The following is a 512,746-nucleotide window of genomic DNA, read 5'->3' on the forward strand; positions in this document are numbered from 1 at the left end:
TGACCCCCGTGCCAGGAGGCCACATTGGAAGGAAGCACCAATGAGACTAGCCCCCCTCCCAGACCCACTTCAGCCCCCTGAATACCCTCCCCCACTCCTCTCCTCCCTTGCCCTCTACAGCCCCCCCATTGCATCCCCACTTCTGCCCCCTCCGTGTCCCACTAATATTCCCTCCCCGCCCTCCCTGCAGGGCGGCACTAGGCCCTGGCTTCTGGCGGGAGCTGGCCCTAGTGCCTCGTCTCCCCATGCTAATAAGGGGATGAGTCTGCGGCACCTGGCCCAGTCCCTGGGGGATCGACAGGCGGGGTGGGGGGGCCAGCGGGACTTTCCCAGCACAGGAACAGCTGGGTGGAGAGGCCCAGACATTCCAGCTCAAGGGGTCAGGGGCAGCCCTGTACAGTCGGGCTGGGATCGGCTGTGGGGCAGAAGTGAGGGGCACTGGCAGGGCTGGGGGGTCAGGCTGGGTCTGGCAGGGGCTACTGGTGGGGGGCGGGGACGCTGGCAGGGTCTGCGGGTAGGGAGTGGGGGCGCTGGCGGGAGCTGTGGGTGGTGGGCAGGGACGCTGCTGGGGGCTGCGGGTGGGGGGCAGGGATGCTGGCGGGGTCTGCGGGTGGGGGGCGGGGGCGCTGGCGAGGGCTGTGAGTGGGGGGCGGGGATGCTGGCGGGGTGGGGGGCGGGGGTGCTGGCGGGGTCTGCGAGTGGGGGGCGGGGGTGCTGGCGGGGTCTCTGGCACAGCCCTGGGGCGGGGCTGAGGGTTGCTGCTGTCTCAGCTGCTCCTGGGCGGCAGCGCCAGGTGTGGCCAGCTACAGGTTTAATGTGCTGAGCTGAGCTCTTCCCCCTGCTTCCCGCATGGCACCTGCCCAGCCAGTTCGGGGGCCCCGGCCCAGTGTGGCAATGCAGGCGGCTGCGCCAGGCTGGCGCCAGGCTGGGCCCAACCCGGCCACGCGGCGTCCTGGTCTGAGCCCTCTGCATGGGCAGGTTCTCACCAGGGCTGGGCCTGTCACCCAGTGGGGAAGGATCCCGGCAGGGCCTGGTGCCAGGGGGACACCACACGGCGGGCTGCAGCCCCTCCCCACACCCGCTCTGCCAGGGCCCGTCACTCCCCACCAGCAGCCCCTGCCAGCTCTGCCCCCTCCAGCCCTACCAGGGCCCCTCTCTCCCCACCCGCAGCCCCTGCCAGCCCAGCCCCCCCAGCCCTGCCAGGGCCCGTCACTCCCCACCCGCAGCCCCTGCCAGCTCTGCCCCCTCCAGCCCTGCCAGGGCCCCTCTCTCCCCACCCGCAGCCCCTGCCAGCCCAGCCCCCCCAGCCCTGCCAGGGCCCCTCTCTCCCCACCAGCAGCCCCTGCCAGCTCTGCCCCCTCCAGCCCTGCCAGGGCCCCTCTCTCCCCACCAGCAGCCCCTGCCAGCTCTGCCCCCTCCAGCCCTGCCAGGGCCCCTCTCTCCCCACCCACAGCCCCTGCCAGCCCTGCCCCCCCAGCCCTGCCAGGGCCCCTCTCTCCCCACCAGCAGCCCCTGCCAGCTCTGCCCCCTCCAGCCCTGCCAGGGCCCCTCTCTCCCCACCAGCAGCCCCTGCCAGCTCTGCCCCCTCCAGCCCTGCCAGGGCCCCTCTCTCCCCACCCGCAGCCCCTGCCAGCCCAGCCCTGCCTGGGGGCTTGTTCGGATGGGAGCCCAGAACTGTCCAGGCCTTCCCTCCCCCATCAAGCATTGGCCCTACTCCCTGCAGCTGCCCATGGCCATGGAGGATCAGCCCCTCCCATCCCATTCCCTCCCCCATGCTGGATTCTAGGGGCTTTTGGGACATGTGTTTTTCCCTGCTGGGGACTTCTCCTTCCCTATAAATATCCCGTGACTCACCCTGGAGCCAGGATCTCAGCCCTGTGGAGCGGGGGTGGGGGCAAGGCTGGGGGCAGGGAGGGGCTCCTGGCTGGCAGCAACCCTGGGGGCCCAAGGAGAGGGGTTGCCTTGGGCTAAGAACATGCTCTGGGGGCCAGTGAGGGGGGCTGAGTTTGTTATAATGGGAGGAAACTGAGGCAGGGAGATGGGCCATGACTCTGCCTGGCACAGAGAGGCAGGGAGGGGCTGGGATAGAGCCCAGGAGTCCTGGCTCCTGTCCCTGCCCACCCCTCCCCTCTGGCTCTAACCACTGGCCACCACTCCCCTCCCAGGGCTGGGGAGAGAACACTATTGACCCTGAACTGACCCCAAGGCGGCTGGGGAGCCCGGCTGGATCTGCACCCGGCACCACTCCCCTCTGGCCAAACCCCCAATGCCCCGGGGGGAGGCCTGGCTGTGGGGAACCCACTGGGGGGGGCTGCAGTCAGAGCCCCTCCCCCGTGGGACTCATGATGGGCCGGGGAGTCCAGGCAAGGGGCCTTCAAGGCATCAGGGTTTCGGGGTGTCTCCCCCCCATCCACAAGGCCATGTTCGGGGAGGCTGGGACTGGGGAGACCCATGGGGCTGGGGCTGCCTGATGACCCAGCCCTGGGCAGCCCGAATGAGGAAGGAGCCAGCCCCCTGGAACCACTAGCCTCCACTCCCCTCCCGCTCCGCGGCCTGTGGGGCGCCCGTCTCTACCCACCCCTGGCGGAGCAGCCCCTCAGGCAGCCCCAGCGGGGGCGGAGGCGAATGGAGGTGCCCCCCCCCGACCCTGGCTGCCCTGCTGGGGGTGCTCAAGGCACTTGGGATCCAGGGGCTGCTGCCCCCTCCCCCACCAGGAGGGGACAAAGGCGGCTGCTCCTCGTGGGGCTCCGGCCAGGTCTGGGGGCGTCTCTCTCTGCCGCCCCCCAGCTCTCCCCTCCCCCGCCGCATGGCTGCCGCCAGCCCGGGTCCAGGAAGTGCGGGGGGGGGGGTGCCAGAGCTGTTTCCCGCGAAGCGCCCAGGGTGGAAAGCGGGGCACAGGCGGGGGGCCAGCGGGCGGGGGAGGGGGCGGGGGGCGGGGGGCTGCCCCCCGGCCACGGGGGACACCCCGGCCCCTGCTCCGGGGCGGGATGGTGACTGGAACCCAGAGGAAGTGGGGGGGGAGGTGGGGCAGGCTCACTTCGTGGCTCAAACTCAGGGTCAGCCCCCCCGCAGCCCCGCCCTGCTCCCCCCCAGCACCGCCGCCGCCCCTCACTCCCCCCGCAGCCCCTCCCAGCTCCGCTCCCCTCCCGCCGATGCCCCTCCCCCCGCAGCCCCTCCCAGCCCCGCCAGTGCCCCTCACTCCAGCCCCGGTGCTCCTCCCCCCCACAGCGCCTGCCAGCCCAGCTCTACCCCCCCCCCCGCAGCCCTGCCGACGACCCTCCCTCCTGACCCGCAGCCCCCTAGCCCAGCCCTGCCCCCTATGTCTGAACGGATCCACCCGATCACATCGCTTCTCCCAGCTCCTGGGAATGGGGCCAGACCCCTTTCCTCGTGTGATGGCCCCGAAACGCCCCCCCCCCCCCCGGAGCCCGAGGATGCTCCCAGGCCGGAAGCCCCACACCCAGGACACAGAGCTGGGGGCAGGCAAGTGAGAGCGGCCGGGTCCCAGCCTGCCGTGCTCTGACCATTACACCCCACTGCCCCCCCAGGACCAGGGTGGAACCCGGGGTCGGAGCCCCGGAGGCCTCCGAGGGGTCTGTGGCAGGTGGCTCCGATTCCGGGGGTCCCCGATCTAAGGCGCCCGGCAGATCCCGGCTGCCCCCCCCCCCCCCCCAGCCAGAGGCGGCGTCTCCCCAAGGCCGGGCCCCGCGCTGCAGCCGGGCCGCCCGGGCCCATCCTCTGGGGATTCCCCGCCCATGTCTGGGCTCAGCCCCGGCCGGCTCAGAACTCCGGAATGAAGTTCCGGGGCTCGGGGGCAGGGACAGGCCCGGCGGGTTCAGCCTCATTCCTGGGGCTCCGCTCACATCCGCGGGGGGGGGGGGAAGCTGGGGGTGGATCCCAGGGCTCCCCGAGCTGGGAACCAGCCCAGCGAACCCGCTGCCCTGGGCGGGGGAAGGAGCCTCAGGGTGGGTCACGGGGTGCGTGGCTGGGAGGTTCGCTGAAGTGCTGTGTCAGCCACGGGGAAGTGCTGGGGGTGGGGCTTGGTGCTCGGGGCAGAGGGGGGGTGCTCAGTGCAGTGAAATGGGGGCAGTGGGGGGTGCTTAGTGCAGTGAGATGGGGCAGTGGGGGGGTGCTCAGTCCAGTGAGATGGGGCAATTGGGGGTGCTCAGTCCAGTGAGATGGGCAGTGGGGGGGTGCTCAGTGCAGTGAGGTGCTCAGTGCAGTGAGTTGGGGCAGTGGGGGTGCTCAGTGCAGTGAGATGGGGCGGTGGGGGTGCTCAGTCCAGTGAGAAGGGGCAGTGGGGGTGCTCAGTCCAGTGAGATGGGCAGTGGGGGGGTGCTCAGTGCAGTGAGAAGGGGCAGTGGGGGTGCTCAGTCCAGTGAGATGGGCAGTGGGGGTGCTCAATGCAGTGAGATGGGGCAGTGAGGGGTGCTCAATGCAGTGAGAAGGGGCAGTGGGGTGCTCAGTGCAGTGAGATGGGGGCGGTAGGGGTGCTCAGTGCAGTGAGAAGGGGCAGTGAGGGGTGCTCAATGCAGTGAGATGGGGCATTGGGGTGCTCAGTGCAGTGAGAAGGGGCAGTGAGGGGTGTTCAATGCAGTGAGATGGGGCATTGGGGTGCTCAGTGCAGTGAGAAGGGGCAGTGGGGTGCTCAGTGCAGTGAGATGGGGGCGGTAGGGGTGCTCAGTGCAGTGAGAAGGGGCAGTGAGGGGTGCTCAGTGCAGTGAGATGGGGCGGTAGGGGTGCTCAGTGCAGTGAGAAGGGGCAGTGAGGGGTGCTCAGTGCATTGAGATGGGGCAGTGGGGGGATGCTCAGTGCAGTGAGATGGGGCGGTAAGGGTGCTCAGTGCAGTGAGAAGGGGCAGTGAGGGGTGCTCAGTGCATTGAGATGGGGCAGTGGGGGGGTGCTCAGTGCAGTGAGAAGGGGCAGTGAGGGGTGCTCAGTGCATTGAGATGGGGCAGTGGGGGGGTGCTCAGTGCAGTGAGATGGGGCGGTAGGGGTGCTCAGTGCAGTGAGAAGGGGCAGTGAGGGGTGCTCAGTACAGTGAGCTGCGGCAGTGGGTGGGTTGCTCCATGCAATGACATTGGGTCCAACCTCCACTGAGCTGCTCCCGTTCCACTCCTTCTGAGTCCCCCCAGACACGCTGCTTCCAGAGCTTTTTCTTTCACTCATCCGTCACTTTTGGGGGTAACCCCTGGCCCCCCGTGGGAGCGGGTGGGAATCTTTTTGCTCCCAGCCCTCCTCTCGCTCTTGACCACAACCGAACCCCGAGCGGCCTTCACTGGAGCAGAACTGAGTCATCAAGGAACAGGGAGCAGAGCCCGCCAGCCACAGCTCCCCCTGCACCTCTCGCTTCGTGTCACCCGCGCCGGGCGAGAAAACGGATTTAACCGTTAGGGCTCCACCCGGGTTTTCGATGCACGAACTTCCGGCCCTTGGGGACATGTGGGGCTGGGATCCCTGAGACAGGGAGGGGAGTCACAAAGCCACAATTCTGGGGGACCTCTGCCTGAGAGAGGGAAGCTACAGACTTGGGTTTGCCCTGCACACGTGCTGTTCGTATGTGCATTGCTTCTCTTGTGTGTGTGCTGTGCATATGTGTGCTGCATGCATCCCCCATTGCACTTTTGCCTGTGTGCTGCATGCATGTCCATTGCATGTCTTGCATGTATGCAGCGTGCATGTCCGTTCCATGCCTTGCCTGTGGACTGCACACATGTGCATAGCATGATGCATGGGTCTGTGCATGTCCTGTGCAGATGGGTGCTTCGTGGTGTGGCTGACTGAATGGTGTGACCTGCCCAGCTCTCTTGTTTTTTCTCTTGCCTGGCTACGTGTGTATGTCAGAATGAGCTGCACTGCACACGTGTTGCATGAAACTGTGTCACCCCTCACATGCATGTCACCTACCTTTTCATTGCATTACATGCCTGTATCTGTGTTTCCTCACCTCTGTGTGTGCATTGTGTGTCACATGCATGTGTGCCATCATCCCTGCACATGTCCTGTGGGGGGTACAGTGTGTGCAGAGCTGACCCCCACCCCCCAGGACTTGAGGGCCTCCGGCAGCCACCTCCCGCTATACGCCAGGAAGTGTCGCCGCCAGCCCAGAATCTGAGCAGCGTCCTGGCCTCACCCCTTGCCCCACTGCTCCTGGCTGAGTCACGCGCCCCAGCCGGTTCCCAGGACAGGAGGTGGCCGACCTCGGGCGAACCCGGCTCTCCTACCTGCTCCATGTGCTTCTGCAGCGGCGCCTCCCACTGGACAGAGCCGAGAGCCACCCAGGGGTCTGGGACAGGGCAGGGATGGTGGAGGAGGGGAAGTGCCTCAGAACTGATGCATTGTGGGAATATCTCCTATGGGAAGGAAACAAGGGGGACTGGGAGGGAGAGTAAAACAGAATGGACCCGTCCACCCCAAACGGACAGCTCCCTTCCCTGTGTTCAGGGGCACCTAGGGACCCTACTGAGCCCCCACCCTGTGCCCTGCAGCACTGCGCCCCCTATTGAACCCCCATCCTGCTCCCCACAGCACAGTGCCCCCTACTGAGCCCCCACCTTGCTCCCCACAGCAGTGCCACCTGCTGAGCCCCCACCCTACTCCCCATAGCACAGTGCCCCCTACTGAGCACCTACCCTACTCCCCATAGCAGAGTGTCCCCTACTGGGCTCCTACCCTGCTCCCCACAGCACAGTGCCCCCTGCTGGGACCCCACCCTGCTCCCCATAGCACAGCACCCCCTGCTGAGCTCAGCCTAGGGTTGCCAGTTTGGGTCAGATATATATTCCTGGAGAGTTCATCACACAACATAGTCTTTAATTACAGATGAATCTTTAATTCCTGGAGACTCCAGGCGAATCCTGGAAGGACGAGCCCTCTCCAGCACTGTCTGCAGCACAGTGCCCCCACCTCCCTCCTTGCAGCCTGGAACTCCCTAGCACTGGTGGGGGCTGCATGCAGTGCAAGGCTGCGTTGGGGGGCCCACAGCCTCTCCTGGAAGCCAGGCCTTTCTCTGAATGCGGCTGAGGCTCGGGGCACAGGAAGGCGGCTATGAATGGCTGAGGTCAGACCACCTTTGTGGGTTTCCAGCCTTTGCTCAGCTCCCTGGCTGTGTGCACCTCCCCCACCTTGCTTATCCCTCCCCCCTCCAGGCTTTCACCCTATATTGGCCCCCTCCCAACCCCATCCCAGGCATGGCAAACCAGGCAGTGGGAAGAAGCAGCCACTGCTGAAAGGACAGAGGGTTCCTTTCCAGAGGGCAAGACAGCCAGGCTAGGTCAGTCACAGCTGGGGAGAGAACCCAGGAGTCCTGACTCCCCGCTCCCCTACTCAGGAGTCTCTGGAAATCTGCTGCAGAAGCTTGTGGCTCGGGCGCCGCAAGAACAGGCCCTGATGAAATCTCCCCTCTGCAGAAAGAGGAGTAAAAGAGGCCGATGGGAACAACCTGAAAGGTGCAGGGGGAGGGCAGGGATCTGGGAGTGCAGGGTGGGGAAACTGAGGCACCAGGACTGACGTCAGCATGTAACTCCAGCCCCTCCTAGCTCAGAGTCGGGTACATTGAAAAGACTCCCTCCCTTGCCTGGGGCTGGGATACAGCTGCTTCTGGGGTGGGTGCAAAGGCTAATGATACCAAGTTCCCTCCCTCAGCGCAGGGCAATGCAGCTGCCTCTGGGGGGGGGGGGGAGGGAGTGTTGCCAGCTGTTTGCTAGTTGCCCAGCTACGGGACACAACAGTTTAGGACAGGAAGTGAAGCAGCCACCTGCATCCAATTGAAATCCCAGGGAGCATTTAGGGTGGGGTCTGGAATTTCCCAACCCGACACTCAGCTGGGATAGGAGTTGAGGGAGAGAGCTCAGCTGTCTGCCCTGCAGCACCGGGCTGGGTCAGAGAGCCCCTGCTGAGCCCCCCACAGCAGGGTGCCCCAAACTGTGCCCCTCCCCACAGCACGGGCACCATGTAGTGTACTTACGTTGCTGGGCTGGAGCTGAGACCCTCTGAGTGTACACTGGGGCATTGGGGTCAGCACCCACTGTGCAGAGTGGGGGCCTCTGCTGAGCCCCCTAGCCTGTTTCCCTTCCCCTTTGGCAGATGCCACCTCTGCTCCAGCCCCAGAGCCTGAGGCTGCAAATATCCCAGCCCTGTGGGGTAGCCAGGCTGGGCACAGTGCGACTGGTCCTAGTTACAGGAGTGAGGCTTCAGGCCCACAGTCACCCAGCTGCCCCCCAGCTGGTGCCCTCAGGGTAGCAGGCCCCGCATGGGGTGTGGCACACAGAGGCCAGGCAGCATCTTGCCCAGGGCCCGGTTACGCGCTTGGCCCAGTGCCAAAGTCGGCCTCCGCAACGTCAGCTCCGCTCCCTTTCCCAGCAGTAGCTGCTGAGCCCGGGAAGGGGGGAGGGCGCACGGGGGAAGGAGGGCGCAGAGTTCTCCAAGTTCAGCCCTCAGTGCTGGGAGCCAGCGCATCCTGTCTGCTGACCGCAGTGGGGAAGTGGATCCGGGCAGGGGCGGGGCTGCTGGGCCACCTCCCTCCCCATACACATGCTGCTCCCCTGCTGATCACCCCCCAAACATACAGCCCTGCAGGATTCCTGCCTAAGGCCAGAGATACAGGGGCTAGGCAGGGCCAGAGGATGGCACCCTGGGTTTGGTTGGGGGGGAGGGAACTCCAGGGTTGTGTGTGTGTGTGTGTGAGAGAGAGAGAGATGAACCCACTGGATTCCTCAGTCGCTGCTGCTGCGTTCTGGGGTGGGGAGTGGACCCCACAGCTGAGTGGACCCCAGTTTAGCCATGGGGAAGGATGGGAGTGACCCCCAGCACTCCCCTGAGTCACCCCAAGCCAGAGGAAGCTGAGATTTATGGGTCACACGAGAAAGGCCCCCGCGGCCCCTCTGCCTGAGTCACAGGGAAGGGGGGGCATAAAGGGCTACGGGGACTTCCCCGGCCCCGGAGTCTGGCCTGGCCAGCGATGGGCCAGGCATGAGTCAGCCCCCGAGGGAATGGGCAGGCAGACGGCTGGGTGGTGGGGGAGCCAGGCAGGGACCAGGGAGGGGGCGGTTGCTGGCTCGGCCCCTGGGCTGAGTCCTGGCAAATTCGTGTCATGCCCTGAGTGGGGGGGGGGGGGGGGCTGGGAGTGAAATCCAGCCCCCAGCGCCCCCTAGAGGGGAAAGGCCCCTCCCCCATCCCGCCCCTCCCCCACCGCGCAGGGAACGGGAAGTCTCTTTGTTCCATGTGGGCGGAAGCGCTTGGAAGCGGCCAGACAGAGCAGGAAGCAGCTGCTGCCATGGTGATGGCGCGTGACACCCCTTGCGCCATCGGGGGGGGGGGAGCCGGACGCCTGGGTCCCCGAGTCGCTGTTGCAGCCCTGGCGCGGGCGGGGGGATAAATGCCTGGATGTGGGGGGGGGGGAGAAGAGGTGGGGGGAGCCCTAGCCCCCCCCGGCCCCTGCCCCCCCCCCGAAACACGTCACCGCACCCGCACCCACAGGGGAGGCGCCCGGCCCGGGCAGCGAAGGGTTAAGCAAGAGGAGTCACTGGGGTTGCTGCTTACGTCAGAGCGGGGTGTTAGCCAATCCCCGCCCGCGGCGCCCCCCACGCTGACACGCACGGAGCTGCACGCACACGCGCCGCCCACGCGGGCCGAGCCACGTGCACACGCGGAGCCAGCTGGAGCCCTAGGCGGGCGCCTCTGCAGCGTCACGCACGGCCCCTCAGCGACCCCCCCCCACGGACCCACGAGACCCAGGGCCCCACGGACTGACACAGCCCCACGTACGGACCCACGGGACCCTCACTGACACGAGGACCCACATGCAGACCCACGGAGACCCACACACTGATATGAGCACCCACGCATAGACCCACGGGACATGTACACTGACATTGGGACCCACAAACGGACCCACGGTGACCCACACACTGATATGAGCACCCACGCATGGACCCACGGGACATGTACACTGACACTGGGACCCACAAACGGACCCACGGTGACACACACACTCGCACGTGTAGACCCTCAGTGACCCATACACTGACATGCAGGACCATATGACACACACTGACATGCGGACCCACACACAGACCTATGATGACACACATTCACACATGGACCCACATGCAGACCCACGGCGACCCCCACACACACTGACACTTGGACCCACAACAACATACACTGACATCCACACACGGACCCACACGCAGAACCTCCAGAACCACGTGTGTGACCCACACACGTGCTGACATGCCCAAAGAAACTCTCACCTCCCCCCCAAACTTCATATGCCGATGTGGATCCACACACAGGCCCACCCATGCTGATACACACACAACCACATAGAGACACGTGCGTGTGCCCATAGAGCCCAGAGCCCCCTGTACATGCAGAGCCTTGCACAGATGACAAGCACACACAGATGTGCTGACGTGCACCCGCCACCCCACACACGCCCTGTAACACAGAACATACCAGCAACACACACAGTGGCAGTGCACATACAGGTGGTGCAATGCACACAGCAACACACACACACCAGCAACCTGGCCTGACAACAAACACACACGTATGTGTGGGGTGCACATTCTACTCCTTCAGACCAACAAGACACATGCATGCACACCACACAACCCCCACCAGGCACACACACACTGGCAGCGCACACACTGACAACACGCAAGCACACACCCACGCCTGCAGCACACCCTCCCCCAGACCCCATTATGAACATAGCAACCCCCCTCACAGACCCCAGCCCCCTTGGACATGTGCCCTGCAACCCCCTCCTCTCCCCCCTGTGTGCAGGACAGCGGGGGGGGGGGGGGGAGTTGCTCAGGGTTGGGGCTGGGATTGGAAGCAGATCCCTCGGACTCTCTCCAAGGCTAAGTCCAGCTGGTCCCATACCCCTCCCCCCATTGGTCCTGCTCCCTCCCAGCCCCCATGGGTCCTACTTTCCCACCCCCTTATTTCTTCCATCAGTTTAATGGCCAGCCCCATAACTTCCCCTCCAGTCCTTCTTACCTGTCCTGCTCCCCAACCTCCCCATAACCTCCTGATCCATAACCCTGCCCCACCAGTCCTGCTGTCCCTCAGACCCATAACCCCCATCTCTTCCGTGGCGCCCTGCCCAGAGGATGTAAATACACACACACTATCCCAAGAGCCCCTGTGCCACCACTTCAAAGGCAGCCTGGGCAGCTGCCCAACTGCGGCTGGGTCTGGGGGGAAGCAGCTTTGCGCCCCCTCCCCCTGTCTCCGGGGAATGGAACAAGGCTGTGGGGGGGCAGCGTGTGAGTCACGGCTCCCAGACTTCCCAGCAGCCGGGGCGGGAGGCCCAGCTGCCTTCCTGGAATCCGCCGGCTGGCCGGGGCCGCACCGGGTCACTGTGGCTTTCTAGTGGCCTCGGCCTGTGGGCAGACGGGGAGAGCTGTTATCCCAGGGTGGGAATTTCCACGGAAACAGCCGTGAGTTGTGGGGGGAGAAACATTCCCTCCCAGAACAACCCTTTCCCCTCCCCCCGTGATGGTGCTTCAACCCCTCAGCCTCAATTCCCTCAAGATCCCGCTCCTGGCGAGCCACCAGAATCAGCCCTAACATCACAGTCAGACAGCCCCCTCCACTGCACACCCTGCCATCTCGCCAGCCAGCCACCCTCTGCCCATCCCTCCAGCCGTCTGCCCATCCCCCGACATCCCTCTGTCCGTCTGCCCATTCCCAGACACAGCCCTCCGTCCATCTGCCCATCTCCGGACACAGCCCTCCGTCCGTCTGCCCATCCCCCAACATCCCTCTGTCGGTCTGCCCATCTCCGGACACAGCCCTCTGTCTGTCTGCCCATACCCCCACATCCCTCCGTCCATCTGCCCATCCCCTGACATCCCTCCATCCGTCTGCCCATCCCCCGACATCCCTCTGTCCGTCTGCCCATTCCCAGACACAGCCCTCCGTCCATCTGCCCATCTCCGGACACAGACCTCTGTCTGTCCATACCCCCACATCCCTCCGTCCATCTGCCCATCCCCCGACATCCCTCCATCCGTCTGTCCATCCCCGGACACATCCCTCTGTTCGTCTGTCCATCCCTGGACACAGCCCTCCGTCCGTCTGCCCATCCCCGGACATCCCTACATCCGTCTGCCTATCTCCGGACACAGCCTTCCGGACGTCTGTCCATTTCCTGATACAGTCCTCCGTCCATCTGCCCATTCCCATACACACTCCTCTGTCCATCTGCCCATCTCTGGACATGCCCCTCCATCTGTCTGCCTGTCTATCCATTCCTGCACACACCCTTCCTTTCTGTTCATTTCCCCCCACACTTCCGTCTGTCCGTCTCTCCATCCCTACATACACCGTGTGTCTGTCTGTCCATGCCTGTACACTCGTCTCTGCCTATCTGTCTGTCCATCCATCCCTGCACTTACCCCTCTGTCCATCTGCATACAAACCCCTCTCTGTCTGTCTATCCATTTCCATAGACACCTCTCTCTCTCTCTCCCCACCCACAATCCCCTCCATTCCTGGCCTCCCTCCATCCCCAGGCCTGCCGGGGGTGAGGCCTGCAGAGTTCAGGGAGGCTGATGCACCCCCATTGCCCCCTCCTAGGAGGATCTGCCCATGTCAGCAGCTCGCCCAGAGGCTGGGTCTGACGCACCGGGCAAAGTGCGGTCACACCCCCAGCCTGGCGCCTCTGCGGCCACCCCCGCCCTGATCCCTGATGCTTAGGGGGGAAGATGCTGGGATCCTGAAGCCCCACCCCAAGGCAAGGGACAAGGCCAGCAGTGGCTGAGGCCTGGCAAACTCATGCCATGTGCAGGCACTCGGCAGTGTCAGGGGATGAAGAGGGAGCTGGGAGGATGAGAGGGAGATTATGGGGAGCAGAAGGCTTATTCCAGAGCAGCACCAGTGCCCTCAGCCTGCCCGCCCCCCCAGGGCATGAGAAGCTCCCCCCCCTCCCCCCAGGGTCTGGGAGCGGTGTTGGGATCTCAGGCCCCCTGGGAGGCTCTGGGACTGTCTGGCTGGGGGCAGGGTGCATGCACCCATGGGTGGCTGTGCACTAGAGTCTGGCCCTGCCCTGGCCTGGCCTGGCCAGTCTGCCCCCGCCCGGCCATGCCAGATTTCCCTTGTGGGGATCATGTGAGCAGCTGGGTGCCTGCCTGGTTCTCGCCCCAGCTGGGTCTGTAATTAGAGGTGATTAAAGGTCATTATGGAGCCCGAGTTAATGAGCAGGTAGGAGCCCAGCCGCTCTGACAGCCCCATCCGGCTCCCTGGCGGCATCTCCCGGGCGTTGGCGGACTGGGGGCTCCCGCGGCTGCGGTGCCGGCCTCCACCCCTCAGCACAGACAGGCTGGGCCGACCCAAGGGAGACCTGCTAGGGGCCAGACTCAGCAGGGCGGATCTCTTACAGTCAGTGTGGCCTCCCCCTCCCCCCCGCAGGGCCCCACATGGGGGGGGGAGCACTTTCTGGAGGGGGCGCAGCGGAGGCTACTAACTGTGAATCTGCGTGGGTGGGGGCCCCATGTTACAAGTTTGTCCTGGGCCTGAAAAAATTATGCTTGGCCCTGTGACAGTGGGGGTGGTGGTCTTCCCTAGTGGTCAGTGCTACCCCCAATCCCCCGCGTGGCAGGAGGGAGCGCTGTGGAAGTGATCCAGCGGGCCTGATGCTGCATGTCTTTGATGCACATTTTGTAACGGCTGGGGTATGACCCCCCCGCTCTGTCCTGGCCATCGGCCCATGGGGCTAATTCCATTCTTCCTGTTTCCTGACATTTCTTCCCAGGCTCGAACCGGGCACAGGGTTATTCACTTCCTGTCCTCGGCTGTCACGTGTAGTTGCCACACTTCTGCCAGCCAGCTGCTGTACCCCACCCCAGAGGTGGCTGCCTCTAAGGCCTGCCAGGAGGATACGAGGTGGGCCTCAGCCCTACTGGGTCCTTCTCCAGGCTGGGAGGGGGGCTGGTCACATGGCCCGTCCGACTGGGGCTGCTGGTGAATGGGGCGGGGGCAGTTTATGGCTGGTCCATATCCCACCATTACAGCCCATCCTTTGCCAAGCCCCATCACGGTGGGGGGAAGCAGCCGTGCCCTGGCACTGGAAGGGCTAACCCCGTGCTGGGAGCAGACAGTGGCTGAGTCGCCCCTGAGTCACTGCGTCCGGTAGCTCGTTCCACCCTGGGAGCAGCCGAAATGGCCACAGCAAAGGCTGCCCCAGGAGCTTGTTTTCCATCCGCAGTAGATGCGAGTTGGGGCGCGGGGGTTGAGCACACAGGCCCCCGTGTGGGAGGCTGCAAGTTCGGGTTAAAGGGCTTTGGCACAGCTGGGAGCAGAGGGCTCTAGCTGGGAGTGACGGACTCCAGTAGAGCTGGGGCACAGGGAAGCCCAGGGTGGGGTAGCAGGGGCTGCGGGGTGGGGGTGAGGGGTACCAGGACGCCCAGGACTGGCCTGGCAGGGGCTGCAGGTTGGGGGTGAGGGGTACCAGGATGCCCAGGACTGGGCTGGAAGGGGCTGTGGGTGGGGGTGAGGGGTACCAGGATGCCCAGGACTGGGCTGGCAGGGGCTGCGGGGTGGGGGTGAGGGGTACCAGGATGCCCAGGACTGGGCTGGCAGGGGCTGCGGGTTGGGGGTGAGGGGTACCAGGACGCCCAGGACTGGGCTGGCAGAGGCTGTGGGTGGGGGTGAGGGGTACCAGGATGCCCAGGACTGGCGCAGGGGCTGTGGGTGGGGGTGAGGGGTACCAGGATGCCCAGGACTGGCGCAGGGGCTGTGGGTGGGGGTGAGGGGTACCAGGACGCCCAGGACTGGCGCAGGGGCTGTGGGTGGGGGTATGGGGCACTGGCAGACCTGGGGCCCAGGGTGGGGTTCAGCAGAGCTCGGTCCAGGCTGACAGACAGGATTTCATGCAGAGCTATGGGGAAATGACCAAGCAGCCAGGAAAGGCCCCCACTCCCTTCCCCCTACACCCTGGTCTGCTGAGTACAAAATCGGATGGGTGGATCTCAGGGAACAGGGCATGGGGCCGTTCCTCTGTAGGGTGCTCTGATCCCACACTGGCACCAGGTCAGAGCTCTGGGTGAAGGGATCAGTCTGTTCTGCGTGGGAGAGGCCCTGTGCCACTAAAAATTCTTCCGGCCTGGGGCCATACAAGCCACAGGTACCAATCACCCTAGCTCCCCAGAGCCCCTCCCTACACGCAGGCAGGCAACGCTGGCGTCCCCGGTACCCACATTCCTGCACATGGAGAGGGGTGTTGCAGGGAAGCATTGGGGGTGGGCTGGTGTTAGCTAGGGCACTGCTGTGGGGAAGCTCACAGCACCGGGGAAGGGAGGCAGTAACTGAGAATTGGCTCTCCCAGCAGCGCTGGCCCGTGAAGGGTTAACAGAGCCCGGGCCCGGCGTGACGCGTCTCCCGTGTTGTGCTGCCCCCTGGCGGCCAGCGCCAGCACTGTCCGTCTCTGCGCGGAGCCTTGGGCTGCCCAACAGCGCCCCCTGCAGGGCTGCAAGACTCTGGTGTGCAGCGAAGAGCTTCCCTGCTGCAGTGCCCTGGCTAACACCAGCCCAGATCCCACTGCTGTGAGCTTCCCTGCTGCAGTGCCCTGGCTAACACCAGCCCAGATCCCACTGCTGTGAGCTTCCCTGCTGCAGTGCCCTGGCTAACACCAGCCCAGATCTCACTGCTGTGAGCTTCCCTGCTGCAGTGCCCTGGCTAACACCAGCCCAGATCCCACTGCTGTGAGCTTCCCTGCTGCAGTGCCCTGGCTAACACCAGCCCAGATCCCACTGCTGTGAGCTTCCCCACAGCAGTGCCCTGGCTAACACCACCTGCTTTTCTCATCTGTCAGTCCTAGTGCACAAAATATTTTTAACCCACCCCATACACCTCCCCACCCCGCAGCTGCTGCATCCCACTCCCTGGGCCTCTCAGGTTCACAAACACTCCCAGCACTCAAGAACAGAACAGGGCCAAAGCAGGCCTCCTAATACACCCAGGCCCCAATAGGGGAGTTGATTGAGGCTGCAAAGGGCCTGTCCCAGCCTGGCTCTGATTCATCTGCCGGGGAACTCCTGTAGGTAGCTTCCCCAAAGCAGTTCCCTGGGGAAGCCCCCCCCCCCGCCAGGACTCACACACTCGCCCATATGCAAATCAGAGGAAGCTGGGGAGTCCCAGGGTTGCCACTTCCCCAAACCATTCGCATCACCTGGGAGCCCTCTCCCCAAAAACCCCTCAGCGCTAGGCAAGCATCGCTTGTCCCACCCCAACCCCATGTACTCTCCCTTCCCCCACTGAGATCCAATAGGGGTAGTGCAGTGAGATGCAGTGGGGGCAGTGAGGACCTGTGAGGTGCAATGGGACAGTGGGGAGAAGTGAGGTGCAGAGAGGTGCAAAGGGGCAATTGGGAGTTGTGAGGGGCAATGAGGTGCAAAGGGGCAGTGGAGAGCAGTGAGGTGCAAAGGGGCAGTGGGGAGCAGTGAGAGGCAGTGGGGAGCAGTGAGGTGCAAAGAGGCAGTGGGGAGCAGTGGGGTGCAAAGGGGCAGTGGGGAGCAGTGAGAGGCAGTGGAGAGCAGTGAGGTGCAAAGAGGCAGTGGGGAGCAGTGAGAGGCAGTGGGGAGCAGTGAGGTGCAAAGAGGCAGTGAGGTGCAGTGGGGAGCAGTGGGGTGCAAAGGGGCAGTGAGGGGCAGTGAAGAGAAGTGAGGTGCAAAGAGGTGCAAAGAGGCAGTGGGGAGCAGTGAGAGGCAGTGGGGAGCAGTGAGGTGCAAAGAGGCAGTGTGGTGCAGTGGGGAGCAGTGAGAGGCAGTGGGGAGCAGTGAGGTGCAAAGAGGCAGTGTGGTGCAGTGGGGAGCAGTGAGGTGCACTGAGGGGCAGTGGAGAGAAGTGAGGTGCAAAGGGACAGTGGGGAGCAGTGAGGGACAGGGGAGAGAAGAGAGGTGCAGTGGGGAGCCGTGAGATGCCATGGGGCAGTGGGGAGCAGTGAGGTGCAAAGGGGCAGTGGGGAGCAGTGAGAGGCAGTGGGAAGAAGTGAGGTGCAAAGAGGCAGTGAGGTGCAGTGGGGAACAGTGGGGTGCAAAGGGGCAGTGAGGGGCAGTGAGAGGCAGTGGAGAGCAGTGAGATGCCATGGGGCAGTGGGGCACAGTGAGGGGAGCTCTCTGGGAGGATCTGTGTCTAGCTCCATAGCTGCTCCCTCAGCCATGTCCCTCCCCCGCCCCCACTCCTGCATGGCCGATGCCGGGGAGCTGTCTTGAGGTGCCTAGAAAAGAGGTTCAAGCCCCAGCTACCTCTGCAGGCAGCAAAGGGGGGCAGGAAGGGGAGGGGTGCTGGATCAGCTCCCCCTTGTATCACTCTCGTCTCCCCACAGCACCAGCCCCTTCTCTGCCCCCCCTCCCCCTCCCCCTCCTGCGTGGGGAAGTCTGCAAAGTGTCCAGCACCCACTGGTGCTGCCACAGGCTCAGAGTCCCCTGCACCAGGTGGCTGTGAAGGACCCACTGCCCCTCCCAGCCCTGTGCTTGGGCTCCAACTCCAGAGGCCACAGGGGCAGCCTGAGACCTTCTGGGTTTAGCTGCACCTCACGCTAAGCCAAAGACTCACATTTGTGCATGCGTGTGTGTGCGCATGTCTCTGTGTGTGCGCATGTCTGTGTGTGTGTCAGTGTGCATGTTTGTGTGTCTGCATGCATGTCTGTGTGTGCATGCATGTTTGTGTGTGCGCATGTGTGTCTGTGTGCATGCATGTCTGTGTGTCTGCATGCATGTCTGTGTGTGTGCGTGCATGTCTGTGTGCGTGCGTGCATGCATGTCTGTGTGCGTGTCTGTGTGTGTGTGTGTGTGTGTGTGTGCGCATGTCAGAGCAAGTCCAGTGGTGACTCGGGGCTAAGACCTGTCATTGCACAGTGTGGATGCAGGTCGAGCTGCAGCCCTGAGCCGGAAGGGCTGTGGAGCACAATGTGGACATGTCAGCCCTGCTGTGAGAACGGAGCCAGCGACTGGGAAGGCTGATGTACAATGCAGTGTGGAGGGGCTGGCGGTGGGGGGTTGGCTGTCAGGGCATCCACATGCTGCCTTCTATGCACACTGCAGAGTATGAAATTCTTTGTTTCAGAAAAGATGAGATAGAGCAGGGTGGGGATGGAGGGAGATGGGGATGAAGGGGTGTCTGGGGATGGAGAGGGGTGGGGATGGAGGGGGGTGGGGATGAAGGGGTGAATAGGGATGGAGAGGAGGCGGGTGGGGATGAAGGGAGTGTGGGGAGGTCGAGGGGGGTGGGGATGAAGGGGGTGTCTGGGGAAGGGAAGGAGGTAGGCAGGGAGGGGGTATCAGGGGACAGAGAGGGTGGGCATGGAGGGGGTGTCTGGGGAAGGGGAGGGGGTGTCTGGGGACGGAGGGGGGTGGGGATATGGGGGTGTCTGGGGAAGGGGAGGGGGTGTCTGGGGACAGAGGCGGTGAGGATAAGGGGGTGACTGGGGAAGGGGAGGGGGTGGGGATAGGGGGGTGTCTGGGGAAGGGGAGGGGGTGTCTGGGGACAGAGGGGGGATATGGGGGTGTCTGGGGACGGAGGGGGTGAGGATAAGGGGGTGTCTGGGGAAGGGGAGGGGTGCGGATAGGGGGGTGTCTGGGGAAGGGGAAGGGGAGGGGGTGGGGATAGGGGGGTGTCTGGGGAAGGGGAGGGGGTGGGGATAGGGGGGTGTCTGGGGAAGGGGAGGCGGTGAGGATAAGGGGGTGTCTGGGGAAGGGGAGGGGAAGGGGAGGGGGTGTCTGGGGAGGGGGTGGGGATGGGGGGTGTCTGGGGAAGGGGAGGCGGTGAGGATAAGGGGGTGTCTGGGGAAGGGGAGGGGGTGGGGATGGGGGGTGTCTGGGGAAGGGGAGGCGGTGAGGATAAGGGGGTGTCTGGGGAAGGGGAGGGGGTGGGGATGGGGGGTGTCTGGGGAAGGGGAGGCGGTGAGGATAAGGGGGTGTCTGGGGAAGGGGAGGGGAAGGGGAGGGGGTGTCTGGGGAGGGGGTGGGGATGGGGGGTGTCTGGGGAAGGGGAGGCGGTGAGGATAAGGGGGTGTCTGGGGAAGGGGAGGGGGAGGGGGTGTCTGGGGAGGGGGTGGGGATGGGGGGTGTCTGGGGGAGGGGGTGCGGATAGGGGGGTGTCTGGGGAAGGGGAGGGGGTGGGGATGGGGGGTGTCTGGGGAAGGGGAGGCGGTGAGGATAAGGGGGTGTCTGGGGAAGGGGAGGGGAAGGGGAGGGGGTGTCTGGGAGGGGGTGGGGATGGGGGGTGTCTGGGGAAGGGGAGGCGGTGAGGATAAGGGGGTGTCTGGGGAAGGGGAGGGGGAGGGGGTGTCTGGGGAGGGGGTGGGGATGGGGGGTGTCTGGGGGAGGGGGTGCGGATAGGGGGGTGTCTGGGGAAGGGGAGGGGGTGGGGATGGGGGGTGTCTGGGGAAGGGGAGGGGGTGGGGAAGGGGAGGGGGTGTCTGGGGACGGAGGGGTGCGGGCGAATGGCTAGAGGAAGCGCAGGGTAAATCCCCTTGGGGTTCCCAGCAGAGAGACCATAGAGGGAACCCTCCGCTGTCCTAGAACGGCCGTTCGCCATCGAGCCTACCTGGCCGGTCCCAGGCTAGAGCGCCGCCTGCCCGGGCTAAAGATGTCGGCTGTGGGCGGAGTGAGCGTCGTGTGCCAGGCGCCGCCGCTCTAGGCCGGGCGAGCCCCAGTGTCTATGGTGCTGGCGGACCGAGGCGCTCGGCGGCCGGATCGTGCCTGGCCCCGGGGGCGGCCGGAGCCATGAGCGTGGACAAGGCGGGGCTGTGCGGCTCCCTGCTCACCTGGGTGAGTGGGGATCGCCACCCCCGGGCTGGGGGGAGGGGAGCTGGAGGGTGGTGCCCCCTGGATTATTGGGGGGCTGTGGGGGGAGGGGAGCTGCAGGGTGGTGCCCCCCTGGATTATTGGGGGGCTGTGGGGGGAGGGGAGCTGCAGGGTGGTGCCCCCTGGATTATTGGGGGGCTGGGGGGGAGGGGAGCTGCAGGGTGGTGCCCCCTGGATTATTGGAGGGCTGGGGGGGAGGGGAGCTGCAGGGTGGTGCCCCCTGGATTATTGGGGGGCTGTGGGGGGAGGGGAGCTGCAGGGTGGTGCCCCCTGGATTATTGGGGGGCTGTGGGGGGAGGGGAGCTGCAGGGTGGTGCCCCCTGGATTATTGGAGGGCTGGGGGGGAGGGGAGCTGCAGGGTGGTGCCCCCTGGATTATTGGGGGGCTGTGGGGGGAGGGGAGCTGCAGGGTGGTGCCCCCCTGGATTATTGGGGGCTGTGGGGGAGGGGAGCTGGTCTGGAGGCCCCCGGGTTATGGGGGCAGGGGGTTGCCCCCAGGCCGTGGGGGGAGGAGCTGGGAACGGGGGGGGGGGCTGCCCTTGGTTGGTCTGTGCCTTCTTCGGGGGGGCTGCCCTGGGTGTGTCCCCCAGCGGGGTCTCCTCTAGCCCCCTGCCCCCTCCCTGGGCCCCCACTTGTGTGCACTTTGTACCCCTGCTGCCCCACCCCTCTGAGTGCCTCAGCCCTGTGCTGCTCCCCCTCAGTGTGGGGGGGGCTGTATGTTCACACCCCCCCTCCCTCCCCACCCCCGGAGAGCCCCTCACATTCCCATCCCTCCCTCAGAGCCCTGCGGCACCGTGCCCAGAGCGCCTACTGATCTGGCTCCAGAGCCACTGGGTCTCCCCTCCCTCACCCCCCCCAGCACCCTGGGGCACTGCCTGCTGGTGTTGTGCTCCTTGCTGGGCGCTGGGAAGGGAGAGCTGATGCACCGGGACCCCCCCTGCCACAGGCTGGCCCCAAGAGGGGGTGTGTGTTCTGGGGCGCAGGCAGTGACTGGGGAGCATGGAGGGGTAGAAAGTTGCTGCTGGGGATGATGGGGGGAGCACAAGGGGGCAGGTGGGGTGAATGGGCCATTAATGGTTGGGGTGAAGCTGGCCCTGGAGTGGCGGGGCTCCAGGAGCTGGTTCAGTGAGCACCCCCCCACCCCCGCAGCGATCCTGGCAAGTGCTGGCCACAGGCTCTGGGTGCTGTGAACTTCCCACCGCAGCAGTGCCCTGGGTATCACTGGGAGGGAGGGGGGGGACAGATCAGCGGGATGGCTTGTACCAATGCAGAGGAGAGTTGGAGGGGCTAGGGGCCCAGCCTGCCCATGGCTAAGGCCAGAGTAGCTGTGGCTGGGCCGGAGCCGTGCCTGGGTCTCTGCAGGGGGATTAGGCTGCTGGGAGATCAAAGCTGCCACGGTCAAGGAGTAGGCGGTGGGCGTGATTCCTCCCCATCCCCTGCACCTGCTCCAGATGCTGGGAGGTCCCAGCTGAGCCGTGGCGGATGCTGATCCCTGCTGTGGGGGGGGAGGGGGATCTGGCTGTGGGGAGGCCTGGGGTGTCTGTAGCCTGGGGTTTGTGTGTTCTGTGGGTCTCCCCACCCTTTGTGCCGCGGAGCCACTGGGGCGGTGCCACACCCCAACTCGTACGAGGCCCCTCGATGCCTCCCTGCCGGTTGGCCAGGCCCCCAGGCGGGCCTCCGGCACAGGCCCCCCTCCTGCTTCGCCCAGCTCCTATTCAGAGGCTTCCTGGAGGGTCAGTGCGCCCTGGCATGGGACACAGAGCAGAGCGGGGGCAGGAGCTGGGGCCCAGCATTAGCCAGGGCACTGCTGCTGGGGGAAGCTCGCAGCACCAGGGGCCCGGTCCGTTGTCTGCCTCCCACAGACCCGCACTGAGTCCACATGTTCCACCCGTCAGCCGTCCCGCCAGATCCTCCCTTGAGCTGCGGCTGCTCCAGCCAGTCCCTTCCCAACCCCTCGGTACCACCCGGGGCGGTTACATGGCTCTGCCCCACAGCAACTGTTCACCCCTCTGCCCCTCCCCCGGGTGAGGAGCCCCGAGTGAGCCAGTCGCTGCCCTGCCTCTGGGTCACAGAACCCCCACGAAAATGTCCATCTTGCTGCCCTGTTCCTTGGGGCAAGGGACCCGGGCCTGGCAGAGCACTAGGAGCTGGACGCAGCCTTCCCCGAGGCACCGCTGGAATAGCCCCCGGTCGTCGGGCCGCAGTAGAGGGGGAAGCTAATTTGCCTGGGGCTAGGGGAGCTTTGCTGTAGTGCTGGGTTGGGGGATGGAGGATGGTACCTTCTAGAGGGGATCTGGGGAGGAGGGGAATGGAGTATGGGGCCTCTCCCCTCCCCAGAGCAAGGGGCTGGCTGGCTCAGGTGGGGAATGGGGCCCCTCCCCTCTAGGAGGTGCTGGCTGCAGTCAAGGGGTTTTCTCTATGGGATGCAGGCCAGTGATCCCCCTCATTTCCCCCCCATCCATGTGTGAAATAAATTTTGTGTGCCCCGAGGCATGTGCGGATGTGCACCACCAACAGAAACACATGCTGGCACTGTGGGCGCTCGGCCAATCAGCTGGGTGCCATTTGAATCGCTCCTGGGGGGGCGGGCTGCCCCAGCTCAGCTGATGTTCTGCAGAGGGCCCCTTTGTGAGGCCCAGGGGGCACCAGAGACCTATAACTGGGGGCGGGAGGAAGGGCCCTGTGGCTTCACAGCCCCACCTGCCCTCTGGGCCCTGCCTGGCAGCTGAGTTGAGTGGGGTTAGACACTGAAGCCAGTGCAGGGCTGGCCGTGGGGTCTCGCTGGGGCAGGGGGTAGGTTTAAGCAGGGAGGTGCCACGCGCGGGCGCTGGGGGGGGGCAGGGCCAGCTGGCTCGGAGGATCTGTCACTTCCTCATGCAGGGTCAGGCTGCTGGAGTAGCAGCTGGTTCCTTCTTGGTTTGGGGAGCCGGCTTTGTGTGGGGCAGGGAGAGCTGGGGAGGGGGGATTTCAGGGCCTGAGTTAGTGGGGGGGCACCTGGTGCCCTCCCTCGGCCCAGGGTGATCTGGGGGGGCCCAAGCAGGGGCTTTGTACCTGTCTTGTGCAGCGTGCTGAGGTGGGGAAGGTCAGCTCTGGGGGGAGCCCCGGAGTGTGTTTCAGCTTTGATCACCCTTTGGGTGGATGGGGGGAGAAGAGGATCAGGGAGGGCTGGTGCCCCCGGCAGCTGGGCCGTACAGACTTGCTCCCATCTTGGCCTGGGAATCCAGAGGTCCCAGGTTCAATCCCAACTGCCAGCCCCTCGCCCCGGGGGCAGGTCTACCCCAGCCAGATCTCTAGGTGGCTTTTCCCACCCCGCCCCCCAAACTCATTCACTCCTTGCCTCGCTGAGCTGCCTCCGTCCCCTCCCCAGCTTCAGACCTTCCACGTCCCGGCTCCGTGCCGCACCTACCAGGATCTGACCAGCGGGGTCCCCATAGCCCAGGCGCTGCACCGGATGTAAGTACAGCCCCTGGCTGGGAGACCCCAAGAGGGGTGGCAGGGTTGGGGGGCAGACTGGGGTTCACTCCTGGCAGCCCTGGGGCTTGGCTCTCTGATGCGCTGGGCTCCAGGGCGGGTTTCGGCGCGAGGGGCCCGGAGGGAAGCCGGTGTCCACATCCGCCCCCACCGGCTGCCCCTTGTCCCAGCCAGAGGCTAGATTCCTGTCTATGGCCCGTGCTGGGGCGTGGGCGGCCAGAGGGGAAACCAGATCCTGCCCCGAGTGGCAGCTGCTCTGGGCAGGCCAGGAATTCCCCCTCCCCACGTCCTCCCACCCCCCACCCGCCCTGCCACCTCCCTCCCTTTCAGAGATGCCGCTTGGTTCAATGAGACCTGGCTGCTGCGGATCAAAGACGACACTGGGACAACTGGAGGCTGAAGGTAACCTGCTGGCTTAAACCCGGGGGGGGGGGGGGGGGGGGGGGGAATGGTTAAAATCTGCCCCCCCCACCCAACTTCTCGGCCGGTCAATTCCCATCCTCCACGGGGACCTGGCTGCCGCCTCGTGTCCTCCCTGCGGCCCCCCAGCAAGCGCCGCTCCGGCCTGAGCCGAGTTGTGGGGGTCTGAGCCCTGCCTCCCATTGAGACGGGGCTCAGCCCAGGGGGGCGTGGCCTGTCCGGATCCGGCATGCCCAGCTCGCGCTCCCCTCTTCCAGGTCAGCAACCTGAAAAAGATCCTGCAGAGTGTGCTGGAGTACTCCCAAGATGTGAGTGTCCCCGCTCCGGCGGTGGGGGGGGGGGGGCAGCTCTGGTCGGCTCCCTGCCCTGCTGAGCTCATGCTCTAGGTTCCCGCAGGGCGGGTGGGGAAACTGAGGCAGCAAGGGACAGCAATTTGCCCGTGGCAGAGCCGGGAGCAGAACCCAGATGTCCTGGCTCCACTAGGCAACGCTGCCCTTGGATGTGGGCTCTGCTCTAACGTCCCCAATGGTGCCCGCGCCCTCCCTGTATGTCTGGAGGTTGCTCTAAAGGGGCCCGCTTCCCCCCCAGTGCCCACAGGGCTGGTCACGGGGGGGCTTACAGCTGGCCTGGTACGTTGGCCTGGGGGGGGGGTCTCTTGTGCCAGCCCGTCTGTGCCCCGAGCCCCATGGGTGCTGGCTCCAGCATGTGGAGGGAGGGGCAGGTGTCCGTGGGGCAGGAGGGCGCTGAGCCCTCGGTCTCTCCCCCAGGTCTTGGGCCACCAGGTCTCCGAGCACCACCTGCCGGACGTCAGCCTGATCGGGGAGTTCTCGGACCCCTCGGAGCTGGGCAAGCTGCTGCAGCTGGTGCTGGGGTGCGCCATCAGCTGCGAGAAGAAGCAAGGTGGGAGGAGCCCCCCTGCCCGTGTGCTCCATGGCCCGAGGGTGGAGGAGGGGCAGGCGGTTACTCCCTGCGGGGGTGGGGTGTCTGTCTATGGTGCTGCTCTGGGGCCCCCCAGACAGGACGGGCCCACCTCCCTCTGCCCCGATTGCACGGCTCGTGTGGGGGAGGGGCATGCCAGGAACCCCCAGGGAGCCAGCTGGCAAAGGGGCCGTCTCCATGTGCCCCACCCCACCCCTGCAGGGAATTGGTCGGGGCCCCTGCGGCCCTCTGTGCGGTGTGGGCCTGGTGCCCGTGCTGTGGAGGGGGGGAGGGGAAGTGGGGGGGGGGTGGCTGGCATCGGGGGAGGGGCTGGAGGGCGGACTGTGGGCATAAGGGGCAGGGATTCAGCTGCTGCCCTCCCTGTCGCAGAGCACATCCAGCAGATCATGACCCTGGAGGAGTCCGTCCAGCATGTGGTGATGGCAGCCATTCAGGAGGTGAGCCGGGGCCGGCGCAAACCAGCACCGGGCAGCTGCTGCCTGGGTCTTTGCTCCCCCCCCCAGCCGCCTCGGCCCGCCTGCAACCCTTTTCTCTCCTGCAGCTGATGACCAAGGACCCGTCGGACACGCTGGCCTCCGAGACGTACGGCAACTTCGACAGCCAGGTGCCCCTGCCTCAGTTTCCCCACCTGTCAAAGAAGGGAGAATTCGGGGGCTGTTTTGGGCGGGGCGCATCTCTGGCTCCGTGGCCTCTTGGAGTGGGAAGGGGGCTGGAGGGGGGGGACGTGACCGTCACTAACCGCCCTCTCCCCGCCCCGCCCTGCAGTCCCGGAAGTACTACTTCCTCAGCGAGGACCTGGAGGAGCCAGACGACATGCGGCAGCGCTGCCAGGATCTGGAGCAGCAGGTGGGCAGGAGCGGATTTTCCCCCGGCTCGGGGCTGTGGGGGGAGGGGGTGCTCGCTCCTTCCAAAGAACCCAGGCGCCGCAGCTGCCTCGGCCCAGCCCGCGGAGGGGCAGCTGCTCTCGGCTCCGGAGCCTCGACTCTCCGGCTGGAGAGGCTCCGGGCACTCCCAGTGGGATCCCTGCCCTGGCTACTGGGTCCCGTCTGCACTGCCTGGATGTCTCCCCTCCGGCTGGGTTGTGGTTGCAGTGTCTCTGCTCCTCCGGCCTGTGTGGTGTGTGGGTCTCTGCATCTCTCCCCCTCCTTCCCCCCCAAATGGGTGTAGCGCTGCTGCTTTTGGAGCTGGGGTTCGTTTGGGGAGGGGGCTAGGGCAGGAACGGGGGGGGAGGGGAGGAAAGAGGATTCGGTCAGGACACCTGAGGTCTCTGAACAGTTGGGGCCCTGTTGTGTTTGGTGCTGTATGCACATGGGGCAGCTCTTCTACAAAGACGAGCAAATGGGGGGGGGGGGGTTGTACAGAAGGACTGTCCTTCCAGCTTCGGTGGGAGGGGAAACTGAGGCAGAGATGGACGTGACTCCGATAGGAAGAGGGTGGCAGAGTCAGGGATCAAACCCAGCTGTATTGGCAGGTGCCCTCAGCACAGATTGCCTTGCTGGGTTCAAGCATTCTCCCTTCCCCTCCTTCCGTGGGACAGGGTCCAGTGTGGCCAGGTGCAGGGTAGCCAGTGGCTGAAGAGAGCTGCTATTGGCAGCAATATGTCAATCAGGCTCTACTTCCACCCCTTCCCCAGGTGAGAATAGATCAGTGAGGGCGCAGAAGCAGCCAGCTCAACTGGAAGGGGGGGAAGGAAACCCATCTCGGTGCTGTCAGCCTCCTGCAGCAAGGAGTTCCCCAGGTAGCGGAGCCTCTGTACCCATCCTACCGATTCCTCTGCCTCAGGGCGCGAGATCCCAGCGGGGTGTGCATGGGAGGGGGCGGGAAGATGTCTGAGCACAGAAGAAGCAGCTTCATCGCCGGGGACTCCGTTGGAGACCAGATAGGGTGGGAGCTGGGGAACACTTGATCCCCGGCGGCAGGGGGGCGTGGTGGGTTTCCGCCTTCGGATGCCCATATAACAAGAGCCCCCTCCCCCTGCAGTGCAAAGCACAGCGGTCCCCAACTGACCGCTGGCCATAAACCGCCCCCTTTGCTCCTGCAAGGTGCTAACGTATCCCCGGAGCCGCGGTTCCCCTGCGGGAAGGTGAGTTTGCCGTTCGCCCCCCTCCCTCTGCGATAACAGAGCTACTGACACAGCCACCAGCGCGTCCGTTTCCTCTGCATGAGCATGTCTGTCGTGGAGCTGACTAATGCAGGCTGCTTGGAACACCCTGGCGGAGGCGGGGTGGGGAAGGGGGCACGTCTCGCTTACCTACTGACGTTCTTACAGCTCTCCTGGGTGCTCGCCAAACTCTCTACCCCGCTGCAAAGCCTGGGGAAGTCCCGGGGGGGCGGGGCGGGGCAGTGTGTCTCAAAGCAGATTGCTGAGTTACGGGGTGCCGGGGAGGGGATTGGAGTGAATGGAGGGCTGGAAACTCTGTGGAAAGAGCAGGGTGAGGGGATGCCGTAAGAGGGGCCATGTGATTAAATCTTCCATGACTAGACGAGAGTAGGGAGGTGGGGAGCATCTCTTCTCCCTTCTCTGGCAGCACGAGAACGATGGGACGTGCAGATCAATGGAAAGATGCTCCTTTCCCAGTGTTGGCCTGCGGAACTCACCGCCACATGATGGCGTAGAGGCCAAGAGCTCTGCAGGATTCAGAAGAGGGCAGCCAGAGTTAGCCCAGCTCGTGTCATCCCTCCCTAGTTGTAGGGGGCATCCAGTGTCTGGGGTTTACCTGCTCGGGGCTTGTATCCCCATCTGTCCTTTCATAAAAGGGACCTGCCCATGCGGCCACCTCTGCTTAGGATCTAACTCAGCTCTCCTGTAAGCCTGGCTTCTGAGCCCTTGCGAGAGTGGGTAACGGGGCATCTTATTCCCCCCCTCCCCTGGGGGCTGCCAGGCCAGGAAGGTGGCACGCAGCCCAGTGCCAAGCTACCCCCTTCAAAGGTGACCGTCCTGGGTGCATTGGAGCGGGTCCGAGGGCCCGGCATAGAGTGGAAGCTGCCTGGCGTTTGCAGACTCCATGCCGCGAAGGCCCAGTGTGAGCGCAGGACTGAGAGCAGGACTCCTGGGTTCCCTCCCCCAGCTCTGGGACGGGAGTGAGGCCTAGTGGTTAGAGTGGAGGGGGTTGGGACTGGGAGCCAGGACTCCTGGGTTCCCTCCCCAGCTCTGGGACGGGAGTGAGGCCTAGTGGTTAGAGTGGAGGGGGTTGGGACTGGGAGCCAGGACTCCTGGGTTCCCTCCCCAGCCCTGGTTGGCCTCCATTGGGCCCGTTTGTCTCCTCCCAGAGCAGGGGGTGGGCGGAAGCAGTCGGCTCTGGGACAGCTGAGCCCAAAGGTGAGTGTGTGTGTGTGTGGGGGGGGGGGGGGCGTAATCTCTTGGTCTCTGCGGGGATGGGGGGGGGGGGGGGGGGCTCTCTGCCTGTCTCCACCACGGGGCTTCTGACTCCCTGCCCTGGTCCTCAGCTCTCGGCCCTGGTGGAGGAGAAGAACAGCCTGGCCCTGGAGAACAAGGCCTTGAAGGAGCAGAAGAGTCGTCTGGAGTCGGACGCGGGCAGCAAGAAGCTGCTGCTGCTGCAGGCTCAGCTCGCGCAACTGCAGGAGGAGACTTTCAGGTGTGTGTGTGTGGGGGGGGGGAGATGTCTAGGGTGGGAGCCAGGGCTCCTGGGCCCTGGTCGGGCTCTGGGAGGGAGTGGGGCCTAGGGGTTAGAGCGAGGAGCCAGGGGCCCTGGTCCGGCTCTGGGAGGGAGTGGGGCCTAGGGGTTAGAGCGGGGGAGCCAGGGGCCCTGGTCGGGCTCTGGGAGGGAGTGGAGCCTAGGGGTTAGAGCGGGGAGCCAGGGCCCTGGTCGGGCTCTGGGAGGGAGTGGGGCCTAGGGGTTAGAGCGGGGGAGCCAGGGGTCCTGGTCGGGCTCTGGGAGGGAGTGGGGCCTAGGGGTTAGAGCGGGGGAGCCAGGGGCCCTGGTCGGGCTCTGGGAGGGAGTGGAGCCTAGGGGTTAGAGCGGGGGAGCCAGGGGCCCTGGTCGGGCTCTGGGAGGGAGTGGGGCCTAGGGGTTAGAGCGGGGAGCTAGCGGTGTCTCACCTGGGCCCCATCCCCGCAGGCTGGAGAGCGGGAAGGAGGACTTGCGCACGCGTTGCGAGGAGCTGGAGCGGGAGGCGCAGGACCTGCAGCACCGGAACGAGGAGCTGAGCAGCTTGGCCGAGGAGGCCCAGGCCCCTGAAGGACGAGATGGACGTGCTAAGGTGAGAGCTTCGGGCCTGTTGGGATCCCCCCCGGCCCCCCCCCAGTCCCACAGCGCCCTGGCGGGGTGTGTGGGGGGGGGGACTCACCCTCAGGCCGCAGGGCAAGGCAGGAATCCCCCCCCCCCCCCCCCCCCCCGTGAGCTCTGACTGTTGCTGTCAGGCTGGTTAAGGGGCGTGTTCTGCCGCCCCCTGTCTGCACGCAGGAGCGCTCCCCCTGTGGGAGAAGAGCCTACTACAGCTAGCTCAGGGGAACCCCTCCAGCTCCAGCGGGTGCAGCTGGGTTTCCACTGCCAGGGAGCCTCGGTTCAGTGCCCTGCCTACCAGCCGGGGCTAAGCAAGGCAGGGCCCCGTACTTTGGGGTTGCTGGGTTCAGACAGCCCCATGTTCTGCATCCCTAAATCTCTGGGGCCACGTGACTGGTGGTGGGAGGGGGGGCAGCTCACCTGAGAACTGTCCTGTTCTGAGGCGCTTGGCACTGGCCGTTGTTGGGAGACGGGTCACTGGGCAAGATGGGCCACTGGCCTGGGCTCCGTGGGATGGGGGGGGGGTTGGGCAGGAGCCAGGGTTCAACGCGCTCCTGCCCCACCCCACACCTGCAACCCCTGATTCTCTGCCAAGGCCATGGAGGGGGGATGAAAGCGGCACCCCTAGTCCTGCCTGCTGGCCCCAGCTGAGAGCTCGGCCCCTCCCGCCCCGGCAGGCACTCCTCGGACAAGGTGGCCAAGCTGGAGGCCATGGTGGCCGCGTACCAGAAGAAGCTGGAGGACTTGGGCGACCTGCGGCGGCAGGTGCGGCTGCTGGAGGAGCGGAACACGGTCTACATGCAGCGCACCTGCGAGCTGGAGGAGGAGCTGCGGAAGGCCAACGCCGGCCGCGCCCAGCTGGAGACCCACAAGAGACAGGTGGGGGGCGGGGCTGGGGGCGGGGCTGTTGTCTCCAGCAGGGGTTCTCCCTGCCCCGCTTAGCTGCGGTTTCACTGATCTGCTGGCCCCCCCTCCGGGGACCTGTCCCGGGTCCCAGGGGCCACCTCAAATCCCGTCCCTGTCCCCCCGCAGGTGCGGGAGCTGCACAGCAAGCACTCGGAGGAGGCCCTGAAGGCGGAGAAGTGGCAATTCGAGTACAGGAACCTGAAGGAGAAGTTCGAGGCGCTGGTGAAAGAGAAGGAGGTGAGGCGGGATGGAGGGAGCCTAGTGGTTAAAGGGGGGGGGCTGGAGTTGGAATTGCTCCAGCTTCGGGAGGGCAGTGGTGGGTAGTGGTTAGAGCAGACAGCCTGAGCGCGGTGAGGCCTGGGTTTGGCAGCGAGGTGATCCGGCTCCGTGCCCGGGTGGAGGGCTCTGCTGACCCCAGCTGCTCCCCTCCCCCCCCAGCGCCTGATGAGGAACGGGACTCCCTCCGCGAGGCCAACGAGGAGCTGAGATGCGCCCAGGTGCAGCAGACGTGCCTGAGCCAAGCAGGTGGGTGCAGCCCGAGCTGGGCAGGGCACGTGGGGGGCGGCGGGAGGGGCAGCTGCATCTCCTGCCACAGTAGCCCCCCTCGCTCGGCCCGAGGCAGGGAGGAGACGGAGTTTGGTGCCGCCGCCCTGGCGAGATGTTGGCTTGCGCTGCATGGAGCCGGTTCGGCCCTCGGCAGACTCCCTTCCCCCTTGGCCGCGAGCCGCAGCTGCCTGTGGCTGAGCATCACGCTCCGCGCTTCTCGGCCGGGTAGCACATCAGCTCGCTTCGCTTTTCAGCTCCAGCTGGGAGCGTCCAGCTCTCTCGGCGGATTGGCCGTAGAGCCTCGTGGGAGCTGAGGTTTGGTCTCCTCGTAGCCTTGTTCTTCTCCAGGGGCCAAGCTCCTTGGTGGAACTACATCTCCCACAATGCACCCGCCTGCCCGGCCGTGAGGCGGCATCGTGGGAGATGTGGGTTGCGGCACCCGGCCCGTGGAGAATGCACTGGGTTCTCCAGCCAGCCTACTTCTCCCGTGATCTTGCCGCCGGGACAGGGCCGCTGGGTGCATCGTGGGAGGTGTTGTCCTGTCAGGGAGGCTGGCCCAAAGAGCGCAGGAGAAGCACAAGGCAGTTGAGCCACAACTCCCATGAGGCATTGCAGCCGCACTTCCGAATCTGAAATCGTTTGGCCCTGCCCCCTGAAATCTTTAATCTGTTCTAATTGTACCTTTGTGTTCGTGGGGCGCCCATTTCCTGCCCAGCTCTAAGACATTGGGGGTTTTGAAACTCTGATGCAGAATCTGTGGAACTCCCTGCCACATGATGTTGAAGTTAAGAATTTAGCGGGGGGGGGGGCGAGAGTACCTCCTTCTAGGCTGTTACACATAGTGTATCCCGTTCCTACATGAGCGCCCCATGCTGCCACCCACAAAGGGGGGTGGGTAGGAGAGACCTCACCCTGCATAACACTGATAACTCTCCGTGTTGTTACTCCTGGCACCCGCCCTGGTTGCAGACAGGACAGCGGATAGCCAGGTGCTGGCCGTCGTTCCAGCTCCCTCCGTGGCCATGGGAAGTCCTGGGCCGTGCCCCTAGCCCGGAGCAGGAGGCTGCAGGTTGTGACCCTCACGTGGCATCTCAGCGTTGCTGGCAGGGGAGAATCCGCACCCATGTGGGGCTAGTAGGGCTCTTCTGAGTCAGGGCGGGTCCCTGCTCTTCCATGTAACCCCCCCCCCCCCCACTTCCTCTTGCAGACGCCCTGCTGGACGGAGCCTCTTCTCCCGTGGACAACCTGGCTGCTGAGATCTTGCCGGCAGAACTCAAGTAGGCCCTGCCGCCGGGGGGCCAGAGGGGCGTGTTGGCACCTCTAGGCCACCGTCCGGGGGGGGGGGTTGGGGGGTGCCCTATTGGCCCTCTGTGTGCTGCGTCTGCAGAATCCGGCTAGTCCCCCTCGGGGTGAGGGTCTCTGCTGCTCACCTTTGGGTCCCTGAGCTGTTCCCAGCTGCCTGCGTGGGCCAGCGAAGGGCCTGGGGGGTGGATCTTAGGGCTGGGGGGGGCGCTGGACAGGGAGGGCAAAGCCCGCCTGGCCCGGGGCACAGACCCTGCCCGGAGGCCTGGTGCCCACAGCGGGGAAGGGAACTCCAAGCCGGGGCAGTGCCGCGGCAGGGGACAAGGGTCGGTCTGAGCCCAGCCGCACGTCCCAGCCTAGCCAGGGGTCTCCCTGAGCCGCCCCTCTCCCCGGCCCCAGGGAGACCATCGTGCGCCTGCAGCAGGAGAACAGGATGCTGTGCGCGCAGGAGTCCGTTTACCGGCAGCAGCTGGCGGAGCTGCAGGAACAGCTGGAGGAGTCCAACCGCGCCAAGAACCGGCTGGAGACCCAGGAGAGGTGATGGGGGCGGGGGGCTCTGATCTAGGCTGACAACCCCCCCCAGCTCCTCTCACCTGAGAGCCAAGCAAGGCTCCTGGCCATGCACCTGCCTGCTAATGGGGGGGAGGGGGCGAGCCTCAGCCCAGGGGAGGGTCCCAGTTGTGCCCCCCGGCTAATCTCCCTCCCTCACCAGGCTGCACCAGCATCAGGTCTCGGAGCTGAAGGCCCAGGTGGAGGAGCTGCAGAAGGCCCTGCAGGAGCAGGATGCGAAGGCGGAGGATGTGAGTCTGGCCCCGGGACTGGCACCGCTGTAAGGGGAAAGGTTCCCCCTTCCCCAAGCCACAGGGAGAGCTAACGGCTCGTGCTGAGCCTGGGGTCTCTGGGCCTGGCGTGGGCACCGTGGCAGGGCCCTGGGGCGCCCCCTCCTGCGTTGCCCCCGCCCCGGCTGGGGGTTGCTGCTCGCTGCTGGGGGAGGGGTGCCGGTGTGTTCCAGGTCGGATCTGCCCCATTGTGGGGAGGGGCTGGAGATCCGTGCATGGGGGGGGGGGGGGAGGCAGCTGGGAGGGGGTCCGGCCTCCCCAGTTTCTCCTTGGGAAGGGGGAGGCCCCTGCAGTCTCTGTGCAGGGATGGGAGCCCGCACCCTCCCCCCGCCGCCGCCGCGGTCTCATGGCCCCCCCCCCCCCCCCTGCTTGGATCACGCTAACGCTTCTCTCTCCCACCTCTCTCTGTCGCTGGCTGCCTGTCCCCTCCCCCTGCAGGCCATTGTAAGTACCAGCCGTCCCCTCCCTAAACCCACCTGGCGTGTCTGCTCCTTTCCTGTCCCGGGGCAAGGGGGCTGTGGGTTTGGGGGCCTGCCCCAAGACACTGGATCTCTGGGGGGGGGGGGGGGGGCAGCCCTTCTTGAGCGTGGGGCACAGGGCAGCTTAGAAGGAGTCTTGAGTTGGGGGGGGCTCCCTACTCCCCACACACAGAAATCTGGGCTGTTACTCTGGCTGTTAACGCTGCTTAATTTGTTTCCTGGCTCATTAAACCCCCCTCGGGGTGAGAGTCCCCATTGCAGCAGCCGCAGGATATTGCGGGCGTCTGGCCTGGCCTGTTCGGCTGCGAGCCCCCGACCTGCGCACAGGCCTGGCAGGCCGTTCGCCTCCTTTCTAGAGCTTCAGCTGGTTTATTTTTAGGCCTTTTGTGTCCATTCCGCTTTCCCCGTTTCCGACAGCTGGGCGAGGGGCCCGCCCCTCTAGTGATGGGCACAGCTAACCAGCCAGAACAGCTGGTGCACAGATCCCGAGGGACACCCCGTCCTGACACGTGCTCAAGCCGCGTTGAGCTTACGCAGCCTGTCTGGATGTGGCTGTTACTTCCTCCGCGGGGGGGGGCTGTGGGGGGAGGCGTCCGGTGAATTTGAGGCCGTTGACCGACACCTAAAACCCGGCTCCTTCCGGGCCTCGCGGTAGACAGAGGCGCCTGTTCTAAACAGTAGCTTCTACCCGTAGCTAAGCCCAGGGCTTCGGGGGCGGGACCCTCGTTCTGTGTCTGGCTGCCGCAGACGGGCTTTGAGGCGTTCAGCGGCTGACCGTGCCCTGGGTTTCGTGCTGGCTCGGTCAGTGTAAAGCCGCCCCCCGTGGGGCGGGGGGGATCCAGTGACTAGCTCGCGGCAGGAGGACTGGACCTTGGCGGTCACTAGGCGTGGAACCGGCTGGGTTCGAAGCCGACCAGGAGGGGCCTGATTCCCCACCCCTCACCCCCACCCCCGAAAACCTGGCACAGACTGGCCTGTGACCCCGGGTGTCGCAGGAGCTGGGCTGAGACCCGGGGCCAAGAGAGCTGAGTGGGGCTGGGAGGGGTCCGGCAGCAGGGCTCCGTGTTCCCAGCGCTGGAGGCCTTTCGGGGAAGGGAGGGGCCGTGCCTGCTGGGTGGGGGGGGGCAGCTCCGAGCCTCTGGCGACCTTCACCCTCTCCTCCTCTTCCTCCCCAGTCCGGCCTGCTGAAGAGGAAGCTGGAAGAGCACCTGTAAGTGCTGGTCTCTCACCCGGGGTGGGGCGGTTACTAGGCCCGGCAGCCGCTGCGGGGCAGACGCATCCCCTGGCCATGGCGCTTGGGGCTCTGCCCGCTGGGGCGTTTCCCAGCCAGCTCCGGGGGCCGGGAGGGGCCTTTGCTGGGCCAGGCATGGTGGGGGACGGGGAGACCTGGGGGCGCCGGGCACCTGACAGGCCTTGACTTTCCCCCAGGGAGAAGCTGCACCAGGCGCACTCGGAGCTGCAGAGGAAGAGGGAGTACATCGAGGACTTGGCCCCCGGCGTGGACAGCGAGAGTACGGGGCTGGGGGGGGGGCGGGCCGGGCATAGAAGGGGGGAACTGAGCCCAAAGTGGACAGCACGAGTATGAGGGTTGGGGGAGGGGTGACTCTGGTACAGATTTGGAGGGGGCGGGGGGGGGTTATCCGGCTGGTCTCTCGGATGCTTCCCCCCACAAAGTTGTATCCCTGGTACGTCCCTTGCGTGTGACGTGAGCCTGGGAGGGGCGGGGGGGGGCTCCGTGCCTCGGTTTCCCCAGCTGGGGGGCGCTGAGATGCTGACCTGGCCCCTGCCCCTAGACGCCAGGAGGATCGACGAGCTGCAGCAGAGCCTGAAGAAGAAGGACGAGGACATGCGGGCCATGGAGGAACGCTACAAGCGCTACATGGACAAGGCCTGCACGGTGAGCCCCGGGCTGGGGGCCTCCGGTGGGGAGGGGGCTGAGGAAGCGCCGTCCCTCGGGACACTCGGGGGCCGGGCCCCTGTCTCCCCACAGGCGTGGGGGGTCTCGCCACCTGTGCCTCCCCACAAAGGGCGTTGCTGGGGGGGGGCAGCTCTGGGAAGTTCTGCAGCGCCCACAGCTACAACAGGGGTCCTGGCCCGAGGGGGGCTCCCCGGCTGGCTGGGCAGGGGGTGTCCTTGGTCACCCCCTGGTTCCATCCACCTCACTGCAGGTCATCAAGACCCTGCACCCAAAGCAGCAGCCGCTCAAACCGCCCCCGGAGATCCAGGCCTTAAAGAACCAGCTGCAGGAGAAGGAAGTGAAGATCCATCGCCTGGAGGTGAGGCCCTGCCATGGGGTGGGGCAGTAACGAGCCCCTCTCCCCCCCCCCCCCCCCCCCGGCGCTGGGGGTCAGTCCCCCCTCCTGGACGGGGCACAGAAGCGGCCGTCGCTCTCCGGCCGCGCGATCCAGCCTCATGTTTCAGCGGCTCCCGGGCAGGGGTCAGGAAGGAAACTCCCTCCCCCGCCGCTCTGTGAATTTGCCTTCCGCCGGAGGCTGCTCGCCGATCGGCTGGGGGGTCTGGCCCCTCCTCCCACAGGTGGGCGGGGGGCACAGGGGTCCTCCAGCCGTTCTCTTCCTGGCGCGTACCCGGCCCGGGATCCCCACTGCTGCCTTGGGCTCTGGCTGGCAGCCCCCCAGGGAAGGGGGGCTTGGCCCCAGGGCTCCCGACAAGCCCCGGGTGCTCGCAGGCCGGAAGGCATGGAACCGGCTGGGGTGGGACATGAAGCCGGCTGCCCTGGAGGGGCGGGCACGTGATCGGGGGAGGGGTGACTCAAACTGGGGGAGGTGTCTGGGCCCTTGGACACGCCTCTCACGAAGTCCATGTCCCCAGCCCGGGCCTGGCAGCTGGGTGCTCCAGGTGGCTCTGTGCCTCAGTTTCCCCGGGGGGGGGGTGTCCCCTGTTCCTAGCTAGCTCAGTCCTTGGTGGTGGAGGCCGCTTGGGGGGGGGGGGGGATGTGGCGCTGCCCATTGCACTAGTGGTTGGGTGGGGCTGGACAGAGGGACCTAGCCCCAGTCGGGGGATCCCTGCACCTGTAGCCAAACGCTCTCGGCCAGCTGCTGGGTCTGCCAGGCAGCTTGCGTTGTGGGATGGGGCGGGGGGGGGGGGGGTGCCAAGGGCCCCTCCCCTCCCAAGGTCTCAGCTGTCTCAGGAGGCCCCCATGTGGCCTGTGGGAGTTTCACTGGGGGGCAGGGTGAGGGCCTGGTGTGCCCAGCCGCGTGTGCCCAGCCTGACTCTCTCCCCCCCCCCCCCCCCCCCCCCCCAACAGACTAACCTGGAGAAAACGAGAGCCCAGCGGGAGCAGGAGGAGAAGCTGATCATCAGCGCCTGGTACAACACGGTGAGTGGGGGGCGCTGGGCTGCCAGGCCGGCGGGGGGCAGGGCGGTATCGGGGGGGAAGAGGCGGCGGGCTGCCGGGGGTGGCACCAGGCCGGCTGGGGGTCAGGGCGATATTGGGGGAAGAGGTGGGGGGCTGCCAGGCCGGCTGGGGGCAGGGTGGTATCGGGGGGGGGAGGGGGGGGGCTGCCAGGCCGGCTGGGGGCAGGGTGGTATCGGGGGGGGAGGGGTGGGGGGCTGCCAGGCTGGCGGGGGGCAGGGTGGTATCGGGGGGGGGGAAGAGGTGGGGGGCTGCCAGGCTGGCGGGGGGCAGGGCGGTATCGGGGGGGGGGAAGAGGTGGGGGGCTGCCAGGCCGACTGGGGGTGGCACCGGGCAGGCTGGGGGGATGCCAGCTTGACCCCATGGTGTCCTGCTTGGGCTGGGCATGTGCTCTGGTGTCCCATGACTCCTGCTCTCGGGGCGGGGCTGCCCCCTCCCTGCCTGACCCCCTGCTCCGTTGCAGGGCATGGCGCTCCACCAGCAAGCCACAGAGGAGCGATCGGCCGCCTCCGGCACGGCCCAGTCCTTCCTGGCCCAGCAGCGCCTGGCCACCAGCGCCCGCCGGGGGCATCTGGGGCGGGCCAAGTACGGAGACAAGGCCCCCCCGCTGCACTGACTGGAGCCCCCTGGGCTACGTGGGGGGGGGAGGGCTCTCACAAGTGGAGCTCCCTGCCCCTCAGGCCTTTAACCCCTTGCTGCCTGGCAGCCTCCACCCCCCCGCGCTGCCCTTTCTTTGGGGGGGGGGAACTGCAGGCAAGGGGCGAACCCCGGGGAGGGGGTAGAACAGCCTGCGCTACCCAAGGAGCCCAGGGCCGGGGGCACCTTGGGGGAGAGGATCTGCCCATGACTGGGGGAGGGGACGCTGGACCCTGCTACAAGCCCCAGTTGCTTTGCACTACTAGAAGGGCGAGGGGGGCAGCCAGGCCTCTCCCCCCTCCCCCCTCCCCCCCCGTGCTCACATCCAGGATCCCTGGGCTGGTCCCTTGGGGTGCTAGTGGGGGAGCTGCTCCCAGCAGTGGCCATCCCTTCCCTCCCCCGGGAAACCTCCCCCCATTTTAACCCCTTCTTGGCCACGCTGCTTAGTGCAGCCCTGCCCCGGCACCTGGGGCTCAGCCTCCGTGGCCACCTGGCGGGGGCGCTGGGTCAGGGCGAGACAGCTGAGTGTGCGCCAAGGGCTGAGTCCCAGCGGGGGGGGGGGGGGGGGGGTCCTGGGTCAGGCCTGCCCCTGGCACCGGGCCTGTCCTGCTGCTTCGTGCCGCCCAGTCTGTGGCCGGCGGGGCTGGGATCTGCCGCCTCCTCGTTCGGCTAGTGCAGTCCCAGCTGCTGTGGCATCAGATGCCGCCCATCTCCAGGGAGAGCCGGGATCCCTGCCCACCTCCAGCACCCGCCAGCCGGGCGCCTGGGCTGGGACACCAAAGCTGCCAGCCCCTCGTGGCCTGGCCCTGGGGAGAAAGGCAGGTCCCGGCGTCGCTCGCTGCGGCCCGCGGCAAAGCCCTGCTGGCCAGCGCCGGGGCTGGGACTCGCCTCGTCTTTTGGCTTTAACGTGGCCTCTTGTGGTGGTACCTCTGCTCTGCGTGGCTGTAAGTGGATTGAGTTTTACGCGGGGGAAGGGTTTGGGTCCAGACTTGGGCTGAGCCCTCCCCTCCCCCCCCTTTTTAATTTTGTTTTAGGGTATAATTTTAGTTGGATGCTGCTGGGTTTTTAAAGATGCAGACTGTGTATTTTGTAAAACTGACAGGTGGGGAGGAGGGACTTGGTGGCTCTGTTATTTTTCTACTCTCGGGCAGCCTGCAATGGTGCACGGGGCCCTGGGCCCCTGGACTGAATCTTTACACTACCAATAAAGACACTAGAATCTGCTGATCTGTCTTTTGAAGCCCACAAATCTCTTGGCTGCTCCGGCCCCTGGGGGTGAGGAGCAGGGCTCCATGGCTTCCCACTGTTTTCCATCCATGTGTGGAATAAGTTTTGTTCTGTGCACTGAGGCATGTGTAGAGGTGTACCACCCATAGAAACCTAGGTTGCGGGTGCTGTGCTAATCAGGTGGGCGGCCCCTGAATCTCTCCTGCACTCGGCTTATGGGTACAAGGGCCTCCGCGGGCCAGGTGGGTTGATCCTGCCCCCAGGCCAATCAGGGATTGGGGTTAGGGGCAAGCACATGAAGTTTCTGCCACCCTGCCCCCGCCCTGCGAGGAGCATGAGATACTTAAAAGCGTCAGGCGCTCCTGGCAGGCTGCAAGGAGACTTCACACGCTCCCCAGACCAATCATCGGCTGTGGGTGGGGAAGCAGCGAAGTCTCCTGGCCCCCCACTGGGTGCACTTCAAACATTTCTGAAGTGGCCCCTGGCAATAATTTTTTGCCCACCCCAGTCCTAGGGCCTGGAGCCCATCTTGGACTATTAGGAGTATTACGGTAATGCTTAGGCGTTCCTGTCTTGGATGAGCCATTTTGCTGGGGCTGTGTGTGTTAAGTGTATTACGGTAAGGTTTCAAGTCTTAGAGCAGGTTGCTGTGGAGTATTAGGTGTACTGCGGTAGAGCCTAGGTGCTACCGTAATCTATCTAATAGGTCATGGAAGAGCCCCAGTCCTGAAGCAGGGCCCATGGGGTGTGGCCCTGTAGGGGGTGGCTGCTCTGTCCCAGGGCAGCAGAAGCCTGTTTCCCTGCCCAGCTGGGCTGAGATCCCCACACTCCCCCCCACAGGCTCCTGGCCTAGCGAAGGGCTGGCTCGGGGCTGCTGTTTGCTCACCTTGGCACTGGTCGCGGGGGGAGCTACTGGCTGGAGGGGCTCAGCACAGGACAGTCCCCCTCCCCCAGTGCTGAGGGGCGCTGGGCCAGGGCCTACTTAACCCCCCGGGGCTGTTAACCCTTCGCTTGCCTCTCCCTGGTGCCCCCAAATGGTTAACCAGTTAAATGTTTGAAAGTGGGCCTAGCGCCCGCCTGCCTCACTTTCCCCGCACGCGGGGGGGTGCGGTTCAGCTCTTAGTCGCACTGCCTGGCCATGCGGCTCTGGGCCCAGCCGAGGCCCTCCAGGCATTTCTGGGAGTCCGGCCTCGCAGCTGCTGGGGAGGGAGAGAGCAGCTGGGGCAGGTGCCATCAATAGTGGCTCAGCTCCAGCGTGGCCTGGCTTGGGGGGGGGGGGGGGGGGGCAGCTGAGCCCTCTCCGGGTGTTTGTGGGGGGAGGCCAGCAGGGCAAATTGGGACATTTCCAGCTGCCCCAGCCCCTCTCTCTGGGCTCAAGCGCCCAAGTTCGGGCTGAGCTGCTGCATGGCCAGGGGCCAGCCTGGGCTTAAACACTGCCCCCATGGGCAGCCCCTCCCCCAGCTCTGCCCCCTCCCTCCTGGCGCTCTGACGGCCCAGCCTTGCTAGCCCTGAGGTTCAAGCCCTGAGCATCAAGGCACCGGGTCCCTGGGCCCCAGGGCAAACGGGGTCCTGCACCCCCTGTGGGCATTGTGGGTCCCTTGTCTAGGGCAGAGATGCAGCCATCTCTGGGGTGCGACACAGCTGCTGCTGCTTAATCGAGGCAGGGCCCTTGCCCAGCACTGAGGTGCAACTCAGAGCAGAAGGTGCAGCTGTTCAGACTCGGTGCAGGCTCTGAACCTGCCCCTTCCCCACCCCTAGGCCCCCCAGGCTCTGAACCTGCCCCTTCCCCACCCCTGGGCCCCCCAGGCTCTGAACCTGCCCCTTCCCCACCCCTGGGCCCCCCAGGCTCTACTCCTGCTCCCAGGGGGTAAGTACCAGCTGCCACCCCCCAGGCACTGGAGTGAGAGCAGGCAGGAGTGAGCCACACTGAGCTGCACTTAATGAGCGTGACCTTCTCCTCCCCTCCGCAGGGGTAGATCCAAGCCCTGCGATTCCTGGCCCAGCCCCCAGCCGTAGCCTGGCCCCTCTCTCTGCCAGCAGGCCACCTGCCCCGCCGTCCTGCCCAGGCTAATTACCCCACTGACCAAACGCAGCAGAGCCACTGGGGGTGCGAGAAACCTGGGTCCCCAGGCTCTTCTCCCAGCGTGTCCCGCCCCCCCACCTCACTCTATTTTTAAACAGAGCTGAGTCTCCGGCGCTCAGCCCAGCCCTTGCATGTGCATGGCCAGGGGCCAGCCCCCTTCACGCCTCATTTGGGGCAATTGCCTGATCCTAGGATTTAAAAAAGGGTCAGTTGCCCTGACCTGGAGGGGGGGGAGGGCAAGGCTGGAGATGGGGTTGCGGTCACGTGACCCTTCTGCGGTGCTGCTGGGAGCAGCGGCTGCTGGCCGAGGACCCAGCAGCGCGGAGGCAGGGCCGGCCTGGTCGGGTGTTGCCACACTTCTGCATTGGGCCCTTCGGCGGCGGCCGCCACTCCCTGGCCACCCAGCACTGACACGGGCGCGGGGGGACACCAGAGTCCACTCCGTGCCTGGGGAGTGATGGTGAATTCAGTAGGACCCTCCCTGCCTCTAGCCTTTCTCAAGACAGCGGAGTCCCATTGGTTCCCTGGCACAGAGGGGGAAACTGAGGCCCAGAACTGCTCCCAGCATGCCCCGCCCCGCCCCGCATGACACTCCCATGCATGAGCAGCTTGGTACAATTCTATTTAAAGAGGCAGGAGCAAGACGGTGAAAGAAGAGGAGGGAGCCCCTTTGCCCCCCGCCATGAGCGCCCCACAGCTCAGCCCCCCATGTCCAGGCCTGGCTGGCGCACGGTGGTGGCAGGGCATGCCAAGAAGCCGGTGCAATTTGCAGCAGGGTCCGGGGGGGGGGGGCGCTGAGGGGACTGGAGCAGGCTACTGCCCAGGCCAGCCAGCAGGGGGTGCTGTGTCCCCCAGGGCCCAGCAGGTGACCCCGAGTCGGGGGGGGGAGGGGGACACAGTATTGCTAGGCCTGGGATGACGCGCTCCCCTTGTAGCGGGGCCTTTGCTAGCTCCAGAGCCAGGTTTCTACAGTCTCATCGAGGAGTCGGTGCCCCCCATAGCCAGGGCCCCCCACTGTGGGCTGGCACCTTTGCCCCCCAGAGGGCGTGTGAGTCTCTGCCCAGTGCCGCCTGGCCCGGCTCACGCTGTGCTCTCCTCCTCGATGGGCTTCTGCAGCCAGGGCCGGTAGCCAGCGCTGGGGGGGCCGCTCCGGGCGGGGGGCTCCCTGGCAGCTCCGGGGGGCAGGAGGCTGGGGAGGATCGACGTGTCCACAAGGGGCCCCGCCTCCTGTGGGGCTGGGAAGCTGCCGGGCAGGGGGGCGGCGCCGTCGGGGCTGAGCAAGGAGCCCTGGCCCGGCTGGGCGAGGTCTAATTCCTCCTCCGGGCTGCTGGTAGCCCCGTGCCCGGCTTCCTCGTCCCCCTCCCAGCCCCGCGGCTCTGGGGCAAAGGGCCCCGTGAGGGGCGGGCGGCGGGCGGGCGGCTCGCAGCTGCAGGCCGTGCTCTGCGTGTCCTGGCACAGGCAGCTGTAGGAGGTGGAGACCTCGGAGACGCAGCTGTTCTTGCGGCGCAGCAGGGAGAGGCGCCGGCCGAAGCCCCCCGGGGTGGGCCCCGCGGCCAGCAGCCGGTTCAGGAGGTGCAGGGGGACGTGGCGGCTCGGCTCCAGCCCCTCCTCGATCTCCTCCAGCGGCTGGAACTGCATGTCCTCCTTGGGCAGCCTGCAACCGAGACCAGAGACTGGAATGCGGCCACCTCTGGGGAGGGGCACGGCTGCTCGTTCCACAGGGCCTGGCCCTGAGGTGCGGCCCCCTCTGGGGTGGGGCAGCAGTGGGAGCAAGGCCCCCGGCTTACGTCATGTCGAAGGTGGAGCCCTGGAAGGAGGGCTGGTGCAGCAGGAAGACGGTGGCGGCGGTGTAGGGCGCGCGGGGGTTGGAGGCGTCCCAGTAACGGTCCCTCTCCAGCAGTGGCAGGTCGTCGTACATCTCGTCCACCGCCATCATGGAGACCTGGGGACGGGGGCAGTGAGGGGCGGGACTCCTGGCTTCTCCCCTTGCTCTGGGGGGGAGTGGGGGGGGTTGGGTGCCAGGCCTCCTGGGTTCTCTCCCAGCTGGGTCCCTGCCCCTCACACTGGCTGGTGTTTGCCTGGACTCCGCAGTCTCAGGGGCTGGGGAGGGGGGTGGGGGATGTACCTGGAAATTGCGATCGATCAGCAGGTTCGTTTCAAAGTCGTCGTCGTCCTCCCCAAAGGGGTTGATCAGCTGCTCGGCCACCTGGGGGGAGTGTGGTTCAGCTGGGGGGCAGGCCCCTTCCCCCAGCACCTCTTACCCTGCACCCCTGCCAGGCCTGCCCTCTTCCCCCAGTATCCTTGCCCCTTCCCCACCAGCTACCCCCCCCACCCTTCCCCCCCCTCTGCACCCTTCCAGGCCTTCCCTTCCCCACAGCTACTGACACCCCCACCCCCAGCACCCTGCCCCCCCCCGCACCCTTCCAGGCCTTCCCTTCCCCACAGCTACTGACACCCCCACCCCCAGCACCCTGCCCCCCCCCACACCCTTCCAGGCCTTCCCTTCCCCACAACTACTGACACCCCCACCCCCAGCACCCTGCCCCCCCCCGCACCCTTCCAGGCCTTCCCTTCCCCACAGCTACTGACACCCCCACCCCCAGCACCCTGCCCCCCCCCCACACCCTTCCAGGCCTTCCCTTCCCCACAACTACTGACACCCCCACCCCCAGCACCCTGCCCCCCCTTGCACCCTTCCAGGCCTTCCCCAGCATCTCCTGCTCTCCTTCTGCCCACAGCATTGATCAGTGGCACAGCCGCCTGTAGGCCCCCCCAGGACCCTGCTCCCCGTCTGCCAGCCTCCCCGCTCCCGCCCCAGACCTGGCACCGGCCTCGCCCCCCACCTTGAGCCAGCCCACGTAGAAGAAGAACTGCAGCAGCGTGAAGACCGGCACGCACAGGTCCAGGTCGTGGCCCTCGTAGCCCTGGGCCGGGTCCAGGAACTGGCGCCCGATCAGACAGGCCACGAAGAAGCTGTACACGGCGATGGTCACCACCTGGGCCCAGGCGCAGAGTCAGGCAGCCCCAGGCCAGGACCCTAGTGCCTCAGCCCTGCCCCATGGACCCTGGTGCCCCCCCGCCCCTCCCCAGGACCCTGGCGCCTCAGCCCTGCCCCATGGACCCTGGTGCCCCCCGCCCTGCCCCTCCCCAGGACCCTGGTGCCCCCCGCCCTGCCCCATGGACCCTGGTGCCCCCCACCCTGCCCCTCCCCCAGCCCCGCCCCTCATGCCGGTGCTCACCTGCGTGTAGACCAGGGGGACGCTGATCCAGTCGTAGTGGAACAACATGCTGCAGTTCCCACGGAAATGATTCAGCTCCTGTGGGGGCGGGGGTGGGGGGGGCATTTCAGAGCCAGGCCGGGGGCAGATCCCTGCTGGGGGGCTGTTTGACGGCCCCCAGAGACGGAATCAGGGCATGCCCAAGAAATGCCCCCGCCCAGCACAGAGCCCCCCCCACCCCCACTGGGGTCCCTCTAAGTGCTGGGGGGGGCTCAGCCCCCAGTTAGCACTGACAGGACAGCCAGCTGGGACCGGAGCAGAGACCCAGCAAACTCGCTGCCAGCAGACGGCCACCTGGACTCAAGCCTGGCGGGAGAAGAGGGAAAACGGAAGCATCCGGGGCGCCTGCCCCTCCCCCCCCCCCGCAGCCAGGCACAGACCCCAGGCCCCCCCCACTGTGCCCCTCCCACCCCCGTCTCCACCCACCTCCATCAGCAGCTTGAGGGCGCAGTCGTCACGGACCCGCCCCTCCCTGCGCGCCTGGGCCGCCAGGTTGGTGAACCAGACGCAGGGGATCCAGTACTTGTTGTAGGACGAGCTCAGGTTCTCGTATTTCTTGCGCTCCTCCCGGGTCATGAAGCCTGCGGGGGAGGAGGGTGTCACTTGGGCCGGGCCGGGGACTGAACCCGCGGCCCCAGGACGGTCCTAACCAGAGCCCTGGCCGGAGTGCGGATGCGGCCACCTCGGTGTGGCGCGGGGGCTGTGTGGCAGCGGCTCAGCCGGGCCGCGCTTTGATCAGGCGGCAAGGTGGAAGCTGGAAGCCGCGGGAGGGAGTCAGGGAGGCGGAAAGGAATTCCCGGCGCTGGGCGCGGGCCAGGCTGGGGGCGTCCAACCCCCGGGCGGCGCCACGTGACAGCAGAACCGCCTGGCCGCAGGGGACTGGCGCCGGGTGCGGCTCCTAGACTGAGCAGACTACAGCCCTGCCGGCCGGGGAGAGCGCCCCCTGCCCCCCCAGCACAGCGCCCCCTGCTGGCCCCCTGCCCCCCCAGCACAGCGCCCCCTGCTGGCCCCCTGCTCCTCCAGCACAGCGCCCCCTGCTGGCCCCCTGCTCCCCCAGCACAGCGCCCCCTGCTGGCCCCCTGCTCCTCCAGCACAGCGCCCCCTGCTGGCCCCCTGCTCCTCCAGCACAGCGCCCCCTGCTGGCCCCCTGCTCCCCCAGCACAGCGCCCCCTGCTGGCCCCCTGCTCCTCCAGCACAGCGCCCCCTGCTGGCCCCCTGGTCCCCCAGCACAGCGCCCCCTGCTTGGCCCCCCGCCCCCGCTTCCCCCCAGCACAGCGCCCCCTGCTGAGCCATCTGCTCCCCCCAGCCCAGGGCCCGCTGTGCCCCCCCGCCACATACCTGCCTCCACCACATGGTCGATGGTGGGGAAGCGCTTGAAGGCGGCGGTGCTCACGGAGCGCAGGATGAGCACGGCCGACAGGCTGCCGTAGCGCATCAGGGTGCGGCGGTAGAGCCGGCCGCGCTCGTCGCCGCCGTGCACGGTGCCGGAGATGGCGCACATCAGGCGGTCGGGCATGGGCATGCAGGTGTACTGGCTCCACCAGCGGTTCACCACCAGCGTGACGTAGAAGCCTGCGGCAAAGGAGCAGCGCAGGAGTGAGGGGCGGAGCCGGCTGGGGTGCCCCGGTGTCCTGGCCCCTAGCCCAGGCAGCTCAGTGGAGTCCAGGGGGCTGGGACAGGCTCCCTTCGTGCCAGTTCCCCAGCTGGCCAGCAGGAGTCGCTCTCAGCGCACGTTCCACAGGCGGGTCCCAGCCCTGGCTTGAGGGGCCTGGCGGGATTTGAACCCCAGGCTGGTGCCTCCCTGGGGGGAGAGAGGAGCCCCCCTAGGGCCTCCTTATGGTGCTACAGAGAGCCCAGAGGAGCACCCAGCCCCCAGCCCCTTTCCATGGGTGGGACGGGGGAGGCCCTCACCCAGCACGAAGGAGACGGGGAGGGGTGGGGGGGGACGGGGGAGGCCCTCACCCAGCACGAAGGAGACGGGGAGGGGTGGGGGGGGATTGGGGGTCCCAGGCCCTCACCCAGCACGAAGGAGACGGGGAGGGGTGGGGGGGGACGGGGGAGGCCCTCACCCAGCACGAAGGAGACGGGGAGGGGTGGGGGGGGATCGGGGGTCCCAGGCCCTCACCCAGCACGAAGGAGACGGGGAGGGGTGGGGGGGGACGGGGGAGGCCCTCACCCAGCACGAAGGAGACGGGGATGAGGTTCGCGTAGTTGTCGCAGTAAATCACCAGTTTCTCAAAGTAGCGTTTCTGATCCTCAGCCAGGACGAAGCTGGGGGGGGGGGAGAGAAGTGTGAGCAGGCTGGTGCCCTTGCTGGTGAGTTTCCCACACAGCCCGTGCATGGGGATGGGCGGCCAAAAAGTGCCACACGCCCGCTCCCCGTGGAAGCACAAGGAACACAAAGGTGCGAGGAGCTGGGGGCACATTCCCTGGCCCACACAAGTGCACAGAGCCGCATGCACTCGTGCAAGGGGCACACTCACAGCCGTGCACGGGCGTGCAAAGGGCCCTCCCCGCCCCCGCCTCACCGGTAGGTCAGGCTGAGCCCCAGGTAGGTGGCGAAGAAGACCAGGAACTCCTTGTACAGCAGCTTGTAGATGCTCCCGCGCCAGAGCAGCAGCAGTTTGTAGAAGCCCCCGAAGCGGGCGTTGGCCACGCGGGCCGTGTAGGTGACAGTCATGGCGGTGGCCGGGGACACGGGCCCTGCAGAGACAGCGGCGGAGACGGTCACAGGAGAGTCCGGGCGGGGCACCAGGGCCGCCCTGGGGCAGGACCGGGAGGGGAAAGCTGGTCTTACCCACACGCATGCGGCTGTAACCCCGCGGGAGCCCTGAGTGCCCCAGTGGTTCACCTCTGTACAGCGCCTGGCGCAGCGTGGGGCGGGGGCGGGGCCAGGACTGGCGGTCCCAGGCACTACTCTCATCCAAAGAAGGAGGGAACAGGGGAGCGCACGGACGGCAGCGGGGCGGACAGTGGGGACCCCCATAAGGGGATAATGGGGGAGCACAGCGCACACGGCATGGGGGGGCAGGGGTTGCGAAGGGTGGTATCCAGGGACTCGCAGGATGGGGGGGCGTGGAATTGTCCCAGGTGTGCCCAAGGCACCCTGCCTCCACGTACCCCACTAGTAATAACCCGGGACAATCCCCTGCCCCCCAAGATGTCTCCCCCAAAGTGGGGCGAAAAGAAAATCCTTCCACAGCGAAGTCTGTCCGTTCCAGCCACTGGCTAATCAATTACTAGTGTCCCCGGCCTGCCTTGACCCCCTCTCCCCCGCCGCCCCGGAAGATTTGAAAGCCCCTTTGCCGAGGGACGCTTTGCGGATCCACTCGGGAGACATGGCCCCGCTCCTCCTGTTTGCCTTTCGCAAGCAGCCCAGAAGGTTCCTCTGAGCCGGGGCGGGTGGAGATGCTAAGGCTGGGCCCTATTTCTAGCCAAGTTGGCTGGGAAAAAGCCAACGCTGTTATCAGAAAGTTCGGGTCAAGACAGGCCCGAGGGCGGGCGGCGTGTTCCCGAGAGACCGGGAGTGAAAACGAAAAATGCAGAGAGCCAGGGGGACTTGCTGGGAGCCGGCAGCTTTTGCCTTCTGAAGGCCCCTCCGTCGACAGCAGGTGGACGTTTTCCCGGGGGGTCGTTTTCCCGAGGGGAGAGATTCCAGCCGGCTCTAAGACAGCAAACAAGGCCGGCGGCATGAAACCAGGCCCCGGGAGAATATACACCGGGCAGCCACCTTGTGCTCCGTCAAACCGCCTCGTGCATCCCTGTCCTGCAGAGCTAAGCGACCCGCCAGCCCTCCCGCGCTGACTCCGGAGCAGTTCTAGAGCTGAGATTCCTGCACGCCATGCCCTGGCAGGTTAGAATAGGAGGGGGCAGCTGGGAACCAGGACCCCCGGGTTCGAGTCCCAGCCTCCTACTCTAACCACTAGGTCACCCCACTCCGCCTTGCAGAGCTGGGGCTACCCCAGGCCTCCTGGCTCCCAGCTGAACCTTCGAGCCGCAACGAGACGTTACAAAGTGTATCCAGTGACAGTTAAACTAACGGCGCTTTCCAGTCATAACTCGAATACCCTCCATTCGCCGCACACTCCCACTCGCCCCCACAGTCGTTATTAACCCAGTCAATTAACACCCGAGGCCAAGCTCCGCAGGCCAATAACCCCTCAGCCTGGCACGTTTTCATCGTTAAAGCACAAGTAGGACAGCTGCTCCCCAAGTATTCAGCCCCCCCCCGCTGGTCCCCACCTAACGCCTGCAAACGCTCGGAATCGCTGACAGACCCAGGGGCCTCTCGCCTCTGACACCCAGAGGTTTATCTGCAAGCCCGGGGGGGGGAGGGGTCGCACTCCAATCTCACTGCCCAGCCAGGACTCCCTGTGTTATTTTAACGGGGGGGGGGGGGGGGGGTGTTATTGACACGCCTGCTTCACCTTGCACGGCCCCAAGACTCCTTGTTTTAACCCCAGTTCTGCTCTTGGGGCTTTCAAGCTGCAGCAGCCGGAGTCCTGTGATGGGAGGTTCCCGGGGCGTTTCTAGCCCCGCTAGCTCTAGAAACAGGCTGGAAAGCGACGACTGCGGCTGCCCCCCCCCCCCCCATGGGCCATACAAACAGCTGGCCGTGGATTTGTGATGAAATATCCTGATTTTTAAGCCTGTACCATGTCCTTTTGTAGGCACCCGATGGGGTTTTGTGGCAAAGGGGGGAGAGGAGTTACTGACATGTCACCCCTAGCTTTGTACAGCACCTAGCATGGGGGATCATGACTGGGTGCTACCGTAATGCTCCTAATAAATATATTCTGCAGTAGCCAGCACAGTAGGAGCACAAGTAGGGAGTGGAGGTGCTACCGTAATGCACCTAATACTGTTCAGCCCCCAGCACCCTGGGGTTCTGTCCATGACTGGGGAGCCTGGGCGCTACCGTAATGCACCTAATACTGTTCAGCCCCCAGCACCCTGGGGTTCTGTCCATGACTGGGGAGCCTGGGCACTACCGTAATGCACCTAATACTGTTCAGCCCCCAGCACCCTGGGGTTCTGTCCATGACTGGGGAGCCTGGGCGCTACCGTAATGCACCTAATAAACATGGCCAGGATCTGGGACTTTAAAGACAGGGCTCAAACCTCTGATCCGGAAAGCAGCTCAGCATGGGGCCAGGTCTGCCGAACTCCCCATGGGGAAAGGGGGGGATGTTTGTGCAGATCCCAGTCCATGGTTGCTCCCCTCAAACCCACCTCCCGCTCCCATGCCCCACCCCGACGGGGGCCTCCCATTTGTGAGGAGCTTTGCGCCGACCTTACCTGGTGCTGCTGGATCTCAGCAGTCAGAGGCTGGTGGAGGAGAAATTAGACCGGTGGCAGCCGGGTGGCAAATCTACCCCCCAGGCTTCCCCTGGCAGGCGAGAGGAGCCACGGCCTGGGAAGGAGCCGGCTGGTGAACAGACACCGGGAACCTCCAGCACTAGTCCAGGAACAGCTCAAAGACGCCCCACTGCCCCTGGCTGGTGTTTAAATACCTCAGTGCCCACCCCTCTGACCCCTGACCTCCCAGAGCTCCCTTGCCTGGGGGGGAGGGGAGGGCCCTGGGGCGAGTAGTTTCCCTTCCCACCGCTGGAGGGGGTGGCTGGCTTGTAACTGGCACCATCTCCCCACGGAGCACAGAGGGACTGGCCCCACGGCTGGTTTTGGGGGGTGCGGAGGGGGCTGATAAATCACGAGGGGGGGGGGTTTGAAGAGAGGAGGGCAGTGCAGCCTAGTGGCTAGAGACTGGTGGGGCTGGGAGTCAGGACTCCTAGGTTCTACTCCTGGCTCTGGGGGCAGATAGGAGGGGGCTGGGATTCCTTGTTCTATCCCCAACTCCCCCCGCCCCTGCCTGGCTTTAACCTCTAGAGCCCACTCCTCCCTCTAGAGCTGGAAGAGAATCCAGGAGTCCTGACTCCCAGCTCCCAGCTCTAACCACTCCAGCCCACTGCCTTCCCAGAACTGGCAAGAGAATCCAGGCCTCCTGAGGCCCAGCTCTAACCACTAGACTGCACTGTCCTCCCAGGCGAGCCCTCAGTGCCGAGTAGCGTGAAGCGCGCTGCCCTAGAGCAAGGCGGCTTTGCAGCTGTGGGCAGGGGCTGGCTGAGCCCGGGGCCAGGTCCTGGCCTGTGGAGCAAACCCAGCACATACCTGGCTAAGCACCCGGCTGCCCCTCCCCCGTCAGCCCTGCCCTCTGGGAACAAAGCCGGCTGGGGGCTCCCAGCCCATGGCCGAGGGCAGGGGGAACTGGGCACCTGGAGAGAAGCTGGTGCCGGCACCGCCCTGGATACCAGACATGAACCCCCCTCCCGTGCATGGACCTGCCTGCAGCTCACCCCCAGCTGGGGGGCAGTCTGTGCTGGGCCGGGGGAGGTGTGAGCCCCCACCAGCTCTAACCACTGGCCCCCACTCTCCTCCCGGAGCAGCCCACGCCGGGCAGAACCAGCACTCCAGCTCCGGGCTCCCGCCGCCACTTCACACGCTGGGGCAGGGCGCTGGCCTTTTAAGTTCGGGGCTGGTGCCCACAGCCCTGCTGGGCGGCTCGGAGCCGCAGGGCCGAGCAGGTCGCGCTAATGAGGCCCCCACGGCCTCTTGCTGGGTCGGACACAAGTTCCAGACACGGGGGGGGGAGCGCGAGTTACATAAGCCCCCTCCTGGGCGCGTTTCGTAACCGCATCGCTCACGCCTCACAGCCCCGCTGCAGCCGGGCGCGGGCTGGGCCAGGACCGCGGGCCCCTGCCCCCACCCCGCCGACATACTGAACCCAGCTGCGCCCCCTCCTAGGAAGAGAACCCAGGAGTCCTGGCTCCCACTGTGCTGCTCTGACTACTAGGCCGTGCTCCCCTCCCTTCCCAGAACTCAGGGGTCCAGGCTCCCCAGCCCTGCTCTAACCACTAGCCCCCATTCCCCCCCAGAGCTGGGGTCAGAACCCAGGAGTCCTGCCTCCTATTGTTGTCTAGGAGCCACAAGACCCACCCTCCCTTAAGGAGCAGCCTTTACAGCCCCTAGAGATAAGGCTGGTGCAATCCCCAGGCCTTCGGGAGGAGCCTTGGTGGGGGGATCAGCCAGGCAGGTAAACAAGGCAGGCGCCAGGCAGGGCCCCCAGCACCTCAGGCAGTTTCATACCAGCCTCCCCGCTGGACTCAAGCTAGGTCACCCCTTTCACCCCCCCCAGGTGTGCGGGGAGGTGACCCACTGGGGCACTCCTTTTGCTGTCAGGGAAGGAACCACGTCACCAAATCCATGGGGGGGGGGGGGCTGGATTTCCTCAGGGTGCCCCCCACCAGAGAGCTGGGGGCTCCAGGCAGGAGATTGAGATGAATGGGGGGGGGGGAATCCCAGAGCCCTCCCTCACTTTGCACCCCTCCCCTCGCTCCTGGCCCAGGGGTCCTGGGGGAGGGCCGGGGGGCTGGCTGCCCTCCTTACAGCCAGGAGCTCCCATCCACTGGCTCTCCCCAGCCTGAGGCAGGGGACGCAGCTGGAATGGGAAGCCCCCCCGACCCCCCCAAACATACTGGGGGAGGGATCCAAGTCCCCGGGGGCTGGGCCCCGGGAGGTGAGAAGAGGCTGGGGGGTCTGGGATGACTGATCCTGGGCAGGAGCCTGTGGAGGGCCCACAAGAGGGGGGACTGGCCCGTGTGAATCCCCCCCTCCGGCCGCAAGGTGCTGGGCTCTGCCCCCCGGAAGAGGAGAGGGCCACAGGCTGCTTAGATAGCAGGGCCCAGAATAAAGAGCCCCCCCTTCCCCCAGCACAAGGGCCTGCTCCCCTCCCTTTTCCTGGTGAACAGCCCCCGCCCCACAGAGGGGCACCAGCCCCCCCAGCCTCCCGTTCTGCATCAGCTGGCCCAGGGAGGGAGGTGACAGAACCCAGGAGTCCCTGTGTCCCCTGCTAGTGCCCAGGTCCCTCCCTGCTGACTTGGCCTCGCCCCACCCCCTGCCCTGATCCCGCCAGTGGCCCAGGCTGAGCCACAACCACCCCCCAGGAAGCCCCGTGGGCCACGCTCCCTGCTGCCCCCCTTCTCTGGGCGGAGAGACCCCCCCCACCTGCATGCACAGCCCCTCCCCCGTACAGGATAACCTCGCCCCTCTGCCCAAGCACACCCCACAGCCCCCCCCAGAACACCCTGCAGCTCCCCCCTCAGAGCATCCCCACCGCCCCTCCCCCCCCAAGAACACCCCGCAGCTCCCCCTCAGAGCATCCCCGCTGCCCCTCCCCCCCAAGAACACCCCGCAGCCACACTTTCCTCTGGTTTTTTAATTATTATTTACACATTTTTTTCCTTAAGCTTGGGAGGCCTCGGCCTTGTCCAGAGTCTGTCGGGGCCCCTCTGGCTCCCAGCACCCGGAGATCCCCCTCCGGCGAGGGGGGAGCAGCAGGGCGCGCGGTGGGGAAGGGGAGCGGGCGAGACCAGGGACTGAGCGGGGGAGCTGTAGTGGTGCAGCCCCACACTGAGGGCCGGGGAGACGACCTGGTGAATGCTGGTTTTGAAAGCAGCCTTGAGATGCTGCGTTAATGGGGGGGGGGGGGGGGGGGGCAGTATTCTACCTGCGGCAGAGACGTCCTGCCCCTCGGGGGGGGGGGGGGGAAATAAATACGACCCCAGCCCCGGGCCTGCAAGCCTTCCTGGCACGAGGGACGGGAGGAAGGGTTGCACTCCGCGGGGGGCGGGGCCCGGGCGTGTAACCGACGAAGTGGAATGATCCAGACGGGCGCCGCGGGGGCGGGTCCCTAGTTGGCGCTGGGCGGCTTGTAGGGCTCCAGGAGGAGGCTGGAGAAGGTGTTGACTTTGTCGGCGCCTCGCACCTCGTGGGGCAGCAGCGGCAGCTTGACGATGTGGAAATCTTCGTACAGGTCCTCCATCTGCAGGGGGGGCGGGGGGGGGGGAGGACACAGAGAACCAGCGACCGTCAAACAGCGACACCCTCCCCCCCCACACTCCTGGGGACCAGGCTGTCCAGCGAGGGGCAGCCAAGAGCTGGATTCACATGGGGCTTCCAGGAGCCCCCTGAATCTGGCCCAGGGGCTTGCATCTGTCCCCACTGATCTGAGCTCCCTGGGCCAGAGGAATCTCCCCTAGCCTGGGGGGCAGTGCCGGAGGAGGCTGGAAGGGCCCTGTCCCAGACCTGCCCAGCCGCCGTAGGGTGGCAGAGGGGCTAGAAGAGGCCGGGCGGAGCCCAGTTCTGCGGCAGGGGGATGCTGGGGGCCCTGGAGGACGGCGACGGGGGGGGGGGGGGGTGCCCAGCCCCTCCCTACCTGGTCGAGATACTTGGACTGGATCTTGTGCCGGGCCTCGCACATCTTGCAGGGCTTCTCGGGGTCCGGGAACACCAGCTGGTTGACAACGATGTTGTGGGTGTCGATTCTGCACTTGGCCAGCTCCTGGATGAGGCGCTCGGTCTCGTAGAGCGACAGGAACTCGGCGATGCAGACGCAGATGAAAGTGGTTTGCTCCTGCCGGGCGGGAGGTGGCACCGTTACTCTGTCTGCAGGGCCCCAGCCCCAGCACGAGGGCGGGGGGAAATGAGCCCCCCCCCCCCTTTGAGAGAGGGGAAATGAGAAACCAAGACAGATCTACTGAGGGTCACGCTGAGTCCTGGCTCCCAGCCCTCCCTGCTCTAACCACTAGCCATTACTCCCCACCCAGAGATGGGGACAGACCCCAGGACTTCCTGCTGCTCTAGCCACTAGGCCCCGCTCCGTTCCCAAGGGAGGCAAAGGGCCACGAATGAGAATCTCGCCCTGCTGACCCTACGCAGCCTCCCCGACCCAGGTCGCCCACGGAGGCAGCAGGAAGCAGCGCCCAGGGAGCGAAGTGCTGGAGAAGGGCTCCCCCCCCATGAGCAGGCTGAACAGGATCCTCTCTCCCTTCGTGGGGAAGGTCTGGGGGCTGAGGCCACCTGCTGTTCTGTGCCTGTCCAGGACCGCGACATGAGAAACGCATTTCACCCCCTTTACAGGAGCGGGGGGGAGGGGAGGGAATTCCTGCCTGCCCTCAGCAGACCATCAGGGGCTGCCCTGCAGCCTTCAGGCCCGGACAGCTGCCCCGGGGCCTCACCCCACCCCCTCTGCTTTTCCAGGCAGGCGGCAGACAGGAGGGTCCCCCTGCAGCTGTGAATTCTCCGGCAGCCTGGCTGGAATGCGAAGGGGCTGGGCGCTGCGGCTCCGGCCTTTAGCCACCTCAGGCCTGATTCTCCAGCCGGAGCTCCCCACGGGGCCCTCTCCCTGCCATGCAGGTCCTGGGGTCTGTGCGAGGCGGGGGAGGAGGGGGGACGCTGCCCTCTGGCTAGTCCCAGCTTCCCAGAGCCCCGAGGAATCACAGCAGCCTGGAGGCTGCTCCCCCTTGCCAGAGCAGGGGAGCCCCGGACGCGGGGAGCACACAAGTGACCAGAAGCCGCGTCCCTCATCCCTGCCCGGCGTGCAAGAAGGGAGGGACCCGGAATCAGCCAGGAGTCTTCCCCCAGGGCTCCCTGCCAGCGATCGGCCTTCGACTCCCAAACCCAGGCTGTACCCCACACCGGGGCCTCTCTGCGGGGCCTGCGAGCGACAAGCTGCCCCGGGCCAGCGCCGGAGCCCTCGAAACTCACCCAGCACCAGGGGCAGGCTCACCCGGCCAGTTTCACTGTCCCCAAGGGACGGCTGCCCTCCTCTGGCAGGGAGGGGCTAGAGCAGGAGAGGGGGCCCGCCCAGCCCAGCCAATCGGAGGGCGGCTTGTTGGGGCAGCCCTGTTATAAGGAGAGCAGAGCAGACCTGGCTTCCCCCTTGCCACAAGCCTGCGTAGCCCACACAGACTGTGGCTTGCCCCGAGGCAAGGGGCGGAGCAGCAGCTGGCAGGGCTGCCAACACCCCCAGAAGAGGGCAGAAGGGAGGGGAGGGGAGGGGAGGGCAACGTGGGGCCAGAGCCAGAGGGTGGAGGCGGCAGAGCAGAGTGAGGACGGGTGAGACCCAGGCCAGAGGGCAGCTCAATGGTCAGAGCTTGCTCCGGTGTGGCCAGCGGGAGGCGCCGCGCCGACCCCGATGCAGGGAGGGCAGCAGGTGCTGCAGGGATGTGGCCAGCCAAACCAAAGAGCCCCACTTCCCCACCCGGCACTGGCTACTAACGCTTGCAGGAGTTCCCCCCTTCACGGAGCGGCTCCACCTCTCTGAGGGGCAGGACTCCCTCCCGTGGGCTAGACATGCTGGTCTCTGGTGCGCCGGGCGTGGAATTTCCATAGCCCCGCATGGCACAGCAAAGTCTAAACTTTGGGTGTCGACGGGCCTGGGACTCGAGAAATGAGGCTCTGCCTCCGGCCCTGCCACAGAGCCTTGGGCAAGTCACTTAACCCTCCCCGGCTTGGTGTGAAAGCGAGGCGGGTGCTTCCCCCTTCCCTCACAGGGGTGCTGTGAAGATGGGATCTGAGCCCATCACAATAGATTTTGTGGGGGGCTCAGCTAAACAGGAACAAGGCCCTCGTGTTCCGGAAGCAGCGTCCGGACACGGAGCTCGTCAGGAACAGCGAGCGAGCTTGGAACTGGGCCCTACGTTGATGTGTGTTAAGTCCCCCACGTAGACACGCTCAGGCCAGGAGAGCCCGAACTCAGACAGGCAGAGGAGAGGGCCTTCTGCTGCGTGCTGGGCCCAGAGACCAGCCACGGGAGTGGCCGAAAGGAGCAGAGAACGTGCCCTAGCGCCGGCCTCCGGAAGCGAGTCTGTTTCATTTGGAGATGGCTCAGCAGATCAGTCTGCACTGGCCCCCATGGGGACCGGAGCTCTGTCTGCTGGGCTGACCTGCTCAATCAATGGCTGGTGGATTTTGTTTTTGCCAAGGGGAGGGGGGGGGAGACTTAGGGGCTCTGGGGAATTCTCCATCACTGGCCACTTGTAACTCCTGCTGGGCTGGCTTTCTGCTCCAGCTGTGACAGGAGCGAATTCAGGCCGGCGTGCTACACGGAGCCGGCTTCCGTTCTCCCTTCTGGGCGCGGGATCTGTGCGGCACAAGGGGACCCTGCCCAGGGTCGGTGGGTGCCGACAGAGACAGAGATTGCGTCAATCACGGCCTGCTTTTGCTGCCTTCTGCGGGGGGTGCTGGGCTCAGCCGAGAGGCAACAACAGACCCGCCCCTTCCCCCGCCCGAGTCCTTACCGGGTCTTTGAACTGCTCGCTCACTGACCGGATGACGGGGAGGGTCTCCTCCAGCTTGGAGGCCAGCTGGTCAGCGTTCATGTCCCCCAGGCCAAGCATGTTGCACATCTGGAGAGGGAGGCGGAGTTAACGGTGATGCAACGCCCCGGCTGGGCTAAGAGAACAGTCCACTGGCTAGCTGGACCCCACACCAGGGTGTCCCACAGCCCCAGGCCAGCCTGCCTGCTGCCAGAGGGCTACAGAGCCACACCAGCGGGGCACACAGCAGATCAGAGCTGCTGAGCGTGACCCAGGACGACCCAGCCCACGGACTAGCCCAGGGGCAGGCAAACCACGGCCTGTGAGTCGGATCCAGCGCACCATCATCCCACGGCTCAGGTAGGCTCCCTCCCAGCTGTGTCCCCACAAGCTGCTCAAAGCAGCCGGCTGCAGGGGCCACGTGCATCTCTGTGCACCGCAGGCCCGCAAGGGAAGGGGCTTCGCCGCATTCCACCACCCTCAGCACAGTCCTGCAGCTCCCGCTGTCCTGAGCTCCCAACCTCCATCCAGACCCCACTTCTCCTCCACTAACAGCACAGCAGAGCGTGGTCCCCACCCCTCATCAAATTACTGCCCACCCCTGGTCCAGCCCACCGCCCCCCAGATCTAGCCAGAAAGCTCCTTGCCAAGACAAGCCAGGCAATGGCCCGAGCCAGACACTGCCTCCCCCAGCTCAACCTCCCCACCTACCTGCGAGATGAAGGGGCTGATCTGGTTCTTTATCTGCATCAGGCGGCCCAGGCCCCGCTCCACGATGGTGGGGAAGTTGAGCAGCCGCAGCGTGTGCCCGGTAGGGGCTGTGTCGAACACCACCACGGAGAAATTCATCCCCTTCACCAGCCTGCAAGTGCCAGTCAGACATTAGCACCAGAGCCAGGGCTTAGCCTCGGAAGCTTAACCCCACTCATCTCGTTCCCACAAGGAACGTGCCCCCCTTCCCTTCTTCACCCATGCTGGTGAAAGGTGCGTGGCCCAAATCAGCCGCCCTCTTCCCCTGTCCCTGGCTATAGTGGCATTCCAGAGCACTCCCCCCACACCATCGGACGTGGCCTTGTCCTTTCACAGGCTGTAATGGTATATCCCAAAGAACCCCTCTATAATGGCACATCCCAGAGCATCCCCCCTCCACAGATGGTTTTGTCCCCTATCCCACAAGGGGTTGTAATGGTGTATCTAATAGTGTCCTCTCCCCTGAACCTGATTGTCAAATATCAGAGGGGTCGCCGTGTTAGTCTGAATCTGCAAAAGCAACGAGGAGTCCTGTGGCACCTTAGGGTATGGCTACACTAGCCACTCTAGTTCGAACTCGGGTGGCTAATGTCGTCATTCGAAGTCGCAAATGAAGCCTGGGATTTAAATATCCCGAGCTTCATTTGCATGTTCCCGGGCGCCGCCATTTTTAAATGCCCGGTAGCTCGAACTGCCTGCTTGCAGCTACACGCGGCACGGGCTAGGTAGTTCGAATTAACACTCTTAATTCGAACTACCATTACTCCTCATTGCAGGAGGAGTAACAGTAGTCTGAATTAGGGGCTTTAGTTCGAACTACCTAGCCCGCGCTGCGTGTAGCTGCAAGCAGGCAGTTCGAGCTACCGGGCATTTAAAAATGGCGGAGCCTGGGAACATGCAAATGAAGCCCGGGATATTTAAATCCCAGGCTTCATTTGCGACTTCGAATGACGACATTAGCCACCCGAGTTCGAACTAGGGTAGCAGTGTAGCCATACCCTTAGAGACTAACAGATTTATTGGCGCATAAGCTTGTGTGGGCAAGGACCCGCTTCATCATCTGACAGAATGGATCCTTGCCCACAAAAGCTTATGCTCCAATCCATCTGTTAGTCTCCAAGGTGCCACAGGACTCCTCGTCGCTTTCGCTGAAACTGATTGTGTTCCTGTTTCTGACTGTAATGGTACAGTCGAGAGCACCCTTTCACCTGCGGGGAGGGGCTTGTTCTCAACACCCCTCCTTCCCACTGTAATGAACTCACACCTGGATTACTACAGTCCCCTAGATAGGCCCCCCACAGGCTAAGCAGAGGCACCCCTGCTCTACAGGGGAGGTCCCCCTCTACAGTCCATTCCACGCTTGACACAAACTGACAGCCATGCTGTTTGAGACACCTGTTCCCAGAACTGTGAGCTACTCAGCTCCTGTCTATCAACGGTCACATGGGGAGGCTCTGGACTGGGATTGTCACCTAGAATTTCATTCCCATTGTCAAGAATCGCAGAGGAAGGATGTGCTACGGAGGGAACGGGCTCTGCTTCTCCTAGCTTTACGGTTCCCAGTGCTTTGCCGAGAAGCCTGTGTGTGGCTTCTCAACAGCGGTAACATTATGATTGAGCGTACAGGGCCGGGCACTGCCCAGAGCTTGAGAAGCCCCATCCCAAAGAGCTCGCAGGGCAAACAGAAGAGACAGACAAGGGAAATGCTCTTAGTCCCCTGGATAGCTGGACCACCATGGCCCTACCAAACACAGTCACTAGCCAAGTCCCAGCCGACACCTCAGGCAGAGCTGGGAACTAAATATATAAAGTCTGAGTTTATGCCCCGGCTGTTAGGTCATCCCTCTGACCCTGCCAACAGCTACACGGGCAGTGGACAGCTGAACCCAGATCTCACAGGCCCGAGTGCAATGCCAGGGGGAGGAGGAGGGACATACCCACCCTGCAGATCTAAAGTGCTTATTAGTATAACGGCATATCCCAGCCCCGGGCTGATGGTCTCCTTCCCCAAGTGACAGGTGTGCAGCTACACGCGTAACGCCATGGTGCCCAAACTGTGGCCTGGGACCCCAAAGCACGTCACCACCCTGTTTTAAGGGGGTCACCAGGGCTGGCTTAGACTTGCTGGGGCCTGATGCCCAAGCCCCAATGCCCGAGGCCTGAAGCACGTGGGCCATGGCTTTGTGCCCCCTATCCAGGGCAGTGGGTTCAGGCTTTGCCCCCCCACCCCTCGGGGTCGTTTAGTAATTTGTGTTGTCAGCAGGGGGTTGTGGTGCAAAGAAGTTTGGGAACCACTGGCTTAATGCACTACAGGAAGGTCCTCGAACCAGAGACAAGTGCAATATGCGAGCCTGTATAGCAAACAGCCTTTTCACCTACAGATGGTTTCATTCCCACCTGCCATGTTGCCATGGTACATTCTAACGATCCTCTGCTATAGGTGGTTTCATCCCTTCCCTTGATAGCACATCCCTCCCCCCCATAACGGCCATAAAGCCCAGCTCCTGGTCCCCTACAAGTGGTCTGCTCTTCTCCTCCCGCTGCCACACTACTGGTAAATCCAAACCTCTCCTCCCCCTATGATAGGGGGCCTGTCCTGGTCACCCTTTCATCAGGGCTACCCCCACGTCAGCTACGCTTCCCAATGGCCGCAGGCATGTAGCATGGGCCTGGAAGCAGGCTGCCTAGCTCACCTCATCACTTCCGCATAGCTCATGGCCTCATCAATGCCGGGAAAAGCGCTCATGGCCTCCTGCATCATCTTCTTGCCCATGCTCAGCATGTTGTCCTCCTCAAAGAACTCATCCGGGAGCTCCGCCACTCCCAGGCTGGGGTCGATCTCCTGGGCAAGGAAGAAGGGGGCAAGGATTTAGGGAAGAATGGCCATCATTATCCCAAGGATGGGCGACTCATTCACTCAGCACCAGCTCTCGTCTTGAACACTGAGAAGAGATGGACACATTTCTGAATGCCTAATGTGTTAGAACAGGGACTGGGAACCAGGGCTTCTGGATTCTATTCTCTGCTCTAAAAGAGGAGTGGTATCTAGTGGTTAGAGCAGGGAGGACTAGGAGCCAGGACTCCTGGGTTTTATTCCCTGCTTTGGGAGTGGGATCTAGTGGTTAGATTGGAGGGGGGATGGGATGAGGAGTCAGGATGCCAAAGGTCTAACTCTTAGCTCTGGAAGAGAAGTGGGGACTAAGGGCTGAACCAAAGGAGAATGAGCCAGGACTTTTCCTCTTTCTTTCCAGTTCCAAGAAGAAGCTCAATCTAGAAGTTAACACAGGCAACTGGGAAGCAGGGCTCCAAATGCTTAGGGACTCGGTGCCAGCCCTGCATACAGCCAAACAAGCAGAGCCATTTGAAACCCATCTTCTCTCCCCAGCCCAAGCTCACCATGGCAAACAGGTTGTCATAGCCCTTGACTTTAGTTGGGACCTTGGAGAATTTCTGGTCGAAGGCGTCGGAGATGTTGTGGGCTGGATCGGTGGAGATGATGAGGACGCTCTCACGCACCTTTGACAGCTGCACGGCCAGGCTGCAGCTGCATGGGGGGCAATTCAGGTGACACGAGAAGGGAACTAGCGGCGGGAAATCCACGGGGTTTGGGATCGCTGGAGAGGTGAGGCATAGGACAGGAGGCGCTTTCACCTCTCCCCTAGAGGCAGCATCACACTCCCTGTGCCCCTCAAGCTGCAATGGTAGATCCCAGCTCCCCTACCAGTCATAGGCTCATCTATAGTCCTTCCAGCATAATGGTACAGACCAAACACCCCACCCGCTCTTTGGTACATTTGGTATGTCCCAGTCTTCACAATTTGTCCCCCCCGCCCCCAATCTGGTACAATCTCATACAGGTGGCCTCGCCCCACCAATGCTTATAGCAGGTCCAATTTGGTACAGCCCAGCCCCTCTTCCTCTCACCCCTTGCTCCCTAGACTAGCAGCAAGTCCCGCACCCCTCTCCTCCAAATGGTGCATCCCAACCCTTCTCTCCTCCAAGTGGTATCATCCACCTTATATACTAACATGGTACATTCTCGTGGCCCTTCGCCTACAGGCAACCCCAACCTCTACGATGGTACATCCAACACCCCTAGTGGTGTAGGAATGGTGCGCCCCAACCCTCACCCCTCTCTCAAAAAAGCAATGGTACAGCCCAGCCACTCCCCCATCCCCGCACATAGTGGTACAACCTCAAGCCCTCCGGGGGCCTCGCCACGCCCCCAACGGCTCCTCTCCCCTACGCATAACGGTACATCCCAAGTTCCACCCTCTCCAGGTGAGCTCGGCACCCCCTCTCCACAGGAATGGTACATCCCAACCACCCCTTCTTCCCCCTTCGTGGCACTGCCACGCACGCTCACCCCCCCTCACCTGCAGGTGGTCTTGCCCACGCCTCCCTTCCCCCCCACGAAGATCCACTTGAGGCTCCGCTGCTCGATGATGTTGCTCAGCGTTGGCTCTAGCGGTTCCACATCGGGGGCGTCCTCGAACTCGTCCGCCTCCGGCCCCCAACCGGACCCCGCCGCCGCCGCCATCTTGGAACCGGCTCACGTGACCCGGCCCGGGACCAGACCATTCGCAGAGGGAGGACGCACAGAAGGAGCACGCGCCGACAGAAAACAGAGCTGGGCCGCTGTATCCTAGTCGTCACTGCCGCTGTCCTGTCCCCCAGTCCACAACAATGGTATAGCCCGACCACGCCCCCTCATATGACTGGGGTCTTCAACAACCCCGCCCACTCTGAGCTAGTCCTGATAAGTCCCGCCCCTGCGTCTGTTCTGATTGGTCCTTACGACATCCGCCTGACGTGATTGGGCTACATAGAAGGGCGCTCTTTGGTTGGTGGGACGCCGGGGCGTAGAGCGCCTCACGTCCACCCAAAGGGACCTGATTGGAGTCGAGGCTCAGGCTCTGGCCGCCGATTGGTCCGTCGGCCTGCCCGTCCCTCAGAGCGCGATCGGGGCCAGCGTGCCTCGCGCGGGGAAACGCTCTTCCTCTCCCAGCGTGCCTTGCGCCGGCGGCTGCCCGGAGTTCCTGCGGCTCAGCGCTCGCCCTCCCGACACCCCCTGGGGCTGCTCCCGTCGTGCCCCGCGGCCGGCGCTGGCTTTTCCCGACACCCCCCGGGGCGCGGCGGCGCTCTCCGCGGACAAGATGGCGGCCCGAGGGGGACGGGCGGCGGCTCCGCAGGGCCCGGGCGGCGTCAACGTCTTCGCCAACGACGGCAGCTTCCTGGAGCTCTTCAAGCGCAAGATGGAGGCGGAGCAGCGGGGGCGGGAGCAGGAGGCGGGGGCCGCGGGGCCCGGGGAGGAGCCTGCGGCCGGGGCGGCCCCGGGCGCCCCCGGGACTGAGCAGCGGCCGCCGGAGGGGAAGAAGAGGAGCGGGACCGCGCTCAGCTTCGTAAGGACCCGGGGCCCCCTCCCCCGTCCCCGCGCCGCGCTCGGACCGAGCTCCTCCTCCCGCCCCGCCCCCTCGAAGGATCAGTGGGGGCCGCTCGTACTGCAGCTCCCCCAGGGGTCTCGGCGCCCCCGCCTCCCCCGGGAGTGGGACCTCAGCCCCCCCCATCTGCACGTGACTGTCCCGATCCCCTTTCTCTCCCGCCCGCTGTTCTATCTCCACCCCGCTCCTCATTCCCCTTTGCACCTCGCACCCAGACTCCTTTCTCCTCCTCCCTGCCCTCTCCTCATCACACCTGTGCACTTCAAACCCCTATCCCGGGGCACCTGCCCTAGCACTGGAGATTCCCCTCTTTTCTTTCTCTCGCCCATCTCTTCCCCTGGATATTTATCTGCTCCATATGCCGCCTATTCTGCTCACCTCCCCATCCTTATTTTCTGAGACTGCAGCCTTCCTTTCCTTCTCCCTTTGGGGGCCTGCCCTGTACTTTTTGTGGGGTGCTATTCCCTCACTCACTCTCTCAATTCCCTGTTGCTTTAGAACCATCTGCAACTGAAGAAACCTATATTTTCCATCCTTGTTCCCTTTCCATAACCTTCCCCTCACTGGGTGGCCTAAAATTCTACCCCCACCAGGAGGCAAGTCCCCTTTCTGAAGGCAGCTTCTCCCTCCTACGTGAAGAAGTCTTTCCTCCTTTTCCTCTCCCTGTCATTGGCATTTCTTCTTTCCTCCAGTGCCTGGTGGTAGGTTACCCCACCTGATTTGTCTCTAGAATGTCGTGAGAAGCTGCGGATGCTGTTCAGAGGTTCTCCTTTTCCACCCCCCACTTGTGCAGCTTCATGAATTCGTTTCAACCAATTGGCCAGGCTCATGAGCCAGGACCAACAGGGAAAATGTCAATTGCTGGAGTTCTCAAACAGTTTCTTGAATGGCTAATCCTGGTGTGTGCTCTGTGTGCCAGTTCAGGAATGAAGTCCTTGCTAGAGCTTGTACTTCATCAAGTCTGCCCCCTTATCCGATGGCTTTGTAACGATTAAGGATGGTTAAGAGCGCTGTTGTGCTAAGTAACTGATTCTGAGCACTCTTTAGAGATAAGTATTATCTATGATTTTGAGCTAAGGAAACAGAAGAGATGCTGCAAGCTGAATAAAATGCTCTTGGGCGAGTAGCAGAGTTGGATTAGGCATGACCCCCCCCTCAATACAGTGTTTCAGCCCATGCTCTGACCAATAGATCACCCCCTTTAGACATTCAGGGCAAAACCTCATTCTTGGATAGTTGCCCCTTGTAATAATTGGTCCTCACTGCCTTGAAAGCTAATTGAGCTTGAAGCAGTTAGAGCTTTGTGTACAGCAGTCACTGCTGTGGAATTTCATGTGGCAGGTTTGTCAGGGTGGGGCTGGGAACTAAGGATGCAAAATCCTGGTTTATCAGTTACTGGTTAAATGTTCAGTTAACTGACTAAAGTGGGATCTGGGCTAGTGACATCTCCAGCCTGGCTGGAGCAGCTCCCAAATCTGTGCTGGTGCTGCCAATTTCCAGCCCCCACGCGAGGGCTGGGGCTGCTGTCTGCTCGCAGCCTCCGCTGGAGCAGCCTCCATCAGTTATTGGTTAATCAGATCCAGCAAGCACCTCCTGTTTATAGGGTGATGCTTGCCAGTTAGCCTTTCACATCCCTACTGGGAGCCAGGAGCTCCTGAGTTCTAATCTCAGCTCTGCTGCCAAACCTGTGGCATTGGGCAAGTCCCTTACCCTTGCTTCACAGATTTTGAGAGAGAATGAAGTGGTAATGGGCCCCCAAATGCTATGACAGTGGTCCCCAACCATTTGACGTTGCCGGGAGCCAGGGGGCGTGGCCGTTCGCCTGCTGGGTACCAGAGGGCAGGGACACCTGTGCACCAGGGGGCGGGGCTACGCATATGCTGCACCCCCATGAGCCACGTGCCTGGGGCCTGTGCACCCCCATAGCCGTGCACCAGGGGACTGGTGCTCCCCATGCACCGCGCACCTGGAGCATGGACGGCCGCTTCGCCATGTGCCCAGGGACGGCGCCCCTCCCCCCCATAGCTGCACACCAGGGGGCCGCGCTTCCCATGGGCCGCACGCCTGGAGCACGGGCGGCCACTTCGCCGCGTTCCCAGGGCCAGTGCGCGCCCCCCCCCCCATAGCCACGCATCTGGGGCTGGTGTCCCCCTCCCTCCCATAGCTGCACGCCCGGAGCGTGGGTGGCCACTTCACCGCGCGCCCGGGGCTGGCGCCCCCACCTGCCTGTATCTGTGCACCCGGGGCCGGCGCTCACCATGCGCCCGAGGCTGGCTCTGGCACAGCGCATGCGCCACGTGTCTGGGGCCAAGCCAGCCCCGAGCACTTGTCGGGTGCACACAAATGCCCCCGCGGGCGCCATGGCGCCCGCGGGCACCGTGTTGGGGACCACTGTGCTATGAGCTATCGCTGACCTGTGTGGTAGTTACAGAATAAAGACTCTGGACGAGTCTCAGAAGAAACTCATTCCAGCAATGGCATTTTCACTTCCTGGCGCGTGGGTGGAATTATCTCAGAGAAGTCGCGCTGATTTTTTTTTAATCCCCTGGATCTTTTACAACTAAACACTTGACTCTGAAGAGTAGCCAATTAAGGGGGACTTATCTGCATCCCAGTTTGCACTGAATAGTGTGGGTCCATAACCGTTATTAGTGATGTGCTCCTGTTGTGCTTGGGAACTTGTTAGCTGGAACTTCTGTAGATTGCAAAGATGCTAAAACAAATCCCCTGTCCCTCTGTTGCAATATCTAGGTCACTTATCAAACCATGATGAGGCTAAATACACCGTAGGCCTTGGCCCCACAAGAGTTTGAAGTATGCTACCTTCTATAGCAAAGGTCAGAAACTGTTGTCAGGAGTGGATATGAGAGATGAAATAATGCTAAAGAATAACCATTGTCTTCCTCAGTTGTCTCTGTTGCTGGGTGTGCAAGTGATGATAGGTGTGGATGAAAACTGCAGCGGTGTTTGCAGATGTTTTCAGTTGCAGAGCCTCAACTGCACTGAGCTGCGTTTGGAATTGGCCTCCAGAGTCATTAATGGTCCCCTTTTTCCCTGCCAGCGCTGTTCACCCACAGTGTCCTTTGCCCAGTAGAATATCTGCATCAAAATACCGTGACTAATCAGTAGTATTGCTGGCCATCTTGGTGCCTGCTTAATGCATAGCCTAGCCCTCATTTCACCACGATCTTAATTTTATCCTGGAATGAGACTGTTCATATGCAAAAAGTTATTCATGTGCCGGGGTAGCTTGCTGAATCGGGCTTTAACCGAGGCCAAACTGCCTGCTCTGTGGCGTGCGGGGCAGGCTTTGGTATGGTAGTTTTCTGTTCCTTGTGTGTTGAGTGCTAGTGAGAGCTGTTGAACTGCCCTTTAGGAAACAGCCATGGGATGAATTTTGTACATTTCCTGGTACTAAACGCTATTTTGGGATGTTACGGGCAGGCCTGTGGGTGTCAGAACACAGCACAGTAGGTCTCAGAAAACTAGACCTGGCTGATAGAGGCACAAATCTCATCTTCCTTATATGGAGCTACCTAGTGCAAGAGTGGTCTGCAGATTGACTAGCTGTATGGACAGAGAAGTAAAATCCCCTTTTCCCTCAGCTTGCTGTAGCTCAGGATTGACAGGGATTTTAGCGAATGAAAACCCAAGTGGGAAGGCTGTGGAGGAGAGTTTTTCTGCCCTTTATTTTTCTGAGTATTAGTCGGGTGTGAAGCCCCAAGTGCGCACACTATAGAGCCCTGCCTCCAGGCTGTCGCGTATGTTGGGCTGTCACTCAAGGCTTGCAGTGTTATTGCAGCCTGGCTGGAACAGGAGCTAGGATCTCCTTTTTGGGGTAGGAGGAAGCAGGGATTTCATAGGATGCTGCCTTGGTTGAATGTCCTGTGAACTGTTGGATTCCGACTTCTGCAAGCGAGAAGAAGAGCAGGGTTTCCCCAAGTCTGACTGGCTGGAATGACTTTCGGAGAGAATGATTCTTATGCAAACTGTTGGTCTTCCTCCTTAGCTAATCACTGAATGCGTGTAATCTCTGTGTACATCATCGCATAAAATACCACCTCAGGCTGCACGAGCTTTATAAGCTTGTCACAGATTTCTAGAGCGCCAGAAGCGCTTCCTTAAGTCCATGAAAATCCACATTGCTATGACACATGGGACAGCGGTTTACCAGCAGAGAGCGCAGAGGTGGTGCAGCGTTCCCCTATTGAGGCTTGCTGATGGCTGTAGTGTGAGGCCACTTACGGCATGTTTGAGGTGGTGGAAGGGGCTGCGTGAGGCTAGAAAATGGAAAGTTTCTTTGGGGGACAGCTCTGCTGCAGCGGCTTGTATTGGGGTGGGGAAGCTTACGGTTTCGATTTCCTTTGCATCTGCTTGCGTTTGGATCAAACCAAACAATGCGTGGATAACAGCTGTTGGACGTGCGCTTGTCTTCTAGCATCTGTGGCTGCGTTGGGGGACGCAGGCTGCTTGGCAGCTTTATGCTGAAGAACAGGCGTGACGCGTTAAGATGATCTAATTGAAGGACTCCCTATTCCATTATATAGTGGGCAACCTTACCCTTGCAGCTGCCAGGGCTCGTATAACGGTTGCAGTCTTCTGTCCCTTCACCCAGGTGGGCAAGCGGAGAGGTGGCAACAAACTAGCCCTGAAGACAGGAGTGGTAGCAAAGAAGCAAAAGACCGAGGAGGAGGTAAGTTGCCTAATGGATAGTGTGCTGGACTGCCACTTGGGGGACCTGGCTTTTGTTCCTGGCCTTGCTTTGCTGGATGACCTGGGGCAATTTGTGATCCTTTGTGCCTCAGTTTCATCATCTGTGAAGTGGGAGTGATGAAACTGATCTTTAAGTGCTTTGAGATCTCTGGAGGCAAAGATGTTAGAGATGTAAAATCCTGCTTAATTGGCTAATCATTTAGGGCACATCTAGACTACTTTCTTCTGCCAAAAGATATGCAAATTTGGAGCTAATTTGCATATCTTCCAGTTGTGTTATCAGAAGAGGTTTTGTCGAAAAAGAAACCAGTTTAGACGTGGTTCTTTCAGGGGGAAAAACCCTTTTTCAAAAGAACACTGCACACCTCATCTTTTTAGGAAGAAAGGTTCTGTCAACAATAGGTTTTGTTTTTGTTTTTTTTAAAGAACTGCGTCTAAACTGCTTTCTTTTTCAACAAAACCTCTTCCGATAATGCAATTGGAAGATATGCAAATTAACTCCAAATTTGCATATCTCTTGGCAAAAGAAAGCAGTCTAGATGTAGCCTTAGACATGAGCGGGGGCAGCAGCCCCAGTCTGCTGTGGATGGCTGAAGCAGCCCCCTGCCCATAGTAGGTGGGGAGCTGCTCCAGCCTCCACCGGTTAACCGGTAACCCTTCACATCCCTGTTTAGAGAAGAGCTAGGGATTAGGGATGACAGTAGATCCTCTTATTTTACAAACCACCTGGGGAACGAAGAGTTGGTAAAATTGCTGATCTCAAAATGACAGTAGTTTGGGGTGCATACGTTTCAGAATTGTGCCCCACATAGCTTGCTTGTCCTTCAAACCCACTTCAAAGTGTTTTCCGATGCATTGACAGCATCAGAATGTGACGGTTGTCCACTTGGTTCTTCGACATCGCTTTCACGGGGGGAGGGGGGCAGGGGTTGCTAACTGGTCTTTTGGGAGATTGGTGTAAAACTCAGGTTCTACTGTTGATTGTAAAAGTTCTTGAAATATCAATCAAGGAGCATTTCTCTGCAGCGGGTTCTGAAATCTAGAGTTCCGAGGGACCCGATCCCGTACTGCGTGGTGGCGGCTCTGAGCTGGGTTCAGAGGTTGGGGGTGGGGTCCAGTTGGGGGCCGGAGACTGGGTTAAGGAACAGCGAATAAGAGGGTCTACGTGTAGCATTAGCCCAGGATAGCTATTCTGGGCTATTTGTCCATGTATCAAAGCCCTGTTATTCCACATGGAGTGAAGGGCTGCCTTGTGTTTAGATTAATCCCTTTCTAAAGTGGCTATTCTGGGCATTTCTTCATGCAGATCACCCCTTTCCTGTGGCCCTAGGAAGCAGAGAATAGATGCAGCCGTCACTAGCCATGCTCCAGTCCCATGTCTCAGCGGGGGGCAGAGCCCTGCTGCTGATTATGTATCTGTCTCACATGCAGCAGAGATTCTCAGGGAGTCACTTGTGTACGCTTTAAGCCGTCAGAGGTGAAAGGAGAGTCAGTATAGCAGAGTCCAGCTACATAGGAGTTTAGAACAGGAGTTTGGATGCCAGGTCTCCTGGGTCTTATTCCTGGTTTGGGGGAGCAGGGATGGGAGAGGGAGCTGGGGTTCTTGATAAGGATGTTAAATTGCATTTAATCAACTTATCAAGTAGTGGATGGAATTTCCATTGACTACTCGATTAGTCAGTAAGTGGGGAAACTGCAGAGCTGTAGCAGGGTTAGTTCCCAGGGGGAGTTAACTCCGCTGTGGCTCTGCCTTTTCAGTGTAGTAAGAGCCGTATGGCTCAGGCCTGGCTGCGCCTCTGCCTCCCCTGTCCCCCCCCCCACGGATAGAGACAGCGGGCCGGGGGGGAGGGGGAGAGCAGCTAGTTGAGTGGTGACTCAAATACCCAATCAGCCTAGGCTTGTTGAGTAGTCGACTCGTCACTTACATCCCTGGTTCTTGGGGTCTCTCCCCAGCTCTGGGAGGAGTGAATGGGGCCTAGCAATCGGAGCCGGGAGTTCTCATTTCTAGTCTTAACTTCCTGTGTCCGTGTCTCTGTTAGGGATAACCGCTCTTTTATGGGGTAGCTCATTAGTACAACGTGCATTGCAGATGTAGTCCACTCAGTGCACGTGTTTTGGTTACAGCCTTTGAATTCCCTTCCCGTCTCTCTCTCTCTCTCTCTCTGCAGGTTTTGACTAGTAAAGGAGATGCCTGGGCCAAATACATGGCAGAAGTGAAAAAATACAAAGCCCACCAGTGTAGTGATGACGACAAAACAAGACCCCTTGTTAAATAGCCCCTCTCTGCTGGCTCCCGTGAGGACGCTTTGTTGTACATACTTATTTAAAACAGCAAGGGAGGGTAGCTAGTCACTGCGAACTTAAAACAGCCGTTTCTAGCACTGGCTCCCATGGATGGTTCCACAGATGATTTTTATATACCCAGGCACACTGAAACTTTCATTAGTCTGTCGTTTACTTAGTTTTGTTTTTTTTTGTTGATTCCTTCTGGGAAATACGGACTCTGAATTAGTTGTAGCTTTTCTTTTTTTAAAGAATCCGGAATAGTGGAATCCCTACAATGTTGTATATTTCCCTGGCTGTTAAAACAATCTAATCACCAGCTCTTGCGTGTGATACAACTCGCTTCCACGTCCGTACACAACCAAGAACCTGTCTTACCACTGCTGCTCTTCCCTCTCTCCCACTGAGGACTCCAGCCGTCTCAGCAAGTTGAGCTGCGTACTAGCTAACTTCTTTGAGTAGAAACTGTAGGCGGTAGATGGTGGGCGTCAAACTCCATTATTAAAGGTAAATGTGGAAGTGGGTGCTGCAGTTACATTTACTCATTAAAGACCTTGGATATTTTTAAGCTGCTTCTGTTTTGTTGGGTGTCTTTGATACTGGTGCTACCTTGCTGGAGGGTTCCCTATTGGTTCCTCGCAAAACCTTTGCTCCATTACCCTCGCTCCGTGTCTTCAGGAACAATCTGGGGTGACTAGGTTACTGTCTCATGTAGTTTGTATGTGTCTGTTCTGTGATGCTGGTTTCCTTCCCCAGTTCCTTGTTCTTAAACTCAACTTCCATCCGTTTCATGCAGCACCTGTGTCTGCCTGCCTGACAAAGCACCAAACGCTGTCTGTGTGATGGGAGGGGTGTTGCTCAGATCTAGCTGAGTTAAGAGGAACCCGCTGGTTGCTCTGTAAGCTAAACAGCTTGGCACCATCGCCACAGACGGAAGCTTTAAAAACTTGTGACTGCTCCTGAAGACTTGAATCCACTGTGGCAAGGCTCCCTAAAGCAGCCTGATCACAAACGGGCTGTGTATATCTCCCCCCCCCCCCTCCCCGGTGATGATTGCATTAGATCAGAGTGGCAGAGCCGTAGCCTGGCTGGAAGGCGAACCCTTGGTTCGCTGCAGGTGTGACCCAAGTCATTTCAACTCTGCCTCCTTCCCTGCTCCCAAGTTGCTTACTTCAAAGTGGGTGGGGGGAGAGTTTCTGCAGCGCTGTGAAATGTTTAGCTGTCGGCAGTGGTGATGGCTGCATGCCTTGCTAGCAGGATCCGCCAGGCAAAGGCAATTTCAAACTAAACATCCGCCTGTAATTAAAAGGAGGTGTAGGCTGCCTCTGGACTGGTGTCTGAGCAGCAGAACAGTTCCTATGACTGGCCCCGATGGCTTAAAGCCGGCATGGGGAACCTCCAGTGGGAAGAATCCGTCCCACTGCTTAATTTCAGCCAACCCACTGCAAGTCTCCATGCCCTGGGCTGGAAGCCCTGAGCTTTAGTGCCCAGATGGAGCTATAAGCACTGGCTCACAGGGATGAGGAATGCTTCATGGGCTGCCCTTGCAGCTCCCAGTGGCGGGGAACTATGGCCAATGGGAGGTGCAGGGGTGATGCTTGCAGGCAAGGGCAGCTCATGGAGCTGCCTGCCTCTAGGCCCCCAGGGGCTGCTGGGATGTTCTGGGAATGGCATGGGGCCAGGGCAGGCATGGAGCCTGCCCATGGCTGGGCACTGCCGGAGGTAAGCAGCCTGCCTCTCCCAGCCCTGAGCCCTTTCTGAGGCCGCTCCAGCACCCTGACTCCTACCCAGGCCCCCCACACCGATCCCTTGCTGAGCCCATTCCTGAATGCCCTATCCCCAGCTCCACCCCAGAACCTGCTCTCCCAGTTGGAGCCCTTGCCCCAGCCTGAAGCCCCCTCCTGTGTCCTGACCTCATTTTTGGCTCCAGGCCCTCCGTGTCTCCCTGCAGTGTTGTGTGATCCACAACTGATTTGGGGGGGAGGGGTGTGTGTTAGTGGCCCCTGATAGGGAAAAGGTTTCCCCCACCCCTGGCTTACAGGCAGGGTCTGCAGCTCCTAAACCTCTGCATTAGCCTGAAGGCCCCTGCTGTAGGCCTTTCATTCCCCCGCTTTGGATCAAGCTGGCTTGAAATCTCAGGCCTGTTGTGCTGAGTCATGATGATGAGTCTCTCGGGCTTGGAGCATGTGGGCTCAGCCCCTCGCTTGCTGTTAGCGCTGTTCACAGGGAGCACCTGTGAGCCTGGAGAGGGGTCTACCCATCAGTCCTGAGCTGCTCCCGGAATAGTGTGGGGAGACATTGGCCATGTTGCCAAGAGGTGGGGAAGGGGGTGGTCTCCCTTCAGTGTCTCCTTTCTACCAGTCAGTGGATATGACCGTAATCTCTTGTGGCATGTTCTGCCTTTTAATGTCACCATGAGGTTTCTCACTATCAGAGTGAGGTCTCCTACCCCGGTAAGGGATTAGCTGGGCTTGGGAGCTGCTGGGCTGTGGTCTGTCCACCTGATTCACCCCTCTGTGTCAGTCCTAAGAGCCCAGCTCAGAGCTGCTGACAGCTGCCTCTCTGATTGTATGTAGAGCTGTGGCAGTAGGTCTGTCTCCCAGAAAGTTGCTCGGGTTTCTGGCTGCTTTTTTCTTGTGTGTGTAATTAAGGGCTTGTCTAACCTCGCTAGTTACTGCGCAGAAACATCCTTGCTCAGGGGTGTGAAAAATCCCCCAGCAGGGCAGATGTCAGCACAGCGACTGGCCTGTGCAGATGGGCTCCAGGTGCTGCGAGCTATGCCCCTCGGAGCTGGTTTCCCTAAAGCACAAGGAGCAATCTCCCAGTGGTGGCGCTGTGGCCGTGTTATCGTGGCAGTGATCTAATGTAAGTGCAGACAAAAATCTGAGTAACTGCCCGTGGCCAATGAAGACAACCAGATTGTAGGAAGCTGAGGGTTACACCGTGGCTTGCCTGGCCGAGTCAGGAGGGTGATATGTAGCTCCATGCTGCACTGTCAGGATCCTACCAAGCCCCCTTCATGCCAGAAGAGGTGCTTTGCTTTAAGGGCGGGCTGGCCTGATTAGATGTGGATGAAAATCCAGGCAATGAGTCAGCAGGCTGCTAGTCCTCCAGTGTTCTCTCCCTCCCTCCCCTCACCCTGAAGGCAGACATTCTCCCACACTCACCTGGGAAGGAATCCCAGAGCACACAGGGATATGCCCCCAGCTACACAGGCAAGTATAGAAATGGTGAGGGCCTGGTTAAATTGGGCAGAGTTGGGGGAAGGAGTATGCCCTGCTTAATTATATTGTGGCTACGCAGGGAGTCCTGGCCCTGAAGAGCTTACAACTGAACCACAGAGTGGGCTGGGAAACGACTCGTCTAAGGTGCCATTGTGGAAATAGTTAGGATTTGACACCCCTTTCTCCCCATGGGATCATTGTGTCTGTTTTGCACAGCGGGGGAGAAGCAGAGAATGGAGAGTTGGAGTCAGTGCCTAAATTCACTCTGCCTTCTCAAGGGGAGTGTAAATCAGTATGGTCCCAGGAAGACTTGGGGCTGGTCAACCCTCAAACCAGCAAACTAAGGATCAGCAAGTGATAAGAGGCTGGGGGAGGGGAGGAATCAAACCAGGCCAGGGAGGGCCCAGTCGGGAACCACCCTCCATCTTGGAAGTTGAATACAGGAGGAGGTGGTAGCCACCACAGCTGCTGCAACCTGTTGGGGGGCAGGGGGAAGAGGTGGCAGAAACCACAGGTGAACCCTCCCACAAGCACATCCTCCTACAGCTGATTGCACTGCCAGACTGACTGTGGCCTGGCCAAGCAGGAGCACAGCATGGTCACTCGCTTCCGCCTGACTTCCAGCTGCAGGGATGTACGGTACTTTCCCCGGCACCGTGTCCATCTGCTCCCCTGTGAGGCAGGAGGTGATACAGGGCTTGTGACCACAAGAATCAAACATGGCCGAGTGCTTCATTTTGTCAGTGCAGCTTGGTTCCGTTCCCCGCCAGGACCTACGGAAGGTGGGTCCCCCCATCAGAGGTAGGTGCTGTGACCAGGCCTTTATTGGATGCTTTGGAATCAGAGCCCTGAGGGTGAACAGTACAAGAGGCTTTACCAACAAAAATGCACCCGGCCAAGTGCTTGTAGGCAATCTAGTTTATTGTTCGGTTCGAATGCAATGTACATCAGTCTTAACTTTCAAGCGCTAAATCCTTGTTAAGGACAATACGTGACCGGAAAGCCTTTCATGCCTCGGGCCTGGCAGCCTCTAACAGCACAGGACCGCTTGTCCAAATGACAAGTCCCCTGGCAGGGTGGGCCGATTCCTACACTACGAGCAGCATCTGACGTGAGTCCGTGGAAGGCAAATGAGCCGGCTTTGCTAGGGTGGGTTTAGGTCTCACAGCAACAGACAAAGCTCCCGGTGCTCCTGTCATGCTAAAGAAAGCTTCCTATTTCATGGAGCAAACTTTGCCTCTAAGCTTCCAATTTTCTACTCGTTTTGATTTATCCTCATGAGCCGGCAAGTCTGCATAGTGCGGTGTTTAAGGGCTGGTCTTAAGGTTGCCATTACAAAGGGAACAAAATATCCACTGCCCTGTTTGAGAGAGAGAAAGTTAATCAAAAACAAACTGCACTTCACCCAGCATGTGTGACTTAAAATAGCACTAGGGAAGAAATCTGCATTCGGTTATTTAAATCCATTCAGTTATGACACGATAAAAGTCACATTGTGCCAAGCAGATTTGGCTTCAGGGAAACTAATTAGGGGGACTATAAAATCTTTTGGGGACGGGGTAAATTCCTCCGGGAAATAGCTTTGTGCAGGCAGATGTACCAGCCAGAATATTAAAACATTATGTCCGATGGGTGAGAATAACCTCTAAAGCAGAAGTGATAAAGGAGCTGGGTTTGGTTTCCATTTCTCCTCAAGCCCACAATTTGCACCTAGGTGGTTAGCGTCTTTCTGGTGTGTCATTTGTGGGGCTAGAATCATAGAGCCCTGCTCTAATGTTGCTACTTAGTCACCGGCTGAAAGGATTCGGCTGCTTCTCCAGCACTCGTTTGAGTAACATCAACTGGGGAGGGAGCCGCTCTGGGATTTATTTTCATCCTTGTGGCCCGTCTGGGGCAGGTGGTTTGGTTTTAGGCAGACAAGGGGTTAAGCACAGCTGCCACCACCAGGAGAACAAAAAAAAACAGGTGCTAAAGGAGCGGAGTTGTGACTATTTAAAGCAGAGAGGAACAAAAAAAAAAAAAAAAAAACCGAAGCCTGAAACAAGCTAAACCTCAAGCAACACAAGCCTACGGCTCTTGCCAGCACCTCTATGCTCCTGTACTTTCTTCCTGTTACCGAGGGGATCGGCACTTGCTTCGTTTATCTCCTGTGTTACGCTAATACTGTCACATGCACGAAGGGGGTGCAGCTGAACAGAGTGCCCCGCCACCGCCAGGCAACGCTCACGAGGGAGCTGCTCGGAGAGGCTGCGTGGCACGGGCCGGTGCTGCTTTCTGGGAGGGCCTTCAATACCAACGCCAGCTTTTAAACTCAGGCCCTGCTCTGACTCCTTCCAAGTCTCAGCCTGATGCGCGAATACAGAGGCAGCCTTTCACCTACGTTCAGCTGGAGCCAAGTTTTAACGGCTCGGGATGATCCGCAAGGCAGCAGAGCTGGGGTTCCTTGCCGTAGAAGTCTTTGGTGTATCCCATGAGTGTGCAAAACGTAGAGCCACCAGCCCTCTGACCCCCTTCCTCCCCCACACCTGTGGCCTCAAAGCGTTAGCGTGGGCCGCGCCGCTGACGCCTGGCCTCAGTTATTCTCGTAGGAGGCCAGGAGAGCAGCGTCGACTGGCTCCATGCAGGAGGGACACGTGAAGGAGCGCATGAGCCAGTCATCGATGCAATCCACGTGGTAGATGTGCAGGCAGGGCAGGAATCGGATGGGGTCGCCGTACACGAAATCCAGCATGCAGATCACACACCTGTGGCCAGAAAGAGGGGATGTGCTGTTAGCTCGCTGGCTGCAGGGGAGACATCGGGCCTCAGTGCTTTCCTGCACTCCCTGGCTGTGTCTACATTGGCGCAATCTTGCGCCAAAGCGGCCGCTTTTGCAAAAAAAACCATGCTGCCTGTCCACACTGGTGGGGAGTTCTTGCGCAAGGACACTGACGTTCTAATGTGTGAAATCAGGGCTTCTTGCGCAAGAACTAGGATGCTCCCGCTCAGGAATAAGCCCTCTTGTGCAACTGTTCTTGCACAAGAGGCCAGTGTAGACAGGCAACATGAATTTCTTGCGCAAGGAATTTCTTGGGTCACGTGTGGCCCAGTGGGGTTCAATGGGTGGCCGCAAGACATTTTGTTTACTATTGCCCAGGGGCAGGGCTGCCCGATTCCAAGCCCACGTAGTTCTTTTCCTACCGGTTTTATTACCCATAATTCAAGGGCACGTCAAGCGAGGCGCGTGCCGACACAGACTGTGAGAGCTGCCTGCTCCCTCTGCATCCAGTCATGGCGCTGCTACCATTCAAACAGACACCCCGCAAATTTTACAGGTGTTAGTAAAACTACCCTAACCCAGGAGACTGCATTTCTTACGACACTCTTGTGGCCCATGGAGAGGCAGGGCCACTCACTAGCCTGGGTTGCCCATCGCTGCTCTACTTCCCACGAGCCCTGGGAAGAGAGAAAAGCCACAAGAGCAAAGTCCTGGCCCCAGCTTCTCATTGGCCAGGGGGCTGTTTAATGAAATAACCTGCCCCCAGGGGAAATTTGTTCCTAACCTGTCAGCGAGGTATTGACGCCCTTTAGAAGGCTGCAGCCCACGTAACCTGCCCAGGTGTGCTCTCGATAGCTCCAGGTACACCGAGGCTGGCTTTAACCCTGCTCAGCTAGCTATCCTGGGGCAGAGTTCAACAGGCTGGGACTTGTACCACACAAAAGGCATTTCCCTTTATCGGCGTTAAACAGTTTTTCCTTCAGGTCTCACTGAATGGTCTCTTGATTCTGTCTGACTAGCAGAGATAAAGAGCACCCCATATATCTTCACGCTTCTACCATGTCCCTTCCTCCCCATCCTCTATCCAAGCTGTACTCTTTCTGTAGCTCCCCCCATTTTCCTTGCTTATCCCTGGTCTTAGATCAGCTACATCTCTTTGGGCAGATGAACACAGCATTCAAGGTGCTGGTGAATGGATAGAATTGCCAAGTAATTTCCAGTCTCGTTTTCACGCGCCTCACCCCTTCACATGGGAGACACTCAAATGCTAGCTGACCTTTGCAACTCCAAGCTTCACAAGCACAGAGCTCTCAAGGAGGAACTGGGTTGGTTATGTACAGGAGAGGGTTGGAAGAGCATGTGAAGCAGTTTGGAAGAAGTGGAATCAGCCCACTGGATTAAAAAAAAAAAACATTCGTAGAGGGCGAACTGTGTGCTGGCTGCTTTAGCAAAGAGGTACAAAGACAAGGACCCGGTCCTCAAAGACTTTCCGTTCTAGGCAGACATTATCCAGCCTCCTGAAATACTGCAGGCTTAGAGCTACTATGTTGGTTTTCCTCGAGGGTTGAGTGGATTTTTCTGCCAAGGCTGGAAAGTTTCCATGACAATTTTGGAGTTACTGCAAATCTAGGCAGTAAATCTGAGGACTATTTAGGGGTGGCTTGTTCCCGATTGTTGTCAACCCCAGCAGCTCAGCCTGGACTAGGAGAAGAAATGAAGGGTGTTGGAAGCAAAGGACATACTCTTTCACTTTTTTTTCTGATGGTTCCGTGCCCGGATCGAAGATCCCTTTGGGCAGGTGCTGGATCAGCCCGATCCGCTGGGCAATTCGGATCTGTTCCTCTTCCGTTAGCTGTGTGGCCAGTCGGGTCTGGCTCGGCGTGGGGTGGTACACGGGGATCGGCTCATGTTCCTTCAAAACCAGAAGACAGAGCTCATTACCCTGGCAACAGGCTGACACTCCCCCCTTCTGATTTCAATAGAAAACAAACTTGCCACGATGGGATACGTCGATCTAATCCTTCCTCAGGGGACGGACTTAAACGAACCCTTCAGGTTCCTTTTGTCCCAGCATTTCTATTCTGCTATTTAAGGAGTTAATTTTGCAGTCTAACCAACTAGGAGACTTGAAGTGCCTTTATTTGTTCCGCAGTAGCATCCAGTGGGCTCAGTCCTGTACCAAGACCTCAGTGCACTGGGTGCTGTACAGTAGTAGGTGTATTATGGTAGCAGTTAGGAACCAGAGTTATGATGGCCCAGAAGCCCAGTGTGCTAGGAGCTGTACATGATTTATTAGGAGTACTACGGTAGCCTCCAGCACCCCAGGAACCCATCGTGTAAGATGCTGTAAAAAAAAAATCAGCCCCTGCCCCAGACAGCTTCCAAACCAAGTGCAAGACGAGAGAGGATGGGGGACATAGATAAGGAAGCCCCAGGAAACAAAACTATCAGCATGTTGGGCAGCTGCCTGGCATCAAGCTTTGTACAGGAAGAAACACTAGGCTGACCCACCCAGCTGATGCCATGGCTGTGGTAAGATCTGAGGGGCACAGCATAAAACCCTCATCCAGAAACAAACGTGCACGTGCTAATCCTGCCCCTACGCCCCAGGTGTGTAAGAGAAATCCCTCCCCTTCCAATGACAGGGCAGGACACTGGGCTGATATGCTGCCCCGTCTAGTGTTTTTCTACCAAGGCAATAGGTACCTTAGGCCATCTACACGGACAGGCTTTTTCAGCAGCAAAGCTGTACTGATCTACAGGCCCCTCCCTGCCTACAGGCCTCTCCAAGGGTCCTCCTCATACTCTCCCGGCATGCCATAAGCTTGCTCGCTAGCCAATGGCACAGAGCTCTCCCTTTCGGCAGAATAAAACCAGCTCAATGAACGGCGGTAGCTAACTCAGCGGGAGAGCACGCTACGCGCCGGAGCACTTATGCTGGCAAAACTTATGTCACTTGGTGGTGGGGAGGTGCTTTTCACACCACCAAGCAATACAAGGTAAGTGATAGTGCAGACACGGCCTTAGAGTTTACATGGCTCTGCGCATTGGGCCGACTTCTTCCAACCTAACTGGGCGTTTCTACAGCACTCAGGAGACAGCTGTCGAAACGCCAAGCCCAGAGAGGAATGTTTAGGGTGGAGCTAGACTGAAATTGAGCACAGTGGAGGCTGAATATCAGGGTGGAACAGTCTTCCCAAAGGGAGACTGTGAGAAGCCTCATTGTTGGGGTGTTGCAGACTAGGACCCAAGGCCTGGGAATAGCCCATGGGGATGATCCCAAGTGGGACAAGCCAGGAGACTCTGGCTTCCAGTTTGCAGGCAGGAGATGGTCAGAAATCCCACCCGGTTTTTCTGGGCATGACAGAGCCCTGTGCCCAGAGGCAGCACCTGCCAAAGGCTGGCAGGCGGAAGAGAATAAGCCTTGAATGCAGGAGTTCCTGGGAGGATCCTGGTGGCCCCTCGTGCCCAGCCACACACCCACACAGGACTGGGAGTGCTGCTGAGTGGGCCAGGTAGGAGCCATCACCCGCCCCTGCTGTGTGCTGGTACCCTTCCCAAAGGAAGCTCCCCATTGACCACCCTCAGCACCAGAGCCAGCTGCCCTGCAAGCCGCCCCGTCTGCCTCATGGGGTGCAAACACCCCAAACCCTCTACAGACTCCCTTACTGGCAAGCTTCTCAAGTGGCCAACAGCACAGGCTCCCCACACACCCAGAATCTGCTCCCCATAAGCAGTAGCCCCGTCTTCCCAGCTCAGCCCCCCAACTACTCCCCTCTCCTGACAACCCACCCGCAGCATGGGCCACACCTCTTCTCCCCCCACCCAACATGCCTTTCCGGAACACTCGGTTCCCCCCTTCCCAGAGCCACCCCACAACTGCTCCCTGAGGATCCTCCCAGTCCATGGCCCCCTCCCCCCTCGACAGGCCCCTCCAAGTCCCCCCCATGCTCTCCCAGCATGGCCTCCCCCTTGGGCTCCCCTTTCTCCCAGTGCCCGCCCCACAGACTCCCCCCCATGGGCCACCCTCTGCCTGCCCTGTTCCTACCTTCCTCAAACCCCATGGCCTCCAGTCTCCCCACCCACCCTCAAGGGCCCCCATAAACCCCACGTCCCCTCAGGACATCACCATAAACCCTGTGCCCCCCCAGGCTCTCCATACCCCTCGGGACACCCCCATAGACACCTGCGCCCCCCAGCTCCCTGCCCTCTTAGGATACCCCCATAGACCTCGGGACACCCCCATAGACCCCTACGCCTCCCAGCTCCCTGCCCCTTTGGGGCACCCCCATAAGCCCCCCCACGCTCCCCAGCTCCCTCCCCTCGGGACACCCCCCATAGCCCCCCCACGCTCCCCAGCTCCCTCCCCTCGGGACACCCCCCATAGCCCCCCACGCCCTCCAGCTCCCTGCCCCCTCAGGACACCCCCATAGCCCCCCCCAGCTCCCTCCCCTCGGGACACCCCCATAGCCCCCCGCACCCCCCAGCTCCCTCCCCTCGGGACACCCCCATAGCCCCCCGCGCCCCCCAGCTCCCTCCCCTCGGGACACCCCCATAGCCCCCCGCGCCCCCCAGCTCCCTCCCCTCGGGACACCCCCATAGCCCCCCGCGCCCCCCAGCTCCCTCCCCTCGGGACACCCCCATAGCCCCCCGCGCCCCCCAGCTCCCTCCCCTCGGGACACCCCCATAGCCCCCCGCGCCCCCCAGCTCCCTCCCCTCGGGACACCCCCATAGCCCCCCGCGCCCCCCAGCTCCCTCCCCTCGGGACACCCCCATAGCCCCCCGCGCCCCCCAGCTCCCTCCCCTCGGGACACCCCCATAGCCCCCCGCACCCCCCAGCTCCCTCCCCTCGGGACACCCCCATAGCGCGCCCCGCCCCCATGGACCCCCCGTACCTGGTAGGGCGGCGGCGCCGGGGGGGGCGGCGGGTCCCCGGGCCCCAGGCTGGCCCCGTCCCCCGAGTCGTTGAGCAGCGACAGGTCATCGGCCGCCTGCGAGGACAGGCAGTTCCCCATCCCCGCCCGGCGGGCCCGGCTCCCCGCCGGACTCTGCCACCCCCGGCCCGCCGCGGGGGGAGGGGCACAGAGCGACGCCCCCCGCCGGGCCATGGTACCGCCCTCCGCCCCTGGGCATCACGGGAAGTGGAGTCCGGGCGCCCTTGGCGGGGCCTCGCGCATGCGCGGAGGGGACAGCCGGGGGAGGGGGAAGCACAGAGAGAGGCTGGGCAGGGGCAGAGCAGGGAGTGGCTGGGGGGGGAGCAGGGGAGATAGGGTGTGAGGCTGGGGAAGGAGGCGGTATGGTGGGGGAAGAGACCTGGTGTAAAGAAGGGGAGCCCCCATGTTCCCGCAGTGCCAAATGGATGACAGCATTTTGTTTCCCGGGTGGACGTACTGACCAAATCCAGTTAGCAATTGATTTATCCCACATCTCCTTCACAATTTGGGAACATGCTTCCCTTTCTCCTGCCTGGATCATAGCCACTTGCCCCACATTTGGCTCAAACCCAGTTTGAGGCAAGGGTTAGGGTTAGGGTTATGCTCGAAGAAAGCCTGGAAGGCTTCCCACTCCTTTTTCCTTGTTTGATTACAGATTCATAATCACAGATGGGGTTCAAACAGAGGGCAGAGTTAAGGTTGTCTGGGGCAGGGATGGTTTGCTAAGAGAGTGGGCAGTGGGTGTTTGAGAGTGGGTATGTGTGATTTATTACTTGTAGTGTGTAGAAGCCTGGGTTCTGGGCCTGGGTCCCATTCTGTTAGATGCTGTAATATAGATTATATATTAGGTGCATTACAGTAGCACCTGGGTCCTTGCCATGACCCCATTGTGCTGGTGTTGGGACAAACAGAACAAAAAGTCAGTCTTTGCGCTCAGTGCTTGGCTTTATGCAGTATTTCCTGGGCTTGAGCATCGCAGCCTTAACTGCGGTTTCAAAACATGGGCTTCTATAATGTGCAAATCATGGTGGCTTCCGGTGGCCTGTGTGGTGCAGTATTTTTTTCAAATACAAACTAAATTAGGACCCCAGAGGGCTTATTCAGTTTTTGTTGGAAGATTCTTTGGAATGACTCAGATATGCACCAGGGAGATTTCTAACTGAAATAACAGAGAAATAACTGGTCCCCGGTGTTCATCAAGTCACGATTTTTAAGGCTAAAAGGGATTGTGGTGACCCTGCCCTGCTACATAACCCAGGTCAGAAAATTTCACCCTGTGTTATTATGGCCATGTAAATCCAGTAGATGGAAAACTGGACTGGGACTCAGGACCACTGGGTTCTATCCTAGCTCTGCCACTGACCTGCTACGTGACTTTGAGCAAGTTGTTTTGTTTTTCTGTGCCCCATTTTCTGCTTCCACCCTGTGTGTCTTCTCTATTTTAAGGGTTAATCCTTTGAGGTGGGGTTGCTCTCTGTCTCTATTGTCCTACACACAACCTTGTAATGAATTAGTTAAACCAGGGCAAACCCGTGTGGACCCATTTAAAACTGATCGCAGTTTATGAGGGCAAGCCCAACCAATATAGACCACATTTAATCAACTGATTTGACCACATTTCCTCACAAAGAGTTAGACAAATTCATGGAGGATAGGTCTTATCAGTGGCTATTAGGCTAGTGAATGGGCCCATGAGAGGCCCTCCTTCATGTCACTGGGCCGCAAGATTGTCGAAACTCAAACAGTCTCCCTGGATTAGGTAACGTTGCTAACAGGATTAGGAAATGTTGCTCATGTAGAATTTGCAGCATGCTAACTGAACCGTAGCAGTGCTTTGACGGGATGCAGAAGGAGCGCACAGCTTTTACAACGTTCACCATGCACCTCACTTTATGTGTTCTTGCTTTACATGTGTGTCAATTTTATAATATTGATAGGGAAAAAAACACATGGACAGAAACCAGTGGAATCTGGTAGCCCTGCACACGGGCAATGCTAAACAAAATGTCTCCTGGGTCACACACAGAGCCCCACTGGGCAATCCCCGTAGCCTCTGTTGTCAGAAACTCAGAATGGATCACTTGGTGATTCCTTGTTCTGTTCATTCCCTTTGGGGCACCTGACATGGGTCATTGTTGGAACATAGGACACTGGCCTAAATGGACCTTTGGCCTGACCCAGAATGGCTGTTCTTATGTATGGATTTAACCAACCTGTTTAAAAATGACACCTGTATAGTGAGACTGTGCAGACCAGGCTGTTAGGTTATGCTACTGTAATATGAATAACCTCTAGTCCCCACCCCCTGGCCAGAGCTGGCCTCCCAGCTCTAACCACTAGCCCCCACTCCCCTCCTAGAGCTGGAGAGAACCCAGAAGTCCTGCCTCCCTCCTCAATCTCAGTTTGATTCAACAGCTTGGGGAAGGAGGCGGGTCTTCTGCTTCTCTTGGGCCTATCCCGCCTCTTCCTCCTATCACGTGACCGGTACCCGCGTCTTTCCCACCACGTGACGCCCCGCTTTCCCTCCCTCGGGTCACGTGGGGGGGCTGCCAGAGGGCGGGGGACGGCGGCCGGCAGGGGTCAGCGCCCGCGTGTCGCGTTTGCTCGTTTTGCCGCCGCAGCCGCCTCCCTCCCGGGCCGGGCCGCGGGAGCCGCCACCGGAGCGTGAGCGCGAGAGGCCGCCGCGGGCCGCCGGGCAGGTACCGCCGCGCCGGGCCGCCTAGGCCGCCGAGCCCGCCCGGGCCTGCCGGAGGCGGGCGGGGGCAGCGTGGCCGCCGGGCCGTGGGCGGGAAGGGAGGATGGGGGGGAGGGGGAGCAATGGGGGAGAGGGGAGCGATGAGGGGGGAGGATGGGGGAGGGGGGAGCGATGAGGGGGGAGGGGGAGCAATGGGGGGATGAGGGGGGGAGGATGGGGGAGGGGGGAGCGATGAGGGGGGAGGATGGGGGAGGGGGGAGCGATGAGGGGGGAGGATGGGGGGGAGGGGGAGCAATGGGGGATGAGGGGGGAGGGGGAGCAATGGGGGGATGGGGAACTGAGGCCGCCAGGGAGGTGGGTCAGGGGGTGGGGGCACTACTGGGGGAGCCCAGAGGGAGTGGGGTGGTTGGGAGATGGGGGGGGGTATAGGAGGGAGCCCAGCGGTGCGTGGGAGGGGGGTGGGACGAGCCTGGTGGAGGGGGGACTCTCGAGGGCTGGCGGGGGAGGGGCCGAGGGTAGGGATGGTTGGGAAGGCTCCAGGGTGGGACAGAAGTTGGGGGCAGTCACTGGAGGGTGTGAGGTGCCGGGGAGGAAAGAAGCATTTGGAGCAGAGGAAGATGGAGCTTGGGCCTGTTCCTCTGGGCTGGGGGATGACGGAGCCTCTCTCTTTCCCCTCTGGCCCAGATAGCACCATGCAAGGGAACCCCATGATCTTGACTCAGCTTGGAGAGGGGGATTTGGGGCTGGATCAGCAGGGAGTGGGAAGAGGGGCTGTTTAAAGACGGCCTGCCCGAAGCAGGGATGGGCTAGGAGGCAGTGGGGTCTGCTCTAGAAAGGGTGGGGCAGAGAGGAAATGGTGGGGGTGGAGGCTCAGTCTCTCTCCACGTGTTTCTCCTGGTTGTGGCTGTTGGTAGGGGAGTTCCAGCAATGCTCCAAATAGAAAAGGTGAGGAAATGCCCCTCCAAAAAAAAAATCTCTTCATATCCCCTGAGCGTTCTGCCTCTGCTGAGCTCCCCATGTGGTTTGGTTTCTTGGTGATAAGCATTTGGGAAACCCTAGAAGTTAGGGGTTTTCCTTTACTTATTTTTCTTCTCCAGCCCGATTCCGAATATCCCATTTCTTGGTGTTTCCCTTGGGAGGTCGATTGCACAGTGCAGGAGATCCCTTAGCAAAAGGAAACATTTCACATCATTCGCCTAAACTTTCTCCAGTGGCTTCCCTGCTGTTGTTCCTAGGTCCGTACATCCCTGGAGATGGATGTGCTGCTGCGGGGGTGGGCAAACCATGCCTCTTTCAGCCAAGGGCCCGATCCAGCCCTTTCTTAGCTCTGTAAGATGTTGCACTAATATGATCCCCGCTACGCCCACATTCCAACCTTAAAACGAAAATAACATTTTCAGCAAGGCTGGTTCCTGCCGAGGCAGCAGAAACTTTTCTTGCCTCTGTATGATGGCAGGAAGGACCCATGTATATTGAAAAGGCTCCTGGATCAGAGCTGTGTCCAGTCATTGCTAGTGAAGGCTTGTTGTGGCTGACAGCCAGAGTTCTGCAATGCTTTGTGTTCTTCATTGCAGTTGTAGCGCGATGCGCTGAATGGAGTATCATTAACCTCTTTTCCTTCCTCTGTAGCTAACGCTCTGCACCATGGATTGGCAGCCAGACGAGCAGGGACTACAGCAAGTGCTGCAGTTACTCAAAGATTCTCAGTCTCCTAACACTGCCACACAGCGTGTTGTCCAGGACGTATCCTTGGAATAAGCCAGGTGGTTCGCTAGGAGGCCATTGCAGAGCCAAGTTGTGTGTGTTTGCTTCACTAGCTCAGTAAATTATGCTGAAAACTAAAACCCTTTACATCAAGGTGCCTGGCAGAGCCTTAACATGGGGGGAGATTTTAGTATTCCTGTCTGGGTTTATTTTTTGTCCCATTGAAGAATCTGTTGCTGACATGCAGCTTGGCAGGGTGCTTGTCTGGTCCTTAATGGTACCCAGAATCTGTTTCGTGCAGATCTTTGCATCTGTCTTCCCTTGAAATTCCTGTGTTGTGCCATGTGCCTTTTTCCTTCACCTAGCATTGTAGAAACTGAAGCAACTGAACCAATATCCTGACTTCAATAACTACCTGATATTTGTCTTGACACGGCTGAAATCGGAAGGTACGTAATCTGCCTCGATGGAAGTGCATGGAAAATACACGGGGACTTCTCCCTTTGCCATTAAGTATCTCTCTCATGAAAAATTCCCTAACTGGGGATTGTTGGGCTAATGTGTGCAAGCAAGAGAAGAGAAAACGGAGTATTTTGAGGTTGGTTCCCTTGAGTAGGGAAGCCCTTCACTGAGACATCTGTGCTAGGCTGTCTTGCTTGTTAACTGAGTTTGTATCTGATTCAGGCCTGACCCCGTAAGGCCATCACGCTTCTTGAAATGTCTGCTGCTAGTTCCTTGTGACTAGCTGGAAGTTCATGCTTTCCAGAGGTGGTGCTGCAAGAATTAGGCTAGATCACAAGTGGTTTAAGAAATTTGTTGAGGTGGCGGGAATTAGAGTAGGGAATCTTGTACTCCAAGGTTCTTGGCCTTTCTGTGAGAGCGAGAGAGACTGAGTCAGGAGATGGGACGTGTGTAACTGTTAGCAGCTATGTGCTGCCCCCACCCCCATGTCTCCATCTGGCAAGGAGGTGCTGTGTGCCCATTGTACAGATGGGGAACTGAGGCATGATGTGGCTAAATGACTTGACCAAAGTTGTTTGTGTGGAACAGAATTGAAGCTTGTGTCCCAGGTTAATGCTGTAACCAGTGGGCCAGCCTTCCTCTCCAAACTGGGACTGCTGTGTTCCGTTCCCAGCTGTGGGCTAGTGGTGGCCGGTACTCCTGATCTGTTCCCTGCTAAACTTTCTGAAATCTCAGTGAGTCAGTTCCCCTCCTGCTCATTTTGGGCCTCCTTCCAAGCGAGGCTGGTATTCGCTCTGCCGTGGATCGGGCCATGCCTATCAGTGCCCTGCAAAGGAGCTTGTCTTGGAAGAGGAATGGCAAGCCATGGCCTTTGCAAATGAAGGTATAGCGCGAGCATCCCAAAAGGCAGCTGGCTGTATCCTGAACCATCACGTGCTTTGGGATTATAGGCACGGGTGCCTGGGAAGCAGACCCCCTCATGCTTCACATCCTTTCGCCCGTAGGCCGTCAGCGCTCTAGATCCATATCGGAATCTCTTGTCCTCCGGTTGCTCTCAGACAAGCAGCCACCTCTGGGGTGAGCAGCGACAGCAGTTTTTAGAATTCTGTTTGTCCCCTTCCAAACCTTCTCTCACCAGATGAACCGACGCGCTCGCTCAGCGGGCTGATCCTGAAGAACAACGTGAAGGCGCACTACCAGAGCTTCCCCCAGCCCGTGGCGGAGTTCATCAAGCAGGAATGTCTGAACAACATCGGCGACGGCTCGTCACTTATCAGAGCCACGATCGGTAAGAGCGGCGGGGAAGAGACAGGGTTGCTCTGTGGGCAGTTGGAGGCCACTTGGAAGGAGCATTTCCCGGCTTGTGCTCACACCACCTGCGTAAATCGGCACGTGGAGCGGAGGTGGGGATGTGTTCTAATGATGCCCTTAAAGCGAGGCTGTGCTGGCTGATGTGGGAATTCTTCAGTGGCCCGTCTTGTGTCGTCTCTTTCGTGGGAGAGGATTTTTCTCACTGCTGGTGCTCGGCTCTTCCTGCCGGTGAAGAATCCGTGGTGGGAATGTAGTTAATGCAGGCGGTAGGGATGTCAAATCCTACTTCATTAATCAGCTGAGCGATAGTTTAACCAGTTAGCGGTGAGGCTTACCAGTTAAGGGGTTCCCCGGTAACATCTCTAGCAGGAGGTGGGATTTATTTAATTGATTTAAAATATTTTTACCCTGCCTCTCTATTTAAAATATTCGAGGTAGCATACAAAATTTTTGACCTCAAAGGGGGGGCAGGGACACGCAGCCTGCTGAAACACCTCAAGAGGAGGGGGAGACACACACCACCCCCAGCCTCTCCCCTCTTCCAAACACCAATAAAAGCACCGAAATGGTGCCAGCGTTGGCACCAAGCGAATATCGCAGGGGAGAGAATTCCATCCTCCGGGGCAAAGGGATGGAACCCAGCTTGTGCTCCTGGGGCTGCACCACTTCCCGCAAGGGCAGCAGAAACAAAACACTCCAGCCTCGTCCACCCTCACGTGCAGGAGCAGTGACGGCGGCGAACCCGTTTCCTAGTGTAGGTGCGGTTATACTGGTATAAAACCCCCTTGTGCGGGGTCTGTATTACAGCTCTACCAGCATCTCGGTGGCTACGATAATCAGGCCTTTTGCTGGCACTCGTGCCGGTAACAGTTGAATCGCAGGTCAGGCAGCTGTCGGTCAAAGGCACGGGGGCGGGTAAAAGGTGCATCGAACAGAGAGGCGGAGCCAGAATGCGGCTGTCACTGCTTAGCTAACGCTCAGAAATATACTTGGGTAGAAGCCTCTGGTTCTCTGTGCCGGGCAGTTCTGGGAGCAGTCCCAGATGGCCGGAGCAGCCCCAGTCTGCAGTGGGTCCCCTGTGGAGCTGGAGCAACCCCCTGCTCCCCCACTGGAACCGTCAACATTAAGGGTGACGCTTACAGGTCCCCCATTCCCATCCCTAGCTTGTGGAACACGTGGTTCCTGGAGAAAGCTGGACTGCCTTTCTTACTGCTCCTCTCGGTCCTGACGGGAGTGTGGATCGGTGGGATCGGAGGCTCCCATTCTAGGTGTGCTTGGTTAAACCGGGGGACCGTGATTGTTCCCGTTCGGGGTGAGCCAACACACCGTCCCCTGCTCCCTGCCGGGTGTGTGTAAGTGACCTCGGGGGCTGAGTGAGGAGAACCCTGGGGCTGTGGAGCCAAAGTTTCCCCTGAGGGGTGAGCTGTAGTGTGTGCTTCCAATCGGCAGGGATTCTCATTACGACCATCGCTTCCAAGGGGGAGCTGCAGATGTGGCCAGAGCTCCTGCCGCAGCTGTGCAACTTGCTGAACTCGGAGGACTACAACACATGTGAGGTAAAGCACGGCGCCGGGGGGCGGGAGGGAAGGCTGCGGCATGAGGGCAGGGTCTCAGTCAGCGTGGGCGTGGAGAAGGCAAATTCTGTCGCTGGTGCCCAGCCAGCCCAGATGGGTGGCCCTGCAGTGAACTGCGTTGCCACAGCTCAGTCCAGGTTTCCGGAGTAACTGTGCCTCAGTTTCCCTGCTGTCGAACGAACCTGCATTTCTAATGTGACCCCACGCTTGTGGAGTTTGGTTCTCCAGCCGTCAGATTGAACCAGAGTTCCTGGCTTATGAGTCTTTTCAGCCCTGGAGCTAACACACCTGGGGCTTCTAGCCCAGTTAGTAGATGCTCATGCTTTTAGACCTAGAGGTCCCCATGGTGCCCCCACAGCTGACAGCTCCCCCAAAGCATCTTCTGTCTCACCAGCATCACTGGCAGACGAGGCAGGTGGCTTGTTTTGGGAGCGGAGTGCAGGTAGAACTCCTCAGGTGAAGAGCAGCTGGACTTGTTTAATAGCATGGAAGTGGCCGTGTTTGCCTTTTGAACCAAGCAGAGATGGAGATAAGGCCCCATCTTGGCAGGTCCTCTTGAGCGCTGTCTGGTGGCAGATACACCCCATTCCTTTCCCATCGGAAGCTAGGGGAGATGCCTGTTGCAAGGAATTTGCTATCTAAATAGAGTGGGGGAAACTGAGGAACGGAGGGGGACACTCCAGGTGACACAGCAGGTCAGTGAGAGAGTTGGGGCTAACATCAGGTCTCAGGAGTCCTAGTCCAGGGATGTCCGCTGTTGTATGATGGTGCTTTCTACGTAGCCATGGTTACCGCAGTAACTACCAGCAGCCATTGCGCTTGGCGCTTGTTTAAGACACTGGGTCTGGGAATGTAACTGACGTACACAAGCAGCCAGGCTGTTTTCCATCCCTTCTTTGTAAACACTCTTGGGCTGAGTTTAGACTTCACCCGTGTGTGGCCATACAAAGCTCTCGAGCACCCTGCAAACACAGATCTTCCCCTTTGCTCTGGAACCCGCTGCCAGCGCTGTGTCGTGGGGCTACGGCCCTGCTCTGCAACTCGGAAGAGCTGGGTGCCAATCACGGCCTCTCTGTGGAGCGGTCTCTCTGCTGGGCTAGTTCTTCCCAGCCCAAACCCGCACCTCCCAGCTTGAGACGTGCCGTTACACTTGGGGCGGCGGTCAGGGTCCTGGATTTTTCAGGCGGGCAAACTGAGGAGCTGTGACTTGCCTGATCTCAGACATGGGGCTGGGGCTGCAGAGCGCCAGGCTCCCAGGGGGATGCTCGGGCCTCGAGCCGGTGCCGCCTCACGCCACCTGAAGATCCGGGTTCTTGTAAGAGCCCTCAGGTTAGCCGGGCCCTTCGCCGGCTGCTTTTGTAGGGATTGGTTGAGGTTTGGAGGGCGGGTTGGAAAGGATTCGTGGGGTCGAGGGAGCCCCGATCATCCGGAGCTGCGCTCACGAGGCCGTACTGAACCCTTGTCCGTTGTGGCCCCTGACGCGGGTGTTGTATTTAGGGGGCCTTCGGGGCCTTGCAGAAGATCTGTGAGGATTCCTCCGAGCTCCTGGACAGTGATGCTCTGAATCGACCCCTGAACATCATGATCCCTAAGTTCCTTCAGTTCTTCAAGCACTGCAGCCCCAAGATCAGGTGAGTGTTGTCTTGCCAGGCTGTGCGGGGGGGCCGGGCCCTGCTCTCTTCGCCTGAGCGCTTGGTGCAGGCTGGGTGAAACACCCTCTCCCCCCCGCTGTCTCGCGATGCACAGCCCGCACGGCCTTGTGCTGAGCAGGAAGCTGTGTGTGTTCAAGAGCTGACCCAGGGGGAGCCGGGAAAATTTCTGCACGAGTTGCCCGTCACAGCAGCAATCCTTCTCCCCGGCGACACGCTGCTTGTTGTTCAGGATGAGATGTCAGTTGTGTCTCTCCTGTCGGATTGATCATACTGATCTGGCTCCCTGCACAACAATACTTGAGCGTTCACCATCTTGAATGTATCCTCTCAACCCCTCCCCCAGTTAACAAGGGGGATGGGAAACTGAGGCACGGAAGCTAAAGGATTTGCCCAAGGTCTCACAAGGAGGAGGTGGCAGAGCAGGGACTCAAACCTGCAAATTCTAGGCAGTGCTCCGACCACTGCACATCTGTCCTCTCGATCTCTGCGCTGCCTTGGGGTGCAATAGCCAACTGGCCTGCTGCACAGGTGCCAAGGCAAACACCTCCTGCTTTTTAGTATCTAGGCGGGGCACCCTGGCTTCTGCAGCCTCTCCCAAGAGAACCCCGTCCTGGTGAGCCTCATGCAATCTTGCTCCCTCCTCTCCTGAGGCTGAAGGGCTGAGCTGGGCCTGCCTGCTGTGTGCGCAGCCTATGGAGCAGCTGAGAGCCCAGATAGGGCTGCTGTTTGAGCCGTGACATACACCCTCTTGTGCACAGAAGCTAAAGCTCACTGTCCCGGCAGTAATCCCTGGTGCTCACTTCACATGTCTCATCTTTGGGTCACCAAAGGGGGGTGTGTGTGTCCCATTATCCCCATTTTACTGGTGGGGAAACTGAGGCACGGAGCGACATGACTGGCCCAGCATCACCCAGCTGGCCAGTGGCAGAACTAGGAATAGAACTCGGATCTGTCCACTGGGCAGTGCTACCTCCTGGTGTCTGCATCACTAAAAGCCCATTTTGTGGAGGTGCTGGGGTGACCACCCGCCATGCCTCCGAGGCCCATTCTCTCTCTTTCTCCCCCTCCATCAGGTCCCATGCCATCGCCTGTGTGAACCAGTTCATCATGGACCGAGCTCAGGCGCTGATGGACAACATCGACACCTTCATCGAGGTGAGGGGCCCCCCGGGCACGAGGCATTTCAGTCCCCCTCGCCGCCCGGCCAGACCCACGGCCGAGTCAGACACACCAGCCCACTGCTGCTGGTGTGGGTGCTCTGCTGTGGGGCTCCCCCGAGGGTGCGATTCCAGCGATCCCAAAGCGCCGGCTGCTCTGCAGGGTGCAGATAACGCCCAGCGCCTATTGCCCGCGTCAATGGCAGAGCTCAAAGCCCTTTATGAAGGAGATTTTACATTGGGGAAACTGAGTCGCAGCGCAGAAGTGATGTGCACACGCCTCCCCACCAGAGCGTGGGTCTCTTCCCTCTTCCCTCCTCCTTCAGAGTGCCCACGCTGTCTGCCATGCTGGGTAGAGATCCCGTAAGCAGGGAAACCACGAGACAAATATTCATAAGCGGCATCTGGCTCCTTCATACAGACACCACCTCGTGTCTCCTGTGCATCCGTTTAACCCCCCGGGCCTCTGGCCTGTGCTGAGCAGTCTCTGTAGCTTCGTGTAGGACGGGGCTGCCTCTGGCCGCACAAAGCAGCCGGGTGCCATGGGTTTCCCCCCGGCTCTTCGCAGATGTCGCAATCCCTCCCCACCCAAGCGTAACTGGAGGCAGGGGCGCTGTTTGAAAACCAAGCCCGGCCTGTCTGCCCCTCTGCCGCGCCACGGCAGGCAGCAAGGGGAATGCTGCTCTCGGGACCGTTGGTGTCTGTCTCAGACCCCTCTTTCCCCGTAGCACTTGTTCGCGCTGGCGGTGGACGAAGATCCCGAGGTTCGGAAGAACGTCTGCCGGGCGCTGGTGATGCTGCTGGAGGTTCGGATCGACCGCCTGATCCCTCACATGCACAGTATCATCCAGGTGAGTCCTGGGATCCCGCAGGCTCCTCTGTGTCCTGGCAGGGCTTTCGTGCTCGCGGCGTGGGGACACCATGGGTCACAGCGGCGCTTACCTGCCTCCAGGGCGGTTCATGGAAGCGCTGTCCCCCGCGTGAGTGGGGAGAGGCCGCCACAGGCCTGCTAATAAAGCAGCTTGCGCTGTAACCGCTTTCTCAGGCTGGGTAAGTCTGCCCTTTGGCTGCTTGCTCCCTCCACGCCTGGCCTGGGTTTGGGGAGCTCGGAGGCCTGCGTAGCTTGAGATCGGCCTGGCTCGTCCACCTCCCGGCACTTCCGCGTGTCGGGGCCGATTGGTTGTGTTAGAGCCGAGTGCACCAGGCTGTCTTTGCACGGCGGGTGGGTGGACCAAGGGGCGTGGAGCCTGCAGCCGCCGTGACACAGGCCTGCCCCGGAGCCGGCGTTTTACGCTGCTGCCGCTCTCCCCCGCAGTACATGCTGCAGAGGACCCAGGACAACGATGAGAACGTGGCCTTGGAAGCCTGCGAGTTCTGGCTGACGCTAGCCGAGCAGCCCATCTGCAAAGAGGTGCTGTCCTCCCATCTGGTGCAGTGAGTAGCTTTGCTTCTGTCCCGGCCGCGGGGGAGTCAGGAAGCCCCTGGGGGCTGCAGCCAGTCGGGGGGGCAACAGTCAGCGAGCCGGGCTGGTCGCAGCCAGGAGGCATGATGGGAAAGGACAGGCGGATACTGTTGCCCCTGCCAATGCTGTTGGGGCTGGAGTGTGGGCTGAGTCCGGGGATAACTGGGTGACACGCTCTGGCCTGTGCTCCAGATGGTCTGATTAAGGCTAGGAGGGATTCAGGTCTGAGGATCCAGGACTGGCCATTACCCCCGTGGGTCGCCCCTCCCCCCCGCCTTCCTGCTGCCAGTTCAGCTGTGGCTTGTCTGCCACTTGCTAGTAAGAGCAGCCTGCACACAAGCCCCCAGGCGGGAACTGTAACCCGCTGCCTCTGGCTCGTCTGTATCCCGGCCGGGTTTGCAGGGGTCTCCTGGGGTTGTTGCTTCACCCTAGTACAGTCTGTGTGTGGGGCGGGGGCTGTGGAGAGCCCTAAGAGGCAGGTAATCAGCCGTTCAAGGACTGCGGGTTCTGGTCAGTGCCTGATCTTTGCGTTCTCCCGCAGCCTAGGCTTGCGCTGATCCCTGGCCGTGACAAGGCTTGACTGGGGGGGATGGACTGAGCACAGGGCTGGGCGTCCCGACTCCTGGATTCTAGTTCCCTGGGGGTGGGGTCCGAGTTCAGCACAGGGGGCTGGAAGCCAGGGTGCCCGGGTTCCATGCCGTGGGCAGCCACTCCCCCCCCCCCCATCAAATGGGCCAGGTTCTATTTAGAAAGGATCATTTGGAAAAGCGGCGCCCGGCCCTTGGCGCTGAGGGGACGATTGGCGACGCGCTGGGGCGGATCTCGCCCCTCCGGGAGATGACCTGTCACGACGGGGGAGCCGTGTTGCTGGCGTGAGTCTGTGCTGACGTGCTGCTGTAGTGTGTCCACCTCCGTCTCCCACGGGCCAGACAACCCACGGCCTCTGCACAGGCGGCTTCGGTGTCACGCACGTGGCTCCTCCCAGGTGGCTTCCAGGCATTTAGACCCCACAACTCCTCGGTTGTCCCCTTTGTTCACTTCCCTGTTCTGGGATTCCCCCTCCCTCTGCTCAGACCTTGGGTTTTGAATCCCCCCCCCCCCTATTCCTCCTCTTCTTGGCAGATTGATTCCGATCTTGGTGAATGGAATGAAATACTCTGAAATCGATATCATATTGCTAAAGGTACGTGTCTGTCAATCTGGAGGGAGAGGGGAGGGTGCGCGTGGGGCAGCCAGGATGCCCGTGTTCCTCTCCCAGCTCTGACACTGTCTCCTCTGGTGCCCTCGGTCATGTCCCTTCCCTTCTTTTTGCCTCAGTCTTTCCTGGCTGTAGAATGGGACCAGCGCTTGCGAAAGACAATAACTCTGCCGTGCGGTGTGAGAGACTTTTGTCCCTCCGAAGGGTGGGGGAGCTGAAAATGAGCTAGGTAACTTGAGCACAGCTTGCAAAAGGGAAGGCGACCCTCTTTGTGTGTTGATGACCTGCCTGCCGGCCATGCTGATTTCTGAAGGCGTTTGTGCGAGTTGCAGGGCTCTCGGCATTGATCAGCTTAGGTTGGAGGCTCCTGGGGGCAGGGACTGTCTTGGTCCCTTTGTACTGGGGCTCCTAGGTGCCACAGGCCAGACTGAGGTTCAACTACCGAGGTGTTCGGGCTGAAGCGTGGCACGCTGTGCCTGGGGCAGAGCGCGTCGGTCTGTAGGCTGCGTTATACGCCCATGGAAGGGTTCCTCGGAGCTCCCCGGGGCCGGCTGTCAGAAAAGCTCCCTGTTTCATAGGAGCCTTCCTAAAGGGAGGCTGGGCTAGCAGTTAAGGTGCTGCTCTGGGAGCCGAGACACTTGGGGTCGGGTCTCTACTCTGCTACAGACCCCCTGTTGTCACCTTGGGCTTCTCACTTAATCTCTGTGCACCACATTTCCCCCACTTATGCATTGGGGACAATGCTTCCTTTTTCTGTCCCCTGTGAGCTGGGGGGAAGAGGATCTCTAGCAATACTGTAGGCCGTAGGGTAAGGGGAGGGAGAAATGCCACTTCATGACCTCCTGGGCGTGATGCAGAATTTCCAACCTGACGTCGATGATGCTGGTTGTATTCATACTGTCTGATCCAGGGAGGCGTGGCTGGAAGCAGGGCCCCGGTGTCTCCTCTTTCAATCTGTCGCAAGCCAGAGACTTGTAGTGGAGAGTAGCACAGGGACCTGGGATTCTGGAGAGCTGGATTCTGTTCCCAGCTCCGCCACTGGCATGCTGGGCCACCTTAGGCAAGTTTCTTCCTGGCTCTGTGCCTCAGTTTCCCCATTGTAAAACGAGGCAGTCATGGCCCTGCTTTGAGATCTGCACGGGACATGCTAGGCATCGTCGTGAGGCTGACCCCTCGGCTTCTCCGCACTGGGGCACAGGGTGCTTTCTTGTGGGTGCCAACGCTTTCCCAGGAGGGAGAGGGGGTTGACATGGCTCAGTGCACGGCGCGGCTGGTGTGCCGTGGGGGCCTGAGCAGTGTGGTGTGAGGGCAGGCGAGCGCCCGAGTCCCTCTGAAAACGCCTTTGTAGCCCTCCCGCCCTCCGGCAGCGCAAGCCGTGCGGTGGGGGCCTGGGGGAATTCCAAGGTGCCGTATCTCAGGGTACGGCTGCCCTGCAGCGAGACGTGGCATTTCCAGCTCGGGGAGATGGACTCACGCTTGCTCTCGTCAAGCTGGCCCGCCAAGGACAGCCGTGTCGTCACCTGGCGTGGACAGCGGGCTGGGCTGGGCTGGGCTGGGCTGGGCGCTCGAGTAGGTACCCAGAGAGAATTGTGCTTAGCCCGCGCCACCGCGACCGTGCTGCCATCTCTAGTGCTCTGCTCCGAGGGGCGCCGGCAGGGGGAGGCGTTCTCCTGGAAGGGAGGAGGGTCGCTGGAGGCTGCCGTCCGGGGCGCCCCGGGCTGAGAACGGCCTCGCGGCTGTGGGTCGGGCGCTAACCCTGCCCTCTCGCCCAGGGCGATGTGGAGGAGGACGAGGCCATCCCAGACAGCGAGCAGGACATCAAGCCCCGCTTCCACAAGTCGCGCACCGTCACCCTGCAGCACGAGGAGGAGCGGCCGCAGGACGACGAGGACGGGGAGGACGAGGACGACGACGACGACACGCTGTCGGACTGGAACCTGAGTAGGTCGGGGAGGGGCCGGGCTCAGGTCTGGCTTGGGCGGCATTGCCCGGCGGGAGGTGGGCAGTCGGGCTGCCGGCCACTGTAGCAAGCTGGGGCAGCCTCCTCCCCCGGCCCAGGAAGGCAGGGTGGCGGGGCCAGTCGGGGCGTGCAGCACATCCGGCCCCTGGGCGGGGTCAGCGGCGCTTGGAAACCATTCACCTCTCTGCCCTCCCCCCCAGGGAAGTGTTCGGCCGCAGCCCTGGACGTGCTGGCCAACGTGTTCCGCGACGAGCTCCTCCCGCATCTCCTCCCGCTGCTCAAGGGGCTGCTCTTCCACCCCGAGTGGGTCATCAAGGAGTCCGGGATTCTCGTGCTGGGCGCCATCGCCGAAGGCAAGTGCCGTGCGGGGAGGCAGCAGTAAGAGATGCAGCGTGCAGGGCGGGACCGGGAGGGGGCTTCCTGCTGGCCCGGCGTGGCCTGGCTGTTCCTCGCCCAGGAGCCTTCTCGGATCACTGCCAGGCTGGACCGGCCCCTCCAGTCCCGTGGCCTGTCCGACAGGAGGGGCTGGATCCTGCCAGCCAGCACCACACGCCCCAGAGGAAGGCGCAAGAGCCCTGGAGTAGCACATGCAGGGTCATCTGCCCCCCCACGAAGGCCTCCTGACCCCTAATTATCAGATGAGTTTCAAGCAGGAGTCGGGAACCTTGTGTTGGGTGGGGGGGGGGGGGCCGCTGACCCTCAGGAAATCACTGGAGGGCCGCTCACAAGTGAGAAGGAACAAACCCAAACGAACCCTCACTGAGGAGGAGAGAGACGCCCCCACGTTCCTTTCACACAGAGCCTAAGGGGGCCCAGGCTAATGGATGTTGTGTGCTCCGGCCCTGCAGTGGGGTGGCCGCGGAGGGTGGGGGAAGGTCGCTGGAGCACCAGCATGGGCTCCCCAATGCTGGGGGGGAAGGGGGATCCCTGGGGCCGCATGTGGCCCCCAGGCCTTAGTTTCCCCACCCCTGGTTTAAACTGTGAAGTGTGAGGCTTTGTCCTTCTAGTGCTTTGGTAGCACTTGCCTGCTCTGACACTGGCTCCCCTTGTCATCCGAGTAAACACCCAACCCGCCCTGGAGCCTTGCTAGGTTCTTGGCTTCAGAGGCATCTAGTGGCAGTGAGTTCCAGAGATCACCGCTGCTTGTAACCGAGCCCTGGTGCGCTGTTTTCTGAGCCCGGGTCCGCTGGCACTGGTCTAGCCTGCCCCCTGCCTCTGGGATTTTGGGACTAAGGAGCCTCGCCCAAGGGAGCCATGCCTAGGCTGAGCTGTCCAGGAGGGGGCTGTCCTGCCCCATCTTCTGGGCTCTGAGTGTTCCCCTCTTCTCAGGCTGCATGCAGGGCATGGTGCCCTACCTCCCGGAGCTCATCCCGCACTTGATCCAGTGCCTCTCGGACAAGAAGGCCCTGGTGCGCTCCATCGCCTGCTGGACCCTCAGCCGCTACGCCCACTGGGTGGTGAGCCAGCCCCCCGACATGCACCTCAAGCCGCTGATGACGGAGCTGCTCAAACGCATCCTGGACAGCAACAAGAGGGTGCAGGAGGCGGCCTGCAGGTACTGGGGCGTGGGAATTGAGGCAGCGGTGGGCTCGTGCCGGGAGGTCTCCCTGTGGCAAGGTTTCCTCCTTCCCCCGCTTCTTCCATCCTGAGTCAGGCCCCTTCTGGTCCTCCGGGATGGTGGCGAAGGCTCGCTGGCAGCCAAGCAAGCCCTGTGCTCACCCCGCATCCGTGCTCACCCTGCCTACAAGCTGGCGCGAGCGTCGGCTTCCCGGGACCAGCTCTGGGCCTCTGCCCTGGACCCGTCCTCTCCACGGGCCGTCGCGCCTGGTCCTGGGTGTGCGGCGCGGCGGGGGCCTGGCCCCTGCTTTCCACGGCGCTCGCCTCCGCTCGTGATGAGGAACTTGAAGCTTGATCCTAACCGTGACTCATCCTCCATTACTCTGACTGGTGCGGAGACTCGCCAGGGAGGGGCAGAGAGGCTGGGGAGGGGGACACGGCCCAGGGCGGCTCGAGCTGCTCTCTGGCTTGTCTCATTGCGAGGGGGCACAGGCATGGGCTTCGTGGGCTTTTGAAGCTGCCCGGGCCTGGCTGAGTTTGCCGCTTGGGCCTGCCCCCAGTTTGTGTCGGTCGGACAATGTGGCTTCTTCTCTTCCTCCCCTTTCCCAGCGCCTTTGCCACCCTGGAGGAGGAGGCCTGTACAGAGCTGGTCCCTTATCTCAGCTTCATCCTGGACACGCTGGTGTTTGCCTTTGGGAAGTACCAGCACAAGAACCTGCTGATCCTGTACGATGCGATCGGCACCCTGGCCGATTCCGTGGGGCATCACTTAAATCAGCCGGTAGGTGCTGCCCACCCCCCTCTGTCGCTCCGCTGGTGATGTCGGGGGTACCGGCGCCAGCGCTTCGTTGCTCCCAGCTCCCCCGCCCAGTGGGGCAGGAAGAGAGCGCCCGGGACGCTTCCCCTGATGTCTGACCCTCCGTTGCTTGCTGCCGGGGTGGGCACGGGTGGAGCGAGTACCAGGCGCCGCGCAGCTGCCTTGGTCCCGATGGAGCACTTCCATGGTGGCCTGGATCCCTTGGCGCCTTCTCCATGCAACTCCCAGCCCGGGGTCCATGATGAATGAAGATGACATTCGAATCCTGAAGCGACATGCTGACTCCTTTTTCCTTCTGAGAGTCCTGGGCTGGGCTTAGACTGCTGGAGAGGGATGGCCCAGTGGTGGGCATGTGAGCCTGGGCCGTGAGTTCACTTCCCAACTCTGCTACCGACGCCCAGTGAGACCTTGGGCAAGTCACTTAACCTTTCTGCCTCAGTTCCCCTCTACAAAATGGCGACAAGCACACAGCCCTACAGAGAGCAATGCACTTGGCTAGGATGGTGATAGGCGTGGGGGGGGGGGGTATAGAAAAGTACCCACACTAGACCAGAGTGTAAACCCCCCCACGATCACCCTGGTCTCTCTTCCTGCCTCCCTTCCTTTAGGAGTACATCCAGAAGTTGATGCCCCCCCTGATTCAGAAGTGGAACGAACTGAAGGATGAGGACAAGGATCTCTTCCCTCTGTTAGAAGTGAGTAACTGTCAGAGAGGGCGGGTGAGAGCCGGCTGGGGGAATGGGTCGGTATCGGGGTCTCCCATCGTTAGCACCAGCAGCTCTGGAGAATTGCTGCAATCGGGTTTTCCAGGTGTGCGCGGGAGAGAGCCATGGAGCTCGGGATGGGGTGGGGGGAGCTTGTGTCCAATGAAATACTCGGGAAGTCCCCTCTAACTAGACCTGTGGTGCGTCTCTCTCCAGTGTTTGTCGTCTGTAGCAACCGCTCTCCAGAGTGGCTTCCTCCCGTACTGTGAACCCGTCTACCAGCGCTGCGTGACGCTGGTGCAGAAAACGCTCGCGCAGGCCATGGTGAGTGCGGGACTCCTTGCTGCGGGTGAGACAGGGAACCTGGTCTGCAATGTTTCCTCTTAATGTCCATCCATGTGCGGAATAAATTGTATGTGCACAAAGGCATGCACAGATGTGCACCACCAATGGAAACACATGTCAAGGGGGAATTGAGCCTGTGTCTCCTGGCTCCAGACTGAGTGTTTGGGGGTGGAGGGTTGTGACGGACCAGGCCGGTCTGGGCACAGCTGAGGGCGTCTGCTCAGGGCGAATTGCTCAAACTCAGGGCTCCTTACAGCCCCAGGTTGGAGACCTTCCCAAATAGGCCACAGACCAGTCGCACCGAGCGCTTCAGCTGCCAGTCTGGCCAGCCAGAAGCCTCACGAGCAAAACCCCTCGGACACCGGAGTCCTTCCTGTGCCCCAGTCAGCCCCGGGCCTAACACAGGTGAGGGGCTATAGAACCCAATCTCACCTACCCCGAACGGGTTCTTTGGGTCCCAAGAAACCAGCCCCGGGTCCCAAGAAACCAGCCCCAGGTCCCAGTCAATTGACACTGGATCTTACCCACAGACCACGCTGAGCCAATCCTTTAGAACAGGGGTCCCCTACCTTTTGGGGCTGCTGGCCGGCCCTGATCACTCGGCAGGCGCACGTAAATGGCCTGGCGGGAGCCATGGTGCCCACGGGTACCACGTTGGGGACCACTGCTTTAGAATCTCAAATCTAAAGGTTTATTACTAAAAGAAAGAAAAGCCTGAGCGTGAGGTTAAGGAGAATACTTTACGTGCAGCGAATCCCCCAGTTCTCGATGCAGGCTCTCAGCAGAGATGTTACAAACTGCTGTCTTAAAAGTCTCTGGTGTCCATCCTATGTCAGGATGGGTCCACGGTTCTTTCCAGCTCGTTGTTCCTTGCAAGGCTGCGTCTGGGATCAGGAGCCCGCTAATTAGCCTAGCCATTGAATGAATATTCCTGGCACATTGCTCTGCCTCAGAGTTTTCCAGCACCAACACAAAGTAGGTACTTAACTCCACATACAGACATCACACAAGTACACGAGTAGCACACACACAATCAGTAGAACACAAGCTTTCATGTGACCCCTCCCACGGCCCCCTTTGTATACTCTGTGGGGCAAATACCCTCCCCCCCCCATGGATGCAGCAGTGATCCGGCTGCTCCCCTTAAAATCCATAACGTGACAAGGGTTCCCTTTGGTAAAGCCTTAACTCTCCCCTCAGATGTACAATCAGCAGCCCGACCAGTACGAGGCCCCCGACAAGGACTTCATGATCGTGGCCCTGGATCTGTTGAGCGGCTTGGCGGAGGGTCTAGGCTGCCACGTGGAGCAGCTGGTGGCTAGAAGCAACATTATGACGCTGCTGTTCCAGTGCATGCAGGTGAGCTGGGGCCGGGGGTAACAGGCGCGGCCCAGAGGCGGCTGCCGAGCTCCGGCGCTGACCTCTCGCCGTTGCTCCCTGCAGGACACCATGCCGGAGGTTCGGCAGAGCTCCTTCGCCCTCCTGGGAGACCTCACCAAGGCCTGCTTCCTGCACGTCAAGCCCTGCATCGGTAGGTCCCTGCGCCGCGCCCTCGCGCCGCTGCCCTGCTGGGGGACCCCTGGCCTCTGGAAGTGATGAAGAAATTTGGAGAGCGGGAGCTCTTGCCGTGACCGTTGCAGTATTCATACTGTCTGATCCAGAGACGGGCAGACCGGCCTTGGGGTGGGGGGGTGGGGTTGGGACCGATCCATCCCAGCCTCCGCCGTGGGTTCCCTGCGTGACTTTGGGCAAGCCATTGAAGAGCTTGTGTGCCTCAGTGTCTCCTGTACAATGGGGGTGATGATCCTCTGTGTAGCCTGCGAGCTCTTGTGGGGGCAGGGACTGTCACTCTGGGCAGCTGCTGGCCCCATGGGGCCCCATTCTCAGCTCGGGGCTCCAGCCAGTACCATGCGGAGGAAGAACTGGCCTGTCGGTAGGTCCCTTCACACTGTGCTGGTCCCAAGAGGCGCCAGCGACTCCCCGAAGCAAGCCAGAGACTTTAGCTGCTGTTGTTGGATTTAACCTGGAAAGTGCCCCAGAGGCTACGGTGAGGGGTGGGGGGGAAGGGCAGTAGATCCCCTCTTGAGTCTGTGCCCTGCCTGTATCCTCGATACCACTGACACCTCCCTCCCCCGTCCTTCCTCTTCCTCTTCCTCTCTGTAGCTGAGTTCATGCCCATCCTGGGCACCAACCTGAACCCGGAGTTTATCTCGGTGTGCAACAACGCCACCTGGGCCATCGGGGAGATCTGCATGCAGATGGGTAAGCCTGCCAGGGCCTGGTGTCCGCCAGGGAGATCCACGCAGCCCCTGCCTGCCGCCCCAGGCTGCGGATCTCGGGGACGGGTGGTGAGCTCTGGCACATAGGAGTTCAAACCAGCTGGGGTGGGGGGTTGCATTGATCCCATTGAATGGGGGGGGGAGGGGGAGGCTGGGAGTGGCGTCGCAGTCACCCAGGCCCTTGGTGCTAAAGCATCCCCGCACTGCAGAGATGTGGCAATCCTGCCTCGTGCAGTGGCTCATGCATTGTGCGGGGGCTGGGAGCCAGGATTCCGGAGCGCTGTCCCCGGCTCTGGGAGGGGGATAGGTCCAAGGGTCAGAGGGCTTGTGGGGCTGGGAGTCAGATCTGGGATCAAATCCTGGTTCTGCCACACATCAGTCTTAGGCAGTGCCTTGTCAGTGCCTCAGTTTCCCCATCTGAAGCGGTGCTGATCTGCCTCGCAGCGGGGCTGTGAATATTAATTCACTGAGATGAGCCCTAAGGAGGGCGGGTCTAGGAGGAAGCTTAATGAGCCACGTCAAAGATGGAGCCGACCGAGCTCTCCTCCCGACAGGGGCGGAAATGCAGCCGTACGTCCAGATGGTCCTGAACAACCTGGTGGAGATTATCAACCGGCCCAACACCCCCAAAACGCTGCTGGAGAACACGGGTGAGCTGGGGACCCCAGCATGTCACCCCCTCCTCTGGCTCCCGCACGGAGCAGGGACTGCCAGGCTGGGAGCTGGATTCGCTCTAGTGAGCGAAACTGACTTGGGTGCCGTTGGGAACCAGGGCTGGCCAGGGAGACGCCAGTCTGCCGTCAGCTAGAGATGGGTGTATTGGGGGGCTAGAGGAACCCTGCTCCCCACTGCCACCCTTAAATGGTGGGGTAGGGCTGCAGGCCTGTTCCCCAGCCAGGAAACGCACCCAAGCACCTCTTCCTGGAACAGAGGGGAAGGAACCCTTCTACAGGTGTTTCCCCTGCCGTAGGTACCTTAAGCCTGGTGCAAGAAGCCAGTTGACCGCCAGAATCAAGACCCACAGCCCTGATGGCAGCAGGACAAGCTTCCCGCACAGTTAGGGATGTGAACGACTAGTCCAGTGTTTCTCAACCTTTTTTTATAAAGCAACCCCCTTTAAAAAAAAAGAGTCCCCCCAGTACCTACAGTTTTCAAACATACCCATTTTTTTTCTACCATTGCAACACATTTGTTTTAACAACTTAATCGTAGCCGGGTGGACGATGAAACTTTTGGGTGTAAAAAGTACAAAACCAATAAAGCGCTGTAAAACTTACAACAAAAATTCAGTTTTCTCCAAATGTCAGTTATGTCCCCTCCCTGCCCCCCCCCGACTTGTCTCAAGTACCCCTAAAGGTGCTCGTACCACTGGTTGAGAAACACTGGTCTAGTCGACGGCTTGCTTCCCCCCACTAATCCCAGGCTCCATGTGGTGCTGCCGCTTAGAAACACCACGGGGAGCACGGGGCCGGCGGGGGATTGTTTAGGTCCCCCAATGGCCCCATGCTCCCCCAGCACTATCAGCTTTGAAGCTTCAGAGGCGGGGGCGCCCTTATTGACTAATCGATTAGCCGATTTCATCTACATTTAACATCCCAACGCCAGATCCTGCCTCTCGGCATCCGTTCCGCCTGGCAGGCCCCCACAGCCGAGGCTGGAGTTTTGGTCTTGGTCCTGTCTGGTCTCTGTATGCCTCGGAGGCTGGCAAGGTTACGAGGCAGCTAGTCGTGGGATCCCGAGGTGGGAGTTGGATCAGAGTTACCCAACGGCCTGTTGGCTCGCGCTCCGTCTCAGCCGGATGGGACCTTGCTGCTTGGGAGGGGAAAGGTGTCTCCCTCCGCTCCCCTAGTCGCCCCTCTTGCCGTGGCCTCGGGCGGAGCGAGATCCCGATGCGCTCGTCAGCTCTCCAATGGGGTTCTCTCTCTTCCAGCCATCACCATCGGACGGCTGGGCTACGTCTGCCCTCAGGAGGTCGCACCGATGCTACAGCAGTTTATCCGACCCTGGTCAGTAGAACCGTGCCGGTGGGGAGAGAGGGAAGCTTGTCTAGAGTGTTGGCACTCGGTGTAATGCACGGACAGGAACTCAGGCTGGGACTCAGGAAGCCAAGTGGAGCAGAGAGCCAGCAGCATGAGTCCCTGCAGACAGGTTTCTCAGAGGGGAGGGGGCAGGATGGGCTGGGCTTTAGGAGACCTGGGTTCTCATCCCAGCTGTGCCAGCGGGCCTGGAGGAGATCCTTTTGTCCAGCGCCTAGGGACAGAAGGATGAGAAGCTCGTCGTAGCCTGGGGATGTGTCTGGGATCTCTGGTGGTCGTGGTGCTAGTGCCAAGGGGTCACTTAGCTCTGGTTCTTGGGCCCGACGGCTCTGGGCTCCGCTCCCTAGTTGTGGTCACACCAGTGCCCTGGTGTTCCTGGGGGTGCAGCTGTCTCAGCGGCTCCCCCCACCCCAGCCTTCTGCCCAGCCCCTCCTCCTGCCCGGTGCTGATTGTGGGATGTGCTCTGGCCCCCAGGTGCACGTCTCTACGGAATATCCGCGATAACGAAGAGAAGGACTCTGCCTTCCGCGGCATCTGCATGATGATCGGGGTGAATCCCGGTGGAGTCGTGCAGGTAACACCTCCGCCATTCTCCAGGGCTGCGCGACCGCCCGAGTAGCTGGCGGGGCACAGCGCACTCGTACCAGGCTGCAGAGGGACCCCCCCTGTGAACCGCCCCGGCTGCAGCGCTGTGTAACCCTGCCCTTGCTCCCCATAGCACGGCCCCCTAATGCTGCTCAGGGGTATTGGGGTCTGTACTGACTCAAAGGGGGAGAGCGCCCCCTACTGGGCTTGTGACTCCACTCCCTGCATCACACCGCCCCCTAGAGCTGCACTGAGGTAGCACTAACCAGAGTGTGCCCTGCCCCCAGCCGCTCACGCCTCTCCCTGCAGCACCCTGGGATTTGCCTCCTTCAGCCATGACCACAGCAGAAAGCCATTCTCCTAGCAGATGGCTCTTTTTAACCTAGCCAGGACCAGAGCCAGTGGCTGGAAGGAAACCAGGAAAGCTCAAGACTCGGAGGAGGGGGCATTTTTACCAGGGGGGTAACTGCCCACTGGAGCCCCTGGCCTCGGGCCATTGCCGGCTTTCCATCCTGCGTGGGCTTTGTGCCGGGTGGGTGGCAGTGTGGAACTGGTGCTGCTGCGCTGAAGGCTGAGCAGCCCTTTCACCAGAGTCCTACTGCAAAGCTTTGCCGTGGCACGGGACTTGCTTGGGGGGGGGGGCTCTCCGGCCCCTGTCCCGTCTGGCCTTACAGCGGGCGCTCTCGACTCTCTCTGCGCCGGCGTCTCTCGGCTCTTTCCCAAGCGCCTTTATCCTCTTCCAGGACTTTATTTTCTTCTGCGATGCTGTAGCCTCGTGGGTGAGCCCTAAGGATGACCTGCGGGACATGTTTTATAAGGTAAGTCCTGGGTTGCCGGGGGAGGGGCTTCACCCGGAGCCCCCGGTTCTGTTAGGGATCAGCTATGCAGACTAGTAGGAGGGAGGGGGGGTTCTGAGTTGGTCTGAGCGTTCAAGTGACTTCCTTGGCATTGCAAGCAGGTGAATCGCCAGGTGTTATTTACTTGCTGACTGAGAGGGAGCGCTGTTCAGTGGTTAGAGCGGGGGAGGGCAGGACTCCTGGGTTCTGTTCATGGCTTTGGGCAGAAGGGTGGGATCTCTCCAGCTCTGCCACTTACAGCCTCTGTCATCCTTGTCTGCAAACGGCAGCGCCCGTCTGCAGGGGGCTGGTGGCTCGGTTGGGCGGGCAGATGGGCAGTAAGTAGAGGTGCTGCAGGCGTTGGGCGGATTGAGTAGCCTCTGCAGTGGGCCCCCAGCGTGAATCCCTGTGGCAGGGCTGGCCGTGTCTGCAGCTCCAGCTTCCGTGGGACTCCACTTCTTCCCTGTGGCGCTAACTGCAGGGCACACCCGGGGTGCCGCTGCGGCTCTTCTGCTGAGCCAGGACTCTTGCAGTAACCGGGCTGCGGGCGCAGCCGTGAGCCTGGGTTCCCCCCTGCCCACGCGCCGGCTTGTGCAGTGGCATCTTGCTGCTCTTCGTCTTCAGATCCTTCATGGCTTCAAAGACCAAGTTGGCGAGGAGAACTGGCAGCAGTTCTCGGAACAGTTCCCCCCTCTGCTGAAAGAGAGGCTAGCGGCGTTCTACGGGGTCTAGGCAACACAGAGAAACCGTGCTAGGTGAGTTTGGACCAAGGGGCCGTGGCTGGTTCTGCTGGATCAGCCAGTGCGGTGGTGGGGGGGGCCTGGGGTTTTTGCTCCCATTCTCGGGGGGCTAAAACCATTAATCCCCCGCCCCCCCGTGCCTCTGGCAAATGGGGCTTTCCAGTGTTAACAAGTTCAGAGCCCTTTCCAGAGGGCTTCATGTGACCTGTGTGTAACCTCACCTAACTGGTGCCCTCTCTCTCTCTCTCTCTAGGTTCCTGTATGTGCTGGGAGGGTTACTGGGAACTCGTCCACAGGTGTTGCAGAGCCCTGTTAATGGGGGGTTAGGGAGGAAGGGAGGAGCAATGTGGGACATAAAATGACTTCCCTCCCCATCTCCTGACATTAAAGGGGGGGACCTCCGAGATCAATTCAAACAAGCAACCAGGGAATCTCAGTGGTTGGGAAAAGGGGCTCTTTCCCCTTTTTTCCAGAGGTCATCTCTGGTAGAGGGGGAGGGGGTGGGAGTTGGCCGTGGGCCAAAATCGGGGAGCGATCTTAAAATGCAACACTTCCTGAGAAGGGGATCTAACTAGGGCCATAATAGAAAAGGACTAGCTTTATAATAATATAATTGTAAACAATAAATTAAAGGCTAGGTTTTAAAAACAGACATGAATAAACAGCTAAAATTGGATAAAAAGTGCGAATGGTGAAAACGCTAGCTGTCGAATAGAAGGGTTCAACTATAATAAACACAAGGGGTTATACTACTGTATAAATATTACCAGTCACCGGTGTTTGAGATCAGCTTTTCCTCACCTCTTCGAGACTGCATGGTGACAGAAGTAGACTAGCAATCCTGTGAGTAGCCCATAATTAAGTGTAATCGTTTTTCATCTAGAAACTTAAATCAGCAGGGAAAAAAAACCCACCCTTTTCTGAAATAGTTTCCACGGCGTCATTTACTGGACGCGATGCACAAAAAATCCCAACTCATAAGGACCTCCTGAGTTGAAATCCAGTCGATTTCTGTTGGGAAGGGGGTCCTTGTAACACATACTGTTGGAGAAGCATGTTTAAAAAAAATCAATCTACAGTGCAGTGATTAACCTTAACCTCTTAACCTATCCTTCAGCTACAGACGGAGGAAGGCGAACGTGACGAGGGTGGGGATTCCGAGTGATGCAGTTGCATTGTCCATAGGCTAGATATCCAGTCTCCGCTTGGTTTATAGCGTACCTGATCAGAGAGGTGTACTGCACTCCGTCCGGAGTAACATCATTCATTACGGTTAATTACGCTTTCTGTCTTAATGGAGTTTATGCCACATCTGCCACTTCAGTTTACAAAATAAATCAGGGCAGTCAAGATAGCAGAGCACGGAGGGGATGGAAGTGTAGCTTTGTGTAGGCAGCCGTCAGATTTCTTGTTAAGATAAGTCCATAAATTCTGCTACATGCTCCGTTGGAGTCTTAGCAAAAGACTCCCATAAATTTTACTCCCTGGTTTTTTAAAACCAAGAGATCGGGGATGGTTATGCTGAAAGCTCTTGACTTAGTGTAACCACAGCTTTTTAACTGTCTGAGGGAATGTGCTGTGAAACCATCTTATGACAGCCTGCATGTTTTTTGACTTGCTGTTAGTCATAAGGTAGCTGGGAGTGGGGAGTACAAGAATAATTGAGGGGGTGGCAGGGTGCTTTCTAGTTGTCGGGAGGAGTCTGACTGTTGGATCTGTCTGGAATCAACTGAGCTGTGGGCTGCAGAGAAACCATTTCCCAAAGAGCCAAGGGAAATGCCAGTTCTGCAAGAAATGCGCCGCTGGGACACTGAATTTCTCCAAGTGCAGGATGGGGAGAAGTCTTCACCAGCGCCTTCCTGGGTTTCTGCTTTCTGACTTTAAAGAAAAACAAACTGAAAGTCACTCAGGTGACAGCAGGACCAACCTGTGGTTGAACTGACAAAAGTCGGACCCTTCTCAAGGCTGAAGCTGCGCCTGTTGCAAAAGTGCTTGAGAGGAACCCACCGTCTCCTTTTGGGTGGCAAGGTCGTGGGGGGAAAAGCCAGTTTACTAAGGCAGCAGCTGGTCGTGCTAGGATCAGCCATGCTGCACCTGTGTCTATTGAAAGCATTTGTTTGCGGGATCACTCAGTAACTTAAGCTTCACTGATCCTTTCCTTTCATCCTCCCTGGTTATTTTTCATCACTCCCTTTTTTAAAACTTGTTTTAATGCCCTCCAAATCTCTGGCTCTGGAGTTCACCCAGGTAACCATCCAGCATGGCACCCTGGCTGTGTCATCGTGCTTTCACTAGCTGGTGTACCCCAGCCTTGTTCTCGACTGTCTGTCTTGCTGAAGGTCTGAACGGTGGGGAGAGATGCAAGAAGCATCCAGCTCCAAGTACATCTCTACCTTAGGAGAAGGAAGGGATTGGGAATTAATTCAATGCATTCCTTCAAGTCCACCTCTTTTTTTTTTTATTATTTTTATTTTTTATTGATATAAGACTTGAGCAGGTCTCTGGGAAACTATACAGTGTTTTTTCTCTTTTGCATTTTAATGATTGATTTTTAAGCATTCCCTTTCCCTGCATTCCTCCTCCAGTAAGGGATGAAATGAATTTCCATTAGAGCAGGGTTCTGGTGTGATCTTTTTAAATGCTTGAATAAGAACTCTACGGCTAAGTAAAGCATCACAGCTTACTTCGTATGTAGTATTTTAAAAGGGTTTTAAGTTCCCAAAGTATAGGAAGATGAAAGGCTGTGAACTCTTGGACAGTGAAGTTTAAGCTACTTGACCTGACTGCCTCTTGAAATGGATTTTTTTTTTGTATTAAGTGCTTCTAGTTTTTTGCCTCCTGTTTGTTAACCCTGGATTTGTATATTTGTAAATGTGCTGTACTGTTTCCTATGGTGACAGTGTACCTAGTGTTGAAGCCGCTGCTTGCACCTTCCTGAAATGAGGTTTTTCTCATTTTATGTATAATTTTGTCAACTAAAAAAGAAAACCCAAGCAAATTTCATGGGACTCCGTCTGCAGGCAACTCTAGACTCCGTGTTTTTTCTTAACCAGATGTCTGATGTAAACATACTCACCTCCCCCTGCCTTGAGCACCGTGCTCCCTCCCTCCCACTTTGTGCAGTTGTAATCTGACCATCCCCCTGCCTGAGTCCCCTGGACCCTACTCTGACGTCTAAGGCCTCCTCTTGCCTACTTCGAAGTGTAGGCTGTAGCGCTGCCTTGGTGCGCACAGGCTCAAAAAGTGAGGGTGGGGGCGGATTATTAGCAGAGGGTTATGCTTAAGTGTGCCCCTCTGGGGTTAGTGTGGGGGGGGATGTCCTGTGTGCACCCTGCTGTGGCACATGCCGTGAGACAGCTGGCTTAGGGCACTGGGGGGGGGGAGCCCCAGGCTTCCTTAGCCAAGGGGGGGGGCAGCAACTCTGGGCCTGGCTCGGGTCTGCTGCCCCCTGGAAGGCTGGACAGAACACTGGTGCGATGACGTCACAATTGGGCCAGCCACTGCTGATGTCACAATACAGTGACGTCATGACTCGGGGCCTGCAACCTTCCCCCCCGGAGATCGGATGTCGGCACCGCGCGGTGACGTCATTTCCGCGCGCCGGAAAGTGTCTAGAAGCCGGAAGTGGAGCGCGGGAGGGAGCGGGGCTCTGCCGGCTGCTGCCCGGGGTAAGCGGGGGCCGCGACGTGACACCCCTGGGCCGGGCCCCGCCCCCCCCCGCTCGGCGCGGGGGGTTAAACTCTGACCCGGTGCCTGGGGGGGGGGTCTCCGCCCTACGCGGCCGCGGGGCCCCGCCCGGGAGCCGGCTCGTCTGTGGGGGGGGGGGCCGCGGGCCCTTGTCAGCCCCAAGCTCCGGCTCCCCGCCCGGGGGGTTCCTGGCTCCGCCCCGCCCCTGCGGACGGTCACGTGACCTGGGATCTGCCAGGCCCCCCCCCCGCGAGGCCCCCTGCAAACGTGACAGAAAAATCCCCTTTTGTCCCGCGCGCCACTGCCCCCCCCCCCCGCCGCCCCTCTCGCCTCTTCGCAGGCTCTGGGCGAGACTGAGCCCGTCTCCCCCCCTCCCCCGGGAAACGCTGCAGCGCAGGGGGAGGGGATTTGCGAGGCTTTGGGGCAGCAGGTGGATGCAGGGGCCGGCCTAGGGGGATGCCAGTAGAGACCCGCAGAACAGGCACCAAGCCCGGCACGTTCAGAGCAGAAAGGAGACGCTAATTTTTGAGAGGGCGGCTGATTAAACAGCATCCGAAAGGAAGGGCGGGTTCCCTCTTCTCTTCCTGGCCTGCCTGGGTCTTTCTGGAAGCTGCGTTAGGCCAGCACCGTGTGGTTGAGACGTGGGCAGTCACTGGGCCCTGCCCCCCATTGCAGTCGGATGTGACTCTCAGGTAGCACGGAAGGTTTATTGTCGACAGGGACACAGTGTAGACCAGACCGGTCAGCACAGTAACTGGAAGCATTCAGGACAATCCATCTTGGGGAGGGGGGGCTCCTCCCAGTCCTCAAGCCAGCAGGGAGAAACTCTCACTCAGCAGCCCTGTCCCAGCCCTTCCTCCAGCCTTTGTCCTACTTCCCCTGCAAAAGGTGTCACCTGGTCGCGCCCTCCACCTAGGTATGGGGGCAGTGCCCAGGGAAACTGAGGTACACCCATGTGAGGTTCCTACAGGCCGGTAGAACTCACGTGCAGCATAACGAGGGGAATGAAATCCCCACTTTGTTGCACAGGGCTCGCAGTGGGGTCGCTGGGTGACACTGAATGGCCTGTGACTCTCCAATGGCCTTGTCCTCCCTTGCTGGGCTGATCGCATGCAGTGCTGGATGGGGCTGGACCTGTCCCTTGCTGCTGAATGCCAGGCTTCAATGACCAGTGGTCTGGCGGGCTACATGCTGTACTGGTTCCTATGCCGCACTCTTCTCTCTCCCTCTCCCTCCTGCTTCTGCAGCCATGGATCCGGCCCCGAGCTCCTCCGAGGACCCCCCAGGCTCCGACAATGACTCTGACGCAGAGAACAAGGTTGACCCAGACACGCAGGCTCAGGAATACATCAACCGTGTTCTCAGCTCTGTGCAGCCCAGCCCCAAAGCCCAGTGCTCCCCTCCGGGGTCGCTCTCTGTGGAGCCCCGGGCCCCGGAGCAGAGGTCTTTCCTGGAGCTGAAGAAGTCTCCGGCAGGCGAGGACGTGACCTCTGGGCTGTTAGCCCTCCCTCTGGAGCTGATCCTGGAGATCTGCTCTTATCTGGAAGCCAGGTTTGTTCTCGAGGTCTTGCCCCTGGTCTGTCGGACCCTCAGGGATATTGTGCAGGACCAAGTGACCTGGAGGATTCGCCTTCAGAAGAGGATCAGTGGGTGTTACCCGGTGGTGGAAGGTAGATCTCCATTGGGCTTTCTTCATTGGAAGTGGGGCTTGGAGGAGAGACGAGGGCTGGTGGCCAGGACTCCTGGGTTCAGGCCTATTTCCTGGCCTCAGAGAGCTTTACTGCCTTGAGCGTTTGCTGCTGCTGAGGTGCTGCTGGTTAGAGCTGTGCAGAGGGTAATGCTGACTCCAGGTCCCTACCCCCAGCTCTTGAGGAGAGTTGGGTCTAATGTTAGAGCAGGAGGACAGCGAGTCAGGGCTCCTGGGTTCCATCCCCACCTCCGGAAGGGGGTGGGTCGGTCTAGTGGTTAGAGAGGGTGGAGGTAGGGGCATGAGGAATCAGGACATCTCAGTTCTCTTCGCTGACTTCGCTGCGTGATCGTGGCCAAGTTCCCTCCCTGCTTTGTCTTGACTTCACCTCTGTAAAGGCAGTAGCTCTCCTGCCCTTCCTTGGAGAGGGGGGCAGGGTGGTTTGAGGCAGCAGTGCTGTGCGTTAGCTTTGCTGCCACCCATTTAAAAGGGTTGCCCTGGGACCTGTAAGGGCGGCATTTCTCCGTCCTTTAGAAGAGAAGGGTTTCCGGACCCTACAGCAGTGGTTCCTAACCAGGGTGTGTGCACCCCTGGGCTTACCAGAGTCTTCCAGGGGCCCATCAGCTCTTCTAGAGATTTGCCTACTCGTACCACAAGTGAGACAAAAGCCGCTAGCAGGGTCCGTAGAAACTGACCAGCGTGTTCACTGATCTGTCAGTGCAGTGGTGGTTTTATTTTATACTGTGGTAGAACCGAGGCCATTGGCGGGTTGTCAGTGATAACTTGGCTGTGCCACTTCTCTGTCTCTGTGCCTGGCTGCGTAGGCAAGTAGTGTTTGGGTGAGGTGGAACGGGGTACCCAGGCCAAGGCAGACTCCTGAGAGGGGCCCTGTAGTCCGGGAAGGCTGAAGAAAACGCTTCCACAGCCTCAACTCGACCTAGTGCACCAGGCGGTGGGATCAAAGCTCCCAGCAGGTTGGAAGCCTCAGATTCCCTCCCCGCCCAGAGCGGGACCCCCCCCAGACCCTGATCCTTGCGCTGTCTCCCTTGCTGCGCAGAGGAGGACTTTGACTGGCCAGCTGCCTGCATGGAGGTGGAGGAGCATCTCCGGCACTGGGCCTGTGACGGCGAGAGAACCGAGTACTTCTCCCTCGCCGACGGCCACTTCGCCTCCATTGACTCCGTTCTGCTCCTCCAGGTGAGTGCCGCTTTCCGCCTTTGCCGCAGTGTCTGGGAATCCAGGCTCCATCCCCGGCCCTGGGCTGGAAGGGGGTGAGGCCCAGCGAGGGGGAGCAGCATCCGGGCTCTGGGGGGTCAGGAGCGGCTGACTCTGCCCGAGTCTGGTGGCTTGTGGTGGTTTTATCTGCTGAGCCCTGTTAGGTGGGGCGGGGCCCCACGTTGGTCTCTGGGTCCAGGAGTTCTGTAGGGGCAGGGCAGACAAGGCTTTCACGTGACCTCTGAGCGGCTCACATCGCTGGCACGGGGAAACTGAGGCACGGACCCAGGAAGTGACCTGCCCGAGCTCGTGTAGCGAACTGTTGGCAGAGCCAGGAAGAAACCCCAGGAGTCCTGACGCTCGTCCCCGCCCCACTCCTCGCACCGCCTGCTTCTCTGTGCATCCTGTCCCCTCTGCTCACGCACCAGCGACTGACCCGTTGCTCCCATTTCAGAGGCCCGTCTCCTTGCCTTGCAGGGCGGGGCTCTCTGCGTCTCGGGCTCCCGGGATCGCAACGTCAACCTGTGGGACCTGCGGCAGCTGGGCCAGTCCCCGGACAAGGTGCTGGTGAAAGCGCTGGGCACGGAGCGCAACGGGACACACAAGGTGGGGGCCTCAACGTCACCCTTCCTGGGGCGGGGGGGACGGGGGGGCTACTTGCCGGGCTTCCTGTGAGCTGGCGGCCTCTGTCCCCAGCGCGGATACTCCTAAGGAGCTGGAAGGCGAGTGAGCGCCCCCTGCTGCTCGTCTCATCCCAGCCCTGTGGGGCTCCTAGTGGCCCCCCAGCCCTGGCCGTTGCCATCAAAGCCAATAGGCACATCGTGGGGGCTTTGTTCTGGGGACGTCAGTCCTGCTGAGACCCCCCGGGGGGGAAGTCCCCAGCTCATGCCCCTCATGCCTTCTGTCGGGTGGTATTGTCAGCTGGCTCCCTCCCCCACACCGGGGTCCTGCCAGAGCCGACCCGTCCATGGGGCAGTTTGGGGCAGCCGCTCCGGGCCTTGCGTTTTGGGGGGCCCCACAGAGCCCAAGGAGGTTTGGGGGATTATCGGGGGTCCTGGCGCTGGCAGCAGGGTCCTGTGGGTCACATCACTCAGGGCAGGGGTGGGGTGGGAGTGGAGCAGAGGTGGGGTCTGGGGTGGAGTTGCCCTGGACCCTGCACCCCTCTAGAGATGGGCCTGGGTTCTGTTTCCCACGCTGAGATAACATGTCTAGTGACTGACACAGGCAGGGCGGGCCAGGGCCTCGGCCTCTTTCATCCCCCCCCCCGTGCCTCAGTTTCCCTGTGTGCACAATGGGGATAACTGTGCTGCAGAGGGGCTGTGGCCTGCAGGGCAGGGCAGGGCAGGGAGGGCAGTCCCGCGACTTTAACCCTTTCTTCTCCCTTGCCCTGCACAGGGCTGGGTGTGGTCGCTGGCTTCTAGAGAGCACAAGGTGTGTTCCGGCTCCTGGGACAGCACGGTGAAGTTGTGGGACCTAGAGGCCAACGGGCAGCAGTTTGGGGAGATCAGGTACCGTGAGGCTCAGGAAGCGACCCTGGCCTGGCTCCGAGTTGCCTCCCTGCCTTTCCCTCCGCGAGAGGGAGACCTTGGAGGGCTTGGCCCCCAGAGGGCTCTGGGGTTGGGGTGGCCGTGCCCGGTCGAGAGGAGACGCTGCTGGGCAGAGTCCAGACCAGGGTAAGGAAGTGGGGGTGGCCCGGGCCAGGGAAGAGGGGTGAACCTTCCCGTGGGGCTGGGGCTGCTGGGCAGGAAGCCGTCCCTTTGCGTGGCTGACTGCAACTCGGCCGTGCTCTCTGCCGTCCCCGCCAGGCAGACTGGCCCAGGCCGCTTCATGGGCTGAGTCGCGAGGGGGCGGTGGGGCGTCCGAGGGTCAGGCTGCTCAGCGGAGACTGCTGCTGGGCCGGAGGGGGGGCGGCGCAGTGGTTAGAGCGCTGGGCCAGCATGCAGGAGAGCAGGACTCAGCAGTGGGACCTTGGACCAGTCACTCAGTCAGATCCCGGAGCCTAACTCCCAGTGACATCCAGGGGCAGTAGGTACCTCCTGCCTACAAAATCTGGCTCCCCTTTCCCTCCCCATACAGTGCGGGTGAGTGCACTGCCTTGCCCGAGGGAGGTAGTGAGAACGTGAGCATTAAAGAGAGCCAGGTGCTGTGATGTGGCTGTGGGGGGATGGGAGTGAGGGCGAGGGCGGGGGAGCAGGTTGGCAGGTGCTGTGATGTGGCCGTGGGGGGATGGGAGTGAGGGCGAGGGCGGGGGAGCAGGTTGGCAGGTGCTGTGAGTTGCGGCCGGGGGGGGATTGGGGGGTCAGGTTGGCAGGTGCTGTGAGTTGCGGCCGGGGGGGGGAGAATGGGGGTGAGGGTGGGGGCGGGGGGTCAGGTTGGCAGGTGTTGTGACGTTGCGGCCGTGGGGGGAGCAGGTTGGCAGGTGCTGTGACGTTACAGAAATGCGGATCTGACCAGTACCTTAGGGAGCAGGAGCGGAGGCGAGGGGGGGTCTCACCACCCGCCCAGAGGGACCAAAGGGCTTGACCAGTCCAGCCCTGGGAGGGTGACGAGGCTGGTCCCGAAGGCTCACGTTTGCTGTCCCTTGGCTGTCTCCCCTCCCCACCCCCAGGGGGAAAGCTGCCGTGCTGTGTCTCTCCTACCTGCCCGACATCCTGGTCACTGGGACCTACGACAAGAAGGTGACAGTGTATGACCCACGAGGTTTGTGCCCGGGGGGGCTCTAGGATCAAGGTGCCAGCTGTTGGTTGGGCCCATCCCAGCACTTTCAGCTGCTCCTTTCCCAGCCCCTCGGCCTGGAGGGTCTGTTCTCCGCCCTCCCGCTTGCTCGCTCTGCGCCTCAGCCTTCCCCCTTGTAAAATGGGCGGATGCTTCTGAGCCGCCTGGTGAAAGCGACCAGGGCTGTGCAAAGGGCCTGCTGCATGTGAGCCTCCTCCCGCATGGCCCCGCGAACGGCGAGGCTGGGGGAGCCCAGGCCAGCAGGTCAGTTTGTAGCCTGTATCGGGAATCCGGGTCCCAGGGATCTCGCGAGCAGGAGGGGGAGGAGGGTGAATTTGCAGGACAGTCCCATTAGTGAGGGGTTCGTGGAGAGTGGAGCCGATGCTGCTGGAGCTTGTTGCTCCACAGGATTGGGCCAGTTCAGCCCGCTCGCAGGAACGCTGCTCCCCTGGTTTGGGGCAACCCCTCCCCTCAGCCTGCGGGAGGGAAAATCCACTGGCTGGAGGTGAAGCTCTGTGGGACTGTACCCCAGGTGTAACCTGCCCCGATGGGCAGCGGGGTCCCCTCCCTTCTCCACCCAGGGGAGCCTTTCCATGGCTTCTCCATGGGTGTGACCGCCCCAGGTCTGCCCACCCAGCCTGCTGCGTGAGAGAGACTCCCAGCTGTCCTGTCTGAGCGCCTTGCGGCCACGCCTGAGCCACACTGCAGGGCAACACCAGCCACGCCCAGGCCCAGGCTTCCCGCAAAAACGTGCCTCTGGTGCAGTCCAGGCCCCCGAACAACACGCGCTCGTGGACGGTCCGTCGTTCCATTGCTGGGAAGCGAGCTGGGCAGATCCTGCTGCCCTGACCAGTCTCCCCAAACCCTGCAGTGCAAACAGCCTGGGTTGGAGAAACCGGCAAAGCAAACGAGCGTGTTAAGCCCCAGGAGGTCACAGGAGGCATCAGAGAGAGAAAAGGCAAAACTCAGCTGACCCCCCGCGAAGTGATTTCGGAAGTCGCTCTTGCCGCCAGTTCATCGTGGATGCCTGAGGCCGTTCGGGGGCGTGTGCCCTCCCCTGTAGTGCTTGGGTGAGAATCCCCCGCAGCCAAGGTCCAGGAGACAGACAGTCAGTCTGGGTGGCCAGGAACAAAGCCTGCTTCTTGGTCATCCGTAGATGATTTTTTGTGGCCCCACCTTGGGTATGTCTAGATAAGTTTACTAGACACAGGGAAATGATTTAAATAATCGCCGCTTCATTTACATCAAAATGGCCGCCCCACTGTGCCGATCAGCGTTTGGCGGCGCAGCGGGGCAGTCTGGACGCTCCGTGGTTGACAATGGAAGCCTTTGTTGACCCCCCCCCCCCCCCGTTATGCCTCGTGAAATAAGGTTTATCGGAGCGGTCAACAAAGGCTTCCCTTGTCGACCGCAGAGCGTCCAGACTGCCCCGCTGCGCCGCCAAGCAGCTGATCGGCACAGCGAGGCGGCCATTTTGATGTAAATGAAGCGGCGATTATTTAAATCATTTCCCTGTGTCTAGTAAGCTCATCTACATGGCTCCGTCGAGGGAGCCATGTCGTCTAGACATACCCCTTGAGTCCAGCAGAGCGGCCACTTGCGCTGATGGTTCCTTTTGACCTCGCTGGCTCCGGGCTGAGGCCTTTTGTCTCCGGTTTGTGGCTGCCCTGCGGGTGGCGGGAACGTGCCTCAGTGGAGTCTTGTAACTTTGCATCCAGTGTTGCCGGGCACAGGTTGCTAAGCCCGGAAGGCACCGCAGACCATGATACCCGTCACGAAGCAGACTGGGACACGCTGTGCCCCACAAGGCGTCCTTAGTTTGCTTCTAAAAGGAGTGGGGCACAGGGTGTCCCAGTCTGCTTCTCTGACCGCAAGGTGTGGCTCATGGGGGGGATCTGCCCACGACTCGGGGGGCAGGAAGATCTGGCCCATGGCTGGTGGGCGGGGGTGCAGACTAGACCATTCTTGCTTTGTTTCCCACTCATGAGGGATGGGTACCCAGGGCCTCGTGCAGGCACTTCCTGGCTAGGATCCCCTCCGTCACCCGGCAGAGCTCTGTCCCTGACGCTGTTCCCTTCCCGGCAGCCCCCCAGGCCCCGCTGAAGAGTCGCAAGCTCCACTCCAGCGCCGTCCTGTCCCTCGTGGCCGACGAGCGCTTCATCATCTCCGGCAGCGAGGACCGGACGCTGGTCGTCTTCGATCGACGGACCAACAGTGTCCTCCAGAGGCTGCAGGTGGGGGCCTGGTTTCCCTCCTGGCTGCCAAGGGCAGTGGGGCTTGCCTGGGATCACCACGGAGAGGAGGGAGATGGGAGTTTTAGACGCGCTCTAGCTGAGGCTCTTTTTAGAAATATGTAATCAGGAGAGCGTCCCTGACGCTGGCTACTTCTGAAGGAGGGTGTGGGGTGCAGGGAGTCAGGATTCCTGGGTTCTAGCCCTGGGAGAGGAGTGGGGTCTAGTAATTGTGTGGGTCAGGACTCCTGGGTCTGCCTGTGATGTGCTGGTTGACTTCTGGCAGGTCAGTTTCCCTAGCTGTACTGTGGGGGGTAAGAGGCCTCCTTCATAGAGGAAGGTTTGCAGTGCTTAAGGACTGACGTGCTTTTAGCTCCTCCCGCCAGACGAGCCAGAATTCAGCTCCTTCGCCAGCAATGAGGGGTGCAGCACGATAAGAAACTATTAAAACATGCTGAAGGGCTGCTGTGCCCATGTGGAACCTCGGGCGCTTCCGGGTCCGTCCTCAATCTAAGTCCCCCTGAAACCTGAGCCTCTTTCTCCTGTTCCACTCCACGTACTCCACCTGTCTATAAACATCGGTTCCCCACAGGGTCCCGAGAAACAGGGTGTTGTGAGATTTCCCCTTCCCCACCCGCATTGACCCGTCCGTGCCACCCTCTCTCTGCTCCTTTCTGCTTCCAGCTGGAATCCTACCTGCTCTCCATGTCCTACCAAGGGACGCAGCTGTGGGCCGGGGACAACCAGGGACTGCTCTACGTCTTTAAAAACAGAGGCGGCAGCTTCCAGCACAGCCGAGTACGTGAGCTAGGGCTTCAGGGGACCGGGCCTGTTTGTCCCCCTTTCATCCTGGGGTGAAATCTGGCTCCTGCTGGATGCTGCTAGTTGACTGCTTGTGACTTGGGCCTCTGAACTCAGCTGATGTCAGCTTCCTTGTCAGTTTCACTTAATGCCTGTCTTCCATTAGCCCCGTGCTGGCTGGGTCTCGGGTCCCCATGTCCTGGAGGGCAGGGGAAGGGGTCTCAATGCTCCTTGACCCCCCTCCCTCCCCTCCGCTGAGATGGCAGCTGATGGCACAGTGGGAAGGAGCTGACCTGGCCAGACTTTTTGTGCCTTTAGCCCCCATTTGTCTCGGTTCCCTGTTAGCATGGTAGTACCTCACGGGGGGGAGGGGGATCGTGACAGCTCAGACACTGTGGCGATGTGTCCACATGAATACCTGGTGAGGTACGAGCTGCCACCCTCAGAACCACTTTGGAGAGGGACCTGGAGGGTTGAGGTTGGGATGCGGAGAGTCCCTGGCATGGAGGAGACGGGTTAGGAACAGAGAGATGCTGGGATCCATGTGGGTTTGGAACAGGCAGGCCATGGCTTTCACCCCTGATGGGGCTTGCAGGGGGCTCATGGTCTCCTTCCTCCCCACAGTACTTCAACGTGGGTCACCGGTCCCAGATCACTGGGGTCTGGCACTCCCTGGGCACGCTGTACACGACCTCCACCGACAAGAGCCTGCGGGTAAGATCCAGGCTTGCCTAGCGGCCCTTCTCCACCACTCATGGGAGCCAGGAATGCCTGAGTCCTAACCCCAGCCTTGGGACGCTGGCTACAAGTTACATCCCTGCTCTGTGCCTCAGTTTCCCCACCAGGGGGTAGGGGCAGTGGCCCCTCTCGTTTTTCCATCTGTGTGCAGAATAAATGTTACAAATGCAGAGGCACATGCCGATGTGCACCACCCAAAAAGCCACAGGCTGCCAGCTGTGGGCGCTCTGCTCACCAGCTGGGTGTCACCTGGGCAGCTGTCCCAGGGCTCAGCTTCCAGGGGACACGGGAAGGGGTGATACCTGCTTCCTGCAGGGCTCTGAAGGTGTCTTGGGCCCTTGGTAGCCGGCCCTTGTCCTGGGGTAGCTGCACCAATGCAAACCCCCTAGTGCTGACACCAAAGTACCAGTGCCCCCCCCAAAACAGCACACGGAGAGGCTCCTCTGAGACTCACTAAGCTCTGTGCAACCTCCCCACAAGTCGTCTCTTTCCAGATACACGTTCCCACGGACCCGCCTCGCACTGTCTGCACACGGACACACAACAACGTGCTGAACGGGGTAAGGCAGCCCCGGGCCTCGGAATCGGGGAGGACAAGAGTGTCTGGGCATTGAGCGCCCAGCCACCTTGCGTGCTGTGCTCTAGCCGGGGGGAATCCCCGTCCCTGCACTCTCCCCAAGCCACACCTGGCTGACACGTCCCGTCCTGGCTTCCTTCCTGTGGCCTGGGCCCACGGCCACTCAGCTCCGCCCGGGGGAGCGCTCCCTTCTCCTTGCACACACGGGAGGGCCCCGCAGCCATGCTGAGCACTAGGACACCTTGTGGCTAAACTCGGAGCGGGGGCAGGGTGTACGTAGCAGGAACCCTGGAGCCGGCGCCCCGGGATCCTGGATTGACGTGGCCTCAGTCCCCGGTGCCTGTTCACACCCCCTCTCCCCCTTCCCCCCAGATCAGCGCGGAAGGCAACATTGTGGTAGCTGCTTCCGGGGGCCTGTCCTTGGAAATCTGGAGGCTCAACGCCTGATGGAGGCCTGGATCTGCGGAGCCGTGTGTTGCCGGGGGAGGTGCTGCGCCCGGCGCCCGACTGCCGGCCGGGGGGCCAGAGTTCCGGCGCCCGTTCGTCGGTCATTTGTTCCTTGTTCTTTGGAAGAGGCCCGAGGAGCCGCGAGGTCGAAGTTTCGCTGCCTGAGCTCACCCTGGCCTTGCTGTTCCCAGAGGGGTGGGAGCCCGGCCAGCCTTCCCCCGCCAGGTGCACTGCCTTAGCTCTCTGGCTCACGTTCTTCCCCTCCTGCTCTGGGCTTCTTAGCTGGCTGAACCCTGGCCTGATTCCCAGGCAGCCTTTGCTACTGATCTACCTGCCACGGTGCATGGGCCCTGGCTGCTCCTTCGGGACCTGTTCCAAAGGCCTCTGGGGTCACAGTGCAGGTGGGGCTGGGAGTGAGGGGTCAGTCCGCTGGACGGCGCCGTCGGGGGGCGCTTGCTGCTAAGGGCTGAGGAAGGCAGAGGCAGGGGCTGATCGACTGGCTGTGTAACCTAACGGGACTAAGTTTGACCCACGTGCTTATGTTGTTGATTAAAATATTCTGCCAGACTGGAGCCGAGTAGAGCGCTTGGTGGGTTCGTTATCCCCTTCCCGGTGCAGTCACAGGCACGCCGTGTTGGAAATTCCATCCTGGTCTCCTGGGAGCTCCAGACACGGCGGCTTTCTCCTCTCCCTGCCTCCCCACAGGAATTGCAAGAGCCAGAGTGAAGCACTGGGGGAATGGGCTATGGAGGCTTTATTGGGGGGTGGGGCTGGGCTGTGAACAGGGCCGTGAGCGTTTCACTGACGCCAGTGAGAGGGTCCCTGCGCCACCCGGGGCCGTTTGGACAAACACAGTGTGAGGTTTCGGGTTCTGGCCCAATCCCTGAGGCCCTTCCTGCCTGTGCACAACGAGCTGGCTGGGGCAGGCCCCTTCCCCAGCAGAACCGGCTGCTGTGGCTAACTGGGGTCCCTGCAGTGCGGGGCTGTATGTCTGTCTGCCCTCGCATTGTAGTAACCCTCTGCTTCCCAGCACCCCTCCTGGGAAATATGGGTGGGGAAACTGAGGCACGGGGGCACTGCAGCGACTGTTCCAGGCTGCCACTGACTCCCTGTGCAGACGTGGGCATCCTCCTTCCACCCGAGGGGGGGTTGAGAACAGAATGGGTAACTGAGGCTTCACTTCTGCCCTTCGTGCTCTTCTCCCATGAGGGTTTGCCAGCTGCCAGCCTGGCCCAGCACTGAAGTTCCCTGCAGTCCCTGAGGGATGGTTTCTTTGGGACCCAGAACAATCCCAGGCTGGCCCTTTGCTGTGGACACATGGCCTGGTTCCTTCCCCCCACCCTTGCATATGCCTGGAGCTGATGAAGGATTGCCGTACAGGGGGAGATCCTGGCCTGACCCCTGTCCTAGTGCCTGCCTTGGAGACCTGGGGGGGGTGGTCAAAAGGCAGGTGAGCAAAGTCAGAGGGTGGGCTGGGGAACAGGGACTAGTGGTTGGAGCAAGGGGTGGGAGCCAGGACTTCTGGGGTCCCCTCTCTGGGAAGGAAGTGGGGACTAGTGGTTAGAGCAAGGGAGGCCTTCCTAGAGATGGGTCCAGAACATAGGGGTCCTGCTTCCTAACGCCTGTCCTGGAAGGGGGAAGTAGGGTCTAGTGGCTAGAGCAGGGGCATTCTGGGAATTTGGGACTCCTGGATTCTCCTCCTGTCTTGGGGAGGCCCTGGAGTGTGAGTGCTTGCTGCTCACGTCCTTGCTCTGCCCCCTACTCTCCACTGTCCTTCCAGAGCTGTCAGCAGGGTGCCCCATCCTGGAATGGAGGAAGGGGTCAGGCACCTACTGCCTCCCTATTGCAGAGCTGACTTCACAGCTGTCCCAGGCAGTATCTGTTTTTCTGCTGGGCCCCCTGCCGGGCCCAGTCACCTGTGAAAGGAACATGCCGGCCCGATTTAGCTTCCACCTCCTGGGCAATTAGTGCTCCCTGCAGGACGGCTCCCTCTAATCCGTCCTGTGAACGGGCTGGAGGCCAGAACAGGCTGAACTCTGTGTGCGCCCTGGGCTGCTGCAGGGCTGGAACCCCCCCTCCACCCGCATGGACCAGCTGCCCTGGGCGGGGGTCTCGGGGATGGGACTCCCCACGGGAGCAGCAGCTGCACCTTTTCAGGCCTGTGTGATGCTGGGGAGCAGGGGGAGGTGGGGAGATCTGAGGTGGGCAGCCAGGACGCCGGTCTCGCCCCCATGGGCTGTAGGTTGGGTGAAGAGGGGGCCCTGCCAGTCCCGCACCAGCGGAACTCCCCGCTGCAGGACGACGCGGGGGAAGGCGGGTGGTCTCTATAGCGTTAACCGACGTGCTTTCGCTTATCGGTTAATCGATTCCGGATCCATCCCCGCCCGGGGTCCAGTGCGGGGCTGGCTCGGCTCGGACAGGCTGGTGTTTGAAGGGGCCTGGCGTAGGTGCTGGGCTCTTGGGTCGGAGGACACTTGACCCTGCAGGGCTCCCGTACGTGGCTTCTATTCAAGATGGCGACGCCCACGCATACGGTTCCCGCGCGGCGGCGCTCGAGGGGCAACATGGCGGCGCCCAGGCGTACGGACGCGGTCCTGACCCCGCGGGGCTGCCGTAGCCGGCCGGGCTGAACATGGCGGCGGCCAGGAGCGCGACAGCGGGGCGAGAAGGGCTCTGAGGCGCAGGTAGGAGCCGGGCGGGGCCTGGAGGGAGGGAGCGAGCGAGCGAGCGGGCGGGCGGGCGGGCGGGTTTTGTGGGGGCGGAGGGTTCCGTGGGGGGGTTCGTGTGGAGTTTGGGGGGGCTCGCTGGGGGGGGTTTCGTGGGGAGGTTCGCGGAGGGGGTTGGGGGGGTTCGTGGGGAGTTTGGGGGGGCTCGGGGGGGTTTCGTGGTGAGGTTGGGGGGGCTCGCGGGGGGGGGTTGGGGGGGTTCTCGGGGGGGGTCGTGGGGAGGTTGGTGGGGCTCGCGGGGGGAGGGGTGGCTGGGGGGGTTTCGTGGGGAGGTTCGCGGAGGGGGCTGGGGGGGGTTCGTGGGGGGGCTGACCCCGGCCCGTCTCCGCAGGCCCCATGGAGAGCGCGGCTGAGGGGTTCCCCGCCGCGGCGGTGGCGGCCGTGCTGAAGCCCAGCGCCGTCCTGCCCGAGGAGAGCCTGCGGGTGCGGGGCTACGACTTCGGGCGCGGGCTGGATCACCGGGCGCTGCTCCAGTCCTACCTCACCACCGGCTTCCAGGCCACCAGCTTCGGGCAGGCGGTGCAGGAGATCAACAGGATGGTGAGCGGGGGGGCGCGGGGGCGCCAGGACTCCGGGGCTCCGTGTCGCTCGCCGCAGGCAGGTCACTTCCCCGCTGCGAGGCCAGAGACCTGGGTGGGGGCCGGTGGCCTGGGCGTCTGCGCTCCCCGACCCAGCAGCCGGGCAGGCCCGTCTCTGCCAATACGCAGAACACCCAGCTGAGTGGGGCACCAAATTGCACGGTGCCCATGCAGCTGGGTGCTGCATATGGGCTGTAGCAGCCCCCTCCCCTGGCTGGCCAGCCCCCTAGCCCGTGGCTCTGTGGCAGCTCGGGTCCCATTCCCCAGCCAGGCCCCTGTAGGGTGGGTAGCCAACAGCTGGAGAGAAGCGGCTGTGTGGCTGTTCTTTGCTCCCCGGGCCCATGCCCCTGCGTCTCCCCCACCCTGCCTAGGGCTGCCAGCTCTCCCAACCAGACTCATTTGCAGCAGTGACGTTCGGTCTGGGAGAACTGGCAGCCCTCCCCCTGCCCCCACAGTCCCCTCAGTGCAGGGCTGTGTAGGGCATCAGCATGGATAGGGATGGCCCTGCTGATGTGGGGCTGCTCTGGTTCCCAGATCGCGGCGAAGCTGGAGCCTCTGGGGGAGGAGGAGGAGACCCGTGCAGACCTGAACCCCTGCCGCCGGCAGCCCTCAGGCTGCACCATCTTCCTGGGCTTCACTTCCAATCTCATCAGCTCCGGCATCCGCGAGACCATCCGCTACCTGGTGCAGCACAACATGGTAAGGCCCCTGCCCCCTCCAGGTGCTGAGCCCTGCTCCCGTGTCCCTCTGTGCCCTCTTGACACTAAGCACCTGCATCCAGAGGTGCCCCCGTATGTGTCAGGCTCTGCCACCCAGGCTGCTGTCATGGCCCCCCCATTCCCTTCACCCACCACAGAGCTGGGCTCTCCCACCTGATGAACAGTGGGAGGGCTCCCTGGGGTGGGGTTCTGACAGGCTGGGGTCCCTGTGCCATGCAGGTGGACGTGTTGGTCACGACAGCGGGTGGCGTGGAAGAAGATCTCATCAAATGCCTGGCTCCGACCTACGTGGGGGAGTTCAGCCTGCAAGGGAAGGAGCTTCGGGAGAGCGGGATCAACAGGTACAGGCGGGGCTGGGGTAACAGCTGGGAGGCAGGACTCCTGATTTGGGGGAGAATAGTGGCTAGTGGTTAGAGTCACGGGGGACTAGGAGTCAGGCCTTGTCAGTGCTTTAGGAGGAGAGTGCAGTCTAGTGGTTAGAGCAGGGGAGCCAGGACTCTCCTGGGTTCTGTCCCTGCTCTGGGAGTGGGGCCCAGGAATGAGAGGGGGAGGCTGGGCTCAGGAAATGATGCTCTAGAAGTGAAAGACGCTGTATTTGTTCTCAGCCCCTGGATCCATCCAGCCATGATCCTCTTTGTGCCCCCCCCCCCTGGGGATCAGGAAATGCCAGTGGTGTCCCTGTTCCTTGGGGTGGGAGGAGGGGCTGAGCCCAGCTGGGCTGGGGGGGGGGAGGGCTGGGGATGAACCTGCTCCTGTCTCCAGGATCGGGAACCTGCTGGTGCCCAACGACAACTACTGCAAGTTCGAAGACTGGCTTATGCCCATCCTGGACCAGATGGTCGCCGAGCAGAACATGGAGGTGAGGGCGGGGGGGGGAGGGGCTGCGGCTGTAGGACACTGGGAAGGTCTCTGACCTGATCCCTACTCAACCCCCTGCCAAAATACCTGGCATGTGCAGATGGGTGGAGGAAGGGGGCTGGGAGTCAGGGCTCCTGGGCTCTGGGAATGGAGTGTAGGGGAGGGGGGGTGTCCAGTGGGTTGAGCAGAAGGTGGGTGGGTGGGACACCAGGAATCAGGACTCTTGGGTCTTATACCTTGGGTGAGGCACATCCCTCTGTGACTCGGTTTCCCCATCTGCACCATAATGGGGAGAGCTGCCAGGTGGGGAGCTGTGAGGGTGGGCACCTTAACGTTGATAACGCCCCGCGGGCCCCAAGTCTCTGAGCTGGGGGGCAGGGCAGGGCTCGGGTCACTGCAGGGGGGCGCTTTCACTGCAGCTTTGGCCCTTGGGCCCTGCAGGGGGTGAAGTGGACCCCGTCCAAGATGATCGCACGGCTGGGCAAGGAAATGAACAACCCCGAATCGGTCTATTACTGGGCACAGAAGGTCAGTGGAGGGGGGTGGTCCTGTGCTTCAAGGGCGCTTCTGTTCATTCCCCCCAGGGTCCGGGCTAACCATGCCCAGGGTACAGCCTGGCTTAGCTGAACCCCCCCCCCCCCCCCGAGTGCCCCTCTAAAAGAGCCTGGCTGATGGGCTGCTTGGAGCGCTGCCCCTTTAAGAGCAGGCTAGATACTGGCACAGAAATGGACCAAGTCTTCCTGGGTCCCACCTGGTGGGGGGTGAGGATCAGCAGCCTGTTCCCTGGTCTCGTGCCCTTCTGCTTGGGGTGTGGGGCATCCACATCAGGGGGCAGCAAATCTCTCCCACCCCCTGGCTCCAGCTGCCCCCCTGACATGAGACAGTTTCCCAGTGGGGCGAGTGGTGGGCCAGACTGGGAGCGCTGGGGTCTAGTCCCAGCTCCGCCACTGGTCTGGTGGGAGGCCTCGGGCATGTCCCTTCCCCCTCTCTGTGCCTGTTTCCCTTCCTACCTGCTCTCTCTTCAGGCTGAGCTCTCTGGGGGAGGGCCCATCCCTTGGCATGTGCCTGATTGCTCAGGAAAAGGGTGTGTGTGTGGGGGAGGGGGGGATGCAGCTCTCGGCATGATGGGGTTCCCGCGCTCACTTGCAGGGGTCTGGACTGGACCATAAAATAGTGGCCCTGCTCCCCTACAAATGCTACTTTGATTTGAGGGAGTCTTCCCCCCATCAATTGCTGAAGGGGGGGATAATCCAGGCTCCCCCTCCCATCCCCTCTGTCCTGCCCCCACTCCCCATCTCATCCATGTGCCCCTTTGCAGAACAACATCCCGGTGCTAAGCCCGGCCCTGACAGACGGTTCCCTGGGGGACATGATCTTCTTCCACTCCTACAAGAACCCCGGCTTGGTGCTGGACATCGTGGAAGGTGATTTATCCCCCCTCCTGGGCACGGTGCTTTCTCCGCCCTTCCTGATCGCTCAGCGCCTCCCTCCCAGCCCCTGGCTTAGAGCAGGCCGGAATCGTGGGCCCCTCCCTATGGTGCTGGGGTGGAAGTGAGGGGATCCCCTTCATCTTGAGCTCCTGGGCACCCTCGCTCCAGTACGGCAGAGCCTACGGATCATCCCCCTGCTGAGCCCCAGACAGAGTCGGGGCCTCCCGGGTCCTACCCCTGCTCCGGGATCGGGGGGCGAGGCGGGGCAGGATTCCTGGGTTCTGTCCCTGGTGGCAGGAAGAAAGGGGTCACTGTGATATCTCTCTCTCTCTCTCTGGCAGATCTCCGCCTGATCAATACCCAGGCCATCTTTGCCAAGAAGACGGGCATGATCATCCTGGGAGGGGGGCTGGTCAAACACCACATCGCCAATGCCAACCTGATGGTGAGCCCCCCCCCCCGGGTTGGGCTAGCACAGGCCTGTCTGTCCTCTGCCGCCCCCCCACCCACCCAATAGGCTGGGCTAGGATGTGTTAAACCAGGTGTATGGAAGAACCATGCTCTAGCTGGAGGCCAACAGTCAATTCAGGGATTAAATGTAGCACCCAGATACTTGGGAGGTGGATCTGGGCTCCCACCCCGGTGTCACATGGGAGGTGGATCTGGGCTGCCCCCCAGGAGAACCCGCCCTGGTTCACACCCCCTCTCCCCGCCCTGCAGAGGAACGGTGCCGACTACGCTGTCTACGTGAACACGGCGCAGGAGTTTGACGGTTCCGACTCGGGGGCCCGGCCGGACGAGGCCGTGTCCTGGGGGAAGATCCGCATAGACGCCAAGCCAGTGAAGGTGGGTGTGGGGGCTGAGTGGGGAGGGGGCAGGGCGGGTCTGGGTGGCTGCACTCACGTCCCCGTCGCTCTCCTGCTGGCAGGTTTACGCCGACGCCTCCCTGGTTTTCCCGCTGCTGGTGGCTGAGACCTTCGCCCAGAAAGCCAACGCCTTTGTCTTGGAGAAACAGCACGACTGAGCCTGGCCCAGCAGGGCCCTGGACTGACGCCGTGTGTGGGGGGGGGCTGGATGGGGAGGCAAGCCCTGGGCCAGGAGCAAAGGGGCTGCTACCCAAGCTCAACTTCCTCTTCCCAGAGATTGCCCCCCAGCCTCTGGCCCTGTGCCGGGCTCGCTCTGGGATCCCTCCTGGGCCCTCAGACTGGGGGAAGGCAGGAGGGAAGTGGGGGAGGGGCTGGCTTGACCCCCTTCTCTCTTTAGCCCCCTGGAGCATGCCTGGGCTTCTGGGCCGGGCCCAGCTCAGCTGCTGCCCGGCGGGTGGCCCTGCCTGCCCGGGAGGGCTGTGACTCTCAGCGCACTGAGGCGTTAGGCCAGGGCAGGGTCATGACCTGCTGCCCACTGGGGGTTGGCAGAACCTGGCTCCCCCCCCCCCCCCTTTAGGCCCCATAGACTCATGATGGGGCCACTTCTTCCTTCTGGTCATTTCATTTACTGACTGGAGGCTTTGGGTGGCTGGGCCAGGCCTGGACCTGATGCTGCAGGGCCCATCTTAATGAAAACGATTTTATTATTGGCTTGTGGGAGAGAACAGCTGTGCTCCAGCATCCCCCCCCCCTCCGCATCTAGGTCTGCGCTGCCACTGGGGGAAAAGGGGGGAACCTCAGTTGAAAACAGCAGGGCAGATCCAGCAAGCCAGCTGTTCTCTCAGGTTAGCAGCTCATGCCCCTGCCCCCCAGCTTTGCTGTGCATGAACCGGAGCTGCTGTGTCCAGTGCCCCACCCGCAGAGTGGGGGAAAGCCCCTCGTGCCAGTTAACGGAGGAGGCCTGATGCTCCTAGCTCTAGGGCACCTGGGGGGAGCCCCACACGTGAGCTGGGCCCCTGCTATTGGCTCGGCTGAGCCCTTCCAGTGGGGGTCACTTGCTGCTGGAATGGCCCAGATGGCAGCTTGTGCCCAAGTGTGTGTGTGGGGGGCTTGGCACGTGGAAAGGAGGCCCTGCAGCAGTGGCTGTGCCCAGGCCTGGTGCCACCACTGGGCCTGGGTGCACCATGGGAGGGCCGGGGGATATAAAACCCCAAAGCCAAGGGGGTCTCATCCATGGAGAGGCTTTAATGTTAGTGCCTGGTCCCTTCTGCCACCGGCTGTGGTAACGGGGGGCATGCGGCTGTAAATAGGAGCTGTAGGGTCATGGGGCAGGGCCTGGGCTTCTGCATGGCTGGGGTCTGAGCTGCCGTGTAGGGCAAGAAGCCCGGCTCATCCCACCCCTGCCTGCCACGCAGCCCGCAGAGTCTAGAATATCCCTGCGCCGGACTCCAAGCCATGCCTCAATAAAACAGCTGCCCCAAAGCTGAGTCCGCGTGTGATTGGCTGGGTTGGGGGCCAGCTGCCCTGGCTCAACAGCCCAGCGTCGGCTCCTGCGCCTCGTGGGACTCCTCCCTCCAGAACCACACGTGGCCCTCGGTGGCAGTGAGCAGGCCCGGCTCGCTGGGGTGGAAGGAGAGGGACTGGACCACGCCCCGGCTGACTGGCAGGCTCAGTGTCAGGGAGCCCTGTGGGGGAGGGGAAGAGCGGAGTGAGAAGGGCTGGGGGGAGGAGGGGCCTGACCCCAGGGCAAGGAAGGGCCGGGGCCTAGACCAGCCCAGCCCCACTCACCTCCACCAGGTCCCAGAAATACACCTTCCCGTCCTCCGAGCAGCTGCCCACGTGCGTGTCCTTCTCGCTCAGGCAGCAATCCAGCTTGTAGGCCGTGTTCTTGTGGCCTGTGTATCTGGAGCAGAGCAGCCCAGTCAGGTCTGCAGGGGGGGAGCAGGGACCCCTCCCGCTGGACCCCCGCCAGCTCTCACCACTGGTGCGGATGATACAGCATCCTCCTGCCTCTGCTGGTAGTGAGTGTCCCAGGCTGGCTCTTGGCATGATGGGGGAGGGGTGGGACTGAGTTCAGTGAGGCAGGTGCCTAAATCCTTTGGGAGCTTCAGCAGGGGGGTAGCTCAGAGTCAATCGCTCACCTGCAGACCAGCTAGTGTCTGTACCCAGATGGGGTGGGAGGGCTACCCCAGACAGACACACGTGTGCGAGAGGGGACCTAGGACTGACTGCCCCGTGCTGGGGGCAGGGAGGGGGAATCTGCCCAGGAGATTAGGGGCTCACTTACTCTCCCAGCATCTCCCCGGTGTCCTTGTCCAGCAGGCGCAGGGTGGAGTCCAGGCTGGCGGCCAGCGTGCACTGCCCGTCCTTGCTGAAGCACACGCTGGTGACCGGGCCTGCACGGACAAAGCAGCAGAAGCGTGGGGGTGGGTGAAAGCTGAACCAGACAACACCCTGCGCTGGGGCTGGAGCCAGAGCCAAGCCAGTGCCCCGTGTGGGGAAAGGCCGGTGACTCATTCCTTGCCTGCCTGTCCCCCACGTTGGGGTAACAGGAGCTGGTGCCCCCTCCAGGGTGAAGGGGTTAATCCCGAGGGGGCATTTGTGCCTATGCTGGTGTAGGACTCCTGGGGAGTTCTCCAGCAAGTCCAGGCGGCTGTTTCCTACCCAGGCTCTGCTCTAGGGCCGTGGCCTGTCCTGGCTCGGCGGGGCTGCCTGGGGATTGCCATGGCCCCCACTGGCAGTAGCCGTTCTTTCACTTACTTCCAACGTAATCCGAGCACAGCTCCCCTGCACGCAGGTCGTAGCGCCGCACGTGGCCGTCCACAGAGCTGGGGGAGGGTTACAGGGAAAACAGAAAGTGAGGCCCAGCGGAGGCACTGCCAGGGCAGCGCCTAGGGATACAGGCAGCGGAGGGAGTCAAGCCCCTGAACCAGCTCCATTCCCACGTGTGGCACCCTGCAAAGGGCAAACCTGAGGCCACGTGTCTCTGATTGAGGGAATTCCTCTCCCAGCTCCGACAAGTCTTTGGTCTGAGCCTGGCTCCTCCAGCAGTTCTAACTCACACTGGGCTCTATAGCTCCCTTCAGCTCCCTTCCCCCAGTGGTGCCCCCCCTCACCCAGAGAGGATCTCGTGGTCCGACACTTTCAGGCTGGACACCCCGTCCTTGGCTTCGTCCAGGATCTGGATGGGCTCGGGTCTGCGTGAGCGGCAATCCCAGCACCGGATGCTAGAATCGATGGAGCCTAGGAGGGAGCACAGAGCGGAGGGAGAGTAACAGCCTGGCCAAGGCCCTCGCTGGGCCTAGCCCCCGGCTAGCGAGTCAGCTGGGGCACCTGAGCCGGTTTGCTCACCTGACAGGATCACAGTGGCCTCCTCGTTGAACTGCACACAGTTCACCTTCTGTGGGTGGAGAGAGGGGGTGGGCAGACAGCCGGGGCTGAGTAGAGTCGCAGCTGCAGCATGGGGCCCTGCACTTGCTGGGCCGTCCCCCAAGCAATTGCCCCAGCTCATCAGCATCTCCCCCTCCCATGCCACACCAACACTGCCCCCATCCCATCCCCTGCAGCTGCCCTCTACAAGCAACTCAACCCTGCTGCTTCACCACCCTGCAATGCTCACACACCCCTCTAGGCAGTCCCCCCTCGATTCAGTCCCTGGCTGGGAGCAAGGACCCTCCCAGGACTGGTGTAGTAAGCGAGGGAGCATCCAGCTGCACTGTGGCTTGTGCCGAGTCCCAGTGGGACAGGGAGAGGGCAGCTGGGCCCTTCCCCAACACGTAGCCGGCTGGCTGGCTGATGGGAACATGCATCGACCCCCAACCCAGGCAGCACAGCCATAACCAAACGGGCCTCACCCCAGCGTGGCCTCGGAACTTGCGGATCACCTGCCCAGTGGCCACATCCCACAGGACAACCGTTTTGTCAGCCCCGCAGGAGCAGAGCTGGCTGTTATCGAAGGAGCTGTGGGGGAAACAGGAAGACAAGGTTAGGCTCTACCATGGGGAGCTGGCCGTGCAGGGAGGCTTTGCATCTCTTTGGCATGTCGGTGTAGTTGTGCCTGTTTTACAGATGGGGAAACTGAGGCACCAAAGGGGGAGGTGCCACACAGCAAATCAGTGACAGAACACAACCCAGGAGTCCTCACTCCGCCTCTGCCATTAACCCCTTCCTCCCCCCACTCTAACCACTTCCAAACCAAACACTCTAAAGTGGTTTCACTCCTGAAATCCTGCCGGTTATGAGAGAAGTGGAGTCCACCCCCTGCCCTTACCCAGCCGCGTCCAACACTTCATAGCCATGGCCGCTGTAGGTCTTCAGGACGGTCCCCTTGTGGGGGTTCCACAGCTTCAAGGACTTATCGCTGCCACAGGTGAGACAGTAATTTCCATCCACTGTGGGAGATGGGACAAAGAACGATGCACAAGGACCATGTAAGAGCACAGCTGCCAGTGTCTGCCCCACATCCAGCATTTCCACCCCACACCTGCACTCTCCTCTCTGATGTCCACTCCCTCTGCATGGCTCCTTGCTAGCCAAACTCCTTCATGCATGCTCATCCGCTGTCCCCAAGCTCCCCAAAATGATGGGAGAACCTAAGAGCAGACCTACGCAGGGACACAGACTCCCCTCATTCCCACCAGGACACAATAGGCAACATCCTAACAGCGTAGGCCAGGGCTACTCCATACGCAGCCCGTGGTGCAGTTGGGGTTTACACGGGGCTCAACACACGGCCCACGGGTGGGATCCTTTGAACGTGGCCTCCACTGGGAACACATTCCAAACGGCGAGGCGTCTCCCAGGTGGGGTGAGCAGTGAAAGATGCAAGTGGACGGGCTGGCTGGAACAGACAGGTACAGGGTGCCAGTGTTTCTAGCCCCCAGGGAGGAGGTGTCGGGAGCGCCGGGGCACTGTGTGAAAGAAGCTGCGTGAAGCCCCATATATTTGCATGTACATTAAACTACATTTAAGTTGCGGCCCTCGGCATGTGCTGTGAGTATCATTGTGGCCCCTGGGGCTTTAAAGTTGAGTAGCCTTGGCCTAAGCTCTTGACATATGCTGGCAACAATGGGTCTCTAAATAGCCTTCACTGCGCTGACTTACTGCTCTAACCACTAGACCCCGCTCCCAGAACTGGGAACAGAACCCAAGAGTCCTGGCTCCCATTCCAATCTCGTAGTCCCCACTCTTTCATTTTATGGGACCCGTGAGGATGTGCTCACCATTAAATCGCACTGCCCTGACTGCTCCCTGTTTGCACTCCAGAGTCTGCACCAGCTTCTTTGGCAGCTCTGTCTTCTGGGGCTTCGGTTCAGGAAACGCCATGATGGGACCCAAGCGGCTGGGACCTGTGGCAATTCCCACGGGGGTAAATCTGGGAGAGCTGGACTCCGTTCGCGTGGGGTTGGTGACGCGACTCAACTGGGGCAGGCTGGGGGAGGGGTTACAAATTTCTCACCAGACTCCGGCCTTACAGGTGTCTCCCTGGGAGCAGGACTCACTCGCTCGGGGAAGCAGACGGTTCCGTCCTGGCTTAGGAAACAACCGGAAGGTGATTTTGTGGCTGTTGCTGCCACAGGAGGCAGGGCCAAAGGGGAAATCCAACCCCCTTTATATTTAGGGCCTGGCTAGGTTTGCAGGGTGGCCAGAGGTCACCCTCTGAAGACCCAGGGAGCCATAAGGGGCTTCACACATTTCCAGTCTCCTAGAGCCACCCCCTATAGAACGGTGCCCACTGTCCTTCAACCCCCTATGGCCTCTCCCCAGCCTGGCACCTATAGAGCCCCCTATAGCCACCCCAGGTCCTTCCAACCCCTACAGCCTATTACGGCCTCAATCATCCCAGAGCTTCCCCCGCCCCTATGGCCCCTCTTGCTTCCTCCCCCCACGTTGGTACCCGGGAAGAAGCCGGAAATTCCGCGTCCGGCTCCTATTCCCGTCCCCCGGCCCGCAGGTTCCGGCTCCCTTGGTTCCGCCCCGCCATGTCCCGCCTCCCCTGAGCAGGGACCCGCCGCGGGGTGTGTGTGTGTGTGTGGGGGGGGGATTCGCTGTCAGCCCCGGCTCGCCCCCTCCCCGCGTGGGGGCCGGCTCGGGACTCGGCTCGCGCCGCTCAGGGGTTTAACCGGAACCATCGCTTCGGGCCGGGGCGTGTTACACCGAACCGCGCCCCCCGCGCGAGCCAATGTCCAGCAACAGCATGGCGGACCCGCGCCGGCCCAACAAGGTGCTGAGGTGAGGGGGGGGGGGGGTTGAGCGATCGCTGCGGGGCGCCCCCCCCCCCCGGGGGAGCGGTCTGATCGCGGTGCCCAGCTGCGGGGGGGGGGGCAGTTGTCGGGTTCCCTGGCGCGTGGCCCGGAGGAGGGAAGCGGAGACCCCGGTCCCCCCCCCCCCCATGGCGGCCACGCCCCGCTCCCTCCCTCCGGCCTGGTCAGCGGAGGCGGGAGGCTCCGCATCTCACTGCCTGATTGTGCCCCAGATGAGACCCCCCCCCCCGCTGATTCCTGACCCCCCCCACCCCCCCGAGCTAGGGCTGGGCAGATCCCTGGTCCGCTGGGTGCTCCCGCGGGTGACCGGGGCTGAGTTAACGCTCCCTTCTCTCTGTCCTGACGCGCTGTGTAGGTACAAGCCGCCAACCACGGAGAACAACCCCACGCTGGAAGACCCCACTCCCGATTACATGAACCTGCTGGGGATGATTTTCAGCATGTGCGGCTTAATGCTGAAGGTGAGCAGGAAAGGAACGAGCGTCAGATCTGGGGCGGGCGCGGTGCCTTCTTGGCAAAGCAAACCCGAGCCACGTTACTCCTTATTACAAAGAACATTTGTGCCGCTGGGCACTGCAGCGCTGCCTTGACTCACAGCGCCTGTTCCCTGAACCAAGCGGCTGCTTTCACAGACTCCAAGAAAGATTGCAGAGCAGAAAGGGACTTCTAGACGCTACCTAGAATGTATCTGTGTTGTGCCAAAAAACCCTTGGCACCGAGCGAGAGCAATTGGCTCAACTGCAGGGCTACAAATAGTAGTGATTTCAACTGTTTCTGGCCAGTGGGAGCTGTGGCAATTGTGCTGGCTGTGGGAACAGTGCATGAAGTCTTCCCCCACTCCCATAAGGGGTGTGGCACAGAGAGACACATGAACCCAGCAGCCAGACACTTGGAGTGGCCTGGGACTACCATAGGCAGGGGGGACTTTGCCTGAGGGTCCTGGCAGATTGTGGCTGGATCCAAAGGCTTGGTGGGCCAGATTCAGCCATGAGCTGTATTTTGCCTGCGCCTGATCTTAAAAACCTCCAGTGAGAGGGATTCCACAGTCTTCCAAGATTAAATGACTTGGGAGATGGAAGGGGGAGGGGCTAAGCAACCTGTGGACTGCTGACCCCCTGGTCGTTTGCCTCAGTACTGCAGGGGGTCTGTGGAAAGTTTAAAAATAAAGGGCATTTCCTTTTCTTTCTTTTCCTGCCGCAGGGAGGGGGTTCCATGACATTTTAATAGATTGAAAAGGGGTCCATATGCTCAAAAAGGTTGGGAATCACTAGTCTAAGCCATTGCACTGAAACTGGGTGGAAAGAGGAGGGTTCGTTACTTCTAGTCCTGGCTGAGTGTGTAATGAGTAGAAAAGGAACTGGGAGTCAAGGCTCTTGTGGTCTCTTCCTGGCTGGGGGAGGGACTGTGGCCTAATGGTTAAATCAAGGGATTGGGAGTCAGGACACTGAAGTCCAACTCTAAGCTCTTGCTGCATGAGTCTGTGCAATGGTACTGGCTCTAACTCGCTTCCCAAGGGAGCAGGAACTGGGAACTTTGTCTAGTGAATGTTTGAAGAGTTTGGATGCTTGCCTGGTGCGGTTAGATAGTGAAGATATGGAGAGATCCGGTGAGGGCCCCCTTGGCAGCTCTCAGATGAGTTCCTCTGTGTTTCTAGCTGAAGTGGTGCGCTTGGATTGCCGTCTATTGCTCCTTCATTAGCTTTGCCAACTCCAGAAGCTCAGAGGACACCAAACAGATGATGAGCAGCTTCATGTGAGTCGTTGTCTTCCTTTGGCTTCTCATTCGTTGCCCATGGGAGTGGAAGATGCGTGTCCAAATGTGCCCACTTGCCTGTGCAGGGGCGATGGGTGGGGGAGCATAGATGTGTGCGTGTGTCATGGGCGCTAAACGCCCTTGGCGGAAAGACCTGGCCAGCCACTGATGGGGTGGCAAGTGGGGGGAGGGGGAGGGCCTGGTGCTGGCAGCAGGAGTTGCCCCTCCTCTCCCCCTCCAGCCACACTCACTGGCAGCAGGGGCCCCAGCTTGCTTTGCTCTCCTGGTGTGCTGCTCTGTGGAGGGGTGGCGGGACTGCCCCTGTACTCCCCAGCAGGAAATGGAGTGATGTGGCCAGGAGAGCCAAGTGAGCTAGAGCCTCCTTACTCCACTTCTCCTGCCATTGCCAGTGAGTGGGGGGGCGGGCGGGGCAGGGCAGTACAGACTCCTGTTGCTGGCACCTGACCCCCTGCCCCACTAGTCCCCTGTGCCGCCTCGGTTGGGGGAAGAGATGGGGAAGAAGTGGGGGAGGGCAGAGCAGGGGCAGGGCCTGGGGTATAGGGGGGTTGCCCTGCCACTTCCCCGGGCTGGGGAGGGTCATGTAGCTAGCACCCCCCACCAGTCCCTCCTCACCAGTGGCTGCTGCGTTGTGGTTTGAGCAGAGCTGTAGAAGCCGAACTTTTGGGGTCTGGGCCTAACTCTGCCCCTAATCCTGCATGATTTGTACTTTGACACTTTCCTGCTGCCTTGGTTTCTCCATCTGTGAAAGGGGGATAAATGGTGTGGTGATTAGTTCGGAGCCCTTGTTATCCGAGTGAGCAGCGAGCCAGTGCCCCCGCATGGTGCTTGGGAAGAGAGGCTGCTCTGTGGGAGACGCCAGGTTAGAATGAGATTCCGAACCAAAGTCTTGATCATTCTTGGATATTAAATTTCACGGCATCTTTTCCTAAAAGCTGAGCTGCGGGTGCATATCCTGACCAATCCCAACTCTGGTACCCACAGTCCTTTTCCTTAAACACCTGCCCTGCAGTTTTCCTTGAATGGAAGATTTTTCATCTCCTCTGAAATACTGGTGCAGAGTTTGATGCTAGGCAACGGCTGCCTTGCCCTGGAGAGACGGCTCCATTTCTGTGTGGTGAGCAAGCCGCATGCAGGGTCAGCAATGCAAACCAGGGAATCGTTCGCTGACATGCTGGTGCTGTATGAGACCTAGACATGAAGGGGGATGTTGAAATTAGGGATGTAAAATTCCATTTAAAATATTAACTTCTTAAACTGTTAACTGGCCTCTTGTGTTGTGTTGTGAGTTAGGGGTGCTGTTCCGGCTAGGCTGGGCACTGGTTGACTGGTTATCCCAGGAATCATGCTTACCTGGTAACCATGTAACCCTTTACATCCCTAATTGAAATAATAAATAAAACCTCCTGGTTGGTTTATTTTTAACATTATTCATTTTTTTCCTCTGGCTTCAGGTTGTCTATATCTGCTGTGGTGATGTCCTACCTACAGAACCCCCAGCCCATGTCCCCGCCATGGTGAGGAGATTACAGCTCCCTGAAAATCGCAACGAGAAACTGTCAGGGGAGAGGAAGGGCCCACAGGCTATAACCATCCGTGTGTATGAACACTGTGTTGAAACACTTGGGGATCTAAATAAACGGGTGGTTGCTGTAGGAGCTTTGATTCAAAAATAACCTCTGTGTGTGTGGAATGGGGCCTTTCAACTCTCTGTCTCCAGTTTCAGGAGCGGCTTAAGGTATTTACCACGTAACTGATATTTTGTGGTTCTTAGTCCCGTTTCCAAGGACCTGCATTGTAAATAAAACAACGAGGAGTCGATGGCACCTTAAAGACTAACACATTCATTTGGGCAGCAGCGTTCCTACGCTGGAACCCACTTTGTCAGTTGTATCTATGAATTTGTTAGTCTTTAAGGGGCCCCAGGTTGCCTTGATTTGCAGAAATAGGCTCACCTGGTGACCCCTCTGAAAACTGTAAAAGTAATTCACTCTGATCGGCGCTAACTGACTTGTTGACAGGACAGAGGACGAGTGTGGAATGAGTCACAAAGGTCTGGTCGACACTTGCACGGTTTTGCACTAAAAATCAGCCTTTTTCAATAAACACCTGAGGCGGTCACACGGACAAGCCTCGTTTTGGGTCCAGACCCCTCAGTCATAACGAGGTCATAAAGCCACTTCCCAGAGTCATCAGGGGTTTGGTGCTGAGGCCTTACTGTTGGCCTGCCGGTGTGGACACCTAGATCGCTGTAATTGGCCTCCGGAGGTGTCCCACAGTGCCTTGAGCGACCACTGCACTCACTGTGCAAACTCAGCCGCCCTGCAGGCATGCGCCCTGCCCCTTTCAGAGCTCCCTTCGCATAGCGCGGGATGTGCCGTGCTGCTCCAGGACACAGAAGCAGCTCACTCTGGAATGCTCCTGCTGTCTCCCATGATAGGAACAGAGGCAGGCCGGGGCGGAGGTTGGGATCTCTCCCTCCCGCAGTTGCTTCCTGCAGTTGCCTGCATTTCTGAGACAGCCTGCCTGCCGACACACTGTCCCCCAGCGTACACTGTCGGTCCACCACGCCCCACCCCCACTGTCACTCTCCCCACCATGGTTGGCTACGGGATTGAGACATCTGCACCTGCCCCAGGAGGCCCTGCAAACACTTCCCTAGGCCCACTGCTGCCAGTTGCATGGTGGGAGAGCGCCCACCGTGCACCGCTCTCCTGGTGGTGGCAGGAGCTGCTAGTGGGGATGTTCTCCAGCGACACCAGGGGTTAGGGAACTCGCAACAGAGCTTTTAAAGCGCTTGAATGGGGAAGTGGTAGAACATTAATGCAAACCTATGCCAGGGAAGATGTGCTCAATGTGGAGGGGGGGAGGGTCCTTGCCTTCTGGGGAGCATCGGGGAATAAGAGCTTGGTTGTGTTCATGCTGTATCTGCTGAGTGGACAGAGGAGATCAGTCTCACAGAGAGCTGCCAGCATCTTTTCACCTGCAAGAGAGCAACACTGTTTAGCTTCAGCGCAGCAGGCAGCTGTTGGCTGTAGTTCAGCTCGGAGGCCAGCAGAGGGAGGAATTTATACAAAACATGGGAGCTACGTCTAGACTGGCATGATTTTCCGCAAATGCTTTTAACGGAAAACTTTTCCGTTAAAAGCATTTGCGGAAAAGAGCATCTAGATTGGCACGGACGCTTTTCCACAAAAGCACTTTTTGTGGAAAAGCATCCATGCCAATCTAGACGAGCTTTTGCGCAAAAAAGCCCCGATTGCCATTTTCACCATCGGGGCTTTTTTGCGCAAAACAAATCTGAGCTGGCTACACTGGCTCTTTTGCGTAAAAGCTTTGTGCAAAAGGACTTTTGCCCGAACAGGAACAGCATAGTATTTCTGCAAGAAGCACTGATTTCAGACAGTAGGAAGTCAGTGTTCTTGTGGAAAGTCAAGGGGCCAGTGTAGACAGCTGGCAAGTTTTTCCGCAAAAGCAGCTACTTTTGCGGAAAATCTTGCCAGTCTAGATGCAGCCGGGATGTCTTGCAATAAGACTCGGCAAAGCCTCGGACCATTGGATTGCAACTGAGAGAACCCACCTCTCCCACTGGGGCCCCATTTAACTGGCTGTTAGATTGGTCCAAGCTACAGGCTGATAACTATAAAACAATGGCAGGAGTGGGGGGGGGGGGGGAGGGTGGATCCATATGCAGTTTTTTAAGTTGTACTCTCAATAAACACAGCACATTGCCTTTTCCCCTGAAAAGATCCCGCGTGCTTCTTATAAGCATAGCTCTGTCCTGTGGGGTCTGAGATGCTGGTGGACAGTCGCCTTTGCATTTCCTGCCTGTGTCAATCTTAGGCACTTATGACACTGGGACATTCTAAAGTTATAAGCTGCTCTGGAAACACCCCTCGGGAGCTGGAGTCCCTTTGTTTGTCCCTCCATTATAAGCTCAGTGCTTGTTGCCTTGGGCCAGGTTACATCCCCTTCAGCCGACAATCATCTTTGAATTCCCTCGTTGGTTTGTGCGATGAGTAGCATAAGGGGGCTCCTCGCAGATTGCGGGGACACAGTGGAATGGTCCCACCTTTGTCGCATAGCCTCTGTGCTGGAACAGTGGGGAACGGGCCCATAGTTGGGACCTTCCATCCAGATGCTGCTGCCTTATCCTCTGGGGCTGAGGATGCCTCGTGCGGGAAAGGCTGAGACGGGTGTTTGTAATGGGAGGTTTGATAATTTGCAGGCCTCGACAAACTATTCAATCTACTCGCCCGTGGTGAGTAGATTTCAGCCCAGCGCCCCGTTTACCGGCGGCATGCGCATGCGCAATGCGGGTCTTGCTCATGTGCAGTGCAGGGCTGGTGAGCGGATTTTGCCGCGATCGTCGAGCCCTGATCATTAGAAACAGACAGCTGGGTTTGTGATAACCGAAAGACCCACATGGTATCTTGCCTGCTGGGTGCAAAGGTTGTGGCTCTCTCTCGAGATATCTAAGACAGTTAGGCTATGTCTACACTGCAAGGTTTTTGTGCAAAAATCTGTGGAGCGTCTACACCTCAAATGCACTTTTGTACAAGTAAATCAGCAGTAAAACAGCAAAACAGAGGGCTTTTGCTGGTGTGGGTAAAACTCCTTCTATGAGGCATAATTCTCTATTGCGCAAAAAGGCAAGTGTGGACGCTCCAGAGAGAAAAAGCTCAGGTGCTCTGATGGCTATTCTGTGAATGGCCATCAGAGCTTTCTTGCGCAAGAGTGTCCATGCAGTGTGGATTCTCTCTTGTGCAAAAGCACATCACTTTTGCAATGTGCTTTGAGGTGTGGACGTGCTCTTGTGCAAGATGTTTTTGCGCAAAAACGCTTACGCGAAAGGCTTCTTGCGCAAGAAGCCTGCAGTGTATAATGGCCTGTAAGGCTACATCAACCTGATTTCAGTACCAGCAAAATGGTTGAAACTACACTAAAAAACAGAATTGTCAGAGACACCAAGGAAAATGATTTGTTGGGGGGAATCGTCAGCCTAGTTTCTGTGAAGGGAAATCAGGCCTCACAAGCATGTGGACAAGGGTGTTCAAGTGGATCTAATGTACTTAGATTTTCTGAAGGCTTTGGCATGGTCATTCACTAAAGGTTTGTGAGCAAAATAAGCTGTCATGGGGTGAAAAAGAAGATCCTGTCATGGATAAGGAACAAGTTAAAAGATAGGAAACCAAGGGTAAGAATAAATGGTCAGTTTTCTCAAATGAGAGGTGTGAATAATGGGCGTCCCCATGTGGCTGTACTGGGTGTGGGACTATTCAACTTATGATCTGGAAAAAGCAGCAAACAGGAACAGCAGCAAACAAAAATTTGCAGAGGATACAAAATGCTCAAACTAGTTTAAGTGCCAGGCAGATTCCAAAGAGTTACAAAGGGATCCCACAAAACTTGGTAACTGCACAACAAAATGGTAGATGGAATTCAATGGTGATCAGTGTAAAATACTGCAGGTTGGAAAACACAATCTCCATTACACATACAAGAAGATCGGGTATAAATTAGCGGTTACCACACAAGAATGAGATCTTGTGATGATTGTGAACAGTTCCCTAAAATATCATATTGCCTGTATATAAATGCATGCGACACATCTAGAATGCTCGCCTCATCTCGAAAAACAACAAAACAAAACATGGGAATTGGAAAAGGTACAGAGAAGGACAACAAAATGATTAGGGGCATAGAACAGCTTCCATATGCAGAGAGATGCATAAGACTGGGAATCTTCAGCTAGGACAAGAGATGACTCGGGGTATTGGGAATAAGGGCTAATGTGTGGGTTTGTATTTAAATGTTTAGTTACACATGATTCTAGTGGATTGTTTGTGAAAGCCATTTGTGTTGGGCATCTGCTTTGCACTGGCCTTTTAAGGCTAAAGCCCAGCCTTGGGACAGGCTGAGGCTGATACTGCCAGTTAGGGCCCAGCTGGGGGCTGTATAAATAAGGGCTCCAGGAGCCAAGAGAGACTCTCTTGCTCCAGCAGGAGAAGCAGGAAGGGCCTGACTGTTAAGGGAAGCTTAGTGGCTTCCCAAGACAGAGAGGAAAGGCAGGCAGGGCTGGGGACTCACTCCCAGACTGCAGGGCCTGAGGCAAGGCCTAGAGTACTAGGGCTGCAGGGGGGCAGGCAGGATAGGAAAAGGCAGCAAGTTCACACCCTCTTGCCTAGGATGAGTGGCCACTTCAGGCTGCAGTTTACCCCTGTGGCAGGGGCTACATGAAGACTGAAAATGGGTCACTGAGGCAAGGTGGGAACAGGGGGATTCAGGGTTCCCTGGGACCCCAGAGTGCAGAGACTGATAAACACCCCTCCTCTCCAAAGGGGACTGACACACACTGGGATGGGTACTGCCGGAGGACAGTGTCTTGAAGAAGGCGGCGTGGGTCCAGACTGGGGCGCGTGGAGTAAGGACATGGGGAGACACCAGCCAGAAGGAGGTGCCCTGTGGGCTGCTAATTCCCAGTGCTACTGGAAGGAGGTGCCGTGGCAGTGTGTCCCGCCCTGTGGCACCATTCAAGATGGAGTCATTGAACGCCATTTTGAGCAGAAGGTCAGTCAGCATCTAGAGAACGCTGAGATGAGCTGAGCTGGTTCTTACCGGATGGAACCGGTTTTTCCCGCCGGAACGGCCCCTGAACATTCCATCACCTCAGAGGTTTCGCGCCACAGAAGCGCTACCAGGCTCTGGGGGTGGGTGGCTTGTGGCCTTAGGATTATTCCATTCCCTCGCCACCCCGTCAGCCACAGACCGCAGCCTCACAGCTGTGCCGAGGGAAGGGGAAGATTTACTGACTATCAGAGATCCACTGTCACCCATCAACATTCCCCGCTGGGCTATCCCGGGAGTTCCTCCCCAAAAGCTTCCCATTAGCTTAAGGATTGAAGGGCCCAGGCCTCGACCTGTGCGTGGCACCCATCAGCGCCTCTAAAATGTCAAAGGGGTTTATTGCTTTTGGGGTCTTTTCTGTCGTCTTTATTGGCCAAAGAGGGGTTTGGACCCAGGCGACATGCCTCCCTGCTAGACTCCCTGCACTCTTGTACAGCTACTGGTTGAGTTAGGGATGCGCACTATTGTTCTTTGTTTTCAGTTCTCATTTGAAATCTCCCATTTTCCCAATTATTGTAATTTAATCCCTTAATACAGTTGTGAAACTTACCTGCAGTGTCCTTCATCACACTGGGAGGGTGCCCAGAGTAATTATTGCCTCCCGGTGACAGACAAGAGGAAAGGGGGTTTGCATCCTCTGAACCAGGGGCTACCCTGATACTGGGGTCACCTTCTTGCTTCTTGTTTTTCCTGGTTACCCTTGTCCCCTGGGTAACAGGGGAATATGATAGAGGTCTATGAAGTGGGTGGCTGCTGACCCACAAAATCAGTTGGGAACCGAACACAAGTGAGAAAACAAAAAAAAAAAACAACCCAAAAACCCCAAACCCTCACTCACGTGGCACTGACTAGTAGATTTTTTGTTCTCTAGCCCTTTGGTGGGGCAGCAGGAAGGCTGGAGTGTGAGCACGGGCTCCCCAAATGCCATGAGCCTTGGGGGCCGCCACCCCGGTCTATAAAATTGTTACTAGCCTGGAGAAAGTAAATAAGGAGTGTGGTGTTATCTGATTAAAATAGGATCATGGAGATAGGGGGTGGGGAACATAAGGCCCAGATGTGGTCCTGGCTTCCCCTAGCTTGCATGGATCTGGTTCCCAGGGCTCAGGGCTTCCCATCCCCAGCATTAGGGAGCCTGAGCTGGGATGCCAGACCCTGCCATCTTCTGTGGGGCTGGCACACACACAACTTGCTAGACTGAGCCCCCTTCAGGAGAGGGGAAAATGGGAGTGAATTTCTCCTTCTCAGTCAGGGGCCTTCTCAGTCAGAGAGGGGTTTTGGTTTTTGCTACACAGTATGTCACATTTTGGAGGGACAATTCAAGTGGCTGATTAAAAAAAAAAGTGGGTCACAACAGAAGGTGCCCCTCTACACCGAATGGACTTCCATGTGCATGTTCCATCCGAAGTAATGACCGGAGCAGGCTCTGGGCTGGGCAGGAGATTGGGGTGCAGGGTGCTGGCTCTGGGAGGGCATTTGGATGCAGGGGGTAAGGGAGGCATTTGAGCTCTGAGAGTTTGGGTCTGGGAGGTGGGTTAGAGTGCAGGCTCTGGGACAGAGTTTATGGGGAAAGAGGTTCAGGGGAGAAAGTGGGGCCTGGAGCAGCATGGTTGGTCTGACTGTGTTTCCAAGCCGCTAGAGGCAGATAAGGGCTGGTAAGGGCTGACACGTGGACAACACCATCTCCTGGATCAGTAGCCTCACTGCGATCTGGAGAAAGATCTGCTTTCCTGTTTGTTTCTTGTTCAGAAGAGCCTCTTCTCAGAAAATGATGAGACATTAGAGCTTCCCCACGTTAGATGACCAGTGACAGGAAGATTCAATAGGAACCCCAGCCCACTGCAATCTCTGACCAGTATGTCAGCAACCAGCCACTCAGTGTGGGCTTTCTTAAGTTTTCCTGAATACAGGATTGAAACCGTTAATTGTGACCAGAGCCATAACACCCATTAATACTAATGAGAGGGAAGGAACACGGGCCAGAATAGGGAAACAATAGCTAGGTTAACAAAAATTATTGAGCTAAGTTAAATCTATGCATTTTGGTGGTGACAGACAATGTTCACGCTAGAGCTCTTAAGAAACTAGGCAAAGCAACCTCTGAACCATTGGTAATAATCTTCCAGCTCTCATGGAGGATGGGTGAGGTTCCTAACAAGGGCAGACATGGTACTTGTCTTGAAAAAAGAGCAGAACTGGGGAATGATGAAGCAACCAATTTATTAAACCTTCGAGGATAATAAGGTGATAAGCAACAGCCAACATGGATTTGTCAAGAACAAATCATACCAAAGCGAGGCAATTTCCTTCATAGGCATCCAACCTAGTGGATGGGGTCAGAAAGCGGTACAATTTCAAAAGTTTTTTCTGACTCCAACTAAGGAAACCTGCTAGTTTCCTCTTGTCCATATAGAGGTTGCAAGGCCAGTCGGGGACTTATGGAGACTCAATGGCTCGGCAGCAGAACTGCAGAAACCGGTCTGAGGTTTCTGGTGGACCACAAAGAGAATGTGAGTCAACAGTGTGAGGCTGTCAATAAAAGGCAAATGTCATTCTGGGATGTATAACCGGAGTGGGGTGGGTAGAGATGGGAGGTGACGCTATTTGGTGTGGGAGTACCATGTCCAGATTTGGGCGCTGATCTAAGAGAAGGATGAGGACAAACAGTACAGATGCAAGGAGAGCAAGAGAAATGAGCAGAGGGTTAGAAAAGATGACCCATGAGGTAAGGTTGAAAGAATTGGGCATGTTTTGTGCAGAGAAGAGATTTGATAACACTGCAAATATGTAAAAGGTTGTTATAAGAGGGACAGTGATAAGTGGCACCCAGGTCCCCCAAGGGTAGGACAAGAAGGAACCGACGTAGTCAGCAGCAAGGCAGAAGCCGGTTAGATATCAGGAAAAACTTTCTAGCTCTGAGGATGGTTCAGCAGAGGAACACACACTGAGGGGGTTGTGGAGTCCCTGTCAGTGTAGGCTTTAAGAACAGGTTGGACAACACCTGCCAGGGATGTTCTAGGTCCACTTGGTCCTGCCTCAGCACCTGGAGGTGGATTGTTCGAGCTCCTTAGGTCCCCTGCAACTCTCCATTTCTGTGATTCAGTGAAATGAGGCTGGGCCATCTGCACTGTGCTCGGTTTTCCCCATAGGGTCTCACTGCAAAGTAACGGAGTATGGGGCTGGAAGATAAGGGAGGCAGCAGGAGGGAGGGCAGGGCAGGCTGGACAGTGTTTTGCTGTGTCGGCACTCTAGGTTGATATGATCTGAAACAAGGGCTTGAGTCACTTTTGCTTCCTGCCTAATTTCCCCAAAATAAGGAAGCTGCAAAGCTCAGAGCCCTCAGAGCTCAACCGCTCCTGAGAGTGTCGGAGCCACCATGGGACCCCGCGGGGACGTGCGTCCATTGGGTGAGTGGAACAAAGTCCATGGGCTGGACTCAGGGGTGGGGCCCGGAGAGCCCAGAGGGGTCCATGTGTCCATCTGCACGAGAGCTGGAAGGTGTGTGCTCCAGCGGGGGAAGACACAGCTGGGCTAGCTCTCGTCTAGCTGCGTGCTACACAGAGAAGTGTCCTCATAATGGTGGGAGGGGCTAGCTACCCTGAGTGCCTACCAGTGGCCTTGGACAGGGATGTGGTCGGGGCAGGGAGCCTCTCCTGTTACTTGCCCAAACACGGCCACACTTCTGTTTCTCATACGCCAGCTGGTCAGAGCAAGCCCAGGTAAGTCTCCTAGAGCTCAAATTTACACCTACATTGGTGTGACAGGCAATTTCCTCTGCTCCCTCCCGTGCTCATGTTTCACTAATGGAGACTCCATCCAGACTTGCTGAAACATGCTTAGATTTATGGGTCAGATTCCTGGGGCTGGCTCAAAGGGACTCACCGTGAGACCAGAGCCTGGATGGGTCTAAGATGCTTTCAGCCATGTTCCCAACCACTGAATCCCAGGCGATAACAGGATCAGTCTGGTGCCTGCAAGCAGCCTAAAGCCTTCCCTGATTTCTCCTGAAGCATCCTAGGCCCAAGGGACCATTCAGCAGCTGGCAATAGCCAGAGCATAGAAGTATCTCGGCCCTACCACTCATCTCTGGGAAGCTGCTGTGCCCAGGGTTGGCGTTGGGGGGGCGTAACATGGAGCCAGTGCACAAGAGGAATTTCAAGATAGTGGGGTAAGCCAGCTTGCGGGAGTGGCACAAAGCCGGGGTTCCTGCATTTACTATGGTATAAACAGTTATTAATGGAAGAACGGACTTCATTGGATTTACACTAGAATCACAATGGAGTCATCCAGCAAAATTTGGTCCTTGGACAAGGGCCAGGAGACGTCTCTCTCTTGGTATCTGTCTGTCTCTGTCTCTGTCTCTGTCTCTGTCTCTGTGTTGCTCGTTTCTGTTTGGATAACATTTAAAAACACATTTATTTTTATTTCTCTCAAGTATTTCTCCTCGTGGTCCTTGTCCCCTGTCTGTCTCCAGGGAGCACTCAAGGTAAGTTCCCAGGCTAGCGGAACAGAACGCAAAGCTGTGTGCGACGCTTTTATACCCATCGCAAAAACCCCACGCAGAATGTGTGTCTTCTGTGAAGCTGATACAGGGGGGCAGTTCTCGATGGGGTCTCAGCTCTGTAGTGGAGGCTGGGGTAACTGGATCTGAGTCACTAGAAACAGCTGAATGTTTGAGGGGGGTTAAATCTATTTCTGACGTGTTCACTGCCGTATGTTGGGCTAAGGTCACATATTGCATGCTCAATGGGTATGATTCACATTAGATATGTTAATATTGCTAGTATACGCTTAAAGCCCATAACATTGTGTCATGTGCACACTTCTAGCAGCTACATGGCCGGAACTGGCCTATGTGTTTCTATACGCTTATTCCCACAGGGACCTGCCATTCTTCTTTAAGTGATTGCTCACGCCCATTCCATGTAGGTGTGTGCATGCAGTGTGCACGTGTTGTCAGAAATTTTTCCCCTAGTAGCACCCGTCGGGCCAGCTGGGGAGCCCCCTGGAAAGATGCCACTATACTGGTCAGTATATACCCCTGCTGGCCCTCCACCCCCTCCGTTCCTTCTTACCACCCATGATGATTGTTGGAACAGGCTTCTGCTCTTGCTTAGCAAATGCCCTTTCGCTGGTACCCAGTATTAAAGTTCTTTGTTCTAGTATCATAGGATACGTCTACACTAGGCCCCTAAATTGATCTAGGGAGGTTAATGAGGGCAACTGAAATTGCAAATGAAGCACGGGGTTTAAATATCCCGTGTTTGATTTGCATGTTCCCAGCCGGTTGCCATTTTAGAAATTGACTAGCCCAAGGTAACTGCCTGCGTCTACATGCAGCAGTGAAACGTGATTTTGAAATAAATCCCTAACTCAAATTAGCTGGTTTTCCTCCTGCAATGAGCTGCACATGAAGTGGGGGAGAGAGTCGCACCTCAAGATCATCCTGATGGAGGAAGCTTTGTGGCTGTCACTGGCATCCGACCTGGCACCAGCAACCCACAGTGCACCAGCTTCGGTGCAGGAGGCGTCAAGCCATTCACATGCCTCGCCAGCACCGCGCAGACCCCGGCACCGCTTCCAATTCCCAGTGCTTGAGAAAAAGAGGAGGCCCAGCAGGTGCAGGTCTCCTCCACCGTGCGTGCCCTCCATGCACGCTCAAGTGGGGCATGTGGCACCATCGGGCGCTGAGCCCAGACTATCTTGCTCGGGTAAATGACCTGTTCCGCACTGGGACCCCAGTCCATTGGGGGACTGCCCAGATCCCTCGACTTTGGAGGCCTTTGAGGTTGCCAGGGACTTGACTGAACTTCCCCCTCTCCTACTTTGGCACTGCCCTCAGCCAAGGATTGGGACCCGATCGGAGGCTAGGGCTCCCAGCACCCTGGCACCGGAACTGAGGAAACACCGCCCTGGTACTGCCCTCCCAACGGCACCAGCTATCGGCACCAGCAGCAACCTCAACTCTGGCCTGTGCCTCAGCACAAGACCTGGCACTGGGACAAGGGTCTCAAGCGGCACCAAATGTGGCACTGGCTGCCATGACCCCTGGCCCCACCGAGAGCATACCGGGCCCGGGGCTGGGCATGCCTCCTCTTCCTCCCCCTCATCAGCACCAAAGCAAGCCAGAGCTGATGGCCCGGCACCCCCCCACTGTAGGGTCACCGGCTGCATCCACCTCCGCTCTGCCCTGGTCGGCCTTGGAGTACTCCACCGACTCAGGAGCGGAGTCACCATGATCGTCCAGAGGATCCAGATCCCGGTCTTGGCACTGGTCCTACTCCCATCACTGATCATGGCACCGTAGTTCCTCTGCGCATCAGCAACTGCCCCAATGGGCACAGCTGGCCCAGTACTGGGGATGCAGCAGTCATGACCCCCACTGGCACCAACTCCATCTGAATGGCTGTTTTGGACCCCGTGGGCCTACCACCAGAGCCAGGATGCGGGCTCTTCTAGACCGGAGCCAGTCTTCTCTGGGTCCAGGGTGGCTCCTTCAGTGACCCCAATGACTCGGTCCCCTACGTGGGGCAGTTGCTCCCGCCAGGCCAGATCTTCCCTCATCCTTTGGAGACCAAGGGCCCTGGGATCCAGCCACCTACAGTGCCCTCGTCGGTGGCCTCTCAAGGCCCTTCGCAGGCCACTGTCCCTGTGGTGACAGGCCCAAAGGGGTCCTCATCTTCCTCTCTGGATGAGGTCCTGGGCGACACTCTCCTCTCCATACCCTCCATGGACTTGAAGGTACACCAAGACCGCCTTCACCAACTGGCCCAAAGCCTGGGGGTCCAGGCTGAGAAGGTGTTGGAGGACTCAGACCCTACCATCAACATCCTGCAATCAGACACCCCCACCAGAGTGGCCCTCCCAATCAATAAAATGGTGACCAAAATCTCCAGGTCCCTCTGGCAAACCTTGGCCTCTATTCCACCACCAGACAAGAAGGCCGAGTGGTGGTGTTTTGTTTCCCAGGAAGGGAGTGAATACCTTTTCCCTCATCCAGCTCTGGGGTCGCTTGTCGTTCAGGCGGTGAACCAGAGGGAGAGGCAGGGCCAGCTGGGCACCACCTCTAAGAACAGCGGTGCCAAAAAGATGGACCTGTTAGAAAGAAAGGCCCTATGCATCTAGGGTTGCCAGATGGTTTCAACAAAAATACCAGATACACTTAACATTATAACACAATCTACATTCCATCTCATTTAGAAAATACCGGACATTTCTATTTTCTCAATTTGTTTCCCGAACAGAAAGCTCAAATACTGGACTGTCCAGTTTAAAACCAGACACCTGGCAACCCTATACGCATCTGGAGGCCTCCAATTTCAAATAGTGAACCAGCAGCTTCTGCTGTCCTGCTATGCCTACAACATCTGGGCCTCCATGGACAAGTTCACCGAACTCCTCCCCGGGGATTCTCGGCCTGAGTTTGGAGCTGATGAGGCTGCACATGCCATGGGCATGGGGTTGGTGTTACACTGTAGCTCCTGGCTGCAGGTCCTGATCCTAGATATCTGCAGGGTTGCCACATGGTCCTCTGTTCATACCTTTTCTGATCACTACACGCTGACGCATCAGACAAAGGAGAATGCTGCCTTGGGTAGGGCTGTCCTCCATTCAGGGGAAGGTTAGAACTCCGACCCTGCCGCTTGGGGTTTCTGCTGTGGAGTCACCTACATGGAATGGACACGAGCCATCCCTCGAAGAAGAAAGAACGGTTCCATACCTGGTAACTGCTGTACTTTGAGATGTGCTGCTCACGTCCATTCCACATCCCGTCCACCTCCCCTTCTTCGGAGTGATCTGGTAAGAAGGAACCGAGGGCGTGGAGGCCAGCAGGGGTATATCCTGGCCAGTATAGCAGCGCCACTACAGAGGGCTCCCCTGCTGGCCCGATGGGTGCTTCTAGGGGAAAATTTTCCCACAACAGGTGCACGCTGCACGCACACCTCTACAAGGACTAGACGTGAGCGACACGTCTTGAAGAACAACAGTTACGAGGAAAGTAACTGTTCTTTCGCCAGAAACCTGTCAGCATGAGCACATGGGGGGGGTTCTGCCATAGGCACAGGCTGGCAGTTGCTCTTGCTGGAATGCCCCAAAGATAAGGACGATAGAGGTGGGATGAGGCCAGGAGGTGCTATCACGCTCTTGGTCCCTGGGATATGTGTGTGCGGAACAGAGAGATGAGGGGCACAGTACGGTCCCAAAAAGACAAGGCAGAAAGATGCTGGTTTAGACCAGCCTCAGAGGTTGCAAACAGTAGCTCTTTCCTTGTAAGGAGGCTGGGTACAGGACCACTGCTCTGAGGAGAGGGCTGGTGACTCTGGACGCTAGGCCCCACTGCCGTGAGGGCAGCGTATGTTATTACTGACTGTGATATCTGGGCCTCACTGCCGTTCCAGAAGGGATGTTCTTACTGACTGTGGCCACTGGGCCTGACTGCCTCATAGGGATAAGGTATGGTTATTGGGCCATAACCATTGGGCTCAATATGCTCACAGGGTAAAGCACCTTTTGAGAGGCCTCAGAGGGAGACACTGAACTGGATAATTTGCAATTTCAACACCATCGATTTAGGGTTGAAGAAGGACGTGAACTGGTTAACTCATCACAAAGGTGCAGGATGTGACTATGGTCACATCCCCCACCAAATGCAGTGAATGTGCAACTTCTGCCCTGACTTGATTAGCCTCAACACAAGCAACTTCTTTCTTATCCACATCCTGCCTGTGGAGCTTCCACTCCCATTCATCCGGTGAAGTGGGTTTTACTGGACTCTTCATTGTTTTTGCAGACACAGACTAACACAGCCACCCCCCTGAGACTGAAGTGAAAGGCCGAGCATACACCCGCTGAGGGCCTGGCCTAGTGTTCCCTGTGAGCTGAGCGCTTGGGTGGCCACCAGAAGGGATTCAGGTGCCACCAGCTGATTAGCAGAGTGCCCACAGCCAGCAGCCTGTGTTTCTAGTGGTGGTTCACATTTGTACATGCCTCAGTGCACAGAATAACATTTATTCCGCACACGGGTGGGGAAAATTAGAGGGAACATTGGCCTGGCCCTCTCTCTGTGTGAGGTTTAGCCCCTCTGTGTCCATTTACCCATTCAGTATGTGTGTCACCCTCTGCTTACAGGTTCTAGTCTGCCCCAGGCCGCTGTCTTTTAAACATGACTCCTCCTCCTGCCAAGTCTCACTGCTGACTCTCCTGCTGAGTCTCACACGCCTCCTGATGGTGTTGCTCGGCCTCACTCTCTGCCCAGGGGTTGGGGATCAGACAGCAGGGACTGGAGTACTAGCCGGCTGGCCTAGCAGGGCTGGGGTGGGATTGAGACCTATTGGCACAGCTCTGCCTGGGTACAGAGCTCAGGCCTAGTTCCAGATTGGGGGTGCAGCTGTGACCGCGGTTGGGGGGAGTCCCAGGGCTAGAATCGCCAGGACTGAGGGTCATCGGCAGAGCTGTGGAAATGAGGAAGCCCAGGACAGAAATGTGGGGGGTGGGCCGTGGGGCAGGACACAGACCGTTAGCAGAGCCGTCCTGCAGAGGCCGCACAGCCCCTGCCTGTCTTGTCATGCCGGGCTCGCAGGGCGTCACGAAATGCCTGTCCTGCGCTGACCCGCTGCCTGCTTCCGACGGGCACAGCACCTGCATTGGCTGTGTGGGGGAGACACGTGTTCCCTGAAATGGGACCCCGGTTGTGGTATGACAGCGAGAGCCAAGAGGGACGGGAGCTTAGGCTCCGCATGCTGCTCTTGGAAAAGGCTTTACAGCCTAGTGCAGATCCCAGCAGTGAAGGGTAGATCCCCCAATTGGAGATCTGCTTCCCCAGTGTGACAGACGGTTATCAGAGCGTCCTGCAGAGCCCGCCCGCCCCTGCCTGCCTTACACCTGGGTGGGCCCCTCCCTCCCTTCCACGAGGGCGAGAGGGGCTGACCGTGCTCACCAGTGACCAGGCCCCGCTCGCCCCAGCCCGTCTGAGGAGCGAGTAGGAGACGAGGGGCCGAAGAGCTGCCGGGAGCGCATGGGCAGGGGCCCGCAGGGCGTGAGATGAGCCGGGGGAAGGGGCAGACGGCGCAGGGCGGCTCACTCTGGTTTCCATTCCCAGCAGGTGCCTCTGAGATCTGCCCTGACCTAATCTGCCCGTCAAATACCACCTGTGTGAACAGCACCCACTGCGCCTGCCTGGAGGGATTCCTGTCACGAGGGGGTCGCTTCTTCACTGACTCATTGGAGACCTGCGATGGTAACGGGGATCCCCGTCCGACCCCAGATCGCTCAGGCACTCGGGGGGAGAGGGGACGGTGGGTCACTAGTGTTTCACAAGGCCCAGAATCGCTGTCAGTGGGGCTGGGTGCAGGACAATACAACCAGAACCCCTGCCTGCTCTGGGGGAGCCTTTCCCAGTGTCCGGCTGGCATAGGAGGGGAGCATTTCCTGAGCCTGGGAAGGGGCCTTGTGCAGGGTCCCCAGATACAGCACAGCGGGCGCTGCCCTCTATGGCCCTGAGGAGCAGGGAACAGGCACAGCAACGGAAGCCCCAGCCAGGCCCTGATTAGCATTGTCAACTTTCTGAGAGCAGAAAACCAAACACTGTAGCCTCACTTCTTCCCTAGGCCCTGCCTGGCCCTGCCCCTTCCCTCAGGCCTCACCCCACCCCACTCCCTACATCCTCCCTCCTTCAGAGCCTTGCTCCCCCCACTCTTACTCACTTTCACCGGGCTGGGGCAGGCAGCTGGGATACGGGAGGGGGTGGGGGCTCTAACTGGGGTGCACTCAGGGTGGGGCCAGATGAAGGGTTCAGGGTGCAGGAAGGGGGGCTGGGATGGGACTGGGAGTTTGAATTAGGAAGGGGCTGAGGGCTCTGCTTGGCCGTGCAGACTCTGGGGTGTGGCTGGGGTGAGCGGTTTGAGGTGCAGGAGGGGATATGGGTGGGGGCTGAGGGATTTGGAATGTGGGAGGGGGCTGCAGGTTGAAGTAGTGGGCTGAGCTGTGGGAGGGGGTGAGTGAGCTGTGCTCAGGTGTTGGCAGGGGAGTGGGTTGGGATGAGGAGTTTGGGGTGCTAAGAGGGCATCTTGGTCTAGGGGTGCAGGGTTGGGACAGGCGATTGGGCTCAGAATTGGGGTGCTGGCTTAACTCAAGGGGCTAGTGGTCAGCAGGGCAGCGAGACTAAGCCAGGCTTCCTGCCTGTCCCAGGACCACATTGCGCCCTGGTCGTGTCCAGCAAGTTCTGTGCCTGGGCTGGGGCAGGCGTGGTAGGAGGCTGCGCTTGCGTACCAGCCGGTAGGGTCCAGGCAGTGTGAGAAGCCCCATGGACCCACAACCTAGGAGCTGGACGCGCTGGTCACTTCCCAGGTGCAGGGCGTGTGATGTAGCGGGTCTCTGGCGGCACCACTGGGAGGCTCAAATCAGGGCGAATCGCTCAAGACAGAGCTACTTATAGCCCATGCCTGGGGCCTCCAGGATAAAGCTCCAAGCCAGTCCCAGAGAGCAGGCCCGGCCTTTGGGCAAGGCAAGCGAGGCGGTTCCCTTGGGCCCCACGTATTCAAGGCCACACGGTGCTCAGCTCCTGCCCTTGCCCACCCGGCCGCTCACTCTCTGCCCTGACTGGGAGCCACGTGGCCGTGTGGCTCGGCCAGACACAGCGTCCTGCGTTGGGCCCCACGTATTCTTTGGCCGGGCCAGAGTGGCCCAGCAGGGGCTCAGTGTCATGAGTCTGGCCTGTGAGTGCTGAATGCTCAGGGCACCGGTCACCTGGGTCCTGGGGCTCCTGCTGCCAGGTCAGTGTGGGAGGGCGAACGGGGAACGTCTCCCTGCCAGGGCTGAGCAGAGCATCCCTCCTGTTGCAGATATCGACGAGTGTCTGCGGCCCAATCCAGTAAACTGCGGACCCGACGCCACCTGCAACAACGTGCCTGGGAGTTTCTATTGCACCTGCGCCGATGGCTACGAGTCCAGCTCTGGGAAAGCCAGATTCCCGAACGCGAGTGAGAACAGCTGCCGGGGTGAGTTCTGCCCTGGCCCCCACCCTGCCCTGCTGAGTCTCCCACAGCCCTGTGCTCATCCCAGGGCTGGTGCTGCACCAGAGGTGGCTGCCAGCTGCACTAAAGGCCTCTGATCCCCTCACTGGGGCCGTGATCAGCTGTTACCAGCGACTGCTCCCCCAGCGTAGACAGGCCTCGATCTCGCCTGGCTCGGCCTTTGGGTTGGGAATTAGTTGCTGGGTTTGCAGGGAGGCTCTGGAGGAAGGGAGGGACCCTCACTGCCCCCAGCACTCAGCTGCTAGTGCCCCTTGAGCCTGGGACAGGGCCCTGTGTGTGGGCCAGAGATTCAGCCCAGCATGCGCTGTCCCTGCTGGCCCGGGGGAGCAGGGAGCAGGAGCAGCACCTGGCACCCCGGCTACACCCTGATCAGCGTCGCCGTCTCTCTAAGAGCAGAAAACTAAACACCGCAGCTGCTCTTCTTCCCCAAGCCATGCCCCTGCCTCGCCCCTCTCGTGTTACCCCACCCCTCACTCAGCACACATCCCGTCCCTTTGTGCCTTGCTCCTTCTATCCTTGCTCATTTCCGATGGCTGGAACAGGCAGTTGGGATACAGGAGGGGCTGGGGGCTGTAACCGGGGTGCAGGCTCAGGGTGGGGCCAGACGAGGGGTTGAGGGAGCAGGAAGTGGTCCTGGGTGGGACAGGGTTTGTACTTGGGAGGGACTGAGGGCTCTGGTTGGCCGTGCAAACTTTGGGGTGGGGCTGGGTTTAGAGGTTTGAGGTGCAGGAGGGGGCTCCTGGCTGAGGGATTTGTAATGCGGGAGGGGGCTGCAGGTTGGAGCAGGGGGTTGGGATGTGGGAGGGGTGAGGGAACTGGACGGAGATGTTGCCCTTGGGTGGGTGTTTGGGGATGAGGCGTTTGGGGTGCAGAAGGGGCATCTGGGTTTAGGGGGCTCAGGGTGGGACAGGTGCTGAGGCTCAAAATTCATGGGTGAGCTTAACACAAGGGGCTCCTGGTCAGCTGTGCAGCCGGGCTCCCTGCCTAACCGGGCTCCATGTTACACCCGGTTGTGTCCAACAGCCTCAGTGCCTGGGCTGGGGCAGGCGTGTTGAGAGTCTCTTGCCAGCTAGTGAACTGGCCAATGGGACCTGGGCAGCACAAGAAGCCCCAAGACCCCTCGCCTAGGAGCTGGAAGCGCTGGTCACTTCCCAGGCCCAGGGCATGTGATTTGCAGGGTCTCTGGTGGCACCACTGAGAGAGTTAAATCAGGGTGCAGTTATAGCCGAAGACTGTGGGTCCTGTAGCATGAGGCACCGCACCAGTCACAGGGAGATCTTCTGTTTGCCACACTGGCCAGCTTGGGGTTACACAACTAATCCCCATCAACACTCCAGCTCTCCCGTTGCACAACCTGCACCCCTGCTAAGAGAAGAGGCTTTCAAAACCAATTAGACCAAATCCAAACTGGCTGTTCTGATCCCAAAGGACCAGGCACGGTCCCAGGTTAATTTGTACCAGGACGGGAGGGAGAGACAGAGAGATTTAAATTGTTAAAGGAATCAAATTACACACACCAATCACATTGTTCTTGGTGCAGGCTTGTAGCAGAGATGGATCTATCTGCTGTTTGTTGAGTATCTGGGATACATCCTCTGTTAAGAAGGGTCATCGGTACCTCTGAGATCAGTTCATAGCAAAGATGTTTTGGTAGTGATGAGCTGGAATGAAGAGAATTGGAGGAACCTCTGGGCCCCTTTACACCCTTGCCCCTGTGGAGGGAATTCCATTGTTCTCCCTGTGTGGAAATTCCTCACAAAATGGAGTTTGTCACGTGAGCAGGTCACCTGTCCGTGCGGGACTCAGTCCGTAGCAGCCGTCGCTGACCTGCTGGTCTGCAGGGTCACAGCAAAGTTCCTCACCTGTGGGCTGGCCCCACTCGAGGTGCATTGTCAGAGAAGTGCTGCTAGTCACTCAAGGGCAACCCACCCGCTACAGGTGGGTGAGGCCAGTTGATCCCACAGAAGCCAACACAGGACATGTTTGGCGTGTTCGTATCAGAATCCAATAGTCACAGGGTGGTGCCAGGACCAATGGGGACTCGCCAGCCTGAGCCCCCCAGCCCCACTGACCGGACTTTGAACGGCCCCATCAGCAGTGCTGCCTGGAGCTACCAGGGTCCCTGTTCGACTAGGTGTTTGGGCGAAAACCGTATACTTGGTCACCCTCCCCTGCTCCACCGCTATGGGCTCCAGCAGCAGAGAAGAGCCACCGTGGAGGGGGTGTAGCCATGACCCAATCTACCCTGTGCGATGAGTTAGGGGGCAGGGCCCTTACACCAGTTCCAGGCTGTCTGGGGAGACCCCTACACAGGATATGGGGAAGGGGCTGTCAGAGGCCATGATACTTCCAGAGAGGCCTAGCAGGGCCTCCGTGTTGCTGTGAATCCGGTCTGTGAGTGCTGAATGCTCAGGGCACCTGGGTCCTGGGGCTCCTGCTGCCAGGTCAGTGCGGGGAGGCGAACGGGGAACGTCTCCCTGCCAGGGCTGAACAGAGCATCCCTCCTGTTGCAGATATCGACGAGTGTCTGGGGCCCAATCCAGTAAACTGCGGACCCAACGCCACCTGCAACAACCTGCCTGGGAGTTTCTATTGCACCTGTACCGATGGCTACAAGTCCAGCTCTGGGAAAGCCAGATTCAGGAACGCCAGTGAGAACAGCTGCTGGGGTGAGTTCTCCTCTGGCCTCCACCCTGCCCTGCTGAGTCTCTCACAGCTGCACCATGGCCTCCCGGCCACTCCCCGGCCTGTTCCTTTCCAGAGGCCCCAGGCCCCTCTCACTACATTCCCCTCTCTCAGTGGCCTGCTCCCTCCTTCCCTTACTGGCTCTCACCGGCCTGGGGAAGGCGGATGGGATGCAGGGGTGGGGGTGGGTCTAGCTGGGGAGGCCTCGGGGGGAGGGGTTCAGGGTGCAAGAGTGGGCTCTGGCAGGGACAGGGAGTCTGGATTCCAGAGGGGATAGTCCTCTCGGGCTCTCCATGGGTGTGGGGCCAGGCCCCAGGAGCTAGAGGACTCATAGACTCCTGGCCAGAAGGGACCATCCGGATCCTCTAGTCTGACTCCTGCACATCGCAGGCCATGGAGCCTCACCAACTCCAAACTCACCCCTAACCTCTGACCCCTGACCTCCAGCTGGGGGTCGGGGTCTATTTGGAGGGCTGCACAGGAAGGTGAAACCCCTCAGGGTCTCTGTCAGTCTGAGCTGAGGGAAAATTTCGTTCCGGCCCCAAACACGGCCCAGCAGTTAGACGCTGAGCATGTGGGCAAGATCTGCCTGGCAACGATCCGGGTAGCTCAGAGCCCTCCCCGTTGAGTGTCCCATCTCCAGCCATTGGGGGGTTTGCTACTGGCCATTGCCAACGGGCCACCTGCCATCGGAGGAAGTCCCATCATCCCATCCCACCCATGGACGCCTCAAACTCTGTGAATACAGGGGAGAGGCAGAGTGAGAGGGGGAGGGAGGGAGGGAGGGAGGTTTGTAGGAACCGCATGTGAAACTATTGACTGGGAGCAGACAGGGATTTCTCCCCAGGCAGGAGCGAGTTGATATGAAAATGTGAAGGGAAAGTTCTAATGTCTGCTCCTCCCTCCCCCTTGCTCCAAGTGCCCAGCATGAACTGCAGCACCAAGTTCGAGGGAATAACAGAGACGTGCAGGAGTCGCTCTCCACAGGTACGTTTGAACCCATTTGTCGGGGATTCTGCCCTGTGTTTTGCCCCCCTACTATGGAAATTCTCAGAGAAATACCTTTGCTGTTGGTAGTTCAGTCCCCCCAACCATGGCAGGACTAGGTATTATCTCAGCTTTCCCTGACAGGTGTCTGTCTAATCTTTTATGTACCTGAAAACTCATATCCTGTCCCCTCTCACTATTCTCTTCTCCAGACTAAATTTCTTCCATCTTCTCTGATAGGTCACATTTTCTAGATCTTTACTCATTTTTGTTGCTCTCACCTCAACGTTCTATAATTTATAATTTATATAATTCTATATCTTTCCTGAGATGTGGGACCCAGAACTGGATACAGTGCTCCTGGTGTGGCCTAATAAGCATGGAGTAGAGAAGAAGAAAATTTCTTTCTTGTGTCTTGCTCCCAATACTCCTGCTAATACAGCCTAGAATGGTGTTTTCTTTTCTTTTTTTTTTTTGCACCAGTGTTACATTGCTAGCTCATATGTAGCTTGTCGTCCACTATGACCCTAGATCCCTTTCTACAGTACCCCTTCCTAGGCAGGCATCTCCTGTTTAGTACATGGGCAGCTGATCGTCCCTTGCTACGTGGAGCACTTTGGATTTGTCCTCATTGAATTTCATCCCATTTACTTCAGACCATTTCTCCAGTTTGTCCAAATAATTTTGAATGATAATCCTATCAGCCACAGCACTTGCAGTTCCTCCTAACTTGTTATTGTCCACAGCCTTTGCAAGTGCGCTTTCTATGCGTTATTTACATCATCAATGAAGATACTGAACAGAACTGGTCCCAGAACTGATCCCTACTGACCTAACTCACTCAATATGCCCTTCTAGCTTGACTCTGAACCCCTGATAGCTACACTCTGGAACACTTATCCAGCCAGTTATGCACCCACCTTCTAGTAGCTCCATCGAAGTTTAATTTCCTTAGTTTGTTTATGAGAAGGTCCCAGGAGACAGTGTGACAAGCCTTACTAAAGTCAAGATACACCGCGTGTACTGCTTTCCCCCATCCACAAGGCTTGTTATATCCTATCAACAAAAGCTATTAGGTCAGCTTGACACAACTTGTTCTCGATAGATCCATGTTGACTGTTACTTCTCACCTTAAGGTGTTTTCAAAAATCAGCCCTTGCTATAACCCCATCTAAAATGTCTGTAGCTTTGCTAGTGACAGGCCCCAAATGTACAGTCCTGATGTTTTCCTGCAGGAGAGCACTGAATCCACAGAGCATGTACCTGTGATTTCGTCTGCCGATTTTCATGCCCTTTCTTTCACATACTCACCTCCATATGTCTCTAAATCTTCATTCACTTCCTCTATCCTCTCCCCTGGGAGCACTACGTCATCTGCACAAGGCAGGTGCCAGGGTGTCGCTCTCTGGCTGCTTTCTGCAGTGCTGAGCCCTGATGTATCCCAGCTGCTCCTAGACGCTGTCCCTTTCTCCGTGTCAGGCTCTGGCTGTGGGAACAGCACCATGGCACGTGTGCTGGGCGAGTCTGAGAGCAAAGTTTTAGTCAGACAATTGGGGTGACAGACTCAGGCCCCTGCATGAGCCACACCACAGTATGGGTCCCCTCCAGCGCGGAACTCACCCTCTGCCTGGGTCTCTCCGCAGGGAGAACTGCGCAGCAGCAGCGGATTCTGCTCTTTCCTCAATTCGACCTTAAGGGTTTTGAAGTCTGAGTGTGGAGAGGGAAATGTGACATTATCCCTGGAGGTGAGAGACTCCACCCCTTGGCTGCGCTCTGCCGGCTAGTGCCCCTGTGTGTGCCCCAGAGCTCTGCGTGCTGCTGGGCCGGTTAAGGGGACTTCTGGGGTTGAGGGAGACACTGAGACACTCTTCAGAATAGTTCTGTGTCCTCTACTGCTGGGGGGAGCACATTGGTATGTGTCTGTGTATGTGCATATGTGTGCATGCCCTCTAGTGGTATATGTGTGTGTGCGTGTGTGTGTGCATGTGTGTGCATGCCTTCTTGTGGTGTGTGTGTGTCTGTGCATACCCTCTAGTGGTATAGTGATAGAGATGCAGCCATGTTAACCAGACTGACCATTCTCTCAATGACCTTTAAATATGCATATTGCTTCAAAGAGATTTTAACTCCAGACTTCAAGGAGAAGCCTCAGAACTGTCATTCATGCTTAAATTTGACATTTTATGAATGGGCCTTAACAAAGATGCTAATTATCTCACCCATTACAAAGATAGCTTCCCCAATTCTTCTTCGGGTAGTGTCCTCCTGGGTGCTCCACTCTAAGTGTTGGGCTCGTCCCGGCGCCGCAGGTCGGAGATTCATTAGCCATGGTTTAGCCGGACCATGCATGTGCGGTGGTATCGCATGCCCTTCGTGCCGTTTCTGAGTCTGTGAATGGTCTGGCTGCTACCAGTTCCTCCTAACCGTTCACGGTCGCAGGCGGAGTGAACTGCTTCTCTTTCTTTTCTGACTGAAAAAGATCCAGATTTCCTTACTTTAATCTTCATTTCATTCGTAATTACTCTAGTTACATTTACTTTGTACAAAAAAAACAAACAAAAAAACAGGGTTAAATTAGTTAAAGTTAGTTATACATAGTTCTCAGTTACCCTAGTTATATATAGTTTAAAAAAAGAAAAGAAAAACGAACAAGAAGAAGAATTCAAAATGCTGGGGTCTCCTGGTGTTAAAAAACCTTCGTCATGTCGTGACACCATGCCAGCGTCAGATGGCCATGCGAGCTGCATTAAGTGCCTTGGAGAGGGTCACATTCCCCAAAAGTGCCCTCACTGCTCCTAGCTCACGGCCCGTGCAAGGAGGGACCGTGAGATGCGCCTGAAGATGTTGCTATTCAACAAGGCACTCCAATCTGCTGAGAAAGACTCTGCCATGAACCCCGCAACCGTGGGTAAGGCTTCTCATAGGATCAGTGCAGCAGACAGACCGGGCATATCTGGCTTAGCCTCGGGCAGCCAGGCCCACAGGCACAGGACAGGATGCACGGTCTTGGAGCCGAGTCCAGCCTCGCACAGGGAAGTGGCGAGGGTTCTTCCAGCACCGCCTAGGGCCAATTCAGTACCAGCGCCAATTAAACAAAAACAAGCAGCACCGACGAAATCGGCACCGACAGAATCGGCACTGACGGCAAGACCATCACCGAAAAAATCAGCACTGTGGTGCAAGGAGCTGGCACCATGCCCGGCACCAAGATCGCCCTCTTTATCTTTCTGCCTTAGCCCATCAGTATCTTCGGGCTCCGCGGTCAGCTCTCCATGAAATAACCTGACAGCACCGATTGCAGCGCCAGATAGTCATGCGGCACCGTTACAGCTCGTGCTGGCACCGACCGCATTGGAGTCAGCGGCACCAATCCCACCGGTGCTGACTACAGCAGCATCGTCTTCTCCAGTGCCTTCACCAACACAGGTGCTGGTCCATGCAGCACCGCAGCCAGCACCAACCTCCGGCCACAAGGCAACTCATAAATCCAGGAGAATAATAACTCCATCTCCCAGCCCAGAACCAGAAGCATTCTCTCCTCAGCCTTCTCCAGGGCAGTCGTCACCTTTGGTGCACATGCAACAAAGAGACCCATCGGCCACACACTACAGGTGCTCTCCACCTTTCTCGCCATCTCCGCAGAGATTCCATGGCCGGCGATGCTCACTTTCTTACCAGAGGCGGAGATCTCGATCTCAAAGATCAGCGACAAGATCCCCTCACAGGGGATATCGACGCTTCTCTCACAGAGAATACTCACCATATTACACATCTTCTTCGCACCATGGATACAACAGATATCATCGACGCAGACACTATTACTCTCCCAGATGCTCATATAGTCGTTCTCCCTCTCCATATTACCATCGAAGGCAATCGACCAGCACCACCAGAATCCCGTCTCCACAGACATCCACTAGACCCCCAACCTCCTCAGGGGATGCACCGCCTACACCTCACCAACCGGTACAGCCAGAACCCACCCTTGATCAGCCAGAGGCACAGTCACAGTCCCCAACTGACAAATCCTCCTCATCACCAGATGACGTGGTTTTCCCTGGGGACTCTTCTCCAGTGGATGATGTCAAACAGTTCAATGATCTGTAGAGAGAGTACTGGATCACTTCCATGGGAGGGGTTTTTACTCCTGTTATTTTCTTGCAGAGAAAAAATCAGGAGGGTGGAGACCCATTTTAGATCTACAATGTCTCAACCGGTATCTCAGAAAACACAAGTTCAAGATGGTGATGCTAGCTTCTATAATTCCAGCATTGAACCCAGGAGATTGATTTACAAGATTTACAAGAAGCATATTTTCACATCACAATTCACCCTGCACACAGACACTTCCTCAGATTCATGATAGACGACCAACATTTTCAGTACAAAGTCCTTCCCTTTGGCCTGTCGTCCGCTCCGAGGGTTTTCTCGAAGACCCTCTCCATAGTCTCAGGCTACGTCCGCCGACAAGGCATAATGATATTTCCATATCTAGACGACTGTTTATTCAAAGCACCCACGTATGACCAAACCCTGTGGGAGACCCACGTTATAGAAAACCTATTTACAACACTAGGTCTAGTCATCAATATCCAAAAGTCCTCTCTAACACCTCAAACTTCCCTAGAGTTCATTGGGGGCACAGTTAGAGTCTATAACAGCAAGGGCGTACCTTCCAAGGACGATATTCCAGAAGATTCAGGATCTCACCCGCACTATCTTGATAAGTCCAAGAATCGACATACTATCTTGTCTAAGGTTATTAGGACATATGGCAGTGACCACTTACATGGTACAGCACGCAAGGCTGCACCTGAGATGCCTACAATACTGGATCGCGTCAGTATACCGCCCTGGTGAACACAATGTTCACAGGCCAGTTACAATGCCCCATACAGTCAAACATTCTCTAAAATGGTGGATATCCGCCTCCAACATGCTTACAGGCATCCCCTTCCATCGTCCACAACCAGACATCCAGATTACCATTGTGGAAGAAAACATTGTCCTCACTCTGAGTTTGTAAGCAACAAGTGGCCAGAGGCAGTTTTATTACGAGCTGCAGCAAGGGAAAAACTGGTTCGGACAGGGCGGAGCCCCCTCCCCCAAGGCTGATCTTCGAATACAAGCAATTATGAAGCAGTTTATATACTGTCTATTAAATATAATAACAATAACAATTAGTCTCCTTCCCATTACAAACACCAATGGCTAACAGTTATTTAGTTCCACCCAGATGCTCCTTATCTCAAGGTCCCTACCAGAATCAGCATTTTATCCTTATCTCCGTATGGAGGCGAGAGGCGAAGGCAGCGTCTAATTACAGATCTCGCGTTGTCAGGCCACAGACTTAGCCTGACTCTTGCTCTCTTGTTAACAAGACCAAGATGGCTGCACACAATTCCCTTATTCCCTTTTCCTGCCTCCACACCATGGACGCATCCCTCATTGCATGGGGAGCGCAGTGCATGGGAGAGTGGGTGCAAGGCCAATGGACGGCAACGGAATCACTCCAACACATCAATCTGTTAGAACTGAGGGCAGTACGCAATGCATGCAAGGCGTTTGTGTCCAAAATCACATGCCGCACAGTCCAAGTATTTACCAACAACACTACTGTGGTATAATATATCGACCGCCAAGGCAGAGCGAGATCCGAATCCCTCTGTACAGAGGTTACATGCCTATGGAATTGATGCAACCAGCACATGATCAATATCATTGCAACATACCTGCCAGGCAAGGACAACTCTATAGCGGACACGCTCAGCAGACGATTCTTCCATCAACACGAGTGGGAGTTGAACCCGCAATTCACTCACTTCATCTTTCGATGATGGGGCTATCCACGCATAGATCTATTCGCCATGTATACCAATGCAAAATGCCCGAGTTACTGTTCCAGAGCAGGAGTGGGACTGAAATCACTAGGGGACGCCTTCCTCCTCAAATGGAAACGAGGCTTACTTTACGCTTTTCTCCCTATTCCACTTCTTCCCAGAGTACTGGAAAAAATAATTACGGACCGGGCAACTATTATACTAATAGCCCCGTACTGGCCCAGACAAACGTGGCTTCCAGTCCTAATGCAGATATCCCTACATCCACCATACCATTTTCTGCAGTCTGAAACCTACTGATACAATGGGGACGGACCACAATGCACCCTCAAATAGACCAGCTACACTTCATGGCCTGGCTGCTAGCTGGTTCCATCGCACAGAGCTCATTTGCACACAAGAGGTAAAACATGTTCTGTTAAACAGTAGGCGCGACTCTACCTGCAAAAAACAGGGTTACTTACCTGTAACTGTTGTTCTTCGAGATGTGTTGCTCATGTCCATTCAAACAAGGTGCATGTGTGCTGTGTGCACGGTTACCGGAGCATTTTTTCCCCAGCGGTACCCGTCGGGCTGGCAGATCGTCCCCTGGAGTGGCGCCGCTATAGCGGAGCATAAGTACCCTGCTGGCCCTTCCCCTCCTCAGTTCCTTCTTGCCAGAAACTCCGAGGCGGGGGAGGGGGAATCGAACAGACATGAGCAACACATCTTGAAGAACAACAGTTACAGGTAAGTAACCCTGTTTTCTTCTTCGAGTGATTGCTCATGTCCATTCAAACGAGGTGACTACCAAACTGCTCCTACCCCAGAGGCGGGGTTGGAGTCATCCAACAGAACCCTCACACTGAGATTCAGTGCAACAAGAACTTTAATGCAGAACTGGAACAGAACACAACACATAAACAACTCAACAGAGAGATACAGCAGGTACACAACATGCTGCGTGCCACTCAACCACTTCCTTTTGTTCACAAGAGAGAACCCAACACAGCTGCACCCACGGCAGAGTCCTCCTGCGCTTGCTGGGTGAGCGCATAATGCTCTGTAAACGTATGGGCCAAGGACCGCATAGCTACCCTACAGATCTCAAGGATTGGAACGTGGGCCCCAAAGGCTACGGACGAAGCGTGGGCCCTGGTGGAATGAGCCGACACGAGGCAGCTCCCAATGCACGAGAGCATAGCACTCCTGAATGCAGAAGGATATCCACCCCGACAGCCGCTGGGCTGAAACCGGCATCCCTTTCATCCGATCCGCGTAGGCAATAAACAATTGAGAAGTCTTGCGAAACGGCTTAGTTCTGTCTATATAAAATGCCAGTGCCCTTTTCACATCAAGGGAGTGCAAAGCCTGCTCCTTAGGGGAGCTGTGGGGGATTGGGAAAGAAAACCGGGAGGTATGTGTCTTGCAACACATGAAAGGTTGACACCACCTTGGGGAGGAACACGGGGTGGGGACGCAGACGAACCCTGTCTGCCGAGAACACTAAGTACGGAGGCTCCACCGTCAGGGCGCGCAATGCAGACACCCAGCGTGCTGACGTAATGACGACTATAAAAACCACCTTCAGAGACAGGAACTTAAGAGGGCAGGACACTAGCAGCTCGAAGGGGGGACTCAAGAGTTTATTCAGCACCACGTTAAGGTCCCACTGTGGCCCCGGGGTCCTCACATGGGGAAACAGCTTATCTAGGCCCTTCAGGAACCTTTTCACCAGAGGGTCGGAGAACAGAGACCTGCCCCCTGATCCCTCATGAAACACCGTCAGGGATGCCAGATGCACCCGTACCGACAGAGCGGACAGGCCCGCCTGTCGCAACCCAAGAAGGTAATCCAAGACCACCGGGACAGGAGCCAAGGAGGGGCAAACACCCCAACTCTGAGCCTAGGCCGAAAAACGCTTCCATTTGGTGGCATACATCCCCGTAGAGCAAGCCCTCTGAGGGCTTCAGCCATGGATAAGCCACGCCGTCAGGTGGAGGGACTGCACATCCAGGTGATACAGGATGTTCCCGCCCCTGTCCTGGGTAACTAGGTCTGGGGTCAGCGGCAGGCGATAAGGGCAGGCCACCACCATTTCCCACAGGATGGGATACCAAAACTGTCTGGGCCAATCCGGGGCTATCAGGATTACCCATGACCTGAACAGCCTGATCCTGGTAAGCACCTTGGGAACCAGTGGAAATGGGGAAAATGCATAAAGCAAACCTTGAGGCCTCGCTGAAGTCAGGACGTCCCCTCTCGAGCCTGCTCCCAGGCCCAGGAGGGAGAAGTAATGGAGACCTTGGTAGCAAACAGGTCCACTAGAGGATGACCCCACATCTGGAAGAGGTGTGCCGCCACCTCACCCTTGAGGCACCACTCGTGGACTCTGAAGGACCTGCTCAATGAGTCTGCTAACGTATTCACGCACCCCGGCAAATATGCCGCGTGTAATTGGATGCGGTGGGCTATGCAGAATTCGCACAGGAGAGCCGCCTCCTGACACAGCGGGGATGATCGGGCTCCACTCTGCTTGTTTATGTAAAAAACCACTGCGGTATTGTCCAGCAGCACTGACACTAACTTCCCCGAGAGCATGATCAGGAAGACTTTGCAGGCCCTCCTGACCGCCCTCAGTTCCCGAATGTTTATGTGCAACCCCCGCTCCTGGGGGGTCCACAGCCCTTGTGTCCTGCGGTCCTGTAGGTGTGCCCCCCAACCGTCGTCGGAGGCGTCCATGATGAGCTGTGCCGACGGCAGTCCCGCACAGTAGGGAACTCCTGAACACACCTCACTCTCCAATGTCCACCAGCGGAGCGAAGCGAGGACTCCCTGTGCCACTGTGAGATCTGGTCCCAGCCGTCCCTGGCCTGGTTGAACGCACCTGCCAACCATGCCTGCAGCAGCCTGAGCCTCAGCCTGGCATGTCTGACTACATAGGTGCAGGCTGCCATATGGCTCAGCAGCTTCATGCACAACCATGCTGTTGTCAAAGGAGACAGCTGCAGGGCTGACACTAGGGTCTGTATCGCCTGGAACCTGGCTCGCGGGAGGTAAGCGCGCCCCATCTTGGCACACAGGGCCGCCCCCACGAACTCTGTATTCTGAGTGGGGGTAAGGGTCGACTTCTCCTCGTTCACTACCAGACCCAGTTTGTTGAAAAGAGACTGCGCCAAACCTATGTGCGCGAGGACCTGGTCCCTTGAACGACCTCTGACGAGCCAGTCGTCTAAATACGGAAAGACCTGGACTCCCATCCACCTAAGGTAGGCCGCTACCACCGCCATACATTTCGTAAACACTCTGGGGGCCGTTGAAAACCCAAAGGGGAGGACCGTAAACTGGAAGTGCTGGTGGGATATTACAAACCGGAGAAACCTCCTGTGGCTCATCCGAATCGCAACATGAAAATAGGCGTCCTTCAAATCAAGGGCCACATACCAATCGCCCTTGTCCAGTACTGGAATGATTGAGGCCAGGGTTACCATCCGAAACTTTTCCCTTCTTACATGCTTGTTGAGGGCCCTGAGATCTAGGATGGGCCGAAGGCCTCCCTTTGGCTTTGGGATAATAAAGTGACGGGAATAGACCTTCCGATGGGGAGGGACCCTTTCCACTGCCCCTTTTTCCAGGAGTGTGAGGACCTCCTGTCTGAGGAGGGCCTCGTGAGATGGGTCCCTGAAGAGGGACGGGAAAAGGGGGAGGGAAGGGAAGGGACCCAGGAAGGGGATAGAGTACCCCCGAGACACTATGTCCAGCACCTATTTGTCCAAGGTGATATCTGACCAGGCCTAGGCGAAATGGGACAACCTGTCTCCAAATGGGGGAGAGATAATTGGCAATCACTCGAAGAACTTACCTTTCTAAATGGCTACGTTTCCAATCATGGTGCAATGACAACAGCCTCGACGCTATGTTACCAATCCATTGGATTTTGGACTATGCATTGTATCTCCAACGCTCTGGCCTCTTGATACCATCCATAAGGGTTCACCTCTCTGTGATCTCCACCTTCATGGACATAATGGAAGGACAGTCAGTGTTTGCTCACCCTGTGACAAAAAGATTCCTCAAAGGCCTGGCGAATCTTTACCCCCCGCGGAAGGCCCCTCCAACATCCTGGGACATTCAATTAGTCCTAGATACTCTAACAGGGCCACCTTTCGAGCCAATGGCATCTCGTGAGTTCCCAATACTTACCATGAAGGTGGTCCTCCTCCTAGGCATCACTTCAGTATGAAGGGTAGGCGAACTTGCCGCTCTCTCAGCCAACGCCTTATACTCTCTTCACGAACACTGGAGTTATCCTAAGGTCACACCCTAAATTCCTCCCAAAAGTGAACTCCGAATTTCACATCAATGAGCCAGTAATATTACCTACCTTTTACCCAATACCACATGAGTCACCTCAGGAGGCAAGACTCCATACGCTGGATATCCGCAGGGCTCTGGTGTTCTATATTCAGAGAACACAGCCCTTCCGACAATCACAGCACCTCTTACTATTCATGGACGAACGATCTAGCGGTCACCCTTTATCCGCACAGCGGATTTCTAAGTCCATCGTAAAATGCATTACACAATGTTACGAGATACAGCACAAAACGTTGCCAACATCGATTCGTGCACAGCTTTCCTTTCCGGCGTGCCCTTACGAGACATCAGGAGAGCAGCTACGTGGTCTTCGGAATTTACATTTGCAAAGCACTATGCAATTGACACTGTTATTCGAGACTCAGCTCTTGCATCAGCAGTTCTTTCCACAATCCAGAGATCCTGAGTCCTATCCCACCTCCCTAGACCAGACAACAGCTTGGTACTCACCTAGAGTGGAGCACCCACGGAGACACTACCTGAAGAAGAAGAGGAAGTTACTCACCTTGTGCAGTAACGATGGTTCTTCGAGGTGTGTCCCCCCGTGGGTGCTCCATGTCCCACCCTCCTCCCCGATTGGAGTTTCTCTTTATGTCTTACAGATGTATCCAATTAGAAGGAACTGGCGGGAGCCAGACCACGCGCAGCCTCAGAAATGGCGTGAAGGGCTCATGCACGGTCCAGCTAAACCACGGCTAATGAATCTCTCATATACATTAGGGGCATTAACTATCAGGTATTTGTATAAACATGTAATCGCTTGACATTTTGGCAAGGGGGGCAGGTGGGAGCCCGTGGCTGCCTGCCCTCCTGCACACGGCCTCTCAATAAGCATCAGTGGAGTGGGGGCCAGGTGGCTCTGCAGGAGCCGGTTCTCACAGGAAGCCACCTTAAAGCCTGCTGTTCCCGAGCATCAGTTCCCCTCAACCTCTGTGCTGCTGCCTGATACAGAAGCAGGGGGGCAGGGCAGTGTGTGTAGTCAGTAGGATTAACTGATAAGCCCGTGCTTATAGGTTAGCTGCGTAGTTGACTACACGTTGATGTCCCAGGCCTTCTAGCCAGGTGTGTGCTTATGCATGCAGGTACGCGTGTCCTCTAGTGCCATGTGTGTGCCTTGTGCTGTGTGCGCACGCAGGCCTGTGCCTGTGCATACGCTCTAGTCACGTGACTGTGTGTATTATTTAGTGGTGTGAGTGCATGTTTGTGTTCATCCACCCACATAAACCCTCCAGTGTGCGGTGCTGCTGTTGTGCATCAGAGGTGTTATACTGCTAACCGACAGTGGGGATTCCCCTTCAGCCCATCAGTCAGTGGCCTGGGTTTTCAAGCACCAGGATCTGGGCCCTATTCTTGCTCTGCTGTCAATTTCTGAGCAGCTGCAGGGTGCAGCGTAGGGACGACCCAGGCAGCAGGCGGCTTGTGCCAATGTTGTGCCCGGGCATGGAGGGTGAGGGAGCGGGGCTGAAGAAGGAATGACCAAGGGTTCTAGCCCCATTTGGCTTCAGGCCCTAGTGGGGTCCCAAATCAGCCTCCATGGTGCCCCTTTGTAAAGGGCTCCCCCTGTGAGAGCTCTGCAGCCCCTTAGCTGGGACAGGTTGACACCCCCAATGCCCCTGGGAAGCCACGGGACGTGGCACTTGATCCCTCGCACTCCTTGCTCCCAGGGCCTTTCCTTTCCTGTCCCCAGGAAACCACTCGCTCCTTCAACTCCTTCCTGAACCGCACCTCCCTCGGGTCCAGCAGATGCGAGGGGGAGGTGGCATCGGCAGTGACCCTCCTGCTGCAGAGCGTGGAACGGGTCGCACTGGCCGCTGCGCTCCGGTCTCCGGGGCAGGCGACACAGAACATGAGGACAGAGTCTATGGGTGAGAGGGGACGTGTGGCTCTCAGCACCCCCTGCTGGCTGCTGTGAGCTTCGGGGATATACCTGGTGCCTCAAGTCCCCGGGAAGGTAGGAGCCGATGTGGCTTTGTGGGTGTGCGCCTGTGTTCAGTACAGACCCAGAACAGCATGGCCCCTGGCCAGGGCAGAGAACCTGGCCCCGCCTGTGCAGCTGGGAGCAAGAGCAATGCCCGAGAAGGGTATCAATGCAGCACTTGGCATCCCACCGCCAGGGGCTGCCATGCTGAGCCAGGCGCCTCCCCTCACACCCACAACTCCCCCTGCTGGGGAGGAAGAAGCTCCAGGCAGACGCAGGCAGAGTGGGGGAAGGGGATATGGGGGAGTGATCAATGGAACTTGGGGGGGCTCTAATTGTCCCCCAAGCACACAATAGCTGTGAACTCCCCTGCTCCTGGTGGAGTTGGGTGGGGGAGGGGGTGGATCTGGCCCAGGAAGGATGGATTCCCAGGGAAGTGATTTCACAGCAAGGGGCTCTGTCATTCATAGAATCACAGAATGAGCTGGCAGAGACCTCAGGAGGTCATCAAGCCCAGCCTCCTGCCCAAGGCAGGACCAATCCCACCTAAATCAACCAGCCAGGGCTTTGTCAAGCCGAGATGTAAAAACCTCTAGGGATGGAGATTCCACAACCTCCCTAAGGAACCCAGCCCAGCACTTCCCCACCCGCCTAGGGAAATAGTTTTTCTTAATATCCAACCTAGACCTCCCCCACAGTAACTTGAGACAATTGTTCCCCGTTCTGCATCTGTTACTACTCTGACAGCCTCTCTCCATCCTCTTTGGAACCCAAATAAATAAACCCAAATCCCTCAGCCTCTCCTCCTAGGTCATATGCTCCAGCCCCCTAATCATTTTTGTTGCCCTCTGCTGGACCCTCTCGAATGCGTCCACATTCTTCCTGTAGTGGGGGACCCAGAACTGGACACAACACTCTAGATGTGGCCTCACCCCCACCCTGGTCTCTTCCAGCTATCGAGACGCGGGTCATCTCAGAGAACTGCAGCCAGCACAGTGAGGCCTTCCGGCTGAGCAGTGACGGGGAGACGATGGAAGTGCACTGCACTACGGTCACCCACGCAGCCACGCAAGGTACCAGCCTGCGATGGAGACACCCAGGGCCCAAACCACAGCCCAACGCAGTACCCAGGCACTGAACCCCACTGAACTCTACCGCTAGCACTGGAGTGCTCCTTGCTGGCTTGTGCGCCTCAGGCAGTGGGGCAAAAGAACATAAACAGAACAGCAGTGTGGCCAGACTGGGTCAGACCATAGGCCCATCCAGCCCAGGGTCCTGTCTGCACAGTGGCCAATGCCAGGTGCCCCAGAGGGAATGAATAGAACAGGGAACCATCAAGTGATCCCTCCTGTGTCACCTATTCCCAACCTCTGACAAAGAGAGGCCAGGGACACGCTCCCTACCCATCCTGGCTTATAGCCATTGATGGACCTGGCCTAGATGAATTTATCTAGTTCTTTTTTGAACCCTGTTAAAGCTCAGGTCTTCACAACGTCCTCTGGCAAGGAGTTCCACAGGTTGACTGTGTGTTGCGTGAAGAAGTGCTTTCTTTTCTTTTCAACCTTCTACCTAGTTATTTTCATTTGGTGACCCCTAGTTCTTATGGAATGGGAGGAAGTAAATAACTTTTCTTTATTCACTTTCTCCACCCTAGTCACAATTGTATAGACCTCTATCATATCCCCCTTTGTCTCACTTTAAGATGAAAAGTTTGTTTTTTAATCTCTCTTCATTTGGCAGCTTTCTTGAGTTGCAATTGCTAATTTAGTCCCCATCATTTTGTACGTATAGTTGGGATTATGTTTTCCGAGGTGCATTATTTTGCATTTATCAACATTAGAATTCATTTTCCATTTTCTTGCCCAGTCATCTACTTGTGTGAGATCCATTTGAAGCTCTTCACAGTCTGCTTTGGAATTCACTTTCTTGAGCAGTTTAGCGTCATCTGCAAATTTTGTCACCTCATTGTTTACCCCTTTCTCCAAATCATTTATAAATATGCTGATTAGGATTGGTCCCAGTACAGGGCTATGTGGGACACCACCAGTTACTTCTCTCTATTCTGAGAACTAACCATTTATTCCTACTCTTTGTTTCCTATCTTTGAACCATTTATCAATTCCTGAGAAGACCTTCCCCCTTAGCCTCGTTCCACAAGGAGTAACGGTAGTTTGGAATAGGAAGCCTAATCCGAACTACCTACTCCGTGCCACGTGTAGCCACGGGCACGGAGTCCAAACTAGCGGGGATTTAAAAATGGCGGCACCTGGCAAGATGCAAATGAAGCCCAGGAAATTCAAATCCCGGGCTTCATTTGCAACTTCGTTTGCTACATTAACCACCCTAGTTCGAACTAGGGTGGTAATGTAGACATACCCTCTCTCTCTCTCTCCTCCTCCTACTGCCTCCACCCCCCAGCTCTTCTCCCCCTCCTGCCTCTCACTGGAGCGCGGAACCCAAATGGCCGTTTCGGCTATGCACTCCCCGTGCTGCATGGGGGGTGCGGAGCCCAAACAGTCGCTTGCGCCACTTGCTCCCACGTGGCGGCCTGGCTGAGCAGCGCAGAAGTCAGCCAAGCATCACAGCGGCAGGCGAAGGAGGGCAAGGTGGTGACGTTCACAGCCAGGGGGCGGGGCCTGGAGCCACTGTCATGCCGCACTTCACCTCCACCGTGACACTCGGCTGACTTCTGCGCTGCTCATCCGGGCTGCTGCGGGGGAGGAAGCGGCGCAAGCAGCCGTTTGGGCCCCACACTCCCCATGCATCATGGGCCGCCCAAAGGGAACAGCCAGCATTTCAGGCAACAGCGCCGTCCAGAGGGAACAGCCAGAATTTCGGTGTTACAGACTCTCAAACACGGGGCAACTATATATATGACTAGCCAATTAGCCCATCATAAAATGGGATTTTCAGGTCTTCTCTCCTGAGCTCTCTCGTTCTATCACTCTTTCTTCCTACTGCCTCCCCCCCAGCTCTCCTCCACCTCCTGCCTCTCTCTCCATCTCTTTCTTTCTCTTCTCCCCCTCCTGCCTCTCACTCTCCCTTTCTCTTCTCCTCCTCGTCCTCCTGCCTGTCCCTGCCCCTTCTCCCCTTGCCCCCCGCCGTGGTGCTTGGCTGAGTGCTGCCTGCTCAGCCAGGCTACCATGAGGGAGGGAGGGAGGGAGATGGGGCGGGGTGGGGCGGTGAGGTGACATACACGGCTGGTGCCGGGGCCGTGTACATCACCGCCCTCTCTTCCACTCCCACCCCGGGGGAGCCCAAACAGCCCCTTGTGCTGCTGGCTCCCCCGGCGGCCCAAGCCACAGCGGGAGGGAAAGGGGGGCGGTGACGTACATGGCCCTGCCCCCTGGCTGTGTATGTCACCGCACTGCCCCCTTCCCCTCCCTCCGTGGTGGCTCGGCTGAGTGTCACACGCTCAGCCGGACCACTGCGGGGCGGGGCGGGGCAGTGTTGTGCACAGTTAGGGGGCGGGGCTGTCTATGTCACTGCCCCCCCCTTGCCAGGTCTGTTTCCTGTCCCCCCTCCTCCCGTCCAGCCCCACGGCCCCCGATCCTCCCCAGCTCTGCTTCCCATGCTCTCTTCCTGCCGGCCAGCCCCACGGTGAGCCCCGGCCACCCCCCCGCCAGCGCTGCTTCCCTCCCCCCTTCCTCCGGGCCCCCCATCCTCCCCTACAGTCCCCGTTCCCCCCAGCTCTGCTTCCCACCTCCCTTCCGGCCAGCCCCGCCCCCTTCCCCTCCCTGTGTGATGACCCGCCCCGCCCCGCCCCCTTCCTCTCCCTCCCCCTTCATGGCGCGCTGCTCCACTCACAGCTGAGCAGCGCACCCGCCGGGCCACGACAGGGGAGCAAGTGGCGGCAAGCAGCCCTTTGGTCGCTAACTATACAAACAGGCAGATTTTGAGGCTGCAGCAAGATACTGCCAGCCGGGGGCATTCCTGGGGGCTCTGAGGGAGGAGGTAGCATGGTCCAGGGCTCCTGGGTTCCATTCCCAGCTCTGCCTCAGACTCACTGTGACCCCTGGGCACCTGCCCAGGTCATCCCCATAACACGAGATTGTTTCCTCTCCCAGCGCACTTGGGGGCTGCTGCTTTTATTGCCTACTCCTCCCTGCACTCCATCTTCAATGAGAGACTTTTCAGCTCAGGCTGTTTGTCGGCTGGAGGGATGCTGGAGAAGAGTCACCTCGGCTCCAGGGTGGTGAGTGGAGCTGTCGGTGACGGGGGACCCATTTGCCTCTCCAGACCGGCAAACTTCACCCTGCGCCATCAACAGGTGTGCAGAGGGAAATCTTTGTGTTGGGGCCTCCACAGGGGCATAGAGAAGGCTCCATCTCCTGTCGGGCATTGGGATGGTGCTGCTGTTCTGGCTCCCAATGGCTGGAGAAACAGAGGCCTCCTTATTCTTGAGGCGCTGGAGCTGTTTGACTGGAGGAGGATACCAGGGGTCACACGGTGGCCGTGCAAAGTGCCCTGGGGGAACCGCACCGCTTGGCTAACCCTGAGGTGGAATAAAGCCTCTTTCTAGAGCCAGTGGGCTCAGGGCAGTGGGGTGAAACTCTTCGGCACGGTAGCGAAGTGGTTAGTGCGCCTGTGTTCACTCTGTACCGCCCTCTGCTGGATGCAGCCAGAGCTGCTCAACCATGTGCTACACGCCTTCCACAGCTGGCAAGGATTTTCCTTTGGCTCCAGGAGCAGGGTCTGTGCTCTAGGAATGGCAGGAGCTGCATTCTCTCTCCCCATCACTGAAAGGGGCGCTGGGAGTCATGTGGGGAGAGCCATGGAGCTGAAGGTGGCTCGTGTGACGGCGCGTTGGGGGTCTCCTGTCTCTTGCACCCCGAAATGGCATAAACAGATTCCACCAGCCAGTGGAATTGAGGGTGGTTTATTGCTCCTCCAGGATACAGCATAGTACAGATGTGATCTGGTTACAGGAACTGGGGCTAAGAGGCCTCAGTGCCCCCTTGAGATGGGGGGAATCCCCGCCCCCTCCCCAGTTCCTTCTTCCCTGTTTTCCAGCCAGGACCTAACTCCCCCTCTCCAAGCCCTGCTCCCAGCCAGGGCAGCATTCCACCTCCCTTTGTTTCTCCCCATGGGGGGGTTGGCTGGTTCAACCGGTATGGAGTCACCTTTGCATAATAAGGTTTTCCCTGCTGGGTCTTGCTCCAGACAGCAGAGGTCGCCACAGCCCTAGCAAGTTACCCCCACTACGTCACAGCTCGGGTGTGTGAGACACATGATCACAGAAACGACAAATGCAAAGTGCTCCACTTAGGAAGGAACAATCAGTTTCACACATACAGAATGGGAAGCGACAGTCTGGAAAGGAGTATGGCAGAAAGGGATCTAGGGGTTATAGTGGACCACAAGTTAAATATGAGTCAGCAGTGTGATGCTGTTGCAAAGAAAGCAAACATGATTCTGGGCTGCATTAACAGGTGTGTTGTGAGCAAGACACAAGAGGTCATTCTTCTGCTCTACTCTGCGCTGGTTAGGCCTCAATTGGAGCATTGTGTCCAGTTCTGGGCACCACATTTCAAGAAAGATGTGGAAAAATTGGAGAGGGTCCAGAGAAGAGCAACGAGAATGATTAAAGGTCTAGAGAACATGAACTATGAGGGAAGGCTGAAGGAATCGGGTTTGTTAAGTTTAGAAAAGAGAAGATTGAGGGGGGACATGATAGCAGTTTTCAGGTATCTAAAAGGGTGTCATAAGGAGGAGGGAGAAAACTTGTTCTTCCTGGCCTCTGAGGATAGAACAAGAAGCAATGGGCTTAAACTGCAGCAAGGGAGGTTTAGGTTGGACATTAGGAAAAAGTTCCTAACTGTCAGGGCAGTCAAACACTGGAATAAATTGCCCAGGGAGGTTGTGGAATCTCCATCTCTGGAGATATTTAAGAGTAGGTTAGATAAATGTCTATCAGGGATGGTCTAGACAGTATGTGATCCTGCCATGAGGGCAGGGGACTGGACTCAATGACCTCTCGAGGTCCCTTCCAGTCCTAGTATTCTATGATTCTGCGACTGTCTGTGCTCCCGTAAGGAGGGTTCTGTCGTGTTTCCAGCCCAGAAAGGAGCAGGAAGTGGCTCTCTGCGTTTACTGGAAATTTGAGGCCGGCAAAGGGAGCTGGTCTCCAGATGGCTGCACCACCCTGCACGTGAACAGCACCCACACGACCTGCAGCTGCGACCATCTCTCCAGCTTCGCCATCCTAATGGCTCCCACTGCAGTGACGGTATCTCCCCTTGAGACTCGGCTCCCAGGCTGGACCCTGATATCTGCGCTCAGCCTGATCTTGACAAAGCTGCCATGAGAGAGACGGAGGCTTTACTGGGGAAAAGGCTGAGTGGGACCCGAGGGCTGGGCTGGCTAATGGGGATTCTCCTTTGCTGTGTTACAGGAGAGTCGCCCACTGAACATCCTCATCTATGTGGGCCTGAGCCTCTCCCTGCTGTGCCTCCTCCTCACCATCCTCACCTTCCTCCTGTGCCGCTCCATCTGGAACGTCAGCACCGCCCTCCACCTGCAGCTCTGCCTCTGCCTCTTCCTGGCCGACCTGCTCGTCCTCAGCAGCCAGTGGGTACGGCCCCATTCCCCCCCGATTGGCCCCTCCTCTCGTAGCAGGGCTGGGGTGTGTGGCTGTGAACCCCAGGGGCTCCCTGGGTTCTTCAAGAGGTGTCCCTGGTGGTGCTCCACATTACATGATGAGCGTTCCAGTGCCTCTTGATGGCGTTTTCTCTAGCAGTGCTTTGGGAGCTTACATGTGCCGTGCGCAGCACGTGTGGGCCTCCCCAGTGCCGTCATGCATGCGTGGCCCCCCCTCCCTTCAGTTCTTTTCTACTGTCCCTGGACACCAGACGGAACTCGGCAGTGCTCTCCTTTCTCTTCAACGTAGTTATAGAATTTCTCTTCTAGTTTAGTTAGTTGTAAGTTCTAGTTCACTTGCTCAGTGTTGCTTTAGTGTTTTAGTGTTAAAAAAAACAAATGTGGATTGGATAGTGTGTTACTTCATAGCCACGGCATGGGATCTCCTGGTTTCAAGCGCTGTACCCTCTGCAATGAGACAATGCTAGCCTCTGATGGACACAAAAACTGTGTCAAGTACATTGGCAACTCATGTTCTTCTTCGAGGATGTCCCCGCGAGAGCTCCACTGTTGATCCTGGGCTTGCCCCGGTACCACAGAACAGAGACTTTTCTAGAAGCAGTGCTGGACCGGACCGCGCATGCGCCATGGTGGCTCACGGAGTTTACCCTCTTTTCTCTGAGTGTGCGGTCTAGCCCCCGCCTGTTCCTCTTGACCACCTCAGGCTGCAGACTGACGGAACTGCTCTCTCCACACAGACTCCTTGTTGTGAGATTAAGACTACACAAATAGAACAGAGTTAGTCGTTTTTACCTCTCCCATATCCCGTTTCATTCATATATAAAAAGAAGTAGTTGTTAAATTTTAGTCGCTATAGTAGGTTTTCATTTCCCCTTCCCCCTGTTTGTTCAATGTTCATATTGTACATAGTTAAGTACCCTCAGATAAAACGGGGAAAAACAGAAGGAAACGAAACAGAACAACTTTAAAAAGAAAAGCACAAGGCATTTAAAGATGCCATCCTCACCAGGCTTTAAAAAGTGTGACAAGTGCTGGGAGGTGATGCCGGCTTCAGACAGCCACTCGTATTGCATACGATGCTTAGGAGAATCTCATGTCCCCCAAAAGTGCCCTCATTGTACTCAGCTAACATCTAGGGCAAGGAAGGACAGAGAGAGACGCCTGTGGTTGTTTCTTTTTGACAAGGCTTTACAACCGCAGAGCCCTGCCTCCGCTCCTCAGCAGCAGACTTCTAAGCGGAGAGCCTCATCCCCCACCACGGCTGTGACCAAACGATCGAGACCCTCACTACTTTCTAATTCAGAAAAAAATCGGGAGGCTGGCAGCTGATATTGGACCTCCACTGTTTGAACAGATTCCTACGAAAGCAAAAATTCAGGATGATCACACTAGCTACCATAATTCCCGCACTAGAGTGAGACGACTGGTTTGTGGCCCTCGACCTCCAAGACACCCACTTTCATGTTTCCATCCACCTAGCCCACAGAAGGTTCCTACGATTTGTTCTCAGCAAAGACCACTACCAATACAAAGTCCTCCCCTTTGGTATCTCCTCCGCTCCCACGGTATTCTCAAAAATCCTGGTGGTGGTTGCGGCCCATCTTCGAACGCAAGGGGTGATTATCTTCCTGTATTTGGACGATTGCCTCCTCAAAGGTCGTACAGCATCCGAACTTTGAAACGTGATCCTGGCCACCAAACAACTCTTCCACGCCTGTCAGCCGACGGTCAGGGCAGTGTGTGTGTATGTTTCCGAGAAAAGGTTTAACGTCCGTGTCTTTACTGCTAGGACCGGGGTCCCATCGCAGAGGGTGGCCAGCAGGCCAACAGACGCCCCGTTATATAGGAAGAGCTTATTACACCTTAGATTTTAGCTGCTAGAACACAGGGGTTCCTTCGCAGAGGGCAGCCTAGGAAAGGCTGAAAAGGTGCCCCAACGGATCTTGTCACCTGGGAGTGACACAGATCCAAACGCCCAAGCTCTCTCTATGTCTGTCCCTTTATGACCGGCTGAAGTTCTTTTAAATTGTGCTTGGTTCTGTTACAGCAACTGAAGGAGTCAGGTTAAAGCTTAAACAGTTACAGGTTTATTTGAGGAAGCTTATAAATCATATGGTTGCAATGGCTATTGTTCTATTTCTTAACTGCTAGCAAAATATAGATCTTAAAAATGGTTACAAAGAAGATAAAGATAGAAAAATAGAAATAATGGTACCAAGTAACAGCTTACTCTTTCTATGTGTACACTTAAGACAGAGGACCACATCCAGGTACAATTTTTACCCCCTTCTGTGCCTCTTGACTCCAGCATGTCAGGCCAGGGCCGGTCCCTCAATTCCTAGGAAAGACGAAAATACGAGGTGGGTGTCCCCATAGAACCTCGGGAGGTCAAACACCTAACCCGACCAGCAGGTAGAGGGTAGAATGACACTCAAAGTGAATGTGTGCTGGACCTATCTTATATACTCATGGGGTCACGTATTTCTCTTTCTTGTCTGTCATGCCAAATGGGGCTGGTCTGTCTTTTGTGAGACCAGTTCTTACAAGGGAGTTGTGAACTTAATTTACACTTGTAAGAGAGATAACTAAATTGGAATTACTGGGGATTCTTTTCTCAGTGGGAAATTCCTCTTCCAGGGACTGTGTGTGTGTTCGAATCAACATAGGTGCCAGCCGGTGGCAGTCTCGCATATCCTGATCTCTCCTCATATCTATGTTTCAGCTTCTCAGGATCAGATGAGCCAGCATAGACTATGCTGATTTTATTGCTCCTTCTCTGTCCTGTATGCTTCAGGAAGGCAAATAAGATAGATGATATGGGGGTTAGTCTGTCTGGCTACAACGTCCTAGGACTCCTCATAAACGTACAAAAGTCCACTTTGCACCTGACCCAGGATCTGGACTTTATAGGAGCTCACCTGGAGTCAACTACAGCCAGGGCCTATCTACCGCTGCAAAGATTCCACACCATTCAAGATCTCATACAGGTCATCAGAGACAGCCTTCAGCCCAGGTCATTACCTGCCTGAGCCTCATGGGCCATATGGCTGCCACAACTTATGTGGTGCGCTATGCCAGACTGCACTTCCATGCTCTCCAGTACTGGCTCACACAAGCATACAATCACAGCAGACATGACCTCCACAAGATGGAGTGATACTAAGATTCCACCCTAAATTCATTCCCAAGATAGCATCCGCCTTTCACGTCAACAAGCCGATAATCCTGCAGGTGTTCTACCCGAAACCTCATTCCTCCTCAAGGGAAGCGACCCTTCACTCACTCGATGTACGAAAAGCCCTAGCTTTCTACATTGACCAGACAAGACCCTTTAGACAAACTGATCATTTGATTGTATCTCTGGCTGACAACCCTTATCTGCTCAGCAGATTTCAAAACTAATATTCAATTGCATAAAAGAGTCCTATGCAACGAAGCATATATCACTCCCTATCCAACCTTGGGCCCACTCCACCAGGTCCATGGTGGTGTCAATGGCTTTCCTTAAAGGGGTTTCCTTGAAAGACATATGTAGAGCGGCCACCTGGTCCTCACACGATATCTTTGTCGAACACTATGCCTTACTCCAGAGTAGGCAATCCGATGAGGTACTGGCGACGGTGGTGCTCTCCAAAGTGGACAAATAGGGACTCCTTTGTTTATACCGCCTTCCGTTGTGGCGACTACTGCTACTCAGTCACCAAGAGTGGAGTACCCGCGAGGACGTCCTCGAAGAAGAAAGAAAAGTTACTCACCTTGGTGCAGTAACTATTGTTCTCTGAGATGGTGTCCCCGCGGGTGCTCCACTGCCCGCCCTCCTCCCCACTTCGGTGTCTGCTTTCTGTTTGTGTCTTGCAGACTTCGAGGCGGCCTTGAGGAACTGGCGGGGGCCGGACCGCGCACTCAGAGAAAAGAGTTTGAACGCTGCGAGCCACCGCAGCGAATGCATGATCCGGCCGAGCACTGCTTCTAGAAAAATCTCCGTTCTGCGGCACTGGGGCAAGCCCAGGATCAACAGTGGAGCACCCGCGGGGACACCATCTCGAAGAACGATAGTTACTGCACCAAGGTGAGTAACTTCGCTTTCCCAAAAAGACTGCCCACACTGCGCTAAGCTCAAAGCGCAGGCACATAAAGATAGAGAGCTCAGGCTCAAAATGCTAAAGGTGATAAAGGTGGACACCCTCCTTCTGACCCAGACTCAGGTCATGTTACCACGGCAAAAAGGGATAAAGCCCCTGAAGCCATGAAAAGATGGGCAAGCTCGCTGCCTCAGCACTCTTCTAAGAGGCACCCTGCTGACAGGCAGTTGGATCCCTCTGATAGGAGCCTCAGCACTTTTGACCGCCCAGGTGTCTGGGGCGAACAGCGCTGTAAAAGCAAAAGCGCTAACACAGCTGCCCCCTCAGAGGCAACAGGCCACACCCGTGCCTGCCTCGAACAACGCAGCACCGAGCAGGATGCCACTCGCCTCAGCACCAGCTCAGCCAAAACCTCAGGACTGCAGCAGGGCACCGCAGCCGCTCACAGGACTCACGGGGCAGCCACTGGGCACCGCTCCCCCCCCCTGTGTTGTCGGGGCAACGCCTCAGGCGGTGAGCTCTGCTCTCTGGGCACCACAGTCAGTACACTCTGTGGCAGACAGCTCCCACATTCTCCGGTCAGGAGCTACAGGGTGATTAAAGATTTAACAATTTCTCCTACGCTCCAATCTCCTATTCTGAGTGACAACAGATCTCCTCCCTCCCCTTTCTCTGAGTATTCACAGTCACATTCCCCTTTCTCAATGGAAGAGGCGGGGAGGTGGCTGTGTTTTCACCACAGCTATCTCCACACTCACAGGGGTCAGGAATGCCAGTTAACCCTGCGCAGCCACCCTGAGCAGCCACATTTCTTACGAATACAAACGGCTCCCTGGACTCTATACCCATGGATGCCTCCACCCATGGTTTGCCCTCCACGGTGGCAAATGTGGAATCAATGCCCGCAGCAGCAACATAGAAAAAAACCCATTCAAAACCAAACATTTAGAGAAACCTCGCACTTCTCTGATTAATCACCTATGTACTTACTGACAGAAATGATGGTGCGGATCTACTCCCCACACTCTTTGGTGGCATCTTTACTTCAGCCTAACTCTCTTTCTACCACAGAAGAGGCAAACCTACCCCCATCTGCTAGCAATGCAGAGGAGGTTTCGTCCTTTCAGGACCTTTTTAGAAGAGCTGCAACAGATTTCAATATCTCCATGGAAGAGGTACAAGAATCTCACCATGAGCTCACAAACATCCTCCAGGCGACACCATCTGCAAAGATAGCTCTACCTATCAATTCAGCCATACTTGAACTGGCAAAAACCTTGTGGCAGACTCCTGCCTCGATACTACCTATATCTAAAAAGGCAGATAGGAAGTATTTTGTTCCCCTTAAGGGCTCTGAATTTCTTTTTTCACACCCCTCACCAAATTCCCTGCTAGTAGATGCTGTGTAGGAAAGAAATAAACAGCAGAACCAATCCACTCCATCTGAAAAAGACAATAAAAGATTAGACTCTTTTGGAAAGAAGGTTTATGTTTCTGCTATACTTCAGATGAGGGTAGCAAATTACACCGTGTCACTCAGTAAATACGATTTTAACAACTATGCAAAATTTAACACATTTATTGAACATATCCCTGATAACAAGAAGACACAGTTTAAAACTATCATCTCAGAAGGCCAAACGATATTACGTATAGCCAGGGCTTGACAAGCGGAGGCGAGTCTTGCTCGTCAGCTGCACGGTTTGGCATGCTGGGCTAAAATCTACTCACCATGGGCGAGTAGATTGCCCCAATTGTCGAGCCCTGCGTATAGCATTGCAAGCCACCCTCGATGCAGCAGATATGGCCACGAGGACAATAGTCACAGCGATCACCACGAGAAGGGCCTCATGGTTCAATTCTGCTTTTCCGCGTCAAATCCAACCAGCTGTGGAAGATCTCCCATTTGATGGCAATAAGCTATTCTCGACAAAGACTAATGAACTTTTGCAGTCAATGAAGAACTCCAAGGCCATACTTTGGTCACTTGGCATCCAAACATCTGCGACAACACCAAGACAATTCAGATACCAACCATATCAGAGAAGGTACCCACATACTGTTATCAGAGGCAAGACCATCCACCATACCAACAACACCGGCGGGGTAGACAACAAAGACAATGTACTCAGAATAACAACCCCAACCATTCGTCACAATCTAATATGCAAATTGTAGAGGCCAGTCATCAGTCCAAATGCCACACTACCTACCCAGGAGTCTCAAAATACATTAGCAGGGCTTGACAAATAATACAATCTACTCACCATGGGCGAGTAGATTGTAACCTGGAAGAGCTGGGTTCGGGCGATCTGTGCATGCACAGAACGATCTGTGCATGCGCAGATCTCCGGACAGTGCGGCTGGCGAGTGGTTCGGCGAGCCCTGTACATTAGCTTATTCAATTTTTGTTTGTTCTGGGGGGGAGGGGGAGGGGAGAAAAACCTGAAAAGCTATTACCTCAGACAATTGGATAATTCGAACCATCTCCTCTCCCCACCCTCCCCCTCTTCAGGGACCCCTCTCACGACACAATCTTACAACAAGAGGTGGAGCACCTCCTCCATATAGGGGCAATAGAACCAGTGGCTCCACATTTCCATAGGATTCCAGGTAAACCACAGCAAATCAATGCTTACACCTACTCAAACCATTCAATTCATTGTGGCACACTTCAATTCCATCACAGCCAGGCCCTTTCTGCCTACCGACAGGCTCATCCGAATCAGACACTTGCTACAGTCCTCCCAAGAGATGCCCTCAATACTGCCTCATGACTATCTACAACTGTTGCGCCACATAGCATCATGCTTACTAGATTAGTGAAAGCTGTGCTACAAACGGCGTACTTACCTGATCCGAAGTCCCTACCTCCATACAATGTACTACTTTGTAGTCACCTAATGTGGAGCACCTCCAGGAATGCCTCTCGAAGAAGAAGAGGCGGCTACTCACCTTCCAGTAACTGACGTTCTTTGAGATGAGCATCCCTGGCGGTGCTCCAGTACCCTCCCTTCCTCCCCTCTACTTCGGAAAACCTTAATATCAAGATATCAAACATCCTCGCCGAGTTCCGGATAGAGAAGGAACTAAAGGGGGGGGGGGGAGTGCGACGGCACCTGGGGAGACCCGCACGCACTATGCATGCACGGCCCCCAAAGCACTGCTAGAAAACACTGAGTTGAGAGATACTGAGATGCTCACCATCTAATGTGGAGCACCCCCACGGATGCTCATCTTGAAGAACATCAGTTACCAGAAAGTGAGTAACCTCCTCTTCTGGGTGTGCAGGACACAGACGGGATTCCAGGGGGACGTTCCCACTCCCTGTGAGGCTCCTTTACACTGGACACAGGAGCCTCAGTCTCGCTGTCCCCAGGAATTTGATCAGTCCTACCCCTATGTCGCCGTCTCCCTGGGCCTCCAATCCCTTCCTAGGTTACTTGCCCGAGGGTCACTCGGGGGATGTGCGGCAGAGTCAGGAAGAGAACCTGGCTGCCCTGAGGCCTTCTCTTCTGCTCTAACCAATAATCTCTGCTGCCTTCCTGCATCCATAATGAGCAGCCCGCCCCCCCGCACCCCGACTGAGGAACCTGCCAGCTCTGCAGCACTGTAACTGGCGAGCTGTGTTAACAAGAATCCTGGTGTGACCCCCATGCAGGTCTCTCCCATATCCAACCAATCCCATTCCAGCTGCAGTGTCCCTGAGGTCTCTGTGGCTTGTGCAGTTATTGCTGGCCTCTTACACTACCTCTTCCTGGCCTGCTTCACCTGGATGCTCCTGGAGGGGCTGCACCTCTTCCTCACGGCCAGGACCTTGAAAGAGGTGTATTACACCAGCATCAGACGGTTCAAGAAGAGACACATGTACCCGTTTGGCTACGGATTCCCAGCCCTGATTGTGGCTATTTCTGCCGCAGTGAATCCTAAAGGCTACGGAACTTCTGAGCAGTAAGTGCAGCGCCCACCGCGAAGGGGAGCTGGGATGTGGCCTCCGTGTCTGTAGCCTGCATTGCCCTGCTCACCCTGCCTGGGAGCGGTCTCCCAACAGCCTTCCCCCGCCCCAGGAACAGCAAGCCGCCCCAGCACAGTAGCTGAGTTGCCCACCTGCCAGGCAGCTACAACTCGCCCCACTGACCCTGCAGAACAACAAGCCAGCAAAGTCCCAGGCTGGGTTTGTGGTGCTGGGAACAAACGCACCTTTGTACCGTGGGCAAATCCCTGAGGGTCTCCCCTCTAAATTGAGCAACTCCACTAAACCAGAGTGGGGCTTGTTCTAGACACCCCAGGCTAGACCCCCCCTACTGGTGTAAATCTGTGTCACGCCTCTTGCTTCTGTGCAATGAGGTCGATCTACATCAGCTGCCTACCTGGTCCTCCATGGCTCTGACACGCCCCACCAGAACAGTCTGTTGCAGGTGGGAGAGGAGGGTTTGGCAGAAAGTCAGGGAAGCTGCGGTTGATGGGGGTGGTGGAATCTCTTGGCCTGCAAGAGGGTCACCATGTCACAGGCTGGCAGACATCTATCGTGCGGGTGAGAGCAGCTGCCTTGTGACACCTGTTGCTCACAGGGCAGTGATCATATTAATGTCCCATGCTCTTACATTGGGGGTAATGCGCTTCTTCTTCTCCCTGCCTGTAGCTGCTGGCTCAGCCTGGACAGAGGCTTTCGCTGGAGTTTCCTGGGGCCAGTCTGTGTCATAATCCTGGTGGGTACCTCACAGAATCCCAGCCCCCTTCTCCCACCTCGGCAGCCCCACTGATTTGAGGGAAGCAGGGAGGTGAAGGTGTGTCCATAAAACACAAGGAAAGACCCAGTTAGGACCCACCTGGTTCATCTGCTTTGGCCAGTCGCAGGATCTGTCCCTGTGCCCTGTCCCCAGCCCACAGCCTTTACTCAGGCACAGCTGCCAGGGACGTCAGCAGGAGTTTGGCCAAGAGACAGAAAGGGTCTGGCCCAGTCTAGCTAATTGCCCAAGGAATGGGGAAGGGAAAGGGCTACACCATACCGTGATTATGTGTGTGTGTGTGTGTGGTGGGGTGGAAACAGCTGTCCCTACATATTCCTCCTCAACCCCTGGGGAAAAACTGGGGGATGGGTGAGTAGGGAATTTCTTACAGCCTGAAAGTGCAGGAAATATTCTAGAGGCAGAATCTGGACTCTCTGGGTACGTCTAGACTACAGGCTTTTGTTGACAGATACGACAAGCCGCTTTATCGACATGACAGTGTAGATGCAAAGGACAGTGTAGACTCAATAACGCCTTCTGTCGACAGAACTCTGAGTTATTCCTCGTAGAATGAGGTTTACCGCTGTCGACAAAACTGCCAAGTTCTGTCGCAACAGAACTTGGCGGTAGTGTAGACGCAGGTATAGTGTTGTCAACAAAAGTCCACTTTTGTCAACAAAACCCTGTAGTCTAGACACATCCTCTGAGCCAAATCCTGCTCAGTTATACCAGTGTGAACCCTATTTACTCCACTGGAGTGGATCCATATTGAACACTGAGCAGAATCTGGCCTCTTTGATCCCATTGATCCATCTTAGCCCTGGCTGTGCCATCAGCTCCCTGTGTAGGGAGAAACTGAGAGCTGCTGGGGACCTTACAGGAGGGGGAAAGATTCCCACTGGCCATGAGCAATTCCAGTTCTGCAGCATTCGGCTCGGTCCCCTGGGATCGTTTTCTGACTGAGCTGGACTGACCGGCCCCGGACGGGACATTTCACAGGAAACATTTCCCGCTGCCCACAGATAAATGTGACGTTCTTTGCCCTGACCCTGTGGATCCTGAGAAGCAGTCTTTCCTCCCTCAATGCGGATGTGTCCTCCCACAGAGGCCACAGGTGAGAAGGCATCGGAGCAGTCGGGGTGGGTCAGGTGTCTTGGTTTGGATGTTCCTGGGCATGGAGAGGGAGTGAGGGACTGCAGAAGGGGGACAGCGTATCTAGGATCCATCAGAACGAGGCCCATTGTGTTTGCATTGACAGTAACCCCGTCCCACACAGGAAAGCAGGGCCAGTAGCTCCACCCCCCTCTGGCCAGACCCTGCTGACCCCGATGCTCCCACCGGGTTGTTGTAACGGGCTCTATCTGCCTTTCTCCAGACTAATGATCTTTAAAACCATCGTCCAGCTCTTCGTTCTGGGCTGTACATGGATCCTTGGTCTTCTCCAAGTCGGCCCAGCAGCCACGCTCATGGCGTATTGGTTCAACATCATCAACAGCCTGCAGGGAGCCTTCATCTTCCTGGTGCACTGTCTCCTCAATCGCCAGGTAACGCCCATGGCCCGTCAGCGCTCACCCAGCTCCTTCACCGGCCCCATGGCGGCCATGTCTGATCTTGTCAGAGTTCCTTACGCGGTGCAGTGACCGTGTCCTTGACTCCCAGGTGAGAGAGGAGTACAGGAGATGGATCAGGGGATTTCGACCACCTCACAAGAAATCTCAGACAGACGATCTCTCCATGTCGACTGTCCCCACCACTGGCACTAAGGCGGTAAGAGATCCTCTGGTTTGCTGCTGCACCCACAGAGGTGGAGAGTAACTAAGTAGAAATACTTTATTACACTACTGAAGTACATTTTTTCAGTATTTGTACTTTACTCAAGTAATTTATTTTTGTGATATATTTTCTAAAAAAAATAAAATAAAAAAAACCTACTTGAGTAAAAGTCATACTTTTTACTCCACTACAATTTCTGGAAGCACTTAAACAAAAAACAGGACTGTGTAGCACTTTAAAGACTAACAAGATAGTTTAATAGGTGATGAGCTTTCATGGGCCAGACCCACTTCCTCAGATCAAATAGTGGAAGAAAATTGTCACAACCATATATACACAAAAGGATACAATTAAAAAAAATGAACACATATGAAAAGGACAAATCAAATTTCAGAACAGAAGGGGGATGGAGGGGAGGAAGGGGGCAAGAGGTAGATATGAAAGCTCATCACCTAATAAACCATCTTGTTAGTCTTTAAGGTGCTACACAGTCCTGTTTTTTGTTTCAGCTGCACCAGACTAACACAGCTACATTTCTACCACTATTCTGGAAGCACTTAGTTACTCACTACTTTCATCATTCTAATTTGCCTAAGCACAGCTTCTTGTGCAAGCACCCAATCATCCAAAAAAATAACCAATCAACAGCACAATGTCCCTGCCAACAAAGACATTTTAATAGCTCCATTAACACCTTTTCATTCCAGAACAGCATCTCTACAGGCACTGCCAGCCTGAGACCTGAGCAACCAAGGCTGCTGGCCAGGGCGATGTGCTGAGGGGGCGCATTTGAATAGTTTCAAGTGACCTTACCGGGGTCAGCCAGCTAAAAAGGAGGGAAGCCCAGCAGCCACTTCAGCCAAGGTGGGGGGCGGGGGGGCGGGCAGAGGCACTTACGTGTGTCAGGCAAATCCTCTGCTCGTGCAGGAGCAGCAACAGGGAAGGTGCCCTGCACAGGAGCTCCCAATTCTCGTGGGGATAGAGGGTCCCCCATAGATGCCGTGGGACAGGCTGTGTTGGAAAAGGCTTGGGGTGGATGGCTGGGTTTGGCGGGGATTGAAGAATTGTATCTGTGCGCGCAGCTTCCCTCTGTGTGCCAGCTGATTGAGATTTGGAGTAACCCTGCTATCTGGGTGTGTGCGCTAAAGTGGAGCAGGTGTGGGTCACCCTCCCTCTTTTTTTCATCTTCCCCCTAAGAGCCCTATAGGGGAACTGAGGAGAGCTGGGCTACTGGCTCAGGAGGGGGGTATAACACTTTGAGTTGTTGGGAGGAGACCTTTAATCCCCCTCCCCCATGAGCAGTTGGTCTTGTTCTCCTGCTTCCCTGACTGGCTCAGAAGTTTTGTTCACTTTTTTGGGGTGAGTATGGGATGGGGGCAGGGGGAGCTATTGCTGCTGCTTCCCCAATGTGAGGCAGGTGGGTGCAGAGGAGATGAGTGTCACTGAAATCAGCTTTCCCACGTGCCCTCTAGGGAAATGTCTGGCTGGGTGGTTGAAACACATTTACCTTCCATTCAATTCTTAATGACCTGTCCATGCTCTCAGGTTTTGTTTATGTTTTCACTACAAGTTGTATTTATCAGTATGCTAAAATTTCTCCTGCCTGGGCCTTGCTGAAGCTGTTTCTTAGCAGTGTTGATCCTTCATTAAGATTAACAATAAGGACATTTTCTTTGCTCCCATCTTAACCTGCAAACCTTTTTCATGCTCTGGAAGACACTGGGGTTCCTAGTGTGTGAGAGGGTGTGATTGTTGTGACTTGCAGTTTCAATGAGGTGCTTAAACTCAGAAGAACTCAGTGCAAATACAGGTTCTTCCCCATCCCCTGTGCAATGCTTCACCTCTGCTGCTCTGGCTTATAAAAAGGCATGCACTCTTTGTGGTTTATAACTTTGTGTTATGTTTTAAGCTTTTCATCTTTTTATAATTTTCACAAGAAATAATGGAGGGAGGTCTGAATTTTTTTAATGACGAAGTGGAGATGCAAAGAGTTCAAGCTCTAAAGCTGTTGAAACCCAAAAAAAGAGACAAGGTGGGGGAAGTATTATCTTTTTTAAAATGATTTAGGAACAGTTTTGGTTGGTGAGAGATTAGCCCTTCACAGATCTGGAGAAGAACTCTGAGGAATTCCAAAGATTATCTCTGTCACCAACCATATTTGGTCCAATTAAAGATATTACTTCACTCACCTGGGCTACATCTAGACTACATCCCTCTTTCGGAAAAGGGATGTAAATTAGACGTATCGCAATCGCTAATGAAGCAGGGATTTAAATCTCTTGCGCTTCATTAGCATAAAAATGGCTGCCGCTTTTTTTCTGCATGGAGCTTTGCCGGAAAATAGCGCCAGTCTAGATGCGGATCTTTTGGAAAATAAAGCCTTTTCTAAAAGATCCCTTATCCCTCTTGAAATAAAAATTAAGGTGCCTGTCTACACTGGCCCTCTTGCGCAAGTATTCTTGCGCAAGAGGGCTGATCCCTGAGCGGGAATGTCAAAGTATTTGCGCAAGAAGCACTGAATGTCTTACATGAGATAGTCAGTGCTCTGCACAATTCAAGCGGCCAGTGTAGACAGCTGGCAAGTTTTTGCACAAAATCTTGCCAGTCTAGATGCACCCAAGTAGTTTTCCAGAAGGATACTTTGACTTTACTTAATTACATTTTTTTCAAAGTAGCAGTACATTTACTCAAGTAACTTTTTGGGATACTTTACCCACCACTGCACACCCGCCTGCGATACTGTCCCCTCTAGCTTTGCTGTACAGGTGCTTTGCCCTGCGAGAGACCTGCAATTTGTTATGAGCCGTCTGGACACGTCCTTTTTCTCTCTCTAGGGGTATCCTCCATCCTAGGCACAGCACAGAATGGCCTTTCCCATGCCCCCGTGGTCCCTTTCCTGGGCTCTCTGGAGAGCTCCCGGGGTCACTTGCTGGGGAGGCAGGTGCTGGCTCTGTCAGTGTAATGATCTGAATATCTCCCAGTGTCCCCTGGGACGGAAACCTTGTCAGTGCAGACGGACCATCCCCTGTGAGCCGTCAGCACCATGGAAAATTTCCCAGGGCCTTGTGTGTCGCCTCCCCAAGACAACCCACCCGTTTGCATAGAACAAGCTCCGTGGCCTTGGTATCTCTCTTCACGTCCCTGATTTTCTGGCCAGGTGGAACCCTGCTGCCATGTGGAATCGGCAGCAGCCAGACCCAGAGTCAATCCCTCGGGGTTCCAGTGCAAACCAGAACTGTCTGGAGCCCCCAGCCACTAATGTGCTAATACTTAAGGACAACCCAGGTGCCTCCAAGAGGCAACACGCTCCCCCTCCTGCAAGCCCTGAGTCTGTGTAACAAAGGGAAATTTTAATAGGAAGGGGAACAGAACCGAGCTTTCATCTAGGAAATCCAACAATAGACGCCGACTCCATGAGTGCTCTGGGGCTGGTCCACCCACAGGGAAAAAAACTGTTGAGTACCCAGCACCCACCCACTGCTCCCTCCTGTTAGCTATCTCCTCAGTCAGCTCCTTGAGCATTCTGGCAGGCATTTCATCAAGCTCTGCCATTTCCACATTTTCTGTTTTCGTGTTTCTCTCGTCACTGAAGAACAGGCCGACCCTTTCCTTGGGCTTCCTCTCACTTCTAATGTATTTCTAGAATGTTTTCTTGTCACCCTTTATGTCTCTAGCCAGTTGGAGCTCATTTTGTGCCTTGGCCTTTCTAACTTTACCCCTATATTCTTGTGCTATTGGCTTATCTCCATCCTTTGTACTTTGACATAGTTTCCATTTTTGGTAGGATTCTTTTATGATTTTTAAATAATTCAAGATCTCGTGGGAAAGCCAAAGTGGTCTCTTGCTATATGTCCTCTTTCCTACACTGTGGAATAGTTTACTTTTGTGCCCTGGATAAAGACTCTTTGAAAAACTGCCAACTGTCTTCAATTTTTTTTTCTCAGACTTGCTTCCCCCAGGGGCTCTTACCTCCCAACTCACTGAGTTTGCTAAAGTCTGCCTTCTTGAAATCCACTGTTCTCCCTCCTGCTATTTCTTAAAATCACAAATTATATCATTTCATGATCACTTTAATCCAAGCTGCCTTTCACTTTCAGGTTCTCAACCAGGTCCTCCCTATTTCTCAAAATCAGACCTAGAACAGCCTCCTGCTTTCTCCACCTTCTGAAATGCTTAAAAAAAGGTCTCCAGGACATTCCAAGAACTTGTTGTATAATTTGTGCCGCGCTGTGTTGTTTTCCCAACAGATGTCTGGATAGTGGGAGTCCTCAATCACCAAGTCCCGTGCTTTGGATAATTTTGTTATTGGATCTTCAGAGTAGAATCTCAGGGGAAGGAATACATGATGTACAGGTCAGGAACCCACAAGAGGATCTTCCCTGGGACACTACAAGGCCTAGTGTTTGAGGAGAGGGAAAGGGAAACAGGCTGAACCAGTCTTACAGATCATGCCTGGAGAGCATGTAGCCTGCTGGTTCAGAGCTTTGCTCTCCCCCCACCCGCATCTATTCCACTTAAGTCTGGAGGGGAAAGACTTGTCCATCTGAGATTCTTTACAATGACAGTGTCTCTCCTGCAAGCACTAGTGTCATGTTTTACAATTCCTACATTTAAGGTTAACATGGTTTGTGACCCCACAACAGTTGAATTAGTGACAACAGGCAAAATTCCATTCTAACAACTGAGCATCCATCAGGCCTGTAGCACTGACTGAACTGGATTTACACAAGCACACCCAGGATCTCTCTCCCATTCCAGCATGAACTGTATTTATATGACAACATTTGAACACCTTACAGGGCTAAACCACTGAGTGAGCATGACCACGCCCAGGATTCCCTTCCTCTTCCAACTGGCTGCATTTGAAGCATTGATTCAGAACCTGCTCACTCAGTCATATGGGCCCATTTTACCTGATGACTAATGAAGGGCAGATTGGTGACCCTGAAGCTGAGGCAAGCACCCTAGAAGATCCCACCGAAACCAGAACATGACAGAAAGAGCCCTCAAGATGTCACGGTCTGATTCACCACCCTGGTGCATCCAGGCGGCATTCCTGGGAATGAGCTCGCCTGCCTGGCTGGGTGCCTCCCTCTAGCTGGTGTCTCCCCGTGTTCCTCTTGTCCACAGCATCCTCTTCAGGACATGGGCCTCCGATAGGGCCCACTCCCATCTCTCTGCATTCCCTTTCGGGGGGGAGGGTGTTATTTCCTCTGCATGTACTGCAGGGTCCTCCCTGTATCCCGTTTGCCTCAGGGACCTGCTGCAGTCTGTAATGACCTCTCATCACTGGCAGAGGGTGCTGTGGACCTGCTGCTGCACCAGGAAGCCTCCTGCTTTCCCAGCAGTCAGGTCCCTGCTACTTTCTGACCAGAGCCACAGTCAGTTCTCCCACTCCCTCCAGGAGTCCTTCATTATAAGGCCCTCCCCCTCTCCCGGCTTGGCCCTAATTAGCTCTTCCTCAGGGCTGGGGTTTGCCCGTAAAAGGCCAGTGCAGGGCAAGTGCCCTGTCACAAATCCTTTATTGCCAAGTAACTGATTCCAACACAACGCAGCAAAACTTGGAGATGCGTCTGAGAAGGAATTATATAACAGATGAGGTGTCTTGCATTGGGGTCTGTCGTGCAAAGCATCAGATCGTGAGTGACAGAACCCTGCTTCCCCACTGGCCATGACATTGGTCCAAGCTACAGGTGGGAGTGGAGTGTGAGGAGGTGGTTGTGGGGGGGTGGGTGCAAATGCTGCTTTTTACGTTATATTCTCAATAAACACAGCACATTGCCTTTGTCCTTGAAAAGATCCCGTGTGCTTCTTATAGGCCCTGTATGGTTCGGATGCAGGTTGAAAGCTGCCTTTGTGTTTCCCACATAAGTGTCAGTGTTCAGGCACTTACGACACGGGGCCCTTTTAAAGTTACAAGCTGATCTGGAAACACCCCTCAGGAGCCAGAGTCCCTTGGTTTGTCCCTGCATGGTAAGCTGAACGTTGGTGTTTGCAGTGCTCCTGCCATTGCTGTTGCTTTGGCTCAGGTTAAGTTCCCCTCTGCCGACAATCACCTTTGAATTCCCTCATTGGTTTGTGGTATGAGAAATGTCAGGGGACAGTTGGCAGGTTCCAAGGACACAGTGGAATGGTCCCACTCTGGTCTGACAACGTCTCTGCTGGAACAACGGGAAGCAAGCCCATAGCTGGGACCCTCCTTCCAGATGCTGCTGCGGTATCCTCTCATGCTGAGGATGCCTCTCTGGGGAGGGGAACTCCAGTTATTAGGCAGAGACAGGTGTTAGTAACGAGGGTATTGATCATTAGAAATAGACACCTGGGTTTGCGATGACTGAAAGAACCACATGGTATCTTGCCTGCTAGGTGCAAAGGTTGTGGCTCTCTCAACATATCTAAGACAGTTACAAGCCAGTAAACCTGATTTCAGTACCAAGCACACTGGTTGAAATGACACTAAAAAACAGAATTGTCAGAGATACATGGGAAAATGATTTGTTGGGGGGAATTGTCAACCTAGTTTCTGAAAAGGGAAAACAGGCCTCCCCAATCCAGCAGAAATACTTGAGGCCCAACAAGCATGTGGACAAGGGTGTTCAAGTGGATCTAATGTGCTTAGATTTTCTGAAAACCTTTGGCAAGATCCTTCACTAAAGGCTTGTAAGCAAAGTAAGCTACCATGGGGCAAAAGAGAAGGTCCTGTCATGGATCCAAAACAAGTTAAAAGATAGGAAGCCGAGGGTAAGAATTAATGGTTAGTTTTCAGAAATGAGAGGTGTGAATAGTGGATGTCCCCAGCTGCCTGGACTGGGTCTGGGACTGTTTAACATATGATCTGGAGAAAGCGGCAGGCTTGGATTTAAGGGTTTAGTTAAGCTGGAGAAAGCGGTAGGTTTGTATTTAAGGGTTTAGTTAAGCATGATTCTCATGATTGTTTGTGAAAGCCATTGAAGATGGAGTCAGTGAACGCCATTTTGAGCAGAGGGCCTGTCAGCAGCTAGAGAAGGCCGAGCTGAGCTGGTTCTTACCGGCTGGAACCGGTTTTTCCCGCCGGAACGGCCCCTGAACATTCCATCACCTCAGAGGTTTTGTGCCACAGAAGCGCTACCAGGCTCTGGGGGTGGGTGGCTTGTGGCCTTAGGATTATTCCGTTCCCTCGCCACCCCATCAGCCACAGACCGCAGCCTTACAGCTGTGCCGAGGGAAGTCAGTAAATCTTCCTATCTGGGCTCCACTGTCACCCATCTACGTTCCCTGCTGGGATCGCCCTGGAGTTCCTTCCCAAAAGCATCCCATTAGCTCAAGGGTCAAAGGGCCCAGGCTTTGGCCTCTGCATGGCACCCATCTGCGCCTCTAAAATGTCAAAGGGGTTTATCGCTTTTGGGGTCTTTTCTGTCATCTTTACTGGCTAAAGAGGGGTTTGGACCCAGGCGATATGCCTCCCTGCTAGACTCCCTGCACTCTTGTATGGCTACCGGTTAGTTAGGGATGCGCACTATTGTTCTTTGTTTTCAGTTCTTATTTGAATTCTCCCATTTTCCCAATTATTGTAATTTAATCCCTTAATACAGTTGTAAAATTTACCTGCAGTGTCCTTCATCACACCTGGAGGGTGCCCAGAGTAATTATTCCCTCCCAGTGACAGACACGGGGAAAGGGGGCTTGCATCCTCTGAACCAGGGGCTACCCTGATACTGGGGTCACCTTCTTGCTTCCTGTTTTTCCTAGTTGCCTTTGTCCCCTGGGTAACAGGGGGATATGATAGAGGTCTATGACGGGAGTGGCTGCTGACCCACAAAATCTGTCAGGAGCTAAACAAAAGTGAGGTAACAAACAAAAAACAACCCCAAAAAACAACCCCTCACTGATGTGGCCTTAGCTAGTAGATTTTTTTATTCTCTAGCCCCGTAGTGGGGCGGCAGGAAGGCTGGAGTTTGAGCACGGGCTCTCCAACTCCTCAGGGGCCAGATCCACAAAAGCCAGGGGGTTGCCTCTTCGGTCTATAAAATTGTTACTAGCCAGGAGAAACTAAATAAGGGAGCATGGTGTTATTTGGAGATCAGAGATGGGTAACATAAAGCCCAGATGTAGACCTGGCTTCCCCTAGCTTGCCTGGATCTGGCTGCCAGGGCTCAGGGCTCCTCATCCCCAGCATTGGGGAGCCCGAGCTGGGATGCCAGCCCCTGCCATCCTCTGTGGGGCTGGCACACACACAATTTGCTAGCCTGAGCCCCCTTCGAGAGGGGAAAATGGGAGTGACTTTCTCCTTTTCAGTCAGAGAGGAGTTTTGGTTTTTCATACACAGCATCTGGGAGGGACAATTCCAGTGGTTCACTGAGGTTCAGGGGAGCGGGTGGGACCCGGAACAACACTCACGTGTGAACCGTATTTCCAAGCCACTAGATGCAGATAAAGGTTAGTAAGGGCTGAGGCTGACACATGACAACAGCATCTTCCGGATCAGTAGAAATCTGTGATCTGCAGAAAGACTTGCCTTCCTGTTTGTTTCATGTTCAGAATAGCCTCTTCTGAGAAAATGACGAGGCATTAGAGCTTCCCCACCTCAGATGACCAGCAACAGGAAGATTCATTATGAACCCCAGCCCACTGAAATCTCTGACCAGTATGTCAACAACCAGCCACTTCTAGGGTGTGTCTAAACTACATGGCTCAATCGATGATGTTAGATTAGGCTGATCGGCAAAGGGAAATGAAGCCGCGATTTAAATAATCGCGGTTTCATTTAAATTTAAATGGCTGCCCTGCTGAGCCGACAAACAGCTGATCAGCTGTTTGTCGGCTCAGTGCGCTAGTCTGGATGCTTCCACACCGACCTGAAAGCTCTTTATCGACCTCCCCGTTATGCCTCGTAGGATGAGGTTTACCGGGGAGATCAATAAAGGGCTTTCATGTCGGCGCGGAAGCGTTCAGACTAGCGCGATGAGCCAACAAACAGCTGATCAGCTGTTTGTCGGCTCAGCGGGGCAGCCATTTAAATTTAAATGAAGCCATGATTATTTAAATCGTGGCTTCATTTCCCTTTGCTGAACAAACAAATCTACATGTCTCTGTCGATGGAACCATGTAGTTTAAATATACCTCTAGATTTTAAGGTCAGAAGGGACCATTTTGATCATCTAGTCCAACCCCCTGCACAATGCAGGCCACAAAATCTCACCCACCCACTGCTAGAATAATTCTCTCACCTATATCTCAGATATTGATGTCCTTGAAACGATGGTTCAAAGACCCAAGATGCAGGGAATCTTCCCGCTAGTGACCCGTGCTCCATGCTACAGAGGAAGGCGAAAAACCTCCAGGGCCTCTGCCAATCTACCCTGGAGGAAAATTCCTTCCCGACCCCAAATTCGGGCGATCAGCTGAACCCTGAGCATGTGGGCAAGACTCATGAGCCAGACACCCAGAAAAAAGTTCTCTATAGCAACTCCTATCTTCCCACCATTGGCCTATTTACCACTGATAGTGAAAGGTCAATTAATTGTCAAGATCATATTACCTCATCAAACCATCCCCTTCATAAACCCATCTAGCTTTATCTTGAAGCCAGATAGGTCTTTTGCCCCCACTACTTCCCTTGGAAGGCTGTTCCAGAACTTCACTCCTCTGATGGTTAGAAACCTTTGCCTAATTTCGAGTCTAAACTTCCTAATAGCCAGCTTATATCCATTTGTTCTTGTGTCCACATTGGTATTGAGCTTAAATAATTCCTCTCCCTCCCTGGCATTTATTCGTCTAATATATTTAAAGAGAGCAATCATATCTCACCTCAGCCTTCTTTTGGTTAAGGTAAACAAGCCAAGTTCCTTGAGTCTCCTTTCATAAGACAGGTTTTCCATTCCTCGGATCATCCTAGTGGCCCTTCTTTGTTACCTGTTCCAGTTTGAATTCATCCTTCTTAAACATGGGAGACCAGAACTGCACACAGTATTCCAAATGAGGTCTCACCAATGCCTTGTATAACGGCACTAACACCTCCTTATCCCTACTGGAAATACCTCGCATAATGCATCCCAAGACCGTATTAGCCTTTTTCACAGCCATATCACAATGGCGGCTCATAGTCATCCTGTGATCAACCAGGACTCTGAGGTCCTTCTCCTCTTCCATTACTTCCAACTGATGTGTCCCCAGCTTATAACTAAAATTCTTGTTATTAATCCCTAAATGCATAACCTTACACTTCTCACTATTAAATTTCATCCTATTACTATTACTCCAATTTACAAGATCATCCAGATCTTCCTGTATGATATCCCGATCTTTTTCTGAATTGGCAATACCTCCCAACTTTGTGTCATCCGCAAACTTTATTAGCACACTTCCACTTTTAGGGCCAAGGTCAGTAATAAAAAGATTAAATAGTAATGGTCCCAGAACTGATCCCTGAGGAACTCTGCTAGTAACCTCCCTCCAACCTGACAGTTCACCTTTCAGTATGACTCGCTGTAGTCTCCCCTTTAACCAGTTCCTTATCCACCTCTCAATTTTCATATTGATCCTCATCTTTTCCAATTTAACCAATAATTCCCCATGTGGTACTGTATCAAATGCCTTACTGAAATTGAGGTGGATTAGATCCACTGCATTTCCTTTATCTAAAAAATCTGTTACTTTCTCAAAGAAGGAGATCAGGTTGGTTTGGCATAATCTACCTTTTGTAAAACCATGTTGTAATTTGTCCCAATTGCCATTAACCTCAATGTCCCTAACTACTTTCTCCTTAAAATTTGTTTCCAAGACCCTACTCAGTGTGGGCTCGTCTTAAGCTTTCCTGAATAGAGGATTAAAAGGGTTAATTGTGACTAGAGCCATAACACTCATTAATATTAATGAGAGGGAAGGAGCAGTGGCCAGGATAGGGAAACAATAGCTAAGTTAACAAAAATTACTGAGCTAAGTTAAATCTATGCATTTTGGCAGTGCCAGACAAAGTTCACACTAGAGCACTTAAGAAACTAGGGGAAGCAACCTCTGAACCATTGGTGATAATCTTCTAGCACTCATGGAGGATGGGCGAGGTTCCTAACAAGGCCAGACATGGTGCCTATCTTCAAAAAAGAGCACAAGTGAGGAATGATTAAGCAACGAATTTATTAAACCTTTAAGGATAATAAGGTGATAAACAACAACCAACGTGGATTTGTCGAGAACAAATCATACCAAAAAGAGGCAATTTCCTTCACAGGCACCCAGCCTAGTGGATGGGGCCCGAAAAAGGTTTCAATTTCAAAAGTCTTTTCTGACTACAACTAAGGAAACGTGCTAGTTTCCTCTTGTCCGAACGGAGGTTGAAAGGAGGTTGCATAAGGAGGGTGCAAGGCTAGTCGAGAGTTATGGACACTCACTGGTTCAGCAGCAGAACCACAGAAATGGGTCTGAGGTTTCTGGTCGACCACAAAGGGAATGTGAGTCTACAGTGAGAGGTTGTCGATAAAGGCAAATGTCATTCTGGGATGCATAACCGGAGTGGGGTGGGTAGAGATGGGAGGTGACACTACGCGGCTTGGGAGTACCATGTCCAGGTTTGGGTGCTGAGCTGAAAGAAGGATGAGGATAAACTGTACGGCGTCCAAGAAGAGCAAGAGAAATGAGCAGAGAGTTAGGAAAGATGACCTGTGAGGTAAGATTGAAAGAATTGGGCATGTTTTGTGCAGAGAAGAGATGGCTGAGGCATGAAACATGATAACCCTGCAAATAGGTAAAAGGTTGTTATAACAGGGACAGGGATTACAGGTTCCGAGGTCCCCCAAGAGTAGGACAAGAAGGAACTGACATAGTCAGCAGCAAGGCAGAAGCAGGTTAGGTATCAGGAAAAATTTTCTAACTCTGAGGATGGTTCAGCAGAGGAACACACACTGAGGGGGTTGTGGAGTCCCTGTCAGTGCAGGCTTTAAGAACAGGTTGAACAAACACCTGCCAGGGATGTTCTAGGTCCACTTGGTCCTGCCTCAGTGCCTGGAGGTGGATTGTTCAAGCTCCTCAGGTCCCTCGCAACTCTCCTTTTCTCTAATTCTGTGAAATGGGGCTGGGCCATCTGCACTGTGCTCGGTTTTCCCCATAGGGTCTCACTGCAAAGTAACAGACTATGGGGCTGGCAGACGAGGGAGGCAGAAGGAAGGAGGGCAGGGCAGGCTGGAAAGACAGTGTTTTGTCGTGCGTGGTACTCTATGTTGATATGATCTGAAACAAGGACTTGAGTCACTTTGGCTTCCTGCCTAATTTCTCCAAAATAAGGAAGCTGCAAAGCTCAGAGCCCTCAGAGCTCAACCGCTCCTGAGAGTGTCGGAGCCATCATGGGAACCCGAGGGGATTTGTGTCCATTGGGTGAGTGGAACAAAGTCCATGGGCTGGACTCAGGGGTGGAGCTCAGACAGCCCAGAGGGGTTCATGTGTCCATCTGCACGAGAGCTGGAAGGTGTGTGCTCCCGCTGGGGAAGACACAGCTGTGCTAGCTCTTGTCTAGCTGCGTGCTACACAGAGAAGTGTCCCCACAGCAGGGGGAGGGGCTAGCTGCCCTGAGTGCCTACCTGTGGCCTTGGATACAGATGAGGTTGGAGCAGGCAGCCTTTCCCTTTACTTGGCCAAAGACGGCCACACTTCTGTTTCTCATATGCCAGGTATGTCTCCTAGAGCTCGAATTTACACCTACATTGTTGTGACAGGACATTTCCTCTGCTCCTTCCAGTGCTCATGTTGCACTAATTGAGACTCCATCCAGACTTGCTGAAACACCCTTAGATTTACGGGTCAGATTCCTGGGGCTGGCTGAGAGGGACTCACCGTGAGACCAGAGCCTGGATGGGTCGAAGATGCTGTCAGCCATGTTCACAACCACTGAATCCCAGGGGATAACAGGATCAGTCTGGTGCCTGCAAGCAGCCTAAAGTCTTCCCCGATTCCTCCTGAAGCATCCCAGGTCCAAGGGACCATTCAGCAGCTGACACTAGTCAGAGCATAGATGTATCTTGGCCTTACAACTCATCTCTGGGAAGCTGCTGTGCCCAGGGTTGCGGGGGTGGTGTAACATGAAGTCAGTGCACAAGGGGAATTTCGAGATAGCTGGGTAAGCCAACTTGCTGGAGTGGCACAAAACCAGGGTTCCTGCATATACTATGGTATAAACAGTTATTAATGGAAAAACGGACTTCATTGGATTTACACTAGAATCACAATGGAGTCATCCAGCAAAATTTGGTCCCTGGACAAGGGCCAGGAGACGTTTCTGTCTCTGTTGCTTGTTTCTGTTTGTATAACATTTACACACATTTATTTTTGTTTCTTTCAAGTATTTCTCCTCCTGGTCGTAGTCCCCTCTCTGCCACCAGGGAGCACTCAAGGCTCAACGGGTAAGTTCCCAGGCTCACGGAACAGAATGCAAAACTGTGTGGGACGCGTTTATGCCCATCACAAAACCTCACACAGAATATGTGTCTGCTGTGAAGCTGATACAGGGCGAACAGCTCTTGATGGGGTCTCAGCTCTATAGTGGAGGCTGGGGTCACTGGATCGGAGTCACTAGAAACAGCTGAATGTTTGAGGGGGGTTAAATCTATTTCTGACGTGTTCACTGCCGTATGCTGGGCTAAGGTCACATATTGCATGCTCAGTGGGTATGATTCACATTAGATATGTTAATACTCCTAGTCTGCCCTGAATGCCCATAACATTGTGTCAGGTGCTCACTTCTAGCGGTTACATGGCCTGAACTGGCCTATGTTTCTCTATACACTTGTTCCTCTGTGCTAAGTATTCCATGATACCGTCTTCAAATGTGCCATTCTCCTTTGAGCGATTGCTCACGTCCATTCCATGTAGGTGTGTGCGTGCAGTGTGCACGTGTTGTCAGTAATTTTTCCCCTAGCAGCACTTGTCGGGCCAGCAGGGGAGGCCCCTGCAATGATGCTGCTATACCGGCCAGTATATACCCCTGCTCACCCTTTACCCCCTTGGTTCCTTCTTACCACCCAAGATGATCGTTGAAAAGGGTTTCTGCTCTTGCTTAGCAAACGCCTTTTCACTGGTACCCAGCGTTAATGTTCTTCGTTCTAGTATCAGTTACCGTTCTTATCAGTTTGTTCTTTAAGTGGTGTTTCCTGAGCTAAGAACCCACCGTGGTTCCTGCTAAGTACACCCAGTACGTGAGGTGGGGCATCCCCAGGCCTCAAGGCTTCAAGCCCTGTGAGAAGTGCCAGAGGCCTGTGCCCTGTGGCGATCTGCATTCTGTCTGTCTTAAGTGCCTGGGTGAGGCCCACTTGTCCGAGGCCTGTAAAATCTGTAAGGCGTTCATGCTGCAGACAAAGCAGGAGAGAGAGTCGTGCCTCAAGATTATCCTGATAGAGGGGCTTTTTGGCAACTGGCATCCAATCCAGCACTGGCGACCCAGAGTGCACCGGCTTTGGTGCAAGAGGCATCAAACCATTCAGATGCCTCACCGGCACCGTGCAGACTCTGGCACCGCTCCCAGTCCCTGGTGCCTGAAAAAAAGAGGAGGCCCAGCAGAGGCAGGTCACCTCCAGGGTGCGTGCCCTCTATGCACCCTCAAGTGGGGCATGTAGCAGCATTGGGCGCCGAGCCCAGACCATCTCAGTCGGGTAAACGACCTATTCCATGCTGGGACCCCCGTCTATTGGGAGACGGCCCAGACTCCTTGACTCTGGAGGCCTTTGAGGTTTCCAAAGACTTAATTGAACTTCCCCCTCTCCTACTTTGGCACCGGCCTCCTGCTCCTCCCCCTCATCAGCACTGAGGCAAGCCAGAGTTGATGGCCTGGCACCCCCCCACTGTAGGGTCATCAGCTACGTCCACTTCTGCTGCACCCTGCTTGGCCTTAGAGTACTCCAGAAGCAGAGTCACCATGATCATCCAGGGGATCCAGATCTCGGTCTCGGCCCCGGTCTTACTCCCATCACCGATCATGGCACTGTAGTTCCTCTGTGCATCAGGAGCAGCACCAATGGGCATAACCAGGCCTGGTACCGAAGATGCAGCAGTCATGGCCTCCACTGGCACCAACTCCATCTGAGTGGCCATTTTGGACCCCATGGGCCTACCACCAGATGGGTGCCCTTCTAGACTGGAGCCAGTCTTCTCTGAGTCCAGGCAGCTTCTTTGGCAACCCCAACAACTCGGTCCTCTACATCAGGGCAGTCGCTCCTCCTCATCAGGCCAGTCCCTCATTCTTCGGAGACCAAGGGCCCCGGGGCCCAGCCATCCACAGTGCCCTTGTCAATGGCCTCTCAAGGCCCTTCACAGGCCACAGTCCACGTGGTGACAGGCCTGAAGGGGTCCTCATCTTCCTCTCTGGATGAGGCCCTGGGCAGCACTCTCCCCTCCATCAAGGGCACACCAAGATCGCCTTCACCGACTGACCCAAAGCCTGGGGTCCAGGCTGAGAGGGTGTTGGAGGACTCCGACCCTACCACCAACATCCTGAAATCGGACACCCCCATCAGTAAAATGGTGGCCAAAATCTCCAGGTCCCTCTGGCAGACCTCGGCCTCTGTTCCATCAACAGATAAGAAGGTTGAGCGGCGGCATTCTGTTTCCCGGGAGGGGAACGAATACCTTTTCTCTCATCCAGTTCCGGGGCCACTGGTCGTTCAGTTGGTGAACCAGAGGGTGCCACCCCTAAGAACAGGACCTGTTAGGAAGCAAGGCCTAACGCATCTGGATGCCTCCAATTTCGAAAAGCAAACCAGCAGATTCTGCTGTCCTGCTATGGGCCTCCGTGGACAAGTTCACCGAACTGCTTCCCAGGGATTCTCGGCCCGACATGTGCCTCGGCCATGGGGTTGGTGTTAACGCTGCAGCTCCTGGCTGCAGGTTCCGGGGTGCAGCTTTTGTGGCTCAGGTCCTGATCCTAGATATCTGCTGATCACACCTTTGCCGATCACTACCTTGGGTAGAGCTGTCCTCCATTCAGGGGAAGGTTAGAACTCTGACCCCGCCACCTGGTGTTTCTACTTTGAAGGCATCCCTCCAAGAAGATAGAATGGATCCTTACCTGGTAACTGTTGTTCTTCGAGATGCGCTGCTCACGTCCATTCCAAATCCTGCCCACCTCCCCTTCTTCGGAGTGATCCAGTAAGAGGAACCAAGGGGGTGGAGGCCAGCAGGGGTATATATTGGCCGGTATAACAGCATACTCCAGAGGGCTCCCCTGCTGGCCCAATGGGTGCTTCTGGGGGAAAAAGTTCCAATGACAAGTGCATGCTGCCGCACAGCCCTAATGGACTGGACGTGAGCGAGGAGTAACGGAAGTTCGATATTAGGATCTGTAATTCGAACTACCTACTCCGTGCTGCATGTAGCCACGGGCACGGAGTTCGGACTAAGGGGGATTTAAAAATGGCAGCGCCCGGGAACATGCAAATGAAGCCCGGGTTATTTAAATTCCAGGCTTCATTTGCAGCTCTGGTTGCCCTAATTACTCTACCTAGCTCGAACTAACGAGCTAGTGTAGAAATACCCTAACTGTTTTTGCCCAAAACCTATGAGCGTGAGCACATGGGATGGAGGGGGAGAGTTCTGCCATAGGCACAGGCCGGCAGTTGCTCTCACTGGAGTGACCCAAAGATAAGGATGATAGAGGTGGGACGAGGCCAGAAGGTGTCGTCACGCTCTTGGTCCCTGGGATACGTGTGTGCAGAACAAAGAGATGAGGGGCACAGTACGGTCCCAAAAAGACAAGGCAGAAAGATGCTGGTTTAGACCAGTCTTGGAGGTTGCAAACAGTAGCTCTTTCTTTGTAAGTAGGCTGGGTACAGGACCACTGATCTGAGGAGAGGGCTGGTGACTGGACACTAGGCCCCACTGCCATGAGAGCAGGGTATGTTATTATTGACTGTGATATCTGGGTCTCACTACCATTCCAGAAGGGGTGCTCTTACTGACTGTGGCTACTAGGCTTGATTGCCTCCTAGGGAGGAAGTGTGGTTATTGGGCCTTAGCCATTGGGCTCAATATGCTCACGGGGTAAAGCACCTTTTGAGAGGCCTCAGAGCTCTAACGCCCTGCCTCTGAGGGGGACGGGCGTGCTTTCCCCGTCAGACAGGGGTGTAGATAGGAAAGAATTTCAAACCCTGCTCACAGAGGGAGACCCTGAACTGGATAATTTGCAATTTCAACATTATCAATTTCTGGCTGAAGAGGGACGTGAACTGGTTAATGCATCACAAAGGCAGTTTCCCCTCTCTGGACAGTCACATCCCCCACCAAATGCCGTGAATGAGCCACGTGTGCTGTGACTTGATTAGCCTCAACACAAGCAACTTCTTTCTTATCCACACCCTGCCTGTGGAGCTACCACTCCCATTCATCTGGGGAAGTGGGTTTTACCCACAAAAGCTGATGCTGTAATCAGTCTGTTAGTCTCTAGGGTGTCACTGGATTCCTTGTTGTTTTTGCAGACACAGACTGTTTTTGCAGCCACCCCCCCTGAGACTGAACAGAAAGGCCTTGTGCTGCCAGCGTACACCCGCTGAGGGTCTGGCCTACTGTTCCCTGTGAGCAGAGCACTTAGGCGGCCACCAGGAGGGATTCAGGTACCACAAGCTGATTAGCGGAATGTCCAGAGCCAGCAGCCTGTGTTTCTTGTGCTGGTGCACATTTGTACATAATTCAGTGCGCAGAATAATGTTTATTCTTCTTCGGGGATGTCCCCGCAGGTGCTCCACTATGGGTGCTGGACTTGCCCCGGTGCCACAGACGGAAGCTTGTGATGAGCAGTGTTCGGCCAGACCGTACATGTGCTGCAGGCTCGCAGCTTTCGCGTTCTTTTCTGTCTCATGTGGTCCAGCCCCCCGCCAGTCCCTCTTTACCGCCTCAGGCTGCAGACACTTGGAACTGCGCTCTTCATTTAGCTCACTGAAGTAGATTATTTCTAGTTCCCTCATACATACACCCTTAGGGTATGTCTACACTACCCCACTAGTTCGAACTAGCGGGGTAATGTATGCATACCGAACTTGCTAATGAAGCCCGGGATTTGAATTTCCCGGGCTTCATTAGCATAAAGCTGGCGCCACCATTTTTAAAAGCCGGCTAGTGCGAACCCCGTGCCGCGCGGCTACACGCGGCACGGGCTAGATAGTTCGAACTAGCTAGCCATTCCGAACTATCTGTATGCCTCGTGTTATTCTCCTTATTTCTTAAAAAAAAAAAAAAAAAAAAGAACAACAAGAATTGAAAGGGAGTAAGAATAGAAACCCCTTACTGTTCTTACCTCCCGCCTCTCAGTTGTTCTCCCTTTCGCCCCTTGTACATAGTTGTGTTCCCTGAAAAAAAAAATAGAAAGAAAGACAAAAACAACAGATAAAGACAACAGAAGAGAGACATTATCACCAAGTTACCATTTACTCAGAGATAAAACTCGGCTGCAAACAACTGCCGCCTCAGGGCAACCGGCAAGAAGTCAACTGCCGGCTTCAAAAAATGCGGCTCTTGCCGGGAGGCAATGTCAGCCACCGATGGCCACTCAGAATGCATCTGTTGTCTGGGGGAATCTCATGTCCCCCAGAAGTGTACCCACTGCACCAGACTCACCTTCAGGGCTAGGAAAGACAGAGAGGCATCTGCAAATGCTTCTCTTCAACAAAGCCCTGCAGCCGCAACAAAGTGATTCTGACCAGCAGCCCCACAAGTGACGGGCTTTCTCCCCGACTACGGGGCTTCAGAAGAAGCCTAGGGTCTCTCTGACGAGATCCTTACCAGCTGCCTTAAATGGCAGGGAAAGTCAGCCTGACAGACCTGGGACCTCTGGCACTGTGAAGCCACGTCCCCTAGCCTCAGTGGCTCCAAAGCTGAAGTGCCCACGGGAGCCTTCTCATACTCCGGCTTCCCAGGCAGCATTGCCTCAGCCCCTTCCTCTGCCTCCGTTGCAGAGCGCTGAGCCGGCTCCGAGAACTGACCTGGAACCGACCATCATGGCACCGGCACGCGCACCGCTCCCAAGCCATCGTGCGGTGCCAGACTACATGGCGCCGATCCGCCTTGCTACCGGCACGGCGCTGGTTGCTGCTGCCCCTGAGCCGCCAGCGCCAATCAACAGAGCACCTGCTAGCTCTTCAGCGCACGCTGGCAGAGCAGGAGCGCTGAGTCCTGCTCCTTTGATCTTCCTGCGCCGGAGCTGCTCTTGCCCCCGCCTTCTCTCACCGGCACCCTCCTCGCCTCTCCCGGTGCCTCATTCTCCACGCTGCTATACCCACTGGCATGGATCCCCCCATGCCTCCTCCAGGCTGTCTTCACTATTTCCGGCTGCTGCACCTTCCCATCGCAGACATCACTACAGGCAGCTCTCTGCGTCTCCTGCTTCTTCCAGGGCATCAGACATCTGCTCCTGTTCGCCCTGCTCTCCGTACCATTACCGATATTATTCCCATTCCAACTATCACGATGACCGCTCACCGCAACATGACAAATATCATCGCGGCGACCGCCACTCTCAAGACTCCCTCAGCGGCTACTTTTATCGATCACGTTCTGCCTACAATTATCTATCATGAAGACGCTCTCCAACTCTGGCCCCCCTTACTCTTCCGCATCATTCAGCATCACCACCTCATCCTCCATCAGAGACTGATCACACCGCCTTTGGGGACCACCTACCGGGGACTTCCATCCCAGACTCGTCACCGCCAGAGGAGGCAGTCACACCGGGCGACAGCTCTCCACCAGATGACCTCCGTCAGTTCCAAGAGTTGTTTAAGTGAGTAGCTATCACACAAGAGATTCCGCTGCAGGAACTCAAGGACAAGCGGCACAAGCTTTTCAGGAATCTCCAACCGCAGCATAGCTCATGCCTGACCATTCCTCTTGTCGAGGGCATCCTGGAACTGGCTGATGAAGTGTGGCATGCTCCAGCATCGGCTCTCCGGACCAACAAACAGGCCGACAAAGAAATATTTTGTACCACTGAAGGGCATGGAATTCCTCTTTGCCCATCCACAACCTAACTCCCTAGCAGTGGACGCAGCTCAACAGAGGGCTAGAGCCCCACACTTCAAACAACAAGGCTCCGATAAGGACGTAAAGAGACTTGACCTCCTGGGCAGGAAGGTCTACACTTCAGCAACGCTACTCCTCAGAATCGCCAATTACTCGGCGCATCTCTCCAATCACACCTCTGATATGTTTTCACGCCTCACCCCCTTCATGGATCATCTCCCTGATTCTAAGAAATGGATCCTGAGGTCAGTAATCCAAGAGGGTTACACATCAGCAAGAACGCCCCTCCAAATAGCCATGGACGTTGCTGACACTGCTGCTCGCTCCACTGCTACTGCCATCGTTATGCGCAGAGCTTCTGTCCTTTAAGCAGCGGGAGTTCCGAAGGAACTACAGGCCAAAGTCGAGGACTTACCCTTCGACAAGGATAAGCTCTTTGCAGAGACCATGGACTCAATCTTACACTCCTCCAAAGACTCCCGAACAACCTTGCGAACTCTGGGGATGTACACTCCCCCCCTTTATGAGACGCCGGTACTCACCATAACAGCGCAGATATGACTACTCCTACATCAGACATCAGTGGCAGCAACAACACCAGCAACAGAGGCCCTTTGACAACCAACGCTCTCGCCAGAGGCCTCGGCGATGCCGAAACCCAAACGGCAGGATGATCATGCTTCCCAACAACAAACAACAGGTTTGACACGTTGGTCGGGGGCAAGCAGACAGTCACAGGCAGCATCACGAATCGTACGACCCAGTTCTTTCACCACCGGCTGAGGCCCTTTCTACATCAATGGGCAAAAATCACTATGGACAGATGGGTCCTCGAGATTGTTCAATCTGGCTACCCTTTCCCTTTCATAGCCATCCTACCAACTACCCCTCCCACCCTGTCCCTCTTCAGGGACCCCTCTCACGAGACCTTTCTCTAACTAGAAGTCGACCGCCTTCTCTCTCTGGGTGCCATAGCGCCAGTCCCAAAGGATTTCAGGAACAGGGGCTTTTACTCACATTATTTCCTCACCCAGAAGCAGTCCGGACGTTGGTGCCCCATCCTAGATCTCCGCCGTTTGAACAAATATCTCAGGAAACAACAATTCAAAATGATGACTTTAGCTGCCATAATCCCTGCATTAGATCCACAGGACTGGTTTGCCGCCCTTGACCTCCAGGACGCCTATTTCCACGTCCCTATCCATCCAACTCACAGAAGGTTCTTGTGCTTCATCGTGGTAAAGGACCACTTCCAATACAAGGTCCTCCCCTTTGGGCTATCGTCAGCCCCCAGGGTGTTTTCAAAGGTTCTATCCATGGTCACAGCCTTCCTCCGATGCCAAGGGGTACTCATCTTCCCTTACCTGGACGATTGCCTACTCAAGGGCCCTTCTGCACACGAGGTCTCCCAGATGGTTCACATCACAAGGCAAGTCTTTCAATTGCTCAGACTCCTCCTCAACGAGTAAAAGTGCGTTTTGCGACCCACTCAGAACATCAAGTTCATTGGGGCCCTCCTGGACTCACTTGCCGGCAGAGCATTCCTACCCTTACAGAGGTTTCAAGCCATCCAAGACCTCATTCACACCATCACCATCAGCCCTACCATTCCACTCATCGCATGCCTCAGACTGATGGGCTATATGGCCACCACAACATATGTGGTGAAATATGCCAGACTACATCTGCGCGCCCTTCAGTACTGGCTGACTCTCGTATACAATCACACCAGATACGATCTCCACAGGCTGGTAACGCCGCCATCTGGCATTCTCCAATCTCTCCTTTGGTGGACCAGCCACACAAACCTGCTGTCAGGTATACCTTTCCATCGGCAGGAGCCACTCCACCAAATCACAACGGATGCCTCCCTACTAAGCTGGGGGGCTCACATGGGCTCCCTCTCAGTCTAAGGCCAATGGTCCCCACAAGAAGCACAACTACACATAAACCTTCTAGAGCTACACTCCATTTTTAACACATACAAATCCTTCCTCACCTACATTTGAAACACCACGGTGAGGATACTCACGGACAACATCACAGCCATGTATTACGTGAATCGCCAAGGTGGCGCTCGCTCCCGTTCCCTATGCACGGAAGCCATCCACTTTTGGAACTGGTGCATTCGCCACGGAGTAACATTTACGGCATCCCACTTACCTGGCACCACAATCGTGACGGCAGATTTCCTAAGCAGACACTTCTATGTAAATCACGAATGGGAAATGCACGATGGCGTCCTACGCGAGATCTTCCAACGTTGGGGTACTCCCTGCGTGGACATCTTTGCAACTCCCGCCAATACAACATGCCACAAGTACTGCACCAGGGTGGGCCTAGGCTGCGCATCCCTAGGGGACGCCTTCCTTACGACTTGGCGCGGACCCCTCCTCTATGCATTCCCCCCCATACCTCTGATCCCCAAAGTCCTTCAGAAACTGAAGGCGGACAGGGTAATGCTAATCCTCATAGCCCTGGACTGGCCTCACCACAGCACTGGTTTCCCTTCCTCCACCGACTCTCTGCACAGACACTGATCCACCTTCCACCTCTCCACAATCTCCTCACACAAGACCGAGGATGCCTGAAACACCCCCAGATACAAATGCTGAACCTAACAGCATGGTTCCTACCTGGCTGACTCCATTTGAATCCCTCTGCTCCGTTCCAGTCCAACACGGTAGATGACAAACCATGAGAAAAACTTACCTTCACAAGTGGTGCAGATTCTCCTCCTGGTGTACTTTGACCCACCACGATCCGACACGTCCATCAATCCCCTCTGTACTGGACTACGCATTGCACCTAAAGAACAAAGGCCTTGCGTTAGCCTCCATCAGGGTGCACCTTGCAGCAATATCAGCATTCACATCACCAATAGATGGTGTTTCTGCCTTCGCCCATCCTACTACTAAGAGATTTCTCAAGGGCTTTACCAACATGGACCCACGGCATGACCCAGTCCCAGCGGTGTGGAGCCTGGACATTGTCCTCGACGCCCTAATGAGGCCACCGTTGGAGCCTCTGGCGACTATATCCTTGCATTTCCTCACTTTGAAAACTGTTTTCCTGCTTGCCATAACATCAGCACACAGAGTGAGTGAGCTTTCCGTCATGATAGCCACACCACCATATACAATTTTCTGTAAGGATGGAGTAGACTACATCCAAGTTTCATACCCAAAATTGTCTCCCATTTCCATGTCAACGAACCAGTGATCCTGCCAACTTTTTTCCCAAAGCCCCATGCCTCACCACGAGAAGCGGCCCTACACTCCTTGGACACCCACAGGGCCTTAGCATTCTACATAGATCACACAAAACCTTTCAGGCGTACGAACCACTTATTTGTCTCCTTGACACAGAGATCAAAGGGTCAACGCCTATCTTCCCAGAGGATTTCCAATCTTGTAACCTCATGCATAATGCAATCGTACGCAGCGAAAAGCTTACCCCTTCCATCCCAACCACGTGCCCACTCCACTAGAGCCATGGCCACATCTACAGTGTTTCATAGAGGGGTATCTCTGAAGGACATCTGCAGGACGGCGACCTGGTCCTCACATGAGACCTTTGCCAAACACTATTCTCTTTCCCTAGGCACTCGTTCAGATGGGGCAGTGGTGACTGTGGTGCTCTCCACAGTGGATAAATAGGGACTCCTTGCCCTCCTTCCGTTCTGGCGACTACTGCTACACAGTCACCCATAGTGGAGCACCCGCAGGGACATCCCCAAAGAAGAAAGCGAAGTTATTCACCTCCGGTGCAGTAACTGTCATTCTTCGAGGTGGTATCCCCATGGGTGCTCCACTACCCGCCCTCCCCCCCGCTTTGGAGTCCTCTCTCTCTCTCTGTTCTTGTCTCCTTATGGTACTAAAGGGCATCAGCAGAGCTATGGAAATAAGGAACCCCAGGACAGGAATGTGGGGGTCGGGCCGTGGGGCAGGATACAGACCATAAGCAGAGCGTCCTGCAGAGCCCGCACAGCCCCTGCCTGCCTGCCTTACATCTGGCTGGAGCCAGGCACCTCTTTCGTCCACGAGGGCGAGAGGGGCTGACCGTGCTCACCAGTGACCAGGCCCTACTCGCCCCAGCCCAGCTGAGGAGCGAGTAGGAGACGAGGGGCCGAAGAGCTGCCGGGAGTGCCTGGGCAGGGGCCTGCAGGGCATGAGATGAGCCAGGGGAAGGGGCAGACGGTGCAGGGCGGCTCACTCTGGTTTCCATTCCCAGCAGGTGCCTCTGAGATCTGCCCTGTCCTGATCTGCCCGTCAAATGCCACGTGTGTGAACAGCACCCACTGCGCCTGCCTGGATGGATTCCAGTCCAGTGGGAATCGCTTCTTCACCGACACATTGGAGACCTGCGATGGTAACGGGGCTCCCCGTCCGACGCCAGATGGTCCAGACACTAGAGGGGGAAAGAGGGGAGTGTCAGTGCTCGGGGAACGAGGGAAGGGGCCGAGCAGTGGGTCACTAGTGTTTCACAAGGTCCAGCAGGCCCATGTGGGGTGGTTGGGGTTTCCCGCAGGAGGGAGGCAGAGCTCTGGGAGGCTTTCGTTGTAGCTACACACAGTGCAGGTTGACAGGCTGGCTGGCGATGTGCACGCCACGTGGCTGTCTTAGAGCAGGACCTGAGCAGTCGCTCAGGGTATGTCTACACTACCCCGCTAGTTCGAACTAGCGGGGTAATGTATGCATACCGCACTTGCTAATGAAGCCCGGGATTTGAATTTCCCGGGCTTCATTAGCATAAGCGGGGAGCCGCCATTTTTAAATCCCCGCTGCTTCGAACCCCGTGCAGCGCGGCTACACGGGGCTCGAACTAGGTAGTTCAGAGTAGGTTCCTATTCCGAACTACCGTTACTCCTCGTGAAACCCGCCCACCTGGAGCCCGCTCATTCTCTGTCCTGACTGGGAGCCACGTGGTCCGGCCAGACCCAGCGTCCTGCCTTGGGCCCCGCGAACTCTTTGGCTGGGCCTGACAAAGGGCCACTCCTGTGTGCCACGCTGGCAAAGCAGGGAGTCACACGAGCAACTACTTAGATGCTCCCGTTCTCCTGGCCACAGCCAGCGCCACTCCTCACGCAGACGGGACGTTCTGAAAACAGAATCTTCCAATCCCCAAATGGGAGAGAGAGAGAGAATCCATCAGATTGCACCCACCAATTACCCAGGTCTTGGTGCAGGCTTGGAGCAGAGAGAGATTAATCGACTGTTTGTTGTCTCTGGAATACAATCTCTATTAAGAGTTTTTTTTGGGTCCAGTTCATAGCAAAGACGCTTCAGAAGTAAGGAGCTGGAATGAAGACAGAGGAACCTCTGGGGTCCTTTCACACCCTTGCTCATGCGGCAGGAATTCTTTTGTTCTCCCCGTGTGAAAGTGAAAGTACCTCCACAAGCGGAGTTTGACACATAAGCAGGTTACCCCTTGTCACAGTCTCACAAGTTGCGCCCACACCTGGCCCGTTGGTTCTATGGTAGAACTGCAACGGTGTGACAGCCCCTTCTCAGGGAGTCCGCTCTTTGCTGGGGGTCCACCCCCCTCCATCTCTGGGATGATGCCTTTCGAGGCCGTCAGCAGGCCTGTGTCTGCTGTGGGCCCCCGTGGACCTCCAGGGCCTCATCTCTTAGGGTATGTCTACACTAGCTCGTTAATTCAAGCTAGGTTGGCAAATCAGGCAACCGGAGTTGCAAATGAAGCCTGGGCTTTAAATATCCCGGGCTTTATTTGCATGTTCCCGTCCGGCCTCCATTTTTAAATCCCCCCTTGGTTTGAACGAACTGCTCGCGGCTACAAGCGGCAGGTTAAAGTTCATCTGAACTAAGTCCTTAGTTTGGATTAACTGTTACTCCTCGTGGAATGAGGTATAACAGTTAGTCCGAACAAAGGACTTAGTTCAGATTAACTTTAAACTGCCACGTGTAGCTGCGGGCAGTTAGTCCGGACTAGTGGCATTTAAAAATGGCAGCCGGACGGGAACATGCAAATAAAGCCTGGGATATTTAAATCCCGGGCTTCATTTGCAACTCCAGTTGCCTCGAATTAACGAACTAGTGTAGACATACCCCCAGAGAGAATAGTGCGACCCTGTTCTCCCCTCCAGATCGACTCAACAGCACCAAACAAGGGGGTTTATTGAGTTTGAACGCAGCAAAGAATCTCTCAGGCCTGGAGGCCTGGCCCCCTCTGCCCAGCATGTCCGAGGGTATGTCTACACTACAGCGCTAATTCAAACTAATTTATTTCAAATTAGTTAATTCGAAATAAGCTAATTTGAAATAACGCATCTAGACCCAAAAACTAATTCGAATTAGCGTTTTGCTAATTCGAAATAGTGTGTCCACACTGATTGGATGCTGGATCGCATTTAAGGGCAGCTGAAACCGGTTCTGGCAGGGCATCAGGTCAGTAATTGCTTTGTTGGCACCATGGAGCCAGAGCTTGCCCTGGGCATTCTGCTCCAATTTTTGGACTTGCTGCTGAAAGCCTGCCAGCAATGGCTGGAGGCTGCCTGGCATCATCTGGTGCACGTCAGCCCCCTGCCTCTCCTCCTGGCCTCCCTGGGGACCATGGAGGAGCCGCAGCAGCGCCTGGACGCCAGCATGCCCCGCCACATCTGGCGTCTGGGCACCAGCAACGAGTGGTGGGACCACACCATCCTGGAGCGATGAGAAGACCAACAGTGGACACAGAACTTCAGGATGAAGGAGGACACCTTCCTGGAGCTCTGCGAGTGGCTCGCTCCTGCTCTGTGGCGATGGGACACTTGCATGAGGCCTGCCATCCTGCTCCAGAAGCGTGTGGCCATCACCCTGTGGAAGCTTTCAATGCCGGACAGCTACTGATCTGTCGGGAACCAGTTCAGCGTGGGGAAATCCACCGTCGGAGCAGTGCTCGTGCAGGTACAGCACTTACCGCCACTGCAACGAGGGGATGGGCTGCCCCAGGGAAAACGGGGGGAGAGGAGGTGAAAGTGCCCCACACGGGAGGGTTCGGTCTGTCCCAGCCGTACTACATGCTGCCCGCGGCAGCCAGGATCGCAGTGGGGGTTGCTTCTGGGAGTGGGTCATGAGGCAGTGCCAGAGAACGAACACTCCCAGCCACCCAAGCACCCCAGTGATTCGCAGTTTGGTGTGTGGTCATCCAGGGGTTCTGGTGCCCTCGGCTTCCCTAAATTTAGGGGGGCCATCAACGGGATGCACATCCCCATCCGTGCCCTGGAACACCAGGCTTCCCAGTACATCAACTGCAATGGGTACTTCTCCATGCTCCTGCAGGCCGTATCTGACCACCGGGCCAGTTCACGGACATTAATGTGGGCTGGTTCGGCAAAGCACATGATGCCAGGGTGTTCTGCAACTCCTCCATGTGCTGGAGGCTGCACACCGGGACCTTCTTCCCTGACCGCCACATCAGGGTCGGGGACATGGACATGCCTGTCTGCCTGGTGGGGGATGCGGCCTACCCCCTACAGCCCTGGCTGATGAAGCCCTACACGGGACACCTCAACCCCTCCCGGCAGGCCTTCAATGCCAGGCTCACCAGGGCCCCCGCATCGTGGTTGAGGGGGCCTTCGGCTGACTGAAAGCCTGATTCCGGTGCCTCCTCGCCCACTTCGACCTCGCTGAGCACAATATCCCTCCCATGGTGGCAGCAGGTTGTGTGCTGCACAATTTATGCGAACGGAAGGGAGAGGCTTTCCTGCCAGCCTGGATGGCTGAGGCTGACCGCATGGCCGGCCAATACTCTCAGCCCTGCACCGCCGCCATCTGGGAGGCACAGCGGGGGGCCATCCAGATCTGGGAAGCCCTACGGGAGAGCTTCCATGTGGAAGAGGACTGAACTCTCCCTGCATGCCCCACTGGGGCCGCCTTCTACTCTCCCCACCTTCCCCTTTCCCCTCCCTAATCCCCCTTCCTAATGTCAAATAAAGACACTTGTTTTGCCAACAAAAATCTTTTTATTTTACATAACTGGGGTGGGGGGAGGGAGGAATGAGGTTGGGAGAGAGGAGGGGGAAACCTGGGAGGAGGGAGCTGGAAGGGAAGGGAAAGCTCAGGGCTCGGGGTCCTGCTGGCTCTCCGATCTCGCAGAACTGTGGGTGCGGGAGTGTTGGAGGGGAGTGGGTGTGGAGGGAGGGGCAAGAGAGACAGGGGTGCAGAGGAAGCTGTAGGGGGAGCAGGGGTGGGAGGAGGAGCAAGAGCTGGGGCGCTTGCAGGGGCTGGAGGAGGAGGAGGCAGGAACCTGTCCACCAGGGTCTGGAGGTGACCTCGGAGGGCACGGCCCTGATTCTCCAGTGCCTCCGAGCTCCGCTGCCGCAGCTGCAGGTTCTCCCAGACCCAGTGGTCCTGAATGCGGAGCCGCTGCTCCAGTAGCTGCAGGTGCCGCTGGTGGCGGTTCTCCTGGTTACGAGTGCGCCTCCTGGTCCAGGTGGCAGTTGCAGGCAGGGTGGTGCACCCTGCAGTCCCAGGTGCTGCAGCCGTGGTGAAACAAGAGCAGTGGTCAGTTCTCCCTGGGGACACAGTGGGTGAAACCCAGCCCCCTCTGCAAAGCGAGGTCGGCGTGTGGGGAACGGGCTAGGTCCCCTGCATGACACCCAGCTGCTGCTCCATGCTGGGCAAGGCCCAGGTGCGTGGTCCTCGGGCTCCCTCTCTACCCCCACCCTCTCCACATACACATAAGGGGAGCATGATGGCACTCACATGGGGAGCCCTCCCCGGCCTCAGACGACACAGCAGATGTGCTCTGTGGGATAACTAGGGGGTCCTGGGTGGGCTCCCTGCAGGCTTCTGTGGCTCCTGGCTCTTGGCATCCTCCTCTTCCTCCGTTTCTGGCCCGGGGCCGACCACCACCAGGGGGCTTGGACTGCATGAGCCCCCAGGATGTGGTCCAGGGCCTCGAAGTGAGGGCAGGCCTCTGGGTCGGCCCCTGGTTGGGAGGCCCTGGAGTAGGCCTGCCGCAGGTCCTTAATTTTGTAGCAGACCTGCTCCTGGGCCCACATGTGGCCTCTGGTGGCCAGGCTGGCAGCCATGTGGCTGTAGACGGCCGCATTCCTGTGTCTAGTGTGGAGGTCATGGATGTTGGAGGCCTCCCCCCAAACCTCGATGAGGTCCATGATCTCCGCACTAGACCAGGCGGGCGCCCGCCTTTTGTGGCCCCGGGCAGGCTCCTTGGGGCCACCAGCCTGGTCCTGGGAAGAGGTGGAGGGCTAAGTGGCAGCGGGTGGCTGGCTCATCTTGTGCCAGGTGCACGGTCTGCTAGCTGGGTAGCCAGACTGTGCCCCTTTAAGGGCTCCAGGGCTGGGAGGGGGGGCAGAAGAGTTTCCCTGATTTTGCCCAGAGTGGCCACCAGGGGGAACCTGGGAAGGGCTAGCCTCCAGCTAGTTCGAATTAAGTGGCTACACAGCCCTTATTTCGAACTACTTAAGTTAAACTAGGCGTTACTCCTCGTAGAATGAGATTTACCTAGTTGAATTAAGCGCTCCGCTATTTCAAATTAAATTCAAAATAGCGGTTTGCATGTATAGGCGCTAGTAAAGTTAATTTGAAATAATGGCTGTTAGTTCGAATTAACTTTGTAGTGTAGACATACCCTGAGTCTCCCCTGCAGCCAGCTAGGTTGTGTCCAGTTCAAAAACCCCCTTCTTGCAGCAGAGCCTCCAATATCCTCCAAGAGGAGCCCCTCCCCTGTACGCTGTCTTTGCCTCTGTTCTCGGCCTCTCCACCCCTCTGCCCTTTGTTCCCCCCCCGGCTGGTACCAGCTGGGCAGGTCCCTGAGGTCCCCTCTCTGCAGCCCACTGGCCTCCCTCTGGCCAGACCCGGCCGTGCCGTCCAAGCTGCCCAGGAGCAGTATGAACAGAGCCAGCGACTCACGAGCTTTCCACAGACAGCTCACTTGGCCCCATTGCACAAGGTTTGGTGCAGAAACAGGACAGTGATTGCAACCACGTTTGGTGTGTTCATATCAGAATCCAATAGTCACAGGGTGGTGCCAGGACTGGTGGGGACTCGCCTGCCTGAGCCCCCCAGCCCCACTGACCGGACTTTGAACGGCCCCAACAGCAGCACTGACTGGAGCCACCAGGGTCATTTTTCGATCGGGCGTCTGGTTGAAAACCGGATACTTGGTTCTTCTTCGAGTGGTTGCTCATGTCCATTCGAAGTACGTGTGTTCACCACGTGCACCGCATCTTCCGGAGCGTTTTCCCTAGCGGTACCCGTAGCGCCGGCAGGGTGCCCCCTGGAGTGGCGCCACCATGGCGGGGCATAAGTACCCCTGCCAGCGCTGCCCCACCTCAGTTCCTTCTTACCGCCGTCACGTCGTTAGAGCGTCTCTATCTCTCTCTTAGTTAGTCAATGGTTCCCGTTCTCACAACTCATCTGTAAATAGTTCTATTAGTTAGATAGTTAGGTTCTTTGTTTTCTTCCTCCCCCCCCTCCCACGTTGGGGGTGAGGAATGCCAGGGCCTCAGGGCTTCAAGACGTGCGCTGACTGTGGGAAGTTTATGCCCAGAGGCGACCCACATGACAGTTGCCTTAAGTGCTTGGGTGAGGCCCATCTCGCAGTCACTTGCAAGATCTGCAAGTCCTTCAGGCCCCGCACTAGGAAAGAAAGAGTTTCCCGCTTGAAGCTTCTCCTCATGGAGACAGCGCTTCAACCGGTGCCGCCAGAACAGCCTACGGTGCACAGAGCACCAGCCTCCATGTGTGAGGCCACTCACCGGCACCGGGCGTCGGCGTCGAGGTTCCGGCACCGGTCTCACTCTCCCCCGTCCAAGAGGGTGAAGAAGTCCCGGGGAAGATCCCCTCGGTTAGGCACGGCGGTGCCGGTTCACCGGTACACAAGTCGCCTGTAGTGCACTGCAGTCGCCAGGGAGACCGATAGTCCTGGGCGCCTCCCCCCACACTGCCCATCCACGCCAGACACTTTTGAAGTGGCGCAGGACCTCATTAGTCTCACGACCTCCCCACTATCGTCAGTAGAGTCGGAAGGGTTGCGGTCGCCCTCGCCAGAGGCTTAACTGCTTACGGCTTTGCCCAAGCATGGCCCAGGTCGGCATGCTAAGGCAACTCATGCGTCGGGACCACCCCAGGTGGGGTCAGTGCCGATTGCCACCACGACACTGTTCTCAACGCCGGGTCGTCAGTCCCGGTCAGCTTCGGGCCGTGCTCATACTTCGGTGCAGCTGAGCTCCTTGCCAGCCCCTCGCCTGGCGGTGCCGGGGCCGTACTCCCGCAGCCATGTGGCTTCCACTCAGGCATCTCTCTCCACGGCACCAGGCCCCCTGGAGTCGTCATCTGTCTCCGCGCCCTCGCAGGCATTGGCTTCAATCCGATGGCAGTCGGCGGGCCCTACAGCACCGCCACCGTGCAGGGGTGTTGTCAAGGCCCAATCCACCCATTACTCTGGGTTAGGGGGCAGGGCCCTTACACTAGCTCCAGGTTGGCTGGGGAGACCCCTGCACAGGATAGGGTGGGGGAGGGGCTGTCAGAGGCCATGACCCTGCCAGAGCGGCCCAGCAGGGTTCAGTGTCATGAGTCTGGCCTGTGAGTGCTGAATGCTCAGGGCACCGGTCACCTGGGTCCTGGGCCTCCTGCTGCCAGGTCAGTGTGGGGGGGCGAACGGGGAACGTCTCCCTGCCAGGGCTGAGCAGAGCATCCCTCCTGTTGCAGATATCGACGAGTGTTCGGCGTCCTATCAGAAAATCTGCGGACCTGATGCCATGTGCCACAACCTGCCTGGGAGTTACTACTGCACCTGCTACAATGGCTACAAGTCCATCTCTGGGAAAGCCAGATTCCTGAACGCAAGTGAGGGCAGCTGCCAGGGTGAGTTCTCCCTTGGCCTCCACTCTGCCCTGCTGGGACCCCCTGCCCACCCTCTCTGCTCATCCCAGGCCTGGTGCTGCACGAGAGGCTGCAGCCAGCTGCAGTAAAGACCCCAGATCCGCTCACTGAGCCTGTGAGAAGCTGTTCCCCCACCATGGGGTGGGGGGGGGGAGGATTTCCCCTTCCTCAGTCTTAGGTTTGGGAACAAATCGCTGGGTTTGCAGGGAGGCTCCAGGAGAGGGGAGGGACCCTCACTGGTCCCAGCTCGCAGCCTCCTGCTGCTAGTGCCCCCTGAGCCTGGGACGAGGCCCTGTATGGACCACAGATACAGCCCAGCGTGCGCTGCCCCCTGTGGGCCTGGGGAGAAGGGAGCAGGGAGCAGGCGCAGCACTAGGTTCCCCAGCCACGGCCTGATCAGAGTCGCCAACTTTCTAAGAGCAGAAAATCGATCATGGCAGCCTCACGTCTTCCCCAAGGCCCCGCCCAGCTCCGCTCCTTACCTAAGGCCCCATCCCCCACTCACTGCATTCCCCTACCTTGGTGGCTCGTTCCACCCCATACTCACTGCCACCAATAGGGATACAGAAGGAGGTGGGGGCTATAACTGGGGTGCAGGCTCCTGGTGGGATCAGACGAGGGGTTCAGGTACAGGAAGGGGGGCTGGGTTGGGAGTTTGGATTCAGGAGGGGCTGAGGGCTCTGGTTGGCCCTGCAGACTCTGGGGTGAGGTTGGGGATTAGGCGGTTTGAGGTACAGGAGGCGGCTCCAGGCCGAGGGATTTGCAATGCAGGAGGGGGCTGCAGGTTGGAGCGGGGGGTTGGGATGTGGGAGGGCTGAAGGATCGGGACGGAGATGCTGGCTCTGGGGAGGGGCGGGGGATGAGGAGTTTGGGGTGCGGGAGGGGCTCTGGGTTTAGGGGTTCAGGGTTGGGTCAGGTGCTGGGCTCAAGAGTTCGGGAGCGGGGGTGTAGCTCAAAGGGCTGCTTGCTGGATGTGCAGTGAGGCTAAGCCTGGCCCCCTCCTAACCTCATTCCATGAGGTGTAACAGTTAACTCGAAGTAAGTGCTTAGTTTGAGTTAACGTTTGACTGCCGCTTGTAGCAGTTAATTCGGACTACGGGGATTTAAAAATGGCGCCCAGACGGGGAGATGCAAATAAAGCCTGGGATATTTAAATCCCGGGCTTTGTTTGCAACTTCGAATGCCTACATTAGCCTCCCTAGTTCGAACTAGGGGGCTAGTGTAGACATACCCTTTGAGACTGAGCAATTTACAGCTCAAGCCTGAAGAACCCCAGTGGTGAGGCACCAAGCCAGTCACAAGGAGTCGGGCTGTTTGCCACGTTGTCCAGCAAGGAGTCACCCAGCTAATCCCCTTAGACACCCCAGCACCTCTGGGCCACAACCAGCACCCTCCTTACACCGATGGGAGGGTATGAAAACCAGTTACCAGCAATCTGAACAGATTCTTCTGATTCCAAAGGGCCAGCCACATTCCAAGGGTAATTCATACCCGAGAAAGAGAGAGAGAAAAGCTTGAGAGTAATATTGTTGAAGGAGTCAAATTACACACCCCAAACGCACCGCTCCTGGCGCAGGCTGGTAGCAGAGGTGGATTGATCAGCTGTTTGATAAGTATCCGGAACACGCCCTCGGGATCAATCATTGGGCTTCCCGGGTCCAGTTCATAGCAAAGATGCTTCAGAAGTGATGAGCTGAATGAAGACAAATGGAGGAACCTTTGGGGCCCTTTTACACCCCTGCCCCTGTGGAAGGAATTCCATTGTTCTCCCTGTGTGAAAGCACCCCACTCGAGGTGCATTGTCAGTGAAGTGACACTAGTCACATGTGGGCAACCCCCCCATTAAGGTGGGCGAGGCCTGTTGATCCCACAGAAGCCAACATTTGCAATACAAGCACAGAGCCACCACATACAGAAATGGTACCTGCCCAGGAGCAGTATGAACAGAGCCAGCGACTCACGAGCTTTCCACAGACACCTTACTTGGCCTCAGTGACAAGGAGTCCTGTAGTACCTTATTGACTAACAAATTTATTGGCGCATAAGCTTTCATGGGCAAAGACCCACTTTGTCAGATGCATCACTTGGCCCCGTTGCACAAGGTTTGGTGCAGACACAGGACAGTGGTTGCAGCCTTGTTAGGCGTGTTCGTATCAGTATCCAATAGTCACAGGGCGGCACCAGGACTGGTGGGGACTCGCCTGCCTGAGCCCTGCAGGGCCACTGACCGGACTTTGAACGGCCCCATCAGAAACGCTGCTTGGAGCCACCAGGGTCCTTGTTCGACTGGGCATCTGGTCGAAAACCGGTCACTCTCCCATGATCCCCCACGCATTAGCCTCAGGAGCTGAGAATAGTCACAGTGTCACGTTACTGGATTTTGAGGGGAGCAGCCAGATCACTGCTGTACCCAAATGGGAGGGAGTGTTTGGCCAAAAAGTTGGTACAAAGGGGGCCATGTGAGATGTCAACTTAAAGCTTACTTTCTTCTTATTCTATATGTGCTATTTATGTAATTGTATAATATCTGTGTGTGAAGTTATAAATACGTACTCTGTGGTGATGCTGAAGGATTCTCTGTCTGAGGCAGAGCAATGGGCCGGGAATGTTTGCTCATGGACATGATAATGAGTAAAAATCCAGGGAACAATGGACCTCTGGAGGCAAAAGACACACCTGGCCACTGGCCATGTGACTGTCCCCAGCTTGGAAGAAGCGAGGAGGGGGTATAAATATGCCATGTGGCCAACTCCATCTTGGTGCTCAGCTCAGTCATTCATCCCAGAGGCAGCAGTGCAGGGATCAAAGAGCTGGAAAGAACTGTGGACCCATCCTGACGTAGGATGTTCACCAAAGACTTTTAAGGCAGCAGTTATAACATCTCTGCTGCAAGCCTGCATTGAGAACTGGGAGATTTGGTGCATGTAATGTATGATACTTTAACAACCTTACTCTCTTGCTTTTCTTTCTTGTAGTAATAAACCTTTAGGCTGTGTCCAGACTCCATGCCTCCGTCGACGGAGGCATGTAGATTAGCCAGATCGGAAGAGGGAAATGAAGCCGCGATTAAAATAATCGCGGCTTCATTTAAATTTAAATGGCTGCCCCGATCTGCCGATCAGCTGTTTGTCGGCAGATCGGGAGAGTCTGGACGCGATGCCCCGACAAAGAAGCCTTTCTTCATCGACACAGGTAAACGAGGCTTACCTGTGTCGATGAAGAAAGGCTTCTTTGTCGGGGCATCGCGTCCAGACTCTCCCGATCTGCCGACAAACAGCTGATCGGCAGATCGGGGCAGCCATTTAAATTTAAATGAAGCCGCGATTATTTTAATCGCGGCTTCATTTCCCTCTTCCGATCTGGCTAATCTACATGCCTCCGTCGACGGAGGCATGGAGTCTGGACACAGCCTTAGATGTTAGATTCTAAAAGATTGGCTCAGCATGATCTTGTGGGTAAGGCCCAGAGGGTAAATTGACCTGGGATCTGTGGCTGGTTTCTTGGAATTGGACAGAACTTATTCGGGGTAGGTGAGATTGGGCTCTAAGACCCCCCCAACTGTGTATGAGGCCCGGGGCCATCTGGGGCACGGGTATTGCTGGAGTGGTGGAGGGGTTTTGCTCGTGAGGCTTCAGGCAGGCAGGTGAAGCACTCTGTGGGACTGGTTTGTGGCCTATTTGGGAAGTTTTCCAGTCAGGGGGCTGTAAGGAGCCCCAAATTTGAGCAATTCGCCCTGAGCGGACGCCCTCAGCTGTGCCCAGACCTGGCCTGGTCCGTCAAACACAGTGCAGGGGTGTGGCCATGCCCCACCAATTCCTATGATCAGGTAGGGGACAGAGCCCTTACCCTAGCTCCAGGCTGGCTGGGGAGACCTCTATACAGGATGGGGGAGAGCCTGTTAGAGGCCATGACGCTGTCAGAGCAGCCCAGCAGGGGCTCAGTGTCACTGTGAATCCGGCCTGTGAGTGCTGAATGCTCAGGGCACCAGTCACCTGGGTCCTGGGGCTCCTGCTGCCAGGTCAGCGCAGGGGGGTGAACGGGGAACGTCTCCCTGCCAGAGCTGAGCAGAGCATCCCTCCTTTTTCAGATATCAACGAGTGTCGGGGGCCCAATCCAGTAAACTGCGGACCCAGCGCCAAGTGCAACAACCTGCCTGGCTATTACTACTGCAGCTGCGCCGATGGCTACGAGTCCAGCACTGGGAAAGCGAGTTTCCTGAACGCCAGTGAGAACAGCTGCCGGGGTGAGTTCTCACTGGCGCTGACCCAGTGCCTGCTTCTGATGGGCACAGCAGCTGCATTGGCTGTGTGGGGGAGACACGTGTTCCCCGAAATGGGACCCCGGTTGTGGTATGACAGCGAGAGCCAGGACAGACGGGAGCTTAGGCTCCGTATGCTGCTCTTGGAAAAGGCTTTACAGCCTAGTGCAGATCCCAGCAGTGAAGGGTAGATACCCCTGTGGCGAGGTGCCCCCCCCCCCCCGCACAATTCGGCCCTGGGTCGAGCCTATACACCCACAGGCTCGGAGGCCTAGTCCAATACAAACGCAGGCCCCGCTCTAGTCCAGGCTCTGGGAGGATGGGGTAGGGCCCCAACCCAGGGCCCTATTAGTGGTGGGTGGTTCCCACCACTGGCTCGGTGGGGAGTTCTCCCCAAAACGCGCCAAGCCTGCCACGGGTTTCCCTGCCCCTTGCCCTGGGTTGCTTCCTACCCCAGCCCCCTGGCCAATGGAGACCCCACCTGCAGGCGCTGGGCTGACGGCGGCCCTGACGTTGGCAGGCACGACGTTCGGGGGCAGCAGCGACGGGGCGTCCACTGTGGCTGGGCGGGCTGCCCACCGTGGTTGGCGTGGTCGCGCTCGGCCTGGGGACTGTAGCGGCGGAGGTGGCAGGGCTGGCAGTGGCTCCGGTGCTTGGGCGGTTCCTCCCTCCCCAGAGGCCAGCCCCAACTGAGCCATCTCCCTGGCCTTTATATCCCGCCCGCAGTTGGAGCATGCCCAGCACTGCTGCGGGGGCGGGGCCTGTTCAGCCCAGCAGGCCAGTTCGCTCCTCCCGTGGCCAGTGCCGGGCTGGACCGCCCCGTCACACCCCCATTCGGAGATCCACTTCCCCAACGTGACACAGACCGTTAGCGGAGCGTCCTGCAGAGCCCGCCCGCCCCTGCCTGCCTTACGCCTGGGTGGGCCCCTCCCTCTCTTCCACGAGGGCGCGAGGGGCTGACAGCGCTCACCGTGACCAGGCCCCGCTCGCCCCAGCCCGGCTGAGGAGCGAGTAGGAGACGAGGGGCCGAAGAGCTGCCGGGAGCGCATGGGCAGGGGCCCGCAGGGCGTGAGATGAGCCGGGGGAAGGGGCAGACGGCGCAGGGCGGCTCACTCTGGTTTCCATTCCTGCAGGTGCCTCTGAGATCTGCCCTGACCTAATCTGCCCACGAAATGCCAAGTGTGTGAACAGCACCCACTGCGCCTGCCTGGAGGGATTCCAGTCACGAGGGAGTCGCTTCTTCACCGGCCCACTGGAGACCTGCAACGGTAACGGGGATCCCCGTCCGACCCCAGATGGCTCAGGCACTCGAGGGGGGGCAGCAGAGTCCAGGGAACGAGGGGGTTTGGGCAGTGGGTCACTAGTGTTTCACAAGGCCCGGCAGGCCCATCTGGGGCGGTTGGGTCCCCCCGCAGGGAGGCAGAGCTCTGGGAGGGTTTCGTTGCAGCCACACACTGTGCGGGTTGACAGGCTGGCAGGGGAGGTGCCGCCCCACCCGTGTGGGGGACGGGGCAGTTGCTCGGGGGACCTGGGAGATTTGAATAGGCCTGGGGCTCATGGCTGGAGCAGCACATTCCGCACTGTCCTCCCCACCCGCCATGGGCCAGTTCTGCAGCTCCCATTGGCTGGGGCCTGTGGCCAGTCTGAGCGGCTGGGGCGGTGCCTGTGGCCGTGGTGAGTGGAGACCCCTCAACCCAACAGAGGAGCCATTGCTGGGGGGGGGGGGCTTTCAGGGGCCATCCAAGGTAAATGCCACCCCCGGCCCCCTCCTGCGCCCTGACACCCTCCCCCTAGAGCCAGACTGCACAGCCAGGCTGCCTCCTAGAGCCATCGCTCCCCACCCCCTCCCTCACCCGAATTCCCTCCCAGAACCTCAGCCCCACCCCCAGTCTTCTGAAAGTGAGGGTGGGAAGAGCAAGGGAGGACAGGAGATAGACTGGTGGGTGGGGCCTCAGAGGAGGGGCGGGGCCAGGGCAAGGACTTCAGGTTTGTGTGGTCAGACAGCTGGCGACCCCCTTGGGCAGCAGGCGGGAGCCCTGGCCGTGCCGGCAGTGCCCACAGCAGGGCAGGGGGCAGCTCCCGGGGCACCCTCCAGCACAGCTGCAGCACTGCCCAACCGGCGCAGTTTGTGCGTTCATGGGGGCCCATTGACTGTTGGGCCCCGGGGCCCGGAATCGCTGCCAGTGGGGCTGGGGCAGGATTCTGCGGGCGCTGAGCACGTCCTGAGGGATGCTGAGTTCCCTCCGTTCAACGGGAGTCGAGGTTGGTCCCCAGCGTTCCTGGAGGTGACCAGCCCCTTGCAGGAGCGGGGCCAGCGCTGGGCAATACAACCAGAACCATCGCCTGCTCTGAGGGAGGCTTCCCCAGTGCCCGGCTGGCATAGGAGGGGAGCTGGGCACAGCCGAGTGTTCGGTCGCTGCCCAAACTGCTCAGGGAATTCTTTCAGATCCACCCGAAATGGGACATTTTTTATTTTTTAGAGAAAAACAAACAAAAAACCAACCAGGGAAAACGGTTTCCCGTCAAATGGAAAGTTTTGTTTCCGTTTTGGCCACATCTGAACTGAAAGCTTCCGGGACACACAAAGGAGCAGGGGCTGCTCTCCTTCCCTCCCCCCCATACACCGTAGATCTGTGTTTGGAGTCCTGAGCTGGGATGTGAGAGCCGGGTTCAAGGCCCCCTGGATGACTTGGGGCAGGGTCTGAGCAGTCGCCCACATCTCAGGGGAGCTCCTGGGTGGTCGCGTGCTCTGGGGGGCTCTCGCTCCCTGTCTGCTGTGGAAGCTGTTCCAGTCACAGAGGCACTGGGAAGTCCCCAGCGATTCCCCCAGGTGCTAAGGAGCAGCCAGGAGAGGGAGGCCGGGTTCCCAGGGCAGCCTGGGAAGCGGGAGGCTCTTGTGCCCCCAGGTGTTACTCAGGAGGGCGCTGGCAGAGGCGAGGAACCTGGCCGTCAGGTTGAAAAGCTGCATGGGACATTCCCAGGCCTGAGCCCTGTGAGGACAACACAGCAGAGTGAGGGGGGACTTGAGAGCAGCCTGCAGGGGGGTCCAAAAAGGCTGCAGAGAGTCTGTCCTCAGTGGTGCCAGGTGTCCGGTTTTTGGGCCCTCTGTCCAGTAAAACAATTCAGAAAATACTGGATATGTGCAATGTGCGGGTTTTTTCTGGTTTTCCGGCTGGGCGCCCGACGGAAGCCTGGTGGGGGGAGGGGAGTGGCTGGGAGGCGGGGCGCCATCTGCGCTGGGAGCCTCTGGTTGTGTCTGATGAGGAGGGGAAGCCCGGTCCCTGCTCCTGAGCGCTGGTCAAGCGTGTGGTACAGCCGCAGCTGGACTCGCTGGTGCTTCGCTGGGACCGTGCACGGGACAGGCAGTGCCCTGGGATCTGCACGTGCCTGAGTCAGTCCCACTCCCCACCGGCTGGGAGGAGAATGGGGGGGGAGGGGTTAGGAGCAAATCGGCCAGTGGGGAGCGGGACTGACTGGTGGGGACCGGCTGGTCAGTTCTCCCCACTTCTCTTCGTGATCTTCCCCAGCCAGCCTCGCTACACCCAACGACCCCCTAACTCCCCCGGCCAGCCCCGCTACCCCCGCCCCTCTCCCCAGCCCTGCTTCTGGCAGCCAGTTCTTCCTTTCTCCTCCCGATCTCCCCAGGCTAGCCCCTGCTTCCGACCCCCCCCCACCAGCTCTGTTTCCAGCGGCCAGTTCTCCCCTCCTCCTCTCTATTTCTCCCAGTCAGCCCTGCTGCACCCCCCCAACCAGCTCCGCTTCCTGCCGGCCAACTCCCCACTTCCTTCCAGCCAGTCCCCCCCCGCCTGCCCACAATCAAGTGTGTTCAGTGTATTTTTTTAGAGTACCTGGTAACCCTAGTGGCAGATGGCAGAATGAGTAGAAACAGACTCAAGCTGCAGTGGGGGAGGTCTAGGTTGGATATTAGGACAAACTAGGGTTGCCAGGCGTCCGGTATTGTACCAGACAGTCCAGTATTTGCGCTCTCTGTCTGGTAAAAAAAATCAGACAACACCGCACACGTGCAATGTCCGGTATTTTCTGATTTTTCCAGCTGCGCACCGGATGGAAGCCTGGCGTGGGTGGGGGGAGCGGCCGGGAGTCCCAGCTGGGAGGCAGGGCCGCTGGGAGCCCTTGGTTGAGCGTGAGGAGGAGTGGAAGCCTCCTCCTCGCTCGTGTGTCGCCGGGACCCTGTGTGGGACAGACAGCGCCCCGGGATCTGCAAGTGCCCAGGTCAGTCCTGCTCCCTGCCGGCTGATTTGCTCACACCCCCTCCCTTCTCCACCGGCTGGTTCTCCCCTACTTCCCCTCCTGATCTTCCCCGGCCAGCCCCCCTGCACCGCTCCCCAGCTCTGCTTCCTGCCGGTCGGTTCCTCTTCCTGATCTCTCCCAGCCTGCCAGCTCTGCTTCCCGCCCCCTTCCTCCCGGGCCCCCATTCCTCCTGGCCAGCCCTGTGGCCCCTGACCCCTTCCCTTGCCAGCTCTGCTTCCCCCCCCTTCCTCCCGACCAGCCCCACGCCTCTCCCGGTCGGTCCCTTCCCCCCCACCCATGATCAAGTGTGTCCGTTTTTTTTGGGGGGGTCTGTCTGGTAACCCTAGGACAAACTATTTCCCTAGGTGGGTGTGGAAGCACTGGGCTGGGTTCCCTAGGGAGGGAGTGGAGTCTCCATCCCGAGAACTGTTTGTCACAGCTTGACAAAGCCCTGGCTGGGATGATTGAATTGGGGTTGGTGCTTCTTTGGGCAGAGGGCTGGACTCGCTGACTCCCGAGGTCTCTTCCAACTCTTTTATTCTACGACAAACGTTGCTGGGTCCTGCAGGTGCCAGCTCCCACCAGCCACGGCAGCTCAAGAGCCACTGCAGGCACCGCTGGGCAGCTCTTGGGAGGATCATTTATCCGGTGGCTGGGGGCTTTGGGACGGAGTCGGAGTGAGGGTAGAAGAAGCGATCGGCTGTGACCCCGACTGCTCTCCAAGGGTGTGTCTAGACTACATGCCTCCTTCGACGGAGGCATGTAGATTAGCGAGATCGGAAGAGGGAAATGAAGCCGCGATTAAAATAATCGCGGCTTCATTTAAATTTAAATGGCTGCCCCGATCTGCCGATCAGCTGTTTGTCGGCAGATCGGGGGAGTCTGGACGCGATGCCCCGACAAAGAAGCCTTTCTTCATCGACACAGGTAAACCTGGTTTCACGAGGCTTACCTGTGTCGATGAAGAAAGGCTTCTTTGTCGGGGCATCGCGTCCAGACTCCCCCGATCTGCCGACAAACAGCTGATCGGCAGATCGGGGCAGCCATTTAAATTTAAATGAAGCCGCGATTATTTTAATCGCGGCTTCATTTCCCTCTTCCGATCTCGCTAATCTACATGCCTCCGTCGAAGGAGGCATGTAGTCTAGACACACCCCAAGTGTGCGGGGGCCGGGATCTCCCTGCCGCAGCCCTTGGATTGGGAACAAATCGCTGGGTTTGCAAAGAGGCTCCAGGAGAGGGGAGGGACCCTCACTGGTCCCAGCACGCAGCCTCCTGCTGCTAGTGCCCCCTGAGCCTGGGACGGGGCCTTGTGTAGGGACCCCAGACACAGCCCAGTGTGCGCTGCCCTCTGTGTCCCTAAGGCCTGGCCCCCTGCAGCCCAGCATCTCTGAGTCTCCCCTGCAGCCAGCTGGGTTGTTTCCAGTTCAGAAGCTCCCTTCTTACAGCTGAGCCTCCAATATCCTCCTAGAGCAGCCCCTCCCCTGTACACTGTTTTGCCTGGGTCCCTCTGTTCTCGGCCTCTCCACCCCTCCGCCTTTTGTTCCCCCCTGGCTGGTACCAGCTGGGCAGGTCACTGAGGTCTCCTCGCTGCAGCCCACTGGCCTCCCTCTGGCCAGACCCGGCTGTGCCGTCTGAGCTGCCCAGGAGCAGTATGAACAGAGCCAGCGACTCACGAGCTTTCCACAGACCCCTCACTTGGCCCCGTTGCACAAGGTTTGGTGCAGACACAGGACAGTGGTTGCAGCCACGTTTGGCGTGTTCGTATCAGAATCCGATAGTCACAGGGCGGTGCCAGGACCGGTGGGGACTCGCCTGCCTGAGCCCCCCAGCCCCACTGACCGGACTTTGAATGGCCCCGTCAGCAGCGCTGCCAGGAGCCACCAGGGTCCCTGTTCGACCAGGCGTCTGGTTGAAAACCGGATACTTGGCTTTCAAGTATCCACCCCGTTGGTCCAGGGAGCAGGAAAGCTCCTCCGTGCAGGGGGTGTGGCCATGGGCCAGTCCACCCGCTACGCTGGGTTAGGGGGCAGGACCCTTACACTAGCTCCAGGTTGGCTGGGGAGACCCCTGCACAACATAGGGTGGGGAAGGGGCAGTCAGAGGCCATGACGCTGCCAGCGCGGCCCAGCAGGGCTCAGTGTCATGAGTCTGGCCTGTGAGTGCTGAATGCTCAGGGCACCGGTCACCTGGGTCCTGGGGCTCCTGCTGCCAGGTCAGTGCGGGGGGCGAACGGGGAACGTCTCCCTGCCGGGCTGAGCAGAGCATCCCTCCTGTTGCAGATATTTATGAGTGTCAAGATCAGAAAACCTGCGGAGACTTCACCAGGTGCTACAACCTGGCTGGGGGTTACTACTGCACCTGCATTGACGGCTACGAGTCCAGCTCTGGGAAAGCCAGATTCCTGAACGCCAGTGAGGGCAGCTGCCGGGGTGAGTTCTGCCGTGACCCCCACCCTGCCCTGCTGAGACCCCCTGTCCACCCTCTCTGCTCATCCCAGGCCTGGTGCTGCACTAGAGGCTGCTGCCAGCTGCAGTAAAGGCCCCAGATCCGCTCACTGAGCCTGTGAGAAGCTGTTCCCCCACAAATACGCCCCTCACCATGGAGAGAGGGGGGCAGGATTTCCCCTCCCTCGATCTTTGGTTTGGGAATAAATCGCTGGGTTTGCAGGGAGGCTCCAGGAGAGGGGAGGGACCCTCACTGGTCCCAGCACGCAGCCTCCTGCTGCTAGTGCCCCCTGAGCCTGGGACAGGCCCTGTATGGACCACAGATACAGCCCAGCGTGCGCTGCCCCCTGTGGGCCTAGGGAGCAGGGAGCAGGCGCAGCACGAGGTTCCCCAGCCACGGCCTGATCAGAGTTGCCAACTTTCTAAGAGCAGAAAATAAAACACGGCAACCTCATGTCTTCCCCAAGGCCACGCCCCTGGACTGCTCCTTTCTCAAGGCCCCATCCCCCACTCACTGCATTCCCCTACCTTGGGGGCTCGTTTCACCCCAGACACACTGCCACCAGTTGGGATACAGGAGAGGGTGGGGACTATAACTGGGGTGCAGGCTCTGGGTGGGATCAGACGATGGGTTCAAGTGCAGGGGGCTGGGTAGGAGTTTGGATTCAGGAGGGGCTGAGGGCTCTGGTTGGCCCTGCAGACACTGGGGTGGGGTTGGGGATTAGATGCTTTGAGGTACAGGAGGGGGCTCCAAGGTGAGGGATTTGCAATGCAGGAGGGGGCTGCAGGTTGAAGCAGGGATGTGGGAGGGGTGAGGGAACTGGACGGAGATGCTGGCTCTGGGGAGGGGTGGGGAATGAGGAGTTTGGGGTGCGGGAGGGGCTCTGAGTTTAGGGGTTCAGGGTTGGGACAGGCGCTGGGCTCAGAGTTCAGGGGCAGGTGTAGCTCAAGGGGCTACTTGCTGGATGTGCAGTGAGGCTAAGCCAGGCCCCTGCCTAACCTGGCCCTGCGCTGCACCCTGGTAGTTACCAGCAGGCGCGTTAGGAGGCTCCACAGGCTGCTCTTGCCCACTGGCGAAGCGGCCAATGGGGTCTGGGTAGCGATACCGGCCCCGAGACCCCACGTAGGAGCTGGACGTGCTGGCCCCTTCCCAGGCACAGGGCGCGTGAGGTCGTGGATGTCTGGGGGCATCACTGAGAGGGTCCAATTAGGGTAAATTGCTTTTAGACTGGCCAACTTACGGCTCAAGCCTGACGGTCCCCCATGGTGAGGCACCAAGCCCGTCACAAAGGGCCCTGCTGTTTGCCACATTGTCCAGCAAGGAGTCACCCAGCTAATCCCCTTAGACACCCCAGCACCTCTGGGCCACAACCAGCACCCTCCTTACACCGATAGGAGGGCATGAAAACCAGTTACCAGCAATCTGAACGGATTCTTCTGATTCCAGAGGGCCAGCCACATTCCCAGGGTAATTCAGACCCAGGAAAGAGAGAGAGAGAAAAGCTTGAGAGTAATATTGTTGAAGGAATCAAATTACACCACCCAAACGCACCGCTCCTGGCGCAGGCTGGTAGCAGAGGTGGATTGATCTGCAGTTTGATAAGTATCTGCAACAGGCCCTCAGAATTGGTCATTGGTCTTCCCGGGCTCAGTTCATAGCAAAGATGCTTCAGAAGTGATGAGCTGAATGAAGACAAACGGAGGAATCTCTGGGGCCCTTTTACACCCCTGCCTCTGTGGAGAGAATTCCATTGTTCCCCCCATGTGAAAGCACCCCACTCGAGGTGCATTGTCAGTGAAGTGACACTAGTCACATGTGGGCAACCCCCCCATTAAGGTGGGCGAGGCCTGTTGATCCCACAGAAGCCAACATTTGCAATACAAGCACAGAGCCACCACATACAGAAATGGTATCTGCCCAGGAGCAGTATGAACAGAGCCAGCGACTCACGAGCTTTCCACAGGCCCCTCACTTGGCCCCATTGCACAAGGTTTGGTGCAGACACAGGACAGTGGTTGCAACCATGTTTGGCGTGTTCGTATCAGAATTCAATAATCACAGGGTGGCACCAGGACCGATGGGGACTCGCCTGCCTGAGCCCCCCAGCCCCACTGAACGACGCCGTCAGCAGCGCTGCCTGGAGCCACCAGGGTCCCCAGTTAACTGGGTGTCTGGTTGAAAACCGGATACTTGGCTTTCAGGTATCCACCCCATTGGCCCAGTGAGCAGAGAAGATCCACCGTGCAGGGGCTGCAACCATGCCCCATCCATTCCCTGTGATCAGGTTGAGGGCAGGGCCCTTACCCTAGCTCTAGGCAGGTTGGGAAGGCCCCTACACAGGATGGGGGAGGGACTGTCTGAGCCATTGATGCTTCCAGAGCAGGCTAGCAGGGGCTCAGTTTCACTATGAATCTGGCCTCTGACAGCTCAGGGCACCTGGGGCTCCCGCTGCCAGGTCAGTGCAGGGGAGCGAATGGGGAATGTCTCCCTGCCAGGGCTGTGCAGAGCATCCCTCCCATTGCAGATATTGACGAGTGTTCAGGGGCCAATCCCGTACCCTGCGGACCTAACGCCAACTGCATCAACCAGCATCAGTATTACTACTGCACCTGCGCCGATGGCTACAAGTCCAGTTCTGGGAAAGCTAGTTTCCTGCACGCGAGTGAGAACAGCTGCCGGGGTGAGTTCTCCCCTGACCCCCACCCTGCCCTGCTGAGACTCCTCCCCACCCTCTCTGCTCATCCCAGGCCTGGTGCTGCAACAGAGGTGGCTGCCACCTGCAGTAAAGGCCCCCGATCCGCTCACTGGGGCTGTGATCGGCTGTGACCAGCGACTGCTCCCCCAGCGTAGACAGGCCACAATCTCGCCTGGCTCGGCCTTTGGGTTGGGAATTAGTTGCTGGGTTTGCAGGGAGGGTCTGGAGGAAGGGAGGGACCCTCACTGCCCCCAGCACTCAGCTGCTAGTGTCCCCTGAGCCTGGGACAGGGCCCTGTGTGTGGGCCAAAGATTCAGCCCAGCATGTGCTGTCCCAGCTGGTCCAGGGGAGCGGGAGCAGGGGCCCGATCAGCGTCGCCGTCTTTCTAATAGCAGAAAACCAAACACTGCAGCCTCTCTTCTTCCCCAAGTCCCGCCTCTGCCCCGCCCCTCTCGTGTGACCCCACCCCTCACTCAGCACACATCTGGTCCCTTTGTGCCTTGCTCCTTCTATCCTTGCTCATTTCTGATGGCTGGAACGGGCAGTTGGGATACAGGAGGGGCTGGGGGCTGTAACCGGGGTGCAGGCTCAGGGTGGGGCCAGACGAGAGGTTGAGGGAGCAGGAAGTGGTCCTGGGTGGGACAGGGTTTGTATTTGGGATGGACTGAGGGCTCTGGTTGGCCGTGCAAACTTTGGGGTGGGGCTGGGTTTAGGGGTTTGAGGTTCAGGAGGGGACTCCTGGCTGAGGGATTTGTAATGCAGGAGGGAGCTGCAGGTTGGAGCAGGGGGTTGGGATGTGGGAGGGGTGAGGGATCTGGACGGAGATGTTGGCCCTTGGGTGGGTGTTTGGGGATGAGGAGTTTGGGATGCAGAAGAGGCTTCTGTGTTTAGGGTGGTTCAGGGTGGGACAGGTGCTGAGGCTCAGAATTCATGGGTGAGCTTAACACAAGGGGCTCCTGGTCAGCTGTGCAGCCGGGCTCCCTGCCTAACCTGGCTCCATGTTACACCCGGTTGTGTCCAACAGCCTCAGTGCCTGGGCTGGGGCAGGCGTGTTGAGAGTCTCTTGGGGTATGTCTACACTACAGCGCTAATTCGAATTAGCGCAGCTAGACTTAAAAACTAGTTCGTATTAGCGTTTTGCTAATTCGAACTAGCACGTCCACACTGATTGGATGCTGGGGCGCACTTAAGGGCAGCTGAAATCGGTTCTGGCAGGGCATCAGGTTAGTAGTTGCTTTGTGTGACAGCTGTCTGAGGCTATTTGAGGCTCGTGCTTAAAAGGACCCCCCTGGACAGCCGGTTCTCAGCTTTTCCGCTTGCTTGCCTACCTTGCCGAGGGACAGCAAAGCGTTTTTCTCTGCGCCTGTCTGTGTCGGTGCTTCCCTTTGGGGATGCTGCCGCAGTTGGCAACATGGAGCCAGAGCTTGCCCTGGGCTTTCTGGTGCAGTTTTTGGACTTGCTGCTGCAAGCCTGCCAGCAATGGCTGGATGCTGCCTGGCACCACCTGGTGCACGTCAGCCTCCCTGGGGGCTGTGGAGAAGCCGCAGCAGTGCCCAGATGCCAGCGTGCCCTGCCACATCTGGCGTCTGGACACCAGCAGCGACTGGTGGGACCGCATCGTCCTGGAGTGCTGGGGAGACAGACAATGGACCCAGAACTTCAGGATGAAGAGGGATACCTTCCTGGAGCTCTGCGAGTGGCTCGCCCCTGCTCTGCAGCGACGGGACACTCGCATGAGGCCTGCCATCCCCCTCCAGAAGTGTGTGGCCATCGCCCTCTGGAAGCTTTCCACACCAGCCAGCTACCGATCCGTCGGGAACCAGTTCGGCGTGGGGAGATCCACCATCGGAGCAGTGCTCATGCAGGTACGGCACTCACCGGCCACTGGGCCGGGGGGGAGGAGGGCTGCAAGGAGGGGATGGGCCGTCCTAGGGAAAATGAGGAGTGGGGGGTGGAGGAGGCGAAAGTGCCCCGCATCAGAGGGGTCGGTCTGTCATGGCCGTACTACACGCTGCCTGGGGGGGTTGCTTCCGGGAGTGGGGCACGGGGCAGTGCCAGGGCATGAACACTCCCAGCCACCCGGGCGCCCCAGAGATTAGTGGTTTGCTGTGTCTCTCTGCAGGTGGTCAAGGCCATCAACCAGGTGCTGCTCCGCAGGGTGGTCTGCCTCGTTGACCCGGAGGCCGTCATCTGGGGGTTCGGCGCCCTCAGCTTCCCCAGTTGCGGGGGAGCCATCAACGGGACGCACATCCCTATCCGTGCCCCGGAGCACTGAAAGGGGTACTTCTCTGTCCTCCTGCAGGCCGTGTGTGACCACCGGGGACAGTTCACGGACATTAATGTGGGCTGGTCCGGCAAGGCACACGACGCACGGGTGTACCAGAACTCCTCCGTGTGCCAAAGGCTACAGGCCAGGACCTTCTTTCCCGACTGCCACATCAGGGTCGGGAACGTGAACATGCCCGTCTGCCTGGTGGGGGATGTGGCCTATCCCCTACAGCCCTGGCTCATGAAGCCGTACACGGGGCACCTCAACCCCTCCCGCCAGGCCTTTAATGTGAGGCTGACCAGGGCCCACATTGTGGTTGAGGGGGCCTTCAGCCAACTGAAAGCCAGATTTCGATGCCTCCTCACCCGTCTCGACCTCACAGAGCACAATATCCCTCCCGTGGTGGCAGCATGTTGTGTGCTGCACAATTTGTGCGAGAGCAAAGGGGAGGCTTTCCTGCCAGTCTGGATGGCTGAGGCTGAGTGCATGGCTGGCCACTACGCTCAGCCCCGCACCACCGCCATCCGGGAAGCCCAGCGTGGGGCCGGCCAGATCCAGGAAGCCCTGCGAGAGAACTTCCATGTGGAGGAGGAGGACTGAACTCTCCCTGCATGCCCCACTGGGGCCTTCTTCCACCCTCCCCTTCTTCCCCTTTTCTCTCCCTAACCCCCCTTCCTAATGTCAAATAAAGACACCTGTTTTGACAACCAAAATCTCTTTTTATTTTACATAACTGGTGTGGGCGGAGGGAGGAGTGAGGGTGGGAGAGGGGAGGGGAAACCTGGGAGGAGGGAGCTGGAAAGGAGTGGAAGGGGAGGAAGGGAAGGGAAAGCTCAGGCTTGGGGGTCCTGCTGGCTCTCCCGTCTCGCAGCACTTCGGGTGCGGGGGTGTCGGGGGGGAGTGGGTGTGGAGGGTGGGGCAGGAGGGACAGGGGGTGCGAGGGAAGCAGGAGGAGGAGGAGGGGCGGGAGGAGGAGCGAGAGCTGGGGCGGCTGCAGGGGTCGATGCAAAAGGAGGCAGGAACCTGTCCACCAGGGTCTGGAGGTGGCCTCTGAGGGCACGGCCCTGCTCCTCCAGCGCCTCCACACTCCACTGCCACAGCCGCAGGTCCTCCCAGACCCAGTGGTCCTGGGTGCGGAGCTGATGATCCAGGAACCGCAGGTGCCGCCGCTGGTACTCCTCCTCGTTCCTGGCGCGCCTGCTGGCACGGGTGCGGGTGGCTGTTGCAGGCGGGGTGATGCGCCCTGCAGTCCCAGGTGCTGCGGCTGTGGTGAAACAAGAGCAGTGGTCAATTCTCCCTGGGGACACAGTGGGTGAAACCCAGCCCCCCTCTGCAAGGCCAGGGCCCCTGCATGACACCCAGCTGCTGCTCCATGGTGGGCAAGGCCCAGGCGCACGGTCCCTGGGCTCCCACCACCCCGTACACATAAGGGGAGCATGATGGTACTCACATGTGGAGCCGTCCCCGGCCTCGGACGACACAGGCGATGTGCTCTGTGGGGTGCCTCGGGGGTCCTGGGTTGTGGGCAGGCTCTTTGCAGGCTCCTGGCTCTCGGCGTCCTCCTGCTCCTCCTCCTCGGTGTCCGGGACGGGTCCCTCTGCCCATGGACGGCACGAGCCCCCAGGATGCGGTCCAGAGCCTCAAAGTGGGGGTAGGCCTCCGGGTCGGCCCCTGGCTGGCAGGCCCTGGAGTAGGACTGCCTCAGGTTCTTTATTTTACAGTGGACCTGCTCCCGGGTCTGCAGGTGGCCTCTGGCAGCCAGGCTGGCAGCCATGCGGCTGTAGATGGCCGCGTTCCTGTGGCTAGTGCGGAGATCGTGGACGTTGGAGGCCTCCCCCCAAACCTCGATGAGGTCCACGATCTCCGCACTTGACCAGGCGGGCGCCCGCCTCTTGCGGCCCTGGGCAGGCTCCTGGGAGCCTCCAGCCTGGTCCTGGGAAGAGGCAGAGGGCTGGGTGGCAGCGGGTGGCTGGCTCATCCCGTGCCAGGTGCAGGGTCTGCTGGCTGGGTGCTGGCAGACTTGCAAATGGCACAAACACTGTAGCCAGACCGTGCCCCTTTAAGGGCTCCAGAGCCAGGAGGGGGGCAGAAGAGTTTCCCTGGTAGTGCCCAGAGTGGCCACCAGGGAAAGCTGGGGAGGGCTAGCCTCCCACTAGTTCAAATTAAGTGGCTACACAGCCCTTAATTCGAACTAGTTAATTCGAACTAGGCGTTAGTCCTCGTGGAATGAGGTTTACCTAGTTCGAATTAATCGCTCCGCTAGTTTGAATTAAGTTCGAACTAGCGGTTTGTATGTGCAGCGCCTATCAAAGTTAATTCGAACTAACAGCTGTTAGTTTGAATTAATGTTGTAGTGTAGACATACCATTGCCAGCTAGTGAACTGGCCAATGGGACCTGGGCAGCACAAGGAGCCCCAAGACCCCTCACCTAGGAGCTGGACACGCTGGTCACCTCCCAGGCCCAGGGCATGTGATTTGCAGGGTCTCTGGTGGCACCACTGAGAGAGTTAAATCAGGGTGCAGTTATAGCCGAAGACTGTGGGTCCTGTAGCATGAGGCACCGCACCAGTCACAAGGAGACCTTCTGTTTGCCACACTGGCCAGCTTGGGGTTACACAACTAATCCCCATCAACACTCCAGCTCTCCCGTTGCACAACCCGTACAAGCAGGGTCGCTACAGGTGGGGGCAGAGCCCTTACAGCAGCTCCAGGCTGGCTGGGAGACCCCTGCACTGGATAGGGGAGGGGCTGTCAGACACCATGATGCTGCCAGAGCGGCCCAGCAGGGGCTCAGTGTCACTGTGTATCCGGCCTGTGACTGCTGAATACTCAGGGCACCTGCGTCCTGGGGCTCCTTCTGCCAGGTCAGCACAGGGGGGTGAATGGGGAACGTCTCCCTGCCAGGGCTGTGCAGAGCATCCCTCCTGTTGCAGATATCGACGAGTGTCTGGGGCCACCTGGAGTAACCTGCGGACCCAACGCCAACTGCACCAACCTTTCTGGGAGTTTCTATTGCACCTGCGCCGATGGCGACGAGTCCAGCGCTGAGAAAGCCAGATTCAGGAATGCCAGTGAGAACAGCTGCCGGGGTGAGTTCTCCCCTGGCCCCCACCCTGCCCTGCTGAGTCTCCCACAGCCCTGTGCTCATCCCAGGCCTGGTGCTGCACCAGAGGCTGCTGCTGGCTGCAGCAAAGGCCCCTGATCCCCTCACTGGGGCTGTGATCAGTCGTGATCCTCTCCTGACCCACCCGTGTGGGCTGGGCAGGATCTCCCCTGCCTCGGCGTTTGGATTGGCAGGAAATCGCTGGGTTTGCTGGGAGGCGATGGGGAGGGCAGAGGGGCCCCCACTGGCCACAACACTGAGGCAGCTGCTGCTAGAGCCCCGCTGTGCCTGGGAAGGGGCCTTGTGTATGGACTGCAGATACAGCCCAGGGAGCTGCCTCCTGTGGCCCTGGGGAGCAGGGAACAGGCAGAGCTCTGGACAGTCCACCCTGCCCCTGGCCGTGCTGCCACATTGGTAAGAGCAGAGACCAACCACTGCAGCTGCACCACGGCCTCCCGGCCACTCCCCGGCCTGTTCCTTTCCAGAGGCCCCAGGCCCCTCTCACTACATTCCCCTCTCTCAGTGGCCTGCTCCCTCCTTCCCTTACTGGCTCTCACCGGCCTGGGGAAGGCGGATGGGATGCAGGGGTGGGGGTGGGTCTAGCTGGGGAGGCCTCAGGGGGAGGGGTTCAGGGTGCAAGAGTGGGCTCTGGCAGGGACAGGGAGTCTGGATTCCAGAGGGGATAGTCCTCTCGGGCTCTCCATGGGTGTGGGGCCAGGCCCCAGGAGCTAGAGGACTCATAGACTCCTGGCCAGAAGGGACCATCCGGATCCTCTAGTCTGACTCCTGCACATCGCAGGCCATGGAGTCTCACCAACTCCAAACTCACCCCTAACCTCTGACCCCTGACCTCCAGCTGAGGGTCGGGGTCTATTTGGAGGGCTGCACAGGAAGGTGAAACCCCCCAGGGTCTCTGCCAGTCTGAGCTGAGGGAAAATTCCTTCCCGACCCCAAATACGGCCCAGCAGTTAGACGCTGAGCACGTGGGCAAGACCTGCCTGGCAACGATCCGGGTAGCTCAGAGCCCTCCCCGTTGAGTGTCCCATCTCCAGCCATTGGGGGGTTTGCTACTGGCCATTGGCAACGGGCCACCTGCCATCGGAGGGAGTCCCATCATCCCATCCCCTCCATGGACGCCTCAAACTCAGTGTGAATGCAGGGGAGAGGCAGAGTGAGAGGGGGAGGGAGGGTGGGAGATCTGTAGGAGCCGCATGTGAAACTATTGACTGGGAGCAGACGGGGATTTCTCCCCAGGCAGGAGCGAGTTGATATGAAAATGTGAAGGGAAAGTTCTAACGTCTGCTCCTCCCTCCCCCTTGCTCCAAGTGCCCAGCATGAACTGCAGCACCAAGTTCAAGGGAATAACAGAGACGTGCAGGAGTCGCTCTCCACAGGTACGTTTGAATCCATTTGTCGGGGATTCTGCCCTGTGTTTTGCCCCACCGCTATGGAAATTCCCAGAGAAATACCTTTGCTGTTGGTAGTCCAGTCCCCCCAACCATGGCAACACTAGGTATTATCTCAGCTTTCCCTGACTGGTGTCTGTCTAATCTTTTATGAACCTGAAAACTCATATCCTGTCCCCTCTCAATCTTCTCTTCTCCAGACTAAATTTCTTCAGTCTTCCCTGATAGGTCATGTTTTCTAGATCTTTATTCATTTTTCTTGCTCTCACCTCAACTTTCAATAATTTGTTCACATCTTTCCCGAGATGTGGGATCCAGAACTGGACACAGTGCTCCAGGTGAGGCCTAATAAGTATGGAGCAGAGCAGAAGAAAATGTCTTTCTTTTGTCTTGTGTCTTGCTCCCAACACTCCTGCTAATACAGCCCAGAATGGTGTTTTCTTTTTTCTCTTTTGCACCAGTGTTACATTGCTAGCTCATATTTAGCTTGTGATCCACTATGTCCCCTAGACCTCTTTCTACAATACCCCTTCCTAGGTAGGAATTTCCTGTTTGGTATATATGGGCAGCTGATCGTCCCTTGCTACGTGGAGCACTTTGGATTTGTCCTTATTGAATTTCATCCCATTTACTTCAGACCATTTCTCCAGTTTGCCCAAATAATTTTGAATGATAATCCTATCAGCGAAAACACTTGCAGCCCCTCCTAACTTGTTATTGTCCACAGCCTTTGCAAGTGCACTCTCTGTGCATTATCTACATCATCAATGAATCATCAATGAAGATACTGAACAGAACTGGTCCCAGAACTGATCCCTACCGACCTAACTCACTCAGTATGCCCTTCCAGCTTGGCTGTGAACCCCTGCTAGCTACACTCTGGAACTCTTATCCAGCCAGTTATGCACCCACCTTCTAGTAGCTCCATCTAAATTTAATTTCCTTAGTTTGTTTATGAGAAGGTCCCAGGAGACAGTGTGAAAAGCCTTACTAAAGTCAACATACACCGCGTGTACTTCTTTCTGCCATCCTCAACGCTTGTTATATCCTATCGACGAAAGCTATCAGGTTGGCTTGACACAACTTGTTCTTGATAGATCCATGCTGACTGTTACTTATCACCTTAAGGTGTTTTCAAATATATTGCTCTAGCCCGTTCTAAAACGTCTATAGCTTTGCTAGTGACAGGACCCAAATGTACAGTCCTGAAGTCTTTCTGAAGGAGAGTATTGAATCCACAGAGCATGTATGTGTGATTTCATCTGCCGATTTTCATGCCCTTTCACTCACATACTCACCTCCATGTGTCTCTAAATCTTCATTCACTTCCTCTTTCCTCTCCCCCGGGAGCGCTACGTCATCTGCACAAGGCAGGTGCCAGGGTGTCGCTCTCTGGCTGCTTTCTGCAGTGCTGAGCCCTGATGTATCCCAGCTGCTCCTAGACACTGTCCCTTTCTCCGCGTCAGCCTCTGGCTGTGGGAACAGCACCATGGTATGTGTGCTGGGCGAGTCTGAGAGCAAAGCTTTAGTCACACAACTGTGGTGACAGACTCAGGCCCCTGCATGAGCAAAATTGCAGTGTGGGTCCCCTCCAGCACAGAACTCACCCTCTGCCTGGGTCTTTCCGCAGGGAGAGCTGCGCGGCAGCAGCAGCGGATTCTGCTCTTTCCTCAATTCGACCTTAAGGGTTTTGAAGTCTGAGTGTGGAGAGGGAAATGTGACATTATCCCTGGAGGTGAGAGACTCCGCCCCTTGGCTGCGCTCTGCCAGCTAGTGCCCCTGTGTGCGCCCCAGAGCCCTGCGTGCTGCTGGGCCGGTTTAGGGGTTTCCTGGGGTGAGAGAGACACTGAGACACTCTTCAGAATAGATCTGTGCCCTCCACTGCTGGGGGGAGGGAGCACACATCCTATAATGTGTGTGTGTGTGTGTGTGTGTGTGTGCGCGCGCACTCATATGCATTAGGAACGTTAACTATCAGGTACTTGTGTAAATGTGTAATCACTTGACATTTTGGCAAGGAGGCAGGTGGGAGCCGGCGGGTGCCTGCCCCCCCGCACACGGCCTCTGTATAAGAATCAGCGGAGCGGAGCCCAGGTGACTCTGCAGGAGCCGGTTCTCGCAGGGAGCCAGCTTCAAAGCCTGCTGCTTCCAAGTGTCAGCTTCTTTCTGCCCCCACCGTGGCTTCACAGACGCCCGCAAACATGGAGGGCCGGTTTAAAAGCCGCCTCACTGTTCCTGCCAGCTCCCTCCAACCGCTGCGCTGCTGCCTGATACAGAAGGGCGGGGGGGGGGGGGGTCACAGTGCATATAGTCAGTAGGATTAACTGATAAGCCTGTGCTTATCGGTTTATTGTGTAGTCGACTACATGTTGATATCCCTAATGTACAGGCTTTCTAGTGAGGTGTGTGCTTATGCATGCATGTACGTGTGCACTCTAGAGGTGTGTGTGTGCATGTGTGTGCTTCATGTGTATGTGCACGCTGGCCTGTGCCTGTGCATTCCCTCTAGTTGTGTGACTGTGTGTGTGTATTATTTAGTGGTGTGAGTGCATGTTTATGTTTATCCACCCACATAAACCCTCCAGTGTGCGGTGCTGCTGTTGTGCATCAGAGGTGCTATACTGCTAACCGACAGTGGGGATTCCCCTTCAGCCCATCAGTCAGTGGCCTGGGTTTTTAAGCACCAGGATCTGGGCTCCACTCTCGCTCTGCTGTCAATTTCTGAGCAGCTGTAGGGTGCAGGGTTGGGATGACCCAGGCAGCAGGGGGCTTGTGCCAATATTGTGCCTGGGCATGGAGGGTGGGGGAGTGGGGCTGAAGAAGAGGGGCTCCCCCTCTGAGAGCTCTGCAGCCCCTAAGCTGGGACAGGCTATAACATCCAATGTCCCTGGGAGCCCACGGGACATGGCACCTGAATCCTCGCACTCCTCACTCCCAAGTCCTTTCCTTTCCTGTCCCCAGGAAACCACTCGCTCTTTCAACTCCTTCCTGAACCGCATCTCCCTCGGGTCCAGCATTGGTGAGGGGGAGGTGGCGTTGGCAGTGACCGTCCTGCTGCAGAGCGTGGAACGGGTTGCGCTGGCCGCTGCGCTCCGGTCTCCGGGGCAGGCAACACAGAACATGAGCACAGAGTCTATGGGTGAGAGGGGACGTGTGGCTCTCAGCGCCCCCTGCTGGCTGCCATGAGCTACGGGGATATACCCGGTACCCCAAATCCCCGGGAAGGTAGGAGCCGATGTGGCTTTGTGGGTGTGCTCCTGTGTTCAATACAGACCCAGAACAGCACGGCCCCTGGCCAGGGCAGAGAACCCGGCCCCTCCTGTGCAGCCGGGAGCAAGCGCAATGCCCGAGAAGGGTATCTATGCAGCACTTGGCATACCACCGCTAGGGGCTGCCATGCTGAGCCAGGTGCCTCCCCTAATGCCCACAATTCCCCCTGCTGGGGAGGAAGAAGCCCCAGGGAGACAGAGGCAGAGTGGGGGGAAGGGGATATGGGGGAGTGATCAATGGAACTTGAGGGGCTCTAATCTTCCCCGAAGCATGCAATAGCTGTGAACCCCCCCAGATCCTAGTGGACTAAGGGGTGTGTGGATCTGGCCCAGGAAAGACGGATTCTCAGGGAAGGGGTTTCACAGCGAGGGGCTCTGTCATTCACCCCCTCCCTGGTCTCTTCCAGCTATCGAGACGCGGGTGATCACAGGGAACTGCAGCCAGCACAGTGAGGTCTTCCGGCTGAGCGCACAAGGGGAGACGATGGAAGTGCACTGCACTACGGTCACCCACGCAGCCACGCAAGGTACCAGGGATGGAGACACCCAGGGCCCAAACTGCGGCCCAGTGCAATATCCAGCCACCGAACCGCAAGAATCCCCCATTCCTCCTTCCGTCCTCTTTGGTCCCCAGTTCCGGGCCTTGGTCTCTGTCTCTAGCACTGGAGTGCTCCTTGCTGGCTTGTGCATCTCAGGCAGTGGGGCAAAAGAACATAAACAACATCAGTGTCGCCAAACTGGGTCAGACCAAAGGCCCATCCAGCCCAGTGTCCTGTCTACACACAGTGGCCAGTGCCAGGTGCCCCAGAAGGAATGAATAGAACAGGGAAGCATCAAATGATCCCTCCTGTGTCACCTATTCCCAGCCTCTGACAAAGAGAGCCCAGGGACACCCTCCCTGCCCAGCCTGGCTAATCGCCATTGATGGACCTGGCCTAGATGAATTTATCGTGTTCTTTTTTGAACCCTGTTAAAGTCCAGGTCTTCACAACGTCCTCTGGCAAGGAGTTCCACAGGTTGACTGTGCGTTGCGTGAAGAAGTGCTTTCTTTTCATTTAAATCTGCTACCTAATTAATTTCATTTGGTGATTCCCTAGTTCTTATGTTATGGGAGGAAGTAAATAACTTTTCTTTATTCACTTTCTCCAGCCCAGTCATGATTTCTCTCATAGACGTCTCTCATATCCCCCTTTGTCTTTTTAATCTCTCTTCATTCGGCAGCTTTATTGAGTTGCAATTGTTAATTTAGTCCCCATCATTTTGTACGTACAGTTGGGATTATGTTTTCCGATCTGCTTTACTTTGCATTTATCAACATTAGAATTCATTTTCCATTTTCTTGCCCAGTCATAGAGTTGTGTGAGATCCATTTGAAGCTCTTCACAGTCTGCTTTGGAATTCACTTTCTTGAGCAGTTTAGTGTCATCTGCAAATTTTGCCACCTCACTGTTTACCCATTTTCCAAATCATTTATAAATATGTTGAGTAGGACTGGTCCCAGTACAGGGCCATGTGGGACACCACCAGTTACTTCTCTCTATTGTGAGAACTAACTTACTTTACTTAAGAGACTTTAATGATGGACCCTGTCAAAGGCTTTCTGGAAATCTAAGTACAATATATGTATTGGATCGTTTGGTCCACATGCTTGTTGACCCCCTCAAAGAACTCTAGTAGATTAGTAAAACATGATTTCCCTTTACAGAAATCATTTTGTCAGAAAATTCTGTTCATCGATGTCTCTGACAATTCTGTTCTCTGTTATAGTTTCAACTACTTTGCCCTTTTCTGACATTAGATTTGCCAGTCTGTAATTGTCAGGATCACTTCTAGAGCCCTTTTTAAATATTGGGGTAACATTAGGTATCTTCCAGTCATTGGAACAGAAGATGATTTAAAGGGCAGGTTACAAATCACAATTAACATTTCTGTAATTTCACGTTTAAATTCTTTCAGAAGTCTTGGGTGAATTCCAAATAATTTTGGTGTTTGTTCCTCTTTAGTTTATCAATTTGTTCCCAAACCTTCTCCAAGGACACCTCAATCTGGGACTATTCCTCAGATTTGTCACCTAAAAAAATGGCTCAGGTTGGCAATCTCCCTCCCATCCTCAGCCATAAAGAGTGATGCAAAGGATTCATTTAGTATCTCCACAATGACCTTATCTTACTTCTGTCACTGTGGTCACTATTTCCAAGCGGTCCAGCTAGTGGACCAGATTGCGTACTCCATTTGGGACTAAATCAGGAATTGTCTCTCCCCTTGTGGATTCCAGAACAGCTTTGCCAAGAAGCAGACATTTAAGGCAGGGCTACTCAGCTTTGGAAGCCCCAGGGGCCACAATGATACTCACAGCACATGCTGATAGCCCCAAGTTAAGTGTGGTTGCATATCATATATATAGTAGCCCAGTTTCTGTGCGTCACCACCTCCCCTTCCCCTCCTGCTGTGGCACTCAACTGAGTGCTGCGCCCCTCAGCTGGGCTGCCGGGGGAGCCAGCAGCACAAGGGGCCGCTTGGGCTCGCCTGCAGTGGGAGCGGAACGGGGGCGGGGCGGTGACGTACATGGCCCCTCCCCCTGGCCGTGTATGTCACCGCCCCACCCCCCTTCCTTGCGGCAACACTCAGCCGAGCGCCACGGTGGGAGGGAAGGGGAAGGGGGGCAGGGAGAGATGGAGCGGAGAGAGGGGCAGGAGGAGGAGGAGAAGAGAAAGGGAGAGTGAGAGGCAGGAGGGGGAGAAGAGAAAGAAAGAGATGGAGAGAGAGGCAGGAGGCAGAGGAGAGCTGAGGGGGGGAAGGCAGTAGGAGGAGAGAGAAAGAGAGAGAGTGAGAGTGTGAGAGAGATGAGACCTGAAAATCCCGTCTTATGACGGGCTAGTTGGCTAGTACATATAAAGAATATGCAAATATTTGATATAGCTCATTTCAGACAGATGGGCATGAATATAAAGATTAAGGTAAAACTTCTCTCCTGCTGTATTCCTGTTATTAGTGTACTAGCCAATTAGCCCGTCATAAGTTGGGATTTTCAAATCTCTCCATGTTGGTCTTCTCTCCTGATCCTCCACGTGCTCTCTCTCTCTCTCCTCCTCCTCCTATTGCCTTCCCCTCTCTCTCTCTTAGCTCTCCTCCACCTCCTGCCTCTCTCTCTGTCTCTCTTTCTCTTATCCCCCCCCCCCCGCCTCTCACTCTGGGGACTGCGGAGCCCAAATGGCCGTTTGGGTTCCGCACTCCCCATGCTGCATGGGGAGCATGGAGCCCAAACGGTCGCTTGCGCCACTTGCTCCCATGTGGCGGCCTGGCTGAGCAGCTCAGAAGTCAGCCGAGCGCCACTGCGGGAGGCGAAGGAGGGCGGCGCAGTGATGTTCATGGCCAGGGGGCAGGGCCTGGAGCCACTGTCACCCCGCACGTCACCGCCCCGACTCTCTTTGCCTTCCACCGTGGCACTCGGCTGACTTCTGCGCCGCTTAGCCAGGCCGCCGCGGGGGAGCAAGCGGCCGTTTGGGCCCCGCACTCCCCATGCAGCACGAGACACCCAGAGGGAACAGCCAGCATTTCGGAGTTAGAGACTCACAGACACTGGGATACTATATATATGATGACATTAGTAACCATAACGATTCTAAGGAACAGTTTGGTTCATTTACAATTTTTACTCCATTTGCGTCGACGTTGACTTTCACCTAGAGTGGCATGGAGTGAGCCTGCGTTCCTGGGTGTCCCACGTGGAGCCCAAGCAGTGAGGGGTGGGAGGCACAGAGGGGAGATGGTTCAGGGGAGGGTCTCTGGTATGAAGAGAGACCAGAGACTGGAAGGGGCTGGGATGCTCCAGCATAGCTAGACCCTCACATAGGAATGTGGGTTGGTGGGGTAACAGGTACCCTCAGCTCCATTTTCAGCACTTCTAATCCTCCAGCCCCATGGGAAACTCGTCTCTGGCCAGCCCCCCTCTGGGTCCTGCTGAGAAAAACCACATCTTCATCTCGGCTTCCTGCAGCAACACACTGCCAGCCGGGGGCATTCCTGGGGGCTGTGAGGGAGGGGGTAGCGTAGTCCAGTGGCTAAACTGAACGAGTTGTGACCAGGGCTCCTGGGTTCCATTCCCAGCTCTGCTACAGGCTCCCTGTGACCACTGGGCACCTGCCTGGGTCATCCCCACAGCATGAGATTGTCTCCTCTCCCAGCAGGCTTGGGGGCTGCTGCTGCTTTTATTGCCTACTACTCCCTGCACTCCTCCCTGCACTCCACCCTGCACTCCCTGCACTCCAGCTCGGGCAGTCTGTGGGCTGGGGGGATGCTGGAGAAGAGTCACCTCGGCTCCAGGGTGGTGAGCGGAGCTGTCGGAGATGGGGGACACGTTTGCCTCTCCAGACCTGCAAACTTCACCTTGCGACATCAACAGGTGCGTGGAGGGAAATCCCCTCGCTCTGCTCCATGTCGGGGCCTCCACAGGGGCATAGAGAAGGCTCCATCTCCTGCCGGGCATTGGGATGGTGCTGCCTTTCTGCCTCCCAATGGCTGGAGAAACTGAAGCCTCCTTATTCCTGAGGCGCTGGAGCTGTTTGACTGGAGGAGGATACCAGGGGTCGCACGGTGGCCGTGCAAAGTGCCCTGGGGGAACCGCACCGCTTGGCTCACCCTGAGGCGGAATAAAGCCTCTTTCTAGAGCCAGTGGGCTCAGGGCAGTGGGGTGAAACTCTTCGGCACGGTAGCGAAATGGTTAGTGCGCCTGTGTGCACGCCGCACCGCCCTCTGTTGGATGCAGCCAGAGCTGCTCAGCCTTGTGCCACACGCCTTCCACAGCTCACGGCTGGCAAGGATTTCCCTTTGGCTCCAGGAGCAGGGCCTGTGCTCTGGGAGTGGCAGGAGCCGCATTCTCTCTCCCCGGTCACTGCAAGGTGTTTAGGGAGCACTGGGGGCCATGTGGGGAGAGCCGTAGAGCTGAAGGTGGCTCGGATGTGATAGACACGTGATCACAGAAACGACTGTCTGTGCTCCCGTAAGGAGGGTTCTGTCGTGTTTCCAGCCCAGAAAGGAGCAGGAAGTGGCTCTCTGCGTCTACTGGGAGTTTGAGGATGGCAAAGGGAGCTGGTCTCCAGACGGGTGCACCACCCTGCACGTGAACAGCACCCACACGACCTGCAGCTGCGACCATCTCTCCAGCTTCGCCATCCTAATGGCTCCCAGCGCAGCAACGGTATCTCCCCTTGAGACTCGGCTCCCCGGGCTGGACCCCGAGCTCCGCGCTCAGCCTGAGCTTGGCAAAGCTGCCCCGGGAGAGACGGAGGCTTTGTGGGGAAAAGGCTGAGTGGGACCCAAGGGCTGGGCTGGCTAATGGGGATTCTCCTTTGCTGTGTTACAGGAGAGTCGCCCACTGACCATCCTCACCTACGTGGGCCTGAGTCTCTCCCTGCTGTGCCTCCTCCTCGCCATCCTCACCTTCCTCCTGTGCCGCTCCCTCTGGAACGTCAGCACCGCCCTCCACCTGCAGCTCTGCCTCTGCCTCTTCCTGGCCGACCTGCTCTTCCTCAGCAGCCAGGGGGTACGGTCCCATTCCCCCCGATCGGCCCCTGCTCTCGCAGCAGGGCTGGGGTGTGCGGCTGTGAACCCCCGGGGCTCCCTGGGTTCTGGGTGTGCAGGACACAGGCGGGATTCCGGGGGGGCGTTCCCACTCCCTGTGAGGCTCCTTTACACTGGGCACAGGAGCCTCAGTCTCACTGTCTCCAGGAATTGGATCAGTCCCATCCCAGGCTATGTCGACAGAGGGATGCAGATTAGGCACATTGAAATTGCTAATGAAGCCGGGATTTAAATATCCCACGCCTCAGTAGCATAAACATGGCCACTGTTTTTTTTCGACATGGAGCTTTGTCAACACAAAGCAGCAGTGTAAACGCGGATCTGTCAAAAAATAAACCCTTTTTCAACAGATCCTGCATTCCTAAAAAAATGAGGGCTGTGCGGCAGAGTCAGGAACAGAACCTGGCTCCCCTGAGCCCTGCTCTGCTGCTCCAGCCAATAATCTCTGCTGCCTTCCTGCATCTGCAGTGTGCAGCCCTCCCCTAGACTAAGGAACCTGCCGGCTCTGCAGCGCTGTAACTGGTGAGCTGTGTTAACATGAATCCTGATGTGTCCCCCATGCAGGTCTCCCCCATGTCCAGCCATTCCCATTCCAGCTACAGTGTCTCTGTGGCTTGTGCAGTAATTGCCGGACTCCTACACTACCTCCTCCTGGCCTGCTTCACCTGGATGTTCCTGGAGGGGCTGCACCTCTTCCTCACAGTCAGGAACCTGAAGGTGGTGAATTACACCAGTGCCAGCCGGTTCAAGAAGAGACACATGTACCCGTTTGGCTACGGATTCCCAGCCCTGATCGTGGCTATTTCTGCTGCAGTGAATCCTAAAGGCTACGGAACTTCCGACCAGTAAGTGCAGCGCCCACCGCGAAGGGGAGCTAGGACGTGGCCTCCGTGTCCGTAGCCTGCATTGCCCTGCTCATCCTGCTTGGGAGCTGTCCCCCTGGGGCCCTCCCTCCGCCCCAGGAACACTAAGCCACTCCCAGCACAGTAGCCAAGTTGCCCACGTGCCAGGCAGCTCCAGTCCTCACCCCACTGACGCTGCAGAACAATCTTGGAAGGTCCAGGCTGAGTTTGTGGTGCTGGGGAGAAACGCACCTCTGTACCGTCGGCAAATCCCTGAGGGTCTCCCCTCTAAAGCAAGCAACTCCACTAAAGGAGGGTGGGGCGTGTTCTAGGGATCCCAGGCTAGACCCCCTGCTGGTGTAAATCAGTGTCACGTTGCTTGCTCCAGTGCAGAGAGGCTGATTTACATTTGCTGCCCCCTTGGCTCCCCATGAAGAGGTGGGGTTGACAGGCAGTGGGGGAGGCTCTCGTTGATGGGGTTGGGGTAGGCAGAACCTCTTGGCCTGCAAGGGGGTCCCAATGGCACAGGCTGGCTGAGATCCACTGTGTGGGTGGGAGGAGATGCCCTGTGACACCCGTCGCTCGCAGGGCAGTGATCACATTCCTGCCCCTACGCTCTCACGTGGGGGGTAATGCGCGTCTTCCTCCCTGCCTGTAGCTGCTGGCTCAGCCTGGACAGAGGCTTTCGCTGGAGTTTCCTGGGGCCAGTCTGTGCCATAATCCTGGTGGGTACCTCACAGAACCCCAGCCCCCTTCTCCCACCTTGGCAGCCCCACTGATTTCAGGAAGCAGGGAGGAGAAGGTGTGTCCATAAAACACAAGGAAAGACCCAGTTAGGAGCCACCTGGTTCATCCGCTTTGGCCGGTCGCGGGATCCGTCCCTGTGCCCTGTCCCCAGCCCACAGCCTTTACTCGGGCACAGCTGCCGGGGACGTCAGCAGGAGCTTGACCAAGAGACAGAAAGTCTGGTCCAGTCTAGCTAATGGCCCAAGGAATGGGGAAGGGAGAGGGCTGCACCATACCGTGATTATGTGTGAGCGGGGGGGGGGGAGGCGGGAAACAGATGTCCCTAAATATTCTTCCCTAGCCCGTGGGGAAGTAGGATGGGTCGAGGGAACAGGAATTTTTACAGCTGGAAAGTTCAGGCAATATTCTAGAGGCAAGATCTGGGCTCTTTGAGCCAAATCCTGCTCAGTTACACCAGTGTGAACCCTATTTACTCCACTGGAGTGGCTCCATATTGAACTCTGAGCAGAATCTGGCCCCTGTGATCCTATTGATCCATCCCAGCCCTGGCTCTGCCATCAGCTACGAGTGTAGGGAGAGACCGAGCGCTGCTGGGGACCTTACAGGAGGGGGATGATTCCCCCAGGCCATGTCCCATCCCAGTTCTGCAGCATTCGGCTCGGTCCCCTGGGATCGTTCTCTGACTGAGCTGGACTGACCGGCCCCGGACGGGACATTTCACAGGAAACATTTCCTGCTGCCCACAGATAAATGTGACGTTCTTTGCCCTGACCCTGTGGATCCTGAGAAGCAGTCTGTCCTCCCTCAATGCGGATGTGTCCACCCTCAGAGGCCACAGGTGAGAAGGCATCGGAGCAGTCGTGGAGGGTCAGGCGTCTTGGTTTGGATGTTCCTGGGCATGGAGAGGGAGCGAGGGACTGCAGGAGAGGGGCAGCGTATCTAGGATCCATGGGAACGAGTCCCATTGTGTTCGCATTGACAGTAACCCCGTCCCACACAGGAAAGCAGGGCCGGTAGCTCCACCCCACTCTGGCCAGACCCTGCTGACCCTGAGGCTCCTGTGACAGGGCGTTCGCCCTGCACTGGCCCTTTAACGGCAAACTCCAGCCTGGAGCAGGTCCTGGGAGTTTAGCCCCAGCTGAGGCTGCATTAGTTGATTAGGGCCCAGCTGGGAGCTATATAAGAGGATGGGCTGCTGTTCCCAGGGAGAGCAGCCAGAGCCTCACTGCTGGGGGAGCAGCAGGCTCCCTGGAGCTAGGGCAGGGCTAGGGGAGCTCTGGCCAAGCAAACACCCAGACTGCAGGGCCTGAAGAATGGCCCGCTGAAGAAACAACAACCCCCGGAGACTGATGTGGGCACTGCCGGAGGGCAGTGTCCTTAAGAGAACACCGTGGCCTGGAGGAAAGAGGGGAAACACCACCTGAGGGAAGGTATCCTGTCAGCAGAAGGAGCTAATTCCTAGGACAGACGGCAGGGGGTGCTGTGGTGGTGAGTGAACCCCCTCACAGCTTCCCACAGGGTTTGTGTAACGGGCTCTATCTGCCTTTCTCCAGACTAATGACCTTTAAAGCCATCGCCCAGCTCTTCATTCTGGGCTGCACCTGGTGCCTTGGTCTTCTCCAAGTCGGCCCAGCAGCCACGCTCATGGCGTATTTATTCACCATCATCAACAGCCTGCAGGGAGCCTTCATCTTCCTGGTGCACTGTCTCCTCAATCGCCAGGTAAGGCCCATGGCCCATCAGCGCCCACCCAGCTCCTTCACCGGCCCCACGGCAGCCATGTCTGATCTCGTCAGAGTTCCTTACGCGGTGCAGTGACCGTGTCCTTGACTCCCAGGTGAGAGAGGAGTACAGGAGATGGATCAGGGGATTCCGACCACCCGGCCGGAAATCTCAGACAGACGATCTCTCCATGTCGACTGTCCCCACCACCAGCACCAAGGCGGTAAGAGATCCTCTGGTTTGCTCCTACACCTGCCTGCGACACCGTCCCCTCTAGCTTTGCTGTACAGGTGCTTTGCCCTGTGAGAGACCCGCGATTTGTTATGAGCCATCTGGGCACGTCCTTGGTCTCTCTCCAGGGGCGTCCCCCATCCTAGGCACAGCACAGAATGGCCTTTCCCATGCCCCCGTGGCCTCTTCCCTGGGTTCTCTGGAGAGTTCCAGGGATCACTTGCTTGGGGCAGGCGGGTGCTGGCTCTGGCAGTGTAATGATCTGAATATCTCCCAGCGTCCCCTGGGACGGAAGCCTTGTGAGTGCAGACGACCCATCCCCTCGAGCAGTCAGCACCATGGAGAGTTTCCCAGGGCTTTGTGTGTCGCCTCCCTGGGAAAACCCGCCTGTTTGCACAGAACGAGCTCCATGCCCTTGGTATCTCTCTTCATCTCCCTGCTTTTCTGGCCAGGTGGAATCCTGCTGCCATGTGGAATCGGCAGCAGCCAGGCTCAGGGTCAATCCCTCGGGGTCCAGTGTGGACCAGAACTGGCTGGAGCCCCCAGCCACTAATGTGGTAAAACTTAACACCAACCCAGATGCCTCCAAGAGGCAACACGCTCCCCCCGCTGCAAGCCCTGAGTCTGTGTATAACAAAGGGAACTTTTAATAGAAAGGGGGAAAGAACCGAGCATTCATCTGGGAAATCCAGCAATAGACACGGACTCCATGAGTGATCGGGGGCTGGTCCACCTACTGGGAACAACCTGTTGAGTGCCCAGCACCCACTAGCGGCTCCCCCATCAGCTATCTCCTCAATCAGCTCCTTGAGCATTCTGGGATGCATTTCATCAGGCCCTGCCATTTCCACATTTTTTGTTTTCGTGTTTTCCTCTTCACTGAAAAACGGACTGACCCTTTCCTCGGGCTTCCTCTCACTTCTAATGTATTTCTAGAATGTTTTTTTTTGTCGCCCTTTATGTCTCCAGCCAGTTGGAGCTCATTTTGTGCCTTGGCCTGTCTAACTTTACCCCTATATTCTTGTGCTATTGGCCTATCTCCATCCTTTGTACTTTGATGTAGTTTCCTCTTTTGGAAGGATTCCTTTGTGATTTTTAAATAATTCAAGAACAGCCTCCTGCTTTCTCCACCTTCTGAAACTTTTTAAAAAAGGTCTCCAGAACATTCCAAGAACTTGCTGGATAATTTGTGCCGTGCTGTGTTTTCCCAACAGATGTCTGGATAGTGGGAGACCTCCATCACCAAGTCCCGTGCTTTGGATAATTTTGTTAGTGGGTCTTCAGAGTAGAATCTCAGGGGAAGGAATCCCCACAAGGGGATCTTCCCTGGGACACTACAAGGCCTAGTGGTTGAGGAGAGGGAAAGGGAAACCGGCTGAACCAGTCTTACAGATCATGCCTGGAGGGCATGTAGCCTGCTGGTTCAGAGCTCTGCTCTCTTCTCCCCCCCCCCCCCCATCCAATCCACTTGAGTCTGGAGGGGAAAGACTTGTCCATCCGAGATTCTGTACAACGACAGTGTCTCTCCTGTAAGCACTGGCATCATATTTTACAAATCCTCCATTTAGGGTTAACATGGTTTGTGACCCCACAACAGTCAAATTAGTGACAACAGGCAAAATTCCGTTCTAACAACTGAGCATCCATCAGGCCTGTAGCACTGACTGAACTGGATTTACACAAGCACACCCAGGATCTCTCTCCCATTCCAGCATGAATTGTATTTACATGACAACATTTGAACACCTTACAGGGCTAAACCACTGAGTGAGCATGACCACACCCAGGATTTCCTTCCCCTTCCAACTGGCTGCATTTGAAGCATTGATTCAGAACCTGCTTACTCAGAAATATGGGCCCGTTTTACCTGATGACTAATGAAGGGCCGATTGGTGACCCTGAAGCTGAGGCAAGCACCCCAGAAGATCCCACCGAAACCAGAACGTGACAGAAAGAGCCCCAAGATGCTGGTGCAGTGACAATGAAAGCAATCTGGAGCTAACCCTTTATTGCCAAGTAACTGATCCCAGCACAACGCAGCAAAACTCGCAAGCATGTCTGAGAAGGAATTCTATAACAGATGAGGTGTCTTGCATTGGGGTCTGTCGTGCAAAGCCTCAGAGCATCAGATCGTGAGCGACAGAACCCTGCTTCCCTGCTGGCCATGACATTGGTCCAAGCTACAGGCAGGAGTGGGATGTGAGGGGGTGGGTTGGGGGTGTGGGTGCAAATGCTGCTTTTTATGTTATATTCTCAATAAACAAATCGCATTGCCTTTTTCCCTGAAAAGATCCCGTCTGCTTTTTATATGCCCTGTGGGGTTTGAGATACTGGTTGACAGCCGCCTTTGTGTTTCCTAGCTAAGTGTCAGTGTTCAGGCACTTATTACACGGCCATTTTGAAGTTAGATCCTGATCCGGAAACACCCCTCAGGAGCCAGAGTCCCTCGGTTTGTCCCTGCATGGTAAGCTGAACGTTGGTGTTTGCAGTGCTGCTGCCATTGCTGTTGTTTTGGCTCAGGTTAAGTTCCCCTCTGCCGACAATCACCTTTGAATCCCTCATTGGTTTGTGGTATGAGAAATGTCAGGGGACAGTTGGCAGGTTCCAAGGACACAGTGGAATGGTCCCACCCTGGTCTGACAGCATCTGTGCTAGAACAACAGGAAACAAGCCCATAGCTGGAACCCTCTTTCCAGATGCTGCTGCGGTATCCTCTCATGCTGAGGATGCCTCTCTGGGGAGGGGAACTCCAGTTATTAGGCAGAGACAGGTGTCAGTAATGGGGGGTTGATCATTAGAAACAGACACCTGGGTTTGCGATGACCAAAAGTACCACGTGGTATCTTGCCTGCTGGGTGCAAAGGTCGTGGCTCTCTCGGGATATCTAAGACAATCACAGGCCAGTAAACCTGATTTCAGTACCAATCACACTGGTTGAAATGACACTAAAAACAGAATTGTCAGAGACACCCGGGAAAATGATTTGTTGGGGGGAATCGTCAACCTAGTTTCTGTAAATGGAAAACAGGCCTCACCAATCCAGCAGAATTCTTTGAGAGGCCCAAGAAGAATGTGGACAAAGGTGTTCAAGTGGATCTAACATGCTTAGATTTTCTGAAAAGCTTTGGCAAGCTCTTTTACTAAAGGCTTGTAAGCCAAGTAAGCTGTCGTGGGGCGAAAGAGAAGGTCCTCTCCTGGATCCAGAACAAGTTAAAAGATAGGAAGCTGAGGGTAAGAATTAATGGTCAGTTTTCTGAAATTAGAGGTGTGAATAGTGGGTGTTCCCAGCTGCCTGGTTCAGAGTCTGGGTCTGGGACTGTTTAACATATGATCAGGGAAAAGCAGCAGGGTTTGTATTTAAGTGTTTAGTTAAGCATGATTCTCATGATTGTTTGTGAAAGCCATTGAAGATGGAGTCAGTGAACGCCATTTTGAGCAGAGGGCCTGTCAGCAGCTAGAGAAGGCCGAGCTGAGCTGAGCTGGTTCTTACTGGCTGGAACCGGTTTTTCCCGCTGGAACGGCCCCTGGACATTCCATCACCTCAGAGATTTTGCGCTACAGAAGCGCTACCAGGCATAGGCGGCGAGCTATATGGGCTCGTGGTGCCCATGCTCCAGGAATATTCAGAGCCGGAGGCCCTGCTCCACCAATAGTTGGAGCTGGGTCTCTCTCCCGGCCCCAACCCACTGGCTGCTCATCCTCCCCCCTGGCCCTGGAGCCTTGTATTCCCCGGCCCCGGCCAGTACGGGATGAGTGTAACAGTTAACTCGAACTAAGGACTTAGTTCAAGTTAACGTTTGACTGCTGCGTGTAGCCGCGGGCAGTTAGTTCAGACTAGGGGGCTTTAAAAATGGCGCCTGGACGGGAAGATGCAAATAAAGCACAGGATATTTAAATCCCAGGTTTCATTTGCAACTTTGAATGCCTACATTAGCTCTAGTGTAGACATACCCTGAGAGTGATGCAGATGGCTCAAGAACAGCCCTTCCCATGACGTCACCCCTGCGTGCCCCTCCCCCTTCCCTGCATCCAGGGCCGGCTCTAGGTTTTTTGCCGCCGCAAGCAAAAACATTTTTTGGCCGCCCCCCTCTTTTTTTGTTCCCGGAGCCTGTGCCCCACTCCTCAGGAAGCCTCACAAGCTGCATTTGTGTGGGCACCCCCAGCAAGCTGTGCAAGCTGCAATTGCGCACGCACCCTCCCTGGACAAAAAAAGGGGGACGGGGGAGGGCAGCCAAAAATTTTTTTGCTTGGGGCGGCACAACCCTAAAGCTGGCCCTGGATGCAGAGAAAGGGGGAGGGGCACGCAGGAGTGATGTCATGGGGAGGGCCGTTCTCAACCCATTTCCCGGGCCTATGTTGATTGCCAGTCCGCCCCCCGTGGCAGAGGAAGGGGCTTGTGCTGAGGGGAGGGGGGCAGGTCAGGAGAAAAAGGGGAAGGCACCAAGGGACAGCGTGGAGGAGAGACAAATGCCAGGGGGCCAAAGTGGAGACCATGAGGAAAAGGGCAGGAGGGGAGGTGTCAGTGGGAGGGGGGACAGGGAGAGGTGGGGGTAAGGGTATTGGGAACAAGAGGGGGGAGGGGGAGGTGCTGGGAGAAGGGTTGAAAGAAGGGGTGGGCATGAGGAAGGAGGGTGTGACAGACCGGGCCGCTCTGGGTACAGCTGAGGGCGTCCGCTAAGGGCGAATTGCTCAAAGTCAGGGCTCCTTACAGCCCCCTGACTGGAGACCTTCCCAAACAGGCCACAAACCAGTCCCACAGAGCGCTTCACCTGCCTGCCTGAAGCCTCAAGAGCAAAACCCCGCCGCCACCCCAGTAATATCCATGCCCCAGATGGTCCCGGACCTCATACACGGGTGGGGGGGTCTTAGAACCCAATCTCACCTACCCTGAACAAGTTCTGTCCAGTTCCAAGAAACCAGCCACAGATCCCAGGTCAATTTATCCTCTGGACCTTACTCACGAATCACGCTGAGCCAGTCCTTTAGAATCTGACATCTAAAGGTTTATTACTACAAGAAAGAAAAGCATGAGAGTAAGGCTATTAAAGTATCATTAAGTAAAGGTTTATAAAATATTTTTTACTAACTTGGGTGCAACAGTGGCACATCCAAACAAGCCACATGAACTCAGTACAGGTGAACAACACAAAATTCATTCTGCTCATGGGAGGAAACTCTTAGGCTATGGCTACACTGACGGGTTCTTGTGCAAGAAGTCTTGCGCAAGAAAACATCCACACTGCAATGGGTGAGCTGTGCTTTTGCGCAAGAAAGCTCCGATGGCCATTTTAGCCGTAGGCGTTTCTTGCGCAAGAAATCCCTGCCATGCGTCCATACTGCCTTCTTGAGCAAGAGAGCTTACACCTGTTAGAAAAGAGCGTAGCTCTTGCAGAAGACGCCCTTTCTTACCACGCCGTACTGTAAATTTCCTTGTGCAAGAGCAGGTAGGAAGTGTGGATGCTCTGTGGGTTCTCGTGCAAGAACGGCTGTATTTGCGCAAGAAGCCGGGAGTGTAGACATAGCCTTAGAGGGAACACTTCCCCCAGCCTCTCTGTCCCCAAGTTAATGTCACACACATTGGGTTAATGCAATTTCAGGATAGTTGCATGAGGTGGGTTTGGTGGGGGCCAAACTAATCCCTGTTGGTAGGAAGATGGTGGGAAAAGTCCTTCGAGAGGGGTGACATGACACCTTTTACTTCTGGTCATGTGTCCATCTTGCCCTGAGCATGTTACCTCCAGAGGCCTGGCTAACGGGGGCCAGGGGTGTGGTTAATAGGGATCACGGGGTGTGGTTAATGTGGGTCAAGGGGTGTGGCTAACAGGGCACAACCAAAAATTATACAAACCTGCAGCCCCTGCTACCAGGCCCTGGGGATGGGTGGCTTTTGGCCTTAGGATTATTCCGTTCTATCGCCGCCCCATCAGCCCCGGACCGCACCACACTCTCGCGGCTGTGCCGAGGGAAGGGGAAGATTTACTGACTTTCCGGGATCCACCATTGCCCATTGATGTTCCCCGCTGGACTCTCCCGGCAGTTCCTCCCCAAGAGCTTCCCATTAGATCAAGGGTCAAAGGGCCAAGGCCTTGGCCTGCACACAGCACCCATCAGCGCCTCTAAATTGTCAAAGGGGTTTATCGCCTTTGGGGTCTTTACTTCCCTCTTTACTGGCCAAAGAGGGGTTTGGGCCCAGGCGACATGCCTCCCTGCTAGACTCCCTGCACTCTTGTACGGCTCCCGGTTGAGTTAGGGATGTGCATAATTAAGGAACCAATTTATTAAACCTTTGAGGATGATAAGGTGATAAGCAACAGCCATCATGGATTTGTTGAGAGCAAATCATACCAAAGCGAGGCAATTTCCTTCATAGGCACCCAGCCTAGTGGATGGGGCCCGAAAGCAGTACAATTTCAAAAGTATTTTCTTATTCTAACTAAGGAAACCTGCTAGTTTCCTCTTGTCCACATGGAGGGGTGAGTCTACACTACAGCACTAATTCAAACTAACTTAATTCGAATTAGTTAATTTGAACTAAGCTAATTCGAACTAGTGCATCTAGACCTAAAAACTAGTTCGAATTAGCATTTTGCTAATTCGAACTAGCATGTCCACATTGAGTGGACCCTGAACCGAGGTTAAGGCTGGCCAGAAGCAGTGCCGGCAGGGCATCAGATTAGGACTTAGAGTGTGGAGATGCTGTCTCACGCTAGCCGAGGGCTGTGCTTAAAGGGACCAGACCCCCACTCCGGACAGACAGTTCTCAGGGGTTCCCCACTTGCAAAGGAGTCCTGGCTTGGAGTGCCCTGAGTGCCCACACTTGGCACATCACTGCACTTGGCCATCAGCCCGGCTGCACTTGCTGCAGGCTGCCATCTTGGGGGGGGCACTCGGGGGGCTGCAGGAGAGCTTCCACCCCGAGGAGCCCGCAGAGCCACCCCAGTCCTCCCCATCGGAGGCTCGTGCCCCATTCCTCCCTCACCTCCTTCCACTTACCCCTCCCTAGCCCCCCTTCCTGATGTACAAAATAAAGGACACGTGTGTTCAAAAATAGAATCTCTCTTTATTGTACAAAACTCGGGGAGACTGGGAAAAGGAGGTGGGAGAGGGGAAGAGAGAAGGTGGGAGAGGGGAGGGCAACTAAAATTATCAGGGGTTTGGAACAGGTCCCATATGAAGAGAGGCTAAAGAGACTGGCACTTTTCAGCTTAGAAAAGAGGAGACAGAGGGGAGATATGATAGAGGTCTATAAAAGCATGAGTGGTATGGAGAGGGTGCATAAAGAAAAGTTCTTCATTAGTTCCCATTATAGAAGGACTAGAGGACACCAAATGAAATGAATGGGTAGCAGGCTTCAAACTAACAACAGAAAGTTCTTCTTCACAAAGCAAATAGTCAACCTGTGGAACTCCTTGCTGCAGGAGGCTGTGGAGGCTAGAACTGGAACAGAGTTTAAAGAGAAGTGAGATAAAGGCATGGAGGTTGGGTCCATGGAGTGCTATTAGCCAGGGGGTCGAAATGGTGTCCCTGGCCTCTGTTTGTGGAAGGCTGGAGATGGATGGCACGAGACAAATGGCTTGGTCATTGTCTTTGGTCCATCCCCTCCGGGGTAGCTGGTGTTGGTCGCTGTTGGCAGACAGGCTACTGGGCTAGATGGACCTTTGGTCTGACCCAGAACGGCCATTCTAAGCTCAGGGCTCAGGGTCGGGGGTCTCACTGGACCACCTTGATTTTCATGCAAACCTGCTCCTGGGTGGCCAGGCTGGCAGCTCTCCTGCCCTAGACGTCCACTTTCCTGTGCCTAGTGCGGAGGTCGTGGATGAGGTCCACGATGTCTGCACTAGAGCAGGCGAGCGCCCGCTTCTTGAGGACCCGGGCAGGCTCCCGGGAGCTGCCAGCCTGGTCCTGGGAAGAGGCAGAGGGCTGGGTGGCAGCGGGTGGCTGGCTTGAGCCGTGCCAGGTGCAGGGTCTGCTGGCTGGGTGCTGGCAGGCTTGCACCTGGCACGGGCACCGTAGCCAGCCAGTGCCTCTTTAAGGGCTCCGGGGCCGGGAGGGGGGCAGAAGAGTTTCCCTGGTGGTGCCCAGAGTTGCCACCAGGGAAAGCTGGGGAGGGCTAGCCTCCCACTAGTTCGAATTAAGTAGCTACACAGCCCTTAATTCGAACTAGTTAATTCGAACTAGGCGTTAGTCCTCGTAGAATGAGGTTTACCTAGTTTGAATTAAGCGCTCCGCTAGTTCGAATTAAGTTCATGTGTGTAGCGCCTATCAAAGTTAATTCGAACTAACGTCTGTTAGTTCGAATGAACTTTGTAGTGTAGACATACCCGAAGTTGCAAGGCTGGTCGGGGAGGTATGGAGACTCACTGGCTCAGTAGCAGAACTGCAGAAAAGGTTTCTTTTGGGGTTGTGGAGTCCCTGTCAGTGCAGGCTTTAAGAACAGGTTGGGCACACACCTACCAGGGATGTTCTAGGTCCGCTTGGTCCTGCCTCAGCACCTGGAGGTGGATTGTTTGAGCTCCTTAGGTCCCCTGCAGCTCTCCATTTCTGATTCAGTGAAATGAGGCTGGGCCATCTGCACTGTGCTCGGTTTTCCCCATTGGGTCTCACTGCAAAGTAACGGAGTATGGGGCTGGAAGATAAGGGAGGCAGCAGGAGGGAGGGCAGGGCAGACTGGACAGTGTTTTGCTGTGTCGGCACTCTAGGTTGATATGATCTGAAACAAGGGCTTGAGTCACTTTCGCTTCCTGCCTAATTTCTCCAAAATAAGGAAGCTGCAAAGCTCAGAGCCCTCAGAGCTCAACCGCTCCTGAGAGTGTCGGAGCCACCATGGGACCCCGCGGGGACGTGCGTCCATTGGGTGAGTGGAACAAAGTCCATGGGCTGGACTCAGGGGTGGGGCCCGGAGAGCCCAGAGGGGTCCATGTGTCCATCTGCACGAGAGCTGGAAGGTGTGTGCTCCAGCGGGGGAAGACACAGCTGGGCTAGCGCTCGTCTAGCTGCGTGCTACACAGAGAAGTGTCCGAACAGAGGGGGAGGGGGCTAGCTGCCCTGAGTGCCTACCAGTGGCCTTGGACAGGGATGTGGTCGGGACAGGGAGCCTCCCCTGTTACTTGCCCAAACATGGCCACACTTCTCTTTCTCACACGCCAGCTGCTCAGAGCAAGCCCAGGTAAGTCTCCTAGAGCTCGAATTTACACCTACATTGGTGTGACAGACAATTTCCTCTGCTCCCTCCCCTGCTCAAGTTGCACTAATGGAGACTTCATCCAGGCTTGCTGAAACATGCTTAGATTTAACCATCAGATTCCTGGGGCTGGCTCAGAGGGACTCACCGTGAGACCAGAGCCTGGATGGGTCGAAGATGCTTCCAGCCGCGTTCACAACCACTGAATCCCAGGGGATAACTGCAGATCAGTCTGGTGCCTGCAAGCAGCCTAAAGCCTTCTCTGATTCCTCCTGAAGCATCCCTGGTCCAAGGGACCATTCAGCAGCTGGCAATAGCCAGAGCATAGAAGTATCTCGGCCCTACCACTCATCTCTGGGAAGCTGCTGTGCCCAGGGTTTGTGGGTGGGGGCATAACATGGAGCCAGTGCACAAGGGGAATTTCGAGTAGCGGGGTAAGCCAGCTTGCTGGAGTGGCACAAAGCCGGGGTTCCTGCATTTACTATGGTATAAACAGTTATTAATGGAAAAACGGACTTCATTGGATTTACACTAGAATCACAATGGAGTCATCCAGCAAAATTTGGTCCCTGTACAAGGGCCAAGAGATGTCTCTGTCTCTGTCTCTGTCTCTGTCTCTGTCTCTGTGTTGCTCGTTTCTGTTTGGATAACATTTACAAACACATTTATTTTTCTCTCTCTCAAGTGTTTCTCATCGTGGTCCTTGTCCCCCCTCTGCCTCCAGGGAGCACTCAAGGCTCAATGGGTAAGTTCCCAGGCTGGGGGAACAGAATGCAAATCCGCAGGGGACGCGTTTGTTCCCATCACAGAAGCCCCACGCAGAATGTGTCTCTGCTGTTAAAGCTGATACAGGAAAGAGGGGGGACAGCTCTCGATGGTGTCTCGGCTCTATAGTGGAGCTGGGGTCCTTGGATCTGGGTCACTAGAAACAGCTGAATGTTTGCGGGGGGTTAAATCTATTTCTGACATGGTCACTGCCGTATGCTGGGCTCAGGTCACATATTGCATGGTCAATGGGTATGATTCACATTAGATACGTTAATATTGCTCGTATGCACCGAATGCCCATAACATTGTGTTGTGTGCACACTTCTAGCAGCTACCTGGCCCGAACTGGCCTATGTGTTTCTATACATTTGTTCCCCTGTGCTAAGTGTCCCATTCTCCTTTGAGCGATTGCTCACGCCCATTCCATGTAGGTGTGTGCGTGCAGTGTGCACGTGTTGTCAGAAATGTTTCCCCTAGCAGCACTGGTCGGGCCTGCAGAGGAGCCCCCTGGAATGACACCGTTATACTATTCTGTTTAGAAAAAAAAAAGGAGGAGACCAAAGTTGTTGAGAAAAAAAATAGTGTGACCCCTTTAAGAAATGCTTTTGAGGTATTTTTGGCCTTAACAGGCTGCTGGCAGCCGTCCTCCATTTTGTCTCCCTGCTCCAGGGCAGACAGCTCCCCTGCAGAACCAAATAAGCACCTGGTGTTTTCGCCTCCTGGCCGGGAAAAAAATCGGAAAATCCAAGACATTTTAGCTCTGGTATTTTCTGAATTTTTTTACCAGACAGGTGAACCAGAGGATGAGGCAGGGCTGGCGGGGCACCACCCCTAAGAACAGAGGCGCCAAAAAGATGGACCTGTTAGGAAAGAAGGCCGACGCATCTGGAACAGCGAAACAGCAGGTTCTCCTGACCCGATATGAGCCTCCATGGACAAGTTCCCCAAAGTGCTCCCCAGGGATTCTCGGCCCGAGTTTAGAGCCGATGAGACTGCACGTGCCATGGCCACGGGGTTGGTGTTACGCCGCAGCTCCTGGCTGCAGGGATCCAGGGTGCTGGATTTGTGGCTCAGGTCCTGATCCTAGATATCTGCAGGGCTGCCACATGGTCCTTTGTTCACACCTTTGCCGATCACTACGTGCACATCAGACAAGGGAGGATGCTGCCTTGGGTAGGGCCGTTCCATTCAGGGGAAGGGTAGAACTCCGACCCCGCCGCCTGGGGTTTCTGATTTGGAGTCACCAAGAACTGTTGTTCTTCGAGATGTGCTGCTCACGTCCATTCCACATCCCACCCACCTCCCCTTCTTCGGAGTGATCCGGTGAGAAGGAGCCAAGGGGGCGGAGGGCAGCTGGGGTATATCCTGGCCGGTATAACAGCACCATCCAGAGGGCTCCCCTGCTGGCCCGATGGGTTCTTCTAGGGGGAAGATTTCCGACAACAGGTGCACGCTGCACTCACACACCTCCATGGAATGGACGTGAGCAACACGTCTCGAAGAACAACAGTTACGAGGTAAGTAACGTTCTTTCGCCAGAAACCTGTCAGCATGAGCACATGGCAGAGGCGTAGTGAAGAAGGGGCGGGGCGGGCAGGTGTCCCCGGGCGCGACCAGCAGCAGGAGCAGCCACTTTAAAAGTAAGATTAACTGACCCATCCGGTGCCTGACTCTGCAGGACGGGGATTTGATTGGGGGGAGCGCTGTGGATTCATGGCTCTGAGGGAGGGGGGAGAGCACTAGGATGGGGGAACTGAGGGTGCTTGGCTCTGCAGGAGGGGGATTTGGTTGGGGGGTGCTGGTGGTGCCTGGCTCTGAGGGAGGGGGATTGGTTGAGGAGAGCTGGGGGCACTTGATTCTGGAGGGGGGTTGAATTGGGGTGGGAGCACTGAGGGTGCCTGGCTCTGGGGAGGGGTGGTTGTTTTGTACTTAAGAGTACTGCACAGGATCTTTATTGGTAATACACACAAATAGCCGTCAACACTTACCGTAGGCCTGTGATACAGCGCGCGCGAGCACACACACATGTCTGGTTATTGCCAATAGTTGCTCCCCCCCAACTGCACTGGCCAGGTGAGTTAGGTGCGGGAGGGGTGGAGCCAGCTCCATGATCCCATGTTGACAGGAGGAAAGCCGGGGTCCCTCTGCAAGAGGCCTTAGATTGATAGTGTCTTCACTCTCATGCAGACCCACCGCATCAGTCATCCCATGCAGACGCATCATCTTTGAGAGTCACCATGTGCATTTGCAGTTAGTTGTCTTAATGCTGCCCCATTGGCCTTCAAAGAGGGGGCTTCCAAAAGCAGGCGCTTGCTGCTGACTCCCAAGGGGTCCATAGGTCCAGTCTTCTTTCAATGAGCCCACTTCACAGGTCCCATTGTTCTTCTCATTGTTCTTGGATCTGGCTCCCACCCTTCTCCTACTATTGCAAGTGCAGGGAGGTGCTGGTCTTTTAGGCCTTATCCATTCACACCTCGTTCACTCAACAGGACAATCCATTAAGCAAAAGAGGGTACAAAATCGATAAGATACAAGGTTTCTATGTAAAAAGGCTTCATACACATTTTCTGTGTTCTATATGAAAGTATACATAATGTCTATGTAAAAGGACTTAAAAAATGCAATGAGAAAGTGATTAATACAGAGATTAATGAGATGTATCTACAGTTGCATTGGGATGGGAGGGGGGCTGGTGCGCCTGGCTCTGGGGGAAGGGTGGGTGCATTGTGGGTACTTATAATTTTTTTAAAGTACTTTATAACAAAAGGAAAAACTTAAACAAAATAGTCTCGTAGCACTTTAAAGACTAACCAAACATGTAGATGGTATCATGAGGTTTCACGGGCAAAGCCGTGAAAGCTCATGATACCATCTACATGTTTGGCTAGTCTTCAAAGTGCTAAATGTGGTTTTTAAGTTTTTCCTGTTAGTCTGTAACTCGGCTACTTCTCTGAAGCTTAAAAAAAAAGGTTGAGAAACACTGCTCTGTACCATTCCTTTTGGCCTCTCTGTTTCCTTTCTCCTTTGGCGAGTTGGACAGGCAGGAATTTTGGTAAAAATATATGAGATCTGCACACAGTGCCCACTCTACCGCAGCTGATGCTGGCTAATCTCAGTTCTAAAGGAGTTGACATTCCTGAGGTGATCGATCCCCCCATGTTCTGTTGCAGATTTTCCAAAGACAATGCTGGTGTTTTCTATAGGTCACCCACATCTCCCAGTCGTAGCAGAGACTTGGGATTAACATCAGAAGGGTAGATGTGTTAGTCTGGATCTACAAAAGCGACAAGGAGTCCTGTGGCACCTTATAGTCTAAGGGTATGAGCTTCCCCTCCCCCTTCTCCTTGCTTCCCCCTTCCAGCTCCCTCTTCCCAGTTTTCCCCCTCCTCTCTCCCAGCCTTTCTCCTGCCCTCTCCCACCTCCTTTCCCCCGTCTCCCCACAGTTTCATTCACCTCCCCAGTTGTGTTCAATAAACCCAGTTAATATTTTTGAAAATACGTGTCTTTTATTTGACATCAGGAAGGGGGGGCTAGGGAAGGCTATGTGGAAGGACGTGAGGGAGGAATGGGGCATGAGCCCCCGGTGCGGAGGACCGGTGTGGCTCTGAAGGCTCCTCTGGGTGGACACTCTCCCTCGGGGACTCCTGGATCCTGACAGCCCCCAATGGACCTCCCGGATGGCAGCCTGCAGCAAGTGCAGCCGGGCTGATGGCAACGACCCCATGAGACGCACCGGCGTGCCCAGGGACAGGTCTGCTTCCATGTTGCAGAGTGCCGTGGTGTCCCGAGTGAGGGCAAGCAGAGCACTCCAAGACATGAATGCTTTGCTGTTCCTCCGCGAGGTGGACCAGCAAGCAGAGAAACCTGAGAATTGTGGGCGCTACACATACAAACCGCTAGTTCGAACTTAATTTGAACTAGCGGAGCGCTTAATTCGAACTAGGTAAACCTCATTCTACGAGGACTAACGCCTAGTTCAAATTAAGTAGTTCGAATTAAGGGCTGTGTAGCCACTTAATTCGAACTAGTGGGAGGCTAGCCCTCCCCAGCTTGCCCTGGTGGCCACTCTTGGCCAAGCCAGGGAAACTCTTCTGCTCCCCTCCCAGCCCCGGAGCCCTTAAAGGGCTACGGTCTGGCTACGGTGCCCGTGCCAGGTGCAAGCCTGCCAGCACCCAGCCAGCAGACCCTGCACCTGGCACGGCTCGAGCCAGTGACCCGCTGCCACCCAGCCCTCCTCCTCTTCCCGGGACCCCCGAGGCCGCAAGAGGTGGGCGCCGCCTGGTGTAGTGCGGAGATCGTGGACCTCATCCAGGTTTGGAGGGACGCCTCTAACGTCCACAATCTCCGCACTGGGAACAGGAAAGTGGCCGTCTAGGACAGAATAGCTGCCAGCCTGCCCACCAAAGACCACATGCGAACCCAGGAGCAGGATTGCATGAAAATCAAGTTGGTCCAGTGAGACCCCCGACCCTGAGCTTAAAACATAAGAATAGCCGTTCTGGGTCAGACCAAAGGTCCATCTAGCCCAGTAGCCTGTCTGCTGACAGCGGCCAACACCAGGTACCCTGGAGGGGATGGACCGAAGACAATGACAAAACCATTTGTCTCGTGCCATCCCTCTCCAGCCTTCCACAAACAGAGGTCAGGGACACCGTTCCTACCCCCTGGCTAATAGCGCTCCATGGACCCAACCTCCATGACTTTATCTAACTTCTCTGTAAACTCTGTTATAGTTCTAGCCTTCACAGCTTCCTGTGGCAAGGAATTCCACAGGTTGACTATTTGCTTTGTGAAGAAGAACTTTCTTTTATTAGTTTGAAGCCTGCTACCCATTAATTTCATCTGGTGTCCTCTAGTCCTTATATTATGGGAACTAATGAAGAACTTTTCTTTATTCACCCTCTCCACACCACTCATGATTGTATAGACCTCTATCATATCCCCTCTCAGTCTCTTCTTTTCTAAGCTGAAAAGTCCCAGGCTCTTAAGCCTCTCTTCATATGGGACCTGTTCCAAACCCCTAATCATTTCAGTTGCCCTTTTCAGAACCCTTTCCAAGGCCAAAACATCTTTTTTGAGGTGAGGAAACCACATCTGTACACAGTACTGAAGATATGGCGTATCATAGTTTTATACTTCCCCTTCTCCTTCTTCCCCTGGCTTCCCTCTTCCAGCTCCGTCCTCCCAGGTTTCCACCTCCCCTCTCCCACCCTCTCTCTTCCCCTCTCTCACCTCCTTTTCCCAGTCTCCCCAGAGGTCTATCCCCATCCCCAGTTTTGTTAAATAATGAGAGTTTCTATTTTTGAACACACGTGTCCTTTATTTTTTACATCAGGAAGGGGGGCTAGAGAGGGGTAAGTGGAAGGAGGTGAGGGAGGAATGGAGCACGAGGCCCCGATGGGGAGGACTGGGGTGGCTCTGCAGGTTCCTCGGGGTGGAAGCTCTCCTGCAGGGCCTCCTGGATCCTGACAGCCCCCCGATTGACTCCCCCGGATGGCAGCCTGCGGCAAGTGCAGCCGGGCTGATGGCCGAGTGCTGTGATGTGCCGAGTGTGGGCACTCCAAGACAGGACTGCTTTGCTGTCCCTCATTGAGGTAGGCAAGCAAGCGGGGATCCCTGACAACTGTCTGTCCGTGGTGGAGGTCGGGTCCCTTTAAGCACAGCCCTCGGCTAGCGTGAGGCAGCAGCTCCACACTCTAAGCCCTAACCCAGTGGTCCCCAACCATTAGAGGCTGCCGGGTGCCAGGGGGCGTGGCCGTTCATCTGCTGGGCGCCGCAGGCACCGTGTTGGGGACCAGCTGGCACTGGTTCCGGCCAGCCTTAACTTCGCTTCAGGGTCCACTCAATGTGGACATGCTAGTTCGAATTAGCAAAACACTAATTCAAATTAGTTTTTAGGTCTAGATGCACTAGTTCGAATTAGCTTACTTCGAATTAACTAATTCGAATTAAGTTAGTTCGAATTAGTGCTGTAGTGTAGACATACCCTGTCTGTCCAAGATGGGGGGTCGGGTCCCTTTAAGCACAGACCTCGGCTAGCCTCAGGCAGCAGCCCCACATACTAAGTCCGACCCTGATGCCCTTTTGGCACTGGTTCCGGCCAGCCTTACCTTCGATTCAGGGTAGAGCAGCTCCTAGAGACCTTTCTCTTTTACTTAAGGATAGAATTTCATGGCAGCCTGAAGGAAAAAGTCCCCATGGCAGACCGAGTCAGGCTTGCAGTGTACCCTCAGCCTCAGGCTACTTACTGCTTCAAGAGACTTCAGGAAAGTGAGGACGATTCTTGTATTTTATTTCAAAGTTTTTCTGAGTGTTATTTTAACAGGTAAATTAATCTCGTAATTCATAACTCTCATGTAGTTTATCACTGTGCAATAGTATGAAAAACAATTAGGTGAATGAGGTAAGTAACTAGGAAGTTAGGAAGCATTATAGATACTTACAGTAAGTTTGATACGCTCAAAATCTTTGCTATAACAGTGGTTTCAAATGCTTGATTGAAATATAGTGATGAAATTCATATTTAAGGTGTATAACATTTATTTCTCTTGTGTTTTATAAAACTTACATATTTTAAGCATTTGACATTTTTTATATAAAAGACATGAACCTTGTGAGAACGGGCTATGAACAAATTGAAGAGAAAACAAATATTTAACAGACTGTAAACCACAAAACGTATATGTCTGTAGTTGGTGAAATAAGTAATTTAAAGCAGGGAGGCAGAGCTCTGGGAGGGCGTTGCAGCCTCACTCAGGTTAGGCAGTTAAACAGACAGCTTTATTGATCAGTAAAGCAAAGTGAGCCAAACGTGGTCCCAGCAGAGCCAGGCCCAGTAAGGCTACTCAACACAATTAATCCTAGTATTTTATACCCTTAACCAAACAGTCTGACTTTAGGGCATTTAATTACATAACTTATTAATTAAACTTGGAAAAACAAAGCCTTATTAGCAAGATGGTGGACAGGTATAAGGGAATGCATTTTTTGTTTTAACCAGCCCAATTAACACATACCAATAGCTTATTTTGCAGGCCTTTGTTCTGGGGTAACAGAAAGTTTACTTTGGTATATGTCCAGAAGCAGAAAGCTGAAATGGTTTCTGTTATACAAGATGGCTTTTAGCTAAATATGAAATGGTTTCCACAACTCCGCACTTCTAGCCTTTCAAAGGCTAACCTTGAAACCATTTTATACCTTTATTTTTATTAAAGTATTTATGTACAGTTTGGGGTGGTTTTTTTTTGCTTATTGTATTATAACGTTATTACTTTTACATTTTCTTTAGTAAGGGTTTGTTTTGTGTTTTTTAGAATACAAGAAATACAGCATTTGATTAACAAGAAACAAAAATAAACACAAAAGAATATAGTCAGTACTAAAACTACACCTTGCAAAACCTTCTTTTGAATGGACAGAACAGTGAGCACATATTTAGCAACCTGTGGAATTACATTTTTGGGAAACTTGGTTTATTAAAGCATAAACACATTTGAACCATATAGGTTGTAACTGCTAGGTATTACAAAGAAAATTAAGCATAAATTTAACATGACTTGTTTGTTCAGCCTTATGTGGCTGTTCTTTAGGACTTTGTAGTTTGCTTCACCTATTGCTGGCAGGTTTTTTTGGACCGCAGCTAAAACCTTTTTTACTTTTTATTCATTACTCGTTTGCTATAACAGTGGTTTTAAATGCTTGAAATATAGTGATGAATTCATATTTAGGGTGTATAACATTTATCTAGTGTTTTATAAAACTTACATATTTTAAGAATTTGACATTTTTTATGTAACCTAATGAGAATGGGATATGAACAAATTGAAGAGAAAAAATTATTGAACAAAATGTAAACCACAAAACTATAATTTATACGTCTGCAGTTAGTAAAATAATTAATTTGTTAAACAATAAATATCCTAAGAGGTGAATTTTATACAGTGGCATAGTAAGGAGGGCACAGAGGAAGGGGGGGAGTTGTCCCAAGGTGCCACGCTAGTGAGGTTCCAATATCGTCTCCCTCCACTCCCCCTGTCATCCCTCAGCTCGCCTGCTCCTCCTCTTCCTGTTGCAACCAGCTGGATCCTCCTCCCCCCGGCCTCTCTCCCCCAGTCCAACTCCTCCTCCACCTCTGCTGGAGGCTTAGTGCATGCGGGGCCCAGCCTCAAACTGGAGGGGATCAGGCAAGACATGGTACAAGCTCCACGTTCCTCCTCCCAGGGTCGGGCTCAGCTGTGTGCCAGATTTGGGGCCCTGCCATGCGGTGGCAGTGGGGAACAGAAAATTTTGCCTTTGCACCCGGGCGCATAACACCTTTGCTACGCCTCTGGCACGTGCACCGTAGGCACAGGCCGGCAGTTACTCTCGCTGGAATGCCCCAAACATAAGGGCTATATGGGTGGGACGAGGCCAGGAGGTGCCGTCACGCTCTTGGTACCTTGGTACCTTAGTGCAGATCCCAGCAGTAAAGGGTAGATCCCCCAATTGGAGATCCGCTTCCCCAACGTGACACAGACCGTTAGCAGAGCGTCCTGCAGAGCCCGCCCGCCCCTGCCTGCCTTACGCCTGGGTGGGCCCCTCCCTCCGCCCACAAGGGCGAGAGGGGCTGACGGCGCTCACCAGTGACCAGGCCCCGCTCGCCCCAGCCCTGCTGACGAGCGAGTAGGAGACATGGGGCCGAAGAGCTGCCGGGAGCGCATGGGCAGGGGCCCGCAGGGCGTGAGATGAGCCAGGGGAAGGGGCAGACGGCGCAGGGCGGCTCACTCTGGTTTCCATTCCCAGCAGGTGCCTCTGAGATCTGCCCTGACCTAATCTGCCCGTCAAATGCCACCTGTGTGAACAGCACCCACTGCGCCTGCCTGGAGGGATTCCAGTCACGAGGGGGTCGCTTCTTCACCGACCCATTGGAGACCTGCGATGGTAACGGGCATCCCCGTCCGACCCCAGATGGCTCAGGCACTCGGGGGGGGGGGGCGCAGTGCCCGGGGAATGAGGGGGGGTTGGGCAGTGGGTCACTAGTGTTTCACAAGGCCCAGCAGGCCCATCTGGGGCGGTTGGGTCCCCCCGCACCGCTGGGCACCGCTGGGCAGCTCTTGGGAGGATCAGCTGTCTGGCGGCTGGGGGCTTTGGGACGGGGTCGGAGTGAGGGTAGAAGTGATCAGCTGTGACCCTGACTGCTCTCCATGTGTGCGGGGGCTGGGATCTCCCTGCCGCAGCCCTTGGATTGGGAACAAATCGCTGGGTTTGCAGGGAGGCTCCAGGAGAGAGGAGGGACCCTCACTGGGCCCAGCACACAGCCTCGTGCTGCTAGTGCCTCCTGAGCCTGGGACGGGGCCTTGTGTAGAGGCGCTGCCCTCTATGGCCCTGGGGAGCAGAGAACAAGTGCAGCAACGGAAGCCCCAGCCAGGCTCATGTGACGGACCAGGCCGGGTCTGGGCACAGCTGAGGGCGTCCGTTCAGGGCAAATTGCTCAAACTCAGGGCTCCTTAGAACCCCTGACTGGGGGCCCTTCCCAAATAGGCCACAAACCAGTCGCACCGAGCACTTCACCTGCCTATCTGGCCAGCCAGAAGCCTCACGAGCAAAACCCCTTGGACACCCGAGTCCTTCCTGTGCCCCAGTCAGTCCCAGGCCTGCACACAGGGGTTCTCTCACCTTCCCTGAATGGGTTCTTCTGGTCCCAAGAAACCAGCCACAGTTCCCAGGTCGATTTACCCTTTGGATCTTACCCACAAATCACACTGAGCCGGTTCTTTAGAATCTAACATCGAAAGGTTTATTACTACAAGAAAGAAAAGCCTGAGAGTAAGGTTGTTAAAGAATCGTACGTTACATACAACGACTCATCCAGTTCTCGATACAGGCTCATAGCAGAGATGTTATAACTGCTGGCTTTGGTGTAGATCCTATGTCAGGATGGGTTCACAGTTCTTTCCGGCTCGTGGTTCCCTGCAAGGCTGCTTCTGGGATCAAGAGTTGAGCTGAAGACAAAGATGGAAGGTGTTATAGGCCTCTATTTAGGCCTGCTGACTCCATATTCAGTGTCGTACCTCGGTACCAAAGGTACCTCGGTGTTTTCGTACCTCAGTACCTTCGGTGGTCTGGACTGTCAGTGTCAGCGTCGTCTGGTCAGGGTCGTCCTGGCACGCTCCTGACAGGACCTCTACTCCATTGATAAACTTTTGGCTGCGTGCGTAACAATCGAGGACTAACGCCTAGTTCGAATTAACTAGTTCGAATTAAGGGCTGTGTAGCCACTTAATTCGAACTAGTGGGAGGCTAGCCCTCCCCAGCTTTCCCTGGTGGCCACTCTGGGCACCACCAGGGAAACTCTTCTGCCCCCCTCCCGGCCCCGGAGCCCTTAAAGGGGCATGGGCTGGCTACGGTGCCCGTGCCAGGTGCAAGCCTGCCAGCACCCAGCCAGCAGACCCTGCACCTGGCACGGCTCGAGCCAGCCACCCGCTGCCACCCATCCCTCCACCTCTTCCCGGGACCAGGCTGGCAGCTCCCGGGAGCCTGCCCAGATCCGCAAGAGGCGGGCGTCCGCCTGGTCTAGTGCAGACATCATGGACCTCATCCATGACCTCCGCACTAGGCACAGGAAAGTGGCCATCTAGGGCAGGAGAGCTGCCAGCCTGGCCACCCAGGAGCAGGTGTGCATGAAAATCAAGGTGGTCCACTGAGACCCCCGACCCTGAGCCCTGAGCTTAGAATGGCTGTACTGGGTCAGACCAAAGGTCCATCTAGCCCAGTAGCCTGTCTGCCGACAGCGGCTAACACTATGTACCCTGGAGGGGATGGACCGAAGACAATGACCAAGCCATTTGTCTCGTGCCATCCATCTCCAGCCTTCCACAAACAGAGGCCAGGGACACCATTTCTACCACCTGGCTAATACCACTCCATGGACCCAACCTCCATGCCTTTATCTCACATCTCTTTAAACTCTGTTCTAGTTCTAGCCTTTACAGCCTCCTACAGCAAGGAGTTCCACAGGTTGACTATTTGCTTTGTGAAGAAGAACTTTCTATTGTTAGTTTGAAGCCTGCTACCCATTCATTTCATTTGGTGTCCTCTAGTCCTTCTATTATGGGACCTAATGAAGAACTTTTCTTTGTGCACCCTCTCCACACCACTCATGCTTTTATAGACTTCTATCATATCCCCCCTCAGTCTCCTCTTTTCTAAGCTGAAAAGTCCCAGTCTCTTTAGCCTCTCTTCATATGCGATCTGTTCCAAACCCCTGATCATTTTAGTTGCCCTCCCCTCTCCCACCCTCTCTCTTCCCCTCTCCCACCTCCTTTTCCTAGTCTCCCCGAGTTTTGTTCAATAAAGAAAGTTTCTATTTTTGAACACACGTGTCCTTTATTTTGTACATCAGGAAGGGGGGCTAGGGAGGAGTAAGTGGAAGGAGGTGAGGGAGGAATGGGGTACGAGCCCCCGATGGGGAGGACTGGGCTGGCTCTGCGGGCTCCTCGGGGTGGAAGCTCTTCTGAAGCCCCTTGATTGATCTCCCCCCCGGATGGCAGCCTGCGGCAAGAGCAGCCGGGCTGATGGCCGAGTGCTGTGATGTGTCCAGTGTGGGCCCTCAGGGCACTCCAAGTCAGGACTGCTTTGCAAGCAGGGCACCCCATAGAACTGTCTGTCCGGGGTGGGGGTCAGGTCCCTTTAAGCACAGCCCTCGGCTAGCCTGAGACAGCAGCTCCACGCTCTAAGTCCTAATCTGATGCCCTGCCGGCACTCCTTCCGGCCATCCTTAACCCCGGTTCAGGGTCCACTCAGTGTGGACATGCTAGTTTGAATTAGCAAAACATTAATTCGAACTAGTTTTTAAGTCTAGATGTGCTAATTCGAATTAGCTTAGTTCGAATTAACTAATTCGAATTAGTGCTGTAGTGTAGACATATTAACAGCAGTTAGTCAAAGTTAAGCTACTGTGCACTCTGTAAGTTTAGGCAATGACACCTGCCATTCAGGCGCCTAGCGCGCCCCCCCCAAGGTCGGCCGGAGAGCACCCTCTGCGGTGTCCTTTTATAGACAGGTACAAACAACTTACATCATTTCTTTACGTACCAGGTTACCACCCTCTGTTGCCTAGTTACCACCCCTCACCTTATGGAAGGGGGGCTCACTTACTATCCTTCATGCTGTCAATCTCGACCCGGTCCTGAACCTAGGTCGGTCTGTGCATTAGTTTTTAGGGAGTTTTTGTACCAACACATTTCTTATTAAGATGTTCCATTACTCCCCTTTGGCTTACAGTCTGTACCCAGTGCCTCCCTGGCTATGTCTAGACTGCAAGCCTCTTTCGAAAGAGAGCGTCTAGACTGCACGCGGAACTTTCGAAAGAGCAAGCCGCTTTTTCGAAAGAAAGCACCCAGTGAGTCTGGATGCTCTCTTTCGAAGAAGCCCTATTTACATTCAAGAACGCCTTCTTTCGAAAGAAGCACTTTCGAAAGAAGGCGTTCTTCCTCGTGAAATGAGGTTTACCGCCGTCGAAAGAAAAGCCGCGTTCTTTTGATTTAATTTCGAAAGAACGCGGCTGCAGTCTAGACGCAGGTGAAGTTTTTTCGGAAAAAGGCTACTTTTCCCGAAAAAAACCCGGAGTCTGGACACAGCCCCAGTGTCATTCCATTCTCGACCTAACTTACACAATCACACAATTTATCAATAGGGCTTCTTTCTTGGCTCCTGTTACTGAACCAAAGTCTTGCTCACTGGATTGCAGGCCTGTTGCTGTTTTCATGTTATAGGCCTCTATTTAGGCCTGCTGACTCCATATTACTGACCCTCAACTTACTACAGAGGGTGCCAAATGGCACTTATATCCCTCTCCTGGCATCTTCTTGGCTGCAGCAGGTCACTGGTCAGTGGCCCATCCCCGTGTTCCATGCTGGTAACCCTTAGGTATCAGTCACATTCCTGAGATGTGTATTGGCACCCAGGGCCGGACAGAGACATGGGCGAGCCAGGCAGCTGCTCAGGGCGCCAACCGACGGGGGGTGCCTGATGGCAGCTGTAAGGGGCGTGCGGTGTTCCTTACAGCTGCCATCAGGACCCATGCGCTCGGCTCCCGCGACGCCAGCAGCACCCTTGCCCCGACGGCTGTGGGGCCTTGCACGGCCCGGTGCTTGCGTCCTGCACCCGGGGGCAGCGCCGCAGGCCTGGGCCCAGGGCGCCAAAAGGGCTCGGGCCGGCCCTGCTGGCACCTAGAGATTCATTGTCTCCTTGCTAATTGGCATAGCCATAGGCTGAGCTTTCCTTGCCCCTTGCTCTTCCTCATACAGAGAATCTTCCAGCATCAACACATCATTATAACTCCGCATACAGACACGATACAAGTCCACGAATAGCATATTCACAATCAGTAGAACACAAGCTTTTGTTTGACACCTCACATGGCCCCTTTCTACCTACGTTTGGGGCAAACACCCCCCATGGGTGCAGCAGTGATCTGGCTGCTTCCCTAAAAATCCAGTAACGTGACACCCCGATTAGCATTGTCAACTCTCTGAGAGGAGAAACCCAAACACTGTAGCTGCACTTCTTCCCCAAGGCCCTGCCCGGCCCTGCCCCTTCCCTCAGGCCTCACCCCCCCCCCCCCACTCCCTACATCCTCCCTCCTTCAGAGCCTCGCTCCCCCCACTCTTACTCACTTTCACCGGGCTGGGGCAGGCAGTTGGGATATGGGAGGGTCTGGGGGCTCTAACTGGGATGCGGGCTCGGGGGGGGGGGGCAGCGGCAGGGTTCAGGATGCAGGAAGGGGGGCTGGGATGGGGCTGGGAGTTTGAATGAGGAAGGGGCTGAGGGCTCTGGTTGGCCGTGCAGACTCTGGGGTGTGGTTGGGATCAGGGGTTTGAGGTGCAGGAGGGCCTATGGGCAGGAGGTAGGGGCTGAGGGATTTGGAATGTGGGAGGGGGCTGTAGGTTGAAGTAATGGGCTGAGATGTGGGAGGGGGTGAGTGAGCTGTGCTCAGGTGATGGCAGGAGAGTGGGTGGGGCTGAGTTTGGGGTGCTGAAAGGGCATCTTGGTGTAGGGTTGGGACAGGCGATTGGGCTCAGAATTGGGGTGCTGGCTTAGCTCAAGGGGCTGCTGGTCAGCGGGGCAGCGAGGCTAAGCCAGGCTTCCTGCCTGTCCCGGCTCTGGTCGTGTCCAGCAGGTTCTGTGCCTGGGCTGGGGCAGGTGTGGCAGGAGTCTGCGCTTGCGTACCGGCCGGTAGGGTCCAGGCAGCGTGAGAAGCCCCATGACCCCCAACGTGAGAGCTGGTCGCCCTGGCCACTTCCCAGGTGCAGGGCGGGTGATGTAGCGGGTCTCTGGCGGCACCCCTGGGAGGCTCAAATCAGGGCGAATCGCTCACAGACAGGGCTACTTACAGCCCACGCCTGGGGCCTCCAGGATAAAGCTCCAAGCCAGTCCCAGAGAGCAGGCCCGGCCTTTGGGCAAGGTGAGCAAGGCAGTTGACTTGGGCCCCGCGTATTCAGGACCCCGCGCTGCCCAGCACCTGGACCCGCCCACCTGGCCGCTCATTCTCTGTCCTGACTGGGAGCCGCGTGGCCCGGCCAGACCCAGTGTCCTGCCTTGGGCCCCGCGAACTCTATGGCTGGGCCTGACAAAGGGCCACTCCTGTGTGCCACGCTGGCAAAGCAGGGAGTCACACGAGCAACTACAAGCACCAGTTCTCCTGTGCCACAGCCAGCGCCACTCCTCACGCAGACGGGACGTTCTGAAAACAGAATCCTCCAATCCCCAATGGGAGAGAGAGAGAATCCATCAGATTGCACCCACCAATTACCCAGGTCTTGGTGCAGGCTTGGGGCAGAGAGAGATTAATCGACTGTTTTATGAGTCTCTGGAATACAAGCTCCGTTAGGAGTCTCTTTGGGTCCAGTTCCTAGCAAAGACACTTCAGAAGTGAGGAGCTGGAATGAGGACAGAGACAGAGGAACCTCTGGGCCCTTTCACACCCTTGCCCATGTGTTGGGAATTCCGTGGTTCTCCCCGTGTGAAGGTGAAAGTACCTCCCCAAGTGGAGGCTGACACATAAGAGGTTACCGCTTGTCACTGTCTCACAGGTCGCACCCGCACCTGGCCCGTTGGTCCCTGGGCAGAACCCCCAATGGTGCGACAGCCCCTTCTTGGGGAGTCCACTCTCTGCTGGGGTCCATCCCTCTACCTCTGGGACGGTGCCTTTCAGGGCCTTCAGCAGGCCTGTCTCTGCTGTGGGCCCCCGAGGAGGGTCCACTCACTCTGTCCCCCTGGGGCCTCCCCTCAGAGAGAATAGTGGGACCCTGCTCTCCAGTCCAGATCGACTCAGCCAGCACCAAACGGGAGGGTTTATTGAGATTTGAATGCAGCAAAGGATCTCTCCTGTCTGAGTCTCCCCTGCTGGGCTGGGAGCTGGGTTGTGTCCGGTTCAGAAGCCCCCTTCTTGCAGCTGAGCCTCCAATATCCTCCTAGAGCAGCCCCTCCCCTGTACACTGTTTTGCCTGGGCCCCTCTGTTCTCGGCCTCTCCACCCTCCACACTTTGTTCCCCCCTGGCTGGAACCAGCTGGGCAGGTCACTGAGGTCCCCTCTCTGTAGCCCACTGGCCTCCCTCTGGCCAGACCCGGCCGTGCCCTCCGAGCTGCCCAGGAGCAGTATGAACAGAGCCAGCGACTCACGAGCTTTCCACGGACCCCTCACTTGGCCCCGTTGCACAAGGGTTGCCAGGTGTCCGGTTTTGAACCAGACAGTCTGGAATTTGAGCTTTCAGTCCGGTATTTTCTAATTAAGTGAGTTTTATTATTCTGAGTATCACTACGCAGTTCCGTACTGCCCAGCTGGTACGCGCTCACGCTGCGAGAGTCACATTGTGTGAGCATGTCTGCCCGCCAAGAAGGGGAGGGAGGGGGCAGGATGGAATCCCCGGGGCTGGACTCACCAGTGCGCCCGCTGGGACCATGTGCGGGATGGGAAGCACCCGGGATCTGCATGCGCCCGAGCCAGCTCCGCTGCCCGCCGGCCAATTCTCTCCCCCTCATCCCCTCTCCTGGCCAGTCCCGCTCCCTCCGACCCCCTTCCGGCCAGCCCTGCTTCCCGCTGGCCATTTCTCCCCCCCACATATTTTCCCCAGCCAGCCCTGCTCCCCTCCCGACTGGTCCCCGTCCCCCACCCGCCATCTGAGATCAAGTGTGTCCGGTTTTTTTTTTGAAACCATGTGGTAACTCTAGTTGCACAGGGTTTGGTGCAGACACAGGACAGTGGTTGCAACCTTGTTTGGCGTCTTCATATCAGAATCCGATAGTCACAGGGCGGTGCCAGGACCGATGGGGACTCGCCTGCCTGAGCCCCCCAGCCCCACTGACCGGACTTTGAACGGCCCCGTCAGCAGCGCTGCCTGGAGCCACCAGGGTCCCTGTTCGACCGGGCATCTGGTCGAAAACTGGATACTTGGCTTTCAAGTATCCACCCCATTGGTCCAGGGAGCAGGGAAGCTCCTCTGTGCAGGGGGTGTGGTCAAGGCCCAATCCACCCGCTACGCTGGGTTAGGGGGCAGCGCCCTTACACTAGCTCCAGGCTGCCTGGGGAGGCCCCTGCACTGCATAGGGTGGGGCAGGGGCTGTCATAGGCCAGACGCTGCCAGAGCGGCCCAGCAGGGCTCAGTATCATGAGTCTGGCCTGTGAGTGCTGAATGCTCAGGGCACCGGTCACCTGGGTCCTGGGGCTCCTGCTGTCAGGTCAGTGGGGGGCGAACGGGAAACGTCTCCCTGCCAGGGCTGAGCAGAGCATCCCTCCTGTTGCAGATATCGACGAGTGTCTGGGGCCCAATCCAGTAAACTGCGGACCCGACGCCAAGTGCAACAACCTGCCTGGGAGTTTCTACTGCAGCTGCTACAATGGCTACGAGTCCAGCTCTGGGAAAGCCAGATTCCCGAACGCAAGTGAGAACAGCTGCCGGGGTGAGTTCTGCCCTGGCCCCCACCCTGCCCTGCTGGGACCCCCTGCCCACCCTCTGCTCATCCCAGTCCTGGTGCTGCACCAGAGGCTGCCGCCAGCTGCAGTAAAGGCCCCAGATCCGCTCACTGAGCCTGTGAGAAGCTGTTCCCCCACAAATACGCCCCTCACCATGGGGGGGGGGGGGGGCAGGATTTCCCCTCCCTCGATCTTTGGTTTGGGAATAAATCGCTGGGTTTGCAGGGAGGCTCCAGGAGAGGGGAGGGACCCTCACTGGTCCCAGCTCGCAGCCTCCTGCTGCTAGTGTCCCCTGAGCCTGGGACGGGGCCTGTATGGACCACAGATACAGCCCAGCGTGCGCTGCCCCGTGGGCCTGGGGAGCAGGGAGCAGCCGCAGCACCAGATGCCCCAGCCACGGCCTGATCAGAGTCACCAGCTTTCATCAGCCCAAGGCCCCATCCCCCTCTCACTTCATTCCCTCCCTTGGTGGCTCGTTTCTCCCCATACTCACTGCCACCAGTTTGGATGCAGGAGGGGCCGAGGGCTCTGGTTGGCCCTGCAGACTCTGGGGTGGGGCTGGGATTAGGCGGTTTGAGTTGCAGGAGGCGGATCCAGGCCGAGGGATTTACAATGCAGGAGGGGACTGCAGGTTGGAGCAGGGGGTTGGGATGTGGGAGGGGTGAGGGATCTGGACGGAGATGCTGGCTCTGGGGAGGGGCGGGGGATGAGGAGTTTGGGGTGCGGGAGGGGCTCTGGGTTTAGGGGTTCAGGGTTGGGACAGGCGCTGGGCTCAGAGTTCAGGGGCAGGCGTAGCTCAAGGGGCTACTTGCTGGATGTGCAGTGAGGCTAAGCCAGGCCCCTGCTTAACCTGGCCCCGCGCTGCACCCTGGTAGTTGCCAGCAGGCGCGTTAGGAGGCTCCACAGGCTGCTCTTGCCCACTGGCGAAGCGGCCAATGGGGTCTGGGCAGCGAGACCGGCCCAGTGACCCCACGTAGGAGCTGGACGTGCTGGCCCCTGCCCAGGCACAGGGCGTGCAAGGTCGCTGGTCTCTGGTGGCACCAGTGACAGGGTGCAATTAGGGCAAATTGCTTTGAGACTGGGCAACATACAGCTCAAGCCTGAAGGACCCCCATGGTGAGGCACCAAGCCCGTCCCAAAGGGCCCTGCTGTTTGCCACATTGTCCAGCAAGGAGTCACCCAGCTAATCCCTTTAGACACCCCAGCACCTCTGGGCCACAACCAGCACCCTCCTTACACCGATGGGAGGGTATGAACCAATCTGAACGGATTCTTCTGATCCCAGAGGGCCAGCCACGTTCCCAGGGTAATTCATACCCAGGAAAGAGAGAAACAGAGAGAAAAGCTTGCGAGTAATATTGTAGAAAGAATCAAATCACACCCCCCAAACGCACCGTTCCTGGCGCAGGCTGGTAGCAGAGGTAGATCGATCAGCTGTTTGATAAGTATCCGGAACACGCCCTCGGGATGCTCCAGGAGAGGGGAAGGACCCTCATTGGTCTTCCCAGTTCCAGTTCACAGGAAAGATGCTTCAGAAGTGATGAGCTGGATGAAGACAAACGGAGGAATCTCTGGGCCCTTTTACACCCCTGCCCTGTGGAGGAAATTCCATTGTTCCCCCCGTGTGAAAGCACCTCCCCAGTCGGAGTGTGTCACGTGAGCAGGTCACCTGTCCGTGCAGGACTCAGTCCGTAGCAGCCGTCGCTGACCTGCTGGTCTGCAGGGTCACAGCAAAGTTCCTCACCTGGGGGCTGGCCCCACTCGAGGTGGATTGTCCGAGAAGTGCTGCTAGTCACGTGAGGGCAACCCCTCCCCCTCCCCATCCTTCCCTCCCCTCCCGCTACAGGTGGGCTTCTCAATCTATGTGATGCCGCGACCCCTGTCTAAGTTGCTCGCAACCCCCCCAGGGGGTTGGGACCCACCGTTTGAGAAACAATGGGTTAGGGGCAGGGCTCTTACACTGGCTCCAGGCTGGCTGCAGGGGCTCCTGCCCAGAGACCACTGTCATAGGCCAGACGCTGCCAGAGCGGCCCAGCAGGGCTCAGTGTCATGAGTCCGGCCTGTGAGTGCTGAATGCTCAGGGCACCGGTCACCTGGGTCCTGGGGCTCCTGCTGCCAGGTCAGTGCGGGGGGGCGAACGGGGAACGTCTCCCTGCCGGGCTGAGCAGAGCATCCCTCCTGTTGCAGATATCGACGAGTGTCTGGGGCCCAATCCAGTAAACTGCGGACCCGACGCCACCTGCAACAACCTGCCTGGGAGTTTCTACTGCAGCTGCGCCGATGGCTACGAGTCCAGCTCTGGGAAAGCCAGATTCCCGAACGCGAGTGAGAACAGCTGCCGGGGTGAGTTCTCCCCTGGCCCCCACCCTGCCCTGCTGGGACCCCCTGCCCACCCTCTCTGCTCATCCCAGTTCTGGTGCTGCACCAGAGGCTGCCGCCAGCTGCAGTAAAGGCCCCAGATCCGCTCACTGAGCCTGTGAGAAGCTGTTCCCCCACAAATACGCCCCTCACCATGGGGGGGGGGCAGGATTTCCCCTCCCTCGGTCTTTGGTTTGGGAACAAATCGCTGGGTTTGCAGGGAGGCTCCAGGAGAGGGGAGGGACCCTCACTGGTCCCAGCTCGCAGCCTCCTGCTGCAAGTGCCCCCTGAGCCTGGGACGGGGCCTGTATGGACCACAGATACAGCCCAGCGTGCGCTGCCCCCAGTGGGCCTGGGGAGCAGGGAGCAGGCGCAGCACCAGATGCCCCAGCCACGGCCTGATCAGAGTCACCAGCTTTCATCAGCCCAAGGCCCCATCCCCCTCTCACTTCATTCCCTCCCTTGGTGGCTCGTTTCGCCCCATACTCACTGCCACCAGTTTGGATGCAGGAGGGGCCGAGGGCTCTGGTTGGCCCTGCAGACTCTGGGGTGGGGCTGGGATTAGGCGGTTTGAGGTGCAGGAGGCGGATCCAGGCCGAGGGATTTGCAATGCGGGAGGGGGCTGCAGGTTGGAGCGGGGGGTTGGGATGTGGGAGGGGTGAGGGATCTGGACGGAGATGCTGGCTCTGGGGAGGAGCGGGGGATGAGGAGTTTGGGGTGCGGGAGGGGCTCTGGGTTTAGGGGTTCAGGGTTGGGACAGGCGCTGGGCTCAGAGTTCAGGGGCAGGCGTAGCTCAAGGGGCTACTTGCTGGATGTGCAGTGAGGCTAAGCCAGGCCCCCTCCTAACCTGGCCCCGCGCTGCACCCTGGTAGTTGCCAGCAGGCGCGTTAGGAGGCTCCACAGGCTGCTCTTGCCCACTGGCGAAGCGGCCAATGGGGTCTGGGCAGCGAGACCGGCCCAGTGACACCACGTAGGAGCTGGACATGCTGGCCCCTGCCCAGGCACAGGGCGTGCGAGGTCGCGGGTCTCTGGTGGCACCAGTGACAGGGTCCAATTAGGGCAAATTGCTTTGAGACTGGGCAACTTGCAGCTCAAGCCTGACGGTCCCCCATGGTGAGGCACCAAGCCCGTCCCAAAGGGCCCTGCTGTTTGCCACATTGTCCAGCAAGGAGTCACCCAGCTAATCCCTCTAGACACCCCAGCACCTCTGGGCCACAACCAGCACCCTCCTTACACCGATGGGAGGGTATGAACCAATCTGTACGGATTCCTCTGATCCCAGAGGGCCAGCCACGTTCCCAGGGTAATTCATACCCAGGAAAGAGAGAAACAGAGAGAAAAGCTTGCGAGTAATATTGAAGAAAGAATCAAATTACACCCCCCAAACACACCGCTCCTGGCGCAGGCTGGTAGCAGAGGTGGATCGATCAGCTGTTTGATAAGTATCCGGAACACGCCCTCGGGATCGGTCATCGGTCTTCCTGGGTCCAGTTCATAGAAAAGATGCTTCAGAAGTGATGAGCTGGAATGAAGACAAATGGAGGAACCTCTGGGGCCCTTTTACACCCCTACCCCTGTGGAGGGAATTCCATTGTTCTCCCCGTGTGAAAGCACCTCCCAAATCGGAGTGTGTCATGTGAGCAGGTCACCTGTCCGTGCGGGACTCAGTCCGTAGCAGCCGTCGCTGACCTGCTGGTCTGCAGGGTCACAGCAAAGTTCCTCACCTGGAGGCTGGCCCCACTCGAGGTGCATTGTCAGAGAAGTCACATGAGGGAACCCCCCCCCCCTCCGCTACAGGTGGGCTTCCCAATCTTTGTGATGCCGCGGCCCCTGTCTAAGTTGCTCGCAACCCCCCTGGGGGTTGGGACCCACCGTTTGAGAAACAATGGGCTAGGGGGCAGGGCCCTTACACTGGCTCCAGGCTGGCTGCAGGGGCTCCTGCCCAGAGACCACTGTCATAGGCCAGACGCTGCCAGAGCGGCCCAGCAGGGGCTCAGTTTCACTGTGAATCCGGCCTGTGAGTGCTGAATGCACCTGGGCCCTGGAGCTCCGGCTGCCAGGTCAGCACAGGAGGCCGAACGGGGAACGTCTCCCTGCCAGGGCTGAGCAGAGCATCCTTCCTGTTGCAGATATCGACGAGTGTCTGTGGACGCCTGGAGTAACCTGCGGACCCAACGCCAACTGCACCAACCTGCCTGGGAGTTTCTATTGCACCTGCGCCGATGGCTACAAGTCCAGCTCTGGGAAAGCCAGATTCCCGAACGCCAATGAGAACAGCTGCCGGGGTGAGTTCTCCCCTGACCCCCACCCTGCCCTGCTGAGTCTCCCACAGCCCTGTGCTCATCCCAGGCCTGGTGCTGCACCAGAGGCTGCTGCTGGCTGCATCAAAGGCCCCTGATCCCCTCACTGGGGCTGTGATCAGTCGTGATCCTCTCCTGACCCACCCGTGTGGGCTGGGCAGGATCTCCCCTGCCTCGGCGTTTGGATTGGCAGGAAATCGCTGGGTTTGCTGGGAGGCGATGGGGAGGGCAGAGGGGCCCCCAACTGGCCACAACAGTGAGGCAGCTGCTGCTTGAGTCCCCCTGTGCCTGGGAAGGGGCCTTGTGTATGGACTGCAGATACAGCCCAGGGAGCTGCCTCCTGTGGCCCTGGGGAGCAGGGAACAGGCAGAGCTCTGGACACTCCACCCTGCCCCTGGCCGTGCTGCCACATTGGTAAGAGCAGAGACCAACCACTGCAGCTGCACCACGGCCTCCCGGCCACTCCCCGGCCTGTTCCTTTCCAGAGGCCCCAGGCCCCTCTCACTACATTCCCCTCTCTCAGTGGCCTGCTCCCTCCTTCCCTTACTGGCTCTCACCGGCCTGGGGAAGGCGGATGGGATGCAGGGGTGGGGGTGGGTCTAGCTGGGGAGGCCTCAGGGGGAGGGGTTCAGGGTGCAAGAGTGGGCTCTGGCAGGGACAGGGAGTCTGGATTCCAGAGGGGATAGTCCTCTCGGGCTCTCCATGGGTGTGGGGCCAGGCCCCAGGAGCTAGAGGACTCATAGACTCCTGGCCAGAAGGGACCATCCGGATCCTCTAGTCTGACTCCTGCACATCGCAGGCCATGGAGCCTCACCAACTCCAAACTCACCCCTAACCTCTGACCCCTGACTTCCAGCTGAGGGTCGGGGTCTATTTGGAGGGCTGCACAGGAAGGTGAAACCCCCCAGGGTCTCTGCCAGTCTGAGCTGAGGGAAAAGTCCGTCCCGGCCCCAAACACGGCCCAGCAGTTAGACGCTGAGCACGTGGGCAAGACCTGCCTGGCAACGATCCGGGTAGCTCAGAGCCCTCCCCGTTGAGTGTCCCATCTCCAGCCATTGGGGGGTTTGCTACTGGCCATTGGCAACGGGCCACCTGCCATCGGAGGGAGTCCCATCATCCCATCCCCTCCATGGACGCCTCAAACTCAGTGTGAATGCAGGGGAGAGGCAGAGTGAGAGGGGGAGGGAGGGTGGGAGATCTGTAGCAGCCGCATGTGAAACTATTGACGGGGAGCAGACGGGGATTTCTCCCCAGGCAGGAGCGAGTTGATATGAAAATGTGAAGGGAAAGTTCTAACGTCTGCTCCTCTCTCCCCCTTGTCCAAGTGCCCAGCATGAACTGCAGCACCAAGTTCAAGGGAATAACAGAGACGTGCAGGAGTCGCTCTCCACAGGTACGTTTGAACCCATTTGTCGGGGATTCTGCCCTGTGGTTTTGCCCCACCACTATGGAAATTCCCAGAGAAATACCTTTGCTGTTGGTAGTCCAGTCCCCCCAACCATGGCAACACTAGGTATTATCTCAGCTTTCCCTGACAGATGTCTGTCTAATCTTTTATGAACCTGAAAACTCATATCCTGTCCCCTCTGAATCTTCTCTTCTCCGGACTAAATTTCTTCAATCTTCCCTGTTGGGTCATGTTTTCTAGATCTTTATTCATTTTTGTTGCTCTCCTCTCGACTTTCTATAATTTGTCTACATCTTTCCTGAGTTGTGGGATTCAGAACCGGGCACAGTGCTCCAGGTGAGGCCTAATAAGCATGGAGCAGAGCAGAAGAAAATGTCTTTCATTTGTCTTGTGTCTTGCTCCCAACGCTCTTGCTAATACAGCTCAGAATGGTGTTTTCTTTTTTCTTTTTTGCATCAGTGTTGGCTACATCTAAAGTGCAAGCCTCTTTCGAAAAAGAGCGTCTAGACTACAGCCAGTACTTCTGCTTTTTCAAAAGAGAGCGCCCAGGCAGTCTGCATTTTGCAAGCACAGTTTGAATTACATAGAGCCTTTTTTCTAAAGAGCACTTTCGAAAAAAGGAGTTATTCCTCATAAAACGAAGCGTTCTTTCTATTTACCTTCGAAATAAGGCGGCAGCAGTGTAGACCGAGGGGAAGTTTTTCTGGAAAAAGGCCACTTTTTTTTTTTTAAACCCTGTAGTCTAGACACAGCCTTACATTGCTAGCTCATATTTAGCTTGTGGTTCACTATGACCCTAGATCCCTTTCTACAGTACCCCTTCCTGACAAATGGGTACGTTTGAACCCATTTGTCAGGGATTCTGCCCTGTGTTTTGCCCCACCACTATGGAAATTCCCAGAGAAATGAAGATACTGAACAGAACTGGTCCCAGAACTGATCCCTACCGACCTAACTCAATATGCCCTTCCAGCTTGACTCTGAACCCCTGATAGCTACACTCTGGAACACTTATCCAGCCAGTTATGCACCCACCTTATAGTAGCTCCATCGAAGTTTAATTTTATTAGTTTGTTTATGAGAAGGTCCCAGGAGACAATACGAAAAGCCTTATTAAAGTCAAGATACACCGCGTGTACTGCTTTCCCCCATCCACAAGGCTTGTTATAGCCTATCGACAAAAGCTATCAGGTCGGCTTGACACAACTTGTTCTTGATAAATTCATGCTGTTACTTATCACCTTAAAGTGTTTTCAAATATAAGCCCTTGCTCTAGCCCCTTCTAAAATATCTGTAGCTTTGCTAGTGACAGGCCCCAAATGTACAGTCCTGATGTTTTCCTGGAAAAGAGCATGGAATCCGCAGACCATGTACTTGTGATTTCGTCTGCCGATTTTCATGCCTTTTCTTTCACATACTCACCTCCGTATGTATCTAAATCTTCCTTCACTTCCTCTTTCCTCTCCCCCGGGAGAACTATGTCATCTGCACAAGGCAGGTGCCAGAGTGTCGGTCTCTGGCTGCTTTCTGCAGTGCTGAGCCCTGATGTATCCCAGCTGCTCCCAGAAACTCTCTCTTTCTCCGCATCAGCCTCAAGCTGTGGGAACAGCACCATGGCACGTGAGTCTGAGAGCAAAGCTTTAGTCACACAGTTGAGGTGACAGACTCACGCCCCTGCACGAGCCACACTGCAGTGTGGGTCCCCTCCAGCGCGGAACTCACCCTCTGCCTGGGTCTCTCCGCAGGGAGAGCTGCGCGGCAGCAGCAGCGGATTCTGCTCTTTCCTCAATTCGACCTTAAGGGTTTTGAAGTCTGAGTGTGGAGAGGGAAATGTGACATTATCCCTGGAGGTGAGAGACTCCGCCCCTTGGCTGCGCTCTGCCGGCTAGTGCCCCTGTGTGCTCCCCGGAGCCCTGTGTGCTGCTGGGCCGGTTTAGGGGATTCCTGGGGGTGAGGGAGACACTTTTAGACACTCTTCAGAATAGATCTGTGCCCTCTACTGCTGGGGGGAGCACATGCCCTCTAGTGGTGTGTGTTTGCATGCGCGCATGTGAGTGCATGCCCTCTAGTGGTGTGTGTGTGTGTGTGTGTGTGTGTGTGTGTGTGTGTGTGTGTGTGTGTGTGTGCGCGCACTCATATACATTAGGAACGTTAACTGTCAGGTACTTGTGTAAATGTGTAATCGCTTGACATTTTGGCAAGGGGGCAGGTGGGAGCTGGTGGGTGCCTGTCCTCCCGCACACGGCCTCTGAATAAGAATCAGCAGAGTGGAGCCCAGGTGACTCTGCAGGAGCCGGTTCTCTCAGGGAGCCAGCTTCAAAGCCTGTTGCTTTCAAGTGTCAGCTTCCTCCTGCCCCCACCGCAGCTTCACAGACGCCCGCACACATGAAGGGCCGGTTTAAAAGCTGAAGAAGGAATGGCCAAGGGTTCTAGCCCCATTTGGCTTCAGGCCCTAGTGGGGCCCCAAATCAGCCTCCAAGTGCCCCTTTGTAAAGGGCTCCCCCTCTGAGAGCTCTGCAGCCCCTGAGCTGGGACAGGCTGTGACACCCGATGCCCCTGGGAACCCACGGAACGTGGCACCTGAACCCTCGCACTCCTCACTCCCAGGGCCTTTCCTTTCCTGTCCCCAGGAAATGACTCACTCTTTCAACTCCTTCCTGAACCGCACCTCCCTCGGGTCCAGCATTGGTGAGGGGGAGGTGGCGTCGGCAGTGACCGTCCTGCTGCAGAGCGTGGAACGGGTCGCGCTGGCCGCTGCGCTCCGGTCTCCGGGGCGGATGACACAGAACATGAGCACAGACTCTATAGGTGAGAGGGGACGTGTGGCTCTCAGCACCCCCTGCTGGCTGTCTTGAGCTACGGGGATATACCCAGTATCCCAATTCCCCGGGAAGGTAGGAGCCGATGTGGCTTTGTGGGTGGGCGCCTGTGTTCAGTACAGACCCAGAACAGCACGGCCCCTGGCCAGGGCAGAGAACCCGGACCCGCCTGTGCAGCCGGGAGCAAGAGCAATGCCCGAGAAGGGTATCAATGCAGCATTTGGCATCCCACCGCCAGGGGCTGCCATGTTGAGCCAGGCGCCTCCCCTCACACCCACGACTCTCCCTGCTGGGGAGGAAAAAGCCCCAGGCAGACGCAGGCAGAGTGGGGGAAGGAATACGGGGAGAGTGATCTATGCAACTTGAAGGGCTCTAATCTTCCCCGAAGCATGCAAGAGCTGTGAACCCCCCAGGTCCTAGTGGAGTAGGGGGTGTGTGGATCTGGCCCAGGAAAGACGGATTCTCAGGGAAGGGATTTCACAGCAAGGAGCTCTGTCATTCACCCCCACCTTGATCTCTTCCAGCTATCGAGACGCGGGTGATCACAGGGAACTGCAGCCAGCACAGTGAGGCCTTCCAGCTGAGCGCACAAGGGGAGACGATGGAAGTGCACTGCACTACGGTCACCCATGCAGCCACGCAAGGTACCAGCCAGGGATGGAGACACCCAGGGCTCAAACTGCGGCCCAATGCACACCAAGAATCCCCCATTCCTCCCTCCCTCCTCATTGGTCCCCAGTCCAGGCATTGGTCTCTGTGTCTGGCACTGGAGTGCTCCTTGCTGGCTTGTGCGTCTCAGGCAGTGGGGCATAAGAACATAAAAAGAACAGCAGTGCGGCCAGACTGGGTCAGACCATAGGCCCATCCAGCCCGGGGTCCTGTCTGCACAGTGGCCAATGCCAGGTTGCCCAGAGGGAATGAATAGAACAGGGAACCATCAAGTGATCCCTCCTGTGTCACCTGTTCCCAGCCTCTGACAAACAGAGGCCAGGGACACCCTCCCTGCCCATCCTGGCTAATAGCCATTGATGGACCTGGCCTTGATGAATTTATCTAGTTCTTTTTCGAACCCTGTTAAAGTCCAAGTCTTTACAACGTCCTCTGGCAAGGAGTTCCACAGGTTGACTGTGTGTTGCGTGAAGAAGTGCTTTCTTTTCTTTTCTTTTCTTTTCTTTTCTTTTCTTTTCTTTTCTTTTCTTTTCTTTTCAACCTGCTACCTAATTAATTTCATTTGGTGACCCCTACTTCTTCTAACTTTTCTTTATTCACTTTCTCCACCCCAGTCACAATTTTGTAGACGTCTCTCATATCCCCCTTTGTTTCATTTTTTTTAAGATGAAAACTCTCAGTCTTTTCAATCTCTCTTTATTTGGCAGCATTCCTGAGTTGCAATTGCTAATTTAGTCCCCATCATTTTGTCCGTATAGTTGGGATTATGTTTTCCGATCTGCATTACTTTGCATTTATAAACTTTAAAATTCATTTGCCATTTTCTTGCCCAGTCATCTACTTGTGTGAGATCCATTTGAAGCTCTTCACAGTCTGCTTTGGAATTCACTTTCTTGAGCAGTTTTGTCATCTGCAAATTTTGTCACCTCATTGTTTACCCCTTTCTCCAGATCATTTACAAATATGTTGAATAGGACTGGTCCCAGTACAGGGCCATGTGGGACACCACCAGTTACTTCTCTCTATTCTGAGGACTAACCATTTATTCCTACTCTTTGTTTCCTGTCTTTGAACCAGTTATCAATTCCTGAGAAGACCTTCCCCCTTATCCCGTGACTACTTACTTTACTTAAGAGACTTTAATGATGGACCCTGTCAAAGGCTTTCTGGAAATCTAAGTACAATATATGTATTGGATCCTTTGGTCCACATACTTGTTGACCCCCTCAAAGAACTCTAGTAGATTAGTAAAACATGATTTCCCTTTACAGAAATCATTTTGGGTTTTCCCCAGCAAATTCTGTCCATCGATGTCTTTGACTATTCTGTTCTCTATTATAGTTTCAACTACTTTCCCCTTTTCTGACGTTAGACTTACCGGTCTGTAATTGTCAGGATCACTTGTAGAGCCCTTTTTAAATATTAGCTATCTTCCAGTCATTGGAATGGCAGGTTACAAATCACAATTAACAGTTCTGTAATTTCACATTTAAATTCTTTCAGAATTGGGTGAATTCCAAATAGTCTCGGTGTTTGTTCCTCTTTATCAATTTCTTCCAAAACCTTCTCTAATGACAATCTGGGACTATTTGTCAGATTTGTCACCTAAAAAGAATGGCTCAGGTTTGGGAATCTCCCTCACATCCTCAGCCATAAAGAGTGATGCAAAGGATTCATTTAGTATCTCTGCAATGACCTTATCTTACTTCTGTCAGTGTGGTCACTATTTCCACGCGGTCCACCTCTAGTCACCTCTTGGACCAGATCGTGCGCGCCACTTGGGACTAAATCAGGAATTGTCTCTCTCCTTGTGGATTCCAGAACAGCTGTCAGAAGAAGAAGACATTTAAGGCAGGGCTACTCACCTTTGGAAGCCCCAGGGGCCACAGTGATACTCACAGCACATGCCGAGGGACAAAACTTAAGTGTGGTTGCATATACATGCAAAGAATATTCAAACATTGGTGAATAGCTCATTTGAAACAGAGGGGCGTGAATATAAAAATTAAGATGAGACACTCAGGCCCCATTTCAGTCAGTTCTGCTGATATTAATAAAATGCAATATTTACCCAGTTTCCACCCATCTGACAGCACTTTTAATGAGCAACGGCAGTCCAGGAATGTAACTACTAAAACGCACGTCAACAGAAGACCTTTCTATTGGCTACTTTTTTGTTTTGGCTCCCACCTGCGGGCCGCGTGTTGAGCCCCACGTAAACCCAAACCGCACTGCGTGCTGCAAACAAAGGGGCTGTGGGTCGCATGTTGAGTGGCCCTGATTTAAGGACTCAAGAAACTTTATCTCTGCAGCCCATCCTGAGGTGACATTTACCCAGTCAGTATGGAGTCACTGAAATCCTCCGTGATTACTGAGTTTTGTATTTTAACAGCCTCTTTCATCTCCTCTAGCAGTTCCTAGTCACTGTCCCTATCTTGGTCAGGGGCCTGGTAAAACATCCCTGCTGCTGTATTCCTGTTATTGAAGCATGGAATGAGTAACCATAACGATTCTAAGGAACAGTTTGGTTCATTTACAACTTTTACTCCATTTGCGTCGACGTTGACTTTCACCTAGAGTGGCATGGAGTGAGCCTGCGTTCCTGGGTGTCCCACGTGGAGCCTAAGCAGAGAGGGGCGGGGGGCACAGAGGGGAGATGGCTCAGGGGAGGGTCTCTGGTATGAAGCCTAGCTAGACCCTCACATAGGAATGTGGGTTGGTGGGGTAACAGGTACCCTCAGCTCCATTTTCAGCACTTCTAATCCTCCAGCCCCATGAGATACTCGTCTCTGGCCAGCCCCTCTCTGGGTCTTGCTGAGAAAAACCACATCTTCATCTCGGCTTCCTGCAGCAACACACTGCCAGCCGGGGGCATTCCTGGGGGCTCTGAGGGAGGGGGTAGCGTGGTCCAGTGGCTAAACTGAACGAGTTATGACCAGGGCTCCTGGGTTCCATTCCCAGCTCTGCCTCAGACTCCCTGTGACCCCTGGGCACCTGCCTGGGTCATCCCCACAACATGAGATTGTCTCCTCTCCCAGGGCACTTGGGGGCTGCTGCTGCTTTTATTGCCTACTCCTCCCTGCACTCCACCATCAATGCGAGACTTCCCAGCTCAGGCAGTCTGTGGGCTGGGGGGATGCTGGAGAAGAGTCATCTCGGCTCCAGGGTGGTGAGCGGAGCTGTCGGAGACGGGGGACCCATCTGCCTCTCCAGACCTGCAAACTTCACCCTGCACCATCAACAGGTGCGTGGAGGGAAATCCCCTCGCTCTGCTCCATGTCGGGGCCTCCACAGGGGCATAAAGAAGGCTCCATCTCCTGCCGGGCATTGGGATGGTGCTGCCTTTCTGGCTCCCAATGGCTGGAGAAACTGAGGCCTCCTTTTTCCTGAGGGGCTGGAGCTGTTTGACTGGAGGAGGATACCAGGGGTCGCACGGTGGCCGTGCAAAGTGCCCTGGGGGAACCGCACCGCTTGGCTCACCCTGAGGCGGAATAAAGCCTCTTTCTAGAGCCAGTGGGCTCAGGGCAGTGGGGTGAAACTCTTCGGCACGGTAGCGAAGTGGTTAGTGCGCCTGTGTGCGCGCTGCACCGCCCTCTGCTGGATGCAGCCAGAGCTGCTCAGCCGTGTGCCACACGCCTTCCACAGCTCACGGCTGGCAAAGATTTCCCTTTGGCTCCAGGAGCAGGGCCTGTGCTCTGGGAGTGGCAGGAGCCGCATTCTCTCTCCCCGGTCACTGCAAGGTGTTTAGGGAGTACTGGGGGCCATGTGGGGAGAGCCGTAGAGCTGAAGGTGGCTCGGATGTGATAGACACGTGATCACAGAAACGACTGTCTGTGCTCCTGTAAGGAGGGTTCTCTCGTGTTTCCAGCCCAGAAAGGAGCAGGAAGTGGCTCTCTGCGTCTACTGGAAATTTGAGGCTGGCAAAGGGAGCTGGTCTCCAGACGGGTGCACCACCCTGCACGTGAACAGCACCCACACGACCTGCAGCTGCGACCATCTCTCCAGCTTCGCCATCCTAATGGCTCCCAGCGCAGTGACGGTATCTCCCCTTGAGACTCGGCTCCCCGGGCTGGACCCTGAGCTCCGCGCTCAGCCTGAGCTTGGCAAAGCTGCCCCGGGAGAGACGGAGGCTTTGTGGGGAAAAGGCTGAGTGGGACCCAAGGGCTGGGCTGGCTAATGGGGATTCTCCTTTGCTGTGTTACAGGAGAGTCGCCCACTGACCATCCTCACCTACGTGGGCCTGAGCCTCTCCCTGCTGTGCCTCCTCCTCGCCATCCTCACCTTCCTCCTGTGCCGCTCCCTCTGGAACGTCAGCACCGCCCTCCACCTGCAGCTCTGCCTCTGCCTCTTCCTGGCCGACCTGCTCTTCCTCAGCAGCCAGGGGGTACGGCCCCATTCCCCCCGATCGGCCCCTGCTCTCGCAGCAGGGCTGGGGTGTGCAGCTGTGAACCCCCGGGGCTCCCTGGGTTCTGGGTGTGCAGGACACAGGCGGGATTCCGGGGGGACGTTCCCACTCCCTGTGAGGCTCCTTTACACTGGGCACAGGAGCCTCAGTCTCACTGTCCCCAGGAATTTGATCAGTCCTGTCCCTGTCGCCATTTCCCTGGACCGTGATTCCTCTCGTAGGTGACTTGCCCAGGGCTCACTTGGGGGATGTGCGGCAGAGTCAGGAACAGAACCTGGCTCCCCTGAGCCCTGCTCTGCTGCTCTAACCAATAATCTCTGCTGCCTTCCTGCATCTGCAGTGTGCAGCCCTCCCCCCCCTAGACTGAGGAACCTGCCGGCTCTGCAGCGCTGTAACTGGCGAGCTGTGTTAACAAGAATCCTGGTGTGACCCCCATGCAGGTCTCCCCCATGTCCAGCCGTTCCCATTCCAGCTACAGTGTCCCTGAGGTCTCTGTGGCCTGTGCGGTCATTGCCGGCCTCCTACACTACCTCTTCCTGGCCTGCTTCACCTGGATGTTCCTGGAGGGGCTGCACCTCTTCCTCACGGTCAGGAACCTGAAGGTGGTGAATTACACCAGCGCCAGCCGGTTCAAGAAGAGACACATGTACCCGTTTGGCTACGGATTCCCAGCCCTGATTGTGGCTATTTCTGCCGCAGTGAATCCTAAAGGCTACGGAACTTCCGAGCAGTAAGTGCAGCGCCCACCGCGAAGGGAAGCTGGGATGTGGCCTCCGTGTCTGTAGCCTGCATTGCCCTGCTCACCCTGCCTGGGAGCTGTCCCCCTGGGGCCCTCCCTCCGCCCCAGGAACACTAAGCCGCCCCCAGCACAGTAGCTAAGTTGCCCACGTGCCAGGCAGCTCCAGTCCTCGTCCCACTGATGCTGCAAAACAAGCTAGGAAGGTCCAGGCTGAGTTTGTGGTGCTGGGGAGAAACGTACCTCTGTACCGTGGGCAAATCCCTGAGGGTCTCCCCTCTAAAGCAAGCAACTCTACTAAAGGAGGGTGGGGCGTGGTCTAGAACCACCTGCTGGTGTAAATCAATGTCACGTCGCAGGGCAGTGATCACATTCCTGTCCCGACGCTCTCACGTCGGGGGTAATGCGCTTCTTCCTCCCTGCCTGTAGCTGCTGGCTCAGCCTGGACAGAGGCTTTCGCTGGAGTTTCCTGGGGCCAGTCTGTGCCATAATCCTGGTGGGTACCTCACAGAACCCCAGCTCCCTTCTCCCACCTCGGCAGCCCCACTGATTTCAGGAAGCAGGGAGGAGAAGGTGTTTCAATAAAACACAAGAAAGCCCCAGTTAGGACCCACCTGGCTCATCCACTTTGGCCGGTCGCAGGATCTGTCCCTGTGCCCTGTCCCCAGCCCACAGCCTTTACTCGGGCACAGCTACCAGAGACGTCAGCAGGAGCTTGGCCAAGAGACAGAAAGTCTGGTCCAGTCTAGCTAATGGCCCAAGGAATGGGGAAGGGAGAGGGCTACACTATACCGTGATTATGTGTGGCCGGGAGAGTGGGGGGGGGGGCGGAACACATGTCCCTAAATGTTCCACCCTAGCCCGTGGGGAAGTAGGATGGGTCGAGGGAACAGGAATTTCTTACAGCCGGAAAGTTCAGGAAATATTCTAGAGGCAAGATCTGGACTCTCTGAGCCAAATCCTGCTCAGTTACACCAGTGTGAACCCTATTTACTCCACTGGAGTGGCTCCATATTGAACACTGAGCAGAATCTGGCCTCTGTGATCCCATTGATCCATCTCAGCCCTGGCTCTGCCATCAACTCCGTGTGTAGGGAGAGACCAAGAGCTGCCGGGGACCTTATAGGAGAGGGGATGATTCCCACTGGCCATGAGCAATCCCAGTTCTGCAGCATTCGGCTCGGTCCCCTGGGATCGTTCTCTGACTGAGCTGGACTGACCGGCCCCGGACGGGACATTTCACAGGACACATTTCCCGCTGCCCACAGATAAATGTGACGTTCTTTGCCCTGACCCTGTGGATCCTGAGAAGCAGTCTGTCCTCCCTCAATGCGGATGTGTCCACCCTCAGAGGCCACAGGTGAGAAGGCATCGGAGCAGTTGTGGAGGGTCAGGTGTCTTGGTTTGGATGTTCCTGGGCATGGAGAGGGAGTGAGGGACTGCAGGAGAGGGGCAGCGTATCTAGGATCCATGGGAACGAGGCCCATTGTGTTCGCATTGACAGTAACCCCGTCCCACACAGGAAAGCAGGGCCGGTAGCTCCATCCCACTCTGGCCAGACCCTGCTGACCCCGATGCTCCCCACAGGGTTGTTGTAACGGGCTCTCTCTGCCTTTCTCCAGACTAATGACCTTTAAAGCCATCGCCCAGCTCTTCATTCTGGGCTGCACATGGATCCTTGGTCTTCTCCAAGTCGGCCCAGCAGCCACGCTCATGGCGTATTTATTCACCGTCATCAACAGCCTGCAGGGAGCCTTCATCTTCCTGGTGCACTGTCTCCTCAATCGCCAGGTAAGGCCCATGGCCCGTCAGCGCCCACCCAGCTCCTTCACCAGCCCCACGGCGGCCATGTCTGATCTCCTCAGAGTTCCTTACGCGGTGCAGTGACCATGTCCTTGACTCCCAGGTGAGAGAGGAGTACAGGAAATGGATCAGGGGATTCCGACCACCCGGCAGGAAATCTCAGACAGACGATCTCTCCATGTCGACTGTCCCCACCACTGGCATTAAGGCGGTAAGAGATCCTCTGGTTTGCTCCTACACCCGCCTGCGACACCGTCCCCTCTAGCTTTGCTGTACAGGTGCTTTGCCCTGTGAGAGACCCGCAATTTGTTATGAGCCATCTGGACACGTCCTTGGTCTCTCTCCAGGGGCGTCCTTCATCCTGGGCACAGCACAGAATGGCCTTTCCTATGCCACCGTAGCCCCTTCCCCGGGCTCTCTGGAGAGTTCCAGGGATCACTTGCTTGGGGCAGGCGGGTGCTGGCTCTGGCAGTGTAATGATCTGAATATCTCCCAGCGTCCCCTGGGACGGAAGCCTTGTGAGTGCAGACGACCCATCCCCTCGAGCAGTCAGCACCATGGAGAGTTTCCCAGGGCTTTGTGTGTCGCCTCCCTGGGAAAACCTGCCTGTTTGCACAGAATGACCTCCATGCCCTTGGTATCTCTCTTCATGTCCCTGCTTTTCTGGCCAGGTGGAACCCTGCTGCCATGTGGAATCGGCAGCAGCCAGGCTCGGGGTCAATCCCTCGGGGTCCAGTGCGGACCAGAACTGGCTGGAGCCCCCAGCCACTAATGTGGTAAAACTTAACACCAACCCAGATTCCTCCAGGAGGCAACACGCTCCCCCCGCTGCAAGCCCTGAGTCTGTGTAACAAAGGGAACTTTTAATAGAAAGGGGGAAAGAACCGAGCATTCATCTGGGAAATCCAGCAATAGACACGGACTCCATGAGTGCTTGGGGGCTGGTCCACCCACTGGGAACAACCTGTTCAGTGCCCAGCACCCACTAGCAGCTCCCCCGTCAGCTATCTCCTCAATCAGCTCCTTGAGCATTCTGGGATGCATTTCATCAGGCCCTGCCATTTCCACATTTTCTGAAAAACGGACTGACCCTTTCCTCGGGCTTCCTCTCACTTCTAATGTATTTCTAGAATGTTTTTTTTTGTCGCCCTTTATGTCTCCAGCCAGTTGGAGCTCATTTTGTGCCTTGGCCTGTCTAACTTTACCCCTATATTCTTGTGCTATTGGCCTATCTCCATCCTTTGTACTTTGACGTAGTTTCCTCTTTTGGAAGGATTCCTTTGTGATTTTTAAATAATTCAAGATCTCGTGAACAGCCTCCTGCTTTCTCCACCTTCTGAAACTTTTTAAAAAAGGTCTCCAGGACATTCCAAGAACTTGCTGGATAATTTGTGCCGTGCTGTGTTTTCCCAACAGATGTCTGGATAGTGGGAGTCCTCCATCACCAAGTCCCGTGCTTTGGATAATTTTGTTAGTGGATCTTCAGAGTAGAATCTCAGGGGAAGGAATCCCCACAAGGGGATCTTCCCTGGGACACTACAAGGCCTAGTGGTTGAGGAGAGGGAAAGGGAAACCGGCTGAACCAGTCTTACAGATCATGCCTGGAGGGCATGTAGCCTGCTGGTTCAGAGCTCTGCTCTCCCCCCCGCCACTCCCATCCAATCCACTTGAGTCTGGAGGGGAAAGACTTGTTCATCCGAGATTCTGTACAATGACAGTGTCTCTCCTGTAAGCACTGGCATCATATTTTACAAATCCTCCATTTAGGGTTAACATGGTTTGTGACCCCACAACAGTCAAATTAGTGACAACAGGCAAAATTCCGTTCTAACAACTGAGCATCCATCAGGCCTGTAGCACTGACTGAACTGGATTTACACAAGCACACCCAGGATCTCTCTCCCATTCCAGCATGAATTGTATTTACATGACAACATTTGAACACCTTACAGGGCTAAACCACTGAGTGAGCATGACCACGCCCAGGATTTCCTTCCCCTCCAACTGGCTGCATTTGAAGCATTGATTCAGAACCTGCTCACTCAGAAATATGGGCCCGTTTTACTGGATGACTAATGAAGGGCCGATTGGTGACCCTGAAGCTGAGGCAAGCACCCCAGAAGATCCCACCGAAACCAGAACGTGACAGAAAGAGCTCCAAGATGCTGGTGCAGTGATAAATGAAAGCAATCTGGAGATAACCCTTTATTGCCAAGTCACTGATCCCAGCACAAGGCAGCAAAACTCGCAAGCGTGTCTGAGAAGGAATTCTATAACAGATGGGGTGTCTTGCATTGGGTTTTGTCATGCAAAGCCTCAGAGCATCAGATCGTGAGCGACAGAATCCTGCTTCCCTGCTGGCCATGACATTGGTCCAAGCTACAGGCAGGAGTGGGATGTGAGGGGGTGGGTTCGGGGTGTGGGTGCAAAGGCTGCTTTTTACGTTATATTCTCAATAAACAAATCGCATTGCCTTTTTCCCTGAAAAGATCCCGTCTGCTTTTTATATGCCCTGTGGGGTTTGAGATGCTGGTTGACAGCCGCCTCTGTGTTTCCTAGCTAAGTGTCAGTGTTCAGGCACTTATTACACTGGGCCATTTTAAAGTTACAAGCTGATCCGGAAACACCCCTCAGGAGCCAGAGTCCTTCGGTTTGTCCCTGCATGGTAAGCTGAGCGTTGGTGTTTGCAGTGCTGCTGCCTTTACTGTTGCTTTGGCTCAGGTTAAGTTCCCCTCTGCCGACAATCACCTTTGAATCCCTCATTGGTTTGTGGTATGAGAAATGTCAGGGGACAGTTGGCAGGTTCCAAGGACACAGTGGAATGGTCCCACCCTGGTCTGGCAGCGTCTGTGCTAGAACAACAGGAAACAAGCCCATAGCTGGGACCCTCCTTCCAGATGCGGCTGCGTTATCCTCTCATGGTGAGGATGCCTCTCTGGGGAGGGGAACTCCAGTTATTAGGCAGAGACAGGTGTCAGTAATGGGGGGTTGATCATTAGAAACAGACACCTGGGTTTGCAATGACCAAAAGTACCACGTGGTATCTTGCCTGCTGGGTGCAAATGTCGTGGCTCTCTCGGGATATCTAAGACAATTACAGGCCAGTAAACCTGATTTCAGTACCAAGCACACTGGTTGAAATGACATTAAAAACAGAATTGTCAGAGACACCTGGGAAAATGATTTGTTGGGGGGAATCGTCAACCTAGTTTCTGTAAATGGAAAACAGGCCTCACCAATCCAGCAGAATTCTTTGAGAGGCCCAACAAGCATGTGGACAAGGGTGTTCAAGTGGATCTAACATGCTTAGATTTTCTGAAAACCTTTGGCAAGGTCCTTCACTAAAGTCTTGTAAGCCAAGTAAGCTGTCGTGGGGCGAAAGAGAGGGTCCTCTCATGGATCCAGAACAAGTTAAAAGATAGGAAACCAAGGGTAAGAATTAATGGTCAGTTTTCTGAAATGAGAGGTGTGAATAGTGGGACTATTTAACATATGACCAGGGAAAAGCAGCAGGGTTTGTATTTAAGTGTTTAGTTAAGCATGATTCTCATGATTGTTTGTGAAAGCCATTGAAGATGGAGTCAGTGAACGCCATTTTGAGCAGAGGGCCTGTCAGCAGCTAGAGAAGGCCGAGCTGAGCTGAGCTGGTTCTTACCGGCTGGAACCGGTTTTTCCCGCTGGAACGGCCCCTGAACATTCCATCACCTCAGAGGTTTCGCGCCACAGAAGCGCTACCAGGCATAGGCGGCGAGCTATATGGGCTCGTGGTGCCCATGCTCCAGGAATATTCAGAGCCGGGGACCCTGCTCCACCAATTTTTGGAGCTGGGTCTCTCCCCTGGCTCCCATCCCACTGGCTGCTCATCCTCCCCCCCAGCCCTGGAGCCTTGTACTAAGGACTTAGTTCGAGTTAACGTTTGACTGCTGCGTGTAGCCGCGGGCAGTTAGTTCGGACTAGGGGGATTTAAAAATGGTGCCTGGACGGGAAGATGCAAATAAAGCACAGGATATTTAAATCCCAGGCTTCATTTGCAACTTTGAATGCCTACATTAGCTCTAGTGTAGACATACCCTGAGAGTGATGCAGGGGAGGGCGGCCAAACATTTTTTTTGCTTGGGGCGGCACAACCCTAGAGTCCTGGCCTGCACACAGCACCCATCAGCGCCTCTAAGTTGTCAAAGGGGTTTATCACTTTTGGGGTCTTTACTGGCCAAAGAGGGGTTTGGGCCCAGGCGACATTCCTCCCTGCTAGACTCCCTGCTCTCTTGTACGGCTCCTGGTTGAGTTAGGGATGTGCACTATTGTTGTTCGATTATCATTTGAATTCTCCCATTTTCCCAATTATTGTAATTTAATCCCTTAATACAGTTGTGAAACTTACCTGCAGTGTCCTTCATCACACTGGGATGGTGTCCAGAGTAATTATTCCCTCCCGGTGACAGACACAGGGAAAGGGGGCTTGCATCCTCTGAACCAGGGGCTACCCTGATACTGGGGTCACCTTCTAGCTTCCTGTTTTTCCTAGTTACCTTTGTCACCTGGGTAACAGGGGGATATGATAGAGGTCTCTGACGGGGATGGCTGACACGTGAACAACACCATCTCCCAGATCAGTAGCCTCGTTGTGATCTGGAGAAAGATCTGCTTTCCTGTTTGTTTCTTGTTCAGAAAAGCCGCTTCTCAGAAAATGAGGTGGCATTAGAGCTTCCCCACGTTAGATGCCCATTAAGAACCCCAGCCCATTGAAATCTCTGACCAGTATGTCAGCAACCAGCCACTCGGTGTGGGCTCATCTTAAGTTTTCCTGAAAAAAGGATTAAGAGGGTTAATTGTGACCAGAGCCATAACCCTTGTTAATATTAGCAAGACGGAAGGATCAGTGGCCAGGATAGGGAAACAATAGCCATGTTACCAAAAATTACTGAGCTGAGGTAAATTTGTGCATTTTGGCGGTGCCAGACAAAGTTCACACTAAAGCACTTAAGAAACTAGGCAAAGCAACCTCTGAACCATTGGTGACAATCTTCCAGCTCTCATGGAGAAAGGGAGAGTTTCCTAACAAGGCCAGACATGGTGCCTCTCTTCAAAAAAGAGCAAAACTGGGGAATGATGAAGCAACCAATTTATTAAACCTTTGAGGATGATAAGGTGATAAGCAACAGCCAACATGGATTTTTTGAGAGCAAATCATACCAAAGCGAGGCAATTTCCTTCATAGGCACCCAGCCTAGTGGGTGGGGCCCAAAAGCAGTACAATTTCAAAAGTATTTTCTGATTCTAACTAAGGAAACGTGCTAGTTTCCTCTTGTCCACATGGAGGTTGCAAGGCTGGTCGGGGAGGTATGGAGACTCACTGGCTCAGTAGCAGAACTGCAGAAAAGGTTTCTTTTGGGGTTGTGGAGTCCCTGTCAGTGCAGGCTTTAAGAACAGGTTGGGCACACACTTGCCAGGGATGTTCTAGGTCCGCTTGGTCCTGCCTCAGCACCTGGAGGTGGATCGTTCGAGCTCCTTAGGTCCCTCGCAACTCTCCATTTCTGATTCAGTGAAATGAGGCTGGGCCATCTGCACTGTGCTCAGTTTTCCCCATTGGGTCTCACTGCAAAGTAACGGAGTATGGGTCTGGCAGATGAGGGAGGCAGCAGGAGGGAGGGCAGGGCAGGCTGGACAGTGTTTTGCTGTGTCCATACTTTAGGTTGATATGATCTGAAACAAGGGCTTGAGTCACTTTGGCTTCCTGCCTAATTTCCCCAAAATAAAGAAGCTGCAAAGCTCAGAGCCCTCAGAGCTCAACCGCTCCTGAGAGTGTCGGAGCCACCATGGGACCCCGCGGGGACGTGCGTCCTTTGGGTGAGTGGAACAAAGTCCATGGGCTGGACTCAGGGGTGGGGCCCGGAGACCCCAGAGGGGTCCATGTGTCCATCTGCACGAGAGCTGGAAGGTGTGTGCTCCAGTGGGGGAAGACACAGCTGGGCTAGCTCTCGTCTAGCTGCGTGCTACACAGAGAAGTGTCCCCACAGCGGGGGAAGGGGCTAGCTGCCCTGAGTGCCTACCTGTGGCCTTGGACAGGGATGTGGTCGGGGCAGGGAGCCTCTCCAGTTACTTGCCCAAACACGGCCACACTTCTCTTTCTCACACGCCAGCTGCTCAGAGCAAGCCCAGGTAAGTCTCCTAGAGCTCGAATTTACACCTACATTGGTGTGACAGACAATTTCCTCTGCTCCCTCCCTTGCTCAAGTTGCACCAATGGAGACTTCATCCAGGCTTGCTGAAACACCCTTAGATTTAACCGTCAGATTCCTGGGGCTGGCTCAGAGGGACTCACCGTGAGACCAGAGCCTGGATGGGTCGAAGATGCTTCCAGCCGCGTTCACAACCACTGAATCCCAGGGGATAACTTCAGATCAGTCTGGTGCCTGCAAGCAGCCTAAAGCCTTTCCCGATTCCTCCTGAAGCATCCCTGGCCCAAGGGACCATTCATCAGCTGGCAATAGCCAGAGCATAGAAGTATCTTGGCCCTACCACTCATCTCTGGGAAGCTTCTGTGCCCAGGGTTTGTGGGTGGAGGCATAACATGGAGCCAGTGCACAAGGGGAATTTCAAGATAGCGGAGTAAGCCAGCTTGCTGGAGTGGCACAAAGCTGGGGTTCCTGCATTTACTATGGTATAAACAGTTATTAATGGAAGAACGGACTTCATTGAATTTACACTAGAATCACAATGGAGTCATCCAGCAAAATTTGGTCCCTGGACAAGGGCCAAGAGACGTCTCTGTCTCTGTCTCTGTCTCTGTCTCTGTCTCTGTCTCTGTCTCTGTGTTGCTCGTTTCTGTTTGGATAACATTTACAAACACATTTATTTTTCTCTCTCTCAAGTGTTTCTCATCGTGGTCCTTGTCCCCCCTCTGCCTCCAGGGAGCACTCAAGGCTCAATGGGTAAGTTCCCAGGCTGGGGGAACAGAAAGCAAATCCGCAGGGGATGCCTTTGTTCCCATCACAGAAGCCCCACGCAGAATGTGTCTCTGCTGTTAAAGCTGATACAGGAGAGAGGGGGGACAGCTCTCGATGGGGTCTTGGCTCTATGGTGGAGCTGGGGTCCTTGGATCTGGGTCACTAGAAACAGCTGAATGTTTGCGGGGGGTTAAATCTATTTCTGACGTGGTCACTGCCGTATGCTGGGCTAAGGTCACATATTGCATGGTCAATGGGTATGATTCACATTAGATACGTTAATATTGCTCGTATGCACTGAATGCCTATAACACTGTGTTGTGTGCACACTTCTAGCAGCTGCCTGGCCCGAACTGGCCTATGTGTTTCGATACATTTGTTCCCCTGTGCTAAGTATCCCATTCTCCTTTGAGCGATTGCTCACGCCCCTTCCATGTAGGTGTGTGCGTGCAGTGTGCACGTGTTGTCAGAAATGTTTCCCCTAGCAGCCCTTGTCGGGCCTGCAGAGGAGCCCCCTGGAATGACACCGTTATACTATTCTGTTGAGAAAAAAAAAGGGGGAGACCAAAGTTGTTGAGAAAAAAAATTGTGTGACCCCTTTTGATTGGCGGGCGAGCTGGGGGTGCCTCGCTCTGAGGGAGGGGGGAGTGCATTAGGATGGGGGCACTGAGGGTGCTTGGATCTCCAGGAGGGGGATTGGCTGAGGGGAGCTGGGGCACTTGATTCTGGAGGGGGGGGTGAATTGGGATGGGGGGTGCTGAGGATGCCTGGCTCTGGGGAGGGGTGTTGTGTTGTACTTAAGAGTACTGCACAGGGTCTTTTCAGGGGGAAAAGGCAAAATGCCACATTTATTGGTAATACAAATAGCCGTCAGCTCTTACCGTAGGCCTGTGATACCGCACACGCGAGCACACACACACACACACACACACACATGTCTTGTTATTGCCAATAGTTGCTCCCCCCCAACTGCACTGGCCAGGTGAGTTAGGTGCGGGAGGGGTGGAGCCAGCTCCATGATCCCATGTTGACAGGAGGAAAGCCGGGGTCCCTCTGCAAGAGGCCTTAGACTGATAGTGTCTTCACTCTCATGCAGACCCACCGCATCAGTCATCCCATGCAGACGCATCATCTTTGAGAGTCATCATGTGCATTTGCAGTTAGTTGTCTTAATGCTGCCCCATTGGCCTTCAAAGAGGGGGCTTCCAAAAGCAGGCGCTTGCTGCTGACTCCCAAGGCGTCCATAGGTCCAGTCTTCTTTCAATGAGCCCACTTCACAGGTCCCATTGTTCTTCTCATTGTTCTTGGATCTGGCTCCCACCCTTCTCCAACTATTGCAAGTGCAGGGAGGTGCAGGTCTTTCAGGCCTTATCCATTCACACCTCGTTCACTCAACAGGACAATCCATTAAGCAAAAGAGGGTACAAAATCTATAAGATACAAGGTTTCTATGTAGAAAGACTTCATACACATTTTCTGTGTTCTATATGAAAGTATACATAATGTCTATGTAAAAGGACTTAAAAAATGCAATGAGAAAGTGATTAATACAGAGATTAATGAGATGTATCTACAGTTGCATTGGGATGGGAGGGGGGCTGGTGCGCCTGGCTCTGGGGGAGGGGGGAGTGCATTGCGGGTACTTATGATTTTTTTTAAAAAGTACTTTATAACAAAAGGAAAAACTTTAAAACACTAGTCCCGTAGCACTTTAAAGACTAACCAGACATGTAGATGGTGTCATGAGGTTTCACGGGCAAAACCAACTTCTGCCCATGAAAGCTCATGATACCATCTACATGTTTGGCTAGTCTTTAAAGTGCTATTTCTGGTTTTTAAGTTTTTCCTGTTAGTCTGTAGCTCAGCTACTTCTCTGAAGCTTAAAAAGAAAAAGGTTGAGAAACACTGCTCTGTACCCTTCCTTTTGGCCTCTCTGTTTCCTTTCTCCTTTGGCGAGTTGGACAGGAAGGAATTTTGGTAAAAATATGTCAGAGATTTGCACACAGTGCCCGCTCTGCCTCAGCTGGTGAGGGATAATCTCAGTTCTAAAGGAGTTGACATTCCTGAGGCGATCTATCCCCCCACGTTCTGTTGCAGATTTTCCAAAGAAAATGCCGGTGTTTTCTATAGGTCACCCACATCTCCCAGTCGTAGCAGAGACTTGGGATTAACATCAGAAGGGTGTTAATAGCGGCTATACATGCAAACCCCTATTTCTAATTGAATTCAAAATAGCGGAGTGCTTAATTCGAACTCGGTAAACCTCCTTCTACGAGGAGTAACGCCTAATTTCAATTAGGTAGTTCGAATTAAGGGCTGTGTAGCTACTTAATTCGAAGTAGCTGGAGGCTAGCCCTTCCCAGGTTCCCGCTGGTGGCCACTCTGGACCAAACCAGGAAAACTCCTCTCCTTTCCCCCAGCCCCAGGGCCCTTAAAGGGGTAGACTCTGGCCAGACGGCACTTGCCAGAGCCAGCCCTGCCAGCAGTCTCTGTCCCTGACCCAGTGGCCCCAGGATGAGCCAGGCAGACAGTGGCAGCCTGCCATCCCCCGCCCAGTCCCCCAGCACCCAGAGGCCAGCCAGGTGCCGTAGATGGTGCGTGCCCTCCTGGACTAGTGCAGAGGTCATGGACCTCACTGAGGTTTGAGGGCAGGTCCCCAACGTCCGTGGTCTCCGCACTAGGAGGAGGAATGCGGCTACGGCTGCATAGCAGCGACCGTGGCCCGAAAGGAACATAGACACACCCAGGAGTAGGTGCACCTGAAAGTCAAAGAGCTGCAGCAGGCGTACGCCAGGAGCTGCTACCTGCCCCTACTTCCGCGCCCTCTACCAACTCCTGGGGAGCGGGGCGATCCACACCATCCCGGGAGGCAGTGAGCCGTGACCGGAGGGCCGTGACCTGGGCGCACCAGAGGGGCCACTGCCAGCTGTTCCGGCTCCGGAATCGGCAGGGTCGGCCAGGGAGGCCATACCATGTAAGTGCCAGCACTGTCCCCTGCCCGGGGGAGAGGTGGGGAGGGAGACCAGGGACCACGCGTGTGGGCCACGCCTCTCACGGATCACGCAGCCACTCGTGCACATGCGAGCACGTACCATGCCACCCTTGGCAGGTGGCTCCAGCTGTGTGACACTCAGGGGCTGTGGCCCAATAGGCACATGCGTGAAGAGACCTGACACGCTCCAACCCCGGGGCGGGACCCAGCAGGACTCTCTACCTTCACACACCCCCTCTACACAGAGGCAGGGGACATATCCCCCCGCGCCGGCCACACTATACACAGCAAAGGGGCATGGCTGCAGTCTCGGGGCAGCTCCCAGTCCTGGGGAGAGCCAGACATCCTGACCATGGCCTCTCTGCAAGCACAGTGGCTCTGACGGTGCAGGGCATGGTCGCCCTCACATCGCGGGGGGGGCTGGGCATCATCCACTGTGTCCCCAGGGAGAACTGATCACTTCTCTTCTTTCTCTACAGCTGCACCCGCTGCTTGTGCAGGGTGCACCACTCCGCCAGGGACATGCTCCCGCACCCGCGGCCTGCTCCGGACCGCCACCACGCAGCAGGAGTACTGGGACCAGCACCTGGGGGCCCTGCGAGCCCTGCACCGCACCGTCCAGGCCTGGATGCTGGAGGACCTGCAGCTCCGCCGGGAGCAGCTTGCGGAGGACCGAGCGAGGAACTGTCACCTGCAGGCCCTGCTGCAGAGCATGGTGCCTTGTGCCGGTCCTGCGCCTGCTGCCCCCCCAACTACTGTCCCTCCTCCCACTCCTGCCCCCCTCCCACCTCTTCCTCCTCAACCTCCACACCCTCCCCCTCAATGTCCACACCCCCCACCTCAACCTCCGCACCCTCCTCCCCATTCCCCCGGGGACGCCGAGGCCCCCTCCCTCGCTGTGCTGGGAGGCGTTTGGCCCAGCGAGACCCCCAGCACTGAGTGCTGAGCTTCCCCTCCCCCTTCTCCTTGCTTCCCCCTTCCAGCTCCCTCTTCCCAGTTTTCCCCCTCCCCTCTCCCACCCTTTCTCCTGCCCTCTCCCACCTCCTTTCCCCCGTATCCCCACAGTTTCATTCCCCTCCCCAGTTGTGTTCAATAAACCCAGTAAATATTTTGGAAAATTCATGTCTTTTATTTGACATCAGAAAGGGGGGGCTAGGGAAGGGTAAGTGGAAGGACGTGAGGGAGGAATGGGGCACGAGCCCCCGGTGTGGAGGACCGGTGCGGCTCTGAGGGCTCCTCTGGGTGGACGCTCTCCCGCAGGGCCTCCTGGATCCTGACAGCCCCCGATGGACCTCCCAGATGGCAGCCTGCAGCAAGTGCAGCCGGGCTGATGGCAACAACCCCATGAGACGCACCGGCGTGCCCAGGGACAGGTCTGCTTCCATGTTGCAGAGTGCCGTGGTGTCCTGAGTGAGGGCAAGCAGAGCACTCCAAGACACAAATGCTTTGCTGTCCCTCCGCGAGGTGGACCAGCAAGCAGAGAAACCTGAGAACTGTGGGTATGTCTATCCTACAAAGTTAATTCGAACTAACAGCCGTTAGTTCGAATGAACTTTCATAGGCGCTGCACATACAAACCGCTAGTTGGAACTTAATTAGAACTAGCGGAGAGCTTAATTCGAACTAGGTAAACCTCATTCTACGAGGACTAACGCCTAGTTCGAATTAACTAGTTCGAATTAAGGGCTGTGTAGCCACTTAATTCGAACTAGTGGGAGGCTAGTCCTTCCCAGCTTGCTCTGGTGGCCACTCTTGGCCAAGCCAGGGAAACTCTTCTGCCCCCCCTCTCGGCCCTGGAGCCCTTAAAGGGGCACAGGCTGGCTACAGTGCCTGTGCCAGGTGCAAGCCTGCCAGCACCCAGCCAGCAGACCCTGCACCTGGCGCAGCATGAGCCAGCCACCCACTGCCACCCAGCCCTCCACCTCTTCCCAGGACCAGGCTGGCGGCTCCTAGGAGCCTGCCCGGGGCCGCAAGAGGCAGGCGCTCACCTGGTCTAGTGCAGAGATCGTGGACCTCATCCAAGTTTGGGGGGAGGCCTCCAAAGTCCACAATCTCCGCACTAGGCACAGGAAAGTGGCCGTCTAGGGCAGGATAGCTGCCAGCCTGGCTACCAAAGGCCACATGCGAACCAAGGGGCAGGTTGGCATGAAAATCAAGTTGGTCCAGTGAGACCCCCGACCCTGAGCCCTGAGCTTAAAACATAAGAACATAAGATCGGCCATTCTGGGTCAGACCAAAGGTCTGTCTAGCCCAGTAGCCTGTCTGCCGACAGCGGCCAACTCCAGGTACCCCGGAGGGGATGGACCGATGACAATGACCAAACCATTTGTTTCGTGCCATCCATCTCCAGCCTTCCACAAACAGAGGCCAGTGACACTGTTCCTACCCTCTGACTAATAGCACTCCATGGACCCAACCTCCATGACTTTATCCAGCCTCTCTTTAAAGTCTGTTATAGTTCTAGCCTTCACAGCCTCCTGCAGCAAGGAGTTCCACAGGTTTAATATTTGCTTGTGAAGAACAACTTTCTTTTATTAGATTGAAGCCTGCTACCCCTTAATTTCATTTGGTGTCCTCTAGTCCCTATATTATGGGAACTAATGAAGAACTTTTCTTTATTCACCCTCTCCACATCACTCATGATTTTATAGACCTCTATCACATCCACCCTCAGTCTCCTCTTTTCTAAGCTGAAAAGTCGCAGTTTCTTTAGCCTCTCTTCATATGGGACCTGTTCCAAACCCCTAATCATTTTAGTTGCCCTTTTCGGAACCCTTTCCAAGGCTGAAGATATGGCATAGCATAGTTTTATACTTTCCCTCCTCCTTCTTCCCCTGGCTTCCCCCTTTCCACCTCCCCTCTCCCACCCTCTCTCTTCCCCTCTCCTACCTCCTTTTCCCAGTCTCCCCAGAGGTTAATCCCCCCCCTCCAGTTTTGTTAACTAAACAGAGTTTCTATTTTTGAATACACATGTCCTTTATTTTTTATATCAGGAAGGGGGGCTAGGGAGGGGTAAGTGGAAGGAGGTGAGGGAGGAATGGGGCACGAGCCCCCGATGGGGAGGACTGGGGTGGCTCTGCAGGCTCCTCGGGGTGGAAGCTCTCCTGCAGGGCCTCCTGGATCCTGACAGCCCCCCGATTGACCCCCCCCCCCCCCCGGATGGCAGCCTGCGGCAAATGCAGCCGGGCTGATGGCCGAGTGCTGTGATGTGCCGAGTGTGGGCACTCCAAGACAGGACTGCTGTGCTGTCCCTCATTGAAGTAGACAAGCAAGCGGGGATCCCTGACAACTGTCTGTCTGGGGTGGGGGTTGGGTCCCTTTAAGCACAGCCCTCGGCTAGCGTGAGGCAGCAGCTCCACACTCTAAGCCCTAACCTGATGCCCTTTTGGCACTGGTTCCTGCCAGCCTTACCTTCGATTCAGGGTAGAGCAGCTCAGAGAGACCTTTCTCTTTTACTTAAGGATAGAATCTCATGGCAGCCTGAAGGAAAAAGTCCCCATGGCAGACCGAGCCAGGCTTGCAGTGTACCCTCAGCCTCAGGCTACTTATTGCTTCAGGAGACTTCAGGAAAGTGAGGACGATTCTTGTATTTTATTTCAAAGTTTTTCTGAGTGTTATTTTAACAGGTAAATTAATCTCGTAATTCATAACTCTCATGTAGTTTATCACTGTGCAATAGTATGAAAAACAATTAGGTGAATGAGGTAAGTAACTAGGAAGTTAGGAAGCATTATAGATACTTACAGTAAGTTTGATACGCTCAAAATCTTTGCTATAACAGTGGTTTCAAATGCTTGATTGAAATATAGGGATGAAATTCATATTTAAGGTGTATAACATGTATTTCTCTTGTGTTTTATAAAACTTACATATTTTAAGCATTTGACATTTTTTATGTAAAAGACATGAACCTCGTGAGAACAGGCTATGAACAAATTGAAGAGAAACAAATATTTAACAGACTGTAAACCACAAAATGTATATGTCTGTAGTTGGTGAAACAAGTAATTTGAAGCAGGAAGGCAGAGCTCTGGGAGGGTGTTCGTTGCAGCCACATTCGCTAAACAATAAATATCCTAAGAGGTGGATTATTTACAGTGGCGTAGTAAGGAGGACGCGCGGGAAGGAGGGTGGAAATTGACCCTGGGTGCCATGGTAGTGGGGTTCCAATATAGTCCCCCTCCACTCCCCCGTCATCCCTTAGCTCGCCTGCTCCTCCTCTTCCTGCTGCCACCAGCTGGATCTCCCCCCACCTCTCTACTGTTGAAGCAAAGGCGTCACTCAGGTTAGGCGGCTAAACAGACAGCTTTATTGATCAGTAAAGCAAAGTGAGCCAAATGTGGTCGGGCCCAGTAAGGCTACTCAACACAATCAATCCTAGTATTTTATACCCTTAACCAAACAGCCTGACAGCTGTTAAAAGCATTTGCGGAAAATCATGCCTTATGTGGCTGTTCTTTAGGACTTTGTAGTTTGCTTCACCTATTGCTGGCAGGTTTTTTGGGCTGCAGCTAAAACCTTTTTACCTTTTATTCATTACCCATTTGCTATAACAGTGGTTTTAAATGCTTGATTGAAATATAGTGACAGAATTGATATTTAGGGTGTATAACATTTATCTAGTGTTTTATAAAACTTACATATTTTAAGAATTTGACATTTTTTATGTAACCTAATGAGAACGGGATATGAACAAACTGAAGAGAAAAAATTATTTAACAAAATGTAAACCACAAAACTATAATTTATACGTCTGCAGTTAGTAAAATAATTAATTCGTTAAGCAATAAATATCCTAAGAGGTGGATTATTTACGGTGACATAGTAAGGAGGGCGCGCGGGGAAGGGGGGGAGTTGTCCCATGGTGCCACGCTAGTGAGGTTCCAGTATAATCCCACTCCACTCCCCCTGTCATCCCTCAGCTCGCCTGCTCCTCCTCTTCCTGCTGCCACCAGCTGGATCCTCCTCCCCCCAGCCTCTCTCCTCCCGTCTGACCCCCCGTCCACCTCTGCCGGAGAATTAGTGCATGCAGGGCCCAGCCTCAAACTGGAGGGGATCGGGCAAGACATGGTACAAGCTCCACCCTCCTCCTCCCAGGGTCGGGCTCAGCTGTGTGTCAGATTTGGGGCCCTGCCATGCAGTGGCAGTGGGGAACGGAAAATTTTGCCTTTGCGCCCGGGCGCATAACACCTTTGCTACGCCTCTGGCACGTGCACCGTAGGCACAGGCCGGCAGTTACTCTCGCTGGAATGCCCCAAACATAAGGACGATAGAGGTGGGACGAGGCCAGGAGGTGCCGTCACGCTCTTGGTACATGGGATACGTGTGTGCAGAACAGAGACGAGGGGCACAGTACGGTCCCAAAAAGACAAGGTGGAAAGATGCTGGCTTAGACCAGCCTCAGAGGTTGCAAACAGTAGCTCTTTCCTTGTAAGCAGGCTGGGTATAGGACCACTGCTCTGAGGAGAGGGCCGGTGACTGGACACTGGGCCCCACTGCCGTGAGAGCAGGGTATGTTATTATTCACTGTGGGTATGTCTACACTAGCCCCGTAGTTCAAACTAGGGAGGCTAATGTAGGCATTCGAAGTTGCATGTTCCCATCTGGTCACCATTTTGAAATTCCACTAGCCCGAAGTAACTGCCCGCGGCTACACGCGGCAGTGAAACGGCAATTCGAACTAAGTCCTTAGTTCCAATTAACTGTTACTCCTCCTGGAATGAGGTGTAACAGTTAATTCGAACTAAGGACTTAGTTCAAGTTGCCGTTTCACTGCCACGTGTAGCCGGTATGGCCCACCGCGTGCACCACGTCTTCCAGGAAAATGGCGACTGGATGGGAACATACAAATAAAGCCCAGGATATTTAAATCCCGGGTTTCATTTGCAACTTCGAATGCCTACATTAGCCTCCCTAGTTCGAACTAGGGGGCTAGTGTAGACATACCCTGTGATATCTGGGCCTCACTGCCGTTCCAGAACGGGTGTTTTTACTGACTGTGGCCACTAGGCCTGATTGCCTCATAGGGATGAGGTGCGATTATTGGGCCATATTCATTGGGTTCAATATGCTCACGGGGTAAAGCACCTTTTGAGAGGCCTCAGACTCCTAATACCCTGCCTCTGAGGGGGACGGGCGTGCTTGCCCCGTCAGACAGGGCTGTAGATAGGAAACAATTTCAAACCCCGCTCACTGAGGGAGACACTGAACTGGATAATTTGCAATTTCAACATTATCGATTTCGGGCTGAAGAAGGACGTGAACTGGTTAACGCATCACAAAGGCACTTTCCCCTCGGTGGACAGTAACATCCCCCACCAAATGCCGTGAATGAGGGGATCAAGTGTGCCCTGACTTGATTAACTCGTTCCTACAATCAACACAAGCATCTTCTTTCTTATCCACATCCTGCCTGTGGAACTTCCACTCCCACTCATCCGGGGAAGTGGGTGTTAGCCACAAAAGCTGATGCTCTAATCTGTCTGTTAGTCTGTAGCTGCAAAAACAACGAGGAGTCCAGTGACTCCCTAGAGACTAACACAGACCCCTCGACCCTGAAGTGAAAGGCCTTGTGCTGCCAGCGTACACCCGATGAGGGTCTGGCCTAGTGTTCCCTGTGAGCTGAGCACTTGGGTGTCTCCCAGGGGGGATTCAGATGCCACCAGCTGATTAGCAGTGTGCCCACAGCCACCAGCCTGTGTTACTAAGGGTGGTGCACATTTTCAAATGCCTCAGTGCACAGAACAAAGTTTATTTTGCACACAGATGAGAAAAATTAGAGGGAACATTGGCGTGGCCCTCTCCGTGTGAGGTTTAGCCCCTCTGTGTCCATTTGTCCCTTCAGTGTGTCTCACCCTCTGCTTACAGGTTCTACTCTGCCCCTAGGCCACTGTCTTTTAAACATGACTCCTCCTGCTGCCCAGTCTTCTGCCAAGTCCCACAACTTCTGATGGTGTCACTCAGCCTCACTCTCTGCCCAGGGGTTGGGGAGCAGACAGCAGGGACTGGAGTGCTAGCCAGCTGGCCTAGCAGGGCTGGGGTGGGATTGAGACCTATTGGCACAGCTCTGCCTGGGTGTGGAGCTCAGGTCTGGGTCCAGATTGGGGGTGCGGCTGTCAGAGTGGTTGGGGGGAGTCCCAGGGCTAGAATAGCTGGGGTTGTGGGTCAGGACTGAGGGGTATCAGCAGAGCTGTGGAAATGGGGAAGCCCAGGAGAGAAATGTGGGGGTCGGGCCATGGGGCAGGACACAGACTGTTAGCAGAGCCGTCCTGCAGAGCCCGCACAGCCCTTGCCTACCTTACATCTGGCTGGAGCCAGGCCCCTCCCTCCATCCACAAAGGTGAGAGGGGCTGACCGTGCTCACCAGTGACCAGGCCCCGTTCGCCCCAGCCCGGCTGACGAGCGAGTAGGAGACGAGGGGCCGAAGAGCTGCTGGGAGCGCATGGGCAGGGGCCCGCAGGGCGTGAGATGAGCCGGGGGAAGGGGCAGACGGCGCAGGGCGGCTCACTCTGGTTTCCATTCCCAGCAGGTGCCTCTGAGATCTGCCCTGACCTAATCTGCCCGTCAAATGCCACCTGTGTGAACAGCACCCACTGCGCCTGCATGGAGGGATTCCTGTCACAAGGGAGTCGCTTCTTCAACGACACATTGGAGACCTGCGATGGTAACAGGCATCCCCGTCCGACCCCAGATCGCTCAGGCATTTGGGGCGGGCGGGGGGGGGGGGTGGCGGAGTGCCCGGGGAATGAGGGGGGCTTGGGCAGTGGGTCACTAGTGTTTCACAAGGCCCAGCAGGCCCATCTGGGGCGGTTGGGTCCCCCCGCAGGGAGGCAGAGCTCTGGGAGGGTTTCGTTGCAGCCACACACCGTGCAGGTTGACAGGCTGGCAGGGGAGGTGCCGCCCCACCCGTGTGGGGGACGGGGCAGTCGCTGAGGGGCCTGGGAGATTTGAACAGGCCTGGGGTACATGGCCGGTGGCAGCACATCCGTGGCCTCTGGGGGGGTCTCAGCGCGCTGCCCCCCCCTCCCCCGCCCCAGTTCTCCAGCTCCCATTGCCTACGGCCCGTGTCTGAGCGGCTGGGGCGGTGCCTGTGGCCATGGTGAGTGGAGACCCCCTGACCCACAGAGGAGCCACTGCTGGGAGGAGGGTGTGTCCAGGGGCCATCCAAGGTAAATGCCACCCCCGGCCCCCTCCTGCGCCCTGACACCCTCCCCCAGCCTAGAGCCCGACTCCACAGCCAGGCTGCCTCCTAGAGCCATCGCTCCCCACCCCCTCCCCCACCCGAATTCCCTCCCAGAGCCTCAGCCCCTCCCCCACTCGGCGGAGAGTGAGGGTGGGGAGAGTGAGGGAGGACAGGGGACAGACTGGTGGGTGGGGCCTCGGAGAAGGGGCGGGGCCAGGACAAAGCCTTTGGACTTGCCGGCAGCGCTCCCAGCAGGGCAGGGGGCAGCTCCCGGGGCACCCTCCAGCACAGCTGCAGCACTGCCCAAGCGGCGCAGTTTGTGCCTTCGTGGGGGCCCATTGACTGTTGGGCCCCGGGGCCCGGAATCGCTGCCAGTGGGGCTGGGGCAGGATTCTGCGGGCGCTGAGCACGTCCTGAGGGATGCTGAGTTCCCGCAGTTCAACGGGAGTCGAGGTTGGTCCCCGGCCCCCTGAGCCCTGTGAGGACAACACAGGAGAGTGAGGGGGATTCGAGAGCAGCCTTCAGCTCCCTGAGGGGGGTTCCAACGAGGCTGGCGAGAGGCTGTTCTCAGTGGGGGCAGAACGAGGAGAAACGGTCTCAAGTAGCAGTGGGGGGGTCTCAGTTGGACATTAGGACGAACGATTTCCCTAGGCCGGCGGGGAAGCGCTGGGCTGGGTTCCCTGGGGGGGGGGAGTCTCCATCCCTAAGGGTACATCTACACTGGTGCAATGAGGAGGAACAGTTAATCAAGGGAAGGTTTCCGATAGAATTACCGCGTCTGCACACGGCCAGTCAAATCGGGCCACCGGCGTTTCAAAATGGCGACCGGCCGCGAATATGCTAATGAAGCATGGGATATTTAAATCCGCGCTTCATTAGCAACTTCGGTATGCTTCATTTGCCTCCCTACTCCGAAGCAGGGGGCAAGTGTAGACGTACCCTAAAGGTTTTTAAGTCCAACTTGACAAAGCCCTGGCTGGGAGGATTGAGTTGGGTTGGTGCCGCTTTGGGCAGGGGGCTGGACTCGGTGACTCCCGAGGTCTCTTCCAGCCCTGGGATTCTATGACAAATGTTGCTGGGTCCTGTAGGTGCCAGCTCCCACCAGCCACGGCAGCTCAACAGCCACTGGAGGCACCGCTGGGCAGCTCTTGGGAGGATCAGCTGTCTGGCGGCTGGGGGCTTTGGGACGGGGTCGGAGTGAGGGTAGAAGTGATCAGCTGTGACCCCGACTGCTCTCCAAGTGTGCGGGGGCCGGGATCTCCCTGCCGCAGCCCTTGGATGGGAACAAATCGCTGGGTTTGCAGGGAGGCTCCAGGAGAGAGGAGGGACCCTCACTGGCCCCAGCACGCAGCCTCCTGCTGCTAGTGCCCCCTGAGCCTGGGAAGGGGCCTTGTGAAGAGGCGCTGCCCTCTATGGCCCTGGGGAGCAGGGAACAAGTGCAGCAACGGAAGCCCCAGCCAGGCCCGTGTGACAGACCGGGCCGGGTCTGGGCACAGCTGAGGGCGTCCGCTCAGGGCAAATTGCTCAAACTCAGGGCTCCTTAGAACCCCTGACTGGAGGCCCCTCCCAAATAGGCCACAAACCAGTTGCACCAAGCGCTTCACCTGCCCATCTGGCCAGCCAGAAGCCTCACGAGCAAAACCCCTCGGACACCCGAGTCCTTCCTATGCCCCAGTCAGTCCCAGGCCTGCACACAGGTGAGGGGTTCTCTCACCTTCCCTGAACGGGCTCTTCCGGTCCCAAGAAACCAGCCACAGTTCCCAGGTCGATTTACACGTTGGATCTTACCCACAAGATCATGCTGAGCCGGTCCTTTAGAATCTAACATTGAAAGGTTTATTACTACAAGAAAGAAAAGCATGAGAGTAAGGTTGTTAAAGAATCGTACGTTACATACAACGACTCATCCAGTTCTCGATACAGGCTCATAGCAGAGATGTTATAACTGCTGGCTTTGGTGTAGATCCGATGTCAGGATGGGTTCACAGTTCTTTCCGGCTCGTGGTTCCCTGCAAGGCTGCTTCTGAGATCAAAAATTGATCTGAAGACAAAGATGGAAGGTGCCACATGGCACTTATATCCCTCTACTGGCATCTTCTTGGCTGCAGCAGGTCACCTGGTCAGTGGCCCATCCCCATGTTCCATGCTGGTAACCCTTAGGTATCAGTCACATTCCTGAGATGTGTATTGGCACCCAGGGCCGGACAGAGTCATGGGCGAGCCAGGCAGCTGCTCAGGGCGCCAACCGACGGGGGGTGCCTGATGGCAGCTGTAAGGGATGCGCTGTGTCCCTTATAGCTGCCATCAGGACCCATGCGCCCGGCTCCCGCAGCACCAGCCCTGTGGCGCCAGCAGCATCCTTGCCCCGACGGCTGTGGGGCCTTGCATGGCCCGGTGCTTGCGTCCTGCACGCGGGGGCAGAGCCGCAGGCCTGGGCCCAGGGCACCAAAAGGGCTCGGGCCGGCCCTGTTGGCACCTAGAGATTCATTGTCTCCTTGCTAATTGGCATAGCCATAGGCTGAGCTTTCCTTGCCCCTTGCTCTTCCTCATACAGAGAATCTTCCAGCATCAACACATCATTATAACTCCACATACAGACACGACACAAGTCCATGAATAGCATATTCACAATCAGTAGAACAGAAGCTTTTGTTTGACACCTCACATGGCCCCTTTCTACCTACGTTTGGGGCAAACACCCCCCATGGGTGCAGCAGTGATCTGGCTGCTTCCCTAAAAATCCAGTAACGTGACACCCCGATTAGCATTGTCAACTCTCTGAGAGGAGAAAACCAAACACTGTAGCTGCACTTCTTCCCCAAGGCCCTGCCCAGCCCTGCCCCTTCCCTCAGGCCTCACCCCCCCCCCCCCCACTCCCTACATCCTCCCTCCTTCAGAGCCTCGCTCCCCCCACTCTTACTCACTTTCACCGGGCTGGGGCAGGCAGTTGGGATATGGGAGGGTCTGGGGCTCTAACTGGGATGCGGGCTTGGGGGGGGGGCAGCGGTGGGGTTCAGGGGGCTGAGATGGGGCTGGGAGTTTGAATTAGGAAGGGGCTGAGGGCTCTGGTTGGCCATGCAGACTCTGGGGTGTACTTCGGGTGAGGGGTTTGAGGTGCAGGAGGGGCTATGGGCAGGAGGTAGGGGATGAGGGATTTGGGAAGGGGCTGTAGGTTGAAGTAATGGGCTGAGATGTGGGAGGGGGTGAGTGAGCTGTGCTCAGGTGATGGCAGGAGAGTGGGTGAGGCTGAGTTTGGGGTGCTGAAAGGGCATCTTGGTGTAGGGTTGGGACAGGCGATTGGGCTCAGAATTGGGGTGCTGGCTTAGCTCAAGGGGCTGCTGGTCAGCGGGGCAGCGAGGCTAAGCCAGGCTTCCTGCCTGTCCCGGCTCCGCACTGCGCCCTGGTCATGTCCAGCAGGTTCTGTGCCTGGGCTGGGGCAGGCGTGGTAGGAGGCTGTGCTTGCCCCCCCCCCCTTACCCACTGGCGTACCGGCCGGTAGGGTCCAGGCAGCGAGAGAAGCCCCATGACCCCCAACCTGGGAGCTGGACGCGCTGGCCACTTCCCAGGTGCAGGGCGTGTGATGTAGCGGGTCTCTGGCGGCACCACTGGGAGGCTCAAATCAGGGCGAATCGCTCAAGACAGGGCTCCTTACAGCCCACGCCTGGGGCCTCCAGGATAAAGCTCCAAGCCAGTCCCAGAGAGCAGGCCCAGCCTTAGGGCAAGGAGAGCGAGGCGGTTGCCTTGGGCCCCACGTATTCAGGACCCTGCACTGCCCAGCACTTGGACCCGCCCACCTGGCCACTTACTCACTGCCCTGACTGGGAGCCGCGTGGCTGTGTGGCTCAGCCAGACATAGAGTCCTGCCTTGGGCCCCGCGAACTCTTTGGCCGGGCCTGACAAAGGGCCACTCCTGTGTGCCACGCTGGCCAAGCAGGGAGTCACACGAGCAACTACTTAGATGGTCCCGTTCTCCTGGCCACAGCCAGCGCCACTCCTCACGCAGACGGGACGTTCTGAAAACAGAATCCTCCAATCCCCAAATGGGAGAGAGAGAGAATCCATCAGATTGCACCCACCAATTACCCAGGTCTTGGTGCAGGCTTGGAGCAGAGAGAGATTAATCGACTGTTTTATGAGTCTCTGGAATACAATCTCCGTTAGGAGTCTCTTTGGGTCCAGTTCATAGCAAAGACGCTTCAGAAGTGAGGAGCTGGAATGAGGACAGAGACAGAGGAACCTCTGGGCCCTTTCACACCCTTGCCCATGTGTTGGGAATTCCGTTGTTCTCCCCGTGTGAAGGTGAAAGTACCTCCCCAAGTGGAGGCTGACACATAAGAGGTTACCGCTTGTCACTGTCTCACAGGTCACACCCGCACCTGGCCCGTTGGTGCCTGGGCAGAACCTCCAATGGTGCAACAGCCCCTTCTCGGGGAGTCCACTCTCTGCTGGGGTCCATCCCTCTACCTCTGGGACGGTGCCTTTCAGGGCCTTCAGCAGGCCTGTCTCTGCTGTGGGCCCTCAGGAAGGTCCACTCACTCTGTCCCCTGGGGCCTCCCTGCTACTGGGAGTGCGACCCTGCTCTCCAGTCCAGATCGACTCAGCCAGCACCAAACAGGAGGGTTTATTGAACTTTGAATGCAGCGAAGGATCTCTCATGTCTGAGTCTCCCCTGCTGGGCTGGGAGCTGGGTTGTGTCCGGTTCAGAAGCCCCCTTCTTGCAGCTGAGCCTCCAATATCCCCCTAAAGCAGCCCCTCCCCTGTACACTGTTTTGCCTGGGCCCCTCTGTTCTCAGCCTCTCCACCCCTCCGCCCTTTGTTCCCCCCTGGCTGGTACCAGCTGGGCAGGTCACTGAGGTTCCCTCTCTGCAGCCCACTGGCCTCCCTCTGGCCAGACCCGGCCGTGCCCTCCGAGCTGCCCAGGAGCAGTATGAACAGAGCCAGCGACTCACGAGCTTTCCACAGACCCCTCACTTGGCCCCGTTGCACGAGGGTTGCCAGGTGTCCGGTTTTGAACCAGACGGTTTGGAATTTGAGCTTTCAGTCCGGTGTTTTCTAATTAAGTGAGTTTTATTATTCTGAGTATCACTACGCAGTTCCGTACTGCCCGGCTGGTACACGCTCACGCTGCGAGAGTCACACTGCGTGAGCATGTCTGCCCGCCAAGAAGGGGAGGGAGGGGGCAGGATGGAGTCCCCGGGGCTGGACTCACCAGTGCGCCCGCTGGGACCATGTGTGGGACGGGCAGCACCCGGGATCTGCATGTGCCCGAGCCAGCCCCGCTCCCCACCGGCCAATTCTCTCCCCCCCATCCCCTCTCCTGGCCAGTCCCGCTCCCTCCGACCCCCTCCTGGCCAGCCCCGCTCCCCGCCGGCCAATTCTCTCCCCCCCATCCCCTCTCCTGGCCAGTCCCGCTCCCTCCGACCCCCTCCTGGCCAGCCCCGCTCCCCGCCGGCCAATTCTCTCCCCTCCATCCCCTCTCCTGGCCAGTCCCGCTTCCTCCAACCCCCTCCCAGCCAGCCCTGCTTCCCGCCGGCCAATTCTCTCCCCCTCATCCCCTATCCTGGCCAGTCCCGCTTCCTCCAACCCCCTCCCAGCCAGCCCTGCTTCCAGCCTGCCGGTCCCGGCCCTGATCTCCCCCGACCAGCCCTGCTCCTCCTGACCCTCTCCCGGCCAGCCCTGCTCCCCTCCCACCTGGTCCCCGTCCACCACCGCTCATCTGAGATCAAGTGTGTCCGTTTTTTTTTTTAAACCATGCGGTAACTCTAGTTGCACAAGGTTTGGTGCAGACACAGGACAGTGGTTGCAACCTTGTTTGGCATCTTCGTATCAGAATCCGATAGTCACAGGGCGGTGCCAGGACCGGTGGGGACTCGCCTGCCTGAGCCCCCCAGCCCCACTGACCGGACTTTGAACTGCCCCGTCAGCAGCGCTGCCAGGAGCCACCAGGGTCCCTGTTCGACCGGGCACCTGGTTGAAAACCGGGTACTTGGCTTTCAAGTATCCACCCCATTGGTCCAGGGAGCAGGGAAGCTCCTCCGTGCAGGGGGTGTGGTCAAGGCCCAATCCACCCGCTACGCTGGGTTAGGGGGCAGAGCCCTGACACTAGCTCCAGGCTGCCTGGGGAGGCCCCTGCACAGCACAGGGTGGGGGAGGGGCTGTCAGAGGCCATGACGCTGCCAGAGCGGCCCAGCAGGGCTCAGTGTCATGAGTCTGGCCTGTGAGTGCTGAATGCTCAGGGCACCGGTCACCTGGGTCCTGGGGCTCCTGCTGCCAGGTCAGTGGGGGGGGGGGGGAGCGAACGGGGAACGTCTCCCTGCCAGGGCTGAGCAGAGCATCCCTCCTGTTGCAGATATCGACGAGTGTCTGGGGCCCAATCCAGTAAACTGCGGACCCGACGCCACCTGCAACAACCTGCCTGGGAGTTCCTACTGCAGCTGCGCCGATGGCTACGAGTCCAGCTCTGGGAAAGCCAGATTCCCGAACGCCAGTGAGAACAGCTGCCGGGGTGAGTTTTGCTCTGGCCCCCACCCTGCCCTGCTGAGACCCCCTGCCCACCCTCTCTGCTCATCCCAGTCCTGGTGCTGCACCAGAGGCTGCTGCCAGCTGCAGTAAAGGCCCCAGATCCGCTCACTGAGCCTGTGAGAAGCTGTTCCCTCACAAATACGCCCCTCACCATGGGGGGGGGGCAGGATTTCCCCTCCCTCGATCTTTGGATTGGGAACAAATCGCTGGGTTTGCAGGGAGGCTCCAGGAGAGGGGAGGGACCCTCACTGGTCCCAGCTCGCAGCCTCCTGCTGCAAGTGCCCCCTGAGCCTGGGATGGGGCCTGTATGAACCACAGATACAGCCCAGCGTGCGCTGCCCCCTGTGGGCCTGGGGAGCAGGGAGCAGGCGCAGCACCAGATGCCCCAGCCACGGCCTGATCAGAGTCACCAGCTTTCATCAGCCCAAGGCCCCATCCCCCTCTCACTTCATTCCCTCCCTTGGTGGCTCGTTTCGCCCCATACTCACTGCCACCAGTTTGGATTCAGGAAGGGCCGAGGGCTCTGGTTGGCCCTGCAGACTCTGGGGTGGAGCTAGGGATTAGGCGGTTTGAGTTGCAGGAGGCGGATCCAGGCCGAGGGATTTGCAATGCGGGAGGGGGCTGCAGGTTGGAGCGGGGGGGTTGAGATGTGGGAGGGGTGAGGGAACGGGACGGAGATGCTGGCTCTGGGGAGGGGCGGGGGATGAGGAGTTTGGGGTGCGGGAGGGGCTCTGGGTTTAGGGGTTCAGGGTTGGGACAGGCGCTGGTCTCAGAGTTCAGGGGCAGGTGTATCTCAAGGGGCTACTTGCTGGATGTGCAGTGAGGCTAAGCCAGGCCTCTGCCTAACCTGGCCCCGCGCTGCACCCTGGTAGTTGTCAGCAGGCGCGTTAGGAGGCTCCACAGGCTGCTCTTGCCCACTGGCGAAGCGGCCAATGGGGTCTGGGCAGCGAGACCGGCCCAGTGACCCCACGTAGGAGCTGGACGTGCTGGCCCCTGCCCAGGCACAGGGCGTGCGAGGTCGCAGGTCTCTGGTGGCACCAGTGATAGGGTCCAATTAGGGCAAATTGCTTTGAGACTGGGCAACTTACAGCTCAAGCCTGACGGTCCCCCATGGTGAGGCACCAAGCCCGTCACAAAGGGCCCTGCTGTTTGCCACATTGTCCAGCAAGGAGTCACCCAGCTAATCCCTCTAGACACCCCAGCACCTCTGGGCCACAACCAGCACCCTCCTTACACCGATAGGAGGGTATGAACCAATCTGTACGGATTCCTCTGATCCCAGAGGGCCAGCCACGTTCCCAGGGTAATTCATACCCAGGAAAGAGAGAAACAGAGAGAAAAGCTTGCGAGGAATATTGTAGAAGGAATCAAATTACACCCCCCAAACGCACCGCTCCTGGCGCAGGCTGGTAGCAGAGGAGGATTGATCTGCAGTTTGATAAGTATCCGGAACACGCCCTCGGGATCGGTCATCGGTCTTCCTGGGTCCAGTTCATAGAAAAGATGCTTCAGAAGTGATGAGCTGGATGAAGACAAACGGAGGAATCTCTGGGGCCCTTTTACACCCCTGCCCTGTGGAGGGAATTCCATTGTTCCCCCCCCCCGTGTGAAAGCACCTCCCAAATCGGAGTGTGTCACGTGAGCAGGTCACCTGTCCGTGCGGGACTCAGTCCGTAGCAGCCGTCGCTGACCTGCTGGTCTGCAGGGTCACAGCAAAGTTCCTCACCTGTGGGCTGGCCCCACTCGAGGTGCATTGTCAGAGAAGTGCTGCTAGTCACGGGAGGGCAGCCCCTTCCCCTCCCCGTCCTTCTCTCCCCCCCCGCTACAGGTGGGCTTCTCAATCTTTGTGATACCTCGACCCCCGTCTTAAGTTGCTTGCAACCCCCCAGGGGGTTGGAACCCACCGTTTGAGAAACAATAGGTTAGGGGGCAGGGCCCTTACACTGGCTCCAGGCTGGCTGCAGGGGCTCCTGCCCAGAGACCACTGTCATAGGCCATGACGCTGCCAGAGCGGCCCAGTCTGGCCTGTGAGTGCTGAATGCTCAGGGCACCGGTCACCTGGGCCCTGGGGCTCCTGCTGCCAGGTCAGTGCGGGGGGGCGAACGGGGAACGTCTCCCTGCCGGGCTGAGCAGAGCATCCCTCCTGTTGCAGATATCGACGAGTGTCTGGGGCCCAATCCAGTAAACTGCGGACCCAACGCCACCTGCAACAACCTGCCTGGGAGTTTCTCCTGCAGCTGCGCCGATGGCTACGAGTCCAGCTCTGGGAAAGCCAGATTCCCGAACGCGAGTGAGAACAGCTGCCGGGGTGAGTTCTCCCCTGACCCCCACCTTGCCCTGCTGAGACCCCCTCTCCACCCTCTGCTCATCCCAGGCCTGGTGCTGCACCAGAGGCTGCTGCCAGCTGCAGTAAAGGCCCCAGATCCGCTCACTGAGCCTGTGAGAAGCTGTTTCCCCACAAATACGCCCCTCACCATGGGGGGGGGGGGCAAGATTTCCCCTCCCTCGGTCTTTGGTTTGAGAACAAATCGCTGGGTTTGCAGGGAGGCTCCAGGAGAGGGGAGGGACCCTCACTGGTCCCAGCTCGCAGCCTCCTGCTGCTAGTGCCCCCTGAGCCTGGGACGGGGCCTGTATGGACCACAGATACAGCCCAGCATGCGCTGCTCCCTGTGGGCCTGGGGAGCAGGGAGCAGGCGCAGCACCAGATGCCCCAGCCACGGCCTGATCAGAGTCACCAACTTTCATCAACCCAAGGCCCCATCCCCCTCTCACTTCATTCCCTCCCTTGGTGGCTCGTTTTGCCCCATACTCACTGCCACCAGTTTGGATTCAGGAGGGGCCGAGGGCTCTGGTTGGCCCTGCAGACTCTGGGGTAGGGCTGGGATTAGGCGGTTTGAGGTGCAGGAGGCGGCTCCAGGCCGAGGGATTTGCAATGCAGGAGGGGGCTGCAGGTTGGAGTGGGGGGGGGGTTGGGATGTGGGAGGGGTGAGGGATCTGGACGGAGATGCTGGCTCTGGGGAGGGGCGGGGGATGAGGAGTTTGGGGTGCGGGAGGGGCTCTGGGTTTAGGGGTTCAGGGTTGGGACAGGCGCTGGGCTCAGAGTTCAGGGGCAGGCGTATCTCAAGGGGCTACTTGCTGGATGTGCAGTGAGGCTAAGCCAGGCCCCTGCCTAACCTGGCCCCGCGCTGCACCCTGGTAGTTACCAGCAGGCGCGTTAGGAGGCTCCACAGGCTGCTCTTGCCCACTGGCGAAGCGGCCAATGGGGTCTGGGCAGCGAGACCGGCCCAGTGACCCCACGTAGGAGCTGGACGTGCTGGCCCCTGCCCAGGCACAGGGCGCGCGAGGTCGCGGGTCTCTGGTGGCACCAGTGACAGGGTCCAATTAGGGCAAATTGCTTTGAGACTGGGCAACTTACAGCTCAAGCCTGAAGGACCCCCATGCTGAGGCAGCAGGAGGAATAACGTTAGTTTGAATTAGGAGTTTAATTTGAACTACCTAATCCGTGCCGTGTGTAGCCGCGGGCAGGTAGTTTAAAAATGGCGCCCGCCAGGGAACATGCAAATGAAGCCTGGGATATTTATTTATTTTGCAAGTTCGAATGCCTACATTAGCCACCCTAGTTCGAACTAAGGTGGCAGTGGAGACATACCCAGAGAGAGAAAAGCTTGAGAGTACTATTGTTGAAGGAATCAAATTACACCCCCCAAACGCACCGTTCCTGGCGCAGGCTGGTAGCAGAGGTGGATTGATCTGCAGTTTGATAAGTATCCGGAACACGCCCTCGGGATCGGTCATCGATCCAGTTCATAGCTAAGATTCTTCAGAAGTGATGAGCTGGATGAAGACAAACGGAGGAATCTCTTGGGCCCTTTTAAACCCTGCCCTGTGGAGGGAATTCCATTGTTCTCCCCGTTTGAAAGCACCTCCCCAATTGGAATGTGTCACATGAGCAGGTCACCTGTCCGTGAGGGACTCAGTCCGTAGCAGCCGTCGCTGACCTGCTGATCTGCATGGTCACAGCAAAGTTCCTCACCTGTGGGCTGCCCCATTCGAGGTGCATTGTCAGAGAAGTGCTGCTAGTCACGTGAGGGCAACCCCTCCCCGCCCTCCTCCCTGCTACAGGTGGGCGAGGCCTGTTGATAATCCCACAGAAGCAAACACAGCTCCTCACCGCATGTACAAAATTGGTACCTGCCCAGAGCAGTATGAACAGAGCCAGCGACTCACGAGCTTTCCACAGACCCCTCACTTGGCCCCGTTGCACAAGGTTTAGTGCAGACACAGAACAGTGATTGCAACCACGTTTGGCGTGTTCGTATCAGAGTCCAGTAGTCTTAGGGTGGTGCCAGGACCACTCACCGGCCCCGTCCAACCAGACACTTGGTCACCCTCCCCTGATCCACCCCCATGGACTCCAGCAGCAGAGACGAGCCACCGTAGAGGGGGTGTGGCCATGCCCCCATCCACCCCGTGCAATGAGTTAGGGGGCAAGGCCCTTACACTAGTTCTAGGCTGTCTTGGGGGGCCTCTGCACAGGATTGGAAAGGGGGCTGTCAGAGGCTGTGAAACTGCCAGAGCGGCCCCACAGGGGCTCAGTGTCGCTGGGAATCCGGCCTTTGACTGCACCACCTGCCATCACAGGGAGTCCCATCATCCCATCCCACCCATGGACGCCTCAAAGTCAGTGTGAATGCAGGGGAGAGGCAGAGTGAGAGGAGAGGGAGGGAGGGAGGGAGGGAGGTTTGTAGCAGCTGCATGTGAAACTATTGACTGGGAGCAGACGGGGATTTCTCCCCAGGCAGGAGAGATTTGATATGAAAATGTGAAGGGAAAGTTCTAACGTCTGCTCCTCCCTCCCCCTTGCTCCAAGTGCCCATGAACTGCAGCACCAAGTTCGAGGGAATAACAGAGACGTGCAGGAGTCGCTCTCCACAGGTACGTTTGAACCCATTTGTTGGGGATTCTGCCCTGTGTTTTGCCCCACCGCTATGGAAATTCCCAGAGAAATACCTTTGCTGTTGGTAGTCCAGTCCCCCCAACCATAGCAACACTAGGTATTATCTCAGCTTTCCCTGAGTGTTAGGCTACATCTAAACTGCAAGCCTCTTTCGAAAAAGAGCTTCTACACTACAACCAGTACTTCTGCTTTTCCAAAAGAGAGCGCCCAGGCAGTCTGCATTTTGCAAGCACAGTTTGCATTACACAGCGCCTTTTTTCCGAAGAGCACTTTCGAAAAAAGGAGTTATTCCTCATAAAACGAGGTTTTCTCTGGTCGAAAAAACTGCTGCGTTCTTTCTATTTACCTTCGAAATAAGGCGGCAGCAGTCTAGACTCAGGGGAAGTTTTTCTGAAAAAAGGCCACTTTTTTTTTTTCGAAAAAACCCTGTAGTCTAGACACAGCTTTACATTGGTAGCTCATATGTAGCTTGTGGTCCACTATGACCCTAGATCCCTTTCTACAGTACCCCTTCCTGACAAATGGGTACGTTTGAATCCATTTGTCGGGGATTCTGCCCTGTGTTTTGGCCCACCACTATGGAAATTCCCAGAGAAATGAAGATACTGATCAGAACTGGTCCCAGAACTGATCCCTACCGACCTAACTCAATATGCCCTTCCAGCTTGACTCTGGACCCCTGCTAGCTACACTCTGGAACACTTATCCAGCCAGTTATGCACCCACCTTCTAGTAGCTCCATCGAAGTTTAATTTCATTAGTTTGTGTAGCGCCCCCTCTCCACCTGGTTACCTTCTTTTAGAGCCAATCTCCTTTCAGGTTCGGATGGATAGGTCTGGGTTCTTCTGGATCCCGCCACCTACTCAATTTTATTCTTTCTGATTGATGTACTTGGCGGTGCCTCCACCCCCCTCACTCCTTCCTAGCAGGGTTGCCAGGGCAGCTTGGGAGGAAAATTCTAGCCCAGGATAATCCCCACGTATTCGCCAGATAGTTGGAGACTCCCAGAAAATAACACAAACACATACACTATAATAAACACAATTATATTAAACAGGAGATAATTATAACAGAACAGGGTAAAACATTATTTTTAGGGTCACCGGTGCCCTGCAACTGTGAAGTTAGTGTCCCGTTGGTACGCGTACTTTGTTGGGGCCCTTGATGACTGTTGACCACACAATCCTTCTCTGCAGAGGTTTAGCAGTGGGGCTGACTGGGTCCAGTACAGCCCAAAGGACTCACAAATGGGAGAAGGCAGCAAATCCCTCCACAGTTTAATAGGCTGCAGGAAATAAAATCCCCAAACAAATTCCCTGACTTACTAACTAAAAATTGGTGCACTCACACACTCCATGAATGAGCCTCAGGTTGAGAGATGACTCAGTCTCTGCAAAGGGGCTGCTCTCTTCTCACAGGGGTCCTCTTCAAGCAGGAACCAGGCTGCTTCGGTCCCAGAATTTCCCCTCACCGTGAAGGGGTGCAGGGCTCAAGATGCAGACCACACAACTGCACCAAAATTCAAAACTATAGCCTCCCAGCCCAGCCTCCAGACCCACACAGCAGGCAGCAGCCCTGAACTTGCTGCTAGAGCCCAGCTGACCATGCAGTGACTCCCTCACCCAGGGAGCTGGAGCCTACTCAGCCTGGCTGGGGAAGCCTCCCAGCAAACTCCACAACTGGGAATCAACAGTGGAGACATAAACCCAGCTGAGGGATCCTGCCTTCAGGTCCCTAGAGGCTAGCTCTCAGGGGGAACCCTGCATGCAGGCCTGGGGCTTACTAGCTCCCACACACTCAGTCCTCCCCTTTTCCTGGCTGGCTCCAGACTCCCCTCAACAATGGTCTCTCCTTCCCCCTGGGAGGGGCATCTCACTCCCCATGGGTTGCCGGGCAGACTCTGGCCCTGGTAGGGAGGGGGAGCCAAGGCAAACTCAGAGTGCCTCTCCCTGAGCTGCCAGCAGACAAAGCCCCGGGAATCCAAGCAATCTCCTTGGGGGTTACACTTGTTTATGAGAAGGTCCCAGGAGACAATATGAAAAGCCTTACTAAAGTCAAGATACACCGCGTGTACTGCTTTCCCCCATCCACAAGGCTTGTTATATCCTATCGACAAAAGCTATCAGGTCGGCTTGACACAACTTGTTTTTGATAAATTCATGCTGTTACTTATCACCTTAAAGTGTTTTCAAATATAAGCCCTTGCTCTAGCCTCTTCTAAAATATCTGTAGCTTTGCTAGTGACAGGCCCCAAATGTACAGTCCTGATGTTTTCCTGCAAAAGAGCATGGAATCCGCAGAGCATGTACGTGTGATTTTGTCTGCCGATTTTCATGCCTTTTCTTTCACATACTCACCTCCATGTGTCTCTAAATCTTCATTCACTTCCTCTTTCCTCTCCCCTGGGAGCACTACGTCATCTGCACAAGGCAGGTGCCAGGGTGTCGGTCTCTGGCTGCTTTCTGCAATGCTGAGCCCTGATGTATCCCAGCTGCTCCCAGAAACTTTCTCTTTCTCTGCATCAGCCTCAAGCTGTGGGAACAGCACCATGGCACGTGAGTCTGAGAGCAAAACTTTAGTCACACAACTGTGGTGACAGACTCAGGCCCCTGCACGAGCCAAACTGCAGTGTGGGTCCCCTCCAGCGCGGAACTCACCCTCTGCCTGGGTCTCTCCGCAGGGAGAGCTGCGTGGCAGCAACAGCGGATTCTGCTCTTTCCTCAATTCGACATTAAGAATTTTGAAGACTGAGTGTGGAGAGGGAAATGTCGCATTATCCCTGGAGGTGAGAGACTCCGCCCCTTGGCTACGCTCTGCCGGCTAGTGCCCCTGTGTGCTCCCCGGAGCCCTGCGTGGTGCTGGGCTGGTTTAGGGGGTTCCTGGGGGTGAGGGAGACACTGAGACACTCTTCAGAACAGATCTGCGCCCTCTCCTGCTGGGGGGAGCACATGCCCTCTACTGCTGTGTGTGTGTGTGTGTGTGTGTGTGTGTTCATGCCCTCTAGTGCTGTGTGTGTGTGTGTGTGTTCATGCCCTCTAGTGCTGTGTGTGTGTGTGTGTGTGTGTGTGTGTGCACTCATATACATTAGGAACGTTAACTATCAGGTATTTGTGTAAATGTGTAATCCCTTGACATTTTGGCAAGGGGGCAGGTGGGAGCCGGCGGGTGCCTGCCCCTCCTCCCCCCCGCACACGGCCTCTGAATAAGATTCAGCGGAGCAGGGACCAGGCGACTCCGCAGGAGCCGGTTCTTGCAGGGAGCCAGCTTCAAAGCCTGCTGCTTCCAAGTGTCAGCTTCCTCCTGCCCCCACCGCGGCTTCACAGGCGCCTGCACACATGGAGGGCCGGTTTAAAAGCCGCCCCCCCAACCGCTGCACTACTGCCTGATACAGAAGCAGCGGAGGGGGGGAGGCAGACTGAGGCTGTAGTCAGTAGGATTAAGTGATAAACCCATGCTTATAGATTTAGGCTGTGTCTACATTGGCACCCCTGCGGATTTGCCTATTCCAAAGTGCTACATTAGCATCCCTTTTCCGAAAGGGGTGCCAATGTAGACGTAGCCTTATTGTGTAGTTGACTACGTGTTGATGTTCCTAATGTACAAGCCTTCTAGTGCGGTGTGTGCTTATGCATGCATGTACGCGTGCCCTCTAGTGGTGTGTGTGTGCATGTGTGCGCTTTGTGCTGTGTGCACGCTGGCCTGTGCCTGTGCATACGCTCTAGTCACGTGACTGTGTGTTACTTATTTTGTGATGTGAGTTCACATTTGTGTTTATCCACCCACATAAACCTTCCAGTGTGCGGTGCTGCTGTTGTGCATCAGAGGTGCTATACTGCTAACCGACAGTGGGGATTCCCCTTCAGCCCATCAGTCAGTGGCCTGGGATTTCAGGCACCAGGATCTGGGCCCTATTCTCGCTCTGCTGTCAATTTCTGGGCAGCTGCAGGGTGCAGCGTAGGGACGACCCAGGCAGCAGGGGGCTTGTGCCAATGTTGTGCCCGGGCATGGAGGGTGGGGGAGCGGGGCTGAAGAAGGAATGACCAAGGGTTCTAGTCCCATTTGGCTGCAGGCCCTAGTGGGGCCCCAAATCAGCCTCCAGGTGCCCCTTTGTAAAGGGCTCCCCCTCTGAGAGCTCTGCAGCCCCTGAGCTGGGACAGGCTGTGACATCCGATGCCCCTGGGAGCCCACGGGACGTGGCACCTGAACCCTCGCACTCCTCACTCCCAAGTCCTTTTCTTTCCTGTCCCCAGGAAATGACTCGCTCTTTCAACTCCTTCCTGAACCGCACCTCCCTCGGGTCCAGCATTGGTGAGGGGGAGGTGGCGTCGGCAGTGACCGTCCTGCTGCAGAGCGTGGAACGGGTCGTGCTGGCCGCTGCGCTCCAGTCTCTCGGGCAGGCGACACAGAACATGAGCTCAAAGTCTATGGGTGAGAGGGGACGTGTGGCTCTCAGCGCCCCCTGCTGGCTGCTGTGAGCTTCGGGGATATACCCAGTATCCCAAATCCCCGGGAAGGTAGGAACCGATGTAGCTTTGTGGGTGGGCGCCTGTGTTCAGTACAGACCCAGGACAGCACGGCCCCTGGCCAGGACAGAGAACCCGGCCCCGCCTGTGCAGCTGGGAGCAAGAGCAATGCCCGAGAAGGGTATCTATGCAGCATTTGGCATCCTACTGCCAGGGGCTGACATGCTGAGCCAGGCACCTCCCCTCACACCCACAACTCCCCCTGCTCGGGAGGAAGAAGCCCCAGGCAGATGCAGGCAGAGTAGGGTAATGGGATATGGGGGGGGTGATCAATGGAACTTGGAGGGCTCTAATCTTCCCCGAAGCATGCAATACCTGTGAACCCCCCTGGTCCTAGTGGAGTAGGGGGTGTGTGGATCTGGCCCAGGAAAGACGGATTCTCAGGGAAGGGGTTTCACAGCGAGGGGCTCTGTCATTCACCCCACCCTGGTCTCTTCCAGCTATCGAGACGCGGGTGATCACAGGGAACTGCAGCCAGCACAGTGAGGCCTTCCAGCTGAGCGCTGACGGGGAGACGATGGAAGTGCACTGCACTACGGTCACCCACGCAGCCACGCAAGGTACCAGGGATGGAGACACCCAGGGCTCAAACTGCAGCCCAATGCACACCAAGAATCCCCCATTCCTCCCTCCGGGTATGTCTACACTACAAAGTTAGTTCGAACTAACTTTAATAGGTGCTACACTAGCGCTCCGCTAGTTCGAATTTGAATCGAACTAGCGGAGCGCTTAGTTCGAACTAGGTAAACCTCATTTTACGAGGACTAACGCCTAGTTCGAACTAGCTAGTTCGAACTAAGGGCTGTGTAGCCCTTTAGTTCGAACTAGTGGGAGGCTAGCCCTCCCCAGGTTTCCCTGGTGGCCACTCTGGCCAACACCAGGGAAACTCTATGCCCCCCTCCCGGTCCCGGACCCCTTAAAGGGGCACGGGCTGGCTACGGTGCCCGTGCCAGGTGCAAGCCTGCCAGCACCCAGCTAGCAGACCCTGCACCTGGCACGGCACAGAGCCACCCACCCGATGCCCCCCAGCCCACCCCCTCTTGCCGGGACCAGGCTGGCGGCTCCCGGGAGCTTGCCCTGGACCGCAAGAGGCGGGCACCTTCCTGGGCTAGTGCGGACATCGTGGACCTCGTCCACGATCTCCGCACTAGGCACAGGAAAGTGGCCGTCTAGGGCAGGAGAGCTGCCAGCCTAGCCACCCAGGACCAGGTGTGCATGAAAATCAAGGGGGTCCACTGAGACCCCCGACACTGAGCCCTGAGCTTACAATGGCCGTACTGGGTCAGACCAAAGGTCCATCTAGCCCAGTAGCCTGTCTGCCAACAGCGGCCAACCCTAGGGACCCTGGAGGGGATGGACCGAAGACAATGACCAAGCCATTTGTCTCGTGCCATCCCTCTCCAGCCTTCCACAAACTTTGGGCAGGGACACCACTCCTACCCTCTGGCTAATAGGACTCCATGGACCCAACCTCCATCACTTTATCTCACTTCCCTTTAAACTCTGTTCTAGTTCTAGCCTTCACAGCCTCCTGCAGCAAGGAGTTCCACAGGTTAACTATTTGCTTTGTCAAGAACAACTTTCTCTTACTAGTTTGAAGCCTGCTACCCATTCCTTTCCTTTGGTGTCCTCTAGTCCTTCTTTATGGGAACTCAGGAAGAACTTTTCTGAATGCACCCTCTCCACCCAATCCCTGCTTTTAGAGACCTCTATCCTGTCCCCCCTCCGTCTCCTCTTTTCTAAGCTGAACAGTCCCAGTCTCTGTAGCCTTTCTTCATCTGGGACCTGTTCCCAACCCCTGATCATGTTAGTTGCCCTCCCCTCTCCCAGCCTTTCTCTTCCCCTCTCCCACCTCCTTTTCCCAGTCTCCCCCAGTTTTTTTCAATAAAGACAGAGTCAATGTTGGAAGAAACGTTATCTTTATTTTGTACATCAATAAGAAGGGGGGCTAGGGAAGGGTAAGTGGAAGGAGGTGAGGGAGGAATGGGGTACGAGCCCCCGATGGGGAGGACTGGGCTGGCTCTGCGGGCTTCTGGGGGTGGAAGCTCTCCTGCAGCCCCCCAATTACTCCCTCTCCCCAGATGGCAGCCTGCGGCAAGTGCAGCCGGGCTGATGGCCGAGTGGTGTGATGTGCCCAGTGTGGGCACTCAGGGCACTCCAAGCCAGAACTTCTTTGCAAGCGGGGCACCCCTTAGAACTGTGTGTCCGGGGTGGGGGTCGGGACCCTTTAAGCGCAGCCCTCGGCTAGCCTGAGACAGCATCTCCATGCTCTAAGTCCTCCTTTTATGCCCTGCCGGCACTGCTTCCGGCCATCCTTAAGCCCTGTTCAGAGTCCACTCAATGTGGACTTACTAGTTCGAACTAGCAAAACGCTAGTTCGAACTAGTTTTTAGTTCTAGATGCGTTAGTTCGAACTAGCTTAGTTCGAATTAACTAATTCGAACTAAGTTAGTTCGAACTAGCGCTGTAGTGTAGACGTACCCTCCCTCCTCATTGGTCCCCAGTCCAGGCATTGGTCTCTGTGTCTGGCACTGGAGTGCTCCTTGCTGGCTTGTGCATCTCAGGTAGTGGGGCATAAGAACATAAACAGAACAGCAGAGCGGTCAGACTGGGTCAGACCATAGGCTCATCCAGCCCGGGGTCCAGTCTGCACAGTGGCCAATGCCAGGTGCTCCAGAGGGAATGAATAGAACAGGGAACCATCAAGTGATCCCTCCTGTGTCACCTATTCCCAACCTCTGACAAACAGAGGCCAGGGACACCCTCTTTTCTTTTCTTTTCTTTTCTTTTCTTTTCTTTTCTTTTCTTTTCTTTTCTACCTGCTACCTAATTAATTTCATTTGGTGACCCCTAGTTCTTACAACTTTTCTTTATTCACTTTCTCCACCCCAGTCATGGTTTTATAGACGTCTCTCATATCCCCCTTTGTTTCATTTTTTTTTAAGATGAAAACTCTCAGTCTTTTCAATCTCTCTTCATTTGGCAGCATTCTTGAGTTGCAATTATTAATTTAATCCCCATCATTTTGTACGTATAGTTGGGATTATGTTTTCCGATCTGCATTACTTTGCATTTATAAACTTTAAAATTCATTTGCCATTTTCTTTCCCAGTCATCTACTTGTGTGAGATCCATTTGAAGCTCTTCACAGTCTGCTTTGGAATTCACTTTCTTGAGCAGTTTAGTGTCATCTGCAAATTTTGTCACCTCATTGTTTACCCCTTTCTCCAGATCATTTACAAATATGTTGAATAGGACTGGTCCCAGTGCAGGGCCATGTGGGACACCACCAGTTACTTCTCTCTATTCTGAGAACTAACCATTTATTCCTACTCTTTGTTTCCTGTCTTAGAACCAGTTATCAATTCCTGAGAAGACCTTCCCCCTTATCCCGTGACAACTTACTTTACTTAAGAGCCTTTGATGAAGGACCCTGTCAAAGGCTTTCTGGAAATCTAAGTACAATATGGCTGTGTCTACACTGGCAAGTTATTCCGGAAAATCAGCCGCTTTTCCAGAAAACTTGCCAGCTGTCTACAGTAGCCGCTTGAATTTCCGGAAAAGCACTGACGATCTAATGTAAAATCATCAGTGCTTTTCCGGGAAAACTATGCTGGTCCCGTTTAGGAAAAAGTCTTTTTCCGGAAAACTGTTCCAGTGTAGACAGCACAGTAGTGTTTTCCGAAAAAAAGCCCCGATCTCGAAAATGACGATCGGGGCTTTTTTGCAGAAAAGCAGGTCTAGATTGGCCACAGATGCTTTTCTGGAAAAAGTGCTTTTCTGGAAAAGCGTCCTACCAGTCTAGACTTGGAAAACTTTTCTGTTAAAAGCATTTCCGGAAAATCATGCCAGTGTAGTCGTAGCCTATAGGTATTGGATCCTTTGGTCCACATGCTTGTTGACCCCCTCAAAGAACTCTGGTAGATTAGTAGAAATCATTTTGTCTTTCCCCAGGAAATTCTGTTCATCGATGTCTGTGACAATTCTGTTCTCTATTATAGTTTCAACTACTTTCCCCTTTTCTGACGTTAGACTTCCTGGTCTGTAATTGTGAGGATCACTTCTAGAGCCCTTTTTAAATATTAGCTATCTTCCTGTAATTAGTACAGAAGGGCTACGTCTACATTGGCCCCTTTTCTGGAAGGGGCATGTTAATTTCAGAGGTCGTAATAGGGAAATCCGCGGGGGATTTAAATAAGATTTGAATAAGATCCTCCAGAAAAGGGCTTTTTTTCTGGAGGATCGGGGCCAGTGTAGACGCTCTTTTCCGGCTTTTCTAAAAGCCGGAAAAAAGCGGCGGACATTTTTATTTAAATGCCGCGGGGGATATTTAAATCCCCCGCGGATTTCCCTATTACGACCTCTGAAATTAACATGCCCCTTCCGGAAAAGGGGCCAATGTAGATGAGCCCAAGGTGATTTAAAGGGCAGGTTACAAATCACAATTAACAGTTCTGTAATTTCACATTTAAATTCTTTCAGAATTGGGTGAATTCCAAATAGTCTCGGTGTTTGTTCCTCTTTATCAATTTCTTCCAAAACCTCCTCTAATGACACCTCAATCTGGGACTATTTGTCAGATTTGTCACCTACAAAGAATGGCTCAGGTTTGGGAATCTCCCTCCCATCCTCAGCCATAAAGAGTGATGCAAAGGATTCATTTAGTATCTCTGCAATGACCTTATCTTACTTCTGTCAGTGTGGTCACTATTTCCACGCGGTCCACCTCTAGTCACCTCTTGGACCAGATCGTGCGCGCCACTTGGGACTAAATCAGGAATTGTCTCTCCCCTTGTGGATTCCAGAACAGCTGTCAGAAGAAGAAGACATTTAAGGCAGGGCTACTCAGCTTTGGAAGCCCCAGGGGCCACAGTGATACTCACAGCACATGCCGAGGGACAAAACTTAAGTGTGGTTGCATATACATGCAAGGAATATTCAAACATTGGCGAATAGCTCATTTGAAACAGAGGGGCACGAATAGAAAAATTAAGATGTGACACCCTGGCCCCATTTCAGTCAGTTCTGCTGATATTAATAAAATGCAATATTTACCCAGTTTCCACCCATCTGACAGCACTTTTAATGAGCAACGGCAGCTCAGGAATGTAACTACTAAAACGCACGTCAACAGAAGAGCATTCTATTGGCTACTTTTTTGTTTTGGCTCCCACCTGCGGGCCGCATGTTGAGCCCCACGTAAACCCAAACCGCACTGCGTTCTGTGGGCCGCATGTTGAGTGGCCCTGATTTAAGGACTCAAGAAACTTTATCTCTGCAGCCCATCCTGAGGTGACATTTACCCAGTCAGTATGGGGTCACTGAAATCCTCCGTGATTACTGAGTTTTGTATTTTAATAGCCTCTTTCATCTCCTCCAGCAGTTCCTAGTCACTTTCCCTATCTTCAAAAGCGATGAGGAGTCCTGTGGCACCATAGGGTACGTCTACACTACATGCCTCTGTCGGCAGAGGCATGTAGATTTGTTTATTCAGCAAAGGTAAATGAAGCTGCGATTTGAATGATTGCGGCTTCATTTACATTTACATGGCTGCCGCGCTTAGCCGACAAACAGCTGATCAGCTGTTTGTCGGCTCGCTGCTAGTCTGGACGTTCCCCCTGTCGACATCAAAGCCCTTTGTCGGCAGCCCCGGTAAACCTCATTCCACGAGGAATAACGGGACTGCCGACAAAGGGCTTTGATGTCGACAGGGGGAACGTCCAGACTAGCAGCGAGCCGACAGCGAGCAGCGAGCTGAACTGATCAGCTGTTTGTCAGTTCAGCGTGGCAGCCATGTAAATGTAAATGAAGCCGCGATCATTTAAATCGCGGCTTCATTTACCTTTGCCTACAACCCTAATCTACATGCCTCTGCCGACAGAGGCATGTAGTGTAGACACAGCCTTATAGACTAACTGAAGTGTAGGAGCATAAGCTTTCGTGGGCAAAGACCCACTTCGTCAGATGCATCTGACGAAGTGGGTCTTTGCCCACGAAAGCTTATGCTCCTACACTTCAGTTAGTCTATAAGGTGCCACAGGACTCCTCGTTGCTTTTGCAGATTCAGACTAACACGGCTGCCCCTCTGATATTTGTCCCTATCTTGGTCAGGTGCCTGGTAAAACATCCCTGCTGCTGTATTCCTGTTATTAGAGCATGGAATGAGTAACAATAACAATTCTAAGGAACAGTTTGGTTCATTTACAATTTTTACTCCATTTGTGTCAACGCTGACTTTCACCTAGAGTGGCATGGAGTGAGCCTGCGTTCCTGGGTGTCCCATGTGGAGCCCAAGGGGCGGGGGGCACAGAAGGGAGATGGCTCAGGGGAGGGTCTCTGGTATGAATCCTAGCTAGACCCCAGCCTAGCTAGACCCTCATATAGGAATGCGGGTTGGTGGGGTAACAGGTACCCTCAGCTCCATTTTCAGCACTTCTAATCCTCCAGCCCCATGGGATACTCGTCTCTGGCCAGCCTCTCTCTGGGTCCTGCTGAGAAAAACCACATCTTCATCTCGGCTTCCTGCAGCAACACACTGCCAGCCCGGGGCATTCCTGGGGGCTCTGAGGGAGGAGGTAGTGTGGTCCAGTGGCTAAACTGAACGAGTTGTGACCAGGGCTCCTGGGTTCCATTCCCAGCTCTGCCTCAGACTCCCTGTGACCCTTGGGCACCTGCCTGGGTCATCCCCACAGCATGAGATTGTCTCCTCTCCCAGCAGGCTTGGGGGCTGCTGCTCTTATTGCCTACTCCTCCCTGCACTCCACCATCAATGCGAGACTTCCCAGCTCAGGCAGTCTGTGGGCTGGGGGGATGCTGGAGAAGAGTCACCTCGGCTCCAGGGTGGTGAGCGGAGCTGTCGGAGACGGGGGACCCATTTGCCTCTCCAGACCTGCAAACTTCACCCTGCGCCATCAACAGGTGCGTGGAGGGAAATCCCCTCGCTCTGCTCCATGTCGGGGCCTCCACAGGGGCATAGAGAAGGCTCCATCTCCTGCCGGGCATTGGGATGGTGCTGCCTTTCTGCCTCCCAATGGCTGGAGAAACTGAGGCCTCCTTATTCCTGAGGGGCTGGAGCTGTTTGACTGGAGGAGGATACCAGGGGTCGCACGGTGGCCGTGCAAAGTGCCCTGGGGGAACCGCACCGCTTGGCTCACCCTGAGGCGGAATAAAGCCTCTTTCTAGAGCCAGTGGGCTCAGGGCAGTGGGGTGAAACTCTTCGGCATGGCAGTGAAGTGGTAAGTCGCTCGTGTGCGCGCCGCACCGCCCTCTGCTGGGTGCAGCCAGGGCTGCTCAGCCTTGTGCCACACGCCTTCCACAGCTCACGGCTGGCAAGGATTTCCCTTTGGCTCCTGGAGCAGGGCCTGTGCTCTGGGAGTGGCAGGAGCCGCATTCTCTTTCCCCGGTCACTGCAAGGGGCACAGGAGGTACTGGGGGCCGTGTGGGGAGAGCCGTGGAGCTGACGGTGGCCCGGGTATGAGACACGTGATCACAGAAACCACTGTCTGTGCTCCCGTAAGGAGGGTTCTGTCGTGTTTCCAGCCCAGAAAGGAGCAGGAAGTGGCTCTCTGCGTCTACTGGGAGTTTGAGGCTGGCAAAGGGAGCTGGTCTCCAGACGGCTGCACCACCCTGGACGTGAACAGCACCCACACGACCTGCAGCTGCGACCATCTCTCCAGCTTCGCCATCCTAATGGCTCCCAGCGCAGTGACGGTATCTCCCCTTGAGACTCGGCTCCCCGGGCTGGACCCCGAGCTCCGCGCTCAGCCTGAGCTTGGCAAAGCTGCCCCGGGAGAGACGGAGGCTTTGTGGGGAAAAGGCTGAGTGGGACCCAAGGGCTGGGCTGGCTAATGGGGATTCTCCTTTGCTGTGTTACAGGAGAGTCGCCCACTGACCATCCTCACCTACATGGGCCTGAGTCTCTCCCTGCTGTGCCTCCTCCTCGCCATCCTCACCTTCCTCCTGTGCCGCTCCCTCTGGAACGTCAGCACCGCCCTCCACCTGCAGCTCTGCCTCTGCCTCTTCCTGGCCGACCTGCTCTTCCTCAGCAGCCAGGGGGTACGGCCCCATTCCCCCCGATCGGCCCCTCCGCTCGCAGCAGCGCTGGGGTGTGCGGCTGTGAACCCCCGGGGCTCCCTGGGTTCTGGGTGTGCAGGACACAGGCGGGATTCCGGGGGGATGTTCCCACTACCTGTGAGGCTCCTTTACACTGGGCACAGGAGCCTCAGTCTCACTGTCCCCAGGAATTGGATCAGTCCCCTCCCAGGCTATGTCGACAGAGGGATGCAGATTAGGCACATTGAAATTGCTAATGAAGCCGGGATTTAAATATCCCACGCCTCATTAGCATAAACATGGCCACTGATTTTTTTTTTGACATGGAGCTTTGTCAACAAAAAGCACCAGTCTAGACATGGATCTGTTGAAAATAAACCCTTTTTCAACAGATCCTGCATTCCTCAAAAAATGAGGGATGTGCGGCAGAGTCAGAAACAGAACCTGGCTCCCCTGAGCCCTGCTCTGCTGCTCTAACCAATAATCTCTGCTGCCTTCCTGCATCCACAATGTGCAGCCCCCCCCTAGACTGAGGAACCTGCCGGCTCTGCAGCGCTGTAACTGGTGAGCTGTGTTAACAAGAATGCTGGTGTGTCCCCCATGCAGGTCTCCCCCATGTCCAGCCGTTCCCATTCCAGCTACAGTGTCTCTGTGGCTTGTGCAGTAATTGCTGGACTCCTACACTACCTCTTCCTGGCCTGCTTCACCTGGATGTTCCTGGAGGGGCTGCACCTCTTCCTCACAGTCAGGAACCTGAAGGTGGTGAATTACACCAGTGCCAGCCGGTTCAAGAAGAGACACATGTACCCGTTTGGCTACGGATTCCCAGCCCTGATCGTGGCTATTTCTGCCGCAGTGAATCCTAAAGGCTACGGAACTTCTGACCAGTAAGTGCAGCGCCCACCGCGAAGGGGAGCTAGGACGTGGCCTCCGTGTCCGTAGCCTGCATTGCCCTGCTCACCCTGCCTGGGAGCTGTCCCCCTGGAACCTCCCTCCGCCCCAGGAACACTAAGCCGCCCCCAGCACAGTAGCCAAGTTGCCCACATGCCAGGCAGCTCCAGTCCTCGCCCCACTGATGCTGCAGAACAATCTTGGAAGGTCCAGGCTGACTTTGTGGTGCTGGGGAGAAACGCACCTCTGTACCGTGGGCAAATCCTTGAGGGTCTCCCCTCTAAAGCAAGCAACTCCACTAAAGGAGGGTGGGGCGTGTTCTAGGGACCCCAGGCTAGACCCCCTGCTGGTGTAAATCAGTGTCACGTTGCTTGCTCCAGTGCAGAGAGGCCGATTTACATTTGCTGCCCACTTGGCTCCCCATGAAGAGGTGGGAGAGGTGGGGTTGACAGAAAGTGGGGGAGGATCTGGTTGATGGGGTTGGGGGAGGCAGAACCTCTTGGCCTGCAAGGGGGTCCCAATGAAACAGGCTGGCTGAGATCCATCGTGAGGCTGGGAGGAGATGCCCTGTGACACCCGTCGCTCGCAGGGCAGTGATCACATTCCTGCCCCTATGCTCTCACGTCAGGGGTAATGCGCTTCTTCCTCCCTGCCTGTAGCTGCTGGCTCAGCCTGGACAGAGGCTTTCGCTGGAGTTTCCTGGGGCCAGTCTGTGCCATAATCCTGGTGGGTACCTCACAGAACCCCAGCCCCCTTCTCCCACCTCGGCAGCCCCACTGATTTCAGGAAGCAGGGAGGAGAAGGTGTTTCAATAAAACACAAGAAAGACCCAGTTAGGACTCAGCTGGCTCATCCGCTTTGGCCAGTCATGGGATCCGTCCCTGTGCCCTGTCCCCAGCCCACAGCCTTTACTCGGGCACAGCTGCCACGAACGTCAGCAGGAGTTTGGCCAAGAGACAGAAAGTCTGGTCCAGTCTAGCTAATGGCCCAAGGAATGGGGAAGGGAGAGGGCTACACCATACCGTGATTATGTGTGAGCGGGGGAGCGGAACAGATGTCCCTAAATATTCTTCCCTAGCACGTGGGGAAGTAGGATGGGTCGAGGGAACAGGAATTTCTTACAGCCGGAAAGTTCAGGAAATATTCTAGAGGCAAGATCTGGACTCTCTGAGCCAAATCCTGCTCAGTTACACCAGTGTGAACCCTATTTACTCCATTGGAGTGGCTCCATATTGAACACTGAGCAGAATCTGGCCTCTGTGATCCCATTGATCCATCTCAGCCCTGGCTGTGCCATCCGCTCCGTGTGTAGGCAGAGACCGAGCGCTGCCGGGGACCTTACAGGAGAGGGATGATTCCCCCAGGCCATGTCCCATCCCAGTTCTGCAGCATTCGGCTCGGTCCCCTGGGATCGTTCTCTGACTGAGCTGGACTGACCAGCCCCGGACGGGACATTTCACAGGAAACATTTCCCGCTGCCCACAGATAAATGTGACGTTCTTTGCCCTGACCCTGTGGATCCTGAGAAGCAGTCTGTCCTCCCTCAATGCGGATGTGTCCACCCTCAGAGGCCACAGGTGAGAAGGCATCGGAGCAGTCGTGGAGGGTCAGGTGTCTTGGTTTGGATGTTCCTGGGCATGGAGAGGGAGTGAGGGACTGCAGGAGAGGGGCAGTGTATCTAGGAGCCATGGGAACGAGTCCCATTGTGTTCGCATTGACAGTAACCCCGTCCCACACAGGAAAGCAGGGCCGGTAGCTCCACCCCCCTCTGGCCAGATCCTGCTGACCCCGATGCTCCCCACAGGTTTGTTGTAACGGCTCTCTCTGCCTTTCTCCAGACTAATGACCTTTAAAGCCATCGCCCAGCTCTTCATTCTGGGCTGCACATGGATCCTTGGTCTTCTCCAAGTCGGCCCAGCAGCCTCGCTCATGGCGTATTTATTCACCGTCATCAACAGCCTGCAGGGAGCCTTCATCTTCCTGGTGCACTGTCTCCTCAATCGCCAGGTAAGGCCCATGGCCCGTCAGCGCCCACCCAGCACCTTCACTAGCCCCACGGTGGCCATGTCTGATCTCATCAGAGTTCCTTACGCAGTGCAGTGACCGTGTCCTTGACTCCCAGGTGAGAGAGGAGTACAGGAGATGGATCAGGGGATTCCGACCACCCGGCTGGAAATCTCAGACAGACGATCTCTCCATGTCGACTGTCCCCACCACCAGCACCAAGGAGGTAAGAGATCCTCTGGTTTGCTCCTACACCTGCCTGCGACACCGTCCCCTCTAGCTTTGCTGTACGGGTGCTTTGCCCTGTGAGAGACCCGCAATTTGTTATGAGCCATCTGGGCACGTCCTTGGTCTCTCTCCAGGGGCGTCCTTCATCCTGGGCACAGCACAGAATGGCCTTTCCTATGCCACCGTAGCCCCTTCCCCGGGCTCTCTGGAGAGTTCCAGGGATCACTTGCTTGGGGCAGGCGGGTGCTGGCTCTGGCAGTGTAATGATCTGAATATCTCCCAGCGTCCCCTGGGACGGAAGCCTTGTGAGTGCAGACGACCCATCCCCTCGAGCAGTCAGCACCATGGAGAATTTCCCAGGGCTTTGTGTGTCGCCTCACTGGGAAAACCCACCTGTTTGCACAGAACGAGCTCCATGCCCTTGGTCTCTCTCTTCACGTCCCTGCTTTTCTGGCCAGGTGGAACCCTGCTGCCAGGTGGAATCGGGAGCAGCCAGGCTCAGGGTCAATCCCTCAGGGTCCAGTGCGGACCAGAACTGGCTGGAGCCCCCAGCCACAAATGCGGTAAAATTTAACACCAACCCAGGTGCCTCCAAGAGGCAACACGCTCCCTCCGCTGCAAGCCCTGAGTCTGTGTGTAACAAAGGGAACTTTTAATAGAAAGGGGGAAAGAACCGAGCATTCATCTGGGAAATCCAGCAATAGGCACGGACTCCATGAGTGATCGGGGGCTGGTCCACCCACTGGGAACAACCTGTTGAGTGCCCAGTACCCACTGGCAGCTCCCCCATTAGCTATCTCCTCAATCAGCTTCTTGATCATTCTGGGATGCATTTCATCAGGCCCTGTTATTTCCACATTTTCTGTTTTCGTGTTTCCCTCTTCACTGAAAAACGGACTGACCCTTTCCTTGGGCTTCCTCTCACTTCTAATGTTTTTCTAGAATGTTTTCTTGTCACCCTTTATGTCTCCAGCCAGTTGGAGCTCATTTTGTGCCTTGGCCTTTCTAACTTTACCCCTATATTTTTGTGATATTGGCCTATCTCCATCCTTGGTACTTTGACGTAGTTTCCTCTTTTGGAAGGATTCCGTTGTGATTTTTAAATAATTCAAGATCTCATGAACAGCCTCCTGCTTTCTCCACCTTCTGAAATTTTTTTTAAAAGGTCTCCAGGACATTCCAAAACTTATTGGAAAATTCTACCAGAATGTGACAGAAAGAGCCCTCAGGATGCTGGTGCAGTGACAATGAAAGCAATCTGGAGATAACCCTTTCTTGCCAAGTAACTGATCCCCGTACAATGCAGCAAAACTCGCAGGTGCGTCTGAGAAGGAATTCTATAACAGATGGGGTGTCTTGCATTGGGTTCTGTCGTGCTAAGCCTCAGAGCATCAGATCGTGAGCGACAGAACCCTGCTTCCCTGCTGGCCATGACATTGGTCCAAGCTACCGGCAGGAGTGGGATGTGAGGGGGTGGGTTCGGGGTGTGGGTGCAAATGCTGCTTTTTATGTTATATTCTCAATAAAACACAGCACTTTGCCTTTGTCCCTGAAAAGATCCCACATTCTTCTTACATGTCCTGTGGTGTTTAAATGCTGGTTGAGAGCTGCCTTTATGTTTCCTACCTAAGTGTCAGTGTTCAGGCACTTACGACACGGGGCCATTTTAAAGTTACAAGCTGATCCGGAAACACCCCTCAGGAGCCAGAGTCCCTTGGTTTGTCTTTTCATTTTAAGCTGAGTGTTTGTGTTTGCAGTGCTGCTGCCATTGCTGTTGCTTTGGCTCAGGTTAAGTTCCCCTCTGCCGACAATCACCTTTGAATCCTTCATTGGTTTGTGGTATGAGAAATGTCAGGGGACAGTTGGCAGGCTCCAAGGACACAGTGGAATCGTCTCACCCTGGTCTGACAGTATTGCTAGAACAGCGGGAAGCAATCCTATAGCTCGGACCTTCCTTCCAGATGCTGCTGCGGTATCCTCTCATGCTGAGGATGCCTATCTGGGGAGGGGAACTCCAGTTATTAGGCAGAGACAGGTGTTAGTAACGGGGGGAAGGAGGATTGATCATTAGAAACAGACAGCTGGGTTTGCGATGACTTGGAAGAACCACATGGTATCTTGCCTGCCAGGAACACTGGTTGAAATTACACTAAAAACAGAATTGTCAGAGACACCTGGGAAAATGATTTGTTGGGGGGAATCGTCAGCCTAGTTTCTGTAAAGGGAAATCAGACCTCACCAATCCAGCAGAATTCTTTAAGAGGCCCAACAAGCATGTGGACAAGGGTGTTCAAGTGGATCTAATGTGCTTAGATTTTCTGAAAACCTTTGGCAAGATCCTTCACTAAAGGCTTGTAAGCAAAGTAAGCTGTCGTGGGGCGAAAGAAAAAGTCCGCTCAATGATCCATAACAAGTTAAAAGATAGGAAGCCAAGGGTAAGAATTAATGGTCAGTTTTCTGAAATGACAGGTGTGAATACTGGGTGTCCTCATGTGGCAGTACTGGATCTGGGACTGTTTAACATATGTTCTGGGAAAAGCAGCCATCAGTCAGGTGGCAAAATTTGCAGAGGATGCAAAACTGCTCAAAGCAGTTAAGTGCCAGGCAGATTCCAAAATGTTACAAAGGGATCCCACAAAACTGGGTAACTGCACAACAAAATGGTAGACGGAATTCAATGGTGATCAGTGTAAAATACTGCAGGTTGCAAAACACAATCCCAACTACACATACAAGACTCCATTTTGAGCAGAGGGCCTGTCAGCAGCTAGAGAAGGCCGAGCTGAGCTGAGCTGAGCTGGTTCTTACCGGCTGGAACCGGTTTTTCCCGCCGGAACGGCCCCTGAACATTCCATCACCTCAGAGGTTTCGCACCACAGAAGCACTACCAGGCTCTGGGGGTTGGTGGCTTGTGGCCTTAGGATTATTCCATTCCATCACCACCCTGTCAGCCCTGGAGCATACCACACCATCACAGCTGTGCCGAGGGAAGGGGAAGATTTAGTGACTATCAGGGATATCCACCATCGCCCATGAACGTTCCCTGTTGGGATTTCCCGGGAGTTCCTCCCCAAGAGCTTCTCATTAGCTCAAGGCTCGAAAGGCCCAGGCCTCGGCCTCTAAAATGTCAAAGGGGTTTATTGCTTTTGTGGTCTTTATTGTCGGCTTCTGACCGACAAAATCAGTCAGGGGCTGAACACAAGTGAGGAAAAACCAAACAAAAACCAACCAAAAAAACCAAACCCTCACTGATGTGACCTTGGTAGAGTTTTTGTTCTCCAGCCCCGTGGTGGGGCAGCAGGAAGGCTGGAGTGTGAGCATGGGCTCCCCAAATGCCGGGAATCTTGGGGGGCCAGATCCAGACAAGCCAGGTCGACAAAATCATTACTAGCATGGAGAAAGGAAGCATGGCATTATCTGATTAAAATAGGATCATGTAGATGAGGGGTGGGGAACATAAGGCCTAGATGCAGCCAGACCTGGCTTCCCTTTGCATGTATGGATCTGGCTCCCAGGGCTCAGGGCTAATGGCATATTAGGTGCATTAAGAGGAGCATTGCCAGCAGATGCAGAGATGTGATTATTCCCCTTTATTCAGCTCTGGTGAGGCCACATCTGGTGTATTGTGTCCAGTTCTGGGCCCCCAATTACAGGAGGGATGTGGACACACTGGAGAGGGTCCAGTGGACGGCGACCAAAATGATTAGGGGGCCTGGAGCATATGACCTACGAGGAGAGGCTGAGGGATTTGGGTTTGTTTAGTCTGCAGAAGAGAAGAGTGAGGGGGGATTTGAGAGCAGCCGTCAACTTCCTGAAGGGAGATTCCAGAGAGGATGGAGAGAGGCTGTTCACAATAGTGATGGATGGCAGAACAAGGAGCAATGGTCTCAAGTTGCGGTGGGAGAGGTCCAGGGTGGATATTAGGGAAAACTATTTCACTAGGAGGGTGGTGAAGCGCTGGGATGGGTTACCTAGGGAGGGGGTAAGACTCAGCTTGACAAAGCCCTGGCCGGGTTGATTTAGTTGGGATTGGTCCTGCCTTGGGCAGGGGGCTGGGTTTGATGACCTCCTGAGGTCTCTGCCAGCTCATTCTATGATTCTATGACAATTCAAGTGGCTGATTAAAAAAAAACTTAGGTCACAATGGAAGACGCCCCTGTACACCCGAATGGACTTCCATGTGCACGTTCCATCCAAAGTAATGACCGGAGCAGGCTCTGGGCTGGGCAGGAGATTGGGGTGCAGGGTGCCGGCTTTGGGAAGGCATTTGGATGCAGGGGGTGAGGGAGGCATTTGAGCTCTGAGAGTTTGGGTCTGGGAGGGGGGTTAGAGTGCAGGCTCTGGGACAGAGTTTAGGGGGGAAAGAGGTTCAGGGGAGCAGGTGGGGCCTGGAGCAGCACGGGTGGTCTGACTGTGTTTCCAAGCCACTAGATGCAGATAAGAGTTGGTAAGGGCTGACATGTGGACAACACCATCTCCCGGATCAGTAGCCTCACTGCGATCTGGAGAAAGATCTGCTTTCCTGTTTGTTTCTTGTTCAGAAGAGCCTCTTCTCAGAAAATGACGAGGCATTAGAGCTGCCCCACCTTAGATGATCAGTGACAGGAAGATTCATTAGGAAACCTAGCCCACTGTAATCTCTGACCAGTATGTCAGCAACCAGCTACTCAGTGTGGGCTTGTCTTAAGTTTTCCTGAATACAGGATTAAAGGGGTTAATTCTTCTTTGAGTAGTGTCCCTGTGTTGGGCTTGTCCCGGAGCCGCAGATCGGAGATTTTTTCAGCAATGGTCCCCTGGACCATGCGTACACATTTGGCACCTCGTGCCATTTGTACCGTTTCTGCATGCACGGTCCAGCTCCCGCTACTTCCTCCTTGGTCACAGATGGAGTGAGCTCCCTCTCGTCACAGTCTGACAGGAATTGAGAACAAAAATGGTTAATATTTAGCTGTTATATAGATAGTTGTAGTTGTTATACTTCAGTTTATTAGCCGTTGCGTAGTTTCATTGGAAAAAAAAGCCCTTTAAAAAAAAGAAAAAGAAGATGAGACGAACGACGCTAACAGAATTATGCCGGGATCACCCAGTTTTAAGAAGTGTGGCACATGCCGTGAGCTGATGCCCGCTTCAGACAGGCATTCCCACTATATCAGGTGCCCTGGTGAGGGGCATATTCCTCAGAAATGCCCCCATTGTTCGAAGCTCACAACACGAGCTAGAAGGGACAGGAAGATGAGGCTGAAAATGCTTTTAACAAGGCATTACAGCCGACTCAGACCGATTCCTCCCTACCCATGGAATCTCTTGGAGCCAACAGACACCGGGCCGCTTCACCAAAGTCCGCCCATACAAAAAAGAGGCCCTGTTCCTCCTGCTCCTTGCCTCCAATGCAGGTTAGTATGGGAGACAAACCGGGCACTTCGGGCTTGGCTCCTATCCGCCGGCCTGACAAACAGAAACAGGGCCAAACCAAGGGAATCGGCACCGGTAGTCTCTGTGGCACCCAAACCAGCTCCGAGTTCTGATCCAGAACCAGCAACACAGACTATATCATTTCACAATCACCTTCATCCAAGCTGCCTTCCACTTTCAAATTCTCAGCCAGTTCCTATTTGTCAAAATCAGATCTAGAACAGCCTCCTGCTTTCTCCACCTTCTCAAATAAAAAACTATCCCTAATACATTCTAAGAACTCGTTTGATAATCTGCGCCCTGCTCTGCGCTCACCCAAGAGATGCCTGGGTAGTTGGAGTATCCCATCCCCAAATCCTGTGCTTTGGATGATTTTGTTAGTGGATCTTAAGAGTAGAATCTCAGGAGGTAGAATAGCTGGCATACGGATCAGGAACCCACAGAGGGTGTCTTCCCTACTACTTTACAACCGGTGGCTGAGGAGATACCAAGAACCTTTCACTTCTGACCCCTTGTTGAGGATGGAGGGTGGATCAGCCTGTGTCGGACCTGTACCCTAATACAACTTATCCTTTCTGTAGCTCTTTTCCTCAGAAGGATCAGCTGTCCTTTCCAGAGGAGGCCATTATCAGCAAATTACAGACTACGTTTTATGCAATGTAAAGTGCCTCAGTGTACCCTGCCTGCCACCCTTTTTCACTAGCAGAAGGGAACAGCCTAGTGCCATTGCTAAAGATGCATCAGACAAGCTGCTTGCATCTGTTGCTGATGTCAAGACAGGAGCAAACCAGAAGAATCCTTGTGATTCACTATGGTCACTCTTTTGCTGGTAGGATGATTCTTTTCACGTAAGATTTAAGAATGTTTGTGTTTGCCTTTTACTGTGGAACATTTTGGAATCGTCACTTTTCATCTTAGACTGTTCGGTGCTGTTTCTGTCTTTACTCACTAGTGTGAGTGAGGAATGAGAGCCTGGGTAAAGGTAAACCTGAAGGTCATTTCTGCATCACGATGGTCAAAAGCGGTGCCCATTGTACTCAGTAACTAATGAGGGGCAGATTGACAACAGTGAAGCTAAGACAAGAATCCCTGAAAGGAAAGAAAACAAGATCCCACCAAAACCAGAACGTGATAACCCCCAAAAAGAGTCCTCGGGTTGTTGATGCAGAATAACGATGAAAGCAATCTGGAGATAACCCTTTGTTGTAAAGTTTCTGATCTAAACATGATGCAGCAAAACTCACTGACTTGTCTGAGAAGGCACTTAGATAACAGATGGGGAGTCTTGCCATCAGACTTTGGGTTCTGTCTCCCAAAGGCTGGAACTATTGGATTGCAACTAGCAGAACCCAGTTCCCCAGCTGGGGCCCAATCTAACTGGCCATTAGATTGGTCTAAGCTACAGACTGGGAACTATAACAACATCAGCAAGGGGGGGGGTGTGTGTGTGTGTGTGTGTGTGTGTGTGTGTGTGTGTGTGTGTGTGTGTGTGTGTGTGTGTGTGTGTGTGTGTGTGTGTGTGTGTGTGTGTGTGTGTGTGTGTGTGTGTGTGTGTGTGTGTGTGTGTGTGTGTGTGTCCATATGCTGCTTATATTGTATTCTCAATAAACATGGCGCATTGCCTTTTCCCCTGAAAAGATCCCGTGTGCTCCTTATAAGCATTGCTCTGCCCTGTGGGGTCTGAGATGCTGGTCGACAGTCGCCTTTGCGTTTCCTGTCTAACTGTCAGTCGTTGGGCACTTATGACACTGGGACATTCTAAAGTTACACGCTGATCCGGAAACACCCCTCTGGAGCTGGAGTCCCTTGGTCCCTTCATCATAAGCTCAATGCTTGTAAGTGTTTGCAGTGCTGCTGCCATTGCTGTTGCTTTGGGCCAGGTTACATTCCCCTCTGCTGACAATTGTTTTGAATTCCCTCATTGGTTTGTGGTCCGACTAATGTAAGAGGATTGTTGGCTCCTTACTAAAACTCGAGGGGGAGAGGGTAGCTGGCTCACTGCAGAGCCAAACAGAAGGGGAGGGTCTGAGAAATCTACACCCTAACGCTGATAGTCCCTAGGAGCAATGGGGAGAGACCGATGTTACTAGTCAGCCTGATTGACAGGGCGGGTGGGCAAACGGGGGCTCAGGGAATGGGGGGTTCCTGTTTGAGGTGGATTTGCCTGGGTCAAACAGTGGGTCTAAACTCAAGAGACAGCAGGAGTCCAAGCTGAGTGGGGGAGCAGAGCGGGGCCGACCAGAGACAGGGACACAGCGCAGACAGCAAATCCATGGTGGAGCAGGGCTGAAACCACAAAGCCAGAGGGACCAGAGTAGCAGCCCAGAGAGCTGGCAGCAGAGAGCAGAGCTGGGCTAGCGCAGTCTGAAGCTTGGTGCGTGAGCAGCTGGGGAAAGGGAGGAGGCTCTAGGCTACTGCCCAGAGCCGGGAGACACCCCTAGCCAAGAAACCTTGCAGGCCAGATTTGGAGGGAGATCGTAACCACAACTGGGTGCAGATTCTGGGGAGAAGGTTCCTGTCTCCCAGACCCTGAAGGTACATGGCCACCACCAGAGTAAGTGCCCAACCCGCAAAATCCCTGTGGCACAGTCAGGGCCTTAGCAGGAGGCCTGGGACCTACAGGAAACAGACTGTGACCTGCCCTGACATTGCAGCGACACTGTGTGAGGTCTCCGTGCCGAAGAGCGGGGTGGTGTTTTCCTTCCCAGTTTTCCTTTTCAAAATTGGTTGCTGTTTAATAAATTGTATTTGCTTTGAGCTGTCTGCAATGAAGTGTCCAGTGTGGAGCAAGCACCCTGGAGTGGAGACACCCTAGCCCCTGCCCTAGGTGAGCACAGGAATCCTGGGCACAGGACTGTTGGGATTACAAGGACTCTGCCACAAAGAAACTTTCTTTTATTAGTTTTAAACCTGCTACCCATTAATTTCAGCAATGCCACAATGCCTACAGACCTAGGCCAGACTCGATCCAGTGCCCTGCAGGGGGGCAGTGCTGAGGGGATGAATTCCAGCACAAGGGGCTCCATCCCAGGCATGCCTTGGAGCTACAGAGGTGGAAAGTGCCCACAGGAGCACGGGAAGCCAGGGAGGGCTGGGGCAGGAAGGGGAGAGCAGAGGATGGCCCCTTGCTTACGTAAATGCCACAGGAGTGTTGTCCACCCAGAGCCAGACGCCTTCAGTGCCTTGGTCGGTGAAGCCGATCCAGTGATGTATGGACCCAGCTCTACGGGCCAAGTAATTCTCGAGAGAACGCAGAGGGTGGGGGTTAGACCTGGAGCACAGGCTAGGCCTCATGACAGCCCTCTGAATGGATGCATTTCCCCCACAGCAAGCTGAGGAGAGGGGGGGGGTCGTACCTGCTCCATTTGGTCATTGATCACCACCAGGTCGGCATTCTGGCTCGAACAAGAGTTTCTGGCTGCCTGCCACTGCTGGGCAGTGGAGGAGAAAAAGTAGCACCTCCTTTGGTACAGCTCCCAGCAGGACTTGCCCGTGTTAAAGTGACTTGGTCATCCAGCTGGAATAGAGCTCAAGCCTCTTACGGCCCAGTCCCATACTTTCTCTGCTAGCCCATGCTCTGTCAGCTGTTGCTTGGCCCTCACCAAACAATTTCTGACTAGGACAGGGAGCTGGGGCATGGTGGATACTCACAGACATGCAGAACCAAGGTTACCAGGAGCAGCTTGATGGCCATGATGATGAGGGTGGGGATCACCAGCTTCCAGTTTGTGAGAGGGGGCCTCTGGAAAGGGGGAAAATGGCTCTGATGACCCTGTCCTGGTCACATCCTGGTTTTACCCCCAGCATTGAGTGGGACCCACTTTGGATCAAACCTGACAGCAATTAAAGGGGCAAGGATCTGCGTGGAGCATCTTTAGCTAAAAGAGCTTTTCTCCCCACTGCCTCTCGGGCATTTGAGTTAAATGGGCACCCACAAAAATGGCCCAAACTCTGCTCCCAGCTATACCTGTGCAAATCTAGAGTGCAATCAAGACTGCAACTCAGGATTAACACTGGTGTAAATGGGAGCAATTTCTGGATCACATAGTTTGCAAATATTTGAATGGAAAATAATCACATCCCCTCCCAGGCAGTGCGCAGGGTGTGTGATGCTGTCAGGCCTGCTGGCCCCTCCAGTCACCCCTGGTGTTTTGAGGGATGGCAGGGCAGGTGAGAGCCCCATTTCTGATCTGCTTTTGAAGAGGAAAACCCAAATTCTTTTTTGACCTTTTTTCCAGCACCATGAAGGAGCAAACAGGGAAGGAACCTGCCTGCCCTCTCCCCCGGGAACATCACGCACAGAGCAGCCGAGCCCTCGCCAGCCAGCAAAGAAGCTGGCATGTCTCACCGTGGGGAGGGGATGGAGGCCAGCCCGTGTCCCTGGGTCCTCCTGGCCCTGCTGAGATTCTCCCACCACGTTTGGCATCTGCTCTGGGCCCCCTTGGATTTCTCAGCTGTGCAGGCGTCTTCCTCCCTGGCGCCACGGTTAGCAGGCTGGGTGGGAGCCCCGTGTGCTGGCTGTTAGTTCCCACTGGGCTTCCTGCCGCACAAGCGGGTGTCTTATTCCACACAGTGACTCAGGCACTCCCGTGGGCCATGTCAGGGCACCACCCCCCACCCTGCCTCCTGCCCCAGACGGTGGAGACCCCAAGTGAGTCACAGCAGCGAAGAGGGAACAGCCCAGTTAGGACCCAGGGCAGTTTGAAAGGTAACCTAACCGGGTGGGTGGTTGGGGTCAGGGACGGAACCTTGGACCAGAAGCACCGATGCTCAGCCCGGGGTTACAGATCCGAATTAGCATCACCCATGAGCACCGTGGTCAGGCCAGCTGGGAGTGGGGGGGCAAAGGGGCCAACTGCCCCAGGGCCTGGCCATTCAGAAGGGTCTGGGGCTCCTGGCTGGCACTGCTGCTCCTGTGGCAGCGGCAGCACTCGGAGCTCCGGGCCCTTTAAACCACTGCTGGATCCCTGCACTGCGCACCCCGGGAGGCTGGGGCAGGGGCACGGCGTGGTCTGGGCAGCACTGAGGGCTGGCTACCCTAGTCCTGCCCCTTCTAGCCAAGGCTCCGCCCCTTCTGGGAGTGTGACGCCAGCCCCTCCCCACACTAGGGGCCAGCAATTCTGTCAGCCCCCGGCTGCAGTTGTGTGATATTGTGTGTGTGTGTGAGAGAGAGAGCCCCCTGGCTGCAGTTGTGTGATATTGTGTGTGTGTGTGTGTGTGTGTGTGTGTGTGTGTGTGTGTGAAAGAGAGAGAGCCCCCTGGCTGCAGTTGTGTGATATTGTGTGTGTGTGTGTGTGAGAGAGAGAGCCCCCCCGGCTGCAGTTGTGTGATATTGTGTGTGTGTGTGTGAGAGAGAGAGCCCCCCCGGCTGCAGTTGTGTGATATTGTGTGTGTGTGTGAGAGAGAGAGCCCCCTGGCTGCAGTTGTGTGATATTGTGTGTGTGTGTGTGAGAGAGAGAGAGCCCCCCCGGCTGCAGTTGTGTGATATTGTGTGTGTGTGTGAGAGAGAGAGAGCCCCCCCGGCTGCAGTTGTGTGATATTGTGTGTGTGTGTGTGTGTGTGTGAGAGAGAGAGAGAGCCCCCCCGGCTGCAGTTGTGTGATATTGTGTGTGTGTGTGTGAGAGAGAGAGCCCCCTGGCTGCAGTTGTGTGATACTGTGTGTGTGTGTGTGAGAGAGAGAGCCCCCTGGCTGCAGTTGTGTGATATTGTGTGTGTGTGTGTGAGAGAGAGAGCCCCCCCGGCTGCAGTTGTGTGATATTGTGTGTGTGTGTGAGAGAGAGAGAGAGAGCCCCCCCGGCTGCAGTTGTGTGATATTGTGTGTGTGTGAGAGAGAGAGCCCTCCCGCTGCAGTTGTGTGATATTGTGTGTGTGTGTGTGTGTGTGTGTGAGAGAGAGAGCCCCCCCGGCTGCAGTTGTGTGATATTGTGTGTGTGTGAGAGAGAGAGCCCTCCCGCTGCAGTTGTGTGATATTGTGTGTGTGTGTGTGTGTGTGTGTGTGTGTGTGTGTGAGAGAGAGCCCCCTGGCTGCAGTTGTGTGATACTGTTTGTGTGTGTGTGAGAGAGAGAGCCCCCCCGGCTGCAGTTGTGTGATATTGTGTGTGTGTGTGTGAGAGAGAGAGCCCCCTGGCTGCAGTTGTGTGATATTGTGTGTGTGTGTGAGAGAGAGAGAGCCCCCCCGGCTGCAGTTGTGTGATATTGTGTGTGTGTGTGTGTGTGTGTGTGAGAGAGAGAGAGAGCCCCCCCCCGGCTGCAGTTGTGTGATATTGTGTGTGTGTGTGAGAGAGAGAGAGCCCCCTGGCTGCAGTTGTGTGATACTGTGTGTGTGTGTGAGAGAGAGAGAGCCCCCTGGCTGCAGTTGTGTGATATTGTGTGTGTGTGTGTGAGAGAGAGAGCCCCCCCGGCTGCAGTTGTGTGATATTGTGTGTGTGTGTGTGAGAGAGAGAGAGAGCCCCCCCGGCTGCAGTTGTGTGATATTGTGTGTGTGTGAGAGAGAGAGCCCTCCCGCTGCAGTTGTGTGATATTGTGTGTGTGTGTGTGTGTGTGTGAGAGAGAGAGCCCCCCGGCTGCAGTTGTGTGATATTGTGTGTGTGTGAGAGAGAGAGCCCCCTGGCTGCAGTTGTGTGATATTGTGTGTGTAATTGGTTAACAGCGATGGTCTCAAAGTCTGAACCAGCTCTCCCGACAGCTAGCGATGAGCTGGGGAAAAGGCCTCAGACCCAGAGCGTATTTCCACTGATGCACCTGCCCAGCCTAGGCCTCCCGCAGACAGAGCCGCGTGCCCAAGGGATCCGTTTGGGCTGCTCCTGGGTCGCAATCCCATCAGCATGCGAGGGACTCGCTGGGGCCCACATTGAATAAAGGCTCGGTAATCGCTACCACGGTAACGCGGGGCAGGCGCTGCCCTGTGGCTTGCTCCCCGTCGCCCTGTTGCTCAGGTCAGATCAGTGAACAGCTGCACAAGAAGTGTAGTTGTATAATGCAGCCCCAGTGTGTAAGGTGGCGTAATCTCCCTTCTCCCTTCCCCAGCCACTTAGACCCCATCTTCAGGGTCATAAATTCTCCCCACCCCGCACGTAAGCTGCTGAGGAAGGGAAGTGGTGCTGTAAAAGCTGCATGCTTCAGCGAAAAGTGCCGCAGCCAGTAAACAAGGCGGGTCTAATAATACTCCCCGCATGGCCACTGCTAGTCATCGGCTGGGCGCTCACGTGGCCAAGGCAGGGCGGGGGCTGTAACAGAGCAGTGTATTTACACGCCAGCGCGGGCTCCTCTGCTTGCTCTGCTGCTCGCTCCAAGGGTTGGGTTGGAGGAGGAAGGAGAATCTGCAACAAAGAAACTTGCCAACTTCACCCGCCTCTGGCTCACCCGGCTGGTCCCTTTCCAATAGGACTGCAAGGATCTTATCCACGCGTGGGCGGAAAGGGCAGCGGAAATGCGCGTGGCCTGCACGACTGACAGGCTGTGGCTACTGCACGGAGCGCACTAAGCAGGGGCTTCACAGGAAACAGCCCAGTGGGGCGGGGGAAGGGGCAAAGGCCAGGGAAGGGCAGGACAGGGCCAGGCAGAACAAAGCAAGGCAGGGCCAGGCAGGGAAGGACAGGACAAGCAGGGCCGGGCAAGGCAGGGCCAGGCAGGGAAGGACAGGTCAGGCAGGGCCGGGCAAGGCAGGGCCAGGCAGGGAAGGACAGGACAGGCAGGGCCAGGCAAGGCAGGTTTAAAGATTGAGCCCCCTAAGTGCTGCTTAGATCTGTGGTGGGACGGCGTTTCTGCGGAAGAGGCTGCCTCGCCTGCACTGGCAGTGAGGTTCCCCCACTGGAAGGTGAAATCCCTGGGACCTGGGTCGACCCTCAAGAGACCAACTCACAGAGGTCCCCGTAGCAGACAGGTGGCAGAAGGAGGCGACAGCGCAGGGCCAGCAGCAGGGGAGCAGGGGACAGCGCAGGGATGGGAACGGTGACTGAGGAACAGCAGCAAAGCAGCACACGGGAACAGCAGGCACTAGGAGCCGGGGTAGCAGCCGCAGCAGTGCAGGCCTTGCTCCACGCTCCTCCCCTACGGGTGGGAGGTGAACTCCCAGGCAGGCACTCGGGGGCTGGAGGACAGGGGCAGTGGGTGGGCTGCGTGGGAGAGTGTTAAAGGGACATGTCAGCCTTTCGCAGGGTGAGGGAAGACACGGAGGCTCAGGTCACTGCCCCACCCACTCTGGGGCAGTTTTGCTCATGGCCAGACGAGTTCACATCAGCCTCAGGGCTTGCGAGAGGGGCAGTGGTGCCTCCGAGCAGCGCCCGGGGCGGGGTGTGGTCCCGGATACTGGCTGCAGGCTCGCGGCAGGGCTGGGCTGTATCGTGCAGCAGTTCTCCAGCGTCACTGGGGTTGGCGATCAATTGGCTGGGGCCAAAGCCAGACCCTGGGCTCAGGTCACAGGCCCCCTGCCTGGGGATGAAGCCCTTGGGCCTTGGGCCCCGTCGGAGCAGCAGGGCTCTGGCAGCCTCAGGCCGCACTCCCGCCTCCTGGAGTCATGCACTAGCCGGTGTTGTCAGATGGGGGTGCGGGGCTGTGACCTTTGAGCGCCACTGGTCACGGGGCACCCCAGGGATTGAACCCAGCCCGTGACCTGGCCGAGGGAGACAATTCAGTCCCACGTGGCCACAGGGGGCTGCAAACAGGCACGTTCAGGAGCTGCTTGCAAGCTCTGAGTTCAGGTTGGCTGGTGTTGGGTTTTCGGGGCAGGGCGAGCGCTGCTGCCCCCGCTAGCCAGATAATAGTGAGCTTGTGCCAGTGGCTCCAGGGGGCATTTGAGGGGACAGGGAGCAGATGCTGAGAAATTACTGAGCCCTCCTGTTCCCGGGTAGTTTCTCTCGTCACACGGTGAAGCAGGCCCCACTGTTCACTGCTGCACAGGGGTCACACTCTTGTGTTCGCTCCTTTGGGGAGGGGAGCTGTTACAAGCAGCCGATGAGTTTTCTCGGCTTTATTAGTCTAATCAGAGTCTGTTCTGGAGGCAGCGTTGCCGCCTCTGTGTCTGGCTGGTTCCTGGAAGAGGCTGTTGCTCATGGGCTGCTTGCCACCATCTCCGGGCCAGGACTGTGCCAGCAAGTCATCCGCTTCCGCCAGACATCGCATCTGGCCCACGTTACGCCAGCTTGGTGCAAACACGACGGGTTGCAACACAGTTTTGTACGTTCGTGTTTGAATCCAATGACATCCCACTTGGGTCCCAGCCCAGCCCTGCCGCAAGGCGGCTCCCAGCTGCACCCCTCCCACGCTAGTGCCCCCGGGGCTGGGGTAGCAGCAGCTCCAGGGAGGGTGCTGCTTGGGCCACGTGCTGCCCCAGGCAGAGCCCAGGCTCCCATCGGCATAGGAGCAGCTTCGGGGCCCTGGGACCCACCCCCAACGTCAGGGGCAGGAGGTGGGATGAGCCCAGGCCTGGGGCTGAAGTGGGGACTCTGGTCAGGGATGGGGAGGAGCCTGGTCTCTGCCCTGGGCTTTGGGCCCTTCCCAGAGCCCTGCCCCAGAGCCCCATGGGGAGCCAAAGGCGACCCCTGACCCCGGCCAGCAGGGCCCTGAGGTTTCTGGGGCAGCTGTGCTGGGTTGGGGGGAGGTATCCATGTGAATTGCTTCCACAGAAGCTCCACCCCCACCCCACCTCTTCCTCCAGGTCCTCTCCCCTGAGCACTGTGGGGGAGTAGTGGGGGTCAGGCGCTGGCAGCAGGTGTTGGGGCCTCCCCATACTCTGGTGTAACCAGAAGAGCCCACTTGGATGGGCCCCCAGATTCAGGTGGGTGGGCAAGAGAGGGAGGGGTGGGACAGGAGATGGGGCCACCTCCCTGCAACTGGCTAGGGGAGGGGGAAGAATGGCCATGCAGGTCAGGGGACCCAGAGATGCACCCGGAGGGGGGTCTGGGAGCAGGGGCTTGCCCTGTTCCACCGCCTGCCTGGCGATGCTCCAGTGCAGGCTCTAGCCCTGGCTAAAGTGCTGGGCAGGCTGGCGGGGGAAGGGGGGGGGCTGGATGCAAAGTGTCAGGTCCACCCATAGCTACACCTGGTGTTGCAGACACGCAAGGCTCCACTTTCGTCACTGCTGTGTCAGTGGGGTCAGACCGAGCTCCCCTCCGCCGCAGTGTTGAGCTGGGGAACAGACGCTTGCACACGCTCCGCCCAGGAACTCAGCAGAGGGAGCCGCTTTTCCAACGCGAGCCTTTGGGCTGGAGGCGTTGGAGAAATCGCTTCAGTACCCAGCGCACAGGGGCGCCGACTCCCCGTGAGAGACAGAAGGGGGGCTGGGAAGGGTGTTTGCTTGGGTTCTGCCTGGCAGGTCCTCAGTGCCATCGGACCCGCTCCCTCTCCACTGGTTCACGCAGAGCTGATTGGACTCCACTGGGAGAACTGAACAGCGAACGCTACAGTTGAGAGCGCTGATGGCCAGGGCTGGTGGCTGAGCCTCAGGGCGCGTCCACGCTTAACACAGAGCATCAGCACCGCCGCGCCGCGCTCATGGAGACCCTCTTCCATCGGTGTTGTTAATCCACCTTCCCGCTGCCCCAGGGCTGGCTGTGACAAGCTCTTCTGGTGGCACAAGGGTTAGGTCGGTAAAGCAACGTTCCACATGGGTGTGGAGTCTCACACCCGGGCCGGAGCGATGTAGTCACACCTACCTGGGGGGTAGTGCAGACAACACCTCACTTGCATGGCATTTCTCAATGCCGTTGTCACGTTACTGGAATTTGAGGGGAGCAGCCAGGTCGCTGCTGCACTCATAGGTGGGGGTGTTGGCCCCAGAAAATGGTATAAAAGGGGGGCCATGCGGGGTGTTGAATAGAAGCTCACTGTCTGCTAATCCTATGTACGCTGTTCATGTGTTTGTATAATGTCTGGGTGTGCAATTATAAGCATGTACTTGTATGGATACTGAATATTTCCCTGCATGTGGCTGAGCATTGGGCAGGGCCCGGCCTATAGACATGCTAATCAGCGAGAGCTCTCAATGGGCCAAGGACACACCTAAAGAATGAGTGGTGACTCAGAACTAAGGGCTACCAGCAGGCAACACAGGAATAAGATGGGCCAGGTGACCTGCTATAGCCAAGAAGAGACCAGGAAGGAGGGATAAATAGGCCATGTGGTGGTCTCCATTTTTGTTCTCAGCTCAGCACTTCATCCCAGAGGCAGCATTGCAGGGATCGAAGAGCCGGAAAGACCTGTGAACCCATCCTGATTCTAGGATGTGCAACAAGGACTTTTAAACCAGCAGCTGTAACATCTCTGCTAGAGCCTGCATTGATGATTGGGAGATTCGATGCATGTAACATATGATTCTTTAGCAACCTCACTCTCATGCTTTTCTTTCTTGTGATAATAAACCTTTAGTTGTTAGATGCTAAAGGATTGGCCCAGCGTGATTTGTGGGTAAGGTCCAAAGGGTAAATTGACCAGGGATCTGTGGCTGGTTTCTTGGAACCGGACAGAACTTGTTCGGGGTAGGTGGGATTGGGTGCTAGGACTCCCCACCTGTGTATGAGGCCCGGGGCCATCTGAGGCACGGATATTGTTGGGGTGTCGGAGGGGTTTTGCTCGTGAGGCTTCAGGCAGGCAGCTGAAGCGCTCTGTGGGACTGGTTTGTGGCCTGTTCGGAGAGGTCACCAGTCTGGGGGCTGTAAGGAGCCCCGGATTTGAGCAATTCGCCCTGAGTGGACGCCCTCAGCTGTGCCCAGACTCGGCCTGGTCGGTCGCAGCCATCTCCCACCCCCATCTCCCACTGGGAGGTGAACACCCACAAACACTCTGAACTCTGGGCCTTTGTTGACCAGGGACTGCAACGGTGGGGTGGGGTGGGGTGGGGGAGTGTAGTGGAGGGAAAGACCAAGGCAGGTTAAAGCAGCTGGACTTTCACACAAGGGGAGAAACTGAGGCAAAGGACTCTGCCCAGTGTAGTCTGGCCGGGGAGTTTGCTCATGGTTAAGGCAATGAATAGATCACAAAGGTCACGGAATCCAGGACTTCCATTGACCTCTCTGACCTTTCCTGTCCTGGGGGCTGGAGCGCCCGACCTCCTTGCCCCCCTGATGCCCACCCAATGTTGGACCCTGTAGCTGCCCAGGCATGGGCAGAGGGGCAAACAGAGGGGAACACTCCTGCACCTGCCGTGAATTGTTTATTGCCCAGGATCTAGCCATGACTTTTACTAAAAATATCTGTGATAAAATCTCAGCCTTATGCATGGTCCCTTGCTGTCGACTCATGGTTGTGAGTACAGGTGCCAACTTTTAAAAGTGGGGGGGCTTGATCCCCAGCTCTGCTCAAGGTTCTCACCTCCACTCTACCCCTCCTCCCAAAGCCCCACCCTGCTTCTACCTGCAGCCGCTCCACCCTTGCACTGCCCAGGTCCATCCCCTCTCCCTAGCAAACCAAGTCCCCACTCCTTCACTTTCCCCTAAGCCTCCCAAATACGGGGAAACAGCTGATGGCAGCAGGCAGGTGATGTGGGGGTAGTAGGTGTAAGCTGATAGGGGGCTGCCAGTCAGTGCTCGGCACTCTCCAGTTTTTCACTGTGGGTGCTTCAGCCCCGCACCACATCTGGAGTCGGTGTCTCTTGGTGGGTTTCCAGATTAAGGCTCCGTTCTTCCTCCCTTTCTATTAAAAGTTCCCTTTGTTACACACAGACAAAGAGGGGACGTGTTGCCTCTTGGAGGCACGTGGGTTAGTCTTAAATGTTCTGATTACTGGCAGGGGGCTCCAGCCGGTCTGGTTTGCTCTGGAACCCTGAGGCTAAACACAGCCCTGGCTGCTGCCGACCACATGGAATCAGGGTTACACCTGGCAAGAAAAGCAGGGAACTGATGAGAAATTCCAAGGCCACACAAAGGCCTGGGAAACTCTCCATGGTGCTGACTGCTCGAGGGGATGGATCGTCTGCACTCACAAGGCTCCCTGGGAGATATTCAGATCATTACACTGTCAGAGCCAGCACCTGCCTCCCCAGCGAGTGACCCCGGGAGCTCTCCAGAGAGCCCAGGGAAGGGGACACGGGGGCATGGGAAAGGCCATTCTGTGCTGTGCCTAGGATGAAGGACGCCCCTGGAGAGAGACCAAGGACGTGCCCAGATGGCTCATAACAAATCGCGGGTCTCTCGCAGGGCAAAGCACCCGTACAGCAAAGCTAGAGGGGACGGTGTCGCAGGCGGGTGTAGGAGCACCCCGGAGGATCTCTTACCGCCATGGTGCTGGTGGTGGGGACAGTCGACATGGAGAGATCGTCTGTCTGAGATTTCCGGCTGGGTGGTCGGAATCCCCTGATCCATCTCCTGTACTCCTCTCTCACCTGGGAGTCAAGGACACGGTCACTGCACCGCGTAAGGAACTCTGACGAGATCAGACATGGCTGCCGTGGGGCTAGTGAAGGTGCTGGGTGGGCGCTGACGGGCCATAGGCCTTACCTGGCGATTGAGGAGACAGTGCACCAGGAAGATGAAGGCTCCCTGCAGGCTGTTGATGACGGTGAATAAATACGCCATGAGCATGGCTGCTGGGCCAACATGGAGAAGACCAAGGCACCAGGTGCAGCCCAGAATGAAGAGCTGGGCGATGGCTTTAAAGGTCATTAGTCTGGAGAAAGGCAGAGAGAGCCCGTTACACCAATCCTGTAGGGAGCATCGGGGTCAGCAGGGTCTGGCCAGAGTGGGGTGGAGCTACCGGCCCTGCTTTCCTGTGTGGGACGGGGTTACTGTCAATGCGAACACAATGGGACTCGTTCCCATGGATCCTAGATACACTGCCCCTCTCCTGCAGTCCCTCACTCCCTCTCCATGCCCAGGAACATCCAAACCAAGACACCTGACCCTCCACGACTGCTCCGATGCCTTCTCACCTGTGGCCTCTGAGGGTGGACACATCCGCATTGAGGGAGGACAGACTGCTTCTCAGGATCCACAGGGTCAGGGCAAAGAACGTCACATTTATCTGTGGGCAGCGGGAAATGTTTCCTGTGAAATGTCCCGTCCGGGGCCGGTCAGTCCAGCTCAGTCAGAGAACGATCCCAGGGGACCGAGCCGAATGCTGCAGAACTGGGATTGCTCATGGCCAGTGGGAATCATCCCTCTCCTGTAAGGTCCCCGGCAGCGCTCGGTCTCTCCCTACACACGTAGCTGATGGCAGAGCCAGGGCTGAGATGGATCAATGGGATCACAGAGGCCAGATTCTGCTCAGAGTTCAATATGGAGCCACTCCAGTGGAGTAAATAGGGTTCACACTGGTGTAACTGAGCAGGATTTGGCTCAGAGAGTCCAGATCCTGCCTCTAGAATATTTTCTGCAATTTTAGGCTGTAAAAAATTCCCTGCATACCCATTCTCCAATCTTCCCCAGGGGTTGGGTAGAAATATGTAGGGACAGCTGTTTCCTCCCCCTACACACACACAAATAACCACAGTACAGGGTAGCCCTCTCCCTTCCCTATTCCTTGGGCCATTAGCTAGACTGGACCAGACTTTTTCTGCCTTCACTTGGCCAAACTCCTGCTGACGTCCCTGGCAGCTGTGCCCAAGTAAAGGCTGTGGGCTGGGGACAGGGCACAGAGATGGATCCCGCGACCGGCCAAAGTGGATGAGCCAGCTGGGTCTTAACTGGGTCTTTCCTTGTGTTTTATGGAAACACCTTCTCCTCCCTGCTTCCTGAAATCAGTGGGGCTGCCGGGGTGAGAGAAGGGGGCTGGGGTTCTGTGAGGTACCCACCAGGATTATGGCACAGACTGGCCCAAGGAAACTCCAGCGAAAGCCTCTGTCCAGGCTGAGCCAGCAGCTACAGGCAGGAAGGAAGACGCGCATTACCCCCCACGTGAGAGCATGGGGACAGGAATGTGATCACTGCTCAGCAGAGTGAGAGGGCATCACAGAGAAGTGGTTCTCTCCAGTGGAAAGGATCTCAGCCTGCCTGTGACATGGCGACCCCCTTGCAGGCCAACAGCTTCCTCTCCACACATCAACTGCAACCTCCCCCACTTTCTGCCGAACCCTCCTCTCCCACCTGCAAGGGACTGTTCTAGTGTCGGAGCCATGGAGGGCCAGCTAGGCAGCGGATGTAAATTGGCCTCATTGCACGGAAGCAAGAGATGTGACACACATTTACACTAGTGAAGGGTACGTTTGTTCCCAGTGCCACAAACCCAGCCTGGGACCTTGCTGGCTTCTTGTTCTTGCAGCATCATTGGGGCGAGTTGCAGCTGCCTGGCAGGAGGGAAACTCAGCTACTGTGCTGGGGCAGCTTGCTGTTCCTGGGGCTGGAGGAGGCTGCTGGGGGACTGCCCTCAGGCAGGGTGAGCAGGGCAATGCAGGCTACAGACACGGAGGCCACATCCCAGCTCCCCTTCGCGGTGGGCGCTGCACTTACTGCTCGGAAGTTCCGTAGCCTTTAGGATTCACTGCGGCAGAAATAGCCACAATCAGGGCTGGGAATCCGTAGCCAAACGGGTACATGTGTCTCTTCTTGAACCGGCTGGCACTGGTGTAATTCACCACCTTCAGGTTCCTGACCGTGAGGAAGAGGTGCAGCCCCTCCAGGAACATCCAGGTGAAGCAGGCCAGGAAGAGGTAGTGTAGGAGGCCGGCAATGACCGCACAGGCCACAGAGACCTCAGGGACACTGCAGCTGGAACGGGAACGGCTGGATATGGGGGAGACCTGCATGGGGGTCACACCAGGATTCTTGTTAACACAGCTCGCCAGTTACAGCGCTGCAGAGCCGGCAGGTTCCTCAGTCTAGGGAGGGGGGGCTGCACATTGTGGATGCAGGAAGGCAGCAGAGATTATTGGTTAGAGCAGCAGAGCAGGGCTCAGGGGAGCCAGGTTCTGTTCCTGACTCTGCCACACATCCCCCGAGTGAGCCCTGGGCAAGTCACCTAGGAGAGGAATCACGGTCCAGGGAGATGGCGACAGGGACAGGACTGATCAAATTCCTGGAGACAGTGAGACTGAGGCTCCTGTGCCCAGTGTAAAGGAGCCTCACAGGGAGTGGGAACGTCCCCCCGGAATCCCGCCTGTGTCCTGCACACCCAGAACCCAGGGAGCCCCGGGGGTTCACAGCTGCACACCCCAGCCCTGCTGCGAGCGGAGGGGCTGATTGGGGGGAATGGGGCCGTACCCCCTGGCTGGTGAGGAAGAGCAGGTCGGCCAGGAAGAGGCAGAGGCAGAGCTGCAGGTGGAGGGCGGTGCTGACGTTCCAGAGGGAGCGGCACAGGAGGAAGGTGAGGATGGCGAGGAGGAGGCACAGCAGGGAGAGGCTCAGGCCCACGTAGGTGAGGATGGTCAGTGGGCGACTCTCCTGTAACACAGCAAAGGAGAATCCCCATTAGCCAGCCCAGCCCTTGGGTCCCACTCAGCCTTTTCCCCACAAAGCCTCCGTCTCTCCCCGGGCAGCTTTGCCAAGCTCAGGCTGAGCGCGGAGTTCGGGGTCCAGCCCGGGGAGCCGAGTCTCAAGGGGAGATACCGTCACTGCACTGGGAGCCATTAGGATGGCGAAGCTGGAGAGATGGTCGCAGCTGCAGGTCGTGTGGGTGCTGTTCACGTGCAGGGTGGTGCACCCGTCTAGAGACCAGCTCCCTTTGCCAGCCTCAAATTTCCAGTAGACGCAGAGAGCCACTTCCTGCTCCTTTCTGGGCTGGAAACACGAGAGAACCCTCCTTACGGGAGCACAGACAGTGGTTTCTGTGATCACGTGTCTCATACCCGAGCCACCTTCAGCTCCACGGCTCTCCCCACATGGCCCCCAGTACCTCCTGCGCCCCTTGCAGTGACCAGGGTGAGAGAATGCAGCTCCTGCCACTCCCAGAGCACAGGCCCTGCTCCTGGAGCCAAAGGGAAATCCTTGCCAGCCGTGAGCTGTGGAAGGCGTGTGGCACAAGGCTGAGCAGCTCTGGCTGCCTTCAGCAGAGGGCGGTGCGGCGTGCACATGGGCGCACTAACCACTTCGCTACCGTGCCGAAGAGTTTCACCCCACTGCCCTAAGCCCACTGGCTCTAGAAAGAGGCTTTATTCCGCCTCAGGGTGAGCCAAGCGGTGCGGTTCCCCCAGGGCACTTTGCACAGCCACCGTGCGACCCCTGGTATCTTCCTCCAGTCAAACAGCTCCAGCCCCTCAGGAATAAGGAGGCTTCAGTTTCTCCAGCCACTGGGAGGCAGAAAGGCAGCACCATCCCAATGCCCAGCAGGAGATGGAGCCTTCTCTATGCCCCTGTGGAGGCCCCAACATGGAGCAGAGCGAGGGGATTTCCCTCCACGCACCTGTTGATGACGCAGGGTGAAGTTTGCAGGTCTGGAGAGGCAAATGTGTCCCCTGTCTCTGACAGCTCCACTCACCACCCTGGAGCCGAGGTGACTCTTCTCCAGCATCCGCCCAGCCGACAGACAGCCTGAGCTGGGAAGTCTCTCATTGATGGTGGAGTGCAGGGAGGAGTAGGCAATAAGAGCAGCAGCCCCCAAGTGCCCTGGGAGAGGAGACAATCTCCTGTTATGGAATTGGAGATGACGGGCAGCTGCCCAGAGGTCACAGGGAGTCTGAGGCAGAGCTGGGAATGGGACCCAGGAGCCCTGGCCACAACTCCTTCAATTTAGCCACTGGACCACACTAGCTCCTCCCTCAGAGCCCTCAGGAATGCCCCTGGGTGGCAGCGTCTAGCTGTAGGAAGCCAAGATGAAGATGTGGTTTTTCTCAGTAGGCCCCAGAGAGGGGCTGGCCAGAGACGAGCTTCCCTTGGGGCTGGAGGATTAGCGGCCCTGAAAATGGAGCTGAGGATACCAGTTATCTCCATGTGGGGGTCTGGCTAGACTGGGTATCTCTGCCCCTTCCAGTCACCAGGCTCTCTTCATACCAGAGACCCTCTCCTGAGTCATCTCCCCTCTACGCCCCCCACCCCTCTCTGCTTGGGCTCGAGGTGGGACACCCAGGAACGAAGGCTCACTCCATGCCCCACAGCATGAGAAGCACAGGCTCAGCCAGCAACACTCCAGTGCTAGAGACAGAGGCCAGGGCCCTGGCCTGGGGAAACATGGGGAGGGAGGGAGGAATGGGGGAGCCCTTGGGGTTCAGTGCCTGGGAACCACGCTGGGCCTCAGTTTGGCTCCTGAGTATCTCCATCGCAGGCTGGTACCTTGTGTGGCTGCGTGGGTGACCGTAGTGCAGTGCACTTCCATCGTCTCCCCGTCAGCACTCAGCCGGAAGACCTCGCTGTGCTGGCTGCAGTTCCCTGTGATCACCCGCGTCTCCATAACTGCAAGAGACCGGGTGGTGAGGGGAGAGGTTGGGAAATGACAGAGTCCATCATTGTGAAGCCACTTCCCTGAGAATCCGTCCTTCCTGGGCCGGATCCACCCCACGCCCACTCCACTTGGATGTGGAGGGTTCATGGCTATTCTACAATGTGGGGGGAGTTGGGAACTTTTCCCTCCAAAGTTCCATTGATCAATCCTCTGTATCTCCTCCCCCCACTCCGCCCGTGTCTACTGGGGGCTGCTGCCTTCCCAGCAGGGGGAGTCGTGGGTTTGAGGGGAGGTGCCTGACTCGGCATGGCAGCCCCTAGCGGTGGGATGCCAAATCATAGAATCTTAAGGTTAGAAGAGACCTCAGGAGGCCATAAAATTCAACCCTCTGCCCAAAGCAGGACCAATTCCAACTAAATTATCCCGGCCAGGGCTGTGTCAAGCCGAGACTTAAAAACCTCTAGGAATGGCAATTCCACTGCCTCCCTAGGGAACCCAGCCCAGGGCTTCCCACCCTCCTAGGGAAACAGTTTTTCCTAATATCCAACCTAGATCTCCCCCACTGCAACTTGAGCCCATTGCTCCTCGTTCTGCCATCTGTCACCCCTGACAACAGCCTCTCTCCATCCTCTTTGGAACCCCCCTTCAAGTGGCTGAAGGCTGCTATCAAATCCTCCCTCACTTTGCTCTTCTGTAGACTAAATAAGCCTAAATCTCTCAGCCTCTCCACATAAGTCATGTGATTTAGCCCCCTCATCATTTTTGTTGCTTTCAACATCCTTTCTGTAATGGGGGAAGGTATCCTGAATTGGACACAATATTCCAGATGCGGTCTCTCCAGTGCCAAATAAAGGGGAATAATCATTTCCCTTGATCTGCTGGCAGTGCTCCTCCTAATGCACCCCAATATGCTGTTAGCCTTCTTGGCTATAAGGGCGCAGTGCTGACTCGTATCCAGATTCTCATCCACTGGAATCCCCAGTCGATCCTCAGCCTGTAGCTATGCTTGGGATTCTTCCATCCCAACTGCAGGACTCTGCACTTCTCCTTGTTGAATCTCATGAGATTTGTTTTGGCCCAATCCTCCAATTTGATCAGGTCACTCTGGACCCTGTCCCAATCCTCCAGCGTCTCTACCTCTCCCCCTAGCTTAGAGTTGTTGCGAACTTGCTGAAGGTGCAATCCATCCCCTCATCCAGGTCATTAATAAACACCTTCTCTCTCTCCTGGATGCATAGATGGGGCCAGGTTCTCTGTCCTGGCCAGGGGCCATTCTCTTCTGGGTCTGTACTGAACACAGGCGCCCACCCACAAAGCCACATCGGTTCCTACCTTCCCGGGGATTTGGGGCACCAGGTATATCCCCGTAGCTCACAGCAACCAACAGGTGGCGCTGAGAGCCACACGTCCCCTCTCACCTATAGACTCTGTGCTCATGTTCTGTGTCGTCTGCCCCGGAGACCGGAGCGCAGCGGCCAGCGCAACCAGTTCCACGCTCTGCAGCAGGACGGTCACTGCCGACGCCACCTGCCCCTCACCAATGCTGGACCCGAGGGAGGTGCGGTTCAGGAAGGAGTTGAAAGAGCGAGTGGTTTCCTGGGGACAGGAAAGGAAAGGCCCTGGGAGTGAGGAGTGCGAGGGTTCAGGTGCCATGTCCCGTGGGTTCCCAGGAGCATCGGGTGTCACAGCCTGTCCCAGCTCAGAGGCTGCAGTGCTCTCAGAGGGGGAGCCCTTTACAAAGGGGCACCTGGAGGCTGATTTGGGGCCCCACTAGGATCTGAAGCCAAATGGAGTTAGAACCCTTGGTCATTCCTTCTTCAGCCCCGCTCCCCCACCCTCCATGCCCGGGCACAAGCCCCCTGCTGCCTGGGTCGTCCTTACACTGCACCCTGCAGCCGCTCAGAAATTGACTGCAGAGCGAGAATAGGGCCCAGATCCTGGTGCCTGAAAACCCACTGACTGATGGGCTGAAGGGGAATCCCCACTGTCAGTTAGCAGTATAGCACCTCTGATGCACAACAGCAGCTCTGAACACTAGAGGGTATATGTGGGTGGATAAACAAATGTTCACTCATGCCACAAGAGAGCATGTACGCACAAACGTACATACACACCACTAGAGGGCATGTGCTTGTCCCCTCCCACTCCTACCTCCTAGCAGTAACGGGCACATATCTATTCTGAAGAGTGTCTCAGTGTCTCTCTCACCCCAGGAAACCCCTAAACCGGCCCAGCAGCACACAGGACTCTGGGGCGCACACAGGGGCATTAGCCGGCAGAGCGCAGCCAAGGGGCGGAGTCTCTCACCTCCAGGGATAATGTCACATTTCCCTCTCCACACGCAGACATCAAAATCCTTAAGGTCGAATTGAGGAAAGAGCAGAATCCGCTGTTGCTGCCGCGCAGCTCTCCCTGCGGAGAGACCCAGGCAGAGGGTGAGTTCTGTGCTGGAGGGGACCCACACCGCAGTTTGGCTCATGCAGGGGCCTGAGTCTGTCACCCCTGTTGTGTGACTAAAGCTTTGCTCTCAGACTCGCCCAGCACATGTGCCATGGTGCTGTTCCCACAGCCAGAGGCTGACGCGGAGAAAGGGACAGTGTCTAGGAGCAGCTGGGATACATCAGGGCTCAGCACTGCAGAAAGCAGCCAGAGAGCGACACCCTGGCACTTGCCTTGTGCAGATGACGTAGCGCTCCCGGGGGAGAGGAAAGAGGAAGTGAATGAAGATTTAGAGACACATGGAGGTGAGTATGTGAAAGAAAAGGCATGAAAATCGGCAGAAGAAATCAGAGTACATGCTCTGCGGATTCAGTGCTCTCCTGCAGGAAGACATCAGGACTGTATATTTGAGGTCCCATTACTAGCAAAGCTATTGAAGTTTCAGAATTTGTAAGCACCTAGAAGATAAGGTGATAAGTGGAGGTTACTCACCTTTGACAGTAACTGATGTTCTTCAAGATGAGCATCCTTGGGAGTGCGCCACAGAAGGTGTTGGTGCAACTCAGCACCACAGACCAGATCCTTCCTAGCATCTGTGCATGGCATGTGAGGTGCGCGGGTGATGCTCAGCACGACTGTGCATGTGTGGCCAGCCTCCCCTCAGTTCCTTCCCTATCCCGAACCTGGCTTTATAGAGAAAGTAGGTCCAAAGTAGAGGGGAGGAAGGGAGGGTAGTGGAGCACCTCCAGGGACATTCATCTTGAAGAATGTCAGTTACTGCCAAAGGTGAGTAACCTCCTCTTCTTCTTCAAGAGACATCCCTGGGGGTGCTCCACAGGAGGTGACTGCAAAGCAATATGTCCTATGGAGGTAGGAATTTCGGATCAAGCAGGTGAGACATTGTCACCCTGCTAGGGTGAAGATGCCATCGGATGGTGTGAAATGTTTAGCAAAGGTTTGGTCTGATGTCCATGTAGCAGCAGCACATGTGTCTTTGACAGGGGCCTTGCGCAGGTAAGCGACCGATATGACTACTGCCCTGGTGGAATGGGCTGTCTTGAAGTAGATGGTGGTGGTAAGTGATTTAGGTGATAATCCATTCTGACGCAGTCTGAGATCCAGTGGGACAGTCTTTGGGATGCTATCTGGTGTCTCTCTGCTTTCTGAGATGGAAACCAAGAGTTTAGGGGACACCCTGAAGAGCCTTGTTCTACAGAGGTAGAAGAAAAGTGACCGACATACATCAGGGGCATGCATTAAGTGCTTCGAAGGCATGAGGTTTGGGAAAGAATGCAGGTAAGTGAATAGTTTGATTGATGTGGAATGGGGAGCGTGCCTTGGGTAGATATTTGGGATGGGTCCGTAGAGAGATCTTATCCTTAAAGAAGGTAGTGTATGGCAGATCTGCCATTAAGGCAGCCATCTCTCCTACTTGACAGGCTAATGTTATTGCCACAAGAAATGCTGTTTTTAGGGATAGGTGAATAGGTGAGCATGTGGCTATAGGTTCAAATGGAGGTGTTGTGAGTGTGTTTAGCACCAAGTGTCGGTTCCACAGTGTCCGCGGGGTACCTATGTCAGGATATAACACTTGTAGGCCTTTTAGGAAGCATTTGGTCATGGGATGTGCAAAGACTATGGTGTCATCAATACTCATATGGAATGCTGCGATGGCAACTAGAGTATCTTAATTGAGTTGATGGAGAGATGGGATTGTTTAAGGTGCAGTAAGTAGCCCAGTATTGCAGGTAGTGGGGCTGTCTCTGGAGTCATGTTGCGGGGAGTAACCCAGTGAACAAAATGGGATAATTTGTCCCTATATGTCTTGTGCGTTGAAGAGGCTCTGCTGTGGAGGGGCACATTTTGTACCTGGGCTGAGCACTGTAGCTCTATCCCTGAGAATCATCCAGGTACCAAGCTTTCAGGTGCAGTGTATGAAACTGTGGGTGTAGAACTTGGGTTCCCAGTTGGAAAAGGATCCTCAGGTTCCGTGGGAGAGTGCTTGGGCAACATAAGGCCATTCTGTTCAGGAATGGAAACCACAGTTGCTAAGGCCAGCAAGGGGCTATGAGGATGATCCTTGCTCTGTCCCTCCACATGTTGATAATTGTTCTGTTGAGGAGGGGAATTGCAGGATGCACATAGAGTAGGTGATGATCCCACTGGAGAATGAGGGCATCTCCCAGTGAGACTTTTCCCATGTCCACCCTGGAACAATGAAGGCGGCACTTTTTGTTTGCTCTGGTGGCAAAGAGGTCTATCTGGGGATATCCTCATTGTTGCAAGGACTAAATAATTGATCTGCCATTTGTGGTCCCATGGTAGGGCTCTGCTTAGCACATTGGCGGTGGTGTTTGGGCACCGGGGAGGTGGCATGTGCTTATGGAGATGGGGTGGGTAAGACACCAGTTCCACAGGGTGTTAGCTTCCGTGCATAAGGCATGGATGGGATCCTGGCCCACCTTGTTTGTTTATATAAAACATGCAGGCAGTGTTGTTGGTATATATTCTGACATGGCTTCCAGAGATATGAGGTAAGAAGTATTGACATGTGAGCCGTAGGACATGGATGTGTAAGGTCCTCTCTGTTGGAGTCCATAGGCTCTGGGTTGTGGAATCTTTCATGTGGGGGGTGGATTCCCTGGTTGCACTACATTTCCTATGATGCACTGCAGCTTGGGGGCAGGAGGTAGAGCATTATGGGAGGCCCAGGCCATAAGGACTCATGGGAGATGTAGTCTGACCAGGGACCCTGGCTTGTCAACTAAAAGGGGGAAACCAGGCACCTGAACTCCGGCTCCCAGAAGGCAGTGCACCAGCATCGCATGATAAGCCAATCTGATCGCCTACTATATTTGCTTTTCTTACTGCGCATCGGCATGGTTTCTTCCTGTGCCTTTAATAAGGCTTCTTTAAAATACTGCTAGCTCTCCTGGACTCCTTTCCCCTTCATGTTAGCATCCCAGGAAATCCTGCCCATCAGTTCTCTGAGGGAATCAAAGTCTGCTTTTCTGAAGTGCAGGGTGTGTATTTTGTTACTCTCCTTTCCCTCTTTTGTCAGTTGTGTCAAGCCAACAAGATAGCCTTCTTTGATAGAATAACAAGCCTTGTGGATGGGGGAAGCAATAGATATGGTGTACCTTGACTTAAGTAAGGCTTTTGATACTGTCTTGTGTGACCTTCTCATAAACAAACTAGGGAAATTAAACTTAGATGGAGCTGCTATAAAGTGGGTGCATAACTGGTTGGATAACCATAGCTATCAGTGGTTCACAGTAAAGTGGAGGGGAATATTGAGTGAGATCCCGTAGAGATCAGTTCTGGGACTGGTTCTATTCAATGTCTTTATTGATGATATATATAATGCATAGAAAGCAGAGGCATAGCGAAGCTGTTACATGCCCATGGGCAAAGGCAAAATTTGCATCCCCCCCATGGGGCAGGGCCCTGAACCTTGAGCACAGCTGAGCCCAACCCTGGGAGAAGTGGGGAGAGCTTGTACCATGTCTTCTCCCACCCCCTCCAGTTTGGGGCTGGGCCCCTGCATGCACTAACCCGCCAACAGAGATGGAGAAGGTTGGGCTGAGGGCAGAGAGACGGGGAGGAAGCTCCAGCAAGTGGCACAGGGTGGAGAAGGAGGAGCAGGCAAGCTGAGGGATGACAAGAGGAACAGAGAGGGACTAAATTGGTGGCCCCCTAGCATGGCATTCAGGGGCAACTGCCCCCCCTGCTGCCCCTCGCCACACCACTGTAAATAATTCACCTCTTAGGATATTTATCATTTCCTGTATTACTTATTTTACTAACTACAGACAGATATAAATTACAGTTTTTGTGGTTTACATTCTGATAAATAATTTTTTCTTTAATTTGTTCATCTCCCATTCTCATTGGGTGCGTCTAGACTGGCAAGAGCGCAAAAACTTGCCAGCTGTCTACACTGGCCGCTTGAATTTGCGCAAGAGCACTGACGTTCTAATTTAAGAATTCAGTGCTTCTTGCGCAAATACTTTGACGCTCCCGCTCAGGAAGGGGAAGTTACTCACCTGGTGTAGTAACGATCGTTCTTCAAGATGTGTCCCCGTGGGTGCTCCACTCTAGGTGTTGGGCTCATCCCGGCGCTGCTTATCAGAGGCTTTTCATAGCTGTAGTCGGCCGGACCGCGCATGCGCGGCAGGTTCCGCGCGCCATTTCTCCAGTCACGCAGTCCAGCCCCTTCGCCAGTTCCTGTCACCGTCCAGAATCTGTAACAAGATAAGGAGACAGACCCGGAGCGGGGAGGAGGGCGGGACGTGGAGCACCCACGGGGACACATGTTGAAGAACGATCCTTACTACACCAGGTGAGTAACTTCCCCTTCTTCTTCGAGTGGTCCCCGTGGGTGCTCCACTCTAGGTGACTACAAAGCAGTAGTCAAGGTGCGCACCGGGTCAATGATCTTGTGCAGAGGCTAGAACTGCAAACACTACTGCTGCGTCCGGGGCCCAGCGCCGCACTATAGCATAATGATGAACAAAAGAAGTGCTTCTTTAAATGTCGCTGAGAGGGACGCCTCGGGCAAAGGCAGTGGAGGTGGCCACTGCTCTAGTGGAATGAGCAATAGGTTGAGAAATGAGAGGCCTTCGTTTGAGTGAATGGTATGTCGAGATGCAATCGGTAATCAGTCTAGCTATACGTTGACTCAAAAGAGGATTGCCTTTGGAACGTTGTGCTATGGATACAAGCAGCCTGTCCATACGTCTCCATGAACGGGTTCTTTCTATGTAAAAGGCGAGAGCTCATCGCACGTCGAGCGTGTGAAGCAAGGCCTCTGATGGAGAAGAATGAGGCTTGGGATAAAAGGCAGTTAAAACTATAGGCTCATTGATATGAAAAGAGGTATTGACCTTGGGGATGAACGCTGGATGCTGGCGCAATATCACCGTGTCCTTTGAAAAGGATGTGTAAGAAGGACTTGCCATTAATGCTCCTAGTTCGCTGACTCTGCGTGCCGAGGTAATCGCCAATAGAAATACAACTTTCATTGTTAACATTCGCAGCGATATTGTCACATTACCGAATTGGAGGGAAGCAGCCAGGTCGCTGCTGCACCCCTAGGTGGGGGTGTTGGTCCCAGAAAATGGTATAAAAGGGAGCCATGTGGGAGCTTATTGTTTGCTGATCCTGTGTATGCTATTTATGTGAGTGTATAATGTCTGTGTGTGTAGGTAGGAATCTGTAATCTGCGTGGAAGCTGAATATTTCCCTGAATGTGGTTAAGCATTGCTATGGACAGGCTGATTAGCCAGGCCCTGTGGGACAATGGCATTTAATGGGCCGAGGACACACCTAAAGAATGGGGGCTGTCACCTGAGAGCAGCCAGCAGGGAACACAGAGATTGGCCTCTGTCCAGGTGACCTGCTACATACTAGAAGAGGCCAGGAAGGAGGTATAAAGAGGCCATGTGGTCAATGCCATTTGGTTCTCAGCTCAGCACTTCATCCCAGAGGCAGCACTGCAGGGATCGAAGAGCCAGGAAGACCTGTGAACCCATCCTGATGCTAGGATGTGCAACAAGAACTTTTAAACCAGCAGCTGTAACATCTCTGCTAGAGCCTGCATCAAGGACTGGGAGATTCGGTGCATGTAACGTACTATTCTTTAACAACCTGACTCTCATGCTTTTCTTTCTTGTGATAATAAACCTTTAGTTTTAGATTCTTAAGGATTGGCCCAGCGTGATTTGTGGGTAAGATCCAGAGGGTAAATTGACCAGGGATCTGTGGCTGGTTTCTTGGAACCGGACAGGACTTGTTCGGGGTAGGTGGTATTGGGTGCTAGGACCCCCCCACCTGTGTATGAGGCCCGGGGCCATCCGGGGCACGGATATGGCTGGGGTGTCGGAGGGGTTTTGCTTGTGAGGCTTCAGGCAGGCAGCTGAAGCGTTTTGTGGGACTGGTTTGTGGCCTGTTTGGAGAGGTCACCAGTCTGGGGGCTGTAAGGAGCCCCGGATTTGAGCAATTCGCCCTGAGCGGACGCTCGATGAACTTTATATTTTGCACCGATGAACTTTATATTTTGTGTCGGAGCGGTGGTCGACTTCTGTTCGTTTATTATCAAGCGGAGAAAATCGAACGTGCTTCTGGCTAACGAGATCATCTGCATGGTCTCTTGATGCGTTGGGGCCTTTATGAGGCAATCGTCTAAATAAGGGACTATGAGGACGTGCTGGCGCTGTAGATATGCCGCCACTACCGCTAGAGTCTTTGAGAAAACTCTGGGAGCTGCCGCCATGCCAAAGGGGAGGATCCTGTATTGGTAATGGTCGTTGTTTATTACGAAGCGTAGAAAGCGTCTGTGCCCCGGGTGGATTGTAATGTGAAAATACGCGTCTTGCAAGTCGAGGGCCGCAAACCAATCGTTGTGATTAAGAGATGGAATTATTGTGGCTAAAGTCACCATCTTGAAATGCCTTTTCTGCAGATAACGGTTGAGATGGTGCAGATCTAGAATCGGTCTCCATCCTCCTGTCTTCTTTTCCGTCAGAAAGTAATGGAAATAAAAACCTTTCCCTCTGAACTCTTTCGGGACTTTTTCTATGGCTCCGATGGCCAGCAGGCGTAGAGCCTCCTGTCGCAAAAGAGTGTCGTGAGAGAGGTCCCTGAAAAGGGACGGGGTTGGTGGATGGGTGGAGGGTATAGAAGCAAAGGGGATGGTGAAACCTGATGTTACTATTTCCAATACCCATTTGTCGGTGGTTATTTCGGCCCAACGATTGTAATAAGGCTGAAGGCGATGATGGAAGATGGGTGTGGTCTTGGTAGTGATGGCGACGATGATTGGTATGACTGCGCCCTCGACAGAGGAGTCAAACCTTTTGTTTAGTGTGTGGTACGTTGGTCGCCCTAGATGGCTGAGGGCGTCTACGTTGGGGTCTTTGTTTGGATCGATTGTGATCAAAGGGACGAGGTTGTTGCCTTTGAAATTGAAAGTCATATCGCCTCTGATACTGGAAGTATCTCTGGCGACGGAACGGTGGTACATACATGCCAAGTGTACGAAGGGTCATACGTGAGTCTTTTCCAGTGTGCAGCACCTCATCAGTTTTGTCTGCAAATAATTTCAATTTGTCAAAGGGCAGGTCTTTGAATTTCGCCTGCAAATCTCTAGGGGCCCCAGTAGCAGCCAACCATGATGCTCTACGCATGGATATTGCGGTGGCTATTGATCTCGCTGCCATGTACGCAACATCCATGGCTATCTGCAGACTGGCCCTGGAGCAAGCATACCCCTCCTGTACCACGGTGCGGAGTATGGCTTTATCCTCTTCAGAGGCATTCTGGGCAAGCCCTGCCAACTTGGCAATGTTATCAAACCCGTGGTTGGACAGAAGTGCCACGTAATTGGCAATGTGAAGAAGGAGGGTAGACGAAGAATAAACCTTCCTCCCGAAGATGTCCAGTTTTTTGGCCTCTTTTTCCACTGCCGCATTCTTTACCTGTGGACTCTTGGCACGATTAAGGGCTGCATCTTCTACTAGGGAATTCGGCTGGGAATTCGCTTTGACGTAGGTGGGGTGGAGGCCGGGGTGTGCCAGATCTCCGAGGCCGGTTCGAGAATAGCCTCGTCAATTGGGAGTGCTGCTCTTGACTGTTGTCTCGGGTGTAAGTTCTTCAGCAACTTGTATTGTTTGGTGTGCACATCCGTCATCTGAACGTTCTGCGTGTGCGCCACCCGTTTAAAAAGATCTTGGAATTCTCGACCGTCGTCAGGGGGTGAACTGTCTCCTTGAAACACAGCCTCGTCCAGAGAGGATGAAGAAATGTCAGCTGGAGATACTGTGCACGGAGGAACATCCTCATCTGAAATTTGACCCTCCTCAGGTTCGGACATCTGAGGGGGAGGCGAAGGAGCAACCGCCGGAATGTTTGGCGATGGGACTGCCTGCCTTAATGAACCCACCGGGGATTGGTGTCTATGCTGCAAGACATGGCAACTACAGGAGTGAGGAGGAGAACGAGAGCTTGTGTAGTGATGAGAAGAATAGTCTCTCTCTCCATGTAGATAGGAGCCGTCGGGAGATGGTCTCCTGGATGAATAGGCAGTACTGTATCTGCTGCCATAAGACCTCGAGGGTGAACAAATTGGTGAGCGAGACCTAGAAGTATGCATCCCAAAATGTTGTATGGGGTGCCTGTAAACATAAGTGTAATGCGGCCTCGAGTGGCGGTGCGGAGAACGCGAGCTGTGATGATAACGAGGCCCCCTTGGAGAACGGTATCGCGGGGGTGAGGGAGATGGTGCCGGCAAAAAAATCGGTGATGGAGAAGGAGATGCTCTTCTAGGAACTGACTTCCTTTGAGCTTTTCTAGGTACGGCCGAAGGCATGGCGCAGGGCTCGTCAGCGGAGGAACGCTTGGAGACCTGATCCTCATTGTCTAAGACCAGTATTGGGGAGTGCCGCGCCTATGAAGCTGGGGAGGCTAACTCTGCTATCGGTGCCTTAGGTAGAACCGAGCTGCGATGGTCCACCGGTACCGTGCTTGTTTTCTTTATAATTTGCGGTGCCGATCCCGGCACCATAGTGTGACTGCCACTCGGCGCCGTATCAGGTACCATGGGCATTCGGTGCCCTGGTGCCGCCTGCTCTGTCGGTGCCGCTGGTTGAAGCGGTGCCGGCTGCGGTGCCGTATCGTGCCTCCCGTGCTTCTGCACCATCGGTGCCGAGGTTGTAGGGTCAGGCACTCTCATAGACTGCCGCCCTTGAGTCGGCGGTGCCGATTTCTTCCCCGCCTTAACGGCGGTCGACGATGCCGGAAGAGGAACGCCCCACAGACTTATGCCTGTGTGATTTTTGTTTCGCGGGCTGATAACCTGTTCCGGAGGTACCCTGCTGGTCACCCTCACTGATCTTAGATAGAGGGGCCGCGGTCAGGGATCGTGCCGGGGAGACTTTTTTCCCCTTCTTTTGAGTCGACCCGCTCTGCGGTGAAGACCTCCTCTTGCGCTCCATAGAGGGATCTCCTTGAGGCATTTCAGAAGGCTGCAGAGCCTTATCAAATAGGATGAGCTTCAGCCTCATGTCTCTGTCCCTACGTCCCCTGGCCGTTAATTTGGAACAGTGAGCACATTTGCTCGGCACATGGGACTCCCCCAAGCAGCGTATGCATGCGTCGTGGCCATCGGACGCTGGCATGGGGTCTTTGCACAAAGAACATTTCTTAAAACCCGGTGAACCGGGCATTTTGAATATCCTGGGTTTAAAACAGTAGATAAAACTAGAAATAACAGTAGCCTTAACTAACTACGTCAAACTTAAAAAAAATTTTTTTTAAACAGATAACTAACTACCTAACTAACGCTAACCATAACCTGAGGAAAACTAATGAAAATTTTTAACTTTTCTATTGAAAGGAGCTGCCTCTGAGGAGAGACTCAGATCTCCATCAGCAACCTAGGACGGTTGAAAGGAACTGGAGAAGGGGCCGGACCGCGTGACTGGAGAAACGGCGCGCGGAACCTGCTGCGCATGTGCGGTCCAGCTGACTACAGCTACGAAAAGCCTCCAATCAGTGGCGCCAGGACGAGCCCGACACCTAGAGTGGAGCACCGATGGGGACCACTCGAAGAAGAATAAGCCCTTTTGCGCAAGAATACTTGCGCAAGAGGGCCAGTGTAGACAGGCACCTTAATTTTTTGCGCAAGAAAGCCTAATGGCTAAAATGGCCATCGGAGCTTTCTTGCGCAAAAGCGTGTCTATACTAGGCATGGATGCTTTTGCGCAAAAGCACTTTTTGCGCAAAAGCATCCGTGCCAATCTAGACGCTCTTTTGCAGAAATACTTTTAATGGAAAAACTTTTCCGTTAAAAGTATTTCCGCAAAATCATGCCAGTCTAAACGCAGCCATTAGGTTCATGTCTTCTACATAAAAAATGTCAAATGCTTAAAATATGTAAGTTTTATAAAACACAAGAGAAATAAATGTTAGACACCCTAAATATGAATTTCATCCCCATATTTCAATCAAGTATTTCAAATGACTGTTATAGCAAACGAGAAACTCATTGCTTTAATGAATAAAAGGTAAAAAGATTTAGAGTGTATCAAATTTATTGTAAGCAATCTGTAATGCTTCCTAACTGCCTGGTTACTTACCTAGTTAACCTAGTTGTGTTTCATACTATCGCCCAGTGATAAACTCCATCATAGTTATGTCACGAATCATGGGTAGTGTGAATGGTTAGCATGAGTGCATGAGTGAATCTACAGTAAATGAGCTGAAGAGAGGCCATCCAGGCAAGAGCCCCGGAGGATTATGGGCTTGTTTACAACTTTAAGAAAAAGGACTGTGAAATAAGAGAACTGTGTATGCAGCTGAGGCAGCGTTCCCAGCATTGCCAGATAAGAAAAAATAACAAGGGAAGAATCTAACCAAGGACAGATCATTGTTTCACACTCATGGGCTGTGTCTACACTGGCCCCTTCTTCGGAAGAGGCATGCTAATTTCTAACTTTGGAATAGGGAAATCCGCGGGGGATTTAAATATCCCCTGCGGGATTTAAATAAACATGGCCGCCGCTTTTTTTCCGGCTTGGGGATAAGCCGGAAAAGAGCGTCCAGACTGGAGCGATCCTCCAGAATAAAGCCCTATTCCGGAGGATCTCTTATTCCTACTTTTCCCCAAGCCGGAAAAAAAGCGGCGGCCATGTTTATTTAAATCCCCCGTGGATTTCCCTATTCCAAAGTTAGAAATTAGCATGCCTCTTCCGAAGAAGGGGCCAGTCTAGACGTAGCCATGGTGAGGCAAGCAGTGCAAAAACCAGATATTTCTGGATCGGTCGTAAGAAGAAGGGGGTGTCACTAACGGACATCACCCCAACTGGACTGTGTGTAACCAGTAGATGGCATTTCACTGGACTGGCTGCTGCCGAGTGGATATATACCACACCATTTTCCCCCCACAATTTGGAGTCCATCAATTTGGCATATTGGGGTGACGTGCATGTCGGATTTCTGCCTCAACCAAATCAACCAATATTACCTGTGGTCTGGCCAGCCCCAGAGGATGAATGTGTGACAGTGTGAGTGTGTTAAATTGGATTAAGAATTAGACTGCTAAATTGGGATAAGAATTAAATTTAAATTGTTAAATATTCCATTTAACTATTTTTTAATGCCTTTTTATGCTTGCAATGCCTTTTAATGTTTTTCACTGTTTGTTTTAATTGTTTTAGTATTAAATATATAGATATAGATATAGATATAGATATAGATATAGATATATAAAGAGAGAGAGAGAGAGAGAGAGAGAGATTTTAAAATTTCCTCCTGAATTGCTTGCAATAAACTTGTCAAGGGTACAGCCTATCTGCTGTGGATCTCTTGTTCTGTGAGCTGGTCATATTACATGGTCAGGAGCTCTGTTTGCTCAGCTTGATCACTCAAGCAGCAGCAGCGCCCTCTTGTGACTGTTATGAATGAAATAGATTAACTTACCTGTTAAAATAACACTCAGAAAAACTTTTAAATAAAACTAACACACAATAGAAGAATCACCCTCACTTTCTTGAAAACACTTGAAGCAATAAATAGCCTAAGGCTAAGGTTACACTGCAAGAGTGGCTTTCAGTCTGCCACAAAGACTTTATCCTTTAGGCTGCTGTGAGATTCTATCCTTGGCTACGTCTAGACTGGAATGATTTTCCGCAAATGCTTTTAACAGAAAAGTTTTTCCGTTAAAAGCATTTGCGGAAAAGAGCATCTAGATTGGCATTGATGCTTTTGCGCAAAAGCACTTTTTGTGGAAAAGCGTCCATGCCAATCTAGACACGGTTTTGCACAAGAAAGTCCCGATCGCCATTTTCGCCATCGGGGCTTTTTTGCGCAAAACAGTTTTTAGCTGTCTACAATGGCCCTCTTGCGCAAAAGCATTTGTGCAAGAGGGCTTTCCCCCGAGCAGGAGCAGCATAATATTTGCGCAAGAACACTGACAATCTTACATTAGATCATCAGTGTTCTTATGCAAATTCAAGCAGCCAGTGTAGATGGTTAGCAAGTTTTTCCGCAAAAGCGACTGCTTTTACGGAAAATGTTGCCAGTCTAGACGCAGACTTTAAGTAAAAGAGAGAGGTCTCTCTGAGCTGCTCTTCCAAATTTCACATAAGCCATTCACCTGAAGCCATAGATGTCAAGATTCAAGGCCAGCTTTGCCTTTGGCAGTCTGCCTCACCAGGTGTTCACAATCACAAAGTCCGAACACATATAATACTTTTAGTTAAGAAAGCCATGTTAATCCCAAGTCTCTGCTAGGCCTGGGAGATGTGGGTGACCTATAGAAAACACCAGCATTTTCTTTGAAAAATCTGCAACAAAACGTGGGTGGATCTATCACTTCAGTAATACCAACTCCTTTAGAATTGAGGCTCTGATTATCCAGCACCAGCTGCAGTAGAGTGGGTATTGTGTGCATGTCTGATATATTTTTACCAAAACTCCTGCCTGCCCAGCTCACCAAAGGAGAAGGGAAACAGGAAGGCCAAAAGGAATGGTACAGAGCAGTGTTTCTCAACCTTTTTTTTATAAGCTTCAAAGAGGTAGCCCAGTTAGTCTGCAACAGGAAAAATTTTAAAAATGACCAATAGTCTAGTAGCACTTTAAAGACTAACAAAACATGTAGTGGTATCATGAGCTTTCCTGGGCAGAAGTAGGTTTTGCCCACAAAAACTCATAATACCATCTACATGTTTTGTTAGTCTTTGAAGTGCTACTATTGTTTTTTAAGTTTTTCCTTTTTTTACAAAGTACCTTAAAAAAAAATTATAACTATCCTCAATGCACCCACCCTTCTCCCAGAGCCAGGCACATCTAACTCACTGCTCTAACCCAATGCCCCACCCCTCCCCCAGAGCCAGGCACCGGAGGTATGGGACGGTAAGGTAACCCTACCTTTAAAGTGGCCATTCCTGCCACCTGGCCCTACTGCCTCAGTTTGATTGCAGTTTTTACAGGGAGCCAGCACATGACCCGCCAGCTCCCCACTCGCCACTATGCGTGGGCCTGTGCACTCCAGTCCCACCCCAGCCCTCCCCTCCCCGCTCAAACCCAATGCACTCTCCACATCAGATGCACATCCTCTAATGTGATATATGCCCTCAAGTGCCAATAATGCCCCTCTGCCATGTGTATTGGCCAAACTGGACAGTCTCTATGACAAAGATATTAGATATTCGAAATGGTAACAAACATAAATCTGTATGTGAACATTTTAATCTGCCCAGGCACTCATTAATGGACTTAAAAGTAGCCATTCTTCTACAATGGAATTTCATAAGTCAACTACAGAGCTTGCAGAATTGACTTTCATCTGAAAATCTGACACCTTCTCACTTGGTTTGAACAAAAACTTGAACTGGTTAACATATTATAACACCAGCTTTCTTTACATTAAACACTCTACTGACATCAAAAGCTAAGTATGGAACACTTCCAGTCCTCTCAATAAGCCTCATTAGTACCAGGACTACAATTGACAGGTAACTTTTTTTGTTTCCTCTCTCCTTTCTTATTCTTATTTTTACAGTCAAGATCATCTCAGTTGAAGAAATGGGTTTTGCCTACAAAAGCTCATGATACTAGATGTATATTTTTTTTAGTCTCAAAGGTGCCAGAGGACTACTCGTTTTTTAAAAAATTGCATCAAGGGAGGTTTAGTTTGGACATTTGGAAAACCTTCTTAACTGTCAGGATATTTATACACCAGAACAAATTGCGTGGGAAGGTTGTGGGCTCACCATTACAGGAGATTTTTAAGACGGGGTTGGACAATCCCCTGTCAGGGAAGGTCTCGATAATATCTAGTCCTGCCATGAGTGCAGGAAACTGGACTAGCTGTCTCGAGGTCCCTTGCAGTCCTACGATTCTGTGATAGTACAGGAAGATGATGAAGTCAGATATGAATTTATAAGCAGAATGGGAAAGGCATGCACTAATGGAGAGAAGGGAGGGAGGGATCTGCTGAAAACACCTGTCACACAGAAAAGGGAAGCCCTAGAAGTTGGTGGCCAGGCCTGCACTTCTATATGGCTCTGAATGCCAGGGACCGAGAAAGAGCCAGGAGCTGACCTTGAAGACAGAGGAATGAAAAGTGGACTGAAGTGGAGATGAATGTAGGAGATAGCTGTGTAGAGAGTCTCTGGGTTAAGCTAAAAGGGGTAAAAAACGAGGGTGATATCATGCTAGGAGTCTACTACAGGCCACCTAGCCAGGTGGAAGAGGTGGATGAGGCCTTTTTTAAACAATTAACAAAACTATCCAAAGCCCAAGATTTGGTGGTGATGGGGGACTTCAACTATCCAGACATTTGTTGGGAAACTAATACAGCGAGGCACAGGCTATCCAATAAGTTTCTGGACTGCATTGGAGACAACTTTCTGTTTCAGAAGGTTGAAAAAGCTACCAGAGGAGAAGCTGTTCTGGATTTGGTTTTAACAAATAGGGAGGAACTAGTTGAGAACTTGAAAGTGGAAGACAGTATAGGGGACAGTGATCACGAAATAATAGAGTTCATGATCTTAAGGAAAGGTAGAAGGGAGACCAGCACAATTGAGGTAATGGATTTCAGGAAGGCAGATTTTGATAAGCTCAGAGAACTTGTAGGTAAGGTCCCATGGGAAGCAAGACTGAAGGGAAAAACAACTGAGGAGAGTTGGAAGTATTTCAAAGGGACGTTGTTATGGGCCCAAAAGCAAACAATTCCGCTGTGTAGGAAAGATAGAAAATATGGCAAAAGACCAGCTTGGCTTAACAAGGAGATCTTGCACGATCTCAAAATAAAAAAGGAGTCATATAAAAAATGGAAACTAGGACAACTAACAAAGGATGAATATAGGCAAGCAACACGGGAATGCAGGGGCAAGATTAGAAAGGCAAAGGCACAAAATGAGATCAAACTAGCTACAGGCATAAAGGGAAACAAGAAGACTTTTTATAAATACATTAAAAGCAAGAGGAAGACCAAGGACAGGGTAGGCCCACTGCTTAGTGAGGAGGGAGAAGCAGTAACAGGAAACTTGGAAATGGCGGAGATGCTCAATGACTTCTTTGTTTCGGTCTTCACCGAGAAGTCTGGAGGTGTGCCAAACGTAGTGAATACAAGCAGAGAGAGGGTAGGTTTAGAAGATAGGATTCACAAAGAACAAGTTAAAAGTCACTTAGGAAAGTTAGATGTCAGCAAGTCACCAGGTCCTGATGAAATGCATCCCAGGATACTCAAGGAGCTGATAGAGGAGGTATCTGAGCCTTTAGCTATGATCTTTGAAAAATCATGGCAGACAGGGGAGATTCCAGAAGACTGGAAAAGGGCAAATATTGTGCCCATCTATAAAAAGGGGAATAAGAACAACCCAGGAAACTACAGACCGGTCAGTTTAACGTCTGTCCCAGGGAAGATAATGGAGCAGGTAATTAAGGAAATCCTATGCAAACACTTGGAAGGTAATAAAGTGATAGGGAATAGCCAGCATGGGTTTGTGAAGAACAAGTCATGCCAAACTAATCTGATAGCTTTCTTTGATAAGATAACGAGCCTTGTGGATAAGGGAGAAGCGGTGGATGTCATATACCTAGACTTTAGTAAGGCATTTGATACGGTCTCGCATGATATTCTTATTGATAAACTAGGCAAATATAACTTAGATAGGGCCACGATAAGGTGGGTGCATAATTGGCTGGATAACCGTAGTCAGAGAGTTGTTGTTAACGGTTCTAAATCCTGCTGGAAAGGGATAACAAGTGGAGTTCCTCAAGGGTCTGTTTTGGGACCCATACTGTTCAATATCTTCATCAATGATGTAGATATTGGGATAGAGAGTACGCTTATTAAGTTTGCGGATGATACCAAACTGGGTGGGGTTGCGACTTCTTTGGAGGATAGGGACATAATTCAAAATGACCTTAGAAAGTTAGAGAAATGGTCAGAGGTAAACAGGATGAGGTTTAATAAAGAGAAATGCAAAGTGTTCCACTTAGGAAGGAACAATCAGTTCCATACATACAAGATGGGAAGCGACTGTCTAGGAAGGAGCATGGCGGAAAGGGATCTAGGGGTCATAGTGGACCACAAGTTGAATATGAGTCAACAGTGTGATGCTGTTGCCAAAAAAGCAAATATGATTCTAGGTTGTATCAACAGGTGTGTTGTAAGCAAAACTCGTGAAGTCATTCTGCCGCTCTACTCTGCACTAGTTAGGCCTCAGCTGGAGTACTGTGTCCAGTTCTGGGCGCCACATTTCAAGAAAGATGTGGAGAAATTGGAAAGGGTGCAGAGAAGAGCGACAAGAATGATTAAAGGTCTAGAGAACATGACCCATGAAGCCAGGCTTCTTGAACTGGGCTTGTTTAGTTTGGAAAAAAGAAGATTAAGGGGGGACATGATAGCGGTTTTCAAATATCTAAAAGGGTGTCACAAGGAGGAAGGAGAAAATTTGTTCCTCTTGGTTTCTGAGGACAGGACAAGGAGTAATGGGCTTAAAGTGCAGCAGGGGAGGTTTAGATTGGACATTAGGAAAAAATTCCTAACTGTCAGGGTGGTCAAATATTGGAATAAATTGCCAAGGGAGGTGGTGGAATCTCCTTCTCTGGAGATATTTAAGAACAGGTTAGATAGACATCTGTCAGGGATGGTGTAGGTGGAGCTTGGTCCTGCCTTGAGGGCGGGGGGCTGGACTCGATGACCTCTTGAGGTCCCTTCCAGTCCTATGATTCTATGATTCTATGAAAAGATTAAGCTGGATGTTTGGAGTTACAGGGTAGGAGGATGAGGAGGATTGGGCCCCAGCGATACAAGGAACAAACACAGTATTGGCCTGATCTTGGATGGGCACTATATGGGCTACTGTAAACCAACAGCAAAGGTATTTCTCTGGGAATTTCCACCGTGGTGACACAAAATGCAGGGCTAAATTCCAAACAATGACTGATGAGTTCAAACGTACCTGTGGAGAGCGACTCCTGCACGATTCTTTCATTCCCTCGAACTTGGTGCTGCAGTTCATGCTGGGCACTTGGAGCAAGGGGGAGAGAGGAGCAGACGTTAGAACTTTCCTTCACATTTTCATATCAAATCTCTCCTGCCTGGGGAGAAATCCCCTTCTCTTCCCAACCCAGATGGCCGTTCTCAGCCTCATGCCAGTCCTATGCTGCCAATAGTTTAACACACTGCTACTACAAAACTCCCTCCCTCCCTTCCCATCTCACTCTGCCTCTCCCCTCCATTTACATTTTGCTTTGCCCCTCCCTATGCTGCTGACCCGTGCCTCCTCCCCTCCCAGCCCACATAACCCTGGCATTCTGTCAGCCTGCAGCTGATCGGAGTATGTCCCAAGATGACTGGATGAATTTGAGGGCATTTTAGATCTGCTGCTACTCTTTTAGAAAGCTCCTGGGAGGGGGTGAAGTCATCCAGCATTGTTGGGGGCAGTGGTATGATTGCCTCCCCACCCCAGCCCCTGCAGTCCCTAACCAGAGCCATTATCCTCACCCCAATACAAAGTCCCTACTCTAACCCAGAGCTCCCTCCTGCACCCCAAAACCCTCAGTTCCAATCCCATCCCAGAGCCAACACCCCAGGCTGGATCCCTCATCCCCTCCCATATCCCAACCCACTCCTGCACTGCACAGCTGTTGCCCACATTACAAACTCTCCACCCCACTCTTCAGCCCAGAGCCCCTCATGCACCTCAAAGCCCTCATCCAAAGCCCCAGAGTCTGCAATGCCAACCAGAGCCCTCAGCCCCTCTCCAGCCCATACTTCCTGCCCCAACCCAGCATCCCTCCTGCATCCTGAATCCTTCATCTGGCCCCACCCTAAGCCTGCACCTCCAGTTAGAGCCCTAACCCCAATCCCTCCGGTATCGCAAGTGCCTGTTCCAACCTGGTAAAAGCAAGTAAGACTAGGGGAAACTAGCCACTAAGGCAGAGGGAATGTAGTAGTCGGAGGTGGGGCTTTGGAGAAGGGGCAGGGATATGTGTTCGGTTTTGTACTATGAGAAAGTTGGCAACACTAATCTGGGTGTTGGTGCTGAGCCTGTGTCCCGACCCCTAAGGCCAGTGGGGGCAGCACATGTTGGCCTGTATCTGGCAGCAGTAGGCTGCGAGCTGAGGCCAGCGAGGGTCCCCTCTCTTCTCCCAGGTGCCTCCCTGCAAACCTAGTGAATTATTCCCAATCCACAGGCTAAAATAGGGGATATCCTGCCCCTCCCCCTCCCCCCATGCTGGGATAGCTATCAAGGGTCAAAACTGATCATCGCCCCAGTGAGTCAATCAGCAGCCTCTGGTACAGCACCAGGCCTGGAATGAGTGCGGAAGGTGAGGAGGGGTCTCAGCAGGGCAGGGTGGGGGCCAGAGCAGAACTCACCCCGGCAGCTGTTCTCACTCGCGTTCGGGAATCTGGCTTTCCCAGAGCTGGACTCGTAGCCATCGGCGCAGCTGCAGTTGAAACTCCCAGGCTGGTTGATGCACTTGGCGTCGGGTCCGCAGTTTACTGGATTGGGCCCCAGACACTCGTCGATATCTGCAACAGGAGGGATGCTCTGCTCAGCCCTGGCAGGGAGACGTTCCCCGTTCGCCCGCCCCCCCACTGACCTGACAGCAGGAGCCCCAGGACCCAGGTGACCGGTGCCCTGAGCATTCAGCACTCACAGGTCAGATTCACAGCAACACTAAGGTGTTGGGCCCCTCTGGCAACATCATGGCCTCTGACAGCGTCCCTCCCCCCCTCCTGTGCAGGGACCTCCCCAGCCAGCATGGAGCCAGTATAAGGGCCCTGTCCCCACCCCATCGCAGGGGCTGGATGGGGACATGGCCACACCCCCTGCACTGTGGCTATTCTCTGCTCCCGAGGCTAATGCAGGGGGGGATCGGGGAAGGTGACCAAGTTTCCGGTTTTTGACCAAACACCTGGTTGAAAAGGGACCCTGGCGGCTCCAGGCAGCGCTGCTGATGGGGCCGTTCTAAGTCTGGTCTGTGGTGCTGCAGGGCTAAGGCAGGTGAGTCCCCACCTGTCCTGGCATCGCGCTGCGCCTGGGAAGTGGCCAGCAAGTCCAACTTCTCAGGGGGACCACGGAGCTGCTCAGAGCACCCACACTCCATTGATCAGTTTTTTCTATGGGCAGGAGCAGTGAGCGGAGCCTCTTATCACCCTGGGCCTAGTCTAGGTGCTGAGCCTGCTGGCCACTTCTGGAGCCACATCCCAGAGCCTGCACCTCAAACCAGAGCCATCACCTGTCCCGAACAAAAACTCCCTGGTCCAACCCAGAGCTCCTTCCTGTACCCCAACCCCTCGAACTCCAGCCACATCCCAAAGCCAACACCCCAGCATGGATCCCTCAACCCCTCCCACACCCTAACCCACTCCTGCACTCCGCAGCTGCTGCCCACATTCCAAAACTCTCCACCCCACTCTTCAGCCCGGAGCCCCCTCATGCACCTTAAAGCCCTCATCCGAAGCCCCAGTCTGCGACACCAACCAGAGCCCTCAGCCCCTCTCCAGTCCATACTCCCTGCCTCATCCCAGCACCCTTCATCTGGCCCCACCCTAAGCCTGCGCCTCCAGTCAGAGCCCTCACCCCGTCCCATGTCCCAGCTGCCTGCTCTAGCCTGATAAATGTGAGTAAGGGGAGGGTGAACAAGCCAGCAAGGCAGGGTGGCTGCCTTGGTGAGTGGCGGGGAGGGCCTCAAGGAAGGGGCAGAACCACAATGGTCAGTTTTGTATTATGAGAAAGTTGGCAACAATAATCGGGTGTAGCTGGGTTGTCTAGTGCTGAGCCTGTTTCCTACTCCCTGGAATAGTTGACAGAAAATCTATCGACTATTTGATTAGGGAAGTAATCGCATTTTAACATCCATAGTCTGCAATCTGCCTGGCTCCGTCCCTCACACTCGTTGATATCTGCAATGCACAGAGCCAGTCCCCTTTATCACCCACCTGCATTGACCTGGGAGACAGAACCCAGGTGTCCGGGGCCCTTAGATGTCAGTGAGACAGGACTCCTAAGGGCATTGCCTGGGCTGAAGACAATGACACCTGCTGGAAACACACCAGACCTGGCCCTGCCATGACAGAATCCCCTGTAAGGTCTCAGGAGAACCTTCCTGACCGGATGAGGTATGTGGCTGTTATTTGCAATTGCTCCCCACAAATCGGAGCTGGTTGTTCTCACCCCAGTAGCACCAGGCTACAGCATTATGAGACATAACAAGGTTCAAAAATAACTAGCAAAATTCATGGGGGACAGGTCCATGGATGGCTGGTAGCCAGGATGGGCCGGGATGGTGTCCCCAGTCTGGGTTTGCCAGAAGTTGGGAATGGGCGACAGGGGAGGGACCACTTGATAATACCATTCTGTCCACTCCCTCTGGGACACCCAGCACTGGTCGCTGTGGGGAGACAGGACACCGGGCTGGACGGACCTTGGGTCTGACCCGTGTGGCCGGTCTGATGTTCAGGCCATTCAGCATTTCAAGTCTCACAGCACCATTCCTGTTGTCCAGCTGGCTGGCCTGCTCCATGGAACTCCACATTTATCTCCCCCCGGGTGCCTCACCCTTGCTCTGCCTTGAGGCCTTGCCCCCTCCGTACCCTTCCTCTAAGGCCCTGCTCTCATGCCACCTCGTACTGCACCTGCTATGTCCTTCCCCAACAGCTCTTTCCTTGCCCTGCCTCTCCCCATCCACCCCCACCGCAAGGCTTTGCCCTCACTCTGCTTCTTCCACACCCAATCCAGCCCCTCTTCCAAAGCCCCTGCAGCTCCCTGCTTTCCGCCCTCCCCTAAGTGCCTCCCCCTGCCCTTGGAGAGCTGATCAGAGGCACCTTCCAAGAGAAAACCAAAACATTTTCCAAAAAATTTCCATTTCAGTGGATTCAAAATAATTCCTTTTCCAGTTCAGGCAGTAACTGATCACTCGGCTGCACCCAGCTCCTCTCCTACGTCAGCCGGGCACTGGGGAAGCCTCCCTCAGAGCAGGCAATGGTTCTGGTTGTATTGCCCAGCGCTGGCCCCGCTCCTGCAAGGGGCTGGTCACCTCCAGGGGGCACTGGGGACCAACCTCGACTCCCGTTGAACTGAGGGAACTCAGCATCCCTCAGGACGTGCTCAGCACCCCGCAGAATCCTGCACCCAGCACCACTGACTGTGATTCTGGGACCCAGGCCTGAACAGTCAATGGCCAGCCCTCTCTCTCATTCCCAGGGCACTGCTCACTCCCTGAGTGCGTGAGCCATCTCAGGTCAGACAGGGAGCCCCGTTACCATCGCAGGTCGATTGGTCAGTGAAGAAGCGACTCCCTCGTGACTGGAATCCATCCAGGCAGGCGCAGTGGGTGCTGTTCACACACTTGGCATTTAGTGTGCACATTAGGTCAGGGCAGATCTCAGCGACAGCTGTTGGGAATGGAAACCAGAGTGAGTCACCCTGCACCATCTGTTCCCTTCCCCCAGTTCATCTCATGCCCTGCGAGCCCCTGTGCATGTGCTCCAAACAGCTCTTCAGCCCCACATCTCCTACTCACTCAACGACCAGGCTGGAGCTAGCAGTGCTCAGCTACGCTGAGGCCCTGCTGGGCCATTCTGGCAGTGGCATGGTATCTGACAGCCCCCTACCGCATCCTGTACAAGGGCCTCCCCAGCAAGTCTGGAGCCAGCCTAAGGGCCCTGCCACCAACCCATCACAGGGAATGGATCAGGCATGGTCACACCCCCTGCACTGGGACTATTCTCAGCTCCCGAGGCTAATGGGGGAGTGGATCAGTGGAGAGGGACCAAATATCCAGTATTCAACCAGGCGCCCGGTCGAACAGGGACCCTGGTGGCTCTAGACAGCGCTGATGTAGGGGCCATTCAAAGTCCAGTCAGTGGGGCTGGGGGGCTCAGGCAGACGAGACCCCATCGGTCCTGGCACCGCCCTGTGACTATTGAATTCTGATATGAACACGACAAACGTGGTTGCAATCACTGTCCTGTGTCTGCACCAAACCTTGTGCAACGGGGCCAAGTGAGGGGTCTGTGGAAAGCTCGTGAGTCGCTGGCTCTGTTCATACTACTCCTGGGCAGGTACCATTTCTGTATGTGCGGTGAGGAGCAGTGGCTCTGTGCTTGTATTGCAAATGTTTGCTTCTGTGGGATTATCAACAGGCCTCACTGACCTGTAGCGGGGGGGGGGGAGAAGGTTGCCCTCACGTGACTAGCAGCACTTCTCTGACAATGCACCTCGAGTGGGGCCAGCCCACAGGTGAGGAACTTTGCTGTGACCCTGCAGACCAGCAGGTCAGCGACGGCTGCTACGGACTGAGTCCCGCACGGACAGGTGACCTGCTCACATGACACACTCCGATTGGGGAGGTACTTTCACACGGGGGGAACAATGGAATTCCCTCCACAGGGGCAGGGGTGTAAAAGGGCCCCAGAGATTCCTCCGTTTGTCTTCATTCAGCTCATCACTTCTGAAGTAGCTTTGCTATGAACTGAGCCCGGGAAGAATGATAACCGAGCCTGAGGATGTGTTCCAGATACAACAAATTCATCTGTCTCTGCTACAAGCCTTCACCAAGAACTTCTTATTTTCATGTACGTGATTTGATTCCTTTAACAATTTTACTGTCAACATTTCCTCTTTCACTAATAAACTTTTAGATTGTAGATAATACAGGACTGGCCCCGCTTGCTCTTTTGGTAAATCTGAGGTATAAATTGACCTGGGAATGTGGCTGGTTCTTTGGGAGCAGAAGAACCAGTTTGGAGTTGGTGTCATTGGTTTTCCTAACCTCTCTTCGGTGTAAGGAGGGTGCTTGGTTGTGGCCCAGGACAGCTGGAGTGTCTATGGGGGTTGCTTGTGTCACTCCCTGCTGGCCAGTGTGATGAACAGAAGGTTTCTTTGTGACTGGTTTGGTACCTCATGCTGGAGGATTCCCAGTCTTCAACTATAATTTCACCCCGATTTGGCTGTACCACCAGACAGGCTACATCACACACCCTGTGCCTGGGAAGTGGCTAGCACGCCCAGCTTCTAGGCAGGAAGGTCTTGGAGCTGCTTGCACTGCCCAGGTCCCATTGGCCGGTTCCACCAGTGGGCAAGAGGGGCAAGCGGAGACTCTTAACACGCCTACCCGAGCCCAGGTGCTGAGCCTCCCAGACACTACCAGGGTGCAGCGTGGAGCTAGGTGCAGCTGGCTTAGCCTCACAGCATAGCTGAGCAGTAGCCCAGGCCCTTCTCCCCGCTTCCCTGACCTAACCCCCTTTCTCACCTCCTAGCCCAGACAAGACTGACCCATCCCCCAGGCCCTACTCCTCAGACTGGTGTCAGCCCCACCTCTCCTTTGTCCTCCTTCCAGATCCAAGGTGTTATCTGCTGTCCCCTGGTCCTCAGGACTTGAGAGACTGAACATACTTCCCCAGTGAGTCACTGGCTTCCCCTTCTCATGCAGATAGTGCTGCAGTGCCCCGGGGAAACTGAGGAGCACACATACACACAATAAAGCAAACCATAAATGTAACAACAGAGTGAACACAGGACTACAACAGTGGACAACACCCCCACTACATCACACCCTCCTACACACCAAACTCCATGTCCCCAGCTCCACCCAAGAGTCTGCATGGCCAACCAGAATCCTCAGACCCTCCTGAATACAAACTCCCAGCCCCATCCCAGCCCCCCTTCCTGCACCCTGCACCCTCGTCTGATCCCACCCTGAGCCTGCACCCCAGTTAAAGCTCCCACCCCCGTCCGTATCCTAACTGCCTGTCCCAGTCTGGTGAAAGTGAGTAAGGGTGGGAGGGAGCTAGGTACCGAGGGAGGGGAAATGTAATGAATGGAGTACTAGCCGGCTAGTACTCCAATCCTTGCTGTCTGCTCCCCAACCCCGGGCAGAGAGTGAGGACAAGAGACACCATCAGGAGGCATGACACTTGGTAGGAGGAGTCACGTTAAAAAGACAGCGGCCTAGGGACAGACTAGAACCTGTAAGCAGAGCGGCGAGAGAGACTGAATGGACAAACGGACACAGAGGAACTAAACCTCACACAGAGCAGCAAAGCCTGCATCAGCTTCACAGCTGAGACACATTCTGCGTGGGGCTCTTGAGATGGGCACAAACGCATCCCACACGGCTTTGCGTTCTCTTCCGCCAACCTGGGAACTTACCCATTGACGTTTGAATGCTCCCTGGTGGCACAGAGGGGACTAGGATCATGAGGAGAAATACTGGGAAAAAAATAAAAAATAAATATGTTTCTTAAAATTTTATACAAATAGAAATAAGCAAGAGACAGAGACAGAGAGAGAGGTCTCCTAGCCCCTGTCCATGACCAAATTTTGCTTGATTACTGTGATTCTAGTATAAATCCAATTAAGTTAATTCTTCCATTAATAACTGTTATTACCATAGTAATTATTTAGGAACCCCGGCTTTGTGCCATTACAGAAACCTAGATTAATCAGCTACCTCAAAATTTCCCTTGTGCACTGGTTCTGTGTTACAGCCCTCCCTCCCCCACCCCAGAGGTGAGTGGTAGGGTCAAGATACTTCTATGCTCTGACTATTGCCAGCTGCTGAATGGTCCCTTGGGCCAGGGATGCTTCAGGAGGAATCGGGAAGGCTTTAGGCTGCTTGCAGGCATCAAACTAATCTGCAGTTATCCCCTGGGATTCAGTGGTTGTGAACGTGGCTGGAAGCATCTTAGACCCATCCATGTCTTGGTCTCATGGGGTATGTCTACACTAGCACCCTAGTTCAAATTAGGGAGGCTAATGTAGCCATTCGAAGTTGCAAATGAAGCCCGGGATTTAAATATCCCGCACTTGATTTGCGTCTTCCCAGCCGGTCGCCATTTTTTGAAATTTACAAGTCCAGACTAACTGCCCGCGTCTACATGCGGCAGGGACCCGGTAGTTCAAATTAAAGCCCTAATTTGAACTACCTGATAAACCTCATTTCAGGAGGAATAACAGGTAGTTCGAACTAGGGCTTTAATTCAAGCTACCGGGTCCCTGCCACATGTAGACACGGACAGTTAGTCCGGACTTGTAAATTTCAAAAAATAGCGACCGGCTGGGAAGATGCAAATCAAGCGTGGGATATTTAAATCCCGGGCTTGATTTGCTACTTCGAATGCCTACATTAGCCTCCCTAATTCGAACTAGGGGGTTAATGTAGACATACCCATGGTGAGTTCCTCTCAGCCACCCCAGGAATCTCACCCATAATTCTAAGGGTGTTTCAGTAAGTCTGGATGAAGTCTCAATTAGTGCAACATGAGCATGGGAGGGACCAGAAGAAATTGCCTGTCACACCAAAGTAAGTATAAATTCGAGCTCTAGGAGACTTAGCTGGGCTTGCTCTGACCAGCTGGCGTATGAGAAAATGGCGTGTGGCCGTGTTTGAGCAAGTAACAGGAGAGGCTCCCTGTCCCGACCACATCCCTGTCCAAAGCCACAGGTAGGCACTCAGGGCAGCTAGCCCCTCCCCCTCTGTTCGGACACTTCTCTGTGTAGCACGCAGCTAAACGAGCACTAGCCCAGCTGTCTCTTCCCCCGCTGGAGCACACACCTTCCAGCTCTCGTGCAGATGGACACATGGACCCCTCTGGGCTCTCCGGGCCCCTCCCCTGATTCCAGCCCATGGACTTTGTTCCACTCACCCAATGGACGCACGTCCCCGCGGGGTCCCATGGTGGCTCCGACACTCTCAGGAGAGGCTGAGCTCTGAGGGCTCTGAGCTTTGCAACTTCCTTATTTTGGAGAAATTAGGCAGGAAGCCAAAGTGACTCAAGCCCTTGTTTCAGATCATATCAACCTAGAGTACCGCGCACGGCAAAACACTGTCCAGCCTGCCCTGCCCTCCCTCATCTGCCAGCCCCATACTTCGAAATGGCGGAGATGCTCAATGACTTCTTTGTTTCGGTCTTCACCGAGAAGTCTGGAAGAGTGCCTAACGTAGTGAATACAAGCAGAGAGAGGGTAAGTTTAGAAGATAGGATACACAAAGAACAAGTTAAAAATCACTTAGGAAAGTTAGATGTCAGCAAGTCACCAGGTCCTGATGAAATGCATCCCAGGATACTCAAGGAGCTGATAGAGGAGGTATCTGAGCCTTTAGCTATGATCTTTGAAAAATCATGGCAGACAGGGGAGATTCCAGAAGACTGGAAAAGGGCAAATATTGTACCCATCTATAAAAAGGGGAATAAGAACAACCCAGGAAACTACAGACCGGTCAGTTTAACGTCTGTCCCAGGGAAGATAATGGAGCAGGTAATTAAGGAAATCATATGCAAACACTTGGAAGGTAATAAAGTGATAGGGAATAGCCAGCATGGGTTTGTGAAGAACAAGTCATGCCAAACTAATCTGATAGCTTTCTTTGATAAGATAACGAGCCTTGTGGATAAGGGAGAAGCGGTGGATGTCATATACCTAGACTTTAGTAAGGCATTTGATACGGTCTCGCATGATATTCTTATTGATAAACTAGGCAAATATAACTTAGATAGGGCCACGATAAGGTGGGTGCATAATTGGCTGGATAACCGTAGTCAGAGAGTTGTTGTTAACGGTTCTAAATCCTGCTGGAAAGGGATAGCAAGTGGAGTTCCTCAAGGGTCTGTTTTGGGACCCGTACTGTTCAATATCTTCATCAATGATGTAGATATTGGGATAGAGAGTACGCTTATTAAGTTTGCAGATGATACCAAACTGGGTGGGGTTGCAACTTCTTTGGAGGATAGGGACATAATTCAAAATGACCTTAGAAAGTTAGAGAAATGGTCAGAGGTAAACAGGATGAGGTTTAATAAAGAGAAATGCAAAGTGCTCCACTTAGGAAGGAACAATCAGTTCCATACATACAAGATGGGAAGCGACTGTCTAGGAAGGAGCATGGCGGAAAGGGATCTAGGGGTCATAGTGGACCACAAGTTGAATATGAGTCAACAGTGTGATGCTGTTGCAAAAAAAGCAAATATGATTCTAGGTTGTATCAACAGGTGTGTTGTAAGCAAAACTTGTGAAGTCATTCTGCCGCTCTACTCTGCACTAGTTAGGCCTCAGGACAAGGAGTAATGGGCTTAAAGTGCAGCAGGGGAGGTTTAGATTGGACATTAGGAAAAAATTCCTAACTGTAAGGGTGGTCAAATATTGGAATAAATTGCCAAGGGAGGTGGTGGAATCTCCCTCTCTGGAGATATTTAAGAACAGGTTAGATAGACATCTGTCAGGGATGGTGTAGACGGAGCTTGATCCTGCCTTGAGGGCGGGGGGCTGGACTCGATGACCTCTTGAGGTCCCTTCCAGTCCTATTATTCTATGATTCTATGATTCGTTACTTTGCAGTGAGACCCAATGGGGAAAACCGAGCACAGTGAAGATGGCCCAGCTCCATTTTACAGATTCACAGAAATGGAGAGTTGTGAGGGACCTGAGGAGCTCAAACAATCCACCTCCAGGTGCTGAGGAAGGACCAAGCGGACCTAGAACATCCCTGGCAGGTGTTTGTCCAAACTGTTCTTAAAGCCTGCACTGACAAGGACTCCACAACCCCCTCAACGCGTGTTCCTCTGCTGAACCATCCTCAGAGTTAGAAAGTTATTCCTGATATCTAACTGGCTTCTGCCTTGCTGCTGACTACATCGGTTCCTTCTTGTCCTATCCTTGGGGGACCTGGGTGCCACTTATCATGGTCCTTGTTATAACAACCTTTTACATATTTACATATTTGCAGTGTTATCAAGTCTCCCCTCAGCCTTCTCTTCTATGCACAGAACATGCCCAATTCTTTCAACCTTTCCTCATGAGTCATCTTTTCTAACCCTCTGCTCATTTCTCTTGCTCTCCTTGGCTCTGTACAGTTTGTCCTCATCCTTCTCTTAGATCAGTGCCCAAATCTGGACATGGTACTTCCACACCAAATAGCATCACCTCCCATCTCTACCCAACCTTCTCTGGCTATACATCCCAGAGTGACATCTGACTCTTATCAACAGCCTCACACTGTAGACTCACATTTCCTTTGTGGTACACCAGAAACCTCAGACTTGTACTGCAGTTTTGCTGTCAAGCCAGGGAGTCTCTATACCCCCCTGACAAGTTTTGCACCCTCCTTATAGACTAGAGGAAACTAGCACGTTTCCTTATTTGAAGAAGGAAAATGTCATGTTGGGATTGGTCCTGCCTTGGGCAGGGGGCTAGACTTGATGACCTTCTGAGGTTTCTTCCAGCTCTATGATTCTATGGTTTCTAGGACTGTATTGAAAGACTTATTAAATTCTATACCTCTTTCCCTCATCTACTAGCCTACATGCCTATGAAGGAAATTGCATCTGTGTGGCATGATTTATTCTTGACAAAAGGATATTCCTCATCACTTTATTTTCCTCTAAGGTTAAATAAATTGGTAATGTAATCATTTGTTCCAGTATCTTTCTGGGAACTGAGTTAGGCTGTCTGGTCTATAATTCCTCAGTTCTGCCCTTTTTTTTGGAAGACAGGCACTGTTTGTCCTTGTTAGTGTAGACTATAGGGCTATCCTGTTTGCTTGCCTATAGATATATACAAAAATGTGTACCTTGAAGTGTCCTGTCACATATCCAAATTTCTGTTTTATTCCAAAATATCTGACTTTGGTGGAAAACAAAGCAATATATAATTGTTAGCTCATAAAAACCCTAATAAAATTAATAAGAATATAAATAAAGCAAAACAAACTATTCCATAATTAATTTAAAGGGTAATAAATTTGTTTAAACCTCTGGTGTAAATGTTGAATTAAAAATAGATTATAAATCAGGAATTATTATTTTCATTATTCTAAAATACAAATCTAATAGGTATAAGCCCACTGCTAATGATGGGAAAGGTGAAGGTGATGAGAAAGATAAGGGCTAACACCTCAGTTGTTCTAAAAACAAATGACGCAAGTATGTGATATAAAAATATAAATGTGCATTCCCTACCTTGTTTGTATCTGTGCTAAATGTATTAATAAATTATATTTATAAATATACAAAAGTTCCTACAGAGTAAGAGTTGCAACTGTGCACATCAGAATTCTCAACAAGAAAATCATTAAATATTAAGCCTAGTCTTAAAACAAAAACCTATCAACTCTAAAGGTGGTAACAAAATTTATAAGCAATCTTAAATCAGGCAACATTAGGAACCTTGCCCATCCTCCAAGAGATCTGGAAGGTAATCACCAATGGTTCAGAGGTTGCTTCAGCTAGCTTCTTAAGTACTCTGGTGTGAATTTCAACAGACACTGCCAAGTTGCATAGATCTAACTTAGCTAAAAATATTCTTTGCTAGTCTATATGGGTATGTCTACACTACCCCGTTAGTTCGAACTAGCGGGGTAATGTAGGCATACTGCACTTGCAAATGAAGCCCGGGATTTGAATTTCCCGGGCTTCATTTGCATAAGCGGGGAGCCGCCATTTTTAAAACCCCGCTGGTTCGAACCCCGTGCAACGCGGCTACACGGGGCTCGAACTAGGTAGTTCGAACTAGGCTTCCTATTCCGAACTACCGGTACACCTCGTTCCAACGCTCCTCGTGGAACGAGGTGTACCGGTAGTTCGGAATAGGAAGCCTAGTTCGAACTACCTAGTTCGAGCCCCGTGTAGCCGCGCTGCACGGGGTTCGAACCAGCGGGGTTTTAAAAATGGCGGCTCCCCACTTATGCAAATGAAGCCCGGGAAATTCAAATCCCGGGCTTCATTTGCAAGTGCAGTATGCCTACATTACCCTCCTAGTTCGAACTAGGAGGGTAGTGTAGACATACCCTATGTCATTTCCCTATTCTGGCCACTGTTCCTTCCCTCACGTTAATATTAACTGGTGTTATGTATCTGGTCACAATTAGGAATGTTAAGGACTAGTCGACTACCCGATAAGCAAATGCCAGATAGAGGCAGCAAAAGGGGGGAAAGATGAGGTACTTCAAAGCAGCAGCCACACATGGAACCCGGGCTCCATGTGGCACTGCCCCCTTTGAAACTGATCCTGGGGTCAGCTGAGGAGTCCCCAGCTGATCCTGGGCTCCAAGCGGCGCTGCCACTTTTAAATGCCAGGGGAGCCCAGAATCAGCTGGGGACCCCCAAAATCAGCTGGGGACCCCCAGCTGACCTCAGGTTCAGTGCCAGCTTTGAAATGTACAAGAGTCCCTAGTGGGTTCTCTTGTGCATTTCAAAGAGGAAGTGTAGCATGGAACCTGGGGCCAGCATGGAACTCTGAGTCCCTTACTGATGCCAGGCTCCATGTGAATGCTTCTGCTTTGAAATGTACAACAGCCTCCACTGGGGCTCTAGTCCATTTCAAAGCAGAAGCGCTCACGTGGAGCCTGGAGTCAGTGAGACTTCCTTCTGGTCCTGGGCTCCAGGCAGCATTCCAACATTGAAATGCACAACCGCCTCCGCTGGGGCTCTTCTACATTTCAACAGTGGAAGACAGAAGTGCCTATCGACTAGTCGATGGAAATTTCATTGACTACTTGTCTAGTAAATGAATTGTGAGTTAATATCCCTAGTCACAATTAATCCTTTCAATCCTGCATTCAGGAAAACTTAAGATGAGCCCACACTGAGTGGCTGGTTGCTAACATACCAATCAGAGATTTTAGTGGGCTGGAATTCTTATTAAATCTTTCTTTCACTAGTCATCTAAGGTGGTGCAGCAATAATCTCCTGTCATTTTCTGAGAAGAGGCTCTTCTGAACAAGAAACAAACAGGAAACCAGATCTTTCTCCAGATTACAGTGTGGTTACTTATTCACGAAGCCAGGTCTACTCTACACCAGAAATTCAATTTAAGATATGCAACTGCAGCTATGAGAAACGCATAGGTGGAGTCAATGTGCCTTAAAACAAATTTTGGTGGAGTCCTCACTGCAGGAGGTCAAAGGGGAGAAATTCTCCCATCAACTTCCCTTATTTCTTGTGACCTTGTGGAATACCGCAGTCAATGGGGGTGCCATCTGCATTCATATTAGCGGTCCTTGTTAGACCCACCAAATTGAATCTTGGAAGACAGATCACCAGAGAGTTGATTTCGACAAAATTATAGACAAGAGATGATGCTGTCCAAGTTTCAGCCCTTATCTGCAGCTATCATCTTGGAGATGCAGACAGACCATCAGTCATGTTCCAAGTGATGTTGCAGTAACAGGGTTAATGTAGATGATGTCTCTGATAAAGGAGATAAAACAGGTGGTAACGGACTATCCATGCTTGAGGGTGTCAGAGAATGGGACATGGGTGGTTAAGTCTAGAGGGCAGACCGGGAGTTGGTAGCCAAGAACCAGAGCCAATGGTTACAGCTAGAGACAAAATGCCAGCAGCCAAGATCAGAGACTGGAGCAGGAGCCAGGAGTGGGAATCCAGGTTCCATATTAGGGTCAGAACTAGATGCAAAGCCAAAGGTCAGAGCCAAAGCCAGAGGTGAGGAATTGGAGCTAAGGGTCAGAACCAGATTACCTGGTGTGATGCAAGGCAGGAGCAGGGCAGAATCAATGCTGGAGCTATCACAGAAATGGATAAAAGCTTTGAACAGCTACTGAAGTGTTGCTGCTGGGCTTAATAGCTGGCCTGCCGAGGCTTTACACCCATCAGGCACCTTAGTACAGGCCGGCTGTGCTTATTAGGTTGCCTGGAGACAGGCTCTGCCTGACCCTGATTCTTGACATATGGTCCTTGTCAGAGGTCCCATAAAGTGGAGTCTTAAAGGGAGTGATTCCTGAGTCCTTAGGGCTCTCCTCTCCTCCCATTCAGGAATCTGTAAGCTCATGGTGAAAAGAGACAAAGAAACACACTCAAGCTATTTCTCCTATTAACACTCTCAGGTGTAGTTCTTACCAGGTCCTCTTTTCTTGTGGCCCCCTCCTAAAGGAACAGCTCTGGTCTGATCAGTGTAACAAACATGCTTCTTCAATTATAGATCAACCTTCCATCGATAAAAACCACTGCACAAACTTGTGAGTTTTGCCTTTATAAACTCCATTTCTGTTCAATGAATTCCCGTCACAGATGTTTTCCTGGTGATTAGTTCTGTCCTGTTTGGATTGTGGTGAGCAGTGGGGTATTGTTCACCTGCTTTTTTTCCTCCTCTGTCGGCTTCTGAACAACACATTCCTGGTGGCTAAACAAATTTCTTTGCTCTCCTGTTTGCTATTGGCCAACGGAGTCTATGATAGCATGCATGGTGGGTCATTCATTGGGGCCTCATTATATTGTCCTGCCAACAAAGACTGAATTCTCCAAAGCTTCCTTGGTCAAGTGCCTTATTGAAGACAAGTGTGAGCTCAGCTGTGCCTGCTTGAGTGAGAGTTGGCAAAGCTGCTCTGAGTAGATGTCCCTAAGGGTTGGATTCAGGAACACCAGTTGTTGTGTTTTGGGTTGTAGATATAGATCTTGTTGTTATAGTAACTGAGTAGGTCACTGGGGTCAGCCCAGCTACTCTGGGCTTGTCCTAGTTAGTTCTGTGCTATGCAATAAAAAGGACACTTGCAACTACTCAAGCTCTCTGCATTTCCACTGATTTCTTCCTATACTGTAAAACTCCCCATGACATAACACCAGTTACCAAAGTAGAACTGTAGATATAGCCAGGTTGAGCCTTATATTATGAGCTGCCACCTGCTCTGGGATGGAGTTAAGCCCCAAACTAGCCCATGGACTCGAAACGGAGAGTTTATCAAGAATAAGGAATGTAGTCAGAAGCAACCCTATGTCAACATTAAGGAAACTGAGCTCCGTGCAGAGGCTGCTGGAACCAGACTACCAACTACCACCACGCCAAGGAGGGAGGCAACACCCAAACACAAAAGCTAGCAAGGCTCCCTGCTTACCCGTGGCTGAGATACACATGCCCATATACCACCAACTGCTCCCTATGTCCTGAGCTCTGCTCCCCTGGCCAGCTCAGTTCTTCTCCAGTGCTGTTGGCTGTTTGGTGCAGCAGTGGATGTAACATAATGGGATTTCTGGGGGCACCGCTGAAAGGGTCAATTCAGTGCAAATTGCTTAGAGACAAAGCTATTTACAACCCAACACTGGTGCCGGGAGGTGTCTTCCTTTATAAGGCACCAAACCAATCACAAGGAACACTTCTGCTTGCCTCACTAGCTAGCAAGAAATCACACAAACAACCCCCTTAGAGTAGACACTCCAGCTTCTCCTGTGCCACCCTCAATGTCACTCCCTACACAAGTGAGAGGTTACCAAATCCAAACAGGTTCTCCCAATCCCAAAGACTAGCCACATTCCCAGGTCAATTTTTACCTCAGATCTTACCTAAAAGAGCACACTGGGCCAGTCCTTTAAAATCTAAAGGGTTAAGAAAGAAAGAAAGAAAGAAAGAAAGAAAGAAAGAAAGAAAGAAAGAAAGAAAGAAAGAAAGAAAGAAAGAAAGAAAGAAAGAAAGAAAGAAAGAAAGAAAGAAAGAAAGAAAGAAAGAAAGAAAGAAAGGAGTTGTGAGTAAAATTGTTAAAGGAATCAAATTACATACACCAAATGCACTGTTCTTGGTGCAGGTTTGTAGCAGAGATGGATTAATCTGCTGTCTTATAAGTCTCTGGAACTCATCCTCTATTAGGACGGGCCTTCAGTCCTTATGGGCTTAGTTCATAGCAAAGATGCTCCAAAAGTGATGAGCTGGAATGAAGACAGAGGTGGAGGAACCCCAGGACCCGCTTTATACCCTTGCCCATGTGGAGAGAATTCCATTGTTCTTGTGTGAAAGGCAGTCCCAGAGGGAGTTTGTCACATGAGCAAGTAACCTGTCCATGAATTACTCCGTAGCATCCACTGCTTACATGCTGGTCTGAACATTCACAGCAAAGCTCCTCAGATGTGGATTGGCCCCACTCGAGGTGCACTGTCAGTGAAGAACGGCAATCCACTTAACCAGCGATCCTTTCACACTAGGTTGGCCAAGCCTCCAGAAGCAAACATTTGAAATACAAGCACAGTGCCACCATTCATAACTTCAGATACAAAAATGATACAAGTATATGAGCCGTATAGCGAGAATCAGCCAATCAACAGCTTTTGATAAACATTTCCCCTGGCCCACTTTGCACTAGATTTGGTGCAAACATGTAACAGTGGTTGCAACAATGTTTTGCATGTTCATATCGGAGTCCAGTAACAGCAAGTTTTGTGGGCAGAGAAATTTGGTGAAGGGCTGAGTGCACACGGCTGATGAAAGGCTGGCATTCCTGAGGGTTCAGAGCAAAGTCAGCAGCATGTGGCGCAGGATGAGACACTGAGGACATGTTTTGGTAGCTGGTTGAAATTTTTCTTTCTTTTCTGTTGAGGATTTCATTGCCTATGTGTTTTTCTTGTTTTACTGGAAGTTGCAGTGGGGGGAGGGTAGAAGAGCTGTTGGGGGAGAATGTTCTATCCAGCAGCCACACATGTTCTCCAATGCTGTATCAGAAAAGTAACCCAGAATAGAGAAGATTTTAATAGGCCCTCACCTCCAAAATCAGGTTGGGGAGAACCTGCTCCCCCCTCCCATCAGTGATCTGGAAATAGCAATGGTGCCATTTGCTGTATGCCCTGCTGGTCTGAGCCTCGGACCCACTCAGACCCACTTGGATCCTTTGTACCAACACTGACTGCATGGCCCCAAGGAATGGCAGGCACCAGTGGTGTGGGGGGCGGATGGCTGTGAAACTAGTACTTGCGCCAGTCTCCCCTCCAGCTCTAATGGAGGAGGCAGGACAGGGAGAACTGAAGGGATCATTACTAGCCACTAAGACAGGCATGGGGAAACTAAGGACTGGGGGCTGGTTGGAGCCCCCCAGCTTACCTGGATCCAGTCCCTGAGGCTCAGGGCTCCCCACACAGTATTGGGGATTCTGCACGGGCGCTTCAGCCTCCCCCGCCACCATTCTCTTGCGGGGCTTGAACACACAAAATCTACTAGCTTAGGCCCTCCAGGCTCTGGTGTACAAGGGGAATGTGAGGAGTGTCCTTCTCCTTCTCAGTCAGGGGCCACATCAGTGAGGGTTAGGTGTCTTTTCTCTTGCTTCTCCCTTGTGTGCCCCCCCCCAATTTTTCTGTGGGTCAGCAACCCCCAACACAAAACAGGTTCCCTAGCCCTGGAACTAAGATTTTAATCAGCCCCGCCCCAGCTGCTCCAGTCCCCGGCAAAGCTGGTGAAGTGCCTGCCACTGAGGTCCTCAAAGGCCTCATTTCCAAATTGGGCACAGCACAGCATGGGGGCCTCAGCTGGTTAATTACATTTCAGGATAACATTTACCAGCAATACTGTAGTCAGCTACTGAGCATCTGAGGGATGGAAACAGAGCGATGGAAATAGATGAGCAATGGGCAACCAATACTAGAGAATGGGCCGCATTAGTGAACATAAGATCAGCCATATTGGGTCACACCAAAGGTCCACCTAGCCCAGTATCCTGTCTGCCTACAGTGGCCAATGCCAGATGCCCCAGAGGGAGGGAACAGAACAGGTAACCATCAAGTGATCCTTCTCCTGTCATCCATTTTCAGCCTCTGCCAAACATTCCTACTCATCCTGGCTAATAGCCAGTGATGGACCTGTTCTCCATGAGTTTATCTAGTTCTTTTTTAAACCCTGTTAAAGTCCTGGTCTTCATAATTCCTCTGGCAAGGAGTTCTATAGGTTAACTGTGTATTATGTGAAGAAATACTTCTGTTTGTTTTAAGGCTGCTCTCTCAATTTCATTTGGTGACCCCCTAGCTCTTGTGCTATGGGAACAAATAAATAACTTTTCCTTATTCACTTTCTCCACATCAGTCATGTTTTTATAGACCTCTATCATATTCTCCCTTAGTTTCCTCTCTTCTAAGCTGAAAAGTCTCAGTCTTTTTAATCTCTCTTCATATTGCACCTGTTCCAAACTCCTAATAATTTTGTTGCTCTTTGAACTTTTTCCAATGCCAAGGTATTTTTTTTAAATGAAGCGACCACATCTGCACATAGTGTTCAAGATGTGGGTATACTATGGTTTTATATACAGGCAATAAGATATTCTCTGTTTTATTCTCTATTCCTTTTTAAATTACTCCTAACTTTCTATTTGCTTTTTTGACTGCTGCTTCACATTGAGTGGATATTTCAGACAACTGTTCACAATGACTCCAAGATCTCGCTCTTAACTAGTAACAGCTAATTTAGTCCCCATCATTTTGTACTATCTTTGAGATTGTATTTTCCAATGTGCATTACTTTGTATTTATCAATATTAAAATTCATTTGCCATTTTGTTGCCCAGTCACCTAGTTTTGTGAGATCCCTTTGAAGCTCTTCACAGTCTGCTTTGGCATTCACCATGTTGAGCAGTTTAGCATCATTCAAATTTTGCCACCTGTTTATCCCTTTCTCCAATTCATTTGCAAATATGATGAATAGAATTGGTCCCAGTACAGACCTCTGGGTGACACCACTAGTTTCTGCTCTCCATTCAGAAAACAGACCACTTATTTCTTTGCTTCCTATCTTTTAACCAGTTATCAACCATGAGAGAACCTTCCCTCTTATTCCATGACAGCTTAATTTACTTAAGAGCCTCTGGTGAGGGACCTTGTCAAAGGATTTCTGGAAATCTAAGTTATGTCCACTGGATCCACTTTGTCCATATGCTTGTTGACCCCCTCAAAGAATTGGAGTAGATTAGTGAGGCATGATTTCCCTTTACGGAAACCATAATGACTTTTCTCCAACAAATTATATTCATCTATATATTTCAACTAGTTTGCCCAGTACTGACACTGACCTTTCTGGTCTGCAATTATGAGGATCACCTCAAGAGCCCTTTTTAAAGATTGGAGTCACATTAACTATCTTCCAGTCATTTGATACAGAAGTTGGTTTAAAGGATAGGTTACAAACCATAGTTAGTAGTTCTATAATTTCACATTTGAGTTCTTTCTGAACTCTTGGGTGAATGCCATCTGGCCCTTGTAACTTGTTACTGTTTAGTTTATCAATTTGTTCCAAAACCTCTTCTAATGACACCTCAATCTGGGATAATTCCTTAGATTTGTCATCTAAAAAGAATGGCTCAGGTGTGGGACTCTCCCTAACATATTCAGTGGCCCCATTGGCTGTTTAGCAGGATTCCTGTTTCTGATGGACTTAAAAAATTAATATTGCTTTTTGAGTTTTTGGCTGGCTGTTCTTCAAATACCTTTTTAGCATTCATAATTACATTTTGAGACTTCATTTTACAGAGTTTATCCTCCTATCTTCCTCACTAGGCTTTAACTTCCACTTTTTAAAGTATGCTTTTACCTCTCACCACTTCTTTTACTTGATTGTTAAGCTATGGTGGCATTTTTTTGTTTTTCTTACTGTGTTTTTTAATTTGGAGCATATATTTAAGTTGAGCCTCTATTATGGTGTTTTTGACAACTTTCCATGCAGCTTCCAGGATTTTACTTTTGACACTGCAACTTTTCATTTCTGTTTAACTAACCACATTCTTGTGTCGTTCCCCTTTTGGAAATTAAATGCCACAGTGTTGGGCTGCTGTGGTGTTTTTTCCCACCAAAGGAATGTTAGATTTCATTATATTATGGTCACTATGTCCAAGCAGTCCAGCTATAGTCACCCCTTGGACTAGATCCTGTGCTGCACTTAGGACTAAATCAAGTATTGCCTCTCTTCTTGTTCCAGAACCAGGTGCTCTAAGTCTTTTAAAGTGTCAAGAAACTTCATCTCTACATTCTGTAGACTTCATTTGACAGAGTTTATCCTCCTCTCTATTTTCCTCACTAGGCTTTAACTTCCACTTTTTAAAAGTATGCTTTTGCCTCTCACTGCTTCTTTTACTTGATTGTAAGCCATGGTAGCACTATTTGGTTTTCTTACTGTGTTTTTTAATTTGGCGAATATATTTAAGTTGGCCTCTATTATGTTGTTTTTAAAAACTTTCCAGTTTTTGACACGGCAACTTTTCATTTATGTTTAATTCACCACATTCTTGTGTAGTTTCCCTTTATGAAATTAAATGCCACAGTGTTAGAATCATAGAATACTAGTACTGGAACGAACCTCGAGTGGTCATCAAGTCCAGTCCCCTGCCCTCATGGCAGGACTCAGTACTGTCTAGACCATCCCTGATAGACATTTATCTAACCTACTTTTAAATATCTCCAGAGATGGAGATTCCACAACTCCCCTGGACAACTTATTCCAGTATTTAACCACCCTGACAGTTAGGAACTTTTTCCTAATGTCCAATTTAAACCTCCCTTGCTGCAGTTTAAGCCCATTGCTTCTTGTCCTGTCCTCAGAAGCCAAGGAGAACAATTTTTCTCCCTCCTCCTTGTGACACCCTTTTAGATACTTGAAACCGCTATCATGGCCCCTCTCAATCTTCTCTTTTCCAAACTAAACAAGCCCAATTCTTTTAGTCTTCCTTCTCTAGACCTTTAATCATTCTTGTTGCTCTGGACCTTCTCCAATTTCTCCACATCTTTCTTGAAATGTGGCGCCCAGAGTTGGACACAATACTCCAACTGAGGCCTAATCAGCACAGAGGAGAGCGGAAGAATGACTTCTCGGGTCTTGCTCACAACACACCTGTTAATGCATCCTAGAATCATGTTGGCTTTTTTTTTGCCACAGTGTTGGGCTGCTATGGTGTTTTTTCCCACCAAAGGAATGTTAGATTTCATTATATTATGGTCACTATTTCCAAGCCATCCAGCTATAGTCACCTTGTGGGAGAAAAATCAAATAACTCCAATTGTGTCTAAGGGGGGACTGTGCAGGAAATCAAAACTCTCTAAAAGAAAACTGCTGTAAGGGTTACAAGTTTTCCAGGCTTCTCTCCCTGTAACAGAGAGAAATCATCTTAACTCTAATCAAGACCCTTACAATGCCTCCTATCTCAACTTCATGAAGACTCCTAGTCTGTCACAATTTGTCATGTAAACCCTTATCTTTGTCATAGTTTGCCTTGTAGGCTCCTCACTCAGGTTCTCATGTGCCTTTGTACTGTAAACTTACTTCTAGCATACTTGGTGTAAACAGAAACCTCTCAGAGTACTTCTGCTAAGACTTTGATATGTTAAAGAAAACAATCAACAACTAAACTGTCTGAGCATACTGTATAAAGGATCCTTGAACCTGTCTCTCAGGGCTGCTGCTGCTCTCACTCTGGTAGCTGTCAGCCTGCATGCATGCATAATAAAGTTTTCCTTCTAGATTTCTCTCCTGCCTCACTGCTTTGACCTCCAGCCTCAGACCTTTCTGGGGACTCTGTACCCCAGAGGAGCGAGCTTTCCCCAACAACCTCTTGGACCAGTTCCTGTGCTGCACTTAGGACTAAATCAAGTATTGCCTCTCTTCTTGTTCCAGAACCAGCTTCTCTAAGAAGCAGTCATTCAAAGTGTCAAGAAACTTCATCTCTAATCAATATGGGGCTAGATGAAATCAACCATTATTATTGAGTTTTTTATTTTTATAGCCTCTCTAATCTCCCTTCTTAGTGGACTGCAAGATTGTTATGACCAAGCTGCCAGTTCCCACATCTCCCCCAGCCTGTAAATGACAAACTGCAGCCAAGGGGAGCTGCGAGGCTACATGCTTACAGATGCTTACTTAAACAAAGTGTCTCATGGCCCATCAGCAGCTTACCCAGGCAGGCCCATGACCCGACTTTGAAAATGCCTGGGGCTAGAGTGCCTCATACTGAATGAGGATATTGATATAATAGGCATCACAGAAACTTGGTGGAATAAGAATAATCAATGGGACACTGTAATACCATGGTACAAAATTTACTGGAAGGACAGATAGGTCATGCTGAGGAGGGAGGGGAGTGGCACTATTTGTGAAAGAAAGAACAGAATCAAATGAAGTACAAATCTTAAATGATTACTATGGAGATATTTAAGAGCAGGTTAGACAGACACCTGTCAGGAATTATCTAGACCAGTGTTTCCCAAATGGTGTTTTGTGGAACCCCTGGAATCCGCGAAATGAAAATAAGGGTTCCGCGAGAAAATTCCATTACAATAACATTTTATTATTTAAAAAAATAATTAATATTATGTCACTTTTGTTTTTAAATATGTGAAATTAAACTAAATGTTGATCTCATGACTTTGTTTAATATTTGTTTATTATTATCCTTACTCATTTGTGGTCTTCTTTTTCAGCTCCATATATTAGACTGTTATTGGGGGTTCCGCAAAATTATTTCTAGTTTAAAATTGGGAAACACTGATCTAGACCGTGCTTGGTCCTGCCATGAGGGCAGGGGACAGGACTTGCTGACTTCTCAAGGTCCCTTCCAGTTCTAGTGTTCTATTATTCTAATGGCATATTGGGGTGTATTAGCAGGAGCATTGCCAACAGATCTAGGAAAGCGATTATTTCCCTTTATTCAGCACTGGTGAGGCCACATCTGGAGTACTACGTCCAATCCTGGACCGCCCATTACAGAAAGGATGTGGACTCATTGGAGAAAGTCCAGCAGAGGGCAACAAAAATAATGAGGGGGCTGAAGCACATGACTTATGAGGAGAGGCTGAGAGATTTGGGCTTATTTAGTCTACAGAAGAGTGAGGAGGGATTTGACAGGTGTAGAAGCTGTAGAAACCATTTTCATATTTAGCTAGAAGCCGTCTTGTATAACAGAAACCATTTCAGCTTTTCTCTCAAGCACGTAGATCAGAGTGAACTTTCTGTCACACCATGAGAAGAGGCCTACAGGATGGGCTATTGGTATGTGTTAATTGGGCTGGTTGGGGACAGGAGATGTACTCCCTCGTACCTGTCCGCCATCTTGTTGATAAGGCTTCGTTTTTCCAAGTTTAATTGAGGATTTCTGTAATTGGATGCCTTGACGTCAGACTGTTTGGCTAAGGGTATAAAGATACTAAGATTGATTGTATTAGCCAGTCTTACTGGGCCTGGCTCTGCTGGGACCACCTTTGGCTCATGCTGTGCTTTATTAATTAATAAAGCTGTTTGGTAGCTCCCTAAACAGAGAGGAGCGTTTTTTTTTGCTTCAACAATTTGGAGGTTCCACTGAGATTCTTAACGCACCACTTGCCCATATGAACGGACCGGCACTCCACTTCCAAACCTCTCAGAGTGCTCAATAGAAGGTAAAGGGGATACCTGTTATGAAATCTCCTGGTTGAGGGCTTGGGATTTAGTGACGGCCGGCCGTTGGGGTTAGGGGAACTACGGAATTCAATTTTGTGGAGCGGCTAACATTTTTGTCTGTCTGTGTCTGTCTTTGTCTACTAGGCTTGTCTTATATGTCACAGTTCCAAAAGGGCACACCGGTGTCTCTAGTGAGGCAGCCATGCGGTGGACCCTCTGTGTTCAGACGCTAAAAGCTGGTGTAGTGCCATTACTCTCTCTCGGCACACGGAACTGTAGGAAAGCTTTGTCATCTCTCTCTGTTATTTGTGGACGTAGTACTGACCTCTGAGGCTAACCCCAGGCCATAGTATTTCCCCATTCCGCCAGGCTGTCTCCAGGCGCCAGGACGTGGTGTTCTATCGGGCTAGGGTGAGTGCCGGAAACCCCTGTTAGCGGGTGGATTTTGGTCCAGCGTCTCACAAGAAAAAGGGGGGGGATCAGAGTGAGCAGGCGGATTCTGATTCGGTGACTCGCAGAAGAGAATAGTGTAAGCAGGCGGACTTTTGGTTCGGTGCCTTACAGAATCTGTTTAAGCGCGCACAGAAAATGGGGGTAGGTCAGTCTACAGGAATTCCAGTGCCTTTATGATAAGTGCCTTCTGATATAGGATCCTAATGAAGTCTGATATTAAGTGCTGGGTGTCTTAGGGCAGCCACTTAATAGAAACCCATGGGACATAATAAGTTTGTGTTCTGTCCAGATTTGTCTTGTGTCTTGATTGTGATATATGTATTTCAAACATTGTTGTGTGTACAATATTGTTGTTTTAATGAAAGAATAATTTAAGTCCCTTAAATAATCTTAACTTTGTGCTTTACACAGATAGGTTTTTTTGCATTTATAATTCTAATGGAGTTTTAGTAGCAGGCTATGCAGTTTGGACTGTCTGGAATGTAGTGAAATCTGCTCCTGTACCTGCTGTTTTTCCCTTCTCTCCTACCATCCCCAGCTCCTACGCCGTCTCTTTCAGAACTGGCCCTCCTGCGAGACCAAGCCCCAGAATCGGAAAAGCAGGAGTGGAGACTGGCAGGGTGCACCTTGCACCCAGACCACTTGTGGTGCAGCTCTGATGGCCACATTGTTGCCCCAGTGGTCTTGCTACCTCACCTTGCCTCCGTGCTCCATGGATTGTCACACGTTGGCAAAGGGGGGATGGGATGGTAGCAATCCTTTTAAAAAAATGGTTTGCTCCCAAATTCTCCCAAGCAGCCAAAGATTACTGTCTGGCTTGCCCTGTCTGCCAAGCCCACAACGTGGGTAAACCTGTAAAGACAGTTCTGGCAACCAGACTTCCGCCTTTGGGACCATTTCTGAATTTACAAATGGACTTTATTTTAATAGGTAGGTGGTGAAAGCACTGGAGTGGATTATCTATGGAGCTGCTGGAATCTCCATCCCTAGAGGTTTTTAAATCCCAGATTGACAAGGCCCTGGCTAGGATGATTTAGTTGGGATTGGTCCTGCTTTTTGCAGGGGGCTGGATTTGTCAACCTCCTGAGACCTCTCCAACCCTATGATTCTATGAAATGAGAGGCTATTACAATAAAAAATGCCATAATAATTGGGGATTTCAACTAACGCCATATTGACTGAGTGCATGTCACCTCAGTATGGGATGCAGAGATAAAGTTTCTTGACACTTGAAATGACTGCTTCTTGGGACAGCTAGTTCTAACCCACAAAATCGGAGGAAATTTCTGATTTAGTCCTAAATGGAGCCAGGATGAGGCCCAAGAGGTGAATATAGCTGAACCACTGGTAACAGTGCCCATAATATATTTAAATTTAACATCCCTGGGGAGAGAGGAAAGCCACAGCAGTCCATCTCGGCATTTATTTTCTGAAAGCGGAACTATGCAAAAATGACAAAGTCTGGTAAACAGAAATAAAAGGGAACAGTGTCAAAAGTGAAGTCTCGATAAGCTGCATAGAAATTTTTGAAGACAACATAAGACACAACTTAAATGTGTACCCAAATTGAAATCATAATAAGAGGACCAAAAAAGTGCCATTGTGGCTAAACAACAAAGTAAAAGAAGATGACAGAGGCAAAAAGGCATACCTTAAAAAGTGGAAGGTAAAGCCTAGTGACTAAAATAAAAAAAGAGTATAAACTCAGGCAAGGGAAGTGTAAAAATATAATAGGAAGGCCATAAAAGACATTGAAGAATAGCTTAGTCAAAGATTCAAAAGAAATTGCAAAATATTGTCAAGAACATCAGAAGCAGGAAGCCTGCTAAACAACCACTGTGGCCAATGGATGATTGAGATGCTAAAGGAGCACTCAAGGACAATCATGCCATTGTGGAGAAACTAAATGAATTCTTTGCTTCAGACTTCACAATTGAGGACATGAGGTATATTCTCAAACCTGACCATTCATTTTCGGAGAAGAATCTGAGGAACTGTTCCAGACTGAGGTGTCATTAGAGAGGTAATTTGTTTTGAAACAAATTGTTAATCTAAACAGTAATAAGTCACCACGGTCAGACAACATTCACCAAAGAGTACCAAAAGCTCAAATGTGAAATTGCAGAACTATTAATTGTATATAGTCTATTGTTTAAATCTGCATCTGCACAAGATGATCAGAGAATAGCTAATTTAATACCAAAAAACAGGACTGTGTAGCACTTTAAAGACTAACAAGATGGTTTAATAGCTTTTGTGGGCCAGACCCACTTCCTCAGATCAAATAGTGGAAGAAAATTGTCACAACCATATATACCAAAGGATACAATTAAAAAAAATGAACACATATGAAAAGGACAAATCAAATTTCAGAACAGAAAGGGGGTGGAGGGTGGGGAAAGGGGGGAGGTAAATGTCTGTGAGCTAATGATATTAGAGGTGATAATTGGGGAAGCTATCTTTGTAATGGGTAAGATAATTAGCATCTTTATTCAAATTTGCATGTAAAGTGTTGAATTTAAGCATGAATGACAGTTCAGAGGATTCTCTTTGAAGTGAAGACTTAAAAGGTCTTTGAAACTGGATGCAGGTAATCAAGTCGTTGAGACAATGTCCTTTCTGGTTGAAGTGGCAAGAAACTATTTTTTCTTTGTGATCCTGTCTGATATCTGTTTTGTGGGCATTGATCCTTTGGCGAAGTGTCTGAGACGTTTGTCCAATGTACATAGCGGATGGACACTTTCGGCACATGATTGCATAAATTATATTTCTGGATGCGCAGGAATGTGTGTTCTTGATCTTATAACTCATTTGGGTGGGTCCAATAATGGTATCAGCAGAGTGAATATGTGGACAAAGCTGGCAACGGGGTTTGTTGAAAGGGAAGGTACCAGGGTTGGTATTAGTGTGGTATGTCCTGTGGTTGTTGGTAAGAATCATCTTGAGGTTAGGTGGTTGTCTATAGGAGACTATGGGTCTGTCTCCCAGAGCCTCTCGGAGTTTAGTATCCTGTTCCAGTATAGCCTGTAGTTTATTGATAATGTGTTGGACAGGTGTAAGTTGCTTAATATAATTTATATAATTTATTTATAAAAAATTAGAGGGAATACTGCTTATGGTGGGCAGGGATGGTGTCCCTGGCCTCTGTTTGCCAGAAGCTGGGAATGAGTAACAGGGGATGGATCACTTGATGATTCCCTGTTCTGCTCTTTCCCTCTGAGGCAATTGGCATTGGCTGCTGTCAGAAGACACCATACTGAGCTAGTTAGACCTTTGGTTTGACAGAGTCCGACCGTTCTTATGTTCTTTAACCTGATGTGACCAGAGTGCTGCCTGGTGGCTTTGGCTTTTTAAGCTGGGGAGCAGAATGGTGCTCTCCATAAGATGTCTATGGAGTCTAAACAATCAAGAGTGCCAGGTAGGTTGTGGAAAATGAGCAGCAGCTGTCCCGGATGAGCGCTCTCTCAAGGCAGCATAGCCCATTCTCATGGGGGTTGTTGACCAGGAAGACCTAGGAGACAGGCCAGCCAGGCAGGGTTTGAAGCCTGGAACTTTGGGACACCTCTTATTCCCGAACAGTGGGGGAAATAAGATTGAGGATCAGCAGGTCTCCCTAAGTTGGAACTAACAACTGACTATCTGAAGAACTACTGTCAAATCTCTTAGGTGTGACAGGGTCTGTCCCACTATTTACAAATTATTTACACAGCAGAAGCTTGAGCGGGAATGCTGGAAAGGCTATGGATTTGGATGACCCAGATTGTGAACAATGGAAAGTAACTGGAGAGACGGGTGCCCCTCATGCCCTCTGCTGAGAGCATGTGGAGGCAAAGGGTGCAGGAATGAACCAATGGACAGGTGACTGATCATTTTCTAATCTGCCTCCCCACAGGGAACAACGATCAAAGAAGAATGAAGCCTGACAGACAGGGCCAGCCCCTCAGCTGATATAAACTGGCATTACTCCATTGTCTTCAGCCAAGCTCTGCTGATTTATGCCAGAGAGATTTCACTCATCATCCTTTCAGACCGACAATCTGCATTTTCCCCCTAGACCCTGTCTAGTCCTCATGCTCAAAAACCATTCAGCTGTTCTTAATGGTCCAGATCAAGTGAGCTCCCTCTAGAACCCAGATATTCCCACCTAGAGCTGCCCATGCCAATCCCAGCCTAATGGCAAAGATACAGTCTGGCAGGACTCTCATGCGATGGACAGAAACACTTCCTACAGGGTATTATTTCTGCCAGTCTGGGAACTTACTGGGTTTCTTTGTCACTTGAGTGCCCTCTGGTGGCAGAGAAAGTACCAGTCCACAGAGGAGAAACACTTGAAAGAGAAATATAAAATAAAAACTTGTTTTTCAAATGTTCTACAAAGAGCTAAGCAAGAGAGAGTCTCCTGACCAAATTTTGCTCGTTTCCCTTACTGATTCTAGTCTAAATCCAATGAAGTCAGGTTTTTTAAAATACAAGTATTATTATTATAACACTAGGAATGTAAGGGTATGTCTACACTAGCCCCCTAGTTTGAACTAGGGAGGCTAATGTAGGCATTCGAAGTTGCAAATGAAGGTGTAACAGTTAACTCGAACTAAGGACTTATTTCGAGTTAATGTTTGACTGCCGCGTGTAGCCGCGGGCAGTTAGTTCGGACTAAAGGGATTTAAAAATGATGCTAGGACGGGAAGATGCAAATAAAGCCCGGGATATTTAAATCCCGGGCTTCATTTGCAACTTTGAATGCCTACATTAGCCTCCCTAGTTCGAACTAGGGGGCTAGTGTAGACATATCCTAAGAGAGTTCTCAACTAGTGGACTACCTGATAAGCAAAGCTTATTGAGAAGTCAACTGGCATGTTGATTATTCATTTTCCCACCCCTCTTGCTGCCTCTATGAAAGGCAGCAGGGGAGGGGGGCAGGAGTAGGTGCTGGGCAGAGCTGGCTTAAAAGCCGGTTCCCCCAGCATCTTCTCCATGGTGCTGCCCCACCCCCTCACCTGTCTCTGTCAAACAGGGCCGACCCAAGCCCTTTTGGCACCCTGGGCTCAGGAGCGCAGCACCACCCCTGGGTGTACAGCGCATGCGCAGGCCTACCTGTGTGGCACGGGACCGTCCCTCCAGGGTGCACGGGCCCGCCCCTGGGGCGCACAGCACATGCGTGTGCTGGCCACGGCCACTGGCGCGCAGCCCGGGGCCTGCACCCAGGGCGCTCAGCACATGCGCTGCCCAGCCCGGCCCGGCGCATGCACTGGTGGCACGCGTGCCGGGCCGTGCAGGGCCCCGCGGTCATGGGGGAAAGGGCGCTGCTGGCCGGCGTCGCGGGGCCGGCGCTGCAGGAGCCGTGCATGCAGCACCTGATGGCAGTTGTAAGGGCGTCCCTTACAGCTGCCATCAGGCACCCCTCATCAGTTGGTGTCCTGGGCAGCTGCCTGGCTTGCCCATGCCTCCATCCAGCCCTGCTGTCAGAGGCAGCAGGGTGGATAGGGGAGGCTGTTCTGGCAACAGTCCCTGTCTGTGGGGATCCCAACAAGGAATCATGAATTCAGGCTGCTCTGGCAGCAGCCCCTGCCTGCAGCCAGTCCTGTCCGCCACAAACAGCAGCTGCTAGACTCAGCACAAGCTGGAGTTCTTGCTACATTTCAATGGCTGAATCGCCACAGTGGGAACTGGTGCAAGCAGTGCCCTGCAGAAACAGTGCTGGGGGGAATTATCTTTTAAGCCAACTCCCCCTATCACTGGTTCCTGCTCCCCACCCTTGCTGCCTCTCTGATAGAGGTGGTGGGGGAGGTGGGGAGGTAGAGCAACTAGTCAAGTCACTACTCAGCTATCTGATAAGCTTATGCTTATTGGTTTGTCGACTAGTCATTTATATCCCTAGCTGGGAATGGTGTTGGGATGAATTACTCAGTGATTGCCCGTTGTGTTCTCTGATGCATTTGGTATTGGCTACTGTCAGAAGACATGATACTGGGCTAGATGGACCTTTAGTTTGAGCCAGTATGGCCATTCTGATGATCTGACATAGAACCCGGGTATATATCCGCCTGCTATGGCTGCTAGACCAGGAATGGGCAAGATGCGACCCGCCAAACCACTCTGCCACTCCCACGCCTCCAGGCTGATCCAGACCTTGGGCAGGGGAGTGCATGAAATCATTCACTGTTCAAAGTGGCTGGCATCTCCTCCTCCTGCCAGGGTGGCGGAGTGCCTAAAGGGAGCCGCTATTCATTTTGAACAGTGAATAACTTTGTCCACTCCCCTGCCCCACTGATTGGCCTGGGGCCACGGAAGCGCACAAAGGCTCCTCCCATCACCATGGGCATGTGGCACCTAGAGGGAACTGCCCCTTTGTGCCCTAGTCCCCACTCCTTCCGGGGTTGGAGCCAGCCCACAACCATGTACCAAAATTTGTGAAGTGGCCCCCTTGCAAAAATGATTGCCCACCCCTGTGCTAGACCCCACTCTCCTCCCAGAGTGGAGAGAAAACCCAGGACTTCTGTCTGGATCTCTTTCTCACTCACTCTCTCCACAGACTTAACATCAAAGTATATATTAAAATTTTAAAACTAATATTGTCCCTTAAGTGATTTACCCAATGTATGTTAGAGCATGTTGTTATGAGAGCTGCGTGGGTCTAATATTTGTCTTTCTTTTATATAGGAATTAGATACAGGGCTCCTGCCAGCTAACTGCTAAATCATCTGCCAGAAAACTAGAGTTTTCAAGTACCTAAATAGCCCCTGGAATCATGGTTACAGTTGCCCCCCGCACCAGCCCATCTCTGAAATGGCACCACTACCCACACCAGTTATCAAGAAGTAAACAAACAAGGAAGCACACAGCCCTGTTTGCATTCCAGGTCTGTCGTCTCCCAGTCAACACTTAGTCCCAGAACAGCAAGAAGTTATTAAAAAGAAAAAAAAAAACTACTCACGTGTACAAAACTTTTTCTGACCCCGAAAGTCCACCACATTACAAAGGGCATGTAGGTTTGGCTGTTACCCAAACTACCACGCTGCCAGCCAATCCTTTTGCCTCTAGACTAAAAACTTAAAGAAAAGAGAAAGAAGAAGAAGAGTTACATATAAATACCTCTACATATAGAACAGATATTAGTGGTGAGCTTGCTGGCTCGAAACACAGCCATCATTTGGATGGGTCAGCTTTGCCTTTGGTCAGAACTTCAGTGTGGAGGGGCGTGTAATACTATAGTCAATTAACTGATTAGCAAAAGCTTATAGGTTAATACTATAGACCAGGGGTGTCCAAACTTTTTTCAAAGAGGGCCAGATTTGAAGAAGTGAACATGCATGAGGGCCGTCCCCGCACTCTCAGCCCCAAGGCGGAGGGCCCGTGGGGTCGGAGGCGGGTGGAGAGCGCAGGGCACGCCGGCCTCACGGCGGCCCGGGGGCAGAGCGAACCCGCAGCCGAACGGGGGAGCGGGGCTGCGGACGTGCCCTACAGGGCAGGCTCTAGGACCGCAGAGGCCATGGGCGGCGGTGGCGCGGCCAGAAGCAGCGCGCTGGGCGCGCCAGTTCAAAAGAGCGCCGGGGAGCCAGGAGAGGGGGAGGAAGCGGGGGCCGTATTAAACCGGAACACGGGCCGCAATTGGCCTGCGGGCCGGACTTTGGACATGCCTGCTATAGACCAATGTTTCTCAACCAGTGTTTCTCAATGAGAGAAGTCTGGGGGGCACCTCAACACAACTGAAATTTGGAGAAAACTATATTTTTGTTTTAAGTTCTATAGCACTTTATTATTTTTGTAATTTTTACACCCAAAAATTTCATGGCTCACCTGGGTATGATTAAGTTGTTTAAAAAAAATGTCTTGCAATGGAAGAAAAAAATTGTGTGTGTCTGAAAACTGTAAGTACCGGGGGTACTTATATTATAAATGTTTTCAAAGGTTATCTATAAAAAAGGTTCAAATCATAGAATCATAGAGCTGGAAGAGACCTCAGGAGGTCATCAAGTCCAGCCCCCCTTGCCCAAGGAAGGACCAATCCCAACTAAAGGTTGAGAACAGACTACATGCATTCCTCCCCTCCGCCCCCCCACCTTTGCCAGGACATTTTTTAGCAGGCTGGCCAGCAGCCCAGCTCAGTCCCGCCTTGCACTGGGGCCCTCGACCCACCTCTGGTCTGCTGTGGCTCCGCATTTAAAGTGTATCAGGAGCCAGGCATCGGGTTGCCAGATGGTTTCAACAAAAACACCGGACACACTTGACACTACATCACAATCTACATCACATCTTATTTAGACAATACCGGCCATTTCCGTTTTCTCATTTCTATTGTCTCAATTTGTTTCCCAAACAGAAAGCTCAAATACTGGACTGTCTGGTTCAAAACCGAACAGCTGGCAACCCTGGACCGGCAGGCAAGCAGCCCAGCTGTGTTCCAGCTCGTGCGGTGCCCAGGAGCTCAGATGCCCCCCACCGGACGGGCTGCCTGGGCACTGGAACCGTCGATTCGCCGCTAGGAATTCCTGAGCTCGATCCATTATTCGATGAACCGATCTTTAACGTCCCTAGGGGCAAGTTCCTGCAGAGGAGGAGCCAAGAAGCAGGGCCGAAGACAAAACGCAGCAGCTGCCTCGCACGTCCCTTTGACCGCGGGGCTGGTAACGTCCTGCTCCCGCGCGGCCGGGGGAAGGGCTCGTCTGCCCCAGGAAACGATTGCCAAGGACGCCGAAATCGAAACAGCAACGCCAGACGCCACAACGCCCCGCCGCACGGCCCGCCGCACGGCCGCCTCAGAATTATCCCACACGCGGCGTCCACACTGACTGGAGCCCGCCTCGGACCCATTGGCGGGGGGGGGGGGAGGGGGGGTCCAGCGGTCTGGGGAGACAGCCCTGGGCCCCCAGGCCTCAATGCCCCACGGGGGGGGGGAGAGCCCCCCAAGGGGGAAGAGGCCAACACACTGACTGGAGCCCGCCTCAGACCCATTGGCGGGGGGGGGGGGGGGGTCCAGCCGTCTGGGGAGACAGCCCTGGGCCCCCAGGCCTCAACGCCCCACGGGGGGGGGGAGCCCCCCAAGGGGGAAGAGGCCAACACACTGACACCAGCAGCCCCTCCCCAGAGTTACAGCACATCTGGTAGCGCGGGCAGGCCTGAGGGGGGGCAGGGTGACACCCCCCCAGGCCTATGAGACTCTGAGGGGAGTGTGCACCGCCCTTCGCTCAGCCACATTATTCGACGCCTCATTGGCTGAGCTCCCTGCCCATCATCTTCTCTTCGCCAATCAGAGCGCAGCGCGGGCTTGCGGAAGGCGGGAAACGACCGCGAGCGTCCCCGCCTGGGAGAGGCGGTCCCAACTGTAGCTCCCCCGCTAGCCTATTGGTCTCTGCAACAAGAGGGAGGGCTTCGGAGAGCCGAGGCGGGGCTCCCTTTAATATTTGCAGCGGATAAGTGGTCGGATATGTCCATCAATCAGTTCTGTTTCCTATTGGCCCTTGTGACGTTGACAGTATTTTGTCCGCCCCCTCTGCCATGTGTCTCACCGTTCCTGGCAAATGATAGGTGGAATGGCCTGTCACTTACAATCGTTCCCCTTCCCTCGCTCCCGCCCTCTCCCCTACGCTTTTTTTTTTTTACTATGAATGCCTTTGCCCCGCCCACTCTTTGCGGATTGGCTCCTGACTAGCAGGCGAAGTGAGAAGGGGGAATTCTACGTCCAGGCAGTCACGTGAGGAGCTGGGCACATGACCACAGCTGACTGCCAGCCAGCCTGGAGCGGGGGGCAGCGGCTGCGGGCGGAGGATGGGGCTGCCCGTGGGGCTGATCCTGGGCGCCCTGGGGCTGCTGGGGCCCGCAGCGGGCTGCGGCTACGAGGTGAGGCGGGGGTCTGGGAGGGGGAAGCAGGGTGGCTCTGGGGCAAAGGGGGAGGGATCGTGGAGGAGAATGGGGGTCCTGGAAGGGATCGGGGGGGGACCTGGGGAAGGCAGGAGAGGGGGACCCCAGGGGAGGGAAATAGCGCGGGGAGTGGATGCTAGAGCTGGAGAGAGGGGTGGGGCAGCCTTGGGATCAGCCCCCTGGGATGTGCAGAGGAAAGCAGAGCAACCGAGACAGAGAGGAAGTGGAATGGAATTGGAGGGAGAGGGGGCTAGAAGGGGGCCAGGTAGGAGGCTGAGAGGAGCAGGGCGCCTGGGGAGACGAGCTTTTGGAGGAGGCAGAATGGGAGACTTTGTGCGGAGGGGATAAATAGGGTGACTTTGGAGAGGGCCATTAGGGGGCTCTGGGAATGTGGGTGGTGGTGGTAAAGGGCAGACCTCTTCATGGGGGGAGCAGCAGGTGAAGGAGGGCCTGGGGGACTGGTAAAGAGGGCTGGGAGAAGGGGGGGTGTTCTGAGGGGCAGCAGGACTCTATTTGGAGAAGGTGGTGGTGAAGGGGTGCTCTATGGGAGCAGGGCCCTGCTGCATCAGGGGACCATGGAGTAAGGGGGGCTGAGATTCTGTGGTGGTGGCAGGTGATAGGAGCTCTTGTGTTGGAGGGAAGGGAGTGTCTGGAACTTGAATGCTAGGGATCCATGGTGGAAAAAGCAGGACAGGCCAGAATTCAGGTGTCGCTGGGCTCAGAGCAACACTTTGTACTGCTAGCAGATAATGAATCCGCCCCACAATCACCCCCCTAGAGTTCAGTAAAAGCGAGCACATTAATGCTGTGCTGGTTGGTGCTTTTGTCTGTTTCTGCATCTTGTTTCGCTTCCTTTTCCCCCCTGGCTCCCTAAGCTGTTACTTCCTCTGGGTGAGAGGATGATTACGATATAACGTTTCTATAGCCACTTCCCATGTTGAGCTCTGCAAAGCTGAGCACCCTGGCCAAGGTGAAATCTTTCCATTTAACAATAGTGGGAGGATGCAGCTCAAGGCTACATGCAGGAGAATGAAACTCTAACCACTAGAAATCAGACTCCCCATTGAGCTGCGACTCCAACCCTAGAGTCCTGACACCTAGCCACCAGCCTTGCCTCCCTCCCGGAGCTGGGGCTAGACCCCGAGAGTCTCCAGTCTTGGTCCACGCTTAGATTGATCTAGCTCTGACACTCAGGGCTGTGAAAAATATAGTGCCATGAGCTCTGGACTTAGGTCAGCCTGAGCTCCGGCGTGGATACAACTGGAATCCTTCTGTCACCCTAGCTGCTGACACTCAGCAGTGTGTTAACTGCATCAGTGGGAAAACTCCTTTGGTCTGCTCTTGGCACGTGATGAATGTTGAGTAGATGTTTGTCCGAACTCCCTGAGACTAGTGCAGGGAGCAGACCAGCTCTGAGCAGGGGGTTGTGAAGACCGTTGCCTCTTTCCACATCTAACTTCTCTTGGCACCACAGAGCAATGTGCGGTCAGATGGTTATCTCCTATCCGCAGGGTACATGTCTGCTCCCCCCCCCCAGCCCTTACAATGGGGTTTGTTTGTACACCGGGACCTTCCTCCCCTTCCCCCCCCCCCTTACAATGGTGTTTGTTTGTACACCGGGACCTTCCTTCTCTTCCCATAGTCCTGCCCGGCCACTAAACCAGACATGCTGAATGTCCATTTGATCCCTCACACGCACAATGACGTGGGCTGGCTGAAGACGGTGGATCAGTATTTTTATGGAGGTATGTGGTGGAGGGAGGGGCCCTATGCACCGGAGCTACCACCGTCAGACTTAGTGGATTACTTTGTGCTGCTCATCTGTAAATCTCAAAGCACTTGCCAGAGGTGGTCAGTATGTTATAGATGGTGATACTGAGGCACGGAGCCCGATAGGCCAGTGGCACAGCCAGGAAATGGAGACTCCGGCTCTCTTGTGTCCCAGAGAGCAGAGAGGCCCTGGATCTCCTTTTCCTGAGCGCACAAAGTCAGCCCACGCAGCGGGATCACATCTGAAGGCCAGCATTGACATCTGAGCCCTGCCTCTACTGCCTGTGACCCTGCCTAGGTCTAGGCCGAGGGAGCGATCCCTTCTGCAGTGCGGGGTGGGCGGGAGAGGGAGCCCTGCTCAGAGTGGGGATGTCAAAAAATGATACAAAATATTGACCATGTGGCTGATAGAAGTTACGTGGTTAAAGGGGCTCCACAGGATGCGGCTCACGCTGACCCTCCCAGTCCTGGGCTGCCGGCCTTGGGTGTTCCCAGCCGCCACAGGCTCTCAGCCCTGCCGGCTGCCCACCCGCACTCCCTAGTAGGGTCTAAAAAGAAACAGGAACTGATGAGCATCCGCGCACCGGTGAAGTGGTTAATCATTTAAAATCTTACATCCCTAGCTCAGAGAGGCGCTGTCTTAATCCCTCTACTTCCTCCACTGCTGCTAGAAGTAGAGCGCACCTCCCAACCCGGGACCTGCTCCAGGCCTGGGGAAAGCAGCCAGCCCACCTCCCCTACCTGCCAGATGATTAGTAAAGTCCGTGTCGCCCACTGGACTAGCTCCTGGCAGATCACACACACTCAGGGACCGAGTGTCGTAGCCCCACATGGCAGCTGTGTCGTTCTCCCCATTTTATTCATGAGGAAACTGAGGCACAGTTGGGGGAAGGGACTTGCCTGCGGTCACAGAGTGAACCAGAGCAGGGATTAAAACCCAGGAGTCCTGAATTCCCACCTCCATCACGCTAACCACTAGACCCTGCTCCCTTTCTGGAGCCAGAAATAGAACCCAGGAGTCCTGAGTCCAAGTCTGCACCCACCCCCGTGCTCCAACGAGACCTCACTCCTCCTGGAGCTGGGAATAGAAGCTGGAATCACATTCCCATGCCCCTATCAGATCCTGCTTCCTTGGGGCATTTCGTACCGGTCCTTGCCAGGCCAGTGAACGTGTCGGACCTTTGTCCTTCCTCGCTGCTCTCCCCTGGGCGTCATAAACCCGGAGCCTCACGAAACGGCCGTTCAGCTCTTGGAGCCAGGGTCCCATGTGGGCGGCTTTTCCATGACGTCCGTCAAGGCCAGCCCGGAGTCAGCGGAAACGCGGACGCCTCCGGAGCCTCTTATCTCTCCGGCGTCAGGGCGGGTGCAACCAAGCAGAAGCCTAGTTCATGCGGCCTTGGCCAGAGCGGCGGGGCCCGCCTGACTCAGTGGGTGGGGAACAGGCCCCGGACTGGGGGCTGATGGGTGAGGCTCCATGGGGTGGGCGCTTGGGTTGCAGGCAGAGCTCAGCCAAACGCTGCCCCTGCTCCGAGGGGAGACCGACTTTGCAGGGTGGACGGTGCTGGGAAGGCAGGAGGCGCAGAGCAGTGATGGGGCGGGAGGGGGGGTTATCCCCGTTCTGAGCCAGGACGATCTGAGGCTCCCGGGTGCTGTCGGTGGCTGGGGGAGAGCCAGTGCTTTGGAGGGGCAGATCTGGCTCTCCGGGGGGGCTGTGGCTGCGTCAGGGGGATCTGGCTCCGCGGCCCCTGGGAGCGTGCGCCCAGTTCCGTGCTTTCCCGCAGCGCGCAACGACATCCAGCACGCGGGGGTGCAGTACATCCTGGACTCCGTCGTCCCCCAGCTGCTGGCCGACCCCGCCAAGCGCTTTATCTACGTCGAGGTGGCCTTCTTCTACCGCTGGTGGCAGCTGCAGGCGGAGCCCATGCGGCAGGCGGTGCGGCAGCTGGTCAACGAGGGTAAGCGGGCCCTGGCGGCTGGCTGGGGATGCCCCCCACACTCACGCAGGGGGGGCAGCGCACCGATGGGGGGAGACAGGCCCGCTCACAGGGATTCGTTGGCCCACTGAGGCACATGCCCACGGACACACCTGCCCCCCATGGGTATCTGATGCGACGCTGGTTAAGACACCGGGACCAGACCCCGGGGTCGTGCATTGCAGGATACAAACCAACCCACGCACCTCAGATCCCTGCACTGTACACACCTTCCCGGGGTGTGGGCCTCACACTCACCCCCTCACCGGTTACCTGTACCGGTGGGTCCCTCGCAGCCCACGTCCCGGGGAGCGAACGTGTGTGCGTCTCTCTGGCACGCACGGGGGGCTTTGCTCGGGTCTCCTCGTGTCTCGCACAACTGGATTGTCTCACGAGCGGCGCCCCGTGCTGGGCGGTTGCTGCTGCAGTGGAGAAAGGCAGATCATGGACACTCCTGCCTGCGGGGGCAGGTGGCAGACGTGGGCGGTGTCGGCCTATACGCCTCTCGTGCGTAGCTGCATCGGGCACCTTTGCACCAAGCAACTCTCCTGTCCTCGCGGCTCCCAAGGGCGTCCTGCTTTCCCTTCCCCGCTGCCCCCCGGCAGTGGCACGGAGCGCGACCGGCCCTTCCCGCCCCCCGCAGGGCGGCTGGAGTTCATCAACGGTGGCTGGTGCATGAACGACGAGGCGGCGGCCCACTACAACGCCATGATCGACCAGATGACGCTGGGGCTGCGCTTCCTGCAGGAGACCTTCGGGGAGTGCGGCCGGCCCCGCGCCGCCTGGCACATCGACCCCTTCGGCCACTCCCGCGAGCAGGCCTCCCTCTTCGCCCAGGTGAGCCCGGCCCCCCGCCCCCCGCGGGGGCTTTGGAGACTCACCGGTGGCCTCCCCATCAGCAGGTCTCGACGTGCTTTGCACAGAGAGGGAAACTGAGGCACAGAGCAGGGCTGTCTGGGTGCCTGCTGGCTCTGGGGCCGTGAGCACCTCCCCCGTCCCCCTTCCAGATGGGCTTCGACGGCTTCTTCTTCGGCCGCCTCGATTACCAGGACAAAGCCAACCGGGAGAAGCTGCGGGAGATGGAGCAGATCTGGAGAGCCAGCGTCAACCTGCGGCCCCCCACGGCCGACCTCTTCACGGGTGAGCTGGCCGGCAGGGCGGGCTCCAGGGGCCAGGGGCAGACTGGCGGTTGAGGGGGAGGAGCAGGAAACGGGGGTGCTGCAGAGTCTGGGTGCCCCCCGGGCTGACCTATCTGCCGGGACCTGGGTGTCCAGCAGGGATGGAGGGAAGGGGGGGAGGGGCTGGCCTGCGGGGCCCTTCCCTGGGCGTTTTTGTCCCCCCCTTTCTTTTGTCCTGATATTTTGTACTCCGGAGGTGGCGCCCCCTAGCCTGGGGTAGAGGCAGAGACTGAGTGTCGGGGCGGAGAACTCGGCCTGCCCTGACTACCCAGGAATGCCCCATGCCCAGCTGGGTGCTGTGGCCAGGGGCCCTTCCCCACTGCCAGCCGCCTGTCCCGCCAGGCAGGGAGCGAGCACCCTTCAGTTCTGGCAGGACACAGCCCGATCTCCCTGGCGTTTGCACCCGTAGGCCGGTTCCTTGTGCCCTGTCAGGCCCCACTCCACCGGGAGCTTCACGGGCCCTGGCTCCGTGCTGACTCCAGCTGCACCAGCCCCCGACACCCACATCGCCTGCAGCTCTAGAGCCCCCCATCGCTGGCGGGTGAATCCTGCCCAGGTGCCCAGATGAGCTTGTGTATCCCCCCCCCATCCCCAGGTGTCCTCCCCAACGGCTACAACCCGCCTCTGTCCCTCTGCTGGGACCAGTTCTGCTCCGACAGCCCCATCGTGGACGACGTGAGTGACGAGAACAACGTGGCCAGCCTGGTGGTGTATTTCCTGAGAACCGCGGCTGCCCAGGTGAGCGCCCAGAGCAGGGGCTGGGGGGTGAAGAGCAAGGAGCCAGGGTTCTATTCCTGGCTCTGGGAGGGGAGTGGGGTGTAGTGGTGAGAGCAGAGGACTGGGAGTCAGGGTTCCTGGGTTTGATTCCTGCCTTGGCCCTCGTCATTTAGCCAAACCCAGGCACAAGGACAGCAACGCTCAGCTGTGGGCTGGGGAATTGGAAAGCGGCGTGTGAAATTGCTGCTCCTGTCCCGCGGGGGAGGGGGATCCCCCACGTAATTTCGTAGCCAGAGAGGCGCTGAAGTGCAGATCCGAATGCCTTGGCTCCATCCTTTGCCTGGATGCGCTGTGTGGCCGGAGGCCGGTTCGGTCCCTAGGAGTTACCGTAGAACACGGAGCCTGGGCTAGGTAAGATCCAATGGGACGAACCGATCAGCCCCGGACGGGCACGTCGTGGTCAGTACACAGCTGGATCTTGGCCCCAGTCCCCGTTTTCCTCCGTGGCCCCGAGATCGGCCAGGGCAGATGTTCTCCGTGTGACGGCCCCGGGCCCCGCCCTGGCGCTCCCTGCTAACGCCTCCTGGTGGCTGTTCTGCCAAACCAACGGCAGAAACTTCCGTTTTGCCAAAGCGTTTTTGCTCTTCCCTGGTGAAGTGAGAGCTGCCAGGCAGGGTCTTGCCCCGGGCAGCCGCGCCCGCAGGGGCAGCCGCAAGCGTGGGACCGGGCACCAAGCGGGGAGTCTGAAGCGTTTCCCGCTGCTGTCTCCTTCCAGGCCAAGCTGTACCGCACCAACCACATCGTCATGACGATGGGCTCGGATTTCCAGTACGAGAACGCCAACCTGTGGTACAAGAACATGGACAAGCTCATCAAACACGTCAACGCGCAGGTGGGGGGGGAGAGCATCCCCGGGGACTGCAGGTGGGGGGCAAGAGCCCTTGTGGGGCAGGGATCCCCAGTCACGTGGGGATCTGCCTGGGGTGCCTGTTGGGCCGGGACAGGCACCCTACTCCAGAGGGTTTTGGGCTCCACTTCCCGACCCACCTGCTGGGCCTCTGGGGGCAGCCACGTAGCCCAGGCAGGAGGCCTGTTGTACTTGGCAGGGCCCTGCTGCGACCAGACCACGCCGGGGCTCGAACCCAGGCCCTTGGGGAGCCCACCCTAAGTTGAGCTGTGCAACGAGGTCGGTTGCTGCTGGCCCAAGTGGAGTCCTTACCCTGACGCCACTCTGGGGCGACGGGGCCCAGCCCCCAGCCTGGTGCCTCACTGCTCCCCCCACACACACCCCTTGTGTCTCTTCCAGCAACTCAACGGGAGCCTGGTTCACGTGCTCTACTCCACCCCCACCTGCTACCTGTGGGCACTCAACAGAGCCAATCTGTCCTGGTGAGAGCTGAGCCCTCAGGGCGGCCTGGGGCTGGCAGGGATCTGCTGGGGGTGGCCTGTGCTGTCCTGCCCACCCCATGCGAGGGCAGAGAGTAGGGTCTCGCCAACCCTGGCGCATCCCCTTTGGAAGGGTAATACTGGGGCTGCCCTTGGGGCTGGCTGCTAGGGGAGAGCGCCCCCTGCTGAGCCCGCCCCCCCACTCCCAGTCCCTGAAGCACAGCGCCCCCTAGCGCTGCCATAGGGCACTGAGTCAGCACTGCCTGCCAGGGGAGAGCGCCCCCTGCTGAGCTTGGCTCCCCTCATCCCTGCTGCACAGCGCCCCCTAGCCCCGCACTGTGGTATGGGAGTCATCACTGCCTGCCAGGGGAGAGCGCCCCCTGCTGAGCTTGGCTCCCCTCATCCCTGCTGCACAGCGCCCCCTAGCCCCGCACTGTGGTATGGGAGTCATCACTGCCTGCCAGGGGAGAGCGCCCCCTGCTGAGCTCGGCTCCACCCCAATCCCTGCAGCACAGCGCCCCCTAGCCCCGCACTGGAGTATGTAGCTGAGCGTGTCTCTCATTGGTCTGTTCCATTATAACCCTTTGCTCTGTTCCTCGGCCGTGGGAGCGGCTGGCGCTGGGTGCGGGGGCTGAGCTGTGGCGCTGACTGGCTGGCTGCCCCGTCTGGCCGTGCGGTGTGGATTGGGGAGCGAGGGAAGGGCGGAGGCCCGGGTCTCCTGGACCCGTGAGTCGCAGAGGGGACCCTCTCTGGTGTCGTGCAGGTCCCTCAAATACGACGATTTCTTCCCTTACGCTGACGGGCCGCATCAGTTCTGGACGGGCTATTTCACCAGCCGCCCGGCCTTCAAGCGCTACGAACGGCTCAGCAACAACTTCCTCCAGGTGGGCGCCCCGGCAGGGTGAGCAAGGCAGGGATTCTGGGATCCCCTCTCTTCCTTTCTCCCTGCGACCCAAGCACGACAGAGGAGACCTGAGCCCAGAAGGCAGGACTCTGCCATTCTGTCCCCAGCTGTAGGAAAGCCGTGGAGTCTAGTGGTTAGAGCAGAAGAGGCTGGGGGAGCCAGGGACTTTGGGCAAGTCCTTTCACTTCCCCCTGCCTCCTTTTCCCCTCCTATGAAACGGGTGGCGCTTCCTTCCTGCAGAGCTGCTGGATGCAGATGAATGTTCCCTCATCCCTGTTTCCCCTGCTCCTTGCAGGTTTGCAACCAGCTGGAAGCGTTGGCCGGTCCAGTGGCGAGGAAGGGCCCCTACGGGGAAGGAGACAGCACCGTGCTCCGTACGTGAGCCGCTGGGCCGTGAATTGCCCCGTAATCGGGATTCCCCCAAACCTGTCCTGCCCCCTGCAGCCACTAGGGGGCGACAGAGCAAAGGGACAGCTCCCTTTGCAGCCAGCAGAGGGCAGTGCCGGCTCCCCCACGCGCAGACGTCCGACAGCGTGGACCAGTGGTGCGGGGACTGGAGTCTGGATTCCAGGGCTCTGGGAGGGAGTGGGGCCTGGTGGTTAGAGCAGGGGGGGCGGCTTCCAGGCTCCTGGGTTCTGCTCCTGTCTGTGTGCCCTTGGGCATGTTGCCCCGTTGATGCTGGAGGGTGGAAGGAGCGTTCGGGCTGGGAGGTACAAGCATCGTTCTCTGGGAGGGGTTGGATTTGGGGGGCTGTCTGGTCTGGCACCATCCCGGCTGGGTATGGCGCAGCCCCCCCCCCATCTCTCCCTCTGCCCCTGACGCCCGGCTCCCCCCAGGCCGGGCCATGGCAGTGGCGCAGCATCACGACGCTGTGAGCGGGACGGAGAAGCAGCACGTGGCTAACGACTACGCCAAACGCCTGGCCGCCGGCTGGGACACCTGCCAGGTACCTGCCCTGGCTCCTTGGCCCCTTGTTCCCCTCCAGTGATCCCGGAACCTGACTCTGCCTCCTCTTGTCTCCCCAAAGGGAGCTTCCAAGGCACATTGGCCTAGGTGGTAGCCAAGCATCTGCTATGGCCCCACCCCAGAGGTGGCTGCATTTTGGCACCTTGACCAATGGGGTAGCCCCTCTGGAATTAAATCAGCTGTTACCACTCAAGAGCGCGATCTTGGAGTCACTGTGGAGAGTTCTCTGAAAACAGCCACTCAGGGGGCAGCGGCCGTCACAAAAGCAAACTGAATATTGGGAACCATTTAAAAAAGGGTAGAGAATACGGGTATGGCTACACTTTTGTTTTGTTTTTGTTTCGGGAGAAGTATTCAAATACCGCGGTGCATTTGCTTACTTCCTCTGGTTTTGTTTTTGCGGAAGAGGTTTTTCCGGTATTTGCCCCTGTCTACACAGGGTCAAATTTCAGAAAAAACCCTATTTCGAAAGACCCTGTAAACCTCATTGTAGGAGGATTAAGGGGTCTGTCAAAAGAGGTTTTTTTTTTTTCAAAATTTGACCCTGTGTAGATGGGGGCAAATACCAGAAAAGCCTCTTCCGAAAAAAAAGAAAAATGGAGGAAGTATGCAAATGAGCCATGGTATTTGCATACTTCTCCCGAAACAAAAGAACAGTGTAGACAAACCCTAAGAAAATACCTTACTGCCCTACAAATCCATGGGATGGCCACCTCTTGAATACTGCGTGCAGGCAGACGTGGTCGCCTCATTCAAAATAAAATCTTGGCATTGGAAAAGGGCAACAAAAATGCTTAGGCATTGGGAACGGCTGCCATATAAGGAGAGAGCAAAACAAAAACTGGGGTTTTCCATTTAGAAAAGAGGAGACTAAGGGGGGATAGGAGAGAGGTCTATAAAATCGTGACTGGTGTGGAGAAAATGAATAAGGAAAAGCTGTTGACTTGTTTCCATAGCACAAGAGCTAGGGGTCACCAAATGAATTAACAGGTAGCAGATTTAAAAGAAGCAAAAGGCAGGATTTCTTCATGCAATGCACAGTCGACCTGTGGAACTCCTCGCCAGAGGATGGTGCGAGACCAGGTCTTTAACAGGGTTCAAAAAAGAGCCAGGTAGATTCCTGGAGGACAGGTCCATCGATGGCTATTAGCCGGGATGGGCAGGGATGGTGTCCCCAGTCAGAAGCTGGAAATGGGTGACAGGGGAGGGACCACGTGGTGATTCCCTGATGATTGACCAGCACTGCCCATGAGGGGAGAGTGCTCCATGCTGGTCCCTGCAGCACAGCGCCCCCTAGTGCCACCCAGAAGCATTGGGTCAACGCTGGCTGCCAGGGCAAAGCTCCCCTGTTCCTCTGTTGCACGGTGCCCCCGGAGGCACTGGTGTCAGCCCTGATGGTGAGGGGAGAGGCCCATCCCCCATCCTGTCCCTGCTGGAGAGCCCCCTCCCGCCCCACTTAGTCAGACTCGCAGGTGGGGTGGTCTCTCTCCTGACGGACGGCGCCCCTCTCCCTTTGCAGGTCCTGGTCAGTAACGCCCTGGCCTCCCTCAGCGGCAGCAAGGAGAACTTCATCTATTGCCACTACCTCAATATCAGCGTGTGCCCCCTGACCGAGTCCAGCGGCACGGTGAGCACCTTGCTACTGCCTAGACTGTATGCAGGGGCGCCAGGCCCCGAGCATGTGGGGCGCTGCTCCCTGCGCCGAGTCCCCGCCTTGCCCACGCAGGGTGGCTTTTCTCTCCCCGGCTGGGCCAGTGGCTAGCGCCTGGCGGGGGGCAGGGAGGGGCGGGGCAGCGTCTCGCTCACCGGAGTCTCTCCGTCCAGTTCCTGGTGATCCTCTACAACCCGCTGGGCCGGCCCGTGAGCTGGACCGTCCGGCTGCCGGTGAGCGGAGCCTCGTACGCGGTGACGGATCCCAGCGGCCAGACGGTGCCGAACGAGGTAGGGCCCCGGGCGTCTTCCTCCCCTCCCCGGGGCTGCCTGCTCCACCTGTGTCCAGCCCTGCCTGCAGGGGGGCCACTCGGCACTTGGGATTGGGCTCGGGCACCGTCTAGCAGACAGGATCCCCTCGCCCAATGATTTGTGATGGGGGGGCTCACGCTAAGATTTTGCCAAGGACTTCGCTTTTCTGTGGGGGGGGTGCAGGGTCTGGGACAGAAGGGAGCTTGCAGTAGGGCACTGGGATGCAGGAGCAGGGAGTTTGGGAGGAGGAGGGGTCATGACCTGGGGTGGGGTCTTGGGGTGCAGGGTCTGGGAGCGAGTTTGGGTGCTCCCAGACCCTCCCAGAATCCTGAGGGTTCTGGCGGGGAAGAGGGGTATAGATGGGGTGCAGGGGCTGGGGGGGTTGTGAGCGGGTGGAGGGTTTGGGTGGTGACCGGGGGCAGGAGGGGGTGGGGTGCCGGAAGCAGGCTGTGGCCGGGAGGCGCTTACCTAGATGGCTCCAGACCAGCAGGACCCTCAGGCAGGCTGCCCCAGATGACTCAGAGCAGCTGCCTGCTCCCTCCGAGTGCCTGGGTGGGGCTGTGTGGGAGAAGATTTCCGGATCCTAGCCGCTCCCATTGGCCGATCCTAGCTGCTCCCATTGGCTGGTTGGTTGCATGCGCTCACGCAGGTCTCATTGCAACCTCAAGGGGGCGATGGCATCCTCTCCCCACCCCACCCCCCCGCGTCCTTGTCCCAGTGCGGTAACGTGCCCCTGGCTCCGATCTGACCCGGCACAGTCTCCACTGGGCCCCTCCTGACTGGGTCTGGCGCGTTTTCCTTTTCCCAGGTCGTCCCCGTCTCAAACTTCACCCGGCAGGTGCGGCGAGACCGGGGGGACGCCGCCCGCGAGTTGCTCTTCCCAGCCTCGGCGCCTGCCCTGGGCTACAGCACCTACACCATCTCGAAAACGGCAGCTGGGGACCCGCGCTCCAGGCTGGCCAAGCGGCTCCGGAAGCAGCCCCAGCCCCAGCCCCAGGTGGACGCCTGGTCCCCCGGCGAGATCCAGAACGAGGTAGCGTCTCCAGCTAGGAGCCCCCGTCACGGCTCACAGGTCGGGCCCACACTTGGCCCCTCGGCTCCTGGGCGGACCCCCCCCCCCCCCAGTGCAGCAGCCCTTTCTCGGGGACTCCACTCCAGTGCAGCGACCCTCTCTTGGGGGGCCCACTCTCACCTGGGGGGTCCGCCCCTCCGCCTCCAGGACCGTGCCTCTCAGGCCCTTCAGCCGCCTGCCTCCACTGTGAGCCCCCTCGGGGGTCCCCTCCCCCATGACACCCGGGGCCTCCCCTCCCAGAAGGACTGGTGCCCCCTGATCTCCAGCCCAGAGCAGCTACCAGCCAGCACAAACCAGGGGGGTTTATTGAGCTCTGAACAGCAACGGGTCTCTCAGGCTAGTCGGCCTGGGCCCTCAGCCCCACATCAGCCCCCCCCTGCAGCCAGCTGAGTCCTGCCTGCTCTGCCCTCAGTCCCCAAGCAGAGCCTCCAATACCCCCAGCAACAGCCCCTCCCCCGTCTCCCAGCAGAGCCTCCAATACCCCCAGCAACAGCCCCTCCCCGTCCATTGTCTCCTCAGGTAAGAGGGTCGCCCGGGCCCCTCTCCTCGTCCAATGTTCTCCCCTCGCGGGGTCAGCTGGGCTGGGGCCGGGGTCCTCTCTGCAGCCCCTTGTCTGTCATCTGGCCAGAACTGGCCGTGTCCTCCAGGGAGGGTCGGGGCACCAGGGTCCCAGACACCTCGGCTCCACCTCTGGGCTGTTCTCTGAAACAACAAACTCCCCCCCCCCCTTTGTCACATTAAACCAGTAACTGCTGGGCACTGAGCCCCCCCTCTGTATATATCACCCCCCTTTGAACCCCCAAAACTCCCCACTTCCTCACACCCCCGTGCTGCCTGGTCAGTTTCACCTCGGAGTACAAGGGGAGCCGGCTCTTTGGGGCAGGGACTGGCTGTATCTGTCCCCACCCAGCTGGCCCCTGACTAGGTAATACACCCGCTAGATAACGCCCAGCCCTGGTCCCTGACTGGGGCCCTTAGGGAGGGGGAAGCCAAGGATAAGTTGGCACAAGAACAAATGGGTCAAACGGGCCAGGAATCCTCCCTCGCAGGCCAGCCCTGAAAAGCAGGTTTCTAGCCATTAGCGGGGGAGGGTCTGGAACAGGAGCCTCAGGAGCAGCGGGAGGCAAACAAACGAATTAGCTTTTAGAGCTTGATTAGTTTCTGACCCAGACAATCTGACCAGCTGGGGGGGCTGGATTCTGTGACCCAGGACTTCCCTTTCAGGGGGCACTTCCAGGCGAGCCCCAGTTGGAGGGCAGGGTATTCCAAGGTGGAGAAATGAGGGCCCTGCGGTGGGTTGTCCTCACCGATGTTCCCTCTAATTTTTTTCATCCGTGTGTGGAATAAGTTTTATGTGTGCTGAGGTATGTGCGGATGTGCACCACCGGGAGAACTACATTCTGCCGGCTGTGGGCGCTTTGCTAATCAGCTGGGCGGCATTTGAATCTCTCCTGAATGGAGGCCCAAGCGCCCGGCTGACAGGGACTCTTCTCCCCTTCCCCACAGCACGTCCGGGTGCTGTTCAACCCGGTCACCGGGCTCCTGAGAGAGATTCGGAACCTGGACAAGAGCCTGTCGCTGCCGGTGTCTCAGAACTTCTTCTGGTGAGTGAGTTGGGGGATGGGGAGAGTCGTGATGCCTGGGTTCCACCTTCCCCCCCAAGAAGGGAATGGTTTCCAGAGGGTAGATCAGTGAGGGGGGCTGGGGATCAGGACTCCGGGGTCCTGTTCTCAGTTCAGTCATTTGATTCACGTTTGACCAGGAAGCCTTCCTCCCCAAATGTCCCTGTGCCTCAGTTTCCCCATATGTAAAAGAGGGTAACGGCTGGAGGGAGCGTTTGATCCCTCAGCCAATACTGGAGCGCGTCCCTGTGTGCGTGTCCCTGGCGTGGCCTCGGGGCTTGTGGTGCTCTGGGCAGCTGACTGGTCCTTCCCCGGCCCCTGATCTCTCACCACCTGCCCTCCTCTTGCCCCACCCGAGGTACAAAGCCAGCATCGGCAACGACGACAGTGCCCAGGCCTCGGGGGCGTATATTTTCCGGCCCAACCGCTCTGAGCCCTTCCGCGTGGCTACAGTAGCTCGCACCTACTTGGTGAAGGTAGGTGGCGGGGGTGCCCCCAGTGTGGGAACAGCCACGGGGCTGGGTGTGGGAGCCGAAGTCTCTTGTCTCAGATCCCCTTATGCCCTGAGCTAACTGGGGAGGGGAGAGGGGTTTAGTGGTTAGAGCAGGGGAGTGCTGGTAGCCAGGATGTCAAGTTCAATTCCCAAGTCTGCTGGGGGACTGGAGTCCGCTGGATGAGAGACGTGTTGCCAGCTCTGGGGGAGACTTAAAACGAAGGTCCCACCTGCTAACGACCCTGGAAGATCCTCAGGCATGTTCGTTAACCATAGCACCGGGTCTGTCAAAGCAAAGCCCTTTCAGCATCCTCCAGTCACCTCCTGTTGCACTTTCAGCTTGATCCAGGATCCTTTCCGTCCTCTGCTTCAATGTTGTGCTGAGTTGTTGTTGGCTACTAACAGCCTCCTCCCCAGAGGCAGCTGCATCTCAGCCTCTGGAAGGGAAGCCTGCTCTGCACCACGCACACCCTAACCCAGAAGTGGCTGTGTGGCAGAGCTGGGCAGGGAGAACCCCTGTGAACCCCCGTTTCTTTCTTTGTCCGGGCCAGAACAAGCTGGTGCAGGAGGTTTACCAGAACTTCTCCTCGTGGTGCTCGCAGGTGGTTCGACTCTACGAGGGGCAGGCCTATGTGGAGCTGGAGTGGACGGTGGGGCCGATCCCTATAAAGTGAGTGAAGAGCTGGCCGGGAAACAGAAGTTTTGCCCCGGGAAACAGCCTGTAAACAAATAATTTCGGCTGGGGGGTGGATTTATGGGAGTTGTAGTTTTGGTACCTCGGGCTCCCATGTTCCCCTGGGGGTGGATTCCCTGGTTGCACTACATTTCCTATGATGCACTGCAGCTTGGGGGCAGGAGGTAGAGCATTATGGGAGGCCCAGGCCATAGGGACTCATGGGAGATGGAGTCTGACCAGGGAGCCTGGCTTGTCAAGTAAAAGGGGGAAACCAGGCCCCTGAACTCCGGCTCTCAGAGGGCAGTGCACCAGCAGCGCCAAAGCCGCGTATTTGAGCATTTTGAGGGAGTTTTGTCCGTCCCGTGACGCTTTTCATGGGAAATGCCCCCATCTCCCATCGGCAGGGCTCAGAGGGGAAGTGTCAGCCCAGCTCAAAGTGTGTCTGTGTGGGGGGGGGGGGGGACGTTGTGTGCTCTGCCTGCCCCCACCTCTGCCCCCTCTGCCGCAGCGACGGGCTGGGCAAGGAAATCATCAGCCGCTTCGAGACGCCCCTGCGGACGGACGGACGCTTCTACACGGATGCCAACGGGCGGGAGATTCTGGAGCGGAGGTGACGGGCAGTGGGGGGGGGGGGAACACGTGGGGGGGGGGTGATTCCAGGGCACAGAGCGGAGGCAGCAATCGAGTCAGGGCTCCTGGGTTCTCCCCCCTGCTCTGGGAGACAGTGGGAGCTAGTGGTTAGAGTGGAAAGGGGGCTGGGAGGCAGGACTCTAGGGCCCACGACTGTGTCTTCCATCAAATTCCCAAGTCCCTGGGGTAAAAGGGAGCCGCGTCTTAACGAACGCCCAGGCTGGAATTAGGGTGAGGTCCTGACATGGAGTGCTCTGCAAACGAGCCAGGCCAGCCTGCAGTGTCCCCGGGGGCGTCGGATGTGCAGTGTGTGGGGAGAGACAGCACGGCTCAGACCAGCCGTGCCCAGCGGGAGGGGGCCGGGGGTCGATGTGTGGGGTTAATCGGACTGATGCCCTCGGCAGGAGGGATTATCGGGCCACCTGGAACCTGAGCCAGACGGAGCCGGTGGCTGGGAACTACTATCCTGTCAACAGTCGCATCTATATCAAGGTACAGGCCACTGGGGGCCCCTCTGACAACCCCTAAGGTGGGGGGGGGGGGCTCCTGTAGGTCCCTCCCTGGGTCCCTTGCCCATCACCGCAGTGGGGGGAGGGTGTCCAGTGGTTAGCAGCACTCGCCTGGGCCAGTCGTTCTTTGCTCTGGTGACTCCCCTGTAGGAGCGGGTGATGGTGTTGCTCTGTGCCTCAGTTTCCCCATTGAGAACACAGCGATCCTAGCACTGCCCTGTCTGCCCCGGGGTGGGGTGAGGGAGGAAACCCAGTGAAGATGGCAAGGGCTGGGCTCCCACAGCAGGGCGTGCCGGACGTGGCCCAGATCTTGGGGGCAGAGAGGGTGCAAGCACCAGGGCTGGTCAGTAGGGGCCCCAGCTCCACTCCGGCCCACGGAGCCGCTCAAGCACAGGGAGAGCCGGTTCCCGCCGGGCCTCAGCCCAGGGCAGGAGCCACTGGGAGGTGGTGAAGCAGGGGCACACAAGGAGGCTGTTCCAGAAGAAAGGAACAAGGCCCCTCCCCCGCGGCCTTTATTCCCCACCCCGAGTGCTCCCCGGATTCCAGGCACTTATCTGACCCCCCCCCTCCCCCCCCACATGGGGGCAGGAAGCAAGCAGGGAAGGCGGCACGGGAGGGGTCAGGAGGCTGCAGACCGGCACAAGAGCATGGAAGAGCTGGGGGGGGGGGGGGCTGCTCCCAGAAGCCCTTGCGGGAGGGAGGCACGGCCATGCCAGCGAGTGACCCGCTGCGTTCGCTCTGGGCTGCACCTCTCTCTCTAGGACAAGAAGTTCCAGCTGACGGTGCTGACGGATCGCTCGCAGGGGGGCAGCAGCGTGACTGACGGCTCCATGGAGCTCATGGTGAGAGATGGGAGGGGGGGGATCCTGCCCGGGCTTGTCCCCCCTCCCCCCACCCCGTAGAGGTGGAGGTCACAGGGTGGACACCACTTAATGTGCATCCCCTCCCCACCCCACCCCCACGAGTGCTTCCCATCCTGCAGTACCATGACTGGCCAGTAGGGGGCGGCCCTGGCTCTATAGCCCAGTCTTGCCCCTGTGCAGCCTTGGGCTGGCCAGCAGGTGGTGCTCTTCTCCCCCCCCCCCCCCTTGCTCCAATGTGACATCCCCTCCCTGCCCCCAGGTGCATCGGCGGCTGCTCTATGACGACAACCGCGGGGTGGGGGAGCCCCTGCTGGAGCCGGGGGTTTACCGCGACGGCCTGGTGGTGCGGGGCCGGCACCTCGTCTTCCTGGACACGGTGGAGTCGTCGGCCGATCGGCACCGGCTGCAGGCCCAGCAGGAGTTCATGGCGCCCCAGCTGGTCCTGGCACCTGGAGGGGGCCCTCCCTTCCACCGGGGGCAGCGCAGCCTCACGCAGGTACCAGGCCTCTGTGCTCAGGGAGCTGCTGGTTTGAATCCCGCCAGGGGCTGCTTGTGAAACGAGGTTGGGGGGGGGGGGGGGGGTTTCAGCCCCACTCTCCATGGGCAGACTCGGCTCCTTCCAGAGCAGGGCTCCGTGGGCAGGACCAGCAGGAAAATCCTCCGAGGCCCAGTCCTCTCCCAGTCCCACAGCTCCTGCCCCCTCCCCAACACCACTAAGGGGTTAACCCCTTGATGGCCAAGTATCCCCCACAGCGAGGGAGGGAGGCCTCCTCTCTACGCAGTAGGAGACGGTGGAAAACTGCTGGGAAACGAGTAGTCACCAGCCCGGCCCACATCTCACTCGCTTTTCAACTCCTCTCTGCCATGCTGCTCTAGTGCCTGGGACCAGCCCTGGCCCCACTGTGCCCTCCCCCCCCCAGCTCTACTGCGGCCGGGATGGGGCTGTGCAGGGGGGGTCGAGCGCTCAGAGGCCTCACTTCAGTTCCCAGCTCTGCCAGAGCCCAGGGGCTAGTCCCAAATCCTGTGCCTCAGTTTCCCTATCTGTAAAATGGGGTGACCACGTGACCTGCGTAAAGCACTTTGCAGCAGATCTCAAAGGGCCAGTGGAACGTCCTGCCCAAGCTGCTCTGGTGGAAAACTGGGGGGCTGTGACAAGGCAGCTGGGCTCTGCCAGTCGCACATGAGCAGGATCGTGGGGCACCCTGCCCCTCTGTGGCCGGGGGATGCGGCTGCAGCCTGGGAGCCCCACCAGCAGCACGGCCCTGCCGAACAGGCCCAGGGGCAGCAAGATGGTACCGGGGGGCAGGGAGGTGGAGAGTCCTTTGCCTGAACTTCCCCAGGCATGCTGTTCCATCAGCCTGACACCCCCCCCCCCCCCCCATCTGCCCCAGTTCTCTGCTCTGAGCCAAGCACTTCCCCCCAACCTCCATCTCCTGACGCTGGCCCAGTGGGACCCCAGCTCCCTCCTCATTCGCCTGGAGCATCAGTTTGAGAGAGGGGAGAGCGCCAACGGCTCCCAGCCCATCACCCTCGACCTGCTGGTAGGTACCCGACCGGGGGGGGGGGGGAGGGGGAGCTCTAGTGCCATAGGATGGGAAGGCTCCAGGGGGGCCTGCCCACAGCCCAGTGCTGCTGAGATGCAGCCACCTCTGGGGTGGATTTTAGCATCACATCAGCCCACACCGCTCCTTGGACGAAACTGCTGCCATGTCCCCCACCAGGGATGGCTGCACATGAGCACCAGCAAAGGGAGCCTTAGACTTTGGGGTAGAGGGGGGGAGAGACAGCTGTGGCATGGAGATCTCAGCCTCAGGGCTGAGGCCAACCCCTACCCCTTACAGGTGGGCTCAGCTGTTGCCTCCCAGCTCCCCTCCTAGCACCAAAATGCAGCCAGTTCTGGGGTGGGATGTGAATGGGTGGAAGGAAGTGGCTGACCATGTCTCCTCCCCTCTCCAGCACCTGTTCTCCTCTTCCTCCTTCACCATCACCTCCCTGCAGGAAATGAACCTGGTGGCCAACCAGAAGCGAGATGCCATGAGCCGGCTCAGCTGGAGGCCGGTCACAGGTAGGTCTGCCCCCCCAGCAGGGGGCACTGGCAGCCCCACAGCCCTAGAGCATGGCTCAGGGTCCAGCAGCCAGAGTCTCCTCCCCCCCCACAGCAAGCCGTTCCTTCAGGCCGGGCGGGGGGGCAGCAGCCCCTTAGGTGGGGGAGGTTGTGTCTGATCAGAACCGCTCAGCTGGTAGCTCAGACACACGGCGGGGGGCCGTGTCCATCCTCCCCAGCAAAGCCGGCAGCCTGTAGCCACTGGGCCCCACAGCAGCTGACCCCAGTTCCTTCCTGCAGGTCCAGCCAGGCGCCGGCCCTACCCGCTGCTGGACCCCCAGAGCGTCACGCTGGAGCCGATGGAGATCCGCACCTTCCTGGCTACCGTCCAGTATCCACCGCCCAGGGCGGGCCAGGCTGAGCTGTAGGGGGGGCCAGCCCTGCCCCCCACCTCCGTCCCAGGAGTGAGCCAGCCCTGACCTCCCCCCCCGCAAGAACAGTGGGGGGGAGGTTGTGGTCGTGGTTGCTTGGCAGCAGGTTGCACTGTGCCTGCTGGGACGCACCAAACTGGGCTTTGGAAGCGCCCCAGCGTGGGAGCAAGAGCTAAACCAGGCACCGGCCAGGCCTTGCTGAGCAGGGGGGCACAGCCCTGCCCCCCACCCCCACCCCCAGCATCAGCTGGCCCAGCTGCTCCAGGGGGTGGGTCCCTGCCCTGCGAGCTGCAGCCAAGGCTGGGTGCAAATAAGTGCAATTAATAAACCAGGACCTGGGTTGTAGGGTTTGTGACGGAGTCCTGCTCGCAGGGGGGGCAGCAGGTAGAACAGAGAAATTATGATCCATTGCCTGTGGGGAAACTGAGGCAGCTCTCTCCCTTTCCCCCCAGACCCCAGCGGAGCCGCCAGGCAGCTCTGCCCTCAGGACCCCCCGAAGCACCACACGTGAGTCTGGCTTTGTACCTGAAAAGCCGAGGCTCTTGGTTTAATGGCAGAGCCCAGAGAGTCCTTAAAACAAAACAAAGCAAAACGCTCGCGCCTTCGCCCAACTAAAACACAAGCCCCGGAGCGGCGCTTCCTGCCCGGCGCCGGGTTACTGCGGGGGGGCCGCTGGCTCCTCCGCCACGGGGGCTGGTTCGGGGGAGGGACAGCACTTCTCCGCCCCCCCCTCGCTCGCCTGGCACGGGGAGAGAAGCAACAGTGTTAATGTTACTACAGCTGAACCCAGGCCAGGACCCCCCGCCCCCGGCCCAGCCTCACCTCCTTGAGTCTCTTGTTTTTCAAGCGGCTCCTGTCCTCCACCCTCTCCTTCCGCTTGTTCTGATGCAGCTTCCTCTTGTCCTGCAGGGAGGTGGAAATGCCCCCCCTGGGCAGGCGGGGGGCAGCTGGGTGAGGAAGGCGGCTGAGCCCAGCCCCGTCCCTGCCTCTTGTTCCGCGACAGCCTCTAAAGGCAGCAGCTCTAGGAGTGACAGCAGCTGCCTCTGGGGTGGAGCATGGCAGCTCGAGAACAGCCCCCAGCAACAGACCCAAAGGAGCATCCCCACAGCCCCCCAGGGGGGAGGCGCTGAAGAGGCCCAATGGAAGCAGGCCAGGGCTGCAAACCTGGCGCTAGAGTAGCCCCACAGGGTGAACTGCTCCAACACGGAGCCAGAGTCGCCACCGTTAACTCCGCCCTGGGCCCAGGCCCCCCGAGAGCTGGCCCGGTCACTGCCTTTCAGTCAGACGTTTTGCCAGCAGCAAGTGAAGTTTCTCACCAGCCTGGCCCCACTTTACAACTGGGGAAACTGAGGCAGGGAGCCAGGCAGAAAGCGGCCCATCACCTCAGAGCCAGGAATTGAACGCAGGAGTCCCCGCTCACCCCGGGGCTCCCCTTACCCTGTCTTAGCTCTGGCTTTAGGGCCCCAGTAGGCTTCGGGGTTCTCCTGGAATCGTTTCAGGCCCTGCTTCCGGGATTTGGGGTTGGCGTCCTCGCGGATGGTGAAGGACGCCTGCAGCCTGGGGCGGGAGGGGAGGGAGACAGGCGGCTTAGTGCCTAGCAGGGGGGGATCCCCTTGGGCAGGGGGCACATGGGGGGCTCAGAGCCAGTCTGGGCCTCTCCCCCAGCTGCTCAACACCCCCCAGTGAAACAACCCACCTTCGCCATCGGCCTTGTCCTGCAGCAGCAGGGGCCCGGCAGGCCAGGGCCAGGCCCAGCACCCCGGCCCAGCTAGTGCCCAAGGCCTGGTGAGGTTACGCCAGCCCGGCCTGCGGCCAGCCCTGCGGCTTACCCAGCGATCGCACAGCGCTCGCCAAAGAGGCCAGTAGCGCCAGCTGCATTTGACAGATGAGGAAACTGAGGCACTGGGCGGGGACATGACCCACCCACAGTTGTACTGAAGGACAGTGGCACAGCCAGGCCTCAAACCCCACAGTCAAGTCCTAGGATGGTTCCCTCCAGCCCCTGCACCGGAGCGAAGGAAGCAGAGCCCCAGGTGCCCGCCTGGCCCCCAGCGAGCCCCCCGGCCCTACGTGGGCTCCACGGCGAGGATGTGGAAGGCCGGGCTGGTGGCCGAGAGTCGCTCTCTCTTCACAGGATGGAGTCTCTCCTGGGGGGGAGGAGGGAGGAGAGATCAGGTCATTTTTTTCCCTTGATTTGCACCCACTGCCCCCAGCTCTGGGCCCCCCACCCACAGCTCAGCCAGCCCCCAGGCCTATCCTCCCCAACCCACAGCGCAGCCGCTGCCCCCCTTAATCCTGAGCTGCAGGCCCCCTGGCCCCCAGGCCTATCCTCCCCAACCCACAGCACAGCCGCTGCCCCCCTTAATCCTGAGCTGCAGGCCCCTTGGCCGCCAGGCCTACCCGCCCCCCAATCCTGAGCATTGGCAGAGCGTCTCCACGGAAGGGCCCCTTCAGGGAGGCCTGCCCCAGCCCGGCCAGGACTGGCTTGGAGGCATCCTGGCTAGCTGGGGCCTGACCAGGGGCGGGGCAGGAAGGCACAGCACCCCCCCCGCCCCCACTCACCCAGGATCTCATGATGTCCCAGAGGGCGGCGGGCGGCGCGTCCGTCTTGACGGCGTTCTTGCAGGCGTGGGAGAGCGACACGCGGTAGCCGGCGTGGAGGAGGGCGGATCTGGAAGCAGAGGGGAGCCCTCAGGCCAGGCGCCCGCACTGCGGGGACGGGAGCCCTGGGGCAGCAGCTCGTGAGGGGCACGTTCCCCCTCCCGGCCCCCCCCAGCGCTCCTTAGTGCCGCATGCGCCGGGGGAGGGGGAGACTGGTGATTCTTCCCCCCCAGCCTTGGAGGCAGCATAGCTGGGGGGAGGGGGAGCTGGCCTGGATCTATTCCCAGCTCTGCCCTGCTCCCCCCAGGGCACCGGGGTGGCCCCGGGCTCTGCCCGGCCCCTGCTGGCTGGTCCCACACGGCGCCTGGGTACCTGAACTGCAGCAGGGAGGGCGTGTTGCAGTGGATGGTGCTGCTCAGGCTGTCGAGGGTGTAATACAGCGGGACGTCGCTCAGCTCCTGCCCAGAGGGGAACATGAGAGGGACACAGTGGCGCAGCATGGCGCAGGCCCCGCCCCCACCCGACTGGCCACGCCCCCTACCACAATGGCTCAGAAACCCAACTAGCTTGCGACAGATGGGAGGGAGAGGGGCTCTACCCTTTCCTAGACATGCCAGCTGTCAGTAATTAAGGGGTTAAACCCAGAGCAGGGGGGGCCAGGAGGTACCAGTGGGAAGAGGGGGGGAGACAGGAACCGAAAGCAGCCAGGTGCCCACTGCTGCTGCGCGTGTGGCTGTCGGGAAAGGCCGGGGCGAGGTGCAGTGAGCCTTGGGAGCCGGACGTGGACGGTCCAGCAAGACCCGGGCCACAAAGGACAGAAGCAGGCATGTGGGTAGATGGGGAACGCGCAGTTAGACGGGGTTGGGTATTTTTCTCTCTCTGGTTTGGGAACTCTGCTGAGTTTTTCCACGAGGGTGGTGGCAGCTACCGGCCAGGGCCAGGGCACCTGTGACTGGACTTGCGGCCGACCCTGCCTCCAGAGGGTTATTTCTCAAGTCACTTGCGGGCCCCCACCTCAGCGTTCCCGAGTGGGGAACAGTCTCAAGAAAGCCTCATCCCCCCTTCAGTCTCCCCCCGATGCTCCCCAACGCAGACCCAACCCGGTTCCCCAGCAAGGCCCCTCACCTCGGTCACCATGCTCAGCACGCCCTGGATCCGTGCCTGTGTCCGGAACCGCCCCGGGTTGCTCCCCAAGGCCGACAGGATCCTCTGGACAAAGGCCAGGTCGTGGAGGGGCTCCGCCCACACGGGGCCCCCCAGCTGGGAGAGAACAGGGCAGGTAAGGGCAGCGCCTGGCCCTATGGGAGTGGGGCGCACCAGGGGAGTGGGGCGCTCACCTGGTGCCGCTGGCCGCAATGCTCGCAGGAGGGGCCCACGGGGGGGCCGGAGGCAGCTGAGTATTTAAAACTGAAATTGGATCAGTGATTAGACACAGAATGGGATAGAGCCCCTCCCCCCATCGCCCCCACCCTGAGATCTCACAGTCCAGCCCCCCCACAGGCTCCCCCAGACAGGCCCCCCTCCTGCTGGGGCCCCCTCCAGGAACCAGTCACCTCCCACATCCATCCTACATCTCCTTAGGGGCTCCCAGCCCTGGACTCCCATCTGGCAGACACAGGCCCTCTCCAGTCACTAGCTCTGAGGTCAGGTCCCCTCCCCAGCTTTCCAGGGCCAGGAGTTGGGGGCTGACCCGTGGGGGGGAGAACCCGGAGCTCCATACTTGCTCCCGTGGCTCGTCATCTTGCCGAGTCTCTGGAAGTGGTGGGTCCCGCAGCCCACGCAGTTATACACCAGGGCCTGTTTGCTGCAGAGACGGGGAGAGGCAGTGATAACAGGGCTCAAGCCCAGCAAGCAGAGGGGAGGCGAGCAGGGGGTGTTGCAGGGAATGCTTCCAGGGGGCGGGGCAGGTTACAGGGGGACAGGGAGCTCCAGTAGGGGCGCCACAGGGAGCCGGACAGGGAGCTCCGCCAGGGGGCAGGGCAGGTTACAGGTGGACAGGGAGCTCCGCGGGGGCGGGGCACGGCGGGCAGGTTACAGGTGGACAGGGAGCTCCAGTAGGGGGCGCTGCAGGGAGCCAGGCAGGGAGCTCCGCGGGGGCGGGGCAGGGCGGGCAGGTTAGAGGTGGACAGGGAGCTCCGCCAGGGGGCAGGGCAGGTTACAGGTGGACAGAGAGCTCCAGTAGGGGGCGCTGCAGGGAGCCAGGCAGGGAGCTCCGCAGGGGCGGGGCAGGGCGGGCAGGTTAGAGGTGGACAGGGAGCTCCAGTAGGGGGCGCTGCAGGGAGCCAGGCAGGGAGCTCCGCAGGGGCGGGGCAGGGCGGGCAGGTTAGAGGTGGACAGGGAGCTCCAGTAGGGGGCGCTGCAGGGAGCCAGGCAGGGAGCTCCGCAGGGGCGGGGCAGGGCGGGCAGGTTAGAGGTGGACAGGGAGCTCCGCCAGGGGGCGCTGCAGGTTACAGGTGGACAGGGAGCTCCAGTAGGGGGCGCTGCAGGGAGCCAGGCAGGGAGCTCCGCGGGGGCGGGGCACGGCGGGCAGGTTAGAGGTGGACAGGGCGCTCCGGCAGGGGGCCGGTCAGGACCCGGAGTGAAGGCCTGCGCGCAGCACCCAGATCACCTGGCAGAGGCTTTCACAGTGGCCTGGCCGGAGAAGACCCGCACGAAGACCCGGATGTAGAAGTCGGCGCTGACCGACAGCAGCGGAACGATGTAGCGCTGGTAGCAGTTGGCGTGCAGGTCCAGGCTGTGCAGGATGATCCGCAGGGCCTGTGTGGGGAGACAGGGGCGAGCACCGGGGCTGCCGAGCCAGGCTGGGGGAGCTGCCAGGAGGCTAGCTGTGGGGGGGAGCTGGGGTGCAGCACAGGGCAGGCCAGGAGGCAATGCTCCACTTCCAGGGCAGGGCCCAATCCGCAACCCAGCTCTGCTGAGACACGAGGGCGCCAGGCCTCAGCCCAGCCCTAGCAGGCCCAGCGCCAGAGGGCCAGGGAGGAGGCTGAGCTCCCCTTCCCTCTGCCCCCTGCCTCCACTTACCATCTCATGGCAGAACTTGCCCTTGAGGGACATGGCTCCGTACTTGCTGTAACACGTCTCCCCGCTGTTCCCGGCCATCACTGCCATGTCGGTGCAGGTGACGCACAGCAGGCCTGCGAGGGGGCATCGGGGGTGGGGTCAGTGGAGGAGTCTTCCCCCAGCTCTGGGCTTCACCTGCTCCAGCCTGGATGGGTCTCAGCCCAGGGGTCTGAGGTGGAGGAGGGGAGTCATCTGCTCTGGGAAAGCCGGGAACAGAAGCCAGGAGGCCGGATTCCTCGCTGCCCTGCTCTAACGCTCCAGCTCCTACGCCCTGGAGCAGCGGTTCCCAAATTTTTCGGCATCATGCCCCCTTTTTGATTTTTGACAAACTCTCACCTCCCCACCCCCAAAAGCCAAGCATAGCAGCAAACTTGTAGAGAAAAAAAAAAGTTGCCCTTTTAAGAGCAGAGCAGACATTGCCCTTTTAAGGCGGCCATTTTGAAGTCTGCCTGGGGTGCTCCATCCTCCGCCCCCCCATCCCCACTCCCAGCCAACCTGAGTTGCACGTGTTCCAGGGGACACCCGAGCCAGGAAAAACGGAAAATACCGGACGGACCGGGCTCTTTCTTGGGGGGGGGCTGGGTCGCCTTGCGCCCCTCCTGGAACTTCTTCATGCCCCCCCAGGGGGGCACGCCCCCCCAATTTGGGAACCTATAGCAGAGGGAAGGGATCAGCAAGCAGCTGGCACGTGCCCCAAGGCACTGCTGCAGGGAAGCTCGCAGCACCACGGCCCCCTCGCTCACCGCCATCGCTCACGGCCTGCACGGCGGCGTCCAGGAAGGTGGCCGGGCTGCCATACGGGTCCAGGTCGATGATATCGAACGGCTCCTTCTTCGCTTTCTGCTCATACATCAGCATCCTGCGGGCAGGCCGGGGAGGCACTGAGAGGCAGCCTGAGGGACCTTGGGGGGCTCAGCCCCCCGCCAGAGAGGGGGCTCTGTCTTGTGACTGCGGGGGAGGGGGGGTGATGGCAGCGCTACGTGCCCCACGAGCAGCACAGAGTCACAGACAATCCCTGCCCCCCACAGCTTCTGCCTCACCCCTCGGCCAGCGGGAGGCAGTTAGCGACCGTGGCTGCTGGAGACCTGGCCCGTGAACCCGCCCACCGTGCTACACGGGGCTCCCTACTGGCTAGCCAGCCACGGGGGCCTGTGTTAGCAGATCCCCAGAGCTAGTCCCGTTCGCCGCCCTGCCCGCCCCAGGCACAGGGCCATTCGCCCTCCTGCTTCCGAGCCAGCTGGACTGGGCTCAGGCCAACCCAGTGAGCGGCTGAGACCAGCCCGCTCGGTGCGTGCGACAGCCCCCCCGCCCGCTGTACCTGGCATCGGCCAAGCTCGGCGTCACCAGGTGCCCGACTCCGTTGAACTGGACGTTCCGCTCCATGAGCTCGACGGCTTTGGCGGAAAAGTCGTTGGCCACCACAGCCCGCAGGCCGGGCACCTCCTTGGCAAAGCGGATGGAGCGGAGCCCCGAGGCAGCCAGGGCCTCCAAGACCCGCACTCCCTCCTGCGGGGGGGAAAGGGCAGCATCTCAGGCAAAGGCCACCGGGGAGCAGTGGGGAACCGAACCCAGCACCTCAGGATCCGAGAGCCAAGCCCCCGATGACTGAGCGAGGCCCCCAATGAAATCACAGAGGTGGGCGTGCTCCCTGGGGGATAGGCCATCAGCCTCTGGAGCACAGGGTGGTGAGTTCGAGTCCCCCCACCTGAGGACAGCTGGGCAGGCAACACCAGCTGCCCCAGGGGTGGAGCTGGCAGCAGCTGAAGGTTATGTAACGGGGGGGGGGTAGGACCCGCCAGCCACGGCTGAAGCGGGCTCTGCCCTCACCCGGCCACAATGGGAAACACCTGCCCAGGCTACCCCGGCGCCCAGCTCTGGATTGGGAAGCGCCTGCACCCACCTGAACACCAGACTGACCACCGAGCTGGGGGCCAGCGCGAGCCCCACTACGAGGCAGGGGTGAAGCCAGCAGAAGCGGGGAGGGGGTTCAGCTCCCCGCTAAAAACAGGGGAGGGAGGTTAAGGGAGAATCTCCCCTCCCTGTTCCCTGGGTCTTAGCCAGGGGAACCCATAGCAGGGTGAGCCATTTAGAACCCACCTACCCTCCGCAGAGAGCGAGCAGCTCGGCTCTTCGGTGACCGCCGGGGGGGCGGGGACTGTCTCGCGCCAGGCAGTGCCCGGCAAGACAGGGACCCCGGCATGGCGGGAAAAGCGAGTCCAAGGGTTCAACGCACCTCGCACACGTCTCCCGCCGCCGCCTGGTCCGTCCCCTCCCCGTCAGGCGCCGGTTCCGACGCCGCCTCCTCCCCTTCGGAGAGGTCCACAACCACCTTCTCGAGCCCCTTCTCTCCTGGGACGGCAACTGCAAGAGACAGAGCGAGCGGCGGCGATGCGAGGGTCAAGGTCACCTGACCCCCCCCCCCCCCACATGCCCCCCACTCTGCACACACCCCAGCACCGCGCCTCATCTGGGTGACAAGAGGCCGGGCAGCCGCTCTGGCTTCAGACCTCAGCGGGCCTGGCTTGGGGCTGCTCTGATGTGCCAAGCGGCCTCGCAGCGGGCACGGGGGTTGCCCCTCTGGGCAGGGGGACCCTCCCTGGCTGAGGAGCTAACATGACAGCCCTGCGCCACCCTGTTCCCAGCCTCCGATCACTCCCCTGATCTGCCCCCTATGCCAAAGCACCTTGCAATTTGGCTGGTCCCTGCAACCCGGGGCGACAGGGCAGAGCCCAGAATCACACAGATTAGGGTTGGAAGGGACCCGGGGCAGGCAGGGGGGGAGAGGAAGAGAGCAAGCCCCTGTGGACCTCAAACTATGGAGAGCGTAGAGGCAGCTCCAGAATTACTGCCCCCTCCCCCACGCAAGCAGACATTTCTTCAAGCCCCCCCCCCAGGGGGGGCACGCCCCCCCAATTTGGGAACCTATAGCAGAGGGAAGGGATCAGCAAGCAGCTGGCGCATGCCCCAAGGCACTGCTGCAGGGAAAGGGAGCAACCGGCAGGAGTCTCAGGGAGGGGCAGCACCAAGAGGGTCTCATCTGGCTTTGAAAGCCAAGGTGCTAGTGGCAGTCGCGCTACCGTGACCATCCTGCTCCTGCACGGGGGGGGGGGGGGGGACGAGAGTTATTTCCACTTACTTTGAATCCCCTTTGCCACAAGCCGCAGGCGAATGAATTCCGTGATCACAGCACACCTGGGGCGGAAGGGCAGACACACACACAGGCCTCAGCACATGTTAAGTCAGATCCAGGCCACGTCCCCAGGCAGACTCTCACGCTCTTACCCACGTTTTCCAAGCAATTCTCTCGTGAGCCACAGTGGCAAAAGGGACTGGATTCTGGGGTCCTGGCTACAGGCTTATTAAGTGGGGGCACCCCCCACAGCAGGTGCTCGGCACTAGAGAAGAGTGGTCTAGTGGGAGAGGAACAACAGTTTAGGAAGACCTGGGTTCATCTCCTTGCTCTGCCACAGATGCCTGCATGAGCTTGGCCAAGTCACTTAGCTGCTGTGCCCCTCCCCCACCCCATCTGTACAATGGGATAGTAACTTTGCCGTGCCTCGCAGGAGGGTTGGGAGGTGCTCAGATACTATTGTGATGGGGGCAGATAAGTACCTCTGGTAGACAGTTCCAGCCCCCTCAGTTGTACTTACGTCAGGTCTCGGTTAAACTCCTGCACGGGGTTGTAGAACACTTCGTTGGCACTGGGGAAGATGATCTTCGCTTTTCCCTCGGTAATCACAGTCTCCCCTGTTTTCATGGGGCCGGCACAGCTCCCAGCATCCACCACTGGATCAGAGGCAGGCGGCTGCCCCTCACTCTGTTCTGGACAGGAGCCATTGGCTTCCTGTGAGTGTTCTTCCTCCATGTCCTTGGCAGTCCAGAGCTCTCTGGCTAGCAGATCTTTGGCAGGTAGGAATCTCCGGCCCCTTCCAGTCAGCCAATTTGCTACAGTTCTGCCTGACTGCAGGACACAGCGTCTCATAAGCTAAACCAGTAGAGTGACATTAGCCTTCCTCAGAACACCCTGTGTCACAGCCGTCTCCAGAGTACAAGAAAAATACCACAAACACTTCCACAGCCTCGCTGTGCCAGGCACCGTTCAGCCCCAAAACAAAGACCAGCCTTGCCCCAAAGCACCTGCAATCTAAATACAAGTTGAGAGGTGACAATTGCTTATAGACAAGAGCAAAAGGAAACCACATCAGTGAGCATAAGGGGCAGCAGTCTCCACACATCAGCCATTTCCAAGTTTCTTGTCGCCATCGCGATGAGGGAGAGTTATGGGGGGGGGGGGGATCGGAATTCAGCGTTCCAGATGAGCACGGATCACTACTTCCCTAGCCCTCATTCCTGTCCCTGCCCGTCTTTCTACTCACAGCGATTGTGAAGGAAATACTGTTACCTGCATTTTGTGGGAAAAAGCATTTTGTTGCAGCAATGTAACTATCTGATGTGGATGCAGCCCTACCCCACAAGGGCTGAAATCAGCAGCACTTGTTTTGGTAAATTTACCAGCACATCTTTAAGCTACTACACCCACATCCACGTTCAGACATGGCAACAAATGTATAAGTCAGTGCAGGACCTGCGTATAGACAAACCTCAGCTCGTGAGCTCATTAGAGCAGGACATCTGTTTGTTTTGTGTCCCTACAGTGCTTTTCACACAACAGCCTCTACTCCATGGCACGGACTCCTAGGTCTCTCTGCACTACAACAGCATCATCAGCCTCAAGCATCCAAAAATTAGCCATCATGATGGGGGGGGGGGGGGGGGAGAAGGACTCCACACACGAGTTATCAGATTTTTCAAAACAGCACATGGGGTTCTGTGGATGTGATTTCAGGCATCGGGGCCACGCCATTAGGATCCATATTTTAAAGTGTTTCATCGCAAGTTGAAGGACTAGTCCAGCCACCAGCCTAGGTTTTCCCCAGGATCACCCCTTTTTTGCAGCTGAAATGGTTCAGATGGCCCAGAGGGTTTCTGTGCCTCACAGAGGCAGCAACCCTATTAAAGACAGGGCCAGTGCTGCTGTTTTTTCTTAAACAAAAGCTTGAGAGTCTCATGCAGTCCCAGGAGCCAAGATTTTCAGAGGGAAACGGGGGAAGGGGCACGCCAAGTATCCTGAAACTCACAATGAAACTGCAAGAGCCAGCGACCTGGGAGAGCGATCCCCGCAGCCTATGCTTTCTGGAGGCCTCAATCCCTCACAAGGGCAGCAGGCGAGAGTGACTCAGCGTGAGGGGCTGGTGCCAGGTTTTGAGCATCGTGCGGGGGTGGGGGGGGGGGGGGAATAATCCCAAACCCCGCCAGGCAGGGGGGTGGGGAGCTACAATTGTAGGTCTCTGTCCCCCCCGAGAAAAGCGAAACGAAACCCAAGCCCCGGGAAGAGGGACAGATCAGCCCCCTCCCCCGCAGCTCCCCATAGCCCGCGAACTCCGCTTTACCTCCACGCCTTCCAGCAGCAGCTAGATGGACAGCGCCATATTGTATCCTGCGGGGAGCGATCAGGTGACCTGCATCCGGCCAATGGGAGGTGCCAGGTACAGGGCGGCTAGAGGGACAGAAAGCTTGGAAGCTGCGACCAGAAACTCAATGCCATTGAGAATGGGTGGTGGGGGAGAGTGAGGGACTAGAGACTTGTCTTGCCAAGTGGGGGCATTTCCCTCCCTTGGGGATCACTGTCAGGCAGCCCCCCCCATTAATGCGGCAGCCTCATGACTGCAACAGAGGTGGTCCGGTGGTAAAAATCACTGTCACGCAACACGGACATCCCCCCCAAACACCCAGAAACAAAACATCCCCCCAAACACCCAGAAATGCAGCTCTGTCTACAAAACCACATGGCAGCAGGCCCACAAAACGTCCCCATAGCCTCCAGCAGGCTCCCTGAGGTCTGTAGCTGTCAGGGCAGCAAATCCAAAGTGAGCCCTTCCTCACTCCCACCCCTGCACCCGGCCTGTGAAACTTCTTCAAGAAAGCCCCCTAGAAGCAGAGGGGCTCAATGGAGCTAGATCTGTATTCCCATTCCCTACGCCCTGCACAGGTTTGGGGGGTGATCATTGAGTGTAACCCCTGCCAGCTCATCTACCCCCTTAGCCCCTGAGGCTCATGAACCCCTCTAAACAGCATCTTAGGAAAGGTTCGGAGCCTCCACCAGCACTTCCACAGTTCCCAGCTGCAGACTAGGTCTGCAAACTCCACTACCAGACAAGGCCCAATGGGCCGTGCTTGTGCTTTTCCACATATCTGCCTAGTCTCTGCCTCTTCCTCCGGGCAGGGCTTGACTCACAGATTGGGGGGCGTGGGCAGAACCCCCGATATTAACATATTCCTCAAAATACAGAGGGAAATCCAAATGTCACCATGGCAACACAGGTCTGAACACCCTGAAAATGTGGAGTGCCCCTAGGAGAACTAGGGCCCTAAAAAGGGGCAGGAGTCCAGACCCGAGCTGGAAAAAAACACACCCACACATGCACACGCATGGAACGGATCAGGGCCATAAAAATGGAGTTTAAGGGAGTGGGGTTGAGGAATAATTCAGAACCCAGCTAGAAAATCCAGAAACACCCATCCCCTGCAATTTGGAGGGAACATTCTCCTTTACTACATCCCTCTCCTTAAGATTTTAAAGGTGTCATTTCTGGAATAAAAAAATTGGGGAAAATTGCCCCCAATTCAACCACTTCTTTTTTTCTTTCTAAGGGGGGCAGTTCTCGGTTTGGGGGAACTCTCCTTTTAATCTGCCTCCAAACATATTGTTTCAGAGATTAATTCTCCCCCTCCTCCTCGCCCCCCTCCCAACACACACATATTTGTGTTTTGGGGGGTCAGTTCTGGGGGAACTCAAAATTAGGAAAAACTTCCTCAAATTCAAACCCCAGAATTCAGCTTTTGCTGTGTTAATTCTAGATCCAAACCTGAGTATGACCTTCCCTTACTCCAAATCCCCAAACTTGTTTTGTTTGTGTGTGAACTTTGGGCCTAATCACAGGGGAAATCTTCCAGCCATATTTTTCCTCCAGATTCCAATTTAAAGGTGGGAGAATCCCTTCTAATCCATCTCTCCCATAACAGCCCCTAGCTTCTTTTTGGCAGGAAAGTGGGTGGATTTTGCTCCTAGATCCAAACTTCCTAAGAATAGAACCTAACTCTCCCCTTTTCTTTGAACCTGACCTTCCCATTTCATGATTTATTTGCACCAAACTTTATATATTTCTCTGTACTAAAAATTGTATATAATGACATTTACTTCATACATATAAAAGTTTATATCCGTACTTTACATATATTAGTTTATAAAAGTTATATTAAGTTCAGTGCTCGGATATATAAGTTAGTTTACACAGATACATGTATAAAGGAAATGACAAAAAGACTTAAAGTAAGGACAAGAAGAAATGTATACATATAATTTTATTACTTATATTATAGTATGATATTTAGTTGTATATTTAGGTGTATATAGGTTGAGCTAAACATGTGATATAAGTATATATAAATCATATTATAACTTTATATACGTTTGATATAAATCATATCTATATATAAACGTAATAATAGGATATTAAATTTAGCATGATCATGGAAGCAGTAAGTTTAGTGCAGAGAAATTATGTATAATATAATCATCACTCTATTCTTCTTCTCTATATATACAATTTCCTGCATTACGCTCTGTATATTTTTACTGTATTAAAATGGTATAATCATAGTATGACGTTATGTGGATGTCTAGTGCTCGATTAGGAACTGTGTGTTTATATGAGAGTTTTAGACTCTGCAGAGGATGATCTGCAGAAAAGCGGATGGAATGACCCAGCTGGGTAGTTCTGCTTTCCTGGGTGTAGCAGGGGAGCATCATATGATGCTGCTGTTCTTGTCTCTCTAATCCCAGGCCACCCATCTCGCTAAGCTCCCTCCCTACACCCCCCTCTCCGTCCACACATGCACATCTAGCTGCAACCCGGCCAGCTGCTCCCTGCAGACCGCCCCTCCCCTGCGCTCAGAGCCCAGAGGCTGCCTGGCCGGGCGCGGGGAGGGGCCAGGCGCCCTGGGCCCAGCAGGGAGCAGCAGCAGCTCCGGGCTCAGCTAGCCGCGCCTGGGCGTGTGCGCGCCTGATGCAAGGGGAGGCCCGGCTGGCGGCGGCCGCGGCCGCATCGGAGCGCTCGGCCCTCGGCTGAGCCGGCCTGGCTGGCAATGAATGGCTGCTGCTGCGAGGCGAGGGCGAGCTGAGCCCTGCGCGGAGACCGCCCCTGTGCACAGGTGGGAGCCGGCCCGCGCCCCTCCCCCGCCGCGCCGCCCCCCGTGCACCCCCTGCTGCGCTGCCACTTGGCCCCCGCTGCACCCCCCCATGCACCCCCTTACTGCACCCCCACTTGGCCCCGATGCACCCCCGCCTGGCCCCCCATGCACCCCCCTACTGCACCCCCACTTGGCCCCGATGCACCCCCGCCTGGCCCCCCATGCACCCCCCTACTGCACCCCCACTTGGCCCCCCATGCACCCCCCTACTGCACCCCCGCCTGGCCCCCCATGCACCCCCTTACTTCACCCCCGCCTGCCCCCCATGTATCCCCTACTGCACCCCCACTTGGCCCCGATGCACCCCCCTACTGCACCCCCGCCTGGCCCCCCATGCACCCCCCTACTGCACCCCCGCCTGGCCCCCCGTGCACCCCCTTACTTCACCCCCTGCCTGCCCCACATGCACCCCCTGCTGTGCCCCCACTTGGCCCCTGCCGCACCCCCCGTCTGCCCCCATGCACCCCCTTACTGCACCCCCACTTGGCCCCCGATGCACCCCCGCCTGCCCCCCATGTACCTCCTACTGCACCCCCACTTGGTCCCCTTTGCACCCCCCGCCTGGCCCCCCCATGCACCTCCCTGCTGAACCCCTCCGCCTGCCCCCCCGATCCTGGGGGACCTATTGCGCCCCATCCCCACTGTACCCCTGGCCTGGCCCCCACTGCACCCCCGGTCCTAGGGAACCTGCTGAGCCCACCCCACTGCACTCTCCACCTGGCACCCTACTGCACCCCACGATCCTGGGGGCCTGCTGCAGCCCCCCGCTGCACCCTATGCCTGGCACCTTACTGCACCCCTGACCCCCACTCCACCCCCCGATTCTGAGGGGCCTATCACACACCCCCTCCTGTTCCTTCCCACCTGCCCCCCCACTGCACCCCTTGTCCCAGAAGGTCCTTCTGTGCCCCCTGCTGCACCTCCCACCTGCCCCCCCCCCCCACTGCAGCCCCCACCAGGCCTTCCATTGCATCCTCTGATTCTGAGGGGACCTCTTGCAGCTCCCACGTGAACCCCCCCACACGTCCCCCTGTCCCTGGGGGCCCCTGCTCTGCCCCCTGCTGCAGCCCTCCCCTTCACCCCATCCAGAACAGACCCTGCTCTGCCCCTTGCCGGACCTTCCATCTAACCCCCCCCCCATGCAGCCCCTTGATCTTGGGGGAACCTGCTCTGCCCCCCTCAGTTGCAGTCCCCCATCCAACTTTCCCACTGCAACGCCTTGAGCCTGGGGGGACCTGCCCTGTTCCCCCTCTGCTGCAGTTCCTCTTCTAACACTCCCCCCCCCCTTATCCTGAGGGGACCTGCAGCCCCTCCCCCGTCTGACCCACTTACTGCCCCCCACGAGAGGAGAAGGGAGGCATTTCTTCTCTTCCCCACTAGGCCGCGTCCTCCTTCCCCTCCCCAGCCAAAGCAGCCTGTACCCCTTCCCCTGGGTGGCATGGGGGGAGGGGAGCGAGGCCTTTCTCCTGGTCCCGCCTCTCCCCAGGAGGCCTCCCTGATCTGAGCCATTCCAGCTCAGCCCCTGCTCACCCCACAGGGCCTGGGGAAACTTTGTGCCCCAAGGGGAGTTCTCTAGCTGCCCCTCACTTTGCTCCTACACCCTCCCCCCCGGAAGTGACCTTCCCCCCCATGCTATGGGAAGACAATCCCCTCCCCCCACCAAATAACCCTGGTGAGGCCTTCTGGGGGGGGAGGGGAGGTGATCCCCCAGTGGATCGGGCTCCTGGGTGGAGAAAGGATCTTCTGTTGCCGCCCCCCCCAGGACGGGGGTCCTCTCCTAGCTGGGGTGGTCTCATTTGAGCAGCCTCCTGTACCTACATGGGCTTTTGTCTTATCTTGCTTCTGGCAGCCCAGCCGCAAGGGAAGGGCCGAGCCACCAGCCTAAAGTAAACTTCAGCTGCTTGGGAGTTTGGGGGTAGCGAGGGCAGGAGGGTGTGTGTGTGGGGCCAGCCTGCCCCTTCGCAGGGAGCTGGTGGGGTTTGGCAAAGGGGGGGTAAGGGGGGGGGTCTGTCCCACCCCCTAAAAAAAACAGGCAAAATAACCCAGGAAGTTTTCCTTGGAAAAGCTCTGTGTCTGGTGCAGCAGAACAACCCCAGAGTGGGGCCAGCGTGCGGTGTAGCAAGGCTGTGTGCGCTGCACCCCCCCCCCCCCCCCCCCAGCGCTCTGAAGTCTGGGTCTGCTGCTAATTGTTGGCGTTTTTCTTTGTGTTTTGGAGGGGGCGGGTGCAACTGAACTGTTTGGATTTGGGTTGTGTTGGGGTCTGGGGGGCTGTGTGTTTGGGTTGCAGTTTTCTGGTGGAGGTAATGTTGCATGCGCCCACACAGCACAAGTTGTGTTGTGTTTTCCCCGTTTCCATTTCTTGGGGTTGCAATTTTCAGGTTGTGGGGCGTGTGTGTGTAGATACAGAAATGTAAATAGAAAAGTGCATTGTTTGGTTTGGGCCAGGGATGTGACTGGTTAGTGATGATACTTACTGGTTAAACCCTGCCCGTCTCTGTTTCAGTGGTTAACTGTCATGTTTAACTGGTTAACTGATTAAACAGGATTTTACATCCCTAGTTTGGGTTATATTGCTTTTTTCTTCCTTTTGCTTAGGTTGCAATTTTCAGTTTGGGAATGAGAATGTGTGTGTACACACACACACACACACACACGCATGTACGTGCGCGCACACGCTATTTTGTTGGGGTTGCTATTTCTATTTTGGGATTGTATATTTTAATATGGTTTTGATTGGGTTGCAGCTTTGGGGTTGCAGCTGGGAATGGATTTAGGGGAAGGGATGGGGTATCCCCGCTTTGTGCATAAGCCCGGGTTTCTAAAGTTGAACCGCATCTCTGTTGGGTCTGCATCTTGAGATGACCCTTACAGCTGTGTTGAAACAGAGTGGTAGTGAACCGGGTTATATGTACGTGCTACTGCTGAGGTCCACAGACCCCACCCTTTGGGCTTGGGAGAGCTGGATTCAGTTCCCGCCTCCAGTGCACTCCCCTTGTGACACCCCCCAAGTCCTCTGTTGTCTGTGCCTCAGTTTCCCCAATTGTAAAATGGGAATAATAGCCCTGCCCTGCCTTACGGGGGTGAGGATAAATATAGCAAGGGTGCTGTTAGGTGCTCAGATACTGGGGTAATGGGAGGCCATATAAGTACCTAAAATAGATTGTACAGGGTGCTACATTGCACTGGTACATTGTGCGAAAGAATCCCTGCCCCACATAGCTTGCAGCTGAAATAGAAATTGCGTGGGAGGGGAAACTGAGGCACAGGGCAAGGCAGTGGGCCTCCCAGAGTTACCCAGCAAATCAGTTGCAGGGCTGGGCCATGGCCCCTCTAATCTTTTCCATCCATGTGCAGCTTTTTCCCATCTATGCACGGAATAAATCTTGCGTGCACTGAGGCCCGTGCGGATGTGCACCACCTGTAGTTACAAAACACCTCACTGTGGGTGCTCTGCCAGTCTGCCAGGCAGCGCTGGAACCTCGCCTGGGCAGCTGCACAAGCACCCGGCTCACTGGGAATGGAAATCCTGTCTCCTGATTCCTAGTCCGGTGCTTGCACCACTGGGCCACGCTGCCTCTCGTTGCTTCCTTGTGAAGCGCTAGCATGGCCATTGGCTCTGAGAGCTGCTTCCGCGACTGTCCAAGCTGGGCCACAAACAGCAGGCGACTCGGGGCCGTGTCGCAGCATCCGGAGGCAGTAGGGTCTAGTAGTTGCAGCACCGTGGTGAGAACTATGACTCCTGGGTTCTCTTCCCAGTCCTGGGATGGAGTGGAGTCTAGTGAGTGGACCAGGGTGGCTGGGAGTCAGGATGTCTCAGTTTACACCTCCCCAGGAATGGAGCGCAGCAGCTACATCAGTAATCGCTGGGGTCTGCTCGCACCTTTGGATCGGGACCCTCGGTGAGGAGGCGCCGTTACTGGCCTGCGTGTAAGCCCGAGCAGAGCTGCAGGGCTGATTGCAGCCTGAGCCAGGCTCACAGCAGCAATGGAGGCTGAGCAGCAGGAGTAGGTGCCGTGTGGGGGTTCCCATGCCTGTTGATGGGCAGTTTGCTTCTCTGGGTTGGATGCTTGATATTCAGCGGGTGGCTGTGTGGGTAGGTCGGAGGGCAGCCTAGGGGAGCAGGAGGCCTTGGCTTGGTGGCCTGTATATCACTGCTGGACGCTGTACCCCAATCTAGTGTGCGGGCGCCCAGAGGGCTGCCTGGGGTGCAGATCGGGCAAAGTCACTTTTCCATCTCCCACTGGCTGATGGTAATTTCTATGGCAGGAGCACCTAATGGCCTCAGCCAAGGCCGGGGGCTAGGGAGAGGGTCAGGTGCCACCCAGCCACCCTGGCCAAGATCGGGGGCCAATTGCACTAGGCACATGTGGGAGGGGAAATGGAATCACAGAGGGGGAGGGACTTGTCCGAGACCCCCCCGCAGACTCTCAGACCGGGGCCAGCTGCTCTAATTGGCCAGTGGGGGTTGTCTGGTCACACCCCGTGGGGCACTCCATGCGGATCTCTGGTGTGGGGGGACCTGTCAGTCTGCGTTAGGGTGGAGGACTGGCCAGCAGCACTTCTGGGTTCTGTTCCCAGCTCTGGGGGGGACCCAAGGTCTAGGTTCCAGAATCGGGAGGTTAGAGTAGGGGGGTGGAAGCCTGGGCTTCCTCGCTGCTTATTCCTGGCTTTGGCCCAACTGGTGGCCTGGAGAGTAAAAGGTTAACCAGTAAACATGCCCCTTTCCAGCATACCTGGTTAAAGGGTTAACCAGTTGGGGGGGGGGGGGCTGCTCCTGGCCAAAGCACCCCCCCCCCCCGCCTGCAGTGTAGCGCAGCAGACTTGGCCTGGCTTGGCTGAAGCAGCCCTCCACCTGGGGCGTGCTGTGGCAGGCCCTACCTGGCCTGGCCAGAGCAGCCCCCCCCACCTGCGCCTCCTGCTGCGGTTAACTGGTTAAATACCTAACTGGGACTTTACATCCCTAGAGTCTAGATTCCAAACTCTGCCACTGATGGCCTAGGCGACCTCTGGCAAGTCACCTCACCTTTCCCTGCCATCAGTAAAATGAAGATGATGCTAGTGACGTGTCCTCGGATGAAGGAGTGCGGGCTGCACGTGGAGGTAGTTAACGATCATAGGCATAGCACTTCCAAACCCTTGGACGGAATAACTAGAGAGCGTTTATTGTTGAGAGTCAGATGAATGGTAGAATCGTTACATTTTCTGCATAGGTTACAAAGCCAGAAGCGAGCGTGACCGTCTGCGTAACACAGCCCATGGGGCCCTCCCTGATCTGGCAGGTGGCCCCTTATGTGGCCCACAGGGGCTCCTGTTTGAAGTAGAGCCGCTGTCTTAGAAAAACCCTCCAAACTTGATTTACAAGGGATGGACGCTCCCCCCTAGTAAATTGTCCTTACAAATTGTTTTGTTATTGGAAGCTTGTTTGTTTAGCACCAACTTCCAGCCTCTCGCTCTTCTAAGACTTTTGTTCACTGGATTGAAGAGCCCTCTGTGATCAATGTTTTGTCCCCCAGGTAGGTACTTAAAAGACTGATCACGTCACCCCTTCGCCTTGGCTCTGTGAAATTACAGAGGCAGAGTTCCTGGAGTCCCTCGGCTGCACTGGCAGCATGGCCCAGCCGTCAGGGTTGGTACCAGTTTCCTCCAAACTTACTATGGGCAGAAAAACTTTGTCAGCCTACCCGTGTGTTAAAAATTCATCTGAAAAAAAGCAGGGGAGGGGACAGTTGGCTTCAAGAGCCCTGGAAGATGAAACTGACAAACTTCCTGCCCTGGTGAGATAAATCAGAGAAGGAAGGAGGCGCATGAGGCTCTTTGAGGCAGGGGCTGTCCCTCCGCGTGGCTTGCGCCTGCTCCATGGACTCCAGGAGTGGAGGTCTGAGCCTTAGTCGGCGTGTGAGGGTCGTACCTGAGAGCGATTTAAAATCTTGGTTGCCAAGTTACCCAGTTCCCTAATCCCGCGGCGCATTCTGGGCCGAGCTTGCTGCTCTGCACTATGGGTAGGGGGGTTGCTCCACTCTTCCAGGCCCGGCCGGCGCAGCTTCCCCCTCCCAGTTACCCCGGTTAGCAGGCCGGGTAACAGGCCATGCTTACCAGTTCTCTGATTAACCCTTTGCCTCTCTAGTATCTAGTGGTCTCCCTTGCGCCGGCTGCTCCCCAGATACATTATCAGAGCTACTCGCCCCCCAACAAAATACAGTGCAAGTGGCGGAAGGGGAAACTGAGGCCGGAGGGTGGTTTTCTCTGGGTCACGCAACAGGCGTGTGGCGGAGAAGGGAGCCTGGCCGGCCCGTGCTGCCTGCGCAGGAGAACTGCCGCGTTCGGCGATTCCTTGTTCTGCGCGATGTGAGGTTCTGTTCCACGCTGTATCCTGAGGGCGTCTCGTTCTGCTACGCGCCGGCTGCTGGGAAAGCGGCTCGCTGCAGCCCTCCTTTCGCTCGCTCGCAAATAGGTCACGGCCGGCGGCAGGCAGAAAGAGCGACTCCTTCAGGCTGCTGGGACTTTAGAAGCGCAACGTCGTCCAGGGTCCCGAAAGCCAAGGCGCAGAGGCAGCCTTACTGGGGAGGTCACTGCCCTGGGGCAAAACTCTGGGTCTGTTCCTGCATCACCCCGTGCCTCAGTTTCCCCCACAATCCATGGCGCTGGGGCTCCGTCCACCAGGGGGTCCCCCCCATTTGAAGTAGGATTGGCCGAGGGGAACCCCCTGAGAAAGGCCGTAGCTATCCTCTCCCTCCTAGGAGAGGCAGAGGCGGTAGCAGGCCATAGGGTCTATGCTTAGTGCAGCGTTTCTCAAACTGTAGGTCACAACCCCCAGGGGGGTCGCAAGCAACTTGGAGGGGGGTCGCAGGACAGTCCAGTAAAAAAATAGAGAAAATACTGGACATGTGCAATGTCCGTTTTTTTTCTGGTTTTCCAGCTGGGCGCCTGACGAGGGTGGATGGTGGCTGGGATGGGGGGTGCGATCGGTGCTGGGAGCCTCTGGTTGCGTGTGACGCCTTGGGGAGGAGGGGAAGCCCTGTCCGTGCTCCTGCGCGCTGGGCAAGCGCATGGTGGAGCCACAGCCGGACTCACTCGCGTTTCGCTGGGACTGTGCGCGGGATGGGCAGCGCCCTGGGATCTGCACGTACCCGGGTCAGTCCTGCTCCCCGCCGGCCAATTCGCTCCTCGTCTGACCCCCTCCTGGCCGGCTGGTTCTCCCCCACTTCTCCTCCTGATCTTCCTTGGCCAGCCCTGCTTCTGGCAGCCGGTTCTCCCCTCCTCCTCCTGATCTCCCCCGGCCAGCCCCACTGCACACACCCCCCCCCAACCCCTCCCACCGCCAGTCCTGCTTCCCGCCGGCCAGTTCCCCCGGCCAGCCTCAATGACCCCCCAACTTCCCCAGCCAGCCCCGCTTTCTGCCAGCCGGTTCCCCTGCCTGATCTCCGGCCAGCGCCGATGACCCCCCAACTCCCCCTTTACTCGTGGAGCAGTGAGGGTGGGGGGGTCACACAAATTCATTTAGAATTCTAGGGGGGTCCATGGTATTACGAAGTTTGAGCCCCCCTGGCTTAGTGTATTGAGACTGAAAGATCTTTGGGGCACTGGGCCTCTCAGGCAACCCAGTAGCAAGTGCAGAGAAGTTTTCTCAGAGGAGGCGTTGCTCCGCTCTCCCAGCCTGTCAGTCGGCGACCCTGAGTTGGGTGCGAAAGGCCCCCTCTGCTCGGACGGTTCCTCCCCCCCTTTCTTCCTGCAATTAGGGAACCGTGGGGGGGTAGCGGGTGTCTGAGCCAGGTGGCAAGCAGGCCGGGCTGGGTGGAGAGAGGTGTAGGGGCTAGTCTGAGCTATTGATCTTCCCTGGACGGAGGAAGGCTAAAAGCCGCCCCGCTCTGGCTTCTATGGAACGAGTTGTCGGGTCTCAGCCCCGTTCCCTCCTTGGCTGCTGGCTTCGGCAGAGGAGAGCAGACTGCTGAATCCCCTTCCCCCGACGGCGGGTCCCTGGGACAGAGGCAAGGCCGGTCGCTAGTCCTGGGCAGGGGCTTGGTGAGGGCTGTAGAGACCGGGCTGGCACGGGGGTAAGATGTCGGTCGGGGAAACAGGGCTGAGACGCCTTCGGCCTTACTTTTTGCTGTGTTGCTTAGCAAAGCTCGGGCGATAGGATAACGCACCCTGGGCTAGGATTTCACCTGACGATCACCTGGTGTCTGCAGGAGGCTTGTGCCGAGCAAGGCTGTGCCAAGCCCTATTGTGCCAAGCCCTGAGATTGGGGGGTTCCCTCATGCTGGGGGCTGCATGCCCCCCCAGCACAGATCTGGGCCCCCTCATGGTAGGCCCTGCACAGCCTCCGCCAGCAACGTCCCCTCTAATCTTTTCCGTCCATGTGCAGAATAATTTTTGTGCGCTGAGGCATGTGCGGGATGTGCACCACCAGCAGAACCAAAACCTAGCGGGGGGCGCTTTGCTAATCAGCTGGGCAGCGTTGGACTTTCCCCTGAGCGGCCGCACAAGCTTACAGGGAACACTGCCCCTCAACTGAGATTGGGGGGTTGCTTTGTGCCAGACCCTTCATAGACCCCCCCCCCCGACCCCAGCAATTGGGGGCCTCCTCATGCACAGACGCAGAGTGAGGGACAGACCTTGCCCCGATGAGCGTTCGCTCCGATTCAGATTGGAAATAGAAGGGACAAAGGCAGGATCCATGCCCCGGCTATCGCGAAAGGGCCGTGACTTGTCCCTATGGAAAAGCTGCGCTGGTTTGGAAGTGCAGGTGTGAACGGGAGCCGATGGGCGTGGAAGCGGCTTCAAGGGGCGCTCTGGTTTCAGTTTCCAGCCATTGGTTCCGGGCGACGAGGGAGAGATTGAAATCAGACAGTCTGGGCAGGGTGTTCTCTGGGTCTTTAAAAACCTGGAAGTTAAACCCGTTGGAGGATTCCAAGTCCACGAGGTCTGAGTGAGGCCAGGCATGGAGCCCGGGCCCCGGTCTGTCACCCTCCTTTCGCTTCTCTCTCTTCAGGAGGCCTCTGCAGAACAAGGCGGAGAACAGACTTGCCCTTGTTTTGGTGTCGGGGCCTTTGCCCGGCAAGGTTTGCAGTCGGGATCCCAGGCCTGGGAGGAGCAGAGACCAGATGTTGATGACAAGGCATAAGCTGTCATCTCGTTGTGCATTTGTACAGCGCCTAGTACCGCATGTCTCCTAGGGAGGCAGTGCGGCCTAGTGGACTCGGGAGACCTGGGCTTTCTTCCGAGCTCTGCTACTGATGTGCTAGGGGCCCTTGGGTGAGTCTCTTCCCCTGCTCTGTGCCTCGGTTTCTCCGCCTGTAAAATAAGGACAGTGACTTTCTTTGAGATCTGTTCATGGGAAGTGCCAGGCGAGAGGAAGTGGGTCTGGCCCACGAAAGCTCATCATCTAATAAACCATCTTGTTAGTCTTTAAAGTGCTACACAGTCCTGTATTTTATTGGAATGGATGTGAGCAGAAGGTGAGGGGCAAGGTTGGGGGGAAGGTTCTGTCAGAGGGGGGAGAAGGGGTGGGACGCCAGGACTCCTGGGTTCTGTGCCCAGCTGTAGGAGGGGAGTGATGTCCAGTGCAGGGGTGGGCAACAATTTTTGATGGGGGGGCCCACTCCAAGATTCTGGTAAGTGATCAAGGGCCGCACTTGTCCATGGAGGGGGGGCAGGGTCTGGATGGCGGCTTGGTGCAGAAGTGAAGTCGGGGGAGGGCAGTGGGGTACAGGAGAGGGCGGGGGTCTGAGAAGGAGTTTGGGTGAAGGAAGAGGTTGTGACCTGGGCAGGGAATGGGGGTGCAGGGTCCGGGAGGAGAAGATTCTGGTCTGGGGTAGGTGTGGGGGGGGTGCAAGAAAGGATTCTGGCCTGGGGGAGGGGTGTTGGAGGGGGTTTGGGTGCAGGGAGAGGATTCTGGCTTGGGGGAGGGGCGTAGGAGGGGGTGCAGGGTCTGGGGGGGAGTTGGGGTGCAGGAGGGGTGGGGTGCCAGAGGCAGGCTCTGACCCCGCGGGAGGCACTTACCTAAGCGGCTCCCAGCCAGCAGCACACTCAGGCAGGCTGCCCAGCAGCCCCAGATGGCTCGAAGCAGCTGGCTGTTCCATGTGGCTCTCTGTGCTGGGGGGGGACGCTTCACGTGCTGCCCCGCCCCCAGCAAAATCTCTCGGCTCCCACTGGCTAGATTCCAGCCAGTAGGAGCTGAGAGATTTTGCTAGGGGTGGGGGCAGTGCATAAAGCCCCCTCCCCCCGTGCAGCGCAGCCAACCGCAGGGAGCAGCCAGCCGCTTGGAGCAGCGCTGCTCCGTGCTGCAGGGGCGGGCCGGGTTAAAGGGCTTGGCCGGCTCCGGTCTAGGATTAGACTCCTTGGGTTCCCCCTGCTGACCCCCTCGCAGCTTTAGGCAAATCCCGTGGCCTCCTTCCCCCCCCATGTCAAATGGGGGGTGCCCCCCGTCCTCTGGCTCGGGCTGAGGGAGAAGCAAAGCCCGAGGGGCCTGGGGGTTGGGGAGATGCCGATGGGGCGCTCAGCCCCCCTTCCCACCGCCCATCCCTGGCTTCCCACTGAGTACGGAGGCAGGCGCAGCGTGTGGGTGCAAAGTCGATATGCGCTCGCTTGGGTCCCCCTCCCGGCTCGCTCGCCCAGGGGTGGCTCCGGCTCCCTCGTTCGGTGCCCGCCACATGCGAAACAATGCGAGAAAGGCCTCTGCTGCTCCCACCGCTCGTGCCCCACGCCCAGGGGAGCACAGCGCACGGGCCGGCCTGGGGGAGGAGCATGGGCCTCCCCCCCCCCCCCCCGGGGGGGAACTGGAGTCGGAGCCAGCCCCTGTTCTGGGCCAGGCTGGCTCAGGGCGGAGCAGACTGGGAGATGGTGCTTTGCCCTCTCTGGTGCACCAGCCTCCTCCTGCCCCAGGTGAGGGCAGTGGACAGCTCAGGAAACAGGCCGGGTCTTTTTCCTCTCTGGGGGGGTTTCTGGCTCGAATCCAGCGCCAGGGCGGGGGACACGAAGGCAGGTGGATTCTCTCCTGTTCTCTTGGGATTAAAAAAAAAATAATGAACTTTTCAAAAAATCGTAAAGCAAATTGCTCCGCTAATCACGACTAAATTAACCCTCCTCCCTTCCCCGGGCAATTTGATAGGCCTGGCAGGCCTTGGTGTCGGGGTGGGAGCGTGGAATTGACTTCATGTGGCTCGGATTTCCTGCCTGGTGCGCGAGTGTTTGGCGAGGAGCTGGCCATGTGGCTTGTGTGTGTGTGCGGTAACTTACAGAGGAAATGTGTGTCCCTGCAGAACTCACTGCTGCAGGACCATGTGGTGGTGAGAGTCAAGAAGGGATCGGGTGGCTAGGCCACACCCATGAGGTGTGGGGCTGTGTCCCTTTGGAGTGGGGACTCTGCCACTCTGGAATTTGGGCGAGGGATAGCTCAGTGGTTTGAGCATTGGCCTGCTAAACCCAGGGTTGTGAGTTCAATCCTTGCGGAGGCCATCTAGGGATTTGGGGCAAAAATTGGTAAGGGATGGTACTCGGTCCTGCTGTGAAGGCAGGGACTGGACTCGATGATGTTTCAAGGTCCCTTCCAGTTCTAGAAGACAGGCAATCTGCATTAATTTAATTTAAAACAATTTAATTGATGCGGCTTCCCCCCCCCCCCATGCACTGCCTCCCCAGGGGGCCAGCTCCCCGCACTCTTCTTCTGGGGCCGACTCACCTCTCCCACGGCGCAGGGAAGCGGCCGCACTTCTCCGGGGCCGAAGCCAGGTGTTACGGGAAGGGGAAGTGGCAGGGAATTTGGAGCCCCATTTAGCTTGGCGCCTTAGGCGGCTGCTGAGTTTGCCGATTGGCATGGGCTGCCCCTGCGGGTCGCATACAGCTGGGACAGGAGGCTGTCCCGGGAGGGCGCACCCCCGGTGCATCTGGAACTCATGTGGGTTCCTGGGCAGGAGGACGGGAGCCAGGCAGAGCAGAGACCCCCGCACGCTCCGTCAGGAGCAGATGACGTCCCCCGGGGACTGTGCAAACTTTAGATCCAGAGCCCGTTCGCGAGCCGGGGGGGCTGTGGGGGCGCGGGGGGGCGGAGGGCGCAGCGAGCACCCCGACGTTGGTCTGTTGAGGCTGGAGTGGGTGGGGAACCGACGGGCCGGCCGGCACCCGCCAGCTCGCGCCGCTGCGGAGGAGGGGCTGGGCCTGTGGGCTCTGCCGGGCCGGGGGGGCGGGGAGCCGCTCTGCACTGCAGGGAAATGCTCCATGCAGGCTCCGCCTCCCACTGCTCCCATTGGCTGGGAATTGTGGCCAATGGGCGGGGCAGCGTCCATGGGGAGCCGTGCAGAGACAGCTGCCCCTCCCCCCAGCTGTGCCAGACAGCCCCCCAAATCCCTGCCCCTTCCCACCCAGCCCCTCTGTCCCCACCCTGCTCCACCCTCCTGCCCAGCCCCCACCTTCTCCTGTACCCCTGCCCCACTCCACCCTCCTGCCCAGCCCCCACCTTCTCCTGCTCCACCCTCCTGCCCAGCCCCCACCTTCTCCTGCTCCACCCTCCTGCCCAGCCCCCACCTTCTCCTGCTCCACCCTCCTGCCCAGCCCCCCACCTTCTCCTGTACCCCTGCCCCACTCCACCCTCCTGCCCAGCCCCCACCTTCTCCTGTACCCCTGCCCCACTCCACCCTCCTGCCCAGCCCCCACCTTCTCCTTCTCCACCCTCCTGCCCAGCCCCCCACCTTCTCCTTCTCCACCCTCCTGCCCAGCCCCCCACCTTCTCCTGCTCCACCCTCCTGCCCAGACCCTGCACCCCCGCCCCGCTCCTGCACCATCCCAGCCCTCTCCTATTCCGCCCTCCTGCCCAGACCCCATTCCTCTCTCTCCCTCCCCGTGGGGCTGGAGCTTGAGGGGAGTGTCCGTTGCTCCAGCTTCTCAGTTGGGGGCCGCGTCTGGGAGGGGTTTTGCTTCTCTTGTGTGTGGCCCCTTCCCCAAAACAGGCTCCCCCCCTCCTGGTTGGACAGTAGGAGCTGCCCGTTCCGGGCCGCGAGCGGAGCCCCTGCCCCAGGCGTTTGGATGCCAACGGAGGGCTCGCTGCTGCTGGATCATTGCAGAGCTGGGTGTGGGCCGGCGGGTTCGTTAGCATCTGGGGCAGGGATTTCCCATCATGCAGTGCTTCCCTGCCTTCTGTCCCAGAGTGCACTGCGGCTCTCGCTTCGGCATCGCTCTGTGTGCGACTGGAGACGCCTCCCCCACCCACCTTCCGAGCCGGGGGGTTCCCTGAACCCTCCCCCCTGCGTCCCGAGGGGCTTGGGTGCGGCTGGGGAAGACGCTCCCTTCTCATCGGTTTTGGCTCCAGCGGAGGCCGGGGGAGGGTCCTTTCCCGAGTCAGGCAGACTGGACACTGCCCGTGAGCACAGAGCTGGTGGGTACCGGGGACGGACGGCTCAGAAGACCTGCCACCCGGTGACAGAGCGTGGGTTCCTAGCGCCTGTCACAGAGACGGGCACAGGCGGAGTCTGCCTGTTCCCCGGGGTGGAAAGGGCTCGTCCGGCGAGCAGAGCGTGGTTCGAACACAACCCTTTGGCTGGGACCTGAAGCCAGACAAATGGAGCCGGGGAACAGGGTGTAAATTTGTCCTGGGGAGCATCATCTGGGAGCTGCTCCCCCGACTCGGGACGGAGTCTCCGTTTCTGACCCGGTTTCGCTCAGGCCGGGGTGTGTTTCTGAAAGCTCCGCTCTGGGAGTTCGCTCGGGCCGTTCCCTGGCCCATGTGGCACAGACCACGATAGTCCCTGCCGGCTTGGAGATCTGTGGGCACGGGTGGGATTTCTTGCTTCTGAGCTGCGGGATCTGGAGGTGTCAGGTGAAACCCCCCTCTGGGATCCTGTTCCCCAGGGTTTAACACAAGAGTGAGGGGTCCCCAAATGAATTGAATTTATTGTGTTTTTAAAAATGTTGTTAAGCTGCCTTGAATATTTTAAATAGAGAGGTGGGGTAAAAATATTTTAAACAAATAAAGGAATGAATGAGCTTTCGTGGGCAAAGACCCACTTCGTCAGATGCATCTGACGAAGTGGGTCTTTGCCCACGAAAGCTTATGCTCCTACACTTCAGTTAGTCTATAAGGTGCCACAGGACTCCTCGTCGCTTTTGCAGATTCAGACTAACACGGCTACCCCTCTGATAAAGGAATGAATGAATAGGCAGCAGGTTTAAAACAAACCAAAGGGAGCTTTTCTTCACGCAGCACTGTCAACCTGTGGAACTCCTCGCCAGAGGATGTTGTAAAGACCAGGATTTTAACAGGGTTCAAAAAAGAGCTAGCTAGATTCAGAGGACAGGGGCATCAAGTGCTATTAGCCAGGCTGGGCAGGGATGGTGTCCCTAGCCTGTGTCAGAGGCTGGGAATGGGCGACGGAAGGGATCCCTTGATGGTTCCCTCTGGGGACCTGGCACTGGCTGCTGTTGGCAGATGGGACCCTGGGCCGGATGGGTCTTTGGTCTGACCCCGTCTGGCCGCTCTGATGTTCTTAACACGGGCCCAGGTGGCGGCACCCTAAAGATGGGAAAGTGAAGCTGCCTGACGGGACGTTCCGCCCAGGGCAGACTGGCAGCTAATGCACTTTCCTTTTTCTCTCCTCCCCTCCCCCCCACCCTCCTCTGCCCTCTGGACATTCCCCCTCCCCCGCCTCTGGCCCCCCACCTGTTCCTCTTCTGCTGCTCCCCCCCTCGTCCTCTCTGACCGATTTTATCTCTCCCCACGTCTGCACCCACCTATCACCTTCCTGTCCCCCTCCCCCCGCCGGCCCGTCCATCACCTGCATCTCCTCCTGTGTGTCCTTTGTGGGCTGCCGGCGTCTGTTCCCACCTGGCCATCCACTGGGGGGCACATCCATCCGTGGGCATGCATGTCTGTCCGTCCCTCCCCATCCGTCCCCACACCCACCATCCATCCATCCATCCCTCCCCCCCACCACCCATCCATTCATCCCTCCCCACCCACCACCCATCCATTCATCCCTCCCCACACCCACCGTCCATCCATCCATCCATCCCTCCCCCCCACCACCCATCCATTCATCCCTCCCCCCCCACCACCCATCCATTCATCCCTCCCCACACCCACCGTCCATCCATCCATCCATCCCTCCCCCCACCACCCATCCATTCATCCCTCCCCACCCACCATCCGTCCATCCATCCATCCCTCCCTCCCTCCCTCCCTCCCCACCCACCCACCCACCCTCCATCCATCCATCCCCTCCCCTCCCCATCCCTCCCCACACCCACCATCCATCCATCCATCCCTCCCTCCCCTCCACCATCCATCCCTCCCCACCCTCCATCCCCTCCCCATCCGTCCCCCCACCCACCCACCATCCTTCCCTTCCCCATCCCTCCCCACACCCACCGTCCATCCATCCATCCATCCCCCCCACCACCCATCCATTCATCCCTCCCCACACCCACCGTCCATCCATCCCCTCCCCATCCATCCCCCCATCCATCCCTCCCCCCTGCACCCACCATCCATCCCTCCCCACACCCACCCATCCATCCATCCATCCCACAACCACCCTCCATCCATCTACCCTGGCACCCACCCTCCATCCATCCCCACACCCTCTGTCCCTCCCTCCCACCCCCCATCCATTCATCTCCATACACCCCATATCCACCCGTCCATCTCTACCTCTGCCCCCTGTGTCTTTCCCCTCCTCCCGGTCTCCAGCCAACCCCCCACCGCCCCCCCACCCCCCGCCCGGAGGAGGCGACTATGGCGCAGACGCTGCAGATGGAGATCCCCAACTTCGGCAACAGCATCCTGGAGTGCCTGAACGAGCAGCGGCTGCAGGGCCTGTACTGCGACGTCTCGGTGGTGGTGAAGGGCCATGCCTTCAAGGCCCACCGGGCCGTCCTGGCAGCCAGCAGCTCCTACTTCCGGGACCTTTTCAACAACAGCAAGAGCGCGGTGGTGGAGCTGCCGGCGGCCGTGCAGCCTCAGTCCTTCCAGCAGATCCTCAGCTTCTGCTACACGGGGCGGCTGAGCATGAACGTGGGCGACCAGTTCCTGCTGATGTACACGGCCGGCTTCCTCCAGATCCAGGAGATCATGGAGAAGGGGACTGAGTTTTTCCTGAAGGTCAGCTCCCCCAGCTGCGACTCCCAGGGCCTCCACGCCGAGGAGGCCCCGTCCTCCGAGCCCCAGAGCCCCGTGGCCCAGACCTCCAGCTGGCCCTCTTGCAACACCCCCCTGCCCCTGGTGTCCCGGGTCAAGACGGAGCAGCAGGAGTCGGACTCGGTCCAGTGCACGTTTGTGGTCAAGCGGCTTTGGGACAACGGCCAGAAGGAGGGAGGAGGCGGCGGCGGCAACAATGGCAGCCGCAAAATGGCCAAGTTCTCCACCCAGGACCTCGGAGGCAACCGGCAGCCGCCGCCGCCGCAGCAGCCGCCGCCGCCGGGGGCTCAGGGAGCGGGAGGCGGGTCGGGCGCGGGGAGCGGGCCCAGCACGTCCGACCAGACCAGCCCCGGCACGTCCAGCGCCTACACGAGCGACAGCCCCAGCTCCTATCACAACGAGGAGGACGAGGAGGAGGACGCGGCGGAGGAAGGCTCCGATGAGCAGTACCGGCAGATCTGCAACATGTACACCATGTACAGCATGATGAATGTAGGGCAGACAGGTGAGAGTGGCCGGGGGAGGGGTCGTTCAGGCTCCGCCCTTTGGGGGCGGGGCTTGGGGAGGGGGAGGGGCGCTAATGCCTCCTGGGGGGCAGGGCTCAGGGAGATGGGACGGGACTTAACATGCTCCGGGACTTAACATGCTCTGGGAGGGTCTCTTACTGCTCCAAGCTGGCAGGGAGGGGAAGGAGTATAGCTCCGCCCCTTTGGGGTGTGGCTAAGGGAAGGGGCGGGGCTGCTGGCTCCACCTGTGGTCGGGGTGAGGCTTACAGGCGAGTGGAAACCACAGTTAGTTTTCACTGAGCGCTGGCCTGGAAGAGCGGAGAGAACCCAAGAGAGGAAGGGTGGCCCAGTGGTTAGGGCATCGGGCAGGAGAGGGATGGGGGCAGCAACGTCTGGGCATAGAAACCGTAAATCGGCGATGTGGCCGAGGCCTGGGGAGACGCCGCCATCTCGCTGGGCAAAGGCTCAGCCTCTGTCCTGAGTTTCGCCGGGTCTCAGCCCGTCCCCGGCGAGCAGGGCGCCCAGGCTGCTATCAGAGGGCTCGGCAGGAAGGCCGAGGGGCCTGTCGGCAGGGGGGTGTTTCCCACGGACACGTGGCGGGGGAAGGGCGCTGGCCCGGGGTCCCTGTTGTAAGCGGGGGGAGAGTTTGCTCTTCGCCTGCTGGAGAGACGAACCCCTCGTGCTCCGGGTTAACAGTTCATTCCCGGAGAGGGAAACCGGCACACGTGGGCCCTGCTCGCTGTAGTGAGCCCTGACTCCCAGCTCTCGAGCTCTAACCACTAGACCCCACTGCCCTGCTGGAGCTCATCACAGAGCCCAGGAGCCTGGCTCCAAGCCCCCCCCCCCCCCAACCACTAGACCCCACTGCCCTCCCAGGGTGAGGGAAAGAACCCAGCCGATCTGCGCACACAAGCCCCCCCCCCGCCACTAGGCTGACTGCTTAGGCCTACGGGCGTGTGCTGCACGTTCACCCTCTGCTCCCCCCCCCCCCCCCCAGCGGCGGCGGCCGAAAAGGTGGAAGCCCTGCCCGACCAGGTGGTCTCCGAGTCGCGCAACCGGATCCGGGTGCGGCAGGACCTGGCGTCCCTGCCGGCCGAGCTCATCAACCAGATCGGGAACCGGTGCCACCCCAAGCTGTACGACGAGGGCGACCCCGCCGAGAAGCTGGAGCTCGTGACAGGTGGGGGCGGGGCATGAGGCTGGGAGAACCCAGAGGGGAGGGGCCTGATCGGGGCAGCAGGTTTGCAGACTTTTTGGTGGTGCCCAGAATGAGTCCAAGTTTCACACACACACCCCAGCCGAAGGCTCTGGGGAGGAAGGTTGTGGGAGGGGGGAGGGAGGTTGTGGGAGGGGTGGGGGATGCAGGGTCCATATAACCTGCCAGCAGGGGAATATGCTGCCCTATAGGCCTGTTCCAGCCGCGGTGGGGACGCAGCTTAAAAGTTTTAGAAACCACTCAAGGACCAGGCTGGGGGTGGGGCAGGCCAGGGGATAGCTGGGGGGGACAGGTGGGGGGTGGCAGGGAGTGGGGCAGGCCAGGGGATAGCTGGGGGGGACAGGCGGGGGGTGGCAGGGAGTGGGGCAGGCCAGGGGATAGCTGGGGGGGCAGGTGGGGGGTGGCTGGGAGTGGGGCAGGCCAGGGGATAGGTGGGGGGTGGCAGGGACTGGGGCAGGCCAGGGGATAGCTGGAGGGGACGGGGGAGTGGGAGGGAGGGGGGCAGGCCAGGGGGTGGTTGGGGGGGGCAGGTCGAGGGTGGTTGGGGGCTCTGTGAGCCGCAGGGCAAGACTTGCCCATCCCTCACTCCCCGGCCCCCTCCACCTGGCGCTGGCCATGCCCAGGAGAGACTCTCTTTCCCGCTGTGGAGGGAGATGCGTGGGCCAAGGCCCGGCCCCAGGACAGCTGCTGCCGTGCGGCTCCTGAACAAACCCCCGCGAGGTTGGGAAGGGTCAGAGGTCGGGTTTAAGGGCCCCCAGTGCAAAGTCGGCTGCTAAGGAAACTCCGTGCAGGGCCCTGAATGAGGGCGGGGGGACCCAGAACTCCCCGGGGGGAGCTGGCATGGCACCTGGCAGAGCAGAGCTCAGCTGGGGGGGCTCTGTGGCTCCGTTGGGGGCGCAGGGTCTGGGTGGTGCCCAGCACAGCAGGAGGCCCCGATCCTGGTTGGAGGAGGGGAGGGTCCATGGGGCATCCGAGAGGGGACCCTGGATGGGGACCAGGGGGAATTTGGCACAGCAGCGGGCCCCAGTGTTTAATAACTGCCCAGGCCCCAGTGTTTGCAGCCCCCGGCCCAGGCCCCCGTCGCTGCCCTCTTGGGGCTCCCGTCCCTTGGCTCCCCCCGGCTGGGCGAGGAGGCGGGAATGGAGGCTGTCCCTTAGCAGCGCCCCCTCGTGGGGGCCCAAGGGACGCGCTGGGCCATAATGGGGCCTTTCCCCCTGCCAGGTACCAACGTGTACATCACCCGGGCGCAGCTGATGAACTGCCACGTCAGCGCAGGGACGCGGCATAAGGTGCTGCTCCGACGGCTCCTGGCGTCCTTCTTCGACCGGTGAATTTTGGCTTTTTTTATCGGGAAGGAGAAGGGGTCGCATCTCTCTGTCCCCCGCCCGGCCCATTAGAGTCCTGCTCTGACGCCATTCCAGGAGGCAGGGCTCCAGGATTCTATCCCCAGCTCTAGGAAGGGAGTGAGGTCTAGTGGTTAGAGCACAAGGGGGCCAGGAAGCAGAACTGGTGTCGTTCCCCCCACCTCACCCCCACCCACCTGTGGCATGGGGGGCTGGGAGTTAGGACTTGTGCTCTAGTCCTGGCTACGAGAGGGATGTGGGGCCTGGGGGTCAGAGCTGGGGTCACTGGGAGCCAGGACTGCTGGATTCTTTGCCCACCTCTGAGCAGGGGTCGGGGCGGCGGTGGGAGCGTCTCTCATACTCGGTCCTTCCCCCGTCTAGGAACACTCTGGCGAACAGCTGCGGCACCGGCATCCGCTCGTCCACCAACGATCCCAGCCGGAAGCCGCTGGACAGCCGGGTCCTGCATGCCGTGAAGTGTGAGTACCTGTGGCCAGGGCAGGGGGGCTCCGACTGGCAGCGGGGGGGGGAGCCCGCGCGTCGGCACGTGCCACGACCCCGGCACCCAGGTGGGCGGCTCAGGCCCCGTGCCGCTGCAGGCCTGGCCCAGAGCCCAACGCATCCTCCCTGTGGAGCGTCAATTCGGCCCGTTAAGGGATCCTGGCCCGAGCGCTGGGCAAGGCGGCTGACGGGCCGGAGACCCAGCTGGCGCAGAATGGGGCGGCTCTGCCAGCTCCTGCAGGGCACCATCAGACCCAGGCCTGGCTCCGCACTCCTCCCGGAGCCTCCGGGTCTGGTGCTGAGCATGGCAGGGGGTGCGGCGGTTCACATGACCCTCGTACCCTCCCTCTGGGGGAGGGGGGAGCCGCTAATCCTGGCCCCAGTTCCTTTGAAGGGCCTCCCATGGGGAGCAGAGAATGGGGGTCTATAGGCAGAAACAGATTTCCCATCAGGGAGGTTGTGCCCCCTACTGGCTAGAGGCTGCAGGCAGTCAAAAAATATAGGCCCTAGCTAAGAAGCTTGATTTTTAAAAATATTAATAATTCCTGCCGTTTTCACCCGGCTCTAATCTCAGCCGCTTTTAGACCCTTAATTGCTCAGGATTGTTGTTTGTGTTGGGTGGGTTTCCACTCGGATGCAGATCGGATGTTTTTGGTTTGTTGACCATTTAGAAAAGGGGTGGTTGTTTTTTTTTTTTTTTTTTTCAAGGGGGGGGGGGGGGGGGAGTCAACATTTTGGTGAATCAAAAAGTTGAAAGAAACAATGACCAGTTTGGACTGGACAAACCTTGCAGCTTCTGGTTGGAATGAAAACCAAAATGATGGACCGGTTGGCGAATGAAAAGACGGTGGTGGGGACAGTTGTGGGTGGAACGAAACGTTTTGTATCATCGAAACGGGCCTGGCTTGTTTTGACTGTTTTAAAACGCTCTTTGAACTTCGAGAGCAGCAGGAAAACAAAAGGTCGGTTCCAACCAAAAAAGCTTTTTTTTTTTTTTAATCCTTAATGAACAATGAAGCAAAACTGACATGAATTTGAAAAATACTTTGGTGTCACTTGATTTGCATTTTTTGCTAGGGAAAAAATGTGGGGCCCCTTTCTACTACACCCACACACACCCCCTCTCCTTTCCGGCACCAGGAGGGGGGTCTCACAACACGCTTGCCCGCTGGATTGGCCTGGGTGCTAGTCTGGTTGCCTGACTCACAAGAGTCTCTCTGTGCCCCACTCCCCAGTCTACTGCCAGAACTTTGCCCCCAACTTCAAGGAGAGCGAGATGAACGCCATCGCGGCCGACATGTGCACGAACGCCCGGCGCGTGGTCCGGAAGAGCTGGATCCCCAAGCTCAAGCTGCTGATGGCAGAAGGTGACACCTACACCACGTTTATCAACGACACTGGGAAGATGGAACCGGACATCATGGGAGTGGAGCACAGTTTTGAGACGGGCAGCCATGACGGAGATGCAGGGGCCTCGGCCGAGAGTCTCCAGTAAAAGCCGCTTCCTCCCTGTCGCCCTTTCCAGTCACTGATTTATTTTATTTTCATTTCTTACGTTGATTATTTTTAGCGTCCCACCTTGATTTGATTTTAATTTTTTTGTTGGTTTGCCGGGGGGGAAATATGTTGCACCGTATCTTTAAAAAAAAAAAAATCCTCCTCGGTTCCTAATGCACTGTGGGTAATGAGAGAGGCGGGGGAGGGGTCCGTGGCGGGAGCTGTTTCAATCTCCCGCTCTTCTCACTGAGCGGGGATGTTTTCTTTGATAGCCTTATGAGTTGACTTGGGAAATCCCCCTCCCCCTCTTCCTCCTCTTTGCCATGTGCAGGAGCCGCGCTTTTAACGATATCTCTTTAAATATCTTGATCAGTAATTGGTGACGCTTTCGATGAGGGTTCGGTTCCCCCCGGCTTGCAAAGGGTTAAGAAAAGGTGGCTTGATTGTTGCGAGCATATCAAACCGGGCGTGGAACGGGTGGCGTGGCTGGGTCTCCACTTCCCGTCGGCCCCTTGGATTTGATAACCAGCCCTGATAACTGATTAACCATTCGCCCAAGGAGCCATGAACTGTTTGCCAACCGCTTCCGAAGGGCGCCGCTGTACCAAGCGTGACCACGTGATTTCACTGGCAAATAGAGACCCACGTTTCTTTGTAGAAAGCACCCTGTCTAGCCAGCACCTGCGCATGCGCTTAACTTTAAGCCCCTGTTTTTAAGCTCCTCTTGAAGTCGGTCAAAATGGCCCTTTGCCCTTATTAAGCTGATGTGTTGAAGTCCTGTTGGCTTCGTTCGTCCACGCACGGGCTGCGGTGGCGAATAAGGGTGGGACAGCGTGCTGCTCTGAGTGGGTTGTTTGTTTTTTTTTTTTTTTTTTAAAGCAAGTGACAGCATCGCTTCCGGCTGTGATGTCTTTCCACATTGCGTCTACACTGGATTTTTTCTTTCTCTTCTTCCCCCTTCCAACGTCAGAGTGTAAAATCCTAGCGGAGCAGCCAGTGACACTATGGGGATTCGAACCCTGGGCAGAGTCGGCCTCATTCCCGGTTGCTTTGCCTCCCTCGAGGGGCCAGGCCGCATGTGAAAGTTTGAATCTCCTCATGAGCTGATGGGCCACATCTTTTAGCTCCAACCGGAGCGGCTTTGGCTTTTATTGCCACTAGTCTGAGATTCATTCCCTGGACAAGGGGTGTCGTGTTACACTAGCGTGAAATCGGAGATCAGCCACAGAGCTGGGTGCAAAATGTTAGCTGAGGTTGCTGTCAGGTGAAAAAGGCGGATATGCCAATGCAAAACGGGGCAGTTTCACTGAACTCTTTTGGCCAAAACCCCACCCCTGAAACGTTTTGTTTTGACATTTTCCAACGAGTTCGATTTTCCTAATAACATTTTGTTCAGAAATGACCTTCAGTTTTATGTTACAAATACCGTTTAAAATGCTCAGAAACAAAACGTCCTGGCTTAGGCTGAGTGGGTTCTGTTTTCTGGAGGGGGGCGGGTCTATTTTTTTTGGCATTGACGCTGATCATTTTGTAGCTACACTGATGTAAAACCAAAATCCAGCATAGAGGAGACCCTGAATGTGCTATGTAATTCCACGTTGGTTTTTGAAATAGCAAGGGGCATTGTTGGGGGAGTGGGGAGAGAAATATGTTTGAATCCTTTCTGGTTAATGGCACGATCCCAATTTGTGTGTTTGATAACATAGACCCTGATCCTGCAGACAGAGACAGGAGGCATCTGCAAGCAGGTGTGTGTGTTCATTAGCCTACTCATATGCTTCTCGTTAAGTGCTTGGCCTAGTTTCCATTCCTGCAACTGATTGAGGCTGTATATTTTCTTGAAATTAGTCTGGTTAATTTCACCTTCTCTTTCTAGTCAGTTTCACTTCTGTGCTGCTTTACAGTCAAGGACTCTGGGGTTCTATTGCCAGCTCTGCGAGGGGAGTGAGGTCTAGTGGTTATCCTGGGGGCAGAGTCAGGACTCCTGTGTGCTTGTTTTTAGCTCTGTTACTGACTTACCACATGGCCTTAAGCAACTTGCCTCCCCTTTTTGTGCCTCGGTTTCCCCATCTGTGAAATGGGTTTAGTGATACTTCCCTTGGACAAGCTGCTAAGAATTGTTGTTTTTGTTGCCATCATGGTTACTGCATCTGGGAACACTTTTTAAATTAACAAAACCAAACAACTGCACTTCCCCTCCCCCTGCTCCCAAACTGGGAATTAAAATACTGACATGAAATCTTTCTTATCCCTCTTAGAAGAAAATTTTTTTTTGCAGCCTTCTGTTTTCTTTTTAACGCAATGCCCCACCTTAGGAGTGAGTGTTTCTTGGAGCCAATAAAACTTTCCCCGTAATTATGTTATGGGGACTGGGGAGAGTTTTTTAAAAAACATTTAAAATTAATGTAAAAAATCAGCTGCATTTCAGAGCGTGGGGACCAGAACAGGAGCGTTTCAGACGGGCGACCGGCCGCTCCTGGTGAAGGATGGAAGCACAATGCCATGCGGGCAGCCTCGCTAGCTGCTGTACAGTCAGATCAGTTTGTGCGTGTGACGGCGGATGGGGAGAGGGGATGGGTAGAAAGAAACTCAAAGCCCTTGTCAGCCTGTCCCGGGGAGTTTGCGCCCGATTGGAGGGTTCAGGACCGGACTGTGTGTGCAGGAAGTGGCGCGGGTGAAGGTGTAGGGGTGGGAACTAAGAGGCACGAGAAGGAGGATGGCCTGGGTCAGACGGCTCAGCGTTGGCTGCCGAGGGGGCTTGAGGGAAAGGGTTGGAGGATCGTCCTCTATTGATTGCAATTTGCTTCCCCCTCGCGTTGCTCGCCTGGAGTGCAGTCACAGCTGCACCATGTGGCTCGGGAAGCAGCATCTGAATGGGAAGCCTGTGACGTGGAAAACCAGCCCCTGGCTGCCATGAAGGCACCACCAGCAGTGCTCCCCCTCTCTCACACCTATCCTACACCCATGCTCGGATTGCTGTAGGGAAGGGTGTGGTGTTCGTACCGATGGAGTTAAACCAGATCCAACATCCGTGCATGTGGACGTGCCTACACGACTTTAAACGTGGCTAATGCTGCTGAAGTTACAGCCACGTACTAAACCGCTTTGAAAGCTACGTAAGAGCGTCTGCACCCAGCTAAACCCATTGCCCTTAAACCGGGGCAACTTCTGTGGGTGGGGCTTCGTCGAAGTGTTGCCGGCCCAGCTGTGTTGTCCGGGAGTGGGAAGAAATCCGTCTCCTGGCACAGGATGGTGTAGGCACGTAGCTAGCGGCGTTCAGGGAGGGGACCTCGCCAGCCGGCAGGAGGACTTTGTCGATACGAGCTGCATCTGTGCGTTGGTCTGTGGCTGCGTACTCCAGTGTTGATCGACCAGCAAATAGATGAGCCGTTGGTGGGCGTTCCCCCAGGCGGGGGTGTTAGGACCTGGAGGAGCAAAGAAGGGCAAACATGCTGATCTTTAAAGAAGGAAGCAAAGAGACCCCGGGTGATCACGGCACCGTCAGCCTGACTCTGAGCTCCGGAAATACGGCGGTACTGCTAATACGACAGCCCGTGTGGCGGGCCCAAGAGGAGAACATGGTGCTAAGGAATAGCCAGCATGGCTTGGTCAAGAGCAAATCACGCCCCATTGAGCAAAGGGGACTGGCCCCCGGATGGAGCGGGTGCAGGAGTTGTGATTTGAGGCAGCTTTTGACACAGCCCCCTGTGACTTTCTCATCAGCCACCGAGGGACGCGTGGGCCAGAGGACATCAGTACAAGATGGGCAGCGAACTGGCTGAAAGACTCAAAGAGGACTTGGAGCTATAGAATTGGGAGGGGAGGGGAAGTCTTGTGCGGTGTCCCACGGGGGGTCAGGCGTGGGGCTCGGAATTTTCATGAATGACTCGGAGGATGGAGCGGGCTTGTGAGCCGTGCAGATGCCCACGCTGGGGGGGTGCCAGGCGCTGGGAGGGGCGGGAGTCGCGTTCCAAAGGACTTGGATGAACGAGAGAACGGGTGGGAAGCCCCGAAGATGCAGCTCAGTAAAGACGAGAGCAGGGAACTTCCCTCGAGAAGGGGAAATCAACATGGGGAAGCGCTGGGCAGGACCTGGGAAGGATCTGGGGGCGATAACTTGGCTGCCGCAGCCTCTAGAAAGCCTCGTTCTGGGGGGTGCTCACAAGGGGGGGCAGTGTCAGATGGGGGAAGTAATTGGCGCGCTCTGCTCGGCACTGGCCGGGCCTCTGGCTGCTCCGGGTGCCCATGCTGTCGGTGGATCCCTTGGAGAGAGGCCAGAGAAGGGCATGGAAAAGGTTAAAAGCTCGGCATGGGGAGCCTGGGGAAAAGGGGGCGGATTGGCTATGTGAAGAGGACCCCTTCTCTCGGTGATCGCGGGGGGTTAAGGCCAGGCTGGGCAAACCGCTGTTGGGGCTGGTCTACGTTTGTGGTCCTGTCTATATGGCAACCTCTCGAAGTCCCTTCCAGCCCCACATTTCTATGGTTTCCTGCCCAATGGTCCCTAATTTGGTGCTTTCTGTGTGCGGCTGTCAAACCCCTCCAGGACAGCGTAGCAATTGCGCCCTGACAGCTGCCGTTTGTATCAGGCTTGTCGTTCCCCAGCGCTTCCTGCTCGTACCGGCACGAGGCGAATTAACACGGTGCCATCCATGGGTAGATCTTACAGCTGTTCGCCAGCTCTGAGCCGCCAGGACTTGTACGCAGAGACCCATTTCCCTCTCGTGCGTGCGCCCAGGAAAGACACTGTCCGGTTTGGTGAGGGTTTTGGCAGTTGGTGTTTTTTTAAAAGTAAAAGTTTTCCCCCTTCGCTTGGAATGTTTCATCTTCTCGGTGAAAAGTGGTGGGGGAGGAGGGAGAAATGAGCCAGTTTTGGAAAGTGTCTGCCTACGAAAATTGTAAGAGATTAAATCCGCTTAAAAAAAAAAAATGAAGCCACCAGCTGTGTTGGGTTTGAGAGGCCCTCCCCCAGGAATATTTCTAGGGTACGTGTTTTTAACAGCCTTTGGAAGGGTGCAGCAGCCAAGTACAATCCATTTGAATACAAACTTCCACGCAGAAGATGGAACGTTCACCCCCGGTCAGCGGGCCGGCTCCGGATCGATGCATCACATGCAGCCTTGAAGCTGACAAAAAAGACACGTGCCGGTGTGAATTCACCTCGGGGAGGCAGATCTGCAGGGGCTAACCCCTTCTCTGGGATGAATTGGCCGCGGCGCCACTGGAGTCTGTCAGCTCTCACGAGCCGAGGGTGCTTTTAAGAACAGCCCTCTTCCAGGTGGGCTCGGTTCCTCCCCCTTGTGCGTTATCCTGGCATGACTGGCATTGCACCAGACCACGGCCAGCAGCTGAGGAGTAGGACGCTGCCCTTGGACCCTGCTCCTGTGAGGTGCTGAGACCAGGGCCAGGAAAGCCTGTCAAAATCACCGCGAACGGCTTCACAGTGGAACCAAGCACCACATGGGGACGCAATTTGAACTCGGGACAGAGCTCCAAATTTGGACCAAACGTCCCTCATCTCTCCCCTGCCGCCTCCTGTCCCTCCCGACTCTGTTTCATCGCAGTTTGGTAGCTCGACTGCCTGGCTCCCGGGGGCAGGGGGGAGGTAACTTTGATCCACCCGGACACTTAGATCCGCCTCATCCGTTAGTTTGGCTCTTGGAGAAATGAAAAGCAAAGACGTTGGGGGAGGTTTTGCATCGTGGTCACGTACTAGCAAGCAAAGAGGAGTGTGGGGTGTTAGTTCATTGAAATAGCCCTTTTTTAATTGCTCCTTTGTTTTTAACGTGTGTTTTTTCAATGTGGTGTATGGGGAAGAAATCCGGGTGCGTCTTTTTGCTGATTTTATTCTCCCCCCTCCCCTCGATTAAACAAAATGATGGGGGGGGGGTGATTGGACTGTAATGTCACTTGATTGCGCTGTTAGGGTCCTGATTCTGCGTGCTCGGCTCAGCACCCAGAAGCCAGGGGGTACAGAGAAGCGTGTTCTGGAAACCTGGATGGGAAGGGGTGGCCTCTAATTGTAACATGCTCGCGGCTGCAGCCCTGGGTTGAAATCTGACCCGCTCCCGTGTGGGACAAAAGGCATCGCTGTCGGGCCAGGCGCCCGTAGCACAGCGGGCGATGGTCCCGGCCGATCTGAGTTCTAATCCTGCAGTGCTGAAGGCCGGGCAGGGGACACGTTTGTTACAACGTGCTTCTGCAGGGTCTTTAGCTGTTGTTCTTAGAGCCACCGAGGGATTTTAAAATGCCTGTCCCAGCCGTAGAATGCGTCTGTCCATCCTGCTCTTCAATCTCTCCAGTGATGGAGATTCCACAACCCCCCAGGGAATTTATTCCAGTGTTTCACCACCCGGACAGGACGTTTTTCCTAATGTGCAACCTGAACCTCCCTTGCTGCAATTTAAGCCCCTTGCTGCTTGTTTGTAGGGGCAGAAAGGTGATGGTCCGGCTGTGCCCAATCGCCCCAGCCCTCTGTCACTGGAGAGTCGGTCCCTGTACGGTTTCTGTTCTCCAGCCAGTTTCACTGTGAGGCGGGAGCGGGAAGCTGCGAATGTTTGACAAGCTTCGCATCTTGGAACCCAGCCCAAAAGACCCGGCTTGCCAAAGCGATTAAAATCGTCTAGAAAACGCAGCGCGTGGAGCTGGGGTAAAAAGCCCGTTAAGTGGGAGGATTACGGCTTTTTAAACAAAAACCGTTTTGGGGGGGGGCAGTGTCCTTGGGCTGCCTTCGTCCAGCAGGGGGCGAGCTCCTGGTGACGGGCGTTTCCTGCAGCTGCCTGTTGCTCCAGGGCTGCGTGTCCCAGCCCTCCCGCTGGGCTGTTCTGCCTGGCAGCATGGCAGGGCCTAGCTGGGAGCTGTAGCAGCTCTTGGTTTTAGCCCCTGGGGTGTCCGGTTTGATGCCCCAGGGTGCCAGCCCAGGCCCGTGTAGCTGATGTGACACACAAGCCGTGGTCCTGCTGGTGGGCTCGAGTGCGAGGGCAGGGGGCTGCGGATCGGGCACCGGCGTGGCAGGGGTAGACTTTGCCAGCCTCTGCCGCCGCCGTGAACTCCCCTCTGGTGCCTCACTGGGGCTGTCGGATCAGGAGTAGAACGGGAGGCGGGGGGAATCCAGCTGGGCTAAGGAGCGCGTGCGACCCCCGGCCTCTCTCCCCGGCCCACGTTCGGCCTCGGGCCCTGCATTCTGGCTGGGTGGAGTCCCGAAGGGTGATGCTGTCAGGACACGCTTCTCCGGAGCCTTCCCGCAGCTCCGGCTCCCGGGGCGAGGGGCAGGGCGGGGCAGGACCCTGCCGGTGTGACAGGTGCACCCAGGAGTCTTGCTCCAAGACCCAGAGGAAAAGCCAGGGAGCGAGCCCAGGAATCCTGGCTTCCCCCCCGTGCTAACCATTAGCCCACACAGCCGCTCAGAACCCAGCTCTCCTGACTTTGCCAAGTGCCTTACCTGCGGCGCCTCGCTGCCATTTGGAAGGTTTCGTTCATTTACACTGGGACAGATTCCTTGGCCCAGGAGATAAATGCCCCCTCCCCCAGTGAACTAGACGGGATCCGACTTGCTGGACTCGGGGGGGGGGGGGGGGGGCTAGCGCAGTCTGGTGGATGGCTCTGTTCTGCCAGGGCCGTGGGCAAGAGACCTGTGGGGCCAGCGAGACACGTAACGCTCAGTCTGTTGGGGCAGCAACTTCCCCGGGCCGGGTCTGTTCGCCGCTTGGATCCGCTCCCCGCCAGCAGAAAGGGAGCCGTCCCGTGAATAGCACAAGGGGGCTGGGGGCCAGGGAAAGCTGCAGATCGCTTCTTATGGGCCTAGTGTGGCCATCACGCCAGATCGGGATTTTCTTCCCAGGTCTGGGGAGAATACTGACCCAGCCTGGCGACCACCGGGCATGCGAAGTGCAAGCTGGCAGCCTCTGCAGTGAGGATGCGGCAGGACCAGTAGGGTGGGGAGGGTCAGAGAAAAGCCGCCAGATCTGGAGGTTTGCAGGGCAGGAGGGAAAGTCCTTTGATAACACCTGATCCCCGGAGATCCCCTGGGGTGACGGGGGGGCTTCTGGGGTCCCCCGATTCCTGTTGTTGCACTAGAACCGAGCCGGGATCTCGGCCCAGGGCTCTGGGTGCGGAGGGGACATGCAGAGGTGAGGCTGATGGCTGTGTGGGTCGGGGCCCCTCTCCCTGCAGCATCAGGCTCTGTGTCCGGGCAGGGGGTGTCAGCACCGTGAACCAGTCTCTGCTTCTTGCCAGGGACCCAGGGTCCTTCCCAACTAATGCCCCCCAGCTCGGACACTAGGGCCAGACCCCCCTCTGAGCCTGGGGATCAGTCTGGCCCAGCCACAGGGCTGGAACCGCCTTGAGCCAGTGCGGACCCACAGCCCGATCGGGGAGCTGCACCGCCAGGGTGGGAGGAGAGAGGGGTTTGAATGCTGCTATTCCCCAGCTTGGCCACTTGGTGGCGCTGTTGCTGTCTGCCTCAGTATTGAAATGGGGGTGTCTTTAGGCGTGAGCCCCCTGGTGGACGGCGCAAGGGTCGGAGGGGAGGCTCGGGCGGGACAGGCATGGTGGAACGGCTGCAGCGGGAGCAGGGATCGGCCCGGACTCCTCGCTGGCGACTGGGCGCCGCGTCCCAGAGCAGAATCCCGCAGAGGCTGCATCCACGCCCCGCTCTGCCCCCTACGCCTGGGGGCTGGGCCATTCCACCGCCTGGGAAAGCCTCCCGCCCCCGGGGCTCTTTCAGATCCCCCTGCAGCACAAAGGGGCCTGGGAGTCAGAGCAGAACTTCCTGGGCAGGTGGGCGGCTGAGCAGCCGCCGGACGGAAACTGTGGGCCTGGGGAGATGGTAGCTGCGCCATATGGAGGCTGATGCTGCTGGTTACTCCCCCTCCGCGCCCCTTCCCCTCCCTTTTTTAATGTGATTGAATATTGCAAGAGGGAAAAGAAATGCCAGTCCCAGGTCCATGGCGTTAGGTGCTTAATTCCCAGGGTAGCCCTTCACGGGGCTTCCGTGTATAATGCAGGGGAAGGGGGTTGCTGCAGCTCCGTTGAGCTGAGCTGGGGTATGCCAGCACCAGCCTGCGTCTGATGCTTTGGTTGTAATGGAGTGACTCCGGATTGCCATGAGCTCAGCGGAGTGGCTCCGGATTGCCAAGAGCTCAGCGGAGTGGCTCCGGATTGCCAAGAGCTCAGCGGAGTGGCTCCGGATTGCCAAGAGCTCAGCGGAGTGGCTCCGGATTGCCAAGAGCTCAGCGGAGTGGCTCCGGATTGCCATGAGCTCAGCGGAGTGGCTCCGGATTGCCATGAGCTCAGCGGAGTGGCTCCGGATTGCCATGAGCTCAGCGGAGTGGCTCCGGATTGCCATGAGCTCAGCGGAGTGGCTCCGGATTGCCAAGAGCTCAGCGGAGTGGCTCCGGATTGCCAAGAGCTCAGCGGAGTGGCTCCGGATTGCCAAGAGCTCAGCGGAGTGGCTCCGGATTGCCATGAGCTCAGCGGAGTGGCTCCGGATTGACCCCAGCACAGAGTAGGTCTCACTTTCTGCGGCTAGCAAGGGAGGGCTGAGGGGGTCCACACCCCAGTATGCCCCGTTCAGCATGCTCCTAATGCCCCAGCGACATTGACACTAACTCAGGAATCTGAGATGGGGGAGGGGGCTGTGCCTTATGCAGTGTGCCGGCTGCCCCAGGTGCCCCTGCACCCCAGCGTACTCACCTGTCCTGATCCAACGGAGCCCCCGTTCCATAGAGCCATGCTGGCAATGGGATAGCCCTGCAGTCCTCCAGCCATGCCCCAGTGTGCTAGCCCCCCCCCCCCCCAAATTAACTGCGCCAGGCTCAATCAGGAAGCCTCCCCCCCCCCCCCCCCCGGCAATGGAAATTTCTTTTCTGGGCTGGCGGATTTATTCCCAGGCTGGTTTATGATTTTTCTTTCCAACCTGGACTTCAGGTTACGTGTTTGAGTTGGGACGTGGCCCCTGCTTTTCTGTTTGGTTGGTCGGTTTCCCTTCCTTTCCCATCGTCGTCAGTTTAATTTCTTTTCCAATTAAAGAAGGAAAAAAAAAAAGAATGAACTGAGGGGAAAAAAGGATTTAAAAAACTCCGTACTTTACACTTTAAAGCACTAACTCCTGATTGTTCAGATACAGCATGGACGCCTTCCAAGTGCTTTCAGTTGATGCAAGTAGCTTCTATAATACCAAGCATTTCCCTCCCTCTCCCCCTCCGTCTCTGCCTCCCCCTCATAACGTACTTACAGAGAGGAAAACAAAAAAAAAGTTTAAAAAATGAATGCAACTCACTCTTTGCTCCCCAGCGCCCCCTGCTGTTACTCTGACCCTGTCCAGCCCCCCTCAGTAATGCCAGTATATGTTCTGTGTTATAAGTGCCAAGAAATTTTTGTGACTCCCTCATTCCTGTGACCTGAGAGTATCGACAATTGCACATTAACTACTGTAAAGATTTAAAAAAGAAAAAGAGGAATTCAGAAATGTTAATAAAAAGGTTTGTAACAAATTTGCATCCCCGGCTGGTTATGTTCCTTCCTTAATTTCCCTTCCAGGCATTTGCCGGGGGGGGAGGGGGAGATTCATGTTTGAGGCATGCGAGAGATCTGGGTTGGGTTGCTTGACCAAGTCACTGCCGGTTCTGCGCCTCAGTTTCCCCATCTAATATAGAGGCTATTTCGGTTGCCATAGTCATGGGGGAATTCAGCAGTTGCTGCACTGGGAGCCATAGCGAATTTGCAGATGTGTCCCAGGACTGCGGGTTGGAAGACTTGGGCTGTCGATTCTGAGGTCAGAAGCTCTCGCAGATGGGTCGATCGCCCACTCTACACAGGCCAAGGGACTAGCCTGAATCAGTTCCTAGCTACACTATGAGCTGGTGAGACTCAACTGGGCAAGTTGTTCCTGTGGCTAATACCCTCCCGGTTCGAGAACCTGGCACCTGATTTCCCGTCTGCATGGAGCCAGCTTCACCTTTTGGCCCTCGGGCTGCTGGACTGACCCGTCCTCTGGGATCAGATCACATGCCCTGGGCTGGCTGCTCCCCATAGGAATCCTAGAACCAGAAGGGATCTTAAGGGCATCCAGTCCAGCCCCTGCCCTCATGGCAGGACCAAGCACTCTCTTAGAGTCTAGACCATCCCTAACAGGCGTCTGTTCAACCTGCTCTTAAATCTCTCCAGGGATGGAGATTCCACAACCTCTGTAGGCAACTTATTCCAGTGTTTCACCACCCAGACAGGAAGTTTTCCCTAATGTCCAACCTAAATCTCCTTTGTTCCAATTTAAGCCCATTGCTTCTTGTCCTATCATCGGATGCTGAGGAGAACAATTTTTCTCCCCCTCCTTGTAACACCCTTTTAGATGCTTGAAAGCTGCTCTCATGTCCCCTCTCAATCTTCTCTTTTCCAGACTAAACAAGACCAATTCTTTCAGTCTCCCTTCACAGCTCATGTTTTCTAGCCTTTTCATCTTTTTTGTTGCTCTTCTCTGGGCCATCTCCAATTTCTCCACATCTTTCCTGCAATGTGGTACCCAGAACTGGACACACTAATCCAGCTGAGGTCTAACCAGCACAGAGTAGAGCGGGAGAATGACTTTTCGTGTCTTGCTCACAACACACCTGTTAATGCAGCCCAGAATCACGTTTGCTTTTTTGCAACAGCTTTACACTGTTGACTCATATTAAGCTTGTGGTTCACCCTGACCCCAGATCCCTTTCTGCAGGGCTCCATCCTAGACAGTCGCTTCCCGTTCTGTGTGCGTGACACGGATTGTTTCTCCCTAAGTGGAGCACTTTGCATTTGTCCTCAAACTTCGTCCTGTTGACCTCCGACCATTTCTCCAGTTTGTCCAGATCCTTCTGAATTCTGACCCATCCTCCAAAGTCCTCGCAACCCCTCCCCGCTTGGTACCATCCGCAAACTTAATAAGCGTCCTCTCTGTGCCGATATGGAAATGGTTGAAGATTCGAACAGACTCAGTCCTCGAACTGACCCCGGCGGAACCCCCCTCGGTCTGCCCTTTCTGGGCTGGTCAGTGACCAAACTGCTCTCAGCCCTGCTAGAAGACTAGCTGGTGTGGGGGAGGTGAACTTATAGGGATGCCCCTCCCCAGCTGCCCAGCAATCAGACCGCCTAGCAAGGGGGCCACCATCTCCAGGAAGAATCGCCCAGCCCAGGTGACCCGTGTCGCCGTTCGGAGGAAGAAGGGGTTTTTCTGTGCCCTGCAGCGGGAGGGTTCTGCCCGGGGGCTGCTTGGCAGCTTCAGAGCCAGGAAGGGGCTGGACCGAGCGACTTGTCGGGCAATCTGGGGGGTGTTCTAATCCCCGGGCCTGCATGAATCAAGCCCAGAGGCAGCTCCCGTCCTGCCAGCAAGGGGCACGTGTGAGCCCCTCACGTCGTCCCTAAGCTGGGGCCGCCCCAGGCAGGTTTCCTGAAGTCTGAGTCCTTCCCGTGGCGCAGCTCTGCCTCGGCACCCCCCTCGCCCAACCAGCCCCAGCCTCTGGGCCGCACAGACACCAGGCCTGGGCACAGGATCCCAGCGGGGGGACACACCTGTGCCCATAGAGCCCAGCCCTGTGTCCCCACCTGGGGACCTCGCTTGGCTAGAGCGTCAGAGCGCCCAGCCGTCCCCGGCTGGGTCCCGAGCACCAACCGCTGCGATGGCTGAGCAGGGATCCTGTGCAGCCCTGGCCCCTCCCGCCCTGGCTGGGGGGGAGCCTCATCCACTAAGCTCAGGCCTTGACTTCCCGCAAACCACCCCCCGTTTCTATGGGAATTTTAAAACGCTGCCCCGCGTGGCACACGAGAGCGGAGACCAGCAAACCCTTGCTCTTGGCAACGGTTTCTTTAGCTCCGCGGACACCCCAGCAAAAAGCCACACTGGGCTTTGGGGCAGGGCTACTGGGCGATTTTCCACCCCCCCCCCCTCGCCGCCCCTACTCCATCCGCAAGTGGCAGCACGGATGCCGGCAGGCATGGCCCCTCTGACGCAGCGCGTTGACTGGATACACAAGCGACATCCTCCGGAGAGGCCCCCTGCAGCTCCCTCTGCACCCTGCAGGGGGCGACAGAGCTAAGGGCGGCCCCTGCTGGAGCCCCTAGGCCATGTCTACACTAGGAAACATTTTCACAATTAGTAAATTCGACTTAAAATGCAACAAAATCGAATTAGTGCAGGGGTGGCCAACCCACTTACCAAAGAGCCGAAACAGCGGCAGAAAAAATGCGAAGAGCCGCACCAGAATTGTCAAACAAAAAAAGAAGCTGCCCCTTTAAGGAGCAAGCAAGCTTAGACTTTTTGGCCATATCAGGTTCCTGTTGACGGCTGCCATCTTAGGCGTCATTTTGAATCGCCAACCCAGTGAGCACGGGGCGGGGGCTATGGGGGGGGCACAGGAGCAGCTTCGCGAGCTGCATTTTTGGGGGGGAAGAGCCGCATGCGGCTCGTGAGCCAGCCACGGTTGAACTAGGGTGTCCACGCTACAGGGAAGCCTCGAAATCAGTCCGAGGCCAGGTCCGTTAATGTGGACGCGTCCCCTCAGACTTAGCGCCCCAGGAAGCGCTGGGGAGGAATTAGTTGGAGTGTCTCTGGGGAGTCGTTATTTCGAAATGGCGGCACCAGCGCGTCCACACTGCCCCTAGTTCGAAAGAACTGTTTCGGAAGTAGCGTTATTCCTCAGGAAAAGCAGCGGCACAGATTTGGAAAAAACGGGCTTGGCCGTGTGGACGCGCCGCTTGTAAACTCGACCTAAGGGGGTCGACTTTGAAATAAAGTGCTAGTGTAGAGCGGGGCCGAGATGCTTGTTTATTATTACAGTACCAACCAGCAGCATGGTAAGTTGATCCGCTGTGGCTTCCGATCCGCTGGGGGTCACGTAAACGTCCAGTCTTTGTACCGTCGGGCAGGAGCCTGAGCAGCATTAGCAGCTGTTTCCACCTCAACGCCCCCTGCATTCACGTTTGTTTAGCCAGCCGGCCTCCGGCCCGGGCTGCAGCGGGTCTGTGTGTGCCCCAGGGACACCCAGAACACCTCAGGGTACCACAACGACAAGCGCTGGGCCCGCATCCAGCTACTTACTCCTTGCGCACCCGGGGAGCTTTCCTTGTGCCTGCCTGTCCTACAGGCCTCAGTGCCAACGGCCGTAGGCTCGCGACAGGGAGCTGCCGCATTCTCTCCCCGCTCTGCTGTCGTCTCAGAGCCGGATGCAAAGGGCAGGAGCCAGCTTCTCGGCTGGTGTAACGGGCAAGGAGCTGTTTGGAGTCACACGCGCAGCAGCGCCACACGCCGGTGGTAGACGCACCACTCTGGGCAGACTCTGATCCGTTCTAACCCGGGAGGCCCAGTTACAGCCTCTGCAGGTGTATATCAGGGCAGACCTGTGGCTCCCAATGCCACAGCGCAGTCTACACCAGCTGGGGCCTGGCCCCAGAGTCGGACGCAAGCGCTGAGCTGTTCTTAGAAGTCTTTTCAGAGCCCTTCGAGCCACAGTGAACAAGCAGCATCCCCGAGCACGGAGGCACCAACATGAACCAGCCACCTCTACAAAACTGGGCTCCAAGTCCTCAGTTTTGCTGCTTTATTGCGCAGCTGTTTAAAGGTTTTCTTAAAAAAATATTAATTTGCTTTTTTTTTATATTAGACATTCAGGGTCCGGCTCGGTTGCAAGACTATACAGCCACGTCCCATGGGAGCTGTAGTTGGAGGCCCTTTGTGCCTCTTTCCTCCTGACTACATCTCCCATAATGCACAGGGCTCTCTTCCTGGAGCAGAGTCACTGGACTGCATCATGGGAGTTGCAACTAGGAGCCCCTCCCAACCCCATTTTCCTCTGTGGGCCAAACTCTCTGGCCAGACTACATCTCCCATGATGCACTGCAGCCTCTCCTTGCTACAAAGCAGGAACCATCCTGGTTGTGTGTACAGCACCAAGCACCATGGGGACTTCACAGCCCTTACCCTCAGGTCTCTTCCTCCCCCAGAAAGCAGCAAAAATCCAGCAAACAGCGCCCTCAATGCCTTTAACAGAAAATCCTTCCCATGAAACTCCACCTGAGTGAATTTGGACTTTTCATACAAAAGTGAGGAAAGGGACAGGAGGCAGAGTGCAGCTGGGCTTTAAGGGGGGAGCCCTGAACCCGCACGGCACCCAGTGCCCACGCCCTGAGGTGCCAGCCTAGCCCAGGAGGGTACCAACAGCTCCGTCTGCCTCCCACACCACTAAGAGTTATTCTAGCGGCAGCAGGGAGCTGGTGTGGTAGACAGTGCCCCCTGGTGGCACAGACTGGGTTGGAGGGTACCAATTCACTGGCTTCCCTCCCTTCCCCAGATCTGGGGCAAGATCAGAAGTGCCCCCCTTCCAGCACATTTCTGCTGCCCCCTAGAGGCTGTGGGCGCCTCCAACCCTGCGCAAGACTGCAAGCTCCTGATGCAGAAGCAAAGGCTGGTACCTGAACCTGATTCCCAGCAGGAATCTCCCCTGGTACCTGGAGGTGCCTGTTCTTTACCACAAGTGAGAGCAAGGCACCTGCACTTCAGCAGGGCCGCTCCTGGGTGGCTCGCCAAGCAGTGATGGAGCGGGGGACGGGGAGGGGAGGAGGAGCTGATCAGGCGGGTGGGTGCCTCTCCTGATCCCGTGGCAGTCCCGGCCAGGCGATTACAGAGTGAAGAGGAGGACAAGCACCACAATGAGGACAATGAGCAGAATGCAGATCGCACACCACTGGCGCCGGTCTGGAGAGGAGGAAGCAGAGGAGGAGAGGCAGTGAGTGGGAGGCTGGGACTCTTGTGAGCAGGAGGGGGTTGGCTTACACCCCCGACACTAAGGACCTCTGGCTGCTTGGGGCACATTAAGAAACCCCCCTCCACATCTACACTCTTGCTTTTTACAGAAGGGAAACTGAGGCAGAGGACGGGACTTGCCCCAAAACTCTCACAAGGCGGGGAATAGAACCCAGGAGTCCTGACTCTCCTCCATTTGACTCTAACCAGTAGATGCTACTTCCCTCCCAGAGCTGGGGTAGAACCCAGGAGTCGTGATGCTCAACCCCTCCCTGCACTAGCCCCTTAACCCCATCCCCTTCCCAGAAACAGGTGGGGGACTCGGGTTCTCAGGTCTCCTATCTGCCCCTCCCCAGCGTCTGCCTCACCGCTGGTCATGTGGGAGACCTTGGCCATCTTCTTGAGTACACCATCCATGCGGGACTGGCTGTTCTCCATCTCCTGGGCAAACTCTTCCAGCATCCTGCCGGGCCAGGGGACAAGCTGTCATCTCGGGGGGCAGCACTTCCCCCCAAGGGCTGCGGTCATGCAGGGAGAACCCCGTGTCTGCTGCCTGCCTGACGCCTGGTGTGGGGGGATCCAGTCCCTTGCCAAGGTGGCAGGAGGGGCCTGTCTCATTCCCCCCGCTCTCCCAGGTTGGTGGGGCTTCTCCGAGCACCTGCCATCCCCCTAAGCACTGGGCTGAGACCCATCAAACTCATCTCGCATGTCAGGCCAGATGGGAAGGATTTTCAGACATGGGGCTGGCGCCCCCTAGAGGGGACATATCCCATTCCCTCCCCTGTGAGTTAGCCAGTCCCCTGCCCTAGGGCCAGATCAAAGCCAGTACTATCGAAGGTGTATTCCAGTCCCCACTCACAAGCTCTGATCATCCAGCTCATCCCCGACCCGACCCGACATGTGCTTCAAGACCCGGATGCTGCCCGACACCAGCTCCAGCTGCTCGTCCTGCTGCTCTAGGATCAGCTGCCGCAGAAGGGAGATTGGAAAAGCCAGAGGGTCATTGCAGGGGAATGCAACAGAGTGTGGGAGGGAATGGATCAGAACCAGAATGGCGGGGGAAGGAGGAATTGCTGCCCCCACCACTTCAAAGTTTGCAGCCTGTAGCATGGGGCTGTGGAACTCCCTGCTGCAGGGAAGGCATGGGAGGGGCCAGCTTGGCTAATTTTAGATCCAGCTGTCGGACGGGGTGGTTGGATGTCAGGCCCCAGCCCCACTCTCCACCACAGCTGATTGAGGCAGCGGGAGAAATGCTCCTCTGGAGCAGCCAGTGCTGGAGACGGGATACCAGGTTAAATGGGCCTGTGAGTCTGATCCAGAGGGTGGGGGAGGGGGAGATACAGGTCTGACTTGTAGCCAGATCCTGCTCCTAGACCCTCCCTCCCCCACCTCTCCACTTCAGGGGGGCGACGTCAGTTTCACTCTGGTTTCACAAAAGAGCAGCGTATGTCGTCCTGGGTTCCATTCCTGGCACAGGAGGGGGAGGGGGGTGTCCTTCCAGATCTGGGTGACTCGGGATGCAGCAGGGCATATCTCTGCGCCCCCCCCCCCTTAGTGCTCCAGCCCCTGCCTGTGGCCTCCAAGGACCCCCCACCTGCTGATGCAGCTGCTGCTCCTCAATATAGCGGGAATTGGTTGACACCAGCTCCTCCCGCAGCTGGCCAGACTGCGCCGGGGGGCACTTCTGGCTGGCCTCACCCCCCATCAGCACCTGCAGGGAGAGAGCAAAGCCCTGAGCATCCTGGAGAACCAGCGAGGAGGAGGCAACCCACCGCTGGGGCGTAGGGGGAAGAAGGGGGAGACGGGGACTGGCCGGCTCAGGGGAGCAAACAATGGGACACGGGGCCCATTCCTTCTGGGGGGACTAGCACCGATCATCCCCACAGCACAGGCCTGGCGGGCACAAAAGGTGGGGAATGGGACACGGGGCACCGGCCCCGCTCTGGCTCGTGGCCCAGGTTTCCTGGAGGCCAGGTGCTTGTGCGGCTGTTCCAGAGAGATTCTAATGCCACCCAGCCGATGAGCAGAGCGCCCGCAGTTAGGTGCGTGGTTTTCCTTGCGGTGCACATAACAAAATGTATTCCACACGTGGATGGGAAAACAATCCTCCCGCGGAAGATTCGAGGGACCATTGCTCACGGGCTCTGCAACCTCCCTGCCACGTGCCTCCCCGCAGCTGGAAACAAGTTTTCCTGCAGTCAGCCCATCCCCCACACAGCCAGGCCCTCATGACCAGAGGGGTGGGAGCCAAAGACACTAGCCCCCGCTTGGAGGGAGAGATCGGCATCTTGCGGCATGCACAGACAGCATGGGCAGCTTGCCCTACCATGCCCGGGCTGCCGCTATGCCCCTCGAGGGAGGATCCTGGCTGCCAGGGGCTACCACTCCCCCATCAGCAGCTCCAGGACAGAGAGTGGCATTACGGGACTTTCTACAGGGCCGGTCCTGCTCCGCGAGGATGGGACCAGATACCTCTCTGCTCTTCCGCTGGGCGAAGGCCAGGGCTGACGGGCTGGATACGTGATCCTGCATCTCCTGCGAGGGAGGGAAGGAAATGGTTAAAACACAAGCTTGATCTGAGGTCAGAGGACTTTTGGTGGGTGCAGGGGGGAAGCACAGAGGTTTGGGAGAGCAACTCAGAGCATTTCGATGGGGGTCCCCCTTTCTGTCAGCCTCACATACAGGGACTTCCCCACAGTCAGCCAGCAAGAGCAGGAACAGAGCCCAAGTGACCTGGGTTTCCCCTGCCTTAACCACTAGGCCCCCCACCCATCTCAGAGCCAAGGACAGAATGCAGGAGCCCTGACTCCTAGCCCACTGCTCTCTCCAACACACACATTTCAGAACAACCTGCTGCAAATCATGGCCCTGACTCAGTTTCTCCTCCTCTGAGCTATTGGGGTCCCTCTACTGCATTAGCTGGTGTGCCCCACTAGAGGGGAGTAGAACCTCACGCTCTCAGAAGAGGTCTTCATTCCTCCAGTAGGGGGCAGCCCTGTGACTCAAACACAAAGGGAAGAGGGGGTGCAAGGCGGGGGGGGGTCCCCCACCTTAACTGAGTCCCGCATCTGCCTCACGAATGCCCGTCTCTCCGTCAGCTCGCTGGCTTCGATCCTGAACTTGCGAGGGTTTGACTCCACAATGCGTGCGCCGGCGTTAAGGACCAAGTGCAGATCCAGGGTGGGAGGGGGGAGCACTGGAGAGGAGCCGGTGTGTGTGTGCAGGGGGGGTTCCCAAGCAGCCCACAGACATGAAACAGCTCTCTGGATTTCCCTTCATTCCCATGGCCTGTCCCAGCAGGGGCTGCCATGGGGTGTAGGGACAAAGCGCTGGCTGCAGGGGAGGCTGCAAGGCGCCGGGAAGGGTGCTGGGGCTGGGGATGCTCCCGGACTCTGCCAGGAGGGGGGCGCTGCAAGGAGCTGAGCAGGGTGCTGACTGCAGGGGGGCTTCCAGACTCTGCCTGCAGGGGGTGCTGCAAAGATCAGGGCAGAGTGCTGAGAGGAGTGGGGCAGGGCGCTGGCTGCGAGGAGTGCTCCCAGACTCTGTCAGCATGGGGTGCTGGCTGCAGAGGGTGCTGAGAGGAACAGGGCAGGGCGCTGGCTGCAGGGGGTGCTCCCGGACTCTGTCGGCATGGGGTGCTGCGAGGAGCGGGGCAGGGCGCTGGCTGCAGGGGGTGCTCCCGGACTCTGTCAGCATGGGGTGCTGCGAGGAGCGGGGCAGGGTGGTGGCTGCAGGGGGTGCTCCCAGACTCTGTCAGCATGGGGTGCTGCGAGGAGCGGGGCAGGGTGGTGGCTGCAGGGGGTGCTGCGAGGAGCGGGGCAGGGCGCTGGCTGCAGGGGGTGCTCCCGGACTCTGTCAGCATGGGGTGCTGCGAGGAGCGGGGCAGGGTGGTGGCTGCAGGGGGTGCTCCCAGACTCTGTCAGCATGGGGTGCTGCGAGGAGCAGGGCAGGGAGCTGGCTGCAGGGGGTGCTGCGAGGAGTGGGGCAGGGTGCTGGCTGCAGGGGGTGCTCCCAGACTCTGTCAGCATGGGGTGCTGCGAGGAGCAGGGCAGGGTGCTGGCTGCAGGGGGTGCTCCCGGACTCTGCCAGCATGGGGTGCTGTGAGGAGCGGGGCAGGGCGCTGGCGGCAGGGGGTGCTGCGAGGAGCGGGGCAGGGAGCTGGCTGCAGGGGGTGCTCCCAGACTCTGCCAGCATGGGGTGCTGCGAGGAGCGGGGCAGGGCGCTGGCTGCAGGGGGTGCTCCCGGACTCTGCCAGCATGGGGTGCTGCGAGGAACGGGGCAGGGCGCTGGCTGCAGGGGGTGCTGCGAGGAGCGGGGCGGGGCGCTGGCACTGGGGCGCTCCTGCGGGGGAACTGGTCCCCAGAAGGATATCAATGGTCTCCTCCAGATCCTCCAGGTCCCACTGGATGCTGCGCAGGTTGTTGCGCAGCTCGTTGGTGGTCCAGTCGAACTCCTCGGAGCTGACGACATGGGTCTCCTGCAGCAGCTCGCACCAGCGCTGGTAGAGCCCCTGGGCCGTGTTCACAGCCTTCTGCACTTCCCTGGGGGCAAAGAGAGGGGGGCTGAGGAGGGGGCGAGCGAGGAGCAGGGCAGGGATCCCCAGGAAGGTGGCCTGGTGCTGCCAGGTCTTGCCCCGCTACTCTTCAGTCCCCACCCCAGAGGTGGCTGCATCTCGCACTAGGCAGGACCCCCCAGCAGCCCTGGCACCCTCCCAGCGAGGACTGGGAAGGGGGTCTCTCCTGCACAGGGTGGGTGGGGAGGATCCTGGTGGGGCACGGGGATAGGAGAAGGGTCTCTGCGGGGGAGGGGGGAGGGGAGTTCTCCAGGCGCGAGGAAGTGGGGCGGCCGGTGGGAGGGGGTTGTCCAGCGGCGCGGGAGACGGGAGGAGGTTTCTTCCGGGGGGCGGAGAGACGGGACGGGGCAGGGTCTGTTTAGGGGCGGGACGGGGGGGGGGAGAGAGGGCGGGACGGGGAGGTTTCTCCAGGACGGGGGGGGGGGCACGAGGGCGGGGGGGTTTCCCGGGGGGGATTTCCCCGGGGGGGGAGGCTTCCCCGCCCATATTCTAGGGGCACGATCCTGCGCGGGCCGCGGCCAACTCACCCCCGCACGGCAGCGAACGGGTCCTCCAGGGCCATGCTGCCCCGGCCCCGCTCCTGCTCCGGCTCCGCTCCCCGCCGCGCCCCGCCATGTGACCGGCGCTGGCCCTGCCCTCCCGAAGCTGCGGCCGCCGCCTTTGCTGAGGGCGGGGCGGGCCTGCCCGGACTTGGGGGGGAGGTGGCGGCTCCCCCCTTCTCAGCCTCCGCGGGGCGGGGGCTGCGCTGATCCCTAATTCCCGGCCCCGACCCGCTCCGCGCAGAGAAATTGAAGCCAGGAGTCCGGGCCCCCCACTTACCCCAGCCGGGGGGCTGGCACTGGAACCCAGGAGTCCTGACTTCCCCCTCCCCCACTCTAGCCACTAGGCTCCACTCCCTGCCCCCACAACAAGGGCTAGAACCTAGGAGTCCGTCCGGCCCCGCCCCCAACCATTACGCTCCCCCCCCCCCCCCAAGAGCTGAGCACTGAACCCAGGAGGTCTGACTCCTCTCCCCCATGTTCATTTCATTCCAGCCCAGCCAGTGGGACTAGTCCCTGCTGGTGCCCCCCCCCCCCCGGATTTCCCGGGACTCTTGGCTGCAGACGCCATGGGAGCCCGGCCCCCAGGCGGCTCCAGGATCCCGGCCTTTGAGGGGTGACAGGCAGCGCTTGAGACTAGCAGGCTGGGAGCAATAGCGGGGAGGGGGCTGCGTGCCCTGAGGTTGTGGGATGCGCGATTTGTTGAGGGGAGCCACAAGGGTTGCTGTGAGGAGGGGGGTTGCCTGTCAGAGTGTGGGGGGACTTGTGGCATGTGTGTGAGCTGTGTACAGCTAGATTGTGTACAGGCAGAGTGGTGAGGCAATGGGGGGGCATGGGGTGATATGCTGGTAATCAGATTGGGGGGAGGGTATGGACAGGCATCCTGTGAGGTGTATAGGTAGCTTGTGGGAAGAGTCGCACGTGGTATGTGTGCAGTCAGGTATTTGGTCAAGTTGTGGGGAGAGTTCTCGGAGATGTGTTAGGGGAGGTTAGGGGTGGAAGTGTAGAGCCAGATGGTGAGTAAGTTAGGTAGTGTTGGGGAGTTGTGAGTGGGTGGGAGAAATGGGCTGTATGGGGATGTGTGTAGTCAGGTTGTGTCTTCTTGGGTCGGGGGGATGTTGTGGGTGGATGTGTTGTATGTGGGGAAGGGATTGGTTGTGTCAAGTCAGACTGAAGGGGTTGTCATGTACTTAGGGTGATAGGTGGTGGAGAGTTTGTGTGGGTGTTAGGATGACAGGTGGTAAATGGGGGAGGGCTGGGGGTGACAGGGAGGTAGGGGTGACTGAGGGAGACTGGGGGTGACTGATAGGTGGGGGCTGGCTGGCTGGCTGGGATGCGATTGGAGACGGGGGGGTGAGAGGCAGGTAGGGGAGTTTTTAGGGAGAGATTGAGGGTACAATCAGGCAGTGGCTGGGGGGAGATCAAGGACTGGGGGTGTGAGAGGCAGGAGGGGGAGTTGTTAGAGATTGAGGGGACAGGCAGGTGGGGTCTGGCTGGGGGGACACAGGGAGCTGTGGGGGTGAGGGGCAGGAGGGGGAGTTGGGGAGAGTTAGAGGGGGCAGACAGGCGGAGACTGGCTGGGCGGAGATTGGGGGTTGTGGGGGTGAGGGGCAGGAGGGGCAGTTAGAGATTGAGGGGACAGGCAGGCGGGGTCTGGCTGGGGGGAGATTGGGGTAACAGGCAAGCGGCGGGTTGCTGGGGCGCCTGGCTGGGGGATGGGCGCATCCCACGTGCGGTGCGCGGAGGCAGGCTGCGGGGGAGGGATTTGCAGCGCGGGCAGATGGGTTTTTCCTGGTAGGATCCCGGAAGGAGGCTCCCCATAGCCCGCAATGGGGCCTTCCAGCCCTTGCCCTTATACGGAAAGAGGAAGCGAGCGGCGCTACAATCGCAACCCGGGTTGGAACGTTGGTGCGCGCCGCATTCGCGGCCCGCCCCCTGTCGTCATGGGCCCCAAATATAGTCATGGAAACGGTAACCAGGGAAGGCTGGGGTGACCTCAACAGTGGGGCGGAGCCTCCGCCTCTTCTTCCTTCCTCTTAAAGAGCCCGCGGGGGGAAAGGGCCTGTTGGCTGAGCGAGTATCCTCTGGGTGGCGGGGCCCGGGGGCTTAACTTTAACTAGCTGAAGCCCCCCCCCCCGCCCCCGCACTGACCCCCGGCCAGGGGAGGTGTCTTGCAAGGCCCGTTGCGGTGCATCCATGCAAAGCATGCGGGCTGGGAAGGTGTCACTGTTGGCCTCGGGGAGAACATGGCCCTCAGCGGAGGAGCTGGGCTCCATTGCATTGCCACGGGGGGTGCCCAGGGGGTGACTTGTAACAACCCAGAAAATGCCCCCCCCCCCAGCTGCAGGAAGCTTAACGCGCCCTGGCCTGGACGGGGCCACCTCCGGGGTGGGATCCAGCTGCGGACAGACCGCTTCGCCCCCCCGGGTTTCACACACGCAGCCGATGTTGGCGGGGCTGTGCCGGCCTCCACGCAGTCTGCCAGTCGGAGCGGGGTGTAACGAGCCGAGCCGTACGGCAGCTCGCATCGGGCGCACGCCACAGGAGTACGGTTTCATTCACAAAGAGTTCTGGCTCCGATTTGGGATCCGCTGTAGTAAGGTTTGTTTATTTGCATGAAACCAGATGCTAGAGAGCCTTGTGCAGACACACGTTTTGCAGCCACCACGCCAATGGGGCGGTTGCTCCAGTCCGTGGATTTAAACACAGATTGCGCTGTTTATCTACACACACACAACGGGGTTTGCCTTTGCCTTGGAGCTGCATTCCAGCCACCGCGCAGGGCGGTTTTATTGCGGCTGTGTGGCTGCGTTGGACGCAGGGAGAGATTTATTTGGCAGGCTGCAGTAAACAGAGAGCCGGTCTCGCTCCTTGTAACAGACACAACAACGTTGCTCGCCTTGCTTGCGTTGCGCCGAAGAGCTTGGCCTCGTGCGCATTTCAGGGCATTGCCCGCAGACCCGGCCGCGCGGCCCTGCCCACGCGGGTGGCCCCGGGGCTGCCGGGGTGGGTCGCATTGCGCGTGCACGAGGCGCTGCACTGGAGGCGGGGGCGCGCCCCCACCCGCAGGGGGCACGAGCCGCTGCATCGATTGCCCTGCCCGGCCATTTGGCGTCGGGGGGGGGGCTCCCTCCGGCCGCGGCGCTGCGCGTGCAAACCAGCCCCGGGCTCCACGCTGGACGCGCACAATGAAGCGCAAAGTTTGGGGATGTCCCTCCCCCCTCCCCCCGCGCTCCGGCTGCCTGGTTGCTTTGGCCAGCGGCTGCCCGGCAGGGTCCCTTCGGCTTCCTCCCCCTCCCCCACGCCCTGGCATTTCCGCCCCTCCCCCCACGGCGGCTGGGGGTGGCGGCGCGTTGCACCGGCCGGATGCGGCTGAGGGAGTGGGCGGGGGCGGCCCGGGCGCTGAGATCAGCAGGGGTATAAAAGCCGCGGAGCGGGGCGCGGCTGGGCTTAGTCCGGGCGGCTGGTCGGAGGCGGAGGAGCGGAGAGTCGCGAGCGAAGGCGGCGGCGCCGCAGCAGCAGCAGCAGCAGCAGCAGCTTCGCCCGGTGGGCGCGGGGGTGGGCAGACCCGGGCGCAGCCCCTCCCCCCAGCTCCGGCAGGGCCCGATCCTGCGCGCGGCATGGAGGCGCAGAAGGAGGCGCAGCGCATCATGACCATGTCGGTGTGGAAGCTCTACCACTCCCGCCTGCAGCGCGGCGGCCTCCGCCTGCACCGCAGCCTGCAGCTGTCGCTCGTCATGCGCAGCGCCCGGGAGCTCTACCTCTCGGCCAAGCTGGAGGAGGCGGAGGCAGGAGGCGAGGCGCCCTGCACGCCGGAGCAGTCGGCCGACCCCGGCCAACCCCCGCCGGAGGAGCGGGCGGCCCCCGCGGACTGTGCCGCCGCCCCCGGCGCGACGGAGCCCATGGAGACGCAGGAGAGCGGCGGGGAGCCGGCCCTGGCGCCCGCCTCCCCGGGGAAGCGGCCGGCGCGGGGCGTCTCGTTGCCCGGCGCGGGCAAAGGCAGCAGGAAGCGGCGGAGCAGCAGCCTGGACAAGCCGGGGGCGGCCGAGGCCGGGCTGGCGCCCAGCAAGAAGGCGCGGCTGGAGGAGGAGGCGGAGGGCGAGCGGCAGCCCCAGGGCCAGGACGGCCCCTTCCCCAGCCTGGCCAAGGTCCTGCAGCACCAGTTCGCCGGCAGACTGCGGAGCGGCCCGGCCAAGGGCCCCGATCCCCCCACGCCGGGCTGCCGGCCGGGGGACGGCGCGGTACTGAACATCCTGGTGCGAGCCGTGGTGGCCTTTTGAAACCGCTGCCCCGCCGCTTGGGGGGACTCGTGGCTGCGGGAAGCTGCCCCGCGGCGCGCCCGGCTCCTGGCGGGAGCTGGGGGGCGCAGCCCCTCTCCCTGGAGGAGGAGGGGGCGAGGAGCCGGCCGGGAGAGACACGCGAGGAGGAGGCTGGAGGACGGCGGAAGAAAGATCGGACTCTCCCCTCCCCTCCCCCGCCCGCTGCCCTCCCCACCCGGCTGGGACCGGGGGGAGGCGAGACAAAGGGCCGGGCCGCAGCGGGGCGAGAGACGCCGCCGCCTCCGCTTTGTGTGCGGGGGGACTGGGGGCCTGCCGGGAGGGCGAGCCTTGGGCTGACTGGTGCTATTTGCCGCCCCGCGCTCTGGGGGGGCCGGGCTGGGCTTCGGTAACTTGAGACGTGGGCCTGCTTCTTGCTCTGGGTCCTGGGGGCAGCCGGAGGGGAGGGGCGAGCTGGCGGGTTTCAACCCGAGCCGGAGCCGAGAAATACTCCAGGCCAGAGCTCCTGGATCCAGGCGGGTTTCGCCAGCCCGGGGGGGGGTCGTGGGAGGCCCGTTTCCTTCCTCAGGGGTTCACGCTTTTCTCGAAAGTGCTTCACCCCCCCCCCCCCGCCTTTATTCTTTATCCGAGGAAAAGCTCTGAGACGACCCCCCCCCCCCCCCCCCCCACTTCCAACCAGTCTGACAAGTTCTGACACAGCTCATATGACCAGCCATTGCATCACGCTGGGTGTAGCAGGGCAGCGGGGAATTTCCTGTTCGGCCACCTTTAGATGTTGTGTGTGTACGTGGAGCTGGTTTTTCAAGGGGGGGGGGGAGTGGGTGTCAGCCTGACTCATTCAGCCCCATAAAGAGGAACTGAGTCAGGGCTGGCTGGCTCTTAAAAACTCCAAGACAAATGAAAATGAGAGAAGTCACAGAGGCTGGAAGGTTTTTATTTCTCTTTCAGTCTGGGCGAAAGGCAAAGGGAGTTGGCCTGTTCTCTGGAGTGGTGGTTGAACGGCCCCGCATAAAATGTGAGTCTTAAACTTGGTCTGAATTGCTGAGGACAGAAAAAAGAGGGTGTCTAAGACTGACCGCATGCCCCCCAAGAATTTCAAAGGAGAAACTATTCCATGTTCCAATCCCATTGTAAACCACTGAGAACTGGCGGTCGATTGTCGATGCTTTTACATGTACGTGTTAACAAATAATTCTTGGGTTCCCCAGTTTCCTAGCTGTCTGCCCAGGAAACTGGCAAAGGGGTGAAAACAATCCTGCCCTCACCAAGTGTGTTACCCACATGTCTTGAATGTTTGTAAGTTATTTCTCTAGTTCTTTTTTTATTGGGGGGGAACTGCAGGCTGGGCTGGGCTGGGCTGGGGTTTCCTCCGCTGTCGTTATTTTTTTGTTAATGAAATAAAGACCATTTGTGAAACTGGCCCAGTTGTGGCTCTCCGGGTTTGTCAGGAACGTGGGAAATGGGTGGTTTTGAAAAGGCCTGGCTTAAGTTGAGGGGGCTTATCCAGGCTGGCCAACCTCAATGCCCACATGGGCTCCTAACCCCTCCCTAGGCTCAATCCTTTGATTACTGTAGGGCCCAGGTGCTGCTGTGGGAGGAGACGGATTCATGGGGGGGGGGGGGGCTGCTGCCTGGACCTCTTCCCCTCCCCCCTCAGTCTTGGCCTTTATATCCCTTTGTGACCTTTGCCCCTGCTGGGCTGTGGGGTGACCCTGGGGCAGGCTGACAAAACACCAGCTTGTGCAACTGCCCTTGGATGGGGATGGGGGTGGGAGTGTAAACAGGAGCCATTTAAATGGCTGGGTAACTGGCTCGAAATTCCCTTAGAAACACAGGAATCTAGCCAGTGCGGGAGGGGGGAAGTTAATGGCCGTGTGTGCCCTGAAACAGCTGGCGAGACTTCCCGGAGGGAGCTGCGCGTGGCAGCAGGGGCCTGTACCCGGCAAGAGGAGGGTTCTGTTGGAAGGGCCTGGAGAGGCAGCTAAGAGGCATGTCCTGGAGGCAGGTGCAGTCTCTTGAGTCGGGCTTGCAGTGACAGAAGACACCTGTCCCCGCCCCACACACCCCCGCAAAACGATCCAGCTGCATGGAAGTGGGGGGAGGGTGTGCTGGGGCCCTGCAGTTGGGGGGAGGAGAATGGGGGCAGGCTGCCCTTGCTGGATGGGAGAGGTGGGGGGAGGGTGTGCTGGGGCCCTGCAGCTGTGGGGGGGTGAGAATTGGGGCTGGCTGCCCGTGCTGGATGAGAGGGGGCCAGGCAGGTTGATTCCCCCCACCCTGAGAGAGCCCTGTGTAAAGGACCTGACCATGGTTAACCAGGCTGGGGGGCCCATCAGGCCTTGGGGCCATTTTGCTCTGTGATCCCAGCATGGAGGGTGGGTGACTTCTGTTTGGCATCTGTGTTGCCTGCCCACGTGGAACCTGATTCGCACCCCCTGGCAGAAAGCCCTGGACCCCACACATGTCGTCAGAGCTGCATTTACCAGTGGCAGGATTTTCACAGCTTGTGTATCTAGCGTTGGGGGGGGGGGGGGGTATATGCCCATAGAGCGCTCAGCTGTTGCCTTCCCCCAGACATGCTCCACCCCGGGCTGGGAGTCTCCCTCGCTCAGGCCGCCTCTGGCCTCCCAAGCCCTGTTAAAATCAAAGGTGTTTAGTACCCACGGGTCCATGATGCAGTTGCTGACTGATAAGGCTGCTTGTTTGTATTGTAGCCGTTCCTAGCCCTAGCGCCCGTGTGAACACATCCTCCCAGCCATGCAATCTGCATAGATGAATGGAGGCGGGGGGAAACTGAGGCACAGTAAGGGGTGGGACTTGCCTCTGGTCCTGCATGTGGCTGCCTTCCTCTTTCCAAGTTTCCCTCAGTTGCAATAGAGGCTCCCTTGCTATGGGCCTGACGAAGTGGCGTTTACCCTGGTAGTGCAGAGTGAGCATTAAATTCATCCAGATCAGCTGTCATCTCAGGGCTGCAGTGCTATCCCTATCATATGGATGGGAAACTGAGGCACAGGCTAAATGACTTGTCCAAGGTCAAAGGACAAGCATGTGGCAGAATAGGGAATTGAACTCCTGCCCCCGGTTAATGCTTAACCAGTGGGCTGTCCTGCCTCTTTGCACAAGTAAAGTCCAATCAAATGAAGTGCCTGCGTGTTGTTACCCTTTAACAAGCATTGTAACCGTGTGTATTTGTTTCCTTATAGTTACCACAAATCAGGCCCCCCGCAGCTGGTACTGTAAACAGCCTAACACGCTGGCTAGTGTGTCTGTGCAGCCCCCCTCTAATGACTGGAGTCAGAACGCCTCCTTGTTGTCATAGTCCCTATAGTGCAAATGCTGAAGGGAGAGTCTCCTGACACCCAAGCAAGACAGGAGCCTTGGGAGTGGTAAGGTTTGAGTTCTGTTCCCAGCTGCTGCTGTGAAATCCGCTGCGGGGGCAGGAGCGATGGCGGCTGTCCTGAAATTTGCAGCTGATTTTTATTTTCTTAAACGATGGGTTGAAAGCCGCCGAATTCTGTCCCTTTCTGTGCAGCGGTCCCCAGGGTGGTGGAATTGGACACGGTGGCTTTAAATCCACAGGGGTTTTCCTGGGCTTGGGTGCCTCTCAGCAGGAGGAGGGGCTGAGTGATCAGGGCCTGGCCAGGCTGGAGTAAGAAGGGGTGAAGGGCATTTGTCTGTCTCTCTCCCTGCTCTCGGATCCTTGCAGGGTCTTGGTCTGGAGTCTAAGAATAACAGTTGAGATGTTGCAGCCTCCCAGCGAGAGTCCTTTGGGGGTTTCTCTGCCACGATCCTGACGCCTCCCTATGAGCCATCCCGCCCCACCAGCTCAGATGAGCCTGCGCCCTCCTCCCGCAGCAGCACCCCTGCGTGACGGGAAATGCAGAGCCCCCTCCCAGGCCGGGCTCAGAGGAGCGGGAGCCCCTACGTGGCAGGGAAGGAAAGGAGGGCTGGGCAGGAAGCGGAGGGGCAGAGCTGGTGGGGAGGGGGCTGTGGGGGGGGAGGATGAAGCCGTGGGCTGCTTGGAAGGGGGGCGGGGGTCTGACAACCTCCCCTCCCAGTGCAGCTGCGGCAGGACCAGGCAATGGGGAGGTTTTGGCGGAACCTGGCCCTGCCGCCCTGGCTGCGGTGCTGTTGGGGAGGGGAGTGGAGGGGGCCGCGGCTTCCTTTCTCGCAGCCACCCGGCGGAGACAGGATGCCAGGGCGGATGGGCTCTTTCTGCTTTGCCGGTTCCCAAGCCGCAGGCGAGGTTCCGGTGTTCTCACAAGGGCCAGGCCCCTCGGTCGCCCAGGAGCCCTGGGGCGGAGGCAGGAAGCAGACAGGGGACGGCCGGGGGCAGGGAGCACGCGGGCGGGGGGGCAGGGCAGGGAGGGTGCCAGTAATGGCCCTGGGGTGCAGCCTTGTACAAACAAGCTGCAGCGCCAGGGGAACCGCCTCCAGAGGGACAGTGGGGTCTAATAGCTGGAGCAGCGGGTCTGGGGCTCAGAGACAGGGCCTAGCGGAGACCCCCACAGCGTTCAAACAGCGTCAAGTGCTGCCTCCAAAGGGGGATCCCATGGAAAGAGGCTTGCACCGTTCTCTCCCCACTGTGCAGCACTGGCTTTGTCCCAACAGGCAGGGAAACTGAGGCACGGAGCGTCAACGTGGCATCCCCAGCAAACAACTCCAGTGACTAGGCCTGCCTCTTCTTCTAGAGCGTGGCTCCCAGCCTCCCCTTTCTAACCACTAGCTGCCACTCCCCTCCTACACCCAGACACAGTCTCGCCATCACCTGGTCTAACCACTAGACCATGCTCAGTTCCCGGCAGGGCTAAGTGGGCAGGAGGTGCAGGCTGTGCCCTGTGCCAGTCTGGCTGCTCCCAGGTGTGCAGGGAATGCGGGAGTCCCAGGACCGTGGGGAGGGCGCGGAAGGGCCTGGGGGTCTCTCCTGCACTGAGGCGCCCAGTGCGTTTAGCTCTGCGTGTGGCCGGGGCCTGTCCCCGGGCTGGGTGAGACGTTAGAACAGGAGGGGCCCTGGGGGTCAGGATGCCTGGGTCCCCTCGCTGGTGGGAGCTGGGAGGGGTGTGAAAAGGGGGTGAACAAACAAATTCTTCAGCTGCCTCCGTTTCCCCCCCAAGAAGCCACTGGGGCGGGTTGGTGTAAAAGGGCAGGCCGAGCTGAACACTGGCTAACCCTGGCGTGTGCGTTTGGACATGTGTGTACATGCACGTGTGCCCACACAAACACACTCCCGCCCCCAAGCCCTGGGACTCAGGACCACCCCTCTCCCATGGGGGGGGGGGGATTCTGGCCCAGTGGGGACACATGGGGGGACTTTCTTCCCTGGGGGGAGCAGAGAGAGGGGAGGGGGGTGCATTACAGAGGTGCACTCGGCCCGCCCTTGCCCTGCGGCTCAGGGAGGCGGCCTGGGAAAATGGCGAGCCACTCATGGCCCCCGCCCTGTGAGTGGCTCTGACGCTGGGTGCGGCGCCAGGCGGGGGCAGCTGGCACGTGCCCCAAAGGGCTTTGGGAAAAGTCCTGGGGGGGAGGGGAGGGAGCTCCAGGTGGGTCTCAGTGCAGAGGTTTGCAGGGTGTTTTATAGGGCTCAGATGGGGGGGGCGGGGCAGATTGGGGCGAGTGAGACTGGTATAGGGCAGAGGCCATTTGGGGGAGGCAAGGGCTGTTTTTTGAGGTGGGGAGGGCTGGGAGTCAGGACTGGTGGGTTCTGTCCCTGGCTCTGGGAGGGAAGTGCTCCCTAGTGGTTGGACACTGGGAGCTAAAGGGGGGGGCAGGCTCTGTTCCTGGCTCTGGGAGGGAAATGCTGCCTAGTGGTTGGAGACTGGGAGCTGGGGGGGGGGGGCTCTGTTCCTGGCTCTGGGAGGGAAATGCTGCCTAGTGGTTGGAGACTGGGAGCTGGGGGGGGGGCTCTGTTCCTGGCTCTGGGAGGGAAGTGCTCCCTAGTGGTTGGAGACTGGGAGCTGGGGGGGGGGCTCTGTTCCTGGCTCTGGGAGGGAAGTGCTCCCTAGTGGTTGGAGACTGGGAGCTGGGGGGGGGGCTCTGTCCCTGGCTCTGGGAGGGAAGTGCTCCCTAGTGGTTGGAGACTGGGAGCTGGGGGGGGGGCTCTGTCCCTGGCTCTGGGAGGGAAGTGCTCCCTAGTGGTTGGAGACTGGGAGCTGGGGGGGGGCTCTGTTCCTGGCTCTGGGAGGGAACTGCTCCCTAGTGGTTGGAGACTGGGAGCTGGGGGGGGGGGCTCTGTTCCTGGCTCTGGGAGGGAAGTGCTCCCTAGTGGTTGGAGACTGGGAGCTGGGGGGGGGGGGGGGCTCTGTTCCTGGCTCTGGGAGGGAAGTGCTCCCTAGTGGTTGGAGACTGGGAGCTGGGGGGCGGGGGGGGCTCTGTTCCTGGCTCTGGGAGGGAACTGCTCCCTAGTGGTTGGAGACTGGGAGCTGGGGGGGGGGGGGCTCTGTTCCTGGCTCTGGGAGGGAAGTGCTCCCTAGTGGTTGGAGACTGGGAGCTGGGGGGGGGGGGGCTCTGTTCCTGGCTCTGGGAGGGAAGTGCTCCCTAGTGGTTGGAGACTGGGAGCTGGGGGGGGGGGGGGCTCTGTTCCTGGCTCTGGGAGGGAAGTGCTCCCTAGTGGTTGGGGCAGCAGCGAGCGGAGAGTGGGGCCTGGCGGAGTCTCTCCTTGGGGAGTGGGCGGCCCCAGGCGGAGGGCGCCTCTGGTCTTTGTGAGGCAGCAGCTGTCTCCCCCCCCCCCCCCCCCAGGGCAGCCGGCTGCTTCCTCTTCCTCTTGAGGCCCCGCCAACCTCTCCAGGCTGCAGCCTGTAGAGACAGGAAAGGCGCCAGGGCGGGGGCGGGGGCGGGGGCTTCCCAGCAAGGGAGGGGGCCTGAACCAGGGGAGGTGGGGTAGCTCCTCTCGGTATTAACCCCTTCCCGACCAGTGCAGAGCTCTGTGTGGGGGAAGAGGGGGACACACCCCGGGGGGGGGGCTCTAGGGCATCTGTTACTGGCTGGCACCCATGGGTGGGCAAGTGGTTACAGTGGGGGACGGGGAGAGAAGTAAGACAGGACTCCTGGGTTCTCTCCCAGCTTGGGGTGGGGAGTGGGGGCTAATGGTTAGAGGGGGGCTGTGGGCCAGGACTCCTGGGTTCTCTCCCAGCTTGGGGAGGGGAGTGGGGGCTAATGGTTAGAGGGGGGCTGTGGGCCAGGACTCCTGGGTTCTCTCCCAGCTTGGGGAGGGGAGTGGGGGCTAATGGTTAGAGGGGGGCTGTGGGCCAGGACTCCCGGGGTCTCTCCCAGCTTGGGGAGGGGTGTGGGGGCTAATGGTTAGAGGGGGGCTGTGGGCCAGGACTCCTGGGTTCTCTCCCAGCTTGGGGAGGGGAGTGGGGGCTAATGGTTAGAGGGGGGCTGTGGGCCAGGACTCCTGGGTTCTCTCCCAGCTTGGGGAGGGGAGTGGGGGCTAATGGTTAGAGGGGGGCTGTGGGCCAGGACTCCCGGGGTCTCTCCCAGCTTAGGGAGGGGAGTGGGGGCTAATGGTTAGAGGGGGGCTGTGGGCCAGGACTCCTGGGTTCTCTCCCAGCTTGGGGAGGGGAGTGGGGGCTAATGGTTAGAGGGGGGCTGTGGGCCAGGACTCCCGGGGTCTCTCCCAGCTCAGGGAGGGGAGTGGGGGCTAATGGTTAGAGGGGGGCTGTGGGCCTGGACTCCCAGGGTCTCTCCCAGCTCAGGGAGGGGAGTGGGGGCTAATGGTTAGAGGGGGGCTGTGGGCCTGGACTCCCAGGGTCTCTCCCAGCTCAGGGAGGGGAGTGGGGGCTAATGGTTAGAGGGGGGCTGTGGGCCTGGACTCCTGGGTTCTCTCCCAGCTTGGGGAGGGGAGTGGGGGCTAATGGTTAGAGGGGGGCTGTGGGCCAGGACTCCCGGGGTCTCTCCCAGCTTAGGGAGGGGAGTGGGGGCTAATGGTTAGAGGGGGGCTGTGGGCCAGGACTCCCGGGGTCTCTCCCAGCTTGGGGAGGGGTGTGGGGGCTAATGGTTAGAGGGGGGCTGTGGGCCTGGACTCCCAGGGTCTCTCCCAGCTCGGGGAGGGGAGTGGGGGCTAATGGTTAGAGGGGGGCTGTGGGCCTGGACTCCTGGGGTCCCTCTCAGCTCAGGGAGGGGTGTGGGGGCTAATGGTTAGAGGGGGGCTGTGGGCCTGGACTCCCAGGGTCTCTCCCAGCTCGGGGAGGGGAGTGGGGGCTAATGGTTAGAGGGGGGCTGTGGGCCTGGACTCCTGGGGTCCCCTCTCAGCTCAGGGAGGGGTGTGGGGGCTAATGGTTAGAGGGGGGCTGTGGGCCTGGACTCCCAGGGTCTCTCCCAGCTCGGGGAGGGGAGGGGGGGCTAATGGTTAGAGGGGGGCTGTGGGCCTGGACTCCTGGGTTCTCTCCCAGCTCGGGGAGGGGAGTGGGGGCTAATGGTTAGAGGGGGGCTGTGGGCCTGGACTCCCAGGGTCTCTCCCAGCTCGGGGAGGGGAGGGGGGGCTAATGGTTAGAGGGGGGCTGTGGGCCTGGACTCCTGGGGTCTCTCCCAGCTCGGGGAGGGGAGGGGAAGCACAGCCGGCTGGTGCAGGCGCCGATGGAGCTGCATTTCTAGGTGCCGCTGTCAGCCCAGGGAAGGTGGGGGGGGGGTCTGATGATGACACCCCCAGCCCCTGGTTTCCTTAGGCCAGTCACTGTCATAGCTCTGTTGGCCACGGCCTGTGGGACCATGTGGCAACCCTTGGTGGGAGGTGAATTCAGCCTGCAGAGGCGTCATGTCCAGCCCAGGAGCCTGGGGGATGGGCATGAAGAGAACTGAGACTCCCCCCGCCAAAAGGGGTTCCCAGCCCAGCACCCCAACTACAGAGCCCTTCCCATGGGGGGACAGTTCTGGGGGGACACTACAGAGGCCAAACACAGGGTCGCCCCAACTTTCTACAAGCGCTAAACTGGAGGAGGGGGAAATGGGAGAGAGGCTCCCGGATGCCTGAGGGGAGTGGGGTCCAGTGGTTAGAGCAGCAGGCCTCGGGGGTTCTGGCTGCATGTCTGTGTGTGTGGGGGGGCTATTTACCGCCTTGGTACTGCCAGCCCAAAGCTCTGGGTCACTGACCCCCCGCAGGGCTGGGCTCCATGCCCGGGATGGCTGCACATGCCGTGTCCGGCTGGGCTGGGTGCTCCCGGCCCTGGAATGGGGGAAGCCGCCCACGTGCCCCAGAACGCGGCTGCCTGCAAGTGACTGAACCGGCTGTTCCGGGCCGCGCCCTGGCCCCAGTGTGGGAATGGGGAGGGCGGCCTGCCCTGCCCTGCTCTCACCACTAGGCAGTGAGCAATCTAGGTCAGCCTGGGCCGGGCTGGACCGTGCCCCACAGAGCGTTGGGGCCTGGGAGACGAGAGGCAGCAGCACTGGAGAGGGGAGGAGATGGTGGGGGGCCCCCCGCCCGGTTACGCGGCCCATGGCCCCGTCTGCCCCACCTAGCAGGGAACAGGGAAGTGGAAGCGGCACCAGAAATACGTCTCCATGGTTAAAATAAACTCGGGGGGGGGGGGGGCAGATGCTCTCCCTCTTAAAGGCACAGCCACCCCCATGGCACCGCTCAGCTGCTGCCCAGCTCCATGGGGAATCTTGGCACCTCCAGGCCAGACATGGGGCTGCCTGGACCCCCCCCCCCCCCACCATGGCTCTGTAGTTGGAGTGCTGGGCTGTGAGCCCCCTTTGGATGGGGGGGACTCAGGTCTCTACATGCCCATCCCCAGCCTCCCCCCCCCCCCGCACCTCACACCCAGGGCACTAGGGTGGCACTTCCCCAAAGGCCTTTCTAGTAGAGCGAAGGGGGGGGGGGGCTGGTTTCTCCCCAGGGAGGGCTCTCTGGTGTGGGGCTGAGCGGGGCCCTGCCTGCAAGGGGGGGGTCACTCAGGCCATGGGTGGGCGGGTACCAGGGAACAGCGGAGACTCCGGTTCCACTTCCTCCTTCCGGGGTTTAGAGAGTGAAATCCGGCCCTTGGCGGGGGGGGGGGGGGGGGGGGGGGGAGGGGTGTGAGGGCTGAGCTGTGATGGGGGGGGGCTGGGCGCCAGGAGTCTCGGGTTATGCTACCCCTTGGTGGGGAGTGGGATCCAGTGGTTAGAGTGAGGGGGAGGGTTGGTGCCAAGACGCCTGGGTTCTGGCTCTGCCACAGCTTCTCCATGTAACCTTTGGTGAGTTACTACCCCCTTCCAAAGTGTTTCAAGACCCTGATCTGCCAGTGCCCCTCACTCCCACCCCACAGCCCCTGCCAGTGCCCCTCACTCCCACCCCACAGCCCCTGCCAGTGCCCCTCGCTCCCACCCCACAGCCCCTGCCAGTGCCCCTCGCTCCCACCCCACAGCCCCTGCCAGTGCCCCTCACTCCCACCCCACAGCCCCTGCCAGCCCAGCCCTGCCCCCCGCCCTGCCAGTGCCCCTCACTCCCACCCCACAGCCCCTGCCAGTGCCCCTCGCTCCCACCCCACAGCCCCTGCCAGCCCAGCCCTGCCCCCCCGCCCTGCCAGTGCCCCTCACTCCCACCCCACAGCCCCTGCCAGTGCCCCTCGCTCCCACCCCACAGCCCCTGCCAGCCCAGCCCTGCCCCCTGCCCTGCCAGTGCCCCTCACTCCCACCCCACAGCCCCTGCCAGCCCAGCCCTGCCCCCTTGCCCTGCCAGTGCCCCTCGCTCCCACCCCACAGCCCCTGCCAGCCCAGCCCCCCCGCCCTGCCAGTGCCCCTCACTCCCACCCCACAGCCCCTGCCAGCCCAGCCCTGCCCCCGTCCTTCCAGTGCCCCTCACTCCCACCCCACAGCCCCTGCCAGCCCAGCCCTGCCCCCCCGCCCTGCCAGTGCCCCTCGCTCCCATCCCACAGCCCCTCCCAGCCCTGCCCCCCCGCCCTGCCAGTGCCCCTCGCTCCCACCCCACAGCCCCTCCCAGCCCAGCCCTGCCCCCCCGCCCTGCCAGTGCCCCTCGCTCCCACCCCACAGCCCCTCCCAGCCCTGCCCCCCCGCCCTGCCAGTGCCCCTCGCTCCCATCCCACAGCCCCTCCCAGCCCAGCCCTGCCCCCCCGCCCTGCCAGTGCCCCTCACTCCCACCCCACAGCCCCTCCCAGCCCTGCCCCCCCGCCCTGCCAGTGCCCCTCGCTCCCATCCCACAGCCCCTCCCAGCCCAGCCCTGCCCCCCCGCCCTGCCAGTGCCCCTCTCTCCCACCCCACAGCCCCTGCCCCCCGCCCTGGTCTCTCCTCTGGGGTTGGGTCTCTGGAAGCGACCCTGAGCTGGGGGGGGGGGGGGGTCATTCTCATGAGTCCTGCGAGCCCCGTGGGCTCCGGCAGGGGGCGGGGGAGGGGAGCGCTCGGCAGGCAGCGCCACCTGGCGGCCGCGATGTGTTCTCGTCCCGGCTCTGGCGGGGGCGGGGTCTCAGGACTCCCGGAGTCTCCTCCCTTGCGCCACTGATGCTGCAGGCCCCGGGCTGCCCACCCCCACGGCTCCCGCCCTGCCAGCCAATGGTAGGTCGGGCAGGGAGGAGGGCTGACAGGCCATGCGCTGCTCTGCCACAGCCTCACCCTGTAGCCGAGGTCCCGTCACTTATCCTCCCCGGGCCTCGGTTTCTCCCTCGGAGGCTGCAGTTCCCTCAGCCGTGGCTCAGGGCTCCAGCCCGAGGCCAGCCCTGCACGTGGGGCGGGGACCAGGCCGGCTGCTGAGGGCGCTGAGCTGGACTTGGGCCCCCAGCTCTCCCCACACTGAGCGGCAGGTTAAAGCGTGGGCAGGAAGGCCAGGGTTACTCTTGGTCACTGATGCTGTGGGCAGCCCCATTTAGTATCCAGGCATCCTGGCTTCCACTCCAACCACTAGCCACCACTCCCCTCCCAGAGCTGGGACGAGCATCCTGGGGGCCCAACTTAGAATCATAGAACCATAGAGCTGGCAGAGACCTCAGGAATGATCAAGTCCAGCCCCTGCCCAAGGCAGGACCAATTCCAACTCAATCAACCCGGCCAGGGCTTGGTCAAGCCGAGACTTAAACACCTGGAGGGATGGAGATTCCACCCCCTCCCTAACCCAGCCCAGCGCTTCCCCACCTGCCTAGGGAAATAGTTTTTCCTAATATCCAACCTAGACCTCCCCCTGCAACTTGAGCCCATTGCTCCTTGTTCTGCCACCTGCCCCCACTGAGAACAGCCTCGCTCCAGCCTCTTTGGAACCCCCCTTCAGGGAGCTGACGGCTGCTCTCAAATCCCCCTCACTCTGCTCTCCTGCAGACTACACAAACCCAAATCCCTCAGTCTCTGCTGAAAGGTCACGCTCTCCAGCCCCATAATCATTGTGGTCGCCCTCCACTGGACCCTCTCCAATGCGTCCACATTCTTTCTATAGTGGCGGGGCCAGAACTGGACATAAGAGTCCAGGTGTGGCCTCCCCAGAGCCGAATAAAGGGGAATAATCACATCTCTGGATCTGCTGGCAATGCTCCTCCTAATGCCCCTAATCTGCCATTGGCCTTCTTGGCTACAAGGGCCCCCTGTTGACTTCTCTCTGCTTCTCATCCACTGGAATCCCCAGGGCCTGTTCTGCAGAACTGCTGCTTAGCCATTCAGTCCCCAGCCTGTACCAATGCCTGGGATTCTGCCATCCCAAGGGCAGGACTCTGCACTTGTCCTTGTTGAACCTCATCAGATTTCTTTTGGCCCAATCCTCTGATCTATCCAGGTCAGTCTGGACCCTGTCCCTGCCCTCCAGCGTAGCTACCTCTCCCTCTAGTGTGGTGACGTCCGCAAACTTGCTGAGGATGCAACCCATCCCCTCATCCGGGTCATTAATAAAGATGTTGAACAAAACTGGTCCAAGAACCAACCCTTGGGGCACTCTGCTAGAAACTGAGCCAACCTGACATCGAGCCATTGATGACACTAAGCTAGGGGGAGAGGGAGATACGCTGGAGGACAGGGATAGAGTCCAGAGTGACTTAGGCAAATTGGAGGATTGGGCCACAAGAATTCTGATGAGGTTCAACAAGGACAAGTGTAGAGTCCTGCCCTTGGGACGGAAGAATCCCAAGAATTGTTACAGGCTGGGGACCCACTGGCTAAGTAGCAGTTCTGCAGAAAAGGACCTGGGGGTTACAGTGGATGAGAAGCAGGAAATGAGTCAACAATATGCCCTTGTAGCCAAGAAGGCTAATGGCGCATTAGGGTGCCTTAAGAGGAGCATTGCCCGCAGATCCAGAGATGTGATTATTCATCTTTATTCAGCTCTGGTGAGACCACATCTGGGCTACGTCTACACTGGATGATTTTCCGGAAAGGCTTTTAACGGAAAACTTTTCCGTTAAAAGCATTTTTGGGAAAGCGCGTCTAGATTGGCAGGACGCTTTTCCGGAAAAGCACTTTTTGCAGAAAAGCGTCTTTGGCCAATCTAGACGCGCTTTTGCGCAAAAAAGCCCCAATCACCATTTTAGCCATCGGGGCTTTTTTGCGCAAAACAGTCCTGTGCTGCTTACACTGGCCCTCTTGCACAAATGATTTGCACAAGAGGGCTTTTGCCCCAACGGGAGCAGCACAGTATTTCCACAAGAACATTGACGATCTTACATGAGATGGTCAGTGTTCTTGCGGAAATTCAAGCAGCCAGTGTAGACAGCTGGCAAGTTTTTCCGCAAAAGCAGATGATTTTGCAGAAAAACTTGCCAGTCTAGGCACAGGCCTGGAGTATTTTGTCCAGTTCTGGGTCCCCAATTACAGGAGAGATGTGGATGCACAGGAGAGGGTCCAGTGGAGGGCGACCAAAATGATTAAGGGGCTGGAGCATATGACCTACGAGGAGAGGCTGAGGGAGTTGGTCTATTTAGTCTGCAGAAGAGAAGAGTGAGGGGGGATTTGAGAGCAGCCTTCAACTTCCTGAAGGGAGGTTCCAAAGAGGATGGAGAGAGGCTGTTCTCAGTAGTGACGGATGCAGAATAAGGAGCAATGGTCTCAAGTGACAGTGGGAGAGGTCCAGGTTGGATATTAGGAATAACTATTTCACTAGGAGGGTGGTGAAGCCCTGGGATGGGTTACCTAGGGAAGTGGTGGAGTCTCTATCCCTAGAGGTGTTTAGTTTTGGCTTGACAAAGCCCTGGCTGGGTTGATTGAATTGGGATTGGTCCTGCCTTGGGCAGGGGGTTGGACTTGATCATTCCTGAGGTCTCTGCCAGCTCTATGATTCTATGATCACTACCTGTTGGGCCAACAGTCTAGGCAGCTCTCTATCCATCTTACCGTCCGTTTATCCAATCCATACTCCCTTAACTTGCTGGCAAGAATATTGTGGGAGACCGTATCAAAAGCTTTGCTGAAGTCAAAGTATATCACATCCACTGACTTTCCCACGTCCACAGAGCCAGGTACCTCATCATAGAAGCTAATCAGATTGGTCACACATGACTTGCCCTTGGTGAATCCATGTTGACTATTCCTGATCACCTTCTCCTCTTCCAAGTGCTTCAAAATGGATTCCCTGAGGATCGCCTCCATGATTTTTCCAGGGACTGAGATAAGGCTGACTGGTCTGTAGTTCCCTGGATCATCCTTCTTCCCTTTTTTAAAGCTGGGCACTGTATTTGCCTTTTTCCAATCATCCGGGATCTCTCCCAATCACCACGAGTTTTCAAAGATAATGGCCAAAGGCTCCACAAGGACATTTGCCAACTCCCTCAGTGCCCTCGGATGCATTAAATCGGGGCCCATGGATTTATGTACGTTTAGCTTTTCTAAGTAGTTCCTAATCTGTTCTTTACCCACCACGGGCTGGCCACCTCCTTCCCATACTCTTGCCTAGTGCATGTGTCTGGGAGCTGACCTTGTTTGTGAAGACAGAGGCAAAGAAAGCATTGAGTGCTTCAGCTTTTCCCATCATCTGTCACTAGGTTACCTCTCTCATCCAGTAAGGGCCCCACCCCCTCTCTGATCACCCTCTTATTATTAACATGCCTGTAGAAACCTTTCTTGTTCCCCTTCCCATCACTGGCCAGCTGCAATTCCAGTTGCGCTTTCACCTTCCTGAGAACTCGCCTGCATTCTCGAGCAATATAATTCTACTCCTCCCTCGTCATCTGCCCAAGTTTCCATTTCTTGTCAGCTTCCTTTTTGTGTTTAAGCTCCCCAAGGATGTCCCTGGTGAGCCAGTCTGGTCACCTACCATATTTGCTTCTCTTGCTGCACATTGGGATGGTTTCTTCCTGTGACTTTAATAAGGCTCCTTTAAAATACTGCCAGCTCTCCTGGACTCCTTTCCCCTTCATATTAGCATCCCAAGGAATCCTGCCCATCAGTTCTCTGCGGGAGGCAAAGTCTGCTCTTCTGAAGTGCAGGGTGTGTATTTTGCTCCTTTCTTCCTTTGGTCAGGATCCTGAAATCTACCATCTCATGATCACTGCTTCCCAGGTTGTCACCCACTCCACTTCCCCTACTAGTTTCTCCCTGTTCGTGAGCAGCTTGTAAAGCTGCACACGGCCCCTGGTCGGTTCCTTCAGCACTTGTACCAAGAAGTTATCCCCAACAGTCTCCAAAAACTTCCTGGATTGTCTGTGTCCTGCTGTATTGGTCTCCCAACAGATGTCAGTGGGTTTAAAGTCTCCTACGAGAACCAGGGCCTGTGATCTGGAAGCGTCTCTCAATTGTCCGAAGAAAGCCTCCTCTACCTCATCCACCTGATCTGGCATCTATAGCAGACACCAAGCACAACACCCCCCTGTTGCTTCCACCTCTAAACTTAACCCATAGACTCTCAACAATCTTTTCTCCCTCTAAATACTGGAGCTCCAAGCAATGCTACTGCTCTCTTACATACAGTGCAACACCTCCTCCTTTTCTCCCCTGCCTGTTCTTCCTGAACAGTCTACGCCCTTCCATGCCAGCGCTCCAGTCATGCGAGCCATCCCACCGAGTCTCCGATATTCCAATCAAATCATAGTTCTTCGACTGGGCCAGGTCCTCCAGTTCTTCCTGTTTGTTTCCCAGGCTTCTTGCATTGGTGTACAAACACCTCCGCTAGCCAGTTGCTCGCCCTTCCTTCTCCATCCGAATTGGGGTCCTTCTTTGTTGCTCGTTCCTCCTTGTGATTCTTCCCGGTGTCTGACTTCCTCACGTACCTCAGGAAGAACGTCACCCCTTTGGCTCTAGCCACCTGTCACGTTACCAAATTTGAGGGGAGCAGCCAGGTCGCTGCTGCACCCATAGGTGGGGGTGTTGGCCCCAAAAATGGTATAGAAGGGGGCCATGTGAGGTATTGAATAGAAGCTCACTGTCTGCTAATCCTATGTACGCTGATCATGTGTTTGTATAATGTCTGGGTGTGCAATTATAAGCATGTACTTGTATGGATACTGAATATTTCCCTGCATGTGGCTGAGCATTGGGCAGGGCCCAGCCTATAGACATGCTAATCAGCGAGAGCTCTCAATGGGCCAAGGACACACCTAAAGAATGAGTGGTGACTCAGAACTAAGGGCTACCAGCAGGCAACACAGGAATAAGATGGACCAGGTGACCTGCTATAGCCAAGAAGAGACCAGGAAGGAGAGATAAATAGGCCATG

General features: G+C 56.8%; 20 protein-coding genes and 1 non-coding gene across 44 annotated transcripts; 14 read left to right on the forward strand and 7 right to left on the reverse strand.

The window, feature by feature from the left end:
- Nucleotides 1-19,707: 19,707 nt before the first annotated feature.
- HOOK2 (hook microtubule tethering protein 2) lies at nt 19,708-38,198 on the forward strand. The gene is given in 24 exon segments (XM_075902409.1): nt 19,708-19,781; nt 23,184-23,269; nt 23,618-23,667; nt 23,670-23,689; nt 23,965-24,015; nt 24,475-24,607; nt 25,016-25,083; nt 25,188-25,250; nt 25,412-25,492; nt 28,094-28,242; nt 28,726-28,840; nt 28,842-28,867; nt 29,568-29,769; nt 29,923-30,033; nt 30,246-30,321; nt 31,550-31,619; nt 32,044-32,181; nt 32,357-32,444; nt 34,138-34,172; nt 34,391-34,473; nt 34,756-34,859; nt 35,131-35,238; nt 36,228-36,299; nt 36,799-38,198. Coding segments are annotated over 24 exon segments (2,127 nt in total). The 5' UTR covers nt 19,708-19,736; the 3' UTR covers nt 36,952-38,198.
- A 3,163-nt stretch (nt 38,199-41,361) lies between these two features.
- On the reverse strand, nt 41,362-46,260 carry BEST2 (bestrophin 2). The gene is made up of 9 exons (XM_075902410.1): nt 46,088-46,260; nt 45,736-45,830; nt 44,898-45,131; nt 43,986-44,140; nt 43,521-43,598; nt 43,125-43,277; nt 42,407-42,487; nt 42,069-42,223; nt 41,362-41,935 (listed from the first exon to the last, which is right to left on the reverse strand). Exons 1-9 carry the CDS (start codon nt 46,237-46,239, stop codon nt 41,362-41,364), a joined length of 1,677 nt encoding a protein of 558 aa, XP_075758525.1. The 5' UTR covers nt 46,240-46,260.
- A 5,556-nt stretch (nt 46,261-51,816) lies between these two features.
- On the reverse strand, nt 51,817-61,154 carry GET3 (guided entry of tail-anchored proteins factor 3, ATPase). Its single transcript, XM_075902411.1, has 7 exons — nt 60,841-61,154; nt 59,861-60,008; nt 59,158-59,306; nt 56,426-56,576; nt 55,697-55,804; nt 52,831-53,028; nt 51,817-52,437 (listed from the first exon to the last, which is right to left on the reverse strand). Exons 1-7 carry the CDS (start codon nt 61,002-61,004, stop codon nt 52,306-52,308), a joined length of 1,050 nt encoding a protein of 349 aa, XP_075758526.1. The 5' UTR covers nt 61,005-61,154; the 3' UTR covers nt 51,817-52,305.
- Nucleotides 61,155-61,350: 196 nt separating this feature from the next.
- LOC102451060 (telomerase RNA component interacting RNase) lies at nt 61,351-69,473 on the forward strand. The gene is made up of 3 exons (XM_075902413.1): nt 61,351-61,866; nt 66,521-66,598; nt 68,787-69,473. Exons 1-3 carry the CDS (start codon nt 61,621-61,623, stop codon nt 68,892-68,894), a joined length of 432 nt encoding a protein of 143 aa, XP_075758528.1. The 5' UTR covers nt 61,351-61,620; the 3' UTR covers nt 68,895-69,473.
- Nucleotides 69,474-73,028: 3,555 nt separating this feature from the next.
- LOC102454181 (RING finger protein 11-like) lies at nt 73,029-79,964 on the reverse strand. The gene is made up of 3 exons (XM_075902412.1): nt 79,779-79,964; nt 76,626-76,795; nt 73,029-74,869 (listed from the first exon to the last, which is right to left on the reverse strand). Exons 1-3 carry the CDS (start codon nt 79,896-79,898, stop codon nt 74,698-74,700), a joined length of 462 nt encoding a protein of 153 aa, XP_075758527.1. The 5' UTR covers nt 79,899-79,964; the 3' UTR covers nt 73,029-74,697.
- Nucleotides 79,965-82,357: 2,393 nt separating this feature from the next.
- TNPO2 (transportin 2) lies at nt 82,358-107,915 on the forward strand. 3 transcript variants are annotated; one of them, XM_075902418.1, is made up of 26 exons: nt 82,384-82,516; nt 83,610-83,747; nt 84,142-84,255; nt 84,590-84,665; nt 85,817-85,966; nt 87,439-87,545; nt 89,061-89,194; nt 90,289-90,370; nt 91,101-91,223; nt 91,688-91,806; nt 92,957-93,017; nt 94,805-94,973; nt 95,193-95,345; nt 96,322-96,547; nt 97,159-97,330; nt 97,975-98,061; nt 98,287-98,394; nt 99,616-99,774; nt 99,859-99,946; nt 100,579-100,677; nt 101,249-101,344; nt 102,625-102,700; nt 103,205-103,304; nt 104,059-104,133; nt 104,776-104,906; nt 105,145-107,915. In XM_075902418.1, the coding sequence occupies exons 3-25, from the start codon at nt 84,157-84,159 to the stop codon at nt 104,881-104,883; spliced, it is 2,667 nt and encodes an 888-aa protein (XP_075758533.1). In that variant the 5' UTR covers nt 82,384-82,516; nt 83,610-83,747; nt 84,142-84,156; the 3' UTR covers nt 104,884-104,906; nt 105,145-107,915. The 3 variants fall into 3 exon arrangements, with proteins under 3 accessions (XP_075758532.1, XP_075758533.1, XP_075758531.1); XM_075902417.1 differs by lacking the exon at nt 83,610-83,747 and having other exon boundaries at nt 82,358-82,516; XM_075902416.1 differs by lacking the exons at nt 82,384-82,516; nt 83,610-83,747 and adding an exon at nt 83,092-83,457.
- Nucleotides 93,875-93,942, forward strand: LOC112546554 (small nucleolar RNA SNORD41). Its single transcript, XR_003090274.1, has one exon. It is a non-coding gene; the product is annotated as a small nucleolar RNA SNORD41 (small nucleolar RNA).
- A 531-nt stretch (nt 107,916-108,446) lies between the features above and the next one.
- On the forward strand, nt 108,447-119,561 carry FBXW9 (F-box and WD repeat domain containing 9). Of its 3 annotated transcripts, none has more exons than XR_012896661.1 (11): nt 108,447-108,559; nt 109,826-110,248; nt 111,323-111,462; nt 111,958-112,086; nt 112,876-112,988; nt 114,089-114,180; nt 115,067-115,265; nt 116,281-116,429; nt 117,111-117,224; nt 117,852-117,941; nt 118,460-118,510. XR_012896661.1 is itself a non-coding variant. In XM_075902426.1 (11 exons), the coding sequence occupies exons 1-11, from the start codon at nt 108,457-108,459 to the stop codon at nt 118,987-118,989; spliced, it is 1,494 nt and encodes a 497-aa protein (XP_075758541.1). In that variant the 5' UTR covers nt 108,447-108,456; the 3' UTR covers nt 118,990-119,561. The 3 variants fall into 3 exon arrangements, 1 of the variants encoding a protein (XP_075758541.1); XM_075902426.1 differs by lacking the exon at nt 115,067-115,265 and adding an exon at nt 118,915-119,561 and having other exon boundaries at nt 118,460-118,525; XR_012896662.1 differs by lacking the exons at nt 116,281-116,429; nt 117,111-117,224; nt 117,852-117,941; nt 118,460-118,510 and adding an exon at nt 115,722-116,274 and having other exon boundaries at nt 115,067-115,390.
- A 1,955-nt stretch (nt 119,562-121,516) lies between these two features.
- On the forward strand, nt 121,517-127,648 carry DHPS (deoxyhypusine synthase). Its single transcript, XM_075902427.1, has 10 exons — nt 121,517-121,673; nt 122,047-122,255; nt 122,828-122,992; nt 123,232-123,353; nt 123,775-123,871; nt 124,312-124,398; nt 125,189-125,294; nt 125,642-125,745; nt 126,021-126,146; nt 126,229-127,648. The coding sequence occupies exons 2-10, from the start codon at nt 122,052-122,054 to the stop codon at nt 126,322-126,324; spliced, it is 1,107 nt and encodes a 368-aa protein (XP_075758542.1). The 5' UTR covers nt 121,517-121,673; nt 122,047-122,051; the 3' UTR covers nt 126,325-127,648.
- WDR83 (WD repeat domain 83) lies at nt 127,392-132,054 on the reverse strand. 2 transcript variants are annotated; one of them, XM_006111860.4, is made up of 10 exons: nt 131,641-132,054; nt 131,389-131,514; nt 130,437-130,557; nt 130,021-130,126; nt 129,518-129,566; nt 129,283-129,409; nt 128,927-128,994; nt 128,454-128,562; nt 127,955-128,069; nt 127,392-127,851 (listed from the first exon to the last, which is right to left on the reverse strand). In XM_006111860.4, exons 2-10 carry the CDS (start codon nt 131,489-131,491, stop codon nt 127,696-127,698), a joined length of 954 nt encoding a protein of 317 aa, XP_006111922.1. In that variant the 5' UTR covers nt 131,492-131,514; nt 131,641-132,054; the 3' UTR covers nt 127,392-127,695. The 2 variants fall into 2 exon arrangements, with proteins under 2 accessions (XP_006111922.1, XP_006111920.1); XM_006111858.4 differs by having other exon boundaries at nt 131,625-132,054.
- Nucleotides 132,055-132,201: 147 nt separating this feature from the next.
- On the forward strand, nt 132,202-135,857 carry WDR83OS (WD repeat domain 83 opposite strand). Its single transcript, XM_075902430.1, has 4 exons — nt 132,202-132,397; nt 132,785-132,890; nt 134,084-134,181; nt 135,654-135,857. The coding sequence occupies exons 1-4, from the start codon at nt 132,348-132,350 to the stop codon at nt 135,718-135,720; spliced, it is 321 nt and encodes a 106-aa protein (XP_075758545.1). The 5' UTR covers nt 132,202-132,347; the 3' UTR covers nt 135,721-135,857.
- A 150-nt stretch (nt 135,858-136,007) lies between these two features.
- LOC102453197 (adhesion G protein-coupled receptor E3-like) lies at nt 136,008-194,482 on the forward strand. 8 transcript variants are annotated; one of them, XR_012896659.1, is made up of 18 exons: nt 136,008-144,542; nt 145,259-145,309; nt 150,923-151,060; nt 152,664-152,819; nt 155,369-155,524; nt 156,460-156,527; nt 158,171-158,272; nt 168,411-168,588; nt 169,595-169,714; nt 172,709-172,911; nt 174,700-174,870; nt 175,036-175,215; nt 182,985-183,274; nt 183,966-184,032; nt 185,076-185,167; nt 185,457-185,597; nt 185,713-185,820; nt 190,074-194,482. XR_012896659.1 is itself a non-coding variant. In XM_075902420.1 (18 exons), the coding sequence occupies exons 1-18, from the start codon at nt 144,452-144,454 to the stop codon at nt 189,963-189,965; spliced, it is 2,382 nt and encodes a 793-aa protein (XP_075758535.1). In that variant the 5' UTR covers nt 136,008-144,451; the 3' UTR covers nt 189,966-194,482. The 8 variants fall into 8 exon arrangements, 6 of the variants coding, with proteins under 6 accessions (XP_075758535.1, XP_075758538.1, XP_075758536.1 ...); XR_012896660.1 differs by having other exon boundaries at nt 190,626-194,482; XM_075902420.1 differs by having other exon boundaries at nt 185,429-185,597; nt 189,924-194,482.
- Nucleotides 194,483-195,054: 572 nt separating this feature from the next.
- On the forward strand, nt 195,055-341,036 carry LOC102454223 (adhesion G protein-coupled receptor E3-like). 4 transcript variants are annotated; one of them, XM_075902415.1, is made up of 27 exons: nt 195,055-198,171; nt 199,134-199,193; nt 210,025-210,162; nt 217,467-217,622; nt 221,728-221,883; nt 223,032-223,166; nt 228,432-228,581; nt 231,122-231,277; nt 236,496-236,651; nt 277,194-277,349; nt 279,550-279,705; nt 281,850-282,005; nt 318,331-318,486; nt 320,656-320,811; nt 323,374-323,438; nt 326,141-326,245; nt 327,711-327,888; nt 328,424-328,543; nt 334,699-334,901; nt 335,523-335,693; nt 335,859-336,038; nt 336,642-336,922; nt 337,586-337,652; nt 338,412-338,503; nt 338,765-338,933; nt 339,049-339,156; nt 340,324-341,036. In XM_075902415.1, exons 1-27 carry the CDS (start codon nt 198,141-198,143, stop codon nt 340,369-340,371), a joined length of 3,705 nt encoding a protein of 1,234 aa, XP_075758530.1. In that variant the 5' UTR covers nt 195,055-198,140; the 3' UTR covers nt 340,372-341,036. The 4 variants fall into 4 exon arrangements, 2 of the variants coding, with proteins under 2 accessions (XP_075758530.1, XP_075758529.1); XR_012896657.1 differs by lacking the exons at nt 277,194-277,349; nt 279,550-279,705; nt 281,850-282,005; ... (12 more) ...; nt 339,049-339,156; nt 340,324-341,036 and adding exons at nt 237,992-238,059; nt 239,702-239,806; nt 241,033-241,210; ... (9 more) ...; nt 300,733-300,792; nt 311,325-311,462 and having other exon boundaries at nt 195,066-198,171; nt 318,331-318,468; XR_012896658.1 differs by lacking the exons at nt 277,194-277,349; nt 279,550-279,705; nt 281,850-282,005; ... (12 more) ...; nt 339,049-339,156; nt 340,324-341,036 and adding exons at nt 237,992-238,059; nt 239,702-239,806; nt 241,033-241,210; ... (9 more) ...; nt 300,733-300,792; nt 311,328-311,462 and having other exon boundaries at nt 195,066-198,171; nt 318,331-318,468.
- LOC102457829 (adhesion G protein-coupled receptor E2-like) lies at nt 246,682-253,144 on the forward strand. The gene is made up of 7 exons (XM_075902429.1): nt 246,682-246,882; nt 247,485-247,765; nt 248,421-248,487; nt 249,256-249,347; nt 250,063-250,231; nt 250,347-250,454; nt 251,677-253,144. The coding sequence occupies exons 2-7, from the start codon at nt 247,494-247,496 to the stop codon at nt 251,686-251,688; spliced, it is 720 nt and encodes a 239-aa protein (XP_075758544.1). The 5' UTR covers nt 246,682-246,882; nt 247,485-247,493; the 3' UTR covers nt 251,689-253,144.
- An 11,194-nt stretch (nt 341,037-352,230) lies between the features above and the next one.
- On the reverse strand, nt 352,231-415,164 carry LOC102446028 (adhesion G protein-coupled receptor E3-like). 5 transcript variants are annotated; one of them, XM_075902435.1, is made up of 19 exons: nt 414,974-415,164; nt 413,772-413,886; nt 389,426-389,485; nt 388,592-388,731; nt 386,536-386,667; nt 383,644-383,799; nt 382,223-382,290; nt 365,118-365,222; nt 364,229-364,406; nt 362,702-362,821; nt 361,836-362,038; nt 361,043-361,213; nt 360,698-360,877; nt 359,948-360,237; nt 359,293-359,359; nt 358,432-358,523; nt 358,001-358,169; nt 357,778-357,885; nt 352,231-357,380 (listed from the first exon to the last, which is right to left on the reverse strand). In XM_075902435.1, the coding sequence occupies exons 4-19, from the start codon at nt 388,665-388,667 to the stop codon at nt 357,375-357,377; spliced, it is 2,121 nt and encodes a 706-aa protein (XP_075758550.1). In that variant the 5' UTR covers nt 388,668-388,731; nt 389,426-389,485; nt 413,772-413,886; nt 414,974-415,164; the 3' UTR covers nt 352,231-357,374. The 5 variants fall into 5 exon arrangements, with proteins under 5 accessions (XP_075758550.1, XP_075758547.1, XP_075758548.1 ...); XM_075902432.1 differs by lacking the exon at nt 388,592-388,731 and adding an exon at nt 390,922-391,011; XM_075902433.1 differs by lacking the exons at nt 388,592-388,731; nt 414,974-415,164 and adding exons at nt 390,922-391,011; nt 414,635-414,843.
- On the forward strand, nt 409,233-416,370 carry LOC142818967 (uncharacterized). 2 transcript variants are annotated; one of them, XM_075902441.1, is made up of 3 exons: nt 409,233-410,949; nt 413,498-413,696; nt 415,158-416,370. In XM_075902441.1, the coding sequence occupies exons 2-3, from the start codon at nt 413,586-413,588 to the stop codon at nt 415,989-415,991; spliced, it is 945 nt and encodes a 314-aa protein (XP_075758556.1). In that variant the 5' UTR covers nt 409,233-410,949; nt 413,498-413,585; the 3' UTR covers nt 415,992-416,370. The 2 variants fall into 2 exon arrangements, with proteins under 2 accessions (XP_075758556.1, XP_075758555.1); XM_075902440.1 differs by having other exon boundaries at nt 409,233-413,696.
- Nucleotides 416,371-416,504: 134 nt separating this feature from the next.
- Nucleotides 416,505-436,241, forward strand: MAN2B1 (mannosidase alpha class 2B member 1). The gene is made up of 24 exons (XM_075902431.1): nt 416,505-416,674; nt 418,338-418,440; nt 420,247-420,420; nt 421,082-421,275; nt 421,446-421,578; nt 422,212-422,354; nt 423,109-423,225; nt 423,640-423,722; nt 424,483-424,603; nt 424,919-424,997; nt 425,460-425,569; nt 427,109-427,216; nt 427,414-427,530; nt 428,360-428,584; nt 430,130-430,227; nt 430,604-430,721; nt 431,290-431,408; nt 431,923-432,024; nt 432,449-432,536; nt 433,315-433,395; nt 433,676-433,912; nt 434,808-434,957; nt 435,373-435,481; nt 435,761-436,241. The coding sequence occupies exons 1-24, from the start codon at nt 416,603-416,605 to the stop codon at nt 435,886-435,888; spliced, it is 3,009 nt and encodes a 1,002-aa protein (XP_075758546.1). The 5' UTR covers nt 416,505-416,602; the 3' UTR covers nt 435,889-436,241.
- Nucleotides 436,242-436,409: 168 nt separating this feature from the next.
- On the reverse strand, nt 436,410-447,104 carry TRMT1 (tRNA methyltransferase 1). 3 transcript variants are annotated; one of them, XM_075902437.1, is made up of 17 exons: nt 447,003-447,104; nt 445,203-445,696; nt 444,689-444,744; nt 443,786-443,913; nt 442,871-443,058; nt 442,296-442,411; nt 441,514-441,626; nt 441,101-441,249; nt 440,213-440,296; nt 439,830-439,899; nt 439,618-439,752; nt 438,865-438,950; nt 438,454-438,562; nt 437,962-438,038; nt 437,329-437,448; nt 436,714-436,819; nt 436,410-436,630 (listed from the first exon to the last, which is right to left on the reverse strand). In XM_075902437.1, the coding sequence occupies exons 2-17, from the start codon at nt 445,532-445,534 to the stop codon at nt 436,547-436,549; spliced, it is 1,953 nt and encodes a 650-aa protein (XP_075758552.1). In that variant the 5' UTR covers nt 445,535-445,696; nt 447,003-447,104; the 3' UTR covers nt 436,410-436,546. The 3 variants fall into 3 exon arrangements, with proteins under 3 accessions (XP_075758552.1, XP_075758553.1, XP_075758554.1); XM_075902438.1 differs by having other exon boundaries at nt 445,203-445,537; nt 447,003-447,081; XM_075902439.1 differs by having other exon boundaries at nt 445,203-445,513; nt 447,003-447,067.
- Nucleotides 447,105-449,632: 2,528 nt separating this feature from the next.
- On the forward strand, nt 449,633-471,064 carry NACC1 (nucleus accumbens associated 1). Its single transcript, XM_075902443.1, has 6 exons — nt 449,633-449,823; nt 465,539-466,490; nt 467,489-467,671; nt 468,929-469,034; nt 469,432-469,529; nt 470,787-471,064. The coding sequence occupies exons 2-6, from the start codon at nt 465,584-465,586 to the stop codon at nt 471,044-471,046; spliced, it is 1,554 nt and encodes a 517-aa protein (XP_075758558.1). The 5' UTR covers nt 449,633-449,823; nt 465,539-465,583; the 3' UTR covers nt 471,047-471,064.
- Nucleotides 471,065-484,823: 13,759 nt separating this feature from the next.
- On the reverse strand, nt 484,824-492,249 carry STX10 (syntaxin 10). 2 transcript variants are annotated; one of them, XM_075902444.1, is made up of 8 exons: nt 491,912-492,240; nt 491,183-491,352; nt 489,862-489,956; nt 489,284-489,346; nt 488,406-488,522; nt 487,671-487,777; nt 487,180-487,274; nt 484,824-486,763 (listed from the first exon to the last, which is right to left on the reverse strand). In XM_075902444.1, exons 1-8 carry the CDS (start codon nt 491,944-491,946, stop codon nt 486,687-486,689), a joined length of 759 nt encoding a protein of 252 aa, XP_075758559.1. In that variant the 5' UTR covers nt 491,947-492,240; the 3' UTR covers nt 484,824-486,686. The 2 variants fall into 2 exon arrangements, with proteins under 2 accessions (XP_075758559.1, XP_075758560.1); XM_075902445.1 differs by lacking the exon at nt 487,180-487,274 and having other exon boundaries at nt 491,912-492,249.
- A 3,102-nt stretch (nt 492,250-495,351) lies between these two features.
- IER2 (immediate early response 2) lies at nt 495,352-497,620 on the forward strand. The gene has a single exon (XM_075902446.1). The coding sequence runs from the start codon at nt 495,544-495,546 to the stop codon at nt 496,201-496,203; it is 660 nt and encodes a 219-aa protein (XP_075758561.1). The 5' UTR covers nt 495,352-495,543; the 3' UTR covers nt 496,204-497,620.
- The last annotated feature ends 15,126 nt before the right edge of the window (nt 497,621-512,746 follow it).

Source organism: Pelodiscus sinensis, chromosome 19 (assembly GCF_049634645.1).
Source record: "Pelodiscus sinensis isolate JC-2024 chromosome 19, ASM4963464v1, whole genome shotgun sequence".
In the NCBI taxonomy this organism is placed as follows: domain Eukaryota; kingdom Metazoa; phylum Chordata; order Testudines; family Trionychidae; genus Pelodiscus; species Pelodiscus sinensis.

Excerpts from the sequence above, each read along its gene's own strand:
- LOC102446028 (XM_075902432.1), bottom strand. The coding sequence starts at position 390,952 with ATGGGACCCCGCGGGGACGTGCGTCCATTGG. Across the intron at positions 362,039-362,701 it reads CACCCACGCAGCCACACAAG|GGCACTTGGGGGCTGCTGCT; the intron begins GTACCAGCCTGC and ends CTCCTCTCCCAG. Across the intron at positions 360,238-360,697 it reads TCTTCCTCACCAGCCAGGGG|GTCTCCCCCATATCCAGCCG; the intron begins GTACGGCCCCAT and ends ACCCCCATGCAG.
- GET3 (XM_075902411.1), bottom strand. The coding sequence starts at position 61,004 with ATGGCGGCGGCGGCGGGGTCCGGTTGGGGGCCGGAGGCGGACGAGTTC. Across the intron at positions 55,805-56,425 it reads TCAGCCCCTTCATCTCGCAG|ATGTGCAACATGCTTGGCCT; the intron begins GTAGGTGGGGAG and ends CTCCCTCTCCAG. Across the intron at positions 53,029-55,696 it reads GCGAGCAGTTCAAAGACCCG|GAGCAAACCACTTTCATCTG; the intron begins GTAAGGACTCGG and ends CCCGCCCGGCAG.
- WDR83OS (XM_075902430.1), top strand. The coding sequence starts at position 132,348 with ATGTCCAGCAACAGCATGGCGGACCCGCGCCGGCCCAACAAGGTGCTG. Across the intron at positions 132,398-132,784 it reads CGGCCCAACAAGGTGCTGAG|GTACAAGCCGCCAACCACGG; the intron begins GTGAGGGGGGGG and ends CGCGCTGTGTAG. Across the intron at positions 132,891-134,083 it reads TGTGCGGCTTAATGCTGAAG|CTGAAGTGGTGCGCTTGGAT; the intron begins GTGAGCAGGAAA and ends CTGTGTTTCTAG.
- TRMT1 (XM_075902437.1), bottom strand. The coding sequence starts at position 445,534 with ATGAGACGCTGTGTCCTGCAGTCAGGCAGAACTGTAGCAAATTGGCTG. Across the intron at positions 444,745-445,202 it reads GAGTTTAACCGAGACCTGAC|GTGTGCTGTGATCACGGAAT; the intron begins GTAAGTACAACT and ends CTTCCGCCCCAG. Across the intron at positions 443,059-443,785 it reads CGGCGGGAGACGTGTGCGAG|GAGGGAGTGCGGGTCTTGGA; the intron begins GTGCGTTGAACC and ends TCCCCCCCGCAG.
- LOC102454223 (XM_075902415.1), top strand. The coding sequence starts at position 198,141 with ATGGGAACCCGAGGGGATTTGTGTCCATTGG. Across the intron at positions 223,167-228,431 it reads CCCACTGGAGACCTGCAACG|ATATTTATGAGTGTCAAGAT; the intron begins GTAACGGGGATC and ends CTCCTGTTGCAG. Across the intron at positions 326,246-327,710 it reads ATGTCGCATTATCCCTGGAG|GAAATGACTCGCTCTTTCAA; the intron begins GTGAGAGACTCC and ends TCCTGTCCCCAG.
- LOC102454181 (XM_075902412.1), bottom strand. The coding sequence starts at position 79,898 with ATGGGGAACTGCCTGTCCTCGCAGGCGGCCGATGACCTGTCGCTGCTC. Across the intron at positions 76,796-79,778 it reads CGGCGCCGCCGCCCTACCAG|GAACATGAGCCGATCCCCGT; the intron begins GTACGGGGGGTC and ends CTGGTTTTGAAG. Across the intron at positions 74,870-76,625 it reads TCAGAAAAAAAAGTGAAAGA|GTGTGTGATCTGCATGCTGG; the intron begins GTATGTCCTTTG and ends TTCTGGCCACAG.
- LOC102457829 (XM_075902429.1), top strand. The coding sequence starts at position 247,494 with ATGTCCAGCCATTCCCATTCCAGCTACAGTGTCTCTGTGGCTTGTGCA. Across the intron at positions 247,766-248,420 it reads GGCTACGGAACTTCCGACCA|CTGCTGGCTCAGCCTGGACA; the intron begins GTAAGTGCAGCG and ends CCCTGCCTGTAG. Across the intron at positions 248,488-249,255 it reads CAGTCTGTGCCATAATCCTG|ATAAATGTGACGTTCTTTGC; the intron begins GTGGGTACCTCA and ends TGCTGCCCACAG.
- NACC1 (XM_075902443.1), top strand. The coding sequence starts at position 465,584 with ATGGCGCAGACGCTGCAGATGGAGATCCCCAACTTCGGCAACAGCATC. Across the intron at positions 466,491-467,488 it reads GATGAATGTAGGGCAGACAG|CGGCGGCGGCCGAAAAGGTG; the intron begins GTGAGAGTGGCC and ends CCCCCCCCCCAG. Across the intron at positions 469,530-470,786 it reads GGTCCTGCATGCCGTGAAGT|TCTACTGCCAGAACTTTGCC; the intron begins GTGAGTACCTGT and ends CCCACTCCCCAG.
- DHPS (XM_075902427.1), top strand. The coding sequence starts at position 122,052 with ATGGAGAGCGCGGCTGAGGGGTTCCCCGCCGCGGCGGTGGCGGCCGTG. Across the intron at positions 122,993-123,231 it reads ACCTGGTGCAGCACAACATG|GTGGACGTGTTGGTCACGAC; the intron begins GTAAGGCCCCTG and ends TGTGCCATGCAG. Across the intron at positions 123,872-124,311 it reads TCGCCGAGCAGAACATGGAG|GGGGTGAAGTGGACCCCGTC; the intron begins GTGAGGGCGGGG and ends TGGGCCCTGCAG.
- MAN2B1 (XM_075902431.1), top strand. The coding sequence starts at position 416,603 with ATGGGGCTGCCCGTGGGGCTGATCCTGGGCGCCCTGGGGCTGCTGGGG. Across the intron at positions 420,421-421,081 it reads GCGGCAGCTGGTCAACGAGG|GGCGGCTGGAGTTCATCAAC; the intron begins GTAAGCGGGCCC and ends CGCCCCCCGCAG. Across the intron at positions 421,579-422,211 it reads CACGGCCGACCTCTTCACGG|GTGTCCTCCCCAACGGCTAC; the intron begins GTGAGCTGGCCG and ends CCCCATCCCCAG.
- BEST2 (XM_075902410.1), bottom strand. The coding sequence starts at position 46,239 with ATGACTGTCACCTACACGGCCCGCGTGGCCAACGCCCGCTTCGGGGGC. Across the intron at positions 43,599-43,985 it reads CCCTCAAGCTGCTGATGGAG|GAGCTGAATCATTTCCGTGG; the intron begins GTGGGTGGAGAC and ends CCGCCCCCACAG. Across the intron at positions 41,936-42,068 it reads GGCTCCACCTTCGACATGAC|GCTGCCCAAGGAGGACATGC; the intron begins GTAAGCCGGGGG and ends TCTCGGTTGCAG.
- STX10 (XM_075902444.1), bottom strand. The coding sequence starts at position 491,946 with ATGGCCCTGGAGGACCCGTTCGCTGCCGTGCGGGG. Across the intron at positions 489,347-489,861 it reads AGATGCGGGACTCAGTTAAG|GAGATGCAGGATCACGTATC; the intron begins GTGGGGGACCCC and ends CCTCCCTCGCAG. Across the intron at positions 487,275-487,670 it reads GAGCTGGATGATCAGAGCTT|GATGCTGGAAGAGTTTGCCC; the intron begins GTGAGTGGGGAC and ends CTGGCCCGGCAG.
- LOC102451060 (XM_075902413.1), top strand. The coding sequence starts at position 61,621 with ATGGCGGCCCGAGGGGGACGGGCGGCGGCTCCGCAGGGCCCGGGCGGC. Across the intron at positions 61,867-66,520 it reads GCGGGACCGCGCTCAGCTTC|GTGGGCAAGCGGAGAGGTGG; the intron begins GTAAGGACCCGG and ends CCCTTCACCCAG. Across the intron at positions 66,599-68,786 it reads AGCAAAAGACCGAGGAGGAG|GTTTTGACTAGTAAAGGAGA; the intron begins GTAAGTTGCCTA and ends CTCTCTCTGCAG.
- TNPO2 (XM_075902416.1), top strand. Across the intron at positions 94,974-95,192 it reads GCTGTCGGACTGGAACCTGA|GGAAGTGTTCGGCCGCAGCC; the intron begins GTAGGTCGGGGA and ends CCTCCCCCCCAG. Across the intron at positions 102,701-103,204 it reads CAGCAGTTTATCCGACCCTG|GTGCACGTCTCTACGGAATA; the intron begins GTCAGTAGAACC and ends TCTGGCCCCCAG.
- IER2 (XM_075902446.1), top strand. The coding sequence starts at position 495,544 with ATGGAGGCGCAGAAGGAGGCGCAGCGCATCATGACCATGTCGGTGTGG.
- WDR83 (XM_006111860.4), bottom strand. The coding sequence starts at position 131,491 with ATGGCGTTTCCTGAACCGAAGCCCCAGAAGACAGAGCTGCCAAAGAAG. Across the intron at positions 129,410-129,517 it reads GGCCACTGTGATCCTGTCAG|GCTCCATCGATTCTAGCATC; the intron begins GTGAGCAAACCG and ends GCTCCCTCCTAG. Across the intron at positions 128,995-129,282 it reads GACCACGAGATCCTCTCTGG|CTCTGTGGACGGCCACGTGC; the intron begins GTGAGGGGGGGC and ends ACCCTCCCCCAG.
- FBXW9 (XM_075902426.1), top strand. The coding sequence starts at position 108,457 with ATGTCGGCACCGCGCGGTGACGTCATTTCCGCGCGCCGGAAAGTGTCT. Across the intron at positions 112,989-114,088 it reads CAGCAGTTTGGGGAGATCAG|GGGGAAAGCTGCCGTGCTGT; the intron begins GTACCGTGAGGC and ends CCCCACCCCCAG. Across the intron at positions 117,225-117,851 it reads GCAGCTTCCAGCACAGCCGA|TACTTCAACGTGGGTCACCG; the intron begins GTACGTGAGCTA and ends TCCTCCCCACAG.
- LOC102453197 (XM_075902420.1), top strand. The coding sequence starts at position 144,452 with ATGTGGTCGGGGCAGGGAGCCTCTCCTGTTACTTGCCCAAACACGGCC. Across the intron at positions 183,275-183,965 it reads GGCTACGGAACTTCTGAGCA|CTGCTGGCTCAGCCTGGACA; the intron begins GTAAGTGCAGCG and ends CCCTGCCTGTAG. Across the intron at positions 185,168-185,428 it reads TCCTCCCACAGAGGCCACAG|ACTAATGATCTTTAAAACCA; the intron begins GTGAGAAGGCAT and ends GCCTTTCTCCAG.
- LOC142818967 (XM_075902440.1), top strand. The coding sequence starts at position 413,586 with ATGGTTACAGTTGCCCCCCGCACCAGCCCATCTCTGAAATGGCACCAC. Across the intron at positions 413,697-415,157 it reads CAGCCCTGTTTGCATTCCAG|AAAGCTCAAATACTGGACTG; the intron begins GTCTGTCGTCTC and ends TTTCCCAAACAG.